This window comes from Thunnus thynnus, chromosome 11 (assembly GCF_963924715.1).
Source record: "Thunnus thynnus chromosome 11, fThuThy2.1, whole genome shotgun sequence".
Taxonomy (NCBI): Eukaryota; Metazoa; Chordata; class Actinopteri; order Scombriformes; family Scombridae; genus Thunnus; species Thunnus thynnus.
The window spans coordinates 16,142,119-16,629,279 of NC_089527.1; the positions used below are offsets into that span (position 1 = coordinate 16,142,119).

Consider the following 487,161-nt stretch of genomic DNA (forward strand, 5'->3'; position numbering starts at 1 on the left):
AAATCAGGATAATACATTTATAGAATGTGTGAAAAATAATTGATCTAATTATCACATAGAAATGTAAAGAGTTTTTCTTTAAACACGGCAAACACAATATAAATATACAGATGGGTGACGGTAAAACAAAAAACAAAAACAAAAAAAGTGTCTTAAGGTGTTGGGACGCCTCAAAAACAGCTTTAATGCTGTCTGAGCGGTACTCCTCTTCTGTATATGTTCAAATGATTTGCAGTGATCCTTCCATTTTTGCATCTCAGCATCTATGGATTTTGCACCACTGAACTCTAAAATGTGTATTTGTAATTATAGTGAGGAGTTAATGTACAGCACACTTACCTTAACATCCTGTTGCTCCACAGTCTGATCATATCCTGTATTGACATTCTCAGTCAATAGAGGAGGAATTGCTTGTTTTTAGTCTCACATCTCACAAAATCTCAGGCACAGTTTGCAAACTTATTTTATGATGTCTTATAGATCTAAATGCAGACGTTAGTTCAGTCATTGTTCCCGTATTGGAACTATAGGTAGTTGGGTAGTTTTTCCTTTTCTCTTTTCAAATATAATTTTTATACACATCACAGAGCATGACAGGAGGTTATCATACAGTGCACCTGTATGGAAGTATCTGCATTCTTTAAGTTTCTTCGCTCATTTGTTCAGATTTTTGTATTTCTAATTGAACCACATACATAAACATAACAATAAAGCTCTGTGGTATTTAGTGGACTAGTAGAGGGGATAAAAAATTTGACATTGTTTTCCTTTACAAGCAGGGACCTTTCAATCATTTAATTGCTCCTTTAACAAAATATAACAAAATGCTTAAGTGCTGTGTTGGACAATTGAATCAGTCTTTCCTGGTGGCTTTTTAAGTGCTTTTCTTAAGCCAATGCCAATCACGCATGTCGTATGTTAGGAACCCCTAAAGGCACATTATTATTCTTAGTAGGTAAAGAAAGTGGTGAAAGGCTGGAATGAGGGAACAACCCACTGTGTGGCAAGTAAAAGCTGCATCCTAGTGTGCTCTAACATGGAAAGGACCGTCAAAAATGAAGAGATTTTATAAAATTTGCATACAAAATACAATGCTGTTATTATTGTTATTGTTCACAGCATTTGCACAAGGCCCAGAATTGTATGCAGCACCCTTGAGTGAAAGTACCTGCTGATTTCTCAAAATAGATTTTCAGAATGATTCAAAGAGCCTGATAAAACCATTAGTTCTTCCACATTAATCAGCAGGTATATTATCCTTTTATAGGGCAGAAAAATACCACAAATAGGCAAAAGTCACTGCAAAGTGAATAGGGCCTATAGCGACACAAGACAAGTTTAAAACACCTTTTGTAATACTTTGGACACCATTTACATGGGCACCACACTCCTGAAGAGAGTACCACTGTTATTTTATCTTTAAAGAAGGCATCTCATGTTGTAAGTAATTAGAGTATGTCATGGGTTATCTATTACAACCAGAAGCTGGAGCTGAGCTGCAGCAGGAAGTAATTTGGATGTAGACCGGTGGAGCTCGGCTCACTTCTGACAAACTTTGGTCCAATTTAATCTCTGGCTTTAAGCCAGTAACTGTTGGTCTAAAATTATTCAGATAAAGCATAATTAAAAACTGACAGATACAGAAGACAATCATCAGCATAGCAGTAGAGCCCAGTGTCAGTCTGCCAGAGGAGGAGGAGGAGAAGAGGTGTCCAAGCAGATAGCATATAGAGAGAATAAGATTTAACCTAAAACTGAATTCTGGGGTACACCACATCTATCGAAAGAGGTGAAGTAAATTAAAGCCACCAACGTTTGCTTTATCTCTGCCCTGACGGGACACGCTTCATGCTTCATTGTTGTCCAAATGTGACGTTATGCTACCTGAGAAAGAGTGTCAAGCTTGAAATGCAACCAGAGCATTTTTTGTGTTCTTTTTTCCTCTTAATGCCTACATCTGTGCACAAGTTGGGCAGATTAAAACTCTCACTATTCGGCATTCAACAGCTTCCATTCTTTTTATACCCTAATGCCACACCAGAAGGGCATCTGAGTGCACTACCCTCTGGTGCCCCTTAAAAAGTCCCCTGGCCAGGCCAACTGACCTACAAGTGGCCTCCTGCTGCTGTTGTGTGACATTAGGGCAAAAATTAAACCCCTAATATGTACGCTGGACAAGTGGCTCCTGTTCAGTTTTTACCATTGTCTTATAGAAATCAGTAATAGGAGACAATTTTTTAATGTTATTGCTATCCTAGTGTCATATTTCTCTGTTTACCTCTGCAGAGCTCAGAAGTCTAAAACCTTTTTGAGTTTCCTGTATTTCCCCTACTTTATAGTGTTTTTTTCTAAACTGTTTAAATTGGTTTAACATACACACCTTAGGCTGTCCAGATTTAGGGATTTTTTTGAACATTGCACAATGCATCTATTTGTCCATTCATCCATCTCATTAAATTAATGTATGTCCCTTTCTCTATTGCTTAGTCCAGATTAGTCCACCGTTCATTCATCTCCCATCCCTCCAGCTTTTCTGTCTCCCCTCCAACACATTTGCTCTGCCCGTCTATTAAATTATCCCTCCGTCTCTCAGCAGCCCAACTCTCTTTCAGTTCACCCATCCCTCCCTCAGCTCCCGCTCTCTCTTAAAATATTCATTGATGTCTTAAACACTTTTTCTGTCTCTTTGACACACACTACCTATCCTTAACGCTTTCAGTGCGCTCTTCAGCCCTTGTACACTAGATATCCACACAGTAGCAAGGAGGATTTATTTACATTAATTCACATATAAACATGCAATTTAAAATTTTATCAGAACTTATTATTAAGAAAAGGCTTTCTAGTTTTATGCTTTGTAATATGAAATATTATGTAATACTGTATACTGTATGCAATAAAATATGCACACAGAAGCATCATTCCCCAGGTTACAGCCTTATGGAGTCATAATACTCTGTCATTTTTACAACAATCAATTAGTACTGAGACACTGATACTGTGTTTGATTATGTGATATTTTAAAATTCGTACATAGATGTTTGTGGTGCTGTAATCACAGTATAACTTCATCAAAATTGTGCAACAGAGGAAAGCAGAAAATCCTGGAAATGGGGATGTGCTGTATCTGAAAAATAATGACAAATGAGAGCTTGAGAATTCACATTTACTAAAATGCATTTTCCCCTGTCATTTGATTACCAAAACCTGTTGCTTATCTCATAAAATTGTTGCTCTTCAACCACACTTTAAACCTGCAAAGCTCACGGTCAGTCAGAAAGCCTTTTCTTATTGCTGTCTGTGCACAAAAATCCAACCAAACACAATTTACACATGAAGCCATCTTCATTAGTCATTTTCTCTCATTCCAACCACATAGTTAATATAAAAACAAGTTCCTCTGCAGTTCCTACGTACCCTCTTGACATTAAATCTCACTGAAGTCATCAGTGTTCCAATTAAATTTCAGTCATCCTGCATAATGCTGTCTCCTCCTGCCCATCTCCCTGACCATGGTTCAGTGGTGTAGCCATGCTTTAAGAAGTATTTTTATCCCTCTCATCATATTATATGGCTGGCCAGTCAAATCAAGTCAGATTTATTTATGAAGTACTTGTCACAAAGTGATTTGTCACAAAGTGCTTCAAAGAAAATAAAGGACACACAAATAGATATTAAAACAAGGGCCAATAAAAGACAAAACCAAGAACGGTGAGCACAAGTGTGCCTGTGAGCATTTGCATACATGTGTATGAGAGCATATACATATATGAAAAAGCAAGAAGAGCAATCAGAAGACAAGCCAGACTAACACAGACTGTAAGAAAGCAGCCACAGAGACAAGAATGGCTGGCCGTCATGTTGGAAGCTTTTATTACTTAATGGGCGTGTAGTCTGGAGCAAAGTCTGACACAATGTCTGGACTGATGAAATGGGTGGACTGACATGGAGACCTGCATATTGTGAACAGGAATTACTTCCCAGTACTGGATTATAAAACATTATAAAGCAACAGCAACAGACCAGAGAGAGAACAGAGAAGGTGCAGAAGAGATACGATATCTGCTGATATGAATCTAATTGTCCATTTCGGAACAATCCCACTGCAAGCTGAAGATTTACGAATTCATTCTCTCTCAAGCACTTATAAACAGACACCCACAGACTGTACATGTAACCAGTTTGGTCACATGTACTGGATATCAACAACTGTGCATCACATCAGGTATTTAAACCTTGCAAATTGGGTTATTTGATGCGATGGATTATGCGTTAATGGTAAATGGTGCCTCTGAGTGACAATAACATTAAATCAGCTGTAATTGTTATTGAAAAGTCTGTAATGAAAGTTAAAACAAAGGGGTCGCAAATTTGCTCTTGGCTCTTGAGTTATGGGCTCTTAAGCATTTATTTAGATTGGCTATGAAGATTCTGCTGAATCAGCTCTAGTTTGTCTACAGTGTTAGATCTTCACTGGACTTATGAGCTTATACTGAGTTGTGGTTATAATACAAAGTATTCAACAATCAGCCTAATATATTCTCCACATTAACAGACTCTAAATGCATAATAACCCACAGATTATGCACTATCCAAGTGCAAACTGTTGTTCCCAAAAACAAAAGCCTTTATTTTTCACTCCCATTGCTAATTTAGTCTATTTTCAAAATGTCACCTACACACACTCACACCTCTGTACTGTGGCCAGGGGTCATACACAACTTACTGATTTTCTGTGCAGTGCAGTGTTGCTGCAACCATGCAGGTTGCAGGAGCGCAACAGTGGTGCAGGTAGCACTGGCTAACACACTTATGGTGTTTTGGGATCACACACTCCTGTGAACAGCAGCAGTCTTTATTGGTATTTCTCACAATGTCAGAGCAGTGTGAGGAGGAGGAGGAGGAGGAGGAGGGGGAGGGGGAGGGGGAGGGGAGGAGGACAGAGGTCAGGAAGTAAAGAATTAAAGAATATCAGGAAACATTAAAATGATGTATCCGTTCTTTATAAAGCAGGAAATTTGGTGATTCTCACAATTTTTCTAAATATATCCAAAAAAAAGGAAACAATCTCACAGACTGTTCTTATAAAGTCAGAGACAATATTATAATATCTGTCCTAACATGTATCCTCTGCTTCCAATTTCAGCTGATACCTTCTGGTAGAATAAATAAATAAAAACTAGGGCCAATGAGTAAAAGCTAGACTGTTATAAGTATTCTTTCATGTGTACAGTGTCTTAATGATGAGCGGTGAGTGAAATGTTTTCACTGCTGAGAGGCACAAACGAATTTCACTAGACCATCATATCATATTATATTGTGTCATATCATAATACACTGCAGCTTAACAACTAACACATCTCAATTTTCATTTTCTCAAGATTCCCTTTTTTGGCATTTCAAACACACTGAAAACAAAACTTGGTATGGTTGAAAAAGTTTGAAGGAAATAAATTAGAGAGAGAGAGAGGGAGAGAGAGAGAGAGAGAGCGGAAAATTGCCGAGGCAGGTGAGAGATGTAGGAGGATGGTAGAGAGAGGGGGAAAGAGGGAGGGAAGGAGCGCTAATAGAGGGGGATGGGGAGTGTGAAGAAAGCAATCAGGAGAAGTGAGAGAGATGCAAAGATAGAAAACAAGTTGTTACAGATGAGTGTTTTATCAATTTCTTCTACTGCGATCACAGTTCAAGGGATATGGATATTACCGAGGTGAAGATGTGTATTTATTGCCTCACAGCACTAGAAGCTAAGGTACATCCAGAGGTTGCAAGGAAACTGACATATCTGAGCCATACTCGTGGGGGGGGGGATAAAAACAGCCTATGATTGGTAATTCTCTGTGGACTGGTTTGGGCAAAGGTTAGAACCAATAAAAAGCACCAGACAACTATGTGGAAATCGATTGCTCATGGGATCAAAACTGAGACTAGAATATTTTTCTTCTGAGTCAAACATAAAGTAAGCAGAAACTAATTTCATAATTCACATACAACACCCCCTATCCTTAGACCCTTGATTCAGATGAGAAAACCCACTTTAAACATGGTTGAAAAATAGAGGAAAGACAAGAGGGATCCCTCTTCCACGACACACAGGCATCCGATAGATGTGTACAGAACAGACCAAAACAGCTATATTACATTATGGAAAATCAGGATGACAATATTATGATGATAAATATCAAACATCAAGAGTGAGGATCCAGGAATATTATTTCCAGGTACCAGCGAACACATCAGACCTTAGCGATACGACCTCCTGGCGCCATGGAGACCTGGGAAGAGGACTGATACACACATATGCAAGAATACAACTGGCGACAAAAGCACTGAAACGTTTTCTCTGTACAACAGAAATGACAAATGTCTCTTTAGTAACCCCGTGCTTTTCTCATCGGACTGCACTTTGCACATTTTATTCATGCAAAGGTGTTAAACGCACTGACTCACTTTCACCAACAGCAACAAACATTTTCACTCTGCTTGCTGTCCCTTGACTTTTACCTCTGACTGTACTTGTACACATTTTTATACATGACAGCTCTTTTAAATTTCACTCACTGTTCCCTGACATAGCCAGACAGCCAAGAAATGTATAAATGTAAAATGTTTTTGCCCGCTGCTGCATGCATTAATTATGGCTGCCATGCAAAATAGATTAGACCTGCAACTTCATTGAGTGGCTGAGGCAGTTCATGGCTCACATGGGTCTGCCTCCCAACCCAGTCCAACTAAATGGAGCCCATGGACACCCAACATAAGAGAAGAAAATCAGGCAATTTACAACATTATGTCCCTCGTTTTAGTTGCTTTGGTAGGTAGACCCCTCATCAGAGAGTGGAGGACTCAGTGCTGCTGAGTCACTGGGCTGTCATTTAATATCAGACAAATAAGGTGAAATATGCAGCTCTGTATTTGTATTCTTGATCAATCAGTGTGCAGTACACGCACACACATCTTTCTTGTCCAGGTGAGTCAAGATAAATTGTAGATAATTTCTGCTTCCCAAGGACATGCAACACTGTTGAATGATCCCTTTTAAAATATCTTATTGCATGTAGAAAAAGTGCCTTTTCTAAATGTTCTAAATGAGCCATTAGCCCCAGAAGCATCACTTGAATGTAAGTATTTAAGTATATGCTGTACCAGCTACATTCAGAATACTATACACATGCATTATGCATTATTTACAAAGTATGTCACAGATTAACACAGAGAACAGCTCGTAAGTCTATTTTTACTATCCTTAAATCCTTTTTAGTGTGCGTTCACAGCAAAACATTGTGCGGTTTTACAGAGAGGACATGAAGTCTGATGTGTCATTGTTTTGGTTATTTTCTATTCTTTCTGCAGGACATGTTTGACTTTGAGACTACAAGGGCCTGTCTGTTAGCTTGTCTCCCGTTGTCTCCCAGTGTTTGCCTCTTTTGAATGCTTGTAAGACAACATTGGCCCATATTTGTTTGCCTACTGAGTCTTATCTCCGTGTTTCCTTTACGGTCATTTGCTAGAAAAGATGCACTAGAATGCATCATGAATGAATTATCTAAAGAAGACACAGTTTTTAACCACAACAGGATTTGATGGATTGGATGCTGTCATTTTCATTGGGTGCAGACTTGGACTGTAGATACAAAATGATCCCTACAGTATATCCCATAGCTGCTAGAAATTCATGGAGAATCTGTTTATATTTTATAATAATCATGTATTATACAGTAGAATAGACCGTCTTCTCTGTAGTCAAAATATCTCTAAGCCCTCTGATATGATTCCGTTTGGGAAAACATGTTTTGTCAGTGGAGGGTTTCACAAGTAAAGATGTTTTGTTCCAGGCTTGTAATTTGAGAGCTTTTATCTGTACGTGCAGAGAGAGTGCTTTTCTTCAGATGCTGTTATCGACCTTCTTTGCCCCAAAAGCGTTGTGCTTATTACCCAACTGACAATCAATCTATGGCAAATGGACTCTGTAGGCTTCACTGTGCTGCAGCACATATGTACACGCAGGAACCTGCTGTCTCTCATTTTAATTCATTCAATTCATTTCTCTTTTTTTTTTTTAAAAACTTCTTATTCATCATATCGTCTGCATCTTCATCATCTTTCATTCTCAAGTGTGTGTGTGCCTCTATGCGTCCATGCATGCCTAAGTATTTGCATGCAGACACTGCTTATCTATCTTTGCATCTCTCACACTCTCTCTCTGTTCAATTCGATGCAAAGAAGCTTCATTGGCTGGAATGTGGATGACACATTATTGCCAAAGCCCTACATTACATCATTGAATCAATTTTCCAAAGGAAGATACGTTTTAAACACTAAAACAGTCTCTCTCTTTCTTGAAGTTCTGAGACTATTACCCGCATGTTATGGTTCCACTTCAGAGGTGGCTAGGTTATTACAAGCCTGTGACACATCAATGGAAGTGCCACTTATAGGGTTCATTGCCACATTATCTTGCTCTGCTGTGTGTAATCAGTCTGTCGTGTTCAGTGTATCAACACTGTATGACCTGCTTTGTGTCCTTTTTCCTCTGTTAGTTATTTTCGAAAGCTTTTTTTGGATGTGCCTGAACTTTTTGCATGCAGCTGTGGGCTCTACTGTATTTTTATCAACAAATGGAATTAGTGGTGTTTTCAAACATTTCTCCACTGCTTTCAGTCTCCAACTTAGTCAGACTAAATTATCCCTGACCTTTCCCTGCACTGAAATATGGCTAAGAACAACAAGTCACAAGAGTGACAAAATAGGTAATTTGGAGCTTTTGTGCCAGATGGCTGTGTCGAAAACAACTCATGTGTGTCACAGCTCAGAAACACTGGACTCAAGTACATGACTCAGAGACACAGATAAAAGGTTCAGTTCACAGTTCATCTTCATTATAATGCAGACGAGGGGTGAAGTCAGCAGGCAGGCGGAGGTCGGTAACAGACAGGCAAAAACATCAGGCAAAAAAGAAGCAAGCAAAAGGCAGAGTCCAAAAACATGCAGGAGGTCAAAAAACAGGCAGGATTTGTTTTGTTTGTTTGTTTGTTTTTTTAAAGGCTGGAAAGATACGGCTGGTAAAGCACAATAGACAATCTGGCAGAGGGCAAATGGAAGGCAATGAAAGAAGGAGTGGGAGGAAGAAGAAGAAGAAGGAATGGGGAACAGGTGAGCAGGCGGATGTGCCCTGGGGTTACCGCAGGGCAGATGGGAGTGGCTGAATCTGAAATGACAGGACAGTTAGTGGAGATGGCAAAAGTCAAACAGAAAAATGAATGAATGACTAGATGAAAAGATGAATGAAGTGTGACATATGTGACCGTTTCCTGACCTGCCAGCTCTGCAGTGTGGTTAGGCATGTAGGCAGCAGAGAAAGAACTGGCTTTATGTTGGAGAAAGATAACCTTTATGGGTTAAAGAAACTAATGGTGACCGTTGGTAGAGGATGTGACACAAAAAGCAGACTATGGTGCCAAAGTCATGCACTTTGTACTCCCATGATGACACTCCTTATTTGCATGATCACAGCAGGTCATGAGCTTTTGAACAAACACAGAATGCTATTGTTTTACTGGTGAGGACAGCAAATAATAATACTCCCCAAAATGACAAAGAGTTCCTTTATTCACAAAGCAAGTCTTTAAATTAACATCCATTCTTCTCCTTCCTCTTGATTTTTTTATTTCATCTAATTCCCAGTATAATTATCACTGTGCATGTAGAGGATGACATATCTCCAGCTAATGTTTCTGGAAAATTGCATTAAGCTTCCTCAGCCTTGCAATTCATTGTTCACTTGGGCCTGTGACTTCATTTATGAGGGAAATCCAGGAATAGCCAGAGTAGCCGCTCAATTAGACAGCCATGTTGCTGGGAATCCATTTTGCTCTAGATTTATGACCCATGTGAAAGTTCACCTCAGTTTGATGCATGTGATGGATAACATTTACACACAATCTAAAAATAGCATTTTGCAGTTCACTGCAGTCAACATTTTACATTCTGCTATGTAAAACTCATGTGTGTCATCATTTTTCTTTGCAGCTGTTTTTGGTGATTTATGTATCCACCAACCAAAAACCGTCTTCATAACTAGGCAAGAAATGAAAGGATTAAGTGTTACTGTACAAAAAGTGGTTAAATATTTCCAATTCTTCTGAGTCGAGGGGCAAAAATCCTTGGAAAAATGAGTAGTAACTGTATTACTAAATAAAATGTTAATGTCAATTTTAATGCATTATGCAGCACTTAAAGTATTATTTTACAAACTGCCACCACTTCAGGCTATTACCGAGCACTCTTTGTTTTTGCAGAAAGTAACTGTACATCCGTGCGTGTCTATGGGCATGAACCTTTTTTCCTCCACATGTCTGCAGAAGAACAGAACTTGCAACATGCAACATGCAACATGCAACATGCAAAGAACCATTTTGTACATTACATGCACATACATATTGCATATTTTAAATCTGGTTTCTGTGTAATCATGTGTCCATCTGTGTTTGTGTGTCTGTCTGTGTGTGTGTGTGTGTGTGTGAGCTGGAGTATGCACCTGTGCCTGTGTGTTGCTGTGCCTCTGAATATGTGTATGTGTGTGTGTGTTTGAAGGGAAGGTAGGCCACCGACAGGGAGTGTGTGTTGCTGTAGAAACATCAGAGGGCATGATAGAGGCAGAGCTCATGGCCACATTGGAGATGATCAACTACTGGACAAAAACATCCTGGGAGCCTAGTTTACCTTGGTACCAGGCATGCTCAGAGCGTGCTCTGGCTGGTCAACACTTACACACAGTCACACACACACACACACACATACAAACAAATAGATTAAACCGAGGTCAACTGCCAGCATCATCGATCACTTGCCTTCCCCTCTCCAGAAAGGTCCTGAACACACCATCACCATTTAAACCAACTGTTTCCCTTTTTTTTCTGTTGATTTCCGAGCTGATTTTAGCAGAAATAACTATTATTGTTTCATTTTATGCAACATCACCTGGCAAGGGTGAAAATGCTTAAGATGATGAAAGGTGTTGATCAGATATTAATAAGATCTTTAGGTATGTTATGTGATTTACTGTACTAATGTGATGCTTGATGTATGAATTATTAATTTGCTTACATAGACAGGTCTCAAGTCTATTTGTGACCTCCCCATACATTCACAACACGTCAATAAGACCCCATCCTCCTGGTTGAGAAACACTAAACTACTGTAAATAATCACACAAATGAAAAGCCTTCCTCTCAACAGGAATCAAAATTATGACAGTAATTCTGTTGGTACGCTGCTTAAGTAAACACAGCAGGAGGCGTGTAGCTTCTGCATAAATTCATACTGATTTGACAAATTAGAGTTGATGCACTGTTTTATTCACAGGGAATTTTAACTGAAACTCATGCACAGTCACAACACAAAGCAAACTGAGAAGCGACAGAGACAGACAGTGGAGAATGGAGGGATCTTCAAGTTAAGCAACAGGATTTCACCGGCACTCCAGGAGGCTTTGTCGCCTAGCAGTGCCTAGAGCTCTTTTGATTGAACAGCTGCCGTATCAATTCAGGGGCCAGTGCAGAGGCTATTTGTAGCTCAGAGGTACCTTCACCAATAAATCTCCTGACACTGATAAAGAGAGAGACACATGTACTCGTACAACACTCATGGACACAACCCTCTCACATTCCACACTACTTTAATCCTGTGGTCTTGTTGGATGAGGCTTTATCTCAAATGCATTTGTGTATGCACACATACATATTTTGAAATAGAGAAGCTCCTGTCCCTAAGCGACGTGTGCAACTTTTTGTATTCAATCTGAGATGACAGCAGGAAGTCCCTTTAGGGCTGCGATACATGGACATCAATTTCAGGCACTGTGGATTTACATGGGCAGTACCTCCTGCAACACGCTGTGGCAAAATTATTGTCTTTGGGCTATGAGGTACAAATACAATATCAAAATAATGCAAGAGGTTGTAGATGTGACAGAACATTTCTAAATATTTTAGAATTTAGACCAGGAACATGTAGTTGTAGGGCACATGCACTCATGCGCTGCACAACACAGTGATATAGTGTGTCAGGTCAAAGCCTAATTAGATAAATGTGCTGCAAACAAATTAATCTGACAAACGCAATTTACTTGCTTTTGCTCTTATCAGCCCCACAATGTCAGACCCCTACACAAGACACCAATCAAGCAGTCCAGTAAGTCAATGAATCAATCAATCAAGAAATCAATAAACTGATTATGAGGCCAGTATTCTTGAACCACAGTTGATGGCTGTTTTTCTGATTGTCATATGCTGTAGATTGTAAAGCCCCTTGAGGCTAATGAGTGATTTGTGATATTGAGCAATATAAATTAAACTGAATTGACTTGTAACATATTTTAGAAGAATAAAATGTATGTAAGGAAAGGAAAAGGGAAGGAAAAGGAAAGGAAAGGAAAGGAAAGGAGATGGGACAAGACAAGACAGGAAGCAGGACAGGACAGAATTTTTCAACACTCTTATTCTCCTCAAGCTGTCATAAAACATCTCTCCTCTCACAGAATATCTCTGCTTGAATGCCTTCTCCTGGCAACTCCTAACAGGTTGAGCTCTCCTAAATATCGACTGAGATAGGCGTGTGATCTCCTAAGTTAAGAAAGCCGATTAAATGTTTTTACTCCTAGTCCTAAAAGAAGGACCAAAAATGCCTCAAGCTAAGAATTTTGTGGCCAGTTAGGAGTGATTTCCTACTCTGAGAAGCTTGATAAATATGGCCCCAGGACAAGACAGGATGGAATAGGGTTTGATTTATTATATGATATGAAGCTCAAATTAAAGGCCTTTGCAAGAAGTCTGCATATCACCACTCACTATGGACTCATTATGTGGGTTCAAATTTGGCACATTACCTTAGTCATATCATCCCCTCTGTCTTTCTCATCTTTTTTTTTATCCCCTTGATGTATACTATCTAACAACACAGAGATACAGATACAACCCTCAACTCTCCCTCTACACACCATTTTAATACAATTTCAACAAATTAAGGCAATCAACACACTGACAGTCATTTTTTTCAACTGGAAGAATAGAAGTTAACATTTTGATGAAATGAAAAGACAAACACGTACAATAACAATAAATACAATAAAAAAAGGAGATGCAGTCTGCCATCATTGTGAGGAGGGACTAATTAAGGAGCAGGCCGAAAGGATTCAGTTTATAATTAAATTACTGTAGTGTTTTTCCAGGAATAGAACCTGTGATCTCTCAGTTAGCCAGGGAGACCACTCAGCTAGCTAATGTGAGTACCTTGAAGCCCTGTGGCAAGTATGAATATTTGATCAGCCAGTTGCAGATTTCAATATTTGATTAGCCTGTTGCAGGTGGATTGGATGTGAAACCCGGAGTGCCCATGTTTCATTTATTCTTACATTGTTCAGTATTTTCTGTAGCTGCCTGTAGGCTTACCATGCAAACTTTTCCTCAACAATTCTTTACCTAAACCTCCAGCAAACACTAAGTAATAAAGTTGGTTTAATCATAACAGATGATTCATTGACTCTTGTAAGTTTTTTTTATTATTATTGAGTCAGCAGCCTATCTGAATAAATTGTTTAGGATTCATGAGTAGTGCTCCTGAATATTCTAGTCAGGGGAGGGAAACACATGCAGGTAAATATCACAGCAACAACATGAAATGGCAGCTGCTCATACATCTTGTGTATTTGCTGCTGTGTAGGTTGTCCCTCCAGAAGCACACACACACACACACACACACACACACACACACACACAAACACTAAGACTACTCTACCTTGATGCTTTTATTGTACACATCAGCAAGAGCGCAGAGTTAAATCTTCCTTCTGGTGCAAGTGACAAGCACACACACACACACACAGCTGCATGTCTCCACAGTACCTTGTGGTATCATGACCGTACATCGTTGTGTCACTGTGACCCACTCTTGATACTCTCACTGTAAGCCCCGACATGGGCAATGGACTGGAACGTCCATGACTCTATAATACAAACATTTCCACAGTCGGGTTGGGGGCTTAGGTGTGGTGGGCACTCGACTGAAACCTCCCATACGTGTGACATACACACAGAATACAAATACACACACACACACAGGCTGCAGTTAAAGGATGATGGCTCCGGTGACATTCAGAGTGATTAAGGCCTTTATTTCAAATGATTGTGTGCTGAAAATCAAATTTATTAATGTTACTGCAGATTTTAGGGAATAAATATCTGAAGAAAATCAGATTATGCTGCCCATTATCCTGAGTTAAAGGTGAATGTGTGAACACTGAGGCCTTAAGTCTCACCTCTGATGCTGAAACACAAGGTATGTTATTCAGTGTAGACAACAAGAGACCTTTTCTTCCCTGCAGCTAATGCACACATGCACACAGACACACACACACACACACACACACACGTGCGGATATTAACCTTGATCTACCTTGATCTTTGTGGACATCATTATAGGTTCTCCCTCCATTCCTGTGACAGACAACACACACACACACACACACACACACACACGTACACCGAGCACTACCGCTGCTCTCATTCTCGAGCAATGGACTGGAACTAACATACACATTCCTGCGGCTGTCTCACACACACACACACACACACAGAGGGAGAGAGACAAAGAGGACACATGCACAAAACCTTGCTGCAATGTTTGTTCAAGACCTTACGCACACACACACACACACACTCTATGATCTCTGACTCACACAACCATATTATCTCCCTATAGAAATGAATCACATGGAAACCTACATCTATCTAGCCACATTCATGTGCAAACTATACTGTACTATCTCAGTGCTCTCATCATTCACACCAACACGTGCTACAGTCAGGAGGCATCTGTCTCTGACTGACTTCATAGGTCAACTCTGTGACAACAGCCAGCATCTCCACCACTCTCCTGCATAGAATTTGATGAGCTAAATCCAGCTAAGATGACTAGAAGCCACATTTCAAATGCTCCACTTGTACATCAGGTACCGTATGAATTTAGATATGCAACACACAAGCATTTAATATGATTTCATGCCTTTCAAGCAAAAAATCTGAACATTGTCTTTGCAGCACAAAAAAACTGGATGCTTCACTATGTTTTTATGGGTAAATGTGCAATACTTCCCGTTTCCAAGACAATAAACCAGCAGATGTGCCTTCAGTTTGCTGCAAATATTTGGTTATTTTCCTTGACAAGTCTTGTTTCATGTTACATGTTTCATGTGTTATTAAAGGTCAAAAGGGGATACTTTCTTAAGGAGAATCACTTCTGTTTGACTTCAGATGTCTAATTCAAGGCAAAATCTTTTGTTAGCACAATGATATTTAAATTTGCAGGTTTTCATAGGTTGCGTGACAATGACTTACTCTTGGAACTGTTGTATAGTATTATATAGTTTTCTTCTTCTTGTCTTAGAATTTCTTCAGAACATTTTAATATTCTTAGCAAATGTGAAAATGAATACGTATTTAAATTTTAATTCTGACCCAAATATTGGATTATAAAAAGGGAAAATGAAATGGATACATTTAAAGATTTCATTTTTATTTTCCAGTTTTCATGAATATTTCAATTGGGTTAACTTCACTCATCCATAAATTAATATCAATAGTTGCTCTTATCTGGTGCCCTCATAAAATATTAATGCATGCAACACGTGTCATAAATTATGTTCATATACTATTGTTGCAGCAGACTCTCCTGCTCTTGCACAATTCTGTCCTGTCGAGGACAGTGACACACACACACACACACATGTGAACAGAAATGCGCACACACACAGTTTTGACAGTACAATGAACCGACAAGTACAGTCAAAGTCACAACCTTTATTTTACTCCCCTGACCAGTACGGGGACCCTCACAGTTACAGACACAGCGCACTTGGTTTAACAGGCAGTGTTCCAAATCCCTCTGAGTTAAATTAGGCATCTTATTCTCTCTTTTGTTCTCAGTTTTTCCTCTCATTTCTGTTTCCTCTCGTCAGCTTTTATCTTGTCTAGGCGCTCATTTCTCTCAAATCCTCTTTCCTCCTACTCTCTTCACTGTCTCTGTTGTCTTCGTTAGTCTGCCTCACATTGTGGTGAAACAAGCTCCACTCTGATCCAGAACTCCACCATCGGCTTAGCCAGTGTGTGTGTGTGTGTGTGTCTGTGCGTGTGCTTGTGTGCATGCACATGTGTATGGGTGGTGGGAAGAGTGTGAGGGCAATGTTGTGAGAGCAAGTGTGTTTTGAAAATGGAAAGCAAGGGGGACTGAGAGGAAATCAGTGTACGTGACCTCCTTTTCCTGGCTGCACAGCAGAGTGTGCAGAGTGCTTGGATTGGTTGGTCGTTGCAAAGCACTCAGTCGTCCATTGACCGGCAGCCATTGATCTGCAAATTCCAATGACTCACTTGCTGCTCAGTATGCAACCCACATATATATGCATGCAAACGTGACTGTTGTGTGTAAACAAGCGCACATGCAGACACTGAGATGAAGGCTTGTAACTGTAATTATTGATTAATGTAATTACAGTTCACACATTGAATGAGTACAATTGGTCCAGAATATTGAACTGAGTCACTCTTTTGGAGATTGCAGTTAATGCAGATTAGCAACCCTAACCCACATACTAATTGAAAACAAAACAATATTGGAAACTAAGAGTGGAATTAAAATCCATGGCTTTGCTTTTCTAATTTAAATGTTGATGTTGTTTTGTTTTTATCTTTCTTTCTATAATACAACAGTACTGGATAACATTTTATTTTACCAACCAATGCTTCAGACATGCACATGAGTCATGCATGGAAGTGTGCATTCACCTACCGAATCTCACATAATATTGTGAATGAAGAGACATGTTGCATATATGGACTTGCGTTCATGTCACTGCTCTTGTCCTCCATTTCCACAATAGATTTTTAAGGAATATTGAGAATAAAAACTGTTCACATGGTCTCTGAGCTTGTTAACTTTTGAGGAGGAAAAAACTAAAAACTCTTCAAATGGCACTTAATTGAATCTTACCCATTTTTTAACATCATTTTAAATATGTCAGTCACCATCACAGTGAGTGAATGATTCTGTAAGACACCAAAGAGAACTTGGGGCAGCAATACAAGGCAATCCTCTCTTTGGTGTTTCATTTGGAAACGATCCACGTCACTGTTCAGTCCTAGCCCGTTAATCCATGACTATGGTAATGATTGTATTTTTCATCTGAGTGTATGCCATGGTGATTTGAATTTAAACCCTATGATGAAGACTAAGGCGGAAACACACTCTGGAGTTTTTAACCTTTTTATCCAATTCAGTGAGCAAATCCACAGATTAAAGGCTTTTAAGCTGTCTTCATGAAGACTGCCTTGGGTCACTCGACATCTGAGTAACTCAGAAAACTTGTTAACTGAAAATAAAGTGTTTAATGTGTCAAAGTCCTTCACCTTCTTTTCTTACCACTGAGTGTTTTAGTGCCCTTTTTGTTGATGGAGGAGGCCCAAAAATCCACTAAAGAAGATTTCACAGACTTCATATTTGTTAATTGAAGTTTCTGGGAGAGCATTAAGCACAGTGAGAACAAAGAGAAAGTGCACCACTTGTAGGAGGATTTCATAACTACAGGTATTTTGTACAATGTTTTCTGAAAGGCCATTATTTTAAGAATCCAAGCCCTCAGGAAACACTGTGGTGGCATCTGGCCACTTCATACTTTTCCAGACAATACTCTCATGCCTCATAAACACATGTTTTATTCATCTTTATCTCTCTATCTCACAGCAAGTTGTCTGCACACACACATACAAGAACAAAGTTCTGCAAATTGGTAAATCTTACAGTCAGGTTGTGCTGTTGGGGTCTATCTCTGCTGTGAAGGCTCTCATTATAGATCTTAAAGCTGGAGGTGGACTGCTGAGCAAAGCACTAGAGGCCAATGTCACTCCACTTAACATTCATTCTGTGACCCCATTCGATGATTCTAATTTTAGGCAAACTCATGCAGTATATCACACAGTACAAAAGCTTCTACAACTACAACACCATGTGGATTCCTTGCATTTACCAAATGTTATTACCCCTTTAGTTGGGAAACGGGTTGTGTGACATGGTGACAGTTTGGAGCACGCGACTACTGTAGTTATGTAATAGTAATGTCAACTATACTCTAAAATAATCAGTGTAGACCAGATAAGGATACAGATAAGTTCTGTAGAGGACACCAAATGTAAAAGCATCAATAGGAACAATACATCAATAAATGGGTCCATATTAATCCACACCTTTACCAAACCCCTGTTTCTATATTTGTCTTGATGGGTTGGTTATTTTAAAAGACAGCCCAGAAAGACAGACCTGCTCACAAACGGGGGATGCAGTGTGCTGTTTCAGAAGACGATGGAATTTCACTGTTTCAAATTAAAGTTTATATGCCTCAAAGTTGCATTTGTAAAAAAAACAGAACAAAACAGATTTAACCATCATTTTTTAAAGACATACTCCTAAAAACTGTATCTTATTCATCTTTTTTTACACTCTCCTGTATGTTTTCTCAATTTGAAAATATACAAACTGTTGAGCAATTTATTAATTCCATTAAATGGAACCAGGGGACATTTCATTAACTATTGAGCAGTGTTTTGTTCGTTCCTAACTGATGGTTTGGAAAATTTAATTCATTAAAGATAATTATGCATCTCAGAATATAAAAGCTCAATTTGGTCTTTTACACAATGTAATTGCTGCTCACCTTTTTGTGTAAAAAAAATAAGACAACTGGTTCACAAGGCATTGTTAATGTGTCTTTCCTATACATATAGAAAATCCATAACATAATGGTTATGGACAATATATATTACATTGCATATTGATAATATGTTGATCACACGGACAAAGAATGCTAATGGACAGAAATGAATGCACTTAAATGCTATTTAAAAAGTCAGAGTTTGTTTATGAGCTCCTGAGCAGGACTAGGTCTGTAGTCGGTGTTGAATCAACCAACATGAACTCCACTGTACTCCTCTCCCCACTTTTGGCAGGCATACAGTATCTATTGTGGATGTGCAGTAATACATTACGAGGCTAACTGAAGAACACAGCACACAAGGACATCAATATATACAGATCATTGAGGTTTTTAATAATCATCAACACATTTATGTACAAAGCAAGCGATGTCATATTCAAATGACCGAAAAAATGAATCCTAAAATGCATTTTCTTCATTTTTCTGTCATTAAAATAGCTAAAGATTACCTCAGGGAATCAATTCCAACAGTTCAAACACTTTTGGTTCAGAATCAGTATAGTTACAGTCTGACAAAAAAAAACCCTTCACAGATCTTCTTCCACAGTTAAACAGCCCTGGGCATGGGAGGATGAATTCAGAATTATTTCCCCTCTCCAAAGAAGATAAACAGGAGTTATGAGTGGAAGATTTCTTAAAAAGCAGAAAAACCTCATCCCTGCCAGTTTTCCCAAAAGCACCAAGTTCGTCTTTGTTCTTCAGTTATCTAATGGGACAAATGCCGTTAGTGAAGTATGGACCCCGTTTACCCAGACACGGCTCACACAACAGACCTAATGCAGGTCAGGGTAACAACAGATATTAAATGTATCAGGGGATTAAATGAAAAAGGCTTGTTGGGTTTCATTATGCATGCATCTTACTACACATCCTGTTATTCATAACAATTCCCCAAGTTTATCACCTGAATACAGAGCTGCAAGTGATGTGTAAATCTTTCTTCAAAAGAGTAGCATCTGGAGACAACCTGATTGTCTAATACACAAAAACCTTTGACAAAGTCACAACTAGAGGGATACTCAGCTTTCTACATTCAACTCTATTACCACTACAAATAATCTGTCACCCCCCCGACGCAACAACAGGAATTATGTTCTCCTTGTGTGCCTCTCAAAACAACTTACCAATAGAAATTATGTTTTAATAATGTGAACAGCCAAACTGAAATGCAAAAGCATCTCTAAAGTCCAATGAAAATATGCCAGTTGTTTTTAATCATGAATTCAGTCACACAGTGAAATACAAATGTTCTTCTAAACAAGTAATTACCTCCATAAATGGTTTGGAGTTAAGGGGAAGCTGCATTTATACCCCTTCTGTTTGTTATCAAGACAAAAGTGTGATTCATGTGTATAGCTTGAGCTTGGTGGTTCAAGATCCAGTGAACTAAATCTTAGTTGTGGCCAGAATCTGCGAACCAGCCTCAAGTATTAATGGTCAAGTTCTGTTTGGTTCCAACATCTGGAACCTCAAAGACAGCACCAACCAGCACTGGTAGATGACAGATGAATAATAGAAACACAGACCTTTCAAACCTCTGCACTCTACCAAGTGTCTTCTAGTTTTAAAATGTTATTATAGTCATTCCCAGTAAATACTAACAGAATGCTTTCTGTGCATCTTAAATTCTATTATATATTATAGTTTCCTGCCAATAACACAACACTGCATGTTCAGACAGTGGTGTTAAAACTGTGGCAGATGAAATGTCAGTTTAAATCTCGTAATCAGTAAACATGTTTCCAATTTATAAAAAAAAAAAAAATCCAACAGAGCCCAAATGAAAAGGCCAGGTTATAGGTTTAAAAAAAAAAAAAGAAAAAGGAAAGGAAATCCCGCCCAGGGCCGTGCTAACTGAATTAGTTATGTTTTGTGAATGGAGTGGATACTTTTTGTCATAGCCAAAATTCAAACCTTGTTCTCTTTGCAGCCAACATATTCAGTTATTCCCTTCCTTCAAAATAATCAGATCTGGCACCATGTTCCAGGATTCACAACACGTCGTCTCTTTTGCCCTGCCTTTACCCAGGCTTTTGAAAGCAAATCACATGTGAGGATCGACCGAAACTTAGTCTGCATTATTTGATTAAAAAACAGAGGGACTAGAGATAACTGAGGGAATACAGCAGAACAAGGAAGCAGTGTCCAATTAACACAATTATTTAAGAAACCATAAAAGTAAAACAAATTTAGAGAAACTAATCTTTTACAAAAACACTTGCGCCACTAGGTTGTTTTTTTTTCCTCGTCAGTCTTTACAACAGTGACTGCTTGAACGAGCAGCAACACTGAGGGGTTGATGGTGAAAGTCACTATATACACACACAAACACACAATGCGCACACATACTCGGAGTCACTTTACAGTCATACGACTGTACACACAAGTCAGTGTGTCCAGTTTTCTCAGTGGTTTCACAGGTGACCGTCTGCCAGTCTCTCACTCTCTCTCACACAAAAACAGAAGCAAACTGGGGAGATGAGTGGGGCAGTGGCTGGTGCCGGTGCTCCTATACTGTAACTGTGAAAACTTGGGTTCTCTTCTTCTTGGTTTTTGAGGCTCAGTCACGTCATCTGGCTTCCAAAGGGAACTGCAGGAAGGTAGGTCCTCCTGTAAAGCGTTCTTTTTTTACATTTTCCTTCAGTCCTTTGAGGGGAGTGGCTGTATGCAGACAAAGAAAATTAAGTTTGTTTTAACATTTTGACTAATTAGTTTATATAAATTACAGACATCATCTGCAAATGTCTACAGAGAGAGAAACATTATGCTATATGATAATCACACCTTGTCTACGTTTATAAGCAGAGGAAAACTTGAGTGAGGGGAAAGGCTGATGGCATTCCTCTTTTTAACACACAACACAAGGGATATATTTGTCTGAATATGGCAAAAAAACCATCTCTGTCTCAGCATATACTGTATTTCTGTCTGGTAAGCATGCTAAAGCTTTAAGATACTTCAGAAATGGCTGATGACTGGTGTTAATATGAAGATAAGAACAACAACTTGCAGCCACTCTAACGCTAACCTCATATTTAGCCCTTGTGATATGCATCTAAACCTAAAATTTAACACACTGGATGATAATAGCAACATGCAGAACTACCAAGACACAAAATTAATCAGTGTAGGCCTTTATAAAGATGGAAATATAAGTGAAACTCAAGATTGGATTAAAAAAAGAAAAAATACATTGCAAATAATTAGTGGGTGGATTGTGTTAAAATGGGTCGTTGATGAAATAATAAATAAAAATAAAGATGAGGGGATGAAGGGAAGGAGGAATGAATGACAAATACATATACTTAATACAATATAATAGTGGTGGTATTAGGCCAAAGTGAAGAACTATTACTGAAAAAGTAAAATGGTTCATATGAAAGCATGACATGTTTTTAAATTTATCAACTAGGGAGTTGAAAAAGTTGTATTTTTAAAAAAGCTTAAAAATGTGAATACAAAAGTGTAATTGAGTTGCTAAAAAAGTAACAACCAAGTATGAATCTATTTAGGAAATAAGAATCATGTCATGCCAAATGTTTTTAATACTGGCAATCAAAGAAGCCCAGTACCCACAACTGAAAGAAGTGAAATAAAGTCAACACAAATATCTGTCAAAGAAATAGAAGAATAAAGGATGGCACTTTTACCGTGAGGGCTTGGCGGTTTTAGCTTTCATCATCTGATACATGGGGTTTAGCGATGGCCATCTCCTCCTTGCTATTTGCAATCATCTTACATTTCTACAAAAACACAGAAAAAACACATTAGTTGCTTTGAGTTAGCACAGTAATACATACACATCCTAAAAATGATCACATTACTCATGCTTTCACTCAACACTGTTTCTATCAAACATGTGCACATACTGTACAATCACTCTCAAACAAAAACACACATTGACGCAGTCCAATTTCCACCCAATGCCCTTATTTACCTCAGTAAGCTCCTTGATGGTATGTATGTTAGCTTGCTGAGTGACCTTCCTCTTTGCTTCCTCAATGTGGTCCAGGTTAAGGGTTGGAGTTGGGGGGGCGAGGCATGGGGGAGGCTTGTTAGTGATGGTAGGAAGTGGAGCCAGGGGTGGCATGGCCGCCAGGGCACCCATGTTGGTCAAGGCAGCTGTCATTGTAGCTGCTGTCATACTCGCCATAGCGGCACTCATGGTGATGTTTGACATGCTGGGCATTCCTGGAATTGTAGGTAACCCCATTGGACCCATGTTGGGCATATTCGGCATGTTGGGCATCCCCATGCCCATTGGGAGAGGTAAAGGTAGAGGAAGGGAGAGGGGGGCAGGAGATGGAGTGGGTAGAGGGAGCTGGAGGATGGCTTTTGGCCGAAGACTCTCGGGAATGGGCACCCCCGCTTTAGCACACATGGCAGCAGCATTAGCCTTGGCTATCTCCAGTAACTGGTCCTTGTCTGAGGAAATGGGAGAGCAGAAGAGAGACAGGGAGAGGGGTAATGCAACAAGAGGGCATAGAGAGGGTAGATGGAGAGAGAGAGAAAGCTAGATTAAGCATAACAGCAGTGTAAAACAAAATCTAAAAATAAATCATACAAAATTGTCATATGAATGTTCATAAATGTAAAATCACAAATATAAGTGTTAACTGTTGTACGTGTGATTGTCATCAGTTACTATAAGGATGTTTTACCCAGCTCAGTGAGCCGTGGAGGAGTCTTGCTGGTGCTGCGTCGTGTCCGGGACCCTGAGCGGCGCTGTTTGCGGAGAATGAGAACTGGAGAATGGCTAGGTTCCCGCTTCCACCTGTCCCGTCTGTCGAATGAACGACTACGAAACACTGGGCGCCTCCCTCGACCCCTCGACCTAGACCTGCGCCTACGATCAGAGGAACGAGACCGAGATCGCCTGCTTCTGTCTCCTGACCTGGACCTTTTCCTCCGGCCTGTGGAGCGACTCTTGGATCGCTTATTTCTGTCGGTGGACTTGGACCTCCTCCTCCCTCGGGCGTTGGGGGAACGGGATCGTCTCTTGCGGGCTGGTGAGCGGGACTTGGATCGGCGTATCCTGGATCTCGACTTGGAGTGTGACCGCTTACGCCGTGTAGTAGAGCGGGAGGTACTAGACTTTCGCCGCCGGGCAGGACTCCGAGATTTTGACCGCCGTTTTTTCCTCTCAGATGGAGAAACAGATTCTCTCTTCCTCACTGGAGACTTGGACCTGTGGAAAGGTGAATAATGAAACTGATAAATATTTGAACATTTCTGTTAATATTTAAAAAACAAGCAGAAGAGCAAGACTGCATAAAAATTTGTGATGGCTTTATTCATTATATTTTAATTACACCTACTAGAGCAGCATGATGCCAGCATTGGGTCTGGCATTTTAAGGAGCAGTGTGTAGAATTTAGTAGCATCTAGCAGAACAGACTTGGCAGTAATAGAATATAATATTCATAGGTGTGTTTTAATTAGTGTATAATACCATGAATATAAGAATTGTTAGAATGAGCCCTTTATGTCTAGATATGGAGTGGGTCCCCTTCCACGGAGGCCACCATGTGGCACTGCCATGTTTCTACAGTGGTCCAGAATGGACAAACCAAACACTGGCTCTAGAGAAGGCCTTTCACATTTTTTGCGAGTTTCGCAGCCACCGTAGGTTCTCCTACATGCTTGGAAGAGGAGGGGTATTCAGTTGGTTGCAATCTCCAACCTCACCACTAGATGACACTAAATCCTACACACTGGTCCTTTAGGTTAATTTTATGCAATCTTTAACATTTAATACCTTAAAAAAAACATCCCGATTTAAGGCTGTTTAAGGATCCACAGATTCATGATGCAGAATGGGTGCATACACATTCACTACAAACCTGGATTGCTTCCTTCTGGATGTGGACTTGGATGTTGATCGTCGAGGCGATGATGTTGGGCGTGAAGCTTTCCGGCGTTCTGTAGGTGAACGTGACTTTGACAGCTGCTTTTTGTGCATTCCTGGAGATGCTGAACCTGAGGAGCTTCTCTGGCGTTTAGATGTTGTTTTAACTGGGGATGAAGAATCCTCTTCTTCATCGGAGCCTTCTGAACAATCTGACCCATCTGGACCAGTGCCAGGATCTCTGGAACCAGACCTAGACCTGGAAACATCTCGTTCATTGGATGAGCTGGCACGCTCCCTCTGCTCCTCATCATGGTTGGGAGAAAGGGTCTGAGGCTGCTCCTGCAACTTATCTGAGGAATTCCCAGCTTGGGGGCTGGAGGCAGCTGCTGAGGGCACTGGTTTCCATGCACCTGCAGGATACATGTTAAATAGCATCAAGGCGTTTTAGCCCATCTTAAGGGAACATACCACATACATTACTCTAGAAGTATTCATCAATAAATATTCTGTACTTTTTAAAAAAGAACAAACGAGAAGCAAGATGATAACTTGCAATTCTGATCAGTTTTGGAAGAGTGAGGTGGAGGGTTACTTGACTGACTTAATAGAATCAGATGATGAGTTGGAATATCAGTTTTAACATTTCACACAATTCATTGACAAATACCATTTGCAAGTCTGAAGTTCCACATTACAGATTCTTTGTCAATCGCATTATGAAATTCAGTGTTTTACCTATCAGTTATATTCATTCAGTCATGACAGCAATTCCTGACCTCATTACCTTACATAAAAATTATCCCAATGAGCTCGTGTGTAGATTTTAAATTTAGGAATAAGAGAGCACTAGTAATAAATCTGGAATTGGTATTTGCAAATACCTTAAACTGAGGTACCAGAATTATATTAGGGGGGGAAAAAAGATGGATCGGTGTGTCCCAACTCTTGGTAACTGAGCAGAAATAGCATAGCAATTTCAGGAACAAAATCTACTTGAGTTGTTCTGGTTTGCTTCAAAACAAGGGGATTAAAAAGCTGGCCTCACCTGCCATAACTGAAACTGCTCCACTTTTTCCAGCTGCCTTTGTACCAGCTGTCTGCTCTGCCTTAGGAGAGGAGGACTTCTTCTCCTTGAGAGGGGAGGATGATGTGGATCTGGCTGGGGAGGAGCTATCAGACCGCCCCTCACTTGACTCAGACCTGGACCTGGACTTAGATTTGTTTAAGCCAGCAGAGACAGATTTAGACTTAGACCTTCTGCTGCTCTTCCTGGGAGATCTGGACCTCCTTTTTCCAGGTAGTGGTGAGTGTGACTTTGATCGGTGCCTTCGAGACAACGAGCGGGATTTGGAGCGTTTTCCAGACCTTGGTGGAGACCGGTTTCTCCTGGCAGGGGACAGAGAACGCCTTCTGACTGGAGACCTGGATTTGGACCGCCGGCGAGAGGGAGGAGTTCTCGATTTTGTCCGTTTACGGGGACTCCTGGATCTGGAGCGACGGTTACGCTTAAGGATTACAATAGACCGTGATCTAGTGCGCCTGCTCCTGCGGATTGACCGAGAGCGTGAGCGGCGGGATCTGGGGGGTGGCGACCTCCTACGTCGAGACAGAGATCGACTCCTGGAGCGCCTGCCTCCTGTACGCCTTGCTGGTGACCGGGACCGGGAGCGCCGAAGAGGGCGCCTGGATCTAGAGCTGGAGCGACGGGTTCTTGTGACAGATCGTGATCGCGAACGCCTGCCAATTGCACCACCACGTCTAGGTGAGCGGGTCCTGGAACGCCTTGTGCCTCCACGGGAACGTGACTCTGACCTTCGACTTCTCCTTGGAGACCGAGAAAGAGAGGGGGATCTGCGCCCACCACGTTTAGGTGATCTTGAAAGCTTTCTTTTAGGAGAGCGGGAACTCTTCCGTCGCTTTGGGGACACAGACAAGGAGCTTCTTCGACGTTTAGGAGACTTGGACTTCCTTGGAGACTTTAACACCTTCTTCTTGGGGGTGAGGGAGCGAGAAGTGGACCTGGAACTAGCTCTCTTGGGAGATTTGGGGGACAGGGAGCGCGACTTCCTCCTAGATTTAGGGGACTGAGAGCGAGACACAGAGCGGGACAGCCGACTTTTTAAAGCCTCTAAAAAATCAGCTACAACTCCTCTAAGAGGAGTTGTAGATCGCTTTCCCTTTGAGGTTGATCTGGAGTGAGTTCCAGACCGTTCTGATTGCCTACTGGGACTCGGTGATGGTGACCGACTCTGACTTGACCCCGACCTCTTAATGTCTAGGCCCCTGGAAGGGGAAGGAGACCTTGACCTGGATGAATCGCGTTCTTTGACCTTTGCCCGTTGAATTGAATTGGCCTGATCTTTCAGGATTGGATCATCTCTTGGGGTAGTACCTTCTTGTTTAGGGATAATGTCAGGGAGATCCTGGGCATGGCTGAATGTACCATCTCCATGAACACCCTCCGTCTTAACCTTAACTGTTGCTGTCTGTGTTCTCTCATCCTGGCCTGCCAAGGACAACCTCATATCTTTTTCTGATCCATTGGTGTTACTGCCCTTTCCTCCAGTTGGGGACACATCCATATCTGATATGTCCTCTTTCTTCACTCCAAGCAATTCAGGATTCTGTGTGAGGCTGGGAACCCCCTTCTCATCCCCTCGTTTGCTTTTTGGCACCAGTTTGGATACTGGTTCTTGCAGGTCAGGTGCTGCAGCTGGAGAATATTTGCCATCACCAGTACCTTTACCTCCTTCCCCTTCAGACTCAGAACCTGAAGCTGAGCTGCTTTCAGATGGGGAGTGAGATGGAGATTTCTTTTCCTGCTTTTCGTCTTTCTTCCTCTTCTTTTTCTTCTTCTTGGCAGCGTGTCTTTTGTGTTTTTTGGATTTTGAATCTCCCTCCGTGTCCGCACGATCTGTGAAAAGTGATTTTTTTTTTTTTAATCAGGGGAATTAAGTAGTGTAAAAGGTAATATGAATTATGCTTTTGTGTGAGGGTTTCTTACCTGTGATTACATCCTTTTTACCCTCCTCCGTGAGCCCAGTATGGTCTCCAGCTTTTGCAGCTGCTGCCAATCTGGCACTATGAACACAAGGGAAAGTACAGTAGGTTCACAGATTAAGAATTTTCCTTGTAACTGTGTAAAATTTAAGTTCTCAATATAAACAAAACAGAAGTAGGTCACCTTTTCAGTTTGGATAAGGTACACAATCTAATTTAGCAAGCACAAAAATCCCCTCAGCGAAAAAAGGCAACTTTTCTCAGGCAACCTCCCTAGGTGATACTGTAAGCTGATTTCGAACCATATTTTGAGACAATGCATCTCTCAAAATGTGGTTTCATACTTTGTGAAGCTTATACCTCACATTGCACATTATGCCAGTATTTTATGTATGTAAATCAATCATCGTAACATCCACCAGGCAGAAACGTATTTTGTAATTTTATGTAGTGTTCAAAAACTCTAGCCACAGTCTAAATATGAGATTTGCAAGCAAAGTGAAGCAAAAATCTGCTTACTTTTATATAACTTATTTTGTACATGACATTGAACATAAATTTCATAAAATGTAAAGAAAAATCATTTTGATTTAATACATATATGAAGACAACAGTACATTTAGTTCACACGAGGTATTTTAATTAAATTTAAGTGCTTCTACCTGGCTCTGGTGGTCCGGACAGGTTTCGGTGGAGGCTCTACATCCGACTCAGCGCCAGATTCTGAGCTGCTGTCTTTTTCACCCTTCCTCCTCCTCCTCTTCTTCTTGCTCTTGTGTTTTCTGTGCTTCTTGTTTTTCTTATGGGGTGGCTCATTCCCTTCCTTGGCATTCATGTCATCTTTTTCAGGTGCCTCATCCTCACCTACATAGGGCACCCAGTATTTCAGATTATACAAGTCTTTAGAAAACCCATAACATGTACAAACCTTTGAGCAAGTTATTTCTCAAGTTATTTGATTAGTACTGCACTTAAAATTATTACATTTAATATTGCATGACCTGGTAGCTTTTGTTGATTATCTTATTCATTTCAATGTGCATTGCTCCAAAGGAATCCTGTGTAAACTTTTTGAGGTACACAAAGAGTAAACTGATGTATGGCTGAGGGACATTTGGCAGATATTGGTTAGCTTTTCATCTTTAAAAGCACTATTAAAATAATGCTGATTTTTCCATACAGATGAGGCAACCATACTGTTCTATTTGGGTGACTTTTTTCTTCAAAATACAGCTGCAAAATTGTTTTGGAAAACATAACGTTACTGACTGAGTCACCCAAATGCAACTTTCATGTGTTTTATGTAGTTTCAGGACAACAATGAACTTTTATGAAAGAGGCATAAAATAAAATGATGAATCTGAAAACTCAGTAAAAGAAATAAAACTGGATAAAAATAGAAATGACACAAATTTATTTGTGTCCTGTCCATCACTCACCTGAGGGAATGTCCACAGCACATTCCATCGTGCTGGTGCCCCTGCTTTCGTTAACGGTCCTCTTGATGTCACTGGTGTGCTGCTCCCTCACTGAACACTGGAGAAGGAATCAAAGTACAGTAATTTGAGCAACAAAGACAGCACCACCAACAAAAGAATAGATTTCATAGCAGTGCTACAAAAAAATATAAGTAACACCATCTCGATTACATCAACTACTAACATGCAGTACCAATGGTCCACAATAATTCCACAAGCCCAGCGAGATATATTTATCCAAATATTATGTAGGTATGGGCACCAAGGATCTTTCTAAAATTGGTACCTGACTGGCCAGAAGCAAAATAGCTCCTGGGCAGCCGTGCTGCTATCAGTATTTCAGTGTGATCCACTCATTTAATGGTAGACTCTCCCTCAATTTACTGTTTAGTTGCAAACTAAGACAGCTTGTCTCTGAACACACATCAACCTCAATGCTTGGATAAACCCACAGTGTGTCTCAGCACAAAGGTCAAAAGTTGACCAGATTACCAAGTAGGTAGCTTCACTTTCCTTTTGATTGCACAGTGTGTGAGCACACTTTTCAGTCAGTTTCGTGTACACAATTTTGAAAGATTCAAATTGGTAAAACACAAGCCCAAGTGAACACTGGTGTGTGTCTACTAAAGCTTCATTTATACTTCCAAGTGGACATGTACACAAACAGCTGTGGACACGATGGATGGGAAGTTGCTCTGTTTATACTACCTTCTGGAGTCTGCTTGGAGGACACGTTTCATGCATGCGCAGTAGATCACTGTCTACAGGAACAGTCTGCATGGACACAACAAATCGTGGTATGCCGATGTCCACACAGAGCCTACACACAGACCCTCTGATGACGAAATTTATGTCACACGGACCCTGGCGGACTCGGAAACTAATTTCAGCTTAACAGATCAATTATGTTTAAGTAATGAATAGACTGCAAGCATCTAAATCTGCAAAAGGTAAAGTTACAGTAAAGTAAACCTTAACATGACTGAGATGTAGCCAACTAGCATGGTCCACCTGCGCTTAAAGCCCCTTTCACACATGCAGTATATCCCTGAAATGTTCAGGAACATTTCCTGCATGGGGTCATGTGTGAATGAGAGCAGGGATCGATATTCTGGGAAAATTGTGTGCCACCATTTTCCTACCTCAAGACCTGGTAACATTTCAGGGGAAATGCCAGTACGGCTGTGTGAATGAAAGCAGTAACACTCCAGGGACAAGCACGTAAAGGGTTACGTCCATCTGACGAAAGACGCTTTCACGAGGAGTGAGTGCACCGCTGATTCTCTGCTGATGAAGTATTTGAATCTGTGACTTTTTATGTTTGCCTTGCCAAAGCTTTCATGGGTGAACTGATGACTAACAAGGAACACAACTTCTTTTGTTTGCAAACAAGCTCCTTTTTTCAAGAATGGCCGGAAACTGGACAGATTCAGAAAAAAAGAGAGCTCCTCTCAGTCCGCGCACAGCGGTTGGCATCCATAAGTGACTGTCCCTTGCCCCTTCTATTCTGGCATTGCCATGGCATGTGTGAAAGGCACAAGACGGAAATGTTCCTAAATGTAGCGGCATGTGTGAAAGTTAAATCAATGGCGTGACCATCAAACAGGACAAAATCACCAGATGCCTTTCTAACCCAAACAAAAGGAAGCATTCCCTGCAGCATCTCCCAGACTACAGTGAGGTTGGATTGCAAACAAAATTCATGAAAATGTAATTGTAGACTTTGGTAGCCACATTATTTAAAACATCGGTATTTATTTACTTGCATTAACATCATTCAGTATTGACTGAGATATCTCAAAGACTACTTTTAGTATCAGCATTCATGTTTTGTTGGCCTTAAGCCTATTGTGTACACACAGATCTAGTTTGTTTCTTTGAAACAATATTAAAAATTACCTTTTTTTGACCGAACTCTGTGCTAGACTTAAGACAGTCGCAGTTATACAATTTTAACACTTTAACACAGTCAACATTAGCCCTGCCACCATGCACACATACTCGTTTACTAAAACAGAAACAGTTTGTTAATACAACCCTTACACTAAGCAAAATTTACTTATCCAAAAACAAAGATACTATAATTGTAAGTCTAATGAACATCTAGTGAACATCGTCTAGTGAACATTGGCACTTCAGTTAATGGTAAAACTAGCCATCAAAGGTAGGGTTGCCAAATGACGCTGAAGTTAGCTTCTGATTCATGGTTAAGGGAAAAGTTAAGGGAAACATAAATAATGATATTTAGTGGAAGATACTTCATTTTTTCACCACTTACACTTGTGAAAAAGAGTTAGACATTGAAGCAAAAGCCATACTGCTGTTTAAAACGCACTTTTAGCTTTTATTTTACTTATGAGAACTGAAAAAAGGCCTATTTCAATGCTTCCCCCATTCAGTCCACATCAGTACAGGTCCAGATTGCAAACCACTACACTTTAGATTTATCATATCTGGACTAGATTAACAAGGAGACTCCAGAGACTCATAAAAACAGTTTCAGATTTGTGGAACCTTTATTCTATTTGCAAAAACACAAAAAGGGCAAATTCACAGATATTTATCCATCAGACCGGGTCCAGATCAAAAACCTTAAATCTTAATAATTATAGTCTAGTCCAGATTTGGCAAGACTAAGTATAGTAGTTTTTGATATGGATCTGGTTTGAAGTGATGTGGATGGGGAAAAAACAGTGAGTTTGCCCATTTTCCGTTCTGATAAGCAAAACAAAGGTTTTATAAATCTGAAAGTGGGTTTGAACAAAGTTAAGGCTCTTTTGTTACTATGTCTAACGCTCTTTTATGAGCTTAAATGGGGGGAAAAAACAGAAACCCAGCCGCTAAATATCATTATTTATGTTTCCCTTAACCTCGAATCAGAAGCTACCAATACAAAGCTAACTTCAGCGTCGTGGTTGCCTACATGTTATTTTAGATTTCGTTGCTAAATTAGCTCTTATGGTTCCGCTACATTATGTCAGTATCAAGTTGCACAAAAATGCAGTTGTTTACACGTAACATTAGGCTAGTTGACTGCATGGATAAAAGAAAAAGAAAGAGGCGGAAAGTTTTGAGCAGCAGCAGACAGTTCATTCACACGTTAGGTAACGCTATCGGGCCTGCACGGCTACAGCCAGCATTAACATCCATTCACTGATCACTCCAGCTACCATTAGCTTCCCAAAGATAGCTTACGTAAATATAGGAAAGGTTTTGTGGTTTCCGTTTATTCCATAAAGCACTAAATCGTTTTGTACGCGTACCAGTTGGATAACGTATACGAGATAAAGCAAATAGGCTGCCAGCACGCCGCGGCCTCAGCGGCGACTAGCAGCAACGTAGCTACACCAATTAGCTACTTTGCGGTTTCAACAAAGCAAGTCCGCTCGTTCACCACAGCTGTCGAGTCTTTAGCACATAATTACCCAGTTTATGTTCGGCGGCTGCAGTCCTTGTCTGGAAAATCCCAGGTGGCTGCAATGCTACAGTGTGCGAAACAAAACAACCGTTGAATACGCTAACCGTTAACGTTAGCCATCTAACAGATCCGCCATGATGGAGAAAGGTATCCCAACATGCCATGCAGCGCAGTTTGAATGGCGGCGTCACTGTCTCCTAGGCAACTGCATGCTCCATGGTAGCAACGGATTGTCTAACATAATTCATAATTTATATATATATTTATTATTTTATTTATTTATTTATTTATTTCAACACCGCTTTTTTAATAGCACTGTTTTTGTTGCACCTCTGTACTTTAGATGTGTTGTTTTTTGTCTGAATGTTTTGTTGTTTTTATAGCTTACCCTAGTCCTGAAAGAAATTTCACCAAGCTATTTTTTTTTTTTTGAGCTTGAAAGTTCATTCTTGCACTCTTGACCTTTGTAACCATAGTTTGACCAAGAAAGATCTAGATCAGCCTGCCAAGTTATCTTTTCTGTTTCTGATTCTAAAGAAGACGCCATTAATTTTTCTCAAATAATCACCACTGAGAAGAGCTTAAAATATAGGCTATATGATGGTGGATGTAATAAAGATAACTTACAGCTCATTATCATGGATGTATAAAGAGAACTCTCTTTATACATCCATGCTCATGATAGAGAAATTGATATGTAAACAACTATTTGTTTTTTACTGTCAAAATACACCTGTTTTAACATCAAATATTAGGCACTATTTGGTCATTTAATTTGGAGGGCATTTGTTAGGGGTAATTCAATTTCACATATACGACATTTCAGCCAAGTGTATATTTAAAGGGTAGGTTCACAATTTTTCAAGTCTGTCTTAAAACAACAATCAGGTGCCCATATGAACACTGAAAGAGGTTTTCCTTGCTGTAATCATCCCTCCTGTTCATACTGGCTATTAAAAGATCCCCTTCAAATGTGCTTTCAATGTAAGTGATGGGGGATAAAATGTGTCCACAAAGTTATTTTGTGCAAAAATGCATTTGAAAGTTCATCTGAAGCTTGAAAGAGGCGTCAGCAGTCTGAGTTAGTCATATCAAGTGGATATCTGCCAGTTAGTCTTTTTAGCATCAAATTTCCTCGTAGTGTTTCTTCAAACAGTGTTTCCCTGTTGAGCTGTGGTGGAGACTTTGAGGGACTTTGGTACTAAAAATATCTATCTATCTATCTATCTATCTATCTATCTATCTATCTATCTATCTATCTATCTATCTATCTATCTATCTATCTATCTATCTATCTATCTATTTTTGGAGATGACACTTTTATTCTGAAGGGCCAGGGCCGGAAGTGTCACGGCTGCTGCTAGCTTGTGTCTGTCAGTAACGTTACGTGAAGTCAAACTCACGGCTATGCGTTTACTTCAAAAAGAGTTTTCATTAGTTGAGAGACATGAAGAAGAGGTTTAACATCAACCTGGACGATTCTGCCTTCACCAAAGAAAGAGCACCGGTCGGTGTTTTTGTTTTGATTCACCTGTACAGCGGCTAGGAATTGGCTAACTTAGCTAACGGCTAGCTGGCGACAATCTGTATTTTCAGATTTAAATTTTAAATAGTTTACCAATTTAGCAGCTTAAGGTTTTGGTTAGCTCGCTGAAAATGTGTGATTGTTTTAATGATTCATTTTTATAATTCTCGACGCTCAAACTGTAATTTAATGTGATTGCATTCTAGCCGAAGCCCCAGTTTCAGCCCTCATCAACCAAAACTGCATGTTCGTCAAAGCCTGCTCCTGAGTCAGTGGACCACCAGCCCCTGTCCTATGCAGAATATGTCGTTCAGAGTAAAAGCCATGTGCCTGCTCCTCTTCAGAGAGAGGGTTCCTCCTCCAAACTGCTCAGGACTGACGGTGATGGAGGTACCAGTCTGAAGCGAAGCGAGTCCGAGTCTGTGCCCTCTGCCTCAGGAAGGTGTGAAATAGGGACTGAGAGTGGATTTGATGGGGTGAAGAAGAGTGAGGAGACACAGGTGGCTGGCACAGACCACACAGAGGGGAATGGTCAAAGCCTTAGCCTAGGTCCCAAACCTGTGGGGTCTGGGAGCTGCATTATTGTCAGTCCTCGACAGGTATGCATCAAAATGTATGTTCTTTAGGACTGTGGTTTTGCCTCTGTGCAGGGAATCATTAAATGTATCTTACACATAAACTCTCTGTCCCTGCTTATTTCAATTCAGGGTTACATTATTGGGCAGTTTTTTATTTTTGGTAGGCCCCATGGAGGCATCAGGCTCTTGGGTTATTTCTTGATTAGTCTGAAATAGTTTAACCGCTTGTTAGTCAGCTTGCACAATGGTAGGTTTCACATCACATATATGTTTTTACTATTTCAGAGGGGAAATCCCATTCTGAAGTTTGTGAGGAGTGTCCCTTGGGAGTTTGGAGATGTTGTACCAGACTACGTCTTGGGCCAGACAACTTGTGCGCTCTTCCTCAGGTGGGTGTTTATGCCTCCAGACACTGTGTGTGTGTGTGTGTGTGTGTGTTTGTGTTTGTGTGATCACAGAGAGGAACTAGCATGTGTGCATAGGGGAGTAAATGGTCTGTGCTTTGTTGCATGCATTTTTTTTTCCTGTTGTGAGTGTGTTGTCACACACAGTACATTTTCTTAATGAGCACTGATGTTTGTACTTACACTTGGATGTTTTTTTTTTCATATGTTCATATCTTCTCCTGTGTCTTTTGTTTTGCCTTGATGTCGGTTTTGGGCCTGGCTTAAAGTCTGAGGTATCACAATCTCAATCCAAACTATATCCATGACCGTCTGAAGCAGCTTGGACAGACTTTCACCCTCCGAGTGTTACTGGTTCAAGTAGATGTGGTAAGTAAAAAAAAGTTTGATAATGAAATCATTAACCTCACCTTCTTTAACATTTACAATGGAAAAAGTCTATAATTACTCCAGTAGCACACTCCAGACTCAATATACCACACCTGTAAAGTGCTGCTATTGTGAAAATCTTCTACTTTCTAAATTCTGTTTAGAACGTCCTGCTACACCGATGCTCCATTTTCCTATGCTCACTTGGTGTTGTCTAAATATTTTTACTTGTTCAAGAAAAACTAGGAGGCCAAGTGCTCACTCATTTTCATATGCAGTCCAGGGGAACCTTAAGTTGTTCTTGAAGATGAAAAAAACTGATCACAGAAAAGACAAAGTTCTTCAGGAACTCTTAGAGCAAAACTTTTTTTCTAAGACTTTCCTATTTGCAACAGATCTGTAACCCCCACTTCCATTCATGAAGCTTTAGGAATTAATTAAGATTTTGTTTGGTTGTTATCACAGAAAGATCCTCATCATGCATTGAAGGAGTTGGCTTGCATCTGCATCATGGCTGACTGCACTCTCATTTTGGCTTGGAGGTAAGACAGACTTACACGAAGACTGAACAGTTTGTTATTGGAGACAGACATAAGAGTGAACTGAGAAACAGTTTTAAATACATATACTACATAGCCTTGCTACCTAAAAAGTGTGTATTCTGGACATAAAGTCACACATTTTTGTTTTTCAAATAATTAAATGCAAAAATAATTAATGCATTCAGTGGGTAGTTGTTGTCTTTCATACTATTATCATCTAATTGTAACAATAACTTAAGTTGTTTTATTCTACTGTTAGGTGTCTTTTTAACATCTGTTTAGGGTAAACAGATAGAAAACTGCCTTCTAGATCATCTCATTTCTTTTTTCTGTTGATCAGTGAGCATCATGCTTGACAAAGAAACAAATAAAATCAAACAAGTAACATTCCTAATACTCTCTTCATGTTGAATTGACAGTCCAGAGGAGGCAGGGCGTTACCTGGAAACATACAAGTCCTATGAGAAGAAGCCAGCAGACCTTCTGAAGGAGCAAGTTGAAAAAGACTACCTGTCAAAGGTTTTGATTGCAAACAATACTCCCAGATTCACCCTTTTATTATGAAGGATTTTAAATTCTGTTGTTATTTGGAGTTTGATAACTTTGAGGTTTGTGTGTGTGTGTTTTTGTGTCGTTTGGTAAGGATACAGGGCACATAACATGAAAAGAATTGTCATACAAAGAATATAAACTCCACAAGATTCAAAAATGTAGACAAGATGTATCAACATCTCTGTCCAGGGTTTTTACATTACAAAAATAACACAACAAACAACAGCAGTCCGTACCCTCCCACCCCTTATACACTAAACCCCTTGACTGCAAAGAGAAGAAGAAAAGTTTTTTTTTTATTATTTGGCAGATTTTAAACATTTTCAAAATTAGGAAGACATTTTAACTGAGTGTGATGCAGTCATATACCTATGTGTCAAGGTTAATGATCTGCAATCATAGTATTTTCAAGTCTTATCAAACTGTTTTTAATTTCTTGAACAATGAAATGCTGATTTGATTTCTGTTTGGTTTTTAAGGTTACAGACTGTCTGACCACTGTGAAGTCTATAAACAAGACAGATGCCATTACGTTGCTGTCCACTTTCTCGGTGAGTACCCCTGAAAAAAGTAACAGTTTCAGTCCATTAGCTGCTCGCTACAGAAAAAAATTCGTCCTCAGATTGATGCGATATTACAATATAATTGGCCAATTTGAGGATGTACTCTGAATTAATTGTCTCATTCTAGTATTAGTCTGATTTAGCGATGTTTCCAGAGGTAATGGCCCAGTGCAGTCAATAAACTGAGATTATGAATTTGTGCTTTTTTTTTTTCAGTCCGTAAAAGGAATCATCAGTGCCTCTAAAGAAGACCTGGTTCTCTGTCCAGGCCTTGGACCACAGAAAGTGAGGAAAAATACATGTTCACCATATGAATATTTAGAGAAGGTGGATGGAATATTTGTTAAATTACTATGTCAACATTTTGTCTTTGCAGGCGAGACGACTCTATGATGTGCTCCACAAGCCTTTCTTCAAGTCAAAGACTAAAGACAGCTGAATCTACCGATGTGTGACTTGCTTCTGAAAAGACGTTGGTCATCGCATTGAACAGCATGCAAGCACACACAAGAGAGACTTAAATGCTACAAGCGCTTTTAAATGTGGTGAAGAAAGAAACATGTATACTGTTACTGCTATCAGACTGAGAATGAGCTAGTGTGAGAATTTAAGATGTGAAATCTTCAGCTGTTAGAGCTCCACACTGATTTCATGATAAGTTATGGTGTTATACTATTCGTTCATTGCTGAATTCATTTTCTGAATTTGAATTAATTTCTTAATAAATATTTTGATATTTTATACAATATAATGTGTTAGTTTTTTTTTGTGCTAAAATGTTTTGCCTGTTTACAAAAACTGTCACTTTTGGGGCAAATCGAAAAATGTATCATTCAGAAAATGGAATTTATACATTGAAAGCTTTTTAATCAGTGTGTTTAGAGAGAAGACTGGGGCCATCAGTGGTGTAAAGTAACTAAGTACATCGACTCAAGTACAATTTTGAGGTCCTTTTACTTGATTATTTCCATGTTATGCCACTTTATATTTCCACTCCTCTACATTTATTTGACAGCTTTAGTTACTTTTCAGATGGAAGATTTGACACAATGGATAATATAACAAGCTTTTAAAATACAACACATTGTTAAAGACTATCTAACTGTATATAAAGTAGTTCAAACTAGCTCCACCTCCAGCAGCTACAACAGTAACGTGCTGCTTACACACTGATGCTTCACTATTAATAATCTAATGATGTCATATATAATAACATATCAGTCAGAGGGACCAAACCACTACTTTTACTGCAATACTGTAACTATATTTTGCTGCCAATACTAATGTACTTTTAGTTAAGTAGGATTTTTTTCATGCAGGACTTTTATTTGTTATGGAGTATTTTTACATTGCTGTATTGGTACTTTTACTTAAGTAAAGGATCAGAGTACTTCTTCCATCACTGGCTACCATACCTTAGACCAACACTAAACACTGGTGAGAGTGGATTGATGATCTACTGTGTTATAACTCAAGTATATGTTTGTACTTGAAAGCCATATGTATGCTAATATCACATACACATTTTGGACATACACAGGAAGTGAAAATTACTTTGAAATGTACATTTACCTATCTTAAAAACAGCGGTGCTGCCTTCAGGTGCTCCTGCGAGATTCCCCTTTTTCCAAGCTAGGAGGTCAGCTTGTTACAAATTGGGTGTTTTTTGTTTTGTTTGTTTGTTTGTTTTAATCAGAAAATAAGATGTGGGCAAAAATAATAAAGTGAAAACAATGAAATACATTTGCTATGGTGGCAAAAGAAAGAGGAAAAACCAGAGATATGCACGACTTTGCTAGTTAGCTAAACGAACATATCGACGTACCGAACTTTTTATTAAGTATATTTTTTATTATTATTTTCCATTTCATCAAGCATGCTATAAGCAACATTTCATCATTCCCCACAGGCCAAAAACAAACAAGTGTACAAACAAAACAAAAAACACCAACAAAAAGCAAAAACATGCTTTAATTGTATGTAATGAGTCAAAACTATGTCGTTGTCAACAGTCCATTAAATTACTGTATATATAGAGGCTTACAACCGAACATCTACACTTTCTGGCATTTTGCATTTTCCAAATACGAGATAAAAGCTGACCAGAAATCATAGAAAGTTTGTCCACAATTTTTGATTTCCAATGACAACTTCTCTGAGGGAAGAAAATAATCAAGAAATAAATTAAAAGCTGGAGCAGTCTTGTCTTTCCAACACAACAAAATACGAAAGTCTCGAGTAAACCGTTTATTGGACCTCTATAACCGTACACTCTTCTCCTAATCTAGATTTTTCCAACAGTACGTGAAGGCACTGTAACCGAAGCTGACGTCAAAACAGGAAGCGTTTGTTAAAGCCACGCCAGTGATGTTTTTACCGCTCATTTCACAGCAGTAGACAGTTATTTTTTTGTCTTTACTTACAGACAAACCAGTTGTCTCGTTAAGACGTGTTAATCACCGGAAACAAAACAGAGACAGACATGCAGACAGAGAAAGAGGATGAGGAGGATTCATCTCCTGAAGAGTACGTTGCTCTGTGTAGTTTCACTGGAAGCGACAGTGACCAGGTTAGAGACCCACACACAGACAGACACATGGCAGAATAATAACTGTACACGAACCACCTGAAGGGTTAAAAAGTCACTGGTACTAGTTGTAACTGTGCGGCTTTTGTCCCGCAGCTGACTTTCAGCAGCGGGGACAGGCTGCTTGTGCATGCAAAGACCTCCTCAGATTGGTGGTGGGCAGAGCTGCAGGGGGTCAAAGGTTATGTCCCTGCCTGCTACCTGCAGCAGGGTGCAGCTGAAGAGGAGGAGGACGCCTCCCTGGAGGACCCATGGCAGGATGAGGAATACTTCGGCAGTTATGGGACACTGGTTAGAAATTTTAAATAAGCTACAAGTTGTACATGCTGACACTTTTAAAAGCTCTCCATCAGACTGTATGTGCAGCCAATTACCCGAAAAAACAGACTGGGAACTGAAATTATTAGAATGAGATAATCCATCTCAATGAACATTAAAGGATATATGCACAATTTCTCAAGTCTGTTTAAAAACAACAGTCAGGTGCCCAAATAAACATGTTTTTCTTGCCATCATCATTCGTCCTGTTCATACTGACCATTAGAAGATCCCTTCATAATACCTTCATGCACTTACAATGTAAGTGATCGGGGGCAAAATCTGCAGGCCTCCTTCTGTTCAAAAATGTATTTAAAAGTTTATCTGAAGCTAATATGAAGCTTCAGCCGTCCAAATGAGTCAAATCATAGATATCTTTCAACATTACAGTCTTTTTAGTGCCAAAGTCTCATTTTGTTACTATACTTCCACCGCAGTTCAACAGGGAAACGCAAAGAGGGAATCTGATGCTAAAAAGACTGTAAATGTGTCAGATATCAACTTGACTCTTGAACTCTTATAAGCTTCAGATAAACTTTCAAATGCATTTTTGCACAAAATAACTGTGTGGGCACACTGTGGACTTTTGGTCCCCATCACTTACATTGAAAGCTCATTTGAAGGAGATCTTTTAATAGTCAGTATGAACAGGAGGAATGATTACAGCGAGGAAAACCTCTTTTAGTGTTCATATGGACACCTGACTGTTGTTTTAAGACAGACTTGAAAAATTGTGAACCTGTCCTTTAACACATTTTCTTTCTGTCTAAGCTAGATCATCCTTGCAGTTGCTACAAGGTTCTGTTCGTTGGTGGTGCGTTTAAGGAACCTCCAACTTAATTCACAAACCATCAGAGAAATCAAACCCAGAGAGATACTTGCATTTAAAAAGCTGTTTTTCCACTACTGAAGTTCGAACCTTGCTCGTCAGCATTTCCTTTAGGGCACCACTTGTCCAAAGAACCCCTACTGCATTGAGTTGTGTTGGATTACTTCTTAAGCAAGTTTTCAAGTAGTCTTTGCAATGTGAATTTCATCCGGATTTAAAGTAGAGTTTGAAGTTAGGAAATTAAACAAAAAACCTATAGTATGCTTTGGAAAATGGTTGTTAGTTAATGTAAAGTATACACAATTTTGAGTTAATGGGCAAGAAATATGGAAGCCCACAGTCTATTTAAGACTAGATAAGTGAATCAGACATGTTGACAGAAAGAACCATATGAATAAATACAAAATTCTTTCTTAATTATTTAATTCTGTCAAGTTTATTTGTGTGTTTTGATTTCACACAGCCGTTTTTCTTTTCTTCTTTTCTTTGGGTCCCAATCAAAAAACTGCTAAACGGTCCATAAACAATCAGTTGAAACAGTAAAATCATGACATGTCACATGTAATGATATACTACTGCAACAACTGTCATCACTAATTTTATTTGATTTTTTTATGATACAGAGGCTTCACTTGGAGATGTTGTCAGACAAGAGCCGCACTGAGGCGTACCGACAGGTTGTTCTCAGCAACAGTGCTTCTCTGAGGAGTAAGGTGGTGATGGACCTCGGCTGTGGGACTGGCATCATAAGCCTGTTCTGTGCTCAGCTGGCACAACCATCAATGGTAATGCCAACAGTATGGCGCAGACTCTCTCTCACACACACACACAGGGCGCTTACGTTATGACGTCCACAAAATGAAATTATTCTTCTTTCTATTCTGTCCAAGTTTAAATTTGAGGAATGGATTGAAATCATCTGTTGGCTTATTGAAGTTTGTGCATTGATTTCTGCAGGAACTGAACTGGATCTTTCTATTCCTGCATCTACCATATGAGCACATAAGCTCACACAAAAATAGTGTGTTTTATTGTAAGCTTGGAATTATGCAGTTCTGGCACGATATTCTCCTGAAATATTGAGCATCGACAATTTTGTCATCCCATCTGGCAAAAGAGTAAGATAATTCCTATTTTTGTAACGTTTAATCCCCAAATATGTTTAAAATCTCACCACATAAACACAGAGTAGCGCTCTAATATCATGAAAATGTGCAGAACTCCTAAAAAATTCCAAGCTTGTGGTAAATCTCCAGATAAAATAGATTGAAAATATGTCAAGTTAAGGTCACTGAACCTGTGTGTAACATTCAGAAATAGTTTACTCATAGTTGTGCTGTATGTTGCACATTACTGTGCCTCTACTCCCATCTGCTGGACAAGGAGTATTGCCACAAGATGTAGTGTATACAGAGTGAAAGTTCCTCTGTGGTATTGTAGGTGTATGCTGTGGAGGCGAGCTCCATGGCAGAGTACACCAGACAGCTGGTGAAGCAGAACGGATGTGAGGAAGTGGTCACGGTGCTGCAGGGGCGAGCTGAGGAGATCGAGCTGCCTGAGCAGGTGGACGTCCTGGTGTCTGAGTGGATGGGTAACTGCCTGCTGGTAATAAACACTCTGCCAATACTGTTTTTACCACTACTTTTTATAATAATAATAAGTTATTGTGTGTGTAGATTTCTTTCTCGGGCCTATTCAGGTTTGAATATACCACGCCATGTTTCTGTCTCCTTTCCCTCTGGTCTAGTTTGAGTTCATGGTGGAGTCGGTCCTGCTGGCCAGGGACCGCTGGCTGAGGGAAGGTGGTGTGATGTGGCCTTCCTCTGCAGCCCTCACCCTGGTGCCGTGTCAGGCTGACAGCTATTTTGCAGAGAAAATGGCCTTCTGGGAGCGGCCCTATGGCCTTGACTTCACCCCTCTTCAGTAAGGACCATTAGTCAGCCACACTCAGTGCACTTTGTCCTGTCTGACTCTTAGGTTTTTGTACTGATTTTCTACAACTGACAAGGTCACAATATTGAGAATAATTTTTATTCGAGATTGTAGAGAGATTCAAATCAGATGTTTCTATGATCAATATCACATTGACTGTGAGCACCAAAAATGCACATCACAGTCACAATTTCAGAAAAGTTCCTGCACACTGTAAGGTCTTTGATGTGTAGCATCAAAAACTCCTAACTTGAGAAAGAAAACCAAAGAATCCCACACACCATCCATCACTTGAACTCACTTTAATAACCAGACGTTTTGGTCCTTAGACCTTCATCAGACAGAATTCATACAAACAAAAAACAGCCACAAAAGTGCCTCATTTTTTGAGAATAAACTTTGTAACTAATGGCTCCTCGAGCCATAAACACTTAATTGCGTGTCAAACACTGATGATCTGTTGACAAATTAATATACTATGTGCTTTTTTTCATACCATGTAAAATCACATACATACTTCTTTATTTTTTTTTAGTAAACATCCCTTATTATGTTGTGCTGTGTAATTATAATTGTGTTTAGAATAGATCCAGTATGATTGATCCGTCAGTACCTCAGGCAGCAGCCAATTAGCATCTATGAATTATTGTAAGTTGCTATAGGCTGCCCTGAAGCATAAAAATGGTGACTCAATTAAATGTTGTCCACAATTGCTAACTGCTATTCAACAAACATTTAAAGGTCATTCTTGTCCTTGGAAATAGTAGATTGACAAAAAAAAAATCTCATCTCTGGGTTGAGTTGCTAGCTTTTTCTGAAGTTTTCAAACAAATCTCATGATCTTCATCAGCAAAGGGTTTTTTGCTCAGTTGTTTGTTCAAGTTGTTTAAATTCTAAAAACACAGGATGGGCTAGTGATTATATGGTATGTCTAAGTCCCTGGGCTCATCGATATCATTTCCTTTATATGGTCAATTATGGGGTTAACAGAAACCTAAGGAAAACAGGAAATAAGTACATATAAGGTTAGTAGTTGAACAAGCGGGCAAAAGGTCACAAAAAGGAAGGCGGTGCAGCTGTGGGGAAGCCTTCCCTCCATAGTAAAGATAAAGAAGGGAAGACAGCACATATGCAGGAGAGATAGAAATGAGAGGAGGAACAACAGTGGTGACATGAACACAAAAAAATCCCTGACTGAAACATATTTAGCATGCTACATTTTATTATATAGAGCACATTGTTTATTAAAGTAATCTACATTTAAGTTGCCAATTGTGGCTGTTAGTAACAATTGTGAGTAAATGCATGAATACAGTTGAAACTTAACATATGCAGGTTCATAATTATATTCTTTATCAATATTTCTAATCTATTATAAACTACATTTCATATCATATAGTTAAAATTACGCCAGCATACACCCATAGGAAACTTATTGTTAACATCTATTGCTTAGTTGTCTCATGTGTGCTTATGATCTATTTGCTCTTCTCCCTCTTGTTGTATTACATATAATCTGTGGTAGCAAACTAGTTTCCTCACAGTGTTGTATTACATTTCATCTCTGCAGGCCTTTGGCACAGCAGGAGTTCTTCACCAAGCCCAAGTTCAGCCACCTCATTGAGCCCGATGACTGCCTCTCCACCCCCAGTGATGTCATCAGCCTGGACATGTACACTCTGCAAGTCAAAGATCTGGAGGTGCTGTGTGTGTGTGTGTGTGTGTGTGTGTGTTTCAGTATTAAAAAAAGTACTCCATCCTATCAAAGTTGTGTTCTGTGGCTAATGAAATGCAGTTTCATTTCTCAGGAAATTACGGGTCAGTTTCAGTTTTGCGTGACGAAATCTGGCTTTTTCCATGGATTCACCGCCTGGTTCACTGTTTACTTTGAGAGCTTGGGAACAGGAGGTGCAACAGTGGAGCTGAACACCGGACCTAACTCTGAGTAAATCTTTTTCCAACACTTATTCACTCTGTTGTTCAGTTATAACATGAGGAAGGCTGGTTTAGTCACTAACAGTAGTGCTCCCGGGCCCATGCAGCATTTTTTAAACAGCCGACACATTGGTTAACACTGATTGGTTAACAGACAAACATTTTGGACTTTATGACCAATATCTGAGTACATCTCTGTGTGTTACAGGCTACAAACACTGCAATACTCTTAAATATGAGTATCTCAAAGAGCCTGAAACTACAATGCACATCAGTATTAAGAAGGCCCTTTTCTCTTTTCAGGCCGACACACTGGAAGCAGACTCTGTTCATGCTGGACAGGCCAGTCAGTGTGTGCTCTGGAGACACTATCAGCGGAAGCGTTCTCCTGTGCAGGAACCCCGTCTGGAGGCGCCACATGACTGTTACCCTGCACTGGAAGATTAACAGCAGCACAGAGGAAACTGATAACTGCCAGGCAAACATCCATTATTCACTTTACACTCCCTTCACCTGAGTGATTCTTTGACTATATCTCTTAAACTGGTGGTAGATTGTTTTTTTTATTATTTTATATGGCATAGTGGGGTACATTTTATTCATGCAATGTGACTTTGTTACATACTGTATAACCCATTAGCTTCCCAAGAGTCCTAACATGACTTTAGAGTCTTAATTCAGAGTTGTTCACTTGTTTTTTTCCCCTCTGTGTCCATAGGTTGGGACAAAGAGTTTCCCCATGTGGAGGTGACGACTTATAACCATCTCCGTCAGCAGTGGATGTCCACAGAAAACAAGTCAAATACATCATCTCTTGAGTGTAGGGTCAGTGAGGTATCAGCTGTAAGCTGCTGCTGGCCTGGAATGAAATGTGACTTTCATATAATGAATGTAGCAGTCAAAGGAGCCTCATCTGGCTGGACATGTAGTCGTACTATTGTGAGCCTGAAACTACAGGCCCAGGTGATACAGCGCACCATGAACTGTGTCAAGAGGAAGTTAAAAGAAGTTGTTATGTGCTCATGAATGAACTGTGGAGCAACACTAACCTGGACTTAAAAAGAGGCTTTATAGACAACCTCCTTTATCGTCATTTGTTAACCAAATGAAACAACAAATTGTTTCTGAAAGATATTTGTTGTCTCAACGTGCAACAAAAGAAATGGTAAACACTATGTTTTTATGCCCATTTTACTCACTGTGCATAGTGTTTTTACAATACGCATTTCATTTACATTGTCATTTGTACAAGTGCTACACATGCCAGTAGTCTTGTCTGGATATAAGAAAACAACAGATCCAACTGTAACTAAGAATGGTTAGAGATATTACATGGTTTTATATATATTCAAAGATTGGAGTGAACAAATGTTACTTACAAATGTTAATTCACCTTATGACCTAAAATATCCATTAAAAAACACAACTGGAGTGATTACAAATATAATTAATTGTTCACAATAAAATTAATTATTCTAAATAAAATAACTACAATTAGTAAACTCATGTCGACATACTGTGAATCATATGAACTTATTTTGGGAGTTATTAAACAACAAATTGTTCTCTATCCCTGTCTGGTTTACGACTGATGGTATATTTTTCATTTGCTCTGTTGGTAACAGGTGAGACTTTGTTTGAAAGCCAGTTTCACTGACATGTCATGACATAACTGCCCAACTGCATTTGTTATCAAGCGCTGTGGCAGAACCTCTTTTTTTTTTTTAATGTAAAGACCATTTTTGTCTCGTGGATGCACCCTTGTCGATCATGGCTCCGTTTTGCTCTTGGCTTTCGCTCTGGAGCGCGTGTTGACCTCTGAGGATAAAGGTTGGGGGGGTAAGGAGGACTCAGGAGAAGCAGGTCTGGACAGCGGGACGAACAGAGGAGGTTTAACCACTTTGTCCTTAACTTGCTTGCTTTTATCCTTTTTCTGCCTCAAGTGTTTATCACAGTGGTTTACAAACGTATCCAGCTTGACAAAGGTCTTGTTGCACACTTTGCAGTGATAAGGTCGCTGTCCCTTGTTGAGGTGTATGTGCAGCCTGATGTATGACGACCGTACGAAGGTGCGGCAGCAGACGCCACACTTAAGATCCTCGGGGCTACTTTGTGTCGTCTGGGTCTGGTTGAGCGCTGGTGCGGATGCTGACTTTTCCTTCCCAGAGGATTCCTTGTGAGAGAGCAGAAGCGACAAAGAGCGAAAACCCTCACCGCACTGCTCACACTTGTACGGCCGCTCCCCTGTGTGTAGGCGAACATGTGCCAGGAGCCCGGCCTTCTGGGTGAACGACTTGTCGCAGTAGGTGCACTTGAAGGGCTTCTCGCCGGTGTGAAGCCGACGGTGAGTCTTCAGATGTGATGCCCGGCCGAAGGTCTTACCACAGTCTGGACATTTAAACGGCCTGTCCCCGCTGTGGATTGTCTTGTGCGCCACCAGGTGGGAGGACTGATGGAAGTACTTTCCGCAGGTGCTACATCTGAACTTCCTCTCCTTGTTGTGGGAGGCCAGGTGAAGGCTCAGGTGAGCTGAGGAGATGAAGGTTTTGGGGCACAGGGAGCAGCTGTGAGGGTCGAGACGGATGCGCCGGTGTGGCCGTCGACCATTGGGGAGGCTGCTGCCTGCCTGGCAGGATAGACATTTGGAAGGACTGTCTGTTTTGTGCACACGCTGCTGTTTAGGAGGTGTTGAAGTGTTGGATGAATCAGGGTCAGAGTCAGGCTGTGGTAGGCTGCATCCACAGTCTGAGCAGCGCCCAGTCTGCTGGCCTTTATCACTGGTTTTATCCAGCATGGTGCCATCTACAACCATAATGGGAGAGGAGGAGCTTTGTGACACATCATGGGGACACCTAAAAGCGAGACACACAGTGTTTGTTACACATTCATACATACACGTGTCCTCCTCTGCTCATTAGCCTGCTAGCTAGTCACCCTTTTCTTTCAGTTCCTCTTTATGATGCCTTCCTGTGTGACAGTGCACGATATATCAACGCTCATCTGATTGCTTGGGTGGAAGAAATGGCCAAACCGGCAGGCCACAGCCGACATGCAAAACACATCACACGCTAACACAGCAGTCTTTCAGCAGCACTGGGCCGCAATGAACCTTAAAGCAACGAGGTCATTCGAGGATGCAAGCAAACGTTTACATACCGTGTTCATGGTTTGACAGATAACGGGTTAAACGTGTTATATCTTGCAAGCATCGTATCACATCACAACGGATTCATTGTTGGATCGCGTTTCATTTCCTGCAAGAAGCTGCCGTCGGGCGTTTGCTGATAAAAAAAAAGAGGCTGCAGCAGCATCTAGCGAGCGGCGGAGTAACTGTTTTATAATCATCTCAGATAGTCTTGATATGAAAGGCAACAAATCTGAAGCATTCAAACTATGTTGTTAAATGCACGAAGCCTCACTGATAAAAACATAATGAGCCCAGGTGTGTTTGTGGTAAATATGGCAACGACATGACGGTGCATTTCATGCAGCAGCGGATATGATGAAGTCTTTAATTTGATAAGTTTCGTTTCCTCTGACAGACCAGAGGAAAACCGTCCTTGTTAAGCTTTGTAGGTGATGCCTCTTAAAGTTTTGTTTCACCTGAAATGGTTCTTGATTTTAGTGGAAAACGAAAGAGACCGAGCAGACTGGAAACGACGTGTGATTTTAGGGTTGGACAGCAGCAGCCTTTATAAGCAGCTGAACTTCTGAATCAGGCATCATTAGGTTTTTATTCACCCTTATCACAGCCGGACTGATGCAGGTCTTCAGCTATGATTGAGGTACTGTAATTTTACTACTTTGTGAATAATCATCTTTATCAGCAGCTCCATGTCAAGTAGGCATTATGGGGAAAAAAACAAAACAAAACAAAAAAAAAAACAAATTTATGTTGATTTGGTCATTAATTATTTCTCAAAATGCTATTTTTTTGTATTATTCTTCTGCATTTATTGTCTTTGTATTTATTCTTTTGTGCATGAATTCCTGCATACTTTTCCTGCACTTATTAATCTGTCCATTTCCTGGTTGGTGTTGGGCATTATTCAAGCACAAACTATGAATTCAGAGGTTTCACCAGCGTTCATTTCCACCAGAGGGTGGTCATTTCATCTTTTCAGTATACTTTAACAATAATAAAATTGCTGCAATACTATTATAGAGTAGTAGAGTAGTTGGTTGGGAAAGTCAGTAAGGCAGCAACATTGAATCATTGAAGCACATTTATTTGTGCAAATCTAAGCTAAGACTGAGCATCTAAGTGTAGAGGTTATGAAAAAGTTGCATGAAAACATAAAATTATGTTTTAAATGACTGCTGATCTCGAAACTGTCGACTCACTCATGTGTCACTCATGCACCTGCTTGTATGGCATACTGCTGTATTGTGGAGTAAAACTGCATGAAACCGGACAAACCAGTACACTAGAACAGTTTTAGCCTTACAAAATGGAAGTCAATCACAATTATGTTAGTTGTGATGAGTCCACGGGATCATACAAGCAGTTTCTTCTACAACACAGCTGTGACTCAGCAACATTATTTGGATACTCTAAATAGCAGGACTGATGGAACAAACAGCTGTTCTAGGTGTTATGGGGTTTTCCAGAAAACTCAGTGAGCCTGCACTGTGAAAGAGGAACCAGTTTTACCTGTTTTTACCTGTTTACAAATCTGATATAAACACATTTAGATATAATCAGGGATGTATTCCAGAAAGCGTTTATTGAAAACTCTGAGTTTGTTTAAGCCTGAGATGAGAGAAACTCAGGGTTTTCAGTTCCAGGAAGAGAGGTAACTTAAACTCTGGGTGTCTGTGAATCTAATGTGCTTTCAGGCAGGTTTTGGTTCACCAAACCCTGAGTTTCTCTTTGTCTCCTCCCTCCTGCAGAGTCTGACTCAACAATTAATTTCCTCATTCATTCAGCCCATATCGTTCACGGACTGAATGAATGAGGAAGTCCTTGAGACTGTATGTCGGAATCAAAATCCCTGTTGGATATTAGTTTGTTACTCAAGGACTATATAAAGTTACAGCTTTTATGCACATCAATGAATCCACCCTCAGCTCAGAATAAAACCTCCACGTCCTTCTTTTATAATACTTTGACTCTGTGCACATTGATCAAGCAGCTGTCATGTTATTTGAGCAGTTCCTGCACTGAAATGTTTATTTAAACTGAGATTAATGTGTAATCTCAGTTCAAATAAAAAAAAATCTGTATCAAGCTTTAGACACATATGATTAATGAATAATTAGCCTATATATCACTCACACACAGTGGTTGGTTGCACTGATTTAACTTTCTTATCATAGTTTTCATTTTATATTGGAAATTATATTAATTTATCTTAGTGAGCAGGGTTGTGGTGCACCTGCAGACTGCACACTACTTATAGTATGAAAGTGAGTCTTTTAAAGAGGGGTCAGGGGTCAACATGAAGTTCACTGAATACATTGTCAAAGTTTAGCAGAATTTCTACTATTTTGTTTTTAAAGTAATTAACAACTTATGTACATTTCCAGCTTCGTATACTTTAAGCCATGGGAACATCTATTCAGTTGTACTAATGTATTATTAATAACTGTCCCTAAACTGGATTTATTCATGCTGCTTTTATCTGTTTTTGACTGATTTGCTTGTTCAGTTATCTATACTGGTATTCTCCCACTTTGTCTCCTGGAAAGCATAGTGGAAAACACAAGCAGATCTATAACTCAAGAAACTCAGGACTTAAATTAATAAATAATAAGTATAAAATAACTTTATTACTTGTCTGTCTTGATTAAACCATAAATGCAGGTGTAAATGTAACACAAATGCTAAACATATACAAAACCCAAACAAAACCTACAAATGACAAGTACGGAAAGAAAGTGTAATGGAGACAAATGGTGTCGTCTCATCCACTTTGTCACAATGTGTTTTAACAGAATTTCAGTGATACAGTGTAAATTTACTACATTTGTTTAAATAATTGAAATAAAGTCACTGTTGAGCCAAGATCCAAACAGCCGTCTAAACATTTACTCTCAGTTTGAACCTTACAATCACACATCTCTATGCAAAATATGTCTTGTCTGTTTGATCTCTCTTTATCTTTTTAATCTTCAACTATATTTTTCATCTTCGGTTGCTTCCTCCTGTGTTTTGTCCCCATTCGAAGCTGAATGCATATATTTATATGCTGTATATATATATTAAATGTATCGTATAGCCCTAATACACAGTAAGATCCCACCAATTTATCATCCATTATAAAAAATCAGTCTGGTAAATGATGAATGAATGGACTTCGCTGAATAAAACTTTATTGTGCAAATTATTAATTCTTTTCCCCACTCCAACTCAGCTCTGTCACTGCTGCTGTGTTTTAAAGATTAATGTGCACAATCTACATACAGGCGCATAAATACCGCCACTGGATTAAAATGGAGACAAAGTCTGCCTCCATGGTTATAAATGATTTATTTTCACATCTTTAGTCTTGGTCTGACCATAAATGCCTGAACCATGCTGACCAAAGAAACAGGATAATTACACATGCAAGTAAACAATTACAGAGATGAAAAGAGAAATATAGATTACACAGATACAGATAAATACATATTCAAACAAATACAGGACATAATGCTTTCTATGTCTGTTTTTCATTTTTGTATTCATTTACTTCTACTTTTTATTCTATTTATTTTCTCTTTTTAAAGTATATCATACTCATGGCATTGCCAACACAGGGTTAGAGTTTTTTTTTATGTTTAGAAGTAAACAATAATGTCTGATTATGTACATTTCCAGCTTCGTATACTTTAAGCCATGGAAGCCATTCACTTGTACTAATGTATTAATATATGTGCTTAAACTGGACTTATCTATGCTGCTTTTGACTGATTTAGTTGTTTCGTTGTGTACACTGGTACTCTCTTTCCTAATGGAAAAATAAAGTTGTTTGAATTGAAATAATAGGATGTTTTAAAGTGCTTAGGCTTTACAGCTTTATGTTAATGTAATTTGAGTTTGGTGTGGATAAAACAATGCATTTGTCACAATACTCTGACTCTCTTCCAGCATCCAAGCCATGAAGGATGAGTCTGAAAACAAAGAAAAAAACTCGGTAAGTTGCATCAGGTATGACTGATGACAGTAAGAGTGTTATCTTGGGGGCAACAGGCAAATGTTTGAGTTACTGGCACTGAGACTGCCTAGATTGCTGTTTAAGTTTTGCTGCAACTGCCAGGTGGTAAAAAATAGCCCAAACTAGTAGTTAGATAACGGTGTCAAACCCTGATACAAGCTAATGTTGCTCCCTTATTTCGGAGAAAAACACAATTTCAAATTTAACTATAAATTCTGATACAATATTTTTGACCTCTCTAGGAAATATAAATAGTATGTCACAGAGGATTACTGAGGACATCCATGTCCACTGGTGAATACATAGTTTTGGAAAAAAACATTTTGGTTGGTGTATCAGATTTATCTATGTAACATCAACCACTGGAGACTTACTGTAAAAGCTTTTTTTGCCATAGGGTCTAAGGATACACGGTGTTGTATTACTGAATGTTAAGTCCTGTAAGGCAAATTTGTGATCTGTGATAATGGGCTATACAAATCAAATAAAATTGACTTGACTTGACATAGCATTAAATCATTAGATTTAACACTGAAGTTTGGCAGTGTTAGTGCAGTGTTCACCTCCATTCAAAGAGACAAATGGGCAATGATAATTATCAGGGTTTAATGGAGTCATGCCCTAGTATGCTTCATATTAATAAATTATGTAATATATATCATATATATAAATAACAGAAGTTAATCAGAATCAGAATCTGTTTTATTAGCCAACATTGGAAGCATACAAAGAATGTGTCTCCAACAAGAACAAAAGTAAGGTAATAATAATGAGATAAACAAAGTAATATTAAAATTTAATTAAAAATGTAAAAGCTATTTACAGAATGAATAATAATAGTTGTGAAATGGAATATAAATGGGATATAAAACATGAAATATGAACTGCTATGGATAAAGAAATGAGTGTGACAAGAGCAAAACTTAAATGTAACGTGCAATAAATTATTCAATTATGTAACAGTGGAATTGTTAATATATAATATTCAACTACTGTAACAGAAATTTAAAGTGGGTTAAGATCCCCCTTATTTTCTCCATTTAATGTATTTTCCCGAGTGCTAATCAACTCAGTAAATGTTAAGGCCAAAATGATGTCCTATAATCATTTGTTAGTATTGTGATTTCATGTTGTTGTCATTACAACTGTGTGTGTCGAGCCTGTCTTATGAACACAACTCAATGAATCAAAAACACATATAATTAACTAAATATAATAATTCCACCATTTGTAACTAGTTGCCTTAACACTGTAAGATTAAGAATTCATATTCATACCGGTCATGTTTTATAAGTGGACATTAGGTGGAGCAAGAGTCTTTTTTTAATTCCTTGTGAAGGCAAAGTCACATAAAGTGTGACATACTTGTGAACATCCTGCCACAAGTATATATTTATTTAAGAAAGACCAACCAAGTCTTTCTTGACCAATAAGGAAATACTAGGTACTATCTAATTTATGCACAAGCTACATGTAAGTAAAATGTACTAGTTGAACATAAATCTGGTCCTTTGATTGGTTGTTCATACATTTGCCCTGTAATAATTAAAATTTTGACTCTAGTTTTCTCAATCTGTTATTCTGCTTTGTTTGTTGTTTGTTTGTTTTGTTCAGAGCTTCCTTCGGGGCAACAGCACCGCCCTTCATTGACTACCTGAAAGATGTTCTACGTCGATATCCAGATGGTGGACAGATTTTGAAGGTGAGTAAAATGCTCTTTTGTCAAATACTGTTTATAATAAATACTTTACATAACATTTCATATTTTAGTTGATACATGAATCCTAAAAACAGGTAATTTTATTACCTCTTAGAAGTTTCCTCTGTTAATTTGTTTTTCTTTGAGAGCTGTTTGTGTGTCAAAATGCCTTGTTTTTGGTTATGGTGAAAAAATCTTGCTTATAAATATTCTCTTTATAAATCCAGATATTGGCTTTGTGATATAGTGTCCTTAGTATTTTTATAAAGGCATTTGTGAAATAAATTATTTTGGTCATTTTCTGGGGCACTGAACTGGAGTTTCAAAACAGATAAGTGAAATCAGTGTACCTACCCCATCATGGGGTAATATATATATATATATATAGAGAGAGAGAGAGAGAGAGAGAGAGAGAGAGAGAGAGAGAGAGAGAGAGAGATTAATACATTAATATATAACATATTTTTCTAACCTTGAAAATATATAATTAGGTGCATATTCCATAGGCCTTTTTCATAACAGACATTTTAACTTGTCAGAGTAGGAAAAGCACACTAACGATGGCTTCATTCTAATCAACTGTCCCATCAAGTAATGACGGTGAGCCAGCATGCCAATACCAAAACAGCTGAATGGAATTTAGACTTCGATAATGATCTAAACCTGTGCTTTTCTTACTGTGACATGTCAAGATGTCTTCAGTGAAAATACCTACTGCTGTACCTTTACAAACAAGAAAATCATGCTTCATTTTAGTCATACATTGGTATTCTCTTGTATTTGACAATACGCTAAGTAACCCCATTTATGCCAATAGTATAGTCAAACTGCTGCCTCCAAAATTACCATACAATTGAATCAACACCTCTCTGATGCAAAACTGAACAACAACATAAAGCTAGGATTCATTGCAGAGCTTTTGTATTGGATTTCATTATATTTAGCTTCTGTACGTGTACTGAATAAACTGGTAACTACATGTATATTGTCTATCAATTTATCACTGTAATTTTAGTTTAAATAAAAGGCCAACTATAATCAATATTTGTAGCTCAGATTTGCAGCTTGGCGCAGTGGTACTACTGCAGATGAATGTAGGAATCCTTAAATGTGTTAGCTCTGGTCTGCAAATAGTTAAATTTTTCATTTGTCAACAGGAGCTGATTCAAAATGCAGATGATGCTCAAGCCACAGAAGTGGTTTTCATTCATGATGAGAGAAGCTATGGGACTGAGAGCCTTTGGACCGATGAACTGGGAAAATACCAAGGTATGCATGATGTTCAGAGAATATCGATGTTCTAGGGTTGTTATTAGCATCAGTCATTAAATGCACAGTACATCAATAAAATACAAATAGAGCAAATAGAGGGTGGCACAGACAGTGACTCAGTTTTTTAGCGTCCCAGCAAGAAGGTCCAGTGCTCAAATGTCCACTCTGGTCCCTTCTGTTTGGAGTTTGTATGTTCTGCTTTTTTGTGGGGGTTTCCTAAGCATAGTTGGCAGGGAGGGCATTTTGTAATGTTTTTTCTCATTGGAAAAAAAATCTTATTTTGTGATCTTGGCAATAACAGACTTTGTTTCCTGGCGACCCAACAGAAACTTGGTTCTCATGATCACTTGATAGGATGGCATTCAATTCTGATATGTTAATCATGCATATGTAGCAGATGTAAGGCAGTCTGCAAAGCTTATGTTACCGGTTCCATTTGACATGAACACTTATATATCTCTACATAACACTTTCCCAGGGACTGATAGACCCTAACATTACTATATTTTTGCTTAAGGGACTTAAGTGTACCTGTACAATACTGACACCTTACATCAGAGATAAAGCAATGTCTGACATAAATTGCCTCATGTCTGCTGATTATATGTTCACAACCTAAGAATCTTGAGCATTTTTATCTCGCTCAGTGTATGCTGGGATATGGGATATACCTCAAAATAAGCAAGAAGGTACAGAGAGAACATAGGGGGTGAATGAGCAACACATTGATGCATTTACCTAATTTCTTTGGTAAAAGTCTTGTTATTTAACCAGTCAGTCTTGTCTTCTTATTTTTGCAAAGGTCCTGCTCTCTATGCCTACAACAATGCAGCATTCACTGATGATGACTGGAAAGGAATTCAGACTTCAGGGAGGAGTGTCAAGCGCAATGACCCAAACAAAGTTGGGAGGTTTGGGATTGGCTTCAACTCTGTTTACCACATAACAGGTAAAACTATGCATAGTTGCCACACATATATTCCTAAAAGTCTCAGTACAATTCTTAGTGTTTAGCGAACATAGAATGCGTAGTTCAATAATGGGATAAACTCTGTTCCGCTCTATTCACAGATGTGCCAGGTATCTTTAGTTCAGGGCACCTTGGCTTGATGGACCCCCAAGAAAAAGTATTTGGGGAAAGAGAAGGAGGTTTTCTGTGGTCTTTAAAGGATGAAGAAGACCAAGAAGCTCTGATGAAAATGCATGATCAGTTCAAACCCTTTCAAGATATTCTTTCACATGTAAGCAGACAAGAGTGGTCAAAAGTCATCATGGAGGATCAGCACTTCAACGGGACGATTTTCAGATTCCCCTTGCGCAATGAGGCATCAGACATCTCAGATAATCTATATGACTCTGATAGGGTTGTTCAGCTTTTTGATAGCTTCATTGCAGATGCAGACTTAAGCCTCCTGTTCCTGAAACATGTGACCACCGTGTCCTTGATACACATTAGCGTAGATGGTTCCGTTAACATCAGACTTGAAGTGAAATCCTCAGTCCCCACAGATGTGATTTTGGAATCAGAAGACAATACAATCAGAGAGGGTTCGACAAGATTCAAACTAATAACCCTCAACTCAGAAGACCACAAAGAAACAAAGTGGCTTTTGACTACATGCACCATGAAAGAGGGAAATGTGGAAAAAATCGATTCACTTGCAAAAAAGCTGAGCTTTTTCCCTCAGGTTGACTTGGCATTCCCTTGTGGTGTGAAGAGAGACTGTAGTGAGAGTAGACTGAGCTGCTTTCTCCCCCTCCCAAACAATGAATCCAACAAGACAGGACTCCCAGTTTATGTCAATGCGTGCTTTGGTCTCACAGACAACAGAAGATACATCAAGTGGCAAGAAGAAGACCAGAAACATGACGAACATGCTGTGTGGAATGAATTGCTGATGAAGGAGGTGCTCCCACAGGCTTACCTCATGATCATTCAAGATGCTATCAAACTTGCCCGAGAAGGTATTCTTAAAGTCTCTTCTGTGTATGATCTGTGGCCCGATATTGCTCAGATACAGCACAAAGACAAATGGTATGTCATTGCTCTAGATGTTCTCCATCACTTATTTAGAGAAAACGTGGCTGTCCTCTCTCTTGCCGAAGATGAAAGAAAGTTTATCTCTCCATCTGAAGCTGTGTTCCCCTGTAATGGTCCAACGAGCCCTGACGTATTGGCTGCCATTAAAAGGACTGTGATTTCCTGTGGAGAAAATCTTGTCACTTTACCAGATAGTATTGCAAGCGCTATAAATGAGGCCTATCCACACCCCGAGACCCTAAGACATGTGACTCCAGCTTTCCTCAAGGACATTCTCCACAGGACTGGCATGCATAACCTCTCTAAAGAAGACAAACTCTGTCTTCTGGAATATATTTTGAGTGATGGAAAATACAGAGAGCTCCAGGGTCTTCTGCTGCTTCCACTCAGCGATGGCTCTTTCAGATCTTTCACAAACAGAGAGGAGGACACCGCTTTAATTGACAGCAATGAATTTCCAAGGTAAGGTTTTAATTTTTGGCTTCACACTCTACATATAAAAATATCTTACTGCTAGAAGTGAGCCCTTTGATGGAACATGAAGCCTAACTGATTGTCAACCATACACACTATTACTATATACTTGCTATTGACAAGATAGTAAGCAAAATACAGGCCAAACCATGTGGTTTATGCTCATTCTGTCCCATTAGTCCACTACAGACTATAAGCAACAGTAATGTCCGCTTCATAAATACATGATGACTAAATGGATAATGGCATTGATATTTTCTACTGATGTTGCTTTTGTAGCAAGTTCTAAAATGTTAAGTAACTAATGAAAGAGACCAACTAATAAACAAACTAACATTTGGCCAATTCTGAATGAAACCATTGTGTTTATAAACCAGTTTTGCAACTTTAACTATGCAAAAATAAATGTTGCAGGTGTGATGGTACCAGGGCAAAACACCCAAACACACAGATGCCACAGATGTGGCTCATGTTATTGTTTTACATGAACAATGAACAAACATATCTTCTGTGCAGATCCTTGCTGCCATGTTGCAAACACCTCTTCATCCCAGATGATCTCAGTCCAGCCTGCAGTGCCCACCTGAAACAACTGGCCAGAGAAAGTAAGAATGACATTTTGTAGAAAACAGTGTTTTAAAAGTTATTTGTATCTGTCGTCTGCATGTTTTTCATACTACATACATATATTTTACAGAAATATTCAAGGTAGTCAACATTGATGCAGACCAGGTGAAAGAATATACAAAGAGGTATTTGCCAGAGGACTGGAAGCCAACAAGGACGGGGGTTGTTACCTGGGACATCAGCAACAGTCAGCATCCACCTTTAGACTGGCTCCAACAATTCTGGAAATTTCTCAACACTCACTTCAAAGAGTTAAGTGGTTTCACTGGAATGCCATTAATACCAGTCAGTCCCCTGTCTGTCAGTCAGCCTGTATTACTAGCAAGAGTACAACAGAAAACCACCCTCATTTTTCAGAAAAGTAAACAGATTAGCTTGCCAGAACAAATAGCTCAGTTAGTAAACAAATTTGACGGCAAAGTGGTGAGAGGAAATGAGTGGCTCAAACACGAAGACCTAGACTCTTATGTGCTGTGCCCATCTCCAAGGAGTGTCATGAAAGTCCTGATGAATTTAGATTCTCAGCATCTCATCAGTGAACTCCAGAGTGCCAATCACAGAGCACGAGAAGAACTGAAAGATTATCTCTCTCGTCTGGATTCTCTCTCAGGCACTGAGAAGGATTTACTCTCAAAGTTGCCTCTGTTCCAAACCATGAAAGGATCGTATGTTGCAGCTCAATCAAAACAGGCTGTGCTTTTAGGTTCTGGTCTAACCATACCAAAAGAGCTCCCCATGCCTGATTCAGTTGTGCAGTGTGCTACTGAGGCTGATCGCAGACTATTACAGCTGCTCAAAGTTAATCTCTTGGATGCAGTTCAAGCAGCTAATCTCCTCGTTGACAGTGTTGAGAAGGGGGCTTGCAGCAAAGAGAACACTAAAAAAGTAATGACTTGGATTTTACAGCATGGTCATATGATTTTCTCTCAAAATCAGACCTTGAAACGCAGATGTAAGGACTTGAGTTTCATTGAAGTGAATGGAGAGATGAAAAAGACCTCAAGCTTTTTTGATCCAAGAAATCAAGCTTTCAAAGTCATTTTTGAGTCGGATCTCTTCCCCCCACCTTTATATGCCCAGACATCACAGATGCTTGAAAGCCTAACAGATCTTGGGTTGATAAATAAAGAAGTAGATGTGTCACCTGGGCACTTGTTGCATGCTGCCACACAGATTGACAAACTCCATGTTGACTCTCAAACCGAGGCTCTCAAAAGAGTTCAGGTGCTCTTGAAAATGCTGGATGCTAACGATCTACTGTTCAAGTTTTCTCATGAACAGCTCAATCGCCTCAAAATGCTAAAATGGATCCCTTGTGCTAAACCTGGTAATGACAATGATTGTTTCTTCTGCCCAGATGAAATGAGACACTCTATGTATGAGGATATTGTTGGGCATGTGATGCCTCTAGTGGGAAAGCTCAGTGACAGAATAAGCGATAAACTTGGTCTCAAATGCCTGCCCCCACCTGGAAAAGTGATTGAGAATTTATCAGCCTTGATATCAAAAGCACAGCAAATAGCCGATCCTGACACAAATGTGGATTTGAAAAGGAAGTTGCATTGCATTTACAAACACATGCAAGATCACATCTCTGTATTTGCTAAAGTGGTGAGCAAGGACAAATGCTGGCTGTGGAGCCACAACCAGTTTGTTGCGCCACAGGATTTGGTTCTAGACTACCCACGTGGTCTAGATCTGAGCTCTTACATTGGAAAGGTGCCAGAAGAATTTTTGCCTTACAAGAAGCTGCTCTGTGAGTTTGGCCTGAGAACATCACTTTCCGATCAAGAAATTGTTGGCATTCTTCATTTCATCAAGAAAACCATTGAGGGAAGGCAACAGCCATTGGCAAGTTCCTCTGAGATAAAAGTCTCAATAGAAATTCTTAACTGGCTGTCAAGAGAGAAGAAGACAGTTCAGGACGACATCCCAGTGCCAGTCATCATAGAGGGTGGCCAGTTTACCCTCAAACCACTGTCAGCAACAGTATTCTGTGACGTAAGCAGAAAAGGTTTGGAAGAGCTTCAGTACAGCCAGGAGGAAATCCATGTCATACATGAGGAAATACCAAGAGCGACAGCAGATTGGCTCAACATCCGACTCCTCAGTACCCACATCCTCGATCCAGAGTTAGTGGGAATTGAACAGTGTGGACAATCTGAACCAATAACAATGAGGATTAAAAACATTCTTAAAGAGTATGACGAAGAAAATGACATCTTCAAAGAGCTCATTCAAAATGCAGAGGATGCTGGAGCAGAGGCCTGTAAATTCTTAGTGGATTTTAGAGTGCACAAAGACACCCCTGAAAGTCTCATTGATCCTGGCATGGCACTCTGTCAGGGACCTTGTCTTTGGGCATTTAATAATAAGCAGTTCACAGCTGAGGATTGGGAAAATATTGTCAGAGTTGGTGCTGCCTCAAAGGAAAACAAGGTGGAAAAAATTGGAAAGTTTGGACTCGGATTCAATACTGTGTATCATGTGACAGATGTCCCATCCATCCTCAGTGGAAACAGACTTCTCATACTTGATCCAAATGTAACTCACCTTAAGAAGCACATCAAACACAAAACAAATCCTGGAATCAAGCTGGACCTCTCCCAACAGCGACATTTTCGTTGTTTCCCAGGTCAATTCGGGCCATATGAACGCATTTTTGATTGCAATTTCACCAAACAAAGTCCACCTCCACCCTATCAAGGCACTCTGATCAAACTACCTTTCCGAACTAAAGAAGAGGCTTCCAAGTCAGAGATCAGCACAAAGGTGTATCACAACGACAATATCATCACTTTTCAACAGCACTTAACTAACAACTCACAAACTCACCTGCTTTTTCTTAAGAACATCAACACATTATCTCTACAAAAGATCTCAAACAATGCATCAACTCCACCAAGAGATGAAGAAATGGAGACCCTCTTCACTGTCTCCAAAACCACCGTGAGTACAATGAGAATTCCCAATGAAACTTGTGTTTCAAAGCAGAGTCAAGCTGAGAAATTACTGATGAAACATGATGAAAAATGCAAAGGGATAATTGACTGCTGCACAGTTAACATTGTCCAAATAACCAGTCAGCAATCTGGTGTAAATGAAGTTCAGTCCTGGCTCCTGTACAACTGCTTTGGGACACATCAGTCTTTGAAAATATACCTTGATGAAAACAAGCAGACAAAGTTCTCTTTGCCCATCGGGGGGGTTGCTGTGCCTTTGCTAAATGATCCAGAGACTGGGAAATTGGCCACATTACACTCTGAACTTGTCGGACAGGCATTTTGCTTCCTTCCTCTTTCCATTTCCACAGGTCTCCCAGTCAATGTAAATGGAACATTTGCTGTGACAAGCAATCGAAAAGGTTTGTGGGAGAGTGGAGTGAAACTTGAGTGGAACAAAGCTCTTCTTCAAGATCCTGTAGTGACAGCATATGTTACTGCACTCTTGGCACTAAAGAAAATGTCTGAAAATGAGCAATTGGACAGTTACTGTTACCACAACTTTTGGCCCAATAGGGAGAAAGTGAGTGAAAATTTCAAACCTTTAGTTGACGCATTTTACTCCACCATTGCCCAACACTCTATTGCTCCAGAGCTCTTCAGCGATGGAAAACACTGGTGCTCAATGAACAATGCCATATTTTTGCATGAGAGCATTGAGGAGGATAAAAACATCAGCATGCTTGCAATGCAGGTTTCCCAAAAACATGTAAAAACACCGTACCATGTTGTTCCTCTTCCACTATGGTTGAGAAATAGCTTCAAACAAGCTGGCCTTGAAAAGGTTCTACAGAATAGAACATGGAACTGGGAGAAGTTTTATCAAGAAGCGGTGTTTAACAACCTTGCTACCATGGACCCTAAGAGTAGAGATACTCTTGTGCTGCATGCTATTGACCTTAATATTAAAGAAATTGACAATCTACTGGTCTCCCATCCATGCATCCCTACAACAGGCAGACGGCTCCAGTATATCAAGAAACTTGTGAATCCCTCAGGGAAAGTGGCCTGTCTTTTTGAACAAGAAGAGAGACGATTGCTTTGCGGTACCAAAAAGGACTTTTGCTCCCCCAAAAGGATTCAACGCTTATTGGAGCTTGGAATGGCAAGTGACGATCTCCCATTAGAGGACATCACCGAGAAAGCAGGCACAATCAACAAAACCTGGAGCACTGACAAAATGAAAGCATATGGGCATCTGAAATGCCTTCTTGAACTTATGAAGAATCACATGTACAAAAAAGATTCCCATCACTGGGAAACACTGAGGATGACAGAATTTCTGCCAGCATTTCCCCCCAGTGATACAAAAATGGAAAGACAGGTAATGCTTAGAAAGCCCACTGATGTTTTTAGTGACAAATGCTCCCTACTTGTCAACATGACACAACCTGTCCTGGATCATTTCAATCTGAAGATACATAACACTGATACACTCCTACAAATTTTGGGGGTTCATGACAGTCCAGGGCCTGAGATGGTGCTTCAGCAGCTGCAAGAAGCACATATGCAATCTCAATCCACTGACAAATCCATGCTTCACAAAATAGCCTATGAATGCTACAAGTTTCTGGATCAATGGCTCTGTGTTTCTGGAAATTCCACTTTCATTTCACAGAGAGCAAATTCATTCCCATTCATTCTTGTTGGCAATGCATTTGTAAATGTGAACCGTGTAGCTGAAAAAGAACAATTTGAAGCAAAACCCTATCTCCATGTACTTCCACCTGCCTTCACTGGTTTCAGGAATCTCTGGGAAAGTGTACGTCTTGAAAAAAACTTTACACTCACTCAGTATCTGACTGTGCTCCAGGAATTGCACATTAAACATGGAAACAAGCCCCTGCCAAAGAGTGATCTCACTATTTGCCTCACAATTCTGAACAGAGGCATATATGATGCAGGGGAGAAAACGAGTGACTGTCTCATACCCAATGAACAAGGTGTTTTACAATCTGCAAGCAAGCTTTTTTTTAATGACAGCCCATGGATGCCAATCAGTTCAGGCATCACATTATGCCATGAGAATATCCCACGTGTTATGGCCCTCCATTTTGGGATCAAAACAACCAGGCATCGTACTCTGCAAAACCATGTAGCTGAGAACATCTCACCATTTGCCTTTGAGTTTGAACAGCAGGAGCAACTAACTGTTCGAATTAAAAACATAATTTCAGCCTATCCTTCAAAGAAGGATATCCTTAAAGAGCTTATTCAAAATGCTGATGATGCAGAAGCAACAGAAATTCACTTTGTTTGGGACAAACGACAGCATGGCACCGAAAAAACATTTGGTGAGAAATGGAACGATTTGCAGGGTCCAGCACTGTGTGTGTTCAACAACAAAGTCTTTTCTGAGGCTGACCTGGATGGCATTCAACAGCTGGGAGAAGGAGGAAAGCACAACTCTCCAGGGAAGATAGGAAAATACGGAGTTGGATTCAACTCTGTTTACCATCTGACTGACTGCCCTTCAATCCTCACTGGAGATAAATTACTCTGCATTTCAGATCCCAATCAAAATTACATTGAACATCATTCAGGAAAATCATCTTCTGGAATTGGTTATAAACTAGATGGCACTTTCAAGGATATGTATATGGATGTCTACAAATCCTTTCTTCCAGACGAATTTACTCTTGAAAACGGCACTATGTTCAGATTACCTCTAAGGTTGGATACCATGGCAGACAGCTCTAAAATATCCCAACAGGGAGTCACTGAACGTGACATGAAAGAACTCTGCTCTGCCCTCGCTGAAGATCCCGAAGGACTAATTCTGTTTCTGAGAAACATCTGCAAAATACAAGTCCATGAAATCAATGAACATTCAGGGAAACTCAAAAGCATCTTTGTGGTTGAAAAGACTCTACCACAGACGAACAGAGAAAAAAGAGATGCTTTTGTGAAGCTTCTACAAAATGCTTTACAATCTGACAAACCAACAAACACACACACAGCCATTTATGGAACCATAATTTCCACCTCAGATAAAAAAGGAAGTAAATGGATCATTGCAGAACAGTTTGGCACATTCAAAGACAGTGGTGGAAGAGAAATAAAACTGTCAGACAAACTTCCCCAAGCTGCAATAGCAGCGTCTGTGAGGTCAAATATCAGTAACACTTTAAATCTAGCACCATCCAGTCCTTTTAATGGAGTAGCCTTTTGTTCACTTCCTCTGCCTGGGAAAACTGGACTGCCAGTGCACATCAATGGAAACTTTGAGGTAGATTCCGCCAGGAGAAGCCTTTGGAGAGAAGATGGCCAAAGTCTGAAATCTAACTGGAATGAATCTTTGAAACAGAAAGTCATAGCTCCACTGTATGCAGATCTCCTTCATTACATCAGCCGTAGCATTGCAGAAAAGAAAGTCTCTCCTGCGCGCATTGAGTCATTTTTCAGTAGCTCATACTTGTGTTTTTGGCCAACTGTGTCCAAAGATGTTGGTCAAGAGTGGCATGAAATGATACATGAGGTATACAGATCAATCAAAGAAAGAGGCCTTAATGTGATTCCAGTGTTGAGGAACTCAACACGTGTAATTGCAGAACGATTAATTAAAGAGTACTCTTTTGACTGGTGTGACATCAGAGAAACTGAATCAACTAAGGCACCTTACCTGACACACTCATTAGGTGATCAAATTAATTCCATTTTGGAAGACCTTGGAATGAAATTGGTTCCTTTTTCCATGCAAAAGATATGGACTGGTTTCAAAACTGCTGGCATTGAAGTGAAAGATGTGAGTCCTTCAACTGTGCAGACTTTTCTGAGAACAAAACCCCTCAATGACCCAACGCAAACACATGAGGGTTTACCCCTGCCCATAACTGCCACTCTGATCAGAGATCAAAAGCGATGCTCAAAGCTCTTGAATTTCTGCTTAAAAGATCTTGAACTGAAAAAGGTCACCAAGGACAATTCCAATTTACTTGATGGGCTTCCTCTTCTTCTCACAAGAGATAAAGTTTTGAGAGCATTTAACTCCAAATCTCCAAAGCAGATCTCAAGATATGACAATCTGTTCATTGACTACGAGGACCAATTTGCAGATTATGAAACTAACGAAGACCAGATGAAAGTTCTACTAAGATTCAACCTTGTCAACAATGTGACAGTTCCCAGTGCAGCCAACTATTTGAAACCTGTAATTCAGCGTCTTCTTCAAAACTGTGAAGTTGATCCCCACAGTGGTCTTCGTGTGCCAAACGAAGAAATGTCAAAGTGGCTTAAATCACTTTGGATGTTCCTCACAAGTCAGATTAAATCTGAACCATCTACTGATGATAAACAAAGTCTTACATTAAGTGCTGTGAGGCAGCTCTTCAATGACTGCTGTATTTTACCTGTTGTGTGTCCAAGGTTAAACAACAAGCACTTGCTGCAAACAATGAAACACATGCCAAGCGTGATTCAGGTTGCCTCAGAAAAGGACATATCAGGCATCCTGTTTAAACTTGGTTTTATGAAGCTTGACGGTGCATTCTTCATTGACATGGACCGACAGACACGTTCACTTCTATACCCTGAACTTATGGATGTGAATGATAAATATTCTGTGTTGGACCAAGTTTTCAACATTAACCACTCAGAGTTTTCCCAGCTTTCCACTGAAGAGATGAAAGAGCTTCAGAACTTCCTGCAGTCTGGAGTATCCAAAACCAAAGACATTCAAGAGTATCAAAGGAAGCTCAAATCCTTGCCATTATTTGAAACAATACATGGTGAGCGAGTGAGGATTGATGGACCTAAAGGGGTATTTATCCTCAACATGAGTACACCTTCAATGGATAGATTTCCAGACTTGTTCACCCTGCCTGACAGTGACAGCATTTTTCTCAAATACAATCCTTTGAACAACAGTGCATCAGAAACATTGAAAATCCAAATCCTGACTGACCTGGAGTATTTCATGCAGTTCATTCTGCCCACTGTACACAATCTCACAGAGAGACAGAAGCTTCATTGCTTCATACTGTTAGTGTCACTACAACATGATTTCAATTATCATCAACATAAGGACAAAATCATCTCCTCAATGAAGACGGTGAAATTGATCCGCAACTCTCAGGGCACATTGGAGATGGCATCATACTACTTCGATGAGAGTGTTGTGTTGTACAAGGCAATGTTGTCACAAGAAAGATTTGTGCCCGAGAGATTTTGGACTGAGGTGTGTGAAAAAAGTCCGCAAACAACACAACCAAAAGAGTTACTCAGAGAACTTGGACTGAAGCATGTTGTGACAAAAGACGACATAATAAAATTTGCACATCAGTTAGAAGTAGAAGCAAAAGGAAACAGTCCACTTGACAAGTTGAAACATAAATCATCATTACTTTTCAAAACAGCCTTGAATATTGCAAGTAATGACAAAAACAAAGAGGAAAATTTGCTGGAGACCATAGCCGACATCAAGTTCATTTTTCCTGTGAAAATCAAAAATGAATTGTGCAAATATCACCAACCATTCGCCACTGAGACAACTGCTGTTAAAATCAGAGGCTCTTTGATGGAAAGCGATCCTAAGCATCAAGAATTGATTTGGTCTGTAATGGCAATTATCCATGTGCCAGTTTATAAGTCAGAGAAAGTTCTGAAAAAAATGAAAAATGCAGGAGCTCTTGAACAACCACCTCCACAGTGTGTAACCAGAAACATAAGCAACATCTGTCAGTCACCTTGTGATAGTGAGAACTTGATCAAAACCCGTGCAGATGTGTTTCGAAGTTCTTACGCCTACTTGCAAACAAATGGGTTTCAAAGCCAACCACTGGATGGTCTCCCAGTTGTGCTGGTTGAAAAAGACACAAAACTTGTGAGGACTGATAATACATCTCTTTCACTGCCCCATGACCTTGAGTTCAGACCCTACTTGTACAGAATTCCTCCAAAGGATGTCATGTTTGCAGATTTCTTCAAGAAAATTGGTGTAAAGGAGGAACCTACTGCAGAGCAGTACTGTAATGTTCTGGCAGCAGTTTATGCTGATTCCTGTTCTAAACCACAACTAAACCCAAACCAACAGATAACTGTTAAACGAGCTGTTAAGCAGTTGTTTGATTTAATTAAAACTCATGGAAGCCAGTCCCTTGTTGATGTGAAGACTCTATATCTTCCTGCAGTAAATGGTAAATTAAACCCATCATGCACACTCTACTACAATGACACAACATTTGAGACTAAAAGGTTAGAAGAAGCACTGAAGGATGAGTTCCTGTTGCTTCAGAAACTCAGTGAATGTCATTTGGGTATAGACACTTATGAACATCATCGATTGCTGCAACTGCTGCCTCCAAAATTTCAGCCTAAAATGCTGTCTAAGTTCACTGAGGAGAAAATCGTGGAATCACACATGCAGCTTTGTGAGCAAACTAACTGTGAATTTAGTGGATTTTTTGATCAACATCTGTCTTCAAGAGCATTTCGTCATGGACTAGTCTGTCTTATTAGAGAGCAGTCTCAGGGAAAAATAACACAAGAAGTTGCCACTGAAATGTGTGAAAAGACTTTTGGCAGTATTCAGATTATCTGCTGCGAAAGCTTAGAAACAGAGCTTTGGCTGGAGAAACAGCCACTAAAAAATACTGCTGCTGAAACTGACGTTTACGCCAAACAAGGGCAAACAGGTTGCACCTTTTACCTAAAACACAATGAGGAAACAGCTTTTAAGGTGATAAATGAAGTTAACATGATATTGACGAAGGTGATTAATGCTCTTTTAGGCCACAGAATTGAGGCATGTCACCTTCCAGTCCTTGGACAACTTCTCATGTGTGACAATCTGCAAGATGTTCAGAAAACTCTGGCTAAGAATGGGATCCATGACAGTGCTGAAACAGAAACCTCCCCTCTCAATTCTCCTGCCCCTGGGACAAATATTCCAGAAGAATGGCATGATTCCTTAGACATGAACATCCTCAATAACTTTGAAGAGGGGGAATATGTTGGCTATATGTTGACTGACAACAAGTATATTTATGCAGTTATTGTTGAAGAACTGCCTGGGTATTCTAGACAATATTCACGGAGATACAAAATAGAAATTGGAGAAGATGAGCCAATTGAAGTCAGTTGTTTGGATCTATATCAGTTTAAATGTGAAAAGAAGCCTAAACCTGCTGAAACTTCTTGCATGGAGCTGGTGCTACTAGCAGGAGCTGTGCCAAATTCTTCCCAACCGTCATCTACAAGATCCTCACCAACATCTGTTGAAGAGGCTAAAAGGGAAATTGACAAATGTTTGGCAGAGATCTGGACTCTTCCTGAGGAGGAGAAGCATAAAGCTATCAGACGACTGTATCTTAGATGGCATCCTGACAAAAACCTTGACTGCCAATCGCTCGCCAATGAGGCATTCAAATACTTGCAGAATCAAATTGATGAGCTCAGCAAAGGCAAAGGCAAAACTTCTGGCTCATCCTGTCCAGGGGGAAGATCAAATTTCAGAGACTTCTACCAGCAATGGAATCAAGAGGCCAGGTATCACAGAGGTGGTCGAGAGCGATTCTTCAGGGGCAACCGTTCCTACAACTTTTGGACCCATCATGAAAACGTCCCGAGGCCAAACAGAGAGGAGGCCCAGCGCTGGTGTACACAGGCTCGCTGTGATCTAAATGCAGCTTACAAAGACACTGGAGGGGGGAGCACAGAGTGGTGTCTATTCAAAGTCCATCAAGCTGTGGAAAAGTCTCTCAAAGCTGCACAGTATAAAAGACATGGTAACCCCAGCAGCAGCTCCATCTCAGCCATTGCTTTAGAGGTTTCCCTCTACAACCCTCAAATGAGAGATCTGCCTCAAATTGTGGACAATCTGAAGACGTTGGGAGTGGACGCCAAAAAGACTCAATATCCCAACTGTCATCCATTCCCCCACATTCCAAATGGACAGTTCAAAGCAGAAAATGAATTGCAAGCAGTGGAAAAGGCATCTGAGCTTCTCAGTAGAGTAGAAGCATATGTGAATTAGGGAGTCAAGGCAAACACAAGTCATGTTGTTGTCAATATTTTTATACCTATTAAAAATGCTAGCCATTATGTGTATGGTACTGAAAATGCAAATATTTTTTTGTTATGTTGTGAGCATGTATAACCTACTACCAAGGGCCAATTTTATCACTTTATAACTTTGTTATGAAAATGCAAATAGCGAATTTTTTTTGCAATGTTTTGAGCATTTATACCTAATTACTGAGGCCAATCTTTTTACTGTATAACTTTGTTATGAAAATGCAAATATCAAAGATTTTTTTGCAATGTTGTGAGCATGTATAACTAATTACTGAGGCCAATCTTATCAATATAAAACTTTGCTATAAAAATGTAAATATCAAGGATTTTTTTGCAATGTTGTATCTACAACTTAGTACCTAGGGCCAATCTTATCACTGTATAACTTTGTTATGAAAATGCAAATATCAAAGATTTTTTTGCAATGTTGTGAATATGTATAACTAATTACTGAGGGCCAATTTTATCACTGCATAACTTTGCAATGAAAATGTAAACATCAAGGATTTTTTTCAATGTTTTTACAATATAATTATGATTTTTTTATAGTTTATATAAGTACTTAAGTGTTAAATCTTCTATATTTACCTACTTTTATAACACCTCACTGAGGATCAATACAACCACTGTAAGACTTTTTTGTAATGTTGTGAGCATGTATAACTTACTACTAAGGGCCAATTTTATCCCTTTTAACTTTGTTATGAAAATGCAAATAGCGATTTTTTTTTGCAACGTTTTGAGCATTTATACCTAATTACTGAGGCCAATCTTATTACTGTATAACTTTGTTATGAAAATTCAAATATCAAAGATTTTTTTGCAATGTTGTGAGCATGTATAACTAATTACTGAGGGCCAATTTTATCACTGCATAACTTTGCAATGGAAATGTAAACATCAAGGATTTTTTGCAATGTTTTTACAATATAATAACTGATTTTTTTTATAGTTTATATAAGTACTTAAGTGTTAAATCTTCTATATTTACCTACTTTTATAACACCTCACTGAGGATCAATACAACCACTGTAAGACTTTTTTGTTGTGTTGTGAGCATGTATAACTTACTACTAAGGGCCAATTTTATCCCTTTTAACTTTGTTATGAAAATGCAAATAGCGATTTTTTTTGCAATGTTTTGAGCATTTATACCTAATTACTGAGGCCAATCTTATTACTGTATAACTTTGTTATGAAAATGCAAATATCAAAGATTTTTTTGCAATGTTTTGAGCATTTATACCTAATTACTGAGGCCAATCTTATTACTGTATAACTTTGTTATGAAAATGCAAATATCAAAGATTTTTATGCAATGTTGTGAGCATGTATAACTAATTACTGAGGCCAATCTTATCAATATAAAACTTTGTTATGAAAATGTAAATATCAAGGATTTTTTTGCAATGTTGTATCTACAACTTAGTACCTAGGGCTAATCTTATCACTGTATTTACTTTGTTATGAAAATGCAAATATCAAAGATTTTTTGCAATGTTGTGAGCATGTATAACTAATTACTGAGGGCCAATTTTATCACTGCATAACTTTGCAATGAAAATGTAAACATCAAGGATTTTTTGCAATGTTTTTACAATATAATAACTATGATTTTTTATAGTTTATATAAGTACTTAAGTGTTAAATCTTCTATATTTACCTACTTTTATAACACCTCACTGAGGATCAATACAACCACTGTAAGACTTTGTTATGAAAATGAAAATGTAGAATAATTTTGTGGAACTTTGTCACCATTACTTATTTTTGTTAGTTTCATCGCCTCTTACCTTTTGAAAAAAAAAAGAAATTCAATAAAAGGTAAAACTAATTCTGGTTTCATATTTTTACATATTTTAGTGAGCTTGGAATTACTTTGTTGTTTGTCTTTTTCACAATGATGGAATGTCTTCAAGACTTCTTGAAAGTGATGTAGTTTGATCAGTGAGGCCATAGACACAACATGAGTGTGTATTTAGAATAATCATGTTATTGATCAACATGACTGTCTTTTCAGTTGGTTGTAGTACAGCCTCAGCCATTGGAAATAAACCTGAAGTCTCATGGTAAGCTATATATTTCAGCAGGCCTCCTATTTTCTGCACCAATTCTAGGTTTGCAAGTTTTTACGTGTCTTAACTTTATACAAAAGTTATTCGGATTGTATCATACTGATCATGACTTTTTGTTCAGTCTAGGTTGCAACCCATCACCACTACATTAAATCTTCGGGCTTTACAAAAGTAAAATAAATCTTTCCATAAGACATGTGTTACTTAGTTGCCAACAAAATGCCATACAGTATACACTCACCAGCCACTTCATCAGGTACACCTGTGCAATCTAATGCAATACAGTACAACAGCTCTGCCATAAATTTTACATTTACGAAGCTTATACATTTTCAATTTTTGTTGACATTGTCAGAACAGTGATAATTCTACTTTATGTTTATTACTGAGGTCATAGTGGGTGGTAGTGGTGTACTGGGGTGCATTATATTGAATGGTGTTCCTAATATTTTGTCCACTCCATTAACATACATGAAATAAATATTAGGAACACTTTTGGCACAGGTGTACCTAATGAAGTGGCAGTCTTTTGTTTACTCATAAATGATTTTGATCTCACTTTTTTGTGTATGTAGAAATAGTACAATAGTATAGTTCCTGATGCTCAAATTTCAGAAGACAGCATACAACTAGGTGAACAGATAGGAGTTTCACAAATCTGGGCATATTTGTTCAATTTAACTGTTTTCTCTTAAATTAACATATTAAAATCCAACCCACAAGAAAAGAGAATAGCATAGCATCATGCTACATGTAGCACAAACACTTACCCTGACTTCCCCACAATTTCAAATTTTCTGTTCAGTCATGGCAGCATCATGTCCTCTCTTCGCTTCTGCAGCTCAGTAACAGACAGGTGTTTAACTAACGTGTTTTCAGAAGTCCTCTTTTTCTTTAGCTAAGCCCACAAGCTTCACTGTCCTCTTACCTAGCTACAGGTCAATAATGGCGCCTGAATTTGAAAAAAAACCTGCTGCACAGTTGTCCGGTACACGATATTCCTTTCCTAGGACGGCGAAGTTATGACCCGCCCTACTCCGCCTCTGATTGGCTTACCCTGATATTCTTACCTTAATTCTAACAATATAACCAATCTCACACCTAATACCTGAACCTAACCAATCTACCCTACGAAGGCAAAGGGTACTAGCCAATGAGAGGCAGAGTAGGGCGGCTTATGACTTCGATGTCCTAGGAAAAAAACATTTGGGGTCCCTCACCAGTCAGAATCGAGAATATAAAACTTTTTTTTTTTCAAAATGTTTTTTATGCAGTTTCCAGTCGGTACATTTTAAAGCAGAATCCATAACTGCAGCACAGCGCTCTTAAGCTTGAAACCCCCCCCCCCCCATACAAATAAACGAACATGCAGAAGCTCCTCGAACCCTATAACACATATTGACAAAACACACATTATATGGTGTGAAAAGTGAGGGTATACATTTAATATAAAGATTTTGTTTAAACGTTTATCCTTATCCATATTCAGCGGTGGAAATAGTACATTTACTCAAGTACTGTGCTTAAGTACAATTCTGAGGTACTTGTACTTTACTTGAGTATTTCCATGTTATGCTACTTTATACTTCCACTCCACAACATTTCAGAGGGAAATATTGTACTTTCTACTCCACTACATTTATTTGACAGTTTTGGTTACTTTTCTGATGAAGATTTGGCACAATGGATGATATTACAAGCTTTTAAAATACAACACATTGTTAAAGATGAAACCAGTGGTTTCCAACCTTTTTGGTTTTTGACGTCTTACAAAAAGCAGTGTAGTCAGGGTCACATTTCACATGTCTATGAGTTGTTAACAGCTTCACCAAATAGTGATTTCTCCTTCTAAACTTCTCACATGGTTTCATTTCAATAAATGTTCATATGATCCAATATTTCACCAAAAATCAAAGATCAGAGAAAAAGTCCAAAAACTGTAAACAGATTCGTGTATCAGAGCTTTGCTTTTTCTTCTTTCCTCTCCCATTAATCATCACGCAATCCCTCAGATTTATCAGGTGGCCCTTTGGAGGGGCCTGACCCCTAGGTTGGGAACAACTGGACTAAACTAGCTAACTGTATATAAAGTAGTTGAAACAAGCTCCACCTCCAGCAGCTACAACAGTAACATGCTGCTTACACACTGATGCTTCAGTATTAATAATCTAATGATGCCATACATAATAATATATCATTCAGAGGGACCAAACCACTACTTTTACTGCAATACTTTAACTACATTTAGCTGCTAATACTTATGTACTTTTACTTAAGTAGGATTTTTCATGCAGGACTTTTACTTGTAATGGAGTATTTTTACATTGCTGTATTGGTACTTTTACTACCAGATCTGAATATTTCTTCCACCATTGTTCATATTGGTACATGGAGACATCATGTAATTCTAGCTCTGCCCACCTTCAACCTGAGCAGAGGTTTAATCAGCCATTTAAATATCTGTTTACTGGGGTGTCAGAGTGACGCATTTAAAAAAAAAAGGGTTACTTGAGAAAATGTTTGACCTAACTTAAAATATTCTTATTGGACATGTTAAGCTGCCAGTGAAGACAAACATTTCCAGTTAAAAGCACTTTTTTATTCATTAAGAAATCATGTTATGAAAATAATGACAACTAACCGTATATCAGACAAATGTATCTTTCCATATGTTAACAACAAAAGTTTGCTCCGGAGGATGTGACATCTCAGCAGTCACCGTCTTCTCCTTGTGCTCGGAGTGTGCTTTTCTCACTCTGGCCTGTTCCCACTGTTCATTCATACTATAAAAAAATGTTAACAAGGCTTTTCATGTCTTTTTCCCCAATGTCCACACATGAGAATCCATTTCAAATTTTTTGTCTGTGAAGGAGAAGTTCACATATTTACCAGATTCAGTCTTTGTTTTATGCTTCCTGCCGTCTCCTCCATCTATTAATAATTTACACAAAACCTGTACATACTTACAGCAGGCTGGAGGCCTGTTTCTGAAGGGATATGCACATAGAAAAAAAGAAGCAACATACAGTGAAGTGAATCTTTACAAAGTCAATGTGATAAGATGGGAGGTTGTGGTGTTATGAGCATATTAGACACTTGCCTCATACAGTACATGCAGCTCTACTCTCATTCAACCTTATGGCACTCAAAATGAGGCTAAGACATTCTGCATCAAACCCACAGCGACTACTATTGTTTCCAGTCTTTTGCTATAAAACACACATTCAACACAATTAACATTGGGGACAGACAATATTAAAAACATTTATGGAGTAAATGTGTGTTTGTAATGGCTGATGTTAGGATCAAGTATATTCATGTTTGCTAAAAAGATGAAAGACTTTGGGTGCAATAAGAGCAGGATTTATATCAGGCCTAACCTCCTTCTGCATATTCCCTCCCTATCCAACAGCTGATAAACTTCACAAAATTAAGTTAAACAGGAGCTAGGATAGGAACAGGCGTCTGAAAAAACACTTAAGGCTTAATTCATATCATTTGGCACATTGCTTACGGTAAGCAACGATTATATTCCTCGCCATCTCATGACTTTGAATGATCGGCACTTACTGTCTGCAGTCATTCAAAGCAACATCGTCCACGTCACTCATATTGCATTTTGTTCAGATAAAATAACTACAGTATATTACACATTTTTAGATTTAGAAAAGAACAAGATTGAGTCGAACCACAACATTGTTTATAAGCGTTTTGTTACTGACACTACAAACTGAAGCACTAGTGCTGGAATGAGCAACAAATGACAGACTGCCGCCCCTCCCTCCAACGCCACTGCTGAGTCCTCTTTTGTTAAAGCAATAACATGATCTAAACTGAGCTGGAACACAAAAAAAAAAAAAAAAAAAAAATCAGGGTTCACCTTTCGGGTGCAGCCGAGTTGTTCCCACTGATGTAACAACAATCTTTGTGGGATAAACTTTATGAAAAGCATACGATCTCTAATGCCCCCAGGAGGCTCTGTGAACACAAGTCAGGGTTTGGGTACTGGCAAACACAACTAACATTCATAATTTTGGAGATTGACAAAGAAAATCATGTTAATTACACAGTGTAGTATTATATTTTAACTACCTTCTGTACTGCTATGGGGTGTCCTGGTTTTAAGGAGTCAAATCTTCTGTCATACATACAAAACTCACTCCAACAAAACCAAAACGCTCTTAAAAAGATTATTTGTTGAGGCAGGAAATCACAGGGAGAAACAGACATGAGGTTTATGTCAATCATATCTCCATTTTGCTGAGAAGTTTTGCAGTTTTCACGTCTCATTGAGCTGCAAGAAGCGGGCAGCTCGCTCTCTTGACTCTGGCTCTGAGCTTCGTATCTACTGTCCTGCTGCTTGATAAGCCACATGGAGGGGTGAACCTCCTGTAGCTGGGTCCTCACATGTTGTAAGCCACGTATATGGGGTCCAGTTGGTCTGCCAAGAATCCATCTCTCAGGTGCATGCGCTGCTTCTCCCCTCGGGAGTTGATAGGGATGACGCCGGGGTCGACCACCACCACCACACCTACAATGAGGTAGTGCTCCTCCAGGACAACATTGGTGACCAGGGCCACCAGGTCCAGGGCCTCCTGCTCTGATCCCTCAAGCTCCACCACCACCACCAGCAGGTTGGTCCAAGTGAACACCGCACTGGAGAGACGAGGAGGTGGCGGATGCGTTGAGGGAATAAAGGCAGATGGACAGAAGAAAAGGGAAAAGCAGAAAAGAGGGGATGAGAGAAATGACATGTAGAACAGTTAATAGTCAAAATTCATGTTGCTCAACTATAGTTTGACCTTTGCAATGAATAAACTTCTGACCACATAAGGGTGTATTCAAATCAAGTAGTAAACTCACCATTCAGCTATACTCTTGTGAGAACGGATGACAGAGGTCTCGATGTCAATTGGGTGATACCTCATTCCCCTCAGCTCCAGAGTCTCATCAAGAGAGCCCACCACATAAAGGGCGTCATGGCGCTCTGAGACAAACACACATAAATACACACGGACACAGTGAGTTTATCTGGGAAGTTCATGAAATCAAGATGAAAATTACAGTTAATTCAGAAAGCTGGAGATCACACTATCCAACTGCTTACATCACTGCACTGGCTATCTGTATCTTTTAGAATTGATTTTAAAGTACTTTTATTTGTCTATAAAGCCTTACATAACCTAACACCTCATATATCAGTGACTGCCTTTCATTTTATGTCCCAACAAGAACTCTCAGATCTAAAGTTTCTAAAGTGTCCCACAAGTAATCTGGTGAGGCTGTTTTCTGTTTTTATGGTCCAAAACTGTGAAACACCCTCCCCTTTGATCTTAGAACAGCAAACTGGTATTTTTAAAAAGAAATTAAAGACCTATCTTTTTAATTTGGCTTTTAATTCGGGGTAACTTTACTGGTATCATTGTTAATGTTTTATTGTATTGAGATCAAACTTTTTTACGTATTGTTTATTTTCATCTGATCTTGTTTTGTTGAGCACTTTGGGCTACATCTTTGAAAGCTGCTATACAAATAAAGTTATTATAATTATTATTATGAAAAGGAATAGTTGAGATTTAGTTAGAGAGGAAAGACGAAGTAGAAGATATCTTTACTTTTTTTGTGGTGAAAAAATACAAGTTTAAGCAACTGATGATTCTCACCTCCACTGGCATCAGTCAGCTCAGTGCGCCGCAGGAAGCCCAGATAGCCCGTCCTTGCCCAGACAGTCTGAGTGTCGCCAAAGCTGAGCTTGGTGTTGAAGTGGTCAGCATGCAGCGCCTCCTCTCCATAAACAGTGTAGTAGCCCGTGGCATTGTGAGGACTGCTCACCCAGATCTATCACACACAGAATAATGGAGTCACACAGATTATCCACAGTGTTTATGGGTTACTGTAGTGAGCCTTCGATCAGATATGAGCCCAATAAATATTAAGATGGACTTTATTATCCCAGAGGGAAATGGGTTTGCAGTGTGTGGACAAAACTTAAAAAAGAAAAAAGCAATTCAAGACATAGTCTACATAGGATGAAATCACTCGGTAAGTAATCGCTCAATTTTTCAGTCAGTATGTGGACATGCACACAAGAAACCAGGTTACAGGAGGTCTGGTGGAACAGTGTGAGGTCAGGCTCTGTAGTGAGAGCACAGCATTTCCCTATGATGCAAGTGTGTCTGAATTTTACTAATAATCAATGTTCTGTAGTGGAAACAGACTTCGAGAGGCCAATTTCAGTTTTAGTCAGACTTCTATTTAAATGTAATTGTTTCGTTTCATCCAGTCTCATTTCTATAAGAAATTAGCTTACTGTAGTCGACTGTAACCTGTTTACTTAAGTACATGTGAATGAACTGATTGTGGGTCACAAGCGCACACCTGCCAACCCTGGACAAATTTTTTGAGCACCACTTCGGTAACCTAGATGCATCAGATGCAAATCACTGCTGTTCGCACAATGAACTATTATACATAACAGTGCATCGTTTGCATACATGCAGCAAAGTCCATTTGTCTTTCATCTGCTTAAACATAGCTTACCAAGGAACACAATTCCACTTAGACTACACACTAACCTACCACTACTGCTGCATTTATACAGTTTCTATTCTTCACACCTCCACAATAATCAAACTTTAAGCCAATTTGACTTTTGAAAATGTGATTTTCAGCTAATTTGAAAAGATGATGACATTGTAGCTGTAAAACCCAAACCAGCCTGCACAGACTATTTTGTGGCTATGGTGAAATAAATATTTTAGAGCTGGTTAACACAACAGTTCTCATAATAGGTAGGCTTAATGGTATGTTGACCTAATAACGATGCATGCTGAATATGAATATGGCTGTTGAAACTGTAGAAGTAATCACACCCTCCCTTACAGCACACACAGATACGCACACAATTGAACTCACAGGTATCACCAAATTTTTGCGTAGTTTACACTAACAAATCGTACTTTGATGTCAAAATGCGAGCAGGTGGAACAGTGATGGTCAAACAAGGCTGCTCTGAAAAACTCAACAGGTGAAATTGTGACTTACCTCTCCTAGATGGGAGTCTCCCAAGGGTCCTTTAGTCTCTGTGTTGGCAATAATCACCTTCACTCCTGGAAGGATCTACAACAGCAGACAGTCAGAGCAGTTTGAGAAAAGAACCACCCTTTGCAGCATGACGTCACAGTTAATAAGTATTTTAGTGCATGTTTACATGACGCTGTACCTTTCCTGACTCCATCAGTGGCAAGCTGTGTGGAGACCCCCTCTCTACCAGGCGAACCCTGAAGAAGATGCAAAAAAAAAAAAAAGATAAAATGAAAGTTCTGGAGTTTTTTTCCTACATTCTGTATATAAACAAAAAAAAGGAAAAACTGTTGAGTTAACAGTGTTGAAAAATGTAAGTTTGTAAGGAAATGAAAAGGAAGACATAATTAAAAAAACAAAAACAAACAGGGGTAGCAAAACACCAAGAATGGCAACAGTAATTTCATATGTTTAGATATGTTTGCAACGGTGTTTTAGACATGTTCACTTCTAGCACTCAAATACAACTCCTGTGGTGACAGTACTGCAGTGGCGTCCCCTACCGATCATGTCGTAGAGCTCTCATGTCCACGTAAACGGTGGTGGGGTCCGGTCCGGCTGTGCCCTGCAGAAAAACAAGCAGAGTGTGACATGAGTCAATAATGTAACTCTTACAGCCCTGACATTCATACATGCCTGAGTGGAGGGGGAGGTGGAAGCTGCTTATGATACAACTGTTGACAAAGCAGGGGGGGGGGCAGCCAGAAGTCAACCAGCCAGGCTACGATAGTTAGGACTCTGGCAAAACTCAATCATGTCGCCACAGACAGTTTAAGTAACTGCAGAGTTAAATTCACCTGTTCTAATGCTGTCAAGAGTAAGTCAAGCTACAGAGCCTTATCAGAGGCCTATGAGAAATGATAAATTAACTGTAGCTCATTTCCTTCAATTGTTTATCTTCTGTAACTAAAAAGGCACATAAATTTCAGAAACTTCTAACTGAGCATCATTTATTTTGATTAAATGTCCATAGCTCTGCCATGCAGCCGACATCTAATTGAACCATTTCTCAAGTACTGACTCTAGTCATCAGATATTGATTCTTTCTGCTTTGGGATTTGTCATCATTACTGCCATAAGACAAGTCACAACACATTATGTTTTCCATCACTCCTTTGCCAGAGTTTAGCCAGAGCACAAGCTAGCAATGAGTCGCTGTATGGCCGTCTGCAAGGTCAAAGCCAAAACATACAGAGAGGGCTAATTCAGTATAATGAGCCGGGGGACACCAGCACGTCGAGCCAAGCAGAGGTTTCAGCAACAGAGCGTTTTTTTTTTTGGAAAACCTCACCGAGACCCAATCCAAATTAGTCTTTGCCATCGAAACCAAAGCCAACAGAGTGATTAGCCTAATTAAGAGTGCATCAATCTCTACTGTCAAACATTTCCTTCAATGAACCTTGAATGAACAAGTTTGCTCAACCAATACAGCTGAAGAGTCAAAACTGTGTGTGGTATTTGTTATTGATGAGTTTAAAAGTGAGATATCATCAATTTGAAGGGGAATAAACAAATTAAAAACAACAGCCTCTCTAAGTAAATGATTTCTGGTGGGGAAGAGAATGAGAATATTCATGATTTAACTAAATATTACTAAATGTTTACTAAAACTAACACTAACTAACTAGGTGTGGTAAATGAAAGTTAAATATAAGAACTGTCAAAAATCTCACAAAAAACGTCCTTATACTAGTTATTAAATAATACATAAACAATTCTACCTCATTGTAAATGTATGCATCACTTTCTGGAATAAAGGCTAAAGGGTTGACACACTTCAAATTATAAATTTCTCCTAATAATTCATGCTGCTCGTTCATAGTATAATGTAAAGTAGTGCATCATAAAGCAATGGTCGAGAGCCAGCCACTACTGATAAAACTTGGCTAAAAAAATGAATTGTAGCGAGGTGGAGCTGAAGCTTGTCAGAGAAAAAGAAAACAAAGAGAAAAATCAGTAAATAATAAGCATTTTTGAACATTATGCAGGATAAACAACAAACACACATGCACGAACACGCATGAACACAAAGACCCAGCGGCAGCCCAATGAGCAAACAGCCACTCTTATCCTACAGTACCTGCTCAGCCAGTTTCCCTAACCTGTTGGGCTGACGGGGACAGATAAATAAAGATATATACATGTACATATTTATATATGTGGACACACATGCACACACAACAAACAAGCGAAAAAAAAAAATCACCAGTGACTGAAGAGATAATTAAAACAGAACATCAAAGGGCCACGGGAGAAAAGAAAAAAAATGAACACAGTCAGACTGAGAAGCTGTGAAACCACAAACCCCCCAAAATCAAATTAAACTATCACGAAGGGTTCAACTCAGTGCATGCTATTTCTGCAATAGTTCAAAAAACATCAATGGAGCCCCAACAACTGACAAAAGTAAAGTAAAAGTAAAAAAAATATTAAAGATGACATCAATAAATAGTTGTCATGAACTGGCTCATGACAATCATTTATTTAATCAAATTAAATTATTTACAAAAACAAGTCAATGAGGAGTGACTGAAATCAGTGAACCCAGTGATGTAGGTGGGTACATGAGTGATTTGAAAATAGTGATTAGAGAACAGAGGTGGTTACAACTATTGTTTTTAAATAATTAAAAACAGTGTAGAATAAAATATGAAGTTTTATGCTTTTCTCTTAAACTCCAATTAGTTGATAAGCAAAGACAAAAGGTTTGTACTTTTACCTTTGTCTCCAATTAGTAGATAAAAAAGTTTTGGACTGTTTTATTTATGTTTAGAGGTTTTAGCATGTTAAAGGAGTTTACATATATAAAGTTTTTGGTTGTTTTTTTTTTTTTTTTAAATCAACTGATTGGAGGTTAAGGAAAAAGTATAAAGCTTCATATTTCTTTATGCACTCCATTTTAACTACTTAACTTACAGTATTGCTGATTCATGTATTCAGTTATAAATCTGCCTTTTGTCAGTTTCAGGACTCCATACAACAACCAATCTTTTCCTGTAACTGACCAGGTATCACACATCTCCACTGTGTCCTCCTCACTTCTTCCACAATTAACATTTTTAGTGAATTAGCTGGCCAAGCAGAATAAAGCAGAGGATTTTCCATTACACGTTAAGTGTTGCCAAACCTACATTTTAAATTTTTTTGTCTAACTGCATGTTACTCTATACCTCTCTAACCCTCCACTCTTCCTCTTCTAATGATGGATGCTTACCTGCAAACAGATCGCCACATTAACCCTGCAGCCGAAGGTGGTGCTGACGGCACGAGGTGAAAGCCCCAAGTCCTTGAAAATCTTTGAGAAGGACTGAGTTAGTGATATGCGAGGCCTCTCCTCTGCTACCACCATGCACGTACGCACACAAGACAGGTTCACATTTCGCAACTGTAGATGGGGAAAAAAAGAAGAGTTGGATCAGCTGAGCATGCTGAAAGACTGAAATTACAGTAATAATGTCACATAAACTTGCATATAAACTTGGAGCTAATGAGAAAAATTTAATGGTTACGTTTTCACATTAATAGAACTGTGTTATGAGCTTTCTAATAGATAGGCTCTACTCATTAAAACACAGACATGATTTGTAAAAAAAATCTCCGTCTCAAGTGCTGGAAGAAATCAGCTCACAGATAAGGAGAAGAGAAGTGTTTCACCCCTGAGTATCCCTGACTTTGTTTCCATAATCATTGCTGTGGCAACAGCACCACAGGGGAAAAAAAACAGCCATTGAAGAGAACTCCTTAAATTTTATGGAAGAAAATGCTGCACTTTGTTGCTTCCCATGAGACACCAGACAACTGAAGAGACAAACTGACCCGCAGTGCTTCTGTCTGTGAACCCAGGCCCTTGGTGCACATCTCCATGACTGAGTAAGAGCAGAAGGTAACGCGCACTTTGTATTGGCTGACCGCCGCCAGCCACAGAGACGCATTGCTCTCCAGCTCCAGAGGGGGAACGAGGATCGACTGATGGCCCGAGTACACACTGAAACCAGAAGCATACAGAGAGGCTGAGCAGGAAGACACAAAAAGTCAGCTAAAAGCAAATAACTCAATGTTTGTCCCAGACGCTATCAAAGGCTATTTAACCCTAATAATATTATTTCTGATTTTAGAGCTGCTGGTTCACCTGCACAAGCACCAGAGAGCGAAACCCAGGCCACAGTAGGGGTCCAGACAGATGGCGATCTGCCGAGAAGGGTAGAGCTCACACTGCAGTTTGATGGAGCGACACAAGGCACTAGTGGCAGCGTGAGACATCTAGAAGAGACATAACACACAATGATGCATTAAAACTGGGTCCTGGAGTGAAATTCAACTTAAATACAACTCCTTGAGCTTTTAAGGATCCATCGTTTCACTCATGGACACCTCAGCAGTGTGTAGATGGTCGCTTGAAGCTGAGAACTTTCTCTTCCAGGGTAAATTTTTCAGACTGTCACCCAGTAATACACAAACATCTGATTTGTATTTTGCTAGCTTGTAATTACAACCATATTGTTGTTTCATTCATGATCTCTACTATAAAATATTAAGAACTATTAACTTTCTTCAGAAATGTGGTCTGGTAGCATCCCATCATGACCTGTCAAGTACTGAGATGACCCATGTGTATCTACTGTCCTCATCACATCTCTGTCAACATACTTTGACCCCTGCTAGGATGCCTGTTGTGGACACACTGAAGTCCAGGTAAGCCAACATCTCAGGGGTCGGAGGCTTATACATCTGGGGACTCTTCTTCCTGGGGAGGTCATCTGGAGGACAAACAGAGGAGTAGATGGAGCAGAGTTTTTACAGCAGACATGGAAATCAAAGACCATGTCCTTCCTTTATTTAAAAATCTACTGGGTGATGTCAACATGGGAGCAAAACTGAAGACCTCAGTGTGTTTTTGAGTGTGTGCACATAGTTCACCTGTGTCCAGCACCATGGGCCAGCTCTTGATGTCCACAGCAGCAGCAGCCTCTTTGGATTTCAGCAGCTTCATTATTGCTTGAGTGGTCAGGATACACACCGACTTACTGACCTTTAACACACAGATACTACAGTATTACAGCATGTATAGACAGTATATTACATTTTTTTAACTGTTCACACAGAAAGAAAAGCACGCCTCAGAGTGCAGAGCTGACTTTCTATATAATAAAGTTTATCACATTTCATCCATAAATTCACCAGGTTTAATCATTGTAATATAACTGTGGTAAAAGGGATTTAATTAGTATTTTGATGCAGGTCAGGAGACGCTGTGTTACCTCAACAATCATCTTGACGGTGGGCAGGGTGGTGGCCAGGTTCTGCGGGTGCGGGGGTCTGACAGTCACTGGGACACAGCCAGCATACAGGCAGCCATAAAAGGTGGCAATCAGGTCGATTCCTGTGCAAGAACATTTATAATTTACACAGTTTTCCATTTTATATATTATGGCTGATGAAATGACTGAACCTTAGTATAACCGAAGAATAAGCCTTTTCTATAATAAGAATTTAATTGCCTCAGGTGTTGGCGTGTAAGATTAAAAGACAGAAAACGCGGACAGTGAAGGAACAGATGTCTACCTGGTGGGTAGACGAGCGCTACATGGTCTCCGGTGTTGAGGCGTCCCATAAGTGCCGCAGCAACCCGCTCTGCCCGCTTGTGCAGCTGCAGACAGGAAGCCGTACTAGCCACCGTGCCCTGAAGAGCAAAAGATAAGAACATGTTAGATTCATCTACACCACTATCTTAATTAAACAGCTATTAAGCAACAAGTTCAAGGATGATGGCTAGTCTTCATCATCCTACATCTGATATGATGAAATATGAGATGATAAAAGTTATTCAACCAGAAAAGATTTCGTTGTACTGTTTCTACCAAGGTAACTATAGATTTAATACATTTAGTTGTATTAGGTATTAGGTTACTGCAAATCAATGAGGAATTACATAATTTTTGCATTGATATAATGAAGTATTTTGATATCAGGTATTAAATAAACTGTATTATCCAAAAACAGACATTAACTACAACTGATTGTTGTTGTATATATATATATATATATATATATATATATATATACCTTTAAATGAGACTATGATTAACAGATGCTAAACAGAAAGACATTACCTTAGCATTGAGAACAAGAAACAGTGGATGGTCCGGAGTGGCCTGAGCTCTCCACTGCAGCACATCCTGTATGTAGAGGAACTATAAAAGAGAGACAGAAACACAAGTTTAACTAGAGAGGAATCAAAGTAACACACAGCAAAGTCAGACACACACTGACGCAATAGTGACACAATACACGTGTGGAATTAATGGAGCCTGGTGGCACAAGATGGGTTTTTGTAAATGAATGTGAGATATCATGGGTTACAGTTTATGTGAAGCTGATGAGAGTAATGAATGATTGAGGAGTCAGCAGTCCACTCCATCAGCTGCATATATTTCAGATTCCACCTATGGATCCTTACCCGTGTCTGCAGCATGTATGTGTGGGTGATGAGTGGGTGAAATGAGGATGAATCTCTACCTTACGTGCCTGGTCATTGTCCTCTAGTTGGGCCACATCTCTCCCACAGGCCTGTGCTATCCTCTTGCCTGCCACCAGGTTGCCCACTATCATAGAAGCAGGTCCGACCTCTGTCCAGCACAACCACAGTCATTCATCATGTCAATGAAGTCAGCGACAACACTGATATCATCATATTAATAAAAACTGCAATAAAAAAGAAGAAATTGATTTTTTTTCATGCTGCATCCATGCAGGGACGTCTGGTTCTCTACCTGGCTGTTTTTGTCTCGGCTTGGGTAGATTCGTGACACACGTGTGAGGGCACATGAGGACGTTGCAGGGGTGCAAGGCGCCCTCCAGGAAGCGCTGTTTTGTCTCAGATATATGAATGCCACCCAGGGGAGCCTTGGGAAGCGTGTTGGCAGGCACCAGAGCCAAGCAGTACACCCCGACCTGGTGGATGCTGTCGATGGCCTGGAAAAGACAGAAACCAACCAGTTCAACAAAAGTGTTGAGTAAATCAGAGCTGAGTTATAAAAAATTATTCAATGTGAGCTTTTTTTAAAATATATTTTAGTTTTAGAAAGCACTCTGGGGGATGTTTTCACCTGCAATTATTCTTGATTTTATATTCATCACTATTAAATGCATGTATAGATTAAAAGATAAATCAAATCTAGTAAAAAAAAACAAAAAACAATAAAATCATTTTTTTCATCTTTGAGTGAGACTTAAAAAGGACAATAACAATAGTTATGTATGTTCTCACCCACTTAAACTTCAAAATTATGAATATTTCACTTTACTAGTGACAATTTTCTAAAGCATACAACCAGGCTTTTAACTGAAATGATGTCCTCCAGCTGCTTAGAAATGTAATTTCAAGTAGCGGTTTTAAAAACACGCCTTTCTTGATGCCTTGAAGAATTCTTCCCCATCACACATTTGGAAAATTAAGCTGTTAAACAGATCTTCTATGTTTGCTTATTGTTTGTCTTGTGGGTTTGATGAGGACAGTGATGTGCTTTGATGTTCTATTAATGTCCTATTACTTTCTCTCCCCTAAAGCTGAGAGACTATATATACAAAGTGCACAAGTCATTTATTTTTATCTGATGTGGATGTAACATCAGAGTATACTTTAAAATCAAATGTGCCAACATAACAAAACATGTGTCACAGTCTTAATGCTCTCTGACTGTACTGTATGTGCTACTTATAAAGACAAAGTTCTTTGGCGGTCTCTTGGCTGACTATCAAATCTTGGATACCAGAATGTCCTTGAACATACCAATAAGGGTATAAAGTATACTGTACATGAATTGCACATTTACTAAAATAAAACATACAAATCCACAGATATATTCCTTTAATTAGATATCACTGATCATAAGTTGTGAAAACAGTCAGCACCTGAAGGACACGGCTCATCCACTGGAAGCTGTCTTCCTCAGAGGCGTCTGGTCTCTGCTCTGCCACAACAACAATCCTCTCATCATGCAGCACTGACACAGAAAACACAGCTATCCTGGAACACACAACGTACAACAACACTGTTACAGATGGAGTACACAGCTCTCAGATGAGACAGTGTGTAGATATGACAGTTTGCAGATATGTGGAGAAGTGTAAAGTTTGATTCTGAGAGTTTTTTTTTCTTTTACCTCCCCCTGTACACAAACTTCATGGGCTCCACTGCCAGTGCTGTGGCAACCACGTCGTCAGCATTGTGTCTCCGTCCACTGACCACCATCATCCCATCCATCTTCCCCACCACAAACACAAGGCTGTCCTGGTTGGAAATGCAAAGTACACACTATTAGATGGGTAGATTGTGACATTTACCTAGGCGGCAAACTTTGGGGCTGAAAAATGAAGCCAAAAACTGGAGTTCCTCAAATGGCCACTTGAGGCTGCCTCCAAAAGCGAGTCAATCCCCATAGACCCCCATGTGAAAACCCCCAGCTGTACAGCAGTAATAAACATGTTTACAGCCCGTTTCAAAAAATGCTTGCTTTAGTTCATGAAAGTTAATTGTAACATTTTGGTTACATTGGTTACATATTTGTTCAGCGTTTGGTTGTACTAAAAGACCCTCGAAGGAGCTGGATGTTCAGTTTTCTGGTAAGTAAATTTTGTTTTCATGGTTGAAGGCTGTTTTTCGCTTGTGAATATTAGCATTAGCATTAACACGGTTAATCATAGACTACAAATGCACTGAGCTAACCAAGCTAGCAACTAGCAGCTAGCATTAGGGTCATCACCACCCTCTCGTCCAAACACTTCTGGCTTCTAAAATCCAAGATGGTGATGGTCAAAATGCAAACTCGAGGCTTCAAAACAGAGTCTACAAACCAAGGGATGACGTCACAGTGCCTACAGCCTTTTTTTTTTAACAGTCTATGCATTTACCTACTTTAAAGTACAGTGTGCATCCATACAGCATGCAGATTAAAATATTAAGTAAAAGCACACAAGTAGGGAAAATGAATGTTTCTAGACCTCAAAAGGTTTAATTACAGCTTTCAAATTTTTATCAGCCTCTTTATGTCCTTAAGCTGCCATGTCCTGAACTCTGCTTTCGGCTCAGGAATAAAATTACCACCAATTCTGGGATGATGCATCTCTTTCAGATGCACTGACTAATTAGCCTAGCAAAGCCATTCCCCACTCATTCAATCATTGGCTGGCCCTGGATCAATGAGACAGATGTCATTTTAGGTCGGCTGAATAAAATATGATTCTTTACTTCACTGATTTTAAACTGTACAAACAACACAGTTGTTCTTCTAAACCGTTTACTAAGGGCAGTTTCTGAATAAATAAACCTCTCTGTCGACAGTTTTTATTGGAACAATAGTATTTTCTGCTGAAGAAGAAGTCTGTGGATTATCTTAAGTCTGTGGGACATTGTTTGTGGAAAGACACACAGCTGTTGAATGAGGAAATCACTTTTTGTGATTTATCGTCAGCTGACCCATTAAACTGGGTTTAAAAAGAGCCTTGTGCTCTGGATGATAAAGCTGCTGAGTTAATTCAGGTTCTCTAAACTCTTGCTCTTACTAAGCTATCACTCTCTTCACTCACAACCAGAGACACCAAATGCAGGCATGTTTTTTAAAAGGTTGTTGAAAGTCTTTCTGGGAAATGTAGGAAATTACTAACTGAAGTAGACAGGGCAGGTTGATGAGTAACATTGAGGATATCAGTATCAATATAGAATCCCAGGTTGTATATTAATGTCAAGTATTTGAGTATTTGAGGTTCGAGCAGACGTATTTTAGTAGCTTGTGAAAAGCTACAACTTATTACAGTCGGGAGGTTTGGAAGAATTGACGCGTTTAATGACACAGCTGTAAGACAGACAGAAATGTAAGTTACAAGACTGATTAATGAAGTGGAACTTACTGGTCCCACAAAGCCCAGCAGTGAGGTCCTGCTGAAGGGTCTGTCACTGATGGGAAGCCCAGACGATGTTACTGGGATGGTCTGCAACAAGACAGAACAACGTTAAAAATACACATGCATGTATGAAGTACAAAGAATTTAACATTTTCTCTACTTTGAATAACATTGCATGCAATAATGAAGTACATGTAAGCTTTTGCAGTCTGCATTCATTTAGCAAAAACTGCAGTCTAATGAGTGAGCTTAGAGAAAGATGATGACTGGAATAAAGCGCTTTAAGGTAGAACTGCAGTGACTGGGCTAACTGGGAATTTCAGCATTTTAAACAACATGGTTTTGAAAAGTTATTTTAAGGTAACAATCAAATGATTTCTCACATCCTTGAGAAAAAGGTTTAAATTTTGTGCTATCAAAGAAGGCCTTCATCCTTCATTATGTCAAAAATGTGATATCACCCAGGTAAAAGCAACTTGTTCTTCCCTTTTCCTAAACATTCTATATTTTAACAAGATTTTCTCTCAGCAAATGTTATATTAATTAACAGGAGGTATGCGTATGAGGTATAAGGTAAAACACTAACCTCAAAAATGTTCTTGGTCATGCCTGGGAGGCCGTAATAAGCTACACCAGTGCAACCTGAGCTCACGCAGATCTCTCCAACCTCGTCTGTCTGACAGAGATAGGGTGTCCCCTCCACTCGCACCACACAAACCACAGCTGGAAATGCACAATGACAGGAGATTTCAACATCAGAACAATTAAATATTATTACAAGTAAACATCTAAATTGGTTTACTTATGCTCATTTGGATTGCTTTATTATTAACTTTTTAGATCATGTCTACTAATATTTTTTTGTTTAATTGGATTTTGATTTGAATTGTTTGGTTATTGTCAACAGAGGTCTTTGTAATACACATAGAGGGATTTAAAAGCATTGGGAAGTTGGAATTTAGTTTCTCTTTTCAGCCGGATCGCAAAAAATCTGATCAGATCATCCCTTCTCTCTGTGCTGCAAGTACGAATATTTCACCTTTTATCTTTATTGTTAGCATTTTACTCATGAACATCAGCCAAACGTTAACCGATGGCCGGCACAGTGCACTGTACCTCCAGGCATGACCTGTCCCACATCCTGCACTGTGAGGACAGAGAGTTTCTCCTCTGTGTCCACACGGATCACACTATGGCTCAGCCCACCCATAGATAGCACAGCCTTCCCTGGAGGAGGAACGCCCATTTCTGGAGGTCTGCGGGACACATACATTATTAAAATAATACTTGTAGTATTACTGAACAGAATAAGACACGTGGACCACTTTGAGGGAAAACTATTAGAGAGACTTACAGTTAAATATGTTCACAGTATGCAGATACCAACATTGCTTTGTTTCGTGACAAACATAACATAGTTTCACAGTTTGTATGGCTGTGATGCCAGTTCTTTTTGTTCTTTAATAGCAAAAATGGCTGTCCACTGCCTTAGTACATTGTGTTTATCACGGCAGTACTGACACCTCAGAGGAGACAGATATGGTTTTGGTAGAACATGACTACCATGTGAATCTGTGAGACTATGTGGCTCCATTACAACATTTCTAGACTTGCATATTTCTCAAAACAAATTGCATTACTTGTTTTAAAAATAGTGCCAGTTTGTCTATTTGAGGCATGTTTTTAGTCCATCTATCATAATAATCCTTCTCCATTACTAAGCTCCATGATCGGCAGAAAGCTGTAAAATTGTTCAATCCATCTCTGTGTTAAAGAAGCATCAAATCTCCCTCCTCTCCCTGCAGGATCCAGCTGATGTTGCAAACGCAGTGTGACATAACAGCACAGTGATGCAAAGCGGTAGCATGCAGGTTGCTTTGTTTCAAAAGGGTGCAGTAACCGCAGCTCACCTGCGGATGGCGACAGTCATGGCTTCTGAAGAGCTGGCACATGGACAGATCACCTCAGGTCGCAACCCACGTGCCTGGAACACGTTGAGGAAGGCATCGCAGGAGGATATCGACCCTGTAGTAACACACACACACACACACACACAAACACACACCCCAATACACAGGACACAAACACACATACAGAGCCAATCAGCAACAAACACAAATAAGTGATAATCTTTGGTAGCCTGAGGGTTTTAATCATGTTGTACTTATGATGTTTTATTAAGTGAGAGTATGTTGGTGGACTCACATGGGTTGGCTCCATCAGCTACGATCAGCATGCGCAGTGAGCTCAGGCTGATGTCTCTCTGGTCTCTTTGGGCCAGCAGAGACCAGTGCATGTCCCTCGACTTCACCACTGCTACCCGCGCTGCGCAGCAGACACACAAACACAAACAGACATGTTACACGCAGTCAACAAGACAGGCTCACAATAGAATCATCCAATCAACACCTCTGTTGTCCAGCTTGACAGCCAATCACAGATCACAAAGCCTGACAGCAAATAGCAGCACAGACTGACTCAGTTGCCAACAGGTGACTCAGCAGAGCTCGAACCAGACAGGAGCTGAATTTTATTCAGCACATCAGGCCTCCTGTCCTCGACCTCCACCGGGCTAATACAGCTGAGCCAGAAATCAATGAGTCCGACAAACTATTGCTTTAATCCATCCACCCGTCAAATGTGCAGTGAGAATCAAAATTGTAACGAGAAACAGTCTTTTCTGGGTGTCACTCTGGTCAGATGCAGCCTCACTGATAGAGCAAAAAGTGGCACGATTTAGTTACAGTTAGGTGGTTTGACCCCGCAGCGAATCACCTTTCATATGGTTGAGATGCAGCAGGCAGAGTAACAGTGAAAAGTGACAAAAGTCAAGGATTGAGCATCCCTCACCTTTGTATGTGTGAACCTTCTGTATCCAGGAGAGGGGGTTGACTTTCATCAGGGAGTAAGGAATGCTGATCACGTGCATCCGATTCATGACGCTCTGTCGTGAGAACAGACAAGCATCAGATAAGCGCCAAAATATCTAACAAGTGTGTTACGACTACATGTTGTCACTGTAAACAAGCTGCGAGTTATGACAAGATTTTATCACTTACTGCGAAGACTATAAAATATGTGTGTGTCTGTGCTATGGAAGTGTCATTTTAGGAACAGCAGGTCATGTATGATCTGTATGTAAATTCCACATCATGTTTGCTACTAGCCAATAAAAACTGGGTTAACTAAGTGTTAGAATAAGAGGTTTGAATTTCTTTTACAGCTTTCAAAGTCTTGAGTTATGAGACACGATGTTTCTGCCCATCAGGACTTTGTTAGCGTGAATTAATTTACATACTGATTAAGCCCTCAGAGGGAAAAAAGTCAGTCAAATAAATGTGACTTTTTATTCAGAGTATAGATCTCTTCTATTTCTAATTATAAAACCAGCCTATTAGCTTTGCCAGGGGGGGGGTTAAGACCACTCACAGTGAGAACACCATGCCATAATCCTGCTTCTCTCTTGAAGTCCAGGACATTGGTGATGGTCTCGGCTGTAAAATCAAAAAGGAGATATTGCCAAGGTTAGGCGAGATTTTTAAATGTGACATTCCTGTGCTTGACTCGCTAAATCACATATCATCCTACTACTTTTAACACAGCACAATTTTCATAATAAAGAGTAAATCCTGACCACAGAAGTATCAGATTGAGAGGAGTAACAAACTAAGTTTCAGAAACAGAGCTGGAGTGTCTCTAGGGGCTGCTGGTGCAGTTAGAAGTTATTTAGAGCAAAACTGGGACACTGGAGGAGAGGAGGTGCCTTTCTTTTTAAGCAGACCTGACCCAGGTCTGATGCAAAGAAACACAAGCAACTGAACAGCTGCATTTATTGAGCTAGACTGTAATTACACTTCAATAGGATCTGTGAGTAACGTGACAGGGAAAGTCTATATATTATGGATTATAAAACTGGTTTATTTGATGAACATGCTGTGTTATCTAACCTGAAGTATAAATAAAAAAAAGTCAACAGAGCAATTCCGAAAAGGCTCTCTTTCTGTTTCTCTCTCTCTTTAGCGCCTGCACTCCACTGTTGCTCTCAAATGTGACTATGATATATTCTCATTACCACCAACTGGATGCTTTTGCCCATGACAGAAGAAACAAACACTGCAAAATGGGTACTTGAGAAGTAAATACAGAGTGTCTTGCTCACCCTCAGCGTAGCCGCAGGCTTGTGTGAGGGCGTGACAGTGAGCCAGCATGGCTGAATGGGACACTGTGATCCCCATGGTGCTTCCCTCCTTGCTGGTTTTATACTGGATGCAAAACAAACGCACGGTACAGCATTTGAACAGGGTTAGGGTACATAAATGAGATATAACTATATGAAACAGAAGAGAAACTAATAATTTGGTTGAATATATTAAAATATATGTAAAATATATATATTTTTTTTGTTTTATTGTTAACATCATTCTACATTCTTCAGTCAAAGTGCTCTTACTTCTATGTAGGCTATGTCATTACTGGCTTCCCGTATTGGAGGATGCCAGTCTTTAGGAGGCTTCACAACATGTTTTCCATCTGTCACAAACCACAGCAACCGTGGCCAGCCTGCAGGGACAGATAAGAAATCAGTTCGAACCAAGTCAAACTATATAGACAGATAGTCAAAATGAAAATAGAACAGGCTGTACCTTTGAAAGTGGCTACCTCCCCCGTTTGTGCTTTGGGCAGGCCTTTCTGACAAGCATCAGTGGTCAGTGCCAACGTGACGCCACAGCTGCCCAACAGAAAACCAATCTGTTGACTTCCTGCATCCTGGGGGACCAATGAGGATGAAAATATATGTAGCTCATTTTGGAAAACTTTGGCAAACAGTTTTGTCACACAACAATCAACTATTAACAATAAAATTCAAAATATAAAGACTTTGAGAAAAGACGCTGTGAGAGAATGCGGGAATTGTAACGGAGAGAGAGAGAAGGACGATGAAGGAGAAGAAGAAACCTCAGAGCATTGTAGATCAAAGCAGCAGCAGGTAAGAAAGCAGAGTGACGGCTAATCACTATTAAAAACTCTGCTGCTGAGCATCAAAGCCTGATCGTCGCAGGAATAAAACCCAAGATCTGACACACACTCACTCATATTTGATTGGCTGTGCAAATTAGTTTACAGCTACACTCATGCTGAGCAAAACATACTGTGCAGGAAAGCAACAAAAAAAAAGGGAGATACAGGGTGGAAGGAAGGAAAGTGGGAGGAAAAATAAGAGTGATAGAGACAGAATAAAAAGAAAGGAAGAAAAAGAGAGCAGGAGAAAAATGAGTTGACAAGTCAGTGTCTGAGTTTCTGAGTCTCGAGAACAGTTGGCCTGTGATCCAACATTTTGACCGGAATGATACATAATTTCACCTCACTCAAATCTCGTTAATTATAGCACAGCATCTGCCAACAGCATGCTTATAAAGAGCAATCAAGAACCGGCATTAATATTCAACCTGTGTAACTAATGTGGATGAATTTGGTTCAGTTTGAGCTGATGGATGTGATGGAGACTCCTATACATCACAATGCACTGTAATTAGAACATTTAAGAGATAAATCTGCTGCTGCAGATTTAGTCATGCAACGAATGACAACTAGATTACTACTAGAAACTAGATTTTCTTGGGTACTAACAGATATTCAAGGATATTGGAATAAATCCTGAACATCAACATTGAAACAACATAACAGTTCTTCTCTTCCTTTCAATCATTTAGGGGTTAAATGTCCAGTAGGGGTCACTCCTGCTCTTCACCCATCTTGCAGAACAGCAAAAAATGTCATAAAGTCTAAGCATTCACTCGTGATTGTATTTTGCAGTTGTCTTTACCTTTCTGGTCAGTGGCACTTCAATAGGCACAGGCACCAGCTCTGCCAAGAGACAGCCGTAGAAGGCCACCATGAACATCACTGGGTCATTGTTGGGGAACACAAGTGCAACCTACAGATGTGTCAAAGATACCACAGCTGTCAAAGTATGTCATTGATTATTTGCTTTAATGACTGTTTCTGTTTGAAGTAAAGATAAGGAGAACAAGGGGTTGCATGGACAAGATCTGAAACCAAACATTTGATTCTCCTCATAGGAGTGCCATCAAGATTTGAAGAAGGCTCACTTGATGATAAAATGTTCTTAAGTACGGTGACTAACTCCTTTTTGCTAATTTTTCCCCCATTTCATTTTCAGCACTACCTCATGTTCAGAGAAATACAGCCTTGGTACTACAGCTCTAAATGTTGCATTATTTACTATTGGTTATTTAAAATACTGGTGTTGAGGAAACTGAGCTTATTGTACTGTTGCATTTGCTGAATATTGTTTCAAGAGCATCGATCAATTCCCTAAAATGCAACAAGGAATCTAACATGCAACTGACTGCCACTGAACACACAGTTTTATCTCATGACTTACTCTATCTCCAGGCATAAGCAAAGGCTCATTTCTGGTGCTCAGCTTGTTAAGAAGAGTGTAGGCCAGTTTCTGACTGCGGGTCCATAGTTTACCTACAGAGGTGAAGACACGCACATCACACATATCACACAAATATTTCATATGATTTACAAACACAAAAAACAGCTTAGACTGACAGTAGGTTACAAAATAAGTTATGTAGAGACAAACACAGACATGTATCTGTCAATTATCTGGATGGAGAAAAAACCACAAAGAGTGGATGAGAAGAGTTGTTTTACCAATCTCCATCATTCATTCTGGGCAAATCTTCCTCTGGTTGACACCTACCGTAGGTGAGTGTGTAGACGGGTTTGCCAGCATTGTCAAGTGCCGTCAGACAGGGGCTTTTAGGGTGCGTGGTGCCCCACCGTTGCAAGGCTGCTGGCAAAGAGGGAGGCCAGTTGGTCACCACGCCGAGAGGCTCTCCTTCCAGGGGGCTCATCTGCTGGCCTTCTGGCTTTGGCTGGTTGGGATCTGGCTGCTGGACTAAATACAGGAGGAAGAGAACATGACAGTCTGAAGGTAGGCAATTTTGTCCGTCAAAGCATAACTAGCTCCTGACATGCTGATGCCATCCAAGCTCCAATCTATTTAATAAAGTAGCTCCGTGCATCTCTCTTTTTGAGGGATTTACACAGAAATGGCAAATTTGTGAATTATACAGCTATCTTAAAGGACGGCTCAGGAGTAGAGGGAGTTAGGATTGCAAGACAATGAGATGGGGGTGATAGAGGATTAAAGGTGAGCTGTATTCTGTCCTTATCGGTCTTAGTGTTCCTGAGAAACTCAGTCTTGTCTGTCTCAAGGGAGCTACCGGTTATTGAAAGGCACAGGTCTCTCCCTTCATCCACCCTAGTCACACTCTAATTTGACTTCCATCTCTCCATCAATATTCTCCCCTCACACCTCCCTCTTCAACCGTAACTCTCTGACAAGTGGCATTCAGAATTTTTAACTGAGCTGGCTACATGAATCCCCGCCAAATAAAACACCTCTATTGGGAAAAGATAGTGTTCGGTCTGCTCCCATTTCAGCACTGTGTGTTTTTCTGCTCGCACCATGCAGACCGCTAAGGCTCGCTGTGCCACAGAATCTTTGCCAAAGTCAGGGAGGCATTACAATTACCTGCTGATATATTACTATTCCTTCTGTTTTTTTTCATTTGCACAGTGTTTATTCAGCCTGGCAGAGTACCACCCAAAACCCACGATGGTTGGAATGGAGGAAACGGTTTGACAGGGCTGGTCCACCGTGTGTTTCTGTACCCAGTTTTCCCCCCAACCACTCCCTTAGCCCACCTGGTGGTCTCTGTTCCACAGAGAGTTAAAACAACAATCGATGATCTAAAAGTGTACCTCGACTGTTTACTTGTGAGGCGTGGTGAGGTCAGGGTGACAATTTAACGCAGCAACAAGAATTCGATAAATAACTAATACTAAAAGCTTGAAACCTCAAAAATCCGACAGGAAATCTAAAAATTCCAGTGCCCGTCACACTCGAAAGAGCAGGCGTGTTTGTGTCAAATTCAGTCTCTGATCAGTATGTTGATCACACCACAGAAAAAGGATTATTTTTTTCATTATTTATTGAATTAATAGAAGCTTAGTTTCTAAGTAAGTAAGTAATATAGTTACTTTTAGGCCAGCTTACCATCCAATAGCTCCTCAAAGTCGTCAACAAAGAACTCTCGCAACGGCGGCCGCTTTGGTCTTTTCAGAGTGTTGAGCAGCTGCTGGATTTTGGAGGAGACGCGACTGTTTACTGGAACACCTACACAATGAGATTGGAGGGGATAAAAAAAGGGTAGGGTGGAAATAAACATGGCAAGACAAAGATATGGAGTGAGATACAGACAGGTAAAGGAAGAATATGGGAGTGGAAATAGATGTAATGGAAAAGGTGGGAGGGGATACAAGTTGAGAAAGACAGATTGATTGAGAGGTTGATGAGACGATGAGGGGAGGACAGATAAAAAAAAGAAAAGAGAAAAAGGTCAGTATAACGTTCTAATGGGACGTAGAGGACAACCAACTGTCACTCACACTGTGGCAAGACAACAAAACAGCGGCCCTCAAGGTCCTCTACAGTCACCTGGAGGTCAAAAGTTAGTCTTTCAATCAGCAAACTCTAGAATCATTGATGAACCTTACAGGCTAAATAAATCAGAAAAACGAGGAGCCTCCTGCTGCCTAGCAACAAAGATGTCCCCTCTGCTGCAAGTGATTCATGAGGTGTCTCAAAAGATAGCTGTTTCACATATGCTCTGCTCCAAATTCCTAACTGTGGGAGGCAAACATAAAAGAAACCAACACCTATACCTGAGCCAAGTCAAAACATATGTAAATCAGCTGACATGTAAAATCTGATCTTTAACTTGGACTGAGCTGAACTTTGCTCAAGAAAGTTGAACCAGAATATATTCAAAAACCATCATCGCGGAGACATGGACCTTTGCAAAGACAAAAGAACATAAATAAAGGAGAGAAACAAGAGAAACAACAGACTTTGAGTGAGAGAAGAGGGGATGTGTCCAGTTAGATTTTCCTCACATTTCAAAAATGGATATTTCCAGATATAATCGGACATCATTTCCTCCCTATGAATTCAAACTTAGTTTGAGGGGGGGGCTGTGTCAGACATTCCAGACAGCCACAGGAGATGAAGGCCACAGCTGCACACAGCTTGCCTGATGTATCTTTCTATAATAAACCTGGCTCAGACAGACTCTGCCTCCTCGTGTAAAGACAGATGTACTGGGAGTGGACGTGTGGGTTTCAGCGCAGCACCTGATGGGCCAATTAGAAAGCCCCTGACACACAGGACAACATCTGAGGGGCCCTGAACCCCCACCCACTCAATAGCCTTGATCATTAATAACACAGCATGTCTGGATTTACTTGTGATGATGACTATAATTAACATATTCATGGTTTCATTACTTATCCATCCACAGTATTAAATTACTGAACCAAACTGGTTTTTATTGGTGGTGGGGTGTAACACCATGTATTTGCAATAATATGTATATACAGAAATGAACTACATTTACCATTAAACAGAGCATAACAAACATTGAGATAAAGGATCAGGCTGATTTTATTCTATATATTTCATACTGTCAAAACATCCCATGAGAAGACCAAACCCAAAAATAATCTGTATATTTCCCGACTTCTCCAGCTTGTCTGTCCCACTTGTTCCTACTGAAGATGTGAATCTTTCAGATATGTAGTTTCATTTTTTAAAGAGGCCAAGTATTTTCTTAAAACAGCTGGGTACTTTAGTTTTTATCATCCATTACTAAAATCGGGGGGAAATAGTGCATTTGTTGCCACGTATTAATAAACATTTAGTGATTTAGTAAGCATTTACGGCAGCAGGATGGTATTTGTGGGACTGCTCATGGTAACGGAGGAGCATGTTGCCCAGTGTGGCCCCACTGATGTGTTTTGATATTTTTGGATAAACTAAGGGTCTATAGCACAGAAGAAAAAACTACACCAGGCTTTGGCAACACAGGCAATACTTGTTAGTAGGATACATTCATTGCTGTTTGTTTTCATGGGAGTTTTTGACAATAAGAAAAACGGAGAATATTTCACTTAAGATCCTACTGAACGGTCTTACATTGGATGTCTTCATTTGTTTTCTTCAGCTGACACAGACTGCACCTTGACTTTGCATTGACCATCTTTAATTAGGCACTATAGGATGTTGGCCCATCCGACTATGTGTCGATATTAAAATGGCATAATCAGAAAAAAAAAAGAAATGTCACCATGCTATTTATTCACAACCTCAAATGAACAGTAGAAAGGCCTTTTCGCACTATATGCTTCAACATGATCGATTCAGGCAGCTTGTAGGTTAGACATAGCTTGAAGATGCTACGAATGCTAAAGCCTGTGCAAGATACTCAACTACACGAACACACACACACACACACACAAACACAGGAATCTAATGACTGACTTCACACTAGCTTTACATACATTTTAGATAAACACACACGCGGTTTGGACAAGTGCTAGACCTGACAGTGGAGGCGAAGGCAGAAAACACGAACAAACACACATGTGCACAAGCAGCAGAGTGCACATGTAGCATACTGCCATAGAGATGAAGGAACAGTTATAAATACCATCCATTAAATTGAGGGATCCTTCACCTCTCCACTCATTGCCTAGAGGAGAGACACATCAGGAATGAATGAACACAACCCTGCTAACTCCGTGTGTGTGAGAATGTGTGTGTGTGTGTGAATGAGTGACTGAGGAATCTACCAACAGCCTGAAGTTAAGTAAGAGAAGGCTTTTTTAAGGATGTTTTGCTGTTTTCTGTTACGTGAGGTATTTTTAATTAAATATGTGGCATGACCTGCATATAAGGTGTAGGTTTTAAACGTCTTAAACACCACCCGGCAAAACAGAAGGGAAAACAACAGTGTTGACATCTCTTAAAATTCTGTCCATGTGTTAACTCCCTTTTCCTTTATGTGTCAGCTAGGTGGGCTGCCTTTGTATTTATTAAGCAGTGAAAACCCAGACAACACTGATATTCTTAATGGCAGCGGATGAACAGCAGTAAGGTAAAGTGTTGCTCCAGTTTTCAGGCTGCTACCTTGTTAACACATTGGACAAAAATTCAAAGCAGCATTTCAGCTCTGATGTTGAATGAATGAGGATGGAAGCATGACAGGAACACATTCAAACTGTTTTTATGGATCGGTCAACCTCATTGTCATCTGTGACAACTCAGCATTCAATGAACTCATACTGTGCAAATCATATTCATTTTTCTCTAAACGGTATCTCTGGTAATGTCTGTTAAATTTATATTTTATGACAGTAAAGACACCATCCTCATGGTGCTATTGTCAATATCTGCAATGGGGTGCACACTAGACTGCACTGTTTGAATGATGAATGATGTTTGGGTTTGAAGGCTGTTCATTTTATGCACTGATTCACTAACAACACGGTGAGAACTGACACAAGACTCAGCTCTAATAATTTGGTTTGCAGCTCACGACTCTGAAACAGCGTTGTAAACAATTGTAAATGTCTGTTTATCCCGAAAACAGGTAGGTAATTTATGTGGGGTTTTTTTTATATCAGTTAATGACATACAAAACATTAAAATAGAGACAAGGTGGTTTGGGAGTTTTTCCAGGGGCAGTGGAGAGGTGCAGTGTTACCATGGCAACACAAGAGGGTCAGTCAGCAGCTTGTGCCAGTCTGACAGGCAGACTGACTAAGGAGAAGACAGAGGGACAGACAGCAGGGGAGAGAGGAAAATGGGAGGTGACTGTGTTTCTGTGTGTGTGTGTGTGTGTGCGTGCGTGCAGGAAACTCACCATCTGCAGTCTCCATGACGCTGGTGTGGTGGTTGTGGCCACGGGAGACGCCTCGCACCGAGGCCACCTGGGGCCGCTCTGCATGAAGCAAGGAGCGCTCCGACAGCCCCGTCACGTCGGGGGGAGCTGTGTGGTTATCTGTGGTGGGTGGGGTGTCGGGGGGGGTTGAAAGGTCAAACGCCAGGCCTACTCAGGGCTATCGCCACAAAATAAAAATACTACTTAATGCGTTAACAAAAAACTGACAGCTTAGGACATTGACTGAGGCTAAAAAAGCCTTTTTGTCATCTGTAAGTGACTGCAGAGTGTATTTTTTACAAGGATTTCACATTTAACCTCCGTTTTAACTATGTGCTGTGATGATGAATGAATGTTTCTATTCATCAGATACATTCCCATCGGCAAGTCAACGTGGGACAAGACACCTTTGTAATATCTGAGTCTGAGGACATTATGACAGCCTCCATTTGTACTCCCTTTGTGTGCCCAACTTTACATTGAAGTTACATAAATTAACCAATAAAAATCTTTCATCCAGATCAATTACCCTAGAGGGAAACACCAAAACACCTTGCAATGCTACATGGGCAAATCCTTTTACATTACTTAAAGGCATCTAATAAAATCAAACTTAATAACGCAAGTGTGTTAGTGCTGTTTAGGCATTCAGATGTGGTGGGACATGGGATTTAAAATGTAAATTGGTGACAAATTACGGTTGGAACCAAAACAATCGCTGTAAATCATGTGTAAATTTCCCCAAGAACTGCACCCTGGGGGATCCTCTCCCACACACCTAATAACTATAGGTTATACATGATGCACACATAACTTGTACATAGCACAAGCATATGATTTCAGAATGCCTTTGGTCATGTTTGTTTGGTCAATACCATCCCCACTACATAAAATTGCTGCTCATGTATGATGTCCTACTCATCTGAAGTGAACGACGTATACAGGATCAGAGTTTGAGGGGCCAAGGAACAGGGTTATATAGGAGATTTATTTACAGCTCCATCTATTCAGCACCAGTCACTGCTGCTACTTTATGACAGCAACCTTGAGGGGAGACTGGCTGGACAGAAATCAGACAGCTCCATCCTAATAGGATATGGTTCTGCCAGCAACACATACAGACACACATGAACACACACACACACACACATACACGGGCAAGACACCATCTCACTTTAATGCTGCTGCTTGAGAGAGACGGATGCCGATAAATCCACTGAATCTCATTAACTAGCTTGTGACACTCGCATGGCAACATGGAATGAGTAGCTTTGACGTGAAGTGGCTGTGAGCCCTTTCACATGACTGAATGACAGTGAGATGGCAGACAGAGACGGCTAATTAGAGAGACGTGAATTAAAACTGTAGCTTGTTCTCTTTGTTTTGCCTCATCAAGTGCGTCTGTGTATCTGGAGGGAGATAAGGCCTCGGCAGAAGCAGTTATGTAGGACACTGCTGTCTGTCTGCGATGTAGCTACGTATACTTGTAGAAAAACCAGTCTGAGCAACATAATACAGGTTCAGATGACAAAAAAAAACTGATTGGCTAGCAATAATAGAATGTCTAAAACTTCTGCTGAAATCAGCAAATGTAAGATAATGGAAAAATTAAAAAGATCCGTCTGCAGACTCTCTGATTCATGTATACATAGAAAGAGGAATTTAAAACCACACTTTGCAGGGGGTTCTGCAGGCCTGTTAAATACTGTATGCGAATATAATTTAAACTTCTTCCACCAGCACACAATAATTTTAAACATCTAATACTGTTTTCCTTCTTGGCATGAAACGATTATCTCATTGTGGTTTTAAAATACCTTCCTCCTACAGCTAACACCTCCACTAGACACATCTTTACATTTCTTTACAGGACTGCTATTAACTTTGAGCAAAACTCTGTCCAAACGTATTCCCCTCTGGGCTAACTGGATGAGAGTGCTGTGTCGATTGACAAGGAAAATTGGTTTGTGATAGCTCATGAGACTGAGTGTGTGTCACTGACCTAGGTGGGTGTGTGCCATAAGGTCGGCCAGTGCAGTAGCTGCGGCGTTGGCGTTGAGGGCCGCGTGGGCAGTGCTGTTGGTGGTGGTGACAGATCTCCCTCCCGGGTGGGATGAGGTGGATGACGCGGAGGATGAGGTGGACGAACCCTGGATGACACGGTTAAACCAGTGCTCAACGGCTGGGTGGCCGTGGCCCTGGTAGGGCGTGGAGGTGGCCAGACGTCCCTGCCGGCGCAGCGAGCCCTCGTCTTCCGACGCTGAGGAGGTGTCTGTGTTTGACAGGTCAAGACAGGGCAGCGTCATAACACTGGACAACAACATGGGGCTGTCTAAAGTGTCACCAGGATTAAAAATAAAAACAATGGTAGACTTCTGCAGGACTTAGATGATATGCTGATGATACATTATTCTACTTATACATACTGGAGAGAGTACATATAAGCCAGTGGGATGGTCAGATGATTTTGATGGAGATGATGATGAAGCTGTTAGGCTGAGGGAGGCTTTTAATTTTAATGTCTTATGTGGCTTCAATGGTAGACTCTATCTTTGATATTTGGCTGCCAAACCAACAAACAGGCACAGAGGCAAAAAGACCCACTGCAACTGTATGTGTACTATATATGAATAATACAGTGTGAAAGACTTTGACAACAGACAGACCAGAGTTTGTTTCATATTTGTAGACAAGGAGAGGAGTGAGAATAAATTAGGTGCTGCGGGAAAACAAGAGGTTGGACGTTATGTGTTTCTATCCACTACAGGTAGACAGAAAACTTAATATGAGGAATAGAACTAACAAAGGCAGCTTTTGAAGATAAATAACTTATGGTATAAACTTAGTTATATGTCTACAATGGGTATGGCTAGAAAACAATGTTAAATCACAGTCCTAAACATTGTTTCAAGACAAAATAGAGATAAAAATGTGAGTTTCTTTTAGTATGTCCGTGCATTTACATATTGCCTAACAGATACTGGTATCCCTGCTTGACAGCACTGCTGTAAAAATACACCCATACAGTGCTTGCATACTTAGGAAAAATACATACATAATACATAAAAAACTGAAATGTTCTAACCATATTTCATATCTAAAACTGGTGTAAAAGAAAACCTTACTGGTTGTAATATATGCTCAAGTTATTATGCCTTGGACTTAAAAACCCAGCCACTGATGATTTTACCGTCTCTCCCTTGAGGCAACTGTGAGCAGTTGGTCACAGCAAAAAATAGCCTAAAACAGGAACAACTTCAAAGCAAGGTAAAGATCATTCAAAATTAACACATTCCACTTCATCTGCCAAGCTCCCAGAAACGTTTGTTCTTTCAACAGAATCATTGAAGTTGCGCAAGACCAGGCCAGTCTGAGATTTGCATTCTGCAAAAGAGCTAAGTGCAATGAAAGAGCTGAAAGGGCTTAAGCATCACCCATTTGAGAAAGTGAACTATACTAGTTATAAACAACAATTGTTTGCAGAATCACCAAGGTAGGTCACACTTTACGCTGTTATTACAACAAAACTCAAACACACGTCTCAAAATATTACACTTAAGTCTCTGGGAATACTGTACAGAATGAAAGCCTTAATAACATGGGAAACCAAAGCAACTCCACTGAGATAATGAGAGAGAGACATTTAGAAAACAAAGATTAAGACTGTGTGTGTGTGTATGTGTGTTGTGTGTGATCAGCACATGCCTGGTGGATGTTCTGTAAACTAATAAGCCTTCTTGTGATTAATCTGCCGACTAATCGCTCACAGTATGTACTTACAAGTTAACACCACCAATTGAAATCACCATTACCTTACTCAAGCTTTCTCATGGCCTTGCAGAGACTGTCAGAGGAAGGCTGGAGGAGGTTTGATTATAACAAGCTCAAATTTAATGTCTCTACCACTAGCGGACTCATGGGGGTTATCTCGCATTTATGATTCTGTTTGTTATTCCTCTGCCTCTCTCCGATATCTCTCTCTATCTCAGTAACCTTGACACACTTGCACAGAGGGAGAGAAAAGAGAGGGCTAGAGAACAAATATTAAGTAGAAACAGAGAGGTGGAAAGAATGAAAAAGGAATTGAAAGGGAACAATAGTCACGGATAAACAAGAATAGATAGTTAAGAGTGAGTCAGAGGAAGACAGGCGGTGATTGAAGATTTGGAGGTAGGGACGTATATAAAAGTGAGAACACCTAAGAGGAGACAGTTGCTCTTGTGTATTAATATAATACTGTGTTAAAGCACTCACTCACTTTTTTCTATAGAAAAGGTAATCAATCCTCTTGGCTGAAACAACATCATCCTACTGGCTGGTACCTGACAGTAACAATGATGATACTATGAAATCTTTCATAAAGGGACATCCACTTTCAATCTGCTCTTCTTCCATGTAGTATAAATGGTACAATATTTTTATTGAATAGAAAGGAGTCTACTAATACATAAAAAATAGAGAAGAATTGGATGTCAAGCATTGATGAACTGTTTTTGCATACATGTATTTCTATCTGTTAGTCCTAATGCTTTGTGTATACCATGATGGTCGGTCTGTGCAATGACTACTGTGTTGTTTCAATAAGGCTTCTTCTATCCAGTCAGGTCACACTGGGTTGAATGACAGGTCTGAAAGTATTACTGTTGGTTCTTGAGAATCAGACATGGAATAGTCAGACATGAGGTGTTTGTGGTTGTGAGCCAGCCACTGCAAAAAAGCATGATAAGAGATTGAGAAGGTGATAGAGGAAAGTTAATTCAGGTGTTGTCCACAAAGTATCTTTAAGGCCCTTGATAAACATTTGCTGATGTAATCTCATGAAGATTGCCACTTACAAATCTTAGACAACACAACCACACCTTGAAGAAGCAGCACAGCCCCAGATTATCTCGTATGCACGATACCGTATATGATTTTGTGGATCTGTCAGTCACACGTATGCACCTTATCCCAGTAGATCACTTACAGCAGAGTGACTAAAAAAACACAAAGAGACCCCCTCCGTCTCCTGTTCAAACCCCAGTGTCTGAGCTCTTAATCCGGTTACTCGCTTCACCACTGTGTCCTGCCTCTTTACCCAAGACATGAGGCTCTAAGGCCCCCCACCAATTAACTCTTCAACACCAGTGATAAAGCCACTGCAGTCTTTGACTGGCGAGTCTTCTGTGATCAAATCTTACACGGCTATCTTACTGACTGACTGAGGATGAAATTCTTTCCTGGGGGAAATTCTTGAGAAAACAAAATTGCAGAATGTAGTAAACTGGAGCAAATTTGAATGAACTGGCCCACACAATACAAACTGTTATAAAAGCAGGCAGAAGGTCGACATTTTGAGACTATGTTAAAAATCTGATTATCGCATCCATTATGCAACACATGTGGGAAGGACTGCCTGGGAACATGTCGGTGAGAACTGAAGCCTTTATAGTCACAAAGAATAGACACATTCATCAAAATGCACATTTTTTTTCCAGTAGCAAATGCTTGGCAACATCATCTTGGATCACTGGACACAACAGAGTGTCAGCATCCTACACTCCAATGCTCATGAGAACACATGTAAACATCCCAGTGTGAGCACAGGCCTAGGCTGTGTGTACACAGATATGTACTGATGTACACAGTGTGTATGTGCTTCGGAGCTTGTCTGTACGTGCCTGCGGACACAGGATAAGCTCTGGCCTGGCTGAAGAGCAGGTTCATGGGAACAGAGGTCTCACCTGGTGGGGTGCATGCCTCAACAGAGGATTGAACTAGCACAGATCGTCTCTTGGAGGGCATGGGCATCTTCCTCTCTTTGTACTTTGCCAAAGCTGCTTGGACGGCTTCTGTGTGCAGATCTGAGGGAACATAAAAACACAGTTTAGCTACAGCATTAAAAAGGGCACCAGACATTTAAAACTCAACATAGACACATGATTACCAGATCTGAAGCGTTCATCCCTGGTGTTGGCAGCCCGAGACTTGTTGTGTTTGGAACCTGGGAGTGCAACTTGGGAGGAGGCCTGGATCCGGTTGTCAATTTGCAAAGAAGGATCTACACCTGCAGAGACAGAGGACCAGAGCAGCGAGAACACAGTCAGTATACTTTCTTTTAATGCTCAAAGTCAGAAATATTTGAAGCTTATTAAATCCTATCAATACATACAGTACACTCTTTGCAGAATGTGCCTTGGACAAAGAGCAACGCTACTGAATATTGCTCGACCAGATCAAGTATCCACAAGCTTAATGGTAATCCCTACTTAGGCTGCTTTCTTCTAATACAGTAGCTTTGAGTTGAGAAAGTATTCACTTTAATTAATCCAGCCTCTCTCACAGCTTTCCAGTTGCCTTCCAGCTTTCCAAGGGAAGCAAATGCAAATTACACAGCTGTAACAGAAAGGAGGTGATTAAGCACCATGAATGTCAAACAGACAACATCTTTTAACTAGAGCGTTTCTAAAATTATCAAACCCTCAAAGTCGTCATCCTAACACTGCTCCGCACTGCATGACGTAGGCAGTGATTCATCCTTTAGCTTATGCAGTTATCATTTCAGCTTCATTAAGAAACTCGTGGTTAGCATCAGAGGGGAAACCCAAGACTGCTGCCTGGAGGAAGGTCGCAGTTCGAGCTCCGTCAAGAGTCTTGCTACAACTGGCTTCGCTTCCTCTTCTTATGCTCTCATACTGATGTATTTGAAGGATGTATGAGCTTTTATCTCGTTGCACAAAGACTAAATCTGACCAAAAGGAACGAATGAATCAGAAGTTTGATCCAGATAAACCTCTTGACTCATTAATTATGTCAGGAAATTCTCATTACTATATAATGTTCTGCACGTTGAAGCTGTACTGCATAATGAAGGACAATATCACACACACAGTACAACAGGAAGCTATCAAAGCGCAGCATCAGTACTATAACTCAGCAATACATCTAACAGATATAGTTTCCTGACAGTGGGACAAAGAGGAGAATAAACTTAAAAAGGATGCCTCTGTAGTTCTGTAGCTCAGTTTTGATAGACTATACAAACTAGTGCCACATTTCCACTACCTCCTGCTGGTTTCTGTCTGCAGCTGAAAAATTGTCTTTTATTTTATTTAATCCAATGAAATCTGCTAACTAGGCTCATATGCTGAATATGCAGTAACAAAGACAACTGTAATTTCTCACCTGAGAACACAGCCAATTGTGTTTAATAGAACACACACAGTAGCACCAGTAGACTTAAAAAGACGTTTACTCCTGAGTATGAGCATCATTAAGATGTTTTCACTGATGTTTTGATATTGTTTTTTTTATTGTTAGATGAAGAGAAGTGATCTGGATGGCTACAAAGATAGTCATTTATACAAAGGGAGTATCAGTTTTTGGCGTTAGCAGTGATATTACAACATATTCAATGTGGTGATGGCTGAATGTGAGGGACTTATAATTAACACCACAACAGTCCAGCTCTTGAGAGACCCCTGCACATTTCATCCAGGGCTGCTCTGACTTTACTGGATACTGAGCCATGAGGAAAGCAAAAGAACTGTCAAAGGACCTGTGAAAAAAGGGAGTGCATGTGGCTGTTTCAAGATGAACAATAATGGGCTGAACGGTCAAGTTGCCAGAAAAAAGCGGTTACTGTGCCAACGCCACAAAACAGCCTGCTAACAATATGCTAAACAGCAACTACACAAGCCTCAAAACAAGTTATTTGGAGTGATGAGACCAAAATTGAACTTTACGGTCACAACTATAGACACTATGAATGGTATATATCTTACAGATTCTGCCAGGGGATGTAGACTTATGACCACAACTGTACCTCCTTATTGTTCATCTTGAAACAGCCACATCCAACTTTCAGCTGAAGTTGTATGCGGTTTTTCTTTGCAACCTGAACAATTTTTCTGGCAATTGTGGCTGAAATCTTTGTTGGACTACCTGACTGTGGCTCGATATCAACACAGCCCTTAATTTTCCACTTCTTTATCAGAGCTTGAACACTACTGATTGGCATTTTTAAATCTTTGGATATCCTTTTACTGGTTCATAAAGTTTTACTCCCTTTTCTCGTGGGTCCTTTGACAGTTCTTTGGCTTTCCTCATGGCACAGTATCCAGTAAAGTCAGAGCAGCCCTGGATGAAATGTTCAGGGGTCTCTCAAGAGCTGAGAAACTCATTGACTATTTATACACAGACACTAATTACAATCAAACAAGTCACAGGTGTGGAAACTTACCCTTCATAGCCATTTAAACCTGTGTGTGTCAACTTGTGTGCATATTATCAGGTCAAACATTCAAGGGTATATAAACTTTTGATAAGGGCCATTTTGGTGATTTCAGTTTTAATTATGATGTAAAAAGGGCAAATACAATTATGTGAAAATAAATGGCTTCACCTGACCACTATCATTAAATAAAACAAAAGTTTTCAACATCAGTCATTTTTTCCAAAATATGGCCGATATTTCACAAATTCTACCAGGGTATGTAAACTTATGAGCACAACTATAGCTGATTAAGTGGCCTGATATGAACAGAGACTTAATCAAACTAACAGTAACTTGACTGAATTAAAATTAAACAAATGAGACTGGAACTACTAGTCATATTGTGGCGTGATACAAGGTCTACAAATCCACAAATGGGTGCCAAAATTAACAGTGCAGCTAAAAGGCATCTGTGACCAGACTGTGGACAAGTTTGAGGCTGTTCTGATATTGCAATCTCTGCTGACCCGTGACCCAAGAACCACACAGAGTGTCTGCCCTTGCTAGAAAACCCATTAGAAAACAGCCTTTTTCTACAGCGCCACATTCAGCCAACTAGATCCAACACCAAGCTGGCTGGCCAGTCAGCCGGCGAGCCAGCCATCAGCCCGCCCAGCTTTTCAGTGGCAGCTTAGTGGGGATCAGTGAGCTCCACGCTGTCAGCAACTCTCAGACAGCAGCAGCACACACACTGCAGTGCTGAGCAACATTCACACGCGCTTCAACTAAATCTACAAAATAACTCCAGTTCCAAATATTACACAAGGTCCAACGCAGCCTGAGGACATTTCAGGACACATAAGGCATGGGACACACGCCACATCCTCTGAGCATGGATAGACACATCAATATGTGCGGGTCCCTTACATCATGCAGACAGCCCAGTCAGTCACACAACGGCCTTTCCCCAGCACCCAGAGGAAACAGGTCTATAGAACAAGCCAGGAAACCAGACCCCGTTGCTGGGCAGAAGACACTTCCCAGACACACCGGACTGAGCCAATCAGAGGCGTGCTCTGCAACAGCAGATGTTTTTATTGGCTCACAGCGAACTCTGATGAATTTTTAGCACCTGTCTGATGCAAAAACTTAATGGTGTGGCGGCTGATGACACACGTGCCGTGACTCGATTCCTAGAGAGCAAATAAGCTTGGCTAATGCGTCAAGACTAATGTAACAAGACTACAGCTGTGCACTAGAGTCACACACAAATTATTTTGCTTTGAATGAAATTTCACATGTACCTAATGTAAATGAATGAATAACAAATTCAGTTTGAAAGAGATTGCATTCATAAACAGCAAATGAAAAACTAGAGGTCTAAAAAAAGACCATCACTTAAGATAAAATTGGCAAACACAACCACCTGTATTCTCACTGAGGAGATACAAAAATCTGATGCTGATGAACATACATTTACATGCCATCAGTCCTGTGTTAAGTATGCTGTCTCACAGTAAGTCCACACTCATTTACTCTCAAAGCTCACAGTAAGGCTCAAACGCCAACATATAAACATAGGAAATTAATCTGCTCTCTAACAATCTGGCTTTGTACACCTACTTTATTGCAGTTGGCACATGTGCTGTGACAGTGAAATACAAGGCAGTAAAACAGCTTATGAAATTTTGTATGGAGCTCAGAAGCCTACAGTCTATTGGTCTCCTATTTCAACCCTGCAGCTGTTAAACCATAACCCAGTGATTCATCCTGCTGGATGGATGTATTAAATCCCAATACATCCATTCATCCTGCTAGAAGCATGTGCTCTATCTGAAGAATCCCACCCTGCCCAAAGCCCATCCATTTCTGCTCTAGATCTATCACTTCCCCTCCTTCGGTGTTAGGATCCAGACGGAATGGATCTAACAATGAATCACAAAATAAACACATTACTCCATGATAACAAGGAGGGAGAGGGACAGCGAAAGAAAGGCAAGGATGGAGGAGATGATCCGCCCAAGCTAAATAACAGGCCTGCTAACTCCAGTGGAAATCCTTGAGTGAGCGGCCCACACCAGACTGGTTTCCACTGAGACTTGGCGTTCTGAGAACAGGCCAAACCAAAGACTGCTACGGACCCCGGAGAGAGGACAGAGAAGCATGAAGTATACAGACAGCGACTCCTCTCTGGGATTGACCACAAACCACTTCGACCCTAGTCTGCCCGATGCGGCTGGGACTGACTGCACGACTGGGGCTAAAAATACACTGAATAGATATAGAAATGCATGTAGCTTCCTACACAGTCAAAGAAAGATAATACAAACTGCCACGGAAACATACAGCTGGAGAACTTCACACCTCCCTGTTTTCAAAGTTAATACCTCTCTTCTCAAAACACCCACTGCCTAACACAGGATGACAGGAACAAACATGCACACACTAGCAATTAAAATAAAAAAACATTCCTGAATATAATTAGTATTCTGTAAGACAAGGAAATTTACCTAAAAAATCATAACAACTTCATATCAAGAGCTTAGAATTTGCATTATGAGAGCAGCACACAAACAAACTTGACAAAATAATCCGATGGAGGATCTGTGGGTGACTTTGTGATCCAAACCTTGACCATTTAGTCCTCCATCATGTCTTCCTCCCTCTGGTTAGTATGATATATGGCTGATACAGGACTATAGCATTAATAACACAGGTGACCACAGGTAAAGTCGTGGCCCGAGGAATCAAGGACACGTCAGCATTGGACATATCTCTCGAGTAGTTTTGTCAAAATTTTCTGCAGCATCCTTCACGACAACTTTATGACCACATGATATTCCATCTTTTTAACTCTATTTCAACTTCTGCAGATGACTTCCGAACTTGTTTCAGACATGCTTTTAAATCGTTTTGTTACGTTTTGGCATTTTTTATTTCAAATTTCTTTGTCGGATTTGTAAGTTGTAATCAAACTTGTTTTAATGACAAATGGAAAATATGTAATATGTAAATAGATCTGCGACTGTAACCATAATTAATGACATTTCTTTTTCTTTTTCTGTTTGCTTCTGCAAGGACACGATGCTAACTGCTATGCTAACACACAGCTCCTGCCAAGTTAAATCCAGGTCTGGACAGTAAATTTTCTGCAGGCCTGTGTGCCTTACCTTGTATCTGTGGGATGTACGGTGCCAACAGCTTGCCTCTTTTCTTCTCATAGCCCTTCTGAGTGATGTCCCCTGTACAGAGACAGAGACAGAGAAATACAGAGGAATAGACAGACAGAGAGAGAGAAAAGGGGGGGGGGGGCAGAGGGATGAGTCATTAGATTAGCTGTGCCCTGGTGTGTGTGTGTGTGTGTGTGTTTGCGTGCGCACAAGTGCCTCAGGATCACACTGCCAGGCTGGTTACACTGGCACCACGGGGCACCAGAGGAGGGTTGTGGTAGCAGATGACCAGCCCTCACCCACTGGATGTCTCTCTTACAACACACATATGTATACATATATATATAGGAAGTGACATTGCAATTGTTCACCCACACCAGTATAAAAAGCACACTTGATCGATATGATAGCGTGGAGAATTTCCATTGAATACTTGGATGACAACATCGGCTGAGCGAGGGGCATTTAAAAGATCATTTGTCTGGTGCGTCTGGAACATTTTTCCTCCCAGCGTTTTTACCAGAAATAAAAATACTGCTGATGTCAGCATAAACTGAATCCGCCTCAGTTGTCTCCCCACACATAATTAAAAAAGCGGTCTGTTAAATAAGGTCTTGCTGCATTTTAATTTAATAGCCTTGTTTGAAAGGAATATCACTGCACAGGCTTGGAATCTAACTTAAGGAAGAGAAAGAAGTAAGAGAGACAGAGGGACAAGGATGCAGACAGATGGACAAAGAGAGAGGGTGAAGGTACGGGGCTAAGTAGTATTATGGCTCTGAAGATGCAGGAGGACATATAGCTTAACTCTTGGGAAGGTATAGACTAGACTGAGGATGGATTACTGTATGTCAGTTGCTCAAATGGTGATGAAAACTGACAAAGGCACAACCATAATAAAACAAAAAAACATGACCCCAGCACTTCCTCTGTATTGGCTGCTAGTATTTCTGGTAATCAAAGCCAATAAGGTCATACTGTTAGGTCCATATCATAACAATTTGACAATAAAACAAGTCAATAAGTCTACAGCTATGCTAGCAGCTCTGTGAGGTTGTACTTGAGCTAAATGCTCTAGCATGAGGATGTTTAGCAGGTATAATGTTGATCATGTTCACCATGTTGGTTTAGCTTGTTAGCATGCAAACATTTGCTAATTAGCACTTAACACAAAGTATAGCTGAGGCTGATGGGAATTTTATTAATTTTGCAGGTATTTGGTCATAAATCGAAGTACTGGACTGGAATAATTGAGATATTTAAATAAGAAACTAAAAAGTCTTCACTCTGAAAGTATTTCACTCTGAACCACAAATGTCAACCTCTAAGTAGAGCGAGAAAAAAAGTCAAGGGTTCACCAAAGTCAGCGGGATCCTGAATATGTGCACAAATTTTCATTGCAATCCATCCGATAGTTTCAAGATATTTCAGTCTGGACCACAGTGGTGGACTGACAGACAGAGGCATGACACTAACGTGGCTAAAAAATCAGCAAAATGTGTTTTGAATCTAATTTATATGCAGGCTACACATAGTTTCATCATCATCATCGTCGTCATGTGACACAAGTAGTCTTATCTACATCACAATTTGGCAGAGCATTTCTGATGTTCATCCCCTTTCTAATCTGATCCTGGTAGCTGCAGTTTATCATTTTGAAGAACCCAGAAATACTTAACACAAACCAGCAAAACACAATATCTTTGCAGTGTGACATAAAAGCGAATTAAAACTGATCTCTTCACTAAATGACATTGTCACAAAAAATGTCAAAAATGAAACTCATCCATATCCACACGGGACTTGTTTAAAAGACAGAGAAGTAGGTCACTGAATTTAGAGTGTTTTGGCTGCTTGTGGTTTGTGGAGATGTGTGTTTCTGCATATCAGACACTGTTGTGGGCCAGGATGAGGCTGATGGGGTTGGAGCTCGATCTTTTGCAGACAAAAGACACATTGATTCACTCGGAGAGGGCTGACTGACAACACCTCTAACGCAAACCATGACAATGTACACAATACAGTTTATGACCTCTCTAACAAGCTCTATCCCACTCTAACACTCCTAAAAAAAAAAAGGCAAACAAAGCTGTGGAAGAAGTGAAGCCTTTTGGAAAATATGCAAGTCAAACAGCCGGTTGCAAGGAGCGTCAAAGTCAAACAGCCACTTGACTTGACAAATTCATTGTTTTGGCAGGAAGCAAGAAACGCTCTCAAACGTCGACGTGAGATCTGGTTGGTAAGACTTTCCGTTGGATGTCAAGACTTGAGGTCAATAAATAGGGATCACACTGTGTCTTTTATGTTAATCTCCACAGGCTCTCAGCAGGGGTCATTAGGGTGTGGGTCAAGTAAAAAAGCAATAAGTTCAATAGAGCTGTCTGAATAGAACAAATTGATCAATTCATCCCCCTTTGTGATCACATTTCTTTATCCTACCTTGGGGAACACTTTACTTGCTTCCCATTGAAGCGATTAACCTTTAACGATTCACAAAAGGTTTACTGGCCACACAAAATCTTTTTGATAATTTTAAAGTTAATTAAGTTAAATTGGTTAAATACTGATGATGTATTTTTCCTAAATTTTATACACAAAAAAATTACATAATTATCTGCTCTTTCAGCGCTCTTGAACACAACAGTGTAGCAGTGTGAAGGCAGGTGTTGTTGGTCACACTGCTTGCCGCGCTGCCTGCTGGTCCTGAGTCACCAGTGACAGTTGAATGCCTGCACTGTTAAATGTCCAGGAGAGCTGGAGGCTAGCAACAATACAGCGCTGTCCACAGTCCAGGCCGGCTGACCTGACACTGACTCTTTCTGGTGATAAGTGTCTCTGTTTGTGTGTGTGTGTACACATCAGTATATGTCTGCGTGCATGCCAGCGTGTCTGAGTGTGTGCACCACAGCAGCCAACCAGCCTGACAACCACACAATAGAAGGCTATTCTCTGCGGCGGCTCCAAATTCTGGCTAGTGCTTCAGTGGCCAAGCAGCCCCAAGCACACACTGATCCATCAAGTTATGTCTCAGTGAAGCTAATCTTTTGATCTGAGAACAAACAGCTTAGTCATTAAATATGGAGGAATGGACTAAACCATTCAATGGTAAACAATGACTCTTACCAAGAGTCTCAAAGCAAAATAAAAAAAGTCTGAGGCACCAAAGCATCACAATATATACTTGCACATATGTGTGCATGCATGTGTGTGTCTGCATTTTTATGTAGGCCTATTTGTAGAAACACACTCCATTTCCCATTTCTGTTTGAGCTTTGAGTGCCTCCATAAGTGAAAAATGGGAGGTTTCAAAGGTCAATATGTGGCCTGCTGTCTGGGGAATAAGGGGCGGGGGTGAAGGGGGGGGGGAGCGGGATGCAGGAAAAAACAGAAATGGAAGGATAGCTTGAGTGAGGCTTAACACCTATGCCAAATTACATCATCACAAGGGACAAGTATAGCTTACAGTGTGTCTACAGCAGAGAGGGAAAACCTTTATTTGACCTGCTTCACTCCCCTGTATTGACTACAGGCTTTACAATGTAATTGAGCTATGATAAAAAAAAAAAGAAAGGTAAATCTCTGAACAAGCACATGGGAGGAGAAGTGGCCGGGGGGGGGGGGGGGGGGTGGAAACACAAGAAGGAGAGACAGAGAGAAAGAGGAGGAATTTCTCATGTCATGATGGTTTGAGACTCATCATCAGGGGCTCAGCTGGAAGAAGTTTTTCCTCTACTCAGCCCCCACATCCACCTTCACCGAGACCACGCTCCTTTGTTCCCTTCATCCCTCCACTCTAACCTCTTCACCTTCATCTCAACCCTTTGAGGGCTCACACCGTCTGCACATACTGAGCCTTTCAGTCATCTCCTGACCTCTAAAGACTTTTCACTTTTTAATTCCCTGCAGCTTTTCTTGCCGAGGGGAGACAAATAAAAAAAGAAAGAGAGGGATATCATGTCCACATTTTTTGGGGGGTATAAATGCTAGACTTGTGATACTAGTTTTCATTCCTCTAAAGTAACAAGATGTAATTTCCCAGAGACCAAAGGCATTTTTGTTCTGGCACATCATCCAAGGTTGTTACCGTAAACATTCCTCTCACCCGGCCCTGAATCCAATTTTCAAAATAGGGATGGTCAATCTTGTGACACTCTAAACAGTGACAGCAAGAGAGCCGCTGTCCTTTTCTTTGTCTTATTGACTATAATTGACTGATGGCTATTGAGTATAATTGACTGATTGCTACTGAGTAGAGCTGGATCCTCCAATGAAAATTACCTTGCATCTTCCTAGACGGAGCTCTTCAATCAGGAGGAAAATACTGAAACACGGCACATTCTTCTACAAGCCAGCGCAAACATGTAACGGATAGATAACGAAGCTTTGAATGAAGACGGTGAGACTGGCTTTACTCAGGGTGTGACGTTTACCTTAATAAGACTAGTAAAAATAAATTGGCAGCGAGACAAGATCACACACATTTTCTCTCATCTTTTAGATGCAGAAAGATGAGACAGGGATGTCAAGTCTTGCTCTCAAGTATCTCCCTGGCCTGGGTATCACACACACACACACGCACATACACAAACACACACACACACACACACACACACACACACACACAAGCAGCAGAAACAGTAGCGGCGAGGGCTTGACAATTACACAGCAATAGTCTCAATGTTTAAAGCCCTGCATCTGTGTTTTCCTCTCCTGCTGGCTGCCCATTAAAAACAGATCCCACGCCGAGTGTGTGTTTGTGCAAGCAGTGTGTTTGAATATGTGTGTGTGTGTGTGTGTGTGTGTGTGTGTGTGTGTGTGTGTGTGTGTGTGTGTGTGGAGCGGTGAAGCCAGATTGTCTATGTGCCTGCCTGGCTATGAGTCTCTCACAATAACCAACACTAGTGCTGGGAGATCATTTAATATCATAACATATAGTCTCTAATATACAACTTTATTGTTTCACACTCTCATATTGAAATATCATGGTTCACGGTTGTCATTAATCAACTGACAAGTAAAATTGTACATAAATCTGATCTGTGGGCTGAAACAATTTGAAGAATATGAAGAAAAAAATGCTTGAATATCTTCAGGTCTTTCAGTGTTGGTTGGAATTAATTGATTATGAAAACGATGGTTATTAGACATTAATAACCACACTAATAATTAGACGATGCTGTCATACCAGTTTTGTCCATATTGCCCTTGGATAACGGTGAAAAATCATTTACCCTGAAATAAAACTAGTCATGTCTGTGCCACACTGCTACTCTCCTCTCCTCCTAAGTGACAGACAACCAGAGATGTAGCCCCACCCACCCTTAATGTCAGTTCCTGTGCCAGGCTGACCCACAATGTGCCAACACTGCTGCCGAGCCAGCGACCAAGCAGTCTGCTCTTCAGCCACAGAAAACCACAGCTTAATATTTAAACAGGGCAGCATTTGCTCTTTTGGCTTGTGTGTTGATTCCAACAAAAGCAGATGTGTCCAGCTGTCATTTAGCAATAGCTGTCCCGCATACAAATGTTGGTTTTACACATTCGGATTAAGCTTTATTGTAGACTGGTGCAGAAATGTTTTAATTTTTCCAGTGCATACTTGCAGTGGAACCAGGAGTGACCCATTATAAGTGTGCATGGTCGGCTCTCTGCGTTATTCCTCTCATTCTCAACGTCCAGTGCAGATAAGATGTGATATACATGTGCTATTCACAACTTTACCTGATGCACAAAACAAACCTGTTACTGTTGAGAAAAATGAGCAGGGATATAAATAAGTACAGAGGCAAAAAGAGAGAGAGAGATGGAGAAAGAGCAGCTCCACACCACAGACTCAACCACATGTCTAGCTTATTATGCTGTCTACATGACAAAAAAACACTGAGCAAGCAGCATAAAAAGTATATTAACAGTATAGTGTGCAATGACCACAACAGACCTCTTTTCAATTGTTTTAACAGACACAGACAGAATCACTCACATGCAGAAGCCAGAGGAGCAGGCAGAGCAGCGATGATGCGTCTCCATCACACAGAGAGAGAGAGAGGGATGCTCGGACGGATGGAGGGAGGGACAGCAGAAGAAGAGGCCAGCGGCAGAATAAACAGGCAGTCGGGTCAGCAGAGGCTAACCAGCTAACAGGCTAACAGGCAAACTCTAGAAGTCCTCCTGCTGTCATAAGTCAGGCCCTTCAACATCCTTTGTTTCCTCTCATGGTGAGAGCAAGAGAGTGAACGAACCCCATCTCACTTCCCATCCCTTCCCATCACTCCCCTCCCTCTCTCAAACGCAGCGCACCCGACTCCCCCCCCTCTTCAATCGACTGCCCCTGCCACCCCCTCCCCTCACTCTCTCTCTCTCTCTCTCACTCTTTCCATCCTTCTATCCCTCCCTCCCTCCCTCCCTCCCTCTCTCTCCTCCCAGCTAAGGTCTCCACACAAAGCCGAGCTAGGCTCCAGGATTAGGGTGTCAAAGCAGACCCCTGCCCCCCACCTTCCCACGTACCAATCTCACACACACACACACACACACACACACACACTGTACAAAACTATGAAGAGACTTCGTTAGCCTGTTACAACACGTTTATGCAGGTCAAGTTACAGAATATGCAAGTCTTGTTTCACTGTCAAGAGGAAGTTTCTACTGTATCCTGCCAGAAAACATACCCATACTCTTTTACCCTCTAGAGGCTGTATTGCTACAGTAATTTACATCTTCACATTGCTTTGTGAAAAATGTGGCGTATATTTTAGAGTGAGGGAGAAGCTACGTTTGGATAAGATTAGGCTTATCGCGATGAGGAGACCTTTGATGTGGAGGAAAACACTGCCCTGTGTTTAGAGTGGTTGGAGATAGAGTACTATAGCAGTCCCAGCTGGCTTATCACCCCTAAGTAAGTGTGTGTGTGTGTGTGTGTGTGTGTGTGCATTCGCATTTCATTTCAGAAATTAGAGACCTATTCACCCTATGGCAGTAAATTTCAATGAATAGCTGCATATAATTGGGCTCAATAATTGCTTGCTAGCACACATTAATGGACCTGTGCAAACACTCCGTCAAACACCCACGTACAATAGATCATCTCCTCTGTGTCTCTTTTAATACTTTAATTTTTATTGTTTTCAGCTCTGGACACAACAGCATGAGCACACATACAATATAATACTACAAAAATAGTTGTTTAGGTCAACTCAGACATGTGTATACGTTCCCTTTTCCAGTTATTCTCTATCCTGTCAGTTAAGTTACTTGTTTGGCATCATGTTTCATATAAGTAATCCACTTTTCCCAATTCTGAATGGTTCTTTAACTTTTAGCAGGTAGGTCAACTTTGATTGAACAGATATCCTGGACAATATGGAACCATTGCTCTTTCCCTGGACGATCAGCTTTACAACAATTTCTAGTTATAGTTTTTTGTTGGCTGTAAGCAACATTTTTGCCAGATATCTATCTCGTCTTTGTACTGCCTCCTCAGTGTTCCCTAGGTGCACCACAGCACATTGTTTTGGAAGGGCATATCCCATAATCAGTTCTCCTGTTTCTATACACTGAGACGAACGACATGTCACCTTGGACCAGTGAGTCAGTCACCCTCTACATGTTGGTTAAAGCCTGTACATGATCACAAGCTATTCACATGTTAAACAGCATATGACCTAAGTGAAAAAAGAAACCCCTGTACAGTGTAATAAGTGCTACATTATGAACCTTATAATTAGAGCTGAGAGGATTAATCGATTAACTGATCGGTGGCTCGACAAGAAATGAATCGACAACTGCAATTTTGATCATTGATGTGATATGAGGATTTGATGGTTTTCTTTGTCATATTTGATAGTAAATTTATTTGAGTTTTGAACTATTGGCTGTATAAAACTAGCGATTTAAATACGTGATCTTGGGCTCAGCAAAATGTCAGTTTTTTCAAACATTTTATAGACAAAATCAACTCATTAAGAAAATAATATTACTCAAAACTGTAAATAATTGTTGCATCCTATTTTATAATGATCAATCTTTGATTCAGCTGGAAGAAATGTATGAATAATATGTCTTGCCTAATGTTCAAGTCTGTAGTTTGTTGTTGTATTGGACTGGTATACAGCATTATAATGATGTTCTTCTATATTGTCCCTGGACATCTCCAAATGACACAAAGATTTAAATTCAAGTTTCACAAAGGTTTACAGCTTATAAAATTGTATCACATTCTTCGATGGTTTCCATTCTTTTGATCACTTCGTGTATGTATTCAAACAGTCTGCAATACTTTTCTCAAACATGGCTTGTTTTGTTAGAGAGTAGACGGCATGGCATTTGCCCTAGACTTGTTTCTATCGTGGTTTGACTACAGGCCAAATTACTCTAAGTCACATACTGAATGTCTCTCAGATGAACAAAGCAGTACAGTACTGTACTTTTCAATCCAGCCAAGAGATATCGTGTAACCTCAAGGCTATAACTAACATGTGACTACAGATTTATTCCTTTGTACAGCTTGAGTCATACTGAATGACATGAATGCATAGTGTAGGATCATTTATGTGACACACATCCTACTGGAAGGTTAAAGACAGTCAGGGACGGGAGGAAAATGGTAAGTGTTGCAGAAAAGAGGGGTTGATTGAAGATGACAAGGAGCTTGACACTAAGAGCCAGCTGGAGAAACGGAGGGGGGCGGGGCCAACGGGAGGAGGCTTTAGGAAGAATTTAGAGACAGAAGGGGGTGGGAGAGGAGAGCAAAGAGAGAAGAGAGAAAAAAGGAAGGAATAAAGGAGGATATGATTAAAAGGTAATGACTTCCTTTTCCTTTCACCAGACACACAGACACATGCTAACACACACACACACACACACACACACACACGGACATCCCTGAGCCTAAAGCGCTGGGGCGTCTCTCAGTCTCCATCCATCAGCGGTTCAAATCGCACTGTCGCATCGCTTTTAATTAAGTAGTGCCAACGAATTAGGAGACTGAACGAACCCTCCATTACCACTTTGCTAATACATAACCTCCTCATCACATATGCACACTCACACATACACACACATAGCCCAAAATCCGCCTCCATCCCCCAGGCTCTATATGGCTGGTGAGCAGACAGACAGCGTGAATAATAAGACATTAGATGCAGCGCTGCCTTACACAGAGGGCCCTGCAGCTGTGCACTGATTTGGGGAGCAGACGAGAGGGGGGCCATAATTAACAGTCACAAATAAACACTGATACTGTATGCACATACATCAAAGGAACACACACATACACACACACACACGTGTGTGATGCTTGCACCAGTTTTCACAAAGACGCAGATGCAGATCAACTCAAGAGCAAATACTGAAGCACTTAAATAAGGGATCGAGCCAGTGCACACACATGAACAGTCGCACATAAACACACAAACCTCACACACTGGTCTCTGGTTGTGTGAGATGTGAAAGTATGCGTGATTGAACTGGTGTGTGTGTGTGTCTGTCTTTGTGAGGGCCAAGACCTCGACCGAGAGTGATGACATTTTTGGAAGATAAGGAGAAATTGGCCAGTTCTCACTTTTTCAAAGGGCTGTTCAAGGGTAAAGTTTGACTTTAGGTTTAAGTTAAGTTTAGGATAAAGTTTGGGCCTGAGCATGATGGTTAAGGTTAGGATAACGGTCAAGAGACTGTAGTGTGTCAATGAGGGTCCTCACAGATATCTAAATACAAATATGTGTGAGTGTAAGTGTGCGAGAGTGTGAGAGCGTTGGATCTGGCTACAGTCCAAACGTATTCATCTCAGTTCCATTCAGACACATGATACGCTGGCTGGACTGAGCTGCACAGTAACTGTGCGATGTGCTGCTATTCTGGCTCTCAGCCAGAGTTTCATGACGTGTAAACATGCATCTCACCTACACAGATGGCAGCAGCAACCGTCATATCCAACATCACGCAGTGCAACTGCACATATGGCTCACTAACACCACCCTGAACAATGACAATGAAGAGCTAGTGCAGGAAACAATAAATCTAATCTGTAATCCTGTTGACCTCATCATATATATATATATATATATATATATATATATGCACATCACACACACATATATATATTATACACATAGATATATATACATCACATATATATCCTTTACTATCTAAACCTGCTGGAAAGAAGTTCCAGAGCTCAGAAGAGGACTGGACAAAATAAACTAATAATAAATGATGAAGTAAAATAAACAAATTTGAACCATAACTTATATTATTATGGTTACATCACTAGGCTATTTATAAAATGAACATAAAGATAAATGGCAAGAGTCTAGAAATGCAAGAACTGTGTAGTAGAAAATTATTATTTCACACCAGAGTCTCTCATTATCTGTAAGTGCTTTCATGTTCCCTGTGTGTGTCTCTATGTGTGTGATTTGTAGAGCGAGACATCTGTGTGACAGGCGTGACCGGTGTGGGAGCCTCAGAGTAAAGAGTCTGCCATGAAACATGAGAATCTGTCTGCAACCAACAAACACCACTCTGTCTCTACTCCAGCTATACTGATGGACTAACTACTATATTTACATGTTTAGCTCAGGAGTGCCAACCTTACTGTACTCGCTAACGTTGCCCTGCCGGTTCATTTCTTTAATGGCATGCCTATAAATCAGCTCTGCTTGTGGTGACGGCTACTGGATCTCCCTTGAGCCACAGAATACCATGTGTGTTACTGTCAATTGGCCAATGCCTCTGACTTGATGACTTACTTAGAGAGTAAACAGCGTTGCACAAAAAAGAAGAACAGTATCTAACTAGCTGCCGGTGAATAGCTCAGCACCAAACTGAAGCTCCATCCAACTTGTCCTCATTGAAAAAAAATGCTTCTTGTGTGTGTGTTCAGTCCAGTTCTCACAATAAATGACTGATATTCAGCAGTCGACCCCCACTGATAAATGACATGATTAGGAGACTGAAACTAGACCATGAACTAGGTTGTTATGTTCCTCATTGTAAGCAGTTTTAAGAAGGAAGAAATCAAGTCAAGCAAAATGCAAAAAAAAATGTAATAGCCTCCATTCAGTGCATCACAGCTCTATTCTCAAACTCAACAATCTAATTTGTGAAGGGAAATCTGCTGCCATTGTCCAGATGCTATTCAACATGCTTAGCCACACATCCGACTGCTTTGTGTTCCTCAGGGAACCTGTTAAATAACCTGAAACTAATGTTTTTACAGACTGTGGTTCTGATAATAATAAAGGTGAAAATGACCTTTGTTTACTGAATTTAGCCTTTTTGATATAAAATGCAGTGTGATATGTATAAGATGAGTATTAAACTATACAGAAACAGTGACAACAGCTACAAACAGCTACAGCCACAACACAGAACTTATGATATTGATTGTAGCTTACGCTTACTTGGCAGGGGCAGCTCACAGCACTTACAGCATCTACTGTACCTTCATGCAGAGACACCCTGAGTCCCTGGTGTTTGAGATACGAGTGGGATGGTGTCCCATCTGAAGCTCCCAGCTCTGTGGGTTCTGCTCATTTCTCTGTATGGCCTCGGAGGATGTGGAGAGATTTATTGTCTTCTTCTTTGCCCACATTACCATGTGAATGACCATGTTTTCACCAGCCTGACACAGGCTTAGCCATTAAGCTCTTTGCGTATACACACACATATACAAACACCTTCGTTATAGTGAGGGATAGCGGGGTGGGAGAGAGCCGGGTGTTTTTGCATGAACGCACAAAACGGCTAAACATCTACACATGGGCACCGTGGCAATCCAATTAAAAGGGTGCACACACAGATACACTCGGTGGTATGAGAGATGCAGGCTATCGCCCCCGACTGTGTGTTTGTGATTGTGTTTGTGTATCTATACGTCGAGGGCCAGAGCTAACTAGCACTACTCTAACAAGCCATACCGCAAAGTCTTTTGTTCCTCGCCTGTGATTCATGACCAGGTCTTGGAGGGGAGCCCAGTATCAGTGTGGGATTACATGAAAGCGAGTGTGTGTCTGTGTTTAACCTTTTCTTCAGAGAAACATACCATAGGCATATTATTTCTTGTCATCACTGCTGATGTGAGGTTGTATGTTTTCAGATGTATACAGCTTTTTACAGAGAGCAGAGCAGGGCTGATCAGGGGAGAGAGGATCACCACAGCATTGGCGCAGGTCAACAAAACAAGCGGGTGGACACACACACTGTAGAACAAATATGCTGAAACTACACTTGCGATGGCGTCTACAGTATGTGTGCATTGTTGACATATTACAACAATGGCCAGTTTGTGGGCTGCAACTTTTTTCATGCCCTACTTTTGATTATTGATCATTTTGTTTAGTTTGCTATTTATCAAACAATGTATCCCTTAGTCTACAAAACGTCTGAAAATTGTGAAAGATCTGTCACAGTTTCCAACAACCCAAGTTAACCTCCTCAAGTAGCTTGTTTTTGTCCGAACACCGAGATATTCAATTTACAATGACGTAAAACAGGGAAAAGAAGCAAATCCTCACATTGAGAAGTTGGCACTGGAGAATGGTTGACATTTTTGCTTGATGACTGACTCACAGGAAAAGGGGTTCGGGTTTGTCCAAAGGTAACAAAATCCACCCAACAGCACTTCTAAAGCTTCTGTTTTTACAGTTAACATAATGTAACTTGTTTGTTTCATTTGTACAAAAACTGAAGTGTACAATAACAAAGCACTGTTTTACGGGGGTAATGTGACAGACTATTTCTTGGTTGCGACCAGTAACTCCTTGGAGTCTCTGCTGGTTGCCGGGCAACTAGAAATTATTATTATTCAATTATCAAAATTGGCACAGATTAATTTTCTGTTGATCAATTAACTGACAAGTTGTTTCAGCTCTACTGGAAAGGCAGCCTTGTGTTTTTATTCTACTTATCTATTTACGATATGGAATTTGAGAAGGACGCTTTATCGGATAATCATTTCAGCATTATCGGAGATGCAAGGTTTCTTACTCTCTTCCATTCATATTCACTCACTGTGAATGGTGAGTGGATATGTCTTTTCCAACATACTCAAAACAGTACAAACAGTACAACAGGCTGATCTCCCCAGGTGCTGGAAAGGATATTTCACCTCTTCTCCACCACCATCTGTTCCTCTCGTTCCATTTCCCTTCCTCTTTACATCACAACCCCGCCGTTTTAACATCCCAAAATATACAGGCGGGGTATCACAAGCACAGCCGTGATACTAAGACTACTCCTTCTAGCTCCGCAGGCATCATCGTATTTGTGTTATATCCGAGCATGCAAACTTTTAGCTTTTGTAAATGTCTTAGGCTGAAGATGTTGAGCAAAACAAAAGTGATAGTCAGCAAAGACAGTACAGTAAAATCCTGCTAACCTGGTGAAGTAACCTTGAGTCTCTGAAACTACATGGAAAGTGGAGTCATATGCGAATCCAACCTGAACATCAACCTTTGCTTTTCATTTTTCCTACAAACTTTTCATGACCTGGAAGTTTCCATAATTTTCAAACTACCACGACATCCACACAAGCATATCCACAAATTTAAAGTTTGCATCACAAATTAACACCTCTGATGTTGTTTTTTCCCCTTCTTCCTTCTCTTCCCTGGTTACATTTTTTTCCTCTTCCTCCCTTCGTCTCTCAATGCCCCCCCTCCTCACTGACCTTGTCCTTTTTTCTGGCTCTGCTTAATTTTTTATACATCAATCTCCACAGATTGTATGCTAGTGTAGAGTCAGGATAAGGAGGGAATAGTTGAATAAAATAAATTAACTTTGACAAGAAATTTTTAATTGAAAGAGCTGCAGCTATCTTTGAGAACCAAGCTACATAACTCCTAAAATCTTTTGTCAATGCATATGCCCCAATGGGGAGATGTGTCTGTGTGAATAGTGAGGATGTGGACATACTGTACTTACACACTGTCTAGCTCATGTGTCCATGTGATTGCTAATCTATAATTCAGCAGCGCGGCACTTGCACTTTCTCTGCCACACAACCCGGCTGAACTGTACTCCTCTGGGTGCACCCAAGCAATTAAGTAGAGCAGTGATAGCGCTCTCAAGGCTGGACTTAAGCCTTTTAAATTTTAACACAGCTCAACACTGACCCGGCCCCTGTTAACAAGGCCTGGGCTGGCTGGAACATCTGGTTGCCCTCAGACAAGATATTTATTACTGGAGGAGAGGTGAGGAACAAAAAAAAATACTGTAAATACAATTTATCAAAAGCCAGTAGAGTTGAATTTGGTGGCAACAGGTGATGTGTAACAATTTACATTGTACTGCTGTGCATACATCCTGGTTCAGACATGGCGTACTCATTTTTTGGATGATCACTTAGAAATATTCATACTTTAGAAGGGAAGGAAAGTGTGAGTGTCTGTCTGTGGGAAAGAAGGGGCTCATTAAAGTCAGCCTCATCTGAGATCCACCCCCTCTCCCCACACACACACACACACACACACACACACACACACACAATTACTAGACTGGTTATCCTGCTGCGATAAACCCACTAAAACAGCATAAACACTTAAACTCAAAAACACACATGCAAAGTATGTACGTATACCACACACATACATCAGCAACAAACACACATTTAAACTCACATATATAAAGGACACATACCCACGAATTCAGTCACTTACACACACACACACACACACAGTGTGAGCAGTGCATTAACGAGAGCAGAGGCAGTATGAGGAGACAGTCCAGCTGGAGCACATGTGCAGAGCTCCTGTTCTAATGAGTCCATTAGCCAGTAGCACAGCAACCGCAACTGCTACCACACACACACACAGACACACACACACACCACACAAATAAAATATAAACATATGCAAAATGCACACTTTAAGCACACACACTTTTAAAACACATTCATGTCATACATATTCACAAAAAAAAAAAGGCGTCCTCTGCCCCTGAGGCAGAATCAGACCCCCATCAACGTGGCACGTTCATTTTGCTGTGATAAACTGATACTCAACATAACTGGATAACAGTGACAATAGCGTTCCTGTCAAACAAGCTTATCGTGTTACATGATAGAATCTTGCCCGTCCCCACCGGAGTGCACGCTGAAGGTTTAATAATGGTGGGCTTTTGTCTAATCTGTCCAACAGAGGGTGCTAGAGCAATGTGTAGCCTGAAGGCTCCCACACCATCCTGTCTTCTCCTGTGCTTGGTCTCATCTCATCTGGTCCCTTCATTCCCTCCTCCTCCTCCTCCTCTCCCCTCTTCCTCCTACGTTAGTCCGACGGCCTCTTGACACACTGCACAAGACTATTTACCCAACTAGATAGAATTTCTAAATGTATATGTTTGTGTGTGTTTATATTTTGTCTTTTAAAGTCACTATGTGGCTTTTTTGTCTGTCCAGCCGTGTGCATGAAAAGTACAGTAAGATTCCCTTTTCAATTACTGAAGTATGAACATGAAAACTCTCATTGATAGCAACCCATTACACCATAATCTCTGTCTATTAACAGCATACTTCCACTATGGCCTGCGGCGACTCTGGGCTCTGAAACGAGTGCGGGTGACATACTCTATTTGAGGACCAGCAGCTTGCAGACAGAAGCCGACATCTCATATATGGGTTGACATGTTGAGCTATATCCACTTGTAGGTAAATCCTTAGAGTGTGTGTGTGTGTGTGTGTGTGTGTGCGAGAAAGGTAGCAGCACGCCTGAGCTCATCTATCACGGCGGTTTTGTGTGTGCGTTTCCTAATGAGTGTGCTCTTAATGAGGCTCAGCTCTGTGCTCAGCTCTCTTAATAAAGGCCAAGCCATAAAAAAACAATCACTTTACCTCGGCGGCACAAGCAAAGAGCAACACTTGCAAAAAAAGAAAAAGAGAAAAAAAAAGCAGGCTCTTGACCTATGCAGCCAAGTGGAAGCCATTATCTTTCCATATGGATTTAGCGTGTTTATAGCTGGGCTGTGAGTGCTGAAGTGAAAATCTCTCTATTGTATTAAAAGATATAATCTATGAATCTATGTGTAATCTACTGCAGGCATTCCAAAGAGCATACACCTCTGTCTAAGCCGCAATCATCTAAATTTGTTTCTGCAATAATAATAATAAAAAAAATTTCAAAAAGTTTTATTGGATCTAGATAAAAAATACAACACTCCAGGGAAACAAGTACATGATGTTTCCATTCAAGGGTTAGGCTATAGTCCTTTAGAGAAATACTGAAAATGTTACAAAATACAATGTTAAGAAAAATTCCTGCATCTGTGCCAACATCGCAAATTAATCATTTGTTTCTTGAATGATGATCTGATTGTTCATCATATTTTATTAAATCTGTTCCCTAGTTTATTAGCTTTGTTTTGTTTTAATATCCTGCTAATTAACTGACAAACAGGCCAATAAACTGGACTAATAAACAGAGGCCATAAATGTTTCAGCATTGGAAACATGCCAATATTCTATGATTGTTATTGCAATTGTAGTTTTGTGTATTTAGATTCCTGTCATTCTCTGAATACTGGCTGTACTCTGCACATACACACAAATACCCATATATGGAGTATACCTGAGCCCAGCATTGAAAACGGCATTAACATGGCACAGCTTTGGAACACAGGAGCAGCTACTGATCTCAAATGAGCCATGTCCCTTTTTGCGCAGCTAGAGAGTGCTGAGAACGCTGACGGGTGTGTGTGTGTGTGTGTGTGTGTGTGTGGGGGGGGGGGGGGGGGGTGAGAGGGAGGCGAGGAGATTGGGAGAGAGAAGGATGGAAGATGAGTGACAGATGTCTGCTCTTTTACTGTACCAGCGTGAGAGCGATGCCAGCCAGAATATGACCTCTCCCTCAAAGGCATTTACAATGCTGATGTAACTGCACAGCTCCCTTCAGGCTGAACTAATCTGTACAACACACTGGACGCTTACCTTCCACCCTCTTATTGAAGGTCACCACCGACCGAACGGGGACGAGAGCGTATGGACGTGTCGACCTCTATTACTGTGCCTGTGTGAGAATGGCTCTGTTTGCTATGTGTGTGTGTGTGTGTGTTTCATGTAGCGCTATCTCTGCTCACTGTATTGTCTTAAAAGAAGTAGAGCAGAGTGCAGTGTGTAGCTCTGACCTCACCTGACAGGCGCAGGAAGCTCACAGCCACAACATTCACCAACAGCCCAAACCGTAACGGGCAACTAGATAAAAAGGTACCGATTCCAATGAAACAATGCTATTATCTTAAAAGAATAGTACAACAGATAAACAAGTTCATAGGTTGCTCTCTATTTTTAGCTTTACTTTAAAGGAATTGAATTCAAAAAGAGTACATTTGTGAAATGTGGGCTATTTTAGCTTTAAAACTGTGCCTTTCTTTTATTTTTCTGAGTGCTTGTACTCATGTGAAGCATGACAGCGGAGAAAGAAGCAGAGCAGGAAATGTGATGATGAAAGCACGTCATTGTAAAGGCTGATGGTTAAACCTGCTATACAATCCCGTCTGAAGGGAGATATTATGTGGCACAGCACAATGATCAGCAGCAGTTAAAATAGAAGCCATACAGTGCCTCTCAGTGCTGTATGTCTTGTATATATTTTGTCCTTTGACAACTAGTTTTATGGTGTTTCCTGGAAAACGGGAAGCTCCTCTAAAAATAGTTGCGTAGACGGAGACTTCCAAACAGACAAAAAAAGAGAGCTTAGTCATTTTAGATTATAGCCTATCTGAAGCAGAGCTTATTTTCTTCGTCCTCTCTGTCTCTCAGCCTAACAAGGCCTAGTATACAGTGCATTTCACTGTTTGTCCATACATTCCACCAAGTATGACATAATTCTTTATATAGGCCTTTGCTTTTTCCACACTCTCTTTCCCAGATAAGGTGCAAAGTATTTCCATGGTGCTCTGGATTCTCCCCCGAGGGTACCTGGCCTTGGCATGAACCCCGCCTGCCGGCCCGCCTGGGTGAGTAACTGCTGCAAGGGGCTGGTGGGTGGGGGGGGAGTGGGGGTGGGGGACATGCCTTTGAAGTGTTTGGACTGGTGGGATTCATTTGATGAAAGATGGAGGGTGAGAAAAAATTAGGAGGGCGGGAGCAGGAAAGGGAAGAGGTGCTGAAAGATAAGACGGAGAGACAGAGAGAGACAACAGGGAAAGATATTGATTGGACAATGGAGAGAAGAGAGAGAATACAAATAAAGGAAGAGAAGGATTGAGTAGGTAGACAGGAAAAAGAGGAGGGGGGGCAGGTACTTTGAAGTTATGAGGAGAGCAAAGATCTGCCTCCCTAGAGTAACACCAAGGGAAGGTTGGGGCCTGCAATCGTAAAGAAACGAAAGAGATGATGAATCACGATGGGTCAGATAGGAGCTAAAGTGAACTTTTAATAATTTTGTTTACTTCTTTTGACTGTCAAATAACATGAAACACAGCCAGAGCTTCGAGCACTGATCACTCCGTCTTTGATGTCTTAACCGCCATTCAGCTGCTTAACTATCTGCATTTCTCTTTCAGCTGTTTTTTCTTAACAGAGTTTGGTAACATGTGATTCTCTCCATCTGATTCGGCCGGGCCAGCAGTGGTGATTTAAAGCGAGGCTTCCAGCACCTGCAGCACTAGTACCCAGCTGTCCGACATTGTCTGTCCCAGGCAAAGGTCACCATGGTGACAGCAGCAGTTCTCTCCTGGGTCGTCTCACACGGGGAGCAAATGCACTGAGAAAGACTGATTGTCCCTGTTTTCACTGACAGAATGAGACCAAATTAACAGAAAACCACAGAAAACAAACACTGTTTCTTCTTTGCATGCTGTAAATGTACTCCGTCCTGCTTCATTTCATTTAACTCCAAAACAAACAAATTTGTCCTAAAAAAAAAAAAAAAGGCAAGAGGACCAGACCTCAGTTCTTGAGAAACATGAGAAATCTGTGCATTCGCTGCAAAGTGAAATAGGATGTGCTTTATCCTCTTAGAAAATAAACGGACGCAGGTCGAGTGCTGACAGACGGGGTGATGGAAAATGACAGAGATGAGAGTGGGAGCAGGGAAAGAAAGTGCAGTTTATAGGACGGAGAGATCACTTTATCTTCCCTTCACACTCCCTGGCCTCCCTTACAGTTGCCAGTTACTTCCTGCTCTATTGTGTAGAATGTTGGCGGTACGTACAGGAAACGGGCTCTTTGTTTCCTTTCTCCTTCCTGTTAAGAGAGGAATGTGTGTGGATACTGGGCGGGAGGGACAACATACGCTGTGTTTGTGAGTTACCAGGAAGGAGCTCCTGGCGGAGACCTTTAGACTTGGAAACACACATCTACACACACACACACACACACACACTAGCAGAGTTTAAGGCTGCACTTCAAACGGAGAGAGAGCGAGAAGCCAACAGATGCACAGATGGGGGTGATATCTGATACTTAATATACAGACATTTAACTCAGGCACACATGCAGACAGCCACATGCAAAACATTAAATCTCATCTGATTAGACACCTGATCCTGGCTGATGAATTGATCAATTTCACAACTCATCAGGGAACTGAATATAAATCATCAATGGCAGGCTCTCAGCTACAACATATGTCATGTCAGCCAACTCTATTTACCACTCTATATTGATTCACGCCTACACAATGGCCTCTGCAAATGTGGAGCTCTTTTTGGCTTGAAATATCCCATCCATCCTCCACTTAATCTACCCTGCATGGCTGATAGCCAAGAGGAGAGAGGAAATTTATCACAACGCTCCATCAAAAAGATTAAAAGCTAAGTATACGGCCCCAAATCTTTCAATGTGTTATTACTACACGGTAACAGCACGCTATGAGGCTGAGCTCAGAGAGGAAGCCTACTTCTTTCTTCAATGAGGGTAAATGAGGTTACCAGTAGATCCCATGTTAATACGCCATGAACCTCGCTCACCAGTCTGACACATATGCGCGCCATCAGTTATGAGTTTTCAAATTTCCTTCTTGAATCAAGCAGCTGAGGATGTTTTCGATGGAAAACACTCAGCTCAGCTCAGTGTCTGGAATCAATTGTTTAAAAATAACTGTTCATTTTCGCAATTTACTCGCCATACATATGCGGTGGATTCACAAACTGGATCTGCATAGTGAGAACCTGCCCGCAAAACAAAGAGATTGCACCTTATTATCTTATTTGTGCTCTATTTTCCTGTTCACTCTAGTATGCTACAGTATTTGTTATATTCTTCTATAGTACAGCCTATTTTTTTACTGCTGCAATGACCCACTTTAAACACAAGGACTGTTTGGAGCATGGTTCATTTCAATTTAAAGGGATATATGGTTCCCACTCAGCTACAAAGAGCGCGCCTTAGACGTTTATTACATATCAACAGTCTTTTTGTTTTGCACTGATGCATCACATTCAAATTTGCATTTTTAATGACACAACTTCCGCAGTCCTTTTTTTTTGAATGTAAGAAAACACAGCAGAGGGAAAGAGGGCAAGGTCCACATGCTGCTGCTCCCAGCACCCAGAGAAACTAGTTCCACTGGACAGACAGGTTAGGGAGGAAAGAAACAGAGGGGAGAGGACGGCGAGGGAAAGGAGGAGAAGGGAGGCGGACACTAGAGCAGCTGTCGGAAAGATTGATTTAGGGAGGGCAGGGTAACGACAGCTCGGCATCATCCAATCAGACCCTCGTTTCATGAGGCTGGCAGAGCACGACAAGAGTGCGTGTTTGTCTGCGTGGTAAATTCTTTGAGGGAAGAAAATAAAAAAAGAAATGAAAGAAAGAAGGAGCTGTGAGGCAGCGAAAGGAAACCCGCGGCGTTGCGCTGCGTCGTCAGATTGTCACTGTGAGTTCAAGGATCTGTCACATCTCTGAGTAGCACTAAGAATATTGGGGGGACACGGAGGTAATAACACAGGAGAAGTAATAAGTTTTTTAACTCCATGAACTTTCAGGCCAGATGGTGTCTCTGTGTCAATTCTCTCTGTCTTTCTTCCTGTCTGCCTTCTCGAGCCTCAAACTGCAGTCCAAGGACTTTGAACAATAGGTTAGTTTTAATCTGATTTAATGGATTCTCAAAAGAAAAGAAGGGAAAGAAAAAAGAAAAAAAGAAGAGAACTTCCTAATTTTTCTTTTTTTTAAAAAATCAAATAGGAATCTTTGTCTCTTTCTCAAATGTGGACAACACTCCATACTCGATAATGTTTCTTTCTTTACCAAACAAAGCTCAATCTGAGGCACATTTAAACGACACGTGTCTCAGCCAACTGAACCACCCGACGCCAGAAGGGGTAATTACTGCCACCCATCCACCCGCGTGTCCATCCTCACACTGAAACCCGATGGTGTGACACACATCCACCCAGGTCACATCTTCCCTCAAAGCAAATACTTCAAGAAAGTAAAACAAACAAGAAGACAAGAAGGCTTTGGCTCAGTGCTGAAGTCACTTTAAACACACTTATCCCCATTGTGTCCACTTCAATGGTTCTGTGAAGTGTAGTATTGCAAACAATGTGCACAAACCATGTAGGCCAAAAGTACTTCTACATGTATGTTTCTTTCCAGAACAAACACTGAGCTGGAGGTGGTGTTTAGATCAGTGTATGTGCCTGCTTTTTGACCTGAGGCAGAACACGAGGATGATGAGGATCTGTAGATTAGACTACAGAGGAGACAGCTGGGCCCTTGACTTCTTGCCATCTCGACCGTTCATGGAAGTTTAATGGAGTGAGATAATAATGGCTACTAATCAGAGGGGGGCCATGAGAGGTCAGGTGACCCTGATTGACTCCAGATCAACACAAGAAGAGAAGAAAAAAAGAGAGAACATGTGTGTGTGTGTGTGTGTGTGACCTGGAAAACAGCACATATAAATCTTTGTGTAAAAACAATAGCATGCCAGGAGGTAACTGAATCGAGTCAAATGAGCAGCTGAATTGCTAATTCTAGACGACAATGAAAATAAGTTAAAAAAAAAAAAAGAAAAAAGAAAAGAGATATAAAAACACAGACAGTGGTAGTTGTACAGTATCTGTCTGCTCTTTGATGATACAGGAGTCTTTTCCCACAGGGGCAATCCCCTCAAACAGGACCGACGTGGAAAACAAACACTTCTATTGCCTTCCTTCCCTCCCTCCCTCCCTCCCTGTAAGCTTATTTTAACCCTCCATTACCCCTTCTCCTTCTCTCTTTCATTGCCTGTGTTTCTTCCTTCCTTTTCATGTCACCTGATCTCTGTGTTTAAAATGGTGAGAAACAGCAAAGTTACATCTAGGCAACCGTTTTTTTAAGTTGCCGTCTGTCCTTTTATTTTCTGACTAACTGACTAAAAATCATTTAAAATCCTCCTTTAGTTTACATTTTGTGGTAATAGCTTCTCAAACGTCAGGATTCACTTACTTTACTCTATGTCATTGCATTTTAAATGTAGTATTTTTGAGATTTTCAGACTGTTTGTTAGGCATCACGGACAGCTCTCTGGCAACTGACAAATGTCACAATCACTTGATTTGAAAAAAAGAATCAAATTAAAAGTGAAAACAATCGTTAGACATAGACCTGCTAGAGATCTGAAGTCAGCTAACATAAAGTCCTTAAATGAGGGTATTATAAATAACCCTAAAATTATAATCCCTTTTCATTTACTTGATGATTTCTTGCACATCTGGCATCATTATTAACATTTACACTTTTTTCAACTACTGCAGCCGTTCTAAACATATGCTTTCTAAACTCAAATTTGACCATAATTATTAACTGTGTAAACTAAAAACACCGTTAAACTGTTCAGCCCTGGTTTGAAATCTACAGTGTCTGTGAATGGACGGTGCAGGGAGTGGGAGCTAATCAGCCGTTGCTAAAAGGAGGAAATCCTCCAATTTCCCAGCTGCCACCTGTCACTCCACCTGACACCTGCTCCGCTGACTCACACACACACACACACACACACACACACACTGTAGTAAATGCCTTCACAAATGTATAGTAAGCTCATGGTGGGAAGCGTAAACAAATGGTTAATACGCTTGTACTGTACACACAGGTAAACCTACTTTAACGGTACAGGTTATTTACTGGGCAACACCTTCATATAACAGGGAGACAAAGAAGCAGAATGTGGGATGAGAACTACAAAGAAATTGATGGTTCATGGTTCAGGACCACACACACAGACACAGACACACAAGCAACAGTAATTATACAGATCCGTGAACAGTCTCACAGAGCTCATTCATTCATGCAATAACTGAACGATAAACATGCTTTTACAGAAAAGCTATGTTAAGCTTTTGTGCAAACTAGGGCTACAAATAATTATTTTCATTATTGATCGATCAGTCGTTTAGTGTATAAAGTGTCATGAAATAGTTGAAAACATCCATCACAATTTCCTAAAACACCAGGTGATGTCATCAAATTGCTTGTTTTGTCTGACCGACAGTCCACAGTTTTTCTCTGTGCTGCAGGAACTGAGTGGGGACTACAGGCTTCTCTGTGAACAGCCGCCTAGCCAGTGTCTACCGTAGTCTGAGTGTGAGGCGTTTAGGGGAAGAACTGTAAATTGTAGTTACAGGAAATAACCTGGGTTACACTCTCCCCATCTAAACTGCATGAGTCTCTGCATGTACATCAGTGACACCCTGCGCCACCCACCGCAAGTAAATTCTCAGCCTGTGGGAAACACTGCAGTCTATCGCTTGCAATGGTTAGTAAAATAGCTATGCCTTATAAAGTTGTGCCCAATGTACTGTCTCTTTTAAAAAAAAATGTTTTTGTTAAATGAACAAAAGGAAGGCAACTTACTTTTGCCTTTAACAGATATGTAGCACTATTCAACTCTTTTAACTAAGAGGACAATCCCCCCCCCCCCGGCCACATCTGCACAAAACTCCACTCTTAATGACAGACTGCATTAACACACATACATCCATTCTCTCTCTCACACACACACACACATACACATATAAGAGTCCCTAATCCTTTGTTTCACGCTTGAATTCCCTTCAAAAACACATCCTGCACTGATCCTAATGTACACCAATGACTCACAAACCATTTCCCTTTTTCTATAAGCGCACATACATGTACAATATGTGTGTCTGTTTCTGTGTGAATACAGTGCTTGAGTGGTGTGTGTGTGTGTTGTTTTTCCAAACCCCCCGCCAAGCAGCTGTCCGTTGACTCCAGATATCAATGTGGATTGTGTTTGTTTTTGTGAACTGGCGAACCTGACTGTATGTTTGTCCTGGAGTCTTCATATCTCCTCTAACGGCAGAGAGTGAAACCAACTAAGTGAGTTTAAAGTCATCTGCTGTCGAGTCAACGCTCACGCCTCTACAAGGCCTCCGACAACACATATCACACTGTCGTTGTTTTATCAAAAGCACCTATGTGCAAACATGCAACGCTTCCACATGCATATGCAAAAAGAGTCACGCAGACACATGCAAATACAACATCGACGCAGCGACACATGGGCAGGTTTGTTCTTTTGTTCTCACACTGCATACATTCAGTAAATATCATAACACAGACATGAGTGCACATACCTACGCTATGAGGACAAATTTGACTTACAATAGCGTAATCCTAATTCCTCATCCACCCAGATTCTCGTGATATACTGACATAACCTAAATAGTGCCGCGGCTTACATCGCTAAAACCTGAGTTGTTGCCACTCAGCTGGTATTATCTCCTTCCCAGCACACTGTCCAGGTCTAATGAGTGACACGGTTAACACAGATCCATTGTGCTGGAAGGATTAGTAATGTAAACATGTGCTCTCTGATTCAGGACACGGTCTAGCAGCTTCACTGACAGACTTGATCATTTCATCTGTCTGGGCTGTTTAACAAGGTGTGGTGTTATAGTACGAAAAAAAAAGAAAGAGAGGACCTACATTTCCCAAAGTTCTCTATTGTGCAATAACTACATAATAGTACATTTGGGTCCAGATGACTAGCACTACTCCCCAACAGTCTATAAACACAGATGCTGACTCAGGTCATGAGGGTGTGCAACGTGCTGGCCAAGTGAAACCCAAGGGCTGAGATAAAGGAGGAGGCATTGCAATAAATCATCAGCTAAACATTTTCTCTGATGTAGCAGCAGCTCTTTGGATAATTTCCTTAAAAGGACCAATGGACCGGCGGTGCGGTGATACAGTCAGTCTGCTGTGAGTACAGAAAAACTGTAGCGCCTTTCATCGAGTACAACAGGAAATTTGAGTTGAATGGGACTGGACAGAGAGCAGGGGGGGGACAGGAGGTAGGAAGAAGGAGGGGTGTGTAAGAAGGCGGAAGTAAAAGAGGCAACACGGAGGAGAGGTTAGTGTAAAATGAACTATGGAAAGGATGAAGGAAGATGTACAGACACACTGGCAAGAGACAACAAAGACAATGCAGAGAGATACCATAGAGGAAGGAGAGTGGAATAAATGTGTGCCTGCATATTAGAGCTGCAAAGATAAGAACTGAAAATTAATCCACAACTATTTTGCCATTCAATTAATCATTTTGACAGTGAAAAAAACTAAAATTCTCCTGTTCAAGCATCTTAAATATGGATATGTTCTGGTTTCCGTGATAATACACTGAATATCTTTGGACTTTTGGTCAGAACAAAACATTTTAGACAATTACGGTTGTAATGTTAGGTTGCTGCCCTACTACATATGTGCATGTGGGTCTCCAACGGCAAAGAATACACAGAAGTCACGGCCAGGTCACTAAAGCTAAAAAAAAAAAAAAAATAACTGCACGTGAATACCAGACAGACACTAAACAAGTAACTGCCACCGACAACACTCCTGTTTACATCACAGAACGCAGACAGTGATGTGCTATTTGGGTTCATCTATGGACACTTGAGTTTCTGATCATATAGGTGCTTTTTGCTCTCGAGTGCACACAGAAACTTGCACATTTGTTTCATCAGGTCTCCGTAATGTGTGGAAGAAGTAGAAGTTGTGTTTGCACATGAGGTGCTCTGCTGTTTTGTTCTGGCCTTGTAAATTGGATTTCCCTCAAGGTGAAAAACTGAATAATATTTTCTGATCTCAGAGAGGTCTGATACAATCTACACACACAAAGATTTTTTTTTTTTTTTTCAACAAATTACTGTGACCATGTATGGTGAGAAAGGTTCCCCCCACACACACACACACAAAAGGCACTACATCATTGGATAGTTTTACAAATCAGTCATCTGGCTGCCATACCATTTGGTGTTACGCTGCTAGGCAGGATGCTAGCTGAGGTCAGAGATATGTTAGATGACATCAGGGTAAAAGCAGGCTGGAGATCTGCCATGTTAAACTGCACACAATGGAGGAGGAAAACTGGGTTCACTGCTCATCTCTCTCCCTGTTTCTCTCTGCGTCTTCTTTCTCTTCTCGTTTCTTTGCCTTTCCATCCGTCCTCACGTCTATCCCGTACTTCTTTCTCAGATGAGCTCTTATAAAAATTAGGGTCTGTGTTGCCCGTGTCCCGGAGGGAGTTTCGTTTCTTTGTCTCATCTTTCCAAATTCCAACCTCCATCTCAACCTCCTCGAGCAAGAAGTGAGAAAATGGAAACTGTCTTTTGTTTAGGCTAGGCTATATGACTCATGATTAACCACAGGACAGATATAAGGGGAGACTTTAAGAGGCTGTATACTATCAGTGTAGTCCACTCTTGCTTTCTCAAGAGGAGGATACAGTAATACAGTTTTATGCTCTTGATCCTAATGAAACCACTGTTCCATTAATCTCTCCCACCAGAATTCAATAAAATTAATCCCGAGCAGGTTCTCTCCCTTTCTCCTTTTCAGCCTCAGAAAGACACTGACAAACCACATACTACACAACTGATGTCATGAAGCCAGGCTGCCTGCCAGGTGTGACCTCATTGACCTTTGCTTAATTTGGTGGCACTGCAAAGCTGCCACGGCTCATCTGCGACTACGGTGGCCTTTAGATTACCAGCTATGAAGCAGTGTTGGAAAATGAACTTTTTCTTCCACAAGCCTCCATTTTGTCTTCGAACTTTAACAATCTACCACACAAACACACATACACGGTGCAGATCACCTCCTTGTGGCACTTGGAGGCTTTGTGGTCCTTAATAGCCACCAATTAAAAAATTTTGGTGCCCACGATAAAGCTGTTGTTTGTCTTGCTGCTAGCCGAAGCTTGTTTCTGACAGTGGGAGAAAAACATTGACTGACTATTCTCATCGAAAACTAGCCAGTCACGTAACTCCCCACTGTCGGCCCTTCTCTACTTCTCATAGAAAAATCGCCTTTTAACTTTTTCGTTCGTGAGATGTGTCCTCTTACGTAGGCGTACTGACATCAGCTGCTATTTTTACACCCGCTATGTACCGTCACATTGTTAAAATAGTCCGTCAGATTAGGCTAGAAGCGCTCTCTGTCTTTCTTCTTCGTCTGATGAAATTTGTGGCAGACTAGATGCAGCAAAGGTGTATTGCTGCCCTCCACAAGTCATTTGTAGAACAGCTCCATTAAATGCCACCCACCACCGTGGCTGGTAGGTTGAGAAAATTCAGCAGCCACTTCACAAATTCACCAGCATTTCCATCCCTGTATGAAGGGACTCAGACTAATGCGGCTTCCAGCTTGGAGGTGTAATTGTGTGGGCGAGGCATAAAAGGTCAACCTCTGGCCGCCGCCTCTTTTGAAGCTGATGGCCCCTGACTGAGGCTAAAAAGCCCTGCAGCTATGTGTGTGGACAGAGCCGGCGAACTATAAAGTGGACATCTGAAGCTGACCTGGCCAGCTATGACAGACAAGATTAATTTCAGCTTCATTTGAGTCACTGCTTTGGCATCACAATTCAATACATTTTTACAGAAAAAGTTAGGAATGCCTCACAATTCCATTTTCAGTTTTGATTACTTGTTATAAAAGTATAATATCTGAGACACCAGTTTTTGAACATGCCAACAGTTGACCAAACTGCTGTACAATCAAAATAGCAAAAGCCATAAAATAACAAAAATAAAAACACAAAGACCAGATTAACAGACAAAAAGACAAAGACAGGAAACTCTCATACAGAGTTGACAGCCAAGGAATAAAAATGTGTTTTAATATGGGATTTAAAAACAGGCAGTGAAAGGGCCAGCCTCACATATAGAGGCAACTCATTCCAGAGTTTGAGGGCTACAACTGCAAAGGCACACTCTCTTGATGTTGGGACAACTAGAAGCAACTGGTCAACAGACTTGAGGGACCTTGATGGGACATGTGGCTGTAAAAGGTCATAGAGATGTTGTAGCTAGCCCATTTAATGATTTGTAGGCAAAAAAATAAAATCAATCCTAAAATGTACCGAGAGCCAATGGGTGAAATGTGCTCTCATTTGCGTGTTAAAAGATGAGCTGCAGCATTCTGGACCAATTGCAAGCGTGAGAGGGAGACCTTGCTAACACCAACATAAAGTGCATTACAGTGGTCAAGCCGGGACGAGATAAAAGCATGTATAACCCTTTCAAAATCATTAAATGATAAAAAGGACTTTACCTTAGATAAGAGCCTCAGCTGGAAAAAGCTAGATTTGATCACTGAGTTTAAATTTTTAATTTAAAATCACTGTCCATCATCACACCCAGATTTTTTTACAGTTGGTTTTAACATATGGTTCCAGGCAACCCAGGTCCATGTGATGGGCCTCACAGGCACTGTGACACTGTGTGGACACTGGGTCTAAATATCAGGGCTTCAGTTTTACTGTCAATAAAGTTTAAAAAAAATAAGGCCATCCAAACTTTGATGTCCTTGATACAGTCCAGCAATGGTTTTCAAGAGTTTGCATCTTTCTGTTTCGAAGGCAGGTAAATTTGAGTGTCATCCGCATAACAATGGAACGAGATGCCATATTTTCTAAGAATGGACCCTAAGGGGAGCATGCAAAGGGAAAATAGGATTGGCCTGAGAATAGAACCCTGAGGGACTTCACAAGGGAGAGGCACTGAGAAGGATACAGAGTCACCAAGGCTGACAGAAAAACTCCAGTCAGACAAGTAAGACCTGAACCACTCCAGAGCAGTACCTTTAATGCCAACATAATGCTCCAGGTGAGAGATGAGGATAACATGGTCTACTGTGTCGAATGCAGCTGTGAGATCTAAAAGCATAAGAATGTCAGAGACCCCAGAGTCAGTAGCTCATAAAAGATCGTTGAAAAAGTGCAGATTCAGTGCTGTGAAGGGCTTTAAAATCAGACTGGAACACCTGGGTTTAATCATATTGCACATAAATTATGTAATTGTCCCACTGAAAGATATGTCACTACTCAATATTACACACCTAAATAAAGAACTGTTTTTATTTGTTATATAGAAACTTAAATTATGATGAAGTCCTCTTGAATGCTTAAACTGAAAATAAATAAAACAAAACTGGCAAAGTAAACTGTTGTAGAATGTTCTTCTCTCAGTCCTGAACCAGAGGCAATGAACTTTAGTGTGTGTCTGTGTGTGTAGAAACACACGTGCTCATCAGTGCATGACCCTTTTAATATCCGAGTTTCACAAAGGGAACAGGGTCCAGCATCCAGTAGTCGGAAATACCAGCACGACAGAGAGCCAAGGTTTGATCGCTCAGCTGATGACTGACACTTCCTCCTGCAGTCTGCCTGATAACACTGTTTACACAAGTTACTTCACTGAAAAACTCCTCATCCAAGGAGACTTTACTGCTTCACCAACCATTCGAATGGGTGAAAACAGAATAGGTGACAGATTCAGTCGCAGTCGCAGCTTGGGTTGATTCCAGCGCAATACGTCAAAGGGGAGCAGCGCTGAATTTAAAGGGATAGTTCAGATTTTCTAAAGTGGGGTTGTTGTCAGTGTATTATAGGGATGCACAATATTGTATTTTTTGCCGATATCCGACTCATTTTGGCCGATTGCAGATACCAATATGTGCACATATTTTTTTTCCACCTGGCAGAGGAGACTATTACACATGCAATCATAGATTGTACTGAGTATGATCAAGATAGACAATATATTAAGGAAGAACTTAGGAAGACGGGAGTTCAGGAGCTCAGCATTAAAACTTTAATGAACCTGCCAAGTGGATCAAGCAGTAGAGTTTTCTTTGACTTTATTAGACAGACAGTATTAATGGGTAGGATTTAATCTCTGATCCATACTTTGGAGCAGAAGGTGGTGGTAATGCACTTAAAACGCTGGTTGCCAATCACCATTATAAACCAAAAAGAAGGAGAAGAAGTTTGTTCCATGCACTGTATTACACCACAGCAGCACTTTCTGACCCAAACAGCAAGTGCATAATACAGTGCACTTATGTGTAGGAATATGGAAGTTCTACAGTTGAGTAAATGTAGTGCCAAAGGAAAGGGCTGTCTGACGGCAAGGTAAAGCAGTGAAAATATTCTAAATATAGCATACACTTAAATTGATATTGATTTTTTTTTTTTGGGTGGGCCTTTATTTAGGTGGCTAAAATATGTTTTGCTGCTGGCCCTGTCCACAGCAGTACATTGCTTAGCTTCTGTGCCGGTACTCCTGTCTGCTTACTGCAGGTAAATCACTGACTATGGATAACTACCTCATATAACCCCACCTCCAAAAAATCCAAACTATCCCTTTAAGGGTGGACAGGGTTTATTATTAGTGTGCTTTACTTACATTCCCCTTACAACAAATTCAAAAGGTGGAATTTAATTTGGGAATGAAAGTCGTGTGTACACATAGCAAGCATTGTACACATCATGTTGACATCAGATACAACACTATTTTACCAATGAATCTAAACCGTCTTTCAGAGAATTTTTGACCCTACTCAGTGCATGCCAAGACATTCCAAGGGCACCGGGGAGATGCAGTGCTTTCAGTCTGTTCCTGTTGTGGATGAGGGTTGTAGGTTGTGCCCTCCAAAGACAAGTACATAGGGGCATTCTTACCAGTGTATATCACATTAATTATCTTCTATAAATGTCTGGCCCTTGAACTCTTTGATACCTACCATAAGCACTGAGACCTGCATCATTCAGCCATTTGTATGTTTAAGTAATACATCTTAACTTGGATTCTTACATTCAAACCCCAGAAATTGATCTGAGGGATCCAAAAAGATCCAGTGCAAGAACAAGACACATCTTTTAATGTCTTAACCTTTCCTCGACTACTCAAGGATAATGAGTGAGCAACGCCATCATTATAAAAAGAGACATCCACACACTGACCCATCAGCTAATCAGAAGGGCCTTGCTACATACTGAAGGACAATAAGGACAGGAGTAAAGTGATTCTTTGGAGGATGGTGTTAACCTCACCACTCCCCTAAGCAGGCAAGCTGCCCAGTTCCTGGGGAGAGAGAGAGAGGGAGAGAGGGAGGGAGGAAATGTGTGACTGACTGAGGCACTTGCTGACCCGTGACTGTGCTCTGCTTGCTAACGCAAAACACATTCCAATCTGCAATCACAGGACACACATCATCCACTTTCACATTCGCCTGAGCAGGCACATATATGTTCACATACACATGCATGAACTCCAAATAGCTCACGAGCAACATGAGTCGAGCAAACCGGGGAAGAACAACAGCTTCTTACGAGAAATAATGCTTGTTCCTGCTCGGGATGCTTGGCTGCTCAGTCACACATCCTAGCACTGGGATAAAGCCTGTACTGAAGGCCCTTATCTGGGGACAGGAAGCACACAAAAGGGCTGAATGGCCAGAGAATCAGTGAGAGTGGGGAGATTCAGTGGTCCCCTGTGACCTGAGGGCTCATTACATGTAATCAAGTGCTGTGCAATGGGACCTAGCTGTACTTGGCTTATCATTTTGCCTAGTGTGTATTGTTAAATTGTGGTTTAACTACAGTGTGGTGGGTGGCATCTACATTTTCTGAAGCTCTCTGAGGCTGCATTCATATCGTATCTTCTGTAAATACACCACACCAGTCCTTCTATCCATGCATTCATTATGTATATCCTCGGTCCAGCACAGAGCCTTGTACACTAACTGTCTCCACAGAAACCTTCACAATACTCATACTCAAAAAGGCAGAGTACTGGTTTAACATTTAAGTCTTCTTATGACAGTGTCAAAAGAAACTACAGGACCCTCTCATCTGTGACTATGTGCAAACACCTGCTGACTGAGGTAATTCAACCATCCAGCAGAGAGATTTTTTTACAGCCTAATCATTTTACACTGAGATGATTTCTAGCTTCTCGGCTAGCTTCATCTTCTTTCATTGGTACAGACTGTAACTGAGCTGAGACACTGACACGCCAATCCCATAGCTGACATAGCCTGAAGGTCTGCTCTGTAAAAAAGATACACCTCTCCAACAACACTGATACACAATGTACAGTAATTAATGAGGTACAAAGGCCTTAAAACAGTAAATTGAAGCCTTTTCTCATGAAACCAATTACACTATTTGGCCATTTTAGACGCTGTAGTTTGTGCTGCTGTTGAATTGTGTTGCGTTATACTAAGAGGTGGTTGTAATATTTTGTCCATCCCATTTGTATCAATGAGAGTATATACGAAATATTAGAAATACTTCTTGGTAATGTTCTTTTGTTTCTCCTTTTTGGAAACAAGTAATCAAAAGTATTGGAGAGTAGTTGCATAGGCCATTGCCAGAATTTTCCCAGCTGTGTTTATTAGGAGACTGTTCTCTCCTTACACAGTCAAGTTATATCCAAACAAAAATTTGGACATGCACTGGCAGGCTTTATTGTGGCTTCAAGGATTGTTCTCCACCATTGGAAGAGTCAGACAACACCGGATTTTGCTGAATGGTTAAAATTGATGACAGACATTGCCTCTTTTGAATCTCTTGCAAGGACTAATAATTACCAAGGGAGGTTTTATGAAGTTGTTGTTGTTTTTACTGTTTGTTTGTTTTTTACTGTTTACTGTTTTTTTAAATGTGCTACCCCATTTATTTGGTTTGATACATACAGGGTGCCCCCATATTTTTATTTATTTATTTAATTTTTGTCTCCACAGTCTATCGTTACTCTTACTGTACTTGTAGCTAATTCTGTTTGCCCGGATTTATTTTGTTTTGTTCTGTTTGTTCTGTTACTTATTTTTCATTGATTTACTGTAATAAGAAAAAAATTACAAAAAAAAGAAAAACTTCTCAGTATAACAAATTCAACAGCAACACAAACTACAACTTCTAAATGACCATAAAGTTAAATCAACACCTCTCTAAAACAGTTTCAACAAAAGTTAAAACCTTCATGTCACACAGCTGCGTCCATCCGATGTGGTAGTGCCCAAGACCATGTTTAACCCCCCGCAGCACAATAACCATACGACTATCTAAAAATATAAGTAATTATCCAAACTTTCTTTACTTTCTCATCCATTGCTCAACCATCCATTTCTATGTCACTCAGCAGCTCTTGTTATCCTCCTTCTGTTATCCTTTACTTCCACCTATCTGCTTCATCCTCCCAATTGCTGCCTGGCATCACTCCTTTTTTCATCCTTTCGCTTCGCTTCCCCGTCCTCCAGCTCCTCAATCAATATCCTCCCCACTAAAACCTCAAGCGTTATTATCAGTGGTCAAATCCCCCCGAGTGAGCCGCTCAGTGAGGAATCTGACAGGCAGACAGAGAAGAATGGGCACAGAAAAAAAAAATATATAGCCTAGTAGGTTTAGGTGAGCTGAGGTTAGCCTCAAAGAGTGATACTGTATGAGGAAGATTGACCACAGGCAGCTCCAGGAAATCTGTGCTGAAATAACAAGAGGCAATGTTCCTCAGAGACAGAACATGTCCTGCAGCTAAGCCATAAACCTTCATACTGTCAAACAAACTTCTCAAAGCCTTGGGGTGTACCTTCAGAGAAATAAGCCTTTATACTTTGCACGTTAACACTCCTTTGAATTTATGGTAGATAATAGGTGTCATATCATGCAAACAAACAAACAAAATAGTGGCAAACACAGCTCATGTCTGTCAAACAGACAATAGCCCGAGGTCCATTTCACCAGCTTCCTGGTGAAGGTTTTCTGCCAGCCATGGGTGCGTGCTTCTCCATAAATGGGGAGAGCAGCTGAATAATATGCCTGTTCTAAAATGTCTCAAAGCCCTCCCAGGCCTTTCCCAGCCCCACATTCCACATACGCCCACAATTCAAAGTCAGGCAGCCTTCGGACCAGGCAGCGGCAGGGCTGCTCACTGTTCTCCCAGGACATGTGGAAGATAAGACAGAGTCAGCTGCGGTGGTATTGTTCATAGGGTTCTTGCTCACTAACACTAGCCAGCTGATACTGTCTGCCAACATCACTGCAGGCTAATCGGCCTCTATTAGCTAATGTGGTGAAGCTTTGGCCTCGCTAGGGAAATTAAAGAGTTTAAAGCGAGCCCTTTGAGAATTCATTATGTGAAGTTGCATACAAACAGACCTGAGACAAACATTTGCAAATAATTTTAAGCTTTAGATTCAACCTGCTTGGAGCAGGAGATGGTTGGGGAAAGCTATGTATCAGTACTTAATGAGAGCCAGAAAACAAAGTTATTTCAAAGTAAATTAAGTAATACTTTAGTGTGACTGATATCCCGACACTGAACTGTTCATGCTGCAAACTACACGTACTAAGTAGATTTAAAGCTCATTCTTGAGGATCTAGCTAATGGTTTCTCGTGAACTCACTTCAGGAATGCACGATAGGAAATGAAAATCAACTTCTGTAAAATATTGTTTTAAAATAAACATGTCCAAAAATGCAATTAATAAATACCAGTCCATTACACCAGACAAAATATCCATTATTTATGGAACCAGTGTGAGGACTGCAATGGGTGGGGTTTTACTTGTGAGCTGATACTTTAAAAACAAGTGGAGCTGAAGACAAAAACAAACTCTTGTAAGTCTTGTAATAGCATTTTTTACTGAGCAAGGCATTCAGCGCTCTAGACCCTCCACCACACACACACACACACACACACACACACACACACACAAAAAGAACAAGATTAAATGGTCAGTTCCAGAGAGAGACAGAAAGGCCGGCCAGCACAGGGTCTGCTTTTGCACTTAGCCACAGCCTAACTCAACAAACAGGCTTTGACACGAGGGAAGGAGTATCAGTGTCTATCTATGTGCACACACATACATGTGTAAAGCCTGCCGACGGCAAAGAATACAAAGCGGAGCAGAGTCAGGGGTCCCAGATGATTGTCTAGGCAGACAGAGGCGGTAGCACATGTTCTACAGTCAGTGGCCAATTCCTTTTGCCCTAAAGAGAAAGTACAGATTGATGGCAGATCTGCTGAATCTCTGCATTAGCCTATCATCCGTCTTCTGTGACCTGCAGGGGATGCGGCACTCATCTTGATGGGGCATCAGTAAGAGTGGGTCAGGGGTCAAGGCCTTGAGGAGGACCCTGCTGAGGCCTATAGACAGTTCATCTTCACAGCTCTACAAGAGGGTGAAAGGGTAGTGATACGCCTCCACAAGAGACACTTAATGCGTGACATACATTCATCACTATATTGACTTTTATTAGCACAGCTCTTTGCAAATCGGCTTAGGAGTGAATGAAAACAAAAAGATCAAAAACAAAAATTTGAAAAACTTGCCTTTTATTTTTAGTGCTGTATGCGCCACCATAAAAAGCCAGAAAATAGTGCTTTAGAAAAAATATATATATATATTTCCAGTAGTCAGGAGTGACAGCCCTACTGTTATCATGACGACCCAGAAAGAATGTATCCCCACTATTCTGCAAGGCTAGATCAATGCAACTACTGAAAGCACAGTGATTGCAAATTCCTTTTTCAAAAATGCTACATGATATGCACACAAGCACATTTTTTTGCTGCAGACACTGCGAGTGTTTCAGCTGAGTGAAGACACCATATAAGGATCCAGTTTTTCTAAGCATTAGTTTCACCATCGTTAGAGCTCAATCCTGAGGTATTTATTGCATCGGGTTAACTGATCAAAAGTAGGTCATTAAAAAGAGACTTTCAAATAGAAATACTCCTGGTCTGAAATACTCCAGCTGTTACTATGTAAGTGAGAATTTAAATCCAACTTCAGGACTCGTGATTCCTCCCACTCCTCCTTTTTTTTCCTCCTTCCTTCTTCTTCTGTTGAACTTTAGGACACATACATGTAAATACAACTCTCTTTATGGATTTGTCTTGGAATGACTGACTTTAAACTCAGAAAAGCGGATCAAACTGCAAGTTCAAAGTGGACTTGAAAGACACGTCACATTTAAAAAGAAACAGACTGGCTACCCACTAACTTATTCTTTTTTTTTTTTAGAATATTTTCAACAGCTTATCTTGGTCACTGAAAGAAAATCTTTGTTGTGTAAATGCTTTACATTCTAGTCTAGTATTGAACTCCTCTTCTTCTTACTACTCTTCTCTCTCTGCATTAAAGAAAGTCACCTGGTCATTAGAGTGCTTTGATTTAACATCCTGATAGCTAAATATAGTCATGGTCTGACCATGACAACAGCAAAATTCAATTCAGCTTGTCCCATCAAATTAGATAACAAGGAAGGAACAAGGAAGCGTTTCAGATAATACGGCTTACTCGCTTACATACACCCACCGCACAATTGCCAATTAAACTAAGAATTGAAAGGAAGAGAGGAGCAGTAGTAAGCCTCAGGACAAAGTTTACACTCCAGTGTGTCATCAGGGGCCATGACACACTAGAAGAGCCTGCCAGCAGCTATCTGCCACTTGTTGGCATTTCAGACCTCACTGTTTCTGACTCAACAAATTCCACAACTTCTTTGTTGAATATGGCTAAGACAATGAACAATTATTTTCATTATCAATTGATCTGTTGATTAGTTTCTCAATTAACTGATTAATTGGTCTATAAACCTCTACAGAACAGAGGAAAAATGCCCATCCACAGTGACATCATCATATGTGTTGTTTTTGTTCAACCAACAGCCGAAAATCAAAAGAGAATCAATTTACTATAACATAAGACATAAAAAGCAGCACATTCTCACATTTTCTTCATCATTTTTGCTTTAAAAATGACTTAAATGATTAAATTGGTTATTGAAATTGTTGACGACTAGTTTTCTGTCAACAAACTAATTCATTAATCAACTAATTGCGGCAGCTCTAGCTAAGGGACAATTTAGAGCATGACAAGCTGTCAAGAAACTTTAAAACAAAGATTTGTTTACTGCAAAATGTGTGAATACTTAAAAACAAATGTAGCAACATGCACACTGTTTGTGTTAAATGTCTTTTTACTTGTGTTGTTTTTATATTCTGTCTCGATGCCTTTTATGCTCTATGAAATGGGGCTAGAAAAGAGAAAATCTACACTATTATGACATTAGTATCGATGTGAAAATTATCACCCTTTTTTCCAACCACAACATAGAATAATTACAGGTTGTAACCTAGCACACACACACACACACACACACACACACACACACACACACACACACAGGTACACACTCATGCAGAACACATAAAATTATTTAGACTCAAACACACAGACAAATAAATAAAAACACATAGATACAGAGGAGAAGAAAATGACGGGTTTGTGTAACGTGGGGGTCTTATACTTGGTCTAATGACTTTCTGAGACAAAGAAGGCAAAGGAGACGGTGGAGAAAGGACGCGAGGAATGAGCAGCAGACGTCTGACATTCAACAAGTGAACTCCAACTGTCATCGTGGGACGAGTCACGTACATGTTACGGGACCGCAACCACGATCATCCACCGCTGACTGCAGTGGCCTGTGACCTCTATGTCAAGAATGTTGAGAGTAAGAACTCTGAGACGTGATGTGTGCATGTGTGCGTGTGTTATATTAGATTACAGGTCAGCTCAAAGCTGTATCTGTGTCATTGTTCCTCCCCGAGCGCCCGAGATTCCACAAGTAACAGTCTGTAAAAAAGGTCATTCAAAATCTCAAGGGTGGGATGATAAACAGCAAAATGACTCCAGTGACAAAAATGTGTATTTCATCGACGTGTTCGAGATGTATACACAGCTCATAATAGATTACCAGTGTTTGGCCCTTTCAGAGGGATCATTTTAGATGCTCCACGTCACCTTTGTTACATGGCTATGACCTCAAAATGGACAAATGAGTATAAAAACAGGCTGCTGGCATTTGTAGGTTAATGGTAAATTCAGTCCTTCACCTGCTGTCAAGAGTAAAAAACCATGACAGCACCTCACTCCTCTCTGAACTGCTTATCAGTAAAAACATCTGTGTTAGTAGAAGTGCCAGGGAAAACATCACGGTGATTACTTTAAACTTTGAACATGCACACTACGAGAAACCACGTTCATACATCATTACTGAGGAATGGAGATTAGATGCAATCTCTTTCCTGCCTATAAAAGAGGGCACTGAAAGCATGACACATTTAAACAGTAGAAAAAGATACGGTTTTAGTCATCTGTTCATGGTTACATAGAGGAATACAATAAGAACTAAGGCTGCTCAGAAGCCGAGAGGAATAACATTGACTTGCTCAGTAAAACCCAAATGTAAAACTGTATCCAAACATTGAGAGGAGACACAAAACAGTGGAGAGAGGTTGGGCTCTAGTTTTGTCACTCAACCAAATATTGTGTTATTCTATAGCTGGGGTGCTTTGCATGTTGGACAAAGAAAGCATATATTCTGTTCAATAAAATCCATTGAACATGCAATCAGACAGGCAGTGAAGTTACAACTCTCCCTAATGTGTATAACAGCAGATGGTTGTTATCCGCTGTTAAAGTGGTAGTGGAAATGATTTCTCCATTGTTGACAATTGACAAAAAACGAGCATCTATATCATCTATGTCTCCTCACATCAGCATTAAAGGATCATTCAACTGTAATACGGTTTTTCACATAGTTTTTCATGGTTTCAATCAGTTATGCAAACATGATACTGACTAAATTAATTCCTGAGATCTGTGAACACAACACTTCAATAACAAAGTCTGACAGGAAACATGACGAGTCAGATCATCAGACAGGTTGTAAAAAAAAAGCAAACAGTGAAGCCAGATTCTGAAAAAACTATTTTATTTGGAGGTAAAAACCCAAAGGGCACAACCAAAATATCAGTCATGGTCTCTCATTGCACAGAAAAACTGTGTGTTCACAACACTTGAAGTACAGTGTGTCAAAGTTTAACCAGTAAGCAGGTCTGTAAAGTGTGATAGATGTTAAATGACAGTGTGTGATTATATTACAATTTCTGTAAGATTTCTCATCTGAATTTGTTTACTACCTGCTATGTTTCTTGCCCTGTCCAACTTTTTAAAAACATTTCTTTAAACCAAAGACATTTCTTTCATCCAGGGAACCTACTGTAGATCCACTAACTACTAAAAGCAGCACCAAGGATGGAGCCAGAAAAGAAAACAGTCTCATAAAAATCTAGATGTTCAATGAGAACATGTATCTGGATGATTTATCTCTTTCAGAAATTAGCCAGTAATTGTTAGGCTATATGTTTAAGAGACACGACAGTTTGTCAGTTATGCCTTAGGAACTTCAATGTAGTCCTGACTTGCCCTCGCTTTGCTTCCCTCTTTTCTTTCTGGCTATACAGCTTACACGTTGAATAACATGCTGGGCAAAGTCTCCGGAGAGAAAAAGCAGTGGAGCTCACCTCAAAAAGTCTGCTTGCTCAGAGCACACAGGCTGAAAACACATTTTCTGGTATGTGAGGAGAGTCTGCCAAGTTAAGTTCTATATCTAAAAAAAGGTTGGCTTTCACCCCACAATTAAAAAAAAAAAAAAAAGTTGACTCTCAGTTCTACTCCATTCTTTCCCTCCCATACTCTACTGGGACACCTAAGGGAATGAGGTAAGGGGGAGCGAGGAAACTTGGCCTTGTTCTTTTAAAAAGGCTGGGACAGCCTGCTATACTATCTGCCTGTTTGTTGTGTGTAGTTGTGCCCTCCAGCAGTGGTGGGGATTTGGAAACCCCTCTCCTCACGGTTAAGTTGATAGATCACAGCGCATTCCAGACATTTTCGGCCTGTTTGTTTTCCACCAGGAAGGCTCACAATGCAGCCTGCTGCTGCTGCTACAAAAGGTACTGTTTGTCTTTGATCTGCACATCACACCTGAGTAGGCCAAGACATTGATTGAATGAAACAAAAAGTTCAAAACGTGTTTACATTTTTTCAGACATCTCTTTGGTCTCACTGCTAGTTTTTTTATCTTCAAAAAGGTAAAAAAAAAAAAAAACGTCTACACTTTTTCTAGTGGTGTTACACTGGATACAAGGCAATTTAATTGGGCATTCTTCTTGGCAACACAGAAGAAAACCTACGCTATTCCTGACAAAAATATAAGTGAAGCAGCAATGCAATATTAGCTTGAGCACTGCTACCCATCTGAGTTTCTCAAAAAGTGTCTTCGTAGTGCTTCTTCCATACTTTCACTGAGTGCTGCTTGTTGGCCAGCTGCTGATAGGGCTAAGTTCAGTGGTGCTTGACTCCACACAGTCCTGACATACTGTGCAGGTTGACCTCTGCCAGCTGCCGGCCAGAGAAGGTCAAGAGAAGCTATTAGGTGTTGATAGCACTGACCAGTGTATAATCACACCACCTCTCTGGAATGAATTATCATCAAACATTTTAATTAAACTCCTTATTGAACTGGGATCCCAAGCAGCACTATACAGTAATCAACACTCTCGGACAAGATCCAGCAGATGATTTGCTAGACCAGTCGCACTCAAATATTGTCTTGGAGCTCCACTTAATACATTTCCACTGCATCAAAGGTCCAGTAAGGGCACATTACATGATAATATTTCAGTACAAAAACTCCAGAACTCTGTGCATGAACAGCATTTCTGTATTAATGGGGGACGTGACACCTTTGGTGTGTAACCAAGTTCTTAAACTTGAGCATAAAAAGTGTGATGGCCAGACGGAGACACTGGTGTAAGTGTTCATTCACTGCAGTCTTGATATCACGACTTTAATTGGTTCAGTTTTGTGGTTCTTACCGTCACGTTTCTGGGATAGTTTTGTTCAAAACAAGCATGTTTGGTGTCATGGTAGCGTTTTGCTTTCCCATTCTTCATTACGACCACTGTTTCATTCCAAATCGAACACAATGGTCTCATACTTCCCTCGGGCAAAAGTAACACAAATTTCTCAGTTCATTCATCCTTCAATACAGCAAAGTAAAAACAGTTCAAGTTCTGGATGTTGTGATGTTATCACTTAGGTACCACCATTTATTATTTTGTGAATAAAAATATCACATTAACACTACAGGCATGCACAGCACCAGATCTGACATATGACACTCTTTTTCTTACAATATTTCACATTGAATTAATCAGAAGATGATGATGATGCAGCTGAACAGAAGCTCCTGCCTTTACTAAAACAGTCAAGGCAACTTGTTCCATGAATGCTACATCATTTATGTGTGAAAGGGCATATGAGTACGTTGTCAGTGTTGCTCCAGGGTCCAACACAACTGCCAGCATGATTGCCCAGAGCCAGTAAAAGTTTATGCAGGGCAAGGTGATTGGCCCAGTGACTGGCCAACAGAGTCATGTGTATACAGTTTAGGATGAGAGAAGGACATTTCTCTTCGTTTGATAACGTTAAAAGTAAAGTTCGGCAAAGACGAGAGAAAAAGCGCGAGAGCAGTGGTGGTCAAGCAAAGAGAGGGAGTGGCGGTAGCGAGAACAAAGCAGTTAATGAGAGAAATAAAACATTATTTTCTGATTGTTTCACAGCGGTCATGTTCTAAAGCACAAATAAATAAGCATCAAACACTCAACAGATGATTTAAAACAGATGCTCTTAGTTTCTGTTTCATTTTCCTCCTCCGCATTTCTTATTTTCATTCATTCATTACAGTTCAGCTCCATGTCTGTAGTGGACAGTTGGCTCACGGAAGCAGACAGAAGGATCTCGGCGTGAACACGCGCACACAAACAAATGCCATTATGTTCTTTCTCTCACTGTTCTAACTTAACAAATACAATTCTGCAGATCAGCTCAGCATCGCTCAGTCCTTGACACAAGAGTTTATCAGTCAAGGTTATCTATACTCGCTGAAATGTTATCATAAATTCTGTCCTCTTCTCCATATGTATTCCATTCTCTCTGGCTTAACACAAAATATGAGAAACCTACGTTTATAAATCATTCATTTACTGATCTAATATGTGCCTAAGTTTATATTTTGCATTTTTGTGGAATATATCAACATTACATATCCATAACTGAAGGAAAACAACCAAATCTAAAAGAAACGAAAAGAGTTATTTTCATTTTTTGGCTTCCATGCCATTGAAAATATACAAGGGGCCAGTAAAACTCTGATCTACTGGCCAAGTGGGCCAGTGTGGAAGAAAATGTTATGCTGGACACTATTGCTCTGATGTTTGCCATTGTGTATTGTGTATCTGCCTATAGAAACCGAATATTAAGAGAGAAAAAATAAGATAAGAAAATAAAATGCAATAGAGAGATGTAGTGGGAGAACCAATAATGAATTTTCATTTTCAGTACAGGCAGTAGTTGTTTTCACCTTGAGTATAAAGGCTCTTTGCATAGCTCAGTGACCTCAGCCTAGCAGCAGCCCTCTATCCTCTGCAAGCAATTCACTCTGCACCTTGAAAACACTGCAATACAAACACTGGGAACACAGAGAAAAAAAAAAAAAGAATAATGGAAAAAATGCTCTATTTTTGCAAGCGTAATTCAGAACATTCAGTTAGAAGTCAGCTATCTGAAGTGGATTCTGTGTGTGATTTTCACTGTTACTGCGATATTGGACCAGAGAGAGGCCAGATTGAGGTGTGGTGCTGGCTCATGCAAAGCCTCTGTCTACACCAGATGGTCACAGGAGGGGTAAGGAATCAAAGATACACACAGGTAGGAAAACGGACAGGCAGAGAGTTCACACCAGATAGCTGAACAAAAGCTTTGCTGGGCAGCAGAGTGAGGTGCAAGGGGTACAGTGATTTTAATAATGTGTCTTTGAAGTGGGGCATGCGGCTAGTTTGGTCAGCAGATCTCCCTGGCACCAGTGCCCGCTGCGCCGCCCTGCTGTCTGCACCGCTGCACTTGCCGTCTCTCTCGCAGCGAGAACACATACAGTGTTACCACAAGTACCAGAGGCGCAGTAGCTAGCGCCGATGACAACCTGATGAGTTACTTATTAGGTTGTGCAAAGTGGTGCACATACCTTTTAATCATTTACATTTTTTCCACAAGGAGCGTTAGCAGACACACCTTCTGGCAAACCACAGAGCTCTGTGTTGTCACAGTGGCAGGATGGAGAGGATGGTGGCCTGGCTGGAAGCTGGCACCATCTTTCTACTGTTGTTTTGAAAAAAAAGGGCCAAGTCACTGTGGGACTTCTTGGTTGTGTACAGTAATCTGATTTACTGTAAGAAGGTAAATGAACACATCTGCAGGATACAACAGAATAATACAGAGAAGCTTATAAAGGAGGTGATCACGTTGCTAGTAGTTCTCAATGTAAGGATACACAATGCACAACCACCATAAAGTAGACAACTGCTATGCTTTTGCAGTGTTTACATTTTATTCACTGTGATAGAGAACGGTGTTTGTGGCGAGCAGAAGGTTTGTGGTGAAGATGGCTTTGTTAGATGTGTGTTCCTGGAAAGGAGAAGATAACTGAGCCTTTCTTCTGTTCCTGATGCTTGTCTTCACTATCAACATTCTCATCAGAAACTTGCAGGAGAAAACACACGCATCGCATGCTGACCACAGTCATAGGAGCTTGATAGGAGCTTTAAACTAAATGTAGCTCGCAGCAATATTGAATTGGCAATTCTACTCAAAGTAACAAAATGTGGCTCGTAATTCTCTCTGTTCATTTATTTTTCATATACTGTACATTCATGAACCACTCTGAGAGGTTGTTAGCTACCCATTAAGCCGGCATAAATTTTCAGTGGCAGCACTTTTACATCGAGTGTGTTTTTGCTGCAACTGTTGATGACTGAAAAATTAAGGCAGCTCAGCCTGCGTTTCTGTGAAATCCAAATAATACTGGAACGAATGAAGCAGACTTTTTACGATAAATATTTTTTTTTATAGCTTCCTGACTTGGACAGTTAACAGGAGTCTATGTCTGACCGGAGTTATAACATCAGTTACATATCACTGCATGTTGATCAACCTTCACTGCCACTAGTTTTGTTTTTCTTACACAGTATACTGGAAAAAGCTGCTGTAGGTGTTATGTGCGGCAGTGTAATCAAATCGTGCACCGATTTGTGCCATCACCTGTAACCACAGCAATAACATTATATGAGACACTGCTGAAATAACACCAAAAACTGAGTGTCACTTCATGGTTAAATGAAATGAAAGAGAATGAAATGTCTTGTTGGCATATTTGCAACTTGCATGCATGCGTGCAGAGAGGGGAAAAAACGTTGGTGCATCTCAAGTTTCAGAACAAACTCTCAAATCCTTGTGAGCCGAAAGCTGTGCAAAGTAGCAGAGAATCTGAGACAGTTTTTATTTCAACAGTGTTGTTGTTCATTTAAATAATTAGTTGACTGACAGAAACTTAAATGGTTACTATTTTGATAATCAACAGATCCTTTAAGTCACTTAAAATGTGTTTGTTGGCATGTTCCGTTTTTTTAACATTTTAAAAAAGCATCATTAGTTAATTAAAAAACAATACATCAATTAAATTTCCCCTTGTTGCAGTCATAATGACAACAAAACCTAAATGAGCAATTCTAACATTATAAGTCGCAGGGAGACCAAAAACTGACAGAAATCTTACTCTTTAGACTCATTCACACTTAAACAAAGGAAGAAAAGACATGTTTCTAAATATTACGTCCCCACACTGCAAACATTCATTAAACATTCATGCCTCCTGTAAAGACAGAGACAGGATGCTGAAGAGTACTGTAAAGAAAACAACAGTAGAGAGCAACACAGTGGAATCGCCAGGACAATAACTGGCACTCTGGATATTTGTTGGATTAAAAATGAAACAAAAACACTGTGGTTCGCACTTTATAAATGGACACAAAGCAAATAGAGACAGAAACAAAAATAAGTGGACTGACAACCAGACGTCCGCTCACTTCCATGTGCACGGACTCGCATACGCAGGCAGAAGCATATGAGCGCAGCACAAGAATCTGAAGCTCTACTCTGTTCTGAGGCACACCCTTGAAATATGTATGACCCTCCACGTTCTATCCACCACTATGGCAGGGACACAGCATAGCTCCCTCTTTATCTCCCAAATGGACTTAGGAGCAGCAAGTTCACTCCAAGGCTCAACATTCTTCTCTTTTGGATCCTATTACAGGACTAACCAGCAGCCACATGTACAAAGTCCCTTCAGTAATAATCACCCTAAATCCTACATGTTTCTCAAAGCTCTCAATGTAGCATGCATTTCCACAGTACATTCATCAAATGTTTGGTTTTGCTTAACAATAGGCTGAACTCACTGGTTAAGCCTCGTGGAAGTTCTTTCTTCATGAGTTGGTGGTGGTAGAAGCAAGTGGCCACAGAAAAGGAATGAGTCAGGACCAACGAGCAGTCTTTTCCCGCATTGAGTGGTCTTTCCTTAACTAACATTGTGGGCCAACTCACTGGGGTTTCCTGTACACTCATAGTTTCCAAAAAGAGGTTTTGTAAAACTGCTGGCCACCAATGATGGGTTATTGGACAGTGCTTCTGTTGCATGAAAATTATACATTGCACAAAAATTTTAAGGCTTTTTACCTTTAACGCCCATCCATTTCGGGATATTGGGACTACAGAATTAGTGTAATGGTAGAAGAAATTAAATGGATATTGGAATTAGTTCTCCATATTGTAGGATGGGGTTTTAACAAGTTTGGATTTGCTGATGCTCCTGTAGCCGTAAAACTCTTGGACACCTAGTAACTTGTAAGGCAAGAACGATCAGCAGCAAGCCGGGTCAAGCTTGTAGCCTCGGGTCATCATACCTGTGAATCTTCTGTGAACCACAATCAATAAGAAACTCATACTAGCTGATTTTTTTTTAAAAAAAACAAAACAAACTATCCCTTTAAAGTATGCCTGCACTGCAGACAAAATAAAAGTGACAATTACCTCATTCAGAATTGAGATTATGGTTGTCTCTCACATGTCTTAGGGAAAAATTTTTATGAAAATATCGCATCTGTAATCACTGTGTGTGAGTTTGTCCAGTCTGATGATGTACAGCATGGTTCAACAATAAGGCTCTACCGATTGCCCGGTGCAAGTAAAGTGCCACGTTGGGCTAGTAAATCTAGCAACTCTCTTGCCTGATTGGGCAAATGGTTAAAAAAAAAAAAAAATTATGTTGTCGTTCTCTGGCACACAGCATAACCCCCTCGCCTTGAACGTATCGGAGAATATAAGCGTGCGCCGTTGGCCAATCAAGAATTGAGTAGTCTAATAGTGTTATGCGTGAAACAAACATCCCTCAGGATTATGTGAGCGCTGTCAAATAGAGGAATCAATGGAGCATTTTTCACTTCATAAATACTCTTGAGAATGAGAAACATTAAAGAGGGAAATCAGGACGCTTGGAGTGGAAGAAATTAGTATAAAAAATGTATTTGCCATCGGGTTAGGGAGGCTATTCCATTATTTGAAAGAAACTCAGCTGATCAAAGACTTTACTGTTCAGTGAAATATAGGGGACGGGTCATACCAATTTCGATATGCAAGAATGTTTGTTGCTTCGCATCTATGACACTCTGTGTCCTTGTTCTGTTTCATTTACTTAAATAAAGATTAAACGTGACAATTAACTTTAGTCTTTATTGTTATTTCATAACCGCTCATAAATAAAAACTGACTTCGGGCAATGTGAAAAAAAACATTAACGTTGAACCCTTTACAGTATAGCGATTGTGAGATGCTTGTCTTTGTGGTCACAGAGTAGGGATTTTCCATGGTATTTTGTGGTGGTTGTATGAAGTCTCAAAGTCGCAGAGTACATTCTCTTGAATGTTATCGTCATGTGAAATTGCAACTTACTACTTTTTCTGACTCATTTTGTTCTTGTTTTCTCTCTCTCTCTGTCACACATAGACACACACACTCTCACACACTCACACACACACACACACACACACACACACACACATTAGATTTGTCTTTGTTTCTGACCTCTCTGTCTGTACACTCTTAATTAACTGCATGGCGTAATGCAGTCTTGCCTTCGCAGTTTGTGGAGAAATTAAGAGGGCTTGTTTTGATGCAGCAGTTCTGCCTGCTCATGCAAATGCAGCAGAATAACAATGAGATTTAAATTATGATTAAACAACAATTAACTGTGCTGCCCTACTTCAAAGCTTGTGTGAACTTTCAACTATGTGAGAGAATGATGTTGAGTCACTGTGGGGTTATATCCATTAACAGCCATAAGATACACATCACTGATCATTACACCATAAAGTCTGTGCCAGAGGTTGACGAGCATCTGTAAGTTTAATCATCACCATCATTATTACAGTCACCACTTGATAGCACTCTGCCCGGTCCCTACAAGCCTACACTAACTAAAGTTTCACCTTATCTAAGTGATTAGATAAAGTGAAATATGAATGATCTCCATGAGGAAATTGGGTCATTGCAGCAGCAGATACCATGACATGTATATGGACAAGAACAAATTAAAATAGTGCCTATCATTAATGTGACCAGATAATCTGACATGAATAATTAACATTGTCATTATGTATTTGCAGAAACATTTCAAAACATAGTAGCCACATTTTTGCTGCTGGATCTTCTTCCAAATACCTAAAACCTGCTACAACCGTTTTTCTCAATGAATACGAACATCCATTAACAAGTCGGGCAGCACTTAAAACTCAGTACTTAAATGTTCCTCTGTAAACGTTTGCCGAATGGGAGCAAGCAAAACAAGCACAATGACCAACCAGGGGTTTGGCAGTTTCCCAGCAAACACCAGTACTGGACTAAAAATGACTTTGTAATCAGAGGGTTTAGAGAGCAAACAGAGAAGGAGGGAAGAAAACTAAGGAATGATAGAGTGAGCCTATGAATTACTCAGCAGACACGTCTCTCCCCCTTCTCCTCCCTGCAGGAGATAATGGGGATCATCCGTCTTCTTGCCCTCCTTTACGCCCCATCTTCTGACCACTCCTCTGCATCCAGGTCAGCTGAGAAAAAACACAGGTCCTTTCCAATAACTATGACGTGCAGAATTTGATGGAAGGAGATTTCAATCTGCCGGCATTATTGGGATAAGCCAGAGTGGCATGAGAAATTTATTTTTGTACTGTTTTGTCAATGCTCTTTTCCCTGCTTTGAAGCGGGATAAAGGTAATGTCACGTACCTCCATGCACCAATCCCAAGTTCACAACATGTGAGTCAAAATCTGATGACATTTGTGGCGTTGTTTGCTTATGTTCCTGAACTTTTAACTTTGACTGTTGCTCTTGTAGTCATACATTTCCAATATTATAGAAAAATATGTATGATTTGAAACCAAGTTTTCAGGGTCCCTGAAATCTGGAACAGCTCTATCAGCTGCTAGGAGTTTGTTTTCCACAGGAGACAGGCCCCGAGTCTACACAGAGGATGTGACAAGCCGCAGATAAAGACACAATCAAAGACAGAACAAGGACAGTAGATTTAAGTAAGTCTAAACATTTTAGGACACATGGTCACTAAAAATACAACAGAGCAAGAGAAATTGAAAGTAAATGCCTCTCTAGAGGACACACTATTTATCATAACTGCAATAAGAGTGCACAGATTGTTTATTTCACACATCAGCAGGCCTAAACTGCCGATGCTGGATTATCTAGCTGAGCTGCTGGATTGTCTCAGACTCATGTTATTCCGATGCCTGCTGCTGCTAAACTGCTTAGGAAAACATACATGACACATTTATTCCACTTCATGAATAATACAGCATTTCCACTCACGCATACTAAAAACTAAGGTGTATCTCTCTCCGTGGGGCACAGACATGTCTAATGTTAAATCCTCATCGACAAGGATAGGAAACCTGCAGGATTTTCAGGCTCTCATCTCCTTCCAATAAAGCCAGTCGTCTATTCTATCCCGAGACAGGATGCAAGGAGGAGGCTAACGAAGGGCATCATTATGAGGTGAAGAGTTCACAGTAGCATACAGGAATAGGATTTGAGAGTGAAAAAAAAAAGATGCAGATTTCTTTTTAACTGTTAAAGAATGACACCCTCTTCTTTGATCTTACAGAAAACAGAGGAAATATGGAGGTGGGGACTCATGGAGAGAGGCAGAGAAAGAGAGAGACAGTGGGAGAGAGAAGACAGCTAGAAGAAAAGCTGGAAAGAGAAGCAGAAAGCAAAGGAGTCAGGGAGATATTGCTATCAGAGCTCCAACATGGCAGGATGTGACATGTGGAGAGCAGGAAGAGGAAACTGGACAGATATAGATTGGTTTGGTAGCCACTACTGAAAACATGTCTATCCCATTAGGGGCCTCTGTGGCAGTTAATGTGCTTATCAAAGCGTGCACCTTGGGTCTATTCCTAACCCTAGTATGGTGCCACAGCACACAGCTAACATGGAGCACTGATGGAAAGGTGGCTCAGTGCAAAATCTAACCTGGGTCAGTGAGATTTCTATTGTTTTTAATCACTTATTGGCTTGTAGAGTTTCCTCCAAAGTTGGCCACAAACTAGGGTCAAATCCCAAATCTAATAAGACTTAATAATGAATTTCATTCATTAGTATGCCTTTACCACAGCTAAGCTAATTTTACCACGTGACAACTGCTCAAATAAACAATGAGTCTCATTGAACTATCAGAAAACAAAAGAAAAGCTTTGTGAAAAAAACAAGCACCCTCTTCATTACTTACAGTGAATGAGTGAGGGATTTCAACTCAAGGAGGAGGATGACGGCAACTTTATTTACTACTGTGCTGAATCTTAAGTCCCTCTAACACCAAATGGACAAATCATGCAGGTTTCAGTCGACAGGTGGCATAAATATGGGTAATTCCACGTGTTACTTTTAGATGGAGATCCAGAGAAGCTAAACTCTATTGAGTGGACTTTAGCACATTCGGCTACATGATTGTTACATCCAGATTGGGGACAATAACATTTGTCCTTTAGACAAAATATTAAGGCGAGTGAGTAGGCAGCATAATAAACCATATCAATGAAGACACATTGCTTTCTTATTGCACAGGACTTTGCACAGGTACATGCTGTTGTTGGGTTTCTGTCAGCAGGTAAGTAGACAGTAAAGGAGGTTAAGGAAGTCATTTTATATAGAATAGACCTTTTCTTACGGAACAAGTGTCAATCATAGAGGTAAGCTTTAGGTTGACTTTGGGTTTTATAGGCCATCAAAAACATGTGGTTCTGTCAAAAAGGAACATTTTGAAGATTATAAATTTAAGATTAGTCATCACGTTCAAAGGCTCTCTTTGCACTATAGTTTAAAAAGAATAAGTGGAGGGTTAAACAGGGCAACTTGGCACATACACGTGTACAGATTAGCAATACCAGCCAAATTGTGCATCTACAGCTTAACTTAAAAACCTGAACCTTTGTTAAGCAGCAGAAGGAGATTTTTCACAGTTTCAGCTTTTGCTAATGATCCTCCAATTTCATGGCTCAATAAGACAGCAATGTAATAGCCTCTAAATCTGATGCCTTCTCGAGACTCTTTAGAGGCCACCAGTAACAACTCTTTACTGGAGTGAATGCTTTTCCAGTCAGAATCCATTTAACAGCTGGCTTCTAGTTAGGTAAGATGAGAGCAGTCATTTGTATTAATACTCATATACCATATATTGAAGTTAATGAAAAACATACTGTGGATTGATTTAAGGTCTTAACTTTCCTTTTTTTATGAACTTCAAAAAGAACTGACCCTTTGGTTATGAAAAAAAAAACAGAGGCACATAGCAGCAGCATGGGTGTGTCAGCTCAGCTGTTGACGTTGAGGCAGATAGCCATCTAATCAAATATGGTATTTGGAGCCTGGATGAGTGGGATGTAAAACTTCAGGACAATACAACAGCCTGCCTTCTTTAAACGTGAAACTACATGTTAACCAGTCACGTCTAGTGTAGTTTAGAGAGTCCCCGTGGTGCAGTAGTTTATTAGCCATGACGAGGAGAAAACTACAGCAAGAAGTTCAGCTTTGAATGACTGATACTCGGTGATGCTGGCATGTTTTTTTTTTTAAACATGAACCATAAAGCCAAGATAAAGGGCGGTGGTTCATATAGCTGTCATACACGATGACCCGTGTTTAAAGCACCCCTCCAGGACAAACAGCCTGCTGGAGACACACAGAGCGGTAGTTTTGTACAGCGTTATCAACTTACCCTCGGAGAGCTCCAGCTCCAGCTCCGCCAGCTTCTCCCGGACCTCCGCCGGCAGAGTCATAGCGACAGCCGGCGTGGGCTCCAACATCATCGTTAGCAACCCGGTTGAGGTTCTCTCAGCCATTGCGATCCAGTAAAAAGCGCAAATGGGTCCACTGGGTTGTCGGTAAGAAGGACAATACAACCAAACACGAAAAAATAAAAGATAACAACCCCTCCTCACTTCGCTTCGGCTAAGGGGGGCCAAATAGGGTGTTGGTGCTTCTCGCTGCAACGGCGTACAGATGTGTGAGAAATCTCTCCAACCGTCATGACACGGCTAGCTCCGAGGCTAGCAGACACACCTGGCTGTGTGTGTCCATGAAATGTGGTAGGGCAGGCCCCTGCCACTGTCTCCGTGCCTGCTGTCTGTCCCACGGCACTGACTGTGTCCTGAATGACGGCGGCTGCTTCACTTTAACTGTGGAGGGAACTCATTCAACTCATCGCTCGCTTCCCACGGCGCAGTCGCCATTGCATCATAGCAACAGCAGCTTCGGCCGTGCGCGTTCATGGGGCCTGCTCCTGTGTGTCTGTGCACGCGCTTCTGTGCTGCACGCTGATGTTGTACATATATATAACTTGTCTGCCTCCTGCTGTCACAACCACAGTGCTGCACAACATTTACTGTGACTTACTGTGTTGTTTGAACTGGGAAATACTGCTGTGTTTTTGAGATATTTATTTATTTATTCAGTCATGTATTGTGCTTATGTATTTTGCTTTTGCTTTGCTTTTGGGTTTTACATCCAAAGCTGAACTTAACTTTGCCAGATATTGGTATGGTTTCAAAATGTATGTTAGGAAGATTGTGCAGGATAGTAGGCTAAACAAACTGGCCTATGCCACAGGCAAATAGCACGCCAGAAGCACAAAATTCTTACCACTGTGGCCAGATAGTACATGAAACTCCCAATAAAAATACTACTGCTATAATGAAGCATGTCAGGTTTGAGGTAAGCTCGAAGATCCCCTCCAGACGTGTATTAAGGCATCTAAAAATACTCTGCTTGGAACAGTAATGTGTGTCTGATATGTTTTTTGCACACAAAAAAGTATAATTACCAATTAAAATTCTTAAAATGGCATATACTCCCTTCTCTCTCATTAAAAGTAACAGAATCTATAAATATGCAAATATTTTTCATTTCAGAAGTTTAACTATTGGACTCAAGATGTCTCCTACTTCACTGTAAAGTCCATTCTTAATGTATGTGTACTGGAGGCTTCAGGTTTCCACGTCACACTTTTATAAGTTGTACGTTTGACCACGATTGGCTCCAAACTAGTTGTGATGTCACAAATCCTGCTCTTGAACCCACCCAGAGAAATTTTCCATCTTCAGCAGATAAATGTGAAAACAGCCTTCCACTGTCAAACTCTGCACATACATCACTCTGCACAGTGACGTTCAAACCAACTGTAGGATAACCAACAACAACTAGAAAATGCATTTCCTGCGGAAAATGCGTGTGAATGCCGACAGCTGAAATACATCGCAAAGCATCGCTGAAAATGCAGAAACCTGAAGCAATTTTTAAAAATCTTTTAGCACCACCTATAGGTGAAATTGTATCAAATGCTATAAACTTGTTCAGCATCCCCACCTGTACAACTTTGCTGAATTTGGTTAATATGGAATATTACGTTAAAGAGATATGGCATTTAATAGTGGAATGGTAGTGTTTTACTTATGACTACAAGACTATTGTTTCCATGCTTCAATATGTCCTGCATATTCTCATGGAGAACTTGTGTACCAAGTTTCCTTTTATTAAAGACAACAGAATTGTAGAAATGTCATGTTATAATATTACAGTAGTGCCCCCTGTAGGTATAATTGTATCAAAGGGTACACACTTGTGCAATGTGGCTGTATGTACAACATTCCCATATTTGGTTGCAACTGAGTTTAGCATTGAAGAGTTATAGCCCGGTCAGTGCATCAGGCCATGCCTTAAGAAGTTTGGTAACCAATTACAGACACACAGTAAGTGATGCTCAAAAACGAACTCATACGTTTTGTTTGGGGTCATCTAAATATAGTATGTACCAAGTTTGGTGAAGATTAGATGAAATATGTGCCAAAAGACACAAAACATGTGTTTTGCAAAAAATCCAAAATGGTGAAAAAATTTCCAAGCACAAATGGGCGTGGCCTATGTCAGTCGGATCAACTTCCAAGGAACACACTGTCGTTTTGCCAGGCTAATGAATTATTAGCCAAAAACTTTAAACACGTAATAACTGACCACATGGTGGTGCTATAGGTACGATGTTTTAATGCATTAAGCATTTCCACATGCGACAGCTTTCCATGAAGGATGAATACTTAAGCAATTTTAGTTTTTGAGATATCAACTTTCAAACATTCCTCCCATAGACTTTCCATTATATTTTTTAATATTTTAAAAATGTATATAAAATATCTTGAAAATGCTAGAAAGAAGAAAAATCATATCATAAATGTCCTTAAAGAGCTGAACATTTTGATATTTGAATTGTTTATGTAGCTGAAAGTATGCAGAAGTAGTGAGCAATTGAAAAACCCACGGAAGAATAAAAATAAAACTTTGAAGAATATACATACATAGTGTGTACATAGAGCAGAGCATCTTACAGTATGTATCTGTATAAAGCATATTTACTGTATACTATAAAAAGCAAGTGAAATGCTGTAATATGAAGCACTACAGTAAGTACACAGTATTATAGTACAGTGCACATTGTTGGATTATTTACCTGTTCTGTCTACGAAATATTTGAATGATCGAGGACACAGTTGTTCTCCCAGCATTTGGCTGCACCCTTTGACCGGCCGAGGCCACTGTAAGGCCATGATTGAGAACATGGACCACAATTGTGGCCGTTATTTCTTTGGGAACTTGACTATGTCCTTGGCCTCTTCTACCTCTTCCTCTGTTTCGCCTCCCTACCCTTTTCCATGCAGCCTCACTCCTCTTCTTCAGTAACACTGTGTTGTGCTCTGTCTATTTATGTTTGCCAATTAAAGGTACATGAGACACACCTCTCAGCTATTTCAGAGAACTGGTTGATCATTGGTTGATCTAACATTTCACACATTCCCCTTCATTAGTGAAAGTCAAGATTCACCTGAGAGCAATTCATCAATTCAGGACACATTTACAAAATAGAAATAGAAATGCGTAGAAAATATGCTTGACAGATTATGATAATTGGTTCAACCATTTTGCATGTGATGACTTATACAATGAACTAATGCCTAGATCTTTTGGGGGGTAAGACTATTCAACAGAGAACCAGTACAATACATTGTGATCAACATGATATAAGCAATTAATAATGTAGGAAACAGCAGACGTTTGTACATCATCATTTGCAATTTGTTCAAAAGAATAAGAAATTGCTTTTATGATGTGCACAAGTGACTAGATGATGTGGAAGTTGAACAAGTAGTTTTGAGAATTTCAATTCTCATCTGAGAAATGTACCAAAGTGACTGCGAAAAACTGTAAATAATTTTAAGAGAAATGTCAAAGTGCTTCACATAAAGTGATGAGAATAAAATTTTAACTCACTATTAAATGCAGCCAAATTGTCTTATGTAACATGCATGTCATGGATTTTTTTTTTTTTTTTTTCATTCATGGGGCAGTGACCGATGAATTTTCTGAAACTTGGCTGTAGTTTGGTTGGGTTGTGGCTTGATACCCTGATAACCTGAAGACACAGGTAAACAGACAGAGATGAAGAGGAGGGTTCCATAAAGCAAAGAACAAATGGGAGCAGATCATCTCATTGGAGGTTTGATCCTGCTTACTGAAGCTCAGTTACAATCATAACTCCATTTTGTAAAGACAAAAGTGTAAACAAATACTTACAAGTTTAGGAAATTATTCTATTTGTATTAGTTGTGGCTTTACAAAAGGTGGAATGATACTACTGACACTGAACATAATGTCACACATATTTTATTAGTCATTATTTAGATACAGTATATATTAACTTTATTGTGGTGTAGCAAACATAAACAGTAGAATAACAAACATTTAAAGTGAAAAAAATCCACGGCAAACACAAAAGTCTAAAGACACTGAAATGCATAAATACATTAAGTAGCTTTCAAATTACTTGAGGTACAAATTGTTTGACTATATTGTTAAGTTTGTTTTAAATCATAAAAAATAGCTGCTCTTTGTTAAATTTACACTTAAATCTTAAATTTTGTCAGTACCCTTTAAATGTAATAATATAGCAGTGCCTAGAATTAATTGCTATTTTGGAAACTGGCATCTCATATATGTTAATATTAATATAAAAAGTTATGTTTATTTACATGTCGCTTTTCAAAAACAAGTTACAGAATGCTTTATAAAAAAAGACAAAAACTACAAGATGCATGAATCAGAGTGAAAAAATCTGAATTAAAAATCAAATAAAAATTACAAATTTAAAAGTTTTTGTAAATAGACAGATAGGTAGATAGATAGATAAATATCATATATAGTGTTTATAACAGTCTTCATCATCACAAATTCTTTTCATATTTCAACACAGGGTTAAAAAAACAGTAATACTGACAATGAAAACTTTACAAGCATGGACTATGTCTCCATACCTGCTTTAGCTGCACTGTGTATGGCAAGAAAAAGGCTATTCACATTAATGCTTCAAAAGACAAGTTACATACAATATAATTTAAGTGTAAAATAACAGGTTTTAATTATGCTTTTTATTGAGCTAAAATCTTTGTCTTGGGTTGTTTTTAACTACTTCCTGTTATTGTTGTTTTGTTTTGTGCGCATATTGTTTGTATTGGTTATCGAACTATTAAAAATGTACAAATTACAAATACATATTTAGTGACAATATCCAAACATTAAATAAGTACACTTCATAACAAGTACTTACTTAAGTTTTGCTCCTTCATCTGTGAAAATAAATTTAAGTGTTTTGAGTTTATACAACCAGTAGGTGTCATAGTAGACACAGTAAAAAAAAACCAACAACAGGTTCTTCTCTGGCAAGGGGTAGGCTATGTATAGATCTGATTGACAGTATTGAGGGTTTGGTGAAAGTGATGGTAATAAATCCTCTATTGTAAGTAAAGCTCTTTCCTTAGAGTATGTTTCAGTTCGATGTGGTATTCCTCTCCAGGATTCCTGCGGTTATGTTCATAGACGGCCCCATTCACCTCGGTATGAACATGGAAAAGAGATGTTTTCCTGTCGGAACACAAACAATAGTTTAGTCCTGTACATAATAAACTAAATATAACTCACATGGAAACTGTACAACTCTAACCAGAAGAATGAGATGATGAATTTATGAATTTAGCTCAAAAAATGATGCTTTTGGTTGTTTGCCTGTACCTCCTCTGGCCCTTGTGTAAGGCATCTGTCAGAGCCTTCAGGTAAATGGAGCGATGATAACCTTGCTGCAGGTGATGTTCATCCGTCCAGCAGTGACTCCAAAACACGTCTGCATCTGTAGGAACTGAATTACAGCCATCTGTCTCCAGATCCTCATCCCGATGCTCCATCCTGGCAGAGGGCTGGAACTCGGGGACACCGTACCTCTGGATGAAGAAGAGTTTGGGTTTGCCAGCCAGCATGGGGCACGCATCCGCATTGAAAAGACGTCTGACCATGTCAAGATGTAGACCCGCGCCGTACGAGTCTGTAGCCAGGAGATGACTGGCCGTGCCGCGGCTAATGATGCAGCAGACGAAGCCATCGCCTCCATGGTTTTCTCTCTGTCTAAAAATCCCTCTGAGAGTTGAAAGAGTGTCATCCACACTCAGCAATTTGTGGAGGACCACATTGAAGTGAAGAGTCTTAAATGTATCTTCCAACATCTCTGAGGGAGTAAGGAAAGATGAAACCATGCATATAAGTTTTACCCTGATGGAAAGTCACTAAATAAATAAATAAAACATTATCATACCAGGGCTGCTACTAAAAAAGTGGCTTAAAATGTCTTCTTTTGCCCAACCAACAGTCCAAAACCTCAAAGATATCAAGTTTACTATTAAATGAGACAAAGAATAGTTTCAAATCCTCACAAATGAGAGGCTGGAACCAGGGAATGTTTATATTTTTTCCTTCATGAATGAATAAAATGATAAATCAACTATGAAAATATCTGCAGATTAATTTTCTGTCAGTGGACTCATCAATTAATCGACTGGTTGTTTCAGCTCTAATCCAAAGCAAACATAATTATTCAGTAGTATATTCTGATTGTGGGTACAAAGTGTTTTGTGTCTCACCTCCATCATTACCAACACAGTCTATGATAACACATACTCCTCTGGGGTCAGTGTTAAATTTGTACCCATCTAGTGGACTCTGCAACACAAAGGAGCAAGAAGAAACATTTCATTAATGCACGTAAATTGCTGCTGAAAAACACAACAAAGAAAGTTATCAGCACATACTTTACCTGATAGTTCTGCTCTCTGTATGCAGGCATTGGTATGTTTTCAGTAGCTGAAATGAAAGTGATGATAAGAAGGTCAACACTACAGTGAAATGCACTGATAGAGCAGGGGCTTTCCAACTCTACTAGGTAAATATAACATAACAATTGCCAATAGCAGTTCCCTTGTCCTGAAATGGGTATTGTGACATTTCTCTGCTAAGCACTTTGGCCTTTATAATTCGCTAATGCCTTACCAATGTGGAGGGACTGTCCCAGTCTTGTTTGCCGTGGAGAATGGGAACTGTTTGTGGTGGGGGTCTGAAACTAAAGAGCAGATGTTTTTCAGAAGTATTAATTTCATGAGACAAAAAAAAATATATAAAAAAAATAAGCATGATCTTTTATACACTGTCTTACTCACAGGAACTCTGAGCCTTCGCTGTTGACACGAACATTGTTCTGATGTTGCAGCTGTGAAAAGGTGTAAACAGAGAGAAATACAAGTAAATATAAGTAATAATTTTAGGTACTTTGTATACTGTTTGTGTTATTTGTTCATAAAAGTATGAGTTAGTTAATGAGCTGACTGTACTTTTTAAACATGCATGCTTTAGGATCAATGTACATGTGAATTTACAGTACTTCGTGGGGATCAAATCATATGTTTCCTGTGCCAGGTATTCTACTTTATTCTTCTTTATCAGCTCACTTCTCTACATTTTTCCTATCTAAATAATATGTAAAAATGTCATACTTGACATTCCTTTTACTGTAAGTATGAATATTATAAATAGCTCACAAGTCCCACATATGAGTTTCATTTCACATTTTCTCATGGGGCATTTTCTTCCATGTGATTAATTAATTCTGTATACATTTGAGTCATTCAGTGAGTCATTCAGTATTAAAAGGCACACGGGAAATACACTCACCTGTTGTCTTGTACATATTTACTTTTTTGGCTAGGTCGACCCTGCCGATGTCTCTTAAGCATTCCTCTACAAAGTCCACCTGTTCAGATGAAACTTTATCCAGCTTCTCTAGTTCAGTAATTATGTCCAGGAAATTCTGTCACACAAGAGAGTGGGGTTTCTTTTCAGAGTGTAAAAGAAGCAACATGTCTGTGGTATGCAAAACGAAAAAAAAAAGGTTTTGACATTTTATGGGGGGGGTGGGAAGAGGTCACCAACCCCCCCCCCCCCACCCACCCACACACACAGGAACCAGTGTACAGTCATTCTTTCACCTTTGCCTTGTCCATCCTCTCTCGGGGGACCGTGCCACCTAACAAGAATTTCACACTGTCCAGATCTTCACTGGCCATATCCTCACTTATATTAGCCATCAGTACTCTGCAGTGAGGAAGACAATGGTCATTCAAAAGAGCCACATGTATGTTAACTTGGCTTGTTAGACATATTTAGCATTCATCACATATCTTAAAGCATATCTCACCTGAATCTTGGCAGAACTTCCCTGTACTTCAGACTCCTCTCCACCTCGTCCCTGCTGATTCTGAACACCTTCCTCAGGATATCAAAACGTCTCAACTGCAGTACGAGCTCTGCCAGAAACAGGCGACCGTCCTCACAGCTCGTCGCTTTAGACCTCAATATTTCCTTCAGAAAAGTCACACTGTCGTCCGTGTCCAAGTTTTCACACAAGTAGAGGAGCAAACTGCGTTCACTGCTGCTAAGAGACTCGGCTATTAGATTAATATCATGAAGCAGATGTCTGTCTTGAAGAGCCATGGACGCAGGAAGACGATGACCTAATGATGATTGACAAATAAGGATCTTTCACGGTTGATCAGTATGCCTACAAACCGGATCGGATTAAATACTGCGTTAGATTTGAGTTCCGTATGCTAAACTATCATGAAAGTACGTAATTTAGGCCTAAAGGAAAAACAAAGGATTACTGAGAGAGCCTATCTTTTAGCGTCGAAAGTTGAGCACAGACGCGGACGATCTGAAGAGGAATTGAGATTAAAAACAGTGATGACACCACTTCTAGGGGAAGAAACTCTCAACCATAAAAAAAAATTTGAGGCGTTTTAGGTATTTCTAGAGTGGGCGGTTATGGGAAGTGAAAGTGAAACTAACAGAGGCGGATGTGCTACACTTAACCCCGTCCGTGATGTAATGTAATGAAAAGGCGTTTCCACGCGCGCGCGCGCACACACACACACACACTCACACACACACACACACACACACTTTTAATATTTTATTTTATTAAAGTATTGCTTATAAATATATATAAACATATATTATATAATAATATACGTTGTAAGCTATTGCTTTATTAATTATTATCAAATTATTAATAAATCATTTTCTAATGCTTTGTAGACCAATTATAAGCAATTTAATAACTCCAAATGAATTCCCCTTCATTGGTCTCTGACCACTTATTTCTAGAGAAGGACTGCAGATGGACCAAAACCCATCTACTGACAACCTGATGGATTCAAACTCTTAGAAAGTAAGAAACACAGGAGCATTTAAAAATGAATTACCAACATTTATAACTGCATTATTACCAAATAGAAAGAATAAACACCAACCAGGGATTTTTCACAACCTGGCAACTCAATATTTGTTTGTCTTATTATATTATAACGTATTTTTAAAGCATTATTACATTATCTATTAAACTTAAACCATTTAGCCTGTTAACCATTAACAAAACTTAGACCTTTAGACCTTAAAACTTTAGACCTTATCATACAGCTTCTAGTAGGGACACTGATCATGTATACCTGAAGAAATAGAAACAGACTGAAACAACAACAAGGCCACAGTATACACAGTATAACAGTATACAAAATAATTATAATAAAAAAATATGTACATGTACATAAATAAAAATAAATATACTTAAAGAAAAATATCTTTACATTCCAGCAGACAATATATTAGGTTTCAATCAGATAAACAGGATACAAACATTGCAAAGAAGTGAAGAGTGCAAGGAGTGCTGAGATAAATATTAAATGTTAAAAAAAAAAGACATGTTACTTTTATACATATAGTAGTTATGTTCAGTATATTCAGCCTGTTCAAATATACAGCAATGAATGAGATGTACTGCACATTTTGTAATTTAAACTAAGTATGTATTATGTGTATGTACAGTGGGTATAGTGTTACAGGGTTATTGCACAGTGACTGAATTAACTGTTCATAAGATGACCCATGTGGTAGTAAAGATAATTAAATAAAGAAATAACACAAAGTCTTTGTTAAAACACTTGAAACTGCAACATAGCATGTCAAAGTTTTTTTTCCTGGCTGTTGTATACCAGCTAGTTTTGCAGTGAAATTATTGGTAGGTTTACAAAAGCATAATCCAACCCATCCTGATGTACTGTTCCTATCTCCAACAAAAACAAACTTACCAGGATCTGCCTCCAGAATCATCCCCTCCCAACCTCTCAGACACGAACAACAGAACCGTCACACGCCTTGCACTCACAATAGTGAACGACAGCGATCACCCCTTTCAATCCACACTTCACACTACTGCCTTCAGGCCGTAGATACAGGACTCTGAAATGGAGAGCTTGTTTGGCAGAAGTTTTGTCCCTTCTGCCCTAGTAGCACTAAACAAACCGCCTCACTGACCTTGTATAGAGCCAGCCTTATCTGTATGTGTGTGATACACATATATGTATTGGGATACAGGCAGGGATGAATGTTATATGTATGTATCTGTATGTATATCTGTACAGTGAGGTGTGGTTATCTGTATGTGTCTGTGTGTATGTACCTATGTACAGGCTGTGAAAAACAAATTTCCTGCAGGATAATAAAGACTAAATGGTAAAACTTTATAATAAGGGTACAAATAATAAGCTTAAGCAATTCTCAACTAGAAGTCATGATGATTTGATGCATGAAATAATGCTGGATGTATAATGAATTCCTGTTGTTTACCATTAACAAATGATCAAGTCACTATGACTTTATGTGATTAGTTTACACATAATCGATTGTTAATTAATGAATGTTATTTCACAGTTTCATACATTACAGTTTTGTACCTACAGTTACTGTGGCAGCATTGTTCAAGCTGATCATGTCTGTCTCGTGTTGCTAGCTTGCAAATGTGGTATAAATAGCATCAGGTCATGCAGCAACATGTAGATGATTGCATCTTTTGATCGGAGAAAACAGCAGCTTCATAGAGGCTGATCAAATGCATGGGTATAAAATGCCCTTTACTATAACTGGAATTCAGCTAATTTGCTGGCATATCAATTAATGTATGAATTAACATTCAGATAAGATTTCAGTATATCGTGATATGGCATAAGTGTTGCCTGGTTTTAAAGGCTACATTACAGTAAAATGATGTAATTTTCTGAACTTACTAGACTGTTCTAGCTGTTATATTATTTGCCTTTACCCACTTAGTCACTATATTCACATCACTAATGATTATTTATCAAAAATCTCAGTGTAAATATTTTGTGAAAGCACCAATAGTCATTCCTGCTATATTGTTGCAAGCAAAAATATATATAGTGATATTCTGATTTTATCCATTACTTAAGTGAGTGGTTTTCAAACTATTTCACGTCAAGGACCCCTAAACTGACACAAATTAGACCCCCATCTGATAAGACTTTTGCTATTAGATCTTTTATTACAGGAGGTGTATGAAACCTATGTCCAAAGTGGTCATACATTCTGTCATTGTGTTACTTATGAACACTTTGGGAATCACATACATGAGCTGTACCCTTATAATAAAGTGTTACCGACTATATCTATCTCTAAATGTGCAGCTCTTCTCCTGATCATGAGTTTTCCGACAGCCTTGAATGTGTCAGTCCTGCTCCCCCTGCAGGTCGTCCCAGCTTTCTGCTCTTTCTGCTCAGCAAAGCGCACTTGAGTTCCGCTCAGTCTGACCAATCGTGTGGCGCTGTGGCTCATCAGCACCATTGCAGTGTGGAGAGATCATCCGGAGGTGCCGCCGCTCTCAGTAACAGGGATCATTTGGAGGAAAGATACTCGACCTGGGTGACCGCTCCCGGGCAAACACCACCCCGTGCTTCCCCGACACAGTCACGGCGTGACATTGACACAACAAGCTTCACTCCGGGTGAGTATTTAGTTATTTGATAGCTGGCAAAACCACTCCGGATTTTCCAGGTAGTCGCAGTCAAGGGCTGCTGCTGACTTTCATCAGCACTGTGGTGTTGATGGACACCCGCGGTGAGGAGGCTCTAACGTCCAGTGCTAAGTGTGTTTTGGTTGAGGGGACTTAACACATCAGATGCTCAGGCGTTGAAGCCGAGGCAGACAGCCGCCTCGGCCTGGTCACGACGGAGGATGAGGATGTCCACCAGCAGCTGCCATGCAAGCCGAGCTAAGGTAGCTAACGTTGCTGGCGTGTGGGCTCAAGCTTTCGTGGCAGTGCTGTAACATACGTCAGCTAGCAGTCAACTAACCGTCCAGATAACACGGTGAGTTAGCTTGCTACAGCGGTAGGTAACCTAAAACGACAGGTTTAACTTAGGTTGTGTTGCGACTCAACGTTAGCCGCCACATATATCGTCTTGTAATATATATATACAGTTTTTTTCCAATGGGTTCTTTACAATTGAACTCCACAAATGTTCATATAGTACTAAGTAACGGTTAAGTAACGTTAGTTTTGGTGTAGAGAAGTTAAATAATCACCGTCTTGTACAGCAGTAGAGCTGAAGTCTTTGCTATATTGCCATCTGACCTTAGTGGCCAGTTTGTGACTCATGTTTTTTGGCTGGCTGGGTAGTAGTTAGTTGTCATATCGTCATGTCTGTGATTATCAGTACCGTGGTGGTTAAATATGAACACTACATATGTATGCATACATGTTTTGTTTGGTGTGAGCAAATAACTTGTGCAATAGTTGCCTCAGTCCACACGGGCGAGAGTGCAAAGTGCATGGATAGTTTAAGAGCATCAGTATGGCTTATTAATTCAATTCAGTTCAATTTTTTATTTGTATAAGCACCATCTTTTACAAAAGCAGTTCAAAGTACTTTACATGAAAACAAAATAAAACAGCAAAAATGTGCCTATAAACAGAGACATCCATGCATGCATACACATACTGTATATACACACACATACAAACATACATGCTGTACAAATCCGGTGTGTTTGTTTAAGTAAATGCTTAACTGAAAAGGAAGGTCTTTAGTTTGCTTTTAAAAGAACACAGTGTAAGTCTAAGATAAGCAGGTAGACAGTTCCTTTATTTAGGTACATAAATGCTGGATGCCATCTCACCAGACTTTGAAAATGTTCTAGGCACATGGAGGAGATTTCCACCTCGTGACCTGAGAGATCAGCTGGGACTGTAAACTTGACAGCACGTCTGAAATGCACTGTGGAGCCAGACCATTAAGATTAAGATTTCTTTATTGACATTTATCAGTACTCACATACATTGAAATGAAATTGATCTTCTGGCATTTGACCCATCCTATACACACACACACACACACACACACACACACACACACACACACACACTAGGAGCAGTGGGCAGCTGCAGTGCACTGTCCGGGGACCAACTCCAGTTCTTTTTGCCAGTGCCTTGGTCAGGGGCACAGACATGAGTATTAACTCCTAACATCCATATCGTTACCCTAACATACAGATAGTGGGAGGAAACCGGAGCACCCGGCAGAAACCCACGCAAACATGGGGACAACATGCAAACTCCACACGGAAAGGGCCCGGGATGGTCAGGGTTTGAGCCCAGGTTCAGTGCTAACCACTGAGCCGTGCTGCTGAATTAATTAAGTGCCAGATTAATTAAGTGCTTTGTAAACCTAGAGGAGGATTTTTAAGCTTTTCACTCAGGTATATTTCAGCCGGGGAGCTGTTTTAAAATATGAATCAGAATTAACTATACTCTTGACAAGTTGGACAAAGTTACCAGAAAACATCTCTCTTTACAACGACAACAGCATTCATTCAGTCTCCTTATCTCTACCAAACCAGCTTTTTAGAGCTAAGGGTAGCTTTCTTCTGCTAGGTTGCTTTCTAGTTGATCATTTATTGTTGACACACTGCTGATTTTAATACGGACATCCGTGAATAAAATGTCACTTTGGGTGTTATTGGTCATGAAAAATAAGCCAACCCTCAAATAACGGCATCATGGGCAAAGATGTAGAGCTGAAGATCCAGATAATTCCATGCCATCTGCTGCTCATCCTCAATCATCATCCCCCTCTCTCTTCCTCCTCCTCCCTTGCTCTATCTCTGCCACCATGTGTTTTGGGACTAGGCTATCATCAGCGCTGCGGTCTATTTTAGACAGAAAGTCCATTTACCCACTTAATCTGTGTCTCTGTCTCCAGGAGCTGAGTTTCTTCTATTGCTCAGTTTAAAAAAAAAAAAAGGCAGCGTATTCAGTTACGTGATGAGCAGAAGGCTCTAAAAATGTATACAATCATATTATGTAGTTCATTTATTGATTAGTATACTGCAGTCTCATGGTCATGTGCTGGGTAAAACGATTAAGCTTGGATTCACTGGAAGCTGAGGTCAACTCTTGTGAACTTTGTGCGAGTGTATGAGCTGATTAATAATGCACAATATTGTCGTTTGTTGGTCACACGTCCGCCGCAGTTGTGAGATTACCGAGACCGCTATAAACCAAAACAAATCTAACTCTATTGGGCTCTAGAGTATGTTGCCTCCCTCCCACCTATGGTGATGCACACGCCTAAGGGATCAAAGCTGTAATTAGCATGCCATGGATTAGCAGTGGGGACTATTTTCCACTGTACTCGCCCCCACAGAGCTAGAGGATCACACGGGCAGCCAACCCCCTTGTCCTTCCCCTTCTACCAATGGTGAAAATGTGAATTGCCATGTTTATTGTTGTCTCTTCAAGGCCAAACAAACAAGAGACCCCACAATTGTGCATTTGGGAGTTTGTACGTGTATACAGCATTTCTTAAATTGATTGCGTATTTATTTTACTTTGTTTGCTGTTATTCAGCATCTAAATTGGTTCTTGATGTACTTATAAGTCGCCAATGGAGTTATTATAGCCGTGTTGCGTGCAGATAGTCTTGAGTATCAGTTGGATATGTTGTTGGCATGCAGAGAGAACTGTGGTGCTGCTGACTCACTGCACTGCCAGGTATGAGGTCTGTCTGTGTGTTGGCTGGATACATGATGTACAGTATGTCCCCACCCAACACCCCCCCCCTCCATCGTGCTCAGCGCCTTGTCTCTCAGTCAGCCAAACAAGAGTTCATACTGCTTCTCTCTGGGGCTCCAAAGAGGTGGAGTAACATAATGTCAGTGTGTACTCTCTGTTTGTAAATGAATCAATGCTTTCAAAGCTGATTGTGCAACAAGGTTCGGGAAGTTTGCAACAGGGTATATTTCCCAAGCTAATGATGGTATTATCGCACAGGCAATTCTGCAATGTGCAATATACAGCAGGAGGGAGACTTATGTTTCATCACAATATATGGCAAATAATTTGGAAAAAAAAAAGTATATATGAGATATTGTATCGCAACAGACGTGAACGTATCACGACGTATCAGACTGAACAGTGTACAGTCTCAGAGGGCAACGCATTCATTATTGATCAATCTCTAGCAAATAGTAAAAAGTGCCCATCACAGCTTCCCCAGAGCCCAAGGTGATATCTTCAGATTGCTTCGCATTACAAAACCCGAAGTATTCAATTTACGATAACTTTTTTTTTTTTTTTTTATGGAAAAAGCAGCAAATCCTCACATTTCAGAAGCGGGATCTTGTGAATGTTTTAACTTTTTTTTCCCTGATAAATGACCAACCAGAGTGTCCCTCAGGAAATTGTTGAGCTGGAACGCTGCTCAGATCTAGCTGCATCTTGTCTCATTTTAGATGACATCCAAAATAATATCCATACGTATTAGATACAGTAAAGTATATGTATCTTTCCCTAAAGTTTGGTGTTTTATATACATTTTTAAGATCTTAGCAGAGGTGGTCTTTGTTCTGTTTGTAGCACATTAGGTACGTTGATAAGTTGCAGCTGTGTCAATCAGCTTGACCAGATAGTGTAATTTGACATGCTGACATGCAACTGCTTAAACAGAAGGAAAATAAACATCCTGCTGTTGACCTGAACACAATTTACATGTGTGTCAGTATGTATCTGCATTTGGAGAAGGAACACAAGCTCTGTATTTTACAGCTTAATATGGCAGCATGATCAGTGTGTTTAAGCCAAGATAATAGGTCATCATCCTGTCAGAGCCACAGTTCTCTGCTGGGCTTTACCTTCCTGTCGGTCAGCTGTCCGCTCTCTTGCTCAGCTTGCTGGTCACGACTCAGTGCCTGTCTGAAGTTGAACAGATGCCAAAGCCCGGTTGATTCCAGGAGCCTTTGAATTATAGCCAGTTATTTGTTGTTGTGATATGATGGAAAATATGTGGAAGGAAAGTGGAGGCTTTTGCTGAAGGAAGCCATGAGAGATGTGCACTGGAGAGTGAGGCATCTGTAGGGTTGGGTATCGTTTGAGTATTATCGATTCCAATTCTGCTTATTGATTCCGGTTCCTATCGATTATCAGTTTCAATTCCAATATGGTAAAAAAAAGAGGTCAAATGTTTACATAACAACAAAAAATATTGTTTCTTTTAAGTGTTTACTTTTGATGTCATCATTAAAATTTAATTTTTTTTAACTGAACATTCACAAAGTAAATACATACAATAAACATATATGTACACAGTAAGTACAGACATTTTCTTGTGGATGCTGTGGTATTTCATTTGCCAAAGACAACAGTGTGTCGCAGCTTGGTATCCCTGGCTCTACTGGAGGTGCTAGCGAGGTGCTAGTGCTGGCTGATGACACACGCAAGCTAGGAGACCGCAAGACATCAAACACTGAACATTCTTTTAGATCGACGCCGTGCTGCCTTAAATGTTTGGTCAAATTTGATGTGCAACCTGACTTACAGCTAATTAGCTTCCCTCATGCACTTTGCCTTGTCGTTTTCTTTAATAAAGTGAAGCCACACTTTTGAGTGTTTACTGCAGTCCATCTTTAACTAATGTCGGGACGTTAGCCGTGCATGCTCGTATTGAAACAAATCGACATGCTGTTGCATTGATGCTTGACGTTGACAGTATGGGTGTAATGGTTCATGTATTCATCCTGAACCATTCGGTACAGGATGTTCGGTTCAGTATGTGACTTTCCTCGGTTTGGCGTGCTCCCTGACCCAAACAATTACTCAAAATAGTTCAATAATCCACTTACTCCGATGTGTGGAACAACAATTTTAGTGCTTGAGTTCCTCCCAGACCGTTTTGGCAGTGCACCACTTAGCTGTAGCATGTGGCTAGCATGCTCATGGATGTACGCTCGCCAACTTAGCCAAGTTACGCTGGTTACCCACGTTCATGTAATGTCGCTGCTGTCATTATTATTAAAATATGCACCATTATCCTAGTATTTAAATGACATCACTTCTCCCCCTCCCCTCTCTGTGACGGTTGGCTTTTCACTCCGCCTTTGACTGAAGCTGTTCGGAACAACTTAACACATTTGATTTCCGACTTGGTTGGTCAGCACGTCGTAAGACCAGTTCTTAGTGACCATAAATCAGCATAAAACAGCTGTCAGCAGCGGTCCTGACTCTTTGCAGGAAACATAGGGGTCTTTTTTCTTTTCCAGTTCAGCACAACTTAACTTTGTCAGTAATAGTTTTGGCCAATGAGCCAATGTTGGATGGTTATATTTTTCAAAATAAAGGGGCAAAATATTTCTCTCTTCCTTTCTTTTTTCCCTGCTGTACTGACCCCAAGCCAAACTGTGACCCCAAAACCAAGTTACTCACTGAACCATGAATTTTGTGTACTGTTCAAACCCTAGTAGACAGGTCCTGGCAGATAGCCATGTCCTTGCAGATATGTAGTCTTTGTTTGCAGTAATAAAGGGTTATCGCATTTAGGAACCAATAGGCAGAGCCAAAATTCAAATTTTTTTATGGGTACCCGGTTTTTGGCATTTTGGATTCAGTTCTAATTTGGAACCTGTTTTCGGTTACCAACCCTGGACACCTGTATACAAATGTGATCCTTTGCATTTAGTGAGGCCTAGTCATTAACACAGCCAACGTACTTGGCATTGTTTGTTAGTTTGCTTTGGAATAAGAGGAAGGAGGATTTGGAAAAGTACACAACCTCGCTGATCAAATATAGTCAATGTCAAATGCCTAAATGCAGCAGTTTGCAATGCACAATTCTTTTTTTTTTTACGTGTCTAGGTCCTAAAAAAATTGGGAGTGTTTTAGTGTCTCATTGGCAAGGGAAAATCTGGCCGGGGCTTGATGGCTAATGCTTATTAACTTGGCTACAGTTGCTTGCTAGCAGTAATTTCTTAGTGTCTGCTGCAGTGCAATGGAAGGAGCCAAAATGTAGCCCACATTATTGTTGTTTTTCATACAGTACTGTAGGAAACTGTTTGATCTAATAACTGTTATGAGTCTCTGGGGTGGGAGAAAGTTGAGAGGCAAAGCTCTCTGGCTTGTTTTTTTTGGTATTAAGCAGTTTTGCAAGCCCCCCCCCGGCATCTGAGGTGGCAGTGCACACATGCACCCCCTCTCTTATGTGTCCCCCTTAGTTGATCCATTAGTCATCCAGGCTGTGCTCTCAGGCCTTTGGGCTGCCCAGTGGTCTTGGCATGTCACGCAAGCTCAAGGTGGCCCATTGTTAGAAGTCTGCTGAGCAGCTTATTCAGTGCAGCATTTTCCTCCTTTTCTCTAGAGTAGAGTGAAATGTTTAGCTGTTCCCCCACACCATGCACACAGTGTCAGCAGCAGTGCTAAATACTGTAGGATTTGTGGTCATGTGTCTCGAACTTTCAGTGAACTTGTGACTGCTCAAGCTTTCATAAAAACAAAACCCTCCACTTTATGGGTCTTGTTTTACACCAGTTATTAGGTACACCTGCACAGCATAACACAACATAATGCAGCAGCCCCGCTGTAAATCTTACCTTTGTGAAGCTTGTAATGTTCAGTTTTTGTTGACACTGTGTCAGAGAAGTGTTGATTAACTGTGATGGTATTCTTTGAGGATGTAGCTGTTTGTGGTGTTACATTGGAGAGCATTATAATGATAGGTATTTGTAATGTTTTGTTTATCTCTACTTATATACTGTATATGAGGGGAATATTATATTAAAGTCCAACTGAAATTGCATTTTTTTGTGTCTGCTACAGGTTACACATCTGAAAAGAAACCAAAAGGGCGGACTTTATAATTTTTGGTTAGTGTGGTTTGGTTGGTGTAGTTCATGATGGCGCTCCCTAGTTTTGCAGTAATTCGACAAAATACTGTTAGTTATCCGTCACTTCGATGCAGCCAGTCAAATCTTTGCATAAAGAATTAATGTGGCGTTCTATCATAGAGCAGAGCAGATGGTCACACTGAGCCTGATGAACCTGCTACACAACACAAGAGCCACAGACTCTGAACAACAACCCACGTTAGCTTTCCTGCTAAAGTCTCCTTTTTTAACATATATGGACAAAGACAAGACATGAACACATGTCTTGCATTGCTAAAGCCACCAAACAAACCGGAGAAAAGTGCACCGCTAATGTCAGTTTGCAGGCTAGATAGCTAATTAGCTGCTGAGCTGTCGCACATTACACAGCATTTAAACATAGTGTTTCCCCCTATATTCATTCTGCAGCGGTACACCGCCGCTAAAATTTCACATGATCATTAATATCACTGGGCTACTAATGATTTTCACTTGCACACAGTGAGCATGATAACACCCTACGTTACCGTGGAATTGTTTTGAGTCCTCACTCTTCATTCTTCAAAGGACTTCTATGTGAAAGGTACTGTTATAAGAGTAGCGTAGCTGCTTTAAAGAATAGGGCAGTGCTTAATGTGTGTGCATAGGAAGTGTGTGGTCGAGCAAGAGCGTAGAGCGAGCGGCAGAAAAGTGATGGCGAATGCGAGTGGAGCAGAGGAAAAGGTTAGCAGTAAGTTGTCAATCTGGCAGTAAATGTACTGTACAGGCTGCAGTGTGTCAGTTAATAAATGCTGCAGTTTGTAAAGAACAAGACAAGTCCCGTCTGTTGTTAGCCTAACCTGACCAGGCTCACTTAAGGTGGACTGACCTTTAAGGTGGACCAGCTATTCTCATTTTAGTGTCAATCTCAGCCGCTCCAAAACACAGAAATGTCTGGATGCTGAGTCTCTTCCGACTCAGCAGCCAGCCTAGGGGAAAAATAGGGAAAAAGCTGCCAGATGCAGGTGTTATGGTCCTTACTCTTAATCTACTCTGCAAACAACACAGTGTCTACACATGGTTTGTAGTTTCAGCGTAAGTTTGTTTACTTTGTCTCTTGTTCCCCACAGTGTAACCCCGGCACTCTGGCAGCCTGCCAGCAGCTGTCAATCAAACAGACACCAACACGCCCCTTCAGCCAGACAAAAAGGGGTATTTCTGATATTTCCCCAGAGATCCTTTTTCTTCCTTTTTTAATAATACAAAACTATTAACAATACATATTAAAAAAAACCTATTGTCCAAGTTTCAGTTGGACTTTAATAACATCTTTCAATATAAACTACTCTAATAAAACACCACCACTAATCACAGCTGAGACAATAACCAGAGTTGAATCAAGACTTCTCTGACAGTGTCAACAACTGAACATAATAACCTTCATGAAGATGGGATTTATTGCAGCACAGTTGTATTGAATCGCATTAGAGTGCACAAGTGTAAGTAATAAGGATTTCTGCCTCCACAGGAACATTTGTGCTGTGTGTATTATTGACACAAGTGCACTAGTTTGGAAAAGGCACCATAGTATAATGTACAGCATTATTTTTCTTTTTGTAAGGAAAGCATTGACTTGTGAAGACACTACAGCCATAACACTGAAAATTATAGGGCACAATACACGAGAGCTCGTCTTAAAATCATTCTGGATAAGAACAAAAACTAAATCCTTGAAATCTAACAAATGCCATAAGCGGTTATAAGTCAGCTTGTGCGACCTTGATCCCAGTATGTGAGGTTACTGTGGGGCATGATGGAAGCCCTCAATACCGCCAGCGTGCGTGTGTATGTTCCTATCCTGTACGTGGAGACGTGTGTATACACACCGAATTTGCATTGAAAGCACATGTGTTCCTCAGTTCGTGCAGAGTAGAGAAGAAGGAGGCAGGGTGCTGTTGGCATTCACCTGTGCTGTTTGTGTGTTGTGGCTCACACTGATTTTAATTGGTGGAACCCTGTGTGTGTGTGTGTGTGGGTGTGTGTTGGGGTGTGGGGGGGGGGGTGAGGGGTTGTTTGTGTGTGTGTGTGTGTGTGCTTAGTTGCAACACAGACCCATCCCAACACGTCTGGCCCTGCAGCTGCAGCAGAGCTAATTTTAGCCCAGGATGTGCGTACGCCTCAGTTCCCCTAGCCTGGCCTATGAGAGATGAGAGGAGGATGAGGCAGAAAGAGTAGACAATTTTTCACTCACTCTTGCACAGTCTGTGCACCTACCTCTTTCTTTCTCTCCTCCTGTATAGAGCCCTCCCTTTTTTTTTTCAGTCCTTCATTCACTCTAGCTAGAAACCTGTAGTATGTATTTTGTGTGCCCAAAGAATTCAGGTTTTTTGTGTGTCCTCGGGGCAGCACTATTGATTCACACAGGAACATATTGACTCTGGTCACTGTTGCCTGTCTGACGATGACCTTTACCCACCAAAAATCCTATCTGTCGAATGATGTCTGGCTGAGGTGCATGTGTACCTGTCTGCCTCCCTATCTATATAACCGTACATCGTCATCTTTCTATACAGACAATCCGGCAATAGAGGTCATTTTCCAGTGCTGTATTTGCTATTAATAAACCCCATTCTATTCCTGAGCAGACAGCCTACTCCACTGGTAAGTGGCTGGTTCTTATTACGATTTAGAGAGGCACAAGGATGGAGATTACAGTGGATTGGTTCACTGTGGTCAGGTATTAGAGTTAATCCTTCTACCTAGGGAAAGTGTCTGTAAAGTGTGTGTATGTTCCATGAAGAATGGCCCGCAAATGCACATGCACCAAAGTGGATAAGTAAAATTCCCCCGTGACTCTGTAAAATGTGATAGAGGAATATTCAGCAAGGCTGAGGAAACAAAATGTGTGCACGCACGTGTGTGTTTTAGTGCTTACTCATGCGTTTGGGCTTTGTCCCGTGTTTATGTGCAAATCAGCAGAATGAAACAAAACTCACAGTGGTCATGAAGCTGCCTTTAAAGATCCTGTAAACTCAATTCAGTTCAATCTAACCTTTTGATTTTCAGCATGGGGCAGTTGAACGGACCCATCGTGGAAGGTACATCTTATTTAAATCTCCCAAGATTTGTGTGCAGTTTATGAAAACAGCATCACAGTGTCGAAGCAGCAGGGGGACATCTTTAGCAAGACAAACATTGAAGTCTTGTAATGGCGCGCGTCCACCCTGCTGAAATATCCATGAGCAAGACTAAATCTCTCCTGGTCTGTATCTGACCCTGTGATCTGACCTCCCTCTTGCAGAGGTTAAACAAAGAAGAAATGTACCTACAGAGATTAATACATTTTCATACTCTCATGGTTGGATATTTAGTTCGTCATGGTCACACTGAGCAGAACTTGGAAGGAAGAAGGACGGAGTCAGAAGTGGAGCAAACAGAACAGGCACGGAGCTTGCTCAAGCTCAATAATTCATGCCTGATTGAGCTAAGCTGACCTTGAAAAATCCCCAGTGTTGGACTGTTGAAACCTGGCACTCTTCATTTAGGGCAGAGAGTAGAAGTTGAGATGGACAGATACAAACATACACAGTACATTTGCATTCTCCCTTTTGGTAAGCTTCTTTTTTTTTTCTTTTATTCTTTGATGCAATTTAGCAAAGTCATTTGCAATATTTCCAGAGCATTTGCTTTGGAAATTTGCTTTGCTTTGAATTTCATCACTGTTGTTCATATGCTCTTTATTTGACTTTGATTATATTTTTGTAGGATCTGTTTACATGTGAGAAAAGAAACATACAACTGTAGGTCATAGTAGTGGAAGCTTCCATAGTTGCTTGTGAGAAAAAAACTATATAAACACTGTACCAGACCACAGAAAAGGCAAATGATTAACTTCACCCCATGCCTGTGTGAGGTTACAGGGACTGAAATCAGATTAGTTTTTGACTCCCCTCACTCCTTTGCTGCCAAAACCTCTCACTAATCACACTCACAGTTTGCCAGAATCCGGTCTGATAATTTAACTCACAAATCATTTGTGTGTTTGGATTTCAGTTTTTATTACAAGTGCTGGTTCACGTGGAGTTCCCCAGTGGCATTGGTACCTCAACAAACAAATCACGAAAATGCAAAGCGTTTGGAGCGGTGGAGCAGATGACAGAAACTGTAGGTGTGATCACACTAGTTGTTCCAAACAGTCGATCCTGTGCTTGACTGTTTGGAACATTTCTTTATACTTCATGCTAAAAAAAAAAATATATATTGCACCCAATTGTCACATCCTCTGACTAATGTTACTGCACTGCACAGACTCATGTTTGAAACTTATGTGGTGAAAGTCTCAGATACACTTGTAGTCGACTCTTAGAAATAAAATGATTGTTAACAAGATACGTGAAGAATAAGTGTCGACTGTGTCAGATACAGTAGCGTTCCTGCTTAGCAGTGGTTCAGTCAGCAGGTAATTTCCACCGGAGATCCTAACAGAGATAGACCGACTCTGTAAATCTTTTAGGTCTGTCTGGGTGCAGCTGTGGTAAAGAATAAGAGTGGCTCTTTGTACTGTACTGTGCTTGTTTACACTGGTTTAATTAGTCACTTAGATACTTGTATGATTCATCTGTAATGAATGATTAGTATTGTTGGGTGATTGAAGGGACCTTCCATTCAGTACTCATTTGGAATAAGCCTTCAGCTACTAGTTGGTTAATTTTTGGCTAAAGCTGCATGGTTTTGTGCAGCACATTGTCACTTTTTTTTTGTATTACCTGTTGGAAATACTTAAGTCACCAGTTTTACTTGAGCCACCCACATAGTTAACGCTACAGTTAAGCTCCAACTAATGAGGTTTGTTTATGCGGACATTAAGGTAAACACACAGACAGAACAGCAGTGTGGGATTAGCATACAAGTGCTGTCTGTCATAGAGCTGACTTAATTAGCATGCTTGTAGCGTTTGTTGAAGGAGTTGCACAGCATGTTGATTAGCGTGCTGCAGCTGTTGATAGTCCTGTGTGTCCCGGCAGCTGGCAGAGGAGAGGACCGGCTAAGACGGCGTATGCATGAGAGCGGAGTCACGGCACAACCAACACACACTGTTAACCTTATGATGTTTTGGATTTTAGCACTGACTTGACTGATTGTATGAAGGGATTTTTTTCATTTACCAGCTTAGCTAAGAAATACAGCACTTTTTCAGTCATGAGACTGCTAAGACTCCAGGTTCCTGTATGAAAACAGTCTAAGTCAGTGTGGAGAGTGAGCAGCTCCTTCATAAGTGCAGTTAGAGCAACATAACACGTAGCACTCCATATCTACTTGACTGGGCTGCTCACTGGCCCTTTTCTTAGTTGTATTAATAAGTTAAAAAAAAACCCAAATGAGATAGTGCTTCTTGGATCTGACAGCAAAGTGATGCAAAACAGCTGCTCTTGATGCCCGTTTAGGCAATAAATGTCCACATAAAAGAATTCCCCCAAAAAGTCATACAGGCATACAGCTTCATTAGCATACAGATGTGATTAAAAAGAAGGCCAAGCGTATCACTGCCCACAAGGGAGATTATATGTCTAGTCTTGTTTTTATTATGTAGCCACTATGATACATTTTAACACAAAGTTGTGTCTCTTGATGTTTTGGGGGAATTCATGCCCCCTTTTACTGTAAATACGTATTAACCAGTGTTTGTGGGAAATGCTGCATTTTGCTATTTTAGTCACTTAACTAGTGTATGACATCATTCTTTATGAATGTCGTGTAGAGAAATGGAAACGTGTGCAGCTTGATGGAGTGATTGTTTACATCTTTTAATTTCTTGCCCTGCATGTTACATGTTTAAAATCAAAATTGAACACATTAAAAATACTAAACAAATGTCCACACTAGTTTAACAGTCAATATTAATCACCTTGACAGTATTTGACAAGCTAGAAAGCTAGATGTATATTTAGCCATACTAAAGCCTCTCTCAGGATGAATTGTAATAACTCTGATGATCCTACATTCATGAAGGCTATATTGGCAACTGAGTGTAGTTCTGATGTAAACTTGTGACGATACAGGACTACTAGATGTTTTAATGTTTATGACAATTGTTATTTTAGGGTGGGGAAAGCCTTGCTATTGCCTCACTGCAAATTCACAGAGAAACATATTGTATGTTAGCTCCTCTGTCATGAAACTCAATACTCACAATACACTTGTTGGCTGTGTTACAACATTTTCCACAGTTTGGTGCACAAGGTTCATTGTAATTTTGGATTTGAAGTGCTGTAAACAGGATGGGTTGGCACTCTTCTATTCCCTTGTGAGCCCCACCACAGGACAATGAGCAGGTCCTGCATAGAGGAAGAGCGGCCCTTGAAGGAAAGGTTGCTTATTGTCATCCGCCAGGCCTCATTAGGTGTATGACATATTTAGCCAACAGTGACGGCTGGATGGAGAGAACTGTTGTTACTAGACACGCAAATACTGGGATGAGATGGGTGCAAGGTGAGGAGGAATTTCACTACTAGTACCAAGGTATATGATAAATATGATTTTGTTCTTGCAGTATATCATTATTTTGAGCTGCATTTGAATAATGGGGTCACTTTACCCCATATACTAAGAGGCAAAAGCCCTTTTTTGCTAAGACTGATATTGTTTAATTGGACTGAACTGACGACAATGTATGTTCTTTTGTTATAGTGCCATATAATTTATATATTATATCATATAATATGAGACGCCTACAGATGATTTCTGTCATGTTTCACTTGTTTGGTATTCTGTTAGAGGTCCTCAAAGAAACTTGATGCCCTTAAACACATCCTGTTTTCTCTCTTCTTTATTGTTACAGACCACAAGTGAGCAACAGTCATAGACTTATTGACGATATCTAATTATTACATGATTGTGTAATCTAATATTTAGCATATATATGTATATATTTAGCATAATATTTAGTTTGTGTCGTATTATTTGTTCCTTTTACCTTCCCTTTGCCGTCTGCCGCTGTTGGCTTTGATGAGTCATAGGGATTGAGTATGCTTTATCTGGCATAGGAAAATAAATACTTTCTTTATGGCTTTCAATAGACAGAGAGTGCATACACATCATTCTTAGTCAGACGGATGGCAATTTCCCTGACTCTTTGTGATGAATTGCTAATGCAAGAGTCCTTCAGATAAACACAAGGCTGTGTTCAAACTGCTTAACATTACACGGAGTGATCGGTGATGCAGCCTTGTCTGCTTCTCAGGGACAAGCAGCAGCAGCAGTGCAGAGCGGCCTCTCCTCAGCGTCTTGAATCCTTCTGCCAAATACAGTAAATACTATGGGTGTGGATCCAGCAAGTTGGCCAGTTGACTGTTGCTATGCAACAAAAGGAAAATTGAAACTTGACTCCTTGTGCCATGCCTCAAAATAACCTTCAAAAGAAAGTGTCTGCTTTAAAAAAAATGCATCATTTCCACTATAAAACAAAAGGCATGTTATTTATACTCTGAATGGATGTTCAACCCTTTTTTATTAAGATTTCCGTGCATCATAGCAATATTTTTAGTGGAGGGCTGTGTTGTTGTAGCAACCATCTGTTGCTTTCTAAGTCTCTTGTCAGCTGCTTTGTACCCTGTCTTACCTGTTTTTTTGTTTCTTTTGCTATGTCGCTGCCAACAGAATTTCCCTTTTCAACAAAGATCGATTCAAAACCAGCTTTTGAAGCACTGTTTGTTTATTTGTCTTTTCTTTCAAAGTCATTTATCTTTTTTTTTCTGGAAAGAAAAACATTTGAAGCAACCTTTTTTTTTTTTGCAAACGTACTCTGTATCCACATCATACAGTGTTATGTATTCTGTTTGCCTTGAATCATCGGCAACTGGCAGATTTAAAAGGTAGAATAGTAACTCAAACAGCTCCAATGATACTGAAGCACAGGACATCATCTTGTTCAAATGCTCCCGGCACTTTTTATCGACGGAGACCTGTGGATGACCTCTGGAAAAAATCCCTTACTTCATCGGTTTGCTGCACACACAGTCACCTTGAATCTCTTTTTGAAATGAGCCTCATCTCTTAAGACTAAAGTGAACCAGGCAGTCTCTAATCCCAAGTCGTGTTCTGGGTTTTCTCTTTGATGGTCATACTTTTTTTTGTCTGACTGGCATGCTGGACACGTAAAGATGTTTAACCGGCCCTTAGATAAATGTTAACATCAGTCTCCGCCAGCTGTATGAATCCAGTCTAATGCTTGTTTAACGCAGATGATCATTTCTCCTGTGATGATCTAATTGATGATCTTTTTTTTTTTTTTCCCCTTGTTGTTGCAGGTGACCCTCAGTGATTGACAGATGTGTGACACTGTGGAGAACCATTTGCCCCTCCCAGTGGAGATCTGAGTTCTGGGACACTGAGGTAAGAACAGGAACCTGCCTCTAAAACTGCCTCATATTGTATGTTTAATTGATGCTCATGATCATCAGAGATAATTGCTGAATTTATTGTCTGCCTTGAGGCTACATGAATTAATTCCTCATAATATTATATGTAAATATTGTTGTAGCCACTTAGATTCTGTCATCAATTTATTTATTTATTTATTTATTTTAACAGAAACAGAAAAACATGTAAAAGAGAATAACTATATTGTGAATCCGGTCGATTAGAATTGAATATAACTGAGAGGGTTTTGCGATCCGTGTGCTCAGTTTATGAATCCAGTCTCATAGTTTATTAATCTGTTTGCACAACTTTCTACATCAATATTTTGTGGTGGTGGGCTCTGTGCCATGCATATACACAAACAAACAAAACACTATGAGCTGTCACTAAAAGCACAATGATGCTACTGTCACATGGGTGAGAACAACAAACTGACATCTTTTCATGTTTCAGATCTTATATTCTTTGATTTTAATTGTAAAGGTTACCTGCCAATTACAGCACCTTCCTCTTTAATATACATCTGACAGCAAAATAATCTATGTCCTTCCAAAATGGACATTTCTTGTTGGTGAATATTTGTCTTTTTTTTTTACGAAAGTCACTTGACTACAGTTCCCATGGTAACTGATAATCCTGCCCTGCCGTTGGAGAATTTCACTTCAGCGAGTCTTTGACAGTTTGACAAGCCAGGGGAAACGAATGAGTCAGCCTTTCACGAAGAGCTGAACAAGCTTACTAAAAGGAACCTTTCAGTTCACACACTGAGATTTAAGAAGTGTGCTCTCACACAAAGAGATTTGACTCATTCAGATCGTCATCTGCTCGGAGAAGTGAACATGATCCCTGTCTCCTCCGGCTCTCTCCGAGACATTTCCAGGCTTATCGGCGCAATTTGGGTGTCATTTTATGTCGGATTTGTATCAAAATGGTAGCTTCTAAAATACTGAAGTGAATCTAAACTGTTGCAAGGTGTAGTTGGTGGTCTGAGTTTAAATCTTTCTTCTGGATGAAGGGGATGTGTTGCATTTATGTTCAATCTTAATTTGATTTTAGAGGAAAGGACAAAGATGAAAATGAGAGGCCAAGAAGCTGCCAGTAAACTTTAATAAAGTAAAACTCCAGCCTTGTTTACTTGACTGATGTGCAACATTCTCAAAAACAGCTGTTTTTTTGTTTTTTCCATTTGGAGTGTTACATTAGTAGGATAATAGAAAAGGATAATATCAGATAACTGAATTACATTTTACTACATTTTATTTGGAGCTTTAATCTTTTCAGTACAACATGTAAAACTGATCTCTTTTCAGGCCTTGAATACAGTTTTCATGATGTTACTTGTGAGTGATTTGCATAATTAACTACCAGACATTTTTTGTAAGCAAATAGGTTTGAATTTTGCAATTTTTTTTTATAAACTGCAAGACACTTAAAGAACGAAACAGAAATGCCTTCAGAGTTCGTGCAAATTTTCTGGCTTGTCATGATTTGGGTGTACCAAATAAGATTAAACATGGGTGTGTCAACATTATGGTTTACTGTGGGAGTGAGCTTCAGGACTGTGCACATGCAAACAGTTTTGCAGTGTTCGGAGCTCACAAAGAAGAACAGTGTGTGAAGTCTGCATATTCACAAATTTGTGCATACACATCTTTATAGTCTTGAATCTAAACAGTTTTATGTGTCTCTCCTTCATTCTCTGAATAACTGTGTACATAATCTCTGCAGTTTGGGTTTATAGTTATAGTGCTTGTGTCAGAAAGTTAACCAAAAACACTGACCCAGATACAGCTGCAACGAGTTTATTTACAACACTCAACTGTCACATGTCACCTGCTGTGGGAGCACATTTTTCTGCCAAACACGAGGCAGGGCGAGGAGTGATTTGGTCAGACTTGTGACATAAACGTGATCACTACTTACAATTACAGTGTGAAGACATAAGCGGTGATGAAATGTCTCGCAGGGTTAAGAGTCTCTGTCTGCCATTTGTCTAGACTGCGGCATCCTTGCAGTAAACAAAATACCAGTACCAATACCATAACATTGCCTTCGATCAAAAATATAATCTTGTATGACAATACAGTATGTGTTACATCATTAACTGTCATGGCATACTGTTATGGCATGTATGTATTTATTTTATAGTCCCTTAATTTACAGAGGGAACTGTGATGTGAAAGCATTCAGGTAACAGAATCAGTGTGTTGCTGCAGATGAGCACCTTACTTTCAGCCAATAGCAGCGGTTGCATGAAATGTTAAGTGGGATCTTCACACTTTGAAATGAGAATATATCGAGTTAGTCCTAATCCCTAATCCCATCAAGTCAAAACCACAACAGGCTTATGAGCCGGAGGGGCTCATAAGGCTCCGGTTCTATTGGAACAGATGACTGAAGTAAAAAAATTAAACTCATGTCTGAAAAACACACTTGTAAAGATGTTTTACAATGGCGCCATGCCTTAGGAACGTCAAGGTCATTGACAATGACGCAAACTACGATAATTCTCTAAATCAAATTAATCTAAATCAATTAATTAGATGAGACATGGAGCATGTTGAGGATGCACCGCATGGTATGTTAATTGTTGGCTTCTGGTGAAAGGCTCCAGTTGGACATTGACTAATTTAGCACAATGTGTTGTTATTGAGTTTAGACACAGGGATTCTGTTCAGGGTCAGGACTTGTATCTGTAATATTTTTCCGGTCGTGTGTAATAGTTACTGTTACAGTCTTAAAGAGCAGCTTCCAGGTGGTTAATTCTAGCTCTGGTTTGATTGCTTTGCCATTAAGATTGTTTACTTCCTTTAATATCTTGGGGACTTTGCCATTCTGTCAAAGTTAATGTTAACAGAGTTCACTGTGGCTCGCATTTAAAAATTATCTCTGTTTCAGTTTCATTGCAGAGAGCTGGTTCTCGTTGTTATGCATATATTCTCTGCGCTTGACTTGCCTTAAAGTAAACAGATAGCTCAATCATGACAGTCTTAAGTGATGGTTGTTGTCAACATTGTGCCAGATTTTTGGCATTTATGGTAATGTAGCTCTACACTTACATACAAAATACATTGTTTATCTCATATTGCAACTTGAAACACTGGCTCCTGTGCAGCATCACCTGGAGTCAGTAAATTTTCTATGTGTTGAAGTCTGAAGGAGAATTTGTTATTTTAGGCAGTTTGCTGTGGTTAATTTTAGCTGCTGAAAAGAGAAAAGCAGACCACAGATATCAGTGTTCTGCTGCCCAAGATCAGAATATGTCTAAAGAAACTATACCAAGCGTCTTTTTATCTCATCTCTTTTGATGTATCATGAATATGAGAAATGTGTATGTACATTTAGGGAAATCAGATCTTTAGCTTTCTGTCACTGTAAAGAATAAAGATATTAGAACACTCAATTTTCAGTTCATGTTTTATTTCAGCTGGGGTATATATTGGGTTTTTTCCAGGCTTAGTTATCACAAGATTTCATAAGGAAGAAACTGGTGTCGAGGAACAAAAAAGATGTAAGGTTGGCCACTTAAGATTTGAATTGTCAAGGGAAAGCCCACACGGATTTCCGTTGTGGTGGTTCGTATTTATGTCTTCACTTATCCAAGGTGACAGGTGAGGTCAATGAGGTGGCTGCTTATGTAACAGTGTGGCCACACTCAAGAGGCATTAAAGGACCGTACTGGTGTTTTGGTTTAATATCATGACATACTATAGTTTAGATTTTTACTTACTGCTCTCCAGGCAGGAATTGCAGAAACTAGAAATAGATAATCTATCACAGTCAACATTTATTTGCTTTTATTTGTTGTCAAAATTATTTATCACTACAATGCAGTTATAAGTACAGATCAATTTGAAAAATCCCCTGCAGCGGTGTGTTCGTGGGCAGCTGTGATGTCTGAGATTTGGGAGTCGGTTGCCAAACAGTATTGCATTTATGTTGCAAGACATATCAAAATACTTTGGGTTGAATAGTTAGTTAGTTGAAAAGTTTTTTCCTCAAAAAAGTTTCATTACCTAGTTAGAAATTATTAGCATTACATCCACTCCTTCTCTGTCATTGAAAATTTCAGAATCTCTGCACATACCATACATGATCCTGCACCATAAAGGTCAAACAATAAGTGACATCAACAATATGTTGTGGAGGGCAGTTTCAGCAGTCTCAAATACTGGATGCTCAACTTTTATCTTCCAAGGCGTTCACCTCAAGTTATGAAATGTTAAACATTAACACAATATCTCTCTATAAAACAGGGATATGTAACTTTCAACACCAGCACATGGACTCACCACCCTGAAAGACCTTTCACCCTTTTATTTTCAAATCAAACTCTGCACGGACTTGAGTTAACAATGGCAAAGGGACTGCATTGATAGAGTGCCTTTCTATTCTTCCAACCACTCAAAGCACTTTACAATATGTGTCAACATTCACCCATTCACACACACACATTCATATGCTGATGCCAAAGGCTGCCATGTGCCAACCTGCTCATCAGGATCTAATCGGAAGCACTTTCTTACACACACTCAGGAATTTGGGGTTCAGTATCTTACCCAAGGACCCTTCGACATGTGAAGTAGAAGCCAGGGATTAAACTGCCAATCTTCCAATTTAGTGGATGACCTCTTCTACGTCCTGAGCCACCATAATTTTAAACTAACTGTTCAATTTTAAGTATATGCAGGTAGATTTTCACACTAGAGTGAACTGAAGATGCCTGTTTAGCAGGGAAAATGCATTCTGAAAAATGAAAACAAACTCTTTTGGAAAATGGCTAGAAATAATGTGAAGTACATATACTTTGACATAAAAGGGCCAACACATGGAAAAAGAATGTTATCGTCCTTGATCATGTCATTGCAAGCACAGATGGGTGAATAAACACAGACTGCTCTCTCCTACTTTCTCCTTTCTAATTCTTATCCCCCCACTCATGTCCCCTCCATGTCTTACATCTCTCTCTCTCTCTCTGTCCACCAGGCAGCTGAGGGGGGGGTCTCTGAGGAAGATGCTGGGTTCAGAGCGCGGTGTTGTCGAAGAATGGCTCTCAGAATTCAAGGTGACGTCCTCTGCTCTCAAATCGTGACTCATGTTTACAGAATGTTCTCCCGGAGGTTATCTCTGGGAGGCCTTTTGTCCTGAGAAACCACACACTGTGGGTGTAAGAACTGTGATGAAAGAGTGTTGAGCATGCAGGTGTGTTCATGTCATATCTTCCAACATTTTAGTCCTTTTGAAGTTATTAAATTTAGCGGATGCAAGCAAAGATCATTTTAGAACAGTTAACACTTGGGATTAACTCTACATTGTCCGAATCAGCTCTACTTTAGTCAGTGTAAGCTGTTTGTACTTTGTCCAGTTCAAGGTTAACACCTACACTGTCCCTTTTTTTAATCTTCATCTCACTGGATTCACAGGTGACACTGCGGTGATTTAACCTCTGAAACATGTCTCACATTTATAGTATCAAACTGTCCATCATCATCTTTTGCTGGAACTTGTTTTTGCTTGCATGCATGTAATGTACATAAAGGTTTTACATGCAACGGCAGGCACTCGGATCACACAAATCTAGTGTCTTCACACTGAACTACATCTTCAAAAACTCTTGCTCAGAGAGCGTCAGTAGAATTAAACAGAACTGTTCCCTTATGTTTGCCATATAACTGTCTCTCAACTGCTAAAAGTTAATGAAACCAACCGAAAAAAGTAATGTAGAGCCAACATAGAGCCAAATAACTGATATTCAAACGTAGTGAAATGACAACTATAAATGGTTTCTTTCCTTTCAATATGAATTCGACTGTAGTTTGAGAGTACTTTTTTCTCAGTACAGTAGCACAGTAGTTTTTCTTCTAATTCTCTCACATGTTTAAGATTACTTCTAGTTCCAGGAACTTGAGGTTTGTTTGATGCTCCCTGAAAGCTACATGTTGGCTTCAGCTAGACTTCCTGTTAGATGTGCTACGTGTCACTTAAAGGATAAGGCTGTTGATTTTCTATATTTTTCTTACTGTCAACAAATTTCATATGCAGAGCCAAACCCACAGTGAACCCAGTGCAACAGTGTGGCTTACTGATGTGCTTTTAATAGCTTTTGGACAACAACAGAGGTCTGAGGCACAGAGGAGTAAGATATATCAGACTTTTGATACACACACAATATTGTTTATGTATGTAGGATGAGTTCATTGTCGGTTTGGCCCTGCACATGAGATAAGATTAGCCTTTATTGTCTTCCTTTAGGAGAAATTCGTCTTGGGCATTCGAGAGAACACAAGTGACGTAGCAGCACACAGCCTCTCCATATACACACAATATATCCGTATACAATCACATCACAGGTAACACGCAGTATCACACACAGATCCATATACACCAGAACATACACACCAAGATATTGCACATTCCCCCAATAAAAGCCATATCGTTTCACTGATCTGATCAGGCTTTGAAGTTGTGATTTGAACAGACAGATTACCAAACCAGGTTGTGATGCCATAACTAATAATGTTTTCAGTGGCTGCCCTGTAGAACAATAACATAATGCTTTTATCCACTCCATGGACCCTGAGCCTTGGCAGAAAATGCTGATTGATTGGTGAACAAACATACTCCACTTGATGAACCCATTGTAACTGAGAATCAACGTGAATACCTAAGTACTTGTATTTTATTATTTGCTCAACTCTCCCTGTTGAACGGAACTGGGCTGTGATTACCAACAGAGCTGGGAGTTAAGATCATTTCTTTGGTTAAGTTACAATAAGAAAAATATAGAAAACTGACAGCCACATCCTTTAAGGTAATGCAACAACATACAGGTTAAACTAATGAAAGCTGAATTAGTGGGTACCCACTAATTCCTTCTCTTTTGCTTTTCAGTGGCAGAAGAAAGCATAAATTGTAAAAGACAGAAAGGAGGAAGAAAGATGAACAGTGAGAGAAATAGATTGGTATGACTCATAGTGTGAGCGGTACAAACCAGGCACATTGTGTTCTGTCATCAAAATGACCATACAGACGTCGTGCTAAGAGGGTATCTCTGCCTTCTGTCATTTGCAGACAAACACACAATCTTGACCATTTGAAGAATTTCACCCCATGTTATTCTGAGCCTGTCATCACTCTGTAATGTTCAGTGCCTTCAAAGAGTTATTTTATGATTCCTTTTCATGATTATACCCATTTCTACTTAACCTGGCTGATTAAATTACCCTGTTAGTGATTTCTCTACATTTCCCATAATGTTTTTGACACCACCTAAGTCTTTTCACTGAGGACAAGTTAATGTGTCAGCAGTGCAGTAAATAATAACATTTAGCTGCTTCTGTTTCAGGGTCCAGATGTTGTTCATGCTACCTCACTGTCACACTGTCATGACTTACTGGGAAACTTAATTAGAATAGAGCCATTGTTAATCATAAAACCTGTGCTTTTCCTGCAATGACAAGTCAAAATATCTGCTGTCAAAAAGACCTATGGGTGTGAACTTGTGCCACTAAGATGTGTGTTATACATGTAGGTTTTTAATAGACTCGCACCACTCAGTCAAGAGGCGACATCTACTCTACGTCATTGCATGAAGGTCTATTTCAGTGGCTGCTGCTTGAGAAGTTGTATCTTCCTCGTTTTCAATGGATTTATGTCTGAATCGTTGTTGAACATAAATGTAAACACTGAAAGACACCTGCACACCCACACAGATGTTTTCAATTACCCAGACTGAGTAGACGTCTCGTCAGGTGGAAGCTATTTTAGTGTCATGTCTCCAAATGACATGTTACAATACTACCAGTCAACAAAAGCAGCAGAATGGGAGAGGATGTCACTGAAACCAAGTTTGTACACACCCACACAGTCCTCAGAAAAGATCTAATCAGGCAACATAAGTGACAACACCTGACTGGGTAAACTATTGGTGTGTAGGGGCTTTAAATTGTCAGTCAGACCAAAATTTACTGGTGTGGTGTGGCAAAAAGCAGAACGAGGCAGAAAATATTGTGGGTTTGGTTTTAAACATTAAATGGGGCAGCTAGCATGTTTAGCAGACTAACAAAAACAGTCCACAAACTTATGAATTCAAACATTTTACTGTCATCAACCTCTGCCGCTGGCCTCACACTTACTGTAGATAAGCAACATCGTTCCTTGTCAACCGTTTGGATTAAACTAGCTGGACATTGGAGAGCCTCGTGATTAAAATAAAATAAAAAAAATAAACCAGTAAACATCAGTAGCTACTTGTACTTCTGAAGGTTTTTTTTTAAATATATGTACAAAAACAATGACTATTTGGAGGGATTGAATGGAAAATGACACACAGTCCTTTTATGTCATACCTCTAGCCTTGTGACAACATGCAGCAATTGTAGCAAACTTTTCTTTCTCTTTCCTCCAGTCCTTACCAGAAACCCACATCCCCAGCTACGCAGGCAGCCTTCATCTGAAGAAGTCCCTGGTGCCGGCACTCTACAGAGTCATTCAGGATCCCAACAATGAGGTGAAACACAGAGGGCACACACAGATACACACACACACACACACACACACACACACAGTCTCCCAAGTAGGGCTGTTTTTAGCTCAAGGTAATGTGTTGCTTGTGACTACATGATGTAGTCTCTCAGTTGGCAGTGAGCAGAGAAGTGACATACAACCTAGTCTGCGGGGTACATGTGCACACAATAAAACAAGCCCGCTGTGCTCTGGAAGGGTGTGATGGACGGGCACAGTGGCAGTGCCAGCTACATCACCTGTGAGATAACGCATAGTGTTCCCTATACACACATAACACACACGCCAGTCTGACAGACTAGAACATCTGCTGCCCACACTGGGAAAGGTACATGCAAAGTCAAAGATGCAGACATTCATAATTTGCATATTAACGTACCGCTTACGACTCTATTACTAAATAACCCTGCTAAATGAATGATTAAGTATGCCATTACCAGAAGTCTGTTCACACTGAAGTATACTCAAGCAAGACAGTCTTGTGACTGAATCTCATATGACTGCATCACATGACTGATGGCCAGCAGCTCCTCACATCTTCGAAAATGTCGGAGCAAATTTCCAAACAGGCATTATTTAGATAAAATGACCTCATATTGGGAATATAAGTGATTACTTTCTCGCCTGAAAGAATATTAAAATTTAATAAAGTGACATATTAACAGCTTTTAGCCTGACTTATGTCCAGTAAGCTCATGCCGCATACACAGAAATTCTTGCATTCATTCATTTCTCATGTACACAAAATCCAAATTTGACATCATACTAAGTATTAATAGTACGTTAGTATGCGTTTCCAAACAAAGCCTTAGTCACAACGTGTACTGCCACACCAGCACCTCATGTGTTTCCTATACTAGTATGGCAAAAGCTTAGTATTTTCTCTTTTAAAGGACCTAATGACACAATCTTTGAGCAAAGGCCTGAGGCACTCAATGATACGGGACTTTAATTTCACTCTAATGACACAGTTGGTGCCTCCAGTTCCCTTTCCCCCCCCCTTTCCACTTGCTCTTTCATGGTCAAATTTGGGTGTCAAGCAACCAGGGATCTAAATTCCATTAGTGTTGTCAATCTGGCTGCACAGTCCCTAGTGGTCCGAGAGAGAGAGTGTGTGTGTGTGTGTGTGTGTGTGTGTGTGTGAGAGAGAGAGAGAGAGAGGTTTCAAAGTGCGCTTGACTGTTGCGTGTTTGGGTGTTTTTTTGCTGCCTTGCCAAGTTCATTAATGAGTTGCGGCTTATTTCAGGGTCAGCCACAGTACAGCACACACACACACACACACACACACACACACACACACACACAACAAGTGCTGTTTGGGCATTCAGTTCACTGACCCCTGGACAGTATAAACACATCGGCTCAGCTGGCTCCCCTGAGACTTCATCTGACCAGACTTTCATTGTAGTGATTTATCCCCTCTGCTCCTACACACCTCCCACTATTGACCGGCAGCAAAACTTTCCCTCCATCTGTCCGTCCCACTGGGTTATGGTCGGGATGACATTCATTCACCTTTTGAAATAAGAGCAGAGAAGCTAATATTCTGTCTCAATGTATTACTGAAAACAGGACTTTATCAAGTGGTTATCACATCTTCTCCTCATCCTGTACTTAAAAAAAAAATCTTTCACCACAGACATATGTTCATGTTAATTTGATGGATTTGAAATAAGGCAGATCACTCCACTTCGCAAGAGGACCTCAGAAATTTCAAGTTTTCATCATTACCAGATCTTTTTTCTTTTCTTGTTTAAAAATGTACTAGTAATTTAAAGACTCACTGCTGGGTGAAAATTTTGCAAGATGCTCAGTAGTTGCTAGACTGTTACCAGTCTATTAAAGGTGAGAGTAATAGCGTCAGATATCAGTCAACAAGCAGAGAGTTAATATAAATCAATTTGATCCCTCAAACACAACGAATTGTGCATTCATTTCCAATTCCATATCCAATTTAGATTCCAACCTTATTAGACTGATCCCTCAGCTGTACTCTATATACTTGTTGCGTCTCAGACTTGTACTGATTTGCATGTCCTTATGTTCCTCCCTCCAATCCAGCTGTTGGAGCCTGTGTGCCACCAGCTGTTTGAGCTGTATCGGAGCTCTGAAGACCGCCTGCGACGCTTCACCCTGCAGTTCCTGCCTGAGCTGGTGTGGGTATATCTGCGTATCACGGCCAGCAGGGATCGCCAGAGCAATGGCTGCATCGAGGCCCTCCTCCTGGGCATCTATAACCTGGTGGGTGTCGACCCTCCAAGGCGTGGTGGTGGTGGTGGTGGAGAGAGGAGGCGAAGGCGTGACCCTTATGCAGCTTTGGCATTGTAACTTCTAAACATTGCTATGATGCATACTTTTTTGTGCTATTTTGTGTCCCCATTTTAAAGTGTCCATGTTGATGTGATGTAGAGTGTCCTCCCCTCTGTTCCTAATGGATAATCGTCCTTCACATGGATTTTTGGTGCACGTAGGGGTCACAGTGGGTATCTCAGTCGCTTTTAAGAATCCTATACCTTGAGGGATACTGACCCAGAGGATCACAATATTGTTATTACTCTCATTATGGCCATCTTTGCCCAGGAGGGATACCACAGTGTCCAGTTATCTGCAGTTGAGCTGAATTCTTCAAACACAACTTCTGACAATTGTCTAACAAGTATGGTTGAAGTGTTTTATTGAACGCAGAAGGCCTTGTTGTCCCCAACTCTCAACTCAAAACTCATTTCACTTTATTAATTAGGTGCGTTGATATGGAGTAATATAGAAAAATATATGTTTAGAGGGAAGGCAGCAGCCCTCCTAGAAACAGCTCAGATGAAATGTATTTTTTACAACCGTGAAACTAACTATGAATGTTTCAAACTGTTAATGTGGGAAAGACCCAAATGTAGATATGCAAATTATTGGTTATCTTTTATAACCTAGTACAGGTGGAGCATTAGTTAGGTCCGTTGACATGAAAGACGATCCACAGGCAAAATCCCCAGTCAATGGATAGATCCAGGGTAGATTGCATCACCAGGAAACACCCTCGGGGAAATGGGCTAAGAGCTAGAGATATCAATAGAAAGAGCTCTATGTCAAGGTATATTCATGCATAATTTATTCCTCTGTGTCTGTACCGTTCTACATACATACACTCACACACACGCGCGCGCACACACACACTATACATACACTAAGACCTCTCTTTCTTGCGGTGCTTGACGTCTGAGCTCTGATAAACAGCTTTGCTCTCAGCAGTCCCATCAGATATCCAGAGATATACTGCTATCCAGTGAAAGGCAGGACAAGAGAGATCCAACAGTACACTGAATGTCGGGGTAAAGCCCGTTTGGTGCCACATTCCAAAACCTAGATCACAGATGCTTGGATAAATGCTTATAAATGCTTGGATTGATGGATAAACTAATGTTTTCTTCTTTTCTTCATATTCATTTACTTGCAAAGGCTCCAAACATCTAGAAACTGTAATTCCAGTGGACGTTCATCTCACCAGTATGATCAGCCCTCCTGGGGGAAAAAAAAAAACAGTTGCATTTAAAATGCAGTTATCTATATTTTATGATGTAACAAAAGCTCTCCCCACCTTCCACATGTGCCATAAAATATACAGATAAAACTGAGCATGCACATATATTTCCATGTCAGCCTGCATCGCCCGCTGCGCTCACATGCAGTAGAAACAATTGCTTTGATAACACTTTCACAGTCCTTGAATCCTCCTCAGCTGTGTGTAATTGGTTTACAGCGCAAAGTAGGAATCACGAACGCTTACTGCGGTGTGAAAAACTGCTCAGCGCTGCGTCTCTGTGAACGCACTTGATTATCATATCGACTGTGATTGTGTCTGATGGAGATAATCAGGCATGTCTTTTAGAAATAGCATCATTTTACGGGACTATTAATCTTTGTTCTGTATTTCATTTATTTACCGGCAGTGATGTTTAATCTGTCAAAGTCAATATCAGACATTTATTAGCTCTCAATATGAATGAGCATCCTGCTTCAAACTGCTAAAAAAAAACAAAAAAAAAACCAAACAATGCTGCATTCCCTCAGTGACATGGCTTTTCTGTGTCTTTCTCCCTTTTTGTTTGGTTTTGCAGGAGATCGTGGACAAAGACGGCAACAGCAAGCTCCTCTCCTTCACAATCCCGTCTCTGTCCAAACCATCGATATATCATGAGGTGGGGCTCCTCTCTGTTCTGTGTGCCCATGATGTTTATATTTTTCACCACACCTGTCTTTCACGATATTCTACTCTTTTCTTTCACTTCCTGTTTCACTCTCTCTGTCTGTGCCTCCTTCCCTCTGTTTATTGGATCGGTAGAGAGGCTTATTGAAGTGGCCATTTGGCTTGTACCTCCTGAGAGTCATTAACCTCACCTTCAGGGCGTATCCGTCTATACCATTTCTCTAATTCCAAGGCCAATGTAGGAAAAACTTATCAAGGATAAATCCTTTTTCTCTTTTCTGTCTTACTCTTTTTCCTCTTTAATTATTTTAAAGGCAGTTTAGTTTTTAGTCTCTGTCGTGCTGGGTTTGTTCAATCCCCCACCATCATACCTGACTGCTAAAACACGGCATAGTATCGACTATTGTGTTGAGCTGGAATTCATTAGCAAGATGTTTAACCGGACATGCTGACCTAGGACCATTTACCTAATTTTCTTTTTCTACCCAAGGCTAAGAGAGTAAAGTGTATTTTCATACAGTATGACAGCTCTCTGTGTTTCCAAGGGTGTGTGTGTGTGTGTGTGTGTCGGTGAGTGTTGATGAGACTACAGTGTGTGGCGTGTGCTGAAGGCGATTTATCGCTGTAATTACAAGCTTGAGAGGCTCTTCCCTCCATGCTGAGAGAATGAAGAAAGCATGGAGGAGAGAACGGAGAGGAGGGGAGGGGGTGTGCATGAATCACAACAAGCTACCTCGGCTGTAGTACAGCTCAGCACATCACGTGGCATTATCCCCAGGCTTCCAGCATTAGCATACTCTCCAGTCTCTCTTTTTGAATTAATCCATCCTCCCCTTCCTCTTCTCTGCTCTGAGTCATTACTCAGACTATTTGGGACGGACTATCAATTCAATTTAGGGGTGACTTTTGCTCTGCACACCATCAGAGTGAAGTGGCCTTGTTGATATAATCTCACTTGCACATATATTAAGATTCCACCTGTGCTTCTTCTTCTTTCTATTGTACTCATGCAAGAAAGAAAACATTTCCTTCATTATTATTACTATTAATATTATTGTTAATAACCAAATTTGTATACATACAGTACTCTGCACGTGCCTGTTGCCAATACTGCTAATACAATCACAAATCATTCAAAAAATCTACAGAAGCACAAAATAAAAAGCAAAAGAAATAAACTTAAGGTGCTGATGAACCACATTAGTCTAGAGTTGTACCAGTATACGTGGTGAGATAACACCAGATTGACTTAGTTAGCAGATAACGGCCGAAACAAAAGCCATGTATATGTTGTTTGATGTTTAGACTCTGCTTTTTTTACTCAAAGGTTCAAGTTTCAGTTTGTAAAAGTGTATTTTGCCGCTTTAAAACCTGTCATTATAGGTTTGCAGAAAGAAACAGACAGAAACACAAGTTACGTAGTTGAAAGTTAGAAGATTTCTAAGATAAATGGAACATAGCAACAGATTCGATCAGCAGAAGACGTTTCATTTGTGCAGTGATTTTTTTCCCCAAATTTTAGAAACAGATGTAGAAGGCCAACAGAAAGAAGTTGTTTTTTTGTCTGTAGTCTAGTCAAATATGAGTTTGGCAGAGATCCAGCAGTCAAATCATTCTGCTATAATAAAATCTGAACACTAATCATCTGAGTACAGCAGAGGCACCACTCTGCCAATCGACAACTTGAAGGGCCTAGCAGCTCGTTTGCAGTTCATCTTGCCTGCTACAGTCGCAACTCATTTATCTTTTCTCTGTGCAATGCTGTTTTTAAGATTTTAACTTTTTGTATTGTTGTCTATGATTTTGTTAATTAACTTATCGATCCTCATAATTATGTCTGTTTTTATTGGATTGTGCCCTCTGTAAAGCACTTCGGTCAACATTTGTTTTTACTCTACAGTATAATTAAATTGATGATTTATTTTACTAGCTTATTAGAAGCAGAAGCAGCTGCATCACTAAAAGTCAACATGGTGGGAAAGAGTTGGATTAACTGTGCTTTTTCTGCTGTGTATGTGTTTGTTTAGCCTTCTAGCCTGGGGTCCATGGCATTGACAGAGGGGGCTCTGTGTCAACACGACCTGATCAGAGTGGTGTACAGCGGCCTCCATCCTCAGAGAGAGACCTTCACCGCTCAGAACAGGTGCGGCTCATGTGAGAGACGCAGCACAGACAAAAGAGATTAAATTGCAGCGGTTACAAAACATCGTGCCGTCTAATGTACTAGATGAGCGGCCGGGAGGAGAAACCTTTGTTGCTTTTTTGGTTACAGAGAAGCTCTGTAGCCTGTTCTGCTTCAGCAAACATGTCTGGCATCACCAGGCTGAATCCAGTTTCTGCTCTATGGATGTCATCATTCCCTCTTATTTATCCTTTCACGACAAAAAAAGTTTCTTTCCCCCTCGCATCTCACCCTTCCCTGTAAGATGACAAAGACCTTTTAAGACGATCAGACCATAACCCTCAACCCTCATTCATCTTTCTCTGCCCAGACTCAGCAAGCCTGAAAGCTTTTTTGGCTCTCATATATTCTCTGCCGCTGTGGATGAATGATAATCTCAGTATAGTAATGAAGCGAGCTGGAATCCTGCCAGAAAATGGCTCTCTAAAGCACTGAAATGAGTTGCACTCTGTACATGTATTTATTTTCAGTGACACATGCGCAGAGACGGTCAAACATCAGAACTATCAGAGCTGATAATGTATAGGTAGAACAGATTGTGTGTTTTACAGAGCAGTGTGGCCCTTGGCTATGAGGAACATGGGAGCATCATAAATATACTCAGTGGATTTCAGGTGGGCCAGGCCTTCTAACTTATCTGGAAATCCATTTGTTGTGGTTCAGATAATGTTTATGAGAAGAAAGCCCAAAGCCCCAGAGAGCTGCACTCACAAAGAACCTCAATTTAAATGGAATATTTGTTTTGAATAACATCTTTGTTCTTGCTGTTTATCTACCTACATATATCTCTGTTTGTACTGTATATCTACAGCAGCTCTGTGTGATCTGCTGTCTTTTAAAGTTAAGTGCAAATGACATGTGAGCTAGTAATTGTCACATTTAAACAGAAATGGTACCTACATGTATTAAAAAAACAAACAAATGCACAATTTTGCACCTAGTTAATAACTGAATCATCCACATTTAGTAGGTTTAATATATCAGACATATTCTTTATATAAATTCCACTACTGATTAGAATTGTTTTTCCTTTATTTTTTGTTTTTAGATATATTTTTGGGGGTGTTTAATGCCTTTTATCAGAGAGTATTTCAGAGTATCTGCAGGTTTTTAAAAGTCTTAAAAAAACATTGAATTCATTTCCCGCAAAAAAGGCCTAAAAGATATTCAAAAGTCTTAAATTTCATTTACAGGTCTTGAATATTTTTTTATGGCCTGTCATAGAAAGTAACAGTAGTTAGTTTGTATGTGACTGTGGGCTGTTGGGAGACATTCTCCATCTATAAACTAACATTGGGATTGTTTCCTCAGTGAATTGTGCTGCAGAAAGCTGTTTCAGTCAGACCTGTATTAAACCCTGTCACTACTGCTTGCTACAGTAGCTAGGAAGCTCATCCACTCATAACGGACAACTGCTAAATTTAGCAGAAACCTAAATCAGTTCATTACTTTGCAATCGAATCCAGCCATCAATATTCTGCTAGTTATCTGGGTTCAGGTCACGTTAAGTGATTATGTTACCAGGAATTGTTATTATACAGTTGAAAACATGAATGTCAATAAATTCATGTAGCTGTAGGCCTTATTGTCGATACTAGTTTTCCATCATTCCTTGACCGCTAAGACCTTGAAAAAGGTATTAAATTTCATTATATGTCATGTTTAAAAGGCCTATAAAAGTCTGAAATTTAATTTGGTGAACACTGCAGAAAACTGTAGAGAGATGGGACATGAGGGGACTGACGAGCAGCAGAGGTCCCTGATGGGACTCTAGCTGGGAATGTTGTAATTAGTCACCCCTAGGCCACCGGGGCGGCCCCAATTGCAATTTGTAAGAGAATTATTGCCAGATATTGTACCAATAAACTGACGATAAGTTGTGCACCCCTAGCACCAAGTATAAGTACATGATGTAAGGGTGATAACTGCAGTATATGAAGCTGTGCTACATACAGTGCAGTAATTACAATAAACAAAGCTGCTTAGGCAAGCAGATTACTAGGCAGACCGTTTAACAGTTCATAAAGTTAATAAAATTGCTTGAGCAACTCTACGTAATTATCTTCAGTAAAGGTGTCACAAAGAAATAATTGGTTAGAATGTGTAACTTATGAACAAGTTGAGGTTTAGTTGAAATAGAAAAAAATGTGCAAAAATGTTCTTGCATACACAACATTGTTGGTGTTTTGACATACTGCATAACATGAATACTTGGACTTTATTAAGGAGTCTATATTATTGTGCTTGTTTCTGACTGTTTGTGGTCATTGTCGTTGCAGGTTCGAAGTGCTGTGTTTCCTCATGCTCTGCTACAACTCTGCTGTGGTCTACATGCCCCTTTCCTCCTATCAGTCAGTCTGCAGAATGAGCTCACGGTGAGAAAAACAATTTTTCTTTCACCCACAGTTTTGTCCTTTCTGTGCCAATTTAGCGACCACCCTCCCCTATTCTACCTAGGATTAAATCACCTCTGCCCTGTAGCCATGCACTGACCTCAATAATAGAAGTCCATTTTGCAGCAGGATTTGACAAGTATGGTTTCATTAGAGCTCTGGTGGTCTGTGATCATCCAGTTGAAAGCATCGCTGTTGGATACCCATCTGAGTCTGTCTGTCTTGGAGATACAGAGATGCCCTGGAGTTAGGAGAAAGGATCAATGTGGAATTCACAATATGAAGGTCTGTGCCGCAGCCGCCGCCCCGGTGATTGTTCCACCGCAGCGTGCAGACCATTCAGGATATGAAGACTTCCCTACTGTGAGCAAGCAGACAGACAACGCCTGAAGCCAGGCTCAGTCTAGACAGACGGCAAACTGTGACTGTGAAGATTGCAGAGCGCGAAAACAATGCTCACTCTTTGAGTTTAGCCTCACCGTGTAGATCCCGATCCCCCTGTCGTCTAACCTTGCCTGATCTCTACGAGCGTAAAGTAGTTAAAATGTTGCTGTCCTTCCTCGCTGTTTGATGTTTGTTTAGTTTACTCAGGAAGTGACTGATGTTCCTTTTTAGTTGCCCTTCCCCTCCGGGCTCATCTAATCTGTGCTGCAGCAGTTGGAGGGAATTTACTAATGTGTGTGTGTGTGTGTGTGTTCTCCTCCTCAGGTTGTGTGTATGTGGCTTCCCCCGGCAGCAGCAGAAGCTTTGGAGGGAGCCGTGCAACCGCGTGCTGCTGGACCCCGAGTTCATGGTGCAGATGCTGACTGCTGTTTATCACGCCATGTATGTATCTTCAGGTTTCTTTCATGCCATTTCTCACCCTTTCTCACATTGTACGCTTATTGTAATCAGTGAAAAACACCTGTTAGTGAGGATACGGAGTGAAAGATATCAGGTAACTGGGAGATGACCTTGTGTTTGTTCCTCACATTCACAGATAGTATCACGACGTTCCCTCACGAGCTAACTAACACAATATTTCTCATTTTTGTTTTATCTGCCTCTGCGGGACGTCGCTAATGAGGGCAGTCTCTATTCTAGTTCGCTGGGATGTACCGCAGAAAATCTCCTAACGGCATATGCTACCAAGGACAGAAGCTCCACACTGTACAGACTGATTACATCAGCAGTGCATTGTGGGAGCAGGTGATTTCATCCCTTATGAGGACAGTCGTTGCAAAGCTGATTAAAGCTCCTTGATGATAGCTCGTCCTCAGAGATGGATCCCCTGATACGCTAGTGACCAAAATCACCAAGTACAGTGGGAGAGAATGAGTACGCACTCTGCCTCGTGGCCCCCAAGAGGGTACACAGCGGCAATCAGGAGATTGGAGCAGTCGGTGCCGCTGGGAAAAAAAACAGACAGTGTGTGTATGTGTGAGAGAGAGAATAATAGCCTTTTTTTTTAGTAATCCCCACAATAAGTCACCTCAGCGCCAGCCCAAGCTCTCACATTCACCCTTGGCCCGAGCAGGCGCACATGAACATGACGCTCCACACATGCAGAGGGACCTTGGCACTCGCTGAGGACACTCTTGGATTTAGGTTAATATGTCCCCTAATGCCTCAGCGACGTAATGCCACATGAGAGAGAGAGAGAGAGAGAGAGACGTGCAGGGATACGAGGACAAATATATAGATGCATGCCCAGTTTTTTGTTTTTTGTTGTTTTTTTTTTTTCCTTGTCAGGTTTGAAATTTATTCTGGAGTGATTTTTTTTTTTTTTTTTCTCCAGCCCTCACAACATCAGAGAGTCCATTTTACCTGCCCATTCATCCCATTCTTTTTATCTTGAGTCTAAAGGGAGCCCCGCGCATTTGTCCTCAGCTGTGTGATTTTTGCATGTGCAGGACCAGATCAAAGAGAATTAAGCTGCGCAGCCCTATTTTATTTATTTTTTTATTTTTAATTACATGTACACTTTATTTATTTATTTATTTATTTATTTATTTATCATTGCGGTTCCTTTCATCCCTTTTTGACTGAATCTGGGGTTTGTGGCATCATCATCTTCTGCAAAGCTAATGACAACTCTCATTCTTAGTCAGGAGCTGGGTGATTAATCAAGCATCTACTGACAGCGGTGCTCACAAATTTCCTCTTTTTGTTCCTGTCAGTGTGTTCACTACGAGTCTTCTGCAATTTTAAAGAGCCGTGCCCTAAATTACTACAACACAAAAGCGGTCAGCTGGTCTGTACTTACACCTCGTCTCACTTTCGTTCCACATCTTGATTCAAAACAAAGCAGCGTGCAATGATGAGCGCCAATGCTTTAAAACAGTAGTTTAAAAGCCAATTTTAAACATGATCTCAGCAGATCTTAGAGTATAGACTGGCAGTTGTCAGAACCTCAGTAATACTTAAAAAGTTATATTTTTTTACATGTTTTAATCATTTATTAATTTACCAAGGCTTAGGTAATTATCATGGTATTGTTTTATGGTCATATCACCCTGCTGTATCATAATGTGTGTTGAACACATCAATCCACCCCTCATTTATTAGTTTGCATTATTTTCAAGTAACAAGTGTGAATTGGAGATGACTTACAGAGAGATGACAACATATTGACATGACTCAAAACAGCACACTTAATAATTTCATAATTACCAAATTGGTGATATTTTGTTTATTTGTTGTGAAAATAAAAACTGAGAGCCCACATGTCCTCTAACTACACACTACACTTTAACTTATAAAGTTTTTCCTAATGCATTTTTTAACAGTGATATTTCTTTGTTTTTGTTTATCTTTAACGGTATACCTGAAGTAATTCATGTCATTTCTACTTTCAGGAAAACAGGTTGCACAGTCAATAGTGTAAAAGAAATATGATCAGTCAGACAGATCAGACTAGGATATGTGACCAACATCTCCTTCACTCGTTTATTGTAGCCACAGGCATTACTAAATAACTGAAAATAGTTCAGTGGATGTGACTCAGACATCAAGGCATCTTGTCAGACACTCCTGTTTACTCAGTAAGGCTCACAACATGACGTAGTTAAATGCGTGTGCGTGTGCGTGTGCGTGTGTGTGTGTGTGTGTGTTCTTTTTCTGTTTTGTGATGTGTTGTGTAGATACAATGGAGAGTGGGAGATGGGGCGGGAAGCTCTCGAGGACATTCTGTACAGAGCCCAGCTGGAGCTTTACTCCCAGCCTCTTCTGGTAAGACCAAAAGCATTGTTTGTATGGACTTAAACACCAAGAGATCAGTTCAACCTGTGTGTAACTGTGGAAGTCAAGTCAAATGAAGTGCCTTATTTTTCTTAAATCAGCACATGCTGTCCACAATCTTTTAAAATCAGTCGTCATAGCCATGTCAGAGATCTTGTGCAACATTCCTGCTTTAGTCATTTATCTGCATAGTGATCTGCATCTGCACACGTGTCACCCTCAGCTGGGGAACGCCATGAAGAACTCGCTGCCAGACAGCGCTCCCAACGAGCCGCAGGGGCGCAAGGTGCTCCAGGTGGAGGTGACACCCACCATTAGCCGCATCTCCATCTCAGCCATCACCACCGCCTCCATACGACGGCACCGCTGGAAGAGAGAGGGTAAGGGTGCAGCCCCGGGAACAACAGGAGAGCACGCGAGAAAAGGCCGCGGTGCAGGAGAGATCAGAGTAGATATGACAGCAGCACAGTAGATTCATCACAGTACTTTTTGTTTGTCATTCTTGTTATTAATTTAGCACCCCGAGGGTAGGTCGGATAAGAAAGTTATGTAAGGAAGGGGACCAGTGATCAGCCATGATTTAAGCTATAAACTTACAAGCTGTCACCTTTTTTTTTTTTTTTTGATCTGTGAAAGGCAACAAGAGGGAACTATTTGGTGAGAGAATTACTTTTCTGGTGGAAAGGAAATCTGTTTTCTGTCCAAATGGTGTTTCGTGTCAGTTACTGTATGTAATTGTGTTCATATAGTCTCACGCTCACTGCTCCTTATTGATCTTTCTTTGCTCGTCTTGTCTATTAAGTGTGTGCTGTGCTTTGTATCACCAGTTAAATCGGTGCAATGATACCTTGTGGTTGCTCAGTTTAAAAGAAACTCACAACAAAATGGTGCCTGTAGATTCTACCGCCTCCATTTTTACTCAGTAGATGGGCGATTAATGGGGCAGTTCATTTTTAAAATGCCATTGCGTTCCCCTTTTTCCTATATTTTATGATCTACAAATCAATTTGCAGACAACTGTTAGGCCTGCTGTGCCCATGATGAGGCCCGAGTCAGTTCAGGCTTGCTGGCACTAAAGAAACACGTCTCCCCGTCTGTGTTGTTGACTCCCAGATTGTTTTGACTTCTCAACCGAAGCAGAGTTGAGCATCACCGTCAATCCTCCTAGCCTCGCCCAACAAGAGCAACAACAACAACAACAACAACAACAACAACACCACAATCCCTGGGACCCAACAGCCAAAGAGGAGAGAGGAGGGCGGCCTCACAGCCACCACAGCAGCAGCAGCAGCATCATTCCCCCCATCACACTTGAGGGTAGGGGACAGGGGCGGACGCTCAGAGCAGAGAGGGTCTCAGGAGGAGGTGCCACTTCGATCTGTATCCTCCCAACCCTCCTCCTCCCCTCCTCCTCTTCCTCCTCCTACCCCTCCTCAACTTGAGAGGGTTCACTCTGCCGTTCCCATTCTTGGCTGCCTCTTCACTTCCCCAGAGTATACTAACTCATCCAGTCTATAAGACCCTCAGCCAACAACCCCTCTACTACCAGACCACTGCTGTTTTTCGTCTCACCCAAAAGTGGAAGAGTCGCCTATTCTGGGTTTGAAGGAAGTGCGGCTAGTGGCCATTTTGCATGGGCCTTTCATCATGTCATATCCTCTCTCTTTCCTCATCGTGCCTACTCCAGCGTACTTTAGACTGCTGCCCTTGTCACTCACTGAGCATGATCAGTGCCCAGCCTTCAGCTTGACCTTTCGAGGAAGCCGGCTTTCTCAATCCTTCAGAGCTAGTAATTGATTTTATTGATTTATTTTTTTTCTGTAGTTAAAACAGGAAAAATACATTAGTTTAACTAAACTGGCAGAGCACCTGACATCTTGTTTCAGTGCTGCCCCTCGCTGTGGCATTTTTGGGTCACTCAGGCCAGCAGCACCCATCTGCTGCCTCCATTCTGCAGGGAGAGGCCCTTCCATTTTGTTTTTTTCAGTCCAGCAGCTTTGTTGTTGTTTACTGCTAATTTTGTGTTCTGCCATGATACGTATTTTTCCTCAGCTCAGTGAGTGGGAACGAGCCCTTCATCATGCATGCGCACGCTACAGTAAGCTTCTCAAATTACTGCCAAAACATGAAACTCTGAAAGCTAACATTTCAAATGACATGGCCAAGTGAGCAGACTTATCCAAACAAACAAATTAACAAATCCAATACTTTGCACAGCAGAGACGATTCCACTGCCAGGACTTATCATACGGCCCATTTTGTCTTGTCGAATGTGTCATCATTTCCATGTGCGGTTGCTCCATATTTTTGAAATCTTGAAACATCATTCAGACTGAAGTTCAGCTCATTCCCTAGCTGACGGTCAATGTTTGTCAGAGTGCCATCCCCTTCTCTTCGCACTATCTTTCACTGAATTCTGTTCAACTGTGGTGAAAGAATCCTTAAAGTTCTTTCAGTAGACAGAAATCTGCCACCCAGTTAGTCAGACCAGTCATCGATGGTGTTACAACTACCTGATTCTGAACACGCTGTACATAATTTAGTTTGGGGCTGCATTGCGGTGACATGTTGGTTTTGCATGTTTTGGCCCATTAAGTACTTTTTTTTTTAAACTGGTTTCCTTCCTTCCTTCCAGGAAGCAATCGGTTTTTCGTTTGTGACTCAAATCTTGCTTGAGATAACTATTCGATCATAGCAAACATTTAAGCTTTATTTTTTGTATGAAGCATACATTATCATCACAGTTTTAAAAACTCTCCCTCTTGGTGTGTTCAAGGACGCTTGGAAAATGGCACAGTCTGTTCTGTGGTGGTACATGTTTACAATCCAAGAAATTACAAAATTCACATCATATCCTTTTCACTCAGGCTCATTATTTAAATATACTGGATTATTTGTCTTGAGCACATTTCAGGCTCTTCAGGCTGATATTCATGGCATCCTGAAATCAATGGCAAGCATTTTAACGTATTGCTTAAGAAAACGTAAGTAAGGCAAAAACATGCAAAGCCACTGTACAATCCTTTTGACTGCAGCCTTGTTTGTAAAGCTTAGACTTCAGAACTTCTAGTTCCTCATTTGAGATTGGGATGTGACGGCTCGCACACTGGCCCTTTTTGCCTTTTGGGCTGTCAGCTCTAACTGGAGTGCTATTGATCTGATGAGGTTTACGGACTTGCCTCAGTACTCTCCACAGATTGGCAGGCTCGTCTCGACTGGCCAAACCAAGTGACCGCTGGGCCAATGCTGCTGGAGAAACGAGGGATGGGGCGAGCATGTGGTTTCTCCTTATGTTATGTGCATGTCAGTCCAGACCTTTTTTTTTTTTCTGCTCACTTCCTCCATTTTTTTTTTTTTTCTGGTGCTGCCTGTTGGTTCCCTGTTGTCCAATTTTGCTTGTCCCAACGGTGCATGATGGAGACGGACGGCTGGTCCTCCCTCTCTTCTTTTAACAGGCTTTACCTTGCATATGTCGATAACATTCTTCTTTCTCTAACTCAATTTATCATCTTTTTCCCTTTCAGCTTTCAAAGAATGAGGTCATAAATGGATTATAAAATGTTTTATCGTTTAGATTAATTCATGTCAATGTTGTGCCTGTTTACCAAATATCCACCAGAAATTATTTAATGTTTAATACACAGTAAATTGAATATAATATTTTTGTCAGGCAGGTTATTGAGCTCACAGTTTCCTACAATAACAGGTAGTCAGATTGTAGTCGATCTGAGTTACATCAGATGATTCAAAGCTCAAGGTCATTGTGTACTATATTGGATTATACGCCTGTTTGGTGCATAATGAGTGAGTTAATGAAGTCGCATCCTCTGTCGAGTGTGAGTGTCAGTGCTGGCCAAGTAGAAGGCAGCTAATTTACTCTCCTAATTTATTCTTCAGTATTTACAAACACTACAACATCATTATTATTATTATTCTCATTGCTTAGATTAATCATAGTTTGTCACAGGGCTGTTGACATCACTGTTAACATGAACCAGCAGCTGAGATTCTGCCATTTCTCCAGATTACTGTTAAAATCCATCTAGATTCCTAATGTTGGTACTTTACTATTAATAGTTATTGGCTTACAGTAGTTTAGATGATGTTTGTAACTGCCTGCCCAGATCTTGTGTGTCAAATTTAGTAAAAACAATGAATTTAATAGCATTAGGTTTTTAAGCACCTTTCACATTGAGATAATGCTTACATGTGAACAATCACCTCAGTCGTTGTCTGACCTTGCTCACTTTTCTGTTTGTCTATCATGCTTTATTTTTGTGTATATGTTTGTTCGTGCTCAATGTTTAGATGCTGATGGCATGAGCGGCGGGGAGGATTCCTTCAACGTTAACGACCCAGACGAGGGCTTCTCCTCCGGGGCGTCAAACAGCAGCCAGCCCAGCGGCACTAAGGCAGGTGGCAGCGTGGGTCAGAGGGGAGGCAGCCTGAACAGCAGCAGCAGCAGCATCAAGAAAGCCATCACAGCCCGGCTGTCTCGGGATAAGGAGAGAGAGAAGGAGCGAGAGAGGGAGAGAGAGAGAGAGAGGGAGAGGGAGAGGGGGGCGGAAAAACAAGCCGAGTTGTTGGCAGATCACCAGGCTGTTGTGAGGAGGCATCACCAGAGGCAGCAGTCACCTCCAGCCAGCATCAACTTGGATGCCATCCAGCTGAGTCCCATAAAGAAGCACCTGAGCTTCCCTGTCGGGCCCACGCTGGTACGGACTGGCAGCACCTCCTCCAGCAAGTCCTTTGACTGCATGAATTTCAACCTAAATGGAGGCGGGGAGGACCGGGAGGACCGGGAGGAGGCGACGGGCGGCTCAGACAAGGAAGGGGTGCTTCCAGCAGGCGGCTCCCACCGCCACTCCACCATTAGCCTGCAGGAGGAGCATCTCATCAGGCCAGAGGATGCCCGGGACCTCCTGTCCCCTGGAGCTCCTCTGACCAAGCAGTCCCGCTCCCCCAGCTTCAACATGCAGATCATATCACAGGTCTAACGTGCAGTGTAGGGCATGGTAGACACACACACACACACACACACACACACACACACACACACACACACACACACACAAACACACACACACACACACACAATACATATTCATAACACACATCCTCATGCAGTTTTTTCTCTGGAACTCTTTACAGCCCTACTGCGACAACTTCTGTCTACCTATCTGTGTTTGAGAGTGTGTGTGTGTGTGTGTGTATGTGTGTTTGCGAGTGCAAGCACACATCTTCAGATCTCAAAGAGTTGTGTCTCCACCCCTTTTAACATCCATTCAAATTTTATCTCAACCTGTATTCGTTGCTGGCTGTTACTGAGAATGCAACAAGTGAAAAGCAGTAAAACACGACTGCTCACTGCTGTAACTACAGTTGAGTGTAAAAGAGTCCAGCATGTCACTGCATCCTCCCTTCTAACCAAGCTGAGCGTTCCACACAGAGACTCGCCTCAAAAGGTGGAAACGTGGAGAGAAAACTGGAAAGGATGCCACGCTAGCTGTAGGGGGGTTTATGACATTTCAGAATTTTTGAGTTCCTGACTGAATCAGTCAAAAATGAATCAGCAATAACACTTACTGTTGCTCATGTGGAGAAGAGTGGGGATTATTTCTCTTTCTCCTCATTCCTTCCCTCTCATTCCCGGGCTCACGTGCAATCGTTCTTGCTGATTATCTTCCTTTTTAATTGCTGTTTTTAATCAGGCATAAATGGTTTTATGGATAACATTTCTTTAAATGTTTTTTTTTTTCTTTTTTTTAAATCACAATCCAAAGAAGGTAGCAAGTTTTTTTTTTCCTTCACTTTTTGATGATGGTTTTTGCAGAAATCAGTCAGACCCAAGTGATTACTGCGTTTTCAGCCCATGACGGTTATTTTATTCTGTTGTAATATTCTCATTTGATCTGTTAAATCAAACTTTTAAGATTGTTGTAAAACCAAACTGGAATGTGGGAAGGGGTTGTCTCGCCCCAAGCTTTTAACTGGACAAATCTGAAGAAATCACAACTGTGCAGCTGCAAGAGGATATAATTCGTCTTGTGACTTGATTTAAAATCTAAAAGCTGAATCTTGTGTAAAAACTGCATTAAAACGTTGTAGATAGTGCAGGTTTATGTCTGAAGCTTAAGGCAGTTGGATTGTTATTGAATGGTTCAAACCATTTAATGGGTCCTTCCATCTGAAAGCACTTGTTGGTGTGTTTGTCAGTCTGTGTTGAGGCCGTGGCTAGTGTGAGGTGTCATTTCTGAGCCGGTGAATTACTGCCCTCCGGAGGCACGTACAAGTCACTGCGCACCAGAAGGCACCATGACGACCGCTTCGTGTTTTGTGCTCTGATTGGATGCTCATGAAACATTTTGTTCTACCTCATTGTGTGTTCACCTGCCACTCAGACACCTCCCAATCAGACGCGGGATTCAAAGACCCCTCATTAGATTTGAAACCGGAGGGCTTGAAACAGTCGGGGGGATTATTTAGTGGAGACCAAAATGGTTTCACACTGCAACTGTAATGACACTGTAAAATCTGTGTGTGTGTTCATGTGAGGAGTTGTGACTGAATATCTCGGCCTTGCATTTCAGTTCAATCACATCATGCACAAAAATCTAGCTGCAAACCAGGAACACGACTGTCTTTGTCTTCAGGTTATTTTTCTTTTTGTATATCAAACAACCACGTTGGAATTAATCAGATTATTTTAATTTCCTAGAAATGTCCTGCTTATCTTTTTTATGTAATGATTTTTGAAGTGCAATTTGTTTTTGTTTTTTATCCTCATGTGCATGGAGTTGGATCTCTTCTGCTGTTAAATGCCTGCATCTGCACACAGTGCTAGCTAGCCTTCTGTAGTGCTCCCTGCCCAGGCTGAGTGATTTGAACATGGCGTGCTTGTCTGCATGTTTAGTGCCCCTGCAAAGCACTGCTGTTTCAGATGCGTGAAACGGCCAAGCGAGCCAAACCCAAGTCTTGTCCTTGTCTTTGCCAGATGTGCCAATACACATCCTCTCCTTATGTAAAGTCTTTGTTTTTGCTTGGGTGTCTTAAGTTTAAAAAGAAGTTTGCCTATTTTTCTGTTTACTAGTCTAATTTTGTAGTCAAGGGACTAAAAGGGATGTTTGGACGTATGGCTCAACGTGCCCTTAGATGCAGCTTCACCTTTTTTTTGCTATGAATTTCTTTTCACTCATCACGACTACAAAACACACTGTAGTTTCACAATCATTATTAAGCTTTGCTGTTCACATGTAAAAGCGGTATATTATGCGTCTGTGTAGATGTCAGCTGTTGTATTGCATTTCCATGTCTTGCTCACGTGCGTGTTTAAAAACGAGGATGAATGATAAATGTATATAAAACAGTTCAAGTCTGCAGTGAAAACCCTAACACACACTCATGCTCCTGCTGTGCTGGAATCCTTCACCAACTGCTGCTCCTGGTCCCGAGTGTGCACTTTAGCCTTAAACATTTCAGGCTCTCTGGCCTCACGCTACTCCTCCTCCTCCTCCTCCTGTTGGACTGAACTGTGGAAGGAGAAGAAGAAGAAGACAGAGAGAGGAGCGCGGCTACAGTTCACACTCTCACCTGGTCTGTCTGCTGTCATCCCTGTGCTGTGTGGCTCACGACGAGCTGTGTTCCCATTTGCTGTATTTTGCTGTGAGTTGAGTGGCACCTTTTTGCTGTTTTAAAACTGGTGACGTGTTCAGGTCATTAATATGAGTGCCCCTGACCAAGATTACCAGCAGCCATGTTGGTACTGTATGTTGACTTAGAGTAACGGATAGACCAATATCCCTCATTGTCTGGTGTTATTTGCATGTGATCAGGGCAGGAAATGAACACCAGCCAACAAATGTCAATACAGTTTGGCTGTGGCTGGTAATTTTTATCTGCCATCCATTTTGGCAGGTTTATAAGCCTAGAAATGCTCATAAGGTCCAGTTACATTTCAAAAAAAAAAAAAAAAAAATCTACTGCAAATGATTAAAATATCACACTAAATTTGTACTTGGTTAGCCACTGTGGCTGGTGGACAAAGTTCATTTCCTGCCCTGCATGTGATAACTGTGGGCTTAGTTTTCATACAGTATAATGCACTTTAATCCATCCACCTCTCTCCTCAAGATAGTTATTGAAATGATATATATAGATGTGCAGATGTGTATACACTCAATGCAGGGTTTTAGTCTCTTTTAAAGAAGTACTTTTATGTGATGTCACATCCAACACAATGCTATTTTTGTTAAGTCTAAGGGTACAGCTATTTATTATTTTTTTCTTTTCAAAGCCAAAAAGTTGTGGGGGTCTGGAAGGTCTCAGGAGTTTATCAAAAAGCCACATTTTAAAAATGGCAGCACCAAAATTTCTGTTCTTGAGGTCAGAATTGATTCTATGCAACATTTTTTCCCCCTTTTTCTTTTTCAAGTATACGGGCTTTCATTAATCCTTGTCGGGTGGGATGGGGCAGATGCATTTAAGCTGATTCTTTAGTCCTCAACAGTGTCCCCATTTGATGATTCTGTTTATACACCCTGTTGTGGTGCTACAGAGCGAAGGACCTCATGTGGGTGAAATAAGAGGACCATCCCTGTTGTGCATTTGTCATCTGACTGCCCTCACAGAGAGAAAGCCACACCTGGACTGTTGGTGCATGTCGAGCCCTTCTGTCAGTTTGCTGCTCTGTGGCTCAAAGAGATTGGTGTATGAAATACAGATTATCAAAGATGAATCTAGTCTCAATGCTTCAGGGGAAGCTGCTGGAGATGTGATAACACTGTACTATTGATGTTGTATAAATGGAGAGAAAGACTTATTTTAAATCTTGTAAATAAAAAATGTACAAAAGTGAAAGCAAGATAAATATAAAAAAAAAACTGAAGACAAGTCTGAGATGTAGAGAGAAATTAATCTGTATATTGTTGAATAAATATTGTGATGTAAGGGAATTGAGTGTCGTCTGCTTTGTATGTGGAAGTGTTTCAATATGAGACTCTTCATTGTCGCTCATCACCACAAAAGAATGCTCGACCAGTTATGGATGTGCCCGAATATAAATACGTTATTTGTTTCATAGAAATATTTTAAAAACTATTTGTTGTTGAGAGAAAAAAATAACATGTCAAATACCAGCACGCAGATTGGCTACATCGCTATCTCAGTCTCTCTCCTCTGCTCCGCTGTTATGTCTATCAGCATATCTCGGTGAGGGGAGTCACATCCACCTGCTACATGACACACATTTCCTAATTTGGGGGGTGTTCCCCAGAGATAAAGCTGAGCTACTGACACATAAAGTGCTCTCAAGGGACTCTCCATAACCTGTTGTTCCCCTTCTCCTTTCCGCAAAATTAGGTTGTAAAAGTAAGAATCGCCTTTAAAGTTCTTCCCTACTCGTTACATGCTGAGCTGTCTCTGTGTTATGGGTGTATAAATAGGTAGAGGTCTATCTGCAATGAGGTGATGAGTAAAGTTTTAGCTCAGCAGTCAGAACAGTCATTTGTGATCTGGGAGACTCCAGTTAGAGACCTGGTGTGGGAACCTCCTTCGTAAGGTAGTTTATTCATGAACACTTATTGTAACACTTTAATTTTCTAAAATTAAAAGCGCAATAAAAACAAACACAGGATTTTTAAGCCTCTTTCCACTTTTATTCAAATACAAATACAATACTGGGCTCTGCACTCCTGTAACACTGTCGTATTCACAATGGACAGTTATAAAAAAGAAGGGTCAAAATCATGCATTTTTGTCAAAGCATGGCATCTATATTACCCATAACGCAATTCGGCCCTGACAGTTTGGAGATTCAGGTGTGTTATGATGGCTAGTAACAGTTTATCCTCAAGCCATTCTCAAGCTGAGATGGTATGAGTTAACTTCTCTCTAACTTTTTATTTTTATCTCTTTAATTTCACACTCCCAGATTTTCTTACATTTTTTAAACTTTAAGCTTCATCACCATCTGACTCAAGTGACAACACTTGAGGCAATTTGCAGCTCCCTCTGGAGCCTAAGAAAGGCTTTTCTCAAAGTTTCACTTATGCAGCAGTGTTCCCTTAGACCTGTAAACAGACTTTGAAGTGCAAAATTGGTGGAATCCCCTCTAATAAATAATCAAACTTAATATGTCAGTTATCAAAGTGCAGTTTAGTTCTATAAATGTGGCTAAAAATGGCTGGTTTACAGTATAGTCACATGAAAAATAAAACAATTAAAAACAGCAGAACAAAAGTTTTCAGATTTTTTTGCAATACACATTCATAAAGTCCCCTTACAACATGTTCCAAGGTTGCGACAAGAGCTGTAATCAGTGGTGCTGTGCTGACATCTAGTGGTGTTAGTTCACAACAACAATCAGTATTCAGCAGGTAAATTGATTGCTGAACATGACAGGATTGTTGCTTCCTAACAGGAATTTGTATCCAATATATGTTTCTAGAGTGATTCACTACTTTGTTGGGAATCTATTAACTGTGCTCTAGTGGACAAAGTTGAAAAAAAGCTGAAAAGTCTTTAATTTGAATAATTTCTAGGCTGAACATGATATTTTAATTTCCTTTCCATGGTGCCAGTTGATTGCCACACGTTCATTTCCCTCAAACATCCTGCGAACCAAAACTTCATACTCCAACATTTACTGTGGTGCTAGCAGGGAGTCGACTTGATAGAATAAAACATTATTATTAACAATTGTTAAAATCAAAGACCCACAGAACTGTTTTTCTCAAAAGTGACAGAGCTTTACCAAGAACTAGTATTACCAATAGGACACTATTTTTATACTTTTAAAGTGACATCATGAACCCCATACAGTAGATGCATAAATCATTGTTTCATATGAGGGACCGTTAGGGACATTATTCAGCATTACCACACATATACATGTTCTTTTCCTCTCACATACACATGCGAAACCAAATTCATTCACATACTACACTGAAAATCTCAAAGACATACAAGTAAAATGCCTTTACATACACAAATGAAACACTCTCACATAAACAACTGAAAAATTATACACTTACATACACAACTGAAATGTTCTCATAAAAACTATTGAAAAGCTTTTACACATACCAGTAAAATGTGCTCATATACACAGTTAAATGCTCTCATATAGTATTGTGAAATCCTTTTACATAAATTATTGAAAAATGTTTACAGTTACTATTGAAAGAAATATAATTTTGTATGAGAGGATTTCAGTTAAAAAGGAATGCATCTCAGGTAAACAGGAAGCCATTTCAGTTGAACTGGTAGGTAGCCAAGAAAAGATAGCACATGTTTGTTTGTTAGTGATGCTGATGTCTGATTTTTTTTAAGTAATGTTTACAAAATTGGGGAGCTTGAGCTTTCTTCCCTTCCATTTGGTATCTGAAAATATGTGCATGTTTGTGATAATCTCAGGTGAATCAAACTGGTGACTCGCCTCTGATGGCGTTTGAAGGTCACATTTATATATATTTATATATATATATATCACATATTCTATATATATATATATATATCACAATCCTTTGGTTTGGTGGTAATGTGATGCCGTGATTATCTTTTCTAGCAGAGGCAGTAGATTGCAGGAGTCGCAAGGGGAGGAGGTTAATTTTGTTTAGTTAGGGTGGGGTCAGCAGGGCCAGATAAAAAGACAATTATCTGTCTAATAACTCTGTCCAGTTGAGATCATGAAGGATTTATTCCAGCTGCAGAAAGGCGACTGAATTAATCGGTTAGTGTGGACTTTAAATATGTGCTATTGTAGGTATAGGTCATCGATCAGGCACTGCATTTGTTGGAGTTGATAGTTTCCTGCTTATTCCAGGGGGCATTTGTAGAGGGAGTAGAGATAATGCAGAACAGGTCAAAAGTCAGCAAGATAAAGGCATATGTCAGAATACTAAAGTCCCAGGCTCTGTAGTTTTTATAGATTTTGAGACTATAACTGACAAGATACACACTCTACCACCTGTCTCCTCAGACTTTCTCCAAGCAGAGGGTCACAACTGATATTATGACAATTTTGTTTCTCCTTCAGAAATGCTGCCTAAGTCTGAGATTCAGGTTCACCCAGAGCAAATGATCGAGCAGCAGCAGCAGAACACAGTTGGGGTAAGTCAAGTGCGTTGTTTTATTGAAAAGGTGAGTCAGTGTTTGTCTGTCACGTTTTCTCTTGTGATTAAACAATTTCCAGTGTGAGGATTCCTTTTATTTGTATTGCATAGGTTAGCTACAGAACATAATTATTCTTCTAACAATGCTGTAATGTGAAAAAACACATATATTTAAAATATAAAGGTTTGCTTCTCAAGATATTTGCAAGTACCTGTGGAGAATATATAAACTGGTGTACTAAAGAGGCATATTGGAAAATGTCCTAAAACTATTTTGTGGGAAAGATATGACCTGCATTTCATTTTGGGTTGAAGAAATCCACATCAAGTCTCTGATACTTTCAGAAGATGTATTCAAATTACTTACTTCAGTAAAAGTATTAATGTACACACACACACACACACACACGCAAAAGTATTAGCAATAAAATGTACTTCAAATATCGAACCTGTCAGTGTTGTATTAATTTATTGAATCATTATTGTTGATGTATTAACTTGTAAGCGGTACTTTAATGTCATTAGTTGTCATTGTCAGTTGGTCAAGGTCAAATCTACAATAATTCATCATATTTTATAAACTCATCACCTGTTTTATATGTAAAATGTTAATCTGAAAAGTAAATATAGTTGTTAAATGAATGTATATATATAAACTACAATATTGGTTGAGTAGAAGAGGTGTAAATCAAATGGAAATACTTGAGTGAATGTACTTTGTTTCTTTCTACCAGTGTCATTTTGTGAAAAAAAAAAGTGCCTTGCATACAAGTACAATCAATAATTTACAAACTACACAACATTTTTAAAATGGTAGATCTTTCATAGTGCTGTTTTGGAATAAATCTGTAATTAATCCTCTCTCGGCGATGCAGTTATTTATTGATTCAGAGATGGGCACCTGGCTACTTTTTGTCCTGTAAGTGAGAGGTCTGGTTTTAGCAGCTTGCTCAGCTTTAGCTCAGCTCTGACATCACTGATGCAGTGCTGCATGCTAGCCAGCTCCCACAACACTGACTGCAAAAGCTACTCTCTCCTCTCATGCTCTTCTAATTCATTCTCTGGCAATCAGCACAGCCAGTCCCTCTAAGCACCTTTCTTTTTCACCCTCTTTCCAGCGCTACACCTTTGCCTCCTGGATCAGGGACAACATCCGCAAGAGGGAATGTTTCTTCTTTGAAAAAGGTGACAGGTAGGCTGAGTTGCTCTGTACTGTGTTTGACTGAAAGTCTGAGCTTGTAGTTCCTGCTGCAGTATGCCATCTGCTCTCTGATGTGTCGATACAAGAGGAGGCATCGCCCCCCCTCAGCTGCTGTGAGGGCAGTTACATGTTAATGGCATCCATTAGTTGTTTCCAGTAGTTTCCACTTTCCTCAAACTGTCAGTCCACTGAGAAAATACATTTCCATTAATACTGTGTAGATTAACTGCCTTGTGGTTGCTGTTTGTTGCTGCTAATCATGTATCCATTGTTGTTGTTGCTGTTGCTGTTCTGCTTCTCCCCCTCTCCCCCTTTTCTCTCTCTCTCAACCCAACCGGTCAGGGCAGACGGCCGCCTACCTAGAGCCGGGTTCTGCTTGAGATTTCTTCCCGTTTTCCCTCGCAGCTGTCGCCAAGTGCTTGCTCATGGGGGATTTGTTGGGTCTCTCACTCTGTAAATTAAAGAGTATGGTCTAGACCTGTTCCATGTGAAAAGTGCCCTCAGATGACTTTTGTTGTGATTTGGTGCTATATAAATAAATTGAATTGAATTGAAATTGTTGAGTAAAATAAAAAGTATTCACATGTGTTTCTTCACTAGAGAGGATATCTGTAAGTGTGGCTACTCAAAGACTGATCATGTGGATGAAGCCATCAAGCCAGAGGACTTCACAGGCGACTCGTGGAACATACACAGACATGTCCGTGAAGTGCCCACTGATGCTTTTGGAGACATCAGATTTAATGGTTTGGGACAGAAGACTGGCAAGGTGAAACAATCCTTGATTAATGTATCTAACATTACCTTGAGTGTACGTAAACATGTGCCCTGCATGTCTATATACTTGCCTTCACATCTGTGTTTGTATTCCACCGTATCGGTGCCTTTCCCTTCCCCAGGACATTACATGCATAAATATGCATGAAAAGTATCTGTATAATACATTATATTCTCAAGCAAAGTATCCTGCACTTTGTCCTAATTGCAATTTGAAGATACACCATGTAAAACCTTAATAAAAACTATCTAGAACACCAAAATAAAAAAGGATTTTAGCCCGTCCCCACTCTCTAACACTACACTTCACCATGAAATGTAATGATTAGAATCCTTCAGAAATCTTACTTTTTGTGTTATTGACTCTATTTCTGATTTTGACATAAAATACATTTTCTCATCATTCATAATATGTTAAAATACAGATTTTTGTCATGTCCCAAGGTTGACACTCAGTCCTGTTACCCTGACACATTCCCCCCTCTAAAAATTTAGGACATTCCAAAAGTCACATGATCAAGTTTCTTCAGTTCATTCACTCTATTTTCTGTATTTTTGATCACATTGTAAGTGTGACTGAGAACGTAAATCTCAACGTTCAGTCCTGTTCTATAATTATTTGTTAGATGTTATTATGTTTGTTTTTTTAAAGACAATTTTAGTAAACACTTGCTAAATGTTATTTCTATTAGCAGTAACATTTCATGTATTTGCTAATGCTATGCTTAAAACTCAGTCATGTTACTTTCAGTCCTGTTACTCATATGAAGAATTTGGCCTGATATGTACCATTACACATTTTGAATGGTTAAAGTTTAATTTTGAATAGTTATAACATGCATATGGCACTGATTCGGTGGAATTACCTATTTATGTTCATTCTCAGTATGTGCGAGTGTCCGTAGGCACCAAGCCTGAGGTCCTCTACAAGTTACTGACTGAACAGTGGAAACTTCGTCCTCCCAACCTGCTGATCTCAGTGATCGGAGGAGCCAAGAAGCTCTATCTAAAGAAGTTCTCTATGAAGTCTCGTCTCAAGAACACGTTCCACAGAGGTCTTATTAAAGCGGCCGAGACAACAGGTCAGCCAGCAGACACACAGAGAGAGAATTGTGTGTGTGAGATGTCGAGTTGTATACCAATGATTAGCCAGAGACTCTGTGACAGCATGTGTTTTATGAGTACATTTTCATCCATGGAGTCTCTGTGTGTCCCTGCAAACACCACATCTTGGACCTCATCTGTTTTTATCACCTTCATTCAGATTCATGCAAAGGTGTTATGATATGTGGTCAAATATAATGTACAATGAACAACACCTCAAAGGTTCCTTCTTTCAGAGCTTGTGCTATTTAAAGTGCAGTGTTGTCTTCATTTTGCTTACTAAGCTTTCTATGTCCCGTTCTATACCGCATGATAATTCTGAAGTGAAATAACTGAATTTTAAGTAGTGTGTTCACATTTGTGTGACTAAGTGCACTCAAAGTTGACAGCTATAAAGCTACTCACAGCTAGAGGTGTACGAACAAATCTTTAACACTGAATCTTCAAACTGAACTGACTGCACTGAATCACTATTGTCACTAAATGAATGAGTAGCTTTTAGCTCACTGGTGACCGAAAGTAACGCTGTAGTCTCAGCTGTGATACACAGTATCAAAGCTCATTAAAAGACTGCAAAGCAAACATACAAACAACATAGTCAGTGACTACAAACTGTTTTGTATCAGTAAATTGATCTGTAACTTCCACCTCTACTCGCAGCTAAAAAAAACTCAGTAGCAAATTGTAGATGGTGATGAGGCAGCTCCAGAAAGATTTTGCAACAAACAAATAAAGCTGTCCTGGGATCTGAGGGTAGAGATGCCTTGAACGGGTAACAGTTTGAGCCTGTGGTGGTTTTCAAGACGCTCTCCAAGCTTGTTGAAACTTTGAATAATTTATTTCAGCAAAAAAGGGGTTACCAAGGTAACAAAAACAGCTCCATAATTCCTATTAAATTCAAAAGATATCGAAAAAATAACTAAAAGTTGTATTGAATTGCTATGAAGTGGTCAAAATTGGCATTGAACCATAGTCTCACCCTGTCCGACACTGCCAGACTGACTCACTCACCGCCATGACCAGGTGAGTATATGATTGCTGTTCAGTCACCTGCCCAAACAATAATGCATGCCTCTCAGCCACAGGCAATCAAAGGTAGCTATATAAAATTATATCCAAATTTCTACACATAACTAATATAGCAATTCCAACTCATATATATACAATAATTCATAGGCTACACGATCATATTTATTTTAAACTAAAAAATGGCTACAACAAAAGTATTAAATATTTGGAAAACATTTTGCTTCCTCTTGAATGGCTTTAATTAGCAGTCGCTTTCCTAAGTGACAGTTTGATTGACATTCGTCTGCACATGCCCTGTGTTATTTCTTGTTGGCACAGAAGTTGATTATTTACGTTGCATACAAAATGCAAAAACAGTACACTATAAATATTAGCATACAATATATACTGTGCAGTAGTACTCGCTGTAAAGTATGTGGTCCATGTCCAGATACTTTTACTTTTGATCTGAAGTTGTGTCTTTGGTTTGAGCTATAGCTCTTTGTTCCATTTAAAATAAATCTAAATCCTAATACATTAAAGTTTTAGCCAATAGTGTGCTTCTAACTTTGTGCCAAAAGTTTCCCATCAAATTGCTTCAGGATCCAAAGTCTCTTCCTGGAAGACTGCAGGCTGTTAGACAATTATAGCAAAGGAATGGTTGTTTATTCACTTTCTTGCCAAGAGTTAGATGAGAAGATTGATATCACTTTGTCCGTTAAATATGATGCTACAGCCAGCAGCAATTTACCTTAGCTTAGCATAAAAAGAAGTGTAAAATGACAAGTTGTGGTTTTACAGGGGATTAAACAAACAAGACATAACATGTTCATTTGTAAGCTTTAACCCTCAGACAGAAAGTGGAGAGTCTATTTCCCAAAAACTATTCCTTTACCTATTCCTTCAATGCCCATGGTTTTGGAATGATACATTGAGATCTCATTTGTGTGCAATCTCAAATAAAATCTCTCATATTTCTGGCTATATGGTATGTTTGGGACGCAAAATGTGTTGTATGCAGGTGCCTGGATTATCACTGGTGGAACCCATGCAGGTGTGATGAAGCATGTAGGGAAGGCTGTGAGGGATTACGCTCTGAGCAGCGGCTCCATGCAGAGCCAGATCGTGGTTATTGGAGTGACAACATGGGGAATCATTCACAAGAGGAAGGCATTGGTGCATTCAGAGGTACAAAACAATACATTTACCCACTTGGCTTTTCGTCTTTCTTGTGGCCACACATAGCCTTCTTCTATCTTTTCCCCTCCTCCCTCTCAGGGTTGTTTCCCAGCCCATTACTCAATGGATATCAATGACCAGGGACAACTGTCCTGCCTCGACAACAACCACACGCACTTCCTGCTGGTGGACGATGGGACCCATGGAAAATACGGGGTGGAGATCGAACTGCGAAGCCATCTGGAGAAATACATCTCCAGAAAGCATCTTGGAAACGAAGGTTGAGCTGATGTTACAGATATCATCTCATATCTGATTCTGTTTTATCAGTCCAGTTTGTAATATAGATATTTTATTTTCTGTATTGTCTGACCTCTAGAGAGTGGTGTGACCATCCCTGTGGTGTATGTGGTTTTGGCTGGAGGACCAGGCACTCTGGATGTGAGTCATCAGTTCCCTGCCTCTGTCTCTCTATCTGTCAGTTCAATTAAATTCAATTCAAAGGAGCTCTATTGGTATGGGAAACATAAATTTACACTGCCAAAGCAAGTGTGAACTGAATGTCACATTACAACATTGAGGTCAGTACTGAGTAAAATATGTATATAAATAAGAACAGTGAAATTAACTAAAGATTATAAACAAGAGTTGTGATTTTACTGTTAAAACATATAAATACAAATTAGTGAGAGCTGTATAAAAACAGCAACATTTTTTTTAGAGAAATGTATTTTAAGATATCTGTTGTATGTATGTCTATGTATGTGCAGAGATCAGCACAGTGCAAATGGTCACTGCATGAATACACAGGTATCTGTCCTTGTCTCTGTATGACTGTCTTATGTTTCTCCTCTCAGAGAATATATAACGCCATGCTGAATGGTACACCATGTGTGATCTTCGAAGGCTCAGGGAGGATAGCAGATGTGATTGCCAAAGCGGCGGCAAAGAACCAGGTCAATATCGATCTCATCAACCAGTTGTTAAAGAAGTTCTTCGGCCGAGAGTCCAAAACTCTGACAACTTCAAGATAGAAGAATGGACCAAGCAGGTAGCTGAACGTTCTGAACGTTCTGATGCTTGAAACAAAGTTTGATGTGAAACACCTTGTGTCTGTTTTCTGTGCCAGATTCAGGACATCATCAGCATGTCTCACTTGCTGACAATATACAGTGTAAGCGAGGACAATCGAGGGGAAGTGGATGTAGCCATTCTTCAAGCACTCCTTAAAGGTGGGGACATGGTTTCTCACACAGACGCTCAATAACTGATTGGACTGACTGTAGACTGCAGTGCATGAACACAGAAAGGTTTAGTGCCAAGTTTTAACAGGTATTATGTTGCGTCTCAGACTGGACTGTGGTATCAGATGTGCCAAGAGTCACATATTGTTGCAGATATTTTCAACTTAATGATTGCTTTTCTTTACAGAAAGACGTTGATAGCTACACTTGATGTATTTATATAAAAAATATGCAAACCCATTGTGTTTTGATAATGATGATTCATCATTCTGTACTGTAGCTCAACTGCTTTGCAACATATAGTAGTTTCATCACTGAGCTCCATCAATATTATTAAAATGATTTCCAGGCAATTGTCCTGCTCACTCAGCTCGGACATCTGCTGTCTTTTCTCCTCTGTGGCCACAAAATTAATAGTAGATGTTGTGTTGCAGCAATTAGTTTATTATCATCAGCAAATTTTATATGAAGAATCATAAAGTCAATCATAAAGCACAAAACGACAACCTTTATTTAGTTCCAGCTTTTTAAATGTGAGGGTTTGCTGCTTTTATCTGTTTTACAGAGCTGTAAACTCAATATTTTCTGGTTTTGAACTGTTGGTCAGACAAAAAAGTTGCGATTTCTCAATTTTCTGTCAATTTAAAGACAAAATGGTTAAGTAGTTGAGCGAAAAATTGAGCAGTCAGTCTGTTGATTTGATGTAAATTGGTTGTGGGTGTCACAAAAATGTTGTAAAATGTAAATTCTCCACTCAGCTTCGAGGTCCACCGAGGCCTGGAAGAGGCAGCTGGAACTGGCTATAGCCTGGAACCGAACGGACATAGCTGAGACTGAGATCTTCACTGAGGAAAGTCAGTGGGAGGTGAGTCTGCCAATTATACAACACCAACACCAGCAGCAATCCGTCACAGATGCAGGATTGACATATAAAGGCCATCGTCTGAACCTGATTCAGTGTACCCTTCCCCTCATTATTATTAAGATATAATAAACAAGTGCAACAGACTGACTGAAAAACATGAAAAGTGACCCTATGAAGTGCTGAGCTAAAAGGACAAGACCATTTAGGAGAGGTGGCAAACTACAACTGACATATTTTATCTCGCATGATCAATGTCCTCATAAATGTTGTAGAATGAATTACTCTCTAAAAAAAAACTCTTGTTCCAAATATGGCACACATTAAAGATACACAAGAAATACGGAAAACCTTTGTGCCACTGTTGGTCCTTGGCTACAGGTTTGGCAATCAGCAACAATTAATGATTATCAAAGATAATTATTATTTATTAAAATTAACAGAAATTATTAATAACAAATAATAATAACGGGGCACCACCCTGGGAGAAAAGATAGACAAATTCAGTCTCAAAATTTACTAAGCTATCAATTTGGAACTTTGATCAATAATTAATTTAATCACCATAAATCACCATATCAATAGCTAGTTGAGGTTGAAGGATTTTGGAGCTCTTTGCAAAGCAGAGGTTAGCAAAATTCACTCTCATGCAGCATTAAACAGACAGCATGTATATTCAAAAGTAATCTAACTAAATGTATCTATATACAGGTATATGAGTGTGTGGACAAAACAATGGAAAGATGGCTGAAGTCACATGGTGACTGAGCACACGGCATGCAGACATTATGGCTGACAAAGAGAACCACAGAGACAAAAGGCCAGACCATGTGGTGTCTAGAACCACATGTGCTGCCTGAAGCAAAATGTGCAAGCTGGATTTTAAACCTCTTAACTGTGTGGGTCTCTCTTCAAGGCCTATTTGTGTAGGATAAAGGTGCCAGGTTAGGAAGAGGTTAGTTGCATGCAAGGCCTAGTTACTGGATGTGACGTGTGTTAAGTATGCTAACATAAACTTAGCAGTGTGACTATGCAATAACCTGACCATGAATGGGACATCACAACAATACAGCTCAATGAATAACATTGGCCAAATCAGTACAGTACATTGATTAAATAAAGCAGTTCTGTGCTTTAGTCATGTGCTGTTCTATGCTATGCATATGTTATAGAGAAAGAGAGGTGGAGAAAGAGAGGTGCTGCTTTGTTGAGTCCAGCGGGTGAACCGGGCTGGGGAAGAGCTGTGGCTCCAGGCTGACTGGTGCAGGCTTTGCTGACTGACAGTGATCCAACCGAGCAGGCCGGGGGGCCCAGGTCACTCCTTTGTGCAGTCCTTACAGAGTTAGCGGCAAGCTAACCCTGCCTGTGCTTGTTTATTCAGCCAGCAGACTTGTGTGGTAGCTGCTGGCACTAGATAACTTAGTTACTGAGTCTTACGCAGGCTCTTGCATCTTCTGCCGTAAAGAAAAGAGTTTTGTGTGTGTGCTCTGAGCAGGCCACACAAGAGAGCAGAGAGTTGAGCAGCAGAGCTGCTCCCACAGCAGCCATAAGGGGAAAGAGAAAGAGAAGAGGGGAACCTCTAGTTTTGTTAACCTGAGTCCAAGGGTTGAGTTCACACTTGAAACATGTGGTCGGCCAGTGAGACCCAACATCTCCCCTTTGGTCTCAGGATTACACTTGATGTGTGATCCTGGGAGCACAAACATACATGTAATGTACAGTCCATAGGTGAAAGAGTTAATTTGTCAGTTTATTCAGTTTGTAACATCTGGGTAGTTTGTTAACCAATGGGGCAGTGGTCGACACTATCTATCTTGGCTAAGCAAGAACAGTCAGAGTTACAAACCAAAATCATGATAAACAACAATGGCATAGTCCTAAATACATAATCTGTGTTTCTCATTGTTCTTCGTGGTTAGTGAGAACAGGAATGTTAGTGATGTTGAGGACCCCCTTTATTTCTTAGTCTTGAAACATGTGGTCCACTGGAACATTGTATGAGACAAAAATGAAAGCAGCTGCAGTCATGTCTTTCATGATCAGATTTTCAAACAAAGTTATTCAAAAGAAAGTGAAGACTAAGTAAACAAAAATGTAATTGCGTTGTTGCATAATTTACTATTTCCATATGGAGATGTAACAATATATGCAAGACAACTACAGAAATATTATGTATGTATTATGTATATGTTTCATGTCAACATCTTGTTTATTGCAGTCTTCGAAAATTTTAAACAGTACAAACATACCATCACAGGCTGTTTAAACAATTGTTCTCTGAGCCTTGTATCATAAAAGATACGAGGTGCAGAGGACAAGTGTGTCATAAAATCTTATAAACTGTGTCATGAAAGACTGCCCTACTTCCCATACTGCTATACCAAAACCTCAAATAACCTCAAAATCCTGTTATTCCACATCAAATGAGAGAAATGTGCTGCTCTGAAAAAAAAAATGCTGTTACAACTAGCAGTGGTCAGATAATGTTCAGGATGTTCATGTGTGTGGTTCATGTGTTCATGTTTAGTTCCCATCTTATAGTCCAGTGACCTCCACTGGGCCATGAAATCCGCCCTGGTCGGCAACAAGCCTGAGTTTGTGAGTCTGCTGCTGGAGAACGGTGTGAATCTGAGTGATTTCCTGCAGGACGAGAACATTCTATGTGACCTCTACATACAGCTGCCCCGCTGCTTTTTCCTCCACAAGCTTGTCAAGCGGGTCGACAGTTCTCGCAGCAGCATGAAGCAAGTGTTGGGCATCAGGGCTCGAGCTCAGGCAGTGCAAAGTGAAAGCATCTCTATGACTCATGTGTCTGATGAGGTGCGCCACCTACTGGGCAGTTTCACCCAGCGCCTCTACCCTCCCTCCACCACGACAAATGACTTCAACATGTCCATGGAGGATACATCAGTGTCAGTGAGTCTGTTTATCTACAGTAATTTCTCTTAAACACTAAATGGCAACCGAGCTGTGGGAAACACATTGTGACTGAATGAATATGGTGTAACAACTCTAACCCTAACCCTTGGGACTATAAATAACAACTCAGCAAATCAGGGACGTGGTATTTAAGACACTGAGGTTGTGTCCTTGGTGTTTTTTGTGGGATTTTATGGATTTTTATAAATTGTGAGTATTTACATTCTATAATTCCGAAACATACATTTTTGCAGTATTTTCTAGACTGATTCCAGTATTTTTATAACAGAATACTTTAAGGCCAACAAATAAATAAATTGATAAATAATTCAGTATTTTCAAAACAGAATTTTATTCTGGACAGAGTGGAGAAGGTGTTTAGACCATATTGGGAGATGAAATGTACAGAAACTGAAAAAAGAGACATAAGAAAAATCCAAATTGGTGTCTAGTCAAAATTTTATGAAGTTGAGATGAATTAAACTCATGACATCAGGGTTACTAAAATCCTGGCTAAGGCCCTGCACCAAAACATGCAATTAATTCAATTTACATTGCTTTCCTTCACTTTTCCTCCAGCCGTCTAAAAGTCAGACGGATTCAAAAGCTTTATTCAGGGAGGACAACGCTGAAGCAAAGAGGGATCCAGGCAGAGACCTTTTTCTTTGGGCTGTTGTCCAGAACAATAAGGAGCTGGCTGAAATAGCCTGGGAGCAGGTGATCAAAACACTTACACTGTATACAGATGAATTTTGCATTGTGTGTATATCAGCTTGTCTGTGTCTGTATTTGTAATTGCACAGTGTACAGACTGCATATCTGCTGCTCTGGCAGCCAGTAAGATCCTGAAGAAAATGGCTGAGGAGGGAAGTGATGCAGATGAGACAGAGGACATGCGAGCACTCGCCAGTCACTATGAGGAACATGCCATTGGTATAATAACACAGACATAATGATTGGTTTTACTGATGAAAAGATAATTCAAGGTTAGCATTTGTCTTCATTGTATGTATATATGTGTGTGTGTGTCCCAGGTGTGTTCAATGAGTGTTATGACAGTGACGAGGCGCGAGCTCTGAAGTTATTGATTCGTGCGTCACCATCTTGGGGCAGAACAACATGCCTTAGGCTGGCACTGGAGGCTGATGATAAGAATTTTGTAGCTCTGTCAGGTGTTCAGGTAGAGAAAACATCTACTCTTTCTCTATCTTTCAACAACATCCACTTCACACAAAGACACACAACATGTTGAGTACAAAACTTTTTGGTGTAGAAAAAGCTATTATAGCTAAAAAACAAAAACAAAACAATGTTTCTTTACAGTGCAAGATTCTAGTCTATTACACTATCAATGCTGAATATACTGAGAATCATTGCATTTACATCCAATAACACAAATATGGATAAACTGTGCAAATGATCATTGAATTTAACTTGATGAATGAGACTTCATACACTCTCAATTCTCTAGAGTATATTGGTATTTAATCTCAGCAGTATTAATTGCTGCAGATACAGTATGACTGCTAACAGACTGCTAACATGTCTGTCTTCCAGGCTCTTCTGACTCAGATCTGGTGTGGTGAGCTTTCAGTGGACAGCCCTGTTTGGAGAGTCCTAATCTGCATGATCTTCTTCCCGCTTATCTACACTAGCTTTCTGACTTTCAGGTGAGTCCTGTCTGCCCAGACCACCACTGCTGTGAAAAAAAGGAAGGAAACTTTCCCAGAATTAAAGGAATAGTTTAACCTTTTGAGTGCTTATTAATTCCTTGAGATGATCAGTACCCTCTCATGTCTGTACAGTGAATTTGCCAGCAGCCTGTTACAGTAGCTCAGCACAAATGACAGCACTGCTGCCATTTGTATATCAATTGTTTCTAAAGCTGATGGGTAACACTTTATAATACAGCCTGTGTTTTACAGTGTAACTTCCTGTCACTTACCATGTAATTTCCCGGAGCACACGGTGTAACTTCCTTGTATGAATCAGTACATATGTATATGTGCAATAAAATCAAATGTTTTTTCTCATGGCAGTTATGACAATCATTTTTCATGCATGTGTGTTTGGCAGGCAAGCTTCACCCACACTCCAGAGATTTATTATGCTTATGTCTTCTACTTCATTGTATGCTTTTGAATAAGAACAAGTTGAGAAATGGGTCTATACTTTTGAAAATTAGCTCCTAGCCGCCATTTTGGTCCAACACTGCAGCAGCTCATGCAAACTTACCTCTCTCAAGTGCACAGCTATGGAAGGATTTTATTGTAATCTGAGGATGAAAAAATAACAATACAGTAATGTAATAATATACATAGTATATCTTTAATTACACAATAATAAGGTACACAGGTAGTTAATGATTTTATTCTTTAATTACACAGAAACCACAATGTATGTGCTGTTCTCCCAGTCTTACTCTGTAAGTACATAGTAACAACAGCAGATGGGCTGGATCATGTAGTTCACAATCTTCTCTTGGTCATACTCTGTAAGTACAGACTACTTACTCTATAAGTACATAGTAACAACAGGGGGTGGGCTGGATTATGTAGTGCAGTTACATCATAACTGCCATGAGCAAAGGGCAAAAACATTTGATTTCATTGTACATACACAAATGTACTGATTCATACGAGGAAGTTACACTGTAAGTTCCAGGAAATTACATGGTACATGATAGAAAGTTACACCATAAAACGCAGGCTGTATTATAAAATGTTACTGATATGGTCAAATGGTTTTTATTGTACCCTTTAATCACAAGAATTAAAAAATAATATTATGTCATAAAGGAGTTTCTCCTCTTTTATCTTTCAAAGAAACTGGAGGCGTTCCCTCTTAAAAAAAAATGTATGGAAAGTTTTATATTTGACAGCATATCATGCAGGTCTGAGGCTGTTCTGCACAATCAACTTACTTTCTATCTACAGGATATAATGTAGAGTATTCCTATTACTGTGTACATAATATAAAAGTAATCATTCATCACGGATTTATAAAATTGATGTAATGTAGCAGTGGTTTATCTGAAGTTTTAGCATCCCATCTATCTACGCTTAGATAAGACTTATTTTACTGTTTTCTTTGACAACCAGAACTGATTCATGTTTATAATTCATGATGCATTGTCGAAGCTGCAAGTGGTTTGGATTTTTTTTATCCCAATTACATTCGTGTATACATTTTTTTTAAGGGTTTTTGATGAGGGTTTTACATATGTGAACATATTTGTGCTACCATTTGTACCACATCTGTAGATGTTCAAAAGTGTTTCTTAATGAATTATCAATAAATCTCCACAGACGTGACGAGCTCATCCAGAGGGAAAATGAGAAGAGGGAGGAGTCGAAGACAGTGGAGAAGGTGACAGGAAGTGTAGTTCGAACAAAGCCTCGTGGCCGGTGAGTAGACATTTAATACATGGGTTACAAATTACCTTGATTCTATCTGACTGTGTGACCACTTCACAGTTTATAGACACCTTAACCCTAACTTGGAGGTGTAAGCAAGTTGATTAGCTGAAAACAAGAAAAAAAAACAGAAATGTTTTCTCAAGTGCCTCAAATGTCACTTGTGGAAAATAACCAGTTCACCATGAAAACATCAGGTTGTCTCTTGAAAACCTGTACACTTTCTGTCCACAGCGACCCCACCAGCCTGCAGGACCCGAAGCCTCTGGACAGATTGTCCAAACTGGTCTGCCTGTACACCTCTCCGCAGGTCAAGTTTTACTGGAATATAGTGTCCTACTTCGCCTTCCTCACCTTGTTCGCTTGGGTGCTCATGATCGACTTCCAGGACACACCGTCTGCTGCAGAGGTGCTGCTCTACATCTGGCTGTTCTCTCTGGCGTGTGAGGAGGTCAGACAGGTGAGAGACTGCTGACACACAGACATGTACAAGTACCTGCTTTGACATCACTGATTGCAACATTTTTCAAAATTTTAAACTATAGTGTTGATTTACTGTATTGATTCTCTCATCACAGCATAAAAACTTAATGGTTTATTTCAATGGTTTATTGACAGCCTCAAGCAAACATGTCTTAGAAGCAGAGCTGCTCTGGAGACTTAAACGATTTCATGAACTGAGAAAAACTTCAGCAAGAAGAGCAGAAATCCAAAGTTAAAGTGCAAAATGGCAACCGAATAGCCCTTTTCAATGTCTTATGGACTCAACTTAACTACATTTAATTGCATTGTGAATCCCCCCCTAAATACTTAATAAGTAAATAACTTAGAAACAATTTGCATGAACAAGTTTATATCCATGTAGATGCCAGCATTGTGTCTCGTTCTTTTTTCTATAAAGGCATGATCAAGGTCATTAGTTTTCATCTGATTTGTTCAAACATTACTAGTGTTATTCTTTTCAGAGCAAATGTGAAGTATTTGGCCTTGCCCAAGGGGTATGCTATGGAGTATGATTCACTCCAAGAAATATTTTTTCACTGCATCATTATCAATTTGTCTTCTCTATCTCAGCTCTTTCATGATCCTGATGGCTATGGATTTCAGAGGAAAGCCGGGAAGTACATTAACGATGTGTGGAATATTTTAGACGTTCTGTCCATCATCCTCTTTATTATTGGCTTTGCATTTAGGTAAGTTTCCTTCCTCCCAGACAAACACTTTAGGGCATTGAAGTGCCCCATGGCTGCTGCATTATTGTTGAATGACCATGTTTTTCTATTTCAGGTTGACGACTGAGCTGTTCTATACAGGTAAAATCCTCCTCTGCATCGACTTTGTGGTCTTCTGCCTCCGTCTCATGGCGATCTTCACCATCAGTCGAACTCTGGGACCAAAAATCATCATAGTCAGAAGGATGGTGAGAGGATGCACACAAGGGTTACATACAAACATAATGATTACTGGCCTGATGTAATGTTGGAGTAACTGCAGAACACAAAATGCTATGAACATCTTTTATCTAATACAAAAAGAGGCTTCTGCCTCACTGGGCCTCCATCTGGTGTCTGCAGATGAGATGTGCTCTTTGCGTTAAATGAAAATGGTTTTTGAACCAAGTTTTGCAGCTGATCTCTCTGCCACCAGACTGGATTTCAGTCAGTCAAACCACTAAGATGTGATGTGTGTTTAACCACAACAGGACAACCTTTTCAGTGCTGAAACTTGCCCTTGCAAAGTTTATAGATGTGATGCTTTTGGCAGCGTATATACGGACGAATGCAACTTTATTAAGTTATTAAGTATTAAATGTAAAATTTTAATAAAATGGCTTGTAAGAAATCCCTGACTAAGTCCCGTATGGCTGAAAATGAAATATCTAAATACCTGGTGTTGTTGATCGACAGAAAATGAATCAACTATTTTGACTGTTTTGATCATCGATTTGAGTCATTCTTTAAGAAAAAATGCAAAAAATTCTCTGGTTCCAACATCTTAAATGTGAATATTTTCTGGTCTCTTTAGTCCTCTGTGTTAGTAAACGGATTATCTGTGGATTGCGGACCATTTGTTGGGTTAAAATAAGACATTTTAGGTTGTATCTGTTGCTTTGGGATACAGTCATTGACATTTTCCACTATTTTCTATCATTTTATAGACCAAACAACTTATTGATTAATTGATTCAACCGTACATAAAGCACATGACACTTTTTGTCCATTTTTTTCAGTGTTTCTAACTTGTAACCAATGTTTTTTCTGCCCTCCAGATGATGGATATGTTTTTCTTCATGTTCATGCTGACTACCTGTGTGGTGGCGTACGGTGTGGCCAAACAAGGCATCCTCATCCACAATGACAATCGGCTGGACTGGATCATCCGGGGGGCTGTTTACGAGCCGTACCTGATCATATTTGGGAATTTTCCTAGAAATATTAATTGTGAGTGGAGATGGAACATAGTATTAACTTTCTTTGTAGTTGGTACACTGTGACACATTCCTCTTACACAACACTTCACCCTTTAAGCTTTTAAGAGGCTCACACTTGGTCGTCTCTTATCTCTTTGCTGTCTGCAGATGCTGCGTTTGACATAAACTCTTGCAGCATGGATGGTATCGATCCTCTGAAGCCCAAGTGTCCAGTGCTGAACGAAAACCAAACACCGGCCTTCCCCCAGTGGCTCAACATCATCATGCTTTGTGTTTATTTGCTCTTTGCCAACATACTGCTGCTCAACCTGCTCATAGCTATCTTCAAGTGAGTTCTCCTCAACATCACTGTGTCTTAAATCAATCATAATTTTATTGGTGTGAGATTTTCTCTCCAACCTGCTGTTAGTTTAATAAAGACATATAAAACCAGTGCAACACCACTATCTCTCTTTGTGTTCCTGTGTAGCTTTACGTTCCAGGAAGTACAAGACAACACAGACAAGATATGGAAGTTCCAAAGATATGAGCTAATTAAGGAGTACCACAGCCGCCCTGCTGCCCCTCCTCCTTTTATCATCTTCAGTCATCTTTACCTCTTCATCAGGAACGTGGTGCTGCACAAGCCCCCCATCAAATACAAAGAGTTCAGTAAGTATTGTATTATTCATTTCTGCCTATTGTAAAATGATACTGATTCCAGACCAATGTGCTTGAATGAGATAGATTATTGTCACTTTTAGTCAAGTCCTTGCAGAAAAAAATACCTCGTTCCTAGAACTGCTTTGATGAAGCTGACATTTTTTATTTATTATGTTATGTTTAATTTTATTTGAGAGCTTTTACATGATTGTTTTTAGGCATGCTAGCAGTCTGGCTCTCGGGTGGCAATGTCAGTCTGTCTGTTGTTAAACCACCTCATGTACCTCCGCCAGCAGATACAGACACTTCTCTCCAGAAGCTGTTGCCCTAAATGCAGCTGAACTGTGCTGTTATAAAATTGGACTTAACATTTCACATCCCTCGATTAATCCCCACACTTGTCTCTTTCATATATTTCATCAAACTGGATTTAACATTGTACATTGCATTCAAAAACCACTGTTACATAATTTAATTATCTATCCATTTCGGTATTTTTTTGTGAAATGTCTCAACAACTATTGGATGGATTGCCATGAAATTTGGTAGACACATTCATGTCCCCCTCAGGATGAAATATCACTTTTGTTGTCATCATCTGGTCTAAATTTTCAGAGGTGAAGGTTTCAATGGTGTTTAATGGTAAACATTATTCCTGCTTAGGAGTGGCATGTTATCATTGTCATTGTGAGCATGTTATTATGCAAATGCTAGCATTTAGCTTAAAGCAGAACTTTGCCTAAGTACAGCCTCACAGAGCTGCTAGCATGGCTGTAGAGTATTTGTTGAGTTCATTGATGCTTTTCTGTATTTGTCCCTTTTCTATATATATATATGTCATTTTGGTCGTCTCTGGTGTCAGATGTGAGTGTCCTTGTTGATCTTCCTCCGGTTGTCCACTGACTCCTGGTCAATGACCTCGACCCCTTCGTAGCTGATGTTGTGAACAGGTTTAAGTCTGGTGTTTGTGTTCATTGTTCATTCAGTGTCTTTTCCAGAGTTCTTGCCATTTCACCAGTGCAGTGTTTTCCACAGTTGCATGTGATGTAAAGACAGGTCTGTCTTGAGGATGCACCAGCAGAAATCTTGGTGTTTAATAGTGGTGTCTTTTCTGGTTTGTATTGCATGTTGCATGTGTAAGTACAGTATTAGCTAGATGACTCAAAAGCATGTAACAATCTTTATCATCCTGTTTTTCAGAGGATGAGCTTCCTCAGACAGAGGAAGAAGAGCTGTTGTCCTGGGAGGCCTTGATAAAGGACAGATACCTGCTGTCCACAAAGCAGAAGCAGAACCAGAGCATGGAGCAACGCATCCTGGACACAAATAAAAAGTAAACTGACACAGGAATATACAGTAGCCCAGTGTAGATGCATAACAATCCTTTAAAGGCAGTGGTGTCTACATCCCTTGTCCACACATTGGTGAAACTATCCTGTACGTTACTACTAAAAAGCAACAAATACATTTTTTATTCTCTTTAATCATTAATCATCCTGTGAGACCTCAGATTTATCTTGTAACCCACTTGAGTGCTAAGCCCTCAGTGAAAATAGTTGCAATGAATTTGGTGGAATTAAATTTAAAGCAGCACTAATCAATATTTTTATATTAATAATGGGTCCAATTATTATGTATAATGTGATAAGGTTTGTTGTTTGTAGTGACAAACCAACAGATAATTATCACCCAACTCTGCAGTTTCCCTCAGCTCTGCAGAGCGTTTTGGCATCTTTTGGCTCATTGTTTTGGTTTTACAGCTCACAACTGTACTGTTTTTGTTCAGTCTCACTGCTCTCATTAGCTTAATTTCCAGTTGGCAGCTGTTTTTTTATGGAAAAGCTCTGATAAACTCACTGCACACTACCTGCTCACCACCAAATGGCAAACAGACAAAGTTAGTGACTAGCTGGTGAACATAGTAGAGCATCTAGCAGCTTAACAGCCAGATATTTCCCTGAGGAGTTGTTGGAAACCAAAAGCAGAGATAAAAGAAGCATAAGTATTGGACTTACAATTTGTCATGTGGACAAAAACACAACTCCAGTCTCATATCTGTCTGTTAAATATGAAACTAGAGTCAGGAGACAGTTAGATTAGCTTAGCATAAAGACAGGAAACAGGGAATTTTTTTTTGGACGGAGCAAGGCTATCTGTTTCCCCCTGTTTCAGTCTTCATGCTAAAATAAGCTAACCAGCTACAACTCATGCAAAAAAGTGACTGAGCATGTTTCCTAAAATGTCACACTATTGCTATAATGCAAGACAATAGTTTTAGTTTTTAAGGTTTGATCAGGCCAAATCCTACTTTTACCAAACACAGTGAGTATATAACTTTATACAGTCTGGGAGTGATATTCAACAAATGCCAGACAAACATACTGTGTTTTTCTGTTTCCTCAGAATCTCTGCCATTACTGATTGGCTGGAGAGGGAAAAGGAGATGAGCTCTGGCACCATGATGAAAAGACTGGCCCGACTAGAGGAGCAGGTTGTGACCTTATTTGTGATTATCACTAACGTTGCACCTGTGTCTGTCACATTTCACACGACACAGAGAAGAGATAACACACTTCTAGGTACACCCATTTGTGTTTGATGAATTCTATGTCCAGATGTTCCCTGTAGCATTGTATATGCAGTCATCAAAAGTATTTGTTTTATTTTGTCTCGTCAGGTTGGCCAGTCAACCAAAAACCAGCAGTGGATTATGGACAGTCTGAAATCTCAGGGTTTTGCAGCAAAAGAAACACAAGCAACGAGTCAGCTACCAAATTCTTCATCTTTTATTTATGTTAATTTGCATATTTTTATCATAATTTTGCAAATATGTGACATGGCAAATTTCCTGTCACTTTTTCCTCTTTCATGCAGCATCAGCTACAACAGACAGTGAATCTCCTAAAACTGAAAAAGAGGACAGCTTCCATGTGAATGCCCGTCACTTGCACTACCCGAACAGCAAACTTAACCGCTTCCCGGTGCCTGATGAGAAGGTGCCATGGGAGGTATATAGCATAAATTTCCATCATGAAATCACCAACTGCTGGTCCTTACTGCATAAAATTAATATTGGATCCAGTTTGTTTTAATGTCGTCTTTTTTTTAGGTCAAGTTCAGCTCATACATGCCGACTTGTTATACCCCAGAGGACAGTGCAGACCATTTGGATGGGTATGTTTTGACTATGAGAAGACCACACATAAGGCTTTGTTCCTATTAGGGTTGGTGTGTGGATATATTTGCAGCTAAGATGATTCATAACGAGGGATTTTGTCAGGATAATAAAACATTTTCCAGTTAAAATAAAGATTTCTACAACTGATCTTGAATCAAATAGTGGATCGTGAATGGTCCTGAGTGACCCATGAATTTCTGCTTGAATAACTGACCCCTCTGACCTAACTCTGGGTCCACTGTCTAATTACAAGCCTCCTTCTATCTCCTTAACTCTCATATTTCATTTATTCTTTCTCCTCACAGATCAGAATCAGAACCCTTAGATAATTACAGGTATGATACTTGATAAGATGCACCAGGCGTCAAATAGCTCTTACAATAACCTTACAAGCATGTCTTGATGTCTTAATATGTTTCCAATTTCTCATCTGTCACTAGAAACCCAGCAGGGAGGACAGGCATCAGGGGACGAGGTGCACTCAGCCGCCTGGGTCCAAATCTGCATGTAGACCTTGTGCTCACATGGTAAGTTGTGTCTTTACAGTGCTACGAAGAAGGTTGTCTTCACTACCACATGTTTGCAATGCATGATCTAAGAATTTCTAACTTGTTTTTCTAGCTGGCGAGACAGCGAGCGATCTGTTTTGGAGTTTCTGGCAGTTGGAGACGATCACCAACAAACCTTGGCTTTACCTGGGGTGAGTCCCGTTGTTTCGTTCACTTCAGGTGGTTTACCTGTTTGAGCTGTTAAAATATGCTGCTAACTTGTCATTTTTTAAACCCTCAGGGACCTGTCGAATCTGCTCATCACCTGCCAGTGACTCTTGAGAGAACCATGGGGAAGAAATTGTATGAAAAATTAAATGAAAAAGTATCGGAGGGAACAAAGGTAGGTTTGTTCAACACTTTGGTTTGTCTTTAAAGAATAGAGCTTTAATGTCCCAAAGGAGCAATATCGTTTATAACAGTATAAAAATAACAGAAAACCACAAAAAGCATAATATGTCCTTTAAAAAACCAATAGGTCAGCAAGAGCTTGGTCACCACGAGTCTTGAACTTTGAGCAGGGCACAGTTGGTGACCTGAGAGGCCTAGTGGACCTATGTTAGATCTGGGAATCACAAATGACCCCGAGGTTTCTGAAGATCAGCTTTGGTTTAGTAGCCAGGAAACTTCTGAATTTTCTACCTTTAAATATTTGCATTTGGTTGAGACGCTTATCAACTTAAACTAACTGATCCACCCTGCCTCTGCCTCAAATCTTCAGATTGAATTAATGTTTATGAACTAAATGAATTAGATGATTAATAACGGTGTGATGAATTTGTTGATTCTGACTTGCAAGTGATCTTTTTTGGTGTTACTGTGTTTTAGGTGTTTGAGGGTTATGTGGATGACAGCAGGAACACAGATAATGCCTGGGTGGAAACCACTGTCCTAAACCTTCACCTGGACAGAACGAGCGAGGTTATGGCAGAAATCAACAATGTGGTGTGAACTTTTTTATTTTATTATTTTAAAATATGTATAGCATCCAATATTTTACACATTTACAGTACAGAGAGCTTTTATCCATTAGCTTTCATTTAGAACAGCAATTGTACTGTATGTGTGAATTAAAGAGAATTAAATTCTTGTGTCATGACTGATACTTTTCCTCTACATTTGGGTGATATTCTTGGAAGAAATTCAGGTCATGATTCCTCCTACAGTGGATATATATAATTATTTATTTTCATGGTGTCTTTCTTCGTAGGTGGTGCACAGCCATGGTTGTCTTCAGTGGCAGGAAGTGAGCAGAAAAAAGACTTAGCTCAAACCAAAGAGACTCTTTGAGGCAGGTCGTTGAGCTGCACAACAAGAAGTTCTGATCTTCAGCTGTAACTGCCTGTCATCCACAGGTTTCCTTCTGCCTGTTAATGTGGCCTTTTGTCAAAGCGGACGTAGATTAGTACTTTTACTTTTGATACTTTAAGTACATTTTGTCGCTAATATTTCTGTACTTAGTAACATTTTACTATCGCTACTTTTATGAAAAGATCCAAGTACTTCTTCTTCCACTGAAATACATCATCTGTCAGTCTCCTTGTATGTTAAGGTGTTCATTTATGTTACAGTTTGTTTCATGTGTGATCTTTATTCTTTACATAATCAAATGCACTTTTAAATAATCAATTACAAATTGAATAGTATTGGCTGTTTTTGGTGTCTTATTGAAAACAATGTGTTCTGTCACATTGTTCTGCAGAGGAAGTTAAAGGACCAGTGTGTAGAATTTAGTGGCATCTAGCAGAACAGACTTGGCAGAAATGGAATATAATGGAATATAATTTCATTACCTTTGAATGAACCCTTTATCTACATAGGGAGCAGGTCCTCTTCCACGGAGCCCGCCATGTTTCACTGCCATGTTTTTACAGTAGCCCAGAACAGACAAATAAAACACTGGCTCTGCAATCTGCAATCTCACCGCTAGGGGTGTGCCCGAATACAAATACATTATTTGGCAAAGCACAAATAGTGGTTTTTTTTTGTTGTTTTTTTACAAATATTTGTTTCATACAAATATTTTTTAAATTATTTGTTTTTGGGAAGAAAAAAAAAGTCAAATACCAGTGCATAGGTCGGTTACATCGCTATCTCAGTCTCTCTCCTCTGCTCCTCTGTTACGTCTATCAGCAGGTTTCAACGGGTGGAGTCACATCCCCCTGCTGCATGATGCCCATTTCATTATTTGGACATCACTCTCAGAGTTGGGGGTGTTCCCCAGAGATAAAGCTGAGCTATTCACACACGCAAAGTTCTCCCAAGGGAACCTGTTGTTCCCCCTCTGAGTGGTGATGTGTTCATGTCATTAATATGAGTGCCCCTGTCCAAGATTACCAGCAGCCATGTTGGTACCGTATGTTGACTTAGAATAATGGATAGACAAATATCCCTCAGTGTCTGGTGTTATTTGCATGTGATCAGGGTGGGAAATTAACACAATAAACAATTTTTATCTGCCATCCATTTTGGCAAGTTTATAAGCCTAGAGATGTTCATAAGGTCCAGTTACATGTAAAAAAAACAAAACAAAAACAAAAATACTGCAGATGGTTAAAATGTCAAATTTAATTTGTACTTGGTTAGCCACTGTGGCTGGTGGACAAAGTTCATTTCCTGCCCTGCATGTGATAACTGTGGGCTTAGTTTTCATACAGTATAATGCACTTTAATCCATCCACCTCTCTCCTCAAGATAGTTATTGAAATGATATATATAGATGTGCAGATATGTATACACTCAATGCAGGGTTTTAGTCTCTTTTAAAGAAGTACTTTTATGTGATGTCACATCCAACACAATGCTATTTTTGTTAAGTCTAAGGGTACAGCTATTTATTATTTTTTTCTTTTCAAAGCCAAAAAGTTGTGGGGGTCTGGAAGGTCTCAGGAGTTTATCAAAAAGCCACATTTTAAAAATGGCAGCACCAAAATTTCTGTTCTTGAGGTCAGAATTTATTCTATACAACATTTTTCCCCCCTTTGTATTTATCCCTGCTGCTGGAGATGTGATAACACTGTACTAGTGATGTTGTATAAATGGAGAGAAAGACTTATTTTAAATCTTGTAAATAAAAAATGTACAAAAGTGGAAGCAAGATAAATACAGTATAAAAAAACTGAAGACAAGTCTGAGATGTGGAGAGAAATTAATCTGTTTATTGTTGAATAAATATTGTGATGTAAGGGAATTGAGTGTTGTCTTGTCTACTTTGTATTTGGAAGTGTTTCAATATGAGACTGGCCATTGTTGCTCATCACCACAAAAGAATGCTTAACATTGCAGTCCTGTAACACTGTCGGACTCACAATGAACAAATTATGAAAAAAGAAGGGTCAAAATTGATGTAGCAGAACCAGAGATATTGTGTATATTTTAGTCAGTGCATTCTTCTTGTCAAAACATGGCACCTACATTACCTAGAATGCAACAGTTTGGGGATTCAGGTGTGTTATGATGGCTAGTAACAGTTTATCCTCAAGCCATTCTCAAGCTGAGATGGTATGAGCTAACTTCTTTCTAACTTTCTATTTTTATCTCTTTAATTTCACACTCCCAGATTTTCTTTAATTTTTGAACTCGAATCTTCATCTCCATCTGACTCAAGTGACAACACTTGAGGAAATTTGCAGCTCCCTCTGGAGCCTAAGAAAGGCTTTTCTCAATGTTTCACATATGCGGCATGAATACTATTTGTATATTCATAGATTGTGGATTTGACCATTGTTGGGCAAGTTACTGAAAATTAGTAATTAGTTAGTTACTAGTTATTTCTCTCAAAAAGTAATTGAATTACTTTACCAATTACTGCATATAAAAGTAATGTGTTACTAGGCAAAGTAACTTTTGCGTAACTTTTAATGCCAAAGTGTAATTCGTTTCAAAAAATAATGCGGCTCTGAGACACAATAAGGTCAGATGATGTTGTGTTTGTGTTGTTTGTGCGTTTGTCTATCCTCCACAGTTGTCTACTATTTTCACGCAAGACAAAAGTAACAAGTAACAAGCCCATTTAAATTTCAGTAATTGTAATTAATTTGAAAAAGTAATTAGTTACATTACTAGTTACCGCCAAAAGTAGTGGAATAACTTAATTAATTTTATTCGCAACACTGGATTTGACAAAAAACGAAAAGGAGTAGATATAATTTTAAGAATTTCAAACCGGGCAATTATACTGTTTTTGTGGAAAAACATGTCAAACATAAATTATTATTCAAAGCAGAGCATCTTAAACCATGTCTGGAGGGGTCTTAAAGGAATATCCCACAAGATGTTATTACATGTTTTAATCAAACACATATTTGATTCAACAGCTTTCATTACATTTCTCACCCAGAGCCATTAATTTCTTCTTATTAAAAAAGCTGTTACTGTCTGCCACAATCCAAGAGCAAATACACTGCAGAGATACCCATAAGTCCCCTTACAACATGTTCCAAGGTTGTGGCAAGAGCTGTAATCAGTGGTGCTGTGCTGACATCTAGTGGTGGTAAGTCACAACAACAATCAGTATTCAGCAGGTAAATTGATTGCTGAACATGACAGGATTATTGCTTCCTTACAGAAATTCGTATCCAATATATGTTCCTTTACATTGTGCCAGTTGATTGCCACACATTCATTTCCCTCAAACATCCCGTGAGCAAACACTCCTCTGACCTCTACAGCACCTGGTGGACCCAGCTTCTGACCCCTTTACACATACTCCAACATATACTGTGGTGTTAGCAGGGAGTCAACTTAATAGAGTCAAACGTTACAATTATTAAAATCAAAGAACCACAGAGTTGCTTTTCTCAAAAGTGACCAGTATTACCAAGAAGACACTATTTTTATACTTTTATCATGAACTCCATACAGTAGATGCATAAATCATTGTTTCATACCCATCAACATCTTATCTGGAAGTCTGCAATGTCTTTATATTTTATAAGAATAATTACAGGAAATAAGGAATCTGATTGGATAGACTAAAATCGACACATCCTGAAAAATATTTTTAAAAATGTGTGTACCAACTATCAAAGCAATGCATTCAGTAGATGTCAAGATATTCAAATGAAGAACTAAAAAGTTAACCTGATGGTGGCAGAGGATGACCAAAGTCATTAGAGTATCTCATCTGAGAACCATGAATGTTTGTACTAAATTTTGTGCCACTCCATCAAGTACAGCAGATGTTAAGATGTATCACAGTAAAGTGAAAACTTTAACTTACTGGTGGCGCTAGAGGAAAAGTGAGAGGATCATCAAAGTTGTTATAATGTATCCTCCAGGGACTTTGAGTATCTGTTCGACATTTCATGGCAAGCCATCACATAGTTGTCGAGGAAAATTCAGTAGGGTTCATCTTCTGAGGATCATGAATATCTGTACAAAATCATTACAATCCATCTGACAGTTAGATAGCTGAGATATTTCAGACAGATAGCTGCTAGCATGGCTAAAAAAGGAAACTCATGGCCACAAGCACAGATTTATTTAGTTTTTCACAAGTGATAGATAGATAGATAGAATACATCCCAAAATACTCTTTTATACAACAAATTAACTGATTAATAGCAAAAGAAATTGTAACATTACAGTGACAGTAATGGAAGAGATTTCCTGGATGCTCATCACTTCTTTTTCTTCTTATCCAACAGCTCTTTAACATGTTTGGGACAACTTGGATCAGAATGGATGAGACAACAGATGGAAACAGATAATTATCTTTTTTTTAAATAATATTTTATATGAAAACAGGCAACATATGAGCAAAAGACAATGGGGAAAACTACACTCAAACAAGCCAATACAAAAAGGGGGGGGGGGATATGATAATTATCATAGCAGTCACACACAGAAATGACTAAACACAGACACTTATGTAGTTTTAAATCACTCTAATGAAGTTACACATCAGCTGACGAGAATGCTCCGTTCAGTAACAAGATCCCTCGTTGAATACTCTTGAGGTGTTGCCTGGCAACAAGTGCTGTAATGCCTGGAGAAGGACATGAAACATTGCACTTCCACACACTTGTGTTGTTCAAGTCAGATACCAGAAACGACTTCATGTTGTTGCTGTCGTTTATCCAAGTAAAAGGAGGATCTGAAGGCAGCAGGAAGGGTATGTAGATTTATTTTTTAAGTAATGTTTGCAAAATTGGAGAGCTTGAGTTTTCTTATCTTCCATTTGAGATCTGAAAATATGTGCACTAAAAGGTACATGTATGTAATAATCTCAGACAGGTGAACCAAACTGGTGAGTCACCTACGTCAGTGTTTGCAGCTCATATTTTTATACATATATATATATATATATATATATATATATATATATATACCACTAGCCTTTGGTTTGGTGGTAATGTGTTGCTGTGATTATCTTTCAAGCAGAGGCAGTAGATGGCAGGAGTTGCAAGGGGAGGAGGTTAATATTGTTTTGTGAGGGTGGAGCCATTCAACAGGGCAACATAAAAAGACAATTATAGCCTCTCTGTCCAGTTGAGATCATGAAGGATTTATTCCAGCTGCAGAATGGCGACTGAATCAACTGGTTAGTGTGGACTTTAAATATGTGCTATTGTAGGTATAGGTCTTCAATCAGGCACTGCATTTGTTGGAGTTGATAGTTCCCTGCTTATTCCAGGGGGCATTTTTAGAGGGAGTAGAGATAATGCAGAACAGGTCAAAAGTCAGCAAGATAAAGGCATATGTCAGAATACTAAAGTCCCAGGCTCTGTAGTTTTTATAGATTTTGAGACTATAACTGACGAGATACACACTCTACCACCTGTCTCCTCAGACTTTCTCCAAGCAGAGGGTCACAACTGATATTATGACAATTTTGTTTCTCCCTCAGAAATGCTGCCTAAGTCTGAGATTCAGGTTCACCCAGAGCAAATGATCAAGCAGCAGCAGCAGAACACAGTTGGAGTAAGTCAAGTGCGTTGTTTTATTGAAAAGGTGAGTCAGTGTTTGTCTGTCACGTTTTCTCTTGTGATTAAACAATTTCCAGTGTGAGGATTCCTTTTATTTGTTTTGTATATTATTCATATTTTCTAAACTCATCATCTCTTTTATATGTAAAATGTTAATCTGAAAAGTAAATATAGTTGTTAAATGAATGTATATATATAAACTACAATACTGGTTGAGTAGAAGAGGTGTAAATCAAATGCAAATACTTGAGTGAATGTACTTTGTTTCTTTCTACCAGTGTCATTTTGTGAAAAAAAATGTGCCTTGCATACAAGTACAATCAATAATTTACAAACTACACTACATTTTTAAAATGGTAGATCTTTCATAGTGCTGTTTTGGAATAAATCTGTAATTAATCCTCTCTCAGCGATGCAGTTATTTATTGATCCAGAGATGGGCGCCTGGCTACTTTTTGTCCTGTAAGTGAGAGGTCTGGTTTTAGCAGCTTGCTCAGCTTTAGCTCAGCTCTGACATCACTGATGCAGTGCTGCATGCTAGCCAGCTCCCACAACACTGACTGCAAAAGCTACTCTCTCCTGTCATGCTGCCTACGAACAGCTGGAGGTAGATCTGTGCACCATAGACCCCATGTTGCGTCAAGGATGGGAGAGGCTGAGCTGGAGTCACAGCTGATTCATTCTCTGGCGATCAGCACAGCCAGTCCCTCTAAGCACCTTTCTTTTTCACCCTCTTTCCAGCGCTACACCTTTGCCTCCTGGATCAGGGACAACATCCACAAGAGGGAATGTTTCTTCTTTGAAAAAGGTGACAGGTAGGCTGAGCTGCTCTGTACTGTGTTTGACTGAAAGTCTGATCTTGTAGTTCCTGCTGCAGTATGCCATCTGCTCTCTGATGTGTCGATACAAGAGGAGGCATCGCCCCCCCTCAGCTGCTGTGAGGGCAGTTACATGTTAATGGCATCCATTAGTTGTTTCCAGTAGTTTCCCCTTTCCTCAAACTGTCAGTCCACTGAGAAAATACATTTCCATTAATGCTGTGTAGATTAACTGCCTTGTTTAATATTGAATAATTAAGTATTCACATGTGTTTCTTCACTAGAGAGGATATCTGTAAGTGTGGCTACTCAAAGACTGATCATGTGGATGAAGCCATCAAGCCAGAGGACTTCACAGGCGACTCGTGGAACATACACAGACATGTCCGTGAAGTGCCCACTGATGCTTTTGGAGAAATCAGATTTAATGGTTTGGGACAGAAGACTGGCAAGGTGAAACAATCCTTGATTAATGTATCTAACATTACCTTGAGTGTACGTAAACATGTGCCCTGCATGTCTATATACTTACCTTCACATCTGTGTTTGTATTTGGGCCATTCTGCAGAATCAGTGCCTTTCCCATCTTGAGGACATTACATGCATAAATGTGCATGAAAAGTATCTGTATAATACATTATATTATCAAGAAAAGTGTCCTGCACTTTGTCTAAATTGCAATTTGAAGATACATCATGTAAACCTTAATAAAAACTACCTAGAATGCTGAAAAAATAGGATTTTAGCCCATCCCCACTCTCTAACACTACACTTCACTATGAAATATAAAGATTTGAATCCTTCAGAAATCTTATTTTTTTGTATTATTGTTTGACTCTATTTCCAATTTAGACATAAAATACATTTTCTCATCAGAAAATTCATAATATGTTCGATAAAATATAGATTTTAGTGGTGTCCCAGGGTTTTCACTCGTTCCTGTTACCCTGACACATTCCTCCCTCTAAAAATTTGGGACATTCCAAAAGTCAGTGATCAACAGGAAGCAGCATCATTTGAGTCTCTTGAAAGTTCTTTCACTCTATTTTCTGTGTATTTGATTAAATTGTAAGTATGATTGAGAATGTAAATCTCAACATTCAGTCCTGTTACCTAAATTATTTCTTAGATTTTATTATGTTGTTGGCTTTTTTTAAAGACAGTTTTGGTAAACCAATTGAAATTGCTGAATGTTCTCATGCTATTCAAATTGATGCCATGTGGCTATATTTTCATGTATTTGCTAATGCTATGCTAAAAACTCAGTCCTGTTACTTTTAGTCCTGTTACTCATATGAAGAATTTAGTCATTTAGAAACAATAGAGAGAACGTAAATCTCAACGTTCAGTCCTGTTCCATAATTATTTCTTAGATGTTATTATGTTTGTTTTTTTAAAGACAATTTTGGTAAACACTTGCTAAATGTTATTTCTATTAGCAGTAACATTTCATGTATTTGCTAATGCTATGCTTAAAACTCAGTCATGTTACTTTCAGTCCTGTTACTCATATGAAGAATTTGGCCTGATATGTACCATTGCACATTTTGAATGGTTAAACGTGTGTTATTAGATACAGTGCTGAAAAAAGACACAGAATGAAGTTTAATTTTTAAGTTACAACATGCAAATGGCACTGATTCAGCAGAATGACTCATTTATGTTCATTCTCAGTATGCACGAGTGTCCACAGACACCAGCCCTGAGGTCTTGTACCAGTTACTGACTGAACAGTGGAAACTTTCCCCTCCCAACCTGCTGATATCAGTGACCGGAGGAGCCAAGAACTTCTATCTGAAGGCTCATCTCAAGAACATGTTCCACAGAGGTCTTATCAAAATGGCCCGGACAACAGGTAGGTCAGCCAGGAGACACACAGAGAGAGAATTGTGTGTGTGAGATGTCGAGTTGTATACCAATGATTAGCCAGACACTCTGTGACAGCATGTGTTTTATGAGTACATTTTCATTTATGGAGTCTCTGTGTGTCCCTGCAACCACCACATCTTGGAACTCATCTGTTTTTATCACCTTCATTCAGATTCATGCAAAGGTTTTATGATATGTGGTCAAATATAATGTACAATGAACAACACCTCAAAGGTTCCTTCTTTCAGAGCTTGTGCTATTTAAAGTGCAGTGTTGTCTTACTGAGCTTTCTATGTCCCATTCTATACCGCATGATAATTCTGAATTGAAATAACTGAATTTTAAGTAGTGTATTCACATTTGTGTGACTAAGTGCACTCAAAGTTGACAGCTATTAAGCTACTCACAGCTAGAGGTGTACGAACAAATCTTTAACACTGAATCTTCAAACTGAACTGACTGCACTGAATCACTATTGTCACTGAATGAATGAGTAGCTTTTAGCTCACTGGTGACCGAAAGTAACGCTGTAGTCTCAGCTGTGATACACAGTATCAAAGCTCATTAAAAGACTGCAAAGCAAACATACAAACAACTAAACAACTAAAAAAAACTCTTGAGCTCCATTGTAGATGGTGATGAGGCAGCTCCAGAACCAACAAAGTATTAAATATTTGGAAAACATTTTGCTTTCTCTTAGATGGGTTTAATTAGAAGAAGCTGTCCTAAGTCACAGTTTGATTGGCATTTGTCTGCACATGCCCTGTGTCATTTCCTGTTGGCACAAAAGTTGACTATTTACGTTGCATACTAAATGCAAAAACAGTACACTATAAATATTAGCATACAATATATACTGTGCAGTAGTACTCACTGTAAAGTATGTGGTCCATGTCCAGATACTTTTACTTTTGATCTGAAGTTGTGTCTTTGGTTTGAGCTATAGCTCTTTGTTCCATTTAAAATAAATCTTAATCCTAATACATTAAAGTTTTAGCCAATAGTGTGCTTCTAACTTTGTGCCAAAAGTTTCCCATCAAATTGCTCCAGGGTCCAAAGTCTCTTCCTGGAAGAGTGCAGGCTGTTATATAGCCTGCACTCTTCTTGCTATAATAACAATATAATATATATATATATATTGTTATTATAGCAAAGGAGTGGTTGTTTATTCACTTTCTTGCCAAGAGTTAGATGAGAAGATTGATATCACTTTGTCTGTTGAATATGACATGACAGCCAGCAGCAATTTACCTTAGCTTAGCATAAAAAGAAGTGTAAAAACAACAAGTTGTGGTTTTACATGGGATTAAACAAACGAGATATAACATGTTCATTTGTAAGCTTTAACCCTCAGAAAGAAAGTGGATAAGTCTATTTCCCAAAATCATGAACTATTCCTTTACCTATTCCTTCAATGCCCATGGTTTTGGAATGATACATTGAGATCTCATTTGTGCGCAATCTCAAATAAAATCTCTCATATTTCTGGCCATATGGTATGTTTTGGACACATATTGTGTTGTATGCAGGTGCCTGGATTATCACTGGTGGAACCCATGCAGGTGTGATGAAGCATGTAGGGCAGGCTGTGAGGGATTACGCTCTGAGCAGCGGCTCCATGCAGGGCCAGATCGTGGCTATTGGAGTGGCAACATGGGGAATCATTCACAAGAGGAAGGCATTGGTGCATTCAGAGGTACAAAACAATACATTTACCCACTTGGCTTTTCGTCTTTCTTGTGGCCACACATAGCCTTCTTCTATCTTTTCCCCTCCTCCCTCTCAGGGTTGTTTCCCAGCCCATTACTCGATGGACATCAATGACCAGGGACACCTGTCCTGCCTCGACAACAACCACACGCACTTCCTGCTGGTGGACGATGGGACCCATGGAAAATACGGGGTGGAGATCGAACTGCGAAGCCATCTGGAGAAATACATCTCCAGAAAGCATCTTGGAAACAAAGGTTGAGCTGATGTTACAGATATCATCTCATATCTGATTCTGTTTTATCAGTCCAGTTTGTAAAATTAGATGTTTCATTGTCTGACCTCTAGAGAGCGGTGTGACCATCCCTGTCGTGTGCGTGGTTTTGGACGGAGGACCAGGAACTCTGGATGTGAGTCATCAGTGTCATGCCTCCATCTCTGTCTTTGTCAATTCAATTTAATTCAAAGGGGTTCTACTGGTATGGGAAACATACATTCACACTGCCAAAGCAAGTGTGAAATAAAACAAAAAATGTACATACTATAGGTAAAGATCTACTAGAGTGAAGAAATGCGTAAACAGAATGTCACATTACAACATTATTGATAAAATATAGAAAAATGTAGACATTGCAGTTAAAAAAATATAATGAATGAGTAGTGAATAAATGTGTTCATCAGCCTTGGTATTGATTCTACAGTCTCTGAACTCTACTGGAGGGATTAACACCATTCTTCAAACAGGTATTCCCTCATTTGGTGTTTTGATGATGGTGGTAGAGAGCACTGTCTAACATGTCGGTCCAAAATCTCCCATAGATGTTCAATTGGGTTGAGATCTGGTGACTGCGAAGGCCATAGCATATGATTCACATCATTTTCATACTCATCAAACCATTAAGTGACCCCTCGTGCATTGTCATGCTGGAAGAGACCACTCCCATCAGGATAGAAAAGTTTCATCATAGGATAGAGGTGATGACTCAGAACAACTTTGTATTGATTTGCAGTGACCCTTCCCTCTAAGGGGACAAGTGGACCCAAACCATGCCAGCAAAATGCCCCCCAAAGCATAACAGAGCCATCATATCCCCTCACTGTAGGGGTCAGGCATTCAGGCCTCTACCAGTTTTTCCGTTAATTTGTCACCCGTCTGTATGTTTCTCCTTTCAGACCATCTATAACGCCATGCTGAATGGTACACCATGTGTTATATTGGAGGGCTCGGGGAGGATAGCAGATGTGATCGCCCAGGCAGCAGTACTGCCGGTGACCCGGGTCACTATCACCCTCATCCACCAGTTGTTAAAGAAGTTCTTTGGCCAAGAGTACGAAAAGTTCAGCGACCTCAAGATAATAAAATGGACCAAGCAGGTAGTTGAACGTACTAAATTGCTGCAACTGATGCTTGACACAAAGTTTGATGTGAAACACCTTGTGTCTGTTTTCTGTGCCAGATTCAGGACATCATCAGGATGTCTCACTTGCTGACAGTATTCAGAGTAAGCGAGGACAATCAAAGGGAAGTGGATGTAGCCATTCTACAAGCACTCCTTAAAGGTGGGGACATGGTTTCCACACAGATACTCAATAACTGACTAGACTGACTGTAGACTGCAGTGCATGAACACAGAAAGGTTTAGTGCCAAGTTTTAACAGGTATTATGTTGCGTCTTAGACTGGACTGTGGTATCAGATGTGCCAAGAGTCAGATATAGTCAGATACATTGACAATTACATTTGATATACTCATATAAAAAATATGCAAATCCATCCTGCCTCATGCTAGTCTTGAGAACGATAGATCACACCCATTTAGCTTAATGGATATTATTATGAGTATACTGAGCCAAAGTGCACTACACGGAAAATGTGTCCACAATACTGAACATTCGCATTGTGTTTTGATCATGATGATTCATCATTCTGTACTGTAGCTCAACTGCTTTGTATACACAGTAGTTTCCATCACTGAGCTCCATCGATATTATTAAAATGATTTCCAGGGAGTTGTCCTGCTCAGTAGAATCTTTGTTTGTAAGTAAAGTCTTGCCAGTAATAGGCATTAAACTAATCAGATAACATTTCATGGTATCTAGCATTGTTAAACCTCTGACCTCAGGTTATGTTGTGTTGCAGCAATTACTTTATTATCATTAGCAAATTTTATATGAGGAATCATTAAAGTCAATCATTACGCACAAAACAACAAACTTGATTTAGTTCCAGCTTTTTAAATTTGAGGGTTTGCTGCTTTTCTCTGTTTTACAGAGCTGTAAACTCAGTATTTTCTGGTTTTAAACTGTTGGTCAGGCAAAAAAAACCTCACCCTCACCCTCACCTTGAGCTGTGAGATATTGCAAGCAGCATTTATCTCAATTTTCTGGTGATTTAAGGACAAAATGGTTAAATGGTTGATCGAAAATTTGAGCTCTGCAGCAGTCGGTTTGTTGATTTGATGTAAATTGGTTGTGGGTGTCACAAAAATATACAATATAAATTCTCCACTCAGCTTCGAGGACCTGCGAGTCAGTGGCCTGGAAGAGGCAGCTGGAACTGGCTATAGCCTGGAACCGGGTGGACATAGCTAAGACTGAGATCTTCACTGAGGAAAGTCAGTGGGAGGTGAGTCTGCAATTATACAACACCAACACCAGCAGCAATCCGTCACAGATGCAGGATTGACATATAAAGGCCATCGTCTGAACCTGACCCTGTGTTGTAACCATTCTCGTCATTATTATTAAGATATAATAAACAAGTACAACGGACTGATTGAAAAACATGAAAATTAACCCTATGAAGTGCTGAGCTAACAGGACAAGACCATCTTGTTCCCAATGTGACACACATTAAACATACACAATAAATACTGTAAACCTTTGTGCCACCAAAAAGAACATTGTATGTGACAAAAATGAAAGCAGGTGCAGTCATGTTTTTCATGCTCAGGTTTCCAAGCAAAGCCGTTCAAACTTGTCAAAACAAAGACGCAATTGTGTTGTTGCATAATTTACTATTTCCATATGGACATTTGTAATGCAAGACATGCAAAACAACTACAGAATTTGTATGTACTTTCATGTCAACATCTTGTTTATTGCAGTCCGCAAAAAATTTTAAACAGTACAAACATATCATCACAGGCTGTTTAAACAATTGTTCTCTGAGCCTTGTATCATAAAAGATACGAGGTGCAGAGGACAAGTGTGTCATAAAATCTTATAAACTGTGTCATGAAAGACTGCCCTACTTCCCATACTGCTATACCAAAACCTCAAATAACCTCAAAATCCTGTTATTCCACATCAAATGAGAGAAATGTGCTGCTGTGAAAAAAAAATGCTGTTACAACTAACAGTGGTCAGATAATGTTCAGGATGTTCATGTGTTTTGATGTGTTTTGTTCCCATCTTATAGTCCAGTGACCTCCACTGGGCCATGAAATCTGCCCTGGTCGGCAACAAGCCTGAGTTTGTGAGTCTGCTGCTGGAGAACGGTGTGAATCTGAGTGATTTCCTGCAGAACGAGAACATTTTATGTGACCTCTACAAACAGCTGCCCCACTGCTTTTTCCTCCACAAGCTTGTCAAGCGGGTCGACAGTTCTCACAGCAGCATGAAGCAAGTGTTGGGCATCAGGGCTCGAGCTCAGGCAGTGCAAAGTGAAAGCATCTCTATGACTCATGTGTCTGATGAGGTGCGCCACCTGCTGGGCAGTTTCACCCAGCACCTCTACCCTCCCTCCACCACGACAAATGACTTCAACATGTCCATGGAGGATACATCAGTGTCAGTGAGTCTGTTTATCTACAGTAATTTCTCTTAAACACTGAACAACCGAGCTGTGGGAAACACACATTGTGACTGAATGAATATGGTGTAACAACCCTGACCCTAACCCTTGGGACTATAAATAACCACTCAGCAAATCAGGGACGTGGTATCTAAGACACTGAGGTTGTGTCCTTGGTGTTTTTTGTGGGATTTTATGGATTTTTATAAATTGTGAGTATTTACATTCTATAATTCCGAAACATACATTTTTGCAGTATTTTCTAATCTGATTCCAGTATTTTTATAACAGAATACTTTAAGGCCAACAAATAAATAAATTGATAAATAATTCAGTATTTTCAAAACAGAATTTTATCCTGGACAGAGTGGAGAAGGTGTTTAGACCATATTGGGAGATGAAATGTACAGAAACTGAAAAAAGAGACATAAGAAAAATCCAAATTGGTGTCTAGTCAAAATTTTATGAAGTTGAGATGAATTAAACTCATGACATCAGGGTTACTAAAATCCTGGCTAAGGCCCTGCACCAAAACATGCAATTAATTCAATTTACATTGCTTTCCTTCACTTTTCCTCCAGCCGTCTAAAAGTCAGACGGATTCCAAAGCTCCACTCAGGGAGGACAACGCTGAAGCAAAGAGGGATCCAGGCAGAGACCTTTTTCTTTGGGCTGTTGTCCAGAACAATAAGGAACTGGCTGAAATAGCCTGGGAGCAGGTGATCAAAACACTTACACTGTATACAGATGAATTTTGCATTGTGTGTATATCAGCTTGTCTGTATCTGTATTTGTAATTGCACAGTGTACAGACTGCATATCCGCTGCTCTGGCAGCCAGTAAGATCCTGAAGAAAATGGCTGAGGAGGGAAGTGGTGCAGATGAGACAGAGGACATGCGAGCACTCGCCAGTGACTATGAGGAACATGCCATTGGTATAATAACACAGACATAATGATTGGTTTTACTGATGAAAAGATAATTAGCATTTGTCTTCATTGTATGTATATGTGTGTGTGTGTGTGTCCCAGGTGTGTTCAGTGAGTGTTATAACAGTGACAATGAGCGAGCTCAGAGGTTGTTGGTTCGTGCGTCACCATCTTGGGGCAGGACAACATGCTTTAGGCTGGCACTGGAGGCTGATGATAAGAATTTTGTAGCTCTGTCAGGTGTTCAGGTAGAGAAAACATCTACTCTTTCTCTATCTTTCAACAACATCCACTTCACACAAAGACACACAACATGTTGAGTACAAAACTTTTTGGTGTAGAAAAAGCTATTATAGCTATAAAAAAAAACAACAACAAAAAACAATATTTCTTTACAGTGCAAGATTCTAGTCTATTACACTATGAATGCTGAATATACTGAGAATCATTGCATTTACATCCAATAACACAAATATGGATAAACTGTGCAAATGATCATTGAATTTAACTTGATGAATGAGACTTCATACACTCTCAATTCTCTAGAGTATATTGGTATTTAATCTCAGCAGTATTAATTGCTGCAGATACAGTATGACTGCTAACAGACTGCTAACATGTCTGTCTTCCAGGCTCTTCTGACTCAGATCTGGTGTGGTGAGCTTTCAGTGGACAACCCTGTTTGGAGAGTCCTAATCTGCATGATCTTCTTCCCGCTTATCTACACCAGCTTTCTGACTTTCAGGTGAGTCCTGTCTGCCCAGACCACCACTGCTGGTCTGGGCATGTGCTTTCTGGAAACTTTCCCAGAATTACAGGAATAGTTCAACCTTTTGAATGCTTATTCATTTTCTTGAGAAGATCAGTACCCTCTCATGTCTGTACAGTGAATTTACCAGCAGCCGGTTACAGTGACTCAGCTTAGATTAAAGACTGGAAACAGGGTGGAAGCACTATTACTGGACACATCATCCCCTATAAAACTACAAAGTGTCATTTCCAGCTACATATTCACGTAATGGACAGTTATGAGAGTGGTATTGATTTTCTTTCTTCTTTTTTTAAAGATATGTTTTTGGGCATTTTGAGTTGACAGTGGAGAAGCGGACAAGAAACAAGGGGGAGAGAGAGGGGTACGACATGCAGCAAAGGTCACCAGACGGATTAAAATCAGGGACATTACAGTTATGTGGCATGTGCAGTAACAATTTGGCTACCACGGCGCTCTGGTATCGATTTACTCATTTATCTCTCATCAAGAAAACGAAGAAGCGTCCACCAAGGATTAAATTACAAGAATGTAATAAGAACTTAGTCACAATAAATCGAATGCCAATTGCCTGAATATCTCAGCTTTAAAAGAAGTCAGACAATAACTTTGTATTTATTTCCCACAGAAAAAGTGGGACCACATACAGAGCTACAAACAGGCCAAATATGTTGTTGTGCAGGTGTGTGAGACATAAAAATGCAAAATTATTGATTGAAAATACAACAGAGAGAACAAGTCATCACTATAAATGCCAAACAAAGACAACCATCTTTTGTTGAACGAAGTGGGATGGCAGTCAGAAGCTGTTGTTTCTCTCCACAAGTCCACACATAATTCAACTTCATTGATTCAGCAGATCTTTTACACAGTCTCTACAAAAGTCTATCTGGTGTGACTTGGTCTGACAAAGTCGGCACTGCTGCCATTTGTACATCACTTGTTTCTAAAGCTGATATACAAAGGTGATGTTAGAGGCACAAAACCTCGGACCCTGAGCAATGAAGAAGAGTTGACAGTTTTCTTTTAAATCCAAATGAGTTTATGTTTGGAAAAAGCAAAAATCATGATGCCATGTTATGTAAACGTGTTGTACGTGTTGTAAGGGCAGCCATCTTACAGAAGCCATTCTATCAGCAAAGCCTGTTGCCTCATGATGTTCCCATATTAACAAACTAAAACAATATTGCCATCATGGATACTCAACAAAATTCAAAGCAATTTTATGATATTTTGACAAGGTCAAATGGTTTTTATTGTACTCTTTAATCACAAGAATAAAAAAATCATATGATGTCATAAGGGAGTTTCTCCTCCTCTATCTTTCAAAGAAACTGGAGGCATTCCCTCTTAGAAAACTATCTAGAAAGTTATAAACATAGCACAAAAAGTAATTTGTGTTTGGTAGATTATTTCTTTGTGGTAACAACAACCGGCATGAGGAGGAGGTGCCAGGCTGTTGTGGCTGTGTATGGTTCTTCCACACGCTACTGAGGCTCCTGTTTGTTAAATGAATACATTTTTAAATTGCCTTTAAATGTCTTATTTCTTCAAACTTCAATCATCCAATCCACCAAACACCAAACAAGAGTCACTGGCAGAATAAGCTGTTTGACATTAGCAGAGAAGATTTGGCATATTTTTCTTGGGTGCAACCCACATACTCACCTCGGCTGCTCATCCCACAAATGCATGTTCCTTACAAATGTGGCACCATTTAAAAGGGAAATAAACAGGCTTTCCAACGGTATAAGATTTATTGCCAAGAAGCATTGTTACAACAAAGAAATAATCTACCAAACACAAATTTCCTTACTTTTTGTGCTATGTTTATATTTATATGACAGCATATCACGCTGGCCTGAGGCTGTTCTGCACAGTCAACATACTTTCTATCTACAGGATATAATGTAAAATATTTATATTACTGTGTAAAAATATAAAAGTAATCATTCATTACTGATTCATACAATTGATGTAATGTAGCAGTGGTTTATCTGAAGTTTTAGCATCCCATCTATGTCCCTGTGCCTCAGAAAATACTTGTGCACACAGTTATTTGTAGACACCACCTGGTGGCAGCAACACTTAACAGTTTACTGTTTTCTTTGCCAACCAGAACTGATTCATGTTTATAATTCATGATGCATTATCAAAGCTGCAAGTAGTTTAGATGTTTTTTATCCCATTTACAATCATGTATAAATTTGTTTTAAGGGTTTTTGATGAGGGTTTTACATATGTGAACATATTTGTGCTACCACTTGTACCACATCTGTAGATGTTCAAAAGTGTTTCTTACTGAATTATCAATAAATCTCCACAGACGTGACGAGCTCATCCAGAGGGAAAATGAGAAGAGGGAGGAGTCGAAGACAGTGGAGAAGGTGACAGGAAGTGCAGTTCGAATAAAGCCTCGTGGCCGGTGAGTAGACATTTAATACATGGATTACAAATTACCTTGATTCTATCTGACTGTGTGACCACTTCACAGTTTATAGACACCTTAACCCTAACTTGGAGGTGTAAGCAAGTTGATTAGCTGAAAACAAGAAAAAAAAACAGAAATGTTTTCTCAAGTGCCTCAAATGTCACTTGTGGAAAATAACCAGTTCACCATGAAAACATCAGGTTGTCTCTTGAACACCTGTACACTTTCTGTCCACAGCGACCCCACCAGCCTGCAGGACCCGAAGCCTCTGGACAGATGGTCCAGACTGGTCTACCTGTACACCTCTCCGCAGGTCAAGTTTTACTGGAATATAGTGTCCTACTTCGCCTTCCTCTTCCTGTTCGCTTGGGTGCTCATGATCGACTTCCAGGACACACCGTCTGCTGCAGAGGTGCTGCTCTACATCTGGCTGTTCTCTCTGGTGTGTGAGGAGGTCAGACAGGTGAGAGACTGCTGACACACAGACATGTACAAGTACCTGCTTTGACATCACTGATTGCAACATTTTTCAAAATTTAAAACTTTAGTGTTGATTTACTGTATTGATTCTCTCATCACAGCATAAAAACTTAATGGTTTATTTCAATGGTTTATTGACAGCCTCAAGCAAACATGTCTTAGAAGCAGAGCTGCTCTGGAGACAGAAACGATTTCATGAACTGAGAAAAACATCAGCAGGAAGAGCAGAAATCCAAAGTTAAAGTGCAAAATGGCAACCGAATAGCCCTTTTCAATGTCTTATGGACTCAACTTAACTACATTTAATTGCACTGTGATGTACAAAATATATAGGACAAATAGTAAGGTAAATAACTTTGAAACAATTCGCATGAACAAGTTTATATCCATGTAGATGCCAGCATTGTGTCTCGTTCTTTTTTCTATAAAGGCATGACCAAGGTCAAGGGGTATCAGTGGCGGCTGGTCATTCAAAAAATTGGAGAGGACAGGAGGAAAACCAACATGGAATCTTACAACAAACCGCATCAAACTATATCATTGTCCCCCACCTGATGAAATCCAGGGCTGGGGGGCAATTTTATATGCCAATAAAACAATTTGCTTTCAAAAACAAAAACCCCCGAGTGGTGTAAAGGCTGCTTCTTTAAAGACATTTAGCATATACATATTGTCTCTAAACAAAGAAGTGCTCATTTTAGCCATGGAGTGGTTCAAATGTGTCATTTTACCAACAAAGTGAAATTCTAATTTATAGTATTGTTCTATTGTGACAACAAATTTATGTTCTCATCAAAAACAGACAACATATCACATGATTTAGATGTGTTTCGTATGTATTTTCTTAGTATACAGAAATATATGAAGTAGTACCAAGCTTATATTGTGATACAGGTTCAGATCAGTGCTGAATACTAGAAAGATTGAACACTAAAAACACTCACAGATCTAAAAGTGTAGGTTCACATCAGAAAGTATTAATGCATGTATCAAATACATGACTTACACACCCTTATCTATATGTACGATATACAAAATATAGGCCTTGCCTACAAAGCTGACATGTTAACACTAGGGGTGTTAACGTGAGCACAAAACTCACGGTTCGGATCGTATCACGGATCAGATCATTATTAGGATCAGCGAGAAAAAAAAAGGGGGGAGACAAATAAAACTTTTGTCTGTTTTCCATTTATTCTATAACACACTTACAGCCAGAAACAGCAAGGAACTTTTGCCCATGGTCTTAAATGAAAACAACATTTAAGATGTCCAATGTTTAAATAAAATAAAATAAAATATATAAAATAGTCAATGCTCAGTTATTGCAATATGAGGCACAAAACAGCCTCTGTCCACATTATCAAAACTTGATGATAACAAACATTCACCGCTAACGTCAGTTAGCAGCTAGATGCTAATTAGCTCCTCAGCTGCAGCACATTAAACTGCAGGTAAACATAACTCAAATGTCACATTGACCCGTTAGATGCTGGCTTGATCGTTGCTCTTCAAAATCCCTGTTAGCAACATGCTGTCAGTCCATGACTTTTACTTACAGCAGTTGTTTACTTTGTCTTAAATGAGACATTCAATTTTGCAATTCATATGCCTTCCGAACCGTGGGAGGGCGATCCGTATGGATCACCACTTGTTATTCCAGTTACTTTAAGCTTATTACTCAATATACAGCTCAGCTTAAAAATGAACTAAAGAAACTGTCAGAAGCAAGCAGCCAGACCTCCTGCACTCATTCACTAATCACACATCAACAGGTGACTGAACAACCACTCAATTAAAAACGAATGAATGAGTGAGTCCAGACAGCTCACTGTAACTTCAACAAGCAAACTAACGTTACCCACAACACATTATATGATCTCTGCTGCATTCTTGTTAAGGAGATAAAAAACACAAAAAAGCCACACAGAGACAATTAACCATCAGAGATGAAATTAGCGACCAAAGAGACAGAGAGAGAGAAGCTGTATCTGGCTCACATTATCTGATGTCTTCTTCTTTCTATCATGGAGATGAAGTATTCATGTTATAACGTCCATTTGTAGCTGTTGGTCATCTTGTTTGTTAGTTAACAGAACTTTGTGGCTGCTGGCTAACCAGTCTGATATCATTAGCAACAATGACAAACAAGCTAACTCTCCTGGTTGTTTCTCCGGTTGCTTCTCTCTCCAGCCTCCCTGGCAGCGTCCTGCTGCTGCTGCGCTGCACAGACCAGATCTATTCTCCCGTTAGCTTAACAACAGTCCTTAACAGTCCTTCCGTGGATATATAAAGAGTCCTTCAGGCTGCTACAACAAGCCAGCTGTTGCATTGGCTAACGCAAGGAGCTATCCACTGCTGCTACTCTGCCTTACAGTGGAGAGAATTGAAGATGAATTCTGGAAAATATCATTGGACCAACTCAATGTAAATATTGCATTCTGGTTGTTGATTGGTAAAGGAGGACGTCCTCCCTTGGAGCGTCATTTTAGTGTCATGGCCAATCACAGATTAGCATGAAAAAGAATGAAATACATTGAGTCCAATGTAAGAGATCCCGCCCTGCGGAGGTCAGCAGGCACCCATCCTCCTCTGTCCCCCCTCCCCCCCCACCACCACCACTACTTTACACACTGCTCTTTCTCCTCCTGCCTCCTCCCTGCAGGTGTCGCTGTTGAAGCATTTTAAACAGAATTTCAGCAATGGATTTTTTTCCAAAGAAGAGAGAAAAAATACTGACATTTGGTAATGGTTTATTTCAACCAAATATTCTTTTCTGTATTTTGATCTCCCTTTTGCCTCTCAAAAAATAGAGGAGGATCAACCTCTTCTGCCTCTATGGACCAGCCTCCACTGAGGGGTATGCTATGGAGTATGCTTCAATCCAAGAAATATTTGTCACTGCATCATTATCAATTTGTCTTTTCTGTCTCAGCTCTTTCATGATCCTGATGGCTTTGGATTTCGGAAGAAAGCCAGGATGTACATCAGTGACCTGTGGAATATTTTAGACGTTCTGTCCATCATCCTCTTTATTATTGGCCTTGCATTTAGGTAGGTTTCCTTCCTCCCAGACAAACACTTTAGGGCATTGAAGTGCCCCATGCCTGCTGCATTATTGTTGAATCACCACGTTTTTCTATTTCAGGCTGACGACTGAGCTGTTGTATGCGGGTAAAATCCTCCTCTGCATCGACTTTGTGGTCTTCTGCCTCCGTCTCATGGCGATCTTCACCATCAGTCAAACTCTGGGACCAAAGATCATCATAGTCAGAAGGATGGTAAGAGGATGCACACAAGGGTTACATACAAACATAATGAATACTGGCCTGATGTAATGTGGGAGTAACTGCAGAACACAAAATGCTATGAACATCTTTTATCTAATACAAAAAGAGGCTTCTGCCTCACTGGGCCTGGTGTCTGCAGATGAGATGTGCTCTTTGTGTTAAATAAAAATGGTTTTTGAACCAAGTTTTGCAGCTGATCTCTCTGCCACCAGACTGGATTTCAGTCAGTCAAACCACTAAGATGTGATGTGTGTTTAACCACAACAGGACAACCTTTTCAGTGCTGAAACTTGCCCTTGCAAAGTTTATAGATGTGATGCTTTTGGCAGCGTATATACGGACAAATGCAACTTTATGAGGTACTAAATGTAAAATTTTAATAAAATGTCTCTGACTAAGTCCCGTATGGCTGAAAAAGAAATACCTAAATACCCGGTGTTGTTGATCGACAGAAAATTAATCTACTATTTTGACTATTATGATAATCATTTCGAGTCATTTTTTTAAGAAAAAAATGCAAAAAATTCTCTGGTTCCAACATCTTAAATGTGAATATTTTCTGGTCTCTTTAGTCCTCTGTGTTAGTAAACGGATTATCTGTGGATTGCGGACCATTTGTTGGGATAAAATAAGACATTTTAGGTTGTATCTGTTGCTTTGGGATACAGTCATCAACATTTTCCACCATTTTCTATCATTTTATAGACCAAACAACTTATTGATTAATTGATTCAACCGTACATAAAGCACATGACACTTTTTGTCCATTTTTTTCAGTGTTTCTAACTTGTAACCAATGTTTTTTCTGCCCTCCAGATGATGGATATGTTTTTCTTCATGTTCATGCTGAGTATCTGGGTGGTGGCGTACGGTGTGGCCAAACAAGGCATCCTCATCGACAATGACAATCGGCTGGACTGGATTGTCCGGGGGGCTGTTTACGAGCCGTACCTGACCATATTTGGGAATTTTCCCACAAATATTGATTGTGAGTGGAGATGGAACATAATACTAACTTTCTTTGTAGTTGGTACACTGTGACACATTTCTCTTACAGGACACTTCACCCTTTTAGCTTTTAAGAGGCTCACACTTGGTCGTCTCTTATCTCTTCGCTGTCTGCAGATGCTGCGTTTGACATAAACTCTTGCAGCAGGGATGGCATCGATCCTCTGAAGCCCAAGTGTCCAGTGCTGAACGAAAACAAAACACCGGCCTTCCCCCAGTGGCTCACCATCATCATGCTTTGTGTTTACTTGCTCTTTGCCAACATACTGCTGCTCAACCTGCTCATAGCTATCTTCAAGTGAGTTCTATTCAACATCACTGTGTCTTAAATCAATCATAATTTTATTGGTGTGAGATTTTCTCTCCAACCTGCTGTTAGTTTAATAAAGACATATAAAACCAGTGCAACACCACTATCTCTCTTTGTGTTCCTGTGTAGCTTTACGTTCCAGGAAGTCCAAGACAACACAGACAAGATATGGAAGTTCCAAAGATATGAGCTAATTAAGGAGTACCACAGCCGCCCTGCTGCCCCTCCTCCTTTTATCATCTTCAGTCATCTTTACCTCTTCATCAGGAACGTGGTGCTGCACAAGCCCCCCATCAAATACAAAGAGTTCAGTAAGTATTGTATTATTCATTTTTGCCTGTTGTAAAATGATACTGATTCCAGACCAATGTGCTTGAATGAGATAGATTATTGTCACTTTTAGTCAAGTCCTTGCAGAAAAAAATACCTCGTTCCTAGACCTGCTTTGATGAAGCTGACAAATTTTTAATTTTATTTGAGAGTTTTTACATGATTGTTTTTAGGCATGCTGGCAGTCTGGCTCTAGGGTGGCAATGTCAGTCTGTCAGTTGTTAGACCACCTCCATGTATCTACACCAGCAGATACAGACACTTCTCTCCAGAAGCTGATGCCCTAAATACAGCTGAACTGTGCTGTTATAAAACTGGACTTAACATTTCACATCCCTCGATTAATCCCCACACTTGTCTCTTTCATATATTTCATCAAACTGGATTTAACATTGTACATTGCATCCAACCTCCACTGTTGCATAATTTAATTATTTATCACACATGTCACATTTAATTTTAGCAACCTTCATATATTCCATACACTTCATTTCTTTGTTCATTGCACAGTCCATATTTCCTTTGTTCTTATTTCCTTTCAATATTTCATTTCAATTTTTATATCTCATTTTAAAACTATTACTATTTCATTCTGTAAATAGTTTTTTTCTGATTCTGATCTGATTTTGTCCAGATTGAAATATCTCAACAACTATTGGATGGTTTGCCATGAAATTTTGTGCAGACATCCATGGTTCCCAGAAGATGAATCCTATTGGTTTTAGTGTTCCCCTGACAACCACAAGGTTCAAATTGATGGTTTTTTTTTTTGTTTTTTTTTTGTGAAATGTCTCGATAAGGTTGTCTGGTGAAGGTTTCAATGGTGTTTAATGGTAAACATTATTCCTGCTTAGGAGTGGCATGTTATCATTGTCATTGTGAGCATGTTATTATGCAAATGCTAGCATTTAGCTTAAAGCAGAACTTTGCCTAAGTACAGCCTCACAGAGCTGCTAGCATGGCTGTAGAGTATTTGTTGAGTTCATTGATGCTTTTCTGTATTTGTCCCTTTTCTATATATATATGTCATTTTGGTCGTCTCTGGTGTCAGATGTGAGTGTCCTTGTTGATCTTCCTCCGGTTGTCCACTGACTCCTGGTCAATGACCTCAACCCCTTCGTAGCTGATGTTGTGAACAGGTTTAAGTCTGGTGTTTGTGTTCATTGTTCATTCAGTGTCTTTTCCAGAGTTCTTGCCATTTCACCAGTGCAGTGTTTTCCACAGTTGCATGTGATGTAAAGACAGGTCTGTCTTGAGGATGCACCAGCAGAGATCTTGGTGTTTAATAGTGGTGTCTTTTCTGGTTTGTATTGCATGTTGCATGTGTAAGTACAGTATTAGCTAGATGACTCAAAAACATGTAACAATCTTTATCATCCTGTTTTTCAGAGGATGAGCTTCCTCAGACAGAGGAAGAAGAGCTGTTGTCCTGGAAGGCCTTGATGAAGGACAGATACCTGCTGTCCACAAAGCAGAAGCAGAACCAGAGCAAGGAGCAACGCATCCTGGACACAAATAAAAAGTAAACTGACACAGGAATATACAGTAGCCCAGTGTAGATGCATAACAATCCTTTAAAGGCAGTGGTGTCTACATCCCTTGTCCACACATTGGTGAAACTATCCTGTACGTTACTACTAAAAAGCAACAAATACATTTTTTATTCTCTTTAATCATTAATCATCCTGTGAGACCTCAGATTTATCTTGTAACCCACTTGAGTGCTAAGCCCTCAGTGAAAATAGCTGCAATGAATTTGGTGGAATTAAATTTAAAGCAGCACTAATCAATATTTTTATATTAATAATGGGTCCAATTATTATGTATAATGTGATAAGGTTTGTTGTTTGTAGTGACAAACCAACAGATAATTATCACCCAACTCTGCAGTTTCCCTCAGCTCTGCAGAGCGTTTTGGCATCTTTTGGCTCATTGTTTTGGTTTTACGGCTCACTACTGTACTGTTTTTGTTCAGTCTCACTGCTCTCATCAGTTTCATTTCCAGTTGGCAGCTGTTTTTTTATGGAAAAGCTCTGATAAACTCACTGCACACTACCTGCTCACCACCAAATGGCAGACAGACAAAGTTAGTCATCTAGCAGCTTAACAGCCAGATATTTCCCTGAGGAGTTGTTGGAAACCAAAAGCAGAGATAAAAGAAGCATAAGTATTGGACTTACAATTTGTCACGTGGACAAAAACACAACTCCAGTTTCATAACTGTCTGTTAAATATGAAACTAGAGTCAGGAGACAGTTAGATTAGCTTAGCATAAAGACAGGAAACAGGGAATTTTGTTACCTTTGGACAGCTGTTTCAGTCTTCATGCTAAGATAAGCTAACTAGCTGCAACTCATGCAAAAAAGTGACTAAGCATGTTTCCCAAAATGTCACACTATCGCTATAATGCAGGACAATAGTTTTAGTTTTTAAGGTTTAATCAGGCCAAATCTTTCTTTGACCAAACATAACAGCAGAGTATATAGAGTATATATACTCTATATACTCTATATATGTGGAATATCACTACAGTCTGGGAGTGATATTCCACAAATACCAGACATACATACTGTGTTTGTTTGTTTCCCCAGGGTCTCCACCATTACTGATTGGCTGGAGAGGGAAGAGGAGATGAGCTCTGGCACCATGATGGAAAGACTGGCCCGAGTAGAGGAGCAGGTTGTGACCTTATTTGTGATTATCACTAATGTTGCACCTGTGTCTGTCACATTTCACATGAATTCTTCTAGGTGCACCCATTTGTGTTTGTTGAATTCTATGTCCAGATGTCCCTTGTGAAAAAAAAACGGTCATCTTTAGCATTGTATAAGCAGTCATCAAAAGTATTTGACCCAGTTTTCTTTTGTCTCGTCAGGTTGGCCAGTCAACCAAAATCCTGCAGTGGATTATGGACAGTCTGAAATCTCAGGGTTTTGCAGCAAAAGAAACACAAGCAACGAGTCAGCTACCAAATTCTTCATCTTTTATTTATGTTAATTTGCATATTTTTATCATAATTTTGCAAATATGTGACATGGCAAATTTCCTGTCACTTTCTCCTCTTTCATGCAGCATCAGCTACAACAGACAGTGAGTCCCCTAAAACTGAAAAAGAGGACAGCTTCCATGTGAATGCCCGTCAGTTGCACTACCCGAACAGCAAACTTAACCGCTTCCCGGTGCCTGATGAGAAGGTGCCATGGGAGGTATATAGCATAAATTTCCATCATGAAATCACCAACTGCTGGTCCTTACTGCATAAAATTAATATTGGATCCAGTTTGTTTTAATGTCGTCTTTTTTTTAGGTCAAGTTCAGCTCATACATGCCGACTTGTTATACCCCAGAGGACAGTGCAGACCATTTGGATGGGTATGTTTTGACTATGAGAAGACCACACATAAGGCTTTGTTCCTATTAGGGTTGGTGTGTGGATATGTTTGCAGCTCAGATGATTCATAACGAGGGATTTTGTCAGGATAATAAAACATTTTCCAGTTAAAATGAAGATTTGTACAACTGATCTTGAATCAAATAGTGGATAGTGAATGGTCCTGAGTGATCCATGAATTCCTGCTTGAATAACTGACCCCTCTGACCTAACTCTGGGTCCACTGTCTAATTACAAGCCTCCTTCTATCTCCTTAACTCTCATATTTCATTTATTCTTTCTCCTCACAGATCAGAATCAGAACCCTTAGATAATTACAGGTATGATACTTGATAAGATGCACAAGGCGTCAAATAGCACTTACAATAACCTTACAAGCATGTCTTGATGTCTTAATATGTATCCAATTTCTCATCTGTCACTAGAAACCCAGCAGGGAGGACAGGCATCAGGGGACGAGGTGCACTCAGCCGCCTGGGTCCAAATCTGCATGTAGACCTTGTGCTCACACGGTAAGTTGTGTCTTTACAGTGCTACGAAGAAGGTTGTCTTCACTACCACATGTTTGCAATGCATGATTTCTAAGTTGTTTTTCTAGCTGGCGAGACAGCGAGCGATCTGTTTTGGAGTTTCTGGCAGTTGGAGACGATCACCAACAAACCTTGGCTTTACCTGGGGTGAGTCCTACTGTTTCATTCACTTCAGGTGGTTTACCTGTTTGAGCTGTTAAAATATGCTGCTTAGTTGTCATTTTTTAAAAATTCAGGGACCTGTCGAATCTGCTCATCACCTGCCAGTGACTCTTGAGAGAACCATGGGGAAGAAATTGTATGAAAAATTAAATGAAAAAGTATCGGAGGGAACAAAGGTAGGTTTGTTCAACACTTTGTTTTGCCCTAAAAGAATAGAGCTTTAATGTCCCAAAGGAGCAATATCGTTTATAACAGTATAAAAATAACAGAAAACCACAAAAAGCATAATATGTCCTTTAAAAAACCAATAGGTCAGCAAGAGCTTGGTCACCACGAGTCTTGAACTTTGAGCAGGGCACAGTTGGTGACCAGAGAGGCCTAGTGGACCTATGTTAGATCTGGGAATCACAAATGACCCCGAGGTTTCTGAAGATCAGCTTTGGTTTAGTAGCCAGGAAAGTTCAAGTACTTATATAAAATTTCACAAGCCTGAATGGGTGCAAAGACAAGAACTCCAATTTTATTGTGATTCAATTTCATGTGACATCCAGGCATTGATCTCCTTAAGACAAATATGTAAAGTAGCCAAATTTGAAAATGCCCTTGGTTTCATATAGAAGTACATAAAGCTGGAAATCATCAGCACAGCAATGATAAGAGACAGCCAAACTGGCAGATAATGTGTCCTAAAGGGAGAATAAGACAGGTCCCAGGATTGATCAGATACTTCATCTGCAATACCATGAACCCCCAATTAGACAAACGGGAAGAAAAGCATTCAAGTGCTGTCCCAGACATCCCAACCTACTTCCTCAGACAATCAGATACAAGATTATGATCTATTGTATCAAAATGCAACTTTTGCTTCCATCTGACTGCAACAAGATGTCATTTCATTCATCTTGTTGCGTCACATTAAATTCATAGTGTCAAGAGTGCTGTGAGTCCAATATGAATGGCCTGAGCTCTTTTAACCCTTGGGCCTCACTTTAAGATACTATCAATAGAGCACATTAGGGACCTAAAAGGTCCCCATCAAAAACCACCATAAAAATATTATATATCAATATTTTTGTCCCCTTTCACTGAGTTAATGTTTTTAATTAACTTCATACCTGATCATAACCAGCAAATATTCATTCATTTTCATAATTTTAATCCTTTATATGCCAGTTTTTGTGATGATACCCCTAACTTTTATAAAAGAAAAATTACAAAAATTGAAATATTTTCAATATGCTAAAGGAAAATGGGAAATTATTTTTTGATTATCACAGTTTGGGATATGCCAATGATTAGCAACAACATTGAAATTGATGCTTTTTTGTGTGTGTGCAATGTCAGATTAAAATTATTTTGGCTACACACGCACATACACACCACTTTCTCCATACACCACTTTTAAACATCCATACCCACACATACAACTCACTGAAGCTGTAATATACTTGGCTGCAGTATTCCCGATAGAGGATTAATGCCCCTAGTGGAACCAGGAAAATAGCATGCATTTTGCACAAAGGGTTAAAAAAGAGAAAATGTCTCAATCAGCTGGAAGATACTAAAAACTAAAATTTTGAAGCCAGGGCTTCAGTTTGAAAGTCTTGACAGAATGCATGAATTTATGCAGTAGCAACAACAGGATCAAAATATGTGGTTTGAATAGGTTTCAATGGGACCTAAAATGGCCCTAACAAGCTGAAAGTTAGTATTGTCTCTACACAAAGTATTATAGACTTAATATAGGATCTGTGGTTGAATTTCCAAAATTGGATAAAAAATGCACACCTTTGCCAAAAATCATGGCTACAGCATAATCACAGCCAAAATAATCAAAAAAAATAAAATGCTAAGGGTCCTTTTAGGTTCCTAGTGAGGCACAAGAGTTAAAGTTACATCAGTGACTTCATGGCACACTTTCATGTTTATTTCCAGTTGATTTTTGTTTTTCAGACTGAGATAGTTTTTCAGTTTTTCTGACAGATAAGAGTATGTGTTTAAACTGACTCACTAAAAGCAACACTGTCAACAGACATTTGCCAACATTGAAACATCTAAGCTTCCTTAAAGAAGATGTTTGCCTTTTTAAGAAATAAAATTGGTGTAGTATTCTGCTGAACTAAAGTCACCTTCCCCTTTAATGATGAGGAGCGAGAGAAGATCTCCACAAATCATTGAACGTTGTAGGAAATACTAATCACATCAACTGACAACATTTTCTACCTTTAAATATTTGCATTTGGTTGAGACGCTTATCAACTTAAACTAACTGATCCACCCTGCCTCTGCCTCAAATCTTCAGATTGAATTAATGTTTATGAACTAAATGAATTAGATGATTAATAAGGGTGTGATGAATTTGTTGATTCTGACTTGCAAGTGATCTTTTTTGGTGTTACTGTGTTTTAGGTGTTTGAGGGTTATGTGGACGACAGCAGGAACACAGATAACGCCTGGGTGGAAACCACTGTCCTAAACCTTCACCTGGACAGAACGAGCGAGGTTATGGCAGAAATCAACAATGTGGTGTGAACCTTTTTATTTTATTATTTTAAAATATGTATAGCATCCAATATTTTACACATTTGCAGTACAGAGAGCTTTTATCCATTAGCTTTCATTTAGAACAGCAATTGTACTGTATGTGTGAAGTAAAGAGAATTAAATTCTTGTGTCATGACTGATACTTTTCTTCTACATTTGGGTGATATTCTTGGAAGAAATTCAGGTCATGATTCCTCCTACAGTGGATATATATAATTATTTGTTTTTATGGTGTCTTTCTTCGTAGGTGGTGCACAGCCATGGTTGTCTTAAGTGGCAGGAAGTGAGCAGAAAAACAAGACTTAGCTCAAACCAAAGAGACTCTTTGAGGCAGGTCGCTGAGCTGCACAACAAGAAATTCTGATCTTCACGCTACTGTAACTGCCTGTCATCCACAGGTTTCCTTCTGCCTGTTAATGTGGCCTTTTGTCAAAGCGGATGTAGATTCATTCTGTTGCAATGCAGCACAGAATTAAAAGCAAGACTAAAGACTTGAACCTAAAGCCAAAATATATGCTGCTTGATATTATTTTTCAACATTTTGCACCAATGTCCACCACAAACTGTATGTTTAGCCTACACACTGTGCTGTACACTTCATACACGTGTAAACATCCATATATACACTGAAATAAATACCTCAGTGGTGGAAAGTACATTTACTCATGTGCTGTACAATTCTTAGGTTCTTGCACTTTAGTATTTCCATCTTACACCCCTTTAAACTTCTACATCACATTTCAGAGGGAAATATTGTACTTTTTACTCCACATTTTGGTTGCTTTATAGATTAAATTATATCATTATCTTATAAAAAATTATCCATTGTCATAGATGAAAATGATTGGTTGTTCAAATTAACCCCAGCTTAACTAGCTGCAATTTTAAAATGCAGTTTATAAGGTAATGCATCAATAATAATAATAATAATAATAACAATAATAATGATAATGTAATAATATAAAGTACAGTACATGACAATATAAATTGCTGAAAGGGAACTTACTGCATAATGAGTACTTTTATTTTTGATAGTTTAAGTACATTTTGTCGCTACTACTTTTGCACTTGTACTTAAGTAACATTTTGAATTTGGGACTTTTACTGTTTTTTTAGTTTATATTTTACTATCGCTGCTTTTACGAAAAGATCCAAGTACTTCTTCTTCCACTGAAAAACATCATCTGTCAGTTTCCTTGTATGTTGTTCATTTATGTTATAGTTTGTTTCATGTGTGATCTTTATTCTTTACATAATCAAATGCACTATTAAATAATCAATTACAAATTGAATAGTATTGGCTGTTTTTGGTGTCTAATTGAAAACAATGTGTTCTGTCACATTGTTCTGCAGAAGAAGTTAAAGAACCAGTGTGTAGAATTTAGTGGCATCTAGCAGAACAGACTTGGCAGAAATGGAATATAATGTTCATAAGTATGTTTTAATTAGTGTATAATAGCCTGAAAATAAGAATTGTGTTTTCATTACCTTAGAATGAGCTCTATATATCTACATAGGGAGAGGGTCCTCTTCCACAGAGTCTGCCGTGTTGCACCACGTTTCTACAGTAGCCCAGAACAGACTGCTTGGAAGGGGAGGGGGAGCAGGGGTATTCAGTTGTTTGCAAACTGCAACCTCACTGCTAGATGCCACTAAATCCTACACACTGATCCTTTGAAGGATGAGTCAACAATTTTTCAAGTCTGGTGCCCAAATGAACACTGAAATAGGTTTTTCTTGCTGTAATCACTCCTCCTGTTCATACTGGCCATTAGAAGATCCCTTCATAATTCACTTACAATGTAAGTGATGGGGACAAAATCCACAGTCCTCCTTCTGTGCAAAAATGTATTTAAAGTTTATCTGAAGCTGATATGAAGTTTCAGCCGTCCAAATGAGTCGAATCAAGTAGATATCTTTCAACATTACAGTCTTTTTAGTGCCAAAGTCCCTCTTTTTGTTACTACTTCCACCGCAGCTCAGCAGGGAAACACTGTCCAAGGAAACACAAAGAGGGAATTTGATGCTAAAAAGACTGTAAATGTGGCAGATATCCACTTGATGTGACTAACTCAGACTGCTGAAGCCTCATATAAGCTTCAAATCAACTTTTGAATGCTTTTTTGCTCAAAATGACTGTGTGGACACATGGTGGATTTTGGCCCCCATCACTTACATTGAAAACACATTTGAGGGGGATCTTAAACAGCCAGTATGAACCGGGGGAATGATTACAGCGAAGAAAACCTCTATCAGGGTTCATATGTACACCTGACTGTTGTTTTAAGACAGACTTGAAAAACTGTGAATCCGTCCTTGAAGTCCAATTTCACGCTGGGAACTCATGTCCCATGCATATTCAGTTTAATCTGTTTCCCTCCACCTGTCGGTCATGCAGCCTTTGCATTAGTTTCGGAGCAGCTTCAGAGCGCTCATTGGTTCAGGAGGAGGTGGCCAGACAGAGCAGTATCGGTTTCACACCCTCCTCATTCCCCTGCTGTTTCTCCTCCTTCACAATAATCAATTGTTCCTCTGCCAAAAAGATGATATGCCATGTGGGTGAAACTGCACAGAGCGATGACTTTTAAGCAACGAGTTCCTTTCACAGTTTGAAGAGGAAAGATGAGTGAGTACGTGTCACTCTGCAGGGAGTACACTGCTTTACAGTAAAATGTCCAGTTTACTCAGGCATCCATGTCTTTGTTATTATTGTACGTCCTTTAAGTTCCCGGCGGCGCAGTGCCATTGAGGAGAAAATGGGAGCTATTTTTATCCACAGGGTCACAGAGGAGAGAAACTAAGAGCTCCCACTCTGCTCCTTTTTCTTGATACCACGAACAGCGTTTCAAAGCGCAGCTCACCAGCGAGTCCACCAGTGAGTCACTGCTGTGTCCCATTATTGTAGACCTAACTTTATACAATGAAGATTTACATCAAGTGATGTTGAATTAAATATTTTGCGATGATTGTAGTCGTGTGCACGAACAGGATTTGGCAAAATGATTTTCACCAAATGCAAAAAAGCAAATTTATACTAATAGTTTTGTGTACTTTGTTGACAAATGATCTTGGAGACAGCAAACAAATTAAAAGTGATCATTATATAGACTGCAAATATCTTTTGTCGTGTTATTTTAACATGCATGCTGGCATTTTAAAGCATATATAGTCCATTTTGTCATTTGCAATCACAGTCAAGTGTAAGTGATTATTATGATGAGTATTTACAGTGAGGGGAAGCATGGAAATAACACACTAAGACTAAGACTAGAGAGACTTTAAGCCATGAGCGAGGCTGGATTACCAACCAGGCAAAGCAAGCAACTTCCCCTCAAAACCAGATATTCACTGCAGGTCAATAGGTTTTTGGTAATTTGATTAATTGCAGTTTTATTATATGGTTGATAAAGTACAATATCAACCAACGTGGATCCTGCATTATTATCTAATAGGACTGGGTCAAATTGTCTAAATTAATAAGCCTTTTTCACAGAAGACATTTTGATTTGTCATAGTAGGAAAAGCACAGGTGTTACTGATCACATTAACAATGTCTCTGATCTATTCAAGTGTGACAGTGAGCCAACATGCACAATATCAGGACCCCGAAACTGAATCAGCTAAATGGAATTCAGCCATAAGTAATCTGATCATTTACAGCTGTCTGTGATACTTGGACATGTCCAAATGTCCTCTGTGAAAAAAGGGCCTATGTTGAGGGCCAGACTTGTCGGGGCCTGTGTCAAAATGTAGTTTTGAGAACTTAATTATTTCATTTGATATTATGCTTAAACATGGTGCATACATGGTGCAAGATTAAACCTAGACAAGTTATAATGTAAAAGTTTACTCAGTTCAGATTTATGCATCACTAAATTAAAACAAGTTGCACCACAGGTGGAACTGTTGCATTTATATTGAAGAGTAAGAGAAGTAATATGGAAAATGGTCGACATACCTGACACTTACTAATGTTATCGCCAATAACATTAGACTAAATTGCCAAATAAGATATTTCCGTCTCACTACTAATTCTAAAAGACACATATTTCTCTAGGTATATGCAGATGTAAATAAAACTAAATCACACTTACATTCACAAAGGATTATGTTTATCTTTTGGCCCCTAAAACTGTTTTCTTTTAGAAGTTATGTTACAGCTTGTGATGCTACAGTGACTTCCTGTTTACATAGTTAGTTGCTTCTTATTGGACAGCACTAAAGATGTTTCCTAGCAACCAGATCTACACACTACTTAAGTGTTTAATAGACATTTCTTAAGTTTTAATGGTGCAACCTGATTTAGAAAATCACTGGTTTGAAACTAGTTAGTAAGAACTAGGAAGCACAAACTTAGTAATGGATTTACGAACAGCTGGTGCAACTGGTTTGTTTATTGTATGTGTGGCTGATAATGAAGGCAAATAATGAGGCTGCTGTACTGTACTGCTCTGTGCACTACCTACAGAAAACCTTAAAGGACAGGTGAGCAATTTTTCAAGTCTGTCTTAAAACAACAGTCAGGTGTCCATATGAACAGTGAAAGGGGTTTTCCTTGCTGTAATTATTCCTCCTGTTCATACTGGCTGTTAAAAGATCCCCTCCAAGTGTGCTTTCAATGTTGATAGAGGCCAAAATCCACAGTGTGTCCACACAGTCATTTTGTGCAAAAATGCAGTTTATCTGAAGCTTATATGAGGCTTCAGCAGTCTGAGTTAGTCATATCAAGTGGATATCTGCCACATTTACAGACTTTTTAGCATCAAATTCCCTCTTTGTGTTTCCTCAGACAGTGTTTCCCTGATGAACTATGGTGGAAGTATAGTAACAAAAAAGGGACTTTGGCACTAAAAAGACTGTAACGTTGAAAGACATCTATTTGACTTGACTCATTTGCACTGCTGAAACTTCATGTTAGCTTCAGATAAACTTTTAAATACATTTTTGCACAGAAGGAGGCCTGCGGATTTTGTCCCCCATCACTGACATTGTAAGTGCATTATGAAGGGATCTTCTAATGGTCAGTATGAACAGGGGGAATGATTACAGCAAGAAAAACTATTTCAGTGTTCATTTGGGCAACTGACTATTGTTTTACTGTAAGACAGACTTGAAAAATTGTGAACCTGTTCTTTAATGATGCAACCTGATTTAGTAACTCACTAGATTGAAACTGGCTAATAATAACTAGGAAGGACTTGGTAGACATGACATATTAGCTACAATTATTCCAGCAGAGTGCACTGGTTTGTTTACTGTATGTGTGTCTGATAATGAAATCAAATAATGAAGCAGCCGTATTGTTCTGCTGTGTGCACTTTACTTAAAGGGAACTTTAAGTAAAGTTAAAGGGAACTTTAAGTAAAGTGGGGACACATAAACACACAAACAAGGGGGGTGTAGAGGGTCTCCCATGAGTCTCTGACACAGGTGCACTTTCAAAGCCTAATGGGAGATGTAGTTGAATGTTTACACATTAATCATTCAGGTGTCTCTCTTAAATATAGATAGATCAATAGATAGATAGATAGATAGATAGATAGATAGATACTTTATTAATCTCAAAGGGAAATTAAAGATAATTAATAGATGCAGATATTTAAATAACTACAAACCTGATGACTTCTTAGAAAGTGAGAAACATGTAATCCTTTATTAATGATTTATAATCATTAAAGTTTTGGATAGGTCAGCCTGGCTTGGCTCTATATCCTGATGGTCCACTTAGTTGTTTGTTCAGGGACATACACAAAGCCTATCCAATGTGAATGCAGTCTCAGCATTTTGCAGCCTTGAACTCCTTGACAAAATGCTTTATATTTGATGTTTTGGTAATACTGATCTGCTTCTATTACAGATGTTCTACTTTATCCTACTGATAATTTGCCTTTTTGTCTTCTAGCTTCACACAAAAGAAGATTTAGTAATAAACTCTTGGGTTTGTTGTAAATAGTAAATCATTGTTTGATTGTCACAGTCACGATAGTCATCAGTCCTGCAATTATAATATAAATTGTATATATTATATATATAAATGATCTTGTGCGCACTCGATAACCTCCTGTCACGTTTTATTTTTACATACACTGTAGCTCGGTAAGAGGGCGGTACTTCTGCCCTGTGCTCATTTTTGGCAGGTTTTTCAGCTGCGGACAGATTTAATCTTGTACAATAGACGATCTTCGGCGGCGCTGGAGTCTACAGGTGCACGCCGGAAGTGACGTCGGCCGCTCGCTCACAAGACTCACTGGATTGGACAGTAAATAGACGGACCGAGAGAGAGCAGTCTGACATCTCCGAGGCACTCAACGGCGCTAAACGGTAATAATCCTCATTTTTATGACATTTATCGAAAGATAAAAGCTTAATAGTGGAGATTAAAACCTTCACATTGGAATAGTTTGACCAGAAACGATCGTGTTTGGTTGTGGGATGAAGCTAAATGTGCAGACTCAGGCAGCTGTCAATGAGCTGCGGTCTGAAGACATTATTACCATCAGACCATAAGACTGTTTATAGCAACTGTTTAGACTGTTTATGAATGAAGTTTTCTGTCAGAAATCATCTGCTGTTGCAAACCCTGCGTTAACAGAGCAAAGCTGTGCCACTAGTTTCAACCAGGAGGAGTCTAACAACTGATATAATAAACGTTTTACTTCTTATTCGCCTTTCATTATATAACCGAGTGGACAGTGTTGTTGAGAAGCTGCTGGACTGTTGGAGCTACTTAAAGACGCTTTTTCTGGTCTGTTTTAACCAGGAGGAGGAGGAAATTATAGGCTGCTCTTCACTGTCGAAGGACAGGAGGCTAAATTATAGTGGGTGGTGTAGAAATGTTTGTTTTTCAGTCAGATTGTACTTTTGTCAAGTATTTTGACTACGTGGCTCAAATGCAATGAGAGGTTGGTTCAGTAATTATTTCATCTGGATGTTATGTGATGAACTGAGTTGTCAGTTTATTACTGTGTTGTTCGATTTTTGTTTAAAGTATTTTAGATTCAACTTTTTTGGTAATTTTGGAGGCAGTAGTTTGTGGTGCTCTTGAATTAAATGGCGTTATACTGGGGTTGAGGTGTTTTTAATATTTTGTCCACCCCCATTTATATCAATGAGGGTAGAGTAAATGTTAGAAAAACCTCTCAATATAATGTAATACAATTCAAGAGCTAAAACCAAATCAGAAATGGGACAAAGTAATTTATCTGCAAGTCATAAGTAAGTCATGAGTCATGAGTAACCTTACACTTACATTTTTATATTTTGTCAATTAGAAAGAGCGCTTTGTTGTTGTTTTGTTTGTTTGTGTAATAAAAAATAATTATCATTAGAGTAAGAAACAACTGAAAGTAGACAAGTGCATAAGAAATACTATAAAGAATGAGAAAGTAGTGCAACAATCAGCAAAGGAACTAAGTCCTGCTACATTATGCACACTCTACCAAATTTAATGCTGCCATGTAAATTTTTTTGAAAATAGTAACAGCTAATATACTGAAATATTAAATGTCTTTTTAAAATGAGGTTTTTTTTAAACTTTCAAATAAACTTGTGAACATCAAAAAGCAAAATGATCAGGTGTGCCTTGTTATGTTCCTCCTGCGACATAGAGCTCCAACTAACGATTATTTTCATTATCAATCAACCTGTCGATTATTTTCTTGATTAATCGATTTGTTACTTGGTCCATAAAATGTCAGAAAATGATGAAACATGTCGATCACTCTTTCCCAAAGCCCAAGGTGACGTCTTCAAATGTCTTATTTTGTCCCGACCAACAGTCCACAACCCAAAGATATTCAGTTTACTATCATAGAAGACTAAAAAAAAACAGAAAATATTCACAATTTGAGAAGCTGGAATCAGACAATACAGACTTTTTTTTTCTTAAAAAATGATTCCAAACGATTAATCGATTATCAAAATAGTTGGTGATTAATTGAATCGTCGCAGCTCTACCTGTGACACAATTTCAGAATAAACTTTTCCCTCCAGCTCGAGTAGTGTGTGTTCAAAGTAAATATGTTGTCATGAAAATGAAGAGTTGAGTCATTGCACGCCTTTTTATGAAATATTTTATTTTAATTTTTAGGGCTTAAGGAGGATATCAAATCATTCCAAGTCAAAAGGCGTAAGTGCAAGTGAAGTCATGAGTTGCAAGTGGTTTTTTTAAATTATTTTGCGAGTTAAAGCCTCCATATTTGACACAAACTACAGCCTCCTAAATGAACATGGAAACATTACAACCTCCATGAAGGTGGGATTTATTGCAGGGCTGTACCTAATAAATTGTCAACAGAGTATCTATTCAGGTTCAGAGGTGACGTGCAGTGATGATGAGTCTCAGTGCCTCCTGTCAGATGTGGGACTGATAATATCTCACCTGCCTGCTCTCTGCGAGCAGCGTAGCAGCTCTCAGAGGCCATCTGACACAAATCAGAGACGATCATTCATCCGCTTTTCACCAAGACGTGATGTCACAACAGTTTTATGTTTCAGCTGCTTTTCATTTCTGTTGCAACATACTTTGACAGTCAGTCAGCAGCAAAGAGCGTTACACGTGTGACCGGTGGATGCTGTGTGCTGTCACGGCTGCAGTGTTGCATTCCAGCCTCATTGTGCTGAGTGGGGCATTTCCAGTTAAGTGTCCACGTGTGTCACTAATGGCTTTGCCTCTCTTGTAACTCCTGCCGGTCCGTGGTGCATTTACAGGTCACTCTCAGCAGCAATCAGGCAAATGTAGTCCCCCACCAGCAGCGTGTTGAAGGCTACACCTCTCAGGTGTTCTTTGTGTTCTTAACTATGGCACAAAGACACCTAACACCAGGTTTACAGCAAACCCGAGCATCTACATGTGTGGGGGAGTTTGACCTTTTAAAAGCAAAGCTATCATCATGTACACACAAAAGCTCTTGTACAAGGAGTGTATTGACATTAAACCCGCCAACAATGAATCTGCATACTGTTGTTCTTCTCACCAGGTTGCTGATTCTTCATCGGATCAGAAACTACAACATCCACTTTAGTTCTTTAGAGACATGACAAAGAAATCCTGGAATTTCTGTGTTGTGACCATTGCTTAAAGGATAAGGACCTGTAAGCAGATTGGAAATTAGTATATTTATTGATTAGGTGATCGAAAGCAACATTTCATAATCATTGCAGTTGTTTAATCAAACAAAAATGGCAAAAATCCTGCAGCTCCATGCTTTGCAGATCTGATAATTTGCATATTTTCTGTATTTTATACATTTTAAATATAATATCTTGACTTGAAGAAATAACCAAAGACTCTCAGAACATGTGATGGCCATTTTTCACTATTTTTAACTTAAATTTGATAATTTCTTATTAAATCCCATGAAAAGCAAACCGAGCAGACCAAAACCAACAATGATTTGATCTTTGATCTAAACAACTGTTGCCTGTGCAGCCAAAGCCTGATATGTACAGTATCAGTATCTCAAAGTATATATCAGTGAGTCACACCGTTGCTCTGTAGTTTATTTTGAGTCAGTACACTGTCCTGATGCTGTAAATACTCACTAACCCACCAAATATGTATTTATCCGCAGCTGAAAATAGTCCCCAACAAACGCACCATTTGCCTCTCTTTGAGTTGCCAAACTTGGGATCTTGATAAGTTCATTCTTAAAATAGAAACAGTGGTTGACAAAACAATCTCATTTCAATGCAAATAGTATCCACACACTAAATCAAAGCGCCCTTTAATTTTATTTTGTGACGATTCAGCTTCGGTCTTCCTCCGGCAAAATTTAGTGTGCAGGTGCATTGCAGTTTAATTGATCCAGCACCTATAATATACCACCGAGGTTTTGTTGATATGCACATGACTGAACAATCTCACCACAAGGTCCATAGTAGCTATCCTGGAGCTTTCAGTTGTTGCACAGGATTTACCTCAGGAGATGAAGTTTGCCCAGTTGTTATGGAATTGTAGACGTTCAAACTTAATTTTTCATCCATGTCCGCTTAATATATCGGCAAGATGGCGGCAAGGCGCGAGGTCATCGCGAGGTGCATCTGTATTTCACCGTGTTTCATGTAAACGAAACACGGTGCTCAGATTCTGTCATCACTGATACCCACTACTCTGCTGATCAGTACCTCATTATTAAGTGCAGCCCTTCTACCTACCACGCAAGTTTACTTGCATTGTTGCTGCTGCAGTTTGTCCCTCCGGATGCTAATGCAAAAGTGGCCATGAAAGAACTTTGTGCTGCTATTAGCAAGCTGCATACCATGCACCTGGATGGGGCCTTTATTGTCGCTGGAGACTTTAATCACTGCACTTTGAGATCTGTACTTTCAAGGTTTCATCAGAATGTCTCCTGTACCACAAGAGGACATAAAACTTTGAACCACGTTTCCACCAATGTGGTTGACATCTACAAAGTCACACCCCGACCCCACCTGGGGGACAGTCTGACCATCTCTTACTGTTCCTGCTCCCCAAGTACACCCCGGTCATCAAACACATGAAACCCTCAATGAAGACTGTCAAGATCTGGTTGGAGAGTGACTCTCAGATCCACATCGACACTTAGACCAACTCTGTCTTGGATCACATCTACAGATGTGTGGACAGAGTGACAACACACAAAAAAATAAAGACTTTTCCCAAATCAGAAGCCCTGGATGAACAGAGTTCGCCTCCTCCTCAAAGCAAGAGATGCAGCCGTCAGGTCTTGAGACCAGGAGGCTTACAGCTCAGCCAGGACCAACCTGATGAGGGGAATCTCACAGGCTAAACATAGTTACAGACAGCAGATTGAAGAGCACTTCAACTCCTCTGACCCCTGTGGCAAGGCATACAGACAATCACAGACATCAAACCACCCAGCACTGTGCCCACAACCAGCTCTACCTCCCCAATGAGCTCAGCTACTTCTACACTTGCCTTGACAGGAGAAATAAGGAGGCCTTCCTTCATGCAGACCTACCACCAGATGAGCAGCCTCTCACACTCTCCACCTCAGATGTTTGCTCCATCCTGTGCAAGGTGAATGTGTGGAAGGCAGCTGGCCCTGGTGGAATACCTGACCGCATGCTTAGAGCCTGTGCAGAGCAGCTGGCCGCGGTCTTTACGGACATTTTCAATCTGTCCCTGGCCCAGGCAGTTGTGCCCACAAGTTTCAAGGCCGCCTCCATCGTGCCGGTGCCAAAGCTATCCACTGCTGTGGCCCTGAATAACTTCCAGACTGTCACACTCACCCCCATCATTGCCAAGTGCTTTGAGAGACTGGATCTTTCACACTTGAAATCCTGTCTGCCTGCTACACTGGACCCACACCAGCTTGCCTACTGCCGCAACAGGTCAACAGAGGACGCCATCTCCACGGCACTCCACTCTGCCCTGATCACCTGGACAGTTACAACTCTTATGACAGAATGCTGTTCATTGACTTCAGTTCAGCATTTAACACTGTAATTCCCTCCAAGCTGATCTCCAAGCTTACTCAGCTTGGTATCAGTATATTTCTTTGCAACGGGACTCTGGACTTTCTGACTAACAGACCCCAGTCTTTTAAGTTAGACAACATCTCTCTCTCCACTATCACCCTGAAAATAATGGCGTGCCACAAGGCTGTGTACTGAGCCCTCTTTTCTACTGTCTGTTCACCCATTAGGGTGTTCCTGTCTATGGCTCAAACACGATACTAGACACTATAGTCAAGTTTGCAGATGACACCACTGTGGTCTGATCAGAGGTGACAACTTAGACTTCAAGAGGATTGGGAGCCATGCATGCACCCCCATCTACGTCAACAGAGCTGTAGTAGAGTGCGTGTCAAGCTTCAAGTTCCTTGGCATCCACATCTCCAATGATCTCACCTGGTCCCTAAACTCCTCCATCCTGGTCAAAAAGGCGCAACAGCACCTTTACTTCCTACAGAGCCTTAAGAAAGCTCACCTGTGTCCCAGGATACTGGGGGACTTCTACCGCTGTACCACTGAGAGCATACTCGCAAACTGCATCTCAATGTGGTATGGCAACTGCTCTGCATCAGACCATAAAACACTCGGGTGGGTGGTGAAAATTGCCCAACGCACGTGAAAACTTACCCACCATCGAGAACATTTATCACAAGCGCTGCCGGGGCAGGATGAGAAGCATCATCAAGGATTCCTCTCATCCTAACCACGGACTTTTCACCCTCCGCTCATCTGGCAGGAATTACAGGAGCGTCAGAAGGAGGCTCAGAAAGAGCTTCTTGCCGAGGCTGTGACCCTGCCGAACTCCACACCACCACTCTAATAGCATCATTGCAATCATTACTGCACTGTTTACAGTACTTATACAAACTTGTAATTTGCACACAGTCTGATCCCCTACACAGTTCAAATAATGTTACTGTACATATAACCGACTGTACATATGTTGTTTATACTCTACATAGTTAACCAAATGTATATATGCTGTTTACACTGTACATACAACTTATTCTCTAACTCTGTGCACTTCTCCTCTGTATATACATATTTAAAATATTTACATATTTAATACCTGTATATTGTAACTCTTCATTGCCCATCACTGTACATATTGGAAGATATAGCATCACTTATGCCGTAGCACTTACTTTCCTGCACTCATCTGTAAATAATACTGTATTTTTGCACTTCTGATTGGATGCTAACTGCATTTCATTGGCTTTGTACCTGTATTCTGCATAATGACAATAGAGTTGAATATAATCTAATATATTAATATGTTTTTGACTTATTCTTAAAGATTTATACCTTAGGTAGAAATTAATGGGCTTGTTGAGATCCATAGACAGGGGAAGCTGGAAAGTATTGAAAGACGTTAAGAAATTGTTGGTTATCGCTTTTTTGTTGTATTTTTTTCAAAATGAAAAAAACATAGAATGACACCTGCTTCATCCTCTTGATGCTGTTGTATGGTCACACAATGTTTATCCAGGTGTCAAGAGTACCATAAAATCTGAGTTACTGAGTCTGGAGTTGAGCAGAGTATCAGCAGAGGCATATGAAGGGTGGTCCTGATGCTGGCGTAGAGACAGGAAGCTGTATTTATGTAATTGACATGTGTAGCAACAGCAGCAGTGTGGCCCTGCAGCTGGTCTGATCTCTCTAATCCAGCCCTGGAGACTCGGCTTGTTTGTTTTGGGTCACATTTATATGGCGGTGGCTCCAGTGTCATGTCATATCAGGCTTAAAGAATAAGCTCATCACTGTGTTTCATCAGATGAAACGTAAAGTTTTTTTGACGAAAAAATACTGCTTTCTGATTTGAAAGGTTACACTGTATGTTTCAGTGATTGATTTCAGGTTTTGGATTTTCATTTTAAACTAGTCTTAAAGCTCCCACACACCAATGATTCACCCCCACAAGTACTGTCAGTTATTTTTGGTGATTAGACTTCTCTATGTGGGCGTGTACAGGCTGTTTATTTTATTTACCTCCATCATTTACCTCCTTCACTCTCCTGTTGGCTTTGATGCCTTTACTAAGGCAGGACTAATCACCTGTGTGGGTGTTCAGGACCTTTAATTATCTGTTTTCGTTTTCCTTAAGCTGTCAGTTGGTAAAATTAGCCTATCTCAATTAATGGACATTTTTCACAGCTGACATTTTGACTTGTCATAAAAAAAAAAAAAACAGGTGTTACTAATAACACTAACGATGGCTCTGTTTAGTCCAGGTTTCCCAGTAAGCCAACATGCACAATACCAGGACCCCGAAACAAAAGCAGCTAAATGGACTTTTTTATTTACACATGCTTTTCCTACTGTGCCATGTCAAAATGTTTTCTGTGAAAATGGCCTATTAATATATTTTTACAGGAAAAACAAAATATAATTCCTGTTTGATAGAAAATAAGCAAAGATGCTGTCCATCATGCTGATTAAGTGCCAAATTTGGGTTGCTGGTAGATGATGTGGCACAAACTGCAATATGTTGTATGTCCAACTTGTGCTGAAACAATCTGATTATTAGTTGATTGAGAGAAAATTCATCATCAACATTATTGTCAAAAAGGACAAACATTGTCTGGTTCCAGTTTCTCAAATGTGAGGATTTGCTTATTTTTTTCTATTTTAAATCACTTGTTAATTGAACATCTTAGCGTTTTGGACAGTTGATCAGACAAAACAAGCAATTTGAAGCACTCACCTCAGGCTGTTGGAAACTGTGATGGACATTTTTCATAAATTCCTAACATTTTATTGACTAAATGATTAATTAAAAAAAAAAAACAATTGTTAGTTGCAGCCCTACACCCAACTTGGGCTGGGCAATATATAGATATTACATTGATATCATGATACTAGATATCTTTATAGATTGTGGATATCGTAATATCGTGATATGGCAAAAATGTTGTCTTTTCCTGGTTTTAAAGGCTGCATTATAGTCAAGTGATGTAATTTTACAATACTGATGATTATTTATCAAAAATCTCATTGTGTAAATATTTTGTGAAAGCACCAATAGTCATCCCTACAATACTATCACAATATCGATATTGAGGTATTTGGTAAAAAACATTGTGATATTTGATTTTGTCTATATCGCCCAGCCCTACACTCAACACAGCAAAGCTATTTGTACCATAAAAAATTTGGGGGTCAAAATGTATCGTCTCTGTTAGTGGATGTTTAACAGCTGCTAAAAATAGACCTCACATAGGTTTATGTGCTGAATGTTCACATCGCGTGCAGCGCAGCAGTTCAAGTGCAGTTAAGTGGAAAAATTCCAAACAACAAATGTTGGACTGAAGGAGGGATTTGAACATGAATATCTTGCCCCCCTTCTCTCTCTCTCTCTCTGTCTCTCTCTCTCTCTCTCTCTCTCTCTCTCTCTCTCTCTCTCTCTCTCTCTCTCTCTCTCTCTCTCTCTATGTTTGCATCCTCTTACCCGCTCACCCTCTCTCTTCCCCTCCTCCCCTCTCGTCCCTTAGGCCCTCTCCTCCTTTCCTTCCTTCTGACTGACATTTCTGTTATGACACTGTCTGAGCTCCACAGGCCCTGCCTCCATGCCATCCTTAGCTTACTATGCGCCACACGCAGGGCCAGCTTGTCACACTGAGAGCCCGCCTGGCACGCCTTACATCTATATCAGACCACTAAATGCCAATAATGACAACTCAGCTTGATTAAGAAAGTAAGCATCTTCCATCTTCCGGGCCCCTCTGCTCTGTTGGCTCTCCTGCAGATAGAGTTGCCCTTTGCCAAGGGTTTATTGGACACAATCCCAGATGCTTTGCTGGTCAGCCTGTTTGAGGATTGGGATTCTGTTGAGAAGTGGGTTAAGCCCCACATCTCTTTATATTTGGGCAGGGGTATTACAGTTGTGACTATGAGGGGGTTAGCTTAACTCGGCATTGTTGAACCCTAAGTGTGTCTGGGCTTTGCTACTAATATTATGCAGGCTTTACTCACTGGAGCAGTAGTGGATGAAGCTGGCAGAGCGGTCTGCATCTGCGCAATGATACTAAAATAAAATTATAAGAGGATCTGCATTGTTTACGTTTTAAATGTTGCATTACCACCTTAAAAACTGGTTCTGGTATTATAATCATAAGCACATTTTACATGAGAAAGTTTGATCAAAATATGGTTATTTTTCTGTACAAGCGTCTACAATGTTTCGGTAGTGTGTGTGCTTTGGTGTGTGTGCATATAAGCATGTACTGTATTCACGCAAGTGCACATGGCTTTAAATGTACTGCTCTCTTGTGATGTGTCTGCTAGCTGAGCTTCTATAATTACCACAGCCTGCAGCGCCTCATGGGGAGCATATTAACACACACGAGTGGAGGAGCGAGAACCAGAGCACATGCACAAGTCATACAGGCTGCTTGAGTGTGTTTGCATTATCGCTGACATCTGATGTGTGCATCTGTAGAATAATATATGAATAACAGGAATGCACAGTTGATCATGCTTGTCTAATGTGGAAATAGGGAAGATTTTCTAAATCAATCACAATGTTTGAATGTGCAGCGTACACCATGAAACCAACACAAATGATGAGTCAAACCATAATATGAAGCATCTTTTGAATAAATAAAAATGAAAAAGTATGCCAAATGTGAGGAAATATTTTTTTCTAACAAGTCTGAGAGTAAAAACACTTTATTTCTGTGATTGTAAGTTTTTTAACCACATGATGCAAAGTGTAGAAAGTGTGAGATCTTTAAAAAAATATGTGTATTTCTATTTTTAAATATGCCAAACAACAGGACAAAATCAGTACTGTACTGCCCCCAAAAAGTAACTAAATAAAATTAAAATAATTTAATGAAACTGAAGCATGTGATCATGATTAAAAATATTGATAACACTATTAGCAACATAATAATAGTGTACAGTCCATACTTTATGTACTGTGGGTACTCTTCCCCGCAGTGTCCTCTTGTCTTAGTACAGTTGTGACCTTACATATCCGTCTAACCTCTCACCCCAGCGAGCAGCAGGCAGCAGCAGCAAGATACACCCCCAGCTACACAGCTGTAATTTCAGGCAAACCACCACTGCCTGCCTCCCCACTTCAGCCCCACACCCACCTCTATTGTCCAACCAGGGATGTGGAATTAGGAGGTGAAGTGTGTGCGTGGACATGACATGCCAGCGTGCGTTCATTTCCTCCCACTTCTGTAATTCCTTTTAGTGAAATGATAAGAAGTAAAGAGGCTGGAGAGCCTTCATAACATCTCATGTTATCTAAGGCTGGCTGCTGTGTTCTGCCTTATAGCTCTGCACGCAATCCCATAAATCATGCTTGGGATTACCAGGTACATACAGTTGGTAGGGAGGACAGCACAGGCTGGCTTTCTGTATGCTGGTCCTCATCTATTTGCTCCTGCAGTCCACTCTGAACTAATGATAACGACGGATCCGCGATAGGTGGATTGTTATGGTGCGGACAGAATCCTCTGGGAGTGTTGAACAGTCATTGTTATGTAATTTCCTCTCAGCGTGGGTGGCTGTGGGTTTGTTGGTGGGCTCAGTGTGGTAATCTCACAAGCATTATCTGTCACTCAGAATCAGAGGATGTTGTGTGCAGGACTCACTCATCCATGCCTGCCTTTTGTAAAACCAACCAATCAGCCAAGCCGGCCTCTTTTTATCCATCGATCATAGACAAACAGGTTTTTCTTCATGCATGCAGTCAACATACTCAGTACAAGTCTTTTCTCATTAGTTTAGGCATTTCCCTGACTAATCTGACTTCCTCCAATCACTCCATTTTATCCAACCACCAACCAGCTGACTGTGGGCCGCGTGACTTATAGGATTGCAGTTGGTACCAAAACAGTATGGAGGTTTGGTGAGAGTGTTTAGATTGCTTATAATGCATTGTCACACTACCTAACCACAGGGATTTTTGTGCAATAAAAATACAAATATAAATAATTTGAAGTTTTTCATTATTAAAAAAACTTTAAATTATACATTTCTATAAAATGACAAATGTCAAAAAGTCAGATTTTGACCTTAACTTTTTTGACCAGACATGTGGTTACTGAAAGCAACATGCTCTGCATTTTAGCTTTGAGTGGTGGTATAGTATACCATATAATAGATAGATAGAAAAAAAAAAAGATAGATAGATAGATAGATTCGGGCTGTGCGATATGATGATATATATTGTGTGACGATAGAAAAACGTCTATTATTTCATATTATGCTCTATCGTTTATTTCGTTGTGTTGCAAATCACACTCTTTATGGCAATATTTTTCATCATTTGGGCTAGGATTGGCCTGATGTTCTTGATGGCTGACAGTCATTCACCACTGAGCCTCTACCATCATAACATCATGATATACATCTGCACATCTGTGCTGTGTGTGCTGCCTACACAGTGCAGCAGAGGACAGAGTGAACGGGGTGAAGTACTCGAGTTGACAACAACGACACTTGTTATGTTACTGTAAGTGCAATAAAAGCTTTGTGAGTGAAAAGCCAACCAGAGTAATTTATTAATGAAACCCACGCAAAAGATGGACAGACGGACTAGAAAACCCTACTTTGCAAACTATGTAATTTAATTGAATTTACAGAAAATATGCTTTATCATGATATGTACCGTTATCTCGATATAAAATGACCTGTATGAGATTTTGGTCATATCGCACAACCCTAAGATGGACGGATGGATGGATAGATAGATAGGTAAGTAGATAGATAGGTGGATAGACAGATATATTGGTGGTATTGAGGATCTTCAGCAGAGCCGCAGTCTCTGAGAAGGTGTCCTGAAGATTGTTCTCCATGAAGAGCTGGTACAGGCACCACTGCAGTTCTTGAACTCATCATTGCTGTAGATGAGTGACAGTTTAATTTTCAGCTTGCTCTTGTTCAGCAGTGGGTAAACCTCCATGGTGGTGTTCAGCGCTGCTTCAGGGAACTGGCTGTCGTTCTGTTGCAATGTAGCACTGATCAGGTGCTTGGTGAAGGAGAACCACTGTTTTGTACGGCTCAAGATAGTGTCACAAACCTAAAAGATGAATGCACCAATTTAATACAATATAGAGATAGATATAAGTCAACATTACAATATATCAATATATATTGTATAATAATAATATAATATATAAAGAACTATCCATTTTTATCAATGTATGCATTTATTTGATAGGGACAATGCAAATTAACATAGCGCCACACAAAAACTAGACTATTATATTATACAGGGCCTACTTTAAGGTGTGTTGCTCACTTTTCTGCAAAAATATAGCACTACTATGATTAAAAACATTGTAAAAGACCAACACCACATATTTAGCTTCTGTCTCACCTCCGTAGCAGCTACCCTCTGAAGTTCACCTGGGCCCAGTGTGCAGCGTTTCTTGCCCAGCTGCTGCTGAGATACACCTACTACCTCCTCTGCTATAAGTTCTCCATAGAGAGTAGGGAAGGAATCTCTGAACAGAACCAGAAGAGTGAAGTTAAGCTTTAGTTGCCAGGTAAAATAACCAGAAATTTTACATAATTCAGTTGTTCAAGCATCATAGACTTTAACACAATATCAGTAATATTAAACAGCACAACATACATGTTAATTAACCGATCTTTTGCAAGTTATCTGTGAACTGCTGCATGATTCCCTGGACAAAGACTGAGTCGATGGTCTGCTAATGGAGCTGGCTGTAGAGATTGTCCACATGAGGCGTGATGTCATGGAGCAGCTCCAGGAAGAAGCTGAAATTATCATCCTCCAGTAGCCTCACAAACCCTCCAGACTCTCGCATAGTGGTAGGATCAAACTCGCCTGAGTCCCTGATGGTTTCAAAACACTGGAGGAGGTCATCTTTGTGCTCAAAAACAGTTCACAGCTTGGCTGTGGGAGTTCCATCTCACTGTGCTTGCTCTTGGGAGTCTGTGTGCCACCACTCTATCAAGCATGCTGGTTCTCTTGGAAGATCTTGGAAAAAAGCCAGAGAATCCAGCCAGTTCACTCTTGAGATGTGAGATGTCAGCTGCTGCATGATGAGGTTAAGTTGGTGAGCATAGCAGTGGACATTGTGTGCATTCACATACACATCTTGCACCTTCTTCTGCACACCACCTGAGGCTCCCCTCATGACATTTGTCTGGGAAATGAGCTTGCTCTTCTGGTCAAAAGTGCTGTGGTGATGATATCATTTGTGGCACTCTGGAGAGGTATAAACTCAAAAAACCTCTGCTGCACATCATGGGCTTTGTCAGTGTAGCGGATCACAAGCACCAGTTGACACTGAGTGGAAATGTCTGTTGTTTCATCAGCCTGGATGGAGAAAAAGTCAGCACTCCTGATTTCTTCAGTCATCCATCCATCCATTTTCTTTACCATTTATCCTCTAGAGGGTCATGGGGGAGCTGGAGCCAATCTCAGCTGACATTGGGCGAGAGGCGGGCTACACCCTGGACAGGTCACCAGCCAATCACAGAGCTAACATATAGTATAGAGACAGACAACCATTCACACTCACATTCACACCTACGGGCAATTTAGAGTCTCCAATTAATCTAACCTACATGTTTTTGGTCTGTGGGAGGAAGCTGGAGCACCTGGAGAGAACCAACACAGGCATGGGGAGAACATGCAAACTCCACACAGAAAGGCCCCAGCAGGCCAGTGGGTTCAAACCCAGAACCTTCTTGCTTTGAGGCAACAGTGCTAACCACCGCACATACATTCAAGGACTTCAGTCTGCAAATGCTCTTGTAGAACTATATCTAGTGATGCTACAAAATCCACCAATCCTCTAAAATCACTAGGATTTTCTGAGCTTTCACTTTCATCATGGCCACACAGGGCTAGCTCAAAGGCATCACGGAATTTGACACTGTCTGTTATTTTAGACAGGAAGTCCCCATTATGCTTATCAATCCCTATCCTGTAGCCTTCATCAAGCTTAGCAGCTATGTTTACTTTCCCAAACATGGCTGGTTGCATTGCATTTTCCATGTGGACCCCAGTTTGTTCATGCTTTTTTGTTTTTTTTTCTGATATCCTGTCTGAATCCATGCGGGGTCTGATCCTGTTGTTTGAAAAAGGAGGCAGGGAAAGCAAAATAAAGCATTGGTGTCACTACATACAGTTAGCCAAGCAAAGGTCTTACAAAACCAGCTCCTTGAAAATGTACATTGTCTTCCTCTGTCTTTGGATTGCTGTTGAATTATGATGTCAGGCTGATCAGGTTCAAGCTCTTTGACTCTGAGCTTCTCTTGCAATGTTCTTCTCTCAAAAGGTGTTATTTTTAGTGACTTAACTGAATTTTCTGTCTCTCCTCTAGCTAGCCAAAATACACTCTCTGTTGCACAAGGCTCCTCCAACTTTACGCTTAAGAGCTCATTCTGGCGCATTTTATGTCAGATGCTTCCTGCTCTCTGCTGCCACCCAGTGGTTGGTTGTATGTAAGACAGCAGCATTCAGATAAATGCTGTTGGGGCGCAGGTGCCATGCGCGCCACCAAGCTTCTATCTCTTGTATCGAAGAGGAGCAAACTGTGCATGCACAACTTATAACAAGAGTCAATGGACATATTCTTGTGCCCCAGACCAGAAATTCGTGAACTATCAGTAACTTTAGGTAATGCAGAACAGTTTTAGTGTGGGGTATAATACTCAGGTAAAGTGTGGGCACTTTACCTGAGTATTGCAATTTTGTGAGACTCCCTACTTTTAGTCCACGTTTAAGAGGGAAATATTTTATTTCACTGCATTCATTTGAAGGCTATTTTGTAGTTTCATCTCCCGTATCAAAACAATACTTTTTTTGATACTTTACTTTGTGAAATATATTCATGTTTTTCTACAAAGCCATTTTTTATTTCACAAAAGATTGTGATTTGATTTCTTCTTCCACCACTACTTTACTCTACATTGGAAGTCTTATTCATTTGTCAATAATCATAGATGTGTGTGAGTGTGTGTGTGTGTGTGTGTGTGTGTGTGGGCCAGTGTCTATGTATCTGGCCACTGCATGTGATGGCAGATGGAAAGGTAAACCACTGTAAGCTGCGATGGTGGTTTTTCTCTTATTTATGCGGGGGACATAGTAGCTGTCAGTGCTGCTGTTCCGCTGCTGGTGAAATAGTAATGAGTGTGTATAACGGAGCTGAGCCAGTGTGGTTTACAGCTCCGTTGCACTTGTAGGCGAGGCCAGGGCACATGGAGCACCACTGACTGGCTGTACATGGTGTCTGTGTGCCGGTGATGGAGACAGAACAAGGAGGCTCTGGCCACCGCCGGGATAAACCTAATTCAGAGACTGAGGTTGGACTCTTTTTATATCTTTGGTTTAGAAATGTTTAAAGAAGCTGCCTGGAAAATATTTTACCATCTAAGTCATGTAAACTCTCTAAAAACTGAGAAGGAAGGGAAGTGCAAGGGTTTATCATCATATCTGGATATATATCATTCGATATATATATATATATATATATATATATATATATATATATATATAGTTCACTTGACAGTCCATTGAGGGGATTTGTTAGCGTTAGCGAAGTTAGCGTTAAAAATAATTGTTTGGATACAAAACTTTGAGGCTCTGTTTTATGAGAAGTCATTTTTTAAACATTTAAATCAACTGAAGTACTGTATTATGTGAACCAACCATTAGAGCCATAACAATTAGTCAATTTATGGATTAGTTGATCGACAAAAAATGTATTAAATTTATTTTGATCATTAATTTTTAGAGTCATTTTTCTTGCATAAACACAAACATTCTCTGGTTTCAGCTTCTTTGCTGCTTTTCTCTGTTTTAATAATATTGTAAATTTAATATTTTGGGATTTGGGACTGTTGGTTGGACAACACAAGGCATTTGAAGATGTCATTTTGGGCACTGAGAAGTTGTTTTAGACATTTCATTAAATTTAACCATTTAATGATTAATCAAGAAAATAAACATTAGATTAAGCAAAAATGTTCATAATATTTAGTGTGGATTTCAGTTTTGGTACACATTTTGGAGTGATTTTTGTCTTTCCCGACACTACAGATTTGGGCAAACCACCTGTGGCCTCAAGTGGAAAACTTAACATCTATCACCATCTATAAATACTCTGGTAAACTTGACTTCACTTGGAATAGATCTGATAAATTTGACAAGTCTTAATTTGCTGTGTAACTGATGTTCTTTAGTTACACTACAAATAAATCTTAAAGGAGGCTTTATAACTTTGTTTTATACACTTTCTAGTAATAAAATTAGAATTCAATGTTTTCAGGTTTAAAGCACATCTGTGATAAAGACAGATGAAGCTGTCTACCTGTGTTATTTAGTTATGACTTCATTTTATATTCACAAAATTGTGACTGGCTAGTGAATCTTGATTGTTGAAGATTTTCAACACCTCTGTGGCATTGACCTTCTCATTGCAAATTCACAGTTTGGAGTAAATTGGCACAGCATCACCTCCAGTAGTCAGGCAGGACGCATTGTCCATGTCATTCCAACAAAAGTAAATATGGCAAATGGTCAGCTCAGCAGAGGTGTGTGAGGTGTTTCTTATGACCACAAAAGAACTGTTTGTGATAATGAATGATAGCATAATGAACTTTGTTGTTATTTTGTGATTTCTCTTGTCATTTTTTTCTCTGTTTCCTTCTATAGTGATGGTCCCTATGTGAACATAAATACTTAAAAGGCCATCTTCTTAACCCCCCTATGCTAATGGTTAGAAATGTCAACAGTTAACTGTTAATCGATTAACCACTGGGAATATTTTTGACTGGTTACACATGTCGGTCTATAGGTTAATTTGCATACTAGGGTTGGGTACTGAACTTGCTATGATACATTATTCACGTTAGATCAATTGGTGCTAAATTTCCATAGCCGTGCCATGCTGTGTGTAGTCCATAGACTGTATAAAAGTAAGGTGTAGGATATTAAGTCACACAACTGACAGACTGTTAGCCTAGCATGCTAATCCTATGGTCTATCTGTTATAAAAACGTAGGTGTTACTTTGTTATTAGGTCATCACCCAGTTGATATGCCAAATGATTTAGACCAATGTGCAGCCAATTGGTGTGGTGGAGGGCGAAGGATTGAAAGACCCAGTTCAGTACCTCAAGCCTGAGTATGTTATGCCATCGAGAGCTATTGTGACTAAATGCATTAAAAAAACTTTGGGTTTCAGAAGTAAAATTAACTGAAACTGACATACCTACTAAAGGTATATCCCATTTCTCATTTGGTATTGTCCACTTCCATAACAGAATAGCCTACAATGATGCAGCTCAGTCAATGCCACCTGTTGAGTAGTCTGGATGTAACCACACCTGCAGTAACACCTGTATGTAGGAGTACAGAAACTCAAATGTTTGAGAATTGTGTGGTAGTGGCGGTGTTACAATTAGAGGATTGAACCTGACCCTTGGACTCGTGATTCTGACAGATCACCTGTGTTGGGCTAGCTTTCTTGGACCTGGCACATAAGTTTTATTTGGAATAGCTTTGGTCAGCCACTCCTTCATTTCAATAGTTTATCAGCAGACCTACTGTACTGAGCGGCAGTATCTACCTCAACTCAGATTCCAGCTGCTCTGCTGCTCTCCAAAGTTATTTGAAACTTTTAATTAAAATTAAATAAATTAAATAATTCTCAGGAAAAAATTGGAGAATGGAGGAAATATAGTGAAAAAATCAAATTTTAATTAACAGGTCAGGTCTGATCTAGGCATGGATAACAATATCATTAGTGGGTTTTTGATGTGATGCTGATGGTATGATCTTATGACATTCATGCATTTGATCATTGACTGTATTTAAATACTGACGTCATGACAGCTCCCCAAACGTGAAGCCAAAACATCTCGATCGCCTCCTGGTGGCTGGCTGCAGTATAGGTCATAAGTCCTGCCCCCCCCCCCCATGTTTGTCCAAGTGTTAATTTTTCTGGTAACTCTGTTTTTATTTAGTTATTTGATGATATAAAAAGCTCTCAAACCTCCATCAGGTGGCAGGACAGCTGAGGGGGCGTTTCCCGTGGGGTGTCACCCGCCACCTGACTCTACTGTGTAGACTCTGGCTCCAAATGATGCCACACAAGCAAGATGGCAGCTCCCGGAAAGGAAATATTTTGGTTTCACTTTTGCATAGTGGCGGGAAGTGGAGATGGCTCATCCATATTTATATACAGTCAAGCCATTTGATTATATGAGACAGTCATCACAAATCAACCTCGAATTGATGAGCTTAATGTATTAATGTATTTCTGTAATCAATATTTGGTAAAAGCTGACACAAGGGTAGCTTTATCTTTAACGATGCTGGGAAGCCTCTTTAGCTTCAGACTAAATGGCTGAATGTGAAACCAACGATTACAGAACTGTGAAAATACTATAAACGGATAGATTTATAATGTTATATCACTGCTAATATTAGAACAAGTAAATTATTTGGGCATTCATGGCATTTATTAGTCTTGTATGATAGAAAAGCATTAATCGCCATTGTCGAAACCTTGAGTGGCTTTGACAGGTCCTCATTTGTATTTAAAAATACTTGGTTGTAGGTGTTTCTGGCTTGTTTTCGTATTGCAAAATGGCTTTGCTTGTCTTCCACATGAGCACACAGGCTTGTGATCTGCTGACCTTTGGAATTTGGGGCTATAGAGCAGAGCTCGATGTTCTCACTAAGCAAACAAGTCAGGTGTTTGAATTCAATGCTCCTCTAGATATCTGATGTCTGTCTCGCCTTTGCTTTTTGTCAATATTTAACTAGAGTTCTTTTTTTGGGAATTCCCCTGCTGTGTTTTTATGTATATGGTGTAACGTGTAAGGAGTAACACTTTTGGTTTACACCTACTCTTCTTCTCCTCATGACCAGAAGGAAGCTTGACGTTGTGTTAATTTTGTGATTGTGCACAACAAAGGTGTAGCTGTAACAGATCAGGCAGTACACACACCAGTCCCTAATGTCAGTCCCATTAGAACCAGCATCCGCGGCCATCTGCACCGTGACTCATTAGACTGTCATTTCACGCCGTTTATAGGCTGTGTTTGGACGCCTCCGCTTCAGCCTCACCCCGGGATTTCAGACCTCCTCCTCTGGCAGTGTCCCCTGCGGGGTGTGGCTTTAGGACAGAGATTGGAGAATGCTGCTCCTATATCCCAACCCCCCACTCTCCATGCATCGTTACATTCCTACTCCCCCACCCTTCAACATCATCTTCCCCAGAGGTCTGGGCCTGTAACGAGAGGACAGGGTGGAGCATCTGTTCCCCGAGCCACTCCTTTTATCCGCTGGCCCTCCCTCTCAATCAGTCTCTTTTCATACCCTCTCTGGTCTAAATCTCTGCTGTTAACACTCTCACACACACTCACACACTCACATATATACTAGACAGACAGACAGACCATCTGAGTTGTGCCCCCTCTCCTCTGCAGTCTTTTGATTATCTGGTGACTCAACCCTTCAATCAATTTCTTAATGTCACCCTGAAAATGACTGTTTATTTCTGTCTTCAATTTATCATCTTCATTCATGCCAGTTAACCCTTTTCCCTGCTTTGTGTGTGTGTGTGTGTGTGTGTGTGTGTGTATACAGCTGAAAAGCAAGACCATAAACTGAATCTGAGCCCACCGCACACTCAGCACACCTCTGAGATGCTCAGAAACCACCTGACAGGTCAGTACATGTGCACACACTGACACAAAAACATACACACAAATGCAGTCACATGTACAAGGAGAATGGCTGAATAAAGCTGTGTTACTTCAGCACATTAAAGAGGGATTTTGAGAGACATTAAATGACCTTTTAGGGAGGGAAAAGAGCGGTTCCTCTGACATGCTTGCTCTGACCTTTTGATTTCTCTCTTACCCTTCAGCTCTGAAGCTAGAATTTTCTCATTCGTCCTGAGTGTAGACTCCTGTCAGGTAGTTTGAATTAAGATTTGAGGGGCTAAATTACTTAATTTGACTGATAGTAGTAGAAACATCCAAGACAGAAGGCTATCAGTGTGCGGTAGAATACTTATTAGAGCTGTGCAGCTGTGCAGACCATTTACACCCTGTGGAGAAAATGTATGTAGGTGAAGTGATTTAATGACTAGAATCACATTTGCAGTTTGGAGCAGGAGCAGGTCTGAACTTTGTGTTTTTTTTTTTGTGTGTGTGTGTGTGTGTATGTGTGTGTGTGTGTGTGTGTGTGTGTGTGTGTGTGTGTGTGTGTGTGTGTGTGTGTCTATTTGTAGCATGGTCATGTATGTGTGTAAGAAGTTGGATTCTTTTTAATGGCTTGTAGCTGATATATAAAGCATTATTTAATGATTTATTAACTATTGATAAAGCTGTTAGTTACAGCTTAATACCTCTTTATAAATAGTGCATTATTATGCTCTCAGTTTACTTTAACAGCATCTGTTTATGCTGACTCCTTTACCCACTTAGAAACAACAGCCACATTTGACATCGAGGATACAGATGATTCATTTTGTGCTGTTTCTGTTTCTTAGTATGTTCTATTTTAAAGAAAGTATGAGCCGACGTTGTCTTCGAGTCTACGTGCACACTTGAAATGTATTGTCAGAAATTAAAATAGCTCTTGCCAAGGAGGATACAGTGCACTGTTGTATGTGGGATGCTGATACAATTGGCATGGAGAGAACTGATTACTGATTTGGTACAAAGGGATTTTCTCTCTGTGCAGAAACAGTCTGCCCTACTTACAGAGACGCCACCGCAGCCTAACCTGCTGTTCCCAGCTGGTGCTGCTTTGAAATACCCCCCTCTCCTCCTCCTTCCCCTCTTCTCTTTGCTCCTCCTCTCTGAGTCTGTGCAGAACCCCCCCCCCCCCTCCCCCAGTATATGAGCCTCGTCTTCTTTGCGTCAGACTGCTCCATTCATGAAAAGTGTGACGTGAGCAAGTCTTCAGCGACCCTGTGACGCTGCCTCCCACCCACTCACAGGTGCTGCGGGAGTCAGAGGAATGTCTGTCATTCTCCAGCCTCTCTCCCTGCTTTTTGTGATGTTTTTCTCCGTCCTGACCATCAGTTCAGCCTTTCTCCCCGGGGTTTTTTTTTCACATCTCTGGCTCGGAGCGGAGAGAGGACCATGAATCTGAGCTCTGTCTGCTGTGAGTAATCTGCTGATGCTGTGTCTTTGCGTTACATCTGAGTGGAGGCGGTGCGATGTGGAGGTAGCTCTCTTGCTTGTGTATGATTTGTCTCTGGTGTTTTCGAAAGTTCGCATTCTTTATCATACATTTGAGACATCTCTGTGTGTGTGTGTGTGTGTGTGTGCGCGCTGTCTGTATGTGGACCAGCTGTCAGTGTTTGTTCAGTTAGCAGCACTGCAGGAGTGTGTCGAGTGGTCGTGCGTTGGTGCGTGCAGGAGCTATTTTAGGCTCAGTGGTGATGCTGCTGCTGCTTTTTGATGCAGTATTTCTCGGTGCCCTCTGAAGGACAGGTTGTGATGTAGGTGAAGGTATAGACCAGCAAAACCCGCCCTCCGCCTCCTGATGTAACAAATGAAACAAACACATGTTCTGAGATGTGATAACGCTGTTGGTCAGAGATGACACACTTTTTCTGGGACACATGTGTACATACATAACATTTACTCCCAATTCCAGTCTCTCATTTTGTTTTAGTAAACTCTACCTCTCTCTTTGTGCCTGCAACTTCATCCATCTCTTTATTTACTCAGCTTGGCAGCAGGAGAGATCTGTGTGTGCCCACCTCTGTCCTCTGCTACTAAGCATGTTTATGTAACTGCACAGGATGAGTAGCCGGCAGCCGGGCTTTAGAGGAAGAGGAGGAGGAGGAGGAGAGATCCATCCGTCCATCCTCCACAGAGCGTTTAAATTAATGGCTGCATATTCATATCCATGAGGAGTTTGCCATTTGGATTTTTCTCTGGAGTGTCTGACTTCAGCTGCTTGGGGTACAGAATTTAATATTCAAACGTAGATGAGGTGCATGTTGCTTTTTTTTAAGAGCAAGCAGGGATAGTATAAACCCATGAGCTAACAGAAGCACTAATGTGTATTGATTTCCTGGCTTTCTGCTGTGGCAGAGTGTCTTCAGACATGTAGTACAACTCATACCCGCTTTTTTTTTTGCTCAATAGCTTTGTGCTTTTTTATATTGCTGCCATTAAAGTGGTGTCAGTCACAGCCAGTCTCCTGCAATATGAGTGTTTGTCTGTTGTGTCACTTTTTGTGTGTCTGTCTCTCTCCTCGGCCCTTGTTGTTGGCAGGTCAGGCAGGCTGTCCCTATTAAAAGAGCACAAGGGGGATTGTTGTGGCAGCAGCTGCTCTGGTGTGCAGTGTGTAGCTTTGAGTGTGTGTATGTGTGTGCTGCTGTCTCCTGGCCGTGCAGGGCAGACAGGCCCAGTTCACATGGAGCCGGCTCCTCTTGTGTCCTTTGTTGTCGCTCTGGGAGTCTTTCCCATTGGAGTGTGGTCGGTACAGTATCATGCCGCAAGCAGCCACAACAGCAGCAGCAGCAGCAGCAGTAGAATAGCCGTTTCTCTCTGTCTTCTTTGTCTGTCTCTCATTCATTTGTCTCTGCTCTCACTCTTTTCTGTTTCCAGCCTCAAAATTGCTTCCATATCTCCCTCATTCACGGCCCTTTTCTGTCTCTCTAATCTACTTTTCACCGAACCATTCTCTCTTTCCACTGTCTACTTGGCCCCTCCGTCCCTCTCTGTCCGTTTGCATTCATCATCTATCCGGATGGATCTGGTTAGCATTCATAAATAGAACTCCGTAAAGCTTTATCATTAAGAATTACTGGGAACAAAGAGTCGACTTGACTGAAAGGAGATTTTCAGAGCAGAGTATGCATGATAGTTACAGATTTCAGTCTTGTAGGAGGCTGTGTGTCCTGGTTACAGTGCAGGCTGCAGCCTTACTGAGAGGCTGGAAGAACGAAGCTGGAGGGAGAGTGTGTGACATGTTGATGGCGCACACTCTTAGTTATTTATTTTCTCCAGTTCTGACTGGTACCGACTGAGGCTATTTGAGGCACAAGTTATGTTTATGCGTTTGGGGTTCTAATGATTCACAGCCACATTAACCCTTAATCTGAATTTTAAATATACTCTTAAAGAATGCTGCACTGGTTCCCCCCAAGGCTGCGTCCTTTCCCTTCTACTCTTCTCTCTGTATACAAACAGCTGCACCTCCAGTCACCAGTCAGTCAAGCTACTGAAGTTTGCAGATGACACCACCCTGATTGGACTCATCTCTGGTGGGGATAAGTCTGCCCACAGGTGGGAGATTGACCATCTGCGCTCTAAAGACTGTGGAGATGGTTGCGAACTTCAGAAAGAACGCCCCGACATCACCCTGTGTGACTCCCCAATCGACACTGTAGAGCCCTTCCACTTCCTGGGAACCATCATCACCCAGCACCTCAAGTGGGAGCAGAACATCAGTAGCCTCACCAAGAAGACTCAGCAGAGGATGTACTTCCTGCAGCAGCTGAAGAAGTTCAACCTGCCAAAACCAATGATGGTGCACTTCTACACTGCCATCACACACAGTCCATCCTCACCTCCTCCGTTACCATCTGGTACACTGCTGCCACTGCCAAGGATAGGGGCAGACTGCAGCGTATCATTCACTCTGCTGAGAGGGTAATTGGCTGCAACCTGCTGTCCCTCCAGGACCTGCATGCCTCCAGGACACTGAGAAGAGCAGAGGAGATCATGGCCAACCCCTCCCACCCCAGACATAACTTTTTCGAACATTTCCCTAAGGCAATAGGCTGAGGTCTATCTTGACCAAAACAAGAACAGTTTCTTCCTGTCTGCAGCTGGCCTCATTAACAAGGCCTGAGACCCCCTCTGACATGGACTCTATCCTGCTCATAGTCACTTTACATCATATTAATGTGAAATCTATAATCTTATTTTCTGTGAACTCATCACATGTAACACAGCATGTTATGTTAACGCAATTATTTGTATTCTTTGTATTATTACACTTGCACATTACACATACTGTTTATACTGTGAACATTTGTACATTCCCTTTAATATCATGTACATCATATTTTTAAAACTCTACAGCTCTCTTCACATAGAACATATTTTTCAATTATCCTTTATCATAAAATTGTATTTATATATTTATTCCACCTGTCTTTTGTGGTAGTTGTATTTTTCTCACTTTTTATAGATACTTGTTTTTTCTCTCTACCTTCTATTTTTTGATTGTTATGCACCACTACACCAAGACAAATTCCTTGTATGTGAAAACTAGTCACTAGTCAGCTAGGATCAATTTGGTTTGTTTTGGTTTGCTGAACTCACTGGCAGACATCAGTGTTTTGGACTTCAAAACACTCACACTCTCACCCTCTCTCATCAGTCAACTCTCTCTGGCAGTTTCACTCATCCTCTCCCTGAGAAATCCAGCTCTCACAACAAACCAGGCATATTCCACCATGATCCCACCTGGCATTTTCCCCGGGGCTTTGACCTTGTTCTTATTTGCCCAGCAACACCCGTCAAACCCCGAGCAGGCAGGTAGGCGGGCAGGGATTACTGCTCTGTGGCCCGCTATTCCCTCCAGCCACCGCCAGGTATTTAAGTCAGCCCAGGTGAGTCACCAGAGGGAATCAGAATATGAAGAAAGAGGGATTATAGCGAAATGTCAGCCATGTGAGAGCAGATGCCTGAACACTGTGCCAGAATCTGTTTATTTTCCCCTTTTTCCACCGCTGGGCCTGCACCAGCAGATTATTACTTTCACCCACCTACAGCAAGCTGTCCAATCCACTCTGTCAGGGCTCATGGCCATGGCAGCGAGGGAAAGCTGATTTAGACATCGGCCCACATCCTGACAATCAAATCAGGACTGGGCGGCTTTCATATTTCAGAGGTTTCTTTATTTGATGTTCATATCGCGAAATATGTTACCATTTTGTCGGCTGCACCAGACAGAAGACAAATATGAGCGGTATGTTTCCAAATTTCTGTTTCATAACATTGTTTACTGACAGGATGACATGACAAGTCCAGAGTCTGCATTAACTAGGGAAACAGAGTACAGATACCAGAGTGCAACTGTTCAACTCTGTCCCAGAATAACAGACAGTCACATGTGTGGTTCAGAACAGAGTAACTTTGACCATAGACTGAACTATTCATAAGACTCTTGTGTTCATCCAGGTAATTTTTATTTTAATACTCTGGACTTTTCCTTCATTGGGTTCTCGAAGCTGCTCTTGCCATCCATTTTTTTGATGCTAAGGTTGTTTCAAGCCAGGAGAGATGGAAATGGTCCACAGCAGGTTATCTATCTTTCCTCTCAGGAATGAGCTCATGAGGATGAGCAGACCAGTAACTGTGAAAGGGTTTTACTTGAGCTCACTCTTCTGTAGTCATATCTCTCTATACGCCTTTGGTGTCTGACAATATGATTTAAAAAAAGTTCTGGTTAGGTGTTAAATAGCTGGTAGTTTCTGAGGTGATTTATACCCCTCTTCTTTTGAGGTAAAAGCTTTGTTGCTTCAAAAAATATTCTTGATAAAAGCAAGATACTATTTTAGATGAGCGACCCACTCCTTGCTTTAAAGGAGGTGAAGACCACATGGCTGTTGTTATTTAAAACAACACTATTCCCCCTGTATCTGACTGACTGGATCACACAGCAAACTCAAGGCTTTTAGGCCTCTCCAAACCTGAGAGTTGAATGAGAGCAAGTGTGACTGGTAGCAGAAGGTCAGGATCGATGCTGTGTTGACATGGTAACGTGTGAATGATGAGGTGGGATAGGGAGCTAAATTGGCTCTTTGTTGGTGCTGCAGCTGTCACCTAAAGGAAGGTTCCCCCTGTGGGGCCCAGCAGGGCTTCCCTTAATGAGGAGCAGAGTGACGGAGACACAGATGATGCTGCTGCTGCTTCTGCCGTGTTTGTGAGAATGAATGCAATGTGCATGTCTGTATATGTTAACAGCCTGTCTTTTGCTACATTAATATGTTATAGGAAGTCCAGCTGCTTTAATGATAGTACAGTATGTTGAAACACAATCGAAACAACCATATTGGCGTTTGCTGAGTGGCACAAAAAAAACTGCCCTCCCTAGTGGATTGCTGGGAGTAGTGGGATTATTGGATCCTGGCAGACACGCCCCAGGCATGTGTTTGTGTGTGTGTGTGTGTGTGTGTGTGTGTGTGTGTCTGTGCGAGCACATGTGTTCTCTGAATCTGATCCCCTTGTGCCACCAGCTGCTGTGAATACACACACAAACACACGGGCACACACAGTAACAACACCAGTGAGATGTTTCTCTGTCAAAGTTGCTCCAAACCTATATATATATATATACTGTATATATATACCAAAAATGTACATACCATAAAGCATTGTGCCATTGGTGGTTTACATTAGGTCACACAAATGAAAGGAAGTGTGTAGAGGATGTATGGAGGGGAAGACTGAATAGGGTCTGTGTTTGTACAAGCTTGTCTCTAGAGCTCTGTAGGGATTAAAGGATCAGCCCCTGATAATTTCTCTCTCTCTCTCCCCCTCTCGCTGTCTCTCTATCTTTCTTCATTTTATCCATTCTGCTGAATATCTGCATTGTGTCCTTCTCTGGAGTGATATGCACCTCATGCAAACATGTAACGTTTTTTTTGTTTTGTTTTGTTTTTTTTAAACATCAGAGTCAGTGTGTCCTTTTGCCCAGCCACGATTGCTTTCGGAAAGTCCAGTAAATAAATGACTGTAAATGAAACCCTTTCCTGATCAGGCGCAGACATTATTGATGGGATTCTATGCCCATAGAGATCTCCCATTAGAGATTAATGGAAGAGGTCCGTTTCCTATTCTTGGTGTCAGATATAGATGCATAGACTTTGTCCAGATTCAGCCTGTTAGCACAGGAAAGAGACCGGCTGTACCGAGTACAAATGGGTGAAAATTACAGCAGTTGAAAGGCATCAGATTTTCTTGTAGTCATTATTCAGGCAAGATAATTGTGTTGTTTGAGTCAGGTTATAAGTTACTGTGCATGCAGGCTTGTGTCTTGATGTGCGTGTTTCTCTACAGCCGACCACATCCGCCCTCCGCGTCCCACGTCAGAAGCCCAGCTCTGAGAATCATCCGTGGGGTGGAATTACAGCACGGGCCTCTACTCACACAGCTCGATTGTCTCGGCTGTGGAAGGGACGGATTTATTGGATACCTGAGAGAGCATTCTCTCCTTCCCCTGCACTCTCAGCAACCTGCTTAGAGACAGGCCTGCATTATAGATGAGCTTCTGGCAGCCACTACACTCTCACAGCACTCAGGTTACCCCCCCAGTAGATACACACAGATACAGTACATGCACTCGCACAAACATGTAAGCAGCATTGATGTGGACCAGCGGTTCAGGACGCATAGCAAATAACTGTGAACATCTTTTCAGTTTGAGGCCTGTCAGGAACCTTTATCACATCTTAACCCCTCCCTCTTACCCCCCTCTTTTCTGTTTTTCAAATGTCCAGAAATGGAAAAATGCCAAACAGAAAATGCATGATTAAACACAAACATTGGAGACTGGAATCCAGTCTTGGTGTTGTAGCCTTGCAGCATTTCAGCAGCAAATTTGTATGCAGCAAAGTTGTATGCTATAGAGGGCTTGATTGTACTTTGACCTTTGCCAAGTGGAAGAGCTGTGCATTCATGCCAATGTTCCCTGCAGAGGGCAACATAAACTAAAAGTGTGTTTCAGCTGAACTTCTTGACTGTCCTCACCCCTTAAGGAACCTTCCACGTAACACAGAGCCAACTCACTGCTCTGCCTCTCTGTCTCCTCCCTCCTGGACTTTGATCTTCTGTTCCCGACTGTACACACTGTACAGCCTCTCTCTCTCTCTCTCTGTCCCTCACTCTCTGTTTTACACTGCCCCCTCAAACTTGATTGGATTTCTAAGGCCATGATGTCCTCAGTGGCTTTAAAGTGTCATTTAAGCAGCAATTGATTCACTGCTTTGTGCAGATTGGTAAACGAGCACAGTGGACTGTGGATAAATGGCCATCTGTTTGTCACTGAGTAAACACAGTGTATGCTACAGTCGTAACAAATTAAAGCCCCCATGTTCAGGATTTCTGACCTTGGCAACTCCCTGTGGTGACGTTGAAAAAGACTGTGTGGCAAGACAGCATTGCATGTTGTTACAACACTCCCCACGCATCTGATACAGGGACAGTGAGATGAAGGGAAGAGAGCAACACATACTGTAGAGTGGGATTGTCTAATTTTTCTACCAACAAAAAGTTAAGCCATCAGAATAGTTTGATGTAAGATGCTATTATCATGCAAAATATTACACACAGTGTCTTTAACTGACATACTGTGGATAGGTTGACAGGTAGGTTATACAGTTCATCAGTTTTCTTAGCCATATCTATGATATAAGGCATAATATTTATGGTTAAAATTCTTCCTTATGAGGCACATAGTTTGGCATTATAAGATACAAATGAGCATCAGAACAAGCAGGGGTAAACTTTATTCAAAAAGTTAAGACACATGCCAGATACTGTAACGACAATGTCCGCAGTTCAATTCCAGCAGCGACATGAAGGCTGCACCTTTGTTGCATGTCTTTCCTCATGTCTCCCTCTCCCAGTTTCCTGTCATCTCTCTACTGTTGTGATAAGAGAGACGTAATGTGGCCAAACAATATTTGAAAAACAAAACAAATCAAGAACACATTTAAATGATCTGTGAATCAGCTCTTAAAGCTGTAGATATTTTTATTATTGTCAACAAATCCCATGAAATTGTGATTATTAAAATATCAAGAGACAGACTAACATGCTTTTGGTTTTGGTCTCTTCGTCCAATTTATGGATTTAGGAAAATAATAGTAAGAAAAATAAAGAACAATGCCAGTCTTATCCCTTTAAATATTGATACATTTTTTGTGTTGTTATTCAGCTGGTATCAGACAGATATCAGCATTTTTTGGCCTCAGGCTTTGGTAGAAAGTCAAAGAAGAAGTGGTGACAACTAACAACTCCTTACTTTGATTTTAAAAAAGATCACCTCTTCTTCTGTCTAACGCTCTTTGTCATTGCACTTGTCAGCTTCTTGAGAATTTGTACGACAGAGTCACTGTCCTCTAATGCTTGATTGTCTTGCTTTGCATGTAAGTTGCTTTGGATAAAAGCATCTGCTAAATGACAAAATGACATGATGTAAATGTAAACTGGGTTTTGGGCAATATGATGACACATAATCTGATATTAATTTGTCTACCATCAGAGAGTTTACCATAGTGTTTATGCCTTGGTATGTTTGCCTTTGTCCACTCTAATATTTCTGGTATATTAGGCCTCTGTGGTGAATTTTGCAAATCAATTAACAGCTCTAATTTATGTTAAAGGTTGTCTCCCTTCCTTGACCCTGTTCAGCACCGTCTTGTTTAACACTAACAGGCAGATAAAGACGCTATAGATTTTCTCCTGATGGGTCAGTGAGTGTAGAAAAGCAGAAAGCATGTTAGCTGCGTGGCTGGCCTGTGTTGGCGGCTATGGCCGGCACTGCTGTTTAAGCACTGAGAATGGTTTGTATGTGCCAGATGTTTTGCTCTTAGCTGTCGTAATACACAGCAAGGGTTTTAATCCCTGCTATACTGTTACCGCTTCACAGAGAACATAGTAAAGCCCTCGTTGTGTGCGTGTGATCTGTTTAGTCAAACTGTTTCACAGAAATTTCCCAGAATTGCATTATTCGTATCTACTCTGCAGTGTCTTTCATTCAGCGACTCCATCTCTCATGCACTGATTTAAAGCCTATCTGATATTCCTGACCTCCTCCACCCTGCTGTGTTTACACTCAATAGTTAAAAATAATCATCATTAATGTAAGCTCTTCCAATCCCAGATCTATGAGAGGAAATGAGAGGATTGCTTTTCCCTCTGTGGAGGTTATGAGGGCCCATGGCAATAGCTCTGATCGTGTTTGTGTTGTATTTTTTTATATCTGCTTTCTTTCCATTTACTTTAAAGTTCAGTTAACATGTTTCTCTTTCTTGTTCTTTATCTATCTCCCGTCTCTACAGGTAATTTTCAACATTCAGACAAACCAGTGCGTTAGGACGCCCCCCACTCATCATCACTCGGCAGCCCATGCACATGCATGACACCATGGGTAGCTCCCCCGAGGTGCTCTCATGGACTTCCTGCCCCAGTCTGTTGGTGGGCAAGCTGAAGGAGGAGCTCAAACTTACCGTGGTTGGGGACGCCATGAAGAAATCAAACACGCCCAACTCCCAACCCCAGCCTCCTCAGGCCCCTCCCTCTAATTTACCCCCTCAGATTATCACAGACCTGGCCCCGCCAACACACCTGCCCGTTCCCCTGCAGACGCTGCAGACGCCTGGCCAGGACGAGGACTCAGTGCTGGGGGGTTTAAGTCCCCCAAACACAGCCTTGAGCGTGGACTCGACGCGAAGCGAGGGTGGGCATTTTGACAACAGTGTGCTCCAGCTGCAGGAGCAGGACCATGAGGAGGCCGGGTCACCGGCGTCCTGCGAGCACGGCGGTTGTGGCAGTGGAATGGAAGAGCAGATGGGAGAAGGGGACTGTCCTATGGACCACAATGGAGAGGGGAGACAAAGCCACCCACATCACCCTGATGACATCAAGCTGCACTTCCACAGAGCGGGGCCTGGGTCCGGTGGCTTCCTAGAGGGGCTGTTTGGCTGTCTTCGTCCAGTCTGGAACATCATAGGAAAGACCTACTCGACAGAATACAAGCTACAACAGCAAGGTTAGCGCTTATATTTCTGCATGGCATCTTTTAGACAACTGAGTGCACCATGTGTACTCCAGATGTCCCTGTACCTTTAAGGCATTCCAAGAAACAAACTTCAGATCTCCCTCCCATTTCTCCTTGTGTATTCTGAAACTGTAATTGAATAGCCACCCCTGGCTTCACCATATTGCTGTTCTGGGTGAAGCGGTACTGCTGTCAGTTTGAATTGAGGTCATGGTGAAGGTAGATTCACCTTGCTGCAGGGCTGCCTGTACAAGCTGGACATACAGGCTTCAGGATACGAGTGTGGTCAGACAGAACTGGGCTGGGTCTTGTGGTTGGTCAGCTAATGTTCAAAATTAGTGTGCTAGAGTTTCCAGCAGCATAGCTACTCTTCTATGTTGGTTTCAAAACCACATAAGGAGGATGGAACAGCATATCACTCACTGTTTCAGTATCTAAGACAGTTACAGCATTTTCACACAAGGCCGTAGGTTTGCTTTTGCTCAGTATGACTAAATAATACAAGATCTAGTGCTAACCATGTGTTTTTTTGTTTCTGAATTACTATATTACCCGTAAGGAAGGAAAATCGAGACTTAAACTACATGACATTTATTTTGCAAGTAACAATTTCTCTTCCTAAAGAGCAAACCTGACAGCACAACCAGAATAGACAGCCAAAAACAATGCTAAAGGTCAAAATCTGTCTTATACACTTAAAAAAAGAACAACTTGTAGTGTTCGCTATATATGACATATTGACAAAATGTTATTTATCTGTTTCCAGACATGTGGGAGGTTCCGTTTGAGGAAATTTCTGAGCTGCAGTGGCTGGGTAGTGGTGCACAAGGAGCCGTCTTCTTGGGCAAATTTCGCTCCGAGGAGGTGGCCATCAAGAAAGTGCGCGAGCAGAAGGAGACGGACATTAAACACCTGCGAAAGCTCAAGCATCCCAATATCATCAGCTTCAAGTAAGTCGACAACCATTTGACCTGCTTTTTACTAGATGTTACACCTTAACTTGTTTTTTAGAGGTGCTGCTCTACAATTTAGTTTATTGTGTTTTTTAGGGGCGTGTGCACCCAGGCACCTTGTTACTGCATCATCATGGAGTACTGCGCCCAGGGCCAGCTCTATGAGGTGCTGAGGGCAGGTCGGAAAGTGACCCCCAGGCTGCTGGTGGACTGGGCCTCAGGCATCGCCAGTGGCATGAACTACCTACACCTCCACAAGATCATCCACAGAGATCTCAAATCTCCCAAGTGAGTCGCCTCTTTTACTGGTATTGTCAGATGGGAATATAATTTGAGGAGTAATTTTGGAAAAATAAAGGATTTTTTTTTTACTTTATTTAATCAGGTATTTTCATTGAGTTTGGATCTCTTTTTCAAGAGAGACCTGAGAACAAGAAACATTCAGATACACACACACACACATATATATATATATATATATATATATATATATGTATAGTCATAGTTATAGAGTAGTCAGATAATAAAGTTTTAAAATCTCCATTGGGGAATGAAATACTCTAGTTTGAGGGCAGTTTGCAGTTCATTCAGTTTAAAAGGTGCATAGTACCTGAGACCAGTTCTGCCAAGATTAGTGTGTATATATGAGATAACTAAGGTTAAGTAGTTACTGGATCATGTACTGCAGTTACAAGACTTAAGATTTCTTCAATTGTTTTTCAATTCTCATCATTGTTTATTCTACTACATTTATATCACCTAAAACACCCCTGAAGCCAGGTTATAATAGAAGTACAATTAAATAAAAGGAAAATGCTTCTCTCTCTTCTCTTTGGTGTAAGGCACCAAAGTTGTTATTCCCTACTGATCTACATGAAAGGTTTTTCACTGCTATGCAGCAGCTCATGGGGGCTCTGGTCACGTTCTTATAGCTGATCTGTAAAGCTCATGAACAGCTCAGCGGCCTTGTTTGAGATTTCTTAGCCCTCAGCAGCAACAACAATCCAGCCTTTCAACTCTGAATAGTCTGACATTAACTCAAATACCGTTCTCAGAATTAGTAAAAGCTAGTGGACTTCATGTTAGGCGGACAAGACTCCGTGTCTTAACTCATCCTGCTCATCTTGTCTTGTCCTCAGCACACTGTAGCCCTGTTTCTCTAATCAATATCATCATGCTGCAGCACTGCCAAACACTGTATTAGTCAGCAGAATGATAGGAGGCTGAATGTACTGGAAAGGTCAGTCTCATTTACTTAATGGGGTGATTCAGATGCAGAAATGTGCTTCTGTAACAGTGGAGGGTTTTAATCTTGAAAACTGATGTTGAATGCTGTAAAATGAAATGTATTCTTTAAAAACAACAGAATGTCACAGGAAAAAATTGGCATCTGTCTAAATGGTTTAACCTGGGTCATCTTGTCATGGATTAATATCAGCCTGACACTGCTTGGCTTTAATATAAAAGGGTAAACATGAGTTTCTACAACTTTCTATAACTACATAATTACTACAAAGCTGACATAGAATTATGACAGGATTACTGTTATTTAGCTCTTAATAATACAGTCTGACTTACTCAATCTCACAAATACTTAAGTAGGATTGTAATTTGTAGGTTGTTACAACATTTCAACCATATTTTACCATACTTTGTATAATTCTGAACTTTGTTCATGCCAATCACAAGGTTTGTGTGTTGCAATATTTACTAAAGAGTATTGCCAATATGTAACTGATGTGTGTTTTCTGTTTTTGTCTCTGTTAAAGTGTTTTGGTCACCCACAACGACTCTGTGAAAATCTCTGACTTTGGAACGTCCAAAGAGCTCAGTGACAAAAGTACAAAGATGTCATTCGCTGGTACGGTGGCCTGGATGGCGCCAGAGGTGATAAGAAATGAACCTGTGTCTGAAAAAGTAGACATCTGGTGAGTTATTAAATGCTGCAAATTTAAAATTATATCATTTTAAATCATGTGTGGATGTCGCTGTACTGATGCTCGTCTATCTTTACTTGTGCGCTGCAGGTCATTTGGAGTTGTGTTATGGGAGCTGCTGACTGGAGAGATTCCCTACAAAGACGTGGACTCCTCTGCCATCATTTGGGGTGTTGGCAGCAACAGTCTTCACCTTCCTGTTCCCTCAACCTGCCCGGACGGTTTCAAAATCCTCATGAAACAAACATGGTGAGTATGGATCATATATTAAGCGCATATATTAAGTTGGTTGATTGCTTTGGACAATAGCTAACAATGCATAACACAAAATTGCTCAAAAGTGCATGTTCTTGTTTTAATCACATCTCCTCTCTCTGATGTTCATTGATACCAGGCAAGGCAAGCCCAGGAATAGACCATCTTTTCGTCAGATCCTCCTACACCTCGACATCGCCTCCGCTGATGTTCTAGGAGCTCCTCAGGAGACGTACTTCAAGTCTCAGGTCTGCACTACAACTGAAAAACACAAGCAAATTGCCTTCACTTTGTATAAGTCACATGATTCTGTACACTTGTTTTCTCAAGATATGTTTAGTATGCACGTACTCTCAGCTGTAGCATCGATAGCAGTATGGATTGTCAGCATTTTTGACTTTGTCTATTCATATTACAGGCTGAATGGAGGGAGGAAGTGAAGAAACATTTTGAGAAGATCAAAAGCGAAGGCACCTGTATCCACAGGCTTGATGAAGAGCTGATCAGACGCAGGCGGGATGAACTCAGGTGTGTGAACAGAGACAGACGTTCAGAGAAACATAAGATGTTACTAAACATGTTGCTCATCTGTGAATGATGGCATGCACTCTTTCTGCCAGTTGGGGACAAGTGAACAAATGCTGTAGCACCACCATTTGGCTAATCTGTACAATTCAAAAAACTTCAGAATAGCTTGGTGAGATGCAGTGTACCATTAAAATGCTGATAGACTAATAGACAGACCACCCGTTTCCCTCTTTATTTGTCTGTTAATTATACTGTGATGTTAATTATTCATAATGTGGTGTGATGTTGATTTGCAAGTGCAGAAGTTGTTTGAACATTTGTCTGCAATTTCCAACCCTTCTCAGGCACGCACTGGACATCCGGGAGCACTATGAGAGGAAACTAGAGAGAGCCAACAACCTCTACATGGAGCTGAGTGCCATCATGCTGCAGCTGGAGGTCCGAGAGAAGGAACTAATGAAGTATGTAAATAAGCTATTTATCACAGCGGTGATAAATAACCCTAACCTAACCCTAACCCTCTGCTTTACTACTATCCTGCTGCATTCCTCATTATCAGGCTTCACTGGTTGTCAATTTCCTCCTTCTTAAAGGCTGTAACCAACTATTTAAAACTATTATAATGGCAAAACAGCTGACAGTTTGAAAAAAATTGTTTGAAGTACTGCTACAGCAGAAAAACTTCTGGGTCAGTTTGTATTTCTAGAACAATATTTTTTTTTTGTCTGAAATCACCATCAATTCTCAGAAACATTGTTAATATTTCAGCCTCAGTTTCCCAGGCATTTGTTTTTGTTTGGGTATGACATAAATAAATAAAAGTCTCTGTGAGTTTCCCCTCTCTTGATTTGTTGCCATTTTCTTGACCTATTTTTCCGCTTGTCAGAATTTCCGTTCTCTTCTGAATGATTGATTTTGTGTTTCTCAAAAAAAAAAAAAACAACCAAAAATAAACATCTATTGTTACTGTATTAAAAGTAGGATTATCTTCACTAAGATCACAGATTTGTACAATTCACTTGGATTCTGTCTTCTGTCTTGTAAAATCATATCAGTCTAGAGTTTGAAGTAATGAAAGCTCTGAATGCACTTCACCATCATATAACGCCAAACTTATTCTGTCATCCCCATAGGAGAGAGCAGGCAGTGGAGAAGAAATATCCTGGGACCTACAAACGCCACCTGGTCAGACCCATCGTCAGGTCCAACGCTGTAGAGAAGCTCATCAAGAAGAAAGGAAGCATTTCCCACAAAGCTGGGTTACCTCCCGCCAAAAGGTTTGACCCTTGGCAAATTGAACAGCTTACCATAGACGAAAAGAGAATTATAAATGCCCTGTTGTAACGTTTATCCATTAAATAAGTGATAATTATCAGTAAAGTAAAGATGAATCATTATACGTTCATAAGAAGTGTCATTAGAATAAATTATTTAGCTTGGAGGGTATAAAATTAACTTAAATGGCTGTTAAAATTCTTAATTCTGATATTTCTGTGTGGATGTCCCTCCAGGCCAGACTTGCTTCGTTCTGATGGCATCCCCAGTGTTGACCCTCTCCCCTCCCCCTCGCCACTATCTGCCAGTCCAAAGGTGTCCACGCCACCTGGCAAAGCCCGCTACCGAAGCAAGCCCCGTCACCGCCGCGCCAATAGTAAAGGGAGCCACAGCGAGTTCCCCGGGGTGCTGAAACCTGCTGCAGGGGCACTAGAAGACACCCAGTCGCTCCAGGAGCAGCCCTACCACCATCATCACCACCACCACCATCACCACCACCCACCAACCGAGGGCCCCTTCCTCCCCTTGAAGGGCCGTGAGGAGGCCGTTGTCAACTGTGCCAACAACCTGCGCTACTTTGGCCCCGCTGCTGCCCTCCGTAGCCCTCAGACTGACCACCTGCAGCGCCGTGTTTCAGGCTCCAGCCCTGATCTCATTTCCACCACAGTGGATGCAGACACACGTCAACGGACTTCATCCACCAGCTCCAATCCCATCCCAGGTGCAGGCGCTGGTTCTTTGTGTCCCTGCTGCCAGGCTCACCCTTTCCCTGGATGCCTACACTGTCAGGAGACCCCTCCTGCATCCAGCCACCCAGAGTTGCCCCACTACTCACTGCTTAGCACCCAAGAAGGCACCCATTCTTCTTTAGGGGCTCCCAGCAAAGATCCTGCTTCAGACGGCGAGGCCACAAACAAGGCCGAGTCTCAGGAGCAGGAGGCGTCCCAACACACACACACCCTGCCCACTGCACTGCCTCGCACTCTCAGACCTCTCAGGAAGGTAAGTAGCTGGAAGCCTTACATCAGTCGAGCTGTGATAAAGTATGTATTTGTGTGAAGGAAATGGGGGAAAATGATGGATTAACAGCTATAATTGCTTCTCTTACAGGGTGGAGATGAGTCATCTGAAGAGGAAGAGGGGGAGGTGGACAGTGAAGTGGAGTTTCCAAGGAGACAAAGGTAAAATGCTCAATTACATGCAACCTTTACCTTAGTGTTGTAACACTGTTACATCATGTGGTGCAAATGAGGAAAATCAGAGAACATTCACCACATCACAATCAAAATAATTATTATAGTTTGTAATATTGGCATGTCTCACACACAGTAAGCCAGGTATGAATCAGTCTTACAGGTAACTACTTGATCACAGCAGCCTCTCATCAACAGACTTTTCTTCTTCCTTTGCTCCCTCACAGACCTCATCGCTGTATGAGCAGCTTCCAGTCTTACTCCACTTTCAGCTCAGAGAACCTGTCTGTGTCTGACGGAGAAGAGGGAAACACCAGCGACCACTCCCACAGCGGGCCTCTGGAGAGGATGAGCGCCAGTCAGGAGGAGCACCTGGATGAGCTGCTGTCACACACACCAGACATCCCCATCGACATCTCCACCCAGTCAGATGGCCTGTCTGACAAAGAGTGCGCTGTCCGTAGGGTCAAAACCCAGATCTCCCTGGGCAAACTGTGCTCCGATGAACACAGCTATGAGGTCAGTACTATGGATGTGACTTCTATATTTTTGGAGGACCTTGGTTGCATGTCTCTCTCTCCCGACATTTCCTGTCTGCCCCTCAACTGTACAATATCAATTACAGGAACAAATGTCCAAAAATAATCTTTAAAAAAATCATGTTCAAATAATAAAAATTATATTTTACAGCAGTTGCCTGACATTGTATCTGTGCTACTGTTTCACCATCTTCTGCATCTCATTTCTCTTTCAGAATCCGCTACAGTTTGGGGACTCAGACTGCGATTCATCAGAAGCAGAGTGCTCTGATGCCACCATTAGAAACAAAAAAGTCGGGGCTCCTTCTTCGTGGTGAATCCACCCGCAGGACTCTGTTCCGTTTTTGCCTGGAGGCCATCGTGTCCCACTCTGCCCTGCAGAAAATACAGCAATAAAGAGGACAACAAAGCCCCCTTATAGCAAAGCCCCCTGCAATCTCTCCCAGAAACTCCCCCTTGCCCTTCCCCTCCTAAAACCTCCCCTCATCTCTAGCACAGCATCCAGGCAACCCATGGCAGGGATTCCCTTTTGAATGATAATGTACAGTAGATAGTGTAACATTCATAATTTATTTTTGTCTGAGTTTTGAAGGAAAATTCAGGACATCTGTAAATTCTCTGATCCAAACAGAACAGAGAGAAAGAAAAAAAAAGACTAATAAAAGACACATTTTGAAACTGAGCATGGGCTAACTGTGTGTTAGAGAGAGAATGGGACTGGATGAAGATGCAGTTGATGATGATGAGAAGTGTGAGGCTGACAGCTAGCAGTGAGGAGTCACATCACTGTAGTTTTTGGCCTCTCAGGTGACTGACCCAGACTTTGAGCATCACTACAAGCCTTTATCTGGCTGCAGTCACTCTCTGCATCTTATTGATTTAGACCGAAAACCCCAACCAACAAACACTCTCTCTTACTACAGTACGACCAACCTGCTTTATCATGAGTGCAGAGCCCTGTTACCCTGCCTCCCCCACCCACCTCCATCCCGTCCCCACCATGGCGGGTGGGGAACTGGGAGCTCATGAAAACAGTGTGAACACCAGCATGAACAACCTGCCTCGCAACCGGACTCCCTCCCCAACACCACCACACGTTTCTAGTCATCAGGACCCTCACTGAACTGTCCTCGCATGCCTGTGCAGCCTGCAAAATGCAAAAGCTGCCAGAAGACTGCATGAAGTGGACAAGCAAGCAGAGTGAACAGAGATGAAGACTCAACTGACAGCTAAGGAAAAAAATAAATTAAGAAAAAAAAGAGACTCTTTCTCTGTGATCCAGCTCGTCCTTTTCCTCAAGACGTCATTGTCATCATCAATCAGATGTCATGACCAGAGGTGTTGAGGGAGTTATCAGTGTGTGTGTGTGTGTGTGTACACAAAGCCCCTTCCTCTCCATTAGACATTACAGTTTCAAGTCTCATCTCAGGATTGTTTGCGGACTGTTAGAAACAGGACTGGACCAATTATTGTATGTTGGAATGTTCTTTGAGTGGCACATATTATGGACCGTGCAGGAATATTTAAAGGTCTTATGGATAGCCTTGATGTTCAACCCTTTATTGCTGTAACGAACATTAATGTTACGTAGAGATGTAGACCCTTTTAGTTGCGCTCCAGGTGCAGTATCCCATTTCTTAAAGTCCCTCAGTGAAGCATCTCATGTACCATTTTCTAGCAGGGTAATTCATACTATCCATGTGTGGCATGGAACTGTGTAGGTGTCCAAAAAATGCTAAGTGTGTACTGTGCAAAACAGCAATAACATAGGTTGGGTGAGAAGAGGTTGCTCGCTCAGGATCCGGAGCGTCTAGCTGGCTAGACACAACATAGTGACTGCTGGCTAGTGGAGAGCAACAAGTCAAACAGCTTATAGATCCTATATTCTTAAATTGTCCCATTTTTGTGAACTCACCTTTCCAGAGTTTGATGCTCAGGTTTTGTGTTGCTGATTGAGAACGGGAGCAATATATCAACAGCCACTTGATGGCGACAGTTACAATGACTTACATTACCTCGTGTTATGTAAATGTCCTGGCTCCACTCCTTTTTCTGCCCAAAGCAGACCATCCAAATCCTAGAAGCCCAGCAATATTACTTTTTTTTTTAGGTCTCGTTGTCTTTGAAAAGGGGATACTGCATCTGTGAGAGCTTTCTTATTATCCCTGTCTGAGTGTTTGTCATTCACCTTAATGATTTTGCGGTTGAAAAATAGCGAGCCAGGGTTGAATTTAACGATAATGATGTCAAGATGTCAGCTCAAGTGTATGCAGACGGCTGAGATTCTTAAATACGGAATATAAGCCAGAGACAAGGCCACAGAGCATTAAGCTGCTCTTGGTTTTCAACAACCTCATCTCAGTGTTAGTTACTCCTGTATATAAACATCTGTAAATGTAATGTGACCTGTTTTTTTGTCCTCTCTCATTAACGTATCGCACAGCTCTGACAGAGCTTCGGGCTTCTGTCACCAACAACCAGCCGACTGGTTAAAAATGAGCAGGAAATTCTTTAAAGTGTATTACATCAGTATTGAACACTGCAGGAGGTTGTGAGTCATATAAACCCAGTATCACAAGGTGAATCTAAAACTGTACTGATGGATAATTACCTTTTGCTTGAAAGCTTTGGAAAGGCTTGGTACTGAAAAACAGCTGCTGCCTTTCCTTGAGCCTCCTTCAACCTTCTTCACTCTGTTTACGTTTGTGTGAAATAACCTATAGTGTATTGTAATGACTGGGTAATCCGATCAAGCTGTTAACATTGTCTTTCTGGCATATATGCTGTGAAGTATGATTGTTGTAAAGTTTTTAATTTAATTTTGATTCTTTTTGTTTTTTCTTTGTAGCTGGCCTACATGATTATTGAATTAATTTATTATGAATGACTGGTAAGGTGTAGTGTTCTTTTTAATTTCAGGCAGCTTTAGAAACGTCATGATCTATGATTTCTCCTGAAAAGTATTATTTAAAGGAAGCACAATGAATTGGTATGGGAAGAGGACAGTATTTGTGTGGTAGAACGAAAGCATCGTCATATCTTTGACCCTGCAGGGGACCGTTGATCAATTAGATCGCCATTGTAGATGATGTATGGATTTAGCAGACTTCACATCAGTACACTGCAACATCTGGTGTTACAATATTTTTCTTATCATAATCACTTTTGTTTCAAACATAAGCCAGTCAGAGGACTTTAACCGCAGGGTTAATGAGACTGTAAGCCTGAAGGCATGTGTGATGCAGATTTCTATACTTCTGCAATGACCCCTTCCTCTCATTTTTAATCAAAAAAAACCCCCACTTACTTACATCTGAATTTCTGTGAAATTGTCTCTAACTGTGGACATCATGTTGCCTCATCCCATGTATCGAACATCTGTTTCTTTGTTACTCTCATTTCCAACCCCCCCTTCCTGTTGAATGGCATTACGATCAACCAATCCTGTCAGTTCCCTGTATTATCCAGTGTACAGTACAGTGGGTATCTGGGAGAATAAGATCCGAGCAAGCAAGTGCATGGAATAAATGCTGATGTACTGTACCCAACACCTTATGGTCTGTCTCTTTTGTGACCAAGATTATTGCTGATTTTTTTTATCAACTCTGCCTATAATTTATATTAATTGACAGATGAATCAGTAGATTTATTGGGTTTTATAATTACTATAATAGTCTTGCATATTTTATTTTATTCATAAAAAAACTACTGTACTTGTCTTTTTGTTCATGATATATAAACATGATATGTTCAAGACCATACCCAGGATTTTAGGAATATTGAGGTCACACATATGGCTTTTCCACAAAGTTCAATTAGCTTGTTTGAAATTGTACTCCCTCTCACTGCATAGATTCTGGAAAAATTCAGAATCATTAAGGGGTGAGCACAGAGAAACTTGCCCTCTTCAGAAGATTAATGTGAAGCTCCAACATCCAGGAAATACTGAGCAAAAACATTTTTCGGTGGCGGGCAACTTCATTCTAATACTAATCACATTTAAAGAATTAGCCTTAAAAACATGATGTATGACCTCTTTAATTGTTAGTAAATCCTCCTCTGGTCATTAAAATACCAAAATTTCCAGAAACAACACTGGTAGCTATGGCCCTGATATGAACATTAATAATACATTATATACATACTGTACATATGACATTTTTTTTAACTTACAATTTAAGGATCAAAATTGTTATACTTTTCAGCAAAACCTGGCAGCTGACAATACTGTTAGCTGTTGTCAGTATATATGTACTATGTACTATGCATATATCTATTTTACTGAGAACATTATGGCACAAAAATGTTCTACCTTATCGTAAAATAAGCTAGCCAGAGGTCTCATTATGTTGTTAAACATAAACCAAAACAGGAAATGAAAGTAGCCCTAAACTATATCAACTATAGGTTTTTAAAGGACGAGTTCACAATTTTTCAAGTTTGTCTTAAAACAACAGTCAGGTGCCCAAATGAACACTGAAACATGTTTTTCTTGCCATCATCATTCCTCCTGTTCATACTGACTATTAGAGGATCCCTTCATAATATACTTACAATGTAAGTGATTGGGGCCAAAATCCACAGTCCTCCCTCTGTGCAAAAGTTAATTTAAAAGTTTACCTGACGCTAATATGAAGCTTCAGCTGTCCAAAGAGTCAGATCAAGTAGATATCTTTCAACATTACAGTCTGGTTGTATGGGTTGTACAGGTTGTCACATACAAAGAATTTCCCTTAGTGTTGTGGTGCAAAATAGTCAAAAATATACACAAAATTAAGTAATCCTAAATAATATAAGAAAGAAGGAAAGAAATGTACAATAAAAATATGCAGAATATATTCTAAGAGAGAAGAGCTGCCACAGGTTAAATTTCAAATTGAGGAGAATTAAATTAAATGTACAAAATATTGACCAGGACTGTAAATGTGGCAGATATCTACCTGATATGACTAACTCAGACTGCTGAAGCCTCATATAAGCTTCAGATCAACTTTTAAATACATTTTTGCACTAAGTGATTGTGTGGACACACAGTGGATTTTGGCCCCCGTCACTTACATTGAAAGTGCATTTGATGAGGAACTTTTAACAGCCAGTATGAAAAGGAGGAATAATTACAGCAAGGAAAACCTCTTACTGTGTTTATATTGACCCCGACTGTTGTTTTAAGACAGACTTGAAAAATTGTGAACCTGTCCTTTAAGGCAAATTAATTAAATTAAACTGCATTGTTTTCTTTACGTCTGATACATTATATTTATATCCATATGTCTGCAATTGAATGGAAAATTACTTCAGTATAAATAAATAAATGAAGAAATACAGAAATAAATAAATGTAAAAATACCAGAAATAGCCTAAGTAAAAGCTGATGTATGGTAATTTAGAAATAAATTCAAGACATTCATTTAATTATGTCCAAAATGTATTAATTTATTTATTTATACTATAGTCATTTTTTCTCCTCCATAATTGGCGGGTTTCTTCTGGTATGATTGGCGTAATAAAACCTGTCGAAATTAATCCTCCGTGTTGTACGTGCGGTTGTCAGTTTTCCTCCTTGTGACCTCAGGGTTTGACGAGCGGGAGGGGTTTGTTTTAAAACAAGTACTAAAACAGAGACAGGAAGTCGCCGGACGGTGCGGGACTATAGAACAAACGCTCCCTGTACTTACGGAGCTCTCTTCTGGATGGGGAGGAGTCAAACCCCGGGGTAGAGTGTCTGTGGGCGGACTGAGGGCTCATCCCGCTGCCAACGAGGAAACGACCTCTGGATCAAACTGGAGTTACGAAACAAACCACTTTTTTTTGCTTGTTAACGGACAGTTTTTACATTTTCTCCAAGTTTAGTTGTTGCTAGGTGACGGGGTCAAAATGTCCTCGATGGACCTGGAGAAGCTGAAGATGACGGGGGCTGGTCGGGCCATAGCAGTGCTGACCAGCGGTGGAGATGCACAAGGTGAATCAAAAACACCCTCAAAGTTGACTTTAAAATACAGTTAGTAGCCTTTAAATACAGATCTAGATATTGATATAAGTTTCTGCAATAAATATTAACATACACAGGTAATAACAACAGTTTGAACTGAAAACTGACAGACAGTCTCAGCAAAATGTCAGTTGGACAGCTGTGTAACCTTCAGATGTGTGGATCACACTTGACACTTTACTGGTAACGTTACATTTTCTGGTACAGGAAATAAAACTTCCACACCAGACTCTACAACTCAGAACAAACAAATCATACAACAAAACAATGCAACAAAAAAGGTTGTGTAGCCTATAGGCTGCATGCATTAAAAAAAATCAAAATATGTTTGAGAGTCTGGATTGTGATTACAGTCTCCATAGAGCGTTTTTTTTAATATTAATTATCTATTACTGGGCAATGGCACCTTTGCCCAGTAAGAGATAATTAAGTAATTTCCACCAGACTGTTTGATTTCGTCATGCAAGGCGATGGTGCAACAGCTTGTGTGAAATGCAGTGGTGGAAGAAGTATTCAGATCCTTTACTGTAGTAAAAGTACCAATACAGCAATGTATAAATACTCCATTACAAGTCCTGCATGAGAAATCCTATTTAAGTAAAAATACATTAATATTAGCAGCAAAATGTAGTTAAAGTATTGCAGTAATAGTAGTGGTTTGGTCCTTCTGACTGATATATTATTATATATGACATCATTAGATTATTAATACTGAAGTATTAGTGTTAGAGCAGCATGTTACTGTTGTAGCTGCTGGGGGTGAAGCTAGTTCGAACTACTTTATATACAGTTAGCTAGTTTAGTCCAGTGGTTCCCAACCTAGGGGTCGGGCCCCTCCAACAACTTAACTCTCACTTAAATTAGAGAGGCTTATCGAAATAAGCCAGGCTATCCCGTTAGCCAGCTTGATGGAACACCCCCCTGGTTTCATCTTTAACAGTGTGGTGTGTTTGAAAAGCTTGTTATATTATCCATTGTGTCAAATCATCTGAAAAGTAACTAAAGCTGCCAAATAAATGAGTAGAAAGTACAATATTTCCCTCTGAAATGTAGTGGAGTGAAGTATAAAGTAGCATCAAATGGAAATACTCAAGTAAAATACAAGTACCTTAAAACTGTACTGAAGTACAGTACTTGAGTAAATGTATTTAGTTACTTTCCACCGCTGGTGAAATGATATGAGAATCAGACCTGTAAAGTTTAACAATTAGTTGATTAGTCGATCAACAGAAAATTAATGTGCTACTATTTTGATAATCAATTAATCATTCATTTCTCAAGCAAAAATGCTAAAACATTTACTGGTTGCAGCTCCTCGAATGTGAGGATTTGAAGCTTTTCTGTGTCGTACATGATAGAAAACTAAATCTCTTTGGTTTTTGGACTCAAAACAAGACATGCGAGGATGTCACCGTGAGCTCTAAGAAATAATAACATGACATTTTATAGACAAAATGATTAATTGAGAAAATAATTGTCATATTAATCAATTATGAAAATAATCATTTGTGGCAGTGTTAGGATAATCCGTTTTTGTTTGCTATCATTGCAAACTGAATATCTTTGGGATTTGGACTGTTGGTCAGACAAAACATTTGAAGACATCACCTTGACCCCTGGGAAATTGTGATGGACTCTTTTTTTTCCATTTCCTGATATTTTATTGACTGACTGAATCAATAATGAAAATAATCATTAGTTGCAGCCATATAGACCAGAATCTAATCTATATGTGTTCACTTGTCCTTGGTTCAGGGATGAATGCTGCTGTGCGAGCTGTGACCCGAATGGGCATCTATGTGGGGGCCAAGGTCTACCTTATTTATGAGGTAAACAAGCTGCTTCATCTAGTTTATATTGAACATATATCTTGTATGGTTAGGTGTTCAACCTTGTTTGAGTGAGGTCAGCCCATGTAGGAGTTGGAATAGCATTTGGACGTGTGGATGCATGCTGATTTTTAACATTTTCACAATCTGGAAATTACTTTTTAGGGCTACCAGGGCCTGGTGGATGGAGGAGATAACATCAAACTGGCACACTGGCACAGTGTGACCAACATTATCCAACTGGTAGGTTATAAAATGATGTCATCTGTCACTGTTGATAGCAGTGGTAAAGATAACTATAATCAGCCTTTTTGTTACAGCAGATATGTTGACTGGTCATTGCAGGAAAAGCGCAGGTGTTACCAATCACATTAACAATGGCTCTGCTCTATTCAAGTGTTCCAGTAAGTCATGACAGTGAGTCAGCACACACAATACCAGGACCCTGAAACTGAAGAACTCAGCCATCATTAATGTTATTAATTACACCTGTCATGTGTTATGTCAAAATGTCTTCTGTGAGGCTCATAGTGTCCCTGAAAGATGTTAGCTGATGTTAACTGTATTATGATTTAGAGTTTTTGTTGTTTCTATCTGGTTCTTAAACCTTTATCTCTCTTTTTTTTCCTATGGTTTTAATAGGATTTTTATTATTTCATCCATCTCCTCTCATCTCTTCTCTCCCTGCCTGTCTAAAAAAGGTTATAACCTGGTAAGGGGCCTTGCTGCATGTGTTTTGGTCATCATTAAGCCTTAGGTGTTAAACAAGCAGCAAGTTGCACTAATAATGAGAAAAGTATAACAATCACACTGCCCATTTGGCATTCGTTGTCTTGAATTAATGCAGCAAATGTGTGGAAGGGCATGTGCTATTCTTTCTGAAGCAAACTGGTTGTTTTTTATTGTTTTGTTTAACCTACATCATAGTATTGTGTATCCTGAGATGTCCAGGTTCTTATACAAAGCTGTGTCTCTTGCAGGGTTCATGTCTATGAATTTTAAGCAGTCCAATCAAAGTGATTTTCCCCTTTCAGACTGTTTCATTTGAATAATCTGTAGAGAAAAGTCTCAGAAGTAAACCTAATTTTCTGTAGCAGACTGTTTTTTGAATTATATGCTCATAGGGCTGGTTGATATGGCCAAAAAACTATGATATATTCCTTTTTCAAGCTTGGGGTCTGTTTCAATTAATTTTTGTTTGCCTGCAAAGTGCAAGATTGTAACATCATATTTTTAGATAGTTGTGCAGAATAATAAAAGCACCTGCACCATCATTATGCATAAAATACAGGTTAACCCACACAGGTTTCAACTAAGCAGAGCACATTTAATAATGCGTTTCAGCACAGACAGAGCAGAGAAGTCAGCTCACTAATGAATCTCCTGCTTTTTTTTGTCTGTTTTTCATGACAAAACATCAGCCTGATATCTGCAGACTGCTGCTAGTGTTAGCTACACGGCACACAGGGACAAACTGAACAAAGTAGAATCTGGAAACTGTTCAGTCGACTCCCAGCGCTTCAACTCTGATAACCAGAGATAATGCCTTGTCAACAAACACAACTCAAAAGCACAGATCCGGTTGCAGAGTCATTTTTAGTCTGTCCTTCTCGGAGAGATGACCATTAAATTCCTTGTGAGATAGCCAGAGACAGCTATGCACCCAAACACACGACAGTAACTATGTAACAGGTGTGCATGTAGTGTAACTATTCACATCACTGTTTACAGGACTGTTGTGTCTCAAAACCAGCCATCTTTGTTACTAAACTGACTAAAAATAAACTTTTTGTGTATATTTTAATAACTTGATTTTCCTGATTTAGACATTTCACACATCATGCAATAACAAAAAATGGAATTAATCACATTAATTTGATATAGCATCCAGCCCTATTTTTTTGTGACCACTTGTGAGAGCCACTGCCCATAAGTTGGGAACCACTGCTGTATATCTATCTAGCTGAGAATGATTGCAGTTCACAAAATGCATCAAAAATTTGTCTCAAGGGAGAACTTGTTCTGTTTCCCAATATCTGAAACTTCCATCTCAGATAACTAATGTATCTAATATTAACATCAGGATCTGTGATTTAGTGTGAGATTACAGTGTCCCATTTGTCTTGAATTGGATTCTGACTTGTTATATGACTTATCCGCGGCAGGGTGGGACTGTGATCGGTAGCGCTCGATGCAAGTCCTTCATGACCCGTGAAGGCAGGCTCTCCGCTGCCTTCAACCTGGTGAAAAGAGGTATCACCAACCTGTGTGTGTGTGGTGGAGACGGCAGCCTCACCGGAGCCAACATCTTCCGCAGCGAGTGGAGCGGTCTGCTGGCCGAGCTCGTACAAAAAGGTAAGGTGCTCTCAAGAAAGTGTTGTCAATCCACCTTTCAGATGATTTCAGTCATTTTCTAAAAAACCCAATGTGGAATGAAACTCCATTTAGGTTTATTTTTGTATTTCAGCTCCTAAAAATCCATAAAAACACCTCTGCACAATTCAACAGAGGTTAAGCTTACATGGGTATATAAAAGCAATCAAAAAAAGTCTATGGTTTACTAAGTCCTCATTGAAATTTCTGTTTGCTTGTACAACATTTATTCAGCTTAGTTTGGTGTGTATTGCAGTATTTTCTACAACATTGTGCCACTTTCAGGAAGGATCACAGACACTCTGGCAAAGCAGCATAGCCACCTTAACATCGTGGGGCTTGTGGGCTCCATAGACAACGACTTCTGCGGCACTGACATGACCATTGGAGCAGACTCTGCGCTGCACCGCATCATGGAGATAATTGATGCTATCATGACCACTGCAATAAGGTCAGACACTGTATGATATTGAACAGTAAGGCAGCTGGTGTTTCATCACAGCGACAGATGGAAGTAATATTTATTTGTTCAGTAATTCTTACTGAATTATAGAATATGGGAGTATAAAGGGAATACTGGAGATAGAAAGGAAGGCAAACAGCCAAAAATTACAACTCATCTATTCAAGTCTGCTGGCGTGATTTTTATGATCTTGTCCAGACTTGCTCGTTGGCAGAGTCAACATGACGCTGCTCTACAGCATACAATCTGAAAATGCTGTTTATATGCTGACATACTTCCTGAAAAAGCTTATACACTTGTTTCAATATAACTGTTGTGTACCTCCTACAGCCACCAGCGTACCTTTGTTCTGGAGGTCATGGGGCGCCACTGTGGGTGAGTAACACTTTGGCCCGTTTTGCTCTCCCTTGTACTCTTCCATTGAATTAAACAAATTATTGTTATATTACTCCAGGTATCTGGCACTGGTGTCAGCACTTGCATCTGGCGCAGAATGGCTCTTTATTCCAGAGGCCCCTCCTCAGGAGGGCTGGGAGGACCGTATGTGCTCCCGTCTAGAGGGGGTAAGACTAATCCAGACTCTATGTTAGCTCCAGGCATATATATTTGATGTTAAATAACAGGAGCACACCTGTTTTGCAGCTCAGTAGGAGAAATATAGAAATGAATTTTTGTATTTAAGGAACAGAGGAGGCTGAATCGACTCTCTTCAGATGCTTTTAAAGTATTTTTGTGTGTACTGACTTATTGGCTAATATCTGTTTACTTCCAGAGCCGCACTAAGGGGTCCAGACTCAACATTATAATTGTTGCAGAAGGAGCTATTGACATAAATGGAAAGCCAATCTCTTCAAATTACGTAAAAGATGTAAGTTTAAGGATTTAAGGCCTTGGGACGAGGCCTGTCTGTCTACCAATAGGTAGTTTGTGTGGATGTTGAAATATAATATAATTCAAATGTTTGACAGCCATAAACTGGCAAAAATAGCTCAGTGTTTAAACGTCTGTAGTAAAGGAAGAATACACCTCTGCTCCAGCATCAGTAGAGAATGTATCGATCATGCCAATGAATTGATTATGTGTGCCATGTATTGTATGATACATTGCTTCACCGATTATTTGTCTTGCCCCTACGAGGCACATATGAAGGATAGATTATTGTTTGTTGGTAAAATGTCCAAGACAGATTTTGTCTTAATTATTTGTGCAAGTCTCTGCTGTGTATTTCCACTAAGTGACAAACCCATAATGTGTCTCTGAAGCTGGTGGTAAAGAGGTTGGGTTATGATACCAGAGTGACCGTGCTTGGCCACGTTCAGCGAGGAGGAACTCCCTCAGCGTTTGACAGAATACTGGTGAGTTGGACAACATAAATATTATTATGTTATACCTATTTCAGCAACAATCACTAACTGCATTATGTCATGAAAATAATATGTGGTGGTTCTAGATATTAATTGCATCAACTGCAAAACTGTATCACCAAAAAGATCACCGACATGGCCTATGATAGTTAAAATCTCTTTTTTAAATTTTTTATTTTTATTTTACTGTTTGTGTAAAGCGTCTTTGAATATCTTGAAAACTATTTATAAATACAATTTACTATATTATTCGAAGAAGAATGTGTATATAGAGTTGGAGGTGATATTTCCAAAGTCCAAGTTGCATTAATGTATCCTCTGTTTGTGTTTGTGTCTCTCTCTTTGTATCTGTGCTTGTGTCTTCAGAGCAGTAAGTTAGGTGTGGAGGCAGTGGTTGCCCTGATGGAGGCGTCTCCGGACACCCCGGCCTGTGTCATCGGCCTGTCAGGTAACCAGCCTGTCCGTCTGCCCCTCATGGAGTGTGTGGAGATGGTGAGTAGCTCTCCTCTCTTCTATGATTGATATTCATGAACATACCCATAAACAGCAGAGTGGTTTGCTAACCTCGTCTGGGCACCACCTCCTAGACGTAACCTTGAATGTCCGGAGAAAAAAGTTAAAGTTTGAATTTAATTCTCAATTTGGTCAATTAATCAGTCTCATAACCATAAGTTCTTCTCCTGACAGTGACGTTTATTCACTGTTGCTCAAAGAATACAACCGACCACTTTTAGGATAAATGAAGACATTTATTAATAGCTAAATGTCTTGAGGATATACGATAAAGCATAAGATAATAAATAAGAAGAATAATAAGGCCTATAAATGATAATAAAAAATGATAATCTAATTATTTATTGAATTGAATTATTTATTAATTTTTTATTGAAACTTGTTTCAATGAAAAAATTAAAATATGCCCATACTTGGTTGAAAAACAAATAAAAAAGACATCTTAAGAATTTCTCTCGAGTTCTGGAGACCAGCTCAAAGAGAAATCACTTTGAGGCTGTTTTATAAGTTTGGACTAGTTTGAATATACAATTTCTTTGTTTCATGGACTTTTATGGTGTGGTTTGACTTCGACTTGAGATGGCAAAAGACTTTCTTACACTGGAAATTAAGTTATGAGTTTTAATTGCAAAATTCACACTTTAGAGTCACGAGAGTTATGTACATTCATTTCCTAATAAGTCAGTTCTTCTATCAACACATCAAACATTAACCTTCATATTAGCACTTCATGATGTCTAGACATCCAACCTTAATTGAATCAACTTTCTCAAACGATCTACACTGAAATAAATAATAACATTACATAACTTACATAACGATAAGACATTTAATTTACGTGAAATCGAGGTTTGACTCAGATTTGCAGGGAGACTCCAGAGGCCTGTACTACGAAGCAGGATTTGCGGTTAGCGAGATAACTTCAGGTTTAACTCTGAGTTTTCAGTCCTATGACAGTGGTTCACGTCTTACTTGGGAACATCACCATGGTAACTTATGCTGAACAGCTTAACTGCTCCGGAGCAGGTTAACATCAGAGGATCGGGTCACAACGAGTGAACCAGTGTTTCTACATCTTCTTATTCTGTTGTATGGTTACAGGTTGTCATTTACGTTTCACTTCATTGAATATGAGTTTTTGCTGTCTCTTAAACAGAAGTTTTCCACAGGTACTTGGTATCACCGTTTCATCTCATACCATGAAGTACTTCATTCATGGTTCTGATTATGTCACTCTTAATGAACGACCCCGCCTCTTTTACATGAACGTGCTCGTAGCTGGATAGGAAAACCCGGGGTTGACTGAGTTAGATGATAATCAGCTTCGTAGTACTGGTTATGTAGACAGCCAATGTTAGGCTCAGTGAAGCCAGACAATGAAAAGATATCCTGAGTATGTTGAACTTACTTAGTAGTACAGGCGTCAGGAATGTGAGTTAGAGGTTATGGTTCTGGTCTGGTAAGAGGCCCAAAAGAGTGAAGTTTTCTGTCCATGTTTACTGTTTACTCCTCGCTCAAATGACCCCAGAGATCCTTTATTCTTTTAGTTCAGGCCACAATTCAGATATTGTTTAGAAATGGTTTCTTAGGAGGTCTGTTTAATCTCCATTTTGTCACAGTGTTTAAATTTTGGGGTAATGTCCTGATAACAGACACCCACTTGGCAAAGAGGTCAGGGATGAGGGATTTTCCATGTCTCTCAGTTTGAAATTAAAGAAAGGCTGTTTTATCCATGAATCATCCAAGATGTCCTCCACCATAATTTGCAGACTAAGTTGGTGCAGCGGGCCATGAATGAGAAGAGGTTTGATGAGGCTGTCAAACTGCGTGGAGGGTGAGAGCGAAGATGTATTCATGTATATTAAATAGTTATATTATATAATTTGTATCCAATTATGCAAAACTGTTGATATACAGTCTGTCAACTCATTTTTGTAAGTGAAAAAACGAAACCAGAGATAAAAATAATTATTTTCTTGCAGGAGTTTTGAGAACAACTGGAACATCTACAAGCTTCTTGCCCTCGAGAAGCCCGCTCAGACTGCGGTGAGTCTCCCAGTAACACAAACACACACGTGCACACACATGTTGTGTTAGCAAATATCACATATGCCAGAATACAAAGGTTAAACTCAAAAGTGCTCAGTTATGTCTGACTCTTCTTCCCTCAGAGCAACTTCTCTTTGGCTATTCTGAATGTGGGAGCTCCAGCTGCAGGTATGAATGCAGCAGTGAGGTCTGCTGTGAGATTAGCACGCGCTCACGGACACAAGGTCTACGCTGTCAGTGATGGCTTTCAAGGGCTCGCTGATGGAGTGGTGAGGCCTTCTTCTAGATTTCAGCAACAAGTAACCGGAATGAAACTATGAAAAAACTGACACTTGTCTGTTTGCAGGTGTCTGAGATGGAATGGCACACTGTGGCAGGATGGACGGGCCAAGGGGGCTCGCTGCTGGGGACAAAACGGTGAGCAGCAGGACCCTTTCATTATATTGACATAAACGGATTTAACTAATCTTTAAGTCCCCCTCCACTCAAAAATGTGTTTCTTTTTCATGTTCCTTCAGTTGCATGTTTGAGCTTCACTGTGCAGAATGATGTATGTGATGACATTAGAAGTTTTCTCATTCATCTGCTGAAGGGGGAAAGTTTCTCTGTGCTCATCTCAAATTTCAGTTAAAGGAGGGCTTGTAAAAACATGATTTGTAACAACTAGTTTGGAGCCAACTTTAGAAATGAACAAGATGCATATTCATAGATTTGGGATTTTTCAATGAGGGTAAAGGAGTAGATGTCATTTTAAGGATTTTATGTATTATTTAAAGCTTTTCTATTCTAACTAGTGCAAGTTGGTTTCCAAAAACTTTGGTTCCTACACTTGCAGCTCGTCTTTTGTTAGACCCAAAAGATATCTTTGTGATATTGTTTAAAAACAGGGATAACACATCCACACAGCTGGCCAATCACAGCATGGAGTGAAGAATCTCTGATCTTTGGTTTTGGAAACTTACAGAAATGGTATACAGCTCCCCTTAATCCGAAAGGTGTGGGGGGAGGGGGTTTCTGAAGATATTCGACCATCTGACAAGCCCTTCTGACAGAGTATACTTTCCCCTTAAAAGCCCACATCCATTGTAAACATAAGCTTTTTGTTAACAATAATCTGCAACTCTAAGCTGAGACACCAATATTATATTGTTTAAGAATTTTTCTCAGACTTGACTCAGCTTTTTTTCCAGAGCCACAGGAGACATTACACAGCTGTTTTCACAGGCTGTCTAGGTCTCTGTGTGACCAGTACATTGACATATAAAATTGGTGGAGTGCTCCTTTTTAGTGATTTTTAAATATCTGTCTTTTTTCAGAACCCTTCCAAGCAAATGCATGGAGAAGATCGTAGGCACCATCAACAAGTTGAACATCTCAGCTCTGCTTGTAATTGGGGGGTTTGAGGTAGAGTGGAGCCTTTAATTCCTTAATTCATAGTGTCAATGTTACATCAGAGTGGTCTTCATTTTACCTCTGCGTGACTTTCAAAGGCGTACGAAGGTGTGCTGCAGCTGTTTGAAGCCCGGAGTCGCTATGATGAGCTCTGCATCCCCATGTGTGTCATCCCTGCTACCATCAGCAACAACGTTCCTGGAACTGACTTCAGCCTAGGAGCAGACACCGCTGTCAATGCTGCCATGGAGGTAACGCTGAGCAGATGTCACATTTACAGTGCGACTTTGATGTTTCAGGATTAAGATAAATAGAGACCAAACCACGTCAGGAAACATCACATCTTATTACAGGCTGCTGTGTCACCGAGATAGACTTTGAACTCTGCATGCTTGCTCAAAACAGAGGTGACAGTGAGCATTATCTGTGTGCTCTGAGGAGAAGGCGATGGAGGCAGCCAGCACCTTTTCACACGGCAATTTCAATTTCCTCCTCAGGGTTGTGACAAGATTAAGCAGTCTGCCACTGGGACCAAGAGACGTGTGTTTGTGGTGGAAACTATGGGTGGGTTCTGTGGCTATCTGGCATCCAGCACTGGTATAGCTGTGGGTGCTGATGCAGCCTACATCTTTGAAGACCCCGTCAACATCCATGACCTGAGGGTAAGTCCAACAAATAAAAAATACACTCTGCTGTTTCGCATCTTTTTTCTCTCATGTTCTGCAGGTTGATCTTTAATTATCTTGCCTTTTCACAGACCAATGTGGAACATTTAAAAGAAAAAATGAAGAAGGACATCCAGCGTGGTCTAGTGCTGAGGTACATTCATTCACACAGAGAATTTCACACACCAGTTGTAGCAGCTATCTATTTTCCATCTCTGGGTGTGCAAATGTGAATCTAAATATTTGAGTTCAGCAAAACAAATTCAAATTGACATCCACTTCTATATACAGTAGGCTAACACTCAAAAGTTTGGACACACCCACTCATTGAAGGGTTTTTCTTTATATTTACTATTTTCTACATTGTAGAACAATCCTTAAGACATCAAAACTATGAAATAACACATATAGAATCATGTGGTAATCAAAAAAGTGTTAAACAAACCAAAATATCTTTCATATTTTAGATTCCTTAAAGTAGCCACTGTTTGTCTTGATGACAACTTTGCATACTATTGGCAAGATCATAACCAGCTTCATGAGGTAGCAGTAGAAAACCATTCCAGGTTATTACTGCATGAAGAATAGTGTGCAAAGCTTTCATCAAGGTAATAGGTGGCTACTTTGAATCTAAAATATGAAAGATATTTTGGTTTGTTTAACACTTTTTTGTACTAAATAATTCCATATGTGTTATTTTATAGTTTTGATGTCTTCAGTATTGCTCCACAATGTAGAAAATATTAAAAATAGAGAAAAACCCCTGGAAAAGCTTTTGACTGGTACTGTATATGGAACATATGACACTGTATATATGAAATACTGTCAAATTTGTTTTATTCTTTATTGATCACATTCTTTGTCATAACAGGAATGAAAAATGCCACGAACACTACACTACAGATTTCATCCATAAGCTGTATTCATCAGAGGGGAAGGGCATTTTTGACTGTAGAGTCAATGTGTTGGGACACCTCCAGCAGGTATGAACCAACCATCCACTGTGTCAAATAACCGTTTAGCAACCTTCAATAGTGAGTGACTAAACAAAGAGAGGTGACAGAGTCTTGCAACATGCTGGAATTTATATTCAGTGTGTTTTCTTGTTCTAGGGAGGGGCACCTTCTCCCTTTGATAGGAATTTCGGCACCAAGTTGGGTGTGAAGGCTATGCAGTGGATTTCTGAGAGATTGACTGAAAACTTCCGCCAAGGTAGAGTTATAAAGTCATAGTTGACACTGAGAAATTGGTCAGAAACTTGATGTCAAGCAACCATGTAACGATTACGCTGTTTTCCCCCCATCAGGCCGGGTGTTTGCCAACTCACCAGACACGGCATGTGTGCTTGGCCTTAACAGGAAGGTCATCTCATTCATCCCTGTCACTGAACTGAAGGCTGTGACTGATTTTCAGTAAGCTGTGCAAAAATACCAACTTTCTATTTTTTGTCAAATAGCATTATTATTCAGTCTAAACAATGTGTGACAATATGTATTGTGTTTTTGTAGGCACCGGATGCCCAAAGTCCAATGGTGGTTTGACCTGCGGCAGATTCTGAAAATGTTGGCCAAGTACCAAACCAGCTTCTGCGAATATGTCCCAGGAGAGATTGAACATGTGACTCGTCAGTCCCTCAGCATTGACTCAGGGTTCTAGACTCTTCTCTAAACTGCATATTCGGCACTTTTAAACCCTTATTTGTCCATCCTTTATGTTTCCACACACATTTTCGAAATGTTTTTTAATCATTTACAGGATTGAAGACTTTTAAAGCCAGCAGTGATCTCAGCCTGTTGTCACAGTCTCAGTAGCTGTATTTACAAAATGTAAAGATGTACTGCAAGTATTCATGTATGGAATGAGACATTCAATACACAGATTTTTACTATTTCTTGTGCCAAAGTGCAAGTAAACCTCAGTATAGAGTCAAATCACTGCCATGGAAAGACAATCAGGTGTACAAAGAAGCAACAATTTAATTGATTTACTACAGAAAAATATTATGTAAAGCAGATTGTATGTGATATGTAATGTGTGTGTAATAATATGTAATGGTTTGGTACAGAATCACATACATAGAAGGCCTATAAAGAGATTTTTGCCTTTAACTGAACATGAGCCTAAAGTAAAAGAAAGGTGTATATCAGTGTTGTAACAAGCTTCTTATTAGCTACAAGTGAGAACTACTAAATTTTGGAGCCCCTGAATTTTAATGCACTTTTATGTTTAATAAAAGTTGGGGTGCTCCAGTGGTTGACTGAGATACTCTCCTGACACTTACTGTGAGGATTTTCTATTTTTTTTTAAACACAGTGCTTCTGTCAATAATCAATGCAAAATGAATAGTAATTCACTATATATAGATATATGCATTTACTTACACTATGTGACAAACTTCACATCTAATGTACTTACAATAGGGAAATCTTTAAGGGAATATATACATTGTTTATTATTTTTAGACCAATGCTAGAGCTTCAATAAAACGTATTCAACAATGATATTGTTAGAAATGTGTTCTTACTAGTGTGAATAAATAGTGAAATGTGATATTAAGATACATAGACAAATGAATAGCCACCAATTCACAGAACTAAAAAAATGCATTTGGAAAAGTCACATCTGGCAAATTTCACTTAGATTTTTAGAACTGCTGAAGTAGATGTTTTATAATGAAGTTAAACCATGAAATCTAAACCTCAGTTCAACATGAGAACAACTAAAGGGACTAAATCATGAACTTTCAGATGTTTCCCTTAAAACTCTCAAAAGTTGAATGAAAATGGAAACTCATCGCTGGTGTTTTCTCTGTTGGTGGTCTGAGGGCTCTTGGAGCTAAAGGTAAACTGGAAGTCTTCACTCTGCTCTGGTTGGTCAAACAGGAAGTCAGGGCCTGCAAAGTTACATACATACCTTTAGTCCAAAGCAGGTAAGGCACATCACAGAAATGTAGATTTGATTTGATGTTTACCGCTTGATTTTGACTCCATCATTTTCTGAAAAGAGATAACAGAGTTTGGTGTTTTTGTTTTAGTTCATACTGAATGAAAAAGTTGTGTTAGAGGAAAAATGCAGTACCTTCTCGCTGAAAAAAGAGCTGGTGAACGGGAAGGATGAGTCCTGCAAAGAAACTTCCAGGTAAGTCCAAAACTAAAGAGTCAGTGATTTCTGTCACATAGCTTTTATTTTGCTCACTCCTCACCTCCTCCTGTGAAGAGCCCATATCAAACCCAAATCCAGAGAAGCCCGGCGTGCTAGGACCAGAGTTCAGAGCGAACAGGAAAGCTGGAGATTTGGTATCGGAGGTCCCTTGATGAGGGGAACAACCAGGGCTAATGCTGAAGCCAACACATTGAAACATGCGTTAGTTCTTAGCAGCAGGCTTAACAGTTATTCACAGTGACAGACAAATTGGATGAAACCTTACTTAAATGGGAATGTTGAGGTTAAAGGCACAGTTTTCACTGTTGCAGGGGAAGACTGAATTTCTTGAGATGATGACTGACAAAAAGCACTGAGTCTCTCATTGTCCTCTTTGCTTGGTGCCTGCTCTTCCTCTGCAGCTACTCTTTCCTCCATCTCTTCCTCTACTGCTTCCTCTACCTCTGATATAGCGGACCGCTTTTCCTATGCAGGAAACACCTTGAGTATAACTCATATGCAACAGGAGAAATAGGAAACCTCTAGAAATGGCATTTACAGTGTAGACCATAATGACACTGTACCACTATTTGTTACAATCAGGGACAACAGCTGTTACATAAATAAACATCTCTTAACAGACAAACTGTCATTAGTTACTCAGAAGCTTTTTCATTGACTGTCTTATCTTAATAGAAAGTAGTTCTCAATGAATCCTCAGCAACCTAAGATTGTTTCTGGAAAGAGACATTGATATAATTCAATGATGCTGTGAGAGCCACTAATGAAAGATCACTGTCTCAGTGGTGGAGATCTTAAACTTTACCTGATCAAACTGAAACTAAAGTTTTTGTAAGACTCTAGACTAGATACCAGCATGAGTAATAAGAGGAAAAAGGTTTTTGGTAAATTTGGCAAACTGACACTTTTTAGGTTCAGCCTGAATGTAGTTGACAAGACCTGCTTTCCTGGTCCAGTTTCCTGCTCCTGCTCCTCAGCTTGCATCTCATCTGGCCGACTTTGCTCTAAAGAAATATTTTGCCCATGGGTTTTGATGGAACATAAACATCCAAACACAAAAAACTGCATCTAGTGAGAAAAGTGTTTAAAATTAACTGAAATACATATCAGACTTCCCTCTACTTACCATCTGGCTGTTGATATGACCACATGTATTGCTCATTGCTTGCTTTTTCTGGGGAATTACTACAGGTGAGTGCATCCTGAGCCTTGTTTTCATCATGAACTTCTTCAGCATTTGCCTCTACAGCTGTAGTATCACCATTCTGCCAAATCTGTTCAAGTTTAAGAGAGCGGCTGTTCATAACAGGACCATCTTCAACATGGTTTTTATTCTGTATTTCATGATTGGTAGAATTTCATCATCTTTTAAATGCCATTAACTTTGACTGATTGTATCTCAGTACCTTAGTCTGGTTGAGATGCAGAGAGGAGATGTCAATGGAAGAGTCATTGTCATCCTCTGTCTGAGGATCTAAATCTTCCTCTGGTTCTGTTACAGGCTGCTGGCCAGAAACACTAGAAGTAAAAATGAACTCAATCAGAGTAAAATGGAGCTTTTCTGGAGGCGATGTGTCATTATTCTTTTTTATCTACACGATTAACTAACGATACCTGTCTGGGAGTGTCTCAGTGGAAGAAGAATTGATTGCTGGACCTGGTCAGACAGAGATTCAATTAACTGTGAAAGAGCTGTAAAACATTTCAGCTCCACCAGAGCAAGTTATGATGATGTAAAGGGTTTATTACCAGTGAGATTTTCCAGCTCCATCTGTTTCATTGTTATTTGATCATCACAAGCCTTGATCCTAAACTCGATCTCCTCTTTCTCGGCATGCAGCATGAGGAGTTTCTGAGCAAGAGGATTTTGGCAATAATGATCTTTATGGGACTGGAATATAGTCCTGTATCTTGAAATCCTCTCTTCGTAGATTTCCCTTGTTGGGTTGCAGATGAAGAATAATACAGCTGTGTTTATTAATGTACACAATAAAATATCAATCATAATTTAACACCAAAGCTAAGTGAACCCACATGTCTTGGTTGTAGCTGGCTTTTGCGCTCTCCAGTTCTGCTTTCAGTGTATGTTCATACTGAAGAAGCAGGCTGTTAGTCGCCTTCATGCTAAAGTTACATGAATGACAAGCAGTAATCTGTGAATATCCACACTAACTGCACTCTTAATGTTTTTACCCAGTCATCTTTTTTTTTACACTGTCATACCTTTTTGCATTTGCTTTATTGTGGTTGCCAGTGCTCTGCTTCACCCTGATTTCTTCCTCAAGTTTCTTGATACTTGTTTGGACTGTTTCAATGTAAGACCTTCTCTTTGCAATGTCAGCTCTGCAAACTGTTGACAAACATATAGACACTTGAGGTGCACCATTTAACACAACTACATTTTATGTTAACATATTAGAAAACAGTAATCACTGCTAAAGGATAAATTGATTTGTTCAAGTCTGTCTCAAAACAAGTCAGGTGCCCAAATTAACTGAAAAGGTTTTCCTTGGTGTAATCATTCCTCCTGTTCATACTGGCTATTAAAAGATCCCATTCAAATGCACTTTCAATGTAAGTGATGGGGGCCAAAATGTCATTTTGTGCAAAGAATGTATTTAAAAGTTTATCTGAAGCTTATATGAGGCTTCAGCAGTCTGGGTTAGTCATATCAAGTGGATATCTGCCACATTTACAATCTTTTTGGCATCAAATTCCCTCTTTGTGTTTCCTTGGACAGTGTTTCCCTGTTGAGCTGCGGTGGACATATAGTAACAAAAAAAGGGACTTTGGCTCTAAAAAGACTATAATGTTGAAATATGTCTACTTGATTTGACTAATTTGGACAGATGACGTTTCATATTACCTTCATATAAACTTTTTTTTAAAAATTCGCAAGGAGAATTGTGGATTTTGGCATCTGACTATTGTTTTAAGACAGACTTGAAAAAATATGAACCTGTCCTTTAAAGCCACTGCCATACAATGACTAATTTTGTACAACTAGCTAAATTAAGAAGAATAACTTTTTAGACATAATCACCTGTAATTTGTTGGTTGATTTCATTCTTCTTTTGGGAAAGCTCACGAGTTTGAAGAACTGTAAAATACAAAAAGAAAAACAAACAAACAAAAACAACAACAACAAAACAAAACAAAGTAAAACAGTTATATAAAAAAAGCAGCTATGCAGCTAATGGTTAGCATTATCTTGCAAGCCAAGAAAACATCAAATGACAAGAAAACTACAACTATTTACTTAAAATAAATTATAAAACTGAGCTTACCAAGCTGAAAAAGGAAGCTGTCGATTTTACTGAGTGAAAATTGGTCGTTCATTTTTACACCAGCCTAATGTTAATCACATTAAAGCGAGCTAAAGTCTTCTTAGTCCTCTCACTATCAAGTTGCCGTTGTCTCGGTGTCAACGGTTCAGACGTTACGAGTGAAGGACGATCATAACTTTAATCAGCTCGGTGATAGGTGGATATTCATGTTATAACTTATTTTAATTCAGAGACCCACGATATAACTTTGCTTTAGCTTTTAAATGTCAGGTTGCACTTGCAACAGTTTGAAAATACTTATTTGAGACATATTTAAGTAATATTCACTAAGCTTGCAGTTAAGAACTGTTAACAGTAGCTGACGGTAACATTAGATTTACGAAACTCTCACGAGCCGCTTCTAAATATTCTCGTCTCGCTGTTTTATGATGTGACAATACTGTGGTTAAGGTCTGGTTAGATTAAGGCACAAAAAACAATTGGTTTTGGTTCGGGAAAGATTATTGTTTGGATTTAAATGATCACTTGAAACGTGGTGAGTGCATAGGGTGAGGGTCGAAGTTGGTTAAAGTTTATTTCTTTGCAAATCTCGCGAGAATTTAGCAAATACAGGGTTACCATCTAGACACGACCCCAACTGCACTGTTTGTACTTTGGGCAAAATGTTTTACGGTAGCCATGGTAACAATGTGGTTAAACTGTGACCTTACCATGATTTGGCAACTTTAACACATTTCTTACATTATTTAGCTCATGATATATATTTATACCAAAGTTTATTTGTTATTTACTTTATCAACAGCAAGACATGTCGCGCTAGTAACGTTATATAAATAGTGCAATGTCATAACAGTTATGGAAGTTGAGTTCATATCATCAGAGATGTGTGCATATTTTATAAATTCTGAAACAATATCTGTATTTTATAATATATGTGTAGGTTTGTGTTTTCTCTGTGACAGATGTGCTTTTACGTCATGACGGCAGCGTTAGAGGGGCGGGTTTAGTGATATTCTGGAAATCATTTTGCGTAACGCATCTGTATGGGTCAAAACACTGCGCTGTGATGTGCAGGGCTGCTGCAATGTACCAGACAAATTTTCCGATTTATATTCACACAGTGTAATTTATCTACTCGGTGCTCTTCCAGCCTATTCAAGGTAAGACTAGATTTCTATTGCAGTTTTAGTAACAGTACATGTTGTTCGCCGGCTGCCAGACAAAAGAGAGGACATGGGTGGGATTTAAATGGGAGGGGATCAGCTGTCTGAAGAATGGGTGGCATTGTCGATTTCAACGCCTCTCATCAAATGATGCATTCTTTTGGAAAATTACCACAATCCGTCACTGAATCGTGTAGATTGTCTTGTATGTTTTTGCAATAGAAATATGCCGATTGTGTTCAAACACTGAGCTCGCAGCGCATCCACCGAGTGTCGGCTCACTCGCATGGAAAGCAGAGACGACCCCCAACCCCCCTATCTGATCAAATGTATCGAGCTTTTTGTTATATTCTCTAGTGCGATTTGTTCACTGCCTGCTCAGATGCCTCATGCAGTTTCTTACCATGATAATGTGACATTTAGTATATTTTATCAGTCAACACCAGCACATACACAAATAGGCTACTATGCAGAATCTAGGCCAAGATCACTGTACATAGAGGATTAAATTATTATGACTTTAAAGGGTAAACCCACTTTTTCTAATGTTTTTTCTCTCCACCCCCTCCTCCCTCTGTCTCTATGTGTGTGTGTGTATGCCTTTATCACATGGCATTCAGCCAGAAATCCTCCTTGGATTTAAAAAACACAATGAGTGGACACAGTTTGTTGTGCTCAGGATTTCACCATTAGTCTCCATATATAACCCATCAAAAAGTAACAGAGAGTCAGAGTTTATTTGGTCAGGTGAGAGTATGGCCCAGGTAGAGGAGCCTCAAACTGAAGGAGAGGGAAGCCCTCAGATGATCTCCTTAAGATCAGACATATCAGGGAACCATGTTGACGATGGAGAAGTTGGACCCTCCATCAGGAGGAAGAGGAGGAAGAAGAAAGACCCGCGCCCGGAGTCCATTATTGTTTACCGCTCTGAAACGGAGAGGGCGCCGGGAGAGGAGCAGGGTGGTGAGGAGGGTGCAGAGAGGAGCGCTGAGGAGGGAGCTAAATTCCTCTGCACACCCACAGGCGAAGGTGAGAGGAGAGTCAGATTCTTTTAAAATCATGAAGCCACATGTCAGTTATTATTACTGAAGCATACGTGAGTAATAATAACAGGCGCACCATGCAATTCTCACCATGAAAATCCACTACATATGAACAAAAATAGAGGATTATAGTGAGGTGTCATCAATATGGGTATGCATTTCATCACATGCAATACTTTTAAACAGAACAAAAAGCAAGATTATATTTTTCTTAACCACATTTCTACATTAAGTCCTTGCTTGTTTCTATTTGAGCTGCTGCTGTCCTATTTCAAATGTCTCCATGGTCTCCCTGTGATTAGTTAGTGTAGTTAACCACCAAAAAAAACAGGATAAACAAGAAAGGGGAATCTACTTCTGTTGTCTGGTTAAATATATTATGTCATATTATCTCTTAACAGGTGGAGGCTGGAACCTTCCTCCAGACAGCCGCTACGTGACTCTGACAGGCACCATCACCCGGGGCAAGAAGAAGGGTCAGGTGGTGGACATACACGTCACTTTGACAGAGAAGGAACTCAGAGACCTGGCCAGGTCAAAGGAACGTCTTGATGCAGAGTGTGAGGCAGGGGAGGGCTATAAGCGCCCCTGCGGCTTCGGTGTGTGCCAGGGACCCCACGTTGTCCTGTGGAGCATCTCCTGTTTCCCTGTGGTTTTCCTCCTCTCCTTCATCACCTCCTTCTACTACGGCACACTCACCTGGTACAATGTCTTCCTGGTTTACAATGAGGAGCGGACGTTCTGGCACAAGATTACAATATGCCCCTTCCTCATCATCTTCTACCCCATGCTCATCATGCCCATGGCGCTGTCTCTGGCGCTGTACTCGGCTGTGGTGCAGGTGTCATGGGCCTTCAGCGAGTGGTGGCAGGCGGTGAGAGACTTGGAGAAAGGCTTCTGTGGCTGGGCCTGTGGGAAGCTGGGTCTGGAAGACTGTTCCCCCTACAGCATAGTGGAGCTGCTTGATTCTGATACAGTTTCTGGCACTCTGCAGAGCAAAGCCCCCAGTGAACACGCCCAGACATCATCGGTGTGAAGTAGGGTGACACTGAGGTCTTGTGATGTAGGCCTTGAGTTGAAGGAGTGGTGATATGACAAACAAATGCAAGTCATGTCACAGGAGAATATTTTAAAGCTGCATCACTGTACATTTTTCTGAAAATGACAACTTGTCAAACACTGCCTGAACTGTCCTTGAAATGCTGAACTATTACTACAAACATTGTAAACCATTGTTGGATTCAAATTATGCCTCTGTGCATGGGAGTAGTGAAGTTGGGTCCTTTTTTTTTTTGCAACTTACAGGTTTTTTTTATGGTTGTCACAGCTCCCCTCAGACCACTAAATGACCACCAATAATTATGGAACTGCACTCCCACTCAAACACCTTTTGATACATACAGGCCTTGATTCCTAAGGTTTGGATAAACTAACAGTGGACACTGATAACACACATTACTGGAGTTTCACTTCATCTGTAAATATCTGTAACTAAATGTGATCACTGATCATCAGAAGTAGCGTTCTTTTCAAAGGCATCACTGTCTTGTATATGAAGTCATCACAATCACCCAATGTAGTTATACAAAGCCTACACAAAGGGTTCACCTCATATGTGTCCCATTAAAGGGGGTTAATGCTTATGCAAACAAGTTTTTGTATTTGTAATTAATTTGTGTAATTAATAAGTGTCAAAAAAGCCAATAAAACATGAAAACTTCCACGGAGAGGTGAATACTTTTTGTAGGCACTGTATTTGAGCAGAGGCTGGATTACCAACTGCACCATGCCACCAGACACACAACTGCCCCAGAGATGCCCTTTTTTAAACTGTGTGCCAATTAGTTTGTGGAAATGTATGTAAACTGCAAATTTTATCGGGAATTAAGCTCAATATCAGCTGAAACAAAAGGCACCTTAAGGTCGGTAATGTCTTGTGGAGAGGCTCTGTGTCAACATCAGGTTTTTAAATACCTTTATTATTCCAGATAATATTGAGCTCACATGGTGCATATTCATAAATAGATTTGTGTTTCATCAAATCACCAAAAACAAACCGAAGCACAGAAGATTTAGGTGCTAGGAAGAATCCCAGCATTAGAGCACTTGTTGGTTTCTGGGCCTCTACGGTAAATACAAGCTGTCATGTGTAGTCTCCTGCGTGCTCCGTACTTGATGGGTACTTGGAGGCGACATGGGAGAGGAAGGGTGGTCGGCCCACAGCTATTTTTTTGCCTATATGGCCCCACGAGCAGGTTAATCCAGCCATGATTTAAGCCATAGTCAGTACATGCTGACAAATGTCAAGTTCTCATTTGTTTATGGCACTATCAACACAGATGTCTTTGATATTAACTACACATCTTCACAATCTTGGCACACACAGGAGTAAAATGAAGTTTTCTGTAATTTTCCACCTGAGAATTCCTGTTACATTTTCCATACAGTCATATGTTTAATGTTGATTTAATTTATTTTTAATATTTAAGTCTGCATCTGAAATTGTTGTAGCTAGGTGTTTTATACTCTGGCACTTTGAAGTAAATGTATTACAAACAGTTATTATTAACTGCTTGAAATACATAGCTGATGTGGTTGATGAGGTTTACAGATTAGATGGTTTAAATATTTGGTGATTGAAATATTTATGGCTGGGTAAAGTAATTCAGTTATATTTTCATAAAGGCATGGCTCTGTGGTTGTGAATTATGTCTGTATGGGACATTTTCTTGCATTCCACATTACATGTTGTGAACCTACAGTAAATACAGGCAAAGTAAAGGAATACACAAATGAAATAAAGTGTACATCATTACATGGCAATTATGTGATCATTTTTAAATCTATATAGTGGTATGAATTTGTTTTCTGTTGTTATACAGCAATGCACCGCAGGTCACTGTTTTCTGCCTGGTTCCACACACTCTTAAGACGTCGGCATACATCCCTGCAGGGTGCACACAGATGCGGATGGCTCTCTGAGTAGTTCTGGGTGCATTGAAATCTGATTATTGGCACCCTGGTGTTACACTGGGACGATTACTGTCCATATGCAAGGTCAGCAGTGTGTGTTGGAGAAAAGCACTGTCATGGTCAGCACATATTCACCAACTGTTTTACTGTCCAATTTTTGTTAAAACAAGGCCAAAAAACACAGAACATAGTCTCTGGGTCAAAGCCACACTTAAGATTAAGGACATAGAGTTTTTTTCTGATTTAAAAGATAAACAAAAGAAAATAAAAAAAACATGGTGGATATTTTATTGGCTGATTCCAATATTGTTTGACTCTTTAACATAATCAAATGTGACTACTTTTAATCCAAAGAAAGTATTGAGTATATCCCCACCAGAACTGTATTCCTGGCAAATGTGGAGAAGGCTTTGAAACAACATATAACAATAATAATACTGACTTTACTTATATATAGCACTTTTCTGAACAAAGTTATAAAGTGCTTAAGAGTAAAAACAACAGCAAATAGTAATTAGATTAAGCAGATTCCAAAAATAAAACGGGCCGGTAACTAAATGAAATATTTACAATCAGAATCATCATTTGTATGTTTACGCACACAAAGAATTTCAATCTGGTTTATGTACAGTATATACAGCCTGTTCAAATATTGATTAATGAATGAAATGTATTGCACATTTATTATTTAAAACTCAATAAATATGTATAATTTGTAGGTACAGTAGGTATTATAGTGTTACAGGGTTATTTTGCACAGTGAATGGGTTAACTGTTCATAAGTGTGACATCCAATTAGTTAAACATTAAACAGATTGGTGGAGGGGGTTGTTGGTGGACTTGGACCATTTCTTTTTTTCTTTTTCTATTTTTAATTTAACCCCATTATTTCTGAAATCCTGGGTACAGCCATGAGATGGAGTCTATTTATTCTCTGTCACACTGAGCCACATGAGGGCGTTTGACCTACATCTGATATGCTTTTCATTGCACTGACTCGTCTCAGATTCATTCAGCACCACAGAAAACATTAGACTTTTGAGGCATACAGCTCCCGTATGTTTCAGTGAATATGTACTTAGTAATTTACTTGAATGAGCGCGTACAGTAACATATAAGCGAAACGTTTACGGAACGATTCTCTGTGTGTGTGAAACAGGAACTTCTTGTGTCACACGTCAGTTTCTCATCGGAACCATAACAGAGTGACACAGACTCTGTGAAAGAGGGAAAAAAGAAGATGGCACGAGCTAAAGTAAGTTACTTTCCTTCACATTTCTTAAAATAAGCGGATTATTACTTTGTATTATTTTGTTAGCTAACGTCTGTATTTTAAACAGGCGAGTTTTAACCGTTACAGGCAGTTTGTTCTTTCACGGATCTTCAGACGTTGAACATGTTGAGACATGTTGTGACTGCTAATTCATGAACTGGAAAACATAACAGATATGGAGAAGAAGACATTCAATTCACGGCAACTTTGAGTTTTTACTTTACAATGAAATGCTGAGTTATAATCCTGTTTTTTGAACATTTTAACTGTAGCATTTATTTATTATTGCCCTTACTCATGGTTACCTGATCTTCAGTCTTATTGCTATTTCTGTCTATTTGCTGAGGACCTAGCTGCTCAATATTAAAAAGTGTCAAGAAGCTAATACTTCAGTATGATAGAGGACATCATAGAGTATTATAATCCTGAGTTTTATTCAATTTAACTGCAGCATTTTTTTCTTATTGGCCTCTGAACCTGGTACAGTGACATGAAATAGTTAACTGATTATTGCTGTCTATTTCCTGTGGTTCTAGCTGGTCAGTATTAACATGTGTCTAGAAACCAATACTCCAATAAAGCAGCCCTCTACTGAATGTGTACAAAACTCAACTCAGTGTATTCGAGTTGTAATAGAATGAGAACAAATGGCCGTAAAACACAGCCTTATTAAAATATCTTCTTCTTCTGTGATCATGACTTGTCAACTTTAATGTGTTTATTTATTTATTCTTAATTTGTATAGAGACAAGTATATAGCATAAACTTATCCCACATACTCTTCAGATTTATACTAGGTTGTTCTTTTTTTACACACCATTGCGCAATGTTAGACACACTCAGATGGCTCCCTCTGGATATAAGACGTCAATTTCACTGGTACCAATTTATTTTTAAATGCATTGCAATTAACTTTATTTATCTGTACAGTTTAAAACTAGTTTTTGTTCCTTATACCTCAAATTATGCGCTAAAATGCTCTTTATGATAAGGTGTATAAATTACACCATTATCGCCTTGGATTTTATTCACTGAACAGTGGTTTGTATATCGCAGCTTTGTCCTCTGAAAACAACGATAATCACGATAATGGTGGTAATGAAAATCATTGGCGGTATTAATACTGTCAGAATGTTTCACGGTGGTATATCGTAAAAAGGTATAGCAGCACATCTCTGCCACATACCACAGCATTTATAGCCTAGCTAGTTTGCAATGCCTGTCCTTAGATGGGCTTTTAAAATACATAAAACACAACAGTAAAATACATATGAAACTGTACAAGACTCAACAATACATATACACACATTCACAGCACATACAAAGTGGCACAAAACAAACAATCATACTATAAAAGTTTCATAAAACAACAAGCATCTGATCACTCATGACTACATGACTGATCCCTCTTTTAAATGTTCCCAGTCATGATCCATTGTTGAGCAAAGAGTGTCGCCTTGAATTAAAACCTGACACGTTTGTTTTCTGTAGTCGGCGTTGGTACTGTGCATGGATGTGGGGTTCTCCATGTCCAACTCTGCCCCGGGGGAAGAACCTCCCTTTGAACTTGCCAAGAAAGTCATTCAGAAGTTTGTCCAGCGCCAGGTAAAACTTCTACACATTTACGAAACAAAGCACAAACAAAACTACTCTCATGAGAGTGTTGTCATCTTCAACATGCACTGAGAATGCCTTCATTCAATCATCTCACAGGTTTTTTCAGAGACTAAGGATGAATTGGCTTTGGTTCTGTTTGGCACTGACTCCACCAAGAACTCGCTGGACAAAGACGGCCAGTACCAGAACATCACTGTGCATCGCCACCTAATGATGGCTGATTTTGAGCTTCTGGAGGAAATCGAGAATCAGATCCATCCAGAGAGCCAGCAGGCCGATTGTATCCTTTTTCTACACACAATATCAGTACAGCGGAAGAATTAATTTAGCAGGTACATGACTCTAATAACAGATTTCATTTTCAGCTAACGTACTGTATTGAATACCTGAATAAACCTTTTACTTTATACAGTGGCAAAATAAGATAGAGGTAGCTAGCTCAACTATTTTGATAACTGATTCATCATTGAGTCATTTTTAGTTTTTTTTTTTTAGTTTTTTAGTCAATTTCTCTGATTCCAGCTTCTTAAATGTCAATATCACTTTTAGCCCCAAAATTATTGAGAATATCCCTGCTTGATTTATATTAAATTTTTACAGAAAATATAATATGACTGTATCCTTTTGCTCAATATTTTTCCAGAAGTACAGTTGTAGAATTGTTAACTTTTGCAGGTACACACTATAAGTATTAAGGGTACAAAGAATCAATAGACTCAATAAACATTTTTCACTGCACATTAGGACTAGTCATAAAAAGAAAAGCACAGCTGTAATTAATAATTTAAGTGCTCGAGTGAGCTGTACACAGTGGGGAATTCCAACTCCTGCTGCTCCTACATGATGTCTGAGAATCTATTAGCTCCTTAACTGTTGTTCAACAGGGCTGGATGCGCTTGTTGTCTGCATGGATCTCATTCAGACAGAAACAAAGTAAGTGTGAGTTTCCTTTTTACTCATAAATAATTCTTACTGCTCACTGAAAGAAAACAAATTCTAGGGGATTTTTTTGGTTGTTTTTTTTCAATTATGTGACTCACACAATGTTTCTGTTTCTTTTTAGGGGGAAAAAATACGATCGTCTGAACATAGTCCTCCTGACTGACCTCAACACTCAGGCCAGCTCAGAACACCTTGACGTCATTATTGAAAACCTGAAACAAGCTGACATCACATTGCAGTTATTGTAAGGTTCAGACACCATGTTTGTTACACACATTTGATTTGATTTGATTTTAATTCAAACATAAGTTGTATGTTTGCTATGTAGTGCACTATATTAAACCCGCAGTGTGGAACTTTTACATATAAATGAACCTCTGTTACATTCAAGCCCTTGCCAAACGAGTTCACACAATGCTGATTAAGCCTATTACTGCCAGATAAATATCTTTGTATACAGAGTTTTTAAATCTCATGTTGCAACATTCTCGTGCTGGCCATTTGGCTGTTAATCATGCAGCTCTTCTAGACTTTCCAGATGTTATAGGACCGAATGGATCAAATTTTGATAGTGAAATGAGTCCTTTTGTGGTGGTTGTGTGACACTCAAAACAATTTATCCACTGTTTTAAAGCCACAACAGTAGGTTATGGTCAGTGGTGTACTGGCTATCAGGCATACTGTTTTGGGGCAAATCCCGATGGGCTGGTGGACCGTCAAAACATGTCTGTTTTTACCAGCTGTTTCTGTATGCCTGTAATGCATACTGCATGCCTGTGTCAGGTAATCACAGACAAGCATTCCCCTTTGCTCTCACTGCCAGAGGGGGGAGACAAAAGGATGGAATATACACAACTTTATACTAACAATCCCACAATGCAGTGTGTTGCATTTTATAGATGCAAAAATTATCATTGTGAGACTCTACAGCTGACAGTGATGATGACGCAAAATGATGATGATTAAATGTTTTAAATTTCAATTTATTGCTGAGTAAAATACTCAGTACTGAGTGTCCATTATATAGGGAGTAGTGGACACTCACAAACACACACACACTCTTTTCTTGATTCATGTAATGAACACTTATTAGAGGTCACACTGGATTAAAATTATATCCTGTGGATACATTTTATGTTAAATGGATCAGTTGTTAAGTTCATTGATTGTAGTTTCATTGCATTTACTCACATATATCCCTCATCCCACAATTTCTTTTACTTACTCTGAACTTTTGTATTTCCAGTTTGCCTTTCCCTGCGGAGGACGATGAGGAGGGTGGAGGAGATGCAGACAGAGGATGTCCCAGTCAGCCGGGCACAGGCAAAGGTCTGTCCAGGGAACAGAAGAATAGCCTGGACATGGTGAAACACGTCATGCTAAGCCTGGATGAAGAGGATGGTCTTGATCAAATTTACACCTTTAGGTTGGAGAGTTTTTGTCAAACACTGGATGTTTCTCACTTCTTTCTTTCTTATTTATGTGTCTTTTCTTTCTAAATCATTTCTAGATCAAAAAGTGTTTAACAATCTTATTGGATGATATCATACGACTTGGTTTTCCATGTTTGACTCCTGTTGTAGGAATGCCATCGAGCAGCTGTGTATGTTCAAGCGTATCGAGAGGAGACCCATGGCCTGGCCCTGTCAGCTGACCATCGGCAGCTCCCTCTCCATCCGTATTGTTGGGTACAAAGCTGTAAGTTGACTGTGAAGCGCACTGGATGAATATATACTACATATGCTTGTTACACAGGTTTGTTGAATAGTGACGAGTTCTGTCATGTCTGAATGATGGACTGCTTGTCCACATGTGATCATTTCACTCTGCAGTCATTAAGTCTGGTTGATTGTTTGCTGGACAATTTTAGGAGGAAGTTTGTACTTAGAATAAAATGACTCTAAGTCAGTGCTTTCATTGACTTACTCTACATTATCTAGTACACAGGTAAATCTGAAATTATTGCATAGTGTACTTACTGCTGAAGTACATACTTTGCTTCACCTTGCTAGTGTGTACTGGAAAAACACAGACGATGGTTCATCAATAGTAGTCAAATTAAGTCTCGCCAGGGGAGGTTTTCTCATCCAGACATACAACAATTCATGTCCTCCAGGTGACCGAAGAGAGACTGAAGAAATTGTGGGTTACAGTTGATGCTCAAACCAACAAAAGAGACGACGTGAAGAGAGAGACAGTCTACTGTCTGGACGATGACAACGAGACAGAGGTGCAGAGGGATGACACCATTCAAGGTGAGAAAGTTATTTGAAGTCAGATTCCTTAAAGATGTTATGCTCATTACTTAAAGGGGACACGTCATGTACATTTCCAGGTCTATATTTTTAACTTGGGGCTCTACTGGAATATCTTTGCATGGTTTACAGTTTAAAATAACTAATTTATGTTATACTGACCCTTTACGCAGCCCCTCAGTTCAGCCTCTGTCTGAAACAGGCTGTTTTTGCTCCTGTCTCTTAAGCCCCCTCCTGAAAAGCCCACTCTGTTCTGATTGGCCAGCTCTCAGAAGCTGCCCCTCAGCAGACACCCATCAGTTTTGGAGGTTATCTCAACAAACCATGAAACAAACAGTAGTAGTAGGATTTCACTACTTTTTCTCCTTCTTTACTTGATATGTCAACTTCTCAAATACATTTGTACATGTTTGAGCCAAAATCCAATCCGAAATATGAGATGCAACGAGCCGATGTCAGCTCATTGTCAATGGAGTATTTGGAGCTGAAGCCCTGGCTTTTGACTTGCAGGGAGCATTTCTACACACATTGACCTCAAATTTTGGAACTTTGACCATGTTTAACATAAATATCTGACATCACAACTGTATATAAACAAAAGAAATCCAGAAAAAGCATAATGTCCCCTTTTAATAACAACCAACAAAATCAGACTCCAAATTCCATTCAACATTAAACCTGCAGTGTGGAACTGTGACATATAAATGAACCTCCGTTACATTCAAGCCCTTGCCAAACAAGTTCACACAATGCTGATTAAGCCTCTCACCGCCAGATAAATCTCTCTGTATTTCACAGTATAGCAGAGTTTTTAAATCTGGTGTCGGCCTTGACATTCCCATGCTGGCTGGATGAATGCATGAATGCAGACTTCCGCCAGCTGAGCTGTCTAACTTCTAGTTAGCGCTCTGCTAACTTGAAGGGGGATAAAATTTAAAATTTTATCATGCGGCTCTTCTAGACTTTCCAAATGTTATCGGACCGAATGGATCAAATTCTGATAGTAAAATGAGTCATTTCACAGGGGTTGTGTGACACTCAAAACAATTTATCCACTGACAGCCGCAACAGTAGCAACAGAGTAGGCTATGGCGGAGCCTATGACATAAGCACATGTTACCAATGTTTTTTTTTAATTACTCTCACTACCAGAAGGGGGAGACGAAAGTCCCACCTTTAAAGTTCAATTATTTTCTGTTCACAGGTTTTCGCTATGGAAGTGACATTGTTCCCTTCTCCAAAGTGGATCAAGAGCAGATGAAATACAAGCATGATGGGAAGTGCTTTGCTGTTCTGGGCTTTACCAAACAGAACCTGGTATTGTACTTGTTATGACAGTGTGATTGTTCATGGCATCTAAAAAGTAAAACACATGGAAAATGATGTAACTGAGCTCGTTTCTCTTTTCTGTTTGTTAATTCTTATGTTCTTTTTACTGCCTGTCTGCAGGTTCATCGCCATCAGTTCATGGGAAACCAGGTCATGAAGATGTTCGCTCCAAAGGATGATGAGGTGAGAACGGAGAGAGCCAGAACAAACCTGGTGACTATATGTTGATACTGACCTGTTTCTGTCTGTTTCTATTGGTCTGTCCGAGCAGCATGCAGGAGTGGCACTGTCTGCTCTCATCCGGGCGCTGGATGAACTCAAAATGGTGGCCATTGTACGTTACGCCTATGACCGGCGCTGCAATCCTCAAGTAGGAGCAGCTTTCCCTTGCATCAAGCAGGACTATGAGGTGGGATCATGGACTTCTAAACATGCTGTTTTGAAGTATATTCACTCAATCTGTATCAAATGGCACAGAGCTAATGGTCCGTCTCTTGCTCTTCATAGTGTCTCATGTACATCCAGCTGCCCTTCATGGAAGACCTCAGACAGTTTACATTTCCTTCTCTTGAAAACAATAAGAAGTTCACCCCCTCAGGTACCATTTCTGCACGTTATGCTGGTTAAAAGCAGTAACACTGATGGTATTACTTAAAGTAGGTGTTTCACTCATGGTTCATCCTCACACAAGATGTTAAGACCAGTCCCACACATGCCAAACTGCATTACTTATTGGAAAGTGCACACATGGGCATGTCTGAACTGCAGCTGATGTTACCTTACTGGTTTACATAGGTTCAGAACTGCTGGTCTGATACAGCTGGCACCGCAGCTCTACAAAGGAATAGTTTGACCTTTTTGGTAATCCGCTTGTTCGCTTTCTTGCAGACACTTAGATGAGAAGATTGATACTTATCTGTATGGTTAATATGTAGCTGGAGCCAGAAGCCAGTTATCTGAAGTTAGCATAAATACTGGAAACACGAAGTGCGGCTCTGTCTAAAAGTAACTAAATCTGCATAAAACTCACTGATTACCATATCTTGTTTGTTTAATCTGTACAAAAACCAGTGGATTCTGTGCTTGACTGCTTCTTGGCCAGGCAGCTAGCGGAGACTCTGGGAGGTTGTGTTTTTTTGGTTTTGTTTTTTAGTTTTGTTTTGGGTTTTTTTGCTTGGCCTAAACAAGTTACATATAGCATGTTAATTAGTGATCTTTAGAGGTGCTGTTAGGCTGATTTTGTTACCTTCAAACAGAGCCAGGCTAGCTGTTTCCACCTGATTACAACCTGTGCTAAGCTAACTACATATTTAACGTACATAATGGTAATGATCTCATCTAACTCCCAAGAAGAAAGTAAATAAGCAGAAAATGACGATCTATTCCTTTTAGAGAGAAATAAGTCAGCAGACTTCAGTGTGAGATTTTGGAATTTACATTTGTTTGTCATGTGACTCCTCTAGACACCCAGCTGTCTGCTGTCGACTCTCTCATTGACTCCATGATGTTGGTTGAAGATGAGGATGGAGAACAAAAGGACATGTTCAAGGTCCACCACATTCCCAATCCTGCGTTCCAGAGGCACTTCCAGGTACTGCACACCTATTAGTTCTCAGTTGAGGCAGTCAGAAAAGTTTTGGAGGAGAGGGCGGTCGCATTTAACATCAGAAGCAAAAGACTTTATCTTTCTAGACTCGAATAGAGCTTCACCAGCTAGAGGGTGCTGATACTCACCCAGGATTACCCCTTCCTCAGTCACTGTCTCTCTCATCTCCTCTATCCCACCTCTCTTTCAGTGCCTGCACCATCGGGCAGTAAACCCCGGCACCCCTCTTCCCCCCATGGAAGAGTGGCTGAAGGCTGCCCTCGAGCGCCCTGAGGTAATTAGTGAACGTTGCCAAGCTCCACTAGAGGAGACGAAGAAGAAGTTTCCTCTCACACAAGTGGAGAAGAAAAAGAAGCCGAAGACTAGTGCTCAGATTTTTGGCGAAGAGTAAGTTTGGATTTAGTGTGGACAAGGCTGTGAATCATGTATTGAAGTGTTGTCTAAATATTTATGTAGAGGTCTGTATACAGTTTGAACTTTCATGTGTAGATATCATACTTTTATCTCCCAGTAGTGTGTGTGACTGAGGTTTTACAAAAATAAAAAAAGCTTAAATTCTTTGTCTGTATTCTACCTGACCCCTTTTTCATTTACAGCTCGGAGGAGCCGGATGCCAAGAAGGCAAAAGGAGATGAGGAAGAGGAGGAGTACAACCTGGCTAACATTGCTGAAGGCTCTGTAACATCGGTGAGAAGCTGGGGGAGGCTGGATGACATAATAATCCTAGACAGATATCCTTACTATAAAAATCTGCTATTCCAAATAAAGTACTTCACCACTATTGCTGTATATAAAGTTGAAGTTGGAAGTTCACATGCACTTAAGTTGAAGTCATTAAAACACAGATTTCATGTTAACAAACAAATAGTTTTGGCAAGTCGGTTAGGACAGCTAATTTGTCAATGACACAAGTAATGTTTCCAACAATTGTTTACAGACAGATTATTTCACTCGAAATGATATCATGGCTTTAGAAGCTTCTGATAGGCTAATTGACGTCATGTTAATCAATTGGAGGTGCACCTGTGGATGTATTTTAAGGCCTATCTTCAACTCAGTACCTCTTTGCTTGATATCATGGGAAAATCAAAAGAAATCAGCCAAGACCTCAGAAAAAATATGTGGACCTCTACAAGTCTGGTTCATCATTGGGAGCAATTTCCATGCAGCTGTGATACCACTCAGGAAGAAGCGTTCTGTTTCTTAAAGATGAACGTACTTCGGTGCGAAAAGTGCAAATCAACCTCAGAACAACAGCAAATGACCTTGTGAAGGTGCTGTAGGAAATGGTTACAAATTATCTATGTCCACAGCAAAACAAGTCCTATATCAACATAACCTGAAAGGCTCCTCAGCAAGGAAGAAGCCACTGCTCCAAAACCGCCATAAAAAAAAGCCAAACTACAGTTTGCAACTGCACATGGGGACAACGATCTTACTTTTTTGAGAAACGTCCTGTGGTCTGATGAAACAAAAATTGAAGTTTGGCCATAATGACCATCGTTATATTTGGAGGAAAAAGAGGGAGGCTTGCAATCCAAAGAACACCATCCCAACCATGAAGCACGAAGGTGGCAGCATCTTGTCATGTTCACAAAATGGATGGCATCATGAAGAAGGACAATTATGTGGCTATAATGAAGCAACATCTCAAGACATCAGCCAGGAAGTTCAAGCGTGGTTGCAAATGGGTCTTCCAAATGGACAATGACCCCAAGCATACTTCCAAAGTTGTTGCAAAATAGCTTAAGGATGACAAAGTTGAGGTATTGGAGTGGCCAACACAAAGCCCCGACCTCTATCCAACAGCAAATTTGTGGACAGAACTGAAAAAGCGTGTGCAAGCAAGGAGGCCTACAAACCTGACTCGGTTACACCAGTTCTGTTGGGAGGAATCAGCCAAAATTCCAGCAAATGATTGTGAGAAGCTTGTAGAAGGCTACCCGAAACATTTGACCAAAGCTGGACAATTTAAAGGCAATGCTACCAAATACGAACTAAGTGTATGTAAACTTCCTACCCACTGGGAATGTGAAATATAAGCTAAAATTAATAATTCTGTGTACCATTATTCTGACATTTCACAATCTTAAAATAAAGTAGTGATCCTAACTGACCTAAGACAGGGAATGTTTACTACAATTAAATGTCAGGAATTGTGCAAAAGTGAGTTTTAATGTATTTAGCTAAGGTGTATGTAAACTTCCGACTTCAACTGTATTATCCATTTGACCCTTCTTCCCAACAGAGTTTATGAGTACAAGAAACCAAAAGTCATCTTTTGAAAAACAATGTAAATACGTATGTAAATATGGAAATGGCATACTTGAACATTTCCATTCCTTACTCATGTTAAACACTTCTCCAGGTGGGAAGTGTGAATCCAGCCCGAGATTTCCGCACTCTGATCAAGCACAAGAGTCTTCCATTCGGGGAGGGTGAGGTCCAGTTTTTCTGTATTTTCTTTTCTGTCAAACTGGCCTGATAAACATTTCTGATTAATTTATAAACCATCGTGACTCATGTCCAGCCCCAGTAAGTGTGTTTATCTCTTTTATTTGGTTGTGGTGACCCTGATGTTCTCTCCAGTCTGCCAGCAACTAACTCACAGGATAGAGCAGTTGCTTAGCAACAAGGACACACCTTACTACATGAAAAGCATCACCTGTATCCAGGCTTTCAGAGAGCAGTCTGTGAAGGTAAATTAACATTTGGGAAATGTGAGTCTGTGAAATAACCTTGAGATATCCGAGTGCACAGTTTTTGCTGTGCTATGGAGATTATGAGTCAACTTGAGAAGATTACAATAAGTGTGTTTCATTCTCTCGCAACTTTAACGAAGGCCACTATGTGCTTATGTGCGTGTATGTCGATGCAAGCTTTTAGTAGATGCATAAGTGGATTTTGAGTGTTTCGTGTCTTTCGTAATTCAGCTGGGGAATGCTGATCTGTACAACAGCTACCTCCAGTCCCTGAAAAGAAGCATCCCAAACAGAGGGCTAGAAGTCTTCTGGGACCTGCTTGTTCAAGGTATGATAAGCCTCTTTACTGGGGGGCAGCAGGATTTCTCCCACCTCATTTCCTCCCTTTAGATGAGATGAAACTTCCACACAATGTTTTTGAGTGCAAAATAGTAAAAGTAAATAAGACACAAATGGGAGTTGATGCTTAAACAGCTGTGGCCTGAATCACAGCACAAGTCTCTGCTGAAATAGTTTCTCAACTTATTCTTTGCTGTTTGTTTGACAGATGCCATATCTCTGATTAGCAAGGACGAGGTTGAAGGAAGCACCGTATCCAAAAACGAAGCTAATCAGGTGAATTAAAGGATAAGTTCACATTTTTTCAAGTCTTAAAATAACAGTCAAAAAATTGTGAAAATGTCCTTTAAAGGAATAATACATTAAAAATTATCTTGAGACTGTTGTGATTACTTACTGGAGCCTACTTTGCCCTCAGTTTCTGTTGGCTGAGGAGAAGAAAGAGGAGGCAGCTGCACCAACAAGTGAAGATAATGGAGATGTTGATGACTTGGTAAGTTTTGGAGTGATTTTTTTTGTTTCTGTGGGAGCCCTTTTCAGGTTTTAAATATTTGACTGTTGTGCCCCAAACTTGCATTAAAGCCATTTCCTGTATATTTGCAGGATGTACCTCTGTGTTAGTGTCTGGCCAAAATCTCTGATATAAACTCTCCAGTCTGACATTTTTCTTTTTTTTCTTTTCATGTGCAGCTGGACATGATGTAAGAAGGGAGGCAATGGGGATGTCTGTAGCTGACATACAGGGAAATGAGAAGAATGCAATTTTTCAGTCCGACCAGAGCAAACCAGTTCAGCCGTCCTTTGTTCTGTCTCCCTACTTTGTCACATCATTGTAACTGAGACAACCGTTGATATTGAGTAACTGCATGTATACTACACAGAATGGGACCAATACCATATAAATGACTTATTTTCTTTAGAAAAACTGGTTCAAGTACTACATGTTGAAGGCTTTCGATGTGTTCAGTCTGGAACGTCTTAAATGTCAAATTGTAATTTTTATGAATCTCCTGTTATCTCCATAGTAGATTCGTAGTAATGTTGGATACAGTGAGTGCTTTAAATCTAAAGATTTATGTGCACCAGATATCCTTGAGACTTTACAGAAGACAGCACCACAGTGTCCAACAAACAGCAGGTTTATTATCTTTAATCATTAAAGCTTAATGGTTGATGAAGAATGCTTGACTTGTATGTGTATTTGTGTGACAAATAATGAAGATTAATACAGTTGGCAGTGATGTAATTTGCAAATTGTATAGTACATAGCAGAATCATAGTTTTTAAAGGTTAGATTACCAGTAGTAGCATCAGTGTGATCTTCATGTCCACATGAGTGTGGTCTCTCTTTAACATATCCACTGGATGAAACGGTCAAAAAAACGGGACCGAGACAGATTAGACAAGTCTTGTACTTTGAAGATGGCGTCCTGGTCACCTATGGCCAGCTTCTTTAAAACTTCTTCATCAACATCGCTTCCTGTAGCTATCACTGTGGAGACGACCTGTTCCTTGCGCATGGCATCAACCGACTCTTTCAGGTTGCCCATGACGGTGATGCCGTCGGTGATGAAAACAAATGAAATCTCTGCATTGCGTCTCGTTTGCCTAAGCAGAATGTTATTGATGGCGTAGGAGATGGCGGGCTCCACGGTGGAGGATGAATCTAGATAAGTCAGGTCAGCTATACCGGCAGAGATAGTGTCAAGGTTGTGTGTAAGAGAGAAGGCCAGACGTTGCTCGTTCTTGCCGTACTCTATCAGAGCCAAGCGGGCTCGTCTTTCATCGTCCTTGCTGCGGGCCAGCACCAGTCTGTTTGCCACCTTCTGCAAAAATTCACGGACATGACGGAAGTTATCTGTCCCAAGGCGCTCTGAGCCATCTAGTAGAAATACCAAATCCACTGGCCGCTGCACACACGGGGATACATCAGGTTCTGTAATAAGAAGCAACAAATCACTCACTGAGCTGCACCCCATTACAATATTGAAGAAATGATCTAGTCATGAATAAAACCCACCGCTTTTACAGGGGAGATCAGGGCACACAATCACCGGGTCTGGAAGGAAAATCAATTGGACGCAGGTTAGAAAAGTGGACTGAAGGACCAGTATGATCATCTTGCTGGGTTGACTGTTAGAGGCTTACCAGGACAGAGCTTAGTCTCCATTTTGACTAGAAAGTCTTCTGCCACCAAGTCAGCGTACCTCCTCATCGTGCTGATACGGTCTTTGTCGTCGCACACTATCGACGACAGGGTCTCGTCATCCTCCATATGTTTAAACATATCGCCAACCCCAATGGCATCCACCACCACTCTTTTATCATTGCAAAGTAACTTTAATGCCTTATCGCTATCTTTCGGATCATAGCGGCCATCTGTAACCACCACTACGGACACTTTGGCATGGGTTCTCTTGCTGTTCTTGATGAGGGTTTCATAAGTGAACTTGAGAGCTGAGGGTGTGAAGGTGCCCCCAGCAATCCACTTTAGATTCTTCACTGCCGTTTTGAAGTCAGAGATGGAGTTTATTTTCGAGTCATCAAGACGAATGGCCTCAAAGGTCCCATTGTGACTGAATTGCACAACTCCAACTCTTGTGCCTGGAAGAGGCAAACATTTTTCAAATCAGCAAATGTTACTTTAGACTTTTTTTAGCCATGGATTAATACATTTGGAGATTTAGTGAGTATTTATAACAGCAGGATGGTGGTTATACTGTGTGAGATTGACTCAAAATAAACTACATGTTTCTTTGTAATGAAGGAGCATGTCACCAAGTGCACAGTGGGACAGATTTATGTTTTCAATAGTTCAGGCTATCAGTCTTTGGCTACACAGACACCACTTGTTAGTAGGAGCAATTTATTGGCGGTTTTAGTCTTTTCATGGAATTTGCTGATGCTAAGAAAATATTGCCTTTAAATATTTCAGATAGAGATGCATTTCAAAAAACGTTTCTGATGTTTTGGTTTTGTGTTAAACATCAGTTTGAATCAGAATTGACAGTGTTTAGAGTAGTAATATTAACTGTCAATACGTCTGATGATTGAAAATACACATTCATACTTTGTCATTACTGTACAGTGTTAATGAAGAGCACAAGGTAAACAAGGTCCTGTCCAAATATTTTTGGATCTAACAGTATGTCCAATGGTGGATAAAGTGATTCATTCTTTGGAAATGGTTAAGCTTTTATGTCAGCCTCTTCTTATTGTCACTTGAAACTATGTCTGCAAAAGGATTTACAGGGAGGTCTGCATTTTGTTTTTGCTGGACTGTACCGGTGAGTGATGCAGGGTCACTGGCCATAGTTCCCAGTCTCTTGATGGTGCTGATAACAAAGTTCTTTTCCAGGGTGAAGTTTGTCTGCCCAATGCTTTCTGAGCTATCAATTACAAATATAATGTCCAGAGCTCCACAGTACTTCTCACAGTCTGAGACAAAAGACAAGAATAGGATCATCATGTTGAAAAATACCAACAATAAAAGTGTGTTAACTTCATCATTGTATGTACAGTATCTTACCACAACAACCGCACGTCTCCCTGATGTAAGTCATGACATCACAGTCCTGCGGTGACGTTTACGCAGGTTAGTGGTAATACAACTGATTAAATAAGGATAGTATCATGTTTGTTAACTGTAAGGCTTGTAAAATGTTACTCACGTTGAGCCCAGGATCGCCCTCTGGTCCAGGGCCTCCCTGCACACACACAGCACAGGCACAGAGTGATGCAACTGGATCTAAAATTTGCTAGTATGGTCAAGTCATTATTTGAATGGTTGAGCTGTTGCTTACATCACGTCCAGGGTCTCCTCTTGGCCCTCTCTCTCCTGGCTCGCCCGGCTGACCTGGATCCCCCTGAGCAGAAAACATTTTTCAGTGGAATTGCCTCATTTTTCTGAATAATATTGCATTTCTTTGGAAGTGCACAAAATAATTTTTCTGCCAATTTTCTTAGGAACTAGATTCTACTCAGGAAATAGGCTCAAAGGAAAGTATTCATAGCAAGGTCTGTGCATAATGTTGCTGTTGAGCACCAAATTCCATTCACTCTTATTGTATTATGATGGTGGCAGAAATCTCAGCTATCTCGGAATAAAATGAAGGCTATCTGCATGACTAGAAACTACAAGAGGTAAGCAAAAGAATATGTTTTGTCATAGTTTGGGTGAACTTAACTCTCAAAATCTTTGGGACTGAGCAGCATATAATGCGCACATTTTAAGTTTTGCATGTGTAGGAGCCTTTCCTGTCGCATTTCAACTACACGAACATCTGTTCTTGTTTTTTTTTTAATCTACATGTCCCTGGTTAAAACAGAGGCAGCTCTAATTGAAATCCAAAACCTTAATTAATTAAAACTTACAGAATCTCCTATATTTCCTGGTTCTCCAGGGTCTCCTTTGGCGCCACATTCACCTCTGCCCCCCCTGGGCCCTCTTTTGCCTGGAACACCTTTATCTCCCTGGGAAAAGCAGAGTTACCTCAGACTAAAGTAGCAACATTAAAGACAAGCAAGAATTTCGTGAGGTAAGCAGGAAACCGTACAGTGGGCCCTCTCGTTCCAGTATAGCTGAATCCTTGCCTTCCTTTGTCACCCTTTAGAAGAAAAAAAAAAGATGTTAATGATGTTGCAGTATTTCACATGAATACCATCTCTTTGCTGAAAGTGATGATCAGAAAAGTTGAACTCTTGGCTCACCTTTATTCCTTTAGGCCCTGAGTCTCCCCTTGGTCCAGGATCTCCCGGATTTCCCATGGAGCCCTGCGACCACAAAAGAGGATATTCAATGAAAATAGTATCATTAACTGTACGTTAACCAGTGATATTTCATTAAGAATCCCCTCAAAACAAGAGCTCTATTATGATGTGTTGCAATCTTGTGGTGTGTAATTTTAAGTAAATGTTGCACTATAAATAAACTTAATGTGAATATTATAATGATTGTTATAAACAATATACAATTTCTCCAAGGCCTCCTGGTTCTCCTGGCCGACCCCTCGGTCCTGGTAGTCCATTGTCACCCTGTAAGAGAGAGGAAGTTTCACAGAGAAAATATTCTTACTGGACATTACTTTCACTCCAGCCCACATACACAGTGTTATTCAGGCTGATGTGACTTTGGCAAAAAGCATAGCGCAGGAGAAGTTGTGTTGTCTTTCTTTTGCAATGTGATTTCCCAGGAAAATGTGTTCTTATAATGAGACACTCAGCTTATGCTCTTTTGGCAGGACACCCAGTACATGAATACAATATTGGAGGTCTAAGGAAGACTTGCTGAGTTCTTAAGAAGCAGCTGAGTCATCCTGCCAAAATCCACCCACAGCTCGTTCTCCTCACCTTGGCGCCTTTGAGTCCGTCTTCCCCAGGTCGGCCTCTGCCTCCCTGTAGCCCTCGTTCTCCCTTAAAATAAATGAATGTGTCAGGATTTGCACCAGACCATTAATCATAACTTAATGTATACAAAACACAACAGTAACTGAGAGGTGATAATTCTGTTCCAGGGAAATATGTGAGAGGCATATTAGTTAGACTTTATTGTATCCGGGGGGGAAATTTTTTATCACAGATACACACATCATCACACAACAGTGACAGATAGAAATACATCAAGTACAACACAACAGAGCACACCAACGTCAGGCAAAACAACATGAAAACAAGACTTGTAGTTCCCTCAGCGAGTCACCCTATTTAGGGCTGCTACAGCTGCAGGTACCAGGCTTTTGCCAAAGTGAGCCCTTCTGCACCTCAGGGACCTTTACCTGCATCCAGAGGGCAGTACAGCAAAGTGGTGATTGAGTGAGTGTGTGGTGTCCTGTGCTATTGTATTTGCAACATGCATGATGGCCTTTCAGTTGAGCTCTTGATCTTTCTCTGTGGGAGTAAAGCCTAGTGAAAGAGATTTAAAACTCCTGGGACTCAGCTCTTTCGTTCTGTTGAAATCTCATGTTTGTTCAGTGGAATCCACTGTGATTTGTGAGTGTGACAAAGTAAGTGGTTATTTGGCTCTCAGATCACAAATGCTCTTTCCCTCATGTTCTTCTCCTTTTGTTTTTTTAAACACACTAAGTTAAGTCATATTTGAGATGAAATTCTGTAGAATTGTATTTTAAGAGCAGATGTTCTCAGCACCACATACTTGCTCCAAAAACAAAACCACAACTATTACAATGACATTCAGATTACATTGAAAACATGAAAGTGATCTAAGCTCATTTATCTGAGTGCTGAACTTACCCTCTCTCCTTTTTTCCCATCAGGTCCTTGTCCTCCCTTTGATCCAGGGTCTCCTCTCCTTCCCTGTTAACATTTATTAATATTTCATGACAAACTACAGCAAATTCTCAAAAAGAAAGTCATTTAGTTGATAAAATAAAAGTGTTTGAAATACCTCTTCACCATTTGGTCCAGGCAAGCCTTTAATACCCTGAAAGATTATTTCAGAGTCACCTTCTATCATTAACTGACAGTATGAGAGAAGTAATTATAAAGGAAATAAGACATAATTTGTACCGGAGTTCCCCTTTTTCCTGGCGATCCTGGATTTCCAGGATTTCCTCTTTCACCCTAAGGAACAGATATTCATGTCAGGGATTCAATTTTTTAGGTAAGAGAAATTTTAAATTTTCAAAAGATGTTTTCTGTTGCAATTTAATTTAAAGGTTACCTTTGGTCCTCTTTCACCATCAGGGCCTGGGAGACCAGATTTCCCAGGGAGGCCACTGTCACCCTAAACAACAACAAACAAAAAAATAATAACTTTATTTGTATAGCACCTCTCATACAAGAAATGCAGCTCAAAGTGCTTTACAACAAAAGAAATTACATGTACAAAGTGCTTTGCATGAAAAGGACATAAAAAGAACATATGAGCATGTAAAGATGGAAAATAAAGATGGAAAATAAAACCTACTTGATAACATTAATTAAAATAAGATCAAATAAAGTGTAAATACAATGCATAGAATGGGTACTTCAGTGGTGATAATTTGAGACTTCATAAGTGAAAGCTCAAAGTATTTCGCCATGTGTACACAACCTGTGAATCGGCACCTAGGTCTTTGAAGCCATAAGCAAACAGGACCTCCCTTTTCCAAACAGGTGGTGCTGTGGGAGTTAAAAACACACACCACAGTTTTTTCTCAAACCTACCAACCATTGACCTCAGCACCTATGTAACATAAGATGGAAAATGAAATCCACTTGATAATAATCATAAAAATAAGATCAAATAAAGTGAAAATACAATATATAGAAAGTGTACTTCAGTGTTGGTAGTTTGAGACTTAATAAGCAAAAACTCCGAAAGTATTTCACCATGTATACACAATCTGTAAATCGGCCCCTAGGTCTCTGAAGCCATAAGCAAACAGAACCTCCCTTTTCCCAACAGACACAGACTCACCACTGGTGAAAAACCCCCACAACCCCCGCCACAAAACCACAGATGACATCAGTTAATGTAGATTTAACATGACTAAAGACCTTGCTAGTGGCCACATGTGGCTCAGTGCATACCAGAAAATAATCTTCAACGGATTTAAAAAAAAAAAAAAAACAGCTTTGCTATTCTTAGGCAAAAAAGTCTGACCTGAAGGTGCAGAGGTCCTGGGAAAAGGCCAACATCAAAAAGATTTAAAAATCATAATTTTAGTGTAGAGAACATTGATAAAAACTGCAGGTCATGTGACCACTTCTGGCAAAGAAAGAGCTTTTGCTGTGCAGATCCATTACCAGAAAATCTGAGTCAGATATATTTGGTATTTCTGACAGCTGACTTGTGTCTCCGACTTGGCAAAGAACCAGTCAACAGAGATGTAAACATGGCTGCAAAGCCACAAACACTGTTAGTTACATATAAACAACATCTGATATAGCTAATATACAGTCAATTTGGCTAACTGAGCAATACACTATTGGGTTGGATACTTCTAATGCAGCATTTGAGCTGATGCTAACGTTAGCATGGTAACTTGCTTGCTAGCAATGTTGGCCCTAATGTCAAAGTACAGCTGAGGCTAACAGGAATTTAGTGTGCTTGTTTCAGTGAAGCACAATCATGGGGTCCAAGTTACTTCTTTATCCTTTCACCTTTCCTTCTCAGCAACACTTTGACACCAACTAGTCCCACAGACTTTCATGTAGAAACTAAACTGTTCAGCTTCTTCTTCTTGTAGTAGGTGTGACTTTAGGATCCATGAGATCTAGTGGATTACTGGATGATATGTTAGGAAGTAGGAACAGGTGTGTCAGTGGGATGTGCTTAGGTACGAAAAGGCCAAGCTTGAACAATTGAGTGACATTTCCCTCCCATCAACCTCATTTTTAACTGACACGCACACTGCAGTAGCGGTTCCAACAAGCACTTAATGTTTCCATGTCGATTGCACGAATATGCAGATTTACGCGTTGTTAGTTTTGTATGCCTTATCTTATATCTATCTCGCACTGCTGCATCAATCTCATCAACACTTGCTGCTATTTTTCTGGCTCTAACACATGGAGACAACATTCCCATTCGTCCCCATTCAGTCTGTTGCTCTTCCAACGGGAAAAGAGCCATCAACGAGCACAACACCTATTTAAATTTTATTATGGAAAACTTTTGTGTTGGTTGACAAAGATGCTCCTGACAAAAGTGTTGCTCTGATAATTGAAGTTGGTTTATTCTGCACAACTTTCTGCACACACCAGCTCACACAGGTGTTTCACTAGCTATACATCCTCAGAAAAACTGTTTTCCTGGCAGATAATGTTGCTCAGCTGCTCTAACAGCCAAGCTACATGTGGAGCTGGTTGATCAGGGTGCTCAAGGCTGTGTGATATGCTCTGAAGCACCATCTTTCAGCTAAAGCAACTGCACTCAAATTTTGTCTTTTGTAGTTTTAGTGCTATTATGACGTGGACAAGTGAAAATTCTGGGGCAAAGTGAGGATCAGTCTTCTCTATAAGTATATAAATTGAATTTTGTGTGAATCCTTCAAATAGCTGCAGATATTTCACTCTGGACCAAAGTACTTGATTGACACACTGACTCTGTCTCTAGAGCCCTAGAGTGGTTAATCAAAGTCAACTGAATGTTTCAGTTTCTATTCATTCTGTCTCTTTACAGCAAAATGAGAATAATGAGAAGATCCTTGCCTTGATTTAATACAGACCTTTTCACCTTTCTTGCCCGGTGTCCCAGATTCACCAATGTTTCCAGGGTAGCCATCTGGTCCCTTTTAGAGATGAAAATAAAATTTTGGTAGTTCAGTAACTTTTTACAACAACAGGGATGATGAATTGTAAAATTCACCAGCCAGATTCATTATTTCACCTAAAAGATATGATTAAAGATGATATCTAGAATAATAATAACCAAATAGTATAAGGACTTACCTTGTCACCTGGATCACCTTTGCAACCAGGAGCCCCGATTCGGCCAATCTTACCCTGAAGATTTCACAGAGGATATCATATCAGCATACTTAACATACAAGAGTCATGATATATCTTTTACTTTTTTGTATGAAGACTCACCTTTTGTCCATCAGTTCCATTCCTGCCAGATACTCCTCTCACACCCTGAGTGTTTGGAGGTCAGTGAAGACAGAAAATTAACTACAGTATGTAAATCTTGACTATATGCACAGTGTAAGATGTAGTATGATATAAAGAGAAAATATGTATGTAAGCATGATATTACCCTTGCTCCACTTAGTCCAATGTCACCCTGTTGAAGTAAAACAGATTTATGAAGCCAAACAGCACTTCATTCGATCTGACAGAAAAGTAGGAACATAAAGATTTCAACCTCACCTTGTCACCTTTCAAACCAGTCTCTCCCTATATCAGAGCACAAAAGGACATGTTATTGAAATGAAAAAGGAAAACATGGATAACCATGTAGCACACACAATCATAAGTCAGTAGTTCTCAGCAAACCTTTTTGCCGAGTGGCCCAATTCGACCTTCAATGCCAGGATCACCCTGTAAAATAAACAATGATATTTGACATTTAAAGTGATGATACAGTATTTTGAGGGGATTCAAGTGTAATAATGATATTTGGTTGTTAAATTCCTGTAGACATAATCTACCTACCTGTCTCCCCTTTTCCCCTTTTGGGCCAGGAATACCACTGTCTCCTTTCCTACCCTATAAATAAACAGAAATATTGATTTTAAAAAAAAACAAAACAACTTTGGTACAAGCAGAAACATACATCATTTATTTATTTTTGTTTTGATTTTGTTTCTTAATACTTACTTTTTGACCGTCAAACCCTTTTGGTCCAGGCAACCCAGGAATGTTAAGGCATTCTTCTTTATAACACTACAAGACCAGTTAAGAAAACAAAACAATTTTAAATATGGTAATACATGAAAACAAAGGAAACGAGAGATTTGGTGCAATGACATATCTGTACACATTATAATTGCAAGGTTTAAAAAGGTTTTCTTACTTTTAAATAGGCTTGATATTTCTGTAAAGAAAAGACTGAAGTAAGTGAAAAGTAAATCTACACAAACACCAAACAAAAATATAAAAATATAAGCATTCAAAGCAAGAAAATGTTTCAGATCACCATGGCTTTTATGATACGATCAATCGTTTCATCCCTTTTTCTTGGTCCTCCATCTACAGCCATATACTCATCACGGTACACATCAATAGGAGAGCTGGCTATCTCCCTCATCCCTAATTTGTCAATGATCTTGGATGCTGCCACTGAGAACAGATGGATCCCCTGGTCCCGGGCCTTCTCTGCCATCTCCTTGATCCCCCCACATGGGCTTCCTGTCACATGGCCATCAGTGATGACCACAGAGAAGAAGGCAGTATTCTCCGTAATTTTTTTTTTCGTGGTCATTTCATGTGTCATTTTTTTGATGGCGCAGTCGGTGTAGGTGCCTCTGCCGAGGTACTCGATTTTACTGGCATTCACGCGGAACTCAACCTTGTCTGTAAAATTGCTGAAGATCTCTTGCCTCTGAGAGTACTGCAGGCCTCCTATGGACCAGTTAAACCGGACCTGGTTCCGGTACACCTCATTATCCAGCTTATCAGCAAACATCGTGGTGAACTCCTTGACCTTGTCCACCAGTATTGGAAATGGGGCCTCCTGCAAGGCGATGCTCTCTGAGGTGTCAATGACGAAATATAAGTTGATGCAGCAGTCTTTTATCCTTTCTGGAGGAGAGGACAATGACAAAAGTAAATACTGAAATCAGAAATTCTACAGAAATTACAAATGTAATAAATGAAAAGGCCTTAATTCTTCTTAGGCAACTCCAACAATAACATAAAGTTCTGCTGGTTACAAAATCATTTCTAAAGAGTTTGGACTCCACCAGTCGACTCTCAGGGAGATAATGTACAACTGGAAGACATACAACACCATTGTTACCCTCCCCAGGAGTGGTCAAACAACAAGGATCACACCAAGTGCAAGGTGTGTAATAGTCCAGAAGGCCACAACGGACCCCAGGGTAACGTCTAGGAAACTAAAGGCCTCTCTTGCAGTGGCTACAGACAATGTTCATGAGTCCACCATCAGGAGAACATTGAACATCAATATTGTGCATGGCAGAGTTGCAAGGAAAAAAGCCACTTCTCTCCAAAAACAAGATTGCTGCATCTATGGTTTGGTTTGCTCAAGACCATGTGGATAAGCCAGAAGGCAATTGGAACAATGTTCTGTGGATGGATGAGACCAAAATCAAACTTTTTGGCTTGAATGAGAAGCGTTCTATTTCACGCTAAGCAAACACTGCATTTGAGCATAAGAACCTTAACCCATCTGTGAAAGAAGGTGGTGGTAGTATCATGGTTTGGGCTGCTTTGCTGCCTCTGGACCAGGACAGCTTGCAATCATTGATGGAGCTATGAGTTCTGAGTTGTACCAGCTAATTCTACACGAAAATGTCAAGGTATCCATCTGTGTACTGAAGCTCAACAGAAAGTGGGTCATGCAGTAAGACAATAACCCTAAACACACAAGTCGCTCTAACAAAGAATGGTTAGAGCAGAAGAAAATGAATGTTTTGGAATGGCCGAGTCACAGTCCTGACCTTAAACCTACAGAAATGCTGTGGAAGGACCTGAAGTGGGCAGTTCATGCAAAGAAGCCCACCAACATCCCTGAGATGAGACCGTTCTGTAAGGAGGAATGCTCCAAGCTTATGTACAGGGCCGATAAACAGTTACTGGAAATGTTTGGTTGAAGTTATTGCTGCAAAAGGGGGTCACACCAATTACTGAAAGCAAGGGTTCACATACTTTTGCCTCACACAAATATGTAAGATTGGATAATTTTCCTCAATAAATAAATTAATAACTTTCATGTTTTTGTCTCATTTGTTTAATTGGGTTCCTTTTATCAAGTTTTAGGACTTGTGTAAAAATCTGATCATATTTTAAGTCATATTTGTGCAGAAATAGAGAAAATTCTAAAGGGTTCACAAACTTTCAAGCAGCACTGTATTTTACTGAGCTAGAAAGAAATTAATGAAACTCACCCTTACACACTCCAGGTGGCAGTGGGGGTAAAGTTGGGCATGGAGTTGGGCCTGGAGTTGGGCTTGGAGTTGGGCCTGGACTGTCACCTCGCCCAGGTATTGGCCGTGGGCCACGAGGGGTAGCTTGAGGGATTGCAGCATGGAGCATACACAGAAAGATGAACCCTGAAATGACTGCCATTTTCCTGCAGCCCCTGGAAAAAACAAGACAGAGAGGAGTGCACTGTAGGACAGTTGTAGAAAGCTCACTTTTAATGCCAAAACCCCCTTTAAATGCAGGAAATAGCTGTCAAACAAGTGAGTCTTCACAGAAGGCATCTCAACAGCGTCTAGGAATGTTTATCTTTGTTTTAAACAATGTCAGAGAATAACCACACTGTGTGGAAAAAGAAGACAACATTTGAATGATAGCTGAAATGGAAATTTTAGTTGTTGCATCCTACCTGTTCAAGGTTCCCAGACTATCTCATGTCAAGAACCCCAAAACATAAAGAAGACAATAGATTGATAAGAGGTGTTCTGTTATGCTGATAGAAAGGCGGTGGAATGTAAATACATTTACTTGTACTTAAGTACTATTTTGAAGTACTTAGACTTGAGTATTTACATTTTACTTTATCGCCTACTTTTATTCTTTTAAATTTCAGAAGTAAATATTGTACTTTTTTACTCCATAACATTAATTTAGGAGCAGATAAATATTTTACATCTGAAACTCATCTTATAAAATCTTATAAAATATGCATTGCTATAGATTAAACTACCTAACAGTATACAATGTAGTCAATATTTGTCTTACCTCAACCAGCTGCAACATTAAAATGTTTCTTTTACATGCATCAGTAACTGAAGTGCTTTACATGAAAAACATAAGACAAAACATAAAAGAAACACAAGACTTCATAAAAAGACAAATTTAAAGGACCAGTGTGTAGGATTTAGTGACATCTAGAGGTGAGGCTGCAGATTGCAACCAAATGAATACACCTATTCTACCACTCCCTTTCCAAGCGTGTAGGAGAACCTACTGCCACCATTAAACTCGCGAAAAACACTAAAGGCCCTCTCTAGAGCCAGTGTTTGGTTTGTCCATTCTGGGCTACTGTGGAAACATGGCAGTGCAACATGGGTGGCCTCCATGGAAGAGGACCCACTCCCTATGTAGATATTAAGGGCTCATTCTAAGGTATGAAAACACAACAATTCTTATTTTCAGGTGATTATACACTAATTCCAACATACTTCTGAATGTTATATCATTCAAAAGTATGTTGTAATTAGTGTACACTGAAAGAAGTTTTCCTTGCTGTAGGGCTGTGCGATATGACAATATATATCATATGACGGGAGAAAACATGTCTATTGTTTCATACTGTGCTCTATCATTTATTTCATTGTGACACAAATCACACTCTTTACAGCAATGTTTATCATCATTTGGACTCTGTCCATCTTTTGCGCTGATTACAATGATAAATTATTCTTCTTGACTTTTTTCTCACAAAGCTTTTATTGCACTTACAGTAACATAACGAGTGTGTAGTTGTCATCAATTCTCTGTCACCTCTACTATTTACCTCTCTCCACCAAACTATTTATTTATTCATTGTTATCGGGATATGAGATTTTGGTCATATCGTCCAGCCTTACCTCACTTTAATCATGCCTCCTGTTTATACTGGCTGTTAAAAGATCACTTTAAAATGTGTTTTCAATGTAAGTGATGGGGGACAAAATCCACAGTGATTTTGTGCAAAAATGCATTTAAAAGTTTATCTGAAGCTTATATGAGGCTTCAGCAGTCTGGGTTAGTCATACCAAGTGTATATCTGCCACATTTACAGTCTTTTTAGCATCAAAAAGAGGACTATGGATTTCGGCCCCCATTACTTACACTGTAAATGCATTATGAAGGGATCTTCTAATGGTCATTATGAACAGCAAGAATGATTATGGCAAGAAAAACATGTTTCAATATTCATTTGGGCACCTGACTACTGTTTTAAGATACACTTGAAAAACTGTGAACCCGTCCTTTAAAAGAGTTACATGTAAAATAAAAATAAGCTAAAATAAGACAGATGAAACAGTAATTGTTCAATACTAAAATATTTAAAAATACAACACTTCTGGATGAGGAGTACTAATTACTTTTACTTAGCTGAGGTACTTTTACCATAGTAAAATTTAGAATGCAGGTTTTACTTGTAACACTATCCTGACTGTTAATCTTATTGGTGCTCTGGATAATTTTCCTCTCCTTACTACAGTAAATTTATTATCTTCAAAAAACACATTTGTCAGCAGTGGTGGAAGAAGTACTTAGTTACAAGTTAAAGTCCTGCATGAGAAATCCTACTTAAGTAAAAGTACATAAGTATCAGTAGCAAAATGCACTTAAAGTATTGCAGTAAAAGTAGTGGTTTGGTCCTTCTGACTGATATGTTATTATATATAACATCATTAGATTATTAATAGTGAAGCATCAGTGTGTAAGCAGCATGTTACTGTTGTAGCTGCTGGAGGTGGAGCTAGTTTGAACTACTTTATATACAGTTAGATAGTTTAGTCCAGTGGCTCCCAACCTAGGGGTCGGGCCCCTCCAAAGGGGGTGTTCCGGTTCGTGAGATGATTAATGGGAGAGGAAAGAAAACAAAGTTCTGATACACAAATGTGTTTTCAGTTTTTGGATTTTTTCTCTAATCGTTGATTTTTGCTGAAATATTGGATCATTTGAACATTTATTGAAATTAAACCATGTGAGAAGTTTAGAGGGAAAAATCACTATTTGGTGGACATGTTAACAACTCATAGACATCTGAAATGTGACCCCAACTACACACTGCTTTTTGTAAGACATCGCAAGCCAAAAAGGTTGGAAACCACTGGTTTCATCTTTAATAATGTGTTTTATTTTGAAAGCTTGTTATATTATACATTGTGTCAAATCTTCATCTGAAAAGTAACTAAAGCTGCCAAACAAATGTAGTGGAGTAGAAAGTACAATATTATACTGGAAGTACACTACTTGAGTAAATGTACGTAGTTACTTTCCAGACATACTGTGTATTCAGTGAAGAGGAGTTTAACACATTTGGTATTTTACATTAGCTGCCTTTAGGAAAGTTAAAATAAAGTTAGGCTACTTACCACGGCGACACTGCTGGGGATTTAAAAATCCAAGCTGCGACTCGAGGCTGTCAGGAAGCAATTTCCAGATCCAGTTAACTGCAGATAATCATCTCAATCGGAATTTGTTCCCATATCAGCGGACTCAGAGGGTCAACTCTTGGTGGAGGGGCGGCCCGTTTTTATCCTCAACTGCACGCACCAACGCACCCACGTACGCGCAGGGCAATTTCATTGGCTAACATTTACGTCGTTGTCTGCGATTTGAAACAGCAGGTGGACTCAGAGGACCAGTCTCAAAAAAAAGAAGAAAGAAAGAAAGAAAAAGGAGAAGAAGGAGAAGGAGGTTTAATTATGGAAAAGAAAGAAAGTGGCTTTAAGTAAACATAGCAGGCCACAATAATCTATTTATCTACCAGACTTGACAGAATAACTATCAGAGTCACAGACTGATCCTCTCCAAACAGCAGCTTTACAAACACTGAACTCCACCGCTGTTTATCCTTACATGGAGAGAGCCGTGCACTCTCACAGTCTGTTTATACTTCAAGACTATACAGCATGAGAGATGTCACGTTGGAATTTAACTGCTGTAAATACCCAAAATGTAGTAATAACATGGTACATGCTTGAGCTGCTCATCAGTATTAACAAGCCATTAATATAATTTAAAGAAAGATGTACTTGGTATGAAGTACTCATTCTAGTATTTTAAAGGACAGGTTCACAATTTTTCAAGTCTGTCTTAAAATAATAGTCAGGTGCCCCAAAAATGAACACTGAAATAAGTTTTTCTTGCTGTAATCATTCCTCCTGTTCATACTGGCTATTAGAAGATTGTTCACAATGTAAGTCAAAATCCACAGGCCTCCCTCTGTGCAAGGAGGCATATGTCCACCCCGGACGTACATTTTTTGAAACACTACCCTCTGACAAGAGGCTGAGGTCTATCAAGACCAGAACTTCACACTACAAGAACAGTTTGATCCCAACTGCAGCAGGCGTCATCAACAAGGCCTGGGACCTATTATTTATGATTACTTAATTTTTGAGTATTTTTTGACTGTTATGCACCACAACACCAAGATAAATTCCTTGTATATGCAAACCTACTTGGCAACAAACCTGGTTCTGATTCTGAAATGTATTTAAAAGTTTATCTGAAGTTAATATGAAGCTTCAAATGAGTCAAATCAAGTAGTCAGCATTACAGTCTTTTTAGTGCCAAAGTCCCTCTTTTTGTTACTATACTTCCACCGCAGCTCAACAGGAAAACACTGTCTGAGGAAACACAAAGAGGGAATTTAATGCTAAAAAGACTGTAAATGTGGCAGATATCCACTTGATATGACTAACTCAGACTGATGAAGCCTCATATAAGCTTCAGATCAACTTTTAAATGCATTTTTTGCACAAAATGACTGCATGGACACAATCTGGATTTTGTCCCATCACTTTCACTGAAAGCACATTTGAAAGGGATCTTTTAACAGCCAGTATGAACAGGAGGAATGATTACAGCGAGGAAAACCTCTTTCAGTGTTTAAATGGACAACTGACTTTGAACCTATCCTTTAAGCTGTAACAATACATCATATTTTTTAAAGCTCATCATGTTTTGTATGTAAAATGTTAATATGTAAAGTTGCATAAAATAATAACAATAACAAAACATATACTTATGTGTATATATGTGCACTTTAACTCTCCCTATTGAGCATTCATAAACCGTATATCAAGCATTAATAAATGGTTTATAACACACTATAATGGAGTTTTCTTTTTTAAAGTGTTTATTAATGTATAGTATTAGTCAATCATTATAACTACTATGATGACATATTTCATATTATTACACTTGTGTTTTACTATATTGTTATGGATTAATGACAAATACATTAACAAATACGTTTTATCTGCTAACATCTACAATATACTATAGACCATTTATTAACTGTTTATATACTGCTTATAAATGCAAAAAGGCCATTAACTGTATACACTACCAGTCAAAAGGTTTAGAACACCCCCATTTTCCAATTTTTATTGAAATTTAAGCAGTTCAAGTCCAGCAAATAACCATAAATGGTACAAAGGTAAGCAATAAACTGCCAGAGGTTAAAAAAAATAAATAAAAAGGCCTTTTTCAGGGATCAATTAATGCAAAGCAATGGATGTAAATTAAGCCTTGAAAGTTGATACCAACAATTTCTACAGGGGTCCCAGGGCTCTCTCGCTGGATCTGGAGTTGGTGACTGGAAGCCTGGAAGAAAAGGGATGCCACAGCATCCTGCAGAGCCACGCAGCACTCGGCAGTCAGGTGTTCATCCTACAGCAAGATAATGATCCAAAACATACCTTCAGGCTTGGAGCTACTTCAGAAGAAAAGTATAAGACAACAATGTCCAGCACAGTCATCGAGCTGGTTTGGGATGAACTGGACGAAATGGTGAAAGCAAAGCAACCTGCAAGTGCAACACATCTGTGGGAACTTCTGCAGCAGTGTTGAGAAGAACTTTCCCGACAATATTTGATTTCCATTGTAGGAAGAATGCCATGAGGGTGTTCAGCTGTTATGTCTGCAAAAGGTGTGTACTTCAATGAGTTAAAAATTTATATTACATTTTGTTAAACAAAAAGTTTCCAGATTTAACATTTTGTTAAACAAAAACATTTCCAATTATTTATTTATTCATCGCTTTAATTTCAGAGTACATTAAGACATTAAATTATGTCAACTTCAATAAAAACTCAAAAAATGTAGGTGTTTTGACCGGTAACTCCATCTATACAATAACACACTACATTTTTAATTCATTAACCTTAACAAAAATTTAATTTACTTTAATCTTCTTTAATTTAGTTTAATTCTTCCTTAATCTGAATATTTATTATATATTATATACATTGGTCTGCTGTATTTGACGGCACTATAGGCGATGCAGCACAAGCTTACCTCTTACTGCTAAAAATCAATTTTTCATTGTCTCTTGAAGGACGTTTTTCCTCTCAGACACTGTAGATAGATTATTACAGATGACCTGCCTGTCTTTTCATGCCTCCGTGGTTTTATTCATTTTTAATAAATCAAGGGCAGAGTCGTGTCCTCTCTGCAGTAACTGTGGCGAGGTCACTCGCTGGTCCCGGTGATTGAAACTTAATGCTTCATTGAACTTTAGTATTTAAAAGCAAGTACAGATATACTTTGGTGAAAATGTTACCTGAGGCACATAGCAGTGTCTGAAGTGTATAACTTCACTGTAAGTTTTCCTATAGCATTAAGATGAATCAATTACAGTATGTTTACATGCAGGGATGCATTAAGTCCGGGGGGATTAATCTGAAGTGACAGAGTTTGTTAATCCACCCAATATTTTGCTAAAGAGGCTTACAATCATAATTTGTGACCACCACCTGCTGTAAATGTTTTGTATTTGCTCATGTATTATAGTATGTTGTTGAGGAATTAGGTTTATACTTATACTCAGCCATTTATAGCACTCTCAGTTAAGGTCTACCATTGCAAGAAATTTTCATCTATTGGATTATATTTGCCTTTCAAGTTGTCCTATTTACTGGTAATTGTGTTTGGCAGCTGACTTGGAAGTCCAGGATGTTGGACTTTCCCACCGGCACATGACTGCACAATAACCAAAGCTAAAAAACTGGAGATCCATATATATGCAGAGAGAGACAAAAAGCGAAAGCAAGATAGCAGCAAGCTTAGGGACAAGGGCGTGGGGATAGTGGAGAACAGATGAGAAGATGTGATGTAAACCATTTGTTGTTTATCTAGTTTTTTGTTCACTTTGGGGATGCAGCTTCACATACTTGTAAATACTAGATCTATCACCACTAAAATCTAATGTTTTGATTCTCAGGAGGATAAAATCTTCACTGTCAAATACAACAACAACAAGAAAAATATTCAAAACAGGCCTTTCCCGGAAAGCTTGATTACTGAGTTATCTGATTCATGTTTTCTCAAGTAAAACCTAGAATCCACTCAAATCTGGAAATGATAAATGTAAAATTGTCCGGATACTGTAACTCATTAAACCTGCTGTTTGAAACAGTCCTTCCCTTTGCAAACAAAACAGGGCAGCCATGTTAAAAAGGGCTAATATGGGAATGCTTCAATTCAGGATTGGACATTTAGAGGCATGACTCCTTAGTTTGGGAGAAGTATTTTAATCAGATCCCACACTGTATACTCTGACGCTGCATCAGTTTTAGTAGGAATGCATTACATTGTTGTCTGTTTATTGACATTCAACAAAGGCAGCAAGCTTAGGAAGTCCCTTGTCAGGGGCTCAATTAGAGAAATCCAGCGATACTGCCACTGACCTGCTTACAGAGTGCTGGCGCTGTTTAGGGCACTCAAGTGTGTGTGTGTGTGAGATGGGGGTGTGTTTCTAAAGAGATGCTGAGTGAGCAAGTGAGTGATTAAGAGAGAAGCAGGTAATGTGAAATTCCCTCTCCTGGGTGGTGCTCTGTTTAAATGCCTGCTGCATCCAAATGAACTTTGCAGGTAGAGCAGCTGTGTATCATAGAAACAAAACAATGATCATAGATTATAGAGACCTCAACAGACCAGACCAGGGCACACAAGAATCCTAAAAACTGATGGTACTGTTAACTGTCTGGGTCTGTGTATGTGCATGGATACAGATATCATCATCAGTGTATTTGGTGACATTCAATCCATTGTTTCTGCTGGAACATCTTTAAATTATGACTAAGGGAACTCATACATACTCAAGCTTATGATGAGATGAGATGCATGGTGGTGCGGATCCTTTACTTAAAAGCATCAATACCACAATGTACTGTATTTTTGCTAATAGTAGCCAGGGGCTTTTCTGCATCTGCATCCTTTTACTCTGTTTAATTTTTGTTACTGCATTACACTGTTACTAAAATTAAAGACCATGGACATAATGTCTTCATTTCCCGACTTCTGTTGTGAAACATTACACAAATATTTCAATTTAACTTGTGTGAAGTTTGATCAGTCATGTGCCAGAGGGTAAATATGCCCAGTGTCACATAAAAACAAAACAAATCTGAGGTACTCTGGATATAAACATTACTATCCAGTTTACAGCACAGTCAAATATCTAATCAGATACAGCTGCAAACAAAATCTGAACTCAAAAAATAGGATTTTGCCCTGTTTACACCTGGCATTAACATGTGTCTTGGGCGATCCTATCCTATCACAAGGTGTGGGGACGTGAAAAGCACATGCTTGTCAGTCTGTGTCAGCCGGGACTCAGCCAGCAAGTGAACGAAATGGTGCTCAACTGTAGGACATGCATACAAGAGCGGCACAATCACAGAGCTACTCATGCCAGCAGAACACCCTGAAAGACCATGGCAAAAACCATGTCGGACCTGTTTGCAATGGCAAGCAAAACTCACCTGCTTGTCGTTGATTACTTCTCCAGGTATGTTGAGATTGCATAATTATCTCACATCGAATCCATCAACGTCATTGTTCATTTGAGGTTGGTTTTTTTCCACCATGGCATCCCACAGGTCTTGATGTTGGATAATGGGCCACAGTTTTCTGGACAAGTTTTCACTTCCTTTGCGGCTTTGTACGTGTTCAAACATGTCACCAGCAGCCCGAGGTTACCACAGAATAACGGTGAAGCGGAACAGGCAGTTCAGACCATGAAAAACCTCCTGAAAAAGGCAGGTGACCCCTAACTGGCTTTACTTGCCTACAGAGTCACACCTCTCCAGAGTGGTAACAGCCCAGCTCAGCTCCTCATGGGCTGACGTCTTCGCACCACAGTGCCAACTCTTCCCTCTCAGGTGGACCCTGCACTGCCTGCCAGCATTGCATTCGCCCAGAAGGAAAAGGAGAATGTGGGGAAGTCAGATGAAGAGATGCTGAAAACTATAAAAGGCATCACTGTGCTAAAGCTCTCAGTGACTTGTCACCGGGAGCACTGGTATGGGTAACAAACGCAAAGGTGTCTGGAACTGTGCTCCAGAATCACTCTTAGGTCTTACTTGGTGGATCTACCTCAGGGGGTGCTGAGATGCAACCGCTAGCACTTGATACCTTTACACATATCTGCACAAGACAGAGGTTCTCCACCACAGCAACAAATGCCAGAGCCAACTCCTGAGCAGGCTCCCATGCCACCTGCTGTGATACACCAAGACTCACCTGCAGAGACTCCCACACTCAGAAACAGGTCTGGGGGAGCTATAGTAGGTTTAACCTGTAGTCTGGGAAAAAAAGAGAACCTGAGAACTAAAATAAGAGCATGTGGGAAAAAAGGAAAACCTATCTTATGTTATGTTAAGTTAAACACAGTCTATGTTAATTGTTAAGGGGTGTAGTTTTGAGCACTTTAAGTATCACTATGAATTTAAGAAACTGTAATTGCTTATTTATATTACATTGAATAATTGCTAAGGGGCCTGTTGTAACACTATCTTCCTCACAGGATATAGATAGGAATAGACCTTTTAACAAAAGAGGCAGAATAATCCTCTAAGGTTTGGTGAGACAAAGGCAGTCTACCCTTTGTTCTCTAGAGAGGGGAGATGTGGTATTATTCTATGTTGGTACATAACATGACATGTATATGACCTATAGGAAGCCTTGTGTAGTATTTGGCCAATAGGAATGCGGCTAGGGGTGTGTTGTGGTTAATGTTTTCCATCAGAGCTGTTAAGCAATCAAACAGCTGCATATTTAGTTCAGTTTGTCTTATGAGTGTTTATCTTCTTTGTAAACACAATAGCCTACTCAACTGATCAACTGAACTACTCAATCCTATATTTTCCGGCAGACTAGGTATGGGAATGGCATTGCTGCCTCCGTGAACCCTCTGTCCAAAGCTGTGTTCAACTTGTTTGATAAAAGGATAAAGAAATTTTGTGTGAATTAAAAAAAAGTGGAAATTCACATGCTTTCCCCTGTTTTTATTGTTTATTGTAAATCTATATTATCTGTCCCTACTGCATCTCTACAAAAACACTGTCATTGGTCATTCTTGCTATAGCATAGATAGATAGATAGACTAATAAACTAAAAACTGTAGTTGTAAACTTGACAGGACAGAGGAAACTCTCCAGTTTCAATATGCAAAAAGACAAACCAATTTGCTAAATTATTACCTTTTAAACACATCATGCTATCTTTGCATACAAGCACAACAACTATGTGAGACTGCTGTTCATCGACTTCAGTTTAGCATTCACCACCATCATGCCCTTCAAACTGATCACCAAAGTCAGTGACCTTTGCATCAACTGTAACTGGATACTGGACTTCCAAAACAAAAGTCCCCAGACTCTGAAGGTTTTGTCAAGAATAACCTTTACAGAACCTTTAGAGAACGTTCCCTGAAGGTTACTTGAGGATTTTAAAATAACCTTCAGAGAACCTTTATGGAACGTAACCTTTAGGGAAGGATTGCAAACTATATAACCTTAGGAGAACCTTTAGTGAACATCCCCTGAGGGTTACCTGTTTGCCGGGAAACCAAGAAGAGTAATTTATCAATGTATTCTGTGCAAAAGGTGGACAGACTCCAAATGACGAAAAATATTGCCATAAAGAGTGTGCTTTACAACACAATGAAATAAACACTAGAACATGATATCAATCAATCAATCAATCTTTATTTATATAGCGCCATATCACAACAGAAGTCATCTCAAGGCACTTTTCACATAGAGCAGGTCAAGACCGTACTCTTTAATTTACAGAGACCCAACAGTTCCCCCATGAGCAAGCACTTGGCGACAGCGGTAAGGAAAAACTCCCCTTTAACGGGTAGAAACCTCAAGCAGACCCCGGCTCTTGGTGGGCGGCCATCTGCTTTGACCGGTTGGGTTGAGAGAGAGAAAGAGAGAGGGAAAGGGGGAGGGGGGACAGAAGAAAAACAATGACAACAACAAACAACAACAAGCACAAGCAGCAACAGCCAGGGAAGGATGCCATCAGGACTGTGAAGGACCGCGAAGGTTCGGCCCGGGAGTCAGGTTTTTCTGTGAGATGAGAAAGCACAAAAAACTCCGGGGAAGAAGCAAAGTTAGTGACATGCATTGATGTTACATGAATGCATACAGATGGAGAGGAGGAGGAGGAGAGAGGAGCTCAGTGCATCATAGGAAGTCCCCCAGTAGTCTAGGCCTATAGCAGCATAACTAAGGGCTGATCCAAGGCGAGCCTGGTCGGCCCTAACTATAAGCTTTATCAAAAAGGAAAGTTTTAAGCCTACTCTTAAACATAGAGAGGGTGTCTGCACCCCGGACTGAATCCGGTAGATGGTTCCATAGAAGAGGAGCCTGATAGCTGAAGGCTCTGCCTCCCATTCTACTTTTAAAGACTGTAGGGACCACCAGTAAGCCTGCATACTGGGAGCGCAGTGTTCTAGTGGGATAATACGGTATTATGAGCTCTTCAAGATATGATGGTGCCTGACCATTAAGGGCTTTGTAAGTTAGGAGAAGGATTTTAAATTCTATTCTAGATTTTACAGGAAGCCAATGTAGTGAAGCTAAAATGGGAGAAATGTGGTCTCTTTTTCTAGTTTTAGTCAATACACGTGCAGCTGCATTCTGGACCAGCTGGAGAGTCTTTAGAGACTTGTTAGGGCAGCCTGATAATAAGGAATTGCAATAATCCAGCCTAGAAGTAACATGTGCGTGAACTAGTTTTTCTGCATCGTTTAGGGACAGGATGTGCCTGATTTTTGTGATATTACGTAAGTGAAAAAAGGCAGTCCTTGAGATTTGATTTATGTGGGAGTTAAAGGACATATCCTGATCAAAGATAACTCCCAGATTCCTTACGGTGGTGCTGGAGGCCAGGGTAATGCCATCCAGAGCAGCTTTATCATTAGATAATGTGTTTCTAAGGTGTTTAGGGCCAAGCACAATAACTTCAGTTTTATCTGAATTTAGTAATAGAAAATTGCAGGTCATCCAGGTCTTTATGTCGTTAAGGCATGTTTGGAGTTTGTTTAACTGATTGGGTTCATCTGGCTTCATTGATAAATATAATTGGGTATCGTCTGCGTAACAATGAAAATTTATGGAGTGTTTCCTAATAATATTACCTAAAGGAAGCATATATAAGGTGAATAGAATTGGTCCAAGTACAGAACCTTGTGGAACTCCGTGTCTAACTTTTGCCTTCACGGAGGATTCATCATTCACATGTACAAACTGAAATCGGTCTGATAAATAGGACTTAAACCAGGTTAATGCAGTTCCTTTAATGCCAATTAAATGTTCCAGTCTCTGCAAAAGGATTTGATGGTCAATTGTGTCAAATGCAGCACTAAGATCTAACAGGACAAGTATAGAGACAAATCCTTTGTCTGATGCAGTTAGGAGGTCATTTGTGACTTTCACCAGTGCTGTTTCTGTGCTATGATGCGCTCTAAATCCTGACTGAAAATCCTCAAATAAACTATTGTTATGTAGAAAGTCACATAACTGATTAGAGACTGCTTTCTCAAGGATCTTGGATAGAAATGGAAGGTTAGATATAGGTCTATAATTGGCTAAAACACCTGAATCAAGAGTAGGCTTCTTAAGAAGAGGTTTAATTACAGCTACTTTAAAGGACTGTGGTACATAGCCTGTAACTAAAGACAGATTGATCATATCTAGTAAAGAAGTGCTCACTAAGGGTAAGGCTTCCTTAAGCAGCCTAGTTGGGATGGGATCTAAGAGACAGGTTGATGGTTTAGCTGAACAAATCATTGAAGTTAGTTCAGACAAGTCTACTGGAGAAAAACAGTCCAAATATATGTCAGGATTTACTGCCGTTACCAAGGTTCCTGTGTTTGGGGAGAGAACGGTGCTTGTTGAGGGCAAGAGATGGTTAATTTTGTCTCTAATAGTTAGAATTTTATCATTAAAGAAGCTCATAAAGTCGTTACTACTGAGAGCTATAGGAATACATGGATCAGTAGAGTTATGACTCTTTGTCAGCCTGGCCAAAGTGCTGAAAAGGAACCTAGGGCAGTTTTTATTCTCTTCTATTAATGCTGAGTAATAGGCGGCTCTGGCATTACAGAGGGCCTTCTTATATGTTTTAAGACTATCTTGCCAGACTAAGCGAGAATCTTCTACTTTGGTGGAACGCCAAATCCTTTCCAATTTTCGCGATGTTTGCTTTAATTTGAAACCATACACCTTTTTCTATTGTCACACAATATATGTCGTCATATTGCACAGCCATACTATAGTCTGTTGTTTTCCTCAGAAACTGTAGCATTGTGTACAAGTGGGCTTGTTTTGGAGCAGGTGTGGTTTGGACTCTGCAGCTGCTTTACATGCCGCTAACAGCCTTGCAGCTAATTTTTCGCGGTGGGCACTTGTGGTATTGCAGCAAAAAATCCCAGTATGGCCCAAAAAGCATTTCCCCTATAAACCACCATTGTAAAAGAGACATCTGTAAAACTGCTGACAGGACACCTCGAACTGCTAACATGGTCAATTAGGACTCTTTCTATTATGAATTTTTGATCGATGGTGGTTTTATATTTGTAAAACTTTCCTCGAGCCAAGAAAAGCAATTTAAAAATCTGTGACATCACCACAATGTAAAGTCTATGGACAGAGTGAGAACTCCCAGGCAGGGCCAGTGGGAAAAACACCACTGTGCATATTTAGTGGGCCGCACACTGTGGAAGCAAACCCAGAAGCTAGAAACTTTATTTGGCGTATGCGCCAGCTGAGCACTTCTTATTGGTTTGAATGGGTGCCATTTTTGGTCCAGTATCCAGTTCTTATAATACATCCATGGCTAACAAGTGGGTAGTTCCGGGTCTGGAAACTGAAATGAAGAGTAAACATTTTCCTAAGAGTTTATGGTCTCAATCGCTAGTTTCAAGTCTTCAATACAGCCTGATGTTCATTTTGTAAATTATGGTCCCATTTGATTTAAATTTGACAATAAAGTAGGGTATGCTTCAGGGTGTTGCTGCTTGTGATTGACAAGTCGCTACCACGGCAACAATGTTGGTTAGGTAACGTAAACATGGTGTAACCCCTGATTCACAGAGGATACGCTTTGCTATTTCAGAGTGTTTTCAGTTCATTAAAGTTACTTGTAACATTTTGGTTTGGTTCAGAGTTTAGTTGTACTAAAGGACCATCTAAGCAGTCGGATGTTCAGTTTTTCCAGTGAGTACATTTTGTTTCACTAACGAAAATTAGTATTAGCATTAGCATTATCACAGTTAACCATAGACTGTAAATGCACCATGCTAACCAAGCTAGTGGTTGCGTTAGGGTCAGCTCCACCCCCTTGTCCACATATGGTCACTTCTGGCTCCAAAAATCCAAGATGGCGACTGTCAAAATACCAAACTCGAGGCTTCAAAACACAAGTCCACAAACCAATGGGTGACCTCATGGTGGCTAAGTCCATTATTTTTATACAGTCCATGGTTGGTAACAAATTATGATAATAGCACAGTTTGAAGGGGGCGTGTTTTATAGGAGGCGTTTGTATGGTCTGCAAGGCTGCAGCACCGTCTCTCTAGCTCCAAGCTAACTTTTTTCCTCCCACCTCCAGCTAGTTGTGCTCTCCTCTTGTAAGCTAACAGCAGCACACACACTTCTGTTTTTTCCAGTACCTGATTCTTTTTCGGGTCAATGTCAAAGTGCCTTGCAGCTTTCTCTCCTGAATTTTCTTCTGCATACTACAAAAATCTCTCTTTGAATATGACATCAAATTTCTATCTGGTGGGTGCCATGTTTGCTCCCTACTGTATGGTACTTCAAATGTAGCTACCGCCATCTTGTGGCACTTGCACGTTACTGCAAACTACAGTTCCGGGGAAGGCAATCATTTTTAATGTGATTATTGCATCATTCAAACAATTCTGATGGCATTCAGTTTTGTTTGTAGAAAAATGAAACAAACCCAATCGGGGTGGGGTGGATGCACTAGGCCACCCCCACTCCCATCACCCCAGAAATACTTTGTATATGTACAAAATGTACTCAAGGATCAAAGTAAGAAAAATAGTCATACATACTGGCTCCTTTCAGAGGGTTACATGATAACATGTACATATTATAATGTAATGTAATACTGCTGGTTAGAATAATCGATTACATCATGTTTTGTATGTAAAATCTGCAAAGTAACAAGTTGCAAAATCTGCCAATTGAATGCAATTAAGTCAAGAGAACAATATTTTCCTGAAATGTTATGGAGTGTAAAGCTGTTGTTTTTTGGAAATAATTGAGGAAAGTACAAAACCCTCAAAATATTACTCACAGGGAAAGTGCTCAAGAAAATGTACTTAGTTACAGTACAGCTTTACTGCATTTCATGATGGCTTCACACAGTCTTTCATACAGTCTGCAAAAAAATCCTTTTTGAGTCAGTTTCCTGCAGATGAAAGCAGTGCTCACAATGGTTTTATTATACTGTCCAACAACAAGGAGAAAGGCAACTCCTCTGAAATCACTGGTTTGTATGAAGTTCACACATTCAGGATTTACAAAGTGCCTCACTGATTCCCTTTAAGAGGAATGTTAGAAATGTTAAAAGCTTTAAAATTTGATAGAAAATGTGATTGATAAATTTCATGAAAGGCTTGGTTTTTTTTTGTCATGTTACTTCAAGCCAAAAACTGCAAAAACGCCACAGGGGTTCTGCCTTGTTTCAATTTCGACTGCTTTTATGATTAAAAAAAATCTGAAGAGGAATGGTGCTGATGTTGTTAGTAATTAAACAAAACTAGGAAATTCTGAAACTATGAATGGAAATGGTGCCAATTAAGCAAAATATGACCATCCCTCTAATGACTGTCCCTCCAACAGTTTTTCTCCATGTTCAGATGCATCGTCCTGCAAAAGGTCCTGTTTTGAGAAGGGGTGACACAAAATTGTGCTCCAAAAGCAGCAAAAGCGTGTTCAAAACTGCCTAAATATCTTCATACAATCAACAAAATCACATAATAAGTGTCTAGAAAAGAAAATGCTGTTCTTGACAGAACATTCCATCAGAACATGGAGTGCACGCACACTGGAATCGCAATTCCCTTTAACTTTATTCCTTTGGCAAAATCAGAGGAAGACTCAGTTGGGTGAAACATGACTTCTAAAATTACAGGGAGCTGTGATTCCAGTGTGCTCCTTGTTGTCTTTTTGTATGACAAATGTATTACCTTTGTATGACAAATTCAATCAAAGAGATGCTCTCTGCTTCATTTTTACATATAGTCTGTGTAAAACCTGGTGTGTCCCTTTACATGTGACTTCAACCTGATTACAGAGTCAAAGGTTTTGTACCTTTGCATATTTTTGCACAGAGATTGAGCCAATACAACAGAAAACATTTTCCTCAAAATATGATGTGAAAGTGATAATGGGGTGAAAAGAACAGAAAACATTGAAACGTTGAGTGAATGCAGTCAATCACTGCATCACTGCTTTTGGAGTTGTGGGGATGATGCATCTGAACAATGTTAAGAAAAACATGCAGTATGTCATCTTAACATCAAGAGCATTTTTACAGAGTTTTCTTATGAACTACTGCATTTATTTAAAAGAAAAATGGTGGATGTATCCATATTTGTAGATTACTACTTTGATGCAGATTAAAAAATCTAAACTATTTCCATTCTACAAGTAAATTAGGAGTTTTGTGCAACTTTGGTAAACGCTCTGACTTTTATTTCTCAGACAGATGTCCTGGTAACAGATAGGTATCCTGTATCTACAGTAAACTCAAAGTCCCACTCAATAATAATGTGGTTGAAAATTTAATATCATTAAAAAAAAAAATGGACCCTTGAGCTTAGATTCTCTTCACCATACAGTATATTGTTCACAAAGGTTAAGAATGAACATCCATGCACATATTATAGAAGTCATTCTTCAACCCCCAAATCCCTAAAATAACTATTTTCTAACCAGTTCTGCAAATCAAACAAGAACATGGTATTAATCCAGTGCAGTTCAAATAAGACTTTTTTTTCCCAACTGTCAGCTGGTTCAGCAGGGCTGAAGAAAACCTTCTTCATTTCTGAGACTCTGCAGGCAAAAAAACAAAAGCAAGACACAACTGAACAGGCTGAACAGCACAAACTCAACAGAACAGTGGATCCAACAAAACTGAACTGCAAACCAAATCTTAAATACAAACTGAACTAATCAAAAAACGAGGAACAGGTGGCAAGACACACGGGCAGGCTGGGAGCTAATAGGCTGAGGGAAACACTGGGAGCAGGGCAAGGCTGACGAGACTGATACAGGGCAGGTGTGAAGGTAACAGCAGGCTGGGGAAAAACACTGAGACCAGCGCAGGGCTAATGAACATGATACAGGGCAGATGTGGAAGGAAAAATGGACTGGGGAGGCGTGCAGGAACACAGGAGGGAAACAGAGCAACAGAAAACCAAAAGAAAACACAATGCTCTTAATACAACCCAGCATACATTAAACCATCCAAGAATAAACATGAATATAAACTCAAGTACACAACACCATAAGCTAACCAATAATGCAAGGCAGTCCTTTAAACCTACAACCCAAATCATATCAACGAGCAATACCATATGACCAAAAGGACTGGACACCAGAAATGTAACACAGGAAACCACAAGAACATAACACAAAGAGTCCAAAAATCATGAGTCCATGACAGTTCATAAATCTTTCACCTCCATATGACATAAGGCCTCAATGGACTCCTCAGATTGTAGTGACTCTCATGACCAGCTCTGTGCTATTGCTGGGTTGGCTGCGAAGCTCTGGCTGCGGTGTGTTCCCAGTCCTCCTGAGGCCGTCACCACGGTTGTAGAAGTGGAGCCGGTGGCTGTGGAAGCTACCACCATCAGTGAGGAGATGGACACTCCTACCCCAGTCTGATAGCCCTAATTGGGCTGAGACAGAGTCCTGTCCACAGTGGCGTCCTTCAGGTCAACGTTGTACATAGACTTATCATAGTTCAGGACCTTCCACTGCTGGTTCACGACTTGCCAAGATGCGAAACACAGAAGGTCCCTCATGGACAATTAGTGCTGTGGAGATGAGAGCATCAATTAGCCAGTGTCACTGTCTGGCAGCAGAATACAAAATGATATACAGTATATCTCTGCAGTGGGAGAGTCACCGTTTTAAAGCCTGCAGAAAGTATTAGCTGCAGAACAAAACAACTCATCTTTCAAGTATAGCACCATAACCCTGAGATAAGATCTTTGTTTCTTAGAAAAATTGTAGACATGGCACAACTTATGACACAGCAATACTCATCAGTTTTGGATTTAGGTTGGTAAAAATGATGCATTTGCTCCCTGGGACTGTTCAATAACCTCTTATCACAGTTTAAAATTGCTTATTGATTTATGTTCACTGAATTCAGTATCTGGGAAATTGAAATAAATCTGTCACAAGACAGACTGATTGGACCCCAAGATTTTACTGTTTTTATCATATTAAAGTCATGTAAAGAGAAATACTGTATAAATGGTTTTAAATAATCTGCTTAACCTGAGCACAACCATTACAGTACTGTTTATAGAAACTGTATTGATCATACAGCTACCACTGGTAATGTCTCTTACAGACATGGCTGAAATTATTGGTACCCTTGCAATTTATTAAAATAATGCACCTTTCGCCCTGAGCAGTGTTGAAATTAAAATATATTTTATTATCAATGCATGTCTATGTTTGGTTTGCAGTGGAACAAAAAAAAGTTGTGAAAATAACTGAATTCATGCTTATTCTACAAAGACATTCTAAAATAGCCTGGACAAAATGATTGGTAACTGTTAGAAGTTGTAAGAAATAATTATTTGTAGTGATACTTTAAGCAGACTATTGTGTTTTAATTAGTATTGCTGTTTTTTTCAATCTTATAAGATTAAGATTAAGATTAAGATAAATTTAATTGTCTCATAGAGTGGGAAATTTGCCCTGGGCTCTTCGCCCATGCTGCAACCATTAAAAGATGATATTTCATACGCAGAACAAGAAAAATACGAATGAGTTAATAAATAACAAAGTACTAAAACCATTTCACATACACAAATATACAAAGATGTGAATAAGTGACAAACCAAGATTCTAAAAGCACCTTGGCAAACAGAGAAAACAATCACATCAAAAAAAAACAAACAAAAAAAAAAACAGAGAAAATCTCTTTTCCATTAAAAAAATCCCTCACATTAAAGATCATCCAGTGCCCATCCTGGCCTTATCTGCCACTATTTAAAAGTTTTATTGACACTGAGATAATGAATTTTCAAATCTATTTAGTCTGCTACAAATGACTCTGTACCTCCTACCAGAGGGCAGTAGCTGGTACTTAGCATGTAGAACATGGGATGGTCAGTTATTATCCGATTGGCGTGCCTTAGGGCTGTTTGTAAGTAGACTACAGGGACATATACTGTTTTACTCCTATAATCTTGCATGCAGTCTGCATCAGTTGGACTAGTTTGGACTTTAGCTGCACAGAGAGGTTACAAAACCAAGCTGTGATGCTTTATCTCATAAGGCTCTCTAAAACCGCCTGATAAAAGACTAACATAAATTTTTGGTCAACACCATGATCTCTGAGTCAACGTACGAAGTGCATTGTTGTTGTAATCTGCTACAGAGACTGTCCACATGGGTGTTCCAGGTTAATGAGTTGTCAATAAAAACACCAAGATATTTGTATGAGAAGACCTGTGAGATGGTTTTGTTGTGGATGATCACAGGCCTGTGGTCTCCCCTGGGGTCAAACACCATCTCCTCTGTTTTATTAACATTCAAAACCAGGTGGTTGTCCTCAAACCATTTCACAAACCCCTGTATCTCTGAGTAGTAGTCGGATATGTCACTGTCCTTTTTCATCAAAACTAAGATGGCAGTATCATCTGAGAATCTGATGATATGATTGTTAGGGTCATAATCACTCATGCAGCCAGTTTAAAAGGAGAAAATGACTCACTCTGGTGTTTTGTGCCACTGTATGAGGAAAACCTCAATACAGATCCAACCTGATCTTCAAATTCAAGGTACACTAGTTTCAAGTCGCACCATCCATTGCTGTCTGAATGAAAATGGGCTCCATGGTAGAAGACCAAGGAAGACCCCACATCTAAGAGGGAGACACAAAAAAGTCAAACTGGACTTTGTCAAAATGTATGTTGACAAACCACCGTCCTTCTGGGAGAATGTAGTTTGGACAGATGAAACAAAATTAGCTTCAAAGATAAGAACACCATGGCTATCGTGAAACATGGAGGCTCAGCGATGTTTTGGGGTTGCTTTGCTGCCTCAGGCACTGGGTGCCTTGAATCTGTACAGTCAAGACTATCAAGGCATTTCGGAGTGAAACATACAGCCCAGTGTCAGAAAGTCTTAGTCAAAGGTCATGGGTCTTCCAGCAGGATAATGACACTAAACATACATCAAAAAGCACCCAAGAGTGGATGAGAAGAAAACGCTGGACTGTTCTGAGGTGGTCTGTTATGAGTCCTGATGTGAATCCCATGGAACATCTCTGGAAAGAGCTGAAACTTGCAGTTTGGATCAAACCTGAGAGAACTGGAGCAGTTTTCTCAAGGTGATTGGGCTGAACTACCAGTGGAGACGTTTAGAAACCTTATTCAGAGTTACAGAAAGAACCTGACTGCAGTTATTGCCTCCAAAGGCTGTGCTACAAAATATTAATATAAGTTAAGGGTACCAATATTTTTGGCCATGCCATTTTCATTTGATTTATTGTATTAAATAGTATGTTAAGTTGTTAACCAAAAGCAAAGTTTCAGTTATATTAAATGTGAAATAAAAAAATATGGATACCACATACTTTTGTCAGTTTCAACTTAATACAGAGAAAATTTAGTTTTTTTTTAAAAAAGGTGGACGGGTACCAATATTTTCGGCCACATCTGTATTACAGTTATTAGTTAAAGTTAGTAGTTTCTGATATGAGAAGTTACATAGGGCTCAAATATTGCAGCAACCATAGTGATCACAGTTTGGAAAATATGAACATTTAATAATTCCCAACCTCTTCTATATATACAGTTTTTGTTAAAAACAAATCTTGTCTCTGTTCTCTCTCTCTTTAACTTTGTGTGCGGATAAGTGAAAGTCGAGTCTTTGCTCTTTAATGTTTGCCAGGTGACAAGTTAATCTCTGTAAAGTGCAGAGTTAATGACTCCACACTCCTCGCCACCAAACCGGAGACAATCCATCTCCTCTTCCTCTCATCCTGCTCTCTACTGCAGTTGGCAGTTAGAGGTTTCATAATGTGAGATGCCATCACACAGTCATCCAAAACACACCGCGGGCTTCAGAGGACAGCAGGCTTAAAACGGATGCTACAAGTTTTAATTTGGACACCCACACAAACTCAGAAGACGGTTAAAAATGTTTCACTGCAGTTTTTACTTGTTGTGTCACTTATATGAGTGCAGCCTGAATTAAGTTTGCCTGAATCTGGCGCTGCAGCTTTTATTATTGACTCAAAGGCATTTTAACGTGTGCAATAGAAAGCATTTGAGTTGTTGCAAAGACGATGTTTGAAACATTAAGCATTTATGTTTAATTCATCAAACAAGCTTTGACCCAGCATTTCATTATCTTTATTATAGTAAGTCTGTCTTAAAACAACAGTCAGGTGCCCAAATGATGACTGAAACATGTTTTTCTTGCCGTGATCATTCCTCTTGTTCAAAGTTAACATGTACTGTATTGAACACCTGAATAAACCTTCACTTTATACAATGGCAGAATAAGATAGAGATAGCTTTTTTAAGTTTGCTTGTCTTTAGAGCTACAACTATTACTCAATTAATGAATTAGTTGCAACTATTAAAGTAATCGGCAACTATTTTGATAATGATTTAATCATTTTGAGTCATTTTTAAGAGGAAAATTTCCAGTTTCTCTGATTCCAGCTTCTTAAATGTCGATATTGCTTTTAGCCCCCAAAATATTGAGGGTATCTCTGCTAGAATTAAATTAAAATTCACAGAAAATATAAGATGACTGTATCCTTTTGCTCAATAATTTTCTAGCAGTACACTTGTAGAGTTGTTAACTTTTGCAGGTACACACTATAGGTATTAAGAGTAGAAAGAATCAATAGACTCAATAGATCTTTTTCACTGCACAAATTTGGACTAGTCATAGCAAGAAAAGCACAGGTGTAATTAATAACATTAACAAGGCTCTATCAAGTCTTACTCCTGCTGCTCCTACATGATGTCTGAGAATCTATTAGCTCCTTAACTGTTGTTCAACAGGGCTGGATGCTCTTGTTGTCTGCATGGATCTCATTCAGACAGAAACAAAGTAAGGAGTTTCCTTTTTACTCATAACTAATTCTTACTGTTCACTGAAAGATGAAGATTATATCTACATAGGGTGTGGCTCCACTTCCACGGAGCCTGCCATGTTGCACTGCAATGTTTCTACAGTAGTCCAGGACAGACAAACAAAACACTGGCTCTAGAGAGGGCATTTCACATTTTTTGCGTGTTTCACAGCCACCATAGACCTACAACCTTGGAAGGAGAGGATGAGGGGAGGGGTTGCAATCTGCGACCTCACCACTAGGTGCCACTAAATCCTACACACTGGTCCTTTAAATGTCTTAAGTTTCAATTTACTGCTCATGTTAGAGTAATTTAGTTCATACATTTTATGTTAAATGGATCATTGTAAAGTTCATTGATCATAGTTTCATTATATTCATTCATATATCCTTCATCCCACAATGTCTTTCACTTACTCTGAACTTTTGTATTTCCAGTTTGCCTTTCCCTGCGGAGGATGATGAGGAGGGTGGAAGAGATGCAGACAGAGTAGGTCCCAGTCACCCAGGCGCGGGCAAAGGTTTGTCCAGGGAACAGAAGAGTAGCCTGGACATGACAAAACATGTCATGCTAGGCCTGGATGAAGAGGAGGGCCTTGATCAAAATTACGAATTGCGATGAATGACACCATCCAAGGTGAGAAAGTTATTTAAAGTCAGATTCCTTAAAGATGTTGTGCTCATTACTTAAAGGGGACACATCATGTACATTTCCAGGTCTATATTTTTAATCTGGAGTTCTACTGGAATATCTTTGCATGATTTACAGTTTAAAATAACTCATTATTTATCTTATACTGACCCTTTACGCAGCCCCTCGGTTCAGCCTCTGTCTGAAACAGACCTTTTTAACTCCTGTCTCTTTAAGGCCCCTCCCAAAAAGCCTACTCTGTTCTGGTTGGCCAGCTCTTAGAAGCTGCCACTTGGCAGACACTTGACAGCTGTGCAGCTTATGTCAACAAACCATGAAACAAACAGTAGTATTTCCACTACTTCACTATTTTTTCTCCTTCTTTACTCGATATGTCAACTTCTCAAATACATCTGTATATGTTTGAGCTGAAATCCGATCTGAAATTTGAGATGTGACAAGCTGACGTCAGCTCATTGGCAAGGTAGAAAAAAACATTGCAAATGGAGTGCTCAGAGCTGAAACCCTGGCTTTTGACTTGCAGGGAGCATTTCTACACACATTGACCTCAAATTTTGAAACTTTGACCATGTTTAACATAAATATCTGACATCACAACTGTATATAAGTAAAAGAAATCCAGAAAAAGCATAATGTCCCCTTTTAAAAACAACCAAGAAAATCAGACTCCAAATTCCATTCAACATTATTAAAGTTAAATTATTTACTGATCACAGGTTTCGCTTCGGAAGTGATATTGTTCCCTTCTCCAAAGTGGATCAAGAGCAGATGAAATACGTGCATGACAGGAAGTGCTTTGCTGTTCTGAGCTTTACCAAACAGAATCCGGTATTGTACTTGTTATGACGGTGTGATTGTACATGGCATCTAAAAAGCATTCAAGTAAAACATGAAGAATCATGTAACTGAGCTTTGCACACTTTAAAAATTGACTCCATGATGTTGGTAGAAGATGAGGATAGAGAACAAAAGGACATGTTCAAGGTCCACCACATTCCCAACCCTGCGTTCCAGAGGCACTTCCAGGCACTGCACACCTATTAGTTCTCAGTTGATGCGGTCAGAAAAGTTTTGGAGGGGGAGGTGGTGGTATTTAACATCAGAAGCAAAACATTTTATCTTTCTAGACTTGAATAGACCTTCACCAGCTATAGGGTGTTGATATTCAACCAGGATTAAATTTACACCTTCATGTTGGAGAGTTTTTGTCAAACACTGGATGTTTCTCACTTCTGTCTTTCTTTCTCATTTATGAATATTTTCTCTGAATCTATAAATCTCAGAGTTCTTTCTAGATTGAAAAGTATTTAATTTATTGTATGATATCATACAAATTAGTTTTCTATGTGCTTGACCCCTGTTGTGAGAATGCCGTTAAGCAGCTGTTTATGTGCAAGCGTATCGAGAGGAGACCCGTGGCCTGGCCATGTCAGCTGACCATTGGCAGCTCTCACTCCATCCATATTGTTGGTTACAAAGCTGTAAGTTTACTATGAAGTGCACTGGATGAATATATACTACATATGCTTATGTAGGAATAACACTACACTTGAAATTAATATCATACACTTATAGGGGCACCACCTCAAATGATTAATTAATTAATAATTAATTGATTGGGAGGAAATATAATTAAATTAAATGAATCAGTATATATCTGAAAGTCATGAACTCTGAACATAGTGAGCTCCATCTCTGATATACAGGAACAGACAAATACAATGACTTGGCTATAATCAAGATATTTAACTACCAAGAAACAGAGATGAATGCGAAACACTATGCATATATACATTTATATACATTTATACAACTAAAATGAATGAATGAATGGATGCAGGAATTAATGGGTAGATTAAATTAACAAGTTACTGCCGACAGAGTGAATAAATGAATGAATGTTATCAAAAATGAGTCAAAAACGCAATAAGGGGCCAAGACTCTAAATACAGCCAATTAAACTAAATTTTTGAATAGCGCTTGCATGGTAGATGGATTTCCTACTGTTTCCTTGGTGATGAAGGGCTGATGATGAGGAGCTTTTCAGGAAGTGCCGAGCAAGGCGAAGCAGTCTCAGTTCAGTGAAACAGCTTTGGTTCACTGCTTCTCAGCAGGATGAATCCAGTCTCAGACTAGCTGAGGCCGCATAGTGGACACACACAACAGGGAGGTGTCAGTGGCAGGCTCCAGAGTTGGATAAATGGAGCTCTAAACTAATCAGAAGAGTCTTTAAAAAGTTTAACTACATGATAAAAATAGGAGATTACAAAAGAATAGATTGGTCTAATGTCAAACAGTACACCTTGGCTTGTGGCTGAAGCATCTTTGCTTTTGTCTTAATTGAGTCTCTTTCTGGAGCTCTCAGCTCTCAGTCATAGAAAAAAAACAATTCCTGAAATGCCAGGCTGAGAGGAACACAAAGGAAACAGCAGTGGTTAGCAAGACAAAAAGCAGAAGAGCAGCAGCCAAAAGGGCATGAGTGAAGAAGAACCAGACAAAGAGTTAAAAAGTAAAACTTCTTATAGCTAGGTAGCGTGTTTTTGGAGAGAGAGGATCCTTTGACGCTCTTTTGAAGGACCACATTGTTTACTAATTAATTATTTTGTGCGGAGTGAAAACTGGCCTCCAGTGTTAAAGGGGAATAATTTTGTTCAAAAATTACAAATTACATTGCAAATTGAATATTCACTTGTTCTGTTGTCAATATCATCGACACATCATGAAACAGTGAGAACACTTATAATAAGAAAAGAAAGGAGAGAGAGACTCAAAGGAATGCAGTTTCTCCTAAAATTTTAGACGTAATAGATAGGGGCTAGCAGAAGAAGGGAGGGTAGTCCATCCAGGTTTGGGCCGTCTGTATCTGAAAAGAAAAACAAAATTGTTCATTTCTCTCCTCCTGTGGTTGGTGGTGAGAAGACTGGGATTTTGTTATGTCCATTGTTTCCTTGACATCCTTATGCCTTTAGGTCAGAGGTCATCGGGTCCATGTGTGTCGGCCCCCTGCAACTACATAGACACACTGTTAGGCCAAAAAGGAATTAAACTTTTCCTCTTATTCCTGGGCTCATTATCCTACAATTATTACACACCTTTGTTGAATAGTGACGAGTAAATATCTGACATCACTACTGTATATAAATAAAAGAAATCCAGAAAAAGCATAATGTCCCCTTTTAAAAACAACCAAGAAAATCAGACTCCAAATTCCATTCAACATTATTAAAGTTAAATTATTTTCTGATCACAGGTTTTCGCTACGGAAGTGACATTGTTCCCTTCTCCAAAGTGGATCTGGGCTTTACCAAACAGAATCTGGTATTGTACTTGTTATGACAGTGTGATTGTACATGGCATCTAAAAAGTATTCAAGTAAAACACGAAGAATCATGTAACTGAGCTTTGCACACTTTAAAAATTGACTCCATGATGGAGGATGGAGAACAAAAGGACATGTTCAAGGTCCACCACATTCCCAACCCTGCGTTCCAGAGGCACTTCCAGGTACTGCACACCTATTAGTTCTCAGTTGAGGCAGTCAGAAAAGTTTTGGAGGAGAGGGCGGTCGCATTTAACATCAGAAGCAAAAGACTTTATCTTTCTAGACTCGAATAGAGCTTCACTAGCTAGAGGGTGCTGATACTCACCCAGGATTACCCCTTCCTCAGTCACTGTCTCTCTCATCTCCTCTATCCCACCTCTCCTTCAGTGCCTGCACCATCGGGCAGTAAACCCCGGCACCCCTCTTCCCCCCATGGAAGAGTGGCTGAAGGCTGCCCTCAAGCGCCCTGAGGTAATTAGTGAACGTTGCTAAGCTCCACTAGAGGAGACGAAGAAGAAGTTTCCTCTCACACAAGTGGAGAAGAAAAAGAAGCCGAAGACTAGTGCTCAGATTTTTGGCGAAGAGTAAGTTTGGATTTAGTGTGGACAAGGCTGTGAATCATGTATTGAAGTGTTGTCTAAATATTTATGTAGAGGTCTGTATACAGTTTGAACTTTCATGTGTAGATATCATACTTTTATCTCCCAGTAGTGTGTGTGACTGAGGTTTTACAAAAATAAAAAAAGCTTAAATTCTTTGTCTGTATTCTACCTGACCCCTTTTCCATTTACAGCTCGGAGGAGCCGGATGCCAAGAAGGCAAAAGGAGATGAGGAAGAGGAGGAGTACAACCTGGCTAACATTGCTGAAGGCTCTGTAACGTCGGTGAGAAGCTGGGGGAGGCTGGATGACATAATAATCCTAGACAGATATCCTTACTATCAAAATCTGCTATTCCAAATAAAGTACTTCACCACTATTGTTGTGTATATTATCCATTTGACCCTGCTTCTCAGCAGAGCTAATGTCCAGAGGTCCACAGTACTTCTCACAGTCTGAGACAAAAGACAAGAACAGGATCATCATGTTGAAAAATATCAACAATAAAAGTGTGTTAACTTCATCCTTGTATGTACAGTATCTTACCACAACAACTGCACGTCTCCCTGATGTAAGTCATGACATCACAGTCCTGCGGTGACGTTTACGCAGGTTAGTGGTAATACAAACAATGACATAAGGATAGTATCATGTTTGTTAACTGTAAGGCTTGTAAAATGTTACTCACGTTGAGCCCAGGATTGCCCTCTGGTCCAGGGCCTCCCTGCACACACACAGCACAGGCACAGAGTGATGCAACTGGATCTAAAATTTGCTAGTATGGTCAAGTCATTATTTGAATGGTTGAGCTGTTGCTTACATCACGTCTAGGGTCTCCTCTCTGCCCTCTCTTTCCTGGCTCGCCCGGCTGGCCTGAGCAGAAAACATTTTTCAGTGGAATTGCCTCATTTTTCTGAATAATATTGCATTTCTTTGGAAGTGCACAAAATAATTTTTCTGCCAATTTTCTTAGGAACTAGATTCTACTCAGGAAATAGGCTCAAAGGAAAGTATTCATAGCAAGGTCTGTGCATAATGTTGCTGTTGAGCACCAAATTCCATTCACTCTTATTGTATTATGATGGTGGCAGAAATCTCAGCTATCTCGGAATAAAATGAAGGCTATCTGCATGACTAGAAACTACAAGAGGTAAGCAAGAGAATATGTTTTGTCATAGTTTGGGTGAACTTAACTCTCAAAATCTTTGGGACTGAGCAGCATATAACGCGCACATTTTAAGTTTTGCATGTGTAGGAGCCTTTCCTGTCGCATTTCAACTACACGAACATCTGTTCTTGTTTTTTTTGGTTAAAACAGAGGCAGCTCTAATTGAAATCCAAAACCTTAATTAATTAAAACTTACAGACTCTCCTGGTTTTCCTGGTTCTCCAGGGTCTCCTTTGGTGCCACATTCACCTCTGCCCCCCCGGGCCCTTTTTTGCCTGGAACACCTCTAGCTCCCTGGGAAAAGCAGAGTTACCTCAGACTAAAGTAGCAACATTAAAGACATGCAAGAATTTCGTGAGGTAAGCAGGAAACCGTACAGTGGGCCCTCTCGTTCCAGTATAGCTGAATCCTTGCCTTCCTTTGTCACCCTTTAGAAGAAAAAAAAAAGATGTTAATGATGTTGCAGTATTTTACATGAATACCATCTCTTTGCTGAAAGTGATGATCTGAAAAGTTGAACTCTTGGCTCACCTTTATTCCTTTAGGCCCTGAGTCTCCCCTTGGTCCAGGATCTCCCGGATTTCCCATGGAGCCCTGCGACCACAAAAGAGGATATTCAATGAAAATAGTATCATTAACTGTGCGTTAACCAGTGATATTTCATTAAGAATCCCCTCAAAACAAGAGCTCTATTATGATGTGTTGCAATCTTGTGGTGTGTAATTTTAAGTAAATGTTGTACTATAAATAAACTTAAGTTGAATGTTATAAACAACATACAATTTTTCCAGGGCCCCCTGGGTCTCCTGGCTGACCCCTTGGTCCTGGTAGTCCATTGTCACCCTGTAAGAGAGAGGAAGTATCAGAGAAAATATCTTTACTGGACATTACTTTCACTCCAGCCCACATACACAGGGCCCTATTTTAACAATCTAAGCGCACTGTCTGAAGCGCATGGCGCAAGAGCATTGAAGGCTTGTCTAAATCCACTTGTAAAAGCGTTGTACTTAATATCTTAATTAATCATGGTTGTGTTTTGGACGTAACATGCAATAAACCAATCAGAGTGTCATTTCCAATTCCCTTTAAAAGCCAAGTGCGCTTGCACCTTAGCGGATTGCTATTATAATGGCGGATTTGCAAGTAGTAAGAAGGAACGCTTCTCTGCAGAGGACACGGATCAGCTCATGCACAAGTGAAAGCATCTCCTCCATCCACCCGATCCACTAGGATCACACTGGCCCCTGCTGCTCCTGGACCCTCCCGTGACCAGCCCTGTCGTGGTGCTCCTCACCTGCGAACCCGAGGAGGAGGAAGACCACCAGTTTAAGATCCTGTTCATTAATTTGTAGCAGATTTGTTTTCGTTTGTTTTTTTGAAAAGGTTTTTGTTTTTCTTTTTTTGTTTGTTTGTTTTTTAATGACAGTTTTGGTTCTCTTTAAAATCGTTTTGTTCGGTCATGGAGTAACAGATAAAATCAGCGGGCTTTTAATTACTGAAAGCATTGAAACCTGATTACTGTAATCTCAAATGTTAAAGAATATTTGTTAAATATTGTTCAAAAATTGTTTTGATTATGTAAAAAAAAAAATTATCGTATACAGTTGCCAGGACCATGAGCTGCGGCGCTATCCAAGGTGCTGATCTGACTGCTGGCAGCAGAAGCTTCCGGTCAATACCTTCTTTAGTTTAATCATTGTTTTCACCTGTTTCCTTGAGCATATATACACCTGTTAGTTAGTTATCTGTTAGTGTGTTCAGAGGGTTGTACTACGAAGCAAGTTCAACATACTCAGGCTTTCTTTGTGTGAGCTGGCTTGACAAACCCTAAACTCGCTATCAGAGATGATTGGTATCACAACGGTGGTTATCAGCTGTCTTTGTTAACTCAGGCTTTCTTATTCAGGCTCTGTGCGTGTCCCCATAAAAGGGTACGTCGGGAAAAGTCAGGAGGAAAAGGTCATTATAACAGAGAGCTATGGAGGATATAAATACATTATCACAGAAAAAAGCAACAATGTTGTGCAAATAAGGCGAGAGATGAATGCTGGCAGAAAATTGCTGACCGTGTCAATTCGTAAGTTAATATAATTATTTTACCATTTAATACTCTTTCAACGCCTCCCACATTCACAGCTCTTAACCTCTAAATTTGATGCAGCAGATTTAAACATTATATTCAAGAAGTGAATTCAAGTCTGACTCTGTCCCTTAATGAAGTATAAGTGGAAATCACTTTAGTTTTTGGCCAAATCAAAGTGAAATTAATTTTATAGATTGAATATCAATTTTCTTTTTTTGTTCATGTTTTGTTCATTCATTTCATCGGTTTTTAGTGTTTTTTTGTTTTTTACAATTTAAAGTACAGTTAAACAAAATCGTAACCCTAACCTATTGCACCATTACAAATTTACAATATGACATAAAAAAAACAATGGTAAGTATGATAAAACACTTATCAATTTTCAAACCAGTGTTCTAATAGCTGCAGTACCAGCAGTGTTCAATGGACTCAGCGGCAAATCAAGTGGTTAGTGAAAGAGCAATGCTTCTCATAGCTGTTTTAAGCCAAAATTTGGAACATAACCAGCTCCAGACCAGGTTAAGTTTAGCATAAATTGCCATGGTGATCTAGCCAGGTTGAAAGAGAGGTCAGTGGTTTGGGTGTTGAAAGTGTTGGAGGCAGGGCCCCGTTTATTCCTAGAGCTGGATAGGGCTCTGCAGCTCAGCCTTGCAGCCAATTTTTCCCAGTGGTCACTTGCGGTATTAAAGCGAAAAATACCCCTGCAGTCCAAAAAACATTTTCCCCATAGACCATCACTGAAAAAATGTATCAGCTGATATACAGATGTCTCTTTCACAATGTAACTCTATGGGAAAAAGTCATTTTGGGCCCAATAGCATCATGTGACATTGTAATTACATGGTCTGGCCACTATGTTGCTGTTCCTGTATCCAGTTCTCTTTTATACACCCATGTCCGATCCTCTGAAGTTAATCTGTTGTAAAAAGCGAACCATCGTCATAACCCTGAAAACCCAGAATTAAAGCTGTAGTTAACTCCAAATCCTGCATCATAGTACAGGCCTCTGTTTTTTGTTGATCAATCCTGCAATCACTTTCCGCTGCCTCAAGATAGCAATGCACCAACAATGAGTGTGAACACACCTCATTTTAAGACACACCCATGGGCGCTCAGAGGGGCGCAAGTGCATTTGCTATTTAAACAATGAGGGCACTGGACGGGAAAATGACAACTCCATTGGTCTTGAACTAGCAAAGACACCTGCATCATGCTTTGTGCCGCTTTGCGCTGGGTGTAAGATAGGGCCCACAGTGTTACTCAGGTTGATGTGAATTTGGCAAAGCATAGTGCAGGAGAAGTTGTGTTGTCTTTCTTTTGCAGTGCAATTTCCCATGAAAATGTGTTCTTATGCTAAGATGAGATAACACTTATCTAGCTATTTTGGCAGGACACCTAGTCCATAAATTCAGTATTGGAGGTCTAAGGAAGACTTGCTGACTTCTTAAGAAGCAGCTAAGTCATCCTGCCAAAATCCACCCACAGCTTGTTCCCCTCACCTTGGTGCCCTTGAGTCCGTCTTCCCCAGGTTGGCCTCTCCCTCCATGTGGCCCTTGTTCTCCCTTAAAATAAATGAATGTGTCAGGATTTGCACCAGACCATTAATCATAACTTAATGTATACAAAACACAACAGTAACAGTAAGAGAGGTGATAATTCTGTTCCAGGGAAATATGTGAGAGGCATATTAGTTAGACTTTATTGTCTATGTGGGGGGTGGAAGGGACAGGGCTGGGGTATCAGCATTACACTTAACACACATCATCACACACAATGCATGAAGTACAACACAACAGAACACAACAATGACATGCAAGGGAGTTTAATGATCTTTCTCTGTGGGAGTAAAGCCTAGTGGAAGAGATTTAAAACTCATGGGACTCAGCTCTTTCGTTCTGTTGAAATCTCTTGTTTGTTCAGTGGAATCCACTGTGATTTGTCAGTGTGACAAAGTAAGTTGTTATTTGGCTTTCAGATCACAAATGCTCTTTCCCTCATGTTCTTCTCCTTTTGTTTTTTTTAAACACACTAAGTTAAGTCATATTTGAGATGAAATTCTGTAGAATTGTATTTTAAGAGCAGATGTTCTCAGCACCACATACTTGCTCCAAAAACAACACCACAACTATAACAATGACATTCAGATTACATTGAAAACATGAAAGTGATCTAAGCTCATTTATCTGAGTGCTGAACTTACCCTCTCTCCTTTTTCCCCATCAGGTCCTTGTCCTCCCTTTGATCCAGGGTCTCCTCTCCTTCCCTGTTAACATTTATTAATATTTCATGACAAACTACAGCAAATTCTCAAAAAGAAAGTCATTTAGTTGATAAAATAAAAGTGTTTGAAATACCTCTTCACCATTTGGTCCAGGCAAGCCTTTAATGCCCTGAAAGATTATTTCAGAGTCACCTTCTATCATTAACTGACAGTATGAGAGAAGTAATTATAAAGGAAATAAGACATCATTTGTACCGGAGTTCCCCTTTTTCCTGGCGATCCTGGATTTCCAGGATTTCCTTTTTCACCCTAAGGAACAGATATTCATGTCAGGGATTCAATTTTTTGATAAATAAGAGAAATTTTAAATTTTCAAAAGACATTTTCTGTTGCAATTTAATTTAAAGGTTACCTTTGGTCCTCTTTCACCATCAGGGCCTGGGAGACCAGATTTCCCAGGGGGGGCACTTTCACCCTAAACAACAAACAAACAACAAAAGAAACCCCCAAAACCACACAAGACATCAGTTAATGTAGATTTAGAAGACCTCACACATGCCACATGCTCAGTACACACCAGAAAATAAACTTCAGTGGATTTAAAAAAAAAAAGAAAAAAAAAGACAGATTTGCTATTCTTAGGCTCTCACCCTTCATGGACAAATAAGTCTGCCCTGAGGGTGCAGAGCTCCTGGGAAAATTACCAGAAAATCTGAGTCAGATATATTTGGTATTTCTGACAGCTGACTTGTGTCTCCCACTTGGCAAAGAACCAGTAGACAGAGATGTAAACATGGCTGCAAAGCTACAAACACTGTTACTTACATCTAAACAACATCTTATATTGCTAATATACAGTCAGTATAGCTAACTGAGCAATACACTGTTGGGTTGGATACTTCTAATGCAGCATTTGAGCTGATGCTAACGTTAACATGGTAACTTGCTTGCTAGCAATGTTGGCCTTAATGTCATAGTACAGCTGAGGCTAACAGGAATTTAGTGTGCTTGTTTCAGTGAAGCACAATCATGGTCTCCAAGTTACTTCTTTATCCTTTCACCTTTCCTTCTCAGCAACACTTTGACACCGACTAGTCCCACAGACTTTCATGTAGAAACTAAACTGTTCAGCTTCTTGAGGACATCCTCTTGTAGTAGGTGGGACTTTAGCATCCAGGAGATCTAGTGGATTAGTGAATGATATGTTAGGAAGTAGAGACAGGTGTGTCAGTGGGAGGTGCTTAGGTAAGAAAAGGCCAAGCTTGAAGTGTGGTAGGCCTCTTTGTTTTCTGCCTGTTGTTTGAGGCACACACACTGAGATCTAGGGTAAAAGACATGCAGTAATTTTCAAGAGTCATATGTGAAGTTCAGATAGGAAATTTATATCTCTGTAGGTAAACTGATTTAACACAGCCGTCCCCACCTAAATAGACAGCTGTTGTAATTCAAAGTACCTTAGATAAGTCATGGTTTAACACATATGTTAGTCAGCCAAAATGTCATATTTACTACGAGTATCGTTTTTTTGTTTAAAGATGATGATCTGCCCAGATAAAGTGAAATTGCCCAACTCAACAGAATAGCTGAGAATCTGGGGCTGCAAATATTTTTTCTTCTGATATATGCCATGAAATGTTGGACTGTATATACTATAATACTGGTTGACTGTTCTTCTCTTTGTACTGTATATTGACTGGTAAGCCCGAGCTGTTCCTGGAGGACACACACCCCTATGGCTGCCTGGGTTGTGAATTTAAATTTCTGGTATTTATTGAGAAATGTCTATAAGTGAAAGAGGATGGGAAATTGAATTTATTTACATTTATTTGCTCTAGTTCATTTGTCTGTCTTTGTCTTTTAATTTTAGTCAAGCACCAATTATTATCCATTAGGTTTTTTTAATTGTTTGTTGATGCTGCCAGATTTTTAATATTTTAAAGATAGAACTAATGCTGGTCCTCCTGTCCTCCTGTTGGGATTACTGGTGACAGCCAGCCATTACTGGGGACAATTTCACGTGGTTTGGCACCTGGTATATTTTGGCTGTAGTGATTATTCTTTACAATTGATTCTTGTAGTGATTATTTTTGACAAAGATGCTGACAAAAGCATTGCTCTGATAATTGAAGTTGGTTTATTCTGCACAACTTTCTGCACACACCAGCTCACACAGGTGTTTCACTAGCTATACATCCTCAGAAAAACTGTTTTCCTGGCAGATAATGTTGCTCAGCTGCTCTAACAGCCAAGCTACATGTGGAGCTGGTTGATCAGGGTCTTCAAGGCTCTGTGATATGCTCTGAAGCACCATCTTTCAGCTAAAGCAACTGCACTCAAATTTTCTTCAGATAATTGTAGATATTTCACTCTGGACCAAAGTACTTGATTGACAGACTGATTCTGTCTCTAGAGCCCTAGAGTGGTTAATAAAAGTCAGCTGAATGTTTCAGTTTCTATTCATTCTGTCTCTTTACAGCAAAATGAGAATAATGAGAAGATCCTTGCCTTGATTTAATACAGACCTTTTCACCTTTCTCACCCGGTGTCCCAGGTTCACCAATGTTTCCAGGGTAGCCATATGGTCCCTTTTAGAGATGAGAATAAAATTCAGTAACTTTTTACAACAATAGGAATGATGAATTATAAAATTCACCAGCCAGATTCATTATTTCACCTAAACAATGAGATTTAAGATGATATCTAGAATAATAGTAACCAAATAGTATAAGGACTTACCTTGTCACCTGGATCACCTTTGCAACCAGGAGCCCCGATTCGGCCAATCTTACCCTGAAGATTTCACAGAGGATATCATATCAGCATACTTAACATACAGGAGTCATGATATATCTTTTACTTTTTCGTAGGAAGACTCACCTTTTGTCCATCAGTTCCATTCCTGCCAGATACTCCTCTCACACCCTGAGTGTTTGGAGGTCAGTGAAGACAGAAAATTAACTACAGTATGTAAATCTTGACTATATGCACAGTGTAAGATGTAGTATGATATAAAGAGAAAATATGTATGTAAGCATGATATTACCCTTGCTCCACTTAGTCCAATGTCACCCTGTTGAAGTAAAACAGATTTATGAATCCAAACAGCACTTCATTCAATCTGACAGAAAAGTAGGAACATAAAGATTTCAACCTCACCTTGTCACCTTTCAAACCAGCCTCTCCCTATATCAGAGCACAAAAGGACATGTTATTGAAATGAAAGGTTTTCTTACCTTTAAATAGGCTTGATATTTCTGTAAAGAAAAGACTGAAGTAAGTGAAAAGTAAATCTGCACAAACACCAAACAAAAATATAAAAATATAAGCATTCAAAGCAAGAAAATGTTTCAGATCACCATGGCTTTATGATACGATCAATCGTTTTGGTCTTTTGACTGATTGATTGATTTGATTGTCTGTCTACAGTGTCCACAGCTATATAGTCATCACGGTACACATCAATAGGAGAGCTGGCTATCTCCTTCATCCCTAATTTGTCAATGATCCTGGATGCTGCCACTGAGAACAGATGGATCTCCTGGTCCCGGGCCTTCTCTGCCATCTCCTTGATCCCCCCACATGGGCTTCCTGTCACATAGCCATCAGTGATGACCACAGAGAAGAGGGCAGTCTCGTTCTCCTTAAGGTTTTGGTGGGTCATTTTGTATGTCATGTTTTTGAGGGCGCAGTCGGTGTAGGTGCCTCTGCCGAGGTAGTCGATCTTATTGACATTCTTGATGAAGTTCTCCCTGGTTGTAAATGAGCTGAAGAACACTTGCTTCTGAGAGAAATGCAGGCCTCCTATGGACCAGTTAAAGCTGACCTGGTCCCGGTACACCTCATTATCCAGCTTCTGAGCAAAGATCTTGGTGAAATTCTTGACCTTGTCCACCAGTATTGAAATTGGGGCCTCCTGCAAGGCGATGCTCTCTGAGGTGTCAATGACGAAATACAGCTTGATGGGGCAGTCTTTTATCCTAGCTGGAGGAGAGGACAATGACAAAAATAAATATTCAAATCAGAAATTCTACAGGAAATACAAACGTAATAAATGAAAAGGCCTTAATTCTTCTTAGGCAACTCCAACAATAACATATTTTACTGGGCTAGAAAAAAATTAATGGAACTCAATCTCACTTCTTGGTGGGCCTGGACTATAACCTTGGCAAGGTACTGGCCCCGATCCACGAGAGGTCAGGATACCTTGAGAGAGAGACTGCAGCATGTAGCATGCACAGAAAGATGAACCCTGAAATGACTGCCATTTTCCTGCAGCTCCTGAAAAAAACAAGACAGAGAGGAGTGCACTGTAGGACAGTTGTACAAAGCTCACTTTTAATGCCAAAACCCCCTTTAAATGCAGGAAATAGCTGTCAAACAAGTGAGTCTTCAAAGAAGGCATCTCAACAGCACCTGGGAATATTTATCTTTGTTTTAAACAATGTCAGAGAATAAACACACAGTGTGGAAAAAGAAATGGAAATTTTAGTTGTTGCTTCCTACCTGTTCAAGTTTCCTAGACTATCTCATATCAAGACTCCCAAAACATAAAGAAGATAATAGATTGATAAGAGTTGTTCTGTTATGCTGATAGGAAGGCGGTGGAATGTAAATACTTTTACTTGTACTTAAGTAATAATAATATAATAATAAACTTTTTATATAGCACTTCTCAAAAACAAGTTTACAAAGTGCTTCACAGACATTGAACAAAATACACAATGCAAATACATATCGAAAAGTTACAAGGCAATAAGAAATGTAAACAAAGGTAATCTTAAGAATTAAAAAAAAGAAAAAGAAACCTCTAATTAAATGCAATTAAATAAAAATGAGTTTTTAAAAGAGTTTTAAAAACTCGCTAGGTCTATTTCAGGGGGGCTTTAGCTTTAGCCCCCCTGAAATCTTCTTTAACTCCCCCAAAATAAATCTACTTTATTAGTTTAAATCATCAATAGTTTTTTCTTCATTCATTTTTCATTAAAGTCCCCACATTCACAATGTACCTAAAACGCAAGGCACTAGGACCTGGGAGAGGCTGCTGCTGCTCTAATCCAGCGTTTCCATTGGCTGTGCTGCCCGCTCAGAGCCCACAGTAGAGACTGTGACGGTAGTCAGAAACTATCGAAGTGACTAGATGCTGGCGAAGACTTCATCAGGATAAACATTATATACAGAGTGAGATAGTAAGTAGTTACAGAGTGAAGCTGCATAGCTCCAATATGAATTTGTGGTAAATGATGGTCAATGTAGCGAGCTATCAAGTTGTTACTCGTTTGTTTCTTGCTTAACGTTATCTAACCTTAGGTTTATGTGAGGAAAAGACAAGAGGATAGGCTATATAACACTAACATTAAACAGTGGAAACCGATTATAAGGATCAAGAAGCTCAGGACATAATCAGTCCTATACAAATGCTGTTTAAATAATTTGCTGATAGTTATCAAGTAGCCCGCTTACAGAGTTCATTTTGGGTCTTTTCATACATGAAAACATGGAGGAAAAAGATAAAATTACTGTAATTAACTCTGTTTTTATTTTTATGTGTTACCTTACTCCCATGATACACATGTTATTGTAATTTGCGGCTGCGGCACCACTATCAGGAGTGCGGGGGTGCTGAGTGTGTTTATTTGTAACCACCGTGAAACAATCAAAAAATAACGTTTTCCTCCTCTCATTCACCGGTTTTCAGGCTACCACTGCTCGCTCTTCTCATCCACCCTCTAGCTCGCTTGAGCACTGCTTCCCTCTCTGTCTCTGTCTCTGTCTCTCTCTCTCTCTCTCTCTCATCTTAAAACGAGTCAGGAAGGCATCAGCAACGAAACAAGTGTTTAAAACAGATGTACTGTACTTTGAAACAGCTACAGTAAATAGCAAACCTGGCAATTTCATTACTTTTTAATTTGTGTAATAAATATATAAATGTCAATTAGATGGTTATCTGCATGAGAAATAAAGAAAAAGAAAAAAATCGGTTATAATTATCATCTGATCCGCTTATAGTAATTAATTTGACCCAGACAAACGTGATCACTATAAGTGGTTTCCACTGTATAAACTAGCTGATGAACGAAGAAAGAGATAGAAATAATGTTATTGACAGCTCTCATATTTTGCTTTTATATGCCTCTTAAGTATTTCAAAACAATCATATCAGTAGTGTGTTGTAGTAGTGTTGTCAGAGTGTGTTGATCATAACGCAATTTTATATCCCTCATTTCCTCAACATATAGATGGATATACGACATTTCTTCAAAAAGGCAGCAGCTCTGCCAAAGGCCAGTCAGGTGAGAAGATTTTGCCAGTTCAGACAAATACAAACTTAAACTGGTTGATCACTCGTTAAGCCTTGAGTCAATCTGAGTGTAATAAAAGAACATGTTACTGAAGACAGGAGAGGAAGAGGAGGAAGATGGAGGAGACTGACAGGGCTGAAGGAGCAGGTCTGATGGAGGTTAGTGATCAAGAAGAAAGTGAATGGGAGTTGTTTAAGCTTTCAGTTAAAATTAATACTGAATTTTATGACATAGGCCTATTACTCATACTAGGCATAAACTAGTCTAAATGATTTTATGACATTTTTATTTTTAGAGGTTCACACATCTAACATCAGTCGGTATATGAGTAACATACTTAGGACCTTCAACTTATCTAAGAGGGAGGAGATAACATTCCTTGACTTCAATACCTTTGCTTGATCTGTGCCTGTTGTAAGTGGATGGATAGCATTTAAGTCATATTAGATCCGTGCCTATTACAGTCTATAAAGAGACAGATCTATTGTGTTGATTTTACACCTATTGCTGCTCTAAAAATTTATGACAAACAGACATTTTGGGGCCATTTAAAATAAAAAATTCCTCCTCCCAGCCCTCCCTTGTAAAGTTTTTGGTGAAATATTGGATCATTTGAACATTTATTGAAATGAAACCATGTGACCATAGACATCTGAAATGTGACCCCAACTGCTGCTTTTTGTAAGACGTCTAAAGCCAAAATGTTGGAAACCACTGGTTTAATCTTTAACGATGTGTTGTATTTTAAAAGCTTGTTATATTATCCATTATGTCAAATCTTCATCTGTAACTAAAGCTATCAAATAAATGTAGTGGAGTAGAAAGTACAATATTATAGTGGAAGGATAAAGTAGCATAACATGGAAATACTAAAGTACTAAAGTACAAGTACCTCATAAATTGTACTTAAGTACAATACTTGAGCAAATGTACTTAGTTACTTTCCACACATATGTTAAGTGAAGAGGAATTAAACACATTTGATATTTTAAATTAGCTGCCTGACTGTCTGTCCTTTAGGAAAGTTAAAATAAAGTTACTCACCGTGGCGACACTGCTGACAATTTAAAATACAAGCTGTCAGGAAACTCAAGCAGATAATCATTTCAATTGGAATTCATTCCCATATCAGTGCACTTGGCCATTTTATTCTCAACTCCACGCACCCACAAACACACGCAGGAGGATTTCATTGGTTAACATTCGTATCATTGTTTGTCATTTGGAACAGAAGCTGGATTCAGAGCAGTGTCCATAAAAAACAAACAGCCACTGAGCAAGTTAGAAAAGAAAAAACTAGAAGTATGTTTTTTTGGTTCAAAAAAGAAGAAGAATCTGATTGTAAATGTTCAGGTTGCCTCTCCTGCAAATTTTTCCCAGCATTGTCACTGACCATTAAGGCTTCTTGGCTTGAGAGTACCTGTCATCTCATCTCACCTCAACAATGATGAACAGCTCATCAAAATGCTCCTTTTCATTTTCAGGCATACGAGAAGTGGCAGGTAGTGAGTTTGATGCTTTTTCCCAGTGTGACTCAGACTTCATAGCACATTAGCTGCATGCAATTTATCCAGTTTCAATAGTTCAGTGATCTACTATTGAAATTCTGCAAAAAAACCCATTATTGGGTCAGTTTTCTGCAGATGAAAGCAGTGGCCACAATGGTTTTATTACACTGTACACCAACAAGGAGAAAGGCAACTCCTCTGAAATCGCTGGTTTGTATGAAGCTCACACATTCATGATTTACAAAATGCCTCACCGATTCCCTTTAGGAGGAATGTTAGAAATGTTAAAAGCTTTACAATTTGATAGAAAATGTGATTGATAAGTTTCATGAAAGGCTTAGTTTTTTGTGTCATGGTTACTTCAAACTAAAAATTGCAAAACCACCACAGGAGTCCTGCTTTGTTTCATTCCAACTGCTTTTATGATAAAAAAATATATATTTCTCTGAAGAGGAATGGTGCGGATGTTGTTAGTGTTATGGAATTTTCCATCTTTAGGTGTTACAAATTGGGTTATACTGGGTCAAGCATGGGCCTTGAGGTCACAGAGTAAGCAACATCAAGTCTTACAGAGAGAGACACTGCCTCTCCTTGGATATGCAGCTATCTGGGTGTTTAGGAGCCACTCTGATAAAGAGTGAACTGGCGTTGTCCCAGTAACCAAGCTCAGGGAGATGGCCTGAGACTCCCAGACAACACAGATAGGTGAATGCATAGATTCATGGGCATAATCAACCAGAATGTGCTGACAGTGACCTGAAGTTCCATGCAAGGTGACCTGAACTAACACGGGTAAAGTGCAGTTCCTTGCTTTAGAAACTAGTGAACCAATTAGACTAATTTCTCATATTGTGGGCTGATCTGTTGGGGTTAAAGACTAAAAGCCAGACCTTCAGAGGGCAGAACGGGAAGAGACAGCATCTTGTGCAGAACACCTTGATGTTTACTGTTTCAGTTCTCCGCTGGGCCAAGTGTTTCAATAAACATTCTCAGCATTAAAACATCAAAGGCTCGTGCACACTTTCTTCACCGAGGTGTTGACCAACGCTCAATATTTCCACAACAGTTAGAAATTCGACAAAACCAGGAAATCCTGAAACTGTGTATGGCAATGCTTCCAAACCTGACCCTGCAGGGGTCAGTAAAGGGATAACTTTAAATGGTTAATAGTGCATTAAAAGTAAAGTGCAACTTCATATTTCCTGCCCCAGCAACATCTACAGGAACTGAATTTTAACATTTAGTTACTTCCTAAGCATGAAATAGAGATGATCTTAACATGTGCAGCAGAGCACAGTTAAATATTGCAACTGCTGAAGACATGAGGCCCATATTAATCCTGAAATAAAATACTCAGGTAATAAATTCCTTTGCGTTTGGTTGTCTTTTTGAGATGGGGTTTATCAAAGCAAGGTGTGTGCGCCTGTGAATTCAAACAGACAAGGAGTGAAGAGAAGGGAGGTGAGCAGCTTCATGGTGAACTCTCGGCAACCTCCCGGCTCCTTGCAAGTTGGCTCTATAAAGCAGCTCCACACCCATTGATATCAGCACTTCATGACTTAAATAATTCAGCAGAAAATCACAGCACTACCTGATTCTCTGCAGATACTGTACTGTATTCCAGGCATTTAAATATGATGAGGAATAGCAGAGTTGCAAAACAGTACATCCACCATGTAATGGGGAGACTAATTAGAAATAATACTTAAAAGTCTAAACTGCACTTCACAATTATGCTTTTTTGACACATTCAGCTACATAACTGCAGGTAGTTATCATTCGACACTGTGTTTCACACACAATTAAAGTTGAATAAAAGATCAATGTCAGCTCTGTTATATTGATAAGATAAGGTTACCACTTGGTTTCTGTGCAAGTGCCTTGCAAAAATCTTCAGGACTGGAAAAAAAAAAAGCATGACATTAAGCTCCAGCATCACTTTAAATAATGCATATCGTTCATAGCATATGTATTTTTAAGCTAATGGTGTGTTTTAATATGATGCATGTTGGCTCAAAGGCAAAATGTTTTCGCTCTGTGATTGGCTCTGGCTTTTTGCTTGTAATGGATACTAGCATCAAAATGTTTTTATGAGACATGCATCCTAATGAGTAACCGTACAATAGTGTCTAGAGTGTTTAGATGCAAAGTGTCATAGTGTCAGTCTGTTGAAGTTGTTAAGAAAAATGAGTAACATCAATAACCTGCTCCCTGCCCTACTGTGAGCATGTTTTTAACAGTGTTTCGCCCCCTCTCACAACATGCTTTTGAGATCTGGTGTCCCCTGGGATAAAACTTATCTTTCATGGACATGAAATACGAGCCGTGGAGAAATATCAAAGAGCATATCTGAATCTGAGAGCCAAGAGATGGCGAAATCACTGACTTTGGGAGCCAAAAGTGAACATGAATATGTGCCTAATGGACTGCAAGTGACAACAACGCTTTGGAGCAGGAACATGTTTTCATGCACGGACCGATGACTGTCCTTCCAACAGTTTTTCTCCATTGTTCAGATGCATCATCCTGCAAAAGGTCCTGTTGTGTCACTTGAGAGCAGGTGACACAAAATTGTACTCCAAAAACAGCAAATGCCTGCTCAAAAACTGCTTAAATCTCATCATACAATCAACAAAATCACATAATGAGTGTCTAAAAAAGAAAATGCTATTCTTTTTCAAAACTGTACATCAAAACCGCCATTAGTGATGGTAAAAAGAGCAGAACATGAAGTACACGCACACTGGAATCACAGCTCCCTTTAACTTTATTCCTCAGGCAAAATCAGAGGAAGACTCAGTTGGGTGAAACATCACTAATAAAATTACAGGGAGCTCTGATTCCATTGTGTTCCTTGTTGTCTTTTTGTATCCGGCATCCATCCCACTGAGGTTTTGTGGATGTGCACATGACTACTTTTAACTTATTCTAAAAAAAACCTCAACTGTAATAAAGTATTCCATAGCTTGCTGGTCATTTACATCAGGCCATAGATATTCATCTGCCTACTGTAATATTCTCTCTGATCTGACATTTTAGATTTTGTATGACAAATTCAACCATCTTCTTCCTGCTCTCTCTGCTTCATTTTTTATATATAGTCTCTGTAAAACCTGGTGAGTCCCTTCACATGTGACTTCAAACTGATTACAGAGTCAAAGGTTTTGTAATTTTGCATATTTTCGCACAGGGATTGAGCCGACACAACGGAAAACATTTTTCTCAAAATGTGATTTGAAAGTGATAATGGGGTGAAAAGAACAGAAAAATATGAATCAAAGAATCAAAACGTTTAGTGAATGCAGTCGATCACTGCATCATGTGGACGATGTATCTGAACAATATAAAGAAAAACACGCAGTACATCATCTTAACATCAAGAGCATTTTTACACAGTTTTCTTATGAACTACTGCATTTATTTAAAAGAAAAAATAGTGAATGTACCCCACATTTGTCGTTCACTACTTTGATGCAGATTAAAAAATCTAAACAATTTCCATTTTACATGTAAATTAAGAGTTTTGTGCAACTTTGGTAAATGCTCTCTCTCTTCTGTTCCTCACAGACAGATGTCCTGGTAAAAATGTGAACTATTTTCATGGTGAAGATAATCTACAGTACACTCAAACTCCCACTTACTAATAATGTGGTTGAAAGTTTAAAATCGTTAATAAATGGACCCTTGAGCTTAGATTCTCTTCACCAAACAGTCTGTTGTTCACAAAGGTTAAGAATGAACATCCATGCACATATTATAGAAATCATTCTTCACCCCAAATCCCCAAAATAACTATTTTCCAACCAGTTCTGCAAATCAAACAACTTTGACTTTTATTCAATCCATGTGAGGACATCAGAGATGCATTTTGAAACAAGAACATGTTATTAATCCAGTGCAGTTCAAAAAAGACTTTTTTTTCAACTGTCAGCTGGTTCATAAATGGTTCACCTCCATGTGAGATAAGGCCTCAATGGACTCCTCAGACTGTAGTGACTCTCATGACCAGCTCTCGTGTGCTATTGCTGGGTTGGCTGCGAGGCTCTGGCTGCCTCAGGTGGCTGAGGAGGTGGAGGATGTTGTAGGGACAGTGTTGGTCAGGAACAACGCTCCCGTTGTTGGGATCAACGTGTGTTCCCAGTCCTCCTGAGGCCGTCACCACGGCTGTAGAAGTGGAGCCGGTGGCTGTGGAAGCTACCACCATCAGTGAGGAGGTGGAGGTGGACACTCCTATCCCAGTCTGATAGCCTTGGTTGGGCTGAGACAGAGTCCTGTCCACAGTGGCATCCTTCAGGTCAGCGCTGTCCATAGATTTATCATAGTTCAGAACCTTCCACTGCTGGTTCACGGCCTGCCAGCGGTGGAAGATGCGAAACACAGAGGGTCCCTCGTGGACAATTAGTGCTGTGGAGATGAGAGCATCAATTAGACAATGTCGCTGTCTGGCAGCAGTATACAAAATGATATACAGTATATCTCTGCAGTGGGAGAGTCACCGTTTTAAAGCCTGCAGAAAGTATTAGCTGCAGAACAAAACAACTCATCTTTCAAGTATAGCACCATAACCCTGAGATAAGATCTTTGTTTCTTAGAAAAAATGTAGACATGGCACAACTTATGACACAGTAATACTCAATACTCAAAAATGATGCATTTGCTCCCTGGGACTGTTTGATAACCTCTTATCACAGTTTAAAATTGTTTATTGATTTATGTTCACTGAATTCAGTATCTGGGAAATTGAAATAAATCTGTCACAAGACAGATTGATTGGACCCCAAGATTTGACTGTTTTTATCATATTAAAGTCATGTAAAGAGAAATACTGTATAAATGGTTTTAAATAATCTGCTTAACCTGAGCACAACCATTACAGTACAGTTTATAGAAACTGTATTGATCATACAGCTACCAATGGTAATGTCTCTTATTACAGTTATAGTTCTGATATGAGAAGTTACATAGGTCTCAAATATTGCAGCAACCATAGTGATCACAATTTGAAAAATATGGACATTTAATAATTCCCAACCTCTTCTATATTTACAGTTTTTTGTTAAAAACAAATCCTGTCTCTCTCCCTCAGCTCTGTTTCTCTCCCTCTCTAACTTTGTGTGCGGATAAGTGAAAGTCGAGTCTTTGCTCTTTAATGTTTGCCAGGTGACAAGTTAATCTCTGTAAAGTGCAGAGTTAATGACTCCACACTCCTTGCCACCAAACCGGAGACAATCCATCTCCTCTTCCTCTCATCCTGCTCTCAACTGCAGTTGGCAGTTAGAGGTTTCATAATGTGAGATGCCATCACACAGTCATCCAAAACACACCGCGGGCTTCAGAGGACAGCAGGCTTAAAACGGATGCTACAAGTTTTAATTTGGACACCCACACAAACTCAGAAGACGGTTAAAAATGTTTCACTGCAGTTTTCACTTGTTGTGTCACTTATATGAGTGCAGCATGAATTAAGTTTGCCTAAATTTGGTGCTGCAGCTTTTATTATTGACTCAAAAGCATTTTAATGTATGCAATGCAAACCACTTCAGTTGCTGCAAAGACGATGTTTGGAACATTCAGCATTTATGTTTAATTCATCAAACAAGCTTTGACCCAGCATTTCATCATCTTTAATATAGTAACTGTACTATACTGAATGTTACAAAAATATTAATCAAATTATATGCAACATAAATTCTGAACTGGTACGTTTCAAGAAACCAAATACTCATTATTCATTTGAAGTAGTTCACTCTGTGCTACAGATTTATTGTATAAATTGTCAACAATGTGAATCGTTCATCATTTGTGTCTAGCCGGCGGCTTTGATTGTTGATTCTACTGAGCACCTATGACATTATGTTTATTGTTTGTTTTGAATGTATAATATTAAATACTCAATATTAATCTCGTGTACAACTCACTCCAAGAATTATAAGCATTAAATTCAGTCATAAATAATAGGCCAGTGTTGAGTTTAGCACCTCACCGATGCAGACTACATCCATGAAGCCGTACATGCCGTAGCAGATCTGGAAAAGCAGGTCTTGGCGCTGCCAGCGAGCCGACGGGCTGAAAGATGACCACACCAGCCAGGAGATACTGGCCATCAGGAACAGGGAGCCCAAGATGGCTGCTGCTATCTGCACTTTCTCTATCACTGTCAGGGAGATGGCCTGCCACTGTATGAAAACACAGACCGCAGTACAGCTTAGTTCTTTGTGTTTCTTATTTCTCTTTTAGCTTAACCAAATATTTGAGAACACTCTGTGAGGCAGGGACCAGAAGAACACATACATAATGAGAGGTGCCGACAAGATAAAGTCACAATCAATGGTTACAATCATCAATGAAAAAGCATTAATGGACTGGTCTCTCCTTGATCTACTGTGCCCTGGATTGTATCATTTGTACATTGCTTTGGACAAAAGTGTCTGTCAAATGAATAAATGTAAATGAGCTGCATTTATATAGCGTTTTTATCCAAAGCACTTTACATTCTGCCTCTTGTTCACACATTCAACCCCCTACTCACATACCAATGCCAGTGAACTACCATGCAGGGTGCTTGAATGATAGAAACTTGGGGTTTCATTGTCTTGCTCAAGAAACAGATTACTAAACGCTTCCACCAAAACAAATGCATCAAACTTCAGGGAATGCTACAGCTGCAGCATCAAACAGCAGCATTTCACACATCAGCGCTGCCTTGAAAAACCTAAAAGAAATCTATGTTCACTCGACAACCCTATCATTTCACCGAAGTCTAAAACTGAGAGGAAAGTTCCCTCTACAATCTGTCTGTTCTCTTGAACAGAAGGGAAAGAAATCTTGTTTAATACAAAAAGCAAAGTTTAATTCAGAACTAGAACTTCAGTAAAGATGGTATGATTTATGAAAATGGTGTTTTAGTTGTTTGATACTAAAAAAAAACTTTAATATGAGAACTGAAAATGCATCCAGATGAGTCCAAGAGTGGAAGGGCCAGGGGCTATGTAACACTTACACAATATACCACAACATTTCTAACACTGAGATGGCAAAGCAACTCTTCCCAGAACTTACAATAACTTGGCCGTGCCCCAACTGGTGAATATTTCCCAACTGATAAAATTTTGGCTTCTAATCCATCTCTCTTCCCAGCTAAAAGCTATTTCAAATAACCAAGAGCTCACCTGTAGCGGGTTCTTGGTGCTGATGGCAATGACCTGATATTTGTAGTAGCAGAGCTCGCAGGCCCAGGAACCTCTCTCACTGATCCACTTGATGAGGCAGGGCTGGTGGGTGCAGCGTACTGACCCGCTGCAGCGACATGGACTCAGGAGCTCCCCCTGTAGGAAAGAGGAAGCATCAGTACTGTGTTACATTTTACAGTACACAGAATGCGATAAAAAATACTGCAAACTACAAGGAGAACAAATTTGCTAAAATTTACTGCCTCACATTTCTGGACTGGAGCCTAAGAGTGGGATAAGTAGTGATTTGATACAGAAATCATTGACCGGCAACCCAGTTTTCTCATCTCGTTTACCCCCTGCAGGAAAACCTTTTACAAGAAACAAGCTTCACGTTACACTATACATATACTGATATTTCTTTGCAGTTCATGCTGGCTTTTTCAGTTTCTTAGAGCTTTGCATGCACACACACACACACACACTCAAGACTACCCAGCAATGCACGTCATATTACAGTAGAGCACCAGTTCAGGTGTGAAATGAAAGCTTTGCTTTACACCTAGTTGACAGGCAAAATGCTTGATTACTAGCACCGTTGAAAAGTGTAGGATTAGTCACTGAAGCTTCTGGCAAAGGATAAACACCAACAAAGCTGCAAAATACTGCGCTAAAGGTACACTTTTAGTGCAGCTCTTAAAGTGAATGGAGCAGTCACATATACACAAATGTTTTTCTATAGATGCTAATGTAGTGAGACCGAATCCCCCAACATCTTCCTTCTACTCTCCCTGCCTTCCTTCTCTGCTTGCACCTGATCTTTATTAAAGAGGAATCATAAAACCTATAAATACCTTGTACCTTGTTAAATATGATGGATTTCACTGCAAAAGTATAATAGTGATGCTTCTGCTGTGTGTATAACCTCTGGATGTCAGTGGCCTTGATGTTGAAGAGGCAGGTTTGTGACTCACCTCAGCAGCCCAAAAGTCATTAGGATAAAGGCCTGTTTTTCGGGAAGCATTTGAGCAGAGCAATAACCTAAATTTTCTCCTGAAGAGGTCCTCTGTGGTCAACAGTAGCATATTAGACTGAAGAATTGTAGATTTTTTTCAGCCTGCACAAGGCTCTTAGATCCTTCAGCTTAAGTTAAATAATGAAATTTACTTGATTTGGCATTACAAGATTTCCACGAAACAGCGATATGTGCTCAGACATATTTTTAACCAGCTATTCTTAAAATATATTCAACCTGAGGAACTAATGGCTGATTTATAATCTCTCACCTTGAGCTCCAATCTCATTAAAATATATTAGTCTTGTGATATGAGATGTAGATGATGACCCAAAAAATGCAGGCCTGCCATCTTTGCAGGCCCTGACCTGCAGTTAAATAAATTTGGATCAATAAAATTCAGAGCAGGACTTCTTTTATAATCTTAATGCTACTGAAGAAAAAGACTGTAGTGAATGATAAAATAAATTAGCTAAACCCTTCTGCTGCAAGAAAACTCTCAACCCCTCTGAGCTGAGGCATTCAGTTTCTAAGCCAAGGTATTGTTAATTTAAACATGACACAGAGTCTGGGGAGAATTGCAAAACTGTGCTGACATCTCTGACAGACGGTGCAGCGCCCTGGTCGAGGAGAAGGGAGGGAAAAGCGAGGAGATGGAGGAGAAAAGGCCCATCTACAGATGGCCAGGGTGGGAGTGTATTGGCAGGAGCACCAGAACACTTCTGCCATGTCCAGTGGGACTCACACCGCTCACTGTGACTGGCCTGATTGCAGCCAAGAGCTGAAACCTGGACCACTCTAGTACAACCAAGGCTGCAGAGAGAGCGTCTGATAACAAACGTGACATTACAGCCCACACATACAGAAAGTGATAACTAAATGTCCTTTTGTTGATCAAACAGCAATGATCATTGAAAAAAGAAACTGGAGCCTACTGTATGAAAAAGATGATACATTTGATTGCTTTGGCTGTGTTATTCTATTTCTCTGTGCTGCATTATCTGAAAAACACCTCAGTGCACCTAATTTTCTCCTTATAAAATTGGATCCACTCCCAATGTATATAATGACATGAAACTAAATTAGCGATGGCTATTCACTTTTCTTCAGGGTCTGGAATCAATGCAAGTGAACTCCATTAACTCCAAGCGAGGGGAAATTGTGGCTTTATAAACTCGCTCCCACAGAAACTGAATGAAAGCGATTTCTACAATGGCCAATGACATTCAGGCCACAAGCATTTCTTTTTATGAGAACTTACAATACTGCAGTCGTCTGAAAAACAGCTTCATATTCATATTTTAACCATATTCAACAAGTTAGAGGGAAAAGTACAATCACTGAATAATGAAACTGATGGTCATATAATTTCAAATGTATTTACCTATTATGACTTCTTGTAAAACATACACTGGGGGATGTTTCACTCATGGCTTGATTTAAGGAGCCATTAGACCTACAGTGATGGTAATATGAATAAAAAAGCAACTAGGGTTCATAATTTAAGTTTATGAACTCACAGCTCCTACCTATAGACTTCAAAAAAGACCAAAAAAATGTTGTGCTTATGTAAGGTGTTTATAGCACATTCCTATCAAATGGCAGAGAGGCCATCCTACATGCGATGCAATACAGACAGCATAATGCTTCTGCACAGCCATAAAGAACGATGCTATCTTGACCCCTCGAGGCTTCTCATTGTGCCTCAGACAAACACGCTGGGCGAGTGCATTAACTGTGTTGTGATTTAGGAGGGAAAGAGAACATTTTTTTCTAAGCAGCAGGGACTCACATATTCCCAACATGCAGCTGAAGTGAAGACAGGACACTAGAAGCATCAGCCCCAAAGGGCACTTCAATGTAATAGTGCATGACAATTCAGGAAAGGATCCTTCACTCATAGAAACATTACATGGGTCTTCTCTATATGTCATTTTTAAAATATCCCATAATAGTTTTGTGCACTCCAAGACTCTTTACTGAAAATATAGCAGAGAAATTGCTAATGATTGTTCTTTCAGTGATGAGGTAAAGAAAGTCTGAAAGCAAATGCTTTTATAAAGCAATCGCTTCATTGCAAGTAAAGCCAGACTCCTCTGTAAAGCTTCTTTCTGACCCTTAGCTAAAGAGAACTGATAACGGATTGAAATATGTCTCAAGTTATCTGTTTATAAAAACACAGACTTGAGCTATAGAGATAAAAGACATGAATTTATGCGATATCATCTGATGTGGACTTAACTGTTCATGAATACATTCTGTGTGTCTGGGGATGTAATCAGACTCCAACAGAAGAAATCAGACTTAGGTTCAGAATTTCTATCTAGATACTCACATGCCGTTATGTACGTTTAAAAGGGTTACTGGTCCCTGTAATCATTTATTTTGTCCATACTGGCTGTGAGGTGATCCCATCATAGGGCGATTCTGATGTAAGAGATGGGGAACATTATCATAATAATTGCAAAGTTACAATCTTCTGTTTGTGTTTTGCTGTGCAGTGCTTCCTTGTTGAGCTGAAGAGAAGGGATGGTAGGGATAGACAGGACGGGATTTCATACTAAAAAGACTTACACAAGATATTTAGTTGATTTTCCTAACAGAGTGCTGAAGCCTCATATTAGCTTTTGCATTTTTACACGTAACAAGGACTGTGAATGTTGTCCGCCATCTCTCACAAAGGATTTATGCTCAAAGGTATCACTTCATAGCCAGCATGGAGAAGAGGAACGATTACGATAAGCCAATCGATACAGAAAGAAAGATGTGAATTTATCCTTTAAAACAATACAACTTGGGTTGTAAATCTCTGATGGCACCTCAAACAAAGAGGCACCAAAAAACCAACATCAATTTGATAACACAGACTTATTATCGTTTGGTGCCATATTAAATTAAATTACAATCATTTTTCAATGGCTTCCTTTGTCAGACACTCAAGGCTCTTTTCTGGTGGGACGCTTGAGGAAAGCTACGTCTCTCACTCCCTTCTTTACTCTGTCTTGAGTATCGCAGCCTTGGGGATGGAAGTATTTGGGAGGTGGATTGTCAGATCAGATACTCGCTGCCTTGGTCTACGTGACATCCTGGAGGCTAAGGGAAGAGCACAGGATAACTAATGTCCCCACTGCCTGTATCACACCGTGACATACAGGCAGTCCACTCATCTCTCTTTTCAAATGGAGCCTCATTCTCCTTGTACTCGTTTACACCTCAGCAGATCCATATCTGGACTTCACCCAAACCAGCAGCAAGAGACGACAGGAAAAGGAAGGCCGGTGATAGATAAGAATGTGCATACTGATAAGACGGCATGAAATCAGGCGCTATTGACTAGCTGCAATGTCTCAGGAAGGAAGCATCGATGAGATGAGTTGGAGGAGGCCATGGGAAACTGCGAATTTAGAAGGCAGTACTTTGTATGCACTGCAGAGCACACCGACTATCTGAGGACTTTTTCTAAAAAAAAAAAACAAAAAAAAACGTTGAAGCCTTGTCTTCCAATCTCATACCCCATGTCAGTAATAATTAGAGAGCCTGAGCTCAGAGGTGAAATGGTGCACAAAATTGCTGTTGGAGTAATTAGTTGATGAAACATTGAGAGATTATAGGCTATACACAGTGCAGTGACCATGAAATTATACAGTAAATCTGCTGCTTGTGTAAAGGAAAGGCAACTATGAGTACAGACTGCCGGATAAAAAGTTATGTTCTACACCTCACTTATCTTGCTTCACATTTTTTATAACCTCCCTACCTCCATTACCAATTGGTGAGGTGTGACATATTCGTCAAGGTGGTCTCAAAGGCTCTGTCAAACAGTGTAACTAATGTGTCTGCAAATTGCCAAGTGCCTGCTTCTCTGTTATAATTTAACATTATTTATTGCGGCACACCTCAGCCATCTTCTTTCAGAATTTTTCCTCTGATGATTGATGTAGTGTGACATTATCATCAATATGGCCCCAAAGACGGAGGCACGCAGTGTGATTAACTTGAAGGCTGTTTCCGTCTGTTCTGTATACATTTTCCTCCTTTTTTGTGCTGTTTCCAGGTGGTGCGTGTGAGCAGCAGACTGAGAGGTATTATTTGATTTTTTCATGCATGTATTGCTTCAATATGAATTCACAGCGTTTGGCTATAATGAGTTGTTACTGCATCTCAGTGTATCCTCCTCACTTGTCAACCATGGGGACAAGGTCTTTCATTATCCTCCCACTGCTATAGCTGTCTTTTCAAGCCACGCGGAGTGATGAGTACAGGATGCAGTGGGATCTCTGCTCAGAGAGCTCTCCAGCTGTGCGGCTGGCCCAACAAGACACTGGGAGGGGGTTTTCTCACAGGAAAACAAGCTTGACCAGTGACTCCGTATTTAATAGGAAGTCTGTTACGCTATCAGAGCTCTGCTGGGAAGGGATCATTTCCTGACCTACACTAAATGTGCAACATTTCCATCACTTGGTCTGGTCTTTAATTCTCCTGTGCTCCTTGGAGGGCAAAGAGGTGGAAGATTAGACCCCAACCAAATACAAAACCTTATTTTTAAATCTTAAGAGAGAAAGTGTGTGGCACTTCCAACATTACATATGTATATTACTTTAATATTTAGGGGAACATTACCCCTTGACTTACGTGTTCTGGTCCCTGGAAGCAGATCCTGCACACAGGCGTCCTGAAGCCACTTTCCGTGTAGCTGGTGAGGGAGAATCTCTCCTCCAGTTTGCCCTTTGAGCAGTCATCAGAGGAGCTGCTGCAGCCGCGCAGTGCCGCCGACAGCTCTGCAGCATCAACCCAGCCCGCCACCTGCCGCTCGGGTGGCCCGGTGGCTCCTGCTGCAGGTGGGGTAGTCCGGTCCACTGCGGGCTGGTGGCTCCGCGTTAGCGTGTTGTTATTGTCGGGGACGGTGACACCTGTCTCATGGCTTTCCGTAGCTTGGCTGCTCATGGGGGTCAGCGGAGGCAGCGGCGTCGGCGGTGCCGGTGGCCCGAGCAGGAGCACCCTCAGGTCACCTAGCAGGACGCAACAGCGGCTCTTCAGCATGCCCTGGCTGCGCAGCATCAGCCTGTCTCCGGCCAGAAACTCACAGCACCGTGCAAAGGTGCAGGAAGAAAACAGCATGTACTGTATGTACCCCCGTCATAAGCCAACACTTCTTCATATGTCGTGAGATGGGATAGTGGGGGCAGGGGGGGCGCTTTCAAGTGTTTGCCGGGATTTTACAGCAGCGTTGTTAGTTTTCTATGTAGATATTCATATATTCCAACTGAATGTCTTTTATCGGCTCCCCACGAGGTTGTAAATCCAAAAAGCAGATAAATCCCACCGATGCAAACAAGTGTCTGAAGCCATTAAGTTCAATAAAATGGAACGGCTAAAAGAGGAAAGTCAAATGTTAGATTGATAGGAATATGCATTCAAGTAACAAGGCTATGGCCCGTTCACTCACTGTCATTTCATGGCCTTAATAGTCTGCCTGGTCTGTACAACATAAACTAGCCTATCTAGACAGGCTTCTCCCTCCAGATTCACGTCGAGTGCAGAAACCCGAGAATCAAATCAGCCTTGGGTACAATAGACTACAAAACAAAATGTCAGCGCCCAATCTTTAAAATTCAAATATTCAGACAAACAACGAATGACATTTTAAATCAGTAGAGCTCAGATTTTCCTGTCGACGTCTTGTAAGGTTTCAAAGCAAATCAAGTCAATGCGGTGCCATGTTAAGAAGCGAAATCTGTCTTACCTGGCGAGCTACAGCGATTTCTATACGACTCACAGTTTCAGGATTTTTTTTTTTTGTTCATATATCTCCAGCCAGACTGCAGGTCGCTGGCAACTCTCCGTGAAGCTTACATCCCAAATGACCGAATTCCCATATCCGAGGAACAAACCGATGGGTTTAAATCCGTCTGGTGGGCTAAAAATCCAGCAGGATAGTCGGACTGTCCCTCTCTGGGTGAAAGTGTCCGTGGCCCCGGATTGTCCTGTGATAATTGGCTGCTGAATCGGTGCTGCAGCTTCAGCACCATGATTCCTGGGACAGCTCCCAGACGCCACACGTCATCACCGCACAGTGATGCAAGCAGCCAACTCATTACTACAAGTCAGAGTCAATCACCTGTTTTAGCCAAGGTATCCATAAATCATAGTGTCTGTTTTCTGCCTCTTCAACGTGCAAACAAAAAGCAGGAAATTTAATTGTAGCCGCTAATGATCAATAATTCAACAATTCGATTATCAGACAACACAAGGCGCAACGCAAATTATTCATAACAGCTCATTTAAATAGCGTCATTTTGCTCGACACAAATATCAGTTGGGTTGAAAGTGGTCTAAAGCTTACATATGATCACGTCTAAGGGATTATTTTCACTATCGACTAATGTGCCGATCGCTTTCCCACTGATTAATCATTTGGTCCATAAATGTTAGAAAATAGTGCCCAGGTCAAAACCCAAAGATATTCAGTTTAAAGGCTAAGAAAACCAGCTAATATTCACAACTGAGAAGCTGAAACCATGCATGTTTTGGCAGTTTAGCTTAAAAAATAAACTTTAAAAAAACTGGATTATTCAAATTGTTGTAGATTAGTTTCCTGTCAGTTTCAATTAGTCGACTAATTGGTTCAGCACTAAAAAAAAATAGCAGTATCAAAATGTAAAAATAGCTACATTATTATAAGTACGACCCATATTACTTGAGCACAGAAGTATCATCATCAAAATATCAAAAGTAAAAGTACTCATAAATCAAAATACCCCCTTTTAGAGTGCTATATTATTATGTATATCATATTATTGGATTGCATTAATATACATCAACCAAGCACATTTAAACAAGTGCAGTATGATTTATTTAAAGGATGGTTCACAGTTTTTCAAGTTTGTCTTAAAGCAACAGTCAGGTGTCCATATAAACACTGAAAGAGGTTTTCCTGGCTGTAATCTTTCCTCCTGTTCATACTTGCTGTTAAAAGATCCCCTTCAAATGCACTTTCAATGTAAGTGATGAGGGCCAAAATCCACAGTGTGCCCACGCAGTTATTTATGCAAAAATTTATTTAAAAGTTTTTAAATACATTTTTGCACAGAAGGATGATGATTTTGTCCCCCATCACTTACATTGTAAGTGCGTTATGAAGATCGGTATGACCAGGAGGAATGATTATGGGAAGGAAAAACTGTTTCAATGTTCATTTGGGCACCTGACTATTTTATTTTTATTTTTGACTATTTTGCTACTTTTTTATTTTACTGTTTTAAGACAGACCTGAAAAATTGTGAACCCGTCCTTTAATCTGAAAGTAATGGCTGTCAAATGTAATAGAGTAACTAACTGTAGCGTTAAAAATATATAAAGTTCCCTTCGAAAAGTAGTGGAGGAGTAGTATTAGCTATCAGAGATAACGCTACCTAAGTAAAGCACAATTGTATTTAACGTTAAGTAAGTACAGTAGAAGTTAAATGTCCTAAATTTCCACCTCTGTCTAACAGTTAAAAACAGCGTAATTTCAATTTTATCAGAAAGACATTTGAAAAGATACGGAAGATATGTCCAGTTGAACTTACCTTGTGTATTTAAAAATAAATAATGTTCCTGAATTCTTCTGTCAAGTCAGTATATCAAATATATTTGCTCAAGTTACACCAAATGTTTGTTTTCAACATAACAAAATAATAATTAAGTCTGTAACGTTTTGATTGTCGGTTATCTTTTTTGGAACGTCACATTACGTTACTAAGCAACCGACATCTCCACGTGTCTGCTTGTTTTTCTACGTCACTTCCTGCGCGGCAGATATTGAAGCAGCTAGCACATTGACAACTAGCAGCTAGTCGAGCGTTATTATCGTTGCCGTCTTTAGATCATACAGCGGGTGAACTGTTCTTCACGAATGAATGCTCACCTACATTCAACATCATTGTGACGCTGCCGATATATTTGGTTGCTACATTTTACTGTTTCCGCCCAGGTTAGCAACATTTTAGCTGCTTCCGTTAGCAGGGGAGGCTGCAAACTTTTAACGTGTCGGTCATAAATTGTACCGATCGCACAATGATGGACCCCGTATTTGCAGGTAAATAAATGTTTTCACTAGCTCGGAGTGTGACTGACCGTCATCTGGATTTGTGAATGACTGTGAAGCAGTGAGTTAGCATTAGCTGCCACAAAGGTTACCGTGATGTCTTATCAGCTAACTGCAGAGCAGCAGCGAAAGATTGAAGAGAACAGACGGAAAGCTTTGGAGAGAAGAGCCCAGAGACTTGGACAGACCGTCACCACCAATAAGCAGAACTCACCAGGCTACAACAGTACATCAGTAAACGTATTTCAGCCACCTAAACAGAGCGCTCTTCCAGATCCTGCAACGCTAAGTCATCACAGAGAAACTAATGACCAAGCTTCTGCACCAATGCGGTTTGTTCCGCCCTTCAAAAAAGACCCACAAAGTTTCAGTAATCAAAACCCAAAGCTCCAGCAGGTATCTGGCACTGGGAACCAAATCAAGCATAACTTTGCTTCGTCAAGACAGGTGAGATCTGAGCTTGAATGTTAAAGTTCCCCACGAGACATGTTTTAAGATATAGGCCTATATAAAATGCTCTACTTTGATTAATAATATGTATCTGATTAAAAAAAAACAACATATTTTTGAGTGGAGGGGGGACTTTAAATAAGTTACTATTGGGTGGAAAATAACTTCAGAGTCTTTCTTGATGCGTGTTACTGTCTTTCCTTTTAGATACAAGTTATTGACCCACTTCCTCAGGCTAAAAGTCAACATGTGAACAGCCCTGTCTTGCCTAGCGGAGGAAGCTTTGGTGTGAAGACGTCTCAGCCCAAACCGAACCCTACTTCCAGCGGCTCTGGTGGTGCAGTTAGCTCATTCTACAAGCAACCAAACAAACCCGCCCAAAGTCCTGTAGCACAGCTTCCCACAAACTCCTCAACTTCAAACGCTGTACCTGCTAAAAAGCCTGCCATTTCTGTGATAGGAAAATGTGTAACTCACACAGAGGGCCGTTTCAGAGTAGAAGTGGGCTACCATGTAGAACTTATTGCTGTTTTCAAATCCATCCCCTCCAAGAACTATGGTAAGTAACTGCAGCCCCACACCTCTCACCACCCTTGGGGAATACCACCACAAATACATGTTCAACCTGTAGGAAACACTGGTATATATATTGAAATATAAGCATATATTATATAAATGAGGCACATTTTCTTATTTTGTTTAAAGTTCAATTAGATAGGTCAGTATGAATACATTTTTAAAAGTAGTAGGGGAATGCAAATGCAATGACAGCATCATCGATTACAAACTGGAATTTAAACACAATATTCAAGAAAGGACAGCATGAACAAAGCCTCCTCCTTTCTCATGCTTGGTTTACTTCACATATCAAACTCAGACCAAAACAGGTGTAAATCAAGTAGATTCTGCAGCACCAAGTCCAAAATAGGTCTGTAGTTAGAGCCTCAGTAGTTGTTCACTGACTGTATTGTGTTCTGCAGCAGCCAGTATTGCAATTGTCAAATAATGACCAGCCCTGGCATCACACAATGCATCTGCCCACGCAACTGGGACAACCTGCTAGTCCAGACAAATAATGAATGTCTGAACTCACCACAATCAAAGCAATATAAACTGTTATCTTTGGCCAAAGCTACACAACTCTTCTCTGTAGAACAAACCAGGTACACAAATCTTTCATCCGTAGCACAATCAGTTTTCTAAACAGCAATACCAAATTCCAATATGTAGTAATTTCACTCTTCATGTCTGGTTTTCTAATCATCTAATCATCTCTATAACTGTGCTGTCCTCTGAGATAATAAAGTAGCATGTTCTTTCCGTCTTAGATCCTGCCACAAAGAAGTGGAACTTCGGTCTGGAGGACTATCAGCAGCTAAGTATGTACATTAGGGAAATTGCCAGATGAAATATTTTGACTCAAGCATGCACTCTTTTAGAAGTATCCTAAATTTAAAGTCATGAGAGATGCTGCATCTGCTCCGTCTTGACTTACTGTATGGGTCTTGGCTCTGTCGCAGTGGAGGAAGCAGCAGCTATTGCCTCTGTGTCTTTGAGGCCTCTGGAGGGAATGGATGCGGTGGACGTGGCAGCAGCCACCAGCCGAGCTCGTGATGGTGCAGCACTGGGGGCTCTGCTGAAGCTGTGTAACGGCTGGCAGAGGCCTGGGGCCACTCTGCAGGGCCAGTGCATCCTGGTGTCTGCGACGAAGTTTGAGGTTGACATCGGGTACCATGTCGATGTCATTGCAGCATTTAAGCAAATGCCAACAAAGAGCTATGGTAACAGTCAAATTATGCAATTAATATCCTTATCATTCATCATGTTTCATTTGCGTTTTACGGCTTCTGATACAGTTTTTTTTAATCATTTGTTGGTTGTTTTGGAAGACATGAAAACAAGAAAGTGGAGCTTTTCACTTGAGGATTACAAGAAACTCAGTGAGTAACATTTGCTTTATTTTGCAGTTTCATCTATGATCTTTTGTGTTCCTGTTTGTCTCTGTTACATTCACCATCTTGTATAACTGTGCTGTGTTCCATACCCAGTGGATCTCCTCGGTGGGATAGCAGCAGTGGAGGTGGAGCCTCTGCCCAGGGCAATAATCCAAGCTTTCTCTGCCAGTTTTGATGGGCCCCGAGCCAGGTCTGTAGACGTCCCTGAGGCAGACCTCTCCAGCATCGAGCCCAAGCTCACCTGCAGCCTAATGCCCTTCCAGAGGGAGGGAGTCAAGTAGGTGCCTTTGGACAGCCGTTAGTGTAACACCTCTGTCAATAGCAGAGACAGTTATTCATAAGTGATGTGCTCAGTCTTGTGCAAATAAAAAAATACTTAACAAGTCACTTTTTGTTTGCCATTTCTCTGTGACATTAAGTTTCTGTAGATTTAAAGGGTCAGATCACTGTGGCTCCACTCATTTTCCAGCTGTCTGTATTAATATTTCTTTGTGTCCCTACAGTTTTGCAGTGTCTAAACAAGGCCGCCTCCTCCTGGCTGACGACATGGGCCTGGGGAAGACGGTGCAGGCCATCTGTATAGCAGCCTATTACAGGAGCGAGTGGCCCTTGCTGGTGGTGGCTCCTTCCTCTGTGCGATTCACATGGGCTGAGGTAAACAGACATTCAGCAGAAGTTAATCAAAGTTATGTGCCTGGAAGAAAAATAGCTGATTACTTAGTTGGTGTTAAGATTGTATCACTTTGTTTCCATTTAATCGCATCATTATTGGATTGCATTAAGTCAGCAGGTATTAAATATATCCTTCTTTAGACTCCTTTGACAAAGTTCTGACCTACACATTATAATGTTGGTTTCTGCTTTAACCTCTCTGCATTGGAGGAATGTTAACACTGTTCCCCAAGGACTGCAAGCACTTTGTTAGGGACTTTATCTTCAGTGGGGAAGATGGCAGTATTGAGTTTCATGCTTCCATTTTTTTGTCTGACAGGTGCAGATGATAATTTAAAAACGTGAATTGTTTTTTTATGATAAAGATGCTTATACTGTACAGTTTAGTTATTTGGCCACTTTGGTGAATTCTGCCTTGCACAAAGAGCTGCTTTTTCTGACATAAAAGCTTGAAATATATTGTTTACAGTTTGCATCATTTTTATTTTCCTGTACTTGAAAGCATACAGTTGACAGGTGCACTTCTTGGACCACAAAGCCACCGTGACGCCCCCACACTTGGCATCAGAGAAATGTTCAAGCCTCTTTGACCTCATTTTACTTCGGCAATTTTCACACTTTCTAGTTTCAGAGTTCATCTCAGGTGTCACTTTTCTGTGTGTCTTGTAGCCACTATTCAGTAACAGGCTACACCAGCAGTACATTTTCAGACAAGCGTTCTTGACCTTCTGTTTACTGACAAGACAGTCTAATAGATAGATATCTTGGATCAAATGTGATTCACCAATCGGGAGTTGGAATTGTGGTGGAGAGTTCAGTCACAGGATATGGTCCCATTAAAGAACACTTACTCTGTCTGACTCGGCTCTTATCTGCGCCATTAGACTTGTGCATTTGGCCAAATCTACTGCAAAGTATGGGAGCTTATAATTTAGTGAGTTTCAGCTCGGTTGGCAGGCGAATGGAGAGTTAATGAATTGTCAGAAACATTCGGGCCACAGTGGACAATTCTTCAAAGCACAATGATTGGTTGTTCAAAATGCAGCTGTGATAGCAGTTAAAATGAATTATTTGTGATTAGTAACTTTTTAACCAACTGTCAGTGACAAAATTAATTTTATTGAATGTGTGTTGAGAGATTAATATATTTCCAGTGTAGATGGAAAAGTAAATCCTGGAAACCAATATTGTTATGTTGAAGTCTTTGCCTGAGTGTCATGAGTTAGTAACTTTGTCTGCAGGCCTTCAGACGATGGCTCCCCTCTTTGACTCCTGACAGCATCAATGTGGTGGTGAAGGCCAAAGACCATCTGCGGTCTGGTTTGGTCAACATCATCAGCTACGACCTCTTGAGTAGGATGGACAAGCAGCAGCAGGGAAATCCCTTCAATGTTCTCATCATGGTCAGTTGTAAGGTTGAACTGTGTAGTATTCAGACATAACTGTTTGCAGCTAAAATGCTCAAGTTTTTCCTTTTTTTTCCTTTTTTTTTTTACTTCAGTCAGTAGATTCATTGATTGATACTGGAAACAAGTTTTCTAAGATGTTTATGATGTCTTTGTCATTCTGTGCAGGATGAGTCTCACTTTCTGAAGAACATAAAGACTGCTCGTTGTAAGTCAGCTTTGCCTCTGCTAAAGGTGATTTTCTTTCTCTTCTTTTTCATCTAATTTTGCATTTGAATTCAGAATATTATAACCTATACCAAAGAGATCATGTTCTTATTTGTTAGTGATGTTGCCTGGCTTTAGCAGGATATCTCAAAAACAGGGTCCTGTTCAAAGAAGCAGATCAAGACTTATCAAGATTATAGCTTTGCTGAGAAAAGCAGTAGAGTTTTCCTTTGTATTAGTCTATGGAAATGCAGAGTACCGAGGGAGCTCCAGCTTTTGCAAGCAAAATTATCCAGATAGTTCAGTAAAACTGTTGAAACAAGCCTTGGTTTGCATAAAATTGGGCCTCTGAACAATTGATTCTATTTCCGTGGATCCTGGGATTTTTGCCATCAGACTTTTGTAAGTCTTTTTACCCTTAACTAACAGAGGCTGTCTCGCAGCTGTGTGTGCACACGATCCATTTATCTATCCGCTTTACCACCAACAGTGAAAACACAATACAGACTCACATGAGACGAAAGTAAATGCAAGTTAATCGTTTCAGTTGTCATTGGATGAACAACAGGATGCTTATTTACAGCTATGTCAATCTCAGTATGTGTGAATACACATGTTACAACTTGCATTGGGTACACTCATTGGGCCTATGAGCAATAGGCATAATGTACTGAACTGTGGTGGAACAGTGAGGTGGAAGATAGTTCAGCGTTGTCAGAACTTGAAACTTGAAAAAAAGACAGTTTGTGCACTACACAAGTTTCCAAAGCTGTTTGATAATCATTTCATACCTCTGAGACCTTTTTTTTTTATTTGCACACCTGCCACAGGTGCTGATGGGATCCCTGCACTGATGCACAGTTTTGTCTGTGTTACTGTATTAGAGAGATTATTGTTTTGTATATGTAATATGTGTGAATATTGGCTGGTAACATACATCAAACCAGCCAACGTTGCAACATTACAGCTCATGTTTGGGTTTTTTGGCTCTAGGTTGGGTTTAATTTCTTGCTCTGTCACCTTGCAGTGTTCCTAATCAGACATATTTTTCTGTCCTCAGGCAGCGAGGAGAGTAATTCTTCTGTCTGGGACCCCTGCCATGTCCAGACCATCTGAGCTCTACACACAGATTCTGGCTGTCAGACCAACACTCTTCCCACGGTTCCATGACTTTGGGATTCGCTACTGCGATGCCAAACAGGTAGCTTAAATCTGAGGAACCCTCGTCTGTCTAAGTGTGACGCTTAGTACTGTTAAGATTTAGTAATTCCAGGACACACAGAGGACATAGATGGCTTTAGGTGTGCAATTTGCATGTATTGATTTATCTGCCTCACCGCACTTTCCAGGAGATGTCCAGTATGTGCACTAGTGTCAGACACACAATGGAGATTTTTAAAAAGGATCAAAATTGATGCCGCAGAACCAGAGATGACATTATTCCATGTCAAAACCAGGCAACTACGTTACCCACAATGCAACTGAACTTCAAATGGTCAGAGATTTGGATTTGTTATGCTAGTAGTTGCCAATGTAGCCTTGAGCTGCTAGTCTCAAGCAGAGAAGATGAGCGAACCACAGAGGTCTGGTAGCCTCACTTCTTTCTAACTCCACTTTTTCAAACTTGTAGTCTTCAGCCCCAACCGATGCTGCATTAAGTGACACCACTTGAAGATTTTTTGCAGCTCCCCTTTTCACATACAGTATGCAGTAGTTCTCCCCAAGACCTGTAAAGAGACTTTGATGTGTAAAATTGGTAGTTACCCTTCAAAACTAGTTGGTTTTTAGGTGTCAAAAGATACTTTTACTGGTATTTTTTTCCATTTATTTCATCTCCTTTTGTTGCTCTACTCTTTCCACGAACATTTACTTAATTTTAGTGGACTCAAGTGGGGAACAAGCTGCATGATTTAAACCAGTAATAGCCTAAATTGGCCATAATGGCTAATTAATTTTGATGATCATGGGGATTTGATTGAAGTTCAGACCAGCTGGACTATCACAGTTGCATCAAATGTTTAAATTGACTAATATCTTAGCTTTTATGACTTCTAGTTAGTCTCTGACTGATCCTGGTGTATGATCGAAAATAACTCTGATATTGAACACTTCCAACTCCAAGGGTCTGGCCACCTGCTCTCAGTTTTTCAGCTCTGCCTCCTGTGCCTCTTTCCCATCTTTTCTTAATTTCTCTCTTCTGCATCATTGCTTATCCCCTCCTCTAGATGACTTGGGGCTGGGATTACTCGGGCTCCTCTAATCTTGGGGAGTTAAAGCTGCTGCTGGAGGAGTGTCTGATGTTGCGCCGCCTCAAGTCTGAAGTTCTCTCCCAGCTCCCTGCTAAACAGCGCAAGGTTGTCACAGTGACTATAGATGGGATCAACACCCGCACAAAAGCTGCTCTGTCAGCTGCAGCCAAGGAGTTGGCCAAGGGACATCGCAATGTGAGTTACAAATGTTCCCCTTAGCCCTTAGAATTTGAAGTTTTTGTAAGCATAAGTATTCACAAAAACCTCAAAGATAAGTTGCTCCAGAAATATATGACTTTCCAGTTTTCACAATGAGTGAAAATTCAACCAATCTTTGCATCACTTGCAGATTTCTCCTAAAAAAAAAAATGGTCAAATGAAACAAGTAAAATAACACAAAAATTGAGCTAATTGCATCTAAGGTTTTGAGAGAAGCTGTGCAAAGTCCTGATGCAATAATTACAAAAAAAAATTGTTGCTGAAAAATGTAAAAAAAAAAATAAACAAACAACAAATAGACAAACCTTCATGGACATGCAAATTAGAAGTAGACCATAAAAACATGAACATTGTACATATTCATTACACACACAGATACCTAGTAAGAGGGGGTCAAAGACTGATGCATATACAGTATATCAATTATATAAAATACTATGATATCAATATACATTATTTGGAGTAAAGTAAATAAGTTTAGCGTATATCACCAATTCTATGTACCTCACCAAATTCAACAAGTTCTCCCATTAACAAAAAATAGAATACAGAAGTTCACTGTCCTTAAATCAAGACTCTGGGATTAAAAAGGCCTCACAGTTAAGAAGAGCTTGAGAAATCTTTGTTTAGGCCAAAGAAGATGTGTTTCCTCTTTCCTCTTCTTCATATGAGGGAGTCCTTTCAGTCCTCAGACACTCACAAGTACTTTTAAAACGACCCCGGATACTCCAGTGAGCATTATTTTAAGTGTTTATACACTCCGATGGGACTGAGTTGCTGAGCCTGATTGTGCATAATCACACTGCTCCTCGGAGGAATGGCTCTCTTATCAAATCATCAAACAGAATCTGCTGTCAGTTCTTATCTTGTGTTGTCCCTTATCTCTCTTTCAGAAAATGGAAGAGAAGGCAGCCCTCCTCGTCTTTTATAACCACACAGCTGAAGCCAAGCTGCAAGCCATTATGTACGTACAGTCCTTCTAACGGTGGGGATCAGTAATTCAAATCGGCTTAGATTTGATGAGTACTTAGATTAAATTGTAAAATGAATCAGAATCTGTAGTCAGTGTACTGTAATTGCACAGGCTTTTTGAGACAAGAGAGTTTTAGCAAGTATGCATAAAAACGGAATATTTTCATGAGCTTCTTTGGCAAAAGTGCTGTGTTGTTTCTGCCACTGACAGGGAGTACATCACAGACATGTTGGAGGGCGGGAGAGAGAAGTTTCTAGTGTTTGCTCATCATAAGTTAGTCCTGGATCATATCACCGCTGAACTGGGAAAAAAGGTGAGTAAGATGTACAGATAACATGCTGCACAATAATATATAATATATATATATGCACATAAAAAAAGCACGTTTTAACTTTTTAACTATTACAGTAACTCCAAGGTCAACATCAGTACCTGCAGGGAACAAGTTTGGGGAGTGTTGAGCACATTTGAGCTCAATTATTTACTATTTATTATTTTTATAAGAATTGCTTTAATAAATTAAAGCTGCAAGCAGCGATGAACGGGCCTCCGCGCACGTCAGGCTGCGGTGCAATCGAAGGGCTTCTGTCACGGGCATGTAGATGTCTTCAGACCCGGGCTGTTTTCAGACATTGCAAGAAGGAGATAAACATCACTTCCTTTGTCCACTATTTTGCCTGCTGCTGGGGCTGATTCGCTGAAATTTTGTGGGGGGCGCTAATCAGCCAGTTTGCATCACTGATGGAATATTGTCACGTAGACGTGTTCAGGCTGGGACTCTTATCAAACATGAAAAGTTTGGTCCAGACTGCATTTACAATAAAGTTATAGCAACTTCCTCTGTCATGGCAAAACATCAAATCTCAACGGTGTGAGGATGAGAATTTTCTGCAGGGTGAGACATGTCTGTCTTGTTCACACCTGTGTCATCAAAATTATGCAAGTTTTGTGCCCATTCACTTGAATTTCAATTAGTAAATTGAAAACTTTTGATGAGTTTGTGTGTAAAACAAATTAATTTCCTAATTTTCATCAAGTCTATTTTTAGAAAAGGAAAGACTTGACCTGGTCAAAGTTTGATTGACATGTGTACTGTCAGGTGTGTAGAGACAATAAGTAACTGCAGCTGGACACAGAAAAATACTCATACAGCGCCTGACAATATTCCATCAGTGATGCAAACTGGCTGATTAGCGCCCCCCACAAAATTTCAGCGAAGCAGCCCCAACAGCAGGCAAAATAGTGGACAAAGGAAGTGATGTTTATCTCCTTCTTACAACCCTTTTTTTTTTCTGTATTTCTGCATAAATATGACCTAAAACGTGATCAGATATTTACACAAGTCCGAAAATTAGACAAAGTGAACCCAATTAAACAAATGGGACAAAAAAAATTCATCTTTTTCATTTATTTATTGAGGAAAATTATCCAATCTTACATATTTGTGTGAGGCAAAAGTATGTGAACCCTTGCTTTCAGTAACTGGTGTGACCCCCTTTTTCAGCAATAACTTCAACCAAACACTGTTTATCAGCCCTGCACATCAGCTTGCAGGAATTTTAGCCCATTCGTCCTTACAGAATAGACTCAACTCAGGGATGTTGGTGGGTTTCTTTGCATGAACTGCCCACTTCAGGTCCTTCCACAGCAGTTCTGTAGGATTAAGGTCAGGACTGTGACTCGGCCATTCCAAAACATTATCTTTCTTCTGCTTTAACCATTCTTGGGTAGAACGACTTGTCGTTTAGTGTCGTTGTCTTACTGTATGAGCCACTTTGTGTTGAGCTTCAGTACACAGATGGATACCTTGGCATTTTCGTGTAGAATTAGCTGGTACAACTCAGAACTCATAGCTCCATCAATGATTGCAAGCTGTCGTGGTCCAGAGGCAGCAAAGCAGCCCAAACCATGATACTACCACCATCTTGTTTCACAGATGGGTTAAGGTTCTTATGCTCAAATGCAATGTTTGCTCATCGCCAAATAGACTGCTTCTTATTCAAGCTGAAAAGTTTGATTTTGGTCGCATCCATCCACAGAACATTGTTCCAATCACCTTCTGGCTTATCCATGTAGTCTTGAGCAAACCGTAGACGGCCGCAATGTTCTGTTTGGAGAGAAGTGGCTTTTTTTCTTGCAACTCTGCCATGCACACCGTTGATGTTCAATGTTCTCTTGATGATGGACTCATTAACATCGACTGTAGCAACTGCAAGAGAGACCTTTAGTTTCCTAGACGTTACCGTGGGGTCCGTTGTGGCCTCCTGGACTATTACATGCCTGCTCTTGGTGTGATTTTTGTTGTTCGACCACTCCTGGGGAGGACAACAATGGTGTTGGATGTCTTCAATTTGTATATGATCTGCCTGACAGCTGACTGGTGGAGTCCAAACTCTTCAGAAATGGTCTTGTAACCCTTTCCAGTTTGGTGAGCATCAACAACTCTTCTTCTAAGGTCCTCAGAAGTCTCCTTTGTTTGAGCCATGACACACTTCCACAAACCTGTGTTGTAAAGCTCAGAGTTTGACAGTGAAGACCCAGATTTCTCTTCTTTAAATAAGGCAAGGCCTCCCAGACTCACACTTGTTTGTCAACCCATTAATTGAAAAACCCAACTCTAATTTCCCCTTCAAATGAATTGATAATCTTAGGGGTTCACATACTTTTGCCACGCACAAATATGTAACATTGGATCATTTTCCTCAATAAATAAATGAACACGTGTAAGGTTTTTCTCATTTGTTTAACTGATGTCTCTTTATCTAGTTTTAGGACTTGAGTGGAAATCTGATCATGTTTTAGGTCATAATTTTTCAGAAATAGAGCAAATTCTAAAGGGTTCACAAACTTTCAAGCAGCCCTGTATATTTGAATGGAGAGTGTGAGCGAACCCACACCTTTTTGAATATTTACTGCCTCCACATATTTTTAGATACAAACTTCATTTGAACTTTAAATGGGTCATGAGACTTTGACCTACAAGTTTTGAATTTACATGGTTTTCCTATCTTTTACTGTTTTTGAGATATTAGAGTGTGAGTTTTAAAGTCTTGCTCCTCCTGTGATTTTATAATGAGTGTGTATTGCGGAATGTGTCAAAACACTGAGGGAGTGACATGATGAGGAGCAGTTAGAGAGGAGTACACTTCTGGGGAAATATCCTCATTAATCCCATAACTTTGGCCAAATCTTACATCAAACCATATTTTCGTTGGAAATTTCATGGTGAATTCATTGATACAGGTTTTAAAGTGGTCAGACTGATAGTTTATACGTCAGAAGCCTCTGTTTGACACAAAGTTCATGCCCATAGATTGCCTCCCCCATTGTTTTACATTGTAAGGGGTACATTTGATGTGATATGATGAGGCACTGCAACTTTGAGGGCTCATAAAATCCAAACTGTTCGAGTTATTACAAAGTTTTTAACAACTTTTTTTCAGCACATTGTCATAAGTCATGTATTAAAGGTTGAAGCCGATACCATTAACGCCCTCGGAGGAGATAGCGTTTGTTCGGAGGCCAAAATTGAGGGAAAGGCTTTTTGCGGACTTCCTGTTGGATTTAGGTCATGGTGTCAGCATGTGATTTGTAGGTCTCAGTTAGATTAATAATTGAGTTTTGGTTTGATCTCTCTATGACATTCCTACAGGCCGTGGCAGCCATTTTAGCTACATAGGTGGCGCTAGAGAGCACAATTTGGCACTTTGGGGGTTAATTTTTACATTTTATCAAATTTTTAACCAGACCTGATGTGCGTGCCAAATTTGGTGAGTTTTTGAGCATGTTTAGGGGGTCAAATTTAGGTGTGAAGTGGCGTTATAATGAAGACAGACAGAAGAAAGAAACCTTTCCCTTTGGGCTCAGGCCCTAATTAGTTTGTTTTGTCTGGAGCATTGCTCACTTTGCCCCCCTACTTGAACTCATTCTGTTTGGTATTTGTTGGTCATTGTAAGCTCCCTTTGTCTTAAAGAGGACATAACTGGGACTCTACTGGAATATCTTTGCATTATTTACAGTTAAAAACTTGTTATTTATCTTATACTGGCCCTTTATGCAGCCCCTCTGTTTAGCCTCTGTCTGAAACAGGCTGTTTTAGCTCCTGTGTCTTTAAGGCTGCACTTCTGATGAGCCCACTCCGTTCTGATTTCACCTCTTTTTCCTCATTCTTTACTCAAAATGTTAACTTCTCAAATGTTTGAGCCTGAATCAGATTCAAAATATGTGAGTGGACAATGCAAACAACACAAGGAAAAACCTTGGCAACAAAGACTACGGACGGCTGTTTGGGGGCATGTGCGAATCTGATGTCAGTTTGGTGGGGAAGGTAAGGAGGTAACATTGCAAATGGAGAATCCAGAGCAGGCTGAAGTCTGGGCTTTTCTTTTGGGGGGAGCATTTTACATACGTTCACCTCCAGTTTTTGAACTTTGTCCATGTTTAACATAGACATCCAACATCATAACAGTATATAAATGACAGAAAACCAGAAAAATGTCCCCTTTAAAAGAATAGTTGATTTTTAGTCGTGTTGAAAAAGGCACAGCAATTAAAATGAATTTCCTTTCACTTCACCTACAGAATGTCAGTTTCATCCGTATTGATGGGACCACTCCGTCAGCTGAGCGACAGCAGCTCTGTGAGAGGTTCCAGTACTCGACCAAGACCTGTGTGGCCGTGTTGTCTATCACTGCAGCCAACATGGGCCTCACCCTGCACTCTGCTGATCTGGTGATTTTCGCTGAGCTTTTCTGGAACCCCGGGGTAAGGCATCTCTACAAAATACTGTACGTTCATTTTTTTTAACTACGTTATTAGGAACACATCTGCAGTCCTGTTTTGGATTTGATTTTTGGTTCCAGTCCAACCCAAATCTCTTAGCCTCTTTTATCTCACTGCTTTGATTTTTGAGTCTGACACCCTTCAGTCAGTCAAACCGTGTAGGCAGCTGTTTCCAACAATTTTTTTTTTTTTTTTTTTTTTTGATAAATCCACTTTAAGCTACCTGCCAACATCAAATGACAGACAGAGAAAATTACTCATGGCTTATGAAGAAAGTACATTTGGCAGCCATGTATTTTTCTCTGGAGTTGGAGGAGACTTATTCAGGGCTTCAAGAAGAGTGAGGGAGACTTGATATTGTTCAGGTGGCCGGAAACATGACTCCAAATTAATGCTTATGTTGGTCATGTCTGCTGGATGCATTACATGAGGAAATATTTTGGGACAACAGTTTAAGCCAGTGATCTGGTCATGGCTCTCAATGTGTTTTGATGTTTTTTTTCTGGCCCTCAGTGGCCAAAATAGATGAATGTGTTTTAAAAAACAATATGGCAGAGTTCTTACCGTAGTGAGAGAACAAGGGAGGATAGTACTTGTCCTTGCTTCATATATGTAAATTGGAACATAATTTCACCTTCAAATTCAGAAACAAAACATTTTACAAGGAACCACATCCACCTCATGACTGTCACATACCCTCTCCATGCCAACAGTGGAGTAAGCAGTGATAAAGAAGTGACACGGATTGTAATACAGACAAACTGGGCATTTCAAGACCAGAGTAAAAGGGGGGAAAAATCCAGAGTAAAGTACAACTTAACTTAATTTAACTTCTGTGCTGGTAATTGGCAGGTCTTGTGGAAGTGGTTTCCCTCTGTTCAGGAGAAATCTTAATAGCTCTGTAATTTCAAGTGCTGACAGCTAAATTATAAGCCTGAATAACAGTTTTCTTAAGCAGTCATTGAGCTTATGGGGACACTGCAGCTGATTGAAGGCAGGAAACAAACCTCAAATGCTCTTTTTTTTTTGCATTGCTCTAAAGTTGAATGCTTTTCTGCTGCAGGTTCTCATTCAGGCAGAGGATCGGGTGCATCGTATTGGACAGACCAGCAATGTAAATATTCACTACCTGGTTGCCAAGGGAACTGCTGATGATCACCTGTGGTATGTGTCAGTCAGTGTATTCTATTCAAACTGTGTTTGGTCAGGGTCAAGTTAAAGTGGGTTGTCTGTGTGGTGCTGTGCGCACATTGTGACAAGCAGTGAAATGAAATGTGTCAGTCTGTCATAATGTTCAGTATCTATGTGTTCATCCAGGCCAATGATCCAGGAAAAAATGAATGTCTTGGAGCAGGTTGGTTTGTCTGAGTCAAACCTGTCAGACAATGCTGTGAACGCCAGCTTCCACTCTAGGGTAAACTACACACACACACACACACACACACACACACACACACACACACACACACAGCTTACTTTGCTAAATCTAAAATGTTTCTGTAGTCATGAACTTATTTGGATTTTTTCAGGACCCCAATCAGAGGAGCATCATGGAGATGTTTCAGAGGTCGTTCACTGAGGATGACGACATAGACGAAGCCGTCTTATTGGAGGCTGCAAACGACTGGGAGGACACCCCACCAGAAAACAGTTCTGGACAACAGCACGGCTCGCTCATACAAACCCCCAGCAAAAGGACCATCAAAGACTTTTTCAGCAGATGATTCAGGACACTTCAGTGTTGACCGATTATATAAGCATCACTTAAGTTCCTACATTTCAGCCCATCATGATGATATGAATGTATTTTGTTATTGTGAACATTAACAAATCTTTATATACACAATACTTCAGTTGTATTAAAGCTATTTTCGTAGAAGTAAAATAATACTGTAATGAACTTTTATTTTTTGCTAACCAGAGAAAATAAATAAATCTGTAACTTGAGGCTATTTCACAATTCATTGGAAACTGGAACCTGACTGGTTTTAATGGCGATTAGTTTTCATTTTCAAGTTTCCCAAAAATCTGCTTCAGTTTTACCTGGGAAAAACCATTTGTCAGATAAATTCATAAATCTTAAAGAACAAAACAAAAAAAGTCACAGTGTAACTTTTGTTTTTAATCAAGCTAAGCCAGATATTCACAAAGCCAATTTAGCAACAGCAAGATACTCTTAATTATTACGCTATCCTGTCATTATGTAGCTTCTATGTCTTCATAGCTGGTTACTATAAGCAGTGACCTCTGCAAATACTGTGTTTATATTTAAATATAGTGGTAATAGCTAAAACTGATATCAACAAACTATTGTAGGCAGTCCAAGTTGAACAGAACAGACAGTGACACGTTCTTTGGGCCCAATTTCAGGCTTCTATGAACCCTGAAATAATCAGTTGCTTTCTGGTGATCCTGGTCTTAGTTGTGTAGCTTACCGCTGCTTCTGTGAGCCAACACAGCCTTTAATCTGGTAACTGTGGTCAGCAGTATAAAGAGTCTAGAGTCTCTTTTGCACTGGCTGGGTAATATGTGGTCACAAGTGCTTCTGACCCCACTACCTATAAAAGATGTAAACATCAGATTTATTTGTCTAGTTTATTTCATGATTTATGGAGTGATGGATATACTGTTCCCATGATGTTACAGAGTAAGTAAGGCTACAATACAAGAGAAACTACTAGGTGTTGTGATTCAGTGAGTCTTCTGGATCGTCACTTTCTCCTGCCTGCGGACTGCAAGGAGTTGAATTATGTGATTCACCTGTAAAGAAAAGCAGAAAGATCAGGTAAACTCATCTGAATGACAAAAAATGCAAACCTATTTAACTTACTTACCCTATAAAGTAGTATACCGCAACTATTTAGAGTCTTTAACATAAATACGTACATTTTATCTGCAAAATCTATTCATATATCAACAAAATGGGATCCTAGTCCTACAAATCAGGGCAAGCAACTTAAGAGGCCAATCTATATGCAGTAAATACTACAATTTAATATTCAGGCTCACATATTTAGAATTTACACTTGCTTTATTTGACCTTTAACAATGAAATACTGCTTCTCTCAGGAATAGGATATAAAAAACAATAAAACATAAAAGAAACAGATGGAAGTAACTGTCACACACATATGATTACCTGGAATGGTTGCGTCAGTCTCTCCATCACCAGCGAGCTCTGCGTCTGTGCAGATGTCACCGAAGATCAAACGGATCGTCTCCTCTGCATGCCGCTCACTGGAGGAGCCGTGGACCGAGTTGTGGAGGATATCGGAGGCAAAGCGGGCCCTCACAGAGTTTGGTGATGTCACCTTAGCCTGGTCAGGGTCTGCAGGGCCCATCAAGGCCCTCCACTCCTCCACTGCATTTTCCTTGGTCAGGACTAGCATCATACAGGGCCCCCTGAAATAAACAATGACAGGATGTTCATATCTGGCAATGTATGTAATACACACATGCACCTGCTCACCTTAATATTATTTGTGTTTGTTGTTAATTTTTACTGATACAACCAATTTTCAGCTTTGCACTACTACAGCATGTGGTCTCCTTTGTTGCTACAAATTTAAATTGAACATAACAGACATGAAAGAAAAACAAGAAAATTAACCAGCAGAATAACGCAATTAAATTGTCAAGAGCCACAATGGGACGACATCTGCAATAAGCAGCCTTTGACTAAACTTTCCCAGTAAGCATTAATTTGGTGATTTGGAGGTCAAAATATGTCAAGACTTCTACATTAAAAAACAGACTAAATTTGATTTAAATAGAAGGTCTAGTTTACATAAAACTGTTTCAACAGCATTTCCATGAATATATTTCATCATGTAGTTCAAAGTCATTGAAAAGCTGTTGAAACAATGTTTTTAATTTTCAGTTTTAACCTTAATGCCCTGCAAGTCACCACATCAGTGCTTTCTGGGTGATATCCGAAATATATTCCACTAAACCTGGGCTAATATTGAGGGATACTGGCAACCAAGGTAGTTTCCCAGTCTAAAGTGCCCAGCTGTACCCATCTCTCTGCCCATTGTATTCATGCAGTTGTGTAATAACTAAGTGAAGGGGCTAATCGGAGCGGAAGACAATTCTAAAACCTAGATGTGCTGTGAGAATGAAATTGAGATGGACTTCCCAGCCACTTGCCTGAGGCTGGCTGCCTTGATTCTAAGCTGCTAAGATCACTGTTAAAAGTGCCGTTAAAATTTGTAGTGGCAACGGGAATTAGGGCAGGTCAGGGTGGTCACTTTGCCCTGCTGCTATAGCTGCTTGCGGGCATAGACTGACCGACTCATGAACTCCACCAGCTGGTTGAAGAAAGGCTTGTCCCGGTGCTCTTTGTAAAACTCCTCAGCCATCTCCCTCGACAGAACCGTCTCCTTCAGCCTTGTGACAGAGAAACCGCTGCCACGGATCTCCTCCAAAATCGTCTCTGTTCGAGTGATAAGAGGAAATAAATATTATACAAGTGATACCATTATCTGTGCACAGGTAAATGAAATTTCTATATTGTTCCAAATGACCAGAAAGAACCTTTGTGTTCCTCTATGGCATCAGGTTTGATCACTGCCAGGGTCTGCTGCTCAGGGAAGAAGAAGTTAATCTCTCGTTCTGCCTCTTCATGACTTGCACTGCCATGCAGCTGGTTGATAGGCTCATCTTCCACAGCAAACTGAGCCCTTAGACTGAGTGAAGAGGGACACATCAGTCAGCATTACAGGCATAATCCCACTCTTAGGTACCATCTATAACTTATATTTTCCAGGAACTATTTTTTTGAGAAGAAGTGGGGTAATTTACTGTTCTTTTCTCCACTTTTGCTCACTTTGCTCACCCCGCCTTGTCCACTTGAACTTCAGTATGTTCCACATTTGCAAGATTGCCTTTCAAGAAACTGGCGAGATCATTGCACAAAGCTTGTGAAGAGAGTCTAACATAAAATATTGAAACACAATGTTGTCCTGTGGCTGCACAACTTTCAGAAAAGAAACTTGAAAGTCTACAATAACACAAAGTCTTCAATCACAGATTTGTGTTTAATAATGTGCAAACCTGACACGGTTAAAACAAGAGGTCAGAAGAGGAGTACAGAGACCTTTTTAATTGGATTTCATACAGATTAACAGTATGGTGATGTGAGAATGTGAGAACCATTGCTTTTCCGTGACTATTACACCACATTGACTCCTCCAGACTCATTTCAGTGAGTGAATGAATAGAACCAGATGCTACTCACCATTCAGGACTCTCTTCTTTGGCTTTTTTAACATCAGTTGGACCAAGGATGTTCTTCCAATGATGAACAGCTCCCATTCTGGCTAGAGCCAAAGCTAGCACCGGCCCACTGTTAACATACACACGCTGAATACACTTCTGCAGCAACATACTACTATTTCAGACTTTTTTTTTTTTAAAGTGTGTGTAAGTTACCTGGTCATGCTTCGGAGCAGTGCAGGGAAGTAGTCCTCCTCAACATGTTGGAAGTAAAACTGTCTGACCTGCTCCTCTGTCAACATCACCTCTTTTTGGAGAGCAACTGTGAAGCCTGAGTTGTGGATTTGGGCCAATATCTCCTCTGTGGGACCACAGATATGAAATATGTAATTAACAGTACAAATATACAGTAGATAGTTGCATTTTGAAAGTGTGATGAATGTCTCTGCAACTGCACATTTGTCACATGTCTCATTCAACACATTTGCTGAAGGAATCAAGCAGCATTCCCACTATATTCATATGAACCACCTTTGTGTGTGAATTTGTGTTTGTGTGTTTGGCACGGGCCCCACCTCTGTTCTCTCTGGCAACGTCGGGCCGGATAAGAGCCAGTGTCCTCTCCACACGCTCTTCCTCCCCATCCTGCTCCGTTACTGAGGCTGTCCTTAAGTTGGGGAAGAAGAAGGCAAGCTCCCTGCTGGCCTGGTCGCTGTCCTCGCTACCGTGCACTGCGTTGAACAGTGTCTGTGTGCCGTATTGTGCCCGCAAGCTGCAGGAACCCAGAAGGGAGAAATAAGAGGAGAGCAGATGGCTGCTCGGCTGGTGCTCAAACAGAGAGAAGCATTACGTTTGGGTGTGTCTGACCGAGCAGGTGGGCATGTGCTGCTCATTTGCTTTTCCAGACTTTAGACTTAGGTTGTTTCCCCACTGTTGCAATCAACGGTGTGTGAATAAATGTCAGACACAGGAATGATACAGTAACTTTATCACACTGTAAAGTTTGATTAAACTGTTGATGTTTTCTCAAGATATGTACAATTTTAAGCTGTTTTTCTGAATAGAGCATATATATAATTTCCAGTGACTAACCTTTCTGGATTTTCTCTCCTGGCTTCTTCTGTGTCTGCTGGACCAATGAACTCACGCCATGCTGGTACAACATTGGCTGAGCCCTCAACCTGAGAGAGTACCAGAATATGGGAAGGCCCGCTGGACATAAACTGCACCAAGTCCTCAAAGCAAGCCTAAAAATCACCATCACATACATACAGACAGAGACAAGAACACACAAACATATTAATGTAATGAATAATTTACATCAGGAATGCTCCAGATATCAAAGAGATAATTCAGTATAGCTGCTTCGTGGATCAGAAATTAAAAACTAAATTGGTTTACATTCATTTTTAAAAAGCAGATGCAATAAAAATTCAGCTGTGTACACATCCATTATGTCATAAACATTATCGGTTTACCTCTCGCATATTTTGTGTTTCTGAATCTCTAATCATTTAGTTGCATCACAAACAGCATGATAAGCAGAAATAGCTGCTTACACAGCAGCTCTATTTTAAGCCTTGTGCAGAAATGCAGATAGATGTGTGGTGTGTATTTGCACTGGTTGTAACTGCTCTCCCATTAAGATGTTTACTCAGCATTCAAAAATCCCAAACTAACCTCAGAAACATCAAGCAAGCCCCTCAGCAGTTTGACTAGTATGCAAATCCCTGGAATGGGTTACAAACAAGAGTGTCTGTATGTATTGTCTTGGATTTGGTCTGTGTTATATGTGCCTTTTTGCTTTTATTCTATACAATTCTAATCAATCTCACTCCATCCACAATAACATACCTCTGCTGCTTTGTGCTGGTAAAAATCTCGAGCCTCAACCTCAGTCAACGTGTGCTCCTCGTGGGCCAGGATCTCAAATCCAGCATCTTGAATCTAGCCAGGTGAGTAAATGTCTGAGTAAATGCATGATGAATTAATGTCAGCAGTCCTCTCAGAATGTGAGCAGTGTTAGTTAATAAGTAAGTCTCTGTTGTACCTTCATTATGATCTCATTTGCCTTGCCGTGAGCAACAGCATCTGGTTTGATGATGGCAACTGTGTAGGATTTACTGGCAGGAACTAGGGGAGAAGAGAGCAGATTGAGTGATGATTAGTAAATGCTGATAAAACGTGACATGAAACAGAATGATGATGACACTAGTAACCAACAATAGCAATCATAGTAACAACAACACCAGAGATAATGTCAATGACAGCAAGATATCGACCACCAATATGATTATATTGTTTCTACAGCACCAATTATGCTTTCTTCATTGTCTGACTGCTGAGGCGAGTGCTCCTCTTCTGTCTTCTCATCATCATCCACCAGACCATCATCTTTAACCTGGTATTCAGAAAAACCAAACAGTGAGTCCTTGAAGGTGTTTGTCTACACGCTTACATAATACTCTTGTGTATGAATGAACGAGGCTGCAACAAATAATTCATTTTATTAATGATTAATCAATAAAATGTAAATATATGTAAATGGATGTAATAAATAAATAAAATGTCAGAAAATTGTGAAAAATGCCCGTTAAAATATGCCATAAACCCAAAATGACGTCTACAAATTGCTTTCTATGTCCAAACTCCAAATGTGTTCAGTTTACTATGACATAATACAAAGAAAAGCAGCACATTCATACATTTGAGAAGCTGAAACCAAAGACTGAAAAATGACTTTAACAATTTTCAGTTGTCAAAATAGTTGCTAATTAATTTTTTGTTGATCCACTAATTGTTTAACTGGCTAATCATTTCAGTTCTACAATGAGCATTATGTGTGAATGGATCACTGTACAGTATGTGTATGTGTACTTTATATAACTGCTCACCACTTTGCGTTCACCACCTTGCTCCAGGACCAGCTTCTCCTTGCCCAGCTCCTCTACGATCATCCTCTGAAGCAGAGGCGCATCTGCCCCTCGCAACACAGCCACCAGCTCCCCGCCCTGTCCATTCAACACAAATATCCCTTTAAATTTTTTTTTTTTTGACCAATTTTGAAATTTAATGCTACAAGTAGTGACATACAGGAACGTCTTGGCTGCAGAGGCCTTTATAAGGAAACCACAAAAGACAGAAAAACCCCCATCAAGTCAGCAACAACAAAAAAAGTGTTGATATCTTTAAACGTAAACTTAAAACTAACGTCTTTAGCTTATGATTTGAAGATTTTATGGGCATTATTTACTTTAGATTTTATGTATGATTTATTTTATTAATGTCTTTAAATATTTTGTCACCTCTTATTCATTTTATTTGTCATTATCTGTTTATCTAGTTCTTCTTTTGTTGGTTTAATTACATTTTTATTTTGTGTGCATAGTCTCAAATTGTTTCTACTGTTTATATTTGTTCTGTCTTATTATTAAAGCACTGTGAATTACACTAACCTGTATAGAAAAGGAGCTATACAAACAAAGTTTTAAAGATTAATTGATTGAAAAAATGGGAGAACAGGCACACAAATATGCACAATCTCAGTAATATACACATTAAATAAAGGGTTGCATATTAGATCAGCACCAGAGATCACAGCTATATGGGAAGTGGCCCTGTTTCCTGGCCTACATCATTAGCGCCTCTGTCTGAGTGTTACAGAGTCAGGATGAAAAGGAAAAAGAAAATTAGAAAGAACAGATGAATGCAGAAATAAATCTAGACAGACAGTATCAAGACAAAAAATGGATGCAAGGGATAAAAGACAAAATACACAGATGTGATTCCTCAGATATGCTGAACACACACATACTGACTGTACAAACATGCACACACTCACCCCATAGAACAGGAAGGTGGGCTCACATTTCCCTCGATACTTCTCCAGAGCATCAATGCTGTCTGCCTCGGCCTGAACCACACAAACACACACACACAGATTTTTGGTGACGCCCTCACACATTGTGGTTTTAATTAAAAATGCTTGATATTTTAGTAAATATCCTTGTAAATGGGCTTACTGTTGCGAAATGTAACAGGTCATCACCCAGTTCGTTCTTTATTTTTCGCAGGAGACTGACAACAGCTCTGCAGGGACCACACCACTGTTGGTATACATCCACAACTGAGGAGAGAGAGAGAGAGAGAGAGAGAGAGAGAGAGAGAGAGAGAGAGAGAGAGAGAGTGTGTGTGTGTGAGTGTGTGTGTGTGAGTGTGTGTATGTATTTGTATGAACAGTCATTTTGCAGTTATTCCAGTGAACACAGAGGGGCAGCAGCATACAATAAATTAAAATTACAGTGATATGTTTCTTCCACATCCACAATTTTGTTCCAGGTGTTAACACTTACTGGGCAGACAGATGCGGACTGCGTTTTGATGGTATTCACTTTTTTTTTTTTTTTTAATGGGACATAAACTCTCAACCTCTGAAGTTCTTACCTGTTAAACCTTTAGTTGCAAGCATCTCCTCCCACTGCTCTTGGTTTGTGACAGATGCCTGGACAAGAAAAGCCGCATTCAGATAAGGGTTTAGTAAAAAAGTAGCAAAAAGTTAGCATGTTGCCAAGATGCGACTGAAAACATTAATTAGCTACAAAAACTCATTCTGTGTGTTTGTCCAACCTGCAGACTCGCTTCTTTCTTCTTGCCTGCCATTTGATAAGTACGTCAAATTAAATAGTTATATCTAAAAGGGCTAACATGCGCCGAGCGATACACGAAAATATAGGTTAAATTAGCGAGCTGAAATGCTAATACGTCACGTTATAGCTCGTGCTACTCGCGCTTGTTTGGCTACATGGTTGCTAAGCAACAGCGCTTCCGCTTTGTTTCCGGAGCCACTGATCCATCATCTGTTGTCTCTGTGACTTACTGCCAAGGTAGGTCTATGTTGTTAGTGGAAGAAGTACACAGATCTGTTTTCAGTTTTTGGACTTTTTCTCTAATCTTTGATTTTTGCTGAAATATTGGATCATTTGAACATTTATTGAAATTAAACCATGTGAGAAGTTTAGAGGGAAAAATCACTATTTGGTGGAGCTGTTAACAACTCATAGACATGTGAAATGTGACCCCGACTACACGCTGCGTCAAAAACCAAAAAGGTTGGAAACCACTGGTTTCATCTTTAACACTGTGTTGTATTTTAAAATCTTGTTATGTTATTCATTATGTCAAATCTTCATCTGAAAAGTAACTAAAGCTGTCAAATTCATGTAGTGGAGTAGAGAGTACAATATTTTCCTCTTAAATTTAGTGGAGTGGAGGTAGAAAGTAGCATAAAATGTAAATACTCAAGTTCTCCTCCCTTCTTAAACTCCCTCGTGTTGCAGAGAGCATCATGGTCCCCTTCATCACACTCTGTGTGAGTTTTGTTTAGACCCTGTCACCTCAGAGTACACATCAAATACACTGCAGACTACACCTGGGGGCTTATATTTTGCCAAGAAACCGATCAACTGCTATGTTTTTCTTCCTCTGTGTCAACGCGTTTGTGGTAATTTGATTAAACAAAAATGTGTGTAGGAAAGATGCACCATGTAGGTACAATATAAAACTGAAATAATACAGATTAAAAAGAGCTTTTGACACAAACTCTCTCTGCAAGACAGGGCCTTACCTTCTTCCTTGTACCAACACTGTTGTAGTAACAGATACAGAAAAATATTTTATTTCTGCCCCTATTGTGAGAGAAAAATTACAGAGTAATTTGAAGGCTGTAATCTAAAATGTCACCCAACTTTTTAGACTCTTTGCTCAGACTGACGCCCTAATCTCTACATAGTTTTGACAAAGCTAACTCTCCCAGAGCAACAGTATCAGTTGCCTTTCCTCTGACCATAACATTACAATATTGCACAGGACAGATCTCCCCATGCACAGCCAGTATTTTCAGTCAGGTGCTGGTCGGTCGCAGGAACATATAAGGTGAAAAACAAAATTACACAGCACAGCACAGCACACTGAGATGACTTCACTGTGACTTTATTAGGAGTGACCATTACAATATTACACTTCTTGTCTTACTCAAGAAACCACTAAATGTGTGCGTTGAATGGTAGTTTGCGTTTTTAATTCATTAGTAGTCATTTGATTCCCTCGACAAACACCACATTACAGTATAGCTAATAGCTTATGTGTGTTGAAACTCAAATATTTTCTTATACCCAGTACTCTCCTGACACCTCAGTGAAGATTCCCTTCAACTGTAACATTTCATTTAGTAGTGAAAACAGGTGCTCTGAAGAGATCAGACCACTTTTTGCGTGTGTTTCCCATGAATTTCAATGAACTGCTGCACTTAAGCAGGTCAGCTCTATCGCCTCTTCCCTCACAGAAAAACAAGGTGCACAATTAGAGTAATTTTGTAAAAGGACAAATCACAGAGTGCTGTGACAGTAAGTGAAAAAGAGAATTATAAAATCAGACACTCAAAAAAAAAAATACAAAAAATAGCAGGGTCCTTTCTGCCATCGACAACAGCCGCATTTATTTATTTTGCATTCACAGTGCTGCATGACATGTTTCTATTAGTGACCACATGTCATGCTCTCATTATGCAGCCAGATGGGAACAACAATCACCTCTCCTCCATCATGGCAGCCGTGACAACGTCCTCCTGACACTGCGCTTGCCTGCAGAAATAAGATTCATAAAGTGTGTAATATGCGGGCTTTTGTTTTTGTGTTGCTTTTCATCAAGGATGTGATTGCCTTTGTTCTATCAAATCAATGAGAAACATAAATTTGATGCCATAGTCTCATGGGCACAATTCAAGTGCTGGCCTTTGTGTCATCAAATACCATCGGTAATGACTGCTGCTCGACTGCATGCTGAACATGCAGGCTCCTGCAAACTGAGACGTGATTGTTCTGTCCCAGAGGAATGCACTGGGAGAAGAAGATTGCTGGAGGGTATTTAGATGAGATCTCATTCAAAACTGTGAAGCTGAATTGATCACTAAGTCAATACAGCGTACGTTCATACGAGGAACGGATGAACACACTTCAAATTAATCTGTTGTCGGTGGTGGGTAATCATGTTCTGAGAGTCCGCCTTTATGTTTCGAATATTCTTCAAAATCCGGATGCATCACGCCAACTGAGAGGCAAATTGGTTTTGCTCTTGTTTTAAAATATCATCTGACTCATTTAGGTCCCTCGTGCGGTTACTGACAAACTTCCGTGTACTTGTCAGCTTGAATTATATCTCAGAGCAAAGTTGTTTTTTTTGGCCTCAGAACATTGTGTTTCATAAACATCAAACAAAGTGCTTCAAAAGAAAGACATGTAAATCCAACAGAGCTTCAGTGCTGACCCTCAACTGAATCCAGAGAAACTCATTCTGCGGGATGTCAGAGTTTTTTGCTGCGGGCCTTTTTATTTGACAGACTTTGAAGTTTCTTTGCATGAAGTTGGTTACCATACTAATGCTGGAGCTTTTTTTGGTACAATGCAGGTCATCTTCCAGTCTCTCAGTAGGCCTTCAGTCCCCATGTGGACTTGAAGAAACCACTTATCGTCTTCCCCCGTGGATCGCAGTTAATCTCTCCTCCATGGTGAGAGACGCAGAGGATTTGAGGCTACGACAGCGCTGAAGATTAGTCTCCATTAGCACATCTTAAGCACAGAAGTCATATTTAAGCCTCATTAAAAAGCAACTCCATTTGTTGTGTTTATTTTTTACAAGAGGCTTCATCCTACTATCCTCATAGCTAAAGCCCAAAGGACTTCAGTGTAATTGTTCAGAAACAAATCCTGTAGAAACCCCAGCTGGTCTGTAGCTTTGTGCCCTTAATGAATTGTTCAAAACAAACAAATTTGTTTTCTTCTCATTGTCTGCCTTTTGCTATTCTACGACAAGAAACAGTGTTTTACAAACGATGGACTAGAAGCAGCGCTGTGGTGTGAAGCAAAATGTTAATGTACATGTTCAAAAAGAGTCTAAATGTATAAAAGGTAACTTGTTTGATGGAAAAAGAGGAAAATGTATAATTGTATAATATATATCCTTTCACTGATGACACCAGTGAAGTTAAATATTTTTATATATTATATATTTACAGATAATATTAAATATAAGTGAAAATTGGCACAATTACAAACGCTGATATTGTCATGCACAAATGGTATATTAAAGGACCAGTGTGTAAGATTTAGGGGATCTATTGGCAGCAGTGGAATATAATATTCATAAGTATGTTTAAATTAGTGTATAATCCCATGAAAATAAGAATTGTTGTGTTTTCATCACCTTAGAATGAGCTCTTTATATCTACTTAGGGAGCGTGTCCTCTTCCACGGAGGCCGCCATGTTGCACCACCACGTTTCCACAGTAGCCCAGAACAGACAAACCAAACACTGGCTCTAGAGATCATCTTTCATGTTTTTTTGTCGCGGCCACCGTAGTTTCTCCCACACACTTGGAAGGGGAGGAGTATTCGGTTGGATGAGTTCACAACAACTGCACTCGTTACAATAAGCATAAACATGCAGAAAAGCAATATTTTCAACTGCTTTGCCCACAGCGTCTCATCCACCACCGGTACACAACCACAGCGTGCTGGTTGAGGTACCACCACACATATCCCACACAGAAACTGAGAGACACCCATTTGATTTGTATCACTATGAAATCGGGAGATTAACGGGAGAAATTACCAATCAGGAGCACAGTGGGAGAAAGGGTTAAAAATAGGGAGACTACCACGAAAAACAGGAATGTTGGCAGGTATGTACACTAGATGCCACTAAATCCTACACACTGGTCCTTTAAATATATTCAACACATCAAACAACTGAATTGTGTTGATGGCAGAGCTTGATCCTTTTTTCCAAGAGGGCACTGTTGCCTCAACATTGAACCAAAACCCCCTCCTCACCTCGCTCCCAACACACACACACAAACACACACACACACACTGCTCTATGAGCTTTTCTAATAGCAGGAGATCCCTGTGCTTTCAGTATGCTGGTTGCATGCTTATCAGCTCTCACAGGCGTAAAACTTATCCCGTAAGCAATACAGCAATTGAATACAGAATAGCTTAATTTTTGCTGGTGTGTTTGTTAAAAGTCATGGTGTATAATGTCGAGCACTGTCAAAGTGAAAGAATTATAAACACTATTTCATTTTACTATTTTGCCAGGCTGAGTCTAGGAATGGCATTTATGCTTTTGAGTGATATACTGCTGGACGTAGTGAAAGACAGACACAGTTGTAGACCTGTCACTGTTTCTCTCAGCCAACTTCACATTTTTCTTTGCCATCACGATGACAAGCATGACCATGTGAGGCTCTTTGCATTCATACTCACAGAGCCGAGAGATGGTTTGTCCCCTTTTTTGCTGCATTAATGGAGAATTTATACAGAGTGAAGGGGAAATAGTGTGAGCCAAAGGGGGTTGAGAGTGAGTGTAGACAGGCAGTCAGTCCCATATATAGACAGACAGCAATAGTGATTGACTGTTAGTCTGTAGAAACAGGAAGGAGCTTTCTTCTCTTTTCCCTGACAGGCGGCTGTACAAGTGACAGAGGAAGCCAGTATGCAGGAAGTCATCTGCATCTAAATAAAGACCGCCAATGGCTTTGTCAGAGTCCATTAAGCAAATTGCCATATTTGATAAATGCATCTATCATCTCTTTTTTCTACCCATTCGTACAAATCAGCCTGAAGCAAAAATGGCTTTTGTTTGCTTTTCTAAACAGGAAGAACAGGCAGTGAGACGTGAGAAAATGTTCCATTGAAATATCATTTTGATGCAAATCGTGATTGATTTGTGCAATGTATTATGCAGTGAGATAGGTTGCCTCATATCAGGTGCACGATGAAAGAAAAACAATCTGGGCTTTATTGACCTGCTTTTATAAAAATGTGGAAATTCATGTTTACTTTAGCATGGATGCAAAAAAGTACTCTTATTGTTATTATTCATTTAATTATTTATTCGTTTTTTTTGTTTGTTAGTTTGCACAAGCTGTAAAGTTACAGTTGATTTCTTCACATTGTAGTTTGAATGTTAGTCTCATTTAAACAAGGCAGCTAATTTTTGCCGTTTTTCCTTCATTAAAGCATTAGACTGTCATGTGGCATCATTAGAGGCAGGTTTCTGTTATCTGTCCACAGTGAAACAGCTCCAGGTTAATTACTGCAGTCACTCATTCAGTCTATTTATTCAGCTCTGCTACTTCCTCATTTCCCAGATCTGCAGCTTGCTTACTCTCCTTCTCCAGCATACGTATCAAGCAGAAACAAAAATCCTGTATATCCATCTGGGTTTTGCACGGGTCACCTCTCTTTGCATGAAACATAACAGTGTCTTGGTATAAATCACAATCTCTGATAGTGTCAAAAAAAAACTTTATTTATAGCACTTTTCAAATGTATTAAACAAAGATAAAACAGTAACAGGGGTTTAAAAATGAATACAATCCAAATTGTGAAAGATGACATACAGAAAACACACATAATAGATTAAGTATTATTACTGTACACTGGTTACAACTAATTATCTAAGAAAAACACTGTACTGAGTGCTTGATGCTGAACTGTGAATCCAAGTGTTATCACCTGAGGTCAAGAGGAAAACTTTGCTTGTGTGTTTCACCTCCAAAGCTGTCATCAACACCTACTGTACACAGACATTAAAACAGTATCAGGACCTCCAGGAGCCGACCTGTTATCGCAGACGTGCCTTCAATACTGATAATTCAAAGTGATACCTTGTCGTGTTCGGAGAACAAAAAGCCTGGGGGCAGCAGTGGTGGAAAGGGAGAAGAAAAAAAGAAGTCAAATCAGACCTATTAAGTGGATTACGAGTTATCTTCAGCACAGCGTGTAATTGGTTTTGTGTTATCGTTGTAGCGTCAGATAGGTGCTAATTGAAAAGACAGTTTATTAGTGGGTAGACAGTCTTCGGAGGGTTGTGTTGTGGTTCAAAGGTCTTGTTTCGGATAGCCTCCAAAATGATAATAGATAATAAACTGCTTCTACTGAAGCTTTCACTTCTCTCAGATGTAATTCCCCTGCCAGTTTTCTACTGATATCATTCTCCTTTGCCTGCAAGTCTTATGAGAATAGAACTCAGTGTAGTGGTAATAATGTGTTTCATTCTGAAATAAAGAGATTTTATTTATGGTATTGTACTCTTCAGCATTTTTTTTATTGTTCTGCAGGACTCTTACAATAGTGGCATTCTTATGTACTTGACAAAAGCAATCTGTCTGAGGCCACTGTGAGTCATGAAGCAAAACAAGCAAACATTGCAGTCCCTCCAATCTATTTTTTGTGGGGATTTTTGTGAAAGCTAAAATTCTTTATTTCACTTGTTCTGTCTGTCTTCTGAAAGGTGTCTCAACACAGCTATACGGTTTGAAAAATAAGTGTGAAAATTCATACAGAGAACAAGGACTCTCGACACTGTGATGTGGCTGCCAAATCCTTTGATTTTTGGCATACAGGTCTTGCATGGCAGCAGTTGATTTACGACTGCCAGACCTATTTGGACATGACTAGTGCAAAAGAAGAAAAGAGGAAAAATGCCTTTTTCTGAAACCCAAAGCACAAAATACTACAATCTCAGACAAAGCCTGAACAATCGCTAGTTGTGAAACAAACAAAACATCTGGAGGTTGCCATAGCTTCTGTAACTGCATCTCATGTTGTCAAACCACAGCAACCGCAGCTCCCTGATCCTTTTGATAATGACTGATGGCACATTGCTGGAGACATGCGAAGAGAGCCTGAGGGATTTTTTAGAGGTCGGGTAACCTCATGGTAAAGCTTCTCACATGAGCTCTGCGTCCTCAGAGAGCTGCAGATGGCACAAAATGAGCTGTGAAAATGGAGCATGGAGCTGTGATCTTTATGATCCAAATGCAGAGAGAGCCGAGGTGCTCAACTGCCAGCTCTGTCTCAGTCTTTTATCTCTCACATAAACACATCTCTGCTCATGCTGTAACAGTGAGGGAGTAGTGTATTGTGGCGGAAGAAATGAAATCTTTGTCCTGCCATGACATACACTGCTAACAACGTTTTCCAAAAGCAGAAATGTCTGGAAGGTTCACTTTACGGAAGTAGGCTATTCGAGTCTCAACTTTTTGTGGGTGAGGTAGCACTGCTGGTGGCTGCTTTTTTTTTTTTTTCAGTGATGATGGGTGCAGGTGGGGTGCCTGCAGTCTAGCTGTGAGGAGAAGAAATGCCATAGAGGCTTGTGCATCAGCTGCTGATGCATGCGGCTAGCTAGCATGCATTATTCAAAGCCTGAATGCAGTAAAGATGATGTGCCTGACTCACACTTAAGGATGGACTGCCACCGCAAGCTCTCATAGTCAGCTGTTTCCCTCAACATTTCTCAGATGCGGCCCCTTATTAGCAAATGGAAAGCTTTCACTTGAGGCATTAGTAATGTTAATCTAACTAAATCACACCTTTAACGGCCTATTCTCTGCCAAAATATAATCATAATTTTATAGACAAAGGTCTTTTTACTAAACAGGCATGCAACAAAACAATCTTTGTGATGTTATTATTTCATGCTGTAGATAATGGAACAGAGAGGATCCTTTCACACTCTCAGTAGATGTCAGCTACCATTTACTGTAGGGTGTATAGGCAGAAAACGAGGTGTTGATTGAATTAGCCTTGTCTGAAAAGTGAATTGGAATTGATTGTCACATTCACTTTCATTCTGCTGGGTGTGCTTTTATCACCAAATAGCGTTAGCAGCACACCAAGCATCTTTAGGCTGTGCTAATCTTCTTTGCCTCAGCGCTGACAGGTACGCTCCAGTCTATAGTATTACACTCACAATGTGTGCTCATTTAAATGGTGACAGCACAAAACTGAAGAATTGGCTTGCTCTATAAAATATGTCTGGTTGCATTTAAGAACCCTCATTGCTTTCTGATTTGCTTTTAAAGAAACTTGCAACAAACAGCTTCTAATGGAGGCTGTCTCAGATTCTATCTAAAGTGATTCATAAGCTTGATACTTCTCTAAATCCATTTATGCTTTTGATAAACAAGCTGCCTGACAGATGCTGCTAATCTAACAACAAAATGCATCGAGTGTCTGCCAGGCTGCCTCTGCAAGTTGCTTTATATTCTTTTGACCTGCAAATCACCAATCTGATGTTTGCTGGGTGCTGTTTGGTCGCAAACATCCCTGTATACTGTTGACACAGATACAGGAAACTGTCAAAGCCACCTGTCAGCAATCATACATACATTAAGAGTCCAGACATAGTTTTACCTCAAACCTCGTATCTCAATGCATGAACTGCTCCATGCACCAAGTCTTCTAAACCAGTGAGTCCCTTTCCCTCAAACAATTGTTTGTGTGAACAGAACAATGAAAGAAAGAATGTAAGTTTAAACAAAGATTTTTCACCCGTATAATTTTATTCTATTCGGTTAATATTCCTTGGATTTGTTTAATGTTTGACTAATTGTTTTGTATTGCATTATATTAGATTCCTATAGTAAGGCCTGAGGATAACTGAAGTGTCAAGATTGTGGATGCATTAAAGGGGACACATTTCCAGGTCTATATTTATATTCTGGGGCTCTGCTGGAAAATCTCTGCATTTTTTACAGTTAAAAAAACTCCTTCTTTATCTTATACTGGCTCTTTATGCAGCCCCTCAGTTCAGCCTCTGTCTGAAAGCCATTTTAGCTCCTTTTTCTTTAAGGCCTTAGCTATCCAGGCCACGGATGGCCTTTTATGGGCATGCAAGATGAGCCGACATCAGCTTGTCGACCAACGAAGCGTTGAGAGCAGGTTAAAGCTTGGGCTTTTGACCTCCAGGGAGCATTTCTACATATGTTAACCTCAAATTTTGGAACTTTTATTGTAGATATCCAACATCATAACTTAACATAAATAACAGAAAACCAGAAAAAACATGTTTCCTTTAATATGTGAGTTACAATGAGAAATAATTTACTATTACTATAATTTACTAATAATTTACCTAATTTACTTTATTTATCCAATACTTTCTTTACTGCCAGTGTTCGGATTTGTAATATTTCCTTTATATATATAAAAAAAATATCATCCACTATCCACCATTCATGCAATCATTCATTCATCACTGATTGCAAATAATAAATAGTTTAACCTTTTGGATGCTGTGTTTAAATGTGCACCGCTCATCACATCACCATAGTTTTTTGCTGTCACTGTGACTTTGGGATACCCCAGCTTGTCTCATCAAATATAGGATGATGGGGATGAAACAACGCATGCTTAAATAATATAATAAGATGTATATATAATGTTATAGCAATGCCCTAAATATGACCTTAGTAAAGCTGCCAATTTTTCATGGCAATACTCTGCCAGAGTAGTATTGATTTTAAAATTGATTTAAAATTTGCATTAATTGATTTTTTTTGGCAACCTAGGGAGAGTAGAGCAAGCTGTAAACACAACACTGATTAACTTCCTTATTAAATGTCTTTATTAAGTTGATATGAAGCAGACACAGACCAACATTTGCATTTTTCAGAGTCATGTTTCTGTCCTCCTGGTGAATTTAAGTGTAATATTCAGTCTCCTTTTAATACTGTTTTTGGTGTCCAGTAACTCCTGAGAGAAACATTTGACCGCTCAGCCGCTAAATGTTCCTTTTTCTTCGCCAAGTGCAGAAGTCGCCTGCAGTTTGTTGGGCAGGTAGTGTAAAATGAGAAAAACAGAGAAAACAGCAGAGTCGTGAGCCATGAAATTCTACACTGTAGGGCTTAAAGGAACTGCAGAGTCAGGTGATAATTCTCTGTGGGTTTGTCACCTCACAGTAAGTCATTTCACCCATTATTAATATTAACTATTGATCAGAGCAGCTTTAAGGTTGTACAGTAGTTTGTGGTTCCTGTGATGCTTATACAGGTGTTTCTGTAATTTTGTCCACCAGCTTCATAATATTAGTGTATATTAGGTGAAACTCAACACAGCAACACTACTAGACACTACATAAATCTACCTCAAGCTGCACATTAAGGAAGAACTTTTTAGATTTATTTGGATATTGTTAGCTTTTATACTGTCTAATGTACATTTTAGGGTTCCTCGGGTTAAAGTCAACAGACTACAGAGCTAATTTAATCTATAATTAAACTGTTAAAGTCGACAATGGTCTCACAGTGGGACAAGGGCAATGTGCTGTTAGCCATGAAATGGAACATAATGTTAAAACAGAGATTTAAGAGTGGACAGAAAGCTGTACATGCAATGCTGATCTCAAAACAATGAAATTAACTGATGAATTCAAATATTTGTTCCCTTTTATATAAAATATATAATTGTCACAAAGACACATTTTTGAGAAATCTGACAATAAATTCTAATTTTAATCAAATCAAATCCAAAAACTGTGTTCTAAGACATCATCGCCTCCCTGTGACAGTTTCAACAAGCATTATGTTTGACAGGGCTTTCTGCTGTTCTGTACACGTTCAACCCCGTCTTCTTGAAATTATGTTTATATTCTACTCACTTGGAAATGTAACTGCTGCCTAGATAATGTTCCCTGGCAACGTATTTTATAGTGTAGGAAGTGCTACATTTATCACAGCAGCTCTATTTAGGTTTAGGCAACAAAGCAAACACTTTGGTTCAAGGATAAGGCTGGAAATTTTCCATATATTTCTCATTGTCAGCAAATGTCATGTGCAGAGCCAAACCAACAATGAACTCATCCTACTCACAAGTATTTCAGCAAAATGTTTATAAAGTAAACACTTAGTGCCTCATGTGTCAAGGCAGTGTTGACTTTTTTGACATTAAAAAGATTTAGAAACACTAAAAGCCTACACATAACAATAAAAACGTTTTGTTAAGGATGGAAAAAGGGGAGACCAGGGATGGCTGTAACCTTTTTGACATTTCTGTCTGTAGCTTGGAGCTCTTTTAAACCACTGCATTCAAAATGTGATGCAAACCAGTGACATTTGTCTTCTATTAAATGGTGTAGCTGTTATCTCTGCAACACAAACAGAAAATGCATGGTTTAGTTACAAACACAAGGAGTGAAATGTTACAACTGACCCCATAGTCTGGGATAGTTGTAACATGATCTGGGGTGAAATGTAACATTATGAAATAAAGATTATGACAAAAACTTAAGATATTGAAAACATTTTATTCAATACTTAAATGACTTTTTAACATATTGGGATGAGTTTGCATGTGTGTGTGTGTGCATTTGAACATAATAATAAAACTGAAAAAAATGTGCAAACATGCACTAGCTTCATCAATTGAACATTAGTGTGTTTCTGTGTGAGTGTGTCTGTGTGTGCATAGTATGTTAGTCACCTTCGGAGGCACAGTGGTGACAAATGTATGGCACTCCTGGAGTGCAGGCTTCGTGGGCCCACAGACTACAGGTCATACAGCAAACCCAATCTTAGCTTTCCCTGCTTTTTTACATCATTTGATGCTCTCTTCTAAATGTTGAGAGGCACCCCCCTGTCAGTCTCTCTCTTCCAGGACCTAGGCATACTGAAATTCAAGGTAAACATATAAATACAATGAAATGTTTTGCTTGGGGTAGGTTGCAACATTTTTTAACATGTTGTTACCACTAACCCAGACTTTTGTAGCCATGAACTAGCTTACTTTACAGCTAACAACTAAAACATTAGCACTAACAACTTGCATGAAAGATATCTACATAGACACATAATTAACATGATTTAAGTTTGATGAGTTTATCTACAAAGCAGGCAATGCTATCACAAAAATAAACAAAGTAAAAAAAATTACTTTCTTACCTCAAAATTAGTTTTTTCTTTCTAAAATGGGCTGTGTCTGCCACAGGGTGCAACTTCCTCACATGTGGAACAAGTAATAAATTGAGCATGTGCAGAGTGATTCAGGTGATCTGTAACTTCTTCCTGATTGGAGAAATTGAAAGTGTTACAACTAACCCATGTTACAACCATCCCTGGTCTCCCCTACGTTGTCTGTGAACATTTTGCTGATGCATTCAGTATCTAGCATTTTGCAACTTTTAATTAAAGGTGCCCAATAGAGTTTTCTTGTAAACAAACAGAAGTTATGTTTACATTCAATGTTTCACACCAAAACACATTATGTGTATCCTTGAGGTCTAACAAATGAGGTGAATGCATTTCCTTCCTCATAAAGCATTTGCCATTTTTTAAACTATTTTAAGTTCTACAATGTTTACATCCATGTGTACTAGCTGGTAGTCTTCTTCTTCCCTGCTGTTATTGGGGCATTACCACCTCAAACTGTTGATCACCAGAATAGAGTGTGTACTTGTGCGTGTACGTGATACAAACGAAAATGGATAAAAACATTGGTCCATAGCGCTACTAGTGGTCAAAAACTGCACATTGTACCTATAGCAACAGTTTCTCATTATGTTCATAGAAAACATCTTCATACAAAACATATTTACTGCTGCAAATTAATATTATATAAGTGTAATTTCTAGGACAAAAGGTTGCATCGCTCTCTATTGCCTTTCTCCTTTGAACAATTTTACCCACATAAAAGAGTGATCTCTGTGTGTCACTTCACATCCCTCTTCGACAAAAAATGTCAAATTATGTAAGCGAGATACTCTCAAACTACAGCTGAACTGTTATTTAATGTTAATTTCTCTGTTTTGTGCACTCGGAGTGATTTGCTGGATGATTAGTATTTACTTTCATGGAGAACCACAATCAAGCCTTTTCAAAAGACATCTCTGACTGATTGTCTGATTATCTATGAATATGGACTCACGAAAGAGCTCGTCCTCCTTCAGCCCACCCTGCTTCCTGCCCTCCTCTCCTCTTCTACTCTGCTCCCATCACAACCGCCCCCAGCGCTCTGAACTCTGCAGCCCTGAAAGTTCAAGGGAAAATCAGCCACCATCAATCAGTAATGCAGATGAGAAGAGCAAGCTCTCTGGAGCAGCTTAGCCTGTTGAACATCACACGGCACAATTAAAACCCCAGAATGCAAATCATCTTCAGCAGACCACTAAATGAAAAGAGCCTTCCTTTCAAGAGTGCTCAATAGTGGCAGGCTTTTCAAAGCCTCTTGCCCATGTGTGCAGTTTAATGATGAAAGTCAGGGAGGAGGGAGATTGCACCCTGATTGGCAAGGTTGTTACCATGACATTTAATGACAATACTGGGCTCATGAGGATGCTGCAACACTCTGCTTTAATGAGTTTAAGGTGCTGTGGAGGATTACAGGGTATCATTCTTCTTTAGATATTCATATTTACCTGTGTTCTGCATCCTCCCACATTTTCAAAGTGGAACACATTAGGTGAAACTTTGCTAATTAAAAGAAGTACCTGTAGGGACTCTTTGATTTTGGTTTTTTAACTCTGTTCATTTCTTTAAGTGTTTGACCTTGCTGCTTCTGTGGGGAAGTTTGGGAGCGAGGTAAAACGCTTCTCGCAGGACTCTGGCCATGACTAAGTAATTAAAAAGTGCTCCACCAGGCCCTAACCTTATTATCACAGCCTCAGAGAAGTACCTTCAGATGTTCTTAAGCACTCCTCAATGGGGCTTTGGCAAGAAAGCTAATTTTAAAAGGAAGGGTCTGAATAAATTTTTACGTTAGTCCACGCTATGCCATTTTGAAAACTAAATGTCATTCTTGTTAGGAGTAGCTTTGCTTTGCGTTCTCTATGGCAGCTTTAGCTCCAAGGTGCAGCATGTTTTCACGCTGACCTGCACTCAGTGAACCTAACATGATGCTGACATAGTTATTATACTTAACATGTTGGCTATGTTGTCCAGGGACAAGGTTACAGTGAGCCTGTAGTCCTGGGTTTCATCAATAATATATCCGCATATTCACAGACAATTATTACACTGTGAAGCCTTATTTCTCACAGTTTGAAGTGTAGACATTGTGACTCATTAATTCAAAGCCAACAGTAATTCCCCCGATTCTCTTAACATCAGATGGTCTTAAATCATCTTTATGTTTGTATTAAGACAAACATAGCATCGTCTGTTCCTGAAAGAGTATTTTCTAAAGATCCACTGGATTAGTATCAGCAGTGATACTGACCTTATTAAAGGAATAGTTTGACATTTTAGGAAATACACATATTTGCTTTCTTGCCGAGACCGAGAAGATTGATACCAACATCTGTCTGTTTAATATGAAGCTATGGCCAGGGCATGCAGGAGAAACTGTGGGAATGATGAAGCAAACAACTACCACATTTTTTGGTCCTGCCCAAAAATGTCAATATTTTGGGAAAATATAAATAAACAATATAAACATAATCATGCAGGATATTCTCGGCCAGCAGATCCCACCGACATGCATGTAACTCGACTTGGGTGATCTACCAGAAGGAATAACAGGAAATGACAGATATCTTTTCAAAATATTCATTACAGCAGCAAAAAAAGGCAATCACGCATAAATGGTTACAGACTGACCCACCTACAATAGATAACTGGCTTGAGATGAGATGGAAAGACTGTCTTTTCTTTAATGAATAAGAAATCACTAATACACTGCAAGATGGACAAATGGATTAGATATTTGTTGGAGTAAGGAAGGTGGCTGGTCGTTTGCCCTTTCACACCCACGCTAAAAGGTTTTGCCAACCAGGGATGATTATATGTAAATTACATAGTGCTGTACAAAGACTTGTTATCCTCAAGACACTGTGTTGGAGATGTGGATGTCATGGTGCCTGGCAATGTTGTTGTTACTCTATAGGAGATTTTATTTTATGGCCAGCAGATTTTATCTTAGCTCAGCATAAAGACTAGAAAAAGCTTGCCTGGCTCTCTCTAAATGTAACAAAATCAACTTACCAGCACATCTAAAGCTCATTAATTAACATGTTATATCCTGTTTGTTTAATCAGTACAAAAACCAAAGTGTAAAAATGATACACTGTGGTTTAAAGGGGGTTATGTGCTGGGCACAGGAGCATCTTTTATTCTTGTTGTTGCTATGAGGTTGCCAGGCAACCAGAGGAGACCCCAGGAAAATCATTGCACCGAGCCAGGAAATAGTCTGACACAATAACAACCCTCTTTAAGGAAAGAAAGCAAAGAAATATACCAAACTGTTCCTTTAAGCAGATACGATATCGGTCAGATGTGAGTGACCCACAGTTATAAACACAGTTATAAACACAGTTATAAACACAGTTATACAGTTTATTTGAATAATTGAATTGACTTTGAAATTAAGACAGCTCAACAATATCACATTATTTTTGAAACAGTAAGATTTTCTACATTGCTTGTAAAGATGTCTTTGTAATCTACTATATCTAAACTATATCTTTCGTGCAGTTCTATAAATTTTGTAAGTCAGATAGCAAATCAGATATATGATTCCTGCATGTTCTGTAAGTATGTGGAGCATTTTCAGCAGTGAAGGCTTTTAAAAAATTAGGCTACGGTCTGATCAACTCAAATGCTTAGATTTTTCGATTGATTAGACAGCTTCGTCACATGCATATTCTGGATGTGATTATAGAAAAAATAAAGAAGCACTGTGGACCACGCCTTTGTTAATTACTCTGTGAATATGAAAGATAATATAAATCCTGGTTGACACTGAAACGTAAGTAATGAGGCCACCCACTACCATCAGGGTTTTAATGAGAGTTAAAGAAGAAAGCCTCCAACGTGCAGCTCAAGACAGTTGGAAACAGAACACCTGTAGATTCAGTCCCTCCTATAGACTCGACTGCCTCAACTCCCAGAATCATTTATCCATCAGGAAGAACACTGTGTCTAATTAGCGTGTGAGTGTGGGTGGATGGGGGAGCATGTGTGTATGCTGACATTAATTAAACTTGTTACCTGGTTTCAAGGCAATTAGTATTCTGTATTTAGCAAGCCTCGCAGCATTGACACGATCTTTACACGTTCACTTCAATAACGGTAAAGGCAGAAGTTTAACTGTTATTAACTTTGTTAGTGCTGTTAAAGAAACACATAATGTGTGTGATAAATCTTGATATAACTGTCCTACTCCTGAACAGAAGTGTGCTCCTCCTTCTGTTCTTGCTTTCCGCTATTGAGCCCCAGATGCCTCAGCTTTGCTGTTTAGAGATCTGTGCCACCTGTAATCAATACGTTTACAGCTCCAGGGGCAGCTGTTGATGGACAGAGACGGGGCCACAGATGAGAAGATAGCAGCCAGTCTAAAGGCACCGATCCAACTCACCATCTGCTCACAGAGACGAAGGGAAAGGTCTGCCTGGCGAATCAGACGCTCTCGTCTCATCACCTTCACAATGTCCTTCGTCTCTTCCACTCTGCAGGTGAAGAGGTTTGGCGTGTCAACTGTGACGGTCAGTGCTGCAGCGGAGGTAGTTATCTTTGACTTTGATCAGTTTGAGTCGATGATAATGAAATAAGAGCTGCCAGGAGAGACGGGAGGAACTTAACTGTTTCTTTTCAAGTGCAATGAATTCTGAAATCACAATCTCTTTATATTTCTTTCTTTGTGTTAACTATATATTATATTTTTTGGCCACAAAAACAAGTAAACACAACACTGACACATTATGACCTTATAAAGTTAGTTTGCCAAACATGTTAGCAACAGTGCAATATACATAAAAATAATTTAGTCTCACACATTTAATAACTAAATGAAGTACCTGAGTAGGACTAGCACCAAGTACCCTATAGTACATGGCAGCTACATGCTGGCTCCAATTGACTCCCATTCAAAAAGCATCAATTTCTCTCTAGAAATACTAAGTCAATATGTTTTTCAGTGAGTCACAGAAATATTGATTAGTGCTGCTTTAAATGTACCAGATATTACATATGTGATCCATGCTTTCTGACATTTACCAAAGAAATTGATCAATCACATATTTCACAGAAGACTATAAATGAAACTGGAGCATCAATCTTGTTTCTGTTTGTCACGTTCAAAGAAATGTCGCTTCTTGGCTCTTTTGGCCACCTTCCTATCTTGTTATATATCAGATTTTCCCTCAGGCTTTTATTGTGTTTCATATGGTCAGTTACTCCTACCTGAAACAGCGATGACACTGAGCTTTGTGTGAGTTGTTGGTAAATATGACAGCGACTCAAACTGTCAGGGGACAAAGTGTGATTCAGACAAGTACAATAATGTGGCTGCTCACCTTTTTATTACCTCTGGGCGAAGGGACAGACTCGCGTCAAAGGCTGCAGGGATGATGTTACATTAATATTATTGGACTTTAATTGAAATCTATTGAGCTTCTCAGCTTGTCAAACACACACACAGGAAATGTAAAATTAGAATCAACAGGAAAAAATCATTTGAGGTGAATCCAAGTGTTTTAATTTCGAGAAAACCAGTCTCATAAAGCACTGTACACCCTTGTTTTTAAACACCTTCACACTTTGCAAACATAAGCTTTCAATTTCTCTTAATTTACGTGATCTCATTAAGTGTGCTGCAATTAACACCATAAAAATATGTTTTGCTAAAACTAATATTTTTCTTTAGTAAAAGAACAATTTAAAAGCCCTCTCAGATTTTCATTTTTCCTGTCATATAAAAAGAGAAAGAGATAATAATATATATATATATATAACAAAATATCGACTTTTTGAATAACCAGTGGAAACTCTTCAGAGATAAATGTGACACTTATTACATTCTTAAATTATCCTTTATTATTAAGATTTACTAATGCAAGTGCTCATTTTATCGGAGCAGCCGGCTCTTATGTTCTCTTGAATAAATCTAACCGCAATTTAGTGTGACTGAATAATGGGACTGAATAAATGAAAAAGTTGTCTCGTAAAATTACATTGGCAAAAATAACGTGATGTACAATTTTTTTTGTATTGGCGTGTTGCATCATATCACACTACTAAAGCTATTTAGCTGTAAGTTTAACAATATGTGAACATCTTATTTGACATACAAATGGGAGTAGTAATTACTGGTATCACCATTAAAATGACAGGCCACATAGTGGAGGCTGGCAGCTTTATTCTGCTGCTGCTCTGCATGTTCCTGTGTATGTCTTACTGTGTCTGTGCTTCTTGCATACATATTCATCCTACGGCTGCTAGGTTCATTAAGTTGCCTGCAAAAATCTGTCGAATGCATGCATTTAGTGACAGCCAGACCTCTGTGACTAATCTCAATTTAGAAAGGCATCCTCTGAAAATAGGCGGCAGTGATCTTGTGCAGCCTCTAACAGCCGTTACTCACGCAGAGGAAGAAAATTCACTCTGGAAAATGAGTCTCCCTCCCACCCGAGATCAGATATGTTGATTTTTCTGAGGGAAATAAACACTCTGGCAGATCCCTCTCACTCCCACACAGCCAAATTAGCTGTCACTGAGGACATTAAGCTGTCATCTTCTGAGGTTCCTCTTGAGCATGTTTCCAGCATATAGATGCTCTGTGAATGTCACTGCCCAACTTGCCATTTTGGAAAAGGATGTACAAAGGATAATATGGCACCTTTCTGGCCAAACAACTGCCTGCATATAGTCGGATAAATACATAAATAACAATAATAATGTCATATGATGTTTACAGCCCTACTATCCCTATAGCTGACTATAACAACACCTATCCTTACCATTACACAATAACACTACAGTATAGTGCTTGACATTAATTTGCTGCCTGTGTGTGAAGATGAAGTGCACCTCATTGTGCATACTAATGGCTCACATAAGTCTTTCAGAATGATAGAATGGCTGTGTTTTGGAGATGACAATTGGAAATTAAAATTGGTTTCAGCTTATAGACGCCTCTCTTCCATCATGGTGGTGATAATTATGTTGATCTATTAGTGCAAAACAGTAAACAAAGCTAATTTGCTCTCAGGTCTCACCGGTGTGGGAGAACGATGCTTTTCTGGCTGCAGAACTGGCGCTGTGGGTGTTTATGTTTTACTGCAAAGGTTTTGCTTTGAAACAGCTGGGGGAAAAAAATGCTGCTATTTCATTCCTCACAATCTGAATCACAGTGAGCGGCACTGAGATGTTTACCGCCGTGTCAGGACTAAAGGTAAAACAGATGACTCTCTGCTGTTGCTCAGCCCTCATCTGTTGTAACTTTGCCCGGTCAAGCAAATGTTCAGTAGTGCATGCACAGCAATCACAGCCAGGTTTCACACTTGGTTTGAGCGCCCACTGAAGTTCACATACTTCTGAAAAGCAGAACCAGTTTTCAGTTTTAAAGTGGTGAGTGAAAATGAGTATACTACAGTGTGGTAGCTGCCTTTTTCTCTGCAGCTGGTGCATGCTTTTGCTAATGACACCATTCAGCTATGTGGTGGAGCCACACACATACAAACACACCAATTACCCATCAGCAAGGAGGCGTACTGAGGGCAGTGGGAAGTGGTTCTGTCACTGATTGAAAGCATTTTTTTTCAAACAAGTCTTGTTAAATCTCTTCACGCTCTGTCATATGATTTTAGCACTTTCTAATCAAAGGAAGTGTTCATACATGTTCAAATATAACAGAACCTTCACCACTAGGCTCAAATTACTTAATACTTCAGTATTTTTTCAAAAATAACCAAATATCTCAACAACTATTGGTTGGATTGCAATAAAAATGTATTTATTAGTAAATGCTAGCATGCTAAAATGCTACACTGAGAAGGTAAACAATGTAACCATTGTACCAGCATGTCAGCATTGTCATCATGAGCATGTTAGCATGCTGATGTTAGCATTTAGCTCAAAGCACCGCTGTGCTCAGCTGTGTCTTGTGTAATAAATTTGAGTCTCAGAGTTCTTTCTTGACCTCGGCGGAAACAGCCATTAACAAAATTATCCCACCACAAGGTCCATTTAGTGGCTGTTGAGGAGCTTTAGATTATGTCCCATGATGCCCGCTTTCTCATGAAATACTGTGATTTACTGTAAAAATGCCAAATGTACATGTACTATGAAAATAACACTGTAAAATAAAAAGCAAAGTTAGCTTTTAAATAGCCTACAATCATTCAAAACTCAGCAGGAGTCAGCTAAATTGGACGCTATAATCCACATTCTGTTGAGACCGGGTTGTGTCACATAAATCATTTTCCCTTCTCTTATTCATCCCTGAAGTTATTCACTTCCTGGAAATAATATACAATATCCATGACCTCCTTTCTTCTGTGACTATATTGTATGAAGCTGCTGGTCGTTCATCTTGAGAGCAGGTGGAAAAAGGTCGAATCAGTTGTGCTGGCGGCTAGGCTTGTGTCGGGTTGAAGACACTGATCTGATAATGTCCTCATTATCCGACCTCAGCCCAACGGAAACCACAGCCGGGAGCAGGAGGTGTGCTCTGCTGGTGACAGCCACCGCCTCAGGGCCGTCATGGGCCAGATGAGTCCTGGATGGCAGCGCACACACCTCTGGGCTCCATCAGTCACAACATATCTGTTAGAGAGAGAAAGGATGCAAAGTTAAGGAGCTGCTGGTGTCTGAGGATGACTTTGATTTTTCTTCTAATCAATGTGGTAGGTCGATTTAAATGTGACAGAAAAATAGAGCACTCACATATCAAATCCTCCTTTTCACATGACTATAAGTCCCTTTCTTCTGTCTTTCTCTGTCATTATGTAGCATCACATGGATTCAAAACCCAACAGGAAATCACAGCAGTACATCTGGTGCTTCAGCTTCAAGTACAGACAGTATAACACTCAAATAGCAAGCTCCACTGTGGCAATAATCCTGCTCCTGTATGCTGCAGCTGCATGTGTACTGTCTGCTAAGACTGCTTTGTACCCACTGTGACGGATCAGTTTTATAGCCTCAGTGTGAAACTGTAGAGGAAGAGCGATCACTCCGATTTCTCTGACTGATGGGCCTCTGAATTTATTTATGCTATCAGCAAAGTCAGCATGAAGAGATGCCCCATGAGTGAATATACAAACATGTTTAAAGCTCCAGGATAAAGCTAACGCCCTTCAGCTGAATAGAAAGTGCCGGAGACAGGTGGTAGAACTTTTGTTTTTTTGTTGTTGTTTTTTTGAGCAAAAAATAATACGAGAGTAGTGTACAAATATCAACTTTTCCCTTCACTAAAGTGTAGGGCTTAAATTATCTATAAGATCGATAAAATTAGTCATCAGCAACTTTGATAACTGATGAATCTCAATTGTTTATATTAATTTCAGCTTTTCTCTGTTTTAAATCACAGCATACTTTATATCTTTGGGTTTTGGACTACAAGACGCTTTCTTGTGATTGCCACAATTTCACAATTTTCTGTACTTTTATAGACTAAACAATGAAGATTAATTGATAATGAAAATGAAGAATCATTAGTTGCAGCTCCACCAAAGAGGATTAGGAGTATGGGAATTTAGACACAAACTAATTAAAAGTAGATTAAATTTTGATTGATTAACCATACATATGTGATTATGTCATCAGTATTTAGTGAATATTTTATAAGTTTATATAATAAGTTTTTCATCAGAAAGAGTGCACAAAAAACGTACGGTGAGCCCTTACAAAGAAGCACACATGAAAAGTCAAAAATAATCTTTATATAATCATATATGAGCATTGCTTATATGCATTCATCACAGTTTCACATGTTCTTGTTGTTTTCATGTCATGTCTTACATTTCACATCTGAAAATCTGAAAATCACATATGCCTGTATAATGTGAAATGATCACAAGTTGAATGTTTGAAAACCACGTGTGAAAAGTGTGTGAAAATCACGAAATGTGATAAATTCACTTTTGCTTCTTTGTAAGGGACAGAAAGAGTGAAGAAAATAATCTGTAGCTGTTCTGGAGCTTTTGATCATTTCACATTGTTTTCAGCAGCAGATGGAGTTTGCCCAGTTGTCATTCAATTGTTTTTTGTTTGTTTTCTTGGAGCACTTTAAGGACTTCTTGTCCATTTTGGCTTAAAAGCTGAGTTTCTAAGTTCATTCTTGACCTTGGGAACAGCAGCTCAGCAAACAATTTCACCAGAAGGTCCATTTAGTAGCTTTCATGGGGCTTTCAATCATATCGCATCATCTTCATCCGTAAATGGAGTTTGCTAAATAGTCTTGGAATTGTGGATGTTCAAATGAGCAATTTTTCATAGCACTTTACAAACTTCTGCATGTCGTTTATAGTAGTTTCTATAAATTTATTGCATTGATGAATTATAGGAACACAAAACTGAATGTTGAATTGAAGGCCTAATTAGGACAACATGTATCAATTAGGGGCCAAAAGAGCCTCTGTTTGACAGTTTAAATTGATGTTTTTAGCTGTGGAGTTGCAGTTAAATACTGTTATTAAAAGACAAAATTAATTGCAGGCTGACAGTCTTTGGCCTTACTGACAGAGAGCGAGATAAGAGGTGACAAGAGGGTAACTAGAGTGCTTTCAGAGTCACTTTGACTGATATTCAATGTTTGGCACCTCATTTTACCTCTCTCTTTTCGTCACTGCTGCCTGCACTGAGGTTATTTCACTGTCACTCACAGCCAGTGCAATCTATCACTCACTGTCATCTCACTGTTGTTCCTCTTTTGGGAGATTTGAGCATATGTGTAGGATTATCAGCAGTGAGCCTATACATCTGTTGATCAGTGATCCGGGTCCTATTTCAATCCTCTGTCCCTAAAGGTTCCCCTGTACAATAAAGCCATGTAAGAAGATAGATGGCCAGTTCCCGATCACCCATCTGTCACTTCCGGCTGCCATCAGCGCTGAACAATCTGGGCTCACAGTGACTCAGAAGCTATTTCACATGAATTTCTGTGACACTGAGCGTCATAATGTTTTTAGGCAAACACTAGGAAAGGTCAAACAGCCTTTATGGTATGTTTTCTGTCATCTTGTTCTCTCTCAAGTATTATTCTGGTGAAGAAAGCAGAAAGGCTGAGAGGAAAACCATGTAGTGAGTCACACAGTAGGCGATGAAGCGCTCACTGGGAATTGCCCGGGCAGCCGCTTTTAAAGGCAGGTGTTTCTGAGACATCTCAAGACGTTTCATGTAAGCTTTATTTACTTTTATGTTTTTGTTTTCAAGCCAGCAGCTGAGATGTGTTGCTAATTTACATGTTATATTTTGGTCTATTTTGGTCTTGACACAATTTTCAGAGCGCAAAATACTGTATGTTTGTGAGTCACTGAGTCCGTTTTATAACCCTGATGAAGTGTTGTTGCCTACGCTCTTGGCTGGCATGCCATCATGTGATTGGACTCTCCAGTGGTTTCCTTGGAGCTTGTTGCACAAGTTTTATTTAGACACGTCTTTAAAAGCCTGTCATTGCAGGTCAAGAATGTGGATGAAAATAAAATTAATTGTTGTTGCTTTTTTTTTTGGTTGACTTCGGCAAAAGAAAAAACAAACGTTTCAAACTGCAGAAAAGAGAGAAAATGCCACTTCCTGCAGATGGGTTGTGTTTCACCTTTGGTTTTCATTTTTCCACAGAAAGTAAATTTCATCAACTAATTTCAACAAAACCTTGAATTTTAATGAGGCTTTCTGTCCATATAAGTTAAATGTGCTAACATTTGCTAATTAGCACAAAACACAAAGTACAGCCGAGGCGGACGGGAATATCATTTATTTTGCAGGTATTTTAGTCATTACACCAAAGTATTAGACTTGAAATTTTGACCAGATGATGGCGCTAGATTAAAAGTTAAGGCACCACCAACGTTATTACAATTCATCCTGAAGGAACATGAATGTGTGAACCAGACTGTGTGGCAATCCGTCCATCAGATGTTGAGACATTTCACTAAAACCCACAAATGTGAACGTCAAGGTGGTGCTAGAGGAAAAAATAAGGGGAACACCAAAGTTAGTATGATTCATTCTCTGGGGATCATGAATGTCCCTACAAAATTTCATGGCAGTCCACCCAATAGTTGTTGAGATATTTCAGTCTGGACCAAAGTGGTGGACCAACCAACTGACTGACAGCCATGGCTAGAAACACAACAATGTGCATGGGAACAGTTTTGAGTGACATACACCACCCTGCTGCTGTAAAATCTCACAAAAGCACCAAATGTGTATTAATCCATGGCTGAAAATAGACCCCAACAAACACATTTTGATGTCTGAATAATGTTTGTCAAAAGAGTGCCCTGCTGTTTTAGGACATTACTATAAAAAAATCTATATCTATTTGTCAGCCATTTCAAAATGTTTTATCAGCAGGAACAAAGGGGCTTGTGGTTGAGTGCCACAGACAGGACAGATAGAAAGCACTGAAATAGGGATTTGAACATTTTTGTTTTTGGTGTGTTCATGGGGTTTGTTGACAACATAGAATAACATCAGCCTTTACTTAAGGAAAGACTGATGAAACCCTGTTTGAGAAAATTTGTTGTCTGGCCGACAACGGCAGAAATAAAAACTACGTTCCACACTGAGAATTATTCTATATTTGTGAAACACATGATCAAGACTGAGCTTGTGTGATATTTTTAAAGGTTTAGTGGTTAATCAGATACTTGTGTGCCCTCAGCTTATGTTTTCTGAATATTGCTTGTGCTTTGGGAAACACTCCTACAGTGTGGGAGTGAAAACAACTAAATATGCACATAAAATCCACAAAGCAATAAATCTGATTTCAATTATTTTGCAGGCAGGATGTGAAACCTTCTCTCAGTGGAGGAGTGAATTGCATTGTGTGGATCACCTTATCACTGCCCTTTAACAGATGCCAGTTAGTCACAAAAATGTCACCTCCAGTTGCTCATTCTGTTGCCTTTTTATTTCACCAATTTTATCTGCAGGTTTTTCTGTCAAATATCTAATTCAGTTTTATATTTATTCCTCACAGCTTTTCCTACAGTGGAAGCTTCTTTTTTTATTTTTATATTAAAGAACAAAAGATCAGAGGAAATGCAGTTTGTGCTAGATCAATGCTAAATTAGTTTTCTTTTTTCATATTTTTGATTATGCTGATGTGTATTCCTCCTAGCCAAACAGTGTGTTAGACATGTCTGTGCATGTCTGTGCATTGTAAACATTCACATCAGAGTGTAAGGGTTTGCCAGAGAAACTGTGGTACTGTGCGCTTCTTTGTTTCCCCCGGGTTACCCAGCACAGCGTTGACACGGTTCGTAGTTATTCCTGCTCGCTCATTCATGCAAACTCCTCCTCCTCCTCCTCCTCCTCCTCCTCACTCTCTTGCCTTACATATCTCCCAATATTCCTGTCTCTGCCTCCCTCCCTTGCTCTCTCTCCTTCTTTCCATACCCTCTCTTGCCAACCATTCATCCGTAGCTGGTACACTGGTGGCTATCCTGTGTGCCCTGCCTGATGCTTATAGGCTGCTTTCAGATCTCTGTCTCTCCCCTAAGCAACAGCACAGATTAAATACTTAACTTTATTCATTTTTTTTTCTCCCTCACCCACCCTCTCCCCTGCCTGGCATTAAAAATTCATCCACTCTGTGTTGTGTTAAAAGCACATTACGCAAGACTCTAAATATACCCCCTCCCATGCAGGAACCATTTGTCCCTTGCTGCCTTTACGTCTGTACTCTGTCTGTGTGTATGCGTGCATTGTGTGTGTGTGTGTTTGTGTGCATGAGCTGAGGGCTTTTTCATTGCTTTGATGCTACATTTGTTTTATCTGTCAAATCCCAGGGGGAGGCCAGCTACAGTGCTCAGGAAAGTCCCTCAGGTGGCAACCGAGTGACACAGCAGACCAACAAAAAGGTAGGGTTAAGTAAGGACCTCTCGAATCGACAAACACTCATGCCTGCACAGTTGAAATGCAGCATGTGCTTATTTGTCTTATTTAGCACAGCGCCCTTGCCTCTTTCACCTGTGAGAGGTCATTACTATATTGCAGCGGGTGTTTGACCGATCACTCTGAAGGCCGTTTATCACATAGAGAAGAGCATTCAGTGAAGAGCAAAGTGCTGCTGTGTGCATCACTCTCTCCCCAGACTGGTCTGCCTGTCTGCCCCCAGCAACAAAAGCTGACAGTCGGACCGTTTGATGCTGCCTCCTGGATGAAAAGCCTCTGTAATTGGCTGCCATTACAAACTGTTCCCCGTCCTTAACAATGGCAGTGACAAGGAAGAGAGAAAAATATTCTCGGCACCATCTTTTGAAATCTAGTGTCTGTCAAAGAGCAGAAGAACAAGTTAATTGTTTTCTGAATAAGACACTGTGTACATTTCTTATTCGGTGTTACATTTTGTCCTCAGTGTGTTATTCAAATGCAAGATTTCTGTTAGTCTCTAATAACCTTTATGGAGATCTGCTGTGCTGTAAAATGATTTGTTTAAAATAATCTGCTGAATTCTTCAAAAACCTTTTTTTTTTTCCTTTCGAAGGTTTTCTTTTTTTAAAATGTTGATGATTCATAAAATGTTGGGCATTACTGCTCAAGTATTAAGTATGTTTAATTCCCTCTATTGGATAAAATACAATGTGTAACTAATAAGTGTGGAGAATCCAGTTTAAGCAGTGACATGCTGAGGCGCCACACTGCACAGCTGTACATGCAGAGTTAAGCGGTTGAGTATCACAAGGCGGACTGTGACAGAATAAGGGTTTGTTCTGTTTCTCCAATCCCCTCCACATATGACACCTCGTGCTTGCCAGTGCATCTCTCCATAGACAACACCTGCCAGCTCTTCCTGCCTGTTTGCACCGATGTGTGACATTCCTAACTCACAATCACGGACACAACACCTGCGATCTACAAAGTTGAGGAAGCGCCAACTTCCTCCCATTATGAGACATGTCCCTCTCTCTCTCTCTCTCTCTCTCTCTCTCTCTCTCTCTCTCTCTCTCTCTCTCTTTCTTTCTGGCTTTTATTTGTTGCCTCTCATCACCATTTGTACCCAGTGTGATACACAGAGCAAATGTATCACGTGTCTTAAATGGCTACAAGGAACTGAAAACAATGACTCTCTTCTATACAAATAAATCCTTCCTCTGCTCCACATTTAAAAAAGAGCACCAAACCCCCTGAAATTAATAAAGATGCAAGCAAAGACGAGAGAGTATATGCTGCAGTGCAATGCCAAGAGCATTTATTAGTGAGAAGAGGCAGAGGAACATCTGGTCCCTCGTGGCCAATTCGTCTGCTTGAGCACCTTGCGCATCCAGTATCCCATCCCGGTCGCCTCTTTCCTCAGCAGCTGAGTGACAGTAGTTTGCTGCGCGTTAGTCTGTTCTCTCTCCCCATGGGTCTAATTTGTGCAAGCTGCTTTTGAATTGTTGCAAAGAAGATGCAGGAAGAAAGCCAGCTGAGGGGGGTGGGGCGTGTGGGACCTGCTGTTCCTCTGCTCCTTTAGTTCTGTTGCCAAATCATCTGCATTCTTCAGTTCTTCCCTTGCACTCCTTCCTCTTTCACCCCAAAGTGTCGGCTGTGTGTTTGTACTGTTTGTTCATCTAATGAAGGATAAAGGAAAGGTGAGGAGGTTAGTAGGGTAGTGAGAGCGTGACTTTTTATGTTTTAAATAACTTGAGCTGAATAACACAAAAAATGAGCCACCAAATGATTCACTGATAAGAATTCAGTTATTTTGCAACAACATACAATACTTTATACTCTAATTAGTATTTACAAAGCTTCATCACAGTACATAACACCGGTGCAACTATCTCCCCTGTCTTTTCTTGCAACGTCATTTTCACCTGGCATTTACAGCAGCAGCTAATGATAACCTTCAAAGGCTTCAACTCAGCCATGACTCAGACACTGTACCTACAGGCGGCCCTGCTTTGCAAGCAGAAGTATCGTACTTTAGCTATTTTCTCTACTGAGGGACAGGATGAATCAGCAACATCTGAACTCTGCATGAAAAAAGTCGGGGGTATGAGTTGACACCTTCAAAGTGTCACTTTTGAAAAGAAAAGAAAAAGACAGCCTGTCTGTTTCATGTGAAGATTAATCACTCGCAACTTTAAAAGACCCAGGGGTGCAGAGCCTCAGCAAAAAAAAAAAAGAAAAAAAAGTGTCATTTCTATGCCCAAGGACAGCTCAGTTTGCCTTTGTATGTAACCTTTTACACCTGGATACCCTATAGCAAGAGAGAGAAACTCTAGTCCTGACACCTAAGCCATAATGACACACCAATTTACAACTCCCCATGAGAGGAAGAGAGGGTTACAGCATGCAAACTGTAGCTGTGACAGTGCTGAGCATCTTTAAACCAGGGATGTGAGTACATCAAAGGTTGAAAACTGTTAACAGTAACATAACTTTGTTAAACCGTAATTGCAAAATATTTGAGGATTCAGCAACACCCCGGATAACATTCAGAGATAGTTTTTTTTTTTTTTTTTACATCCACTGCCAAGCAGCTAAGAGAGATTGTGGTTATGGCAAAAAGTTTCAGTTAACTCATTTGACTCATCGACAATTTGAGATCTCAGATGTAAATTTCGCTTTGATTGTAACTGGATTTGAATTAACATATTTGAAATGTATAGTTGAGTGTCATACCCTTTTAAACTTACACGTACATTTTGAACATGACAGCGCCAGAGGAAATGTGCCATTGATTATACACCATTGACACAAATTTATTAAAGGAACATTCTGGTTTACTAACATTTGTAATTCATTTTTGTCGTCTCTGTAACCATCATTCTTTATTTTTTGCGACCAACTTTTTATTCCTTTTTGATTTATTTTATGCTGTTCACACAGAACAGCATATATTTATACATATATTTATACAAATAACTAACAGATTATTACAGAAGAAGACAGAAAAAAAGAAAACAAGAAAATTAAAAAGAAAATTATAAACAAGACAAAACATACATTTTCTCCATCCACATAACTCACCCCTCTTGCTGCATTGCAATTCATAAAATCTTGACAGTTGACAGTCTAAACACCAACAGTAGCAGCTTATCTTTCAAATATTTACATGTATGATACATGTAGGATCAAATTAAATCAGCAAATGTCTTGATAGCAGCACTCCGCCTTAAGAGTGTTTATGATGATAGATGGACATTTCTCCTTTTTGTTTTAGTATTATTTTTATTAACAGCTTTTTCAAACAGTCAATGCCGGAAATCCAACTTAAACATACACACACATGCTCACAAACACACACACCAGGGGAGAAGAATAGAAGTAACTAAGAGTATTTCATTTTAACCACGTATCAAGGACACAAAACATCATAACAATACACATCATCCCATGTGATTGTTACTTACAACCCATCAAAGGTAAGATTTTTAAAAAAATCTCTATTTGGATACAAATACAGTCAAACTGAGTCCAGATATTGAAGAAAAGGACCCCAAGATTCTTCCCATTTATGTTGACATTTAAAGTTATTAAATCACAGTTTCTCCATGTGGATAACCAAAACAAGTTCATGCAACCAGTTTCTGAAGCACTGTGGAGCTGGTGTCTTCCAGTCTTCGAGAATACGTTTTTTAGGTAGCACCATGCCCATCAACAGAGCTGTTAGTATGCATGAGGGGAGAGTTAAAGAGTCCTTTGAGCATCCAAAGAGAGCCAAGTCCCTGTCAGGAGAGAGAGTCCTGTGTAAACACCGGAAAATAAATAAATAAATAAAATTCTGGACCAGAATGGATGAATTGGTGGACAGTCCAAAAATAAATGCTAGAGACAGACAAAGAGAGACATGTGCAACACTAAAAGATGATGCAAAGAGAACTCCCGCTGTTTGATACATAAACTATGCAGGGGTTTCCATCTTACAGTAAGAATTTTCTTAGCTGCACTCAGGCCTCACCAGTGGCTAAGGTTAGCAAGCTAGCTAAGAAGACACAACATGCGAATAGGACAACTTTGGAACAATTTGAAGTTGCATTTCTCTTCTTGTGGTGGCAGCTAACTTCGTCCCCACACCTCCAGCCCCACATCAAGCTAGCATGTACCAGCCCAGGCTGTCCACTGAGACCAAACCTCCACCAAACTACCAGTAAGAGGACAAAAAAGTTGACCCCCAAAGTGTCAAAATAACGAAGCATTACTGGGATTAGTAACTTTGATGTAATTATTGAATTTCATATTGTAATCCCTTACACATAACTGTAACTCACACTGCACAACTGTGGTCCTGACATAGTTTTCCTGTGCAATGATGGATTATTACTGGTATTTCAGGTCAGCTCACTTTTAGTTTTACCTCCAAACACAGTAGTTTAGATAGTCACGGCCGTGCCTCTCCTTATGTTTTCCTGTGTTTCTCCCTTCCCCCTGTTTCTTGTCTCCGATTTGTCTCTTTCTCTCTCTCTGTGTGCGTGTGTGTGTGTGTGTGTGTGTGTGTATTCCTGCTGCAGACCTGATTTCAACACACCTGCGCATCACCTCTCCAGGATATCTACCCCAGCGTTTCTCCCACTCATCACCAGATTGTTGTTTCTGCCAGTGTGGTAGCTATCTCTGCTAGCTCCCTCTGCATTTTGATATTTTCTAAGTTAAGTTCCACGTGTTTTGCAACTGGATTAAAGCCTGTTTATCTCCTGTGTTTCAGGATCCCTGCCAGCCTGTCTGCCTGTCTGCATGTTCATTCTTCCTCACTACCTCCGTCAGCCACGCCGCCTTGCCATCTCCATTCCTCCTGTCTCCTTCAGCCGTCCCCAGTCATCTCATCATCTTTTGAAGTACAATAAATCTGTTAAATGTAATCCGCCTCTGAGTCTGCATTCTGCACTTGGGTCCACTAGTAAACTAATTCTGACATAATCTGGACAAACTGTTGGCTTGTTGACTTGCTGTCTGATCATCTGAATGTTTCTTGCCCCATCAGACTTAGTTGTGGCGATTTGGCAGCGTTCCTGCATCTCATCCATTAACTTGGCAAGTACAATATTATCATAACTGATAGAAACTATCCAATATGAGAAAAAGAACATCCAAGTGGTGATAAACTGGAATTATGCTTTAATCTTGTCACATAGCATAACATACAATTACATAAACACAGGCAAATGTTTTTCATTGTTGGGTCATACAGTAAAGGCGATCTAGGACACACGCACAAATGTCAAGATTAGAGATTACAGAGGCTGAATAGCAAAGTAACCCAAACACTTTGAGAATCTCTCCTCATCTACTGTAATCTGACTCTTTTTTTCTCATTAGAGAGGATCTAAAAAGTTTTGGGTGGTAGACGAGAGGGGAAAAAAAACAGCTGGAGCCTAATCAGTTTTTTTTAAAGTGCCTGGTGTTGCCCAAAATGTCACCAGCACATCATAAAAAAACACCTATTTTTATAAGCCACGGGTGAGAAGGTAAATGAAAGCCAGAGAAATGCTGGGAGGTCTATTACAACATCTGTAATGATCCATGATGGTGCAGAATAGAGCATAAATCAAAGAGACATCCAGCTATAGACAATGGGAAATTAAATTGGGTAATGGAGTGTGGGAGCAAACTGGGGGAAGCTTGCATCAAATTTCACCATGCAGACAGAACTATTGACAATAACAACAGAAGTCATGCTGTGAGGCAGAAATGTTCTTCTCTGAGTCTCCTGCTTTGTCTTTTGATTAAAAAGGGAAGGGCATCAGGTGAAAGGATATAATGTAAATTACTTTGTCTGGTTTTAGAGTTTCAGAGATTTGTGACTTGATTTCTCTTCTAATTTTCCATCTCAAAAATAGATGTCTTACTTGTCAAATAAGATAAAGTTGCTTCTTATTTTTTATATCTCTACTTAGTTTTACACATTTGAAGGGGACATATCATGCTTTTTGTGATTTTCTGTCATTTATATACTGTTATAATGCCAGATGTCTATGTTAAACATGGTCAGAGATCCTAAACTTGAGGTGAACATATGTAAAAATGTTCCCTGCAAGTCAAAAGCTTCAGACTTCAGCCTGCTCTGAATGTTTCGTTTACCTCTACTTCCTCCTTGTGATAACGTCAGATTGTTCACACATGCCCACAAACACCCATCCACTCTGTAGCCTTTGTTGCTAAAGTTGTTGCTAAGGTTCATCCATGGGTTGTTCACATTGTCTACTTGCATATTTCGAATCTGATTGAGGCTCAAACATGTACACATATTTGAGAAGTTTCCATTCTGAGTAAAGAACAAGAAAAAGAAACAAAATCCGACTACTATTGTTTGTTTATGTAGCCTCTGGAAGCTGCTGGAAGTCAGCCAAAGGGCAGCTTCCAAGAGCTGAACAGTCAATCAGAACAGAGTGGGCTCATTGGGAGGGGGGCCTTAAGGAGACAGGAGCTAAAACAGCCTGTTTCAGACAGAGGCTGAACTGAGAGGCTGCATAAAGAGCCATTATAAGATAAATATTTAGGTTTTTTAACTGTAAATCATGCAAATATATTTCAGTAAAGCCCCAGAATAAAAAATATAGACCTGGAAATGTGCATGATATGTTCCCTTTAACACTTATGCATGGCCTCCTGCCTTCTTTATTTACTTGCAGATTTGCAGCTCCAGTCTGCCTTTAATGATTCAGAGACAAAATGAGACAGCCTAACAATAGTCCCATGTGTCTGTTCTCCAGACACTTGGGGGGGGGTTAAATGTAAGATGTCATCCACATAACAAGATGAGCCTGACATCCCAGAATAAAGACAAGCCTCACTGAGACGAGATGAGATCACTTAGAGCAAATCTCCAGACCCTAATCAAGAAATTACGTAATACAACAGAATGCACAAAATAAATCACTGTGGTTTTAATTAAAGTAGTGAAATTAAACAGACTGACAGGAGGAAGATTTTTTTCTTGTCTGACAGGTTTTGCTCTCAGTGCAGCTGTGTCGTGTGTGAGGAGGCAGAGAGTGATGAGAAAACACTCTCTGCATCCTGAAGACATCCGAGAGACACTTGAAACGGTTTAGTCTTTAATAAATGTGGCTTTTTTTTAGCCAGAGGAAATCCAGAGTCGATATCTGCTGCATTATTGTTCCATAGCAACGTTTGCAACATGCATGCATGCAGCCTGAGAGAAACAGTGAGCGTGGATAAATACAGACGGATGGTTTGACAAGATGGATTCAAACCAAGAGGGAGATGATGGGTGATGATTATCTGGAGTGAGAAGGATGACAGCAGGACCCAGACGGTCACCAGACATCTCATGACTTGGCGTTTTGTCAGTTTGAAAGGACACGTTGTGCCAACACTTTGTGTCTGTCTGTGTGTGTGCACGTGGAGGTGTGATTGTGAGTAAAACTTTATGTCTGTCATTTTCCATTTAAATCTAATTACATCATATTAATTCAAGCAATTTGCATGCGCTGTCTCCTTTTGTCAGACACACCTCTTAAACTTTGACAAACTGTGAACAGTGTCAGACATGCTGATGAATACAGAGTTTGCACCATGAAGTTTTTGCACCTGCAAGGGTTTTAGCTGTAAGAAGTAGAAATAAGAGCTTCCTCTCTAGACCTTTTTACACTGGAGCTAAAAGTTGATATTTGCTGGTTGCAGCATGAATGAATTAGGCAAAGTGCCCAGCCTGAAATGGCTTTTAGAAAGTGCAAAAGATTCTCTATTGATCAGTAATAATGTACGAATATACTGTATGTGCTGTGATGTTTCCTCAGGTAAGTGCAGGAGAAAAAAAACAGACTGTACAGTTCTGCTCACATGTATTTGTTGGCCGATAGGTGGATAACAAAACATTGAAATGGTGACATGCTGGGAGCAGGAGTGAAGGGACTCAGTGATCATCCATCACTCTTCTCAGGCTTGATTGGTCATGCCTGTGGATGAGGCAAGATGGACTGTCACTTTCTGCAGAGGAGAGGCGTCTCTGTGCAGGGGAATGGCCATGAGCCAAAAGGCAGAAGAGGTTGAGACGAGGACTGAGCCTCTTTGGTTTGGACCTGGCTGCGTCCGTCCATTCTGAAATGCTCTTTCAACACTTTCTCTCCACTGTGATCCTGCACCGTGTCAGAGAAGAAGTCTTTGTTCCTGCTTGGCATCAGCACACCTGCTTGGAAACCTTGCTTCATTTGCAGCAGGATTCTCTGAACCAGATACCAGCCGTGTGCTCAAGCCACAACCGCCAGAGTTCCCTGCCATGTTATTTCCGGCGGCGGTGCCCTAACTGGGGCTCATGGGACACAGAGGAAAGTCTGCTGAGTTTCCTCAGAGATGACTGCTGTCTCTTAAATAATTTAGTGAAGTCACAGAAAGCTTGGTGAAGGACAGAGGCACTTACTGAGCAAAACTTGTGCTACTGTATCTACCAGCTGTCTAAACCTACTGGCCTTCTGTTTCTCTGATTCTGTGAGATTATTGCAAAGAAGAGTTTTGTACATCTTTGTGTGTGTGTGTATGTGTGTGTTTCCTTAGTGTGCGACTACCTTGAAAGTTGCAGACATCACAACAAATGAAAGCACAGTGAAGTGCCTCTCAAGTGGGATTTATACATTGAAAGTGAATATAACTCAGAATGTTATGACACAAAAACAGCTCTGATCAGGAAGCCAACAACAAAAACAAAACACGAGTTTGAATGAACTTGAAGTAAACACAAACCAAATAAGCCACAGGGTTCATTACAGAAAGTGATATATTGAAATAAAAGGTCTTTTGCATCATTTGACTTGTACAAAACTGATGGTCGTTGAGTATTTCAGTATTTCACATGCAGGAAATTTGAGTGAAGGCAGGCAGCAGGGAGGCCATAGTCAGAGTGCATCAACTGGACTGCTGCAACCATCAGGACGAGAGAATAAAAGAGGAGTTTGATCAAAGAAGCTGAACCAAGACATACGCTGTAGGAAAAAAAAGTAATAAAATGTTTGGCTTTTATATGTAAAATAGCTAATGCAACATTTTACCTATGCTCCAGCAGCTCTGAATGCTTGTTTGTGAGTGCTTGATGTGGACAGACATGGGTGCAGGATGTGATATTCATTTAGTTTTTTTTCTGTGTGCCATTTCTATGTATCTGCATATGCCTCAGTGGCCCCATGCCTGTTATTTTGGTTAAGAGAGCATTGCAGCCTGTGGCTAAAAAATGCCACCCTAACAGTTAGTAATTAATCGAATTTATTCTAATTGTGCTCACAAGGCTCAATCTGCTGCACAAAAACGATGAGTGAACATAGGGAAACATAGCCAGGAAATGGAGCGGGAAATAAAGACAAACTAGCAGCGTTGAAGGCGGAGGAATCAAAAATAGCTGCATGCAGAACAACATGCTGCCGTTGCAGGTGAAGATGTATGACTGCAGACAAATATGAAATGTGTTCACAGCATAAATGTACTCATTAACGAGGCTCACGTGAGGACAATGTTTATGTAAAACAAATTGGGAACAATTTGGGGTCCCTTAACAGATTGTATCAGAGAGCAAATAGGCTCAGCTGCATTAGTGCATGTTGATTTATGCCCTTCCCACCCCCCGGCGTAGCTCTATGTACTGTTAATTTGAATTTTGTTTGTCTACGGATTAAACTAACAAGATATGACGTGTTAATTAGTGAGCTTCAGAGGTGCTAGTAGGTGGATTTTGTTACCTTTGAATAGAGCCAGGCTAGCTGTTTCCTGCTGTTTTCAGTCATTGTGTTAAACTAAGCTAACCTGCTGCTGGTTGTAGCTCCATATTTAATAGACAGACATGAGAGTGGTGTCAATCTGTTCATCTAACTCTCCCAAAATGTCATACTAATCTTTCAAGTTACCTTTTTGAAAGCACATTCAGTAGACGTCCCCGGGCTGTGTATGTAGGGACAGTCTCAGTCTGTTTAGACGTTTACGTCACTGCTTGTCTGATTTTATGTCGGCAGGTTGGGAGGTTTGGTTGTTGCTATTTATCAGTTGCGTTTTATGTATACTTGTTCATAAATGTTCCAAATAAAATTTAAAATGTGGGCACAGAGGTTAGTGATTATTTCGCTCGTTACATATGAGCATGTTCTTCCTGTCTTCATGTGAATGTCTTTCCACCTTCTAAAGATGCAGGAGAACTGAGGGCTCTAAATTTCCTGTAGATTCAATATGTACAATGTATTATATAAATTGTGCACAACAGCTAACAATGACCTTGACTAAGTGTGGAAAAAAGAAAGAAAAGGAAGCTTTAAAGGGACTGTATATATGTCTTATATATGGATCTACTGTGTGTTGCTACAGTATCGCTCCTCTTGGGCCTTCTTTTGCAGAAGCAGCCTCCACAAGACAGAAACATTGTCCTCTCAATGAAGTAGCAGATCCTCCTCACCCCACCATCCATAAGAAGTGAATCTCGATGACACGACGACCTTTGATATTCACACCAAGAATCAAGCCAACCCAACCTCTTCATAACCAGCACCCGCCCCCACATAATCCCACAACAATGAAGAAAATGATATTAATGCACCGAGAAGCTGCAGGTCTCATGCAGCCTATCAGCACCTGCTGGCAAAGGGGCTCAACTGTCATTTACATGCTAATGGTGTTAGTAGAGGCGAAGCGAAAGGGGCCAGGGCAGGGGGTGAGTGGAGGAGGTTTTGGGGGCCACAGCACAGCACAGCATGGTGCAGCACAGCATTGCATATATAACCCTGCAGTGTGGTAAACCATTTGCTGGTCCTCATCTGGTTCAGCCAGCAGGTCCATTTAGCTACACACTGCTTAATCAGACGTGTCTGTTGGACGCCTCATCTGTGACACACACACACGTATGCATGCATGCACACACACATAGACACACACACTGCCAGGCCTCTTTTCAAACACAAATGAGTCTGTCTTATTTCCAACTGGTGA

At 39.9% G+C, this 487,161-nt stretch overlaps 21 protein-coding genes and 2 long non-coding RNA genes across 52 annotated transcripts; 13 read left to right on the forward strand and 10 right to left on the reverse strand.

The window, feature by feature from the left end:
• Nucleotides 1-19,126: 19,126 nt before the first annotated feature.
• On the reverse strand, nt 19,127-32,745 carry sona (SON DNA and RNA binding protein a). 2 transcript variants are annotated; one of them, XM_067603351.1, is made up of 10 exons: nt 32,569-32,745; nt 29,105-29,201; nt 28,328-28,529; nt 27,670-27,746; nt 25,711-27,579; nt 24,658-25,075; nt 23,476-24,002; nt 22,752-23,239; nt 22,465-22,557; nt 19,127-21,475 (listed from the first exon to the last, which is right to left on the reverse strand). In XM_067603351.1, exons 2-9 carry the CDS (start codon nt 29,130-29,132, stop codon nt 22,483-22,485), a joined length of 3,684 nt encoding a protein of 1,227 aa, XP_067459452.1. In that variant the 5' UTR covers nt 29,133-29,201; nt 32,569-32,745; the 3' UTR covers nt 19,127-21,475; nt 22,465-22,482. The 2 variants fall into 2 exon arrangements, with proteins under 2 accessions (XP_067459452.1, XP_067459451.1); XM_067603350.1 differs by lacking the exon at nt 32,569-32,745 and adding an exon at nt 29,852-29,990.
• Nucleotides 32,746-33,883: 1,138 nt separating this feature from the next.
• ercc1 (excision repair cross-complementation group 1) lies at nt 33,884-37,534 on the forward strand. Its single transcript, XM_067603352.1, has 9 exons — nt 33,884-34,068; nt 34,293-34,685; nt 34,950-35,053; nt 35,338-35,437; nt 35,903-35,979; nt 36,399-36,498; nt 37,011-37,082; nt 37,311-37,379; nt 37,471-37,534. Exons 1-9 carry the CDS (start codon nt 34,009-34,011, stop codon nt 37,531-37,533), a joined length of 1,038 nt encoding a protein of 345 aa, XP_067459453.1. The 5' UTR covers nt 33,884-34,008; the 3' UTR covers nt 37,534.
• A 1,882-nt stretch (nt 37,535-39,416) lies between these two features.
• Nucleotides 39,417-46,265, forward strand: prmt2 (protein arginine methyltransferase 2). The gene is made up of 9 exons (XM_067603355.1): nt 39,417-39,663; nt 39,778-39,972; nt 41,452-41,613; nt 42,269-42,433; nt 42,576-42,751; nt 44,331-44,460; nt 44,569-44,705; nt 44,999-45,173; nt 45,414-46,265. The coding sequence occupies exons 1-9, from the start codon at nt 39,577-39,579 to the stop codon at nt 45,444-45,446; spliced, it is 1,260 nt and encodes a 419-aa protein (XP_067459456.1). The 5' UTR covers nt 39,417-39,576; the 3' UTR covers nt 45,447-46,265.
• Nucleotides 45,871-71,996, reverse strand: LOC137192568 (zinc finger protein 436). 2 transcript variants are annotated; one of them, XM_067603357.1, is made up of 2 exons: nt 71,808-71,996; nt 45,871-47,547 (listed from the first exon to the last, which is right to left on the reverse strand). In XM_067603357.1, exon 2 carries the CDS (start codon nt 47,505-47,507, stop codon nt 46,464-46,466), a length of 1,044 nt encoding a protein of 347 aa, XP_067459458.1. In that variant the 5' UTR covers nt 47,508-47,547; nt 71,808-71,996; the 3' UTR covers nt 45,871-46,463. The 2 variants fall into 2 exon arrangements, with proteins under 2 accessions (XP_067459458.1, XP_067459457.1); XM_067603356.1 differs by lacking the exon at nt 71,808-71,996 and adding an exon at nt 47,852-48,029.
• sacs2 (sacsin molecular chaperone 2) lies at nt 48,304-70,796 on the forward strand. 2 transcript variants are annotated; one of them, XM_067603353.1, is made up of 8 exons: nt 48,304-48,480; nt 51,768-51,813; nt 53,449-53,536; nt 54,691-54,802; nt 55,608-55,754; nt 55,877-57,308; nt 57,837-57,925; nt 58,018-70,796. In XM_067603353.1, exons 2-8 carry the CDS (start codon nt 51,785-51,787, stop codon nt 68,919-68,921), a joined length of 12,801 nt encoding a protein of 4,266 aa, XP_067459454.1. In that variant the 5' UTR covers nt 48,304-48,480; nt 51,768-51,784; the 3' UTR covers nt 68,922-70,796. The 2 variants fall into 2 exon arrangements, with proteins under 2 accessions (XP_067459454.1, XP_067459455.1); XM_067603354.1 differs by having other exon boundaries at nt 48,403-51,813.
• Nucleotides 71,997-73,614: 1,618 nt separating the features above from the next.
• dip2a (disco-interacting protein 2 homolog A) lies at nt 73,615-163,089 on the reverse strand. Of its 8 annotated transcripts, none has more exons than XM_067603359.1 (40): nt 162,509-163,089; nt 111,207-111,278; nt 105,769-105,888; nt 105,566-105,685; nt 101,845-102,114; nt 99,825-99,962; nt 98,610-98,651; nt 96,119-96,238; nt 94,757-94,954; nt 94,427-94,518; nt 93,845-93,955; nt 92,664-92,787; nt 92,471-92,580; nt 92,180-92,282; nt 91,450-91,514; nt 90,871-90,964; nt 90,226-90,345; nt 89,931-90,045; nt 89,137-89,276; nt 88,607-88,743; nt 88,027-88,107; nt 86,283-86,410; nt 86,032-86,146; nt 84,891-85,092; nt 84,646-84,746; nt 84,231-84,311; nt 83,683-83,800; nt 83,379-83,500; nt 83,038-83,149; nt 82,768-82,877; nt 82,250-82,380; nt 81,937-82,105; nt 81,335-81,505; nt 80,201-80,230; nt 78,624-78,685; nt 78,260-78,317; nt 78,082-78,156; nt 76,701-76,875; nt 75,901-76,024; nt 73,615-75,693 (listed from the first exon to the last, which is right to left on the reverse strand). In XM_067603359.1, exons 1-40 carry the CDS (start codon nt 162,630-162,632, stop codon nt 75,441-75,443), a joined length of 4,833 nt encoding a protein of 1,610 aa, XP_067459460.1. In that variant the 5' UTR covers nt 162,633-163,089; the 3' UTR covers nt 73,615-75,440. The 8 variants fall into 8 exon arrangements, with proteins under 8 accessions (XP_067459460.1, XP_067459459.1, XP_067459464.1 ...); XM_067603358.1 differs by having other exon boundaries at nt 84,637-84,746; XM_067603363.1 differs by lacking the exon at nt 98,610-98,651 and having other exon boundaries at nt 162,509-163,088.
• Nucleotides 163,090-166,484: 3,395 nt separating this feature from the next.
• LOC137192571 (CASP8 and FADD-like apoptosis regulator) lies at nt 166,485-171,063 on the reverse strand. Its single transcript, XM_067603366.1, has 9 exons — nt 170,408-171,063; nt 170,199-170,304; nt 169,885-170,020; nt 169,374-169,423; nt 169,207-169,276; nt 168,974-169,020; nt 168,801-168,879; nt 167,902-168,388; nt 166,485-167,754 (listed from the first exon to the last, which is right to left on the reverse strand). The coding sequence occupies exons 1-9, from the start codon at nt 170,701-170,703 to the stop codon at nt 167,625-167,627; spliced, it is 1,401 nt and encodes a 466-aa protein (XP_067459467.1). The 5' UTR covers nt 170,704-171,063; the 3' UTR covers nt 166,485-167,624.
• A 2,521-nt stretch (nt 171,064-173,584) lies between these two features.
• Nucleotides 173,585-219,114, forward strand: LOC137192573 (hyccin 2-like). 5 transcript variants are annotated; one of them, XM_067603367.1, is made up of 13 exons: nt 173,585-174,064; nt 189,537-189,621; nt 194,635-194,713; nt 198,056-198,157; nt 200,233-200,412; nt 202,281-202,361; nt 204,397-204,512; nt 206,831-206,926; nt 207,653-207,769; nt 210,067-210,154; nt 210,387-210,543; nt 211,277-211,480; nt 214,472-219,114. In XM_067603367.1, the coding sequence occupies exons 3-13, from the start codon at nt 194,663-194,665 to the stop codon at nt 215,158-215,160; spliced, it is 1,881 nt and encodes a 626-aa protein (XP_067459468.1). In that variant the 5' UTR covers nt 173,585-174,064; nt 189,537-189,621; nt 194,635-194,662; the 3' UTR covers nt 215,161-219,114. The 5 variants fall into 5 exon arrangements, with proteins under 5 accessions (XP_067459468.1, XP_067459473.1, XP_067459470.1 ...); XM_067603369.1 differs by lacking the exon at nt 173,585-174,064 and adding an exon at nt 174,101-174,428; XM_067603370.1 differs by lacking the exon at nt 173,585-174,064 and adding an exon at nt 187,610-187,719.
• A 3,070-nt stretch (nt 219,115-222,184) lies between these two features.
• LOC137192574 (transient receptor potential cation channel subfamily M member 2-like) lies at nt 222,185-275,358 on the forward strand. 4 transcript variants are annotated; one of them, XM_067603375.1, is made up of 34 exons: nt 249,211-249,326; nt 249,633-249,736; nt 250,453-250,526; nt 250,814-250,982; nt 252,204-252,384; nt 253,928-254,094; nt 254,185-254,365; nt 254,457-254,518; nt 255,282-255,482; nt 255,566-255,668; nt 256,621-256,733; nt 257,529-257,903; nt 258,485-258,622; nt 258,709-258,838; nt 258,935-259,080; nt 259,465-259,577; nt 261,928-262,026; nt 262,270-262,495; nt 265,448-265,566; nt 265,661-265,793; nt 266,619-266,790; nt 266,928-267,108; nt 267,250-267,431; nt 268,840-268,972; nt 270,042-270,129; nt 270,326-270,410; nt 270,523-270,656; nt 270,758-270,822; nt 271,132-271,161; nt 271,267-271,353; nt 271,440-271,518; nt 271,608-271,709; nt 273,943-274,059; nt 274,325-275,357. In XM_067603375.1, exons 1-34 carry the CDS (start codon nt 249,308-249,310, stop codon nt 274,439-274,441), a joined length of 4,425 nt encoding a protein of 1,474 aa, XP_067459476.1. In that variant the 5' UTR covers nt 249,211-249,307; the 3' UTR covers nt 274,442-275,357. The 4 variants fall into 4 exon arrangements, with proteins under 4 accessions (XP_067459477.1, XP_067459476.1, XP_067459475.1 ...); XM_067603376.1 differs by lacking the exons at nt 249,211-249,326; nt 249,633-249,736; nt 250,453-250,526; nt 250,814-250,982 and adding exons at nt 222,185-222,301; nt 223,392-223,465; nt 224,075-224,243; XM_067603374.1 differs by lacking the exons at nt 249,211-249,326; nt 249,633-249,736 and having other exon boundaries at nt 249,980-250,526; nt 273,943-274,056; nt 274,325-275,358.
• LOC137192575 (transient receptor potential cation channel subfamily M member 2-like) lies at nt 227,388-245,962 on the forward strand. Its single transcript, XM_067603377.1, is given in 30 exon segments — nt 227,388-227,551; nt 227,642-227,822; nt 227,922-227,983; nt 228,400-228,562; nt 228,565-228,593; nt 228,672-228,774; nt 229,545-229,651; nt 232,190-232,564; nt 233,147-233,284; nt 233,371-233,500; nt 233,602-233,747; nt 234,125-234,237; nt 235,876-235,974; nt 236,218-236,443; nt 237,058-237,176; nt 237,271-237,403; nt 238,253-238,424; nt 238,562-238,742; nt 238,884-239,065; nt 240,257-240,389; nt 241,460-241,547; nt 241,734-241,818; nt 241,931-242,064; nt 242,166-242,230; nt 242,540-242,569; nt 242,675-242,761; nt 242,856-242,934; nt 243,024-243,125; nt 243,611-243,727; nt 243,993-245,962. Coding segments are annotated over 30 exon segments (3,765 nt in total). The 5' UTR covers nt 227,388-227,422; the 3' UTR covers nt 244,050-245,962.
• Nucleotides 275,359-280,221: 4,863 nt separating the features above from the next.
• On the forward strand, nt 280,222-321,535 carry si:ch211-45c16.2 (mitogen-activated protein kinase kinase kinase 13). Of its 3 annotated transcripts, XM_067603378.1 has the most exons (15): nt 280,222-280,398; nt 300,127-300,207; nt 310,589-311,298; nt 312,074-312,257; nt 312,357-312,548; nt 314,030-314,188; nt 314,288-314,446; nt 314,592-314,700; nt 314,871-314,980; nt 315,325-315,441; nt 316,114-316,257; nt 316,492-317,257; nt 317,366-317,436; nt 317,676-317,967; nt 318,203-321,535. In XM_067603378.1, the coding sequence occupies exons 3-15, from the start codon at nt 310,656-310,658 to the stop codon at nt 318,302-318,304; spliced, it is 3,048 nt and encodes a 1,015-aa protein (XP_067459479.1). In that variant the 5' UTR covers nt 280,222-280,398; nt 300,127-300,207; nt 310,589-310,655; the 3' UTR covers nt 318,305-321,535. The 3 variants fall into 3 exon arrangements, with proteins under 3 accessions (XP_067459479.1, XP_067459482.1, XP_067459480.1); XM_067603381.1 differs by lacking the exon at nt 300,127-300,207; XM_067603379.1 differs by lacking the exons at nt 280,222-280,398; nt 300,127-300,207 and adding an exon at nt 301,447-301,656.
• Nucleotides 321,536-323,682: 2,147 nt separating this feature from the next.
• On the forward strand, nt 323,683-337,125 carry pfkla (phosphofructokinase, liver a). Of its 2 annotated transcripts, XM_067603384.1 has the most exons (22): nt 323,683-323,946; nt 325,732-325,805; nt 325,971-326,048; nt 327,971-328,160; nt 328,464-328,629; nt 328,972-329,016; nt 329,096-329,204; nt 329,414-329,509; nt 329,904-329,996; nt 330,372-330,497; nt 332,288-332,352; nt 332,501-332,564; nt 332,690-332,836; nt 332,914-332,984; nt 333,884-333,971; nt 334,058-334,210; nt 334,457-334,621; nt 334,717-334,778; nt 335,496-335,607; nt 335,737-335,836; nt 335,931-336,036; nt 336,133-337,125. In XM_067603384.1, exons 1-22 carry the CDS (start codon nt 323,862-323,864, stop codon nt 336,278-336,280), a joined length of 2,343 nt encoding a protein of 780 aa, XP_067459485.1. In that variant the 5' UTR covers nt 323,683-323,861; the 3' UTR covers nt 336,281-337,125. The 2 variants fall into 2 exon arrangements, with proteins under 2 accessions (XP_067459485.1, XP_067459486.1); XM_067603385.1 differs by lacking the exons at nt 323,683-323,946; nt 325,732-325,805 and adding an exon at nt 326,448-326,517.
• LOC137192582 (protein SIX6OS1) lies at nt 337,052-341,427 on the reverse strand. 3 transcript variants are annotated; one of them, XM_067603391.1, is made up of 14 exons: nt 341,074-341,427; nt 340,830-340,886; nt 340,010-340,136; nt 339,821-339,910; nt 339,536-339,723; nt 339,401-339,443; nt 339,193-339,304; nt 338,913-339,060; nt 338,726-338,790; nt 338,052-338,251; nt 337,827-337,962; nt 337,703-337,744; nt 337,596-337,620; nt 337,052-337,517 (listed from the first exon to the last, which is right to left on the reverse strand). In XM_067603391.1, exons 1-14 carry the CDS (start codon nt 341,123-341,125, stop codon nt 337,390-337,392), a joined length of 1,413 nt encoding a protein of 470 aa, XP_067459492.1. In that variant the 5' UTR covers nt 341,126-341,427; the 3' UTR covers nt 337,052-337,389. The 3 variants fall into 3 exon arrangements, with proteins under 3 accessions (XP_067459492.1, XP_067459491.1, XP_067459493.1); XM_067603390.1 differs by having other exon boundaries at nt 338,690-338,790; XM_067603392.1 differs by lacking the exon at nt 339,821-339,910 and having other exon boundaries at nt 338,690-338,790.
• A 331-nt stretch (nt 341,428-341,758) lies between these two features.
• Nucleotides 341,759-346,094, forward strand: tmem169b (transmembrane protein 169b). 2 transcript variants are annotated; one of them, XM_067603398.1, is made up of 3 exons: nt 341,759-342,233; nt 342,857-343,265; nt 343,681-346,094. In XM_067603398.1, the coding sequence occupies exons 2-3, from the start codon at nt 342,992-342,994 to the stop codon at nt 344,313-344,315; spliced, it is 909 nt and encodes a 302-aa protein (XP_067459499.1). In that variant the 5' UTR covers nt 341,759-342,233; nt 342,857-342,991; the 3' UTR covers nt 344,316-346,094. The 2 variants fall into 2 exon arrangements, with proteins under 2 accessions (XP_067459499.1, XP_067459500.1); XM_067603399.1 differs by having other exon boundaries at nt 342,861-343,265.
• A 1,169-nt stretch (nt 346,095-347,263) lies between these two features.
• On the forward strand, nt 347,264-359,496 carry xrcc5 (X-ray repair complementing defective repair in Chinese hamster cells 5). Its single transcript, XM_067603386.1, has 21 exons — nt 347,264-347,507; nt 349,017-349,130; nt 349,239-349,422; nt 350,027-350,075; nt 350,206-350,328; nt 351,331-351,510; nt 351,668-351,782; nt 352,201-352,339; nt 353,544-353,656; nt 353,789-353,851; nt 353,940-354,077; nt 354,176-354,266; nt 355,132-355,259; nt 355,465-355,661; nt 355,871-355,961; nt 357,643-357,712; nt 357,864-357,973; nt 358,208-358,304; nt 358,524-358,591; nt 358,734-358,808; nt 359,006-359,496. The coding sequence occupies exons 1-21, from the start codon at nt 347,493-347,495 to the stop codon at nt 359,018-359,020; spliced, it is 2,175 nt and encodes a 724-aa protein (XP_067459487.1). The 5' UTR covers nt 347,264-347,492; the 3' UTR covers nt 359,021-359,496.
• On the reverse strand, nt 359,439-374,138 carry LOC137192577 (collagen alpha-2(VI) chain-like). Its single transcript, XM_067603382.1, has 28 exons — nt 373,981-374,138; nt 370,831-371,024; nt 368,898-369,502; nt 368,775-368,795; nt 368,579-368,644; nt 368,414-368,467; nt 368,255-368,299; nt 368,129-368,155; nt 368,016-368,042; nt 367,850-367,894; nt 367,709-367,762; nt 367,486-367,548; nt 364,995-365,057; nt 364,841-364,894; nt 364,719-364,754; nt 364,565-364,627; nt 363,665-363,727; nt 363,287-363,349; nt 363,026-363,088; nt 362,872-362,922; nt 362,690-362,788; nt 362,119-362,181; nt 361,987-362,022; nt 361,845-361,890; nt 361,601-361,753; nt 360,464-360,919; nt 360,336-360,374; nt 359,439-360,251 (listed from the first exon to the last, which is right to left on the reverse strand). The coding sequence occupies exons 2-28, from the start codon at nt 371,009-371,011 to the stop codon at nt 359,665-359,667; spliced, it is 3,123 nt and encodes a 1,040-aa protein (XP_067459483.1). The 5' UTR covers nt 371,012-371,024; nt 373,981-374,138; the 3' UTR covers nt 359,439-359,664.
• An 11,673-nt stretch (nt 374,139-385,811) lies between these two features.
• Nucleotides 385,812-399,320, reverse strand: LOC137192586 (collagen alpha-2(VI) chain-like). Of its 2 annotated transcripts, none has more exons than XM_067603403.1 (5): nt 399,224-399,320; nt 398,680-398,732; nt 398,548-398,583; nt 398,406-398,451; nt 385,812-388,988 (listed from the first exon to the last, which is right to left on the reverse strand). In XM_067603403.1, the coding sequence occupies exons 1-5, from the start codon at nt 399,270-399,272 to the stop codon at nt 388,909-388,911; spliced, it is 264 nt and encodes an 87-aa protein (XP_067459504.1). In that variant the 5' UTR covers nt 399,273-399,320; the 3' UTR covers nt 385,812-388,908. The 2 variants fall into 2 exon arrangements, with proteins under 2 accessions (XP_067459504.1, XP_067459503.1); XM_067603402.1 differs by lacking the exon at nt 385,812-388,988 and adding an exon at nt 398,197-398,314.
• LOC137192587 (uncharacterized) lies at nt 397,032-398,152 on the forward strand. The gene is made up of 3 exons (XR_010930588.1): nt 397,032-397,442; nt 397,648-397,844; nt 398,054-398,152. It is a non-coding gene; the product is annotated as an uncharacterized lncRNA (long non-coding RNA).
• A 6-nt stretch (nt 399,321-399,326) lies between the features above and the next one.
• On the reverse strand, nt 399,327-407,556 carry LOC137193263 (collagen alpha-2(VI) chain-like). Its single transcript, XM_067604593.1, has 15 exons — nt 407,469-407,556; nt 406,756-407,312; nt 406,488-406,514; nt 406,375-406,401; nt 406,209-406,253; nt 406,068-406,121; nt 405,854-405,916; nt 403,744-403,806; nt 403,587-403,640; nt 403,465-403,500; nt 403,311-403,373; nt 402,610-402,672; nt 399,808-399,870; nt 399,559-399,621; nt 399,327-399,455 (listed from the first exon to the last, which is right to left on the reverse strand). Exons 1-15 carry the CDS (start codon nt 407,554-407,556, stop codon nt 399,342-399,344), a joined length of 1,380 nt encoding a protein of 459 aa, XP_067460694.1. The 3' UTR covers nt 399,327-399,341.
• An 815-nt stretch (nt 407,557-408,371) lies between these two features.
• LOC137192588 (uncharacterized) lies at nt 408,372-410,185 on the forward strand. The gene is made up of 3 exons (XR_010930589.1): nt 408,372-408,517; nt 409,568-409,621; nt 409,729-410,185. It is a non-coding gene; the product is annotated as an uncharacterized lncRNA (long non-coding RNA).
• Nucleotides 410,186-414,945: 4,760 nt separating this feature from the next.
• Nucleotides 414,946-427,713, reverse strand: marchf4b (membrane associated ring-CH-type finger 4b). Of its 5 annotated transcripts, none has more exons than XM_067603394.1 (5): nt 427,623-427,713; nt 423,955-424,693; nt 418,308-418,463; nt 417,122-417,314; nt 414,946-415,542 (listed from the first exon to the last, which is right to left on the reverse strand). In XM_067603394.1, the coding sequence occupies exons 2-5, from the start codon at nt 424,438-424,440 to the stop codon at nt 415,121-415,123; spliced, it is 1,257 nt and encodes a 418-aa protein (XP_067459495.1). In that variant the 5' UTR covers nt 424,441-424,693; nt 427,623-427,713; the 3' UTR covers nt 414,946-415,120. The 5 variants fall into 5 exon arrangements, with proteins under 5 accessions (XP_067459495.1, XP_067459498.1, XP_067459497.1 ...); XM_067603397.1 differs by having other exon boundaries at nt 423,955-424,331; nt 427,623-427,643; XM_067603396.1 differs by lacking the exon at nt 427,623-427,713 and adding an exon at nt 426,891-426,973 and having other exon boundaries at nt 423,955-424,331.
• Nucleotides 425,433-442,268, forward strand: smarcal1 (SWI/SNF related, matrix associated, actin dependent regulator of chromatin, subfamily a-like 1). Its single transcript, XM_067603383.1, has 17 exons — nt 425,433-427,855; nt 428,066-428,417; nt 429,187-429,237; nt 429,379-429,639; nt 429,748-429,798; nt 429,907-430,090; nt 430,317-430,467; nt 431,727-431,888; nt 432,060-432,125; nt 433,159-433,299; nt 434,324-434,542; nt 435,460-435,530; nt 435,750-435,852; nt 440,121-440,303; nt 441,385-441,485; nt 441,639-441,735; nt 441,851-442,268. Exons 1-17 carry the CDS (start codon nt 427,505-427,507, stop codon nt 442,043-442,045), a joined length of 2,739 nt encoding a protein of 912 aa, XP_067459484.1. The 5' UTR covers nt 425,433-427,504; the 3' UTR covers nt 442,046-442,268.
• Nucleotides 442,269-442,902: 634 nt separating this feature from the next.
• On the reverse strand, nt 442,903-450,316 carry nme9 (NME/NM23 family member 9). Of its 2 annotated transcripts, XM_067603387.1 has the most exons (17): nt 450,165-450,316; nt 449,982-450,039; nt 449,561-449,664; nt 449,380-449,451; nt 448,433-448,549; nt 447,852-447,939; nt 447,589-447,671; nt 447,393-447,485; nt 446,631-446,785; nt 446,114-446,310; nt 445,755-445,899; nt 445,561-445,668; nt 445,159-445,218; nt 444,858-445,009; nt 444,612-444,756; nt 443,461-443,723; nt 442,903-443,081 (listed from the first exon to the last, which is right to left on the reverse strand). In XM_067603387.1, the coding sequence occupies exons 1-17, from the start codon at nt 450,195-450,197 to the stop codon at nt 442,999-443,001; spliced, it is 1,956 nt and encodes a 651-aa protein (XP_067459488.1). In that variant the 5' UTR covers nt 450,198-450,316; the 3' UTR covers nt 442,903-442,998. The 2 variants fall into 2 exon arrangements, with proteins under 2 accessions (XP_067459488.1, XP_067459489.1); XM_067603388.1 differs by lacking the exon at nt 445,159-445,218 and having other exon boundaries at nt 450,165-450,314.
• Nucleotides 450,317-487,161: the final 36,845 nt, after the last annotated feature.

Coding starts and splice junctions, on each gene's coding strand:
- LOC137192586 (XM_067603402.1), bottom strand. CDS start 399,272: ATGTGGCACCAAAGGAGACCCTGGAGAACCAGGAAAACCAGGAGAGTC. Junction 398,584..398,679: donor GAGGAGACCCTAGACGTGAT/GTAAGCAACAGC, acceptor GTGTGTGTGCAG/GGAGGCCCTGGACCAGAGGG. Junction 398,452..398,547: donor AGGGCAATCCTGGGCTCAAC/GTGAGTAACATT, acceptor ACGTCACCGCAG/GACTGTGATGTCATGACTTA.
- nme9 (XM_067603387.1), bottom strand. CDS start 450,197: ATGGCAGGCAAGAAGAAAGAAGCGAGTCTGCAG. Junction 446,786..447,392: donor ACCAGCACAAAGCAGCAGAG/GTATGTTATTGT, acceptor GGTGATTTTTAG/GCTTGCTTTGAGGACTTGGT. Junction 445,900..446,113: donor CGTTGCCAGAGAGAACAGAG/GTGGGGCCCGTG, acceptor GTGGTCCCACAG/AGGAGATATTGGCCCAAATC.
- xrcc5 (XM_067603386.1), top strand. Junction 352,340..353,543: donor GAGGGATGACACCATTCAAG/GTGAGAAAGTTA, acceptor TTCTGTTCACAG/GTTTTCGCTATGGAAGTGAC. Junction 354,267..355,131: donor TAAGAAGTTCACCCCCTCAG/GTACCATTTCTG, acceptor TGACTCCTCTAG/ACACCCAGCTGTCTGCTGTC.
- LOC137192574 (XM_067603373.1), top strand. CDS start 250,234: ATGCAGTGCTGCATGCTAGCCAGCTCCCACAACACTGACTGCAAAAGC. Junction 254,095..254,184: donor AGGCATTGGTGCATTCAGAG/GTACAAAACAAT, acceptor CCTCCCTCTCAG/GGTTGTTTCCCAGCCCATTA. Junction 256,734..257,528: donor CTGAGGAAAGTCAGTGGGAG/GTGAGTCTGCAA, acceptor CCCATCTTATAG/TCCAGTGACCTCCACTGGGC.
- marchf4b (XM_067603394.1), bottom strand. CDS start 424,440: ATGCTGTTTTCTTCCTGCACCTTTGCACGGTGCTGTGAGTTTCTGGCC. Junction 418,464..423,954: donor GCTTCCAGGGACCAGAACAC/GTAAGTCAAGGG, acceptor TCTTTCCTACAG/GGGGAGCTCCTGAGTCCATG. Junction 415,543..417,121: donor CATGGATGTAGTCTGCATCG/GTGAGGTGCTAA, acceptor TCATCTCCACAG/CACTAATTGTCCACGAGGGA.
- LOC137193263 (XM_067604593.1), bottom strand. CDS start 407,556: ATGCTGCAGTCTCTCTCTCAAGGTATCCTGACCTCTCGTGGATCGGGG. Junction 406,402..406,487: donor CTGGTTTGAAAGGTGACAAG/GTGAGGTTGAAA, acceptor TTACTTCAACAG/GGTGACATTGGACTAAGTGG. Junction 399,622..399,807: donor CAGGGGGCCCTGGAAAAATT/GTATGTTGTTTA, acceptor TTGTGGTCGCAG/GGCTCCATGGGAAATCCGGG.
- LOC137192573 (XM_067603367.1), top strand. CDS start 194,663: ATGCTGGGTTCAGAGCGCGGTGTTGTCGAAGAATGGCTCTCAGAATTC. Junction 206,927..207,652: donor GTCTGCAGAATGAGCTCACG/GTGAGAAAAACA, acceptor TCTCCTCCTCAG/GTTGTGTGTATGTGGCTTCC. Junction 210,544..211,276: donor GCACCGCTGGAAGAGAGAGG/GTAAGGGTGCAG, acceptor GTTGACTCCCAG/ATTGTTTTGACTTCTCAACC.
- LOC137192571 (XM_067603366.1), bottom strand. CDS start 170,703: ATGGCTCTTCAAGACAGACATCTGCTTCATGATATTAATCTAATAGCC. Junction 169,277..169,373: donor AGCGAAGGCTCAGAGTTCCT/GTGAGTAAGACA, acceptor TCTGCTCTTTAG/TTTCAGACCCCCACCACAAA. Junction 169,021..169,206: donor GGGACAGTCCCTCCACATTG/GTAAGGCATTAG, acceptor CTTTCATTTCAG/CTACTGAAAACATACCAATG.
- si:ch211-45c16.2 (XM_067603378.1), top strand. CDS start 310,656: ATGCACATGCATGACACCATGGGTAGCTCCCCCGAGGTGCTCTCATGG. Junction 314,981..315,324: donor CGCAGGCGGGATGAACTCAG/GTGTGTGAACAG, acceptor AACCCTTCTCAG/GCACGCACTGGACATCCGGG. Junction 316,258..316,491: donor GGGTTACCTCCCGCCAAAAG/GTTTGACCCTTG, acceptor ATGTCCCTCCAG/GCCAGACTTGCTTCGTTCTG.
- LOC137192582 (XM_067603390.1), bottom strand. CDS start 341,125: ATGAACGACCAATTTTCACTCAGTAAAATCGACAGCTTCCTTTTTCAG. Junction 339,724..339,820: donor GCCAGCTACAACCAAGACAT/GTGGGTTCACTT, acceptor CAACCCAACAAG/GGAAATCTACGAAGAGAGGA. Junction 337,621..337,702: donor GCTCTTTTTTCAGCGAGAAG/GTACTGCATTTT, acceptor ATCTCTTTTCAG/AAAATGATGGAGTCAAAATC.
- sona (XM_067603350.1), bottom strand. CDS start 29,923: ATGCAGACTGTTCCTGTAGACAGTGATCTACTGCGCATGCATGAAACG. Junction 27,580..27,669: donor TAAAAAGGATGTAATCACAG/GTAAGAAACCCT, acceptor CACTTTTCACAG/ATCGTGCGGACACGGAGGGA. Junction 24,003..24,657: donor TCCAGAAGGAAGCAATCCAG/GTTTGTAGTGAA, acceptor ACCTTTCCACAG/GTCCAAGTCTCCAGTGAGGA.
- pfkla (XM_067603384.1), top strand. CDS start 323,862: ATGTCCTCGATGGACCTGGAGAAGCTGAAGATGACGGGGGCTGGTCGG. Junction 323,947..325,731: donor CAGCGGTGGAGATGCACAAG/GTGAATCAAAAA, acceptor TCCTTGGTTCAG/GGATGAATGCTGCTGTGCGA. Junction 335,837..335,930: donor GACTGAAAACTTCCGCCAAG/GTAGAGTTATAA, acceptor TCCCCCCATCAG/GCCGGGTGTTTGCCAACTCA.
- tmem169b (XM_067603398.1), top strand. CDS start 342,992: ATGGCCCAGGTAGAGGAGCCTCAAACTGAAGGAGAGGGAAGCCCTCAG. Junction 343,266..343,680: donor CTGCACACCCACAGGCGAAG/GTGAGAGGAGAG, acceptor ATCTCTTAACAG/GTGGAGGCTGGAACCTTCCT.
- ercc1 (XM_067603352.1), top strand. CDS start 34,009: ATGAAGAAGAGGTTTAACATCAACCTGGACGATTCTGCCTTCACCAAA. Junction 34,686..34,949: donor TTATTGTCAGTCCTCGACAG/GTATGCATCAAA, acceptor TTACTATTTCAG/AGGGGAAATCCCATTCTGAA. Junction 37,083..37,310: donor CGTTGCTGTCCACTTTCTCG/GTGAGTACCCCT, acceptor TTTTTTTTTCAG/TCCGTAAAAGGAATCATCAG.
- smarcal1 (XM_067603383.1), top strand. CDS start 427,505: ATGTCTTATCAGCTAACTGCAGAGCAGCAGCGAAAGATTGAAGAGAAC. Junction 432,126..433,158: donor CAGCTTTGCCTCTGCTAAAG/GTGATTTTCTTT, acceptor TTCTGTCCTCAG/GCAGCGAGGAGAGTAATTCT. Junction 441,486..441,638: donor ACTGCTGATGATCACCTGTG/GTATGTGTCAGT, acceptor GTGTTCATCCAG/GCCAATGATCCAGGAAAAAA.
- LOC137192568 (XM_067603357.1), bottom strand. CDS start 47,507: ATGGTTGTAGATGGCACCATGCTGGATAAAACCAGTGATAAAGGCCAG.
- prmt2 (XM_067603355.1), top strand. CDS start 39,577: ATGCAGACAGAGAAAGAGGATGAGGAGGATTCATCTCCTGAAGAGTAC. Junction 39,973..41,451: donor TCGGCAGTTATGGGACACTG/GTTAGAAATTTT, acceptor TTTATGATACAG/AGGCTTCACTTGGAGATGTT. Junction 42,752..44,330: donor CTTGACTTCACCCCTCTTCA/GTAAGGACCATT, acceptor TCATCTCTGCAG/GCCTTTGGCACAGCAGGAGT.
- sacs2 (XM_067603353.1), top strand. CDS start 51,785: ATGAGTCTGAAAACAAAGAAAAAAACTCG. Junction 55,755..55,876: donor CTCTGTTTACCACATAACAG/GTAAAACTATGC, acceptor CTCTATTCACAG/ATGTGCCAGGTATCTTTAGT. Junction 57,309..57,836: donor GACAGCAATGAATTTCCAAG/GTAAGGTTTTAA, acceptor TCTTCTGTGCAG/ATCCTTGCTGCCATGTTGCA.
- LOC137192577 (XM_067603382.1), bottom strand. CDS start 371,011: ATGGCAGTCATTTCAGGGTTCATCTTTCTGTGTATGCTCCATGCTGCA. Junction 369,503..370,830: donor GCCACCTGGAGTGTGTAAGG/GTGAGTTTCATT, acceptor CCTCTCCTCCAG/AAAGGATAAAAGACTGCTGC. Junction 368,645..368,774: donor AATATCAAGCCTATTTAAAA/GTAAGAAAACCT, acceptor CTGGTCTTGTAG/TGTTATAAAGAAGAATGCCT.
- dip2a (XM_067603358.1), bottom strand. CDS start 162,632: ATGGCTGAGAGAACCTCAACCGGGTTGCTAACGATGATGTTGGAGCCC. Junction 99,963..101,844: donor TATGGCACACACCCACCTAG/GTCAGTGACACA, acceptor CACCCACCACAG/ATAACCACACAGCTCCCCCC. Junction 78,157..78,259: donor CACTGATGGAGTCAGGAAAG/GTACAGCGTCAT, acceptor CTGCTGTTGTAG/ATCCTTCCAGGAGTGAAGGT.